Source organism: Emydura macquarii, unplaced genomic scaffold (assembly GCF_026122565.2).
Source record: "Emydura macquarii macquarii isolate MOO-44397 ecotype Brisbane River unplaced genomic scaffold, CSIRO-AGI_Emac_v2 contig_431, whole genome shotgun sequence".
Taxonomy (NCBI): domain Eukaryota; kingdom Metazoa; phylum Chordata; order Testudines; family Chelidae; genus Emydura; species Emydura macquarii.
The window spans coordinates 8,811,692-9,388,407 of record NW_027130568.1 but is presented as its reverse complement, the minus strand read 5'-3'; the positions used below and the strand labels follow the sequence as shown (position 1 = coordinate 9,388,407).

Genomic DNA, 576,716 nt, shown 5'->3' with positions numbered 1-576,716 from the left:
CAATATCACACCTTCATCTTCCTCCAGAATACACAAGTTTAGTTTTGCAAATCTTAGTGAAAAAACCCCACAAAACTGTACCAGCAAAAATTCAAACGTAATCATTTTGCTCATTTGTTTGTATTGCTCTAACCAAAGGACAGGTCCAAATTATGCACTGGGGAATGGGTGCTCTTTTCTGAGTAAGAACATTTTGCACCAGCTCTTTCTTTTACAGACATGAATACATCCATAGTTCTCTGTTAAAAACTGGAGTTAAACTGAGGTTTTAAAAACAAAAAAAAAAATACACCACACAAACTTGTAGGAAAGCCAAGAATCCAGTCCTTCACTTTTCTAACTTAGTAATGGTGCCAGGGACAAGCTTTAATGCTAGTTTGATGTTTGTTCATCATGTTGCTGTGCCTGATAGTATGAACCAATACATACTCGACCTTAAGTGCTTTGTGGTAGTAATAATTTGATCACTCAACATCACAATATCTACTATTTACCACAGTCCTATCCAGGACACACTGCAAGAAACTTCCATCCATCACTACCCTGAGTTCTCAGATAAGCAATTTAGTCATTCACCTCACCCTGCTGTGGGACCGAACACTCCCTCTCATATGTGGCAGAAGGACCAGTAATGGGGCAAAGGTTCCACATTGACTTCTAGGCTTCAGATCAAAGGAAGGGGCTTAACTCAGTGGCTTTTGTGGGGTTTTCAGACTCTCTTGAATCACTCCTGTTTTATCACTTTCCAACACACTACATGTTGTGTCAACTAATCAAAAAAAACAAACTAGTTGAATAATTATTGTGTATCAATAAAAGGGGATAGAGCTGCCTTGAAGATATCCTTGTTATCATTTCATCTGAAGGAAATCCTTCAGGGTAGAAGATGCTTCCTTTGTAGCTACGTTATTATCCTGGGGCTCCAGTACCACAATTAGTTATACACACTCAGGCCCCCATTGAAAGCAATAGAACTCTACGTGTAGCACAGTGGTCTACCGGCACTAAGCCAATTATAGAACCAGGACCCCATTATTCTTTATTTTAGTATGATCCCCTAACAACCAGAATCATTTGCATGTCTGAATTTTGACCAGTGGCACCTGTGAACTCTGCATTGTTTAAATATGAAACATCAGTGAACAGAGAAGTGTGCTAAAGCAATTTACCTCCTTAGGACCAGAAACCGTATCTTATATATTCCTGTTTTATTGGATCTGTGTCTTGCAATATCTGAAGCTAACTTTTTCAATAAATATTTGTTAAAAGAAAAACAATATCAGAAACTGCTCTACTTCAATGAATCAGCAGCATATACCAATTAAGTTAATTTAGGAGGAATATTTTGTAAATATAACTTTTCCCTCTATTTGCCATACAAACACTCTGACAATTAACCTCCATCAATTTAAATCAGAGTTTTTCCTACTTGTACAGATTTCTTCTTTTTAGGATCAAGTCTACACTGATTCTTTGGCAGGAAACCATGTGGTCCAATGGATGAGACACTGGACTGGGAAGTAAGAGGTAGGGAATCTATTCCCAGCTCTCCCACTGATTTCTTCAGTGTAATGTAGAAAATTCACTTCACCTCTGTGCCTCAGTTTACCCACTATAACATGGAGATAAAGATACTGATATTCCTTTGTCAAGAACTTTGAGATGTATGAAAGAAAAGTGCTTTATGAAAGCGCAGTGTTATGTCTACATTTTGGGACATCGTCCATTCCCCGTCTCTCTTCTCAATACAAATTTTATATCTGAAGTTTGTGTCAGATAGTCCTATCTCAAATTGTTTGTTGGTGTAGTAAAAAGGCATGGTGATAAGCATTTTTCCTGAGGACTAGTGTGATGGTCCTTGCTAACAGGTTGGCTATTAACATAACCTTGCCTAATGGTAAGGACTTGCAGGGAGGTAGCTGATAGGGCAAACTGGGCCCTCCCACACCACCTGGCTCCAATCCAGGGCCCTTTAAAGGCCATCAGTGATCTGACAGCAAGGACTGCTTATGGCTGCTCTCCCTGGGCTACTTCCTGTCTCCTCCACACACAAACACACACACCCCGGCAAATGTCCCAAAGTCACCATCTGGGTTCAGGCAGCATGAAGCATGGTAGCTCACTTTCCTGGGCAATAACTGCCTCCTCCCACAGTATGTCCCACCCCCCTGAGCCAGCTCAGTCCTGAGGCTTTCCCCTGTTGGGGTATTCCAAACAAAATAAAGGGGTTTACCAAAGTCCAGAGTTCATATGAGGGGAATGCTTCCTTCTCAGGCTGGCTCTGCATCCGATCCTTTCTTCCCTCAGGGAGAAACCCTTGGGCAGGTGTCTTAGGGACAGATTCTGCCTTTCCCTCAACTTTTCTCTGCTGGAGCTGCAGGTTGCAGATCTGGTTGCTTTGTTAATCTGCCACCAAATGGGCTGCTCCCCTGCCTCCTCCAGTTGGAGCATTTCCTACAGGTGCGGCAGGACTAGCTGTCTTAACACCTTGTTGCCCTGTGTGGGATTTGTATACCCCCATCATAACCAGTACAGTCAAATATTTTCTGCCTCTTCTCTCAGTATGACATTTAAACTATGTAGATAAACAATTGCAATAAACTTGGAAGGAAACAAGGAAAAATATTTCTGTCACTATTGTGGTTGATTTGCTGTGAAGCAAATGTACTGCCATTGCTGGTAACTTGTTTGCTGATGCTATAAACCAGCGTAATGACATATTTATAATGATAGATACTGTGGAAGAGTAAATAAAGGGAACCAGAGCACAAAATATGTAGCCACCCACACAGACTAGGAGGGGATATTAGAGTAGGTGACAGTTACAACCACGATGAAATAAACAATTAAAATAGTGATTTTCTCCCTTTTTTGTCTCACTCATATTTCAGTGGATATGGTATGTTTGTATTATCCACTGACGTGTGTTTGTGTTATTTTACATATATACGCACATTCGTAATGTGGAAGTGATATTCATGTGAAAAAATAACCATTTTTCTGTGCTGTACTCACCTCTCACTATTACAAATGGATGAATAATGCCAAAATTCCTCTAATATGAATTAGGAATTTTTTAAAATAAACTCACATCAGCCAAGTTTGTACCACTTTCTTGGTCCCTTTTTATGAAAATTCAAGAGATTAAGTTCTTTTGGCTAAAATATCAACAAGAAAATTGTCAACAAGCAGAAAAAGGCTAAATTAAATGAATACATGAGTTGGTGCTAGTTACGTATATGGTCAATATGCACTGTGACAGTTCCTAAAGCTTTGTTTTTAAGATGTAGTCAAAACAGTTCTAGGCTGTATCTGAAGAGGTCTGATGTTGAAATGCTAGTGGTTGAATATGGAGTTGCAGTATGAAAGAATGAAAAATTCCTGCTTCAGCCCGAGACTACATAAAATTAGACTTTTCACAGGAGACCAGGAGAGGGCACTGTATTGTTGCACCCATTACAAGAACATAAATATAAGAATGGTCATATTGTGTCTGACTAATATCCTGTCTTCCAACAGTGACCAATTCTAGGTGCTTTAGAGTGAATGAACAGAACAGGCAATCATCAAGTGATCTTCCCCTGTAGTCCAGTCCCAGCTTCTAATCATCAGAGGCTAGGGACACTCAGAGAATGGGATTTCATCCCTGACCATCTTGGCTAATAGCCATTGCTGGACCTATTCTCCATGAACTCATCTAATTATCTTATTAACTCCATTATAGTTTTGGCCTTCACAATATCCCCTGGCAACAATTTCCACAAATTGAATGTGTGCTGTGTGAAGAAGTACTTCCATTTGTTTTGGGTTTTTTAAATTGATTGTTCAAGCCCAAATGGTTCATGTGAAGCCATTCTTCCTTCTACATAAGCAGAAGGCAGACAATGACCCAGAAGGCTTAAATATTACAACTGGATGGGAAGGTGTAATTTTACTATACATTTGATGTGGGGGTCATATTGGATCACAAGCTAAACTTGTCAACAGTGTAACACTTGCAAAAAACAAACCTCATTCTGGAATATATTAGCAGGAGTGTTGTAAGCAAGACATGAGAAATAATTATTCCACTTTACTCTATGCTGATTAGGCCTAAACTGGAGTATTGTGTACAGTTCTGGGTGCCATATTTTGAGAAAGATGTGGACAAATTGGAGAAAGTCCAGAGAAGAACAATAAAAATTATTAAAGGTCTAGAAAACATGACCTATGAGACAAGACTGAAAAAATTGTGTATGTTTAGTCTGGAAAAGAGAAGACTGAGAGAGGACATAACAGTTTAAGTAAATAAGAGGTTGTTACAAGGAGGAGAGAGAAAAATTGTTCTCATTAACCTCTGAGAATAGGACAAGAAGCAATGGGCTTAAATTGCAGTAAGGACAATTTAAGTTGCACATTGGGAAAAATGTCTTAATAGTCAGGGTCGTTAAGCACTGGAATAAATTGCTTAGGGAAGTTGTGGAATATCCATCATTTGGAGATTTTTAAGAGCAGGTTAGACAAACACCTGTCAGGGATGGTCTAGATAATGCTTTGTCCTGCCATAAGTGAAAGGGACTGGACTAGATGACTTTGCAAGGTCCCTTCCAATCCTACAATTCTATGATTAGCATACCTTTTATTTGCATTATATTTGTTTGTTCTTTTTTAAAAACTTCATTACCCAGCAACATATTCCTATGGCTGCAGTATTTGTAATCATTTGAACCATCATTAATACTAGGCTGAAAGTATGAACTAGGTGCGCAAGCTTACTTTCTGTGGTATTACTCATCAGAGTGTAATTTCACATTATAAGATCGCTCTGCCTTTAAAACATTCCTCTGTAATTTTAATTTAGTTTTTATTTTAATTACATTATACAAATTGGTTAAAAAAATTAAATGTATTACTATAGGAAATTTAGGTGTGAAACATAACATAGGCCAATTAAAATAACATTCCCTGGCTCCACAGCAGAAATGGTCCTCTTCAGCCATCACACAATACCTTGTCATTACCAGCATAGGCGGTTTTTACTTTGCCAGTGTCCCAGCATTTCATTCGTACTATGCAATTTGGGGACTGTTTCCCTTGAGTGAACCCACATGCTGGTGACTCGTAAGACACTACATATCTATATGTAAGCATCCCCCTTGTGCAAACAACAGTACAAGTCTGGGGCTTTCTAGACAATGCATTGTCTTGCAACAATATTTGAGGAGGAAAAACAAACTTCTTCCACGCTGTATGGGTTGCAGTGGTTTTACATTTAACTTCATGGTATTGGACCCTCGTTAATTTTCTTATCCTTGACCAACTGGTGTTACTTCTCTTGTACCCAAATTTTAAACTTTTTTGTGGTGATAAAGGGCAAATTTTCTTGTTTCGTATCACTTAAGGCTGCTTTTATTTTATATAGCCATGTATCCCTCAAATATTAAAAAAGCATAGTGATAGCAGTTGTCATCCTGACTTTCTCAATTTGTTTAATTACAAAGGATTTCACCAGATATGACTATACTAAGTTATGCTGTCATAACTGGTTTTCATTATTAAACCAAGCATTCATTTCTTATAAACACTTTAATGTCCTTTTTAACACTTACTTCCACTACCTTTGGTTATCTAGTTCCCGTCAAGCTCTGAAATATTAATTTGTGCAAAAGCTCCTTTTAACTGCACATACCTTTTTTAAAATCACTCGCTTCAGTTTTTCATTGTTTAAGACACTTCCCAGGACCTGAATAACTACTAAATTCTGGGATCATAACTGTATCATATCTACCAAAACACCTTTCTCAGTCAATTTTTCTTTGGGAGCACTAAGCTTATCTTTTATGTTTTTGCACTAATTTCTTAACTTAGTACGCTGCCTGCAAAGCTGTACTCACTAAATACTAATCATTGAAGGATGACTGCTTTTTACTTTGGAAACAGGTAACGGACATGTTCTCCCTGACCTTTCAAGAATCTTTTCCATTTAATTTGTTCCCTTCTCTACAACTTTAATTTGTTCTTTATACATTTAGCATTCCTCCCTCAAGGTAGCACATTTAGTTTGTAAGTTTTAGCCAACAGAAAGAATCCTTGTAAAACTGCTTCTTTGATCAGGGCTTTCTTTGCCTTCGGATAAAAACCACTAGATGCTATTTTTTCTATGTCAGCCAATGGGTCCTATTCCTGGAAACTTTAAGTGGCATTCAACAGACTTTTGCTATGTTCTGCTAACTTATTTATTGTATTTAATGGACCTTTTGCTGTGCTTTGCCAAGCATTCTTTTTCTTTCTTTAATCTATTACCACTCTCTGAAGTTCCTTTTTCATACGGTCCCAGGCTCCCCCCTAACACGTGAGGTGTCTAAGGAGTACATAGATTAGATGTAATTTAGATTTAACGTACTTCTCCAACATGGTACTAACCACCTGACATTTAAACTGTTAGACCCTTCCAATGCCACTTGCTTAATGCTACGTTGCAACCCTCACACTAAAGAGTCTATACATTACCTGCTCCAGATAAATGGATCCGAGTCACAGCACCACAATGTTGGGGTTTTCCTGAGACCTATTCCGCTTGGTTCCTCAAGAACTCAGTTCAACTCTAGATTCCTTTATTTGGCATACAGCAAAGCTCCTCTGAATTTATCAGGCACAAGCATAGGGGAGAGTTTAGGGCACACCACACATCCAAAGTTACCCAGAAGACCTCCTCCTTTATATATATTTACACATTGTTTCATTTACTATACATTGCATCACACATTTTGGGATTGGCCTGATTGCTACACAGGCATTGGTTCCTACAAAGTAATCTCTGTCCCCGCACTGTCCACAGAGGATTTACTCTTTACTTCATCTTTATGTTCCTGACTTATCTTATCCCTTCATTATAGTTCCATTGTAAATGGTTCCCTGGGTGTCTACCCTTACCTTAGCTGGTACAGACTTTCTGTTTCTAAACTGCTGATCAATTTACCTCCCTAATCCGGCGTCCCAAGAAATAAGAGCTCACCCATAACCAATTACTCATGTCAAGTCAGGCCTACACTAAAAGCCATCACAAGATGCTATCAGAGAATTTTAGAGCTTTTAATTCAAAGGCATATTAGGACCCTCATAATAACGCTGGGCTCAACAAAAGCAGTACATGAATTATGGACACGTTTCAGCCTAATTAGATTTCCTTAATTATAGTTGGAAATCTCTAAAAGGTATTATGATAAATAGAAAGGAAACTTGGCAGCATAAAACAGATTTGAGGACAAATTAAGGTACATCAACATGTAACCTTGGGCTGCTTCTCATCAGAACTCAGAAGCTAAGTGAGGTAGTACAAGATAAAACACATTCTGTAAGAAGTGCTGTCAGTGGGTTATGAGGATGAGCTTTCCCTTTTTATCAGTACTAAATTCTGAATCAAAGTCTTGGTTCAGCCTTTTCTAGAGGGGTGAATTCCATCTGTGTTTTTTTTCTTATAATGTAAAGCTTATGATGATCTTGTTTTTAAGTTCTTGGATTTGGTAAATTATGTGATAAGTGTATTGTTGTTAGTTAGCCACCTTAGTTGGCTTTTTAAATGATTTTTGTTTGTTTGGGAATGTCATATATAGCATGGATAATGAGCACATATGATAACAAAGGAGATGTCCATGATGCAGAAAGTCCCATATTTTACCAGAATGATTTTTGAAACTCTGAGGAAATATTTCACCTATATATTCTTTGATTTTATAGTATTAAAGCTAGTGTGAAGAAAATAATCTCCCATATATTTTCAACTGATTATTTTATGTTTTTTGATAAAAATGACAAATACATAGAATCCCAAAACACAAATGAAAAATAAATATACCCACTTATGCACATACATACATAGGTATGTTTACATATTAGGGGCCTGATTGTTAATACCTTGGTCTCATTGATCACACTGGTGAACAGTGACTCTCTTTAGGCACTTATGTTGACTGCAGTGGATTGTAACTGCCAACCAATGTGAGTAAGGTGTCTCACAAATTTGCCCTATATACATATTTTTAGAAAATGCTGAGTACTAGCTCTCTGGACATTAGGTCTTTAAGGTTTCTCCTCCACTTGGGCACCCCAAATCACTAGTTACTAACACAGTGCAGACACAAATGTACCAACAGAATCCTTACTTAGATTTTACCCAGTTTCTACTCTTGCAAAACATCCATATTTTAAAATGAGATCCAACTTCATTCTGTGGTCAAACAAAACTCCCATTGATGTTAATCAATTAAAGATTTTTCCCTGGTCTTTAGGATTTTGCTCACATTTTATTCGGTGGACAAGTGTGATACAGCTGGAAAGAACGGATATATAATAAAGTAATTTTTTAAAACCCAACAGTCACATAAAATCTGAGACTGAGTTCTATGCATCTTTTCATGGAATAATAAAATGAGATAGACAAGAGTGACTATCAACAACACATTATAATCCAAATGGTTATATGTGGGTTAGATCAATATGTGAATCACTTTTCATATGAGTCAAGAATTTTTCCCAAGCTACACATTTGTATTTTTATATTTCATTTTGTATTTTAAAAAAAAAATTGTCAAAACAAGTGAACTTCAGCAAAATCAGTATACCAATCGTCCACATTTAAATATAAATTGTTAAATCATATAAACATAAGAAAGCAAATGAAATATATATATTTCATTATTTATATTCTAACATTTATTTGTAATTGGACAAATTTATTAAAAATGTGTATTAAAAATTGATATTTTGTTTGTGAAATTTCAGCACTGACAGCCCAAACATACAAGTCTTAGATGCATGAAATTCTCATTGAATTCAGGGGCAGTTTGGCATACAGCCAGACTGCAGGGTTACACAGCATCAAGGAAAACAAAGAAGCGAGAATGTTTTGGAAATACTGATCATGACATTTAGAAAAGCTGCTATATTAAAAGTAAAAAGTACTGCTATGTTAGTGTGATCAATAGGATTGTTATTCTTAAGCAAACTGAAGGATTTTGGTTAGTGTTTTTTTTAAAATAACTGTTTTCCTGCCTACAGTGTGTGCGTATATATATACACGCACACACTTAGGAATCAGTAATATTAGGTATAGCAAAAATTGGATTGCTTCAATAATGGACAACCCAAAACAAATCCTAGAACATAAATTCATATTCTGCTTAGTGAACCTTGAATATTTTGTATCATAACAATGCCTCTTCTTCACAACTCATTTGCCCAGAAACTAAAAGGCATGTAATTCATCATGCTGCTTTATCCTTTCAGTAGAATGAAAAAGAAGCAATCTTCCCTCCTCAATCTAAACATTTATTAATTGTTTCCATACATTCTAATCACACAGGTATTTACATTTTGCCACATTTCAGGATTCTCAAATTTTATTTCTTTTTGCTGTCAAAAGATGAAAAAATCATACATGATGTCTGTGATTTTTAGAGGACCAAAGTGAGTTAGATACCCAAATTCCATTGCTTTTCAATGGGATTTGGGCACCCAACTTCATTAGGCTAATTTGAAATTCCTAGCCCATTTTCTTTCCTGGAGGAGCTTTGGATGCACAGATCAAACATTTTCAAATGAACTACACAATATGTATAGTAGTATGTGTATTAGTTAGTGCTATCACAGAAAGATCCAATACTGTAACGGTAGCAAGCCCCTTTTCTTAAGAAAATTCAGTGAATTATTTTAGTATTCTGTGTAATTTATTATGCTGCTTTTCTCTCCAAAATATAAATATCAACCAGAGATGGAGATGATGGAAGTTGTACCCCTTTTTTTCTAACAGAGAAAAACTATATTGATGTCTCCACCAGACAAAAAAATATTCTCTTTCAGGATATTGTTGTCAGGCATCATGTACTAATTTCACAGAGCAAGTTCTATATCTTTTGGACACTGTCACAGATAACTTTGGGGTTCTTAAAAGTGCTTGATGAAACTGACCAAGATTAATGAATGTAGCAGTAGCGCAGATCCAGTTCTGCTTAAAGAAAAGCCTTCATTAGGAAAGACAATAAAATTAACTGAACAAAAGGGTATATTAACCCCAATGCTTCTGTTTGTATTAAATCGATATTTGCTTTGCTCAACAGGGATGGATTTAAGCATGTACTTAAAATTAAGCATATACTTTGCACAATTGGTGTGAACAGACCTAAATTAAAATAAATGAACCATAGTTAGAAGCAGCTCCAAGCAGTTGTGTGATTGTGTTGTTTGTCAGGTCCAAAGTACTTCGGATTCTCTTTGCTACACCTAATATTATCATTCTGAAAAATCACTTCTGAAAAATTATCTTCCCAAAACTAAATCACTTTAGAAATATTTACAAATGTATTTAACAGTGACCAAACCTTTAAAACATTTCAGTTCTTTGAGGATAAAGAGAACAGAGACTCAAGATTAGATTTTTCCTGGCTTTAAACCATTTTATTTAAATCAGATTAGGGTTTCACATGAGGGATGAGGCTTTCAAATTTTTATGTCAGTGATAAAATATTCTAGCTCAAGAACCTTCCAGAAATATCACTCAGGGTTTAATGAAAAAGAGGTAAAGACTGGCTTCAATTTTGGCCATCCAGCTTTGTTTGTTGTTTTTAAAGTGAATAGCGCGGCTCAGAAAATCAGTCACAGGATACATAGGGTTTCACTTCTCTGTCATCACTGGTTTGAAACCCATCCAAATTGGTAGTTGTTGAAAAGTTCAAACATCTGAAAGTTGTGTGGTGCCCCACATGAAATTTGTGGGTGGTTTTATCCCAACTTCTAGTGGACAGGAGCCCTGTTCATGGAAAAACACCATGAGCTCTAACGGGCCACGTCATTAGAGATGTCAAAGACTTGCGTAAAAGCTTGGTCCCACTGAAGTCAATGGCAAAACTCCCATTGAATTCAGTCCTGCTAGAACGACACCCTTGACTGTGCCTGCAGACAGTGGCAGGTGCAAGCTTCCTATTCACTGTGCCAATGGTATATGTCCTGTGAATAATGAGAGGACTTCAGTTGAGAAGGTTTTTAGTCTGACCCCGCCAACCTACATTGATAGAAAATTGGAAATAAAAGCATCAGGCCCATGGGAACTGCCTACTTAAAATTTCTCATCAGGCAGTTATGTGCCCAGGATTAGATTTATGCTCCTCAATACCATACTACAATTCACAGAAGATGGATATATTTGTCCTCAAGGTCCAGAAGGTTTAAAAATAAAGTTTGTTTAATCGTTTTTTCTCCCATCAGATTTTATCATCATAGTTTAACCTAGATCTGTTTGTATAGTGCTTTAGTTAGCATTCCAGCAAAGATCTTGCAACACAAGACATATTTCTAGCTATGCTAAGACCCATTCAGTTAGAAACAGAGTTCCATTACACCAAGAAACACATACTGTCTACATCATATTTTTAATATTCTTTATAATGTAATTGATGATCTCTTCACTGACTTTGGATCAAGGTTCTGACAGAGTCTCTTGATGAATCTCTGCAGCAGACCTGAGATTTTTTTTAGCCTTTTTTCCCCTTTTCTATATAAAGAACAAAATCAAATAAACTGTTGAGGGGAGGAGACCTTTGTTGTGGGGCCAGATTCTGCTCTCAGTAACTTTGGATTTACATTGGTTACTCTGGATTTACATTGGTGTAACTGGGAGCAGAATCTAACCCATGAATTGTAGTTTCCTGTTTAACTTTTAATGCACAGTTTTGGTGTTTGGTGATAAGTAGGAGAAGAGAATGGAATGCTAATTATTTTTATTTTTTAATGTAAAGGGCACTTTCATCTAAAATTTGAAAGTATTTTATACAGAGAAGAATGAGCAGTGGTAGGAGGTCAGGTAGTGAAGTAGGTTTAAAAAAAGTGATATTTAACTTAAATTTAACAAAAGCTGAAAAATGATTAGTGCAGAAGACAATAGAATAAAACAAATAGAGAAAGGATAGGATAATTAGATAATTTTCATATTGAAAAGGTTCCATTCAAATTACTCTGTTGCTTTATCTGCATGGCAGAAGCTAACAACCACTTCTGAGTGTCAGACTGCTAAACAGTTGCTGTAGTGCTGGAAAAATATAGCACTCCTAACTGATACTCCGAGAGAGAAAGCAGGAAGGATATACTGTGTATAATTAATGTCCACTGTGGAAAAAAGAATGAGATGACCCTAACCTGAAAAGTTTGGCTGTAGATCCCAAACTTACTCAAAACATCTCAAGGATGTTGGGATCTGAGCCTTGACTAGACCCATCTCCAATAAGGACCAGGGACCAATAGTAATACCTAGCTCTTATATAGTGCTTTTCATCAATAGGTCACAAGGCACTTTAGAAAGGAGGTTAAGAATCATTATCTTCATTTTACAGCTGGGGAACTGATGAGCTGATGAATAACAGAATAAAGACCCATTTTTAGCCACCTTTTTCTTTTATCTTGCTATTATACTCCAGGAGTGGAGCTAAATCCCACTCATTTTGTTCATGCTATTAGTTCCATTAAAGTCAGTAAGAATGAAGAAAGGTAAACAGGATTTTGTCCCTATTCATTTACAGTATAACTGCAAAGCAATAATGTCAGCAGTATATGGTATAACTTGGTGAATGAAGTTAGAGATGAGGTGTTGGGATAAAATGATGCATTAATTGATATTTAGTTCATGTAAAATATGTATTTAGATTTACTGAATAAATTAACACCAGGGCCATGGGTGCCTTCATTATATATTAAAATGACTAATGCTAGTACAAATAAAAATTAACCCAGCTCTCACCACACGCAGCCTGTGAAAGAGATGAGCTTTGCAACATATCCCAAAGATCCAGCAATCTAAGCTATTTTGCACAGGGAAGACAGTGAACTAAGTATAAGGTCTGCTGAAGAGAATGCCCTGCCTTTCTTTGTAACCAAGGAGTTTCCAGTTCCAGTGGCTCTGCTGATCATAATTGCAGTAGTATCACAGAGAACGGATGGGGGGATGGGTGTGGGCATGGAATGTAGTTTCAAACAGGCAGTTCCCAAACCATTTAGGGTTCACTGATCAAAGCTGAGAAAAAAAAAGTGAGTGTTTTCCCCCACCAAATTGATATTGTTCATAGAAAAAGTGGAAAAAGTTACTGAATTTTGAACAAATCAATATTCATGTTTTTAAAATGTTTTCTTTACATATACTTTTTTTTTTACCTGCCCTGTATATAACTTGTTTGTTTTCTTTTTCCATCTCCTGGGAGAAGGTAATATTTGCCCTCTATATCAGGACTAATATGTGGGAAAATACTTTTTCAGTCTTGGATTGGTTTTGTTGTTTAAGTGAAAAACTACTTTGTTTTAGAATGAAAACGTACTGGTCTTCACTACATAAGGATTACGATGCCCACTAGATCTATTCATAATAAAAAAGAACTACTAGTATAAGAAGCTGAGTACAGTATGTGTATGCATAGTACATTTAATTATAATTGTCAATAATTACACTTTTTAACAATGTAAAAGCCCCCCCAATAGAGGGTGACTCCATTCAGAGTCAAATTGTAGATCCATTTAACATTTCCATACTGCAGATTACTAAATGTGTCTTTAAAAAGAGAACTAATCATAGACTATAACTCATGTAATTTTGAACATGTTTTAATAATTTTATGTAGTAGTTATATGAGCTAAAACTAATATCGCAACAAAAGCTGGCAAGAGCAAATGTCTGTGAACTGATATTTTTTTACACCATACAATAGATTGTGTCAGTAGAGTCTTTAAATAGCTAAAATCTCCACTCTGTCTTTCCTGAGCATGCCTCTTACAGTTCTTAGTGCTGACCAGACTGCACAGGCAACCTTAATTGTGGCATTTTCTACCTTTGAAAAGCTTGATTTTAATGTAGGTTTTTGTGTATAATTTTCTAGCTTTTTCAAAAAACCAAACAGAAAAAACAAATTCCATTATGTGGTATCATACTGACATCCACATGGGGCATCAGCAGGATTGGAAACTTTAGATTCACCTTACCGTCTTCTGCAACTTGAGCCATCTGACTAACTGATAGCAGTAGAAAGTTGTCATCCTATGTGGCTGTATCTACACGAGGAGCAAGAGGTGTTATTCTCCAATTTGTATATACATACTCGAGGCAGCTTGATGACAGCTAGTGCAAGTATAATCTCATAGACTTTAAGGCCAGAAGGGACCATCATGGTCATCTAGTCTGACCTCCTGCACATCTCAGGCCACAGAACCTCTCCTACCCACTCCTGTAATAGACCCATAACCTCTGGCTGAGTTACTTAAGTCCTCAAATCATGATTAAAGACTTCAATAAACAGAAAATCCACCATTTACTCTAGTTTAAATGCAAATGAACCATGCCCCATGCTGCGGAAGAAGGCAAAAATAAGCCAGGGTCTCTGACAATCTGACCTGAGGGAAAATTCCTTCCTGACCCTAAATATGATGGTTAGTTGGACCCTGTGCATGTTGGCAAGATCACCAGCCAGACACCTGGGAAAGAATTCTCTGCGCCCTCTCCATCTAGTGTCCCCAACCTTTGAGTGTATTTGCTAGTATCAATCACAGATTGGCCACATGCCATTGTAGGCAATCTCACCATACCGTCCCCTCCATAAATGTACCAAGCTCAGTCTTGAAGCTAGTTATGTGTTTTGCCTCCACTGCTGCCCTTGGAAGGCTGTTCCAGAACTTCATTCCTCTCAGGGTTAGAAACCATCTAATTTCAAGCCTAAACTTGTTGATGACTAGTTGATATCCATTTGTTGTTGTCAGCATTGGTGCTTAACTTAAATAACTCCTCTCCCTCCTTGATATTTATCCCTCTGATGAATGGAGAATAATCATATCTCTGCTTAGCCTTTGTTTGGTTACTATAAACAAGCCAAGCTCCTTGAATCTCCTCTCATAAAGGTAGGTTATCCATTCCTCTGATCATCCTAATAGCACTCCTCTGCACCTGTTCCAGTTTTAATTTATCTCTTTTAATCATAGAGACCAGAACTGTACACAGTATTCCAGATGAAGTCTCACAAGTGCCTTGTATAATGGTAATAACATTCCCCTGTCTATACTGGAAATACCTTACCTAGGGTTGCATTAACCTTTTTCATGACTGCATCATATTGGCAGCTCATAGTCATCCTGTGATCAGCCAGTACACCCAGGTCTTTCTCTTCCTCTCAGCTTCCAACTGACATGTCTCCAGTTTACTGCAAAAGTTCTTGTTGTTAGTCCCTAAGTGCACTTTGAACTATTACATTTCATCCCATTTCTGTTGTTCCGGTTTTCAAGGTCCTCTAGATCTTCCTGTATGATATTCCAGTCCTCCTTTGTATTGGCAATACCTCTCAATTTTGTGTCCTCCACAAATTTTATTAGCACATTCCCACTTTTTGTGCCAAGGTCATTAATGAAGATGTTAAATAAGACATCCTAAAACCAATCCCTGAGGAACTCCACTAGTAACCTCCCTCCAGCGTGACAGTTCACCTTCAGTATGACCCATTGTAGGCTCTCCTTTAACCAATTCCTTATCCATCTTTCAATCCTCATATTAATCCCCATTTTCTCCATTTTTAACTAAAAATTTCCCATGTGGAACTGAATCAAATGCCTTACTGAAATCCAGGTAGATTAGATCTACTGCATTTCCTTTGTCTAAAAATTCAGTTATCTTCTCAAAGAAAGAGATCAGTTTGGTCTGGCATGGTCTACCTTTTGTAAAACCATGTTGTACTTTATCTCAATTACTGTTTACCTCTATGCCTTAATTACTTTCTCTTTCAAAATGTGTTCAAAGACCTTGTATACTACTGAGTTCAAACTAATAGGCTTGTAGTTGCCTGGATCACATTTTTCCCCTTTCTTAAAAATAGGTACTGTATTAGAAATTCTCCAGTCATCAATTCTGACCCCCAACTTTACAGATTTATTAAAAATCCTTGCTATTTCATATGCCAGTTCCTTAAATATTCTTGTATGGAGATTATCCAGGCCCTCTAATCTGGTCCATTAAGCTAATGGAGTTCGACTTCCACCTCAGATGTGGTAATTGCTACTTCCATATCCTCATTTCCATTAGCCACCCTGCCACTACCCCTAAGCTCCTTACTACCCTTATTAAAAACCTGAGGTAAAGCATTCGTTTAGTGTTGGGCCATGCCTAGATTATCTTTAAACTCCACCCCATTCTCAGTGTTTAGCGGTCCCACTTCTTTCCTTTTTTTCTTTTTATGTATATGGCTATAAAACTTTTTACTATTGGTTTTAATTTCCTTTGCAAGTCCAGCTCTGCTTGGCTTTTGGCACTTCCCACTTTTTTCCCTGCACTTTCTGACCTCCAAGAAGTTGCTTTCCTTGCTAATCCATCCCATCTTTCATTCCTTGTAGGCCTTCTGACTTCGCTTAATAACCTGTCTGAGATGGTTGCTCATCCAGTTTGGTCTGCAGCCCTTTCCTACAAATGTTTTCCCTTGCTTGGGATGCAAGCTTCAGATAGCTTCTACTTTTGACTTAAAGTAACTCCAAGCCTCCTCCACAGAATTAGTGCAGCTGCAATAGCATGGGCAGTGATGGCATGGCTAAGGCTACGTACCCACTATTTTCAGGAGCGTTTGTACTTGGCATAGCTAAGCTGTGCTGCTGCGACCCATGCTACCACAGCTATACTACTACTTTTACTCATGCTAGTTCTCTTTGAGCTACCTCAAATATGTGTTTGTGAGCTGGTGAATCACACCACTAGCTTTTACTGTAGATGTAGTCTATGTGGACCTGCACTAAGGGGATAAGAGACACACTTTGCCATTGGGTTTCACAGAGATTTGCTGACAGCAGAGGAATGGTGAGACTCAGGAATCTTGGGTTCCATTCCAGTGTGTGTAGGGGAATGTGCTTTAGTGAGCACAGCCTCCTCTGCTCATTTCTCCCAAGTCTGATGACTCCTGCCCTGTCCTGCCTCTTCCCCGCCCCTCACTCCCTTAGCTCCTTTTCTCACTCCCATTCTCCTTGTCCCAGTCTCCACTCCTTAGGTTTCTCATCACAACCCCTATCTCCTTGCCCCACCAGTTCTCCTCTCCTGGCTTAGTGTCAAATCTGTCTTTTCCCCTCTTCCCCCGGACATTGACTCCCAGTCCTAGTCTCCTTCCCTGGGCTTCTCTTTCAATCTCTGTCTCCCCGACCTCACTCCTTGTCCCAGCCTCTCTGCCCCCTCACACCCTGCATGCCAGATGTCTCCACTCCCCCATCCTATCCTTTCACTGATTTCTAGTCCCAGTCACCTTGTCCATCTAGTCCCAGTCCCTGAGCAGCTCATTTTATCTCAGTGTTTCCTACAGCCAACTGACTCACTCTCTTTTTCTCTCTGGTGCATACACACATTTCCCTCTCTGACTCTCATTCCTAGCCTTCTTCCTCCTCGCCTCCAGGTCTTAATTACGGTCTCCTTGCCCAGCCAGTCTTTCCCAGTTTCTCCCCCAACCCTTCCTCCACTCTCTCACCAGATACCTTGTCCCAGTATACTTCTTACTTTCCCACCAAAATTGGATTATGTCCCTTCTGTTTTTGAACCAAATTATTTTCTCCTCCACTCTGCCTGGATGCCAGCAGTGGACTCATTAACACAGGAGAGACAGGCTTCCCGCTATCACTTCTGGTGCTCAACCCCACACAGACCTGGAGCAGCCATTACATTCCAGCATTGCCCCTGTAGCCCTGGGTTCAAACACGGTCACTCTGTGGGAATGGAGCCTGCATGCTTTGGTCAGCAGTAGGAGCTGTGAAGTGACGAAGCATGCTCTGTGGGGATACTGCATGTGCAGTCATCACACCAAGGCAATATGAGGGGTTAGAGCATGTACATTTGTTTGGGGGGGGGGCAAGCTGATAGCGTGTGCACAGTCTGGTCAGCACCGGGGGATATGAGATTCTTGAGCATTCTCAGTGAGGAAGGAATTTTCATCTATTAACGGCTAACGTCAAAAAATCTATACTGAGCATGTGCAAAATGAGATTTTTCAATGGCTTGTTGGCTATATCTGGGCAGATTTTCACTGGGATAGCAAAATGGATGCTCCTGACACAAACACCACTTCTTCCCAAATTTCAAGTCCCTGCTCCAACACATGGAAGCGCTAAAGCCATTCAAAGAATAGGTTGTCGTGATTTTTTAACATAGTCTATACAATACATTTTTTCTTAGCCTCATTCTCTGGGCTGGATGAACCATTTAAGCTGAAATCTTCCAGAAAAAATTAATCTAGAGGCAGAACTCAGCATGTACAATTCCAGTCTGAACAGTTAATATTTGGCCAAACTATAAGCAACTGAAAACATGGTCTTATAATGCAATGTGTCAGGAACATTAACAATAAGTGGCACTACCAGTCCATCCTACAATAGGACTAATACAAATCACTGTTTTTAAACATGCTTGAGAGGATGATGGAAATAGGGAAAGGATCCAATTTTCAAAACAACCAATTTTCTCATCCCAAGTTCAAAGCAAAATTATTCTCAGCAGAGGAAAGGAATGTTTGCCAATGGCACAAAGACACTTTTTACAACCTCGCTAATGCATGAATTTGAATAACAACTTGGGATCTTAATGTACAGTTTAATCTTCAAGTACCTACTTAGAAACTTGTGATGCCAAAGAGGATAATGATGACAGCTCTTTGATCCATATCACAGTATGAATGAATGTTTTTTTTTCCCTTGTCAAAGAGATGCCCATTTGTCTTCAGTAGTAAGAAAACATTCATATCATGTAGGTTTAATTTAATTCCCATTAGCAATTTGCTGATTCATCCACTCAAGGTTTCTTTTCTTATTCTTTGACATATATTTGATCTACCAGCCTTGTTTATGGAACCAGAACACTAATACATCTTGACTATGCCAAAGATCCTATTTGGTATACTAGAGCACAAATGGAACATGATCCTCAATTTTTCAAATTTTTGAAACATATATTATACAGGGTAAATCAAATTTAAGGGGGAACATTTCTGACAAGTCACCCATATTAGAACATTTTGAATCAAATCATTCTAAGCCAGTATATAGTCCAATGTACAGACTCCAAAAGTAGCCAATTCCTCATACTTCTTAACCGTGGTACCACATATATAGTTATGTAACTTATTTTTTTCTGTATCATAATTTTAAACTTCTAAATTTGTGGCCTACACTGGTAATGGACACTAGTGAAGCTAAGTGATGCAATATGTTACAGCGCAGACATTTTTCATGACTAATGATTTTTTTTTCCCCAGATCTTTTTGGAAATTCACATTATTTCTTTTAGAAACACGGACTGGATGATTCCTTTACTTAGGTTAGTTTTTCTTGTGTTTGAAATATAACCACCCATGGTGTGCTATTAACAATTTATTAAAAGTTTGACCTTCCTTTATTTAGCCCCTCAGTTTTGCCATTTAAGTAGGCCCATCTCATTTGATTTCTTTTTAATTATCACCAGTGGTAACTGTAAATATTGCAATAGTACCGAGTCCCAATTATTAGCTTTTTCTCCTCTCTGAGGAACAGAGGTTTTCTTATAACTTTGTTGCATATTTCTTAGCATGTTTTTAATCCATGGCAGTACTTTGTGCCTTAGACTGTGGTTATTTATTTTCCTTAATAGTCTTTTGTGAGGGACGTTATCTAAGGTTGTGTTTTTTTTTTTTTAAATTAAAGTAAACTTGTCACCTTTACCTAGTAAAGTATTAACTTTTTCAAAAGACTGACTTATTAGAAGAACAAATTTTCTTTATAGAAAGAAACCCTATTGATTTGACCTTATCAGGTTTTACTTAATCAACTGTTACTGTAGACAATTAAGGCTCTAATTAGTTTCTTAGTATTCAAATGAGGATGCTCGGGCTGTAATTCTCTCATTCTGTCTGGGTTCATCAACACTCACTGTGTTCCTTATCACAATGTAGCTCAGGAAAGACATCAATGCAAGAAATGGTGACTGAAGCTGTAGTCATTAGCAAGTAAGTAGCCTGCATATGCAAATTGGTCAGTTTAATAACAGCAGCTCTTCCTCATTAAACTGATAAACATCCTATGCACATTTTATAGCAAACTTGTTTAATGTTTCAAAGCTATTTATCATCAGGATAGATTGATTTAAATCACTGATTTTAATCATGATTTAACTCAGCAAGCAGGAAAACTTGATTTAAGTCATCAATTTTTATCAGGTTTTGCTTTTGTACTTTAATTAGTTTCCTAAAGAAAGGTTGATTCTCATTGGTTGATAACCATTAAAACATGTGGATTTACAACTAAATATGGCTTTCATGCCATATATGGTGCTTTTTTCTAACCAGAAGGATACACTATATCTATACACAATTATTTAAGCAGTTATATAGTCAACTTACATTTATTCAAATTCTTAATTTTTACATTTTTATGATGTTATAAATTGGTGAAAAATACATTTGTTACTAGGTTAATGTTTTACTTATGATTTGTGTCAAGCTCTACTTGGATGGGAATACAAATGCAATTAAATACAAAAAACTAGCATTTAAAAGTTATTTGTTAGTTTGAAGAGGAACCCAAGTTTGTTTTTTAACTAATCATTGAACTGAACTAGTTCCATAAACTGAAATGAAGAAAATATTCTCTTTGGACCTGCAGAAGAGGCTACTGTTGTCAAATGCTTGGTTAGCAGTTCAACAAATTCTGGTTCTTAGCTAGTGGCTAATGACTTCCACCAGTCAGACTTTCTTTAAAACTTTGGCAGCAAACATATGCTGCTTAATTTTTTATTTAAATGATTTTAATAGATTTAAGTAAATTTAGGTCTTAACATAGATTGTCATCTTTTCAAATTTAATTTTAAATAGGTTTATTTAAAATATAAACCTGTAATTTAAATTAAAAAAATCCTACTTAAATAAAAAATCTGATTTTTTTTAATTTCTGATTTTTAGCCACCCTGTTAATCATCTAAACTAAGTGTTGTAAAGTGACCATTAATGTATTCAATAGTCACTGCACTGTTCTCCCTCATGCCCTTATAATACATGGGCTGGATCCCTAAAACCAACTGTTTGCTTCCCCTTTCAGCTTGCAGAGAGGAAAGAGGTGGCTGTCAGCCATTAAACTGGTCTGAAGGAGCAAATCAGAATTGCTCTAAATCCTAATCCACACACACAGTTGTACTGGGTTAATGAAAGGTGTGATTTTTTTTCAGTGATTTGGTTACTTAATATGTGGAAATAACCACTTGGATACCCAGCACAAGGATAACAATAGTGTCACACAATACTCAATGAGCCATGTATACACCGTGATGAAATTATTAATAGCATGGGTCTATGTGGTTGGACACTATTGCACAGATTCCCTTGGAAATTTATGGGACTGTGTGTGAGGGTAAGGTTCTGCTCTAATGAATCTCTTTGCAGGATCAGGCCCTCAGGCCTCTTTTTTTGGTTTGGTTTTGTTTTGTTTTGTTTTCATTTCATTTGCTTCTCAGGAGATCGAGGAAGTGAGGATTTTTAGAGTGATTTTAAAGATTCCTAAACTTGGCTGTAGACAAAATGTATTACCAACACATTTGTGCTTGCAGCCACTGTGGATAGGGCAATAGCATGTCAGGAGAGCCAGGTTATGGCCTAACCGACAGGCCAAATCATGTTAGAAACTCTATTTGGCCACAACTAGCACCCAACCATTTTAAAACACGTCTGTAAGGTTAAATAAATAGGATTGGCTAGGCTTAGAAGTTAATACTTCGTTGAGGAGAACAGGGAGTAGCAAAATCAGTTCAGACCTTTGCCTCTCTTACTATATAGCTGGAGGCAATAATCTAATTTAAAATTTGATTAGGACATATCATTGTAAAAAATACATTTCACAATTCACCCAGTTCTTATGTGAATGTGTTTATGCCACTATTTGAAAGTGTAAGGACTGAAGATCAGAGCCAGGTGAAAATGTAAATAATCATTGAAAGGAAAGATATTTTAATAAAAAGTAGAACTGAAATGTAGTAATATCAAATCCTAGATAAATAATCCATCCTAGCTAAAGTCAAAATCTCCAAATGTAAATGTCACATTCACAGTGAGATTCTTCTGCCCTTGACATTAAAATAGTGTTGCAAAGGTCACTTTATTGAAATTTTATGTCTGAAAAATCTATACACACTTACTCATGCCAGGTCTAAGAAATGGCAAGACTGAGGATATTACTTTCCAGACACCAACATTTAATTATCCAGACACTATGCTATCCAAGTGGTATTGATAAATATCAGTTTACAAATCCAAGTAACTGGAAAATATATTTTGTATTTAATATATTTTTACATGTATAAGATAGACCCGATGCAATGTGCCATAATAAAATGCTATTTAGTGACATAAGAAATTGACCGATATCAAATAAATAAACTATCCCTCAGAACAGAAATCAACCAGCCATTCCACCCAAGGAAAATACCTGTGTAAAACCATAAGATGAACCTTGCAAGATCAACAGATTTGCTAGACAGGAAGGAAAGTAAGAGTGTAGATGACTTTACATCACCTCCAACTTGACTGGCCTGAGGTTCAGCAAGCCTACTTTCACCTGTGCCCACTTTCGCTCAGGCAGTAGGAAAGAATAGACTGCTTCATTCAGCTATGGTGGAAGAAAGCCACAGAGCTCAGAGTCATTAATTTAATGAAAAGCAGCTGAGACCACCTCACTATCTTTCCTTGTGATCCAGCATGCATTCTGAACAGCAGGGCTAATAGAAGGACTACTTAGGGCTGGTGAGCAATTGCCCAAGGTCATCCTCTCAGACTTCTTTCAGAGGAAAAAAAGTGAAGTTACTGATGCATGATGCTCTACCCAGCCAAAATCTGCAAACATGTAAAAAAAAAAAAAAACCCAAGATATTTTTCTTTGAGGGCCTCTGTGCATGCCCTCTTGTGGAATATGGTGCCCAGAATAGAGTTGCAGAACTGGCTGTTGGAGGGTACACAATGGACTTTTCCGAAGATTTCTAGGCCGGATGGCCTCATTGGTACATCTCATGCTTTTGACTTGTCCAAACGCAAGGCTCCAGAACTGGATGGTAGGCCACTACAAACATTGAATGTGCATAGCCTTTACAGGAGATTGACTATCCCTCCTTGAGTGCAACTTCATGTGGTGGAAGAATAGGGAAAAAATCCTCAGCGGTATAGGGGAGGCTTTTGTTCCCCTCTCCTCTACCATCACAACTGCCATCAATGCCTCCACTCTAGGCTGGGGTCCACATTACCAAGACATCCCACTACATGGCCTGAAGAACACCTAGGAGTCCAGATTCAATATCAATGTACTGGAACTCAGTGAGGTGTGACCTCAAGCCCTTTGCCCATCACTGCAGCATCATGTAATACAGGTACTTGCAGACAACTTATGGCCATGTACTACATTAACAGGCAGGGAAGAGTACGTTCCTAATTCTTATTTGTGAAAGTAAGAAAACTACGGATGTGGTGCATCCAGAACCACAGTAGCTTTTCATTTGGCTAAGGAGAAAAACATAAAGGCAGACTTGCTCAATCGGAGGCCTCAGGATCACAGTGAGTGGTTCTTTAAACTTGCGGTGGCCAGTGCACTGCTTCACAGATGGGGCCACCTGGGATAGACCTCTGCATCTAAACAAAACACCACATGCCGAAAGTATTGCACAAGAACACAGAGACAAAAGCTTTCTATTGGATTTGTCTCTGTTGTACTGAAGCCAACATTTTCTTTACCTCTTCCTTCCCATTCCCCTCAGGCCCAGGATCATAAGGAAGATCAGACTGGCCACAGCAAAACTCACACTAACAGCCCCAACGTAGCCTCATCAGCACTAGTATCCATATCTCATGCAGCTGTCCACAGAACCACTATATCCACTGCCTCTTGTCCACACCAGACCTCTTGTCTTGACAACAAAGGGAGGATTCTGCATCCCAACACAAGCATTCCACTTTTCAGCATAGAAGATAACCTGTTTCAAAGCCATCTTCTCACGGTCCAAGAAGGGCTCCATCTCAAGCTGGGGTCCCTGCAGTTCCAGAGTACATTCTATATCTTAAGTCTAAGAGCTTAATGTTAGCGTCCCTAACAGCACATAGCAATTATGTAATTTTCTCACCCTGCGATCTGCAGGTTCCTTAAAAGCATGGTAAATTAATTTCCCCCAGCAGGAAGCCCTACCTTCAGGGGATGAGATCTAAATATTGTCCTAACAAAGCTGATGGATAAGCCTCTGGTGCAAGCATCTGTCAGACATTAGAAATCAAAACAGTCTTCCTCGCAGCAACTAGATCTGCTAGGTGGGTGACTTTAATGCTTTGATGGCCCTTTTACCTTTATAATATGGCCCACAAGGACAAAATCGCCATGAGGCCCCATCCCAACTTTGTGTTGAGTGGACTCAGATTTCCACCTGTCTCGTATTTCCCTTCCTGCAGAAATACACCTTCATACCCTAGTGTGAAGGGACACATCCTCACTATAGTGAGGAGGAGACTAATGAACTGCCTGGAGTAGCTGCAAAGTAATCTGCCCCAAGAAGAATGGCTGGAGGTAGACCCCACTCAGGGGCAACAGACCCTGATAATCCAAGCTTATAGAGCTGAATTCAGAAAAACTACCTGGGAGATAGGCCACCTTTTCATTTCTTTGTTTTCATTCCAATTTCCCCACTCTGAGGGAAAGAGATCAGAGAGGACATTTTTTTTGTCTGTTCATTTGACTCACAGAATCCCTCATGTGCTATGAACTGGAGGAAAGGTCAGTATAAATGACTGGCTGAGGAAGCTTGGGGGAGTTCCTTCCTCCCCCCACTAGATACAAGATACTAGATAGTTACCTCTGCCATTATTCACAGTGTTGCAGAGGAAATACAACCCTCTACTGACTGCTTGGTACCAAAATCCCAAACCACTTTCTGGATACTTCTGAGGTTACAAATGCTCCATTTGTCCTGAACTTTAGTATAAACGTCCAGCTTCCCTCATGTCTATTTCTACAACATATTGTAAGTACAAAAGGTTTGCAATACATTAAAAAGCAAAACTTTTAGAGCCAGCATAAAACAAATTGCATTTCAAATTAGTGTAAATAACATGAGATACTGTCCTAATTGCATTTATCATTTTTCATATTTAATTCAATTGTTAAAAATTTATCTGAAGCTACCATAGAATTTCCAGTTTGCCATAGAAACTATTGGGCCTCGTCATAAAATTTAGGCCCAGCATGTCACAGTGTACTCAAGACGTATCGACTAACTTCTTGTATAGCCTATCCAGAATTTCTCCCAAAACATTTTGGTTCAGTTCCCAGATCACTAGGAGAAGGAGCTCTCCCTTCAGAAATAGACCTATGTCACAGTCCTTGGAAGAAAAGAGCAAAGTGAATGTCAATAACAGCGTGCATCTCAGACTTATAGTATAAAATTATGCTTGCGTTGATGTTACAGATGGAGCAAGAGGGGCTTCCCTTAAGTTGGATGTTGAACTATATCCTACTGCAGAAAGAGATAGTTATTCCAGAGAAATAATGTGGAGCTCCAGCATTCTGTGTTTCAGCTGTTCTCAGCTCAGCTAGATCCTTCTAGATGCTGCTGTACAGTCACCTGTTTGTGCCAAATATTGATATGTCAATACAGACTGTTGTGTAGACAATTCTTTGGAGTGGAGGAAAAGAAAATAGGTGTACAGAAAGAAGAAAAAACAGATTTTTAAAATGGGAGGGTGTCAACACTTAACTAATTTATAAGCATGAAAGCAATATACTGGATGTATAAATAAACCTAAGTTTTTCAAGATGTAGTGCAGCTGGACAAAAAGTGACAAGTGGATATAGTTAGACACAAGGTGCATTGTTATTACTGCTCTGTGAGATTATCTAGTAGTAAGGTTTCCAGAGATGACTGATTATTGTTGGTTTTTCTTTGTTGGGTGACAGGAAGTCAAGCTTAGTTTTATCCGGCAGTAAAAAGCTATTTGATATGTACAGCAGTTTTCTGACTGAAATTGATGGACAAGTTCAACAGTGAGAAAACTCTAACAAATTATGCCTCTTGAAACTAATCTTTCTAAGCAACATATTTACCCCCATACATTTTCAGATCATCTCTGTAAGAAATGTCAAAAATAATCCAGCATTAGATTGTTAAGGAGAAATTGTATGACTGTGCAGAAAATGGGATTCTGTGTAAAGATGTAATAATCAAGAGCTTGATTGTGACAGTCAGCAGCAATGCAGGGGTTTTCCTGATGTAGAGGCATGTTGTCCCAGAGATAGCACCAGGAGGCATTCTGCCTCAGGCAGCCAGAATGTCTTTTTGTGTGCAGGAGGAGAACCACATTCTGCAATGCTTCTTTATGGAGTTAAGCTTATGATGCTGCCCCTGCATGTCTGGCAAACTCTGTGACAGTTCAGAGGCTGGATAGAACCATGCCACCTCCCAGCATTGCCACATTCTCTCTGGAGCAATATAAATGCCTGAGAAGTGGAGCAGAGAGGGAGCAGTCTTTGTATGGCCCCAAGTGCAGTGTTTGAATTTCTGCCTGGCCGTTATGCAAGTGGGACAGTGTGTTTGCAAACCTACATTTTAGGAACATTACCCATAATATATAAAATGGAAAAGAAGGTCGGAACAAAAATTCTCTGTACTTTAGAAGCCATGATTACATTCTCTTTTAGGCTGGGTCTTATCCAGCTCCCATTAAAGTCAATGGCAAAACTCATATTGACTTGAATGATAAAAGATAACAATCAACTATGTTTCTAAACATTTGGAAAATGTGTTTAAACTCGATATTTCTCCATTTGCTCACAGCATTAACATTGATCTTGCAGGCAGCAAAATCTTCCTCTTGCTTTGATGAGTTTTATAAATGAGTGCTTTATGTACAGTTGGGTTTACTCTACAAAAAATGTTCCATGAATATTCAGTCAATTTTAAATAAAGTTTGCTTGCACGTTTTATATATTTGCTTTCCAGGAAAAACTGAAGGTACACACTTTATTGACATGATTCTTTGTGAAAAGTGAATTTCAGTCCCATATACAAATGTTTGCAACAACTAAATTTCAAATTCATATATATATAAAGTATTTGCACTGAGAATGCTTGTGTTCATCCAGCCAGAGATTTGAAAAAAATTGCATGTATCCTAGGTGACCATTCACAACTAACTAACCAACCAGAGCAGGAGTAACATAAACATACATAAAGTATCAAATACCCTAAACGATTTTTATAGACTTCTGTCATATACCCCTCTTAGTTGTTTCATTTTCAAGCTGAAAAGTCCCAGTCTTATTAATCTCTCCTCATATGGAATTTGTTCCATGCCCCTAATCATTTTTGTTGCACTTTTCTGTACCTTTTCCAATTCCAATAGATCTTTTTTGAGATGGGGCAACCAGATCTGCATGCTGTATTCAAGATGTGGGCATATAATGGATTTATATAGAGGCAATATGATTCTTTCCAGGCTGCAATATTTATTGGCTGAGCTTGAAATGACAGGGAATAACTGTGGTTCTTAATATTATATCTTTTTTTCTGGACTGTTCCTCTCTACAACTATCTTGCACAGTACTATTGCTGCTTTTACTAATAGATGTATTATAAAGTGATAGTGTTCAACTCTCAGTACTCTTATTAAGATTGTGTTAGTGCTTTCAGTATAAAGCCCTAATTTTACAGGGTTTTGTATAGTTCAGTGGTGAAAATGTCCTCTATGCTACGCTTGTCATTTAAAAAAACACACTTAACCACAGAGCAATCCTTTTGTCTTGTTTAGACACTTAAGATAAAGAGAAATTAAAAGTTTACCAAGCGATTAGATTATTTTTAGACACTGATGTATCTCAACAAATATATAAATACTTAGTGCCAAATCTACCACTCAGTATTGAGCCAGGTTCTTGGGAGATGGGTGGGAATCAAAGAGGGAGGAATTTTCCCCAGGAGGTTGAGGAACCACTCACAGAAACTGCCAAGCTGTCCTGTATTGACTCAAGAGCATGAGTACCATCATGAGGACAGACTATTAAGAACCAGGGCACAAACCCCAAATTGGCTATGAGTTCTATAATTAGATTTCACCAAACAATTATCAAGTGTAAACTCCTCATACACTATAACTGCCTAAACATGGAGTCACAGACAGTCCCCTTGGGTCCACTAGTCTATCTTGTCACCTAGGCAAGCCTACATTTGCAGTAGATGGTCCATTGCATCATGAATCACACCAACATTCAGTTTACTTCCAGCCCCAAAGGTTGAGTCACTTACCCAGGTCAATTGCACCTTAGATCTCACACTAAAGATAATGCTTGTAGATAATCCTATAATAAACTATGTACCGATTTATTAATGGCCAAATAAAATAAGAGTTATTTACAAGGCTAAAGCGGATAAACATACACACACAAGTTACAATCTTAAATTTCAAAAGATAATAGAAACTTCAACAATCAGCAAGCTCTATATGTGCTTTAGGACTAACCCAGGCTAGGCACCTGGAGATCCCTTGCTTATGCCTAGAAACCTTGCCCCAGAGTCCAAGCAGCAATGAGAGGTTCCTCCTTGTTAGCGGTTTTTATTCCCTTCACCCACACCCACTGCTTAGAGCTGCAAACTCAGCTGATGGGATGAATTCACTTGCAAGACTCATCTTCACGGGGTTGAGGGAAAATAAACAACAAAGCCTTTTTGTCCTTTTCAGTGTTTCAGCCTAGTCCATCTGATGTCAATGGGCTTTCCTTGACAACCAGTTTGTAACACCTCTGCTGGAGATCAGTACTTTGTTAGTTAATGTCTCTCTCCTATCTTGTGATTTACACAGTTGCAGAGGCTCACAATGCAAACATTCAAATATTACCTTATAATTAAAGTCCTACTTCAGTCACAATATTGCAGAAATTGTGTATTCCATAATATTAGGTTTCCACCACAGTTTTGTTTTAAATTAGCTTACTTTCCACAGTTCAGAATTTTACATACATTTTGAGATTTGCAACACATACTTTTTTTCCACATTAGCACATTAAATGATCTTGGAGAGAGTTAGGATTCACTGCAGTTCTACAGCATTTTCCAGAGTTAGCAGAGACAGCAAAGTGATCGCTATTGATCTTGCCTAATACTGCACGCTCGGCATCCACAGAATCTTGGTACAGACAAATCTTCACAAAGCGAAGACCGGACATGAAGATGGCCACTATAGCAGGGCATGCTGCACTAACATTCATGCCTGTAAAATGTAAATGACTAAAGAGATTGGACTTGATTTCTACAGCAGTTGAGTTAAGACTTTTAGTCTTCTGAACTTTACAGTGTGCCAGTCATGTTTTTTTTTTAATGAATGTAAAATAGTTGGAACATATTGTCTGATTATCAAAAAATTCACAGGCATAACATAATAGATGAGTGTTTATATCATTCCACCAATTTTTCTTAAACAAATAGGTCTATTATGGCTTTTCCAAATTACCACTATAAATAAAAGTCCATTATTTTTCTGAAATATTTTCCATGTCTTGTCCGCAACTCAGCTGTAATTATTTGAAGAACATATCATGAATCAGATTGGGCCTTACTCATAATATGGGATACAGATGTTATAAGTGAGATGAATGCAAGGAGCAATTTACAAGCATTCCATAAAGTCTAGACACATTCTTATAATCTAATACCTATTTTAACGATACGAACATACAGGTAAGCAACACTGATTTCAGCTATGTATCTGTCACTTCTCAACTGAGGCATGGGGACCTTGGCCTGAGATGCCACCTGGTCTGTCAGCATCACAGAAACTACTCCAGCATAATGACGTAGTAGCTCCATGTACCTTAGATCCTTATGGGGAAAACACGGTGGAGAAGTGCAAAATATTGAGGTTTTTTAATATATATATATAAAATATGTAGCATCCCTGTCCACCCAGATACCTCCTTTAATGCAAGTTTCCTTACAGTTTTTAATGGGAAGGCTGGGATCCCATCTCCAGCTCAGCAGGGTGGAATTTCCTTATTTTCTGCTGAGATAAATTTACTTATTGGTGCCTCCACTAGGGTGACCAGATAGCAAGTGTAAAAAAATCAGGATGGGGTTGGGGGGCAATAAGTGCCTATATAAAAAAAAAGCCCTGAATATTGGGACTGTCCCTATAAAATCGGGACATCTGGTCACCATAACCTCCACCCACCTCGCTCCCTCCTGACAGGATCAGCTCAGGACAACCTCAAGTTACTTGCCAGATAATTGGAGACTCCCAAGGAATAACACAAACACACACAATATATTCAGCAGAGTAACTGTATTAAACAGGAAGCAAATATGACACAACAAGGTAAACCAATACTCTTGGATCACCCATGCCCTCCCCACGCTGATAATACCCATGTATTATCCCATGTGTAGTGTTCGGTATTTTTATTTCTGTGGCGGAATGGAGCACACTGTCAAAAGGATGTCAAAAATGCTTATTTATTACCTGAGATAGCATAAGAAAGACAGACAGGAGCGGGAGTCCTGTACCATACAGGAACTGCAGCTCTGGCACAAGCCTTAAGATGAAAAGTACAATGAAAGTACAATTAACCACAAGGATATAAAGTAGCAACTTATAGGCACAGGACTTATTATTATCATAAGCTGAGCAACTGCAGCAGCAGCTGCAGTTAGTGAACAGAGAAGTGAACCTTAAGCAAGGAAGAGACCTGCCAAGAGGATACCTACAGCAATATACTCCTGGGGGCCCATCGATGTAAGAAAGCTAGCCTTATTTAAGCGTGTGCAGGGACGCTTATCACCAAGAACGAGGGAGACCCATACTTCGTTCTGATAAGCGGGTGATATACGGGAACCGTCCTGGCCGAGGCATCCGCTGTGGCTTCCACGGAGTCTCGGGGAGTCTCAGCTTGGGAAGGCTCTCAGGGGATTGATATACCCTTCCCCCCCCCCCCCTCACCTTGCAGCAAGCTTTACCCAGTAATACATGACGTATATCTCAATCCCAGTAGGGATTGGGCCTTAACACTTAGTTGCTATTAGTTTATTGGTAGTTAGCTAGGGACCTTTTGGAATAAGGTGACGTTAGTTGTTTACTTCAAAGAGAACTCATCCATAGTCTTACTTCTCCTTTATTATTACTAAAATAGGGACCTTTTAGCTTATGAAGCATTAGCAAATGTCTGTGGTCGTCTCAGGATGCTCCAGACCCCAAGGCACTTCCTCCTTTGGCCTAAGGTCGGGCAGAGGGCAGCGTTTGGGTTCTGGTCCTAAGAGGTCTTAACTCTTGCTTTTCTGGCTTAGCATTGCTTTTAGGGCCTTGCTCTTGTCAAACTATACTGATTTCGCGTTACAAAGTCTTGCGCGCCCTAACACCATGAATTTTTCCAAAAGTACCAATCACATGACCTGACAGAGCAGGAATAAAATTTAGTGTCCTGTTGATACAAATACTTCATGAGGGACCTTACTGACCAGTGAAACAAAATACCTTCTGTAATAGCAATAAGCAATTTGGCTGACTTTGTGTCGTACAGCCCAAAAGACTCTCACTTAGAATAAAACGGTAAGTCCTTCCACAGGTTTAATAGACACGAGGTAATAAAATCCCCAATCCTTACCCTACGGTTTGAAGACACAGTTTGGGGAATATGAGGTTTTCCAAGCAATGTCCCTGACTGTTTAACTAAAAGATGGTGCACTCACAAGTCCACAGATGATCCTCAGGTTTAGAGCTGAATTGGACACCTCAGCAACTGCCAAGTGGCTGGTAATCACAGTTGGCAGCATCTTCTACATACAGGGATTAGGCTGCTTCTGTTCCCAAGACTATCCCTCACCACAAAGGGATGCAGGGTTCAGATGCATATTTTAATAACTATCCTAAAAATCCTGGCTCTTAGTTTCCCAATCTCCTGCCCGAGTTTTACCAACAAAATTCCAACAAAATTCTAGAAACCAGGTGTCTCCTTGAACTGGAAAAGGAACAAGTTTAGGGATTTTGCTACCAGGATCCAAAGGCCAGTTCTCAGGGGGACCCTGCATGTGGACTTGGACTCTCAAGCTCACCAACAGCAAACCCTGCCCTTTTAGTGACAGGCTCCAGACTCTCCCATGTGGTTTCTCTCCTCTCACAGTGATCCTGCGGGCAGGCATCTCATTCAGGACCTTCTATATTATGAGCTCCACTTTTTCAGGCTTTTTCAAGTCAGTCATTTGAACTCTAACCTCCCACCACCAGACACACTCATTCTCTCAGACACAGCTGCTCCTCTCAGAGCTGTGCACTTGTGGCCATGCAGGTGCACCTGAAATAACTCCCCAGAGTCAAGTGGAGCCCCATCATTCAAAATGATGTCTCTCCTCACTCCCTCTCAGTTGCCAAGCAACAGGGACTTTGAGTTTGCTTTAGGACTCTCTGCCTCCCTGGAACAGCATGTCTCTCCCTGAGGTGCTAGCACAGACACACCCAGGAATCAAGGTAAACTCCAATCTCTACCGATCAGGGGAAATCCTGTAAATAGAAGAAAGGAAGGAAATAACTGACTAAAGCAAGCAAAAAGTCCATAAAGGCAAATAAAAAATTGATTATTATTGATATTTGATCAAAGTGAGACAATGGTACTTCTGTATTTTTCACAGCTACATGTGGGAACTTAATTATAGGTGTCACACTGTACATCTGTCAACATCTCAAAATAATCCGTGTAGATCTGGGCTTGCTTCACATGTGGGGTTTTTTTCCCATTTGTCCCCCTCTTCCCCCCAGATTCTTCCCTCAAGAAATATTTAAAGGAGTTTTCTTTTCTAAAATCTGTGCTTGAAAAGTATTGATTGGTCTTACATCTGTGGATGCCTTCTCTTCCAAGAGTCAGACTCATGCTTTTTTGCAATGGCTGGTAATTTTGAAAGTACTATGATTTACAATTGCTTTGACATTTATTCTGGAGGATTTGTGCTCTTGAATGAAATTTTGTAATTTATTTACCCCTAGTTATTTTTGAAGCTCAGGGAAAGTCAAAGAGTGATCATTATGAGGGATTGGCCTTGAGTGTTCAGTAACAACATTAAGAATCCCTGTGTTTCTTTTACTGCTTCCATTACTGCTTCTGCACTTCAGCTATCCTGGCATTTTCAAGTTAAAATGACCTTTAAATTTTAAAAAGGCCTACTGATTTAATTATCTTTATTTAGTACATGTTTAATGAGCTTATATCTATTTATTCAATACTTTTATAATGTATCTATATTCCTTTATTTAATATATGTATGATGTGCCTGAATTGTTAGTTATCATCTGGAAACTATACAATATAATCAAGGCAAATACTAAAATAAAAAATAATCATCTAACCAGCCCAAATGGAATATCACTTAGAAATGAAGGGAGGACCTTGAGAGAAAAACACCCCAGAAAATGGAAAAGAAACCATTCCCAGATGTCACATAAAATAACAAAGCAGCTAGCCTGGGAAAATGAGAACAAAAAAAGAAGGGACTCAAAACAGGGATCAAAATGTATGTGCCTGGCATTTTTTCTAAGAGCCTGATCCAGCAAAGCACTTAAGCATGCGTTTAACTTTAAAATTATAGTAAGACATGGTTAAAGTCCAGCATGTGCCAAAGTGATTTACTTGACAGGGACATAAGAACAGTCAAGGTAGACCACTGTGAACCTCTTCTGGGCTAGACTTCCACAACCAAACAATCTTAAGAAAGTTCTGACTCCAGTCTGGACTAGGCTGACCCTAGACAATCAGAGCTCTATGCTTTTACAGTTCTGTGGTGGCAACATTTGGTGTATAATCGTGGTTTGGGTAGCTCTCCGCTCACTTCATTCATTTTAGAAAAAGGCAAAGTAAATAAAGATTCAAAGTTACTATTTCACAACTTTGCTCTTTTCTTAACCCTTGTTCTTAATTCCCAGATACTTGAAAGATTGTTTTCTGTGTCTTTTGGCTAATGAGTATAAAATATATTGAGTGAGGAAGGAGAAGCCTTTTTGTTAAGAGATCTCTTGTTTTGAGATCTTCATGGAACTGTAACTATTTCATCTTCTTTGAGCAGTTATCCCCAGGTGTAGTGCATTTCAAGATGTGCATGCACCTAGAACTGAAGATTTATCCCTAACAGTGTCCATATGGTCCACAAATGTGCTCCCGCTCTCCTCGTGCACTGCACCAAGCACATAAAGGGGGCTGCTGGACTGCTGCCATCTTGGGTGCTTTTCTATCACCTGTTCCCAATTAAGAGGAAACCAGGCAGTAAGGAAGGAGTGCACTACATATAGGGACAACATATCTCTAAGAACTTATGTTACTACAAGGTGAGTAAGCCTTCTTTTTTGCTCTTCTGATTATATTTAGTACTTCTTTCTACACATCTTGGTTACCTCCCAATCTTCTATTTCCATTTCTTGGGGTTTTTTTAAGTTAAAATTGTAAACATTAACATGCTTATTTGTCATGCTAGTCTTTGTTTCTCAAGTTGTTAATCACTAATTTCTGTTACTCGTGTATTAATTTTAGCATCATAAAACAACAAATGAAATATCCCTTTGTACTTCAGGTATAGTCTATAGCTATTTGTCACACTTGATTAAAGCCTTACAATCTTGCCAGTACTGTGGGAACACAACCAAAATTATCCACTATAATCCAAAGATCTAGAGACACAATTAAACTGTAGAGTGTAACTTGTTCAGAAGATAGTAGGGTTGCTCTTGAGATATTTCATGGGTGCACAGGTGCTTTGAAATTTACGAAGAGAATACTCTTGGTCCAGTACTACTTCACTCTAGGCTCCTTTCTGACAAAGGACAGTGACCCTGATTGGGAGGAAGTGGTCTCATAGAAGTGTTCTACACAGGGTGTATAGAGAAGGTCCTGCTGCTGACTCTGGCTTCAGGGTTGGAGCCTCAAGTTCCATAAGCAGGTAAGCTGGAACTACCCTTTCTTCTCAAGATGTGATGGTTGCAGTTATTTTCTTTGTAACGACCAGGAAAGCATGCAGTCTGGGAAATGTCCACCCATAACAACCATATTAATAGTTTTAGTTTCTGGCAAGGCATGATGACAAACAATGGGAGTTATATAAACAGTACCCTTTCCTCAAGACAGAGAGAAGACCCAGAGCAAGCCAGATTATTGTGATGGTCTTTCCTTAGAGATGTGGACAAGTAAAAAAACATTTATTTATTTTATTTATTGTATTGTAATGAACTATGTGATTGATGTTTCTGAAGAGCATCTGAAATAATCTCTGAGACTGTGGGTAAATTTTTCTGCACTGTTATAATTTTGGCCTGTGAAAAGATCCAAGTGAAATGTGGAGTTGTAAGTGAAAGAAAAAGACTAAAGTGGTCTTTGTATGGTGTGACAAAAATGTTGAACAATCCTGTTGCATTCTACTAAAAAACATTGTGAAAAGCTAGTTAAACTCTTTCTTGGAGAAGCGGCTATGCAGAGCAAACATCTTCAAGATGACTGTATCAACAGCACACATTGAATGTAATATAATTAACTTATCTTTCTAAAGATAACAAAAAAACCAACAAAGCTGTTAAAGCTAAACTTTCTCTTAGGCGGGCAGTTCAGTCCAGAAGTAACTCAGCAGCTAGGTCACTTTGTTATGCAAAGCACAATTGTATACCAAGCAACAAGGAGGGAAGATTAGAGAGCAAAATGCAACATCTCAGCTATTAGAAAACAAAGCACCCACTCAGAGGGAGCATCTGGCATCAACTGTGACTTATCTGGAAAATCAACTTGAAAGAAAAGTATATTATTGTGTTCTTATATTTCTGAAAATTAGGAACCTAAAGTTTATTGCCAGATTTTTTTGCTCCTGATCTACTACTGAATACTAAGGGCACTTGTATTTCTGGAGTGGAATCAGGTTGGATGGGCTACTTTCTTTAAGAAGATTTAAGGACTCCAGAGTAGAAGAAAAACAGTCCACTGGTAGGACTGAGAGGAAGAATTTGAAGAAGAAAAGCAGGGAGAAAGAGTCTATTTGTGAAGTTCTGGAATTTTGATGGATCTGGGCCATTATTTTAGCTTTTGATACACCCCCACCTTTCATCAAATTTTAAGGATATTCTAGAAGACAAATCTAACAAATCTTTAAAGTCAATGGGAGTTTTGCATGAGTAAGGATAGAAGAATTTGGTTGTAGTTATCTAAAAGGGAAGGGAGGTCCATAAGGAGACAGTTAATGTAGAAATAAAGACCTAAATTAGTTGAAGAAATTAATATCGTAACATTTCTTAAATGTACACACAAAGTTGTTTGTTTTTAAAAAATAAGAATTGGGGGTGTGACTTTTTTTACTTGCTTTCCTGTTTTTGTTTTTAAAGTTTAGAAATATCAGGAGTACCATGTATGTTCTTTTCTGATGTTGCTGAAGGATTCTTTGGAGGTCTCAGAAGTGTAGTGTGACTCTTATAATTTAATTGAAGGAATCAAGTGGTTAGCAAGCTTTTCCCCAAGTGTTCACTGGCAATTAAGTTAAAAAGTTGTAAACATTCAAACAACAAACCCAGAAGGCTTGATTCTCCATTGTCCTGCCTTTGGTGTAGTCATTTACAAAGTGTGAGCAGTATCACCTACTCCACAGTTCAAAAGTCATGTGTCAGGACCCAAAACATCATGAGCTGGGCCCAGAAATCACTATTTAAATAAATAAATATTGTATTTTGTCTGTCTTCTGATTTTTGAACTCTCTCTGTCCACCCCAAATGTGTGACAGTTAATCTTGCAAATTCTCCCACATTTATAGTGGATATGGTATTGTCAACCTCAAGTGTTCTGAAATCACAAGCCATACACTTCCCCTCCCCGCCCCCCCGCCCCCAAACCCTCAAAAAATCAGGACATTTGGCTTACAAATCAGAAGATTTTATATATATATATATATATATATATATATATATATATATATATATATATATATAAATTGATTTCTTTTATTTACCTTGTGTTTTTTTAACCTTTATGGTACACTCAAATGGCATTTTGAAGTTCTCCCCCACAATCATGACAGTTAGAAATGTTAATTATTTTAAAAGAATGAGCGTTAAGATTTTCACATTACTCCATGAGCTGGGGCTTTAAGAAAAACATGAAATATCATGAGTGTCATGATGAAATCATGAGAGTTGGAATCTGTGGATATAAAATACTATCATTCTGAACTGGTAGTGTTTTACACCTACTTTTGAACTGCTGTCAATGAATACACAAGGTGCAAGGCAATGTAGAATCAGATCCAGAGTTTTAAGTGGCCTGACTAAATAGATGTTTCTTTCTCAATTGCTTACCTTTCAGTGTCTTGTGCAGTCATAATTTCTACACATTTCCACATCAGGTGGCCTTGATTCTTTTGTATGCTTTCTTTTTAGTATATTATTTTTTATATGCTTACAATAGCATACAGTACCCTAAGTATATCATTCCAGATGCAGTGGAGATACATGAGATAATATATATATATATGTGCAAAGGGACAGAAATCTGGAACAGTGACATGAAAAAAGGCTTTTTCTATAGTAGTTGAAAGTACACCATTAAATTAGCCTCATAGATAAATATTATAGACATTGGCAACCCAAAACTGACTATCCCTCATGCAGCAAAAATGAAACCATAAGCATAGCAACACAGTTGCTTAACAGACCTCTAGCCTGCTAATATTCTGGTTTATTTGTCACCCAAACTGATACAAATTGGATCATCTCTATCCCTTGCACATTAGTCTTAATTAACATTTATTACTTCCCATGCTCCTGTTAGAAACAGAAAAAAAGCATTTTCAGGGCGATTAGGCAAATGCTTTCCTTAGTAACATGCCCTCAGGCTGATCTAATGGATATCTGTTATCTAGTCTGTTATATTTCACAAAAACAGAGTTCTTTTTACAGAGCCCTTGGCATTTGTAGAGGATGCAAGAAACATTTACTGTCTTGTACCATATACCACGGTCTTTTACTGTGTCTGTATAAATTACTAATATGAAAGATCCTTCCTGCCATCATGCATGCATTTTTATAAAAATTGTTCCTTCGAAGCCTCTATAATAGCAAATATTTAGAAATTTCATATGGAAAAATATAAAGTGCCTAACTCTATTTAAAACAGCGAAGCAATTCATAGCAGTTATTTCCTCTGCCACTACAATGCAGCACAACATATGTGATGATGAGAGAGCCTCAGCTTGATGTCAACGTACGAGGATTCAGCAAATGCTATTAAGGGTTGAATTTCTGAATCACCTGCATAGTGCTTGGATTATAGTGGGACAGGTGGGTGCAGTTCCAGTCCCACTCTCTCATAGATTCAAGCCATATGCCATGCTGGTACAGAAATTGCAACAAGTAACTTCATTCAATGTACAGCTCCTTTAAATTAAATGCTATCAGTTCAATTTTCTAAGAGCTCATCTACATGATAATTTAGTTGGCAGCAAGCTGTGGTGTGAATCTACTCCATCCCAGCCTGCCAAACACTAATTGTCTGTGTGGACCCTGCTCATGTGCACTATCAATTCGTTAGGGTGTTTTTATCTACGTCTGTTTCAAGGCAAGGTATTAGGCTATTTCATCTGCATGAACTATTTATAGGAGCCATGCTATGCGTTTGGACAGATATAACTGTTTAGCATGTTTTTGAGCTATGGTTACAATGAGTTTTCAAATAACAATCCAGGCTTATACAACAGTGGATGCATGCTGCAATGTCTTTTTGCATACAATTAAGATGTATCCAGGCCTAGGGCGATATAACAGCATTACTTCAGAATTAGAGCTAGCGGATGATGACAATTCTATTTTGCTACAACTTTCAAAGTTTCAAAATTTCTATTTTTTCCACATTGAAACAAAACCAAAACCTTTCAAACTTTTTCATGAAGCAAATTTGTATCAAAATGTCCATTTTTAAATCATAAGGGTCAGGCTTTCGATTTAGATCTCTCTGTTTCTGACTAGAGAATGTACCCTATAGACCTCAGAAAATTTCTGTCAAAAGCTTTGCCAAAAGCGATACTTCTCCATGAAACGTTGGCTTTGACAATACAGCACATTCCCACAAAAATAGACCATCAAAAATATTCTAACCAGCTCTAATCAATAGTTCCTTTCTTGGCTCATTTTTAGTATCCCAGCCTTAAAAGTAATGTTATACCTTTTTGTGGATTTCAATAGTTTAGTCAGCTGTCATAGCTACAACCACAGAAAAAAACAAAGACAAAGAAAACACCCAGAGACCTTTAACAAAGGAAGGGAGAGGATCAGAAGATTCCACCGAGTCCATTAAGGATTTGGCTTTGTCATTTTAATTAAAATGAGAGGTTCTCAGCTGCTACAGTGATGAGTGTTTGTATATCAATTTAATCATCACCTCAGTGCTCTCTTTTCTGTGTGATAATGCTTTAAGATTCTCTCTGAGGAAAATTTTATTTGAATATTAGCCTTTATTTTCAGATGACAAACTGACAAAAAATCAAAGTATTAAGATTTTCCTGATCAGAACATTTCAAGATTTCATCTTTAAAACTTTTCCATTACAACCTAATACTGTTTGTCAGGGGAAAGCAGTGATAGAAATGCCAAATCTTGGTGAATAAAATAAAATTCTGAAATATATCAGACCTCAAGATTGCTTGTTTCTGATTTCATAACAAGAAAATTAAATATTTATTTTCAAGCTGGCATCTCTTATTTTAAAGTATATGTAATTAGGTGTATATGAGCATTTGAATGACTGCATTTTTTTTAAAGGGGAAGATTAAAAGTATTCTGAGTAAACAGCGATACATCATGCTTTCGATTTGAAAGGGAAGAGAGCTGGTTAACACTTTATATAACAGTTTGCAAATTTCACATGAACACACCAACCCAACAGGAAATAGCCTCAATCTTTTGAGACCTAGAATGCCAGGAAGACCATGGATATTGTCTCCACACCAAGATGACCTTTTCAGGAGAAAAACTATCCTACCATGCAGGACACAAAACCCCCTCAGTCAGGGCTAATGGGAAGATGAGGTGCTCCACACACACTCTGCTTTGAAAGTCCTTATCCCTCTTCTGCCTCATGAAGCTGCACAACCCACAGCCCTGGGTATGCACATTAGTTTGGAGAATTTTAAAGATTACCTTTCGACCACCTATAAAACAGAGGTTGGGGGGACACAATTTTCCTATATATCAGTCACTGAGGAGGTGAGAGGTAGCACAGTTGTAAAAGCTGTCTCCTTGATCACTGAAGAATATCACTGCTTGATTAGTATTTAATTTGTGTGGAATCCTGAAATAGAAAAGGAAAATCTTCAGTTTTGAGCTAAATGGACCTCTTTTTCTCCCTTTCTGACAAATGCGTGTGCCAAGGAGTAATTTTCAGACTATTTAAAATTCTTATCTGGCTAACTGAATGTCAACTAGGAAAGTATCAAAGCTCCAGGTGAGGACATTCTGGAACTCACTAAGCATGCTCAGGGCATTCCTTAATGCCAATCCCTTAAATCCAATTTCCATATATGGCAATTGGGCCAGCCTTCGAAAAGGGCAACCTTGAGCCGTCACATAAAAGGTTAATGGTGACCAGATATGCAACACAAGTAATATTAACAACAAGGAGGAAGGAATGCAAACCAAAATAGGGAAAGATCAGATTAAACAATATTTAGATGTATTCTTGATTAAATTCACCCTAGAACACTTAAGGCTATAGCTGAAGCATTCTCTCAACCATTAGCAATGAGTAAGGCCCCATCCCAGAAGACAGGAGAAGGGCAAACATAATATGTATCGTTAAAAAGAGGAACAAAGAGGACCCGAGAAACTATAGACCAGCCAGCCTAACTTAGATGCTTGGAAAGGTACTGGAACAAATTATTCAACAATCAGTTTGTAAGCAACTGGTTATAAGGATTAGCCAGCATGGATTTTTAAAGAACACATTTTTCTTCTTTGACATGATTACTGATCTAAAAGATAGGGGGAAAGCAGTAGATGTGATATATATTGCTTTTAATAAGGTCTTTAACACAATCTCAGGTGTCATTCCCATAAGCAAACTAGAGAAATGTGGCCTCGATGGAATTACTATAAGGTAGTGCACAACTGATTGAAAGACTGTACTAAAAGGGTTGTTATCACTAGTTCACTGTCAAACTGGGAGGATGTATTTAGTGGAGCACTTCAAACACTTCAGTCCTGGGTCTGGTAGTATTCAATATTTTCATTAATGACTTGGATAATTGAGTGGAGACTATGCTTATAAAATTTGTAGATGACACCGTGCTGGGAGGGGTTACAAGAACTTTGGAGGACAGCATTGGAATTCAAAAATGATCTTGACAAATTGAAGAATATCTGAATTCAAGAAGATGAAATTCAATAAAGGCAAGTGCAAAGTATTTCAATTAGGAAAGAAAAATCAAATAAAAACTACAAAATAGGGGGAAACTGGCCAGGTGATAGTACTTCTGAAAAGGATGTAGGGTTTATTGTGGATCACAAATTGAATATGAGTCACCAATATGATGCAGTTGTGAAAAGCTAATATCATTCTGGGATATATTAATAGGAGTGTCCTATATAAGATACAGGAAATAATTTTCCTGCTGTACTCAGCACTGATGAGACCTCAGCTGGTGAACTGTGTCCAGTGCTGGGCACCACACTTTAGGAGAAAGATGTGGACAAATTGGAAAGAGTTCAGAAGAGAGCAAGAAAAATGATAAAAGGTTTAGAAAACCTGACTGATGAGGAAAGATTAAAAAACTGGGCATGTTTAGTCTTGAGAAAAAAAGACTGAGGAGGGACATCTGATATGTCCTCAAATATGTTAAGGGTTATTGTAAAAAGAATGGTGATCAATTGGTCTCCATATTCACTGAAATTAGGACAAGAAGTAACAGCCTTAATTTTGCAGCAAGGGGATTTAAGTTAGATATTCGAAAAATGTTTCTAACTATAAGGGGTTTGAGCTCTGAAGTAGGGTTTCAAGGAACATTTTGGAATCCCCATCATTAGAGGTTTTTAAAAACAGGGTGGACAAATACCTGTACGGGATGGTCCAGGTTTACTTGGTCCAGCCACAGTGCAGGCGGCTGGATTTGATGACTTCTTGAGGTCCCTTCCAGCTCTACATTTCAATGATTCTATGATATTGCCAAAATTGGCAATATATAGCAGCTAATGAGAGAGAGAGAGAGAGAGAGACTCTCAAAATAGATAGCTATCTAACAGGAAGATGTCTTTGGCCTTATGACTGAATAGCCAAAAGAGATGACAGTTTCTGTGGGCTAGCTGCCACAGAGGCTTATTTCTGCTGGATAGGATTTGACAGTATCTTGTAACTGTGGAGCATTTCATTACAGAGGTAGAAAGTGGAATAGGTAGATAACAAGATACTACAAATAATGGGACCAAAAGTGGGTTAAAGAATAAGTTGCTACCAGCTTTCATACCAAGATACAGATTAATTGATTACTATTTAAATGAGCCATTTTTTTAAGGAAAACTTTCAGTAATTCAGTGACAGCAAAGAAACCATTAATGCTAGCACGAATCATAGATTTGTTTATTGATTCAAAAACATGCCAGTGTTGTCAAGACACATGTTATTTGCCTCTTGGAAATATACAACAATTTAAAATTTTATTCCAAAATAGGCTGGGTACAATGTATTATTTTCATAAGAACTAGGTAATGTTATGTCTCCAACTGACGCTGTCCTTTTTTAGATTTTTATTGTGCTGAGTGATGGATAAAGTGCAAACAAGTTACATTTACAGTACTTGGGACTAGTGTCAAAAATGCACCCTACTTTTCCAGTATAAACACAAGAGTTATATGGAAAAAGACCAAAGAAAACTCTTGACGTATAACACTTACAAAGGAATGAGTGTCAAAACAACATACCATTGCTCCATTTATGGTAGGAACCAAAATGTAATTCATAAGGTGAAAGCAAAGGACCAGATTCTGAGTTAGGGTAAACCAGAGTAGCTCCATTCACTTCAGTGGAGTAACACCATTTTACACTACCTGAGGCTCTGGCCCAATAAGTTGAAAAACTAAAGGATCAAGGTTTTCTAAAAGATAATTAAAGCTTATTTCATGATATATTTTTTAAATTATGTTTCTGTTTTGAGGGTTGGACTAGATGAGATCCTGAGGTTCCTTCCTACCCTAATCTTCTATGATTCTATGAAAATTTTCCTTTGTTATCTAACTCTTGGAGGTCCCACTTCCTAGTCACAGGTCCATAATGGAGTAGTCTATTTGACCAGAAATGAGGACTGGCTGCTAAGAAAAGTGTTTAGCAGCAGCTGCATACTCCAGGATATCTAGGCCCCATAGAGACAGGAAAGGCTCTTGCAGCAGCAACTGTTTCTTTCTATGGGGTAAACAAAAGGAGCCAGCTCCGGAGTGTGGAAAAGAGCTGTAAACCAGAATAGATAGGTAGCTGGACAGTGAAAAGGAGTTAAGCAGGGTTAAGCACCCCGGGATCAGTCACAGAGGAGGGTAAGGAACCAGACCAGGAGACAGGTAAGACCTGGAGAGCAGGGCTGAGAGAAGGAGCAGAGAAGGACTGAGAAGAAAAAGAAGGAGGTAGGCCCAGGAAGAGAGGAGGAAGCCAAGCCAGGAGAAGGAATGGAACTGGGGATCAAGGCATGGGGGTTAGCATGTAGAATCACACCTCAGCAGCTCAACTCAACTACCTCTGAAGTTCACAGAAGATGGATTAGGCCTGAGTCAACTAAGCAATATTATATGTGATGGAAAAACTCATTCCTGCTTTTCAGTGGTGATTGCGTAATGTCCTGAAATGTGACAGTTGATTACTCCCATAACTGTCTAAGATTACAAAACTGTTATCTTTCATCCTTTTAGAACTGGTTCTCATATGTGGTCATTAAGCATTTCCTCTGCATCTGAAAGCCGACAGCCATTACAGCAATGCACTTTATAGGAGAGAACCCCTCATCTATGCCCTCTTGTCCAAAAATTTGAAGCAGGGCTAGGTTCCAGAAACACTTCCTCAACTTTTCATCCTGCATGAAATTCCCAAGCACTCTGGTATATACCAGAAATACCAGATTTATTAAGAATAGAGAAAAAAATCACATTAATACCAAAGAAATGGTTTGCATAACATATGGTGTCTAAAATTCCTCAAAAAAACAATCCACGTAGGTATTATCCATGTTGTTACAGTGAATAAGCTATATTGTACATTTCCTGAGCATATCCATCCTAGGTGGTCAGGTGAGGGAGCCACTTAAGATAGATCATCTCCTCAGCTTCCCTGTTCTTTCCTTTTTCCTCTGACCTTTTGGTAGTTGGCCAGAGAGACAGCCTCTAGTTTCACAGCAGATACCATCTCCATTCTTCCCTGATACCCAATTCCTCTATAATCTTTTATGAACATGTTATAGTGTTCATTATCACATCAGTATTTTGCATCTATGGTGATGTAAAATAGCCCTTGTCCTTGTACAATAGCTATTTTCCTCTTTCCCTCTGCCTGCCAGATCACCCTAATCTAGCTATGGATTTATTTCCAGTTTCTTCTCTCAAAGGCAAGCCCCCTTTGATCTTGCCTACAATTTAGTCCACCTAAGTACCCAGGTGATTAGATTCTGGTTTGCATGTCAGTTATCCCTGACTGTCATCACTGCCAGCCTTTGAAAAAAATAGGGTTCAGATTTTCTTATAAATCTCTTACCTTTGAAATATTGATAGATTCATACTGATTTGCCATAACTAAAATGTTGTTATAATTCATAACATTAACCATTTCTCTTTAAAAATTGAGACATGATGAATGCCTTGAAGACTTCCTGCAGCAGTGAATTGTGTAAAAAGACCACAGTTCATAGCAGATGACGATGGCACCACACAGAGTGATTTAAATAACTCACTCTTCTAATTTATTATATTAAAAATAGAAGACATTGGTTTTGGGGGATTTTACTTTTTCTTATTGTGCAGAATTTTTATTGGTTTTGGTTATTTGCACTGTTAGATAGTCAAACTGATGTAACACCGACCCACACAAGCAGGAGGGATCAGACCTTAGACCTCAATGCATGAGCCTCTACTGTCTGAGCTGAAAGACCCATATCTTTGCCAAGGCTGTAGCAGGCCCATCAATCGCTAACCAGCCTAGCCACCACTAGAGGTCAACAGAGAATCACTCCAAACAGGCAGGGGTTATCTCCTCCCCCTGGACAGGGAAGTGTGTCCCTGAGCTTCATAGACTTCCCAGTTGAATTGCCTGAATTCCCTATATGGGCCACCAACTTATAATGGTGACCCACACAGGAGCATCAGCAGCAGGGATCAATGCTGGGACCTCTGGAGCTTAATGCATGAGCTACTACTTCCTGAGCTAAAAGACATGTCTCTTAGATAAAGCTGTAGCAGGCTCATCAATCTCTAGTTGACCTAGCCACCACTGGAGCGGGACAGAGCGCCACTCCGAGGCAGCAGGGGTTACATTGAGATAAGTACCAAAAACATATAAAGCGTTTATAGGCTTGTCCACGCACAGGCTGAACTTGGAAGGAGACTTTCTGAGTCTTTTCAAATCAGGAACATCTGTGGATTCCAAAATACAGAGCTGAATTGCCCTCTCAGGACTTATCTGCACTGGGATCCCTTTTTACACATGTCTACAGCAGAAGTTTGCATCTGTGTAGCTACAGTTCCGCAAATACCTCTAGTAGAATAGTAATAATACCTAGCACTTATATAGTGCTTTTCGTCTGTAGATCTCACAGAGTAGGTCAGTATAGAAATCCCCATTTTACAGAAATGAAACTGAGGTACAGGGAGGAGAAATGACTTGTTAAGGTCACCTACCAGGCCAGCAGGAGAGACAGGAATTGAAAGACAAGCTCTCAGTTACAAAGGTGCAGCTCCCCTTGACTTTCAGCACTTCTCTTTAAAATTATAAAAAGCTGAAAAATAAATTATATGTACTTGTTAGAAAGGCTGTTAGTATATCTGTAAGTGTTTTGCTCTAATCATGCAGCGAGATTTCAATCACTTGGCCAGATTCAGCCCAATGTCACAAGCAGGTGCAAAGAACAGTTACATGAGCCAGCCTGACCCCCTGTGTCCTTAGAGGTGATTAAAATGTACCCGCAGGCTACCACCAAGGGGAAGGGTAAGAATAGATATTAAGCTTTTGAAAGGGAGCAGGTGAAGGAAATAGTGCAGTACTAACTGACTGTACTAATTGCTGTGTTACGCCTCTGAACATGACTCAAGTGAACTAGGGGTGAAAACCTGGCCCCATTGAAATAAATGGCAAAATTCCCATTGACCTCAATGTGGCAGGATTTTGCTTTATGTTTCCAGGAGCCAGAGTCAGGTTGAACCATTATTGCCATTCCCAAGGGTCCAAAAATCATGAGATTGGCTTTAAAATCATGAGATTTAAAAACACATTGAGGTTCTTTTTTTATTTGCCTTTCTGTTTTGAGCCTTTAAGGTACACTTGGATCATGTTTGCAAGCTTTCCTCTGCAACTATATGAACATAGAATTATTTAGTTTTTAAATGAAAGCTAAGGTTCTCACATACCCCCATGGCTCCCACATCTGAGGCTTTAAGAAAAGCACCAAATATCATGAAACTCAAAATAAAAATAGAGTTGCCATCAATATGAGTTGAATGCTCTTACAATTTATAAAAGTACCATGCCATCTCTCCTATCACCCCCCAATATTTTATTCATCATTACAGAGGACAGGTGATATTTCTTCATATTCATGTATTCATGGCAGGATGGATTAATTTAAATAATTGATTTTAATCATTATTTAAATCAGCAAGCAGGAAACTGATTTAAAACAACAACTTTTTTTGCATTTGTACTTTTTAGTTACTTTCCTAAAGAAAGGTGGATTTTCATGTAATAGTCATGCAAATCAGCATGTTTGGTTGGCAACTATTATGGAAGAACATAAAAATAGCCATACTGGTCAGAGCAATGGTCCATCTAAGCCAGTATCCTTTCTTTCAACAATGGCCATTGCCAAATGCTTCAGAGGGAATGAAAGAACAGGGCAATTATTGAGTGATCCATCCCCTGTCATCCAGTCCCAGCTTCTGGCAATCAGGGGCATAGGGACACCCAGAGCATGAGGTTGCATCTCTGATCATCTTGGCTAATAGCCATTGATGGTCCTATCCTCCATGAACTTATCTAATTCTTTTTTGAACCCAGTTATACTTTCACAACAATTTCCACAGGTTGACTGTGCATCGTGTGACAAAGTATTTTTCGTTATGTTTGTTTTAATTCCGCTGCCCATTAGTTCTGTTGAGTGAACCCACTTCTAGTGTTATGTGAAGGGGTAAATAACACTTCCCTATTTACTTTCCCCACACCATTCATGATTTTATAGACCTCTATCACATCCCTCCTTAGTCTTTTCTGACCTAACAGTTCCAATCTGTTTAATCTCTCCTCATATAGAAGTTACTCCATACCCTTAATCATTTTTGTTGCCCTTTTCTGTACCTTTTCCAATTCTGATATATCTTTTTAGAGATGGAGCAATCAGTACTGCATGCAGAATTCAAGATGTGGTTTTACCATGGATTTACATTGTGGCACTATGATATTTTCTCTTATTTTCTATCCCTTTCCTAATGTTTCCAAATATTCTGTTAGCTTTTTTGACTGCCACTGCACATTAAGCAGATGTTTTCAGAGAACTATCCTAGATGATTCCAAATATTTTAGTGGTAACAGCTAATTTAGACTCACCATTTTGTATGTGTAGTTGGGATTATTTTTTCCAGTGTGCGTTACTTTGCATTTATAACATTGAATTTCATCTGTCATTTTTTTGCCCAATCACCCAATTTAGCAAGATCCCTTTGTAAATCGTCAGTCAGCTTTGAATTTAACTGTCTTGAGTAGTTTTGTATCACCTACAAATTTTGCCACCTCACTGTTTGCCCCCATTTCCAGATCATTTATGAATATGGTTAGCAGCACATGTCCCAGTACAGATCCTTGGGGGAACCCACTATTTACATCTTTCCATTGTGAAAACTAAACTTTATTCCTACCCTTTGCTTCCTATTTTTTAAACATTTACTGATCCATGAAAAGACCTTTCCTTGTATCCCATGACTGCTTACTTTGCTTAAGAGCCTTTGGCGTGGGACCTTCTCAAAGGGTTTCTGAAAGTCTGAGTACACTATATCTACTGGATTGCCCTTCTCCACATGCTTGTTGACACCCTCAAAGAATTCTAATAGATTGGTGAGGCGTGATTTCCCTTTACAAAAGTCATGTTGACTCTTCTCCCACATATTGTGTTTATCTATCTATCTATCTACCTATCTATCTGATAATTCTGTTTTTTACTATAGCTTCAACCAATTTGTTTTACCAGCCTGAAATTGCCAGGTTCACTTTTTAAAAAATGGAGACTTTTTAAAAAATCAGCGTTACATGAACTATCCTCCAGACATCTGGTACAGAGGCCAATTTAAGCGATAGGTTACATACCACAGTTTGTAGTTCTTCAATTTCATATTTGAGTGCCATCAGAACCCCTACGTGAAACTATCTGGTCCTGGTGACTTAGTACTGTTTAATTTATCATTTGTTCCATAACCTCATCTATTAACACCTCAATCTGGGACAGTTCCTCGGATCTGTCATCTAAAAAGAATGGCTTCGGTGTAGAAATTTCCCTCACATCATCTGCAGTGAAGGCCAATCTAAAGAATTCATTTAGCTTCTCTGCAATAGCTTTGTATTCCTTGGTGCTCCTTTAGCCTCTCAGTCCTCCAGTGGTCCCATTGATTGTCTGGCAGGCTTCCTGCTTCTGATGTACTTTAAAAAATTATTCCTGTTAGTTTTTGTGTCTTTTGCTATTTGCTCTTCAAATCCTTTTTTGGCCTGCCTAATTATACTTTTACACTTAACTTGCCAGAGTTTATGCTCCTTGCTATTTTCCTCTCTAAGATTTGACTTCCAGTATTTAAAGGATGGCTTTTCTGCTTCTAACTGCCTCTTTTACTCTGCTGTGTAGCCATTGTGATGCTGGCTGGATGGGGGAAGGGAGGGAATTTATTATATTTGTTAACATCAATACATCAGAATCATAATAATTCATGTGAGATATGCCATGTCAGGTACCGTTAGAAAGGCTATAATGTGCTAAATAAGATGATAATGTTTATGTTCATGTGTTATGTGTGTAATGGAAGTTATGGATATGTTTGTATCTGTATTTCATATTGTACAGTGTTTCTGGGCGACACCCCAGACAGGATGGCTGCCGCACAAGCCTGCTTAATGGCCCATTAAAGAAATTCACAGGTACAATGGGCCCAGGGGGACAAACCAGGGATACACCTGATGAGTCACAAGGACTTACTCATGTGACCCTGGAGTCCATCTTATTCCTGTAAATTTCCACAGGCAGCATGGCAAAGGCCAAAGGACATAAAAGGCAACTGCCCCACATCCATCTTGTCTTCAGTCACCAGTGACCAGTCTTCAGTCGTCTTCAGCCACCTACCTACCTCTGGATCAACTAATCTACAACTGAACTTAAGCTGTGAAACAAAGGACTGAGACCCATCCAGGTACTGGATATACACCAGGGGGACTATACAAGCCTGCAAACTCCAAAATTCTACTAGAAACCTGATATATATGGACTTTTGAATAAATTTCAAGTCTGATTGCTTTAATCATTTAACATTTCTCTTCTAGTTTGTTTCTTTCTTTTTATAATAAACCTTTAATTTAGTTACTAAAGGATTGGCTGGCAGTGTGGTGTTTTGGGTAAGATCCAAACTTATATTGATCTGGTACTGTGGCTGACCCTTTGGGGTCAGGAGAAACCTTTTTGGTAAAGAGCATAGAGTTTTAAATAACTGGTTTCTTTACTGGACCTGGTAGCTGATTGGGAGCCAGAGATTGAAATGCAGTAAAGGGGGCTGTGTATATTTTTATTTTGGCTTCTTGATAACCAGTGTGGGGAATCAGAAGCACTGTTTGTGGCTGGTTGGGAAGTCTGACTTCAGTGTCACTCACCAGTGCTGGGAGAATCTGCTCTTCTTTTACAGCCTACCCTGACCTTGGCATTTTCAGATGGCTACCCTAGGCATGGACGGGTCACAGCCATGTTGTCCTTTTTTTTTTTTTTGGCTCCTCTTATTGTTTTTTGTTTTTTATGTGGGACATACATTTAGTTTGAGCCTCTGTTATTGTAGTTTTAAATAGTTTCTATGCATCTTGCAGGCTTTTCACCCTTGCGACTGTTCCTTTTAATTTCTGTTTAATTAGCTTCCTCATTTTTGTTTATTTCCTCTATTTTAAGTTAAATGTTACTGTGGTGGTTTTCTTTGGTATTTTTCCTCTACAAAGATGTTTAATGTTATTACATTACAGTCTGAGTTATTACATTATTACTGAGTGGTTCAGCTATCTTAACCTTTTGAATCAGATCCTGTGCTCCATTCAGGATTAAATCAAGAATTGTCCTTTCCTTGTGATTTGCTGTTCCAAAAAGCAGTAATTAATGGTGTCTAGAAATTTTATCTCTGCATCGTGTCCTGAGATGACATATACCCAGTCAATATGGGGATAGTTGAAATCCCCCCTTATTATTGGGTTTTCAGTTTTTGTAGCCTCTCTAATCTCCCAGGAGCATTTCACAGTTACTATCACCATCCTGGTCAGGTGGTTGGTAGTATATTCCTACTGCTACAGTCCTATTAATCAAGCACAAAATTTCTATCTATACAGATTGTATGGTACAATTTGATTCATTTAAGATTTTTACTATCTTTGACTTTATGCTTTCTATCAGATATAAAACCACTCCCCCACCAACATGATCTACTCTGTCATTCCTATATATTTTGTATCGTGGTATTACCATGTCCCATTCCATTGATTAACATCATTCCAATACGTTTCTGTCATGCCTATTTTATCAATATCATTATTTAATACCAGGCACGCAAGTTCACCCATCTTACCATTTAGATTTCTAGCATTTGTAAACAAGCATTTATAAAATTTGTCAATATATAGTTGTCTGCCTTCATGTACTGTAATTGAATAAAACTCTTTTTCATTTGACTGTTGCTCTTCAGTTCCTACAGTTCAACTTCTATCCTATCCTCTTTACTAGAATATAGAGAATGCCCTTTAATAAATCCTCCCCAAAGGATGTCTCTGTCTGAAATGTGTACTACTCCACACCTCTCTGCTTTCCCCAGCCCTTAATTTAAAAACTCCTCTAAAATTTCTCTTTTAAATTTTTTTTATTTTTTATCTTTTTTTTTTTTTTTTTTTTTTTTTTTTTTGATAACCAGGAGGATACACTCTGTCTAAACACATTTATTTTAACAATTATATAGTTTAACATACATTTATTAAAATTCCTAATGTTCACCTTTTTTAATGTTAGAAAATGAAAAATGATGCATTTATTTACTTGATGAAGACTAATCTTTTTACTTATGATTTGTGTCATTTTAAATTTGTTTCTTATTAGTTAAATAAAACTACCTTAAATATACCGATACATAAGAAAAAATAAGTTTATCAAAAAATCTCATTGTTTCACACCTAGTTTCTATTCATCGGTTGGAAGAGGAAAACAAGCTTTCCTGTATTTTCAACTCCCAGTCGGTTTCTCAGCTTTGATTAACTAGTCATTGAACTGAACTAGTTGAATAAACAGAAATTAAGATATTACCTCTGCACCTTTTAAAGAGGCTACTGTTAACAAAAGTTGGTTTTATCACTCGACAAACTTTTCTTCCAGGTGCTTAGTAAATCATTTCCACTATTTCAGTGATTTGACTTTCTTTAAAACTTCAGCAACAAATATATTCTTTAATTTAATTTAAATAATTTTAATATAGTACGTTTAGTCCTTAATATATGTTGTCATAATTTCAAATTTAATTTTAAATAGGTTTCTTTTAAAAACATAAAATGTATTTAATTTAAATTTTAAAAATCTGATTTAATTAAAAAAAATTGTTTTAGTTTTAGTTTTTAAAAACATAATTGCTTTTTATTCACCTTGATTCACAGAGGGAGAGCTTCTTAATTTCTTCTGCAATCTGCTGGAGTTTCACTGGCACAAGATGTTGAGAGAATGTGCTCCATGAATTTTCAGCATCTGTTGCTTAGGAAAGGCCCAGTATTGAATGGGAGGTGGTGGGTCCCTTGTACCGCCTTCCTGTCTCCTGCCACAAATATGACGATGGATTATGCACATAAAAATTTTAGCTTGCATAGTTAGAAATTACTTTCTGCTGCCAGGAACCTTTTGTGAACATGTGTATTGGTAGAATCAGTCCTTTTCGTCTGTCTTTTCCCACACTGATGGAGAAGTTTTATAATATTGATGGGGACTACAGAGCTCTGAATCCAGCAGATTCCAGTGGAATTCATGGCATACATTTGTAGATTCCAGAGATATAGGAATCAGTCCATTATTGACCTTCTCTTCTTGGATCTACTAGCACTAGAAAGAGACGGGGGCTTCCGTCCAGTACGTACCCTTTCAGAGATACTCCTAGCAAATGAGGGGTGAGAGAGCAGGCTGACATTATTTGCCTGCTTTTAATTCCATGTCAACTACTACCGAATGCTTCTGCAGCCAACACCAATTTTGGACCCAATTTTATAGCAGTTCTGCATCTGTAGACTTTGACTATGCTGCAGATGCATTTTGATATGTTTTCAAGTTTGTGGAAAATATGTAGTCAATAAATCCTTACAAATTGGCAGAGTGTGTTCCAGAGTAGATCATTTATGTTGGCTTTAACTCTTTAACTTGTTTTAGTTAGTCAAATAACAGTGATGTACAGCTGTACATTTCTGGTTTTTATTCATTCAGTCACTTTAAATGAAATGAAGATGCCCTGGATCTGCAAAGTTGCCACTAACTTGGAGATGAAGTTTTGTTGAAAAGTTCAATGATGAAACCATCAGAAGTATCTGTCCCATTATCTTGATTAAAATTGCCTTATTCAAATGAAAAAAATATGTTAGCACAGTATAGAAATTGACCTGGTCTTTCTCAAGGTAACACTTGTTAGTATGATGTGTCTTTGTCCCCCTCTACTGGTAGAAATGCATAGAAGTTTGTCTGCTACTGCCTCTGAGCTAGCAGGCATATTTCCTATTGATTCCAGTGCACCTCCATGTATTTGAGTAAGATGTGCTGTACTGAGCCCTCTGAAAACAGCTTTACTATCTACTTATTCATTGAGACTATGTAAAGACTTTAACTCAGAAGACTCCAGTCAATCACGATTTGCTGATGCAATAGAATTTTATGTTGAAGTAGCCTGAATTGATAGTAAAAGGTCACAGTATAACTGAAGTGAAAAGTAGAGCAGGCTATTATTGAAATAAACTGAAATCAGAAAGTATGTTTATTTAAATGTCAGTAACCTGATATCTTTTCTCATTCATTTCTCATTTTGAGTTTTCTCTTCGGAATATTTCAAAGCATTTGCCATCCAAAACATGTCTTTTATCACATCTTTCTGACACTACCACTAAGCCCTTAACATAATTATTGCAAAGTGTTCATCTAGTAAACTCATAAATAACTTTGATTGTGTTCACTGAAGAACATAAAATGAGCTACTGGTGTATGAAATGATGCTTATGCTGCCACATCATTCCAATCTGCCTTTCCTGCTGCATTCTCACCTATGCTAGCACCACCATAGAAATAGGAAGGAGACAAAGCTCTTTGAGGTAGCGCCCATGTTTTTGTTCTGTTTGTGCAGCATCTAGCACAATGGAGTCCTGGTCCATGACTGAGGTTCTTAGCCATGACTACAGTATAAATAATAAAAATAAAAGAAAGTGAGTCACATTGTTTAGACTGTGCCTAGAATTAACTTTTATGCCAAAATTGTCTAATTTTAAAGTTCTAGCCTCTTTTAAAAATATAACACGAAACAACCCCTTAGTCTTTGAATTTTTTATGCTTAGTCTTACTTGCTGAAATGGAGTGTGTGAGCACTGTACCAAAGAATATAAATTTAACAAGTAATCCAGGCACAGGTTCTTTCCTTTGTTCTCTCCAGCACAGATGAAGGGGTTTTGTTTGTTTGTATGTTTGCTTGCTTATTTGTTTTGATTATTTGTGTGTATGAGTGTGTTTTTACAAACCCTAGGAACATTGATCCCTGAGGAGCTGCACATAGCTGGTCATGTTCCCTGGTAGATATTCCTCAGTCTGCGTGAAAAGGGAGCAAGTCATTTCCATTTCACCATCCCTTTTATCCCTAAGTGTACAGAGAACCCAAATGGGTCAGGGATTCATGTCTGGGGGAGAGAAAGGTGGGGCAATGCTTCACTCACAATACCCACGACAAATAGCAGAAAATCCACAAAAAAAGTAACGCAGCCTAGGCTGGAGAGTCCTTGGCAAAATGGCTGCAATGGAGCCATGCTGCAATGGAGCCAGAGAGCTGAAAGTGGGGAAAGGGCTTTTTCACAGGTGACTCTGTGTCTCTGGGAAAGCCGGGAACTTAGAGGGCAATTGCAGCTTCTGTACATCTACGACTACACCTTGAGAGGGAACTAGCAGAGGGTAATAATACAACTTTAAAGTCACAAATGCATCAGTCAGTTTGGCAAAGTCCCCATTTGTCAGGACATGACATAGGAGTCTGACCAACTACAGGTGGAAGAAAGCTTTTTTTGTTTGTGTTTTTCAGCTGGGTATCTAGTATCTTTGACAAATCCAGAAGGACACATTTCCATTGCACTCAGCTTGCAATGAAAAGTTGATATAACATAGCTTCATGTGAAGTGTCAACTACTCTGATGTATCTCTGGCAGACAACAGTTTGCTCTTTGCGCTTACAGTGGCTATCCACAAATCCAAGCTCTGGGCCTATCGGTAGCTCTAATGGATGTACTTGTGCAAGTGAATCTTTAAGGAGATAATGTGTTATGTAGCCCTATCACATATTTACCCTTTGTTTCAACCATATATTTTAGATGCAGATCAGTAAGACAATATATAAAGTAAAATATAAAATATATATAATATATATAAATATATATAAAGTAAGACAATATAAAATATGGTTGGGATTTTCAAAACCACTTGGTAGTGGCATAACTATACTTTCACTGAAGTCAATGGGATTTTTACCATTGACTTAACTAGGAGCACTTCTAAAAATATTATTCTGTACAAAAAGAAAAAAGACAAATTTCCACATGAAAACCTTTCAGAACATAAGGCCAAGAAAGGATGAACTTTCAGATAGCAGCAGTGTGCCATCTGCTTTTAACAATTTAACAAAATTTAACTGCCATGTTAATCCAATCACAGAGCTCTTAGAGACCAAATCTGGTACTATAATTACCTATTTACTAAAAACCTTGTTAGATGCAGTAAAGGCTAAGCATAATCAAGTACAGTACACAGATGCACACCAGCTACATAATGTTTTAGACACCTACTTTGATCAGCTTGTTCCCAGTTTAATGGAACAGAATGTATCAAAGCTCTTCAAGAAAATCATGAAAATCACATAATTTGACCAACTGTCCAGAGACACAGTCCAGGGCCAAAGTGATCCTTCATAGGGCCAAAGTGATCCTCACAAATGGGTGAAATTCCAATTTCTCTTTTTCTGGAAGTTTGATGTCTGCAATTTTACTGGTATCTTTTAGATCAGCTTGGGATTGTTCTACTTCCGTTACCTCAGTAACGGAATCTATTAATGAATGTTCATTTTGCTTTTATTCAGGTTAGTGTTCAGATTAACAGATATGGCAAGAAAAACAGCATCCTTATCACTTATTTCATTGCCAAGAATATTGTAATTGAAAAAGAAGGCTTTATTTAGGCAAATTAAATAGCTTACCCTAAAAGATAAACTATTATATCTGGTCATTAAAGTCAATGGTCAAGGACAAATGAAAACAAATGCAGAGATTTGTTAGTGTTAGGAAACAAAAGACAAACTGATTAATAGGGAGCATTATATTACGAAAAAATAGCAATGTCCTCAACTATGACAAAAATGTGTCAATTTTCAGACAAATCTATAAAAACAGACATTTAATCTCCATTGCAATAAAGTTAGCAGAACACATAATACAGTGTAAAACTATTTGAGGGCTTTTCTTCATCATGGAGAAAGACATGCTTACATTATAGCCCCTGCTTTTGCATGTCTGAAAGGAAATTGCCTGCATATTTATAAATGGGGGGGAAATATGGTGGCAGTGACAGAGAGCTCATGTCAATGTTGTATGCAGGTCAATCAGAAAAGACTCAGCTGTTGTATTAGAATACAATCAGACTTCCCAGTGGAAGCTCCTCAAACTATTGAGCCAGATTCTCAGTTGGTATAATTCATCATAGCTCCAGTAAAGCAATTGGAACTATACCAGTTTACATCAGCTGAAAATCTAGTCTACTGTAGATCAGGCAGTCACATTTTCTCCAGGAAAAAAGGTGAAGTGCTTTGGCAGCTCTACCCAATGCTCTGTGTGCACTACATGTATTCACTGCAATGAGACAACCCACATGAGTAAATTTACAGATGTGCTTAAGTGTTTGTAGGGTTGGGAACTTATGCAGGTTAGTGTGGCATTGGGAAGATTGTCAGAAACTCCAAAAGGTACCTGACCACACTAGACAATTTAACAATGCTGTGGCAGAAAAAGTTCATTATGAACTACTGCAAGTTAATGCACATTAGAGGAATAAATATGAACTGCATTGGTTAACTGCATTAACTAAAAGCACTCAAGAAAGAGACATAGGCAGATTTTGAAAAACTCTGCTCATAGCAAGGGAGTGATCAAAAATGTTGTATTAAGAAAAGAATTGCGAATAATACTGAAAATTATATTGCCATTATACAAATCAGTGATAAATCCTCATTTGAATACTGTGTTCAGTTTTGCTAATCCCATTTTAGCAAAGTTATAGCAAAAATGGACATTTCAGTGAAAACCAACAAAAATGACTAAAGGCATGGAAAGATTAAAAATATTAAGGTAGAGAAGAGATAAATAAGAGAAATCACGAGTGAAGTAAATAGCAAAGATAGTTCTTTGCATACTGTAAAAACAAGGAGGCACACAATTAAAAAGTAATAAATTTACAATTGATGAAGGGAAATACTACTTTACATTATTCTTTATTAACCTATGAAACTCATTGCCACAAGTTATTTTGGTAAGGACCTTAATAAGATTCAAAAAAAGAATTACCCATTTATATGAAATCAGAACATCCATCACAGTTACATTATCCACCGTAGAAATATATTAGGGACTAGGGCTAGTTGATTTCCATCAAAACTGTTTTTCAGTGGAAAAATGGGTATACAATTTTTCACAAGGAGTTTCCGCTTTCCACTGAAAATGTTGATATTTTTGTCAAATTTTGAAGAAAAATTCAAATTTGAAATATTATGGCACCTCCAGGAAGGTTAGATCAGGTGCCTCATAGAAACTGTTGTTTGACGAGGATGTCCCATGATGCACCACAGCGGCTCAGCAAGAGATGAGACTATGTGGTTCATGGGAGATGTAGGTAGCTAGGCAGCCCAACCCATGGAGGAGAAATGCAGTATGAGGTACCTGAATTACAGTCCCCAGGAGGCCCTATGGCAGCAGGTCCAAATCAAAATGTTTTAGGCTGAAGATGTTTAGGTTTTGATTTTTTTTTTTTTTTAAACCAGAAAGTTGAAATTTTCTGCAGAAAAGAAAAAGAACTATTTTCTGACCATAAGAGGCATCAATAACTATTCTTCAGAACATAAATCAGTTACCAACTGCCTCAAGTTACAAAGAATTTACACATAAGCATAATATTGCATTGATCAGTATGAGGGTGTTACACTACATATGGCCACTGTCATATGTGAAACACCAGAACAGAAGGACCATTGGCTTGATCTGGCACAGTAATGTATGTTTTTTATTCATTTTTAGGGGCCACTGGGACCCTTAAAACTCCCACTCAGCTACCACCTAACCCTGTACATGCTTACACTCACTTGGCACCTAAGTTTTTGCAGTAAAATTTCTATAAAAGTCACCTATATAATCAGAGGGATTTATTGAAACATTGCAAGTACCAAATTCAGCACGCACAGGCAGAACTCAATTTCCTGCTAGCCCCCTAGATCAGATTCAACAACATAACAACATACATGATATAGAGTTGAAAGAGATCATTTTAAATTGTTGGATACCAAGTAATTTTATTTTTAAAATTACTAAATATATTTAGTTCAAAGAAACAAGAAATGATAAGCCAGCTCTACTAATTGTTTCTCTTACTGTCAAATCAGGGGTGTGACACCCACTATTTAGTTTAAGGTGTTCTTTTACATACCTTAGGGACTTCATGATCAAGACCAAACAAAATAATCACAATTATTAACCATGGTTTTTGTATTACTAAAGAAAGGAAAAGAAAACATTAAACTAAACAACATAAATGCCCAAACACAAATGATAAACTGGTTACTTCCATTACAATCTCTTTTGTATGTCTCTCTGTGTAGAGTTTTTAAGAAAGATTACACCCTTGTGAATGGGCGACCACTCAGGAGTGCTTTTCTCTTGGTAAATTAAGACCAATCTACATTAGTTCCCAAAATTATTGTAAATTTAATTTTAGTATCTTATTAGAAACTTTATAACTGTTTATGTATGGGCAAAATAATTTAAGAGTACATGAAGATTGTGATGAGGGTCCACCCCACACAAATCCTGAAGAAGTTAGGGTGGCCAGGTGGGCCAATTAACCACCTAAGCTGCATCTGGAGGAGAAGCTGGGAGAAATGCCTAATTAGAGATGAGGCTCAGCTGGCAGGAACAGGAGGGCCCTGTATAAAGCCCAGTATATGAGCGCAGAAGAGGGGTTGCACTCACTGTTAGGGTGAGAGAAGACAAGACAGGAAGTATCTCAGGGATACAGCCGTAAGGGATAGGACAGTGTAGACCTTGACTGTTATTGTAGTGTCCCTGGGTTGGAACTCAGTGGAGAGGGTGGACCTGGATTCCCAGCCACCAGGGAAGCAGCACTGCTAAAGGAGCAGTGAAAGAGAAGACTGCTGGGGACAGTGGGTCCTGAGAGACTTTGATACCTCAGAAGGGGAGGGCTACAGTGACTCAGCTGGAGGGTCAAGCCATGAAGCGGGAGCAGCTGTGTCTGAGAGAGTGACAGTGCAACTGCAGGAAGGGTTGTCAGCCTGTCAGAGTTAATCCCCAGACATGGCCTGAGAGGGGCACTCCAGTGGTGAGTAGCACACCTTGTGACACTGTCAAATTCTTAATAATATCCTAAAGAGTTTATAGCTGGGCAAAGTAAGCAATCTTAATTAAACCCTATAAAATCAAAGCAAATATTTAAGTTAGTTACTTAGAGGAAGCCATTTATGGAGTGGTTTTAAGACAGTCCGGTTATAAATATTAAGAATTTTAAAGGCAATTAAATCCCACTGTTTCTCTGTTTAGCCTGACTCCTTTCTGGTATTAGATAGTCTAACCACCTGGTGGTTAACAGGAGAACTGTCAGTAAGCTAAGTTACAAGCATTTTCATACACAATAAAATCTTTGAGAGTTTAAATCTACTCCCTTGGCAGTGTCTTAGTTAACTTTCTCTCACTAATTTGTGTGGAAGTGGTTGGTGGTTTTTTTTGGTTTTTTTTTTTTTTTGTTTGTTTGGTTTTTTTTTTTTTTGGGGGGGGGGGGGGGGGGGAAGGTTCCTTGCAAAGATTTTTGAGTCTCTGTTTTTTGTCTGTCTGTGGCAGCTTGCTTGTGGAGCTGGATAAGATGAGTCATGAAGTGCTTGCTGTCTACGTGGAGTAGTGGGGGAGAGGGGGCTACTCACTTGAGTCTTTAATACCCGTGTCCTACCTATTTCCATGAAATTATAGGAAATACAACCTCTTTCAGGCTTGTTTAGATTCAAACTGGTTGTTTCATTCTTTCATTGCCTTCATGAGTAGTACTTAGGATCCTGTTCATCTTATGAATATGTAGTTTATTAATGAATATGCAACGTCTTTAATTGTCTTTGTTCCTCTTTTGGCCAGATAGTAGCAGACAACTTTCAAAGCTAGTTTAACTCCTTTTTATTCAGTCCATTTTTGAGACATTTTTTCAATTTTTAGTTTGGCAGGAAATGAAATTTTGTCTTCAAAATGTCCAAACACTCCCTTATATAAAGGTTTAGTTCTCAAAGCAGTCTTTTTAATATTAAATAACTTGTAGAAAGTCTTTAGCTTAATGTGTTGATGCCACATGACAATTTTTGGAACAATTTTTGTCTTGCTTTCCTGAATTGGATGAGGATTTGTTTGTGCACTGCCAATAATTTAATTTGCCATTAATATAAATATTCTATACTTAAATGGCTTTGTACATTGCTAATTAGTTTAGCAAGGTCACTAGATTCCATGTTGGTACATAAAGCACCTGTGAGCCTCAGGCAGGTGCAGAATTTCCCCCCACACATGGCCCCATTGGCCTGGCTGGAGCTGTCTCCCCAGATATAGAAATCAAACTACACCTATGGTTTTTGATCACTCTGACACACATAACAAAAAAAGGGAGAATCAGATGTAATGGTTCTTTCCCTGATGTCCCTTTGAACATAAAACACATTGTCAGATGGGCTACCTTAATTCTATTATTTATTATGCTATTATAATTTATTATTCTATTTTTCGCTCTGTTTTTCTAAAACCTTCAGTCTCTGCCACACGCACACCATTGCCAGAGAGGCATGGAGCCCGCTCAGCTCTGCACTATCATTGTGAGCATCACAAAAACCTCACGACTTATCCTGAAGTACTTTCAAGGCTGAGACAGGAGCCGCAGCGTGGAAAATTGATGTTACTGAGGCTGCCCTGCAACAAGCCATAGAGCGAAACAATTCCCATTTGCTGCATGCTGTCACGCACCATCTTCAGTCAGTGGAGCACTGGTTCTGGTCCTGGGAAACAAGTAATGACTGGTGGCACTGCATCATTATGAAGGTGTGGGATGATGATCAGTGGCCGCAGAACTTTCGTATGCGAAAGGTTGCTTTCCTTGAACTTTGCGCAGAGCTGTCCCCAGCCTTGAAGTGCATGAATACTCACTTGAGACCTGCTCTGACAGCGGAGAAGCAAGTGGCCATCGGTCTGTGGAAACTAGCAATCCCAGACTGCTAACAGTCAGTTGGGAATCAATTCAGAGTCGGTAAATCTATCATGGGAGCTGCTGTAATACAAGTGTGCCGGGCCATTAATAGACTTCTGCTAAAAAGGGTAGTGACTTTGGGAAAGGTGGAGGATGTAGTGGAAGTCTTTTCCGCAATAGGGTTCCCAAACTGGGGGGGTGGGCGATAGGGATATGCATGCCATCTATCTTAGCACCAGACCACCTTGCCACAGAGTACATAAACCGAAAGGGATACTTCTCAGTGGTGTTGCATCAATGCAGGGTGGCCTGGACATGTGCATGACGCGTGCTGTGATGCTGGCTGGATTGTGTTATTATATTTAACATCAATATGTCAAATCATAATAATTCATATGAGATGCCGTGTCAGGTACTGTTAGAAAGTCTATAATGTGCTAAGTAAGATGATGATGATTATGCTCATGTGTTGTATGTGTTATGGATATGGTTGATATCTGTATTTCAACTTGTGCTGTGTCTGGGCAACACCCCAGACAGGATGGCTGCAGCACAAGTGCCTGTTTAATGGCCCATTAAGGAAACTCGCAAGTAGTCCAGGGGGAGAAGCCAGGGATATACCTGAGTTGCAAGGACTTACTCATGTGACCCTGGACTCCATCTTATTCCTGTAAATTTCCACAAGCAGCATGGCAAAGGCCATAAAAGGCAGCTGCACCACATCCATTTTGTCTTCAGTCTTCACTTACCTCTGGATCAACTCATCTACAACTGATCTGAACTGAAGCTGTGAAACAAAGGACTGAGACCCATCCAGGTACTGGATGTACACCAGAGGGACTATACAAGCCTGCAAACTCCACAATTCTATTAGAAAACTTTTATATATGGACTTTCAAATCAATTGTATGTGTCTGATTGCTTTAATTCTTTAACATTTCTCTTCTAGTTTGTTTCTTTCTTTTTATAATAAACCTTTAATTTTCGTTACTAACGATTGGCTGGCAGCGTAGTGTTTTGGGTAAGATCCAAACTTATATTGATCTGGTACTGTGGCTGACCCTTTGGGGTCAGGAGAAACCTTTTTGGTAAAGAGCATAGAGTTCTAAATAACGTCTCTTTGCTGGACCTAGTGGCTGATTGGGAGCCAGAGACTGCAATGCACTAAAGGGGGGGTGTATATATTTTTATTTTAGTTTCTTGATAACCGGTGTGGGGAATAAGAAGTATTGTTTGTGGCTGGTTGGGAAATCTGACTTTAGTGTCACCCATCAGTGTTGGGAGAATCTGCTCTCTTTTTACAGCCTGCCCAGACTGTGGTGTTTTCAGATAGCTACCCTAGGCACGGAAGGGTCACACGTGCATCTTTAGGAACTCAGGTCTGTTCACAAAGATGCAGGTGGGCACTTTCTTCCCTGACCAAAAAATAATTATTGGCAATGTTGAAATGTCAATAGTGATCCTGGGGGATCCTGCCTATCCCTTGCTCCCTTGGCTAATGAAGTCATTCACCAGGCACCTGGACAGCAAGAAGGAGCGTTTCGATAATAGGCTCAGTAATTGCAGAATGGTGGTGGAATGTGCATTTGGCCACTTAAAGGCAAGATGGTGCAGCTTGCTCACTAGGTTAGACCTCAGTGAATGCAACATCCCAACTGTTATCTCCGCCTGCTGTTGCTCCATAATGTTTGTGAAACAAAGGGGAAAGGTTCCTCCAGAGCTGGGTCATGAAGGCTGCTAATTTTGAGCAGCCAGATTCCAGTGCTACACTAAGAGCCAACTGTCATGCGGGCTGGCTTGAGTGGGGAGGCATTTAGTATATTGGGTGACATCAGTATGGCAGAATCATAATAATCCATGTGGGATATGCCATGTTAGGAAGGTTATAATGTGCTAAGTAAGATAATACTTATGTTCATGTGTAATATTTGAAATGGAAGTTATAGATGTATTTGAGAGATCTGTATTTCAAATTGTTCTGCCTGGGCAACACCCCAGATAGGAAGGCTGCAGAACAATGGCCTGCTTAATGGCCCATTAAGGCACTCCCAGGTGCAAGGGGCCCTGAGGGAGAGGCCAGCATCACCACTGAGTCACCAGAACCTGCTTACGTGACTCTGGACTCCATTGCAGGCAGCCTACCTGATGAAGCATCAGGACTGTCCCATGTGACTATGGACCCCAGGCACACCGGAGGAGTCACCAGGATTGGCCCATGTGACTATGGACTCCATTTTGAGTCTGGTGACTGCCCACAGGCCGCATGACCGGAGGAGGGGGTTTATAAGTTCAAGCCAGAGAAACCATTTTGTCTTTGTTCCTGTCCAGTCTGCAGACATACACATATCTCTGGACCAATTCATCTTGCAACTGAACCGAAGGACTCAGACCCATCCAGGTACTGGATGTGAACCAGAGAAAACTATACAAGCCTGCAACTCCACATTTCTTCCAGAAACCTGATGTAAATGGACTTTTAATCATTTGTATATCTATGATTCACTTTAACCCTTTAACATTTCTCTCATGGTTTATTTCTTTTTTACAATAAACCTCTAGTTTAGATACTAAAGGATTGGCTGCCAGCGTGGTATTTTAGGTAAGATCCAAACTTATATTGCTGTGGCTGACCCCTTGGGGTCAGAGGGAACCTTTTTGGCAAAGAGCAGAGAGTTTAAGTAACTGGTCTCTTTGCTGGACCTAGTGCTGATTTGGGAGCCTGGAGCTGAAATGCAATAAAGGGGGCTGTGGGCATTTGTGGACTGGCTTCTTGATCTCCAGTGTGGGGTAATCAGAAGCAGTTCGTGGCTGGTTGGGAAGCCGTACTTCAGTGTCACCCACCAGTGTGGGGAGAATCTGCTCTCCTTTTGCAGCCTGCCCTGACCTTGGCATTATCAGTTGGCAACCCTGGGCACTGGTCATATCACACCAACCGCAGAGTGCTGCGCCTCAGGGAAGCATTGAAAACCCATTTTTTGAATGAACCACAGTAATGTACATCTCTATCCGTGCTGTGCCTTCTGTTCCCTTCCCCCATTCTCACACCATCAGCCTCTCCCCTTTGTTCCCTGCCAGCAATCCCCAAACTCTTCATGAATAAAGATAAATGTTTTTAAAGCCGTAAAGTTTTATTGGTGTTCAGATACGGCGGGGGGGAGAGAGAAGATAATTTAACATTCTCATAAGGCTGCTTGGGCAGCCACTGCAACGTGTGACTGTGAAAGCAGCAAATCACACATTTCTAATTCTTAAAGAGGCCATCATATCTTTCTGCTCACTTGGAGTGCAGCATGTACTGCACCCTGCTCAACCTCCTCCTAGAGCCCTTGGGGGTGGGGGCTGGGAACCAGCTTGTCAGCTGAGCATTTTGCAGGTGCTTCAGAGGGAGTCTGTCCTGCTGCTGCTCTTCCTGAAGCTCTACCAGGTGCCTCAGCATGTCAGACTGATCCCTCATATACACAAAATCTCCTGTTCCATTGCACGCTCCTGCTCCTGTGCTGATTTTCTGTGTTCCATGTCTGTTTAGTTTTTCTGACAAGGACACCTTCCAGGCTCTGAGCTCTGGTTCAGCAGCCATGAAGACATTCATTAATTCAATGAACATGTTTTCCTGAACAATTTTTTTTTCTGCTTTCTAATCTGGGAAAGGTGCTCTGCGGGAATGGAAGATGGGGTGAAGGCCGAGGTGGTCACTGTAAGGCAAGCAAAGCACAAAGTTGCCATTGTTAGCTGACTCCATGGAGTAAAAGAAATGTTACAATGTAAAAAGAACTCCCTTTCATATTCATAAGGCAAAACCAGACCCCCCCATACCAATCTGTACCTATCACACGGGTCGGAGTGCAATACCAGACTTGTAAGTAAGGGGCCCTTGTATCAATTACAGGGAAGTCTGTATAGCACAAATTTCCCCAATCTGCACACAACCACGGAGAAGAATCATAGGGCTCCCTTTTACCATCCCAAAGATCAGTTTGGGAGGAGTTGATCAAAAGGGATTGGAGAAGGGTTTGGGTGAAGTGTACCTGGAGGGGGGGAGAAAAAAAAGGGACACCATTTCCCACACCCATAATGCCCATGCCAGCAATATCATGACTAGAAATTGACTGTGTAGGGCACAGGGACACCATCCATGGCAGGGGATTAACACACAGTGACTATATTGTAAACTATAGTGTAAACTTGCGCCATCTTCCTTTGGTGACTACATGTGATATCAGTCTTCTGAGGGTAACGCAGGCAGAAAGGGAAGATTTCCTGCAAGCATCGGGGTACAGGCCTGGCCCTTATGCTGCTGTGCTGTGTTCTGCAGTGATGTCTGCTCATTTAATAGCAGAGTGGTGGGGGAAGGTGTCCTACCATGGCAGAAAAAATAAGGCTGTCCTAGCCAGAAACCTTCTGCAAAGGATTGCAGAGTACCTACATGAAAGTTTCCTAGAGATGTCCACGGAGGATTCTCAGAGCATCCGTGTGCACATAAATAGTCTGTTCAGGGAATAACCCTCTGCTGAAGTTTACCAACCCCCAGGAAACCCATCCCCACAAAAGCACAAACTCCTTTTTCCCCCAAAATAAGAAGCTGGACTGGGGACATAACCACAGAAATGCGATTTGCTATACACAATCACCAGATGTGCCTTGCCCGGCATCTCGGTCTGTAAAGCTGTCCTGTTCCCATCTGTGCTGATCTGGGTTAACAAACAGGTCCTGGCTCTCTGGGGGAATGGATACCACGCACTCCTTCTCCCTGTTCTCTTCATCCTCCTCGTCCACAGAGTCGTCCTCATTCATCGTGGACTGGGATTCTTTGGAGGTATCAATGCTGCACAGTGGCACAGTGGTGGGGTCACCACCAAAAATCGCATGCAGCTCCTCATAAAAGTGGCATGTCTTTGGTGATGAGCCAGAATGATTGTCCACTTCCCTAGTTTTCTGATATGCCTGCCTCAGCTCTTTGATCGTAACGTGGCACTGTTGCGTATCCCTGTTGTGACCCTACTCCAACATACCACATGATATCTTCTCGTAGATATCTAAATTTCTTTTGCTGACTTGGAGCTGAGCCAGAACATACTCTTTGCCCCACAGGCTGATGAGATCCAAGACCTCAGGTCGACTCCAGGCTGGAGCACGTTTGGGGTGTGCAGTCCCCATGAACAGTTCATCTACAAAGCTCTCTCCACGCAGACCAAACAGAAAATGGGAATTCAAAATTTCCCAGGGATGGGGGGGAGGAGCTATTTCCTGTTTATGTGGCCACGTCACAGCAGAGTGCAAACATCCAGAGTGGTCACAACAGAGTGTTATGGGATATTTCCTGAGGCCAATGACATCGATTTACGTTGCGCTCTGCCTACACTGATGCTTGTTCAATGCATAAAATTAAAATTTAGCACCATGCCACTTGCGGAGGTGGTTTTATTAAGTCAAATTTTACCACAATTTAGGTCGGCGGAACTGACATGCCAGTGGAGACGCATACTTTAGGTGGTCGATGTAAGCCACGTTATGTCGACCACCATTGGCAGTGTAGACCAGGCCTAAGACAAAGCAGCCTGGATGCATTCTACCTCATTGTGCTCCCAGATACCTCCTTTACTGGAGTGAAGTTTGCTGTGCTCCATGTGGCTAATTATCACTGGATATATGATGCAAGGCAGGGAAGCCATTGTCCTATCTACCTCTCAACTTGTTGAGTGACAGTGGTGGTTTTCCCTGTCATTTACATGAACTGCAAAGCAAGGGAGGTGTCTAGCTCACACCCCCGCCCCCCCCCCCCCACACACACACACACAGCGCTGTGTCCCTACATAAAAGTCTGGCAGCATCTGGCCAATAAACCAGGTAAGATAACCTGGCTTTTAATAGGTAGCTCAAGGAAAATCCTTGCTTGGATGTTATCTAAAGGCTATTCAGCTGAGTCATACATAATTAATACTGCATTACTTCTCTCTATCATCTTTAACACAGGCTTCACCTTTAGAAACATGTCCTTAAAAACATTCTCCCTCTGTCTTCCCCTCCTTCCCACGCTGTCTCATACATTTATTATGGCTAGGATAAATGTAATTTCAATCAAATGTACTTGTCACTGACAGTGTCCAGATTACAGAGGCAGTGGCATAAATAATTGCACTTGAGGCTGTGGACTCTAATTTCATTAACACACGCTTATTTAGAACTTTGAGTCAGTATGCCAGTCTAATCAGTGCCTGCATTTTCAGTCATATATGAGAAGAAAAGACTACAGTAACATTAAGGACTTAGCTACTTTAAAAAAAGGTGAGATTTGCAGAACACCAAGTAATCTATACAGCATATCTCCTGAAATCATTTCTCTGACATCGAAAGTATGCCACATAACATCCATTACATTGAAATACTCTTTTACATTGATGATAGTAGCTTCCCTTTAAAATGCCATAAAAATAAAAGTAATGTAGTAAGGTCCTGCTAATAACAGCTGTTTCAATGAAAGTTCTTTCAGGAGATATCTATAAATGAGCAGGGGGAGAGGAGAGCATGAACAGTTTGTTTTAAAGGACATCTCCACTGGTTTCAGTTAGTCCACACTCTTTAATCACCTTATAGCCTTTGGCTTTAAAATAAATATTTTATAACCTTTGAATATATATGAATATATTGTTAGCATTTCCAGGTTGAGTCCTTATTACAGTGGATTTATATGGTGACAAACAAGAATAATATTTGCCATGTCAGGACAATTTATTTCCTAGGGGCAAAAATCTCATCATGATAAATTCTGCCTTTAGATTCTATTGCCGAGGAAGACTTAATTCATTACACTTCAGGCCCCACTGGCTATTAAAACTTAATATATAGTAAAGGGTGATATGCACCAGTGAAGCAGTCCAACACAAAGCCCATCACCATTTAACACCTACATAGATACTTCATAGGCGTCCTCCTGCACTGGGTGAATTTTACCCAAAAAAAGCCTTATATGTAAGGTGGGTACATATTAGAGCTAGTCTAAGAATACTAGCTAGATACAACATTTGACATAACCAAGTTTTGTTTTTTTTCAAAGGCCATTATAAATGAGTCACAAATCAGTCCCACTGTTTACATATATAGTCAGGATTAAAAAATACTGCTGAATTATATGCAAGCAATTGTCAAACTAATCTATGGGTTGTTCGGGAAAATATCAAGTGTTGATATTCTATATTATGTCATTGAAGTCATATAGCTTTGTTTCTGCTCCCTGACTGGATCAACTAAACTCTAGCAAAATAACAGCAAATAACAATTAGTGAATAATCATGAATAAATTTCAGTGCAAACGAATGAGATTTTCATTATTTGGAAACCTTTTATGATTATTTGATGGTCAATAATATATTTCAATAACAAATTATATGGCCCCTTGAAATAGGTGAACCAAATGTGGGTCTTTATTCATGAACATCTTTGAGAATGTTTTTTGTTTTCTCATTGTTTAACCATCTCTTGTTAACATATATAACTTTTCATCCTATGGCAGAAACACAGATCTGCTCATTCCTGGCTTTCAAAGATGACTGCAAGAATCACGTATTGGTAAGTACAATATATACAGCTTTATTTTGTATAGCATCTTTCACGCAAACTCAAGTCACTAAAATAATTATACTTGTGCTGAGGCCTTACAAGGGTATACTTTTATTAAAGGTCTTATATATAATCAATTCCCCTGTCTGTAGAGGAAGCAGTGTGGCGAAATTAATAACATACTGGACTGGGATTACGGAGACCTGGGCTCTCTTCACTGCTCTGCCATTGCCCTCCTGGGTAACATCTTTGTGCCTTAGTTTCCCCCTCTTTAAAATGGGGATGCTTACCTCCTTTGAAATCTACTCATGAAAAGTGTGATCTCAGAGCTAAGTGTTTATTATTACCTTGACTCTCACTAAATTTCACATTCAAAGAAGTAGTGAGTCTGTTTAGAATGTGGGAGGGAATCTGCCATAGAAAATGCAGGGTGATCCACGAAGTGGTGCAGGTGAGTCATAATAATAATTTCACTTGTTCATTTCTGAAGTTTTTCTATTAAGTTTTTTAAATCTGGGAAAGTTTTGGTGAGCCGCTTACTGCTGGAAATACCACCGTTTTGGATTATATCACCATGGTCCTTAAGATTTTGAGGCATTGCAGTTCTCATAGTGTGTAGGCGAGAGTAGTAGGGATGTTAAGCCATATGTCCTGGCCAAATTCTGATTTGTACTTGGTTCTACATTCTGCTTGATTTCAATGGGAGTTAGGAGCCTAAATACTTTTTGAGGAACTGAGTCTTTTTCTTTCTGACCTCCTGTTCCAGGCTGTCATATGTTTCTGCAGTGTGCTGTGTTAAACAGCTGTCATGTTCCATTCCAGAGTGTAGGAGAGTGAAGAGTTGAAAGTTGGACAAGTGGCCAGGCCTAAATTACAGGGAATGGGGTCATGGCAAGAGCATATCTTGTTTCTGTGAATTTCAGTTAGAGTCTGTTATCTCTCTTCTTCTCTGCCATCTGGGCAGGGGATACGTTTATCAGCATTCCTGTACAAGGCCTTGATGAGAGGGAAAAGCATTGTCTTCTTCCTCCCCCCGGCATGTCTTTACTTTAAAGAATGTTAGTGTAAAATGTATAGGTTTTAAGGTGATGTGCCTGACCTCTGTATGGTAATCCTGTAAACAACAAACAGGGGCAGGTATAATTATATTCATTATGTAGTTGTTAATATTCATTTTATAGGAGTCAATGTAACCAAATAAGGGTCTATGGGGAGTTGCTGGAAATGTATACATTTACATACTGTTATGGATAAAAGAATTGTAAAGTAACCCCCTCATTGCTCACTCCCGGCGTGGAGGTGTAACGAGCAGGCAATAAAGAGTTCCGTCTCCCCAATCCACCCCCGGGACAATCTGTTTGATTATTTCTAACATAGAGGTGGTTGTGATTCCTATATATGTTGTTAATCACTCAGTATTCTTTGGGATGCCAGGCATTATATATAACTGTAGGACAGCATTGTTATGTAGTATATGTGAATATCAGCAATATGATATATTTAATGGAAAAATACATGATGGATTAATTTTCAGAAAATAAAGGTTGTTTAAACTGACAGTTTCACCATTTATGAGAACTCTTGCTGACTTGCCAGTTATTACAAATACTTATCATTACTGTTTTTTCTCCAATGAACATAATGCAATGCATCTGTCTTATTCAAAAGAAAAAAATTAGCTTGCTCCTTCACGGATACTTCACACACTAATGGAAGCTATAGTATAAATTATCTGAAGAAGGATCACCTTTTGAACAGCATAGAGGGAGAGAGATAAACCTCTTAGAGGTGGTGAGACCTGTGAAATATCAAAATGGGAGGTTTCTGACATTCATAGGTAGATGAATTTCTAACTGTGGGTTAATGCTAATACTCAATTTCAAACTGTGCTGGAGGTGTGGCAGGACTCAGATGTCTCTGGATGAGCTTCATGAGAAATTCCTTTTTTTAGGCATCCCAGGTATATACATTGCACCATCCTTTGAGGGAAAATTGAGACTGATTCACTATGGTCCTCTCTCAGCGCTCAGCCATCTCTAATGGTTGGAATAGAGATGGTGAGATCATGGCCCTGATTCATGCCATCATTGTTGAGGTGGTTTACTAGGAAGGAGTGGTCTCTATGCTCTCCTGAATATAGAGATTGCAGTTGGGTCTATCCTTGGAAAGTGCAAGGGTGATAAGTCAGAATGTTTGTTACACACATACACCATATCCTGAGCATCAGCATGTGAGACAGGTACAATCTAGCCCTACATTTGTTGCTCATTTTGAAACTGGTTTGTTAGAGTTGGTACAATGGCTGAGGAATTTGAAGTGTTTACAGGAGACCTGGAAAGCCTTGTCTAGAAGCCCTAAATAACAGTAGTATTGTGAATGAATAGGAAAATAATAGGGGACAGAAAAATAAAAACCTTGGCAATTTTGGTCCTTATCCAGGTTAAAACTCCTGAGATTACAGTGAATGTTACCAGCCTGAGCAAAGAAAGAGCTGCATGATAGGGACTATATAGTCTTTGCAAATGATTGCAACCTGGAAAAAAAGGCTAATGTTATTTTAATACCGGTGTCCAAATCGGATTTCAAAAGCTGGCAGAAGCTAACTGACATCTCAGCGAAGGCAGAACACTCATTCTCAGGCAGAGTTAGGAAGACCTCACGTCACCCAGAAGTAAGGCCCCCAGCTGGCTAACGAGTGGCTTTGCAAAGGGATTGTTATTCAGGTCCCAGCCAGAAATGTGGTTGCTATGACTCAGAACCTCTGTGATGTAAGGCATAGGATAAATATTAAATAGAAAAATTTTCAGTGCTTCACCTGAAGGACCCGCAGGAAGGAGGGAAAAAGAAAGACACGGATTCAGCTCTGAAGTCAGTGAGACCCAGATCGTCAGTACCTAAATAGTGCCTAAATGCCTTTGAGGATCTGGACCTGACTCTTTAATTTAAAAACAGAGTGGGGATTCTGTAAGATAATTTCCTTTTATTTTACCATTGTTTGATTTTTAGTATTGAAAAGAGAGTGCTTGTCTCCATCAGTGGTAACACATTTAAATGACCTCATAATTTGATATATGGTTTTTTTCAGAAAGTTGCTGCAGGAAGAGGGGAGGGAAGGGAGATGAAAGAGGGTGAAAAGGAGAACAAGATTTCATGTACAACAAATGACCACACCACAGCTTGCTTTTATTTCTATCATGGGAGGCCCATTCTCGTTCATTGAATTTATGTCAAGGCCAAAACCTCAAAAATCATATTAGTTATGTCTGAAACTCTATTATCATATTTCAGACAATGTTCTCCAGTCTGATTATAGGGGATTATATGCTGCATTATCTTAGTGTTAGAATGTTCCACAGCCAGATCACAGCATAGCCATTCATTTTAAACAAATGTGACATGAATATCAGCAGCAACATTACGTTCAGAATTCTAGATCTGCACACACATTTACATTTTTTTCCCCCTTCCTGGTGAATGATGCTGCCAACCTTCCCATGATTTTGGGGCATAGTTTTAGCAATAGCTGGTTAATTATTCCACTGATGGTTTAATGTTAATTTAAGTATAGATTATGCCTTTTCCCTAAGGTGGTGCAGAAGTGGGAGAAGGACAAGAAACCTTCCCACCTAGAGCTCAAAGGGGCCAAACATCATTACGGTCTTTGCTCTACAGAGCTAGTGCCACTCCTCAAGTGTTTGGAGAGGAGGCAGCATGCAGAAACATAATTCTGTTGAGTATGATACAGGCAGACACAAAGAGATAAATTCATGAAAATTTAATGGATCAGGTCCTGAAATCCCACCTTGGTCATCATCCAGGCAAATTCCCTAGTCACTCCCCAATGGGAATGTTGCCTGAATAAGGACAGCAGATTTGAGTCATATTGCATAAAGTTGGATAAGTTGTTTTTCAGCCATCACCCTTTTTTTCCCCTCTTTGTTTCCTTTGGAACCAGTGATTATAAAATTATTTTCATCTACCGCATCAGTCCAAATTATTGGAACATCAGTCAAACTACTGCAGTGTAGTTTGGTTTGTACAGTCTTCTTTTTTACTCTTTTGTTTAATTCTGTTGGAAACAAAAGACCACTGGAGCCAGAAAATTAAGAGATTGATTGTTTCACTACTGTGTTTAACTGAAAAGTCAGAACAAAATGGAATATCAGCTGGGGAGATATTCCATGCATTTTTCCTATTGTGTGTGTATGTCAAAGAACGAAAATTTTCAAGGTCTGAGGTATGAAAACTGGTACTCATGATCCTGATACCACTTATTTATCATGGTCCAGAGACAAAGGAAACAAAGCCCCTAGATTGCCCCAGCTGGAGATGCTGCTGAGGTGAAGGAGTTCCCAGCAAGCATAGAGCTGGCATAGCCAGTTCCTACACCTGCCTTCCCACCCTACAGACCCCATGGATTGTATTGGAACAGGGAGGCAGGCACATAGGAGCATTCTGTGGTGGGAGTGAAGCATGGCCGGAGTGTGCCATGCTCTAGCAACCCCCAACTAGCAGTCAGTTCTGGGGAGGGGAGGCATTGTCAGGTGGTACAACTTAAGGCCAATTTTCCCTTGAGACTCAGGAAACCATAACCAGCTCCCTAACAGTACACACACACACCTGCACTGAACAAATATCAAAGCAGGAGAAAATCTGGACCTATATGTTTAAAATGGAACTACAAGACACCAGGGAATGAGAAATTCTGCACTGACTCACACACCATGTATGGATGTAAGTTCACGCAAAATTTCATCCACCATATTTATATGTAATGCTAGATTGTTTGATTTATGCCTAAACAAAATTAACACAACTCATTTTGCAATTATTTCAGTGTTGTAATAATAGTGCTCAAACAGCATGCACAATCCTATTAGAGTAATTTCAGTGTTGTAATAATAGTGCTCAAACAGCATGCACAATCCTATTAGAGTTTCTGCATAATTTTACAACAGCTTTAAAAACCATTGGATTTTCCTTATTGTGTAAAATGTTATTACCTCAAGGTTTTTCATATATACATGATGATTATCAGAGCTTATAAAATCCTCATGAAACCTGTGAAATACCTAATGCAGAGTGATCAAGCCAAGGGTAATAGTAATAAAAAAATAATGAAGTGAAACAGGGAAAAGGGGATAACACCCTTTATTTCTGTCATTAACAAGAATAATTTGTATACCAGGATTTTTAAGTCTTTCTTCATTGTGCTTTTTGGGATGTACTCCACTTGTGTACATAGCTGAAACTAGGGGATACATGTATAAGGAGATAATTTTTAAACTAAACAAAATTTTAGGGATCTATTTTTTCTTTTAATATCTGTACAGTCTCTATAACATTAAATCCATTAATAGATTTTCAGGCTAGAAGGGACCATTATGATCATCAAATCTGGCATGCAGCATACCACGGGCCACAGAATTTCACTCAGTTATTACCTCTATCTAACCCAATAACTTGTGGTTGAACTAGACTAGAGCATATATTTTGGAAAGCTATCCAAACTAAATTAAAAGATTCCAAGTGATGGAGAATCTAACACATTAGTTGGTAAACAGTTCTAAAGGTTAATTGCCCTCACTGTTTAAAAAAAATACCTGTAATTTATTTCCAAATTGAATTTTTGTAGTGTTGTTTCCAGATATTGGATCTTGTTATGTCGGTCTGCTAAATTAAGAGCCTGCAGCATCAGACATCTTCTCCCCTAATGAGTATTAGACTATGATCAAGTCACCTCTTAAGATGCTCTCCTATAAATTAAAGAGATTGAGCTCCTTAAATCTTATATTGTAAGGTGTGTTTTCTAGATCTTGAATCATTCTTGTAGTCCTTTTATGAACACTCCCTATATGAATATCATTTTTAAAGTGTGAACATCAAACCTGTTTACAACATTTCTGCAATGGTCCCACTAATACCACGTACAGAGTAATGTCACCTATCTACTTTCTTCTATTCAGTATCCCAAGGATTGCCTTAAGCTTTTTAGTCACACCATTACACTGAGTTTACTGAGAAATCCAGTATAAAGTACCTGTCCTTATCGTTATTTACCAACTCAACAATCATTGGTGAGATACATCCGTTTGCCATTTTTAAATCTATTTAAATGCTGATCAAGAGGCAAAGAGCTAACTTAAAGCCAGACTCCACTCTCAGATGCACATGGATCCCAATGGCTTACGGCCAAACACATCCACATCCAAAGGTACAGGAAAGATCAGATGCCTGGGTACATGTACATCCAAGAGCAGAATGTGACCATTAATGAAACATTATCAAAAAATAGAAACCAAAGTCTATGTCCAAAAAATGTGCATGGCAATGTGCTCCCATAATTGTACCTATGCCAAATAAATTCACATGCAAATGAGTACCTAAGCACTTATGTTGCTTGTTCATGCAAATTTGCCCAGTTTAAATGCACAATCACAATAACTATCTGTGCTGTCACTTGTGCACATGCATTTTTTTTAAATTTTTTTTTGCTGCAGACCTTGGGCTTTCATTTTGGAGATTCAGAGCTTGATTCTGATCTTTCTGGTTTTACACTGGTGTAACACCTTTGATTGTAACAAAGTTACCCTTGATTTATGCTAATAGCTAGTCTACACACAAACCTGTACCAATTACATTAAATTAAATTTACTACTTTAATGAGGCATACTCTGCCTCATAACACTCTGTTACCAACTTTAGCTGAATCAATCTTAGTCATTTTTATTCCAAAATAAGAGGAGCCACACACAGACTTGCACTGAAATAACTAAATAATCTATGATTCACACATTTGGTTATTATGGTGCAAATGTGTACGTAGACTAGTGTTAATGTAAGTGACATCAGAATCTGGCCCTCTGTGTGTAATTCATGAGTGATGCACACACTTGTAGGGCTTGGTTCTAATATCACACCAGTTTTCTATTGGCATAGCTCCCTTGACTTCAGTATTTACTCTTTATTTACATCAGTCTAAGGGAAAGGAAACTCAGATCCCACTGCATTTAAAATATTTGAATTTTTAAAAGCCTTTAAAATTTAGTAAAAACATACAACAAAGTTTCAATAGAGGCATGTTAGGTCTGATGTGATGGCATTTAGCCATCAGACTCCATCTGATAGTTGGTACAGCAATGAAAGTTGATCCCCCATAACTCCCTGAAAGATTACATTCCGTTGTTATATTGTTATATAAACACACTAAAACTGTTTTAATATTTCAGTACACATTACAATTATTTGCAGAAACATAGATGGTACATAGATGTATTTAAAATTAAGGCAGAATACAGATATAATTTAGAACAGCTGCATGGTACTATAAATCAATAATGCACTGACACAAACAGATTAAATTTTCTTCTCATACATTTTGTGTATGTAATGAATACACAATACTGGTACAAATACTCTAAACTAGATGTTCTTTGCTCTTATCATTACTGAAAACATATAATTATTGTTAGGCACAATAAAGAGATCAAAGTGTGCAGCAACCATGAATATAATGCAGTCTAAAATAACAACCTTCATAGCGTTATCATTGTACATAGATTTTCTCCGCTGCCAACACAATTTATGCCTTTAAAATAAAATTATTGTAACATTTTAAAATACAATGCACCCAGAGCTTATCTCTTGGAGATAGTAATGCTCTTTTACAAAAATGAGTATGCCATAGGTCAGCGGTTCCCAACCTTTTCGAGTGTGTGGACCCCTTTTCAACCTCCAAACATTTCACGGACCACCACATGCTACTAGTTTTATTTGAAATTGCACATTTCCTTGGGGAAGATGTTGTTATTTTTCTTTTCCATGGACCCCCTGTAATAGGCTCGTGCACTACCAGGGGTCCGCTGACCACAGGTTGGGAACCGCTGCATAGGTTATAAGACTGATAAGCTTCAAAAGTTAGAAAAAACATGCACAAGTTGAAAATTACTATCAAAATTTGAAGGACCATGAATTTTAACACTTCATTAAAATATTTTATGTTGCCAAAAAAGTAAAAGAGAAACTCAGAACAAGCTGTTTTATTAAGCTAGTTTATAGCTGGAAAACCACTTTTAGTGTGTTGAAAATAACTCCTCTACCAAAGCTACAATATATTCTATAATAAAAAAACCCTATATTAAGAGAGTGTTAAGATTGTACAGCTATGCACTGAAAAGTCAGAAAATAATAATGTTAAGAGTGACTCCCACATCAGCTTGACTCTGCCCTCTTTTGCATATGCATTCCAATGCAGTTGCTGCTTACATTTATCACATTATTTCTCAAATAATCCATTATAATTTTCCATTTTTTCTTCTTTTTGAGATAAACAGATACAACATTTTCTCATATTTCTTTCTCAAATATTTATGCTATTTTCACTGTCAATGGTTCAGTATGTTTGTATTGATTTAAACTTTTAATATATAAGTATGTATTTTAATTTATCAGCAGTCATATATTAACCACTCTTTTTCCTAACCAAAAGGACTGCATTCCTCAAGTGCAATTCTGGAGATGAGGCGATTGCCTATAAAGTTAATATAGCTGAAGATACAGGTAGAATTGATATGCCAGCAAGATTATATTATAATTTGGCACAGTTGCACTTATTGTGTAGTATGATCATGTAAGAATAGTTTAATTTCTGCTTTTCAGATAAATTACATGGATTGTCTGGCATACACATAATACTGCACAGTTTTATAAGATGCTACAGATGTGTAAATAACATGTAGAAAAATATATGATGCATTATATTACTTTAGAGAGCATTTGATCGTGTAAATAACGCTTGGCTTCATAATGCATACACACAAATTGGCGGAGCTAAGGATGCATGAGGAACCTTAAAAAAAAAAAATCAGAAATTATAAAATTGAGTGCTTGTCTGTGCAACTTTACCGTTCTCTTAGTGCGGTGTTTTCTAATGAAATGTCAAGGTTTTTTTAAAGATAAAAACAGAAAAATGAAATTCCGTAATATGAAAATATTTGGCTAGAAACCATCAGTAATACCCCCTTCCACGTGAGATCTACAAGAGCAAGCCCCTTTCTGAAGCACTTTAGGAACTCTGCAGAAGGGAGCCACTCTCACATGAGCATGAGGAGCTGCACAGCTTTTACCTTACCATACATCACGTTGCCTCAACCTCTTTCTCACTGACAATATATAGCCCCATGAAGGTGCCTCTCCTTTCATCCACTCTGTAGAAACAAATATGGAAAGCATGATCTTGTCTTTAGTTTCTCTATTGAGATTTAACATTTATTCAGTTTTAAAGGGGACTTTGATAGCTCCAAGTATCTAAATAATGTACTACATTAAAATTATGTTTTGAATATTTTAAATGTGCACTTTATTCCAAACTTTTTGAGCGATATTCAGTGTGAAATAGCCTAAACAGGAACCATTTGTTGACAATATACACAGGAGTCACGTGAGTAGGTACTACTCATCTAAAGTAAGACTGGCAGAATCCAGCCCAATTTAAGGCCTACTGAAGTCAATGAGCGTCCTTCCTTTGACTTCAGTGGACATTTAAATTCAGGTCTCTGCTTGTGCATGTGCAGCTCCCCAAGACCTTCAGCCAAACAAGATCAGTGGGGTGCAACCTCTGTTCTTTCCCCAGAGTCTGCAGTGCTCACATTCAACAGGCTTACCACAAATAGAACCTTAAAGGGTCTAGGTGCATGAGTTCATTCATTTTAACACTGACTCCTGATTTTTGTGCCCTTCCCCAGTGACTTATTCTTGCTTCTGGCACAGATAATTTCCATTGACAACTGTGTGTGGAGGTTGCTTGCCCACTCCAGGACTGTCCATAATACAAGCACACATTGATACTGCTTTTATTGCATTAATGTCTAGCTACATCCCAATTGAAAGCACTTAGGGCCTGAATTTAGCCTAATTAGAAAGTCAAACAGAAATACTCCCCAGCATGGGGTTCAGCCATCCCTGTGACTCTGGATGTGGAGTTTCGCCTTCCCAAAGGCACTCTTCCTCCTCTCCCCTCCATGTTTCTGAAAGCAGCTATTCTTCTAAGGTCTTATCTTGACTTCAATGGGCTTGGGATTAGACCCATAGCCCTTAAGCGTTTTTGCAAGGTGAGGGGGAAGATGCAGTGAAGTTCACCAGCTGCTGTACCATGCCACTGAGACTACTTCACATTTTATTTGTTATTGGGTGCAGGGTGGAAGGGTTTCCTCCATAAAATGCCCAAACACACTAATCCACTATGGACCAATAATCAACAACATTTTAAATGATATTACAAGGAAGCCATTTCCAGATAAAATAGCAAATTAGGTATCTTAACTGAGTACATTTATTTATTTATTTACTTTACTGTTAAACTCCTAAGTTAAAAATGCCAGAAGCAGTGCTTTTAAAAATTGAAAGGAGGTATTTCCAAGCAGAGGCATTGCATGTTACAAATGTTGGAAGTGTGCTATAATTATGGTAGTTCATATGACAAAGCCACAATACAGTACAAGGTTCTTTATCTTGATGTAGATGTTTAACAAATGTTGCTGTAGTTCTGTCTAAAAACTCATTTTATTTTTTCAGTAGGAAAAATGTACAAATAAAATTATGCAAAAATATAAATTAAGAGTGCTGGTAGCATGAATTTATATTCCCTTCTTTTGCCAGATTTTGTATTTTTTAATCACAGTGCGGTCAGGTGAAAATGTGCCAATCATAGAATTTGCAATACAGGTTCTGAGAAACACGGCTCAAAATAACTTTAACATATATTCCTTCTGTAAAAATGCTGCAAGATCTCTCCATTCTGTTCTATATGAGTTCTTATACCATCCTCTTCACGGTAGTATGCAAGCCCCTTCCAGTAGTATGTTAAATGATGTGACTAATACCTGTCACATATTGTTTGTTCCCTCACTCATCCTCTCCCCAGGAGGAGATTTTTATGTGCAGTGGAGTCTTTTGGTGGGTTTTTAAAACATATATATTTCATTTATATATAGATATTTGTTAGAGAAGGTAGGTCAAAGAAGTGTGCCATGCAGAAGGTGGTGAGGTCTGCGGTTGCCCCTAGTTCCTGAGGAAATTCAATCCATAGTCTCAGACTAGCCCCTGAAAGAGCTGTCTCCTGCACAGACTAGCTTTATCTCCCAAACTACATTCAGCGTTTTCTATCTGACTCCATTGTTAATGTATTTTGCATGTGGAACAATAACTCTATGCCATTTCATGCATACTCACTCATGGATATGTAACAAAGAGGAAGCCATTCACATACAGGAAAAAATGAATAAATAAACAAAAGTACTACATATGCAGTACTATTTTCTAGGAAGATGTTTTCTCTACTATGTCTATGTCTGTACTAAGTGCATGAAAGTGGTGTGTAAATTTTGTGTGAATTAAGCCATAGAAATTTCCCTCTAGCTTGGGGTTTCACCAACTTTGTCACAGCCATCTTCCATTAAGCACAAAAAAATACTTAGATCGGCCCTAGTATAAACATTAAGTTTCAGGAGGAAGAGGCATGTGACAGAATTTATCAGATAATTTTTTTTTTAAATCATGCACTTATTATGGATCCAACCCATCTCCTACAGTCAATGGAAATACACTCATTGACTTCAGTGAGAGCTGGATCAAATTTAAATTTGGAAGGTCAGATTGTCAGCTGGTGTATATTAATGTCACTGTATTAATGACAACTGAGATACACCACTTTACATTAGCTGAGGATCTGGTACAAATTAGTGGAACTACTCATGTTAGTTAAGTATATACAGGATTGAACCATTTAATTTATTTTAATAATATTAATTGTATTTTTTCCAATTTACAACTATTACGCTGTCTGATATTAAGACTCTAATAGATCTTTGTTGGAATGCTAATGTCAACGATTTCAAACCCCATTTAAAGCTTCCTTCAAAGGATAGCTGTGTGTATGTGTACATATACATACACATATCATATTGTTTAAGCTAATATATTTTTATTTAGATACATATCTATAATTAGAAATGGCATATATATGTATGTGTATATATATATATATATGCACAGAGACCTGAAACAAACCCTTCCCACTTTGCCTACATCAACATCAACCTATGTTGTGCCACAATTATGTGAGTGCTGTAAGCAAAATTTTATAAAGGTGTAATCCATTGTTTTGTATTTGCAGCCAGGCTGGGCACACAAAGTACAACCTTAGTGCCTCGTTAACCTGGTGCAAATTCTACAGTTACATGGTTAGTTAGTTTCTTCTCTAAATAATTACCTCAGCATGTGAAAATTATTTCTGTTCAACATCACAGTCCACATTTGCTTAAAAACAAAAACAAAAAAAGCATTGTCAGAACCAATCTTGAAGAGATGACGGAAGTTTTAGATTTTGAAATCTAACCACTTTTCTTGAATTCAAAGTACTGCACCATTAATTACCTTTCTTTGAGGCGAGAGCTCATTTCCCTCCACCCCTAACTTACAATAAAGTATGAAGTTATAGAACTGGATTAGGAATTAAACAACTGCATTCTGTATTCACATATTTGTGGTATAGGTGCAGCTGGAATATGCTGTACTTGAATATTTATAAATAGCAAGTTATTAGCTTTCCTACTTAGTGAATAAGAGGGCTAGTACTGACATACCATTACCCACTTTTTCTGGAATATCTTTCAAAGGACAGAGCTTCATTTGAACTTTGCTAGACAAAGATGTCTAATATTAAGAATGGCCCCAGTTATTCTGTAAATGTAAGGACACTGAATTCTTTAATTCTAGCAATTATCAAGATAAAGCTGAAGATGCAACTCTTTTTAGAAGCTCATTGTGCTTTTTCTAGAAATCTAGTCCACACATATGAAAACCCAGTGTGACAGGATTTTTTTTAATTGTTGCTCACACATGAGTACAATTGGTAGATGGTGGTGTATCTATCCGACTTTTACTTTCTTTTACATCATTCAGAGGTGATTCATTACCTATGTGGCATTTGAACACTTGTTTGTAGGCCTTCCTAAAATTTTCAGAGAGGAATGCGTATATAATAGGATTCACTGAAGAATTGCTGTAAGCCAGGCAGTGTGCTGTTATTCTGAAGAGAAATGAGGCTTGAGTCAGTGGGAAAACTCCAAATTCAGCCCAGAGGTGGATCACATGATGTGGCAGCCAAGATATTCCAAAAACCACCACCACCACCAGCACAGTCTGGGCTGTCTGAGTCAGGAAAAGAAGAACATAGATGATTTGTTAACACTTGAACAAACAGTCTCAACAACATGCTTCAAAACCATTATTTACAGATACAAAAATATTAGGAAAAAACACATTTCTAAATATTTGCAAACTATTTTAGTTTATCAGCCATATGCATTTTATTTCACATAATGGGATTAGTTCAAGAAGAACATAAGCCCTCAAACTTCACTTGATAAACATGAGGTTCCCATTGTACTGTGATTCAAATGGTAGGGAGGCACTAGGTAAAGATGAAGGCCCTGATTCACTACTCTTAGTCCAACTTTATGTTAGTGGAACACCAATGAGTTGCAGTGGAGTTCCACTGACATAAAACTGGTGTAATGCAATGGTGATGTATGCCCTTTGGAAATGCTATAACTTTAAATCTAATGGGTTATTGTTGTGAGAGACCTGGACTTGACATGACGCACAGCCATTTTGTATATGGACTTAGTATAACTTGCAGCTGTCTGTATGTTCAGCCACCACAAACTGGAAACAAAAGTTATAGAGTCAGGAATATAGAAAAATACCAGCTGCAGCTACAGCATTACTTACAGGGATAGACACAGTAAAATCACAGATTCATGGGAAAGGAAGGGAGTATGGACAAGCTAAGCTTGATTTTCTACAAGTTTCTTACTGGATGTGTGTGTGAGTTTCTTGAAAAAAGTTGCTTTTGCTGATACATAGAAACTGAGGTTTTGCTGTTGCTAGGAAAATTGTTTTTGCCCATTAGGGGTTATGATTGTTTAGATTTATTGCATAGTCATGTTTTAAGTAAAATGATTGGTTAAAGTATGGATAAGAAGGACTCTCATTTTAACAATATAATCAGAGTCAGAAGAGAAGCTTGTTGGAACCTAACTCCAGGACACAGCTCAAGATCAAAGTTGTCAGAACTCTTTTATACTCTGCATGACCATAACGTGAAGAAGCCAGAGCACCAAACGAATCTGATCCTGACTGGCCATTGGAGAAATCCGTCTGCTTTATTTGCAATAGTGAGCATCGAATGCTTGGCATGTGTATTCTGTTGATTAATTGCTAATAAATACACATTAAGGGTTTTACTGTGTGAAGGCTCTTTCACTGGGAAAAGGGTCCCGCTAACCCGTAGAGGCCCACTGCACCCAGAGCGGGAAGAGAAGATTCTAAACTGTTCGGACAACACTATGGTTTTTGTGTATTGCATAAAGATTTAGGGCAAGATTTTCAAAAGACCTCTGCTCTCCATTTAGACACCTAAATTAAGTTGCCACATTTTCAAACGGGCTCAGCATCCAGCTGGCCACTTAATTTAGTTGCCTAAATGGGGAGCAGAGGTCTTTTGCAAATCTGCCCATTAGCCATACAAATGCCATTCATCTCCAATGATAGACTCTGTCATTTGGGAATACTAGGATATAAAATAGATAAATGTTAGGTTTTTAGGATAATAGAATGCAAATGTGACTTTGAAAAATCTTTTTCAGTGCTTCCTTTAGCTTTCAGTTACTTCTTCAGGAAAATACTTATTGTTTTGGAATTGTTTGACAAATTAACATCTATTGAGCAACCATCTCTTTCAATTAGTTCATTGCTGAGAGACTTAAGCCCCATCTTCACTATGAAATGTATTGTCATTCTCTTTTATTACATAAATAGGGTCTTGCCACTTTTACAACACGGTTTGGCCTTGCCTATGTAAATGGAATCAAACCATGTTACACAGCTGTCTTATATCACAGGGCACAGAGTTTAGTCCCATCTACTCAGGAAATATTAAACTATGCTATAACACAGAGCCATGAAATTACTCACATCAGTGTACATGAGGCTGAGATATTTTGCTAGGTTATTGAACTTGGGTTCTATTTACCTGTAATGACTGGTGCTAATTAGCTCTCACTCAACAGGAATCTTAGCACTAGATTTAATGTCCTTTAGCTGCAAACAGAATTTGTCTAGTATAAGAAATGTATTCAACTCCGCCTATGAGTAACTTCCCTGAGTAGCTGTAGAACTTTAGGCTCATTCAGCCTCTTTCACTCTTAACTTCACTAACACAATCATCCACACCTAGATTTCTATTTCAGTGGGCCGAATCCATCAAATAACATCCAGTGCCTTTGGAGACACAAAAGCTCCAGGAAGCCATTCAGTAGATTCCACAGTAGACTCTAATACATTAGAATCAAGAGAAAGATCAAGGACATGGTAGGCCCATTACTCAATGATGGAGGAAAGACAATAACAGAAAATGTGGAAATGGCAGATATACTAAATGTCTTTTTTGTTTTAGTTTTCACCAAAAAGGTTAGTAGCGATCGGACCTCTGACATAGTGAATGCCAGTGAAAATGAGGTAGAAGCTGAGGCTAAAATAGGGAAAGAGCTAATTAAAAATTACTTAGACAAGTTAGATGTCTTCAAGTTGGCAGGACCTGATGAAATACATCATTGAATACCCCAGAAGCTGACTGAGGAGATATCTGAGCCATTAGCGATTATCTTCTAAAAGTCATGGAAGACAGGAGAGATTCCAGAGGACTGGAAGAGGGCAAATATACTGCCAATCTATAAAAATGGGGAATAAGGATAACCTGGGGAATTACAAACCAGTCATCTTAACTTCAGTACCTGGAAAGATAATGGAGCAAATAATTAAGCAATCAATTTGCAAACACCTAGCAGATAATAAGGTGATAAGTAAAAGTCAGTATGGATTTGTCAAGAATAAATCATGTCAAACCAACCTAATAGCTTTCTTTGACAGGGTAACAAACCTTGTGGATGGGGAGAAAGCAGTAGATGTGGTATATCTTGACATTAGTAAGGCTTTTGATGCTGCTTTGCATGACCTTCTCATAAACAAACTAGGGAAATATAGCCTAGATGGAGCTACTATAAGGTGGGTGCACAACTGTTTGGAAAAACTACTCCCAGAGAGTAATTATAAGTGAGGCACAGTCAAGCTTGAAGGGCATATCAAGTGGGGTCCCACAGGGATTGGTCCTGGCTCCGATTCTGTTCAATATCTTCTTAAATGATTTAGATAATGGCATAGAGAGTACACTTATAAAGTTTTCAGATAATACCAACCTGGGAGGGGTTGCAAGTACTTTGGAGGATAGGATTAAAATTCACAGCGATCAGGACAAACTGGAAAAATGGTCTCAAGTAAACAGAATGAAATTCAATAAGAACAGATGCAAAGTGCTCTATTTAGGAAGGAACAATCAATTGTGCACATATAAAATGAGAAATGACTGCCTAGGAAGAAATACTGTGGAAATGGTTTATAGTGAATCACAAGCTAAATATGAGGTGACAGTGTTGCAAAAAAAGAAAACATTGTTCTGGAATGTAATTAGCAGGAGTGTTGTAAGCAAGACATGAGAAGTAATTCTTCCATTCTACTCCACACAGATAAGGCCTCAACTGGAGTAGTGTGTCTAGTTCTGGGTGCCACATTTCAGGAAAGAGAAAGTCCAAAGAAGAGCAACAAGAATGACTAAAGGTCTAGAAAACATGACCTACAAGGAATGATGGGTTTGTTAGTCTAGAGAAGAGAAGACTGACAGGGAACATAATACTTTTTCAAGTATATAAAAGGTCATTACAAGGACCAGGGTGAAAAATTATTCTCTTTAACCTCTGAGTATAGGACAAGAAGCAATGGTCTAATTGCAGCAAGGGAGGTTTAGGATGGACATTTGGAAAAACTTTCTGTCAGGGTAGTTAAGCACTGGAACTGGAATGATCTAGTTACTAGTTACTACTGAGTCTGCCTTGAATGCAGGGAACTGGATGAGATGACCTATTGAGGTCCATTCCAGTGCCACATTCTGTAATTCTATGTAGTGATCTCCTCACAAGTCATACTCCACAGCACTCTATTGTAGACCTGTCTTGCCCCTGCACACACTCTCCCATTGTGCTCTAAATGTGTTCCTTCAATCCTAAAACCAGACGCATCCCTGGTGTAACTTTAGTGACTACAGTGGGATTATGTTATGGATGAATTTGGCAACTAGCCTGAAATAACCCATGTGTTTGACCCAAGAGTAGGAAGTGACCAGGATTCAGGCAACCCCTGGTCTCTCAGATAGATCCTTAGCTGGTATAAATTGTTATAGCATATGTCACAGTGTCTGACAATTTTCACAGCTGAGGATTTACCCCTCTGTTTAAAAATAAAATATGTTTGTGAAGGGCAGTGGATACCAAGGAGACACCTCTCTGAAGTCTGTTTCTAGGGGCAGTAGTAGGGGATAGGAGGAGGAGCTGTGCCTTTGAACCATGCTTGTCATGGTCAGTTGCTCAAGAGACACAATCTGACCAAATGTTTTGAAAATAGCAAGAAATGCTCCTGAATAATCATATTTACAAATAATGAGCCTGGTCCTCAGCCTATGCAAATCAACAAAACTCTACTGATATCAATAAAAGTGTGCTAATTTACACCAGCCCAGAATCTGCCCAATAAAAGATCTGTCTTAATAAAAGATTACAAATAAGACCCTTTGAGTTAGGAAAAATTCCCACTAGGAACTGAAGTATTGTGTTTATCATGCATAAATTTTCAGGAGAAAACAAAAAAGGAAAATAAACCTACAGATTATTTTTGTTTGCAGAAATCTGTTTTCTGCAGATATGACAAAAAGAAAGTACAGTGCCCTACCTCTTTCACTATGTTAACATTTTGATCCAAAGCAGAATAATATGGATAATTGTATATATGCTTAATTCACAAAGAGATATTTGTCTCTCTCCTTACTTACATCAAGGCAATCCCTCTAACTTTGGTGCAGAATTTGACTCTGTATCTCTTAAATCTATCATATTTAAGATAGGTGGTACCTGCAGGATGCATAATTGTGCATTATGGTTTGACAATCCTTGCAACATCTGTTTTATTCTATTATCCCTCTCAAAACTAATTCCAAAGCTTACCTTTACAACCTTATCAGTATAATCTGCAACCAAGGAAACGCTGCAGAGCTGCTCTTGTTTATTTAATGGGATCACTCTTAACATTCCACATAAGTAAATAAAGCTACCTGAAATATAATTTCAGTAACTATGCTAAAGCTAATATGGTAATGCTAATGTTTCTTATGTGATCAGTAAATATACAGAAATAGTATTCTGGCAAATACTTATTTTGCATTTAACGTTTTTCTTAAATATGAGAGTCTAATTTAAAAATCCACTTCTGAAGTCCTTATTCAGGCAAAACTCCCATTGGTTTGAATAAGACAAGAAACATAGATTTAGGCCCTAAATGCAGCATGAAAATGAGCAAGTGTTCCTATTATTTAAAAGAAATAATAATTTAAAGTAGCCAATCTGAAAAAATATATACTTCGGGTATTGCCAATCCCAAGATATTAAACTATCATTAGTTGGGCCTCAAAAACTCATGAGATTGATTTAAAACAATTTTTTAAATAATGATATTTTTGGTTCTTTTTATTTGCCTTCTGGTTTTTGAGCCCTTAAGAGACATTCGGGTACACTTTTTATTTTTAAATTAAAGCTCAGATTCTCATATAACCACATGACTCGAAGAGCTGAATCTTTAAGAACATCAAAAGTCACAAGATGTGCGTTAAAATCACGAAAGTTGGCAACCTTGAGAACCTTTATGAAAATATATCTAGTAGTTATATTGTAGACCCCAGTTCCGTACATTACTTAAGTGCCTTACTGAATCGGAGATTTAATACCTAATCCTCTTAATTCTGTACCTCTAAAAAAAATCTTGACAGATATTTCTATCAGAAATTTGAGGTTGTATAAATACTGACTGAATTAGGGCCTGATTCAGCAATCCAGTCTGCAAAGGCAGTGCCCTGCGTATATATTACTTCCATGAGACTCTGCATGGGCATAGAATCATATCCATCAGCTCAGATTGCACAACTGTGCCCGAAGGGTTTATCTGACTCCATTGTTCATAAATGTAGAAATCATGCAAGAAACTCCTGGTTTCAAGTCTACTCAAAATTAAAATTCTATCTGCTGTATTACCAAACAAATTCACTATAATACAGACCCTTTGATCCAGTTTTATAGAACAATAATTTGTGATTTGTGATTTAAAGATATTTTCAAAATCCTATTTGCAGTATTAGAAATAGGTGTTTAATTTAAGCCCAGAACAGTAGAGAATAAGAACAGTTTTCATGTATGGCAAAGTTTTGAAAGAGGATCAGGAAGTACAATAAACCTTATTTGGAAGGTTCCTCTTAAAAGCCAGAAATTCTTCATATTACATCAAAAACTACATCAGCAAAAAAATTTGCAAGATAGGGAAAAAATACAGGAGAATTGAAAAGTACATTTTTACTAGAAATAGGACTGAGTCACAGGGATTGGCTCTGGATCTGGTTTCCACATACTCCAAAGTTCAAAGTATAAAGATCTAAGCTACTGGCTTAATCCTTTGTAGAGCTAGAGACCAAATGCAAAATTCAAATCTGGTTAAAGGTTTGGATTCCAAACCCTCTACATTCAGATATATTCAGATTCAAATCCATCTCTACTTTATACTTTTGGTAACAAGCAAGAGAAGTTAGCATGTTTGTAAAACTGACACAGCAAATGATACTTGGTAAGGAAAACAATCTACCTTTTTCTTGGATGCTTCTGACTTCTTCGACATGTTTCTCAACTTTTTATGCAGATGATTAAGGACCTGAAAAAAATTAATTTGCACTTTGCATTTAACTGTTTTTAAAATTAAAAGACACACTTTTCAAAATTATGCTGTCCAATATTGGATGAATTGCTTGCAAACATTAATGCATCCAGTCTACACATTTCAAAAGTGTATGCTGTAATAGCTAATCTGTATCTGTGAGAATCAACAAACATGGAGCACATAAGTTATCTAATTCTAATATAAAATACAGATGCATCACATAACAAAATATGCGTTGCAGTGAACACAGTCTGCCAATAAACATAAATCTGTTCTACATTAATTTGCAATTGACAATAATTCTTCTTTCAGAAGAATGTCTATGTTTGTGAATTTAGGATGACTTTCTCTGCACATAAAATAAAATCTGTATATTCTGAACCATAGCTTTCCTTAGTCTCCTGCATAATTTGCATTCATCAGCTGGATATTTGGTTAATATAATCACCCTTGGAGCTGTCTGATTTTGAATAAAGAACCTAAAAATGTTTTTTTTAATTATAAAAAAATGTGTCACCAGTGAAATATGACCTTTATGCAAGACTTGACATGACTTGTCATGTACCTTTAGTAGGTCGGGTTTTTTTCTCTGACAACAAAAATTGGTTTGTCATTGAAAAGCAGCTTTCAAATTGTAACAGAACCTTGATACTCTGCACATAAGATTTTTGGACAGTGTAGCAGGAACACACTTTGGCTGCAACCATCATTCAGAATATTTAAATTAAGAGTATTTGTAGGGAAGGATCTGAAGAAAAAAAATTGTGCCCTGAAAATGTTTATGAGAAGTAGACTGTATAATACAAAAAAGGAGACGTTCAATAAAATGGAAAGGTGGTAAATTCAAAATGCATAATTAGACTATGTCACAAGATGTCATGAGGCCAATAATTTAGCAAGATTAAAGGAAGTACTGGGCATTTATACGAATTACAAGAATATCCAGAGTTATAACAGTAAATACTTTTACAGAGTTTTGGAAGGGATAGAAAACCACATGCTTCAGAGTTTATAAACCAATCTCAACCTGAGGATTATAAAGTGAATTCTCTGAGGGGAGGCCGATTATCTCATATCTGCCTATTGTGTTATCTTTTGCCCCATTACTCTGTAACATTTGGTGGCCACTATCAGAGATAGTTCCAGAGGGGTAGCCGTTTTAGTCTGTATACAGCAAAAACAATGAGAGTCCTGTAGCACTTTAAAGACTAACAAATGTAATTTCTGCAGGCATAAGCTTTCGTGGGCTGTAACCCAGTTCGTCAGATGTAAGGAATAGAAATCAAATAGCAGGTATATATATACATATCCAAGACTAGGGAACAACAATGGGGAAGTAGTTGTGGCCTATTCATAACCATTGATTAGGAGGTGAGAATGTGTGAGCAGTGACAATTACTTCTTGTAATGAGATAACCATTCCAAGACCCAGTATTTAGACCCAGTTTGATTGTGTCAAGTTTGCAGATCAGTTCAAGCTCAGCAGTTTCTCTTTGAAGTCTGTTTTTGAAGTTTTCTTATAGAAGTATGGCAACTTTCAAGTCAGCTACAGAGTGTCCTGGGAGATTGAAGTGCTCTCCTACTGGTCTATGGATGTTACCATTTTTTATGGCTGATTTGTATCCATTTATTCTTTTGCATAGTGACAGTCCGGTTTGGCCAATGTACATGGCAGAGGGGCATTGCTGGAACACGATGGCATATATAACATTAGTAGATGTGCTGGTGAATGACCTCCTTATGCTGTGATTGATGTGGTTAGGACCAGTGATGGTGTCACTAGAGTCGATGTGTGGGCAGAGCTGGCAACGGGGTTTGTTGCAGGGGTATGTTCCTGGGTTAGTGTTCTTCTTGTATGGTGTACTGTTGCTGGTGAGTATTTGCTTCAGGCTGGGGGGCTGTCTGTAAGCAAGGATAGGTCTGCCTCCCACAGATTTTTTTTTTATTTTATCAGAGATAGGATTTTGGATAAGATGTATCACAGGTCTGATCCAGTATTAATTGTATGTTCTAAAAAATGTATCCATGGCCATTTGTGAGGGAAGAGGAAAGATGTGCTACTTTTAACAGACTGCCTTACCTTACAAAGACCTGAAAACAGCAATTAAAGACAAGCTGTATGTAATTCCAAGACAAAAAGTATTATAACTGCTAAATACATTAGAAGTGATTAGTTCATCAGTATATACATACCAACAGCTCAACCCTGCATTTTTTTGTACATTTCAAACTCCATTCCTGTACATCATCCTGTCATGACTTAAACTGTCAGTGGACGAGCTTGGATTTAGGAAGAACATGAAAGAGACATGGATTGGCCTTCACCGAGTGTGGCTTTGGCCTGAACCTCCAGGCCTCTCCATCTTAGTGGTAAGGAGGCCAGAGGGTAAGAGCAACCCTTTTTCCAGACTTCCATGAGAAGAACTCCTGGGTTCTTGTAAAGAACCTGGGGAGATGATCCTGCTGCTCCTGTCTCCTGCTTCCCTCCTCTCGCCTGGGCAAAGGGAGGGAAGAGAAAATCCTGACTGTTTCTGGAAGCGTTGCTAGAGAATAAGCAGGTTCTTTCTAGCAAGATATGAGTAGGAGCTGGATGAGGGGGTAAGAGCGAGTTGTGTATGTATGCCTGACTTTGGAAGAAAGTAAGAGTAAGTGAAAGAGAAGTGAAAACCATTTCTTCTGATTGTTGCTTTAGACTAAGTTCTGTTGTAGTGGCCAGCTCCATGCTAGTTGAATAGGCTATTTCCTCCAGATAGTTAACTCCCTGAACATTCTCCATTTCGGATCAGCTACTGATTTCAGATACCCACCACCTGCAGCCATCTGAGTAGTCAAATTCTAGCTTTATATGAGGGGTACACCTGATAATCTGCAGACCACAGACAGAAATTATTCCATCTAAAACAAAGCAGACAATCCATACATGACAGGAGCCATGGAGGAATAATGTGTTTATGCATGTCCAAGATCAACCAGTGACCTCTAGATACACTATTCTTACCTTGGGCCAAAATGTTCCCAATGAATGGTCTTATGCTCCTCTATTAGTCAATTCATTTCAATCAGATTATTTTAAAAATATGATACTGGTCACTGTGAGCAAGAGTGGCAAGTGCCTGGTACTTTGTTAGGAACAGATTGTGCAAAGTGGTGGTTTGTGGGCTATTGTCAACCACAACCCTCGAACACATGAATGCTCTTTTTACACCATATACTGAATGTGGGCTTGGTAGGATCTATTAGCTGTTTTCCAGATGCCAGGCAGGATTTTACCCCAAGTAGTTTTTAAGACATCCACTTCTACGTTTGTAGATGCTGTACCACTATAGGAGTTTTAAGGGAAAAAAATCTGTAACATGCAGAATGCATCCAAGTGAGCCTAGTACCAAGATTTAATACTCCAACTGTGTTCAGAAAGCTAGCCAAAGTGAAGGGTCACTTTTTATTTTTTTAAGCCGCATGGAGGAGATAGCTGACTCACAAAATTAAATCCCCACCCACCTAGCTGAAAATGTACTCCATACTCTTTTCTAACAATAATTTCTATTTCAAAAGACTTCATATCTGGAAAAACAATTCCTTACATAAAACTTGTCAAGCTCCCAGCTTTCATGTACCAGTTGTCTACAGATCATATTTTGTTCTCAGGAAAGGATAAAAGGGAATAAAAACTCTTGATTAGCCTTAGGTTTTGCAGGGTCTTTTATGACCATGGAGGAGAAGAGTGTTAAGGCCTTCACTGACTGTATTACCAAATAAACTGCATAATATAAATTGCTAGAATGTAACCCATGTGTTACATGGTAACTCTTTCATATTATTTAATACTGGAACAGGCTCCTCCCTAGTAGCCAAAATCATACTGGAGGGGGGGAGGGAGGGAAGGAGGAAGGGAGGGAAGGAGGGAGAGAGAGAGAGAGGTGTAGGTGACCCTGCTGCTGTTGGCATATATAGTTCCACCAAATAACATATAATCATAAACACTGTATAGTTTTAGAGCATATTTGATTTCTTGCTCCTTATTGTCCTTTCATTGGTTACACTTTCATTATTAGTAGCCCTTGGAAAGAGCTATTTAAAATATTGCCCCTGAGTAGATTACACAATGTAATTATATGTAAACATTGTATTCTGAACCACAATTTGTCATATAAATCTAATTTATATTCAAGTGTCATTGCCAGGATGCCATAGTTATGGTAATGGCATCAATTCCAATTACTACAACAGAGCCCTTCATTCCACTTTACTTAGTATTGTGTCACTACTACTATTAGAGATTTTATTTATTTTTATTTTTATTGGGGGGTAGGTTATAACTCTTCCATTAACATCGTCCCCCTACTGAAACTTAGGATACAAGATCTCAGTCCAGGGACATTTTTAAACTCCTTCTTTTATGTTAGGACTTCTACTCTGTGTGATTTATATTTTTACCTGAGTCTACAAATCAAAAATGACTTTCTGCAGTTCAGAATGTTCAGGATATTAGTACATAATGGAGATGGGTTTCTCTTAGTATTTCTAAAGTCAAAATTTAAAAATAGGGTAGTTAGTAGTATTTGAAATGAATAAATGGACAGTAATCATTTAGGGCCACATCCTGCCAAATTAATAGTCCCATCAAAGCCAATGACCAAGATTTTCAAAAGTGAATAACAATTTTAGTTACCTGAGTTTTTGGGTGCCTAACATGAAAGAGGCCTGATTTTCAGAGGATAGCTTTCAGTTTTCTCAAGTTGGGCATCCAAAAACTGAGTCACCCAAATCACGAGTCATTTTTTACTTCCTTGGTAAATGGGAATTGAGGATGCTCAGGACCTCCCAAAATGAGCTTTGTCACTTCGCAGGCTTGAGCCATTGAGCCTTAAGTGGCACTTTTTAATGTGCAGATCCTATACAAAACTGATAATAGTACATACACTAAGTGGATATGTAAATAATAAAAGAAATATGTAATCACATGTAAATCACATTAGCCCAAAAGCCATTTCAAGCTATCCATCAAATAAAATGCACTTAACTTACTACTCACTACTGAACTATTAAATAGTTAATCAATATTTATACACCTTATCCCATAAGAATCCCAGCGCTGGTTTTCTTTGGGTTTGCAGGAGGATGGATTTTAGAAATACCCATCACTATTTCAGTATCTCTGTAATTTGTATTGGTGTTGTTGTCTCTCTGCAAGAGCTGTCCTTTTGCTTGTACTTCCCAGTAGGATGTGAATTCTCTGATAATGTAATTTAGGACAGAGGGAATGAAGCTAGCTTGCCATTTAAATGCATAAAAAATGAAGGAAATTACAATTTACATTAAAACAACAAGAACTTGCCTCACAATAATCCTGGAAATGCCATAGATTCAAATAGAGAACTACATTCCCTTTATCTTAAACTACATTATGAAAAGACTGAAGCTTCTTTATTATTATTATTTGACAGATCCTCAGCTGGTGTAATTCAGTGTAGTTCCATAGAAATCAATGAAGCTACATCAATTTATACCAATTGGGGATCCGATCCTCTATTTTATAACTAAATGTTTCCACTGACGTACCTGTTTATATTACACTGCAGCTTTCCTTTAACACTTTGTATATTGGAAAGCCAAGATGTCATAGCTGTGTCTATGTCGATAGAATTCTATGATAATTTACTCTTGATGGCTTCTTTGCTGGACATACTATCACAGCTATGACCTTGAAACTCTGTTGTTGACTTATTGCCGCTCCAATCTTAACCTACCTCTCCCCACAACCACCATCCGCTGCTTACCCTGATGTACCAAAATATTTCAGTTGGAACTTTATCAATTACTTTAGTGATAGTAGGAGTGAGCCCTTACATTGCAGAACTCCGCTGCCAAGTACCTCCTGCAAAGAACTCAGTGTTCTCAGTTCTCACTGCCATGAAGCAGTGTTGAGGGTGGTGAGCATCTCACAGAACTGGTCCTTCAGGCCTGAATCCTGACTTCAGAGGGAGCAGGATTAGGCCTGTCATCTCAGATCCCTTCAATTCCTAGCCAAAACAAGGGTGAAGTTAAGGACGGCCTGACAGTGAGTTAAGAATGAGGTTTCAGCTGTAACTTTGAATTGCCTTGATTTGCTGGCTGTGAGAATATTTTAATGTTAATTAAACATACATTTAGTTAGTGTAGTTAACTTGACCATAAAACATTTGCTCTGGGCATAAATTTGGCATTCAGGGACTCAGATTTGGAGAATTTTGTTAAATACAAATTATTTATATTAATATTTTAGTAGATAGCTATTTTTGTAATAAAAATGATGTGTTTATACTAACTGTAACATTTCAATAAAGTGTGTTAACAAAACAGTCCATTTTATTTTTGTTTTTAAATTATACAAGTAAAAGTGTATAGTTTTAAAAAAAACATTCACATTTGTTTAACTTACAACACTTCTTTCATGTAAAAAAATGAAGTGTTAGAGGCTGTTAGTCAGTGTTGTGAATGAGACTCTTTTGGCTTCAAAAATTATTAATTATATTTGTTAATGTTTAAAAAAGGCATCTTCTGAGCATGTGCAATAACTCTTTCCCCATATCTGTTACTATCTTTATCTAAATATGGTGATGGTCTAATCTACAGTATTGGTTTCTTCACCTTCAGTGCACACAGTAACTCCCATTACCGATAATGAGAAATCCACCCACACAGGGAAAAGAGAACTAAACCTTTAAGGACTAATAGTATTTTTTCCCCCTTTTTGTCAGTTGGACACTTCTGTCATTTTAAATGTTGTTTTTGCCCTGATTCCTTTAGAAACTGTAATTTAGAAATGTTGTCCTTTGAATACAAGCATATTTCAAAGTGCAAATTTTTACTCTATCAACCCTTTTTTCCACATCACAATTAACGAAGTTACAGACAAACTATATAAATTATACATTCCGACCCCCTCAAGAAAATGGTTTGCTTTGTTAACTAAGGAACCGATTCCTGTGCAGGCAAACAGACTTTACTCACATGAGCAGAACTATTGACTTCAATGCAATTTACCGTGGTAAGAACTAATGGAACGAGTAAAGGTTTGCAAGATCTCAGTAAAAGAACTGTCCAGTGGGACAGTATTCAACATGAGTGCTAACAAAATGTGTTCTTGATTCTGGAGAACAGCAGTCCGAATTGGTGCTTTCTTCAAGGCTGCAGAAAACACCAGTATAGAAAATGGATCATTGCGGAGAAGCAGAGAGAGAGAGTGCGTGTGTGTGTCACAGTTGAGTCCCTTTCATCAGAAACTTGCTCATCCTCAGTGTTTGCTTTCTGGCAGCAAAGGGCGTGATCCTGCGCTCCCTGAAGTCAGTGGAAAAGCTCCCATTCACTTCAGCTGATGCAGGATGAGGCTCCTAACCAACAGGCGATGTGCCTGTTGTCTAGAGCCTTTTAATTGGATGTTAAGAAGTCCAATGGTAGAACGGGCATTGTACAGCTCAGGACCCCAGTAACATTGTGGCTGGGTTTTGTTTTAAATAATTGCAGTTTGATTTTTTTGTATGTTAACAACTTTACACACTGTTGCACTTTGCCCAGTTCAGAGCTCATCATACAGCACTACATGAAAAACAGAAAGCGTTCATCGCAGCTGAAAAGATTTTTTAAAAGGGTTTCTTTTAAAAAAAAGAAAGAAAGAAAGAAAGAAGCCCGCCAGAGAATGCTCCCACAACCGCCTATCCTATAGCGCCTCTTCCTTCCCTCTCACCCCCATTTACTGCACCCTCGGACACACACAGATATGCCGTTCCCCGAATCGCCGCACAACTGGACAGTCCCAGCCTATAAATCAACACGTATAACTCCATCCACGCATCCGTATCTTAACTCGCTGGGATTCTACCCCCACTCCCTTGCACACAACGAAACTTCAGCCCTTCCCACATTCTTACTCCTTGTAAGTCTACCTTCTTCCCACGCACGCACCCCAAAACTAACTCACATACCCTAGTCCCCTACTTCTGCACTCACACACAAATGATGTAACCCACCCATACACCCACACTCTTGCAGTTGTTAACACCCTATAGCTATACCCCTACCGCTATACACGCCCACCACTGTACCTTTACTTCTCTACACACAAACCCTATCCCTACACCCCACCTCTGTAACTATACCCCATATATATATATATACATCCTATACCAGTTCTATAACTACCCCATACACACACACGCTATGGCCACACCCCACCCCTGTAATTGTACCCCATATACACACACTCACTATAGATACACCCCACCGCTGTGGTTGTACCCCATACACCCGCCCTATGGCTACACCCCACCTCTGTAACTGTACCCCCTACACACACACCCGCTACGGCTACACCCCACCCCTGTAACTGTACCCCATGCACACACACACCCCGTATGGCTACACCTCACTCTGTAACTACCCCATACACACCCCCTACAGCTGTATCCCCAACACACCCCCTGCCCTCTCTACATCCTCACCCTCGCCCCCACCTTGGCGTAGCAGAAGGAGATGAGCAGCAGCGGCAGCAGGTAGCCGAAGACGAAGGTGCAGACCACGTAGACCTTCTTGTGCCGGGGGTTGTGCCACTGCTCCCAGCAGAAGGTCTGGTTGCTGGCGTCCCGGTGGAAGAGGCGCTGGTGGTGAGCCACGGGCGAGGCCATGGCGATGGAGAGCGCCCAGATGAGCCCCACGCCCAGCAGCGCGTTGCGGGAGACCCGCAGGGCGGAGGAGCGGCGGGAGTGCACGATGGCCACGTAGCGGTCCACGGACATGGCGGAGAGGGTGAAGATGCTGACCAGCATGGAGACGGTGAAGAAGTAGTGGATGAACTTGCAGATGAAGGCGCCCAGCACCCAGGTGGGCAGCGCGTAGACCGTGGCCTGGAAGGGGATGCAGAAGAGCAGGTAGGCCAGGTCGGCGATGCTCAGGTTGAGGATGAAGATGTTGGTGGTGCTGCGGGGCTTGCCCGGCTTGCTGCGGGCCAGCACCGTGATCACCAGCGAGTTGCCCAGCACCCCCAAGGCGAAGATGACGCCGAAGACGAGCAGGGTGATGAAGTTCTCCACGCCGATGCCGAAGAGGGGCTTGGGGTCCTCCTCGGAGAGGCCGGAGAGGTTGAATTCCCCCCGGGGGGGCCCGTGGCTCTGGTTGAGGGACAGGAGGGCGGCTGCCTCGGGCTCCATGGCGGCCGCGCCTTCACCCGGCAGAAGTTTGGGGGGAAAGCCGGCGGCTGGGCTGGGAGGAGACAAATCCCGCCCTCGGCCAGCAGACACCTCCCGCGGCCCCGCGGCCCCTGCCCACCTGCTCACGGGGCTGCCAAACTTTCCGGCGGCTGGAGGCTGGCGGGCATCTCGCCGGGCTCCGCGGCTCCCAGCCGGGTCAGGCGCCTAGACGTGGGGGGCTCCCGGCCGGGCTGCAGCCGGCTGAAGGGTCTGACCCAGAGCCACTGAGCCGGGGTGGCGGTGGGTGGGTGGGTGGGTGGATGGGGGGCAGAGCAGCTCTGGGGATCCTCGTGGTCAGACGCGCCCGCAGCTGCGCTCCGACTGCTTCGCCCGCGGTGTCACCAAAGGGCAGAGCCGGCGAGCGGCCGGGGAGCCGGCTTCTCCCAGAGCGCAGCAGCCTCCCGCGGCAGTCCCCTCCCCGGCCGCCTCGCCCCTCTGCCTCCAGCCCAGCCAGCTCCTCCCCGGCTGGCCCCGCGCGCGCTCCCTCCAGCCCCCCTGGCTCCGGCCGGGCGCTGCGAAAGGAACTGGCCCTTGCAGCCGCCCCGGGCTGCACCTGTGCCCAGCCCTCGCAGAAGCCCTGGCTCCTCGCGCCGCTAGCCGGCAGGGATAAACTAGCAAGCGGCACCCACCCAGCCTCCCCTCCGCGCAGCTCTGCCTATCGCTCGCAGCCCCCGTGCCAATCCAGACCCAGGATTACGCACCCTCTTCCCTCCTCCACCCTCACACCTCCCCTCCTCCCTCCCACGCCTCCTGTTCCAGCCCGCGCACTGCTGAGCCCCAGCCCCAAGGGCTCATCTTTTCCCATCAAAGCTCGGTTCATTCGGCTGCATCACACGCAGCGCGCATCCTTTCCCCTCTCTGGAGGGGGTGTGTGTGTGTGTGGCACAACCAACTTCTCCAAACAGAGAGCCTGCTCCTGCTCCTGCTCCCATACAAGTCAATGAGCATAACGCATGCACACGGGGCGTCGTTGTCAATAAATATGTACACAGCACTGTACATCTAGGCAGTGGTTCACAAAGCAAGCCATGATCCCGGTTCTGGTTTATGTTTTGCCCTTGTCAGCCAACACACAATTTCAAAAGTTAAACAGGTGTATGAAGATGTGTGACCAATGCTGCCCGAGGGCCCCCATCCTCTGAGATGCCTCCGCATCCTTCTTTCTTAGGGAGCTAATGGGAGTGGAGAGTGCTCAGCCCCTCAGAAAGACTGGGTTCAAAAAGCCCAAATTTGTAATCCTTATTATAGACCCTCTTCAAGAAAGCACTTAAGTAAAGCAGCACATGCTCAAGTCCTACCTGGAATATGGATACCTTCTGGAATAGGGGCTTGTGTGAATAGTCACACTGAAGTCAAACTTTTGTTCTCATCCTGAAAACACGCATGCAAGTAAATAACTATGCAGATAAGATGACTCACTGACTTCAAAGGTACTACTAATTTGTACCACAAATCTGTAGGTGTCTGCAGGATTGCAGCCTTGGACCTTAGTTCTGGACAACATCTTTCTTCAGGAAGGGTACATAAGCATACCCATACATTCCAGTGAAATCATGTGTTAGTTAAAGTTAAGTGCTTTCTTGAACAGGGATGAATTTAAGCCCATGACAACTGCTTTCCTGAACTGGGGCCTTAGTCTGCTGCAAGCATAAGAACCAGTCTGGACTCAATATATTTTAAATGGCATTAATTTTATTTTTATGTTCACAATTTTATTAGGAGTGTTGTAATACAGATAAGTTCACAAAAATAAAACAGGTACAGGTTGTAGCAATGTACAATGTAGCAATGTACAATGTAGCACTTTTAATCACGTAATTTTACAAACTTCACACCCTTTCTGGCATCGTTTTATAGATGAGAAAGTGAGACTCAGAGAGTTGAAGTGAACTTTTCAGAGAAGGGATCATCAAAACCAGACATTACATAAATATATTTTCTAAAGAAATGGATGGAATTGAAAACTTCCTGTAAGAAGCTCATATAAATTGCTATATGAGCTCATATAAACACAAACACACCATTCTTCAAATGTGAGTTTTAACAGGATTTCTTGATAATTCTTAAACATCTCTTGTTTTCAGATTATGAATTTAGGTATCATGCCTGACAGTATTGTTATTTTATCTCCCCTTTCTCCTTTTAAAACATGTTTGGTTTAGAATAGAGAATGAATGCTGAAGAAATTGGTTGAGATAAAGATTGGAAAAAATAGGATTAAAAGGAAAAGTGGACATTCTAGAAGAAAGAATAAGATCTGTATCCTTGAATGTTCATTCTTAATTTTTTTTAAATATATGGTTGACATTTTTTCTTAGCCTCATTTACATATTATTATTGCCCAAAAGTTCAAAGCTACTTCACAGCACTTTTAGTGCCTGAGGTGCAGGGATAAACTGAACTATTCTGATGTGATTTTTGAATGCAGTGAGTTCTTGCTTGCTTTGCTAATCCAGAATCTGAAGGGTTTTTTTCTATCTTTTCCTTCTCTGCTTATATTGAGACAAATTCTCAGCTAGTGAAGATCAGCCTACCTTCATTGATTTCAGTGAAATTAGACTGACTTAAATATGCTGAATATCTGGTCTGTTATATACAAAGCAAAATAAACACTGAAAGAGCAAGATCTAGCTGGCAGAAATTTAAGACACTGTTTTAATTATATAAAACTGTTTGCTTTTCTGTAGCTATTTGAGTTAAAATGACAAAAGCAGATTAAGTTAAAAAAATTTCTAACAAACAAATAAAACTTCCTGAAAAGCTTATTTGGTTCTTCTATGTAGTTTATCATCAAATTGACATATTTTTAAATGACCATAAAAACACAGTAGCATACATTTCTGCTTCTGAAACAGACTTGAAAGCAGACATTTCTAAAAGTGTCCATTATGTATCAATTACTTTGAAAATATTAGAAACTGTGGGATCCAAAATTAATTTGTATAGGTCCCAGTACAGATTTCCTTAACATTGTTGATGCATACATTCATCAGTTTGAATCCCTTCATATGCAGGGATGCAAGAAATATTTTTGATTAGCACTGATGTTTTGCATTTAAATCATATCCTGCAGCTAGTTACCATTTTCTAAAATATTATGAATTAAATGCTGGCTCCATATTCCTATTGACTACAACAGGGCCAAAATTTCACCCTATATATCTGAAATGCCTTTTTATTCTTCTTAGCGTCTTCTTTTTGGCTTGTTATTCTTAATATGTGATATCTTTTGAGTAATATAGCCTGGATTATAGATACAGACCAAATAATACATTGTTTAACAGACAAAAATAACCAGGAAGAATAGATTCAGGAACAAAAATGAGAAAACAACCTGGACATTTTATTCGTGGTGTTGGATAGAAGTGTTGACATTAACACAGTTTCCTAGGTGATGTATTGCCAGATTTGCAGTTCTGACACTGCTTTTCATGTGCACATGCATAGTATTTGTCAGGCTGCAAAACAGTACCAGAAAAAAAATGTCTACCCAATAATATAATTATGTTGTAATTTTGCTATCTTGATCAGTAAACTAAATAGAAGTGCACACTCTTTCCATTTAAAGAGCCAATGCTGGAAAACACTCATCACTTACAGGATCAGGGTCTTAAATCAGTGAGGAAAAGTAGATATAACCAACCTGTAATTTTCAAATTAGATTAGAACCATTTTGTTCCCCCCCAAGCTTGACAAAGCTCATGTTCCTTGTGAAGGATTGTGTACATACCAAGCTGGACATTTTAGTCCACATTTTTTATTATAGTTGCCCAAGTGAAATAAATAACAATTTCATACAACGCAAAAAAAAAAATTTAAAAAAATTCACATGCACAAGAAGCTGTTTTGTTTACTTTCTTCAAAGGCTTCAGAAAGATTAATCTTTGTGCATAGAAAAAGCATGCAAAATTTTAGCCGAAAAAGAAAGTTTCCAAGAATTCCATACTAAGAATTATGTTATTTGATATATTTTATTAATGATCTGGAAAATCAGGGGAACAATGAGGTAGCAAAATTCAGGCTCTGGTTTAGGAAAATACTTAAAGCACACACTGAAGTTCAGCCCTATTGAGGACATCTCTCAAGCACATTCCTAGGAACTTTCTTGAATAGGGATGCTTTTCTGAATCAGGATTTTAGAGAAGACACCAAATGTTTCAGCTGAACAAAGACTGGAGCTGTCTGTGAAGAAATTCAGAGAGAACAAAGCTAAATGAATGGACAAGATGATGACAGTGAAATTCAATCTGCAGTTTGTGGCCAGGCTCTACAGCCTATTCTGTGAGAGGAAATAAATGTGCACCTTTCAACAGAATGATCAGGAAGAAATCTGAAGTGAAAACTTCAAAGAGATTTCCTCCTGTTTAATACACTCACACAGGTTTTCTGGTAAGAGGCTCTGATGGGTGCACCATTACTTTTTTATACAAGGCCTGTAATAAAATACCTCAGATACTTCAGTTAAATTCTAGTTTATGAAAGAGGCTGAATTCAGTTATGTAATTACCCAACAAATTAATTTTTAAATATGCATGTATTACATTTTAGATGTGATTTAATACTAAGTATAATATTGTATAATCAAAATACTTTTTCTGTTGCAATACATTTATGCTTAGCAGTAAGACTTCTATTTAGAACAAGGCAACCATAAACATATTTATGTGTGTTTATATATATCTCACATACTTTTTTCCTTATATAGTATTTTTATCCAAGGTTCTTAGATTTCTTTTACAAAGATAAATTGATTAAACATGCAACAAACATGAGGTAATTAAGTATTGTTTTTACCATTATACTGAATGAGGAATAAAATGTGCAAATGGTGGATGGAAGAGTCTCTTAAAGATAGAATTGTAACAAAACCCGCCTCCTCATGTGTAACTTCATTACCCTAGCAAGGATGAAACCAGATTTAGGACTCAGTCCTATAAAGTGCACTCTTGTTCCAGTCCAGCAACAATTTAAGAACATGATTAACTGTTAGCATGTGAGTAATCCAGTTGATTTTGGTAACCTAGAAATGTGGCCTCCTTCCGAGACAGACACTGAGGGAGGGCCATTCAACCCCCTGGTTGGTGGAACCTGGAAGTCCACGGCCTCCAGACTGGAAACAGAGAGACAGGACAGGAACTGGAAGTATAAGAGTTGGGCCCGGTACCTCAGGTGAGCAGCAGATGCTGAGGGAGACAAACACCTACTGCCAGCCCTTGAGCCCGCCAGAGATGCCTGCCATTCCAGTGATGACCCTGAACTACCAGAGTTGCTGGAGACACCTGACATCGAAGAACTGCTGGGGTTACTGCTGGCTGTGTACCCTGAGCAGATGGAGGACAACCCTGGGACTCAGGTACACCTCAGGATGGGGTACAAAGAAGCCCAGGGATAGCTGACAACGATCTAGCTGTGCTTGCCCTGGAGCACCAGTCAGTGCGTTTTGGCCAGAGCCCCACCAACTCAGCGGTGGAGCTCTCCACCACTGTTAGGATCTTGGGCTGGGACACAGTGGAGTTGGGTGGGCCTGTGTCCCCCTACCTTCCCTGCCATGCCTCCCCTAGTGCAGCAAACACCCCCACTGGGCCAGGAGGCCTGTATCCATGCTAATCCCCTTTGCCAGGGGCTTTAGACTGCTTACTTGCCCCACCCTGCCTGAGGGCCAAGGGCTATAGTCTACCTGTTTGCCTCGCCCTGCTTGAGGGCTGAGGCCCGTGACTTTGGGACTGCCAAGAACTGCTAATCTCCCCTCTGATAGAAGTTGTTCCCACAGGACATAGCAACCGGAAGGTGTGGCCTGCCTCTGAGATTAACACTGAGAAAGGGCTGCCATCCCCCGCCCACACCTAAGCTCCTGTACAATTTCCCTTTACACTGAGGGATAAACCCTGTGTTCATTTATACCCATCGTAAATTACAATTTTTAGCATTCCCTCGATTGTTGATCTTTTGTGTATGGAGGTTGAAAATAGGTTGAATTTCTTTTTATTTTGTGATACAAGATAGTACATAACAATTAAATCATCTATGATTAATTGTTTTTACTTAACTTCATGATGTAGAAACCTCTATTTCAATGGTAGATGTGGATTTTAAATATCATTCAGAAGCTAGATCAAAAATTCATAATCCACTTTTAACTCACATGCTGGAAAATTATTAGCATAGACAAATTCTGATATTTGAAGATGTTAACTAGTGTAGTACTGGTATTCTTAAAAAGAATATAAGACTGTGATCATAGACGTCAGTGCAATAAAGTTTCCTTTTAACTTCATGACTGAGTGATATTGCTAATAAACTGTCTGAGTTTATTGCTAGTTTTACTGACATTTAGAAAAGAAATAAACATCCATCCATATTCCCTTGAGAGACACTGCCATTCTGCAACAGACGAAATATCTAATTCTCTAATCTGATTCCTAAATACCAACTCTGGAATAAAAGCCAAATTAGCTTAAATGCAGAGGACTGACTTTATTGTTAATCATATTCATTATGGGAGTGCATAAGGGCCTGGCAAGAATGGGGTCTTGTGTTAGGTACTGTACAGACAAGGTTGTAGATAATCCCTGCCCCAAGAAGCTTTCAGTCTAAATAGACAAGAGAGACACAGGATGGGGCAAGAGCTGCGCAGTGAACAATGGGATGGCAGCAAATGGCATGATAGTGCCACAATGTGGAGGAAAGAGGAGGAGTAACTTAGGAGGGAATAAGTTAAATACAAAGAAAAGGGAAGGGAAGGTGGTGAGAGGGACAGGGCAGGGGAGAAGAGGGTAAGAATGGTAGAGGGAAGAGACTGGGGGGGAGGGAAGGGAGGAAAAGGACGGTTGGAGCAAGCAGCCAATCAGCACAGGGATGAGAAAGTCCAGTCAAAACTGTAGAAAGTTCTCTGAATGTCCAGAGGTCCCTGCTTTGGCTGCTTCTGCCCCTATCATCTGGAGTCTCTGGTCCTCCTCTCTGCATTTTATCCCTAAAGGCATATGTGACATAGCAGGAGAGAGGGGAGGCACCACCTGGGTTTCCATGTTCCCACAGCATGTGTGGGGTCTCTCCTGCACAAGTGTGGGTGCTGGGTGGAAGTGTTCCTGGCTGAGCCTCATTTTGACCTCTTGAATGCCAGTGCAGCAGTCCCTGTTTTCTCTGCTTCTGCTTGTACCAGCTGTAGTCACTGGCTTGCTCTGCTCAGCAGGTTTGTTTTTTTTAAGTTATGGTTTACAGTGCTGTAGTTTCTCTTGTTCCAGGCACTCTTGGCTAAGTACTTCCCAATGTGTTGTATGAAAATAACTTGTGTTTTTTTTAAAAGAATATTTTAATATGCAAAATTCAATAGGCGTTATCTAGCACACAACATTTATTCATTATAAAAATGATGTGAATAAATCACCTTTTCTAGTAATATATTCTATTGTTTAGTCTATCAAATGTTTGGCCTATCAAATTAAACTAGAGTATGCTTTTTAGAATTGCACCCAAGAGACTTTTTCCTGGGTGAAAAAACCTAACTGTGTTTCATTACCCCTCCCAACCTCACCCCCCAAAAAGAGAAAGAGAGAGAAAAAGAGAGCAAAGTTCGTTAAATTGGCAAAATCAAGAGGGTTTTTTTTAAGGAAGTTAGCAATACATCAAGGACACTATACACCACACTCTACAGAAACCCGGACAGTGCAACCTCAACCCTCTGAGGTGTGCAAGCCTCAGAAGGCCATGGACACAGAAAGATCTAGTTATCGAGCCAGAAGATCGGTACATATCCTAGAATGTCATAAGTGCAGGGGACTGGACTAGATGCCCTCTCAAGGTCTCTTCCAGTCCTATGAGTCTATGAATATTTAGATTGTGTTGCCCCTTTACACCAGCACAAGAGAAGCTGTGTCTGCTTTGTGTCACCACAACCTTCTGTGGCAGATACTTTACCCTAGGGCAGCCCATTACCAATGGAAACCTGTGTGGACTTCAAACAGAATCTAGCTCACCATCAAATGATCTACTTTAAAAAATGATTACACAAGAGCAAAGACTATTTCTGATGTTGCAATCAGTTACACATTTGAAAAGAAAACTGATTCTTACTTTATTAATATAAAAACTGAACAGTTATTAAATAAAGCTAATACTGTTTCTGGTATTATGCAAGGATTGTGGAACATTCTTGAAAGCTCCACAGTTTGACAGGAATCTTGGCAATGGTGTATTTCATTTAAAAAATGAAGATATTTCAAAAAACAAAACATAACCCCTCAAAAAACCTAAGCTGCTTCCAAATATTTCACAAAAAAGCAAACATTTTGGTTTGCCATAAAATAATTACCGTTGCAAGAACATATAAGCAACGTGGGACTGGGCTTAACTTGTTTTGCAAGAAAGAAGTGCTGGTATTTAGAGGGAAACCAAAGAATCCACTTCTGGACATTAGTCTTCTAACATTTCCTTGAAGAAAGTTTCTGTCTAATAGCTGACAGTTTAGAATTGAGAACATTTTTTTCCTGTTTTGTTTCTGGAAAGAAGAAAAATTTATATTTCAGAAATGTGACGATGCTCAGCACTTTATTTTATCCCATATTCAAACAGCAGTGAAGCCCTATGATGGTGGTAGAGGTTCTCCCGTGAGAACATTAACATTCAGGGGAAAATGAATTTTTAATACAGATGTAATTTATTCCAGTGTGTTGAGGAATAGCTTATCTCAATGGTTATGATTGCTCTCGTATTCAGACATTTAGCTACTACAATGATGAGTTCTGTAAGTATCTCAATAGATAGATGCTTATTGTATTTTCTTCAGTGTTGCTAAGCTATTGAATTTTCTCTTTGGTTGCTATTTTGTTCTTTATTGTGAGACAAAAATGTTGTTGACTTTCTTGTTGGTTTCTTTTCTCTTCTCTTTCTGTAAGAGTTGTGAAGAAACTCAAATATCAAACTGCAGAGCTAGTAACTGTGGTATGTAACCTATTGCTTAAATCAACCACTGTACAAAATGACTGGAGGATAGCTAATATAACTGATTTTTTTAAAGGCTTCAGAGGCTATCCTGGCAATTACAGACTAGTAAGCCTAAATTTAGTATCAGGCAGATTGGTTGAAACTATGATAAAAAGCAGAATTATTAGATATATAGATGAACACGATATGTTGGGAAAGTATCAACAGGATTTTTATAAAGGGAAATAATGCTTTACCAATCTATTAGAATTATTTGAGGGTATCAACAAGCATTTGGAGAAGGTGAGCCAGTTGATATAGTGTACTTGGACTTTCAGAAAGCCTTTGACAAAGTCTCAGACCAAAGGCTCTTATGCAAAGTAAGCAGCCATGGGATAAGAGGGAAGATCCTCTCGTGGATCAGAAACCAGTTAAAAGATAGGAAACAAAAGGTACAAATAAATGGTCAGTGAGGTAAATAGTGTGGTCTTCTAAGGATCTCTACTTTGCTGGGACTATACTATTCAACATATTCATAAATGATCTGGAAAAGGGGTGAACAGTGAGGTGGCAAAATTTGCAGATGATATAAATTATTCAAGATACGTAAGTCCCAAACTGACTGAGAAGAGTTACAAAAGGATCTCACTAAACTGGGTGTGTGCATGACAAAATGGCAGATGAAATTCAGTGTTGATAAGTGCAAAGTAATGCATATTGGAAAATATGATCCCAGCTCTACATACATCCCCCATCTCAAAAAATATATATTAGAACTGGAAAAGGTGCAGAGAAGGGCAACAAAGTTGATTAGGGTATGAAATAGCTTTCATATGAGAGAGAAAAAAGACTGGAACTGTTCATTTTAGAAAAGAATAAGGGGGTATGACAGAGGTCTTTAAAATCATGAATGGTGAGGAGAAAGTGAATAAGGAAGTATTATTTTACCCCTTCGCATAACACAAGAACCAGGGCTCACCCAATGAAAATAATGGGCAAAGGTTTAAAACTAAAATAAGGAAGTACCTTTCACACAACGCACAGTCAACCTGTGGAAATCATTGCCAGAGGATGTTGTGAAGGCCAAAAGCATAACTGGGTTCAAAAAAGAATTAGATAAGTTCATGGGGGATAAGTTCATCAATGGCTATTAGCCAAGATGGCCTGGGACATAATCCCATGCTTTGGGTGTCCCTAAAACTTTGATTTCCAGAAGATGGGACTGGATGACAAGGGATGGATCACTCAATAATTGCCCTGTTCTTTCCCTTTGAAGCACCCGGCACTGGTCACTGTCTGAAGATAGGATATTGGGCTAGATGGACCATTGGTCTGACCCACTATGGCCGTTCCTATGTTCTTTCCCCCTCTTTTATGAATATTTTTGGAGCAAGTCTTTTAAATTTGTAAGACTTTACGGATCAGTCTGCAAGGTGCTGAGCATTGCTGGGAGGTGCTAAGCACCCTCAATTTTCATTGATTTCAATGGAAGATAGGGTGTTCAGCATCTCTCAGGATTCCTCATTACATCAGAGGATCAGGCCTTTATGAAACAGAGGATGTATAACTTAGGTGATGTGTTTCTATTTGTCTAATAAGATTTGATTCTTTGGGACTTATAGGGGCAGAACTTGTAAACTGATGGTCTATATTTCAGTGTTTTTACAGCATAATTAAAATAATGAAAAGAACAGGAAAAAATAAGAGACTAAGGAAATCTAGTAGTAAAATAACTCCCACTGTCCTAATTTTATTTATGAGAATATGCTCTTTGTATATTTGTTTCCAGTTAAATATTTTCTTGCTGAGAAAAAACATGTGAATAAGTACATGAAGGAATAATCTCTCCTTTTTTTCTTTATGAAAATCATTTTAATGCACTGTAAACCAATTAATTAATGGATGGATAATTCCTCTTGTAAAATATGCATCATTGATATCTTTACCACAATCATAAAGTATTAAGCATTAGTTAAGAACATAGATGCAACAGTTTTAACATTTCTAATGCAGATGTTAATAGATAGTATTAACTGTGTACAATTTGTTGTTTTCATATTGTTCAATGTTCTTCAGCTGCAAAATGACAAAGGACAAAATTCTTATCTCATTTACTGTATCTGGAGTAGCTCCATTGAAATCGTCACACCTCTGTAAATCCCAAATAGTTCCATTAAAATCTTCAGTGAAATTTATCCATGTTTATGCTGATGTAACTAAGACCAGAATTTGGACCAAGAGTTTCAATACCACAGGATTACACTACTACATTTCTCTTATTATTTTATAATATTATCTTATCTTACAATAAGACTTCCCTGAGAGGTTCTTTTCAATACGATAGGAATAGCGTATCAGATCCAAAGGGGCATGATATTAAATAGTATTGATGAATAGTCTGAATGGTCTTATTACCAACTTTGTCTTGAGGATAAATCTACCCTGAGCTATTATGGCATTTTCTTTCCTGGCAAAAACTTCAGGAAGAACTTTAATGCTTGATATATTTTTTCAGCTTATCATACTAATTATGATACTGAATACAATTGGTTTAACTTGATGTTTGCAAGAACGGACACAGTTTTGCCCTCAGACATATAATATGCACTAATCCAGTGTAAAAGACCAAGGACCTAGATTCTCAGCTGGTGTAATTTAGCTTGGTTCTGTTGACATTGAGGTAGCTAATGCTAAATTACACTGCCTTGGCCCTAAAAACAACAGGTTATTCTTATGTCATTTTTCATTCATTGTCGTAGGTGAAGGCTTTCATGTAGAATCTTTCTGTATACAAACAGTGTATTACACTGTTATTTTCTTAAATGGGAAAGTAAAAATTAGAGCTGGTTGGAATGTTTTTGATTAAATGAAATTTTACTGAAATATGCTGTTTCGTCAAAGCCAAAACATTTCATGGAGATGCATTGGTTTCAACTAAAATTTCATCAGGAAGGTGTGTGAGTGAGTGAGTGAGTGTGTGAGTGTGAGAGAGAGACTTTCGATTTGGTAAGTGCTGGGGAGGCTGTTGGTTAGGGCACTGGCCTAGGATATGGGAGATCCAGAGGACCTGAATCTGAGTCTTCCACACCTGAAGTGAGTGCCCCAACTACCACTGTCTCCTTCCCCCAGGCACAACACCTCCCCCAACTGTAAAACTCAGGTTTTGATCTGAAAACAGACATTCTGACACGATTCTGTTTTTGTGAAAATGCTGGAAAAGGTTTTGTTTTCATTACAATGCGCAACGAAATCTAATTTCAAAACTTCAAAAGTTGCCGCAAAACAGAAATGTCATCCTCCGCTCAGCTCCAGTACAAATGAGAATGGATGTTTAGAAAGTATGTAACACAGAATAATGTAACAGACAAAAATTACAATGAGCTGAGCAGGGGCCTCACTTCAGAAAATTTTGGGAAGGGAGGCATATTGTGTCAGCACACCTGCTGAAGCCACGGCTGCTTGTGGCAGGTTTACCAACCAGCCCCATCCCTGAGGGGGTCAGGGAAGTGGCAGGCCAGTCACATGCATGGGGTAGGTTGGGGATGGAAGGCATCAGGACCTAGCTTAGTCCACGTTCCGCTCTAGCCTAGGCTGCCACTGTTGCTTCCTGTCTGGCTGGTGGAGAGAGGGGGTGAGTGCTGATAATGTGGCAATTAGGAGCTCCAGCCTGGCCCATCCCACAGCAGCCCCCACAGATCTGGAGCAGAGACTATTTTGGCTGGCACGGAGTTATGAAAGATCCCCTGGAGCTCAGGAAGTCTGTAAGCCTGCTCTGCTTAATGATCAGCTCAGAGAAATCACAAATCTGAGTTTTTTACACTTGAAATATAATTTTGTACTTTATTCTCAAAGCCCACTTTTGACCACATTTGAGCATCTGCAAAATTTATACTTTGACCTTATTTTTCCAAATGATTACATATTGTGGTACTTGGCATTTGCCTGCAAGGGCTGCTGTATATAGATATTCCATTGGTCCATTATAACTTTGTGGTCAGGGATTCATAATTTGCCAATGAGAATTTTCTCTCTTAATACTTGAGAAAGCATATGGTTCTTAAATCTAGAAAGGTTATCACTTTTTATTAATAATACAAGTATTTTGAGGATACAAACAAATTGTGTGCTATAGACCAATCTGTGGTACGTGTACCCCTGAGGGTACACGAGACATCTCTGTAGGGGTATGCGGGAGAAACTGTGTAATGTTGGATCTTATTTATTATTTTATTTTTTGCATTTTCATAATAGGCTATGCCAACAAAACTTTAAAACTCTGTGGGAATGTGTTATATAAAATATGGTAGTTAATTTACTTCAAGATGTACCAGTGAGAACACAGATACACAGAGAAACTGATGTACAGAGCCCCCACCTCAAATCACCATACAGCACAGGTTCAGTTGCCCAGCAACTGTCCAGTCTAACTGAGCTCAGAATTCAGTCAGGAGTTTTTTTCAGTTGTATATTTCGCACTATAACTGTATTTATACGTAACAGTGAAATATGAACAGAAGACAAGTAGTGTTCAGAAGAACACACAAAATATCAGTGATGAGAAGCAAAAAGTGATGAAATTTGTCTTGCCATTACCAGTGCACTTGCTGAAATTGCTGGTGAAACAACTACTGACTCAACATGTGGATCTCAGCCTGTGAAGCAAAACATTTACACCAGAAACAAAACAGGATCTATATCAAAGAGATGTAAATATGATGAAAAGAACATTGAAATGGGATTTACTTGGACTGGAGACCATGAATACCCTCAGCTGCAGTGTGTATTATGTGGCGAAATCCTGTCAAATAACAGCCTAAAACCATCTCTTCTACGCAGACACTTGGAAACAAAACATGAACAATACAAGGACAAACCACCATAATTTTTCAAGCAGATGCAGGCACAGCTAATGGTGAGGAAGAAAGTTTTGCACTCTGCTGCTGGTGATGACATTATTAAGGACCGTAAAGCATCATATTTAGTGAGTTACAGAGTTGCAAAGTCAGGAAAACCTCACACCATACCAGAAAAACTAATACCACCTGTGGTTGCAGACATGGTAAGCACTATGCTTGGAGAGAAGGCCCAAAAATTAATTCAGTTAGTGCCATTATGAAACAACACAGTGTCACATCAAATTGATAACATGGGCAATGATGTCCTAACCAATTAGTGAACCGTGTCACTGACAGCCAGTACTTTGCTCTGCAGCTGGATGAATCCACAGACATGGCAAGCTTAGCTCACCTTCTGGTGTACAAGCAGTACATTTACGAAGGTGCAACACAGGAAGACACGGATAGAGCAAAGCCAATGACCAGTGGGCATAGTGGAGTAGTGACATGTATCAGAGCAGTTGCTTCCAGTACAATGTGGGTGCATTGCAGTATACATAGGGAAGCACTTGCTGCCAAAAGCATGCCTGTCAACTTGAAAGAGGTGCTGGGCAGTGCTGTGAAGATGGTAACATTATAAAAGCTTGATTCTTCAATTCCAGAATCTCTGCATCTCTATGTAATAAGATGGGAAGCGAGAACATCAATCTGTTGCTCCACACGGAGGTTCAACAGCTGTCATGGGCAAGATCTTGGCATGTTTCTTTGAACTTCACACTGAGGTTAAGGTATTCTTTACAGACCACTCGTTTCTACTCTGTCACTGTCTGCTTGACACGGCCTAGCTCTTACAGCTGGTCTACATGTCAGATATATCCTCTCACCCAAATGAGCTAAACCTAGGACTTCAAGGGCTAAATGCAGCCAACTGCAAAGTCCAGAACAAAATTGAGTAAATGATTTTTAAAAAGGTGGAATTCTGGGCTCACTGTGTGGAGGAAAACAACACTGAAATTTTCCCAAACATTCATGAATTCCTGACAACAAATGAACTACAGTTGCAGGACAGTGTTAAAGGGGACATCAAGCAACATCTGACTGAACTGGCGAGGCAATTATATGAGTACGTTCCTTCAATGGGAAACGCATACAGATAGGTCTGCTACTCTTTCACAAATTTTTCTGCAGTACCCATGCTGCAAGACTTGTCAATAAAAAAAATAACAATGAACTTCCTGGACATTTCAGCTGATGGCAGACTCAAGACTGAGTTCCAACCAAATCAGTTCACTGAGTTTTGGATCCAAATGTGAGCAGAGTTCTCCAAATTATCAGACAGGGCTGTCAAGATTTTGATGCCGTTTGCTACAGTTTACCTGTGTGAAAATGGATTTTCATTACTCACTGGAATGAAATTGAAGTATCAACAGGGCCTTTGTGTAGAAAGCAACTTATGATTCAAACTAGCACTTGTCACTCCAAACATTATGCACCTATGCTCAGACAAGCAACCTCATCCCTCACATCAATGGTGAATAGTGCCATTGTTTAAGCTGGTCAGAACTAAGTGCACATTAAAACTAAAACTGTAAATGGTATGTAGTATTATTGTTATAGTCCTATATATTATGTGTGTTTATGTTTATTATAATTTAAACATTTTGTACAATGCTTGGGCATTATAAGGGTTAAAATATAAAACCTGCGTTCTGGTAGGGGTACGCAGGTCACTGGTAGATCCTGGAAGAGGGTACACAGTAAGAAAAGTTTGGGAACCTCTGCTATAGAGTACTTTGATCATTTAAATAATACCCTCTTAACCATTCTCTTGAACAAATCCCATACTTCAAGACCAGTTAGGTCCTCAAGAGTGCTTTCCTTAAAAACCTGTGTATGTGTATGAATCTGGAGGTCAGGATTTCAGCAATGTATGATCAGTACAGTTGAAACAATGAGATTTTTCCAAAAATGACGTGGTGATTATTTGAGTGCTGAAGAAATAAAGAAAGCTGTGCAGCCTTCTTCTCAGGCTCTGGCATGCCGTCTGTGCATGGAGTTTTTTCATGAGTACAATCAGCTGTGTGCATAAGCTTGAGTAGCTGCAGTTGTGCTTTGTGCTCCTGCATTAACGGGCTGAGAAAAGAACTTCAGAGGGATCTTCATTTATAAACCTTCAAGGCTAAATAAATCATTTTGGAGGCCACAACGAAACTAATAGTCCCCTCACAAATTGAAGGACAGCAAGAACAAAACAGCTATTTAATAGCTTGCTGTGCCCAAATTGCACTCCTACAGCAAAAAAGTAGCTTTGTTCTTTTCTCATTAAAATTTTGCAGGTTATTTGTTTATCATGAGAAATAGGTCCTTCATACGGTGTTTCCAATATGAAAAATGTTAAAGTGGCAAATTATGTAGTGTGAAAAGTTTCTGCTATTCTGCACAATGTATGTATGTACAGTTTAACTACTTTTGTTAAGAGCCTTCTTATTATACTTTCAGTATTACCATGCAGAAATGTGAATAGGAATCGGAACCTGTGTTTTCAGTTAGAGCTAAACTAACTGTCTCCTGAAAGCTAACTCAAGGAAGTTCAGATTTTGCCATGCAAGTCTCTGAAGAGTGACAACTGTAGGCATAGGATAGAGTTAGAATTTAAGGTGTCACATCAAAGAGAGCATCCAACATAAACTTGACCTCAATGGCATCTGACTACTTATCTGTCTAGATCAGTGTTTCTCAAATAGTGTTCCACGGAACCCGGCTGAGTTGAAGGGTTCCACGAAAAAGCGGAACCGCGTGCCGAAATCAACACAAATTGCGCGCCGCCGAACAGCTGATGGCGCCACCGAAAAGCCGTGAGAAACAGCTGATCGCACCGCAGAAAACTGCTTACAGAGCACGCCGCAAGGGTGCTGCGGCCAAATATAATTGAGAAACACTGGTCTAGATATATATACTTAGTTTGCAGGGTTGTTGTAGCCATTTATACAGCATTTATCTGGTCATCTTAGAGAGCAGGAGTGTCAAGCATATGGCCTGTGGGCTGGATATAGTTTGCATTATGTATTTATGTGGCCTGCATGATATCTCAGATCATGTAGAATTTCTATTTAATAAAAAGTCAGTTTCTAGCTATTATTGTTGCAGCATAGCATGAACGAAGAGTAAACTAATGTCATGAAATCTGTCTCATTCTGCAGACAGCCTGAAACAACGACTTAGGCGTGAACTCCCCAGTTCCCTATTAATCTCATTAGAGTGTCAGTTCAAAAGCCCACTGTTGACACTGAAGTGTCAACATTAACTTCCATTGCCAATTATTTATCCAGTGGAAGAGGAAAGGGAGTGGGAATTAGGATCACAGCAGGGAAGGAAATGCAGAGAGAAGAACAGTGAAGATACAGAGATAAAGAGGAAACGCAACAGACACATGAAGGAAGAGAAACAAAGGGTAGAATTAATGGTGGCCTAAATGGGGATAGATATGCACTGAGTGATATTGATCTAACAAAAAGTTACTGAATAAATGTTTAATTACAGAAAGGCCACAATCACCCCTCAACCTCTCTGCACTGACATCAATGGAAGATCCACTGTGGATTGAGGGGACTATGAAGTCCTGAATTTAGATCCCAGCCAATGGACCATTATATACTATAGAATTCAGGCCTGTATTCGTAATGAGTTTGACACCTTTATTACAAACACTGCATAAAAGTTCCAGAGGGCTAGCCGTGTTAGTCTGTATACAGCAAAGACGACGAGAGTCCTGTAGCACTTCAAAGACTAACAAATTTCTGCAGGCATAAGCTTTCGTGGGCTGCAACCCACTTCGTCAGATGCATGAAATAAAAATCAGATATGAGGTATATATATACACATCCAAGGGTAAGAAACAACAATGGGGAGGGTAAGTGTAAACAAAGTTTATTCAGTTAGAGTAGATGAGGCCTATTCACAACCATTGATTAGAAGGTGAGAATGTGTGAACAGTGACAATTACTTCTTGTAATGAGAGAACCATTCCAAGTCCCTATTCAGACCCAGTTTGATTGTGTCAAGTTTGCATATGAGTTCCAGCTCTGCAGTTTCTCGCTAAAGTCTGTTTTAGAAGTTTTTTGGTAGAAGTATGGCAACTTTCAAGTCAGCTACAGAGTGTCCTTGGAGACTGAAGCGCTCTCCTACTGGTTTATGGATGTTACCACTTTTTATGTCTGATTTGTGTCCATTTATTCTTTTGCATAGTGACAGTCCGGTTTGGCCAATGTACATGGCAGAGGGGCATAGCTGGCACATGATGGTATATATTACATTAGTAGATGTGCAGGTAAATGAGTTCCTTATAGTGTTGCTGATGTGGTTAGGACCTGTGATGGTGTCACTAGAGTCAATGTGTGGACAGAGTTGGCAATGGGGTTTGTTGCAGGGATAGGTTCCTGGGTTAGTGTTCTTGTTGTATGGTGTATGGTTGCTGAGTATTTGCTTCAGATAGGGGCCGTCTGTAAGCAAGGATAGGTCTGCCTCCCAAGGCTTGAGCGAGTGAGGGATCATCTGCTAGGATAGATTGTAGATCCTTAATGCTGTGTTGAAGAGATTTTAGCTGGGGGCTGTAGGTGATGGTCAGTGGTGTTCTGTTGTTTTCTTTGTTGGGTCTGTCTTGTAGTAGGTGACTTCTGGGTACCCGTCTGGCTCTGTCAATTTGTTTCTTCACCTCTCCAGGTGGGTATTGTAGTTTTAAGAATGTTTTATGGAGATCCTGTAGGTGTTTGTCTCTGTCTGAGGGATCGGAGCAAATCCGGTTGTATCTTAGGGCTTAGCTGTAGACCATGGATCGTGTAATGTGTCCAGGATGGAAGCCGGAGGCATGAAGATATGTTTTGCGGTCAGTTAGTTTTTGGTATAGGGTGGTATTAATGTGACCATCCTTTATTTGTATTGTAGTGTCCAGGAAGTGGATTTCTTGTGTGGACTGGTCCAGGCTGAGATTGATGGTGGGGTGGAAATTATTGAAATCCTGGTGGAATTCTTCGAGGGACTCTTTCTCGTGGGTCCAGATGATGAAAATGTCATCAATGTAGCGTAGGTAAAGGAGAGGTGCTTGGGGATGAGTTTTGAGGAAGCGGTGTTCTAGGTCAGCCATAAAAATGTTGGCATACTGTAGGGTCATGCGGGTGCCCATGGTTGTGCCACTGACTTGAAGGTATAGATTGCCTTCAAATCTGAAGTAGTTGTGAGTCAGGACAAAGTCACAAAGTTCAGCTACCAGGTGTGAGATATCATCATCAGGGAAAATGTTTCTGATGGCTTGTAGTCCATCTTTGTGTGGAATGTTGGTGTAGAGAACTTCTACATCCATAGTGGCTAGGATGGTGTTTTCTGGGAGATCACCGATGGATTGTAGTTTTCTCAGGAAGTCAGTGGTATCATGAAGATAGCTAGGAGTGCTGGTGGCATAGGGCCTAAGGAGAGAGTCCACATAGCCTGACAGTCCTGCTGTGAGAGTGCCAATGCCTGAGATGATGGGGTGTCCAGGATTCCCAGGTTTGTGGATCTTGGGTAGCAGATAGAATAACCCTGGTCGGGGCTCAGGGGGTGTGTCTGTGTAAATTTGTTCCTGTGTTTCTTTAGGGAGTTTCTTAAGTAGATGTTGTATTTTCTTTTGGTAATCTTCAGTGGGATTGGACAGTAGTGGCTTGTAGAATGTGGTGTTGGAGAGTTGTCTGGCAGCCTCCTGTTCATAATCCAACCTATTCGTGATGACTACCGCACCTCCTTTGTCTGCCTCTTTGATTATAATATCAGAGTTGTTATTGAGGCTGTGGATGGCGTTGCGTTCTGCACAGCTGAGATTATGGGGCAAGTGATGTTGCTTGTCTACAATCTCAGCTTGTGCACGTCGACAGAAACACTCTATGTAAAAGTCTAGTCTGTTGTTTCGACCGTCAGGAGGACTCCATGAAGAATTCTTCTTGTAGTGTTGGTAGGAATGTATCTGTGGGTTAGTGTGTTGTTCAGTGGTGGAAATATTCCTTGAGTTGGAGATGGCGAATATTCCTTGAGTTGGAGATGGCGAAAGTAGGATTCCAGGTCACTGCAGAACTGTATCATGTGTGGGGAGGAGGGGGGGCAGAAAGAGAGTCCCTGAGATAAGACAGAGTCTTCTGCTGGGTTAAGTGTATAGCTGGATAGATTTACAATATTGTTGGATGAGTCAAGGGTATCACAGTTGTGGTCCCTTGTGGCATGTAGGAGCTTAGATAGTTTAGAATCCTTTTTCCTCTGTAAAGAAGTAAAGTGAGTATTGTAAATGGCCCGTTGTGTTTTTGTAGAGATCAACCATGTGGAAGGTTCTGTGGAAGTTTGGTTTTTCATGAGATTATCCAGCATTGAGAGTTCTTTCTTGATCTTCTCCTGTTTGCTGTACAGAATGCTGATCAGGTGGTTCAGTAGTTTTTTTGAAAGTGTATGACACAATCTCTCACCATAGTCTGTATAATATGTCTATCGTAAGGGATTTTTTAAACTTTAAGTCCATTTGGTATGATGTCCATATCCATTTATCCTTGCAGCAGTCTGTGTCAAAAGCTTGCAAAACAGAACCTACCAAGAGTAGTCATTTTTCTTGTCAATGAAGCTCTCAATACAGACAGATATTTCTATCAGGCTTAGCTTCCTTAAATAAATAGTAACACTGGTAAAGCCTGTTCCAAGTAATAGATCCACATTGAGCCATCAGCTTCAAATAATTTTTAGGACTCCATAATGAAACACCCTAATGCTAGCTTCAACCTTCACTGGTACCAGGAAAAGATCCACACCCACCTTATAGATTGGGGCTGCCAGCCAGCAATGAAGGAGAATAACACTCCATTCATACCCTACCCAAATTAATCCCTGTTATCATATACAAAATTACAGAGGAAAAACAACAGTCCCTATGGTAACATGATTTCCCAAATGAACTCACTCTCTGATGTGATCTTAACTCTCGCTCTGTGGCAAAGAAGTGAAGAAAAGGTAATACTGCAGAGCTTCATGATCCCTCTGTTCCCTCCTGTGTATTTTTCTCTAGGAGGTTATTATTCAGACCAGTAGAAATTAGGAAAAGTGGGATTAGGGAGAAACACACACACACACACACACCCCAGTCTTCATGTGATAAAATGATGAATAATTTTTTTAGGGTGAACATATTTCCTTATTTATTCCACGCTATCTCACTATGGGATGAATGCACTGCAGTCTTAGAACAGTACCTTGCCTTGTATTTTGAGTCACTGTTTATTTTTTCTCCTGAATGTGGAAAATTACAAGATTTACAAGTCAGAGAGAAGGAATAAAACAGTAAGCTGTAGCTTTATACACCAAGACTCTTAATTAAATCAGCAACATATTTAAACCTTGTGTTCCTTGTTTTAAATTGTATGAAGTACATATGCAGAAAGAGAGAATTTAACAATGACTAAGGGAGAAATACACTCCTTGCAGAGCACCACCACAAAGCCTATGCATGACTTAAGTTGCTCAGCTCATGCTCAGCTCAAAATACTTTTCACTAAACTGCACAACTAATTTAGCCATGCACATATATTCATTTTATAAGTTTAGCAAAAAACCCATGCAAAATATATTGCGTATGTACAACATATGATTTTCAGATCTTCATAACTTAATCAAATAAAAGCCAGATTGCTCCAAAATACTTGAAGGTGCCTCTTGTCAATGAGAGACAAGGTGAGTAAGGTAATATCTTTTAGTGGATCAACTTCTGTTGGTGAAAGAGAAAAGCTTTTGAGCTACACAGAGCTCTTCTTCAGGTCTAGAGAAGATCTATTTTTATGTCAAATATCATTGGTCTACCTCCAACCATTGTGACTATAAAATTGTTAGAATAAGGATTGTACATTTGCGTTACAGTGAGAAAATTATGTTTTCCTCATTGTCCACATACTCAAAAATAACCACATTTTTTTCATAGATCCATAGAGTTTAAGGCCAGAAGGGACCATTAAGTCATCTAGTCTGACCTGTACCACAAACCATTACATTTCACTCAGTTAATGCTGTACTGAGCTCAGTAACTTAACTTAACTTTGACTGAAACCTAAATATCTTTAGCTTATATATCTTTCTCAAACCTTCCCCAAAATTTACCAATAATGACAAATGTTAACACATAAAAGTTTCAGAAAATAATGAGCAATGGAAAACAGGGATTATATTGGAAACCATTATGCAGCCTTAACTACTGTAGTCTCTGACATAGTATATGTAAATCTCACCATTTCTATCCTCTTAGTGGGAGTTTTGCCTGGGTAGCGATTGACATTCTGGCCCTTAAATATTTCTTCATTGGAACTATTGATCTAGATGACCTTCATAAAGCATTAGCACGCATTATAGAACCTTGACATGCTGTTTCATCTTGCTTTCACTCTCCATCTCATTTTTCAGTTTTAGATTAGGAAACATATTTTGATCAAAGTAAAATAAAGAAAACCAAACTGCACTAGGCTGAGGTATTCATTTCCCCCTTTATTTTCACCTGATGCATCATTTCATAATTATTTTAACAGTAACATAACCTCAGCAAAATTTCAACCCCTAGAACTCAATACCTTGTGCATGCAATGACCATTCGTCAGCAAAAAGGAAAGTTTTTGTTCAGTTACCCACCAGAGGGAGCCCCAATAATCATGTGAACAAAAAAATGTTGAAGTACAAAGAAAAAAACATCAAAAAAATTTGGTCCTTAGCCTGCCAACTCTTTCTTACCTGAATAGTCTTTACTCACATAGATATTCCCACTGATTTCAGTAGTGAGATTTATATACCTGAAGACTATTCACACAAGTAAGCGTTTCCCTGGTTGGAGCCTAAAGTAGGGCTACTGAGCTTAAATAATTTCTTTTCATTACTTCAAAGAAATGGCCTGATTTTTATATATACATAAATAGAAGTTTGGAATTAATTATGATCATTATTAACTTCTTATAACTTTGATATAGAAAATAAGTGGTTTTGATAATTTTTATATGTAACCAATGTACTGAAAATAAGCATCAGTAAAATCTTTATTACTTATTTAAATTCCTCTCCCAACCTGCACCCTCCACCAACTTTAAAACAGTGAATGAGGTAGTAAATCAGGCCCTTGGTTTTTCTCTAGGAAGGGCATGCAGGTATAGTCCATAACTTTCATAGCACCTCCAGAAACTCAATGAGCTGATAAAACCTAAGTAGAGAAGAGTTAGCATCTGCCTCCTCAAAACACCTTTTTGTCATTATGGAGGCATGCAGCTGAGGCCAAAACTGAGTGGTTTGATCCACAACATGACATAAAAATTCCCCACAGTAATGAAAACTCAACATTGTAACCAAGCAGTGTCAACACATATTAACCAAGGGATCAGCCACTCAGAACAATCCTATTGATAGGACTCTATGAATGATATGAGGAAGGTATATCATTGCTTCCTGCACTGCGTGACACAGGAAACCAAGCATTCGGAGGTGAGGAATACAGCATACACCTCTTGTCTTACCTTCAGTACACACAGAGAACAATTGATAATTGTCCTCTTTATAGCAGCCCTTAACATAACTGAAGACTATTATCAGGTTCCCGGTCAGCCTTCTTTTCTCAAGACAAACAGGCCTATTTTTTTAACCTTTTCTCAGAGACCACCTTTTTTCAACTGTTTTATCATTTGTGTTGTTCTCCTCTGACCTCTAATTTGTCCACATCTTTTCTAAATTGTGGTACCTGGAATTGGACACAGTAGTCCATCTCAGGCCTCAGCAGTGCTGATCAGAGCAGGACAATTGCCTCCTGCGTCATACATATGACATTTCTGTTAATACACCCCAAAATTATTAGCCTTTTTTTTGCAACTGCATCACATTGTTGCCTCATATTCAATTTGTGATCCATTATACCCCCCAGAAGTACTACTGTCTAGCCTATCATTTCCTATTTTGCATTTGTGCATTTGATTTTTCATTCTTAAGTACAGTATTATGACTTGTCTTTATTTAATTTCATCTTATTAATTTCAGAACAATTTTCTAATTTGTCACTGTCATTTTGAATTCTAACGCTGTCCTCCAAAGTCCTTGCAACCCTCCCAACTTGGTGTCATCTGCAAATTTTATAAGCATACTCTCCACTCCATTATCCAAGTCATTAATGAAAATGTTGAACAGTACCAGACCCAGGACTGCCCTCCAGTATGAGAGCAAACCATTGCTGACTACTCTTTGAGTATGGTTTTCCAACCAGTTGTGCACCCACCCTATACTAATTTCATCTGGACAACATTTCTCTAGTTTGCTTAGGAGAATCTCATGTGGGACTGTGTCAAAAGCCTAACTAAAATCCTGATAAAACATGCATATCTACTGCTTCCCTCCTACCCACTAGGCCAGTAACCCTGTCAAAGAAGGGAACTAGGCTGGTTTGGCATGGTTTTTTCTTTATAGATTCATACTGTCTATTCCTTATAACATTGTTATCCTCTAGGTACTTACAAATTGATTATTTCATTTTATCTTTCTGGATATCAAAGTTAAGCTGATTGGTCTATAATTTCTCAGGTCCTCTTTGTTCCCTTTTAAAGATAGGCACTATGTTTGCCCTTCTCCAGTCACCTGAGACCTCAGCCATCCTCCATGAGTTCAAAGATAATTGATATTGGTTGTGAGATTACTTCAGCTAGTTCCATAAGTTCCTTACGATGAATTTCATCAGAATCTGCCAACTTGAATACACCTAACTTATCTTAATATTCTTTAACCTGTTCTTTCCCTATTTTAGCTTGGGTCCCTTCCTCCTTGTTGTTATTATTAATTGTCTTGAGTATCTGGTCACAATTAACCTTTTTTAGTGAAGACTGAAGCAAAGTGGGCATTAACATCTCAGCCTTCTTGATGTCATCAGTTATTAGCTTCCCCCCCTTTAAGTAGAGGACCTACACTTTCCTTTGTCTTTCTCTTGCAACACAGAAGCATATTGCATCATGGAAAAGGCCACCTATATACCCCAGGAGAACCTGCTGCAATACAGACAAACAAAAAAGATCATGGATAGCACACACCTAGCTGTCACTTACCACCCCACACTGGAATCCATACAGGGTAACATCAAACAGTTACACCCATATTAGATGGGGATCACATCCTAAAAGAAATCTTACCTGAACCCCATCTTCTGGCCTTCCAACAAGCCCCAACCTCACCAAGCGCATCATCAGATGCAAGCTCCCCACAGACCAGGACACACCAACTGGAAGTGGCACCAGACCCTGCCAGAACAAAAGATGCAAAACCTGCAGACATATTTCCACTGCTATGATGATCAATAGCCCCCACAACACACCTTTCAAGATTTATGGGTCTTACACATGGCTATCACAACATGTGGTGCACTTTATCTAGCGCATAGTTTCTCAACCTGTAGGTACGTGTACCCCTGAGGATACGTGAGACACAGGCAGGGGATACCCGGGGAAAAACAGAGTGAAGGAGAGGTGGGCGGCAGCTTCCGACTTCTGGGGGAGGCAGCCAGTAGTCCCCACTTCCCGCCAGGTCCCAGCTGGGAAGCGAGCAGCAGCCGCCGACTCTTGGGGGAGGCGGGCAGCAGCTGCCCGCTTCCTGCCAGGTCCAAGCTGGTAGGCAGATGGCAGCCCCTAGCTTCTGGGGAAGGCAGGCGGCAGCCCCCTGCTTCCCACCAGGTCCCAACTCCCTGGCTTGAAGACGGGCAGCAGCCTTCTGCCCACATCCCTGGGCCCCAACTGGCGCGGAAGCCTCCTCTGCCCCAGCTTGGATTGGGTGGCTCAAGGCCCAGTGCCCAGAAAAGGCCCAGTGCCCAGAAAACTTGTCAATTTCACTGCTCTAGCTGAGCAGTTAAATTAACAACTATGACAGCCCCAGATTTTACCAGTTACCCTTTCCCCCCCCCCCCTCTCTCTCTCTCTCTCACCCTCCATCCCTGTCTCTCTCTCACCCTTTCCTCCTTTCAAATCTATGGCAAAAAATTTGGTGCGGGGCTTTACATTCCCCAGCATTGGCATGCTGCTCAAAGTCTCCTAGCTTTGGCCAACATCACCTCTAGCCCAGGTACATACTTGAGTTGTGCACCCCTGGTGTAACAGTGGTAACCCTACCCATACGATCTGACAGTCATATCACAGCCTTATATACTCAGCCCTTCTTCCAACATATGACTCACATTAGTCTGTAAATATAAAATCCTGTGGAAAATTGAGTGTTGGGATACTTATTAAAATTTTCAGAAGTTAGGTGTTACTTGCTATTTAAAAGGTTGAGAAACACTGATCTAATGCATCAACTGCCCCAACAATAACTACGTGGGTGAAACAAGACAATCACTTCATTCCTGAATGACCTCACAGAGAAAAATGTTAAAAGATAAAAACACCATATCACCTGTGGGAGAATACTTTTCACAAAGTGATCACTCCATATCTGATCTCTCAGTCCCCATCCTCAAAGCAAAACTACACAACACCCACAAAATGTGAGGCTGGGAACTTAAATTCAGTACTCTGCTAGACATTGAAAAACATGGACTCAATGGAGACACTGGCTGTATGGCACATTACAACAATGTGTAACACATCCCATTGCCTGCTAACACTTAATTGCCTGCTTAATTTTAAATGGCCTACAGCATGTGTGAACCCCTAATGATTAACAATCTGTGACAACTTGTATTTAACTTAGACACTCTGGTTACCTTCCACAGACCTGAAGAAGAGATATGTGAAGCTCAAAAGCCTGTACCTTCCAACGATAGAAGTTGGTCCAATAAGAGATACTACCTCATTTACCTGGTCTTGCTTCTAATGTATTTAATGAACCTTTTCTTATTCCCTTTTATGTCCCTTGGTAAGTGTAACTCATTTTTTGCCATAGCTTTTCTGATTTTGTTCCTATATTCTTGTACTGTTCTTTTGTACTCCTCCTTAGCAATTCGTCCATGTTTCCAATTTTTATAGGATTTCTTTTTGATTTTCAGATCATTAAATAGCTCCTGAGGAACCACTTTGGCCTCTCACTGTTCTTCCTATATTTCCTTTGCATTGAGATATTTTGCAATTTGTCCCTTTAATATTGTCTCCTTGCAACATTGCCAGCTCTTCTGAACTCCTTTATCCCTTAGATTTTGATTGATGTATTGCAACATCCAGGGTATCCAAAGGAATGAGGCAAAACCACAATGCCTAAAAACCCAATAGACTTTTAATGCAGTTGGAGTCCTAACACACAGATAGGGGTAAGAACAAGCATTGTCAACTGAATATCAGCTGGAGACTCCTCTATGCCAGGACTTATGAGTGATTTGTGCTCCACTTTGCACAATTCAAATGGCACAATGGAGTAGGGCAGGTCAAAGAATATGCCCAATACTTTAATACTGCCCTCTTGTGTGGTGTTATAGCTCTTACGTATGTGATTGCATAGACTTTTTCAAAACAGACATGATGTTGTAATACAGTTTTTCACTAATGTGTTTGGTGTACATGCATAGCTAAGATAATAGGTAATTGTGTAATTAAAACTGTCTCATAATGCTTATGTGCAAAAGTTGTGCATGTAATCTTTATGTTTGCATTTCTTGAGTTTTTAGTCTACTTATATTTTTAACCTTAATGTAATACTAGTATAACCGTTTTATTGATTATAACTATCTCAGAAAGAAGAATATCTGAGACAAATTGCTTTTAAAGGGAGGCTCTAAGAATTTTATTATGATCCTTCTACTTAGAAGGTTAAACCAATACTAATAATGTTATAATTGTAATTTTAGATAAGCAGCAGCAAATCTATCACAAGAGTGTTTAAGATTTATGAGTTGATATTTTGTCATGTTGATAGCAATTCAACAGATGAACACTGAACAACCTTTAATGATTGCATAATATGAGGAACATGATTGTAATTTATCAGAGAGGATTGAACTTGATCCTTCTTATGGATATGAATTTATTTTTATGCAATTCCTTTCTTCTCAATTACTACAGTTTGAATGAATGTTTACATCTAACCCCCTAGAAACCCACTGCAAATCTTCTATATCAACATTATTTGATTTAGTATCTACTTTGTTGTCTTTGGCAATTACTCTTTGAATGATATTGAAAGCAAGGAAAGTATAAATAAAATGCAGGAAATTCCTAGGAAGCAACAGAGCATTTGTTTGCCAAAACCCTAATTTTTTGCATTATGTTGCAATCTCTCTGCTTCTGCAATTGTTTTATAATATAAGAAGATCCATTTCTAAATAACTAAAAATGTAGGGGCAAAAAGAGAGAAACTAACTTTCTTTGAAGAAATTTCCTGCCACAACCTGCCACTTCCTATAAGAATGTGGTAAAAAAAATAGGACACTGTGTTTGTTTGTGCTATTGATGACTAGAAACTATGGTAATGAGTGATAGAAAGACACACTTATTCACATCCTAGCCCTATCCTATATTACACAAGCATATATTGGGTGTCACTTGTAAAGGGAAGGGTATGATGGATTCCTGAGTTTAGACTAAATGTATTGGCAGGTAAGAAAAAGGGCAAACCTGGAGAGAATCTGCATCAAAGGTGGAGAAAAGCATGTTTGGGTTTTTTTATTTAATGATATCCCCTGTTTTTTGATCCCAGAATTGAGTCCCATGGCCCACACAGTGGATTGGTCTGCTAATCTTTTAATCTCTGCAGACTTGTTTTAAACCCATTCTAGACTTTGTTACAAATATACATTATTTTGATGGTGTGACCCTCGTGTTAGTACTTGATATCAGTCCACATCTTAAATGGGTGTGTTGTAAATTGGTTCTCTGTCCACATTTATGCACTCGAATTTCACACCAAAAAGAGAAAAATCTGTTTACCTTGTCCATATTTACAAAGTGGAAGTAAATAATACAAAGATGCCTAGACACCATATTTCAGCTGTAGAGAATCCTGTGCAAGCTTGGAGGCTCATCTCTCTCACCAACACATGTGGTCCAATACAAGAATTTCCTCACCCAGCTCATTCAGTATTTTGACCTTCTCAAACAATTTTCTCTTTGATTGTGGCTTTGTAGTGCCACTTGAGTACCTTTCAGCAAAAAGAAAATTCAAGGGTTGACTTAGGAATCCAATCTGGTGAACCCTTCTGCCCATGCATGTCTCTCTGTGGGATCAGTTGTTCAGTAAAATCCTGAAATGTCAACATGAGCTAGCAATGGAACAAACTTCACCACATTCAGACTAAACTCAAGGACCATAAGTAATGCATAACACTGGGTCAAATTCACTGCCAATGAAAGTGGGCAAAACCTCACACAAGTTAGTGGATTGATACCCATTTACATCAGCAGTGAAGTTGGCCCTTTATCTTAGAGTGTCATGAAAGGTTTTGCATGTAAAAGAAACATGTTCAGTTGGACTTTTTGCCCATGTTGCAAAAAGGCAACAGGTTCAATTTTGCACCATTGTCAAAGGCTGTTTTTCCATCAATTTGAATGGGAACAGAATCAACCCCCAAAATCATTACCTTTAGACGTGAATGCTTATGATTTTCACACCAACTGAAAATTAAACTTGAGTCCAAGTAAAAAAATTCTGATTGCCCTGACATTTTTGCTGGCTGATTTTGTACCCAGGGGATTTGCAATCTTCATACTCAAACTGAGGGCAGGTTGGTAGAGGGAAAGATGATGTCTTGGAAAACAGTATCTTGGGAAAAACATCTATGAAATGTTTTAGATCAGTTTTCCTGTTAAGTGATAAAGATCTGCACTTGTTTATATGTTTAGTTTTTGGACATGGAAATTAAAAAAAAAAAAAAAGTGTCTTTGGGATTTTGTTGTTCTAATTGCTAAATTAATCAGAGGAAAGCAAATCCATTTGCCTTCTGAACAAAATACTTCTTATTCCAGCAACTCAGTTACTCACACCCTCAGGTGATGTGTCACTTATTTCTCCTGCTAGTCTAAGGCTTAAAGTGGCTGAGCTGTAAGAAGAACACAAGTCACCCATTAAGGTCAATGGTTCTGAACAGTGCTAATTTTAGGGACTTGGTCAACAATTAGCTTCAGGGAGTCAGAGCGAGCCCTGTTCCACATGCTAGTTCATTAACGACCCACTCCTGCAAGACACTCAGCACCTTCTGTGAGGTATGGCACATCCTCATTTCCCATTAAGACAATGTACCTTATTAGAGCCATAGACAGAGACTGTACTTTGAAAGACAAGGAGTAATGTGCATAATTAGAATTAGAAGAATATGCCACAGTAAGCAGAAGGAATTTTAAGTATCAAGTGACATAAATGATAAGGCAACAATGACTTGATTATGATTACGGTCATCAGGCCTTTTTTTATTTTTTTAGAGCAGTGTGAGGCCTATATTGGGTAGCACCCTGTTGTGGTTAATGAAAAATTTAAGCTAGTTGTTTCAAATATCTTCAGATAATGGGCCAAATTCTGCTCTCAGTTAGATGAGCATTATTTTACTGACTTCAGTGCCAAACCAGGCTCTAAAACTTGTGTTTGTAACATTTGTTGTCATAAACTCTAATAAACACTACAGTGAAATTAAGGGGAAACTACAACAACTGCAGCCACCAAATCTGTTTTAGATGCTTCATTTACAAGACCAGCTAAAATTACTGTTAACAGGCTGACAAATACCCAACTGATTAATGAACATCAAAGCTCAGACATCTACTTATTTTATACGTATTTATCTCAGCGAGTCCTTCAATTATTGGATAATGCAAAACTAAATGACACTGAACTGTCAGGTCAGGTCAGAGTATATAAATATACAGGGAATACAATGACATTGGCTAATTTATTACTTTTATTCAATATCTTCTCCTTCATAGTAGTTTCAAAGGCTTCCTCTGCATCTAAATGTATTCCTGATGCTTTACTCATTATCTTCCTTCTACAAATGTCATCGTAGTGTGCCAAATTCAGCTCTGATGAAATTGCACTCAAATCCATTGAATCCAATGGGATTTACACCGCTAACACCAGGACTCAATTTTGTCCTATAACTTTAGGTTAAATGTTATATCCAAAAGTCCGTGCACATACTTACTTGGGCAAAATTATCAGTGTCAAAAATATGGAGCTGTTCCAACCGTTCCACAGTAAATTGGCTGCTAGTAACCGCATTGTTTATTTAAAAGGTTACTATTTCATTGAGTGGTATATGAAAGATAATCTATTAGGTGGGCAAATAGTGGGATGAGCACAAAAAAGAAACCGGATGAAGACTGCAGTGTAAGGGATAAAACTTCCTTTAACAGAAGCATATAATGGATATTAAACACCTTGGAACAAGGCAATGGACTCGAAAGGCACGGGGTCAAATTCAGCCCTTGCTTTGAGCCCACTTGACTTGGGGTCAGGCCCCAATTCTGCTAAACTCTTAAGCATCTGCTTAATTCCATCCCTGTTAAGCACAGCACCTAAGCACATGCTTAATTTTAATGGGTCTCAAGCACGTGCTTAAGTATTTTGCTGAATTACAGTCTAAATGTGGTTCCTTAGGATGACATTGACACATTTTACCTTAGCTGTCAAGTAGAATTTAATTATAACAGCTCCTGGTTCTATGTCTGTACATGAATGGTACAATTTTGGACAAATCCTGTACAAAATAAATGACAATCAGGAAAAGTTTAAAATTGAGCATAATATTTATTACTCTGAGTAGCCCCATTGAAGCCAAAGGTGCTACTTCGGGTAATAAGCACTATGCTCAGTGGTGGATTTGCACTTAAATTTCTTCCACTTAAAAGGACCAGAAATATCCCAGAAATCTGAAGGTAAAGGAGCACTTTCACAAGTGCTCTGTAACTTGCATCACATCCCAGCTGAAGACCCTATTATCTGATGGCTATAGAAAATTCAGGCAATTGTTATGGTCCATTGTATCATTGTTACAGCAAAGACAGATTCACAAGAGTAATCTTGAAAGATTTAAAATGTCAGTTTAGAAAAGGATTCATGAGAAAAACAGATCTGAGCAATGCTTTTCTTGAGTGCTCCTATTAATCATCACTGCCGAAATTCACGTAAGCTCCGGGACTAAAGAAATTTATTTCAGTGGGAAATGATGTTTAGTTTTCCTCTATTGCTGAGAACATTTACTACATTATTAAAAGTCAGTAGTCTTTTATATTATATTTAATTATGTAAAAAAATAAAAAGATATAAAAATGAATCCAGTCACTATGTATTACAAACCCATAATGGTTAACAATAAAATCAATTTATGTCTGAAATTAATAATAGGGTGTGAATTGAGGAAAGCGGGATCAGTGAAAAAAGAATCCAAGAAGTTATATATTCTTCCCTCATCCCTTTGCCCCCAAATCATGTTTACAGATAAACTGAAAGTGAATTAAATTAAATTTAGCTGTATTTGTATTGCCAGATATACACTCCAGAGAGCCATAATCCATCTGTTTTAGGTATTATGGAGGTTTTTTAGGTATTCAACCTTGCATTATGATATTTAGGTATTACGTATTTAGGTATTATGGAGGTATTTTAGGTATTCAACCTTGAATCTTCTGGTTTTGTAATTTTCATTATTGAGATAGAAAGGTTTTTGGGGGGTTGTGTCAGGAAATTGAAGTGTCTGGATAGTAATTGTTTAGAATACATTAGGTACAATGACAGAAAAATGACCTCTTTGAAATGATAGTAAGTATTGTAGCCAGTAGAGAACACAAATTAATATTAACGCAATCCTTTTTTTTTTTTAAATCAAAGGAATCAGCAGCAAAAGAGCTGTACACTGTATAACAACATGGCTGAACAATCAAAACCAGAAAGCATTCACTGAGTGAGAACTTCAACTGATTCCTTGTTTTATACTGCAAGTACTTTTGAGCCTCTAAATAACAATGTCATAAAAGCCTGGATAGAATGGTCTGAAACAGACTCTAAATAGCAATACCACTCATTCAGTACTCTAGTTGCCATAAGAGTAGCAAAAGGCTACCAACTAAATCTGATCATTGGTGTCTCCTTGAATTGACTGGTTACAAAATGGTTATAAGTGATGGCTATCATTTGTGTAAGGGTTCCTTGTTTAAAAACAAAGCAAATTGCATCTTTTTGGCTTTAGTTTAAAAATCTGGGACTATTTTGAGCAACAATTTGACCAAAACACAGAGATCCATTTTGGTGATTTCCAGAATTTATTTATGTCACTCTGTCTTCTGCAATTCTTTCACACTCTTCATACAACTCTAAAGTTACTCAAACATTCTTCATTGTTGTTCAGTTCTGTTATCCAAAAGAATGACATAATCACTAACAAGAGATTCCATTCTTCAATTCTTATTTTTATATGTAGTTACAACTCACATCAGTAGTTCCACTGATGCTAATGGATAGAGCTTGTTAGAAAACAAAATGTTTTTTGCAAACATTTCAAACAAAATTTCCATTTTTCAAAAATTTCCATTGTTATATTAATAGGAATAAGATTTATTCACATGAATCAGGGTTGCAGGATCTGTTCCTCTGTTTCATTTCCTTCATGTAAATCAGCCATTCAGAACATGGTGGCAGGATAAAGCTTCCAAGTATTTCTCATTATTTGGTTTTCATCGTATAAACCAAGTGAAATAATCTCTGAAAGACAGAGGGGAAGAAACTTCTGTGAAGTCATATGGCCAATTCTGCCCTGACTTATATACCTCACATAACACTGTTGACATTTTAATGAGGTTGTAAGTTACTGAAGAATATGACCCATCATGTCAGCAAGGGAGAATAAATCAAAGTGACTATGATTTAGGACCTGTCTACATGGTGAGGTAATGCACTCTTCACAGGGATGTGATATCTAAAGTGCACTAACATGTTGCCATTAATTGGTCTATGCAGCCCTGCTGGCGTACGTTAATGTGCTTTTTTTTGAAACAATACTACCTTAAAGCATACTAGGGAAACTTTAGTGTGCACCAGTAGGACCTACACAGACCATTTAATGTGTAAGATGTTAGTGCGCTTTAGAAATTGCAACACCTTCATTCCTGCACTATGTAGACAAGCCCTTAATGAAGTCACAATGCCATTTAAGAGATATTATATAACTCCGTCATAGCAGTAAAAATAGATTTTCTGCACTGAGGAAATCAATTCACCTGACCATGAAAAATTGGACAGTTGCAGAATCCCAGAAACCCCTAATAGCATGTTTCAGTAGTGTCCACAGTATTGAAAATAACACACTTCAATGAAAAAGATAAGCAGAAAAGGAGCTACAACGCTGAGACTAAAAAAATGTGCTCATCCTATGTTGAAAAGAGATTTTAAACAATATCTTTTGTTTAGGAGCTATATGGTGTCAATTTTATTATAAGTCTATATTGGAAATCCTGATTATAAACATCATGACATGTGTGTGAGGTGTAACTTTTACAAAAGGAATAAACAAAAATTAAAACATTTTTCTTTACGTTTCATAGTGTCAGGAGCACAAATGGCTCCCAGCCTGGTCGCTAGGCAACACAGCAAGCTCAGCTGGGCCCTATAAGCATTCTCCAAATGGTCATGCCTCCTGACTGGGAAAAAAGCCTGCAGCCTGTTCCTTGAGCCTTGCAGCCTCTGCACAGCAGTTGCTCAACAGTACCACGTCCACACCTACAGCTGCATTTGCCCTGCTCCTGAATCCAGTCCCTGCTCTGGATCCTGACTGAGGCTCCAATCTTTGACTTGACTCCTCAATTCGGACTTCAGCTTACCCTTCGGCTTGGGGTCCCAGTCTCGATCCCTATTCTGACCTGTCGCTTGCTCCTTGACAACCACTCCAGCTTCACCATCTTGGTCAAGCTTGGTACTTGACTCCTGGATCTGTGCTCATCACTATTCCAAACTTCCACCAGACACCGTCCTACACCACCCACTAGGTAGGATACCCAACCTCCAGCAGGTTATTATAGATTCATACATTCCAAGGCCAGGAGAGACCCTTGTGATCATCTAATCTCACCTCCTGTATAGCACAGGCCATAGAACTTCCCCCAAATAATTTCTTTGGAAATAAAGCATATCTTTTAAAGTTACAGCAGTACTGTGGAATGGAGGCAGAACTAGAAGAAAAATGTTCATAATATTCAAGATGGAAAAGTAGTCTTGAGTGCAGTCGTTCTTTAAGCACAAGACTGAGCCAAAATTGAGAGGCTAGTTTAATTAACTTATCAGTCACCATTCAGAGCTTAGGAAGATGCTGAGAAAAGGATGAGAATATTGTTTTCCTTGTCCATGTACTTTACAGCTGAAAATAGCAAGATGAAAATCAATCAAAAAGGAAATTGATGCATGCCATATTTTGTTCAAGCAGAAATTTTTTAAACATCCACATATTACCACAGATATCTACTTGTATATTTATACATTGCTGTATTTACTCCTAAATAGCTTTGCAAACACATGAGGCTTCAGAACTGATTTTTGCTCAGAGCTCAACACTTATAATAATAAATTGCAGAAACCACATCCCCCCCCCCCACACACACACACACACACACCCTTTTTGCAATTGTGCCATTTGCTGAAAATAAAATTCTGCTTTCAGTTATATTGGTACAACATCTATTAAAGTCAATTGGGGCTGCACCTATATCACTGGGAGCACAATTTGAACAAAGACATTATTTAAATGATTTTTTTCTTCCCTGCTGTGACAGGGCCAGACCTGATGGCTATAAGGGAGTATTTTATTTTATTTTTTTTTTACAAAAAACAGTTTGTTTATTCAGACTAATCTTTGTAATCCGTTTCTTCTTCAAAAGAAATCACCAAATAAACTCTTTCATGAAATATACACTACACTAGAAGGCTGTGGGGGGAGGGAGCAAAATCTTTCCATCAAGAAAAATTAAAGTAAAACTGTTTACATCCTTCTGTTTTGGTTTCTTGCTATAGGGGAGTATTTGAGGGGATATATATTAGCCCCAGGATCAACAAATCCTTTTTCCCTGGGTGATTCAGCTAGGGTTATTCCAAGTCAATTAGGCCAATTAGGCCAGCTGAGGCCATTTAAGGAGCTTGCCACAGCAGTTAAAAGCCTCCCTGTCAGGCAGATAGGGGTAGCTGGAAGTGCTCGACTGGACTGGACTGTTGTCACCACAACATCAAAGGTACTGGAGTTAAGGAGAAGCCCAACTGGGCAGGGTCAAGGGTCATAGGCACAGAGGCCTAAAGGAGGACCTGGTTGCTCAGACAACTGAGCAAAGAAGTAGAGGTGGGGTGACCTCACCCAAACAGGGGGAGGATCACAGGGACAGAGAGACCCATGGCCTGGAAGGAGGAAAACCCTCATCCTGGTTCCAGGGAGCAGCCTGTGAGCAGTGGGGCCAAGGACAGGTGACCCAGGGAAGGTAGTAACCACCCCTCCGCCCCCGCTCCCACCCAGCCATACCACTAGCATAGCGGAAAAGAGCACCGGACCTGCAGAGGGGCAGAACAGGCCTCCCTTGCCACACTGCATGATTTTCTTTGCTTGGGAAGGATCTTTGATTTGGGCTCATTGTCTTTGGTTTTTGGCCTGAAGCATTTTAATGAAGGTACAGTAGGTCCTCCATGGTTGTAAAGGTGAAATATAATTATTTTGTCCATTCTAGCTTGTGTAGAATAATTACAGCATTAACATGCTTATCTTGATCTCTTCTATTGCTTACTGCACAGGTTCTCAACCAGGGTGTGTGTATCCCTGGGGTTATGCAACAGTCTTCCTGGGGATACATCAACTCATCTAGATATTTGCCTAAGTTTTACAACAGGCTACATAAAAGCATGAGTGGAGTCAGCATGAACTAAATTTCATACAGACAATGACTTGTTTATACTTCTCTATATACTATACACTGAAATGTAAGTACAATATTTATATTCCAACCAATTTATTTTGTAATTATATGGTAAAAATGAGAAAATAAGCAATTTTAAGTGATTGTGTGCTGCAACACTTTTGTATGTTTATATCTGATTTTTGTAGGCAAATAGTTTTAAGTGAGGTGAAATTTGGGATACGCAAGACAAATCAGATTCCTGAAAGGAATACAGTAGTCTGGAGAGGTTGAGAGTCACTGGTTTACTGGTCCTTTTTCTCTCTCCTCTCCTCAGGTAGTTGATATCTTAAAGTTAATATTAAGTTTGACTGTTCAAAGAATTTCTTATTTAATTCAAATCAGTTGCAGACTCTTCACCTAATGCACCAAGTCTCCTAATTTAACTTTAAAAGCTGTAGTTATACACTGCTATTTTTATCTGGATGGCTATATAAGCAGGTACTATTTTCACCCTACTTCTCACATAGTTGTAAAAATGGAACTGGCCCAAGCTTCGCCTTCTTAATGTTTGCCTTTATTTTTAATGTAAATAACAACAAAACAAACGTAACCCTCAACCTAAGCTTGGTTGCTGTAAGGGTTTTCCCTGCAGTACCCGTCTGTCTCTGCCCCTTCCTGCCATGTCAGAGCTAATAGGTCCTGGCTGCACAGGTGATTCGGCAAAATAACTGAATCTCTTTGCAGAGTTTAGAACTACATCTTAGAAGTCTATCAACACTAAAGAATCAGAAGGCAATGGAAAAACAAGCTGATCTGTGCTGCCTTAAGGTTAGACCATCATATGTTTAAATTTAGGGCCCAGTCCTACAAACACATACTGTCTGCCCATTGTGAATAGAACTGACTCTCTCCATAATCCATACTATTCATAGTTGGCAAAAAACACAGTGCCTAGTACTGAATGAATGCAGGATCAGGTATTAAAATGGAAACTTCTTGGATTAGGCATCATGTTGTCCTCTATAATTTACAACTCCATGTTCATTGTTGACATTTAACAAGTTTTTACTAATAATAATGTACAAAAATGTTAAATGTAGATAGTTGATTGGCTCAGGTCCTAGGTTCTCAGCCATTTAGGGATGCATAGTAAAACCAAAGTCCACTGAAATCAATGGAAGTTCATCCAATTACTACATTGGGCTTTGGATCATAGTTACCTGAGAAACAGTCTCTCTCCCTGTACAATATTGCTACAGCTGAGGTCATCAGAGGGGCTCAAGCCAGATCCCCTCATTTTTAAAATGAAGAGAGCTACTGGCAGTTTGCTCTCCAGGAAGAGTTCTCAACTTTGGAGTTCTTTGCCCTATCCTTTACCCGCTGGATTTGATAACCTCCGTAGCCCATTGTTAGTTGGTTTTTTCTCGCCCCTCCCCCCCTTGGAATTTGGGACTGGGGGGCGCTGTAGTAGGAGTCATTTTACTGTGCTTGCTATAGAACGTTTTTATTACTATGTCTACTGGTGGGTATTGATTTCTTAAAGTGAGATGAGCAGATGATATTTTGAACAATCATCTCTGTTCCTTTGTTTATCATTGCCTGGACTGAAATGTGTTGGCCATATCCTCTCCTCTTTTAAGTTCCTCCTGAAAACCATGCTGTCTCACTTCTGCCATGCTGCCAAAAGTGAATTGTGTTGATTAGTATTGAGAATTTCTCTTGTTCCCCTTCCCTAACTGCTGTCTACTTGTGTTTGTCCTTCCTTAACTGTGAGTTCCTATGGGTGGGAACCATCTCTTCTGGAATGATGGAAAAGATCTTGACATGTGGATGCTACTACAAATAAATAATGCTGTAAACATTAAACTATGTAATATAGGTTAGGCATTTATTGATTTATATATTGAAATTATTAATTAATACATTGGATTCTTTGTAATCTCAGTTTAGGCATGTGATTGAGTTATGAAATACTCCATTCTAAGTCAGAGCAAAAAGGGGCTTAATGGTCTGCTCAAGGAACAATTCTGCAACCTCTTGTCTAAATTTATGTAGTTATTTTGTGGAAAGTCCCATTTAGTTCAATGGATGCTACTTTGTTAGTAAGGGTTGCACGCCTGTGGATTATGGTAATTAGTACTGGGGTTCAGTTTATTATTTTTGTGTATTTAAGTAGAAAAAGGATTTCAGCAGAGGGGTTTTGTCCACAACACAGGGGAAAGTGATGGTTTGACAACAAAAAAAGACCCAAATCAGAAATAACCTATATGTTTAAACTTTGGTCCAAAGATAATAGCAATGGAGAATAAATTACAACTTTAAAAGAATGTGACTGTTTCCTTTGAGACCAAAAACTTTCAATAAACCTCTAAATATGCACATGTAATATCTATAGGTGCCACATTATTCTCTACACACATACTAGGCAACATGCAATCTACTGGCCATTTTCTGCATTCCTCACACTGCCAGTACAAAACACAACTTGTGCATGTGCCACAAGCATTACAGGTACATTTTTGGGGGGAAGGGAGACAAATTGTGAAATTCTAAGGGCCAAATGATCAAACTAAACTTCATGTCTCTTGGTTTATATGAAACAACAAAACAATCAAATATGAGGGGCCTCTTATCCTTAGAGCTTTCTCTCTACCCCTAACTTGTTACCTATGGCATTTCTAGATGTGTCAAGAAGTCCCACAGCGTGACCAACATCCTGACTTTACAATATTTCTCCATGCAAATAGCCCCATCGATGTAAAATTTGCCACGGTCAGTGACTGGACTTGTATGTGGAATTTCAATGTTTTAGTTTCTTTGGCAGCTTTGTTAGTGACCTATCTATATTTCTCTGGTATTATTGTAGATGCATGGAGGATACATTGCAGGGTGTGCTACTCTGCCCCCACTGGTGTGACCTTAGTGCTCTGCAATATGGTGTCCTCAGTGCAATGTGACCTGGCGTGCACAATGCGTGTGAGGTCACACCACTGTGGAAGGTGTTACACAAGTGAGGGCAGACACACATAGCTCTGGAAGTCCAGTATTTTGGGGATGCATCAGTGGCCTACCTCCCTAAAGTAAGAAAATGACAACCACTGTAAGAAATGTAATATTCTTTATGCCAACAAGTTATCTTGACTGAGTATCCTTGTATACATTCAAACACATAGTCATTTTTCAGGGAGTTTTGCAATTATAACTCAGCTGAGAAGATACCACATGTTTAAACAACCTGAGGCAGTGGCATAGCTACTGAATTTCTTTTCTTAGTGCCACTGAGATTAAAATGAATCAAAGAATGGAAAGCTTCTTTGACATGAAACTAAAATCTGTGTGGAAGCTGAAGTTAGTGTGACTGTACTTATAGTCATTCTGGAAAAACCTCTAATCCACTCTGAATCAAACTGGAATGGTGCAGCTGTACCAATGCAGCTGCACCACTGTAAAATCTCTAGTGGGTCCACTCTCTGCTGATGGGAGAAAGCTCTCCCACAGACCTAATTAATCCACCCCCAACAAGTGGCGGCAGCTATGTTGGCAGGAGAAGCTCTCCCACTGACATAGCGCTGTCCACACACGCACTTCTCAGTGTAACTTGTATCACTCGGGGGTGAGGGGAGGGCGTAATTTATTCACGCCCCTGAGCAACAAATTATACCAACATACATAGCCTAAAATAAAGCCCTAGCCTTTCCCTCCAATGTGTCTTTCGCTCCAACATGCACTAGTTTCAATAGTGTTTTGATACTCCCCACATAGAGAGTGCAAGTACCCTTCTAAACCATTTATAGGTGCCCAGCCAGATAATTCAGGTTTGGATTTTCAAAAGCATTCAACTTTGGCTTAACTACTCCCATTGAAGCCAATATTAAAACTCTCATTGACTTCAATGAGAGCCTGAGTGTGGGGTTTTCAAAATCCACACAGAATTGTCCTAACTCTGCTATGTCTAACTACCACTTATGTTGTATACTTAGGTCGCCGAGGACTGTGAATCAGTAACAACCCCCCTGAGCAACTTAAGTTACACTGACCTAAGCGCTGATGTGGACAACGCTATTGTTGGAGGGATAAGCTCTCTTGCCAACATAGCTACCACCACTCATTGGGGATGGATTAATTAGGTCAATGGGAGAGCTCTCTCCCATCAGCTTAGAGCCGCTACACTAGAACTGCACCGCTGTAAACTCTCTAGTGTCGCCATAGCCTTAGTCTCTCTGGATCTTAATTTCCTTATCTGTAAAATTGGGCTACTTACTTATTTACATAGCTAAATATCATGAGGCTTAATTTATTGATATTTGTAAATACTTTCTATCCAAGCATACCAAAGCATGTCTACACGGTAAAGAAAAACCATGGCTGGCAGTTGCTGTATAGATATCTGGGCTCAGGCTGGAGCCTGGATTTGAGGATCCTGTGAGGTGGGAGCGTCCCAGAGCTCAGGCTCCAGTCCAAGCTCAGAAATCTACACAGCAATGGAATAGCCCCACAGCCCTGCCTCACAAGTTGGAATCAGCTAGCATAGACCAGCCACAGATTTTTCTTTGCTATGTAGACATACCCATAGAAGAGGGAAATAGGCATATGGGGAGAGGGGGCAGGGATTTCAAAAGCACAAGGGATGTTAAGTGCCCACCTCCCCTTTGTGCCTTTGAAAACCTCCCCTTGCCCTCCAGGAAATACACTTATTTCAACACAGATGTCAAAATGTAAAATATTTCCTGTTTATAGGATAGTCCTGATGCTAGATGCATGGTGAAGATTCACAAGAATAAGGGTGCACTCAAATATTCCTTAGTGATTATGAAGAAAATAGTGCATAGGATCACAAACAAGCATGTTCTGCTCATCTTACCACAACCACAGAGCTATGCATTAGAACATTACAATTAGAGCTGGATGAATTTTTTTTAATTAAAATTTCAAATCCTCTTTCATCCCACTTGTTTTTTAAACAGACCATGCAAAAAGGTATGCTGGTCCTTTAAGGACAGGTGTAGGCTCATCGCTTCTTTTACTGTCTTATCCTGCTAAGGACAAGCATTCTGAGGGTTCTAGTTCCCAGAGGGATGGTAGGAACTGTAGGATGGAAACAGTGCAGGATGGGAAAGGGAGCAGGAATATAAAGATTTCTTCTCCATAGTGCAGAGACCGACTTGGGGATAAGAGGAGGAGGAGCTGCTGGTGCTGCAGCTGCTGCTTTCTTGTGACACTTCCTAGTGATCAGGCCAGGCCAGGATTAGCAAAGGGGTTCCTAGTACAGACAGAACAATCCTAGCAGGTGATGTGGTGAAGTAGCCAGGGAGATGGCCTGAGAGGTAGGCAGGTAAACATAGGAAGTGGCACTGGGGGGAGAAAGGGAAGCAGGAACATTTGAGTTTGGAGTGATCAGCTGATTCACTGTTCAGGAAGACAACTAGAGTATTCACCAGAGGTACTGCAGGATTAATAAAAGATGTTACTGCAAAAACAACGAGAGTTCTGTGGCACTTTAAAGACTAACAAATTTAATATTTGTAGACATAAGCTTTCGAGAGATTTCAGCTCTCTTCTTCAGATACAGTAATACAGAAAATAGGAAACACAGAGGCATCTTATAGATATCCAGGTGCATTGAGAACAATGGGGGAGGTGGAGTCCAGTACTTAAGACCTAAGGATGACCACTGAGTAGGAGGTGAGAATGGGTGAGCAAAGTAATTTACCTTCTGTAGTGAGATAGCCACTCCAAGTCTCTGTTTAAACCCAATTTGAATGTGTCAAGTTTGCAGATCATTTCTAACTCAGCAGTTTCTCTTTGAAGTCTGTTTTTGGAGGGTTTTTTTGGAGAAGTACAGCAACTCTCAGGTCAGAGACAGAATGCCCTGGGGAATTAAAGTGTTCTCCCACTGGTTTATGGATGTTGTTTTTTGTCTGATTTGTGTCCATTTATCCTTCTGCGTAGTGATAGTCCAGTTTGGCCAATGTACATGGCAGAAGGGCATTGCTGGCACATGATGGCAAATATAACATTAGTGGATATGCAGGTGAATGAGCCCCTCATGGTGTGATTGATGTGGTTAGGACCAGTGATGATGTCATTAGAGACGATGTGTGGGCAGAGCTGACAACAGGGTTTGTTGCAGGGATAGGTTCCTGGGTAGGATTTTTTTTAGGGTGTATGGTTGCTGGTGAGCATTTGCTTCAGGTTCGGGGGCTGTCTGTAAGCCAGGATGGGTCTGCCGCCCACTGCCTGAGCGAGAGATGGATCATTTGCTAGGATAGGTTGTAGATCTTTAATGGATGTGCTGGAGAGATGTTCCTGTCAAAGTAAATATCAAACTAGTTTCCTTGCCTGCCACACATGGATATTAGCTGCTTTCTCACCTACTCAAAGAAATTCTATGAAAGTCATCTGAACAAAAATAGTAGTCTCTTTGGCAGGAGAGCAATATGCTATGCATGTTTTCTTAAACACTATTGGAAAGAGAAATATACCCCTAGACATTTTAGAAAATGTTAAATAAAACTTTGATAACATTTAGCATACCAGAAAGGGTCTCAAAAACAATTTTACTTCAGTGTATTTCTCAGCCATTTGTTTTATATGCATTTGGTGTTTATGTGCACTGAAGGAGGACTGTCAGATTTGGATTTTCTGTGGTTTACTTTCTGGTGCATTCCATTTTTCACTGTGATGTTCCTGGAGCCAGTTGTCCACTTTATAATTTTGAAATTACAACTGAGCTAGATGGCCAAGTAGAGGCCACAACGCCAGATGACCAATAGCACGCCTCCAGCTTAGATGACTTGCGATTCTAAAGAAGATACTGTCTGAAGCAGTCTGTGGCATTAAAGAGAGAATAATGGAGATGTCAGACTGTATCTCCTGCAGGTGCATTTTCTTCGTCACTTTGAAATCTGACTATCTAATTTTATGTGTGTGGGATTCTTACCTCATTCTGCAGTTACATGTCTTGGCTCATCTGAAACATTCACCTAAAGCTGTCATTCATCTGAATACTGAACAGTATTCCACTTATTGGGAAAATGTTCCTGCTGTATTTTAGTTCTGAATCTTTACTGTGCAATCTGAGCTTCAAATGATGAAAGAGTGATTGGAGCAGGGAGACTGGACGTTGGGTCTCCCACCAGGCAGCAGAGTCATTCTCTCTTGCTCTTTCTGGCCCAACGATATGGGAGAACTATATCCAATCTTCCCACACCAATCACTCTTTCATTATTTATCCACTGTGGAACAGCTTCATCAGAGACTGAGAGATCCCTGTCACGCTGGCTGGATTGGGAGGAGAGGGGGGACATTTATTATGTTTAACACCAATATGTCAAAATCATAGTACATCCATGTGAGATGCCATGCCAGGTACTGTTAGGCTATAATGTGCTAAGTAAGGCTATGTCTACACTGCAGCACTAATTCAAATTAGCTTAATTCGACTTTCAGAAACCGATTTATAGAAAGCACTGCAGACTTTCCACATTATGGAGTTTTTGCTGGTTTTTTGCATCCACACTGGCCAGACTTAATTCGAATTAGAAAGCAGGGCAATGTGGGAAGCTATCCCACAGTGCAACTAACCACGGAGGCTGTTGTGAGGAGTTTCATCATCCCAGGATGCAGCGCTGCTCCCCCAACAAACAGGAACAGGATTTTTGTGCTGGTTTTTTACTCCCCCGATCATCATTGCTGCAGAAACATGGAGCCAGCTGAACTGTGCTCTCATTTTGACTGTGACAAATACATCATGGCTTATCCTGGATTACTTTAGAACTCAAGCAAGAATGCGAAGAGTGATCTATGCCTCCGTGGATGCCATGCTACAAGAGATCCAGCAGAATAATGACCCTGTATATTGCTTGCCTTTGATTTTTCCCTCCACCAACCCACGCACTGTATGTTTTTTCTTTAATAATCATCCCACCACTCAAGAGCATTCGATATCTGTGCCTGAGAATTCCCTCCTGACCTACTTATGATTTAATAAAGAAACATTGTGGAATGATGCAAACCTTTATTTCTTTACATTCAAGTAATGAGGGAAGGGGTTCTTTCACTGTCTCCAGGGGTAGGGTGGTAGCTTGCTGGCCAGCACTCAGCATGGCCGCCGCAGCTTTCTGTTTTCAAACCCTTAAAGGGAAAAATTGCAAAGGGCTTGCTGGGCATTTAAAACCCATTCACCAGGCAGGGAGAGTGGGTGGTGAAAGCTTTCAAACCCTTAAAGAGACTAACTGCTAAGGGCTTGTTGTGGGGGGTGATCGCAGCTTGGATTGTAAACCCATTCAGCTTGTGGTGAGTGGGGGAGGATGCTGGCTGCCTTGCTTGCAGAGAAGAATCCTACAAGGCAGCCCTTCTCTGAACACTTTTTTCAAGTGAGGGAGGGATAACAGATTACATACATTAAATTGTCAATGTGATAACAGATGGGAAACGTAATTTTTTTTAACACACAGAAAACAAACATTGAGCCCTGGATAAGCACCCATGGCAGTCAACAAAACACATGAGCTCCCCCTCACCCTCCCCAACAACATGCAAGGACAGAAATATTAATAAGAAAGAAAACTCACCGGATGTGCCTTCCATAGGATCGTTCGTGCTGTCCTGTGTGCTGGTGAACTGTTCGGGGGTCAGGAATAACTCCTAAGACTTCAGCCCGACTCCATGCTGGAGCACATTTGGGCTTTTCAGTAGCCATGATGAGAACAGTGGGAAAGCTCTCCCCATGCTGGCAGCAAACACAGGAAATGAAGATTCAAATTTTCCTGGGTCTGCTTGAGAGGAGGGAACTTTGAAATGGGGCATTATGGGATAGCTTCCGGAGGCCAATTAATTCAAATTAAGACCAATTGCGTCTACACTGACACTAAATTGAATTCTTAAATTCGGATTAGGTGCTACACCACTTGCAGAGGTGGTTTTATTAACTCAATTTTAAAGGCTCCTTAATTTGAATGAACAGTGCGCAAGTGTAGGGACTTTAATTCAAATTAAGCCACCAGTGTAGACCAGGCCTAAGATGTTTATAGTCATGTGTTATATGTGTAATGGAAGCTATGGATATGGTTGATATATCTGTATTTCAAATTGTGCTGTGTCTGGGTCACACCCCAGACAGGATAGCTGCAGAACAATAGCCTGCTAAATGGCTCATTAAGAGATTCCCAGGTGCAAGGGGCCCAAGGGGAGAAGCCAGGGATATACTTGAGTCACCAAGACTTACTCATGTGACTCTGGACTCCATTTTGGTTTCTGTAAAATTCCACAAGCAGCATGGGGAAAAAAGCCAGAGGACATAAAAGGGGGAAGGTCTGGGATCCATTTTGTTTTCCGTCATCACCTACCTCTGGATCAACTCATCTACTGAAGCTGTGAAACCAAGGACTGAGACCCCTCCGGGTACTGGATGTATACCAGAGGGACTATACGAGCCTGCAAACTCCACAATTCTTCTAGAAACCTGATATATATGGATTGTCAAATCATTTTATGTATCTGATTGCTTTAATCCTGTAACACTTCTCTTATAGTTTCTTTTTATAATAAACCTTTAGTTTTAGTTGCTACAGGATTGGCTGGCAGTGTGGTGTTTTGGGTAAAATCCAAACTTATATTGATCTGGTATTGTGGCTGACCCTTTGGGGTCAGGAGAAATCTTTTGGGTAAAGAGCATAGAGTTTTAAATAACTTGTCTCTTTATTGGACCTAGTGGCTGATTGGGAGCCAGAGACTGAAATGCAGTAAAGGGGACTGTGTGTATTTGTATATTGGCTTCTTGATAACTGGTGTGGGGAATCAGAAGCAGTTTGTGGCCGGTTGGGAAGTCTGATTTCAGTGTCACTCGCCAGTGCTGGAAGAATTTGCTCTCCTTTTACAGCCTGCCCTGACCTTGGCATTTTCAGGTGGCTACCCTAGGCACGGAAGGGTCACAATCCCCACATCAGAATATCCCATATCTCAGTAATTAGAGCATTTTCCTAAGTGGTGGGAGACCCCTCCCTGTTCAACCCCTAACTCCTTTCAGACATCCAGGTCTCAAGACCTGCTCTGATACCAAGCAACAAGTCCCACAGAAAACCAATATGATGCAATTTAACCAAGCACACAGAAGCTCTTGTTTCTGATACAGCAGTGGGTTGTTTTGTCTTAGCTGTTTTCCTTGGTGTCTTAAATTTTCATACAAAATAGGATTTAAGAAACCTTTATAATCTCCAAGTAAGCATTCTTGGTGAGCTGCAGCACTACATTGAGTTGAGAAATATCAAGTACATAAGGTATGCAGAGGCAAAAGCAGTGACATTATCTTCTATAAATATTCAAGAAAGGAAATTGCTATTGTAAATGAGTTGGCTTTGTGGATAACAGCACAGGCCAAGCAGTGACAAGTGCAAAGAATTTATGAAGCTCCACAGATTACAAATTTTCTGTTCATGATTGTAGTAATCTGTTCTTGCTCACTGTCCTTTATTCAATCTCAGTTGTATCTTTGTAGACCTTTAGCATTTTCATTTCTCGTTACAAAATTTTCAATCTCTGAGATGTTAATAGAAAAATGACATCCTCATTCTAGACACAGTAGTAGATGGAACAATGGGAGTTAATTGAAATTTTCTAATACATTTAGAATATTAATACTTTAACATCAGCAGGAACAAAGAAATTCCTATCAGAATTTGAAATGAAATTACAATAAGGAACATTGGTCCTTTGCATCTGCAGTTTTCAGAGTTGTTATAAGGAAAGTAGTGGTTTTTTAACACCACTTAAGAGAGTCCTTTAAATGAAATACTGTCGTGACTTGTTGTGTACTCAGATGGAAGCAATTCTGCAAAGGACAAGAATAATTTAAAAAAAAAAAAAATCTCTCTCCTCCTGATAATGAAAAAAATTAGCACCCTTTTGGTGTTGGTCTTGTGATCATATGTAATGTGTGAATGTTAATTCTCTCCTTTTTCTTAAGAAAAAAATTAATCTGAAAGTCCCGACTTTAAAAGCGTTCTATACCTGCCTTATTAGGAAGGAAGCATGGTCTACTGAACTGAGCACAGAACTGTGAGCCTGTAACTCCTCTTTTTGTTTTGTGGGCTACTATGGCACATCACTTGAACTCTCTGTGCTAAATCCTGTTTTTCCTTACTTCTGCAAGTAGATGCAGTGAAATCATGGGTATTGTTTACATGAGTAAGGAAAATAAGATTTGATCTCTGTCATTTTCCCCCACTGTTAAATGAGGATACTAATTTTTAACAGAGGTGGTATAGGCTTAATTAGTTAATACCATGCTATGAATGCTAAATATTGCCGCCATTTGTTCTGTGAACATTCTGCTTTTACAGCATTAGTATGCTTCAACCTGAGGGCTCCACATCAGGAAGAGCATGGTTGAAATCTGAGGGAAGTTACAGGCACTGCAGATATGGAGCTGTGGCTAGGCTACACAGGTGAGGATTAGGCCCACAGTAATTACCTCTGCTTATCTTTTTTTGAGCATGTGGTAAGTGCTATCATTGAGACTGCACTGCTTGCTTGACTTGCCCCTCCCAGCCATCCTGCCCTATGTAGTATTTCTGTTTGTCTATTCCCTTGGCAGTACAGCACAAAGCCATTCAAAGGTTTGCCTTTCCAATTTAACTTGTTTCCAAGCAAACACCAAGCTTTTCCAGAGCATTTCACAAAGCATTGTATAAAATAAGTCAGGTGAATTCAAATGTTCTGAAAGCACAAAGGCTACACTATATTTCCAGAGTATGTTATCACACAGAAGAATGAAATGTTCTCTCATTAATGTAACCATATCTCTTATCACTAAGAATACAACACCAACCACTTCCTTCAGGAAAATATTCTGTAGAATTTAACATGAATGAAACCAACAGGGGTCAATAGAAATTACTCCAAAGCATAAAACTTAACAAAAAAATTACATATCCTTTGAATCTCTTAAATCACCCTACCGCATTCAAGAGCAGGGTTATTAGGATCTGACCTAGCTCCACTAAAGTCAAAGGGGGTTGGAGCAAGCCATAAGTTTCTCTTAAATTACACAGGATGGTTTAAACCATTGGTTCTCAAAGTAGGGGTGATGTGGTTATTTGGAGGTCATGAACTGTGAACCCCAACCCTGGTCCGGTGTGGGGCTGTGAGCCCCCCTGCTTCCTCCCAGCAGAGGAACATGGGGGGAGGGGAGCAAGTGGTGACAGACAGATACCGCTCACTCCCTGCTCCAACATTGCGCTCCTCCACCCCTAGGGGCTGATGGCAGGGGCGGGGGGAAGGAGAAGCAATGCCAGGGCTCCCTGCATCCAGGTCACTTTCCCCACCTGGACTGTGCTGTGAGGCAAACATGGGGACCTGCTGCTCTCTGCCCTCCTCTGAGGCAGGTGGGACATAGGGCCAGTGTGCTGACTTTAGCCATTGGGCTGTGCTACCCTGGCTAGAGGGCTGCTGTGCTGACTCTGACTGTTGGGCTGCACTGCCCTGGGGGGGAAACAAAAGGGCAGCCCCAGTGACTTAGACAACCTGGCCCTGGAGAGGAGCCTTGCAGGGTGGACTTGACCCATCAACTTTTTTACCCCCTTCCCAGCTTAAGTGACCTGATGCCCGTGCTGGGGCGCACCTACCCTGTGACAGGTGGTTTAAAAAGACCTTATTTTCATAGTGGAAAGCCTAAAAGTCCTAGACTGAGCTGTATGTAGGAATTAGCAGCTCTGTGATCGGAGCACCTTCAATCATGAGGGCCATGTCTGTGGACCACAGCTTGAAAACAATGGGGCAAAGTTATTCTTGTGCCAATGTGTGGGCTGGTGCAAAGATTGCAGCGAGGCAGCTTTATGCTTCCTGAATTTTGTGGCTGAGGGAGCTAGTTTATACCCCTGCTTCTTGTGTTCCTTGCTGCTTTAGCCCATGCCATAGCCTTGCTGCAACAAGGGTCTTGGGGCCATGGGGAATTGCAAGAGTGAAGGACTCCCCCAGTCTCTCAGAATGCCACCTTCACTGTGAGTTGCTGTGGAGGCAGTGTACAGAGCTCCTCTGCTGGTGATATTCCTCTAGAAAGCCTTAAACTCCCTATAGCATAGCCTGTGCAAAGAGGCTGTAATGCCACTATGTATCTAACCTCATTACGCTAAATCATATTGGCCTATAATCTCCACTTTATGCTACTAATGACCAAAAGTCATTTCCATCTGATGCCCGCTTGGTGTCCTGTGCGAAAGTGATTGCTGGTCACAGCTAAGCTCCTCATTGTTAAGTGTCCCAAACCCCACCAAGGATTTAATAGGAATGGGAGACCAGTGGGCTGTCTCCCCTTCAGCTGTGGGTTGAGTCAAATTGACAAAGCTTACCCTGTCGTCATCCCTGTAGTACCTGTTCTTTGAACAGAGCGGGGACTCCAAATTCCAGTGCAGTCAGCCCTAAATCTTTAGTCAGCACTGAATTTACTTTCCATTTTTTAAAAGAGGCTACAACTAATATGAATATTTTCAAGGTTTGGATTTTCTCCACAGCACAAAGCTGAATATATGAATAGTAAATTGTTTTTGTTCTCAGGGCTCAAAATGAGTCATTATAGCACTTATACCATTCTAGCATTTCATAGTTCGTTTTTTGTTTTTTGTTTTTTAAAGGCCAAAAGGAACCATTATAATAACTTAACTTGCCCTCTTGTGTAACAGACCATAAACTTCACTCAGTAATTTCTGCATTGAGGCCAGTATCTTGTGGTTGAACGAGAGTGCATCTTTTAGAAAAACAAGTCTTGATTTAATGAGTCTGTGATGGAGACTTTATCACATGCCTAGGTGAATTGTTCCCACTACCTCATTGTTAAAAACATGCACCTCATTTCCAGTTTGAATTTTTCTAGCTTCAGCTTCCCAATGTTGGATCTTATGTCTTTGTCTGCTAAATTGAAGAGTCCTCTAGAATTTAATTTGTGCAGACAAAAGATAACAGCTGCAGTTACATCAACTTTGAGGGACTCTCTAAAGCTAAAATCTTCTGCTCAGCATTTGGTCCAGGGAGCCAGATTAGAGCTGTCTGGAAAATGGATTTTCTTTCCAAGAAAAATTTCAAGTTATTGGGGGGGGGGATCCCAATTGGGACACAGCTGACATTTTTCATAGGAAAGAATATCTAGAAATCACTCATCCTGGGAGAACTGAAATGGAAAATGTTTGGGTTGACTGCTGCCTTTCTGGCTAGTGGGCTTCCTGGGCTCCCTGTCAGCCTGCCAGGTGGACAGTCTGGGGAATCAGGGAGCTGGACAGCCTGGGAGCTGGCTGGTCAGGGAGTCCAAGGAGCCTGGGAACTTGGGGAGATGCACAGCTGGGGAACTTGGGGAGAGGCACAGCTAGGGAGCCAGCTGTTCGGCTGCCTGGGAGCTGGTCAGCATGAGGAACCTGGGAAACCACGAGGCAAGGAGCTGGGGAGCCCAGGCAGGCAACTTAGGGATCCCTAGTTCTCCTTCAGCCTATTGTGAGGGAAGCCCAGGGGCCCAACAGATGGCTGGCTGGTGGGTGCCCTGGCAGGAAACCAGACAGAAGCAGGCAGCTGAAAGTTTTGATGGAATTGACACATTCCTACTGGAAATTTTTTGTCCAGTCCTAACATGTATAGGAGGAGGAATCTTTCCCTGAAGCCAGATCTGTGGCATGTACTCTAGCTAAATGGCTGAAGTAGTCTCTGTGGTCCCTACCATCGCTCCCTTAAAGCAGGACAAACAAGGGTCACTGCAATGGTAGAGTCCCTGCCCCTGCTCCTATCTTTTCACCATTCCTTTCTGCCCCATGTGACGTCCTTACGTTCAGCATGTTCCTTGTGCAATGGAACTACATTGTTTCTGTTGCCTGAGAAGCCTGTGTCAATAGAGATGGGGGCTGTATTTTAGTCTAGAAGATAGACTAAGAAAGACATAGAAGATGTCCTTATCTCACACTGTGTTCCAGCAACACAAGATCTAGGGGTGCCCTTAGGACTTAGAAGGGAGTAGGTATGTTGGAAGTTCATAAAAAAAAAAAACTGCAGTGTATGGTCCATTTCCCACAGGGGCCAGCAGGAGTACATGGCCGTGAAGAATCCAGCTGGAGAGAATGGATATCTAGAGAGAGAAGTCAAAGGAGGGAGAGAAATGTTGGTTGCAAGGGGGTCGTACTGGAACTTTTTAGCCAACTGAAACACTGAATATTCTCATTCTTAAAATTAAATTATCTCACTAAATGCCTTTGACTAATGTACTGTGTATGGTTTGAAAGAAGTGTAAACACAGCTTGGAGTATGCTGATTGAAAATGTAAATGTTATAAAATATAACCTTCCACTGTGCAGAATATCACCAGGAACATCTATAAACCTTCAGTTCCCTCTAATCTGATTATACTTATTACAGCTCTAAATGGTCTGCCCTAAAATTCAGTGCTTTAGGTTTCTTTCTCCCCAAATACAATTCCTGAACAAGGAAGGATTTTGTTTCATGTTTGATCATGTCTCTGCTGGAGACATACTCCAGAATGACAGTCGTAACTTTGTCATCACAGCATTGTTCTGTGGAGCAGCATGGTAAGAGCCAGTTTAAGAACAAATAAAAACAATTCAATATTGTTTAAAAGAAGGGTTAGGGAGGCTCCCCGCTCTTCCAATTTTACCTGACTCTTGGGATACTAGATGGTTTTCTTAAAACCCAGCTCCTGGAGTCATGTGATTATGCGAGACTCTGCTTCTTTTTTAGTAAATTCCTAGCTTTTTTGTCTTCAGAGAAGTTGGAAAACAAAACCTAAAGGCTCAAAATCCAGAAGGCAAATAATAAACCCCCATATTTTACTTGTAAAAAATCTCATGTTTTATAATAGGGTAGCCTCTCTCCTTTGAAGCGTAATGAGGACTAAGTTAAGCCAATAAGTCAGGTCATAATTCTTTAATGTCCCAGGAGTTCTGGAGCAGATGAGAGCCTAGGGAATGGCAGATGTAGATTCTGGGGGGAGAGGAAGTGGTCTCAGCATAATAGTTACTTTTTAGGGAAAACCTGGGTTATTGTTTCTTTAACGTGCTGGGACCAGGAGTCTTGTAGTGTAGGGTGGGGCAAGGTTTTCCTTTCTTAGCCAGTCAAGACAAGGTATGGGAAATAAAGCTGCCTCTTCCCTCTTCTCAAAGGGAGAAATATAGGTGGGGGACCTGTTGACCTCTTCCAGCCCAAAGGAGAAAGGACAGAGGTGGTGAGACCTGGCCTCCAGTTTGTAGCAGGCAACTGGAAGACTGTCAGCAGTGGTGCCTGGTAGGAAAGGACTTTTATGACGTTTTGTTTTGCATTTTGTTTGTGAAAGACTGTGCTGTCAGTCTAGGTGGAAGTGGATGAGGGTAATTTGAAGAGGCCTGCTAGAAGAAGTTAGCCTGAAGCAGGGCACAGCCCTGCAAAGGAGGGCTGTAGGATCCCTTGACCAGGAAGAAGAGCTTTTGGGTTTGGAAGGCCAACAGAAACAGTTTATAAACCCTCAATAAATGAGGACACCTCCCCACTGCCCCCCAGCACCTCAAAGGTAATGTTTAAGTACTCTGCACTGTGGGAAGTTAGTGGGAGACCCTAGAAAGAACTGAGGGTGGGGCACCTGCAGGACCACCCGAAGGCCAGTGAGAGGACAAGATCCGGAGCTTATCTTAAATTGTTACAGTCATCTCACAGTTTTGGAGCGGGGGGATGGGGCTGACTCCTGGTTTTTTTAACACTTGGGGTTGCTGGTACTGTAATAACAATAAAAATAGTAATAAAGAAGCTACTGATGCATTGGGGTAGCATATAAGCCTCTTACTTCAGGAAGCCTAGCTTCAAAATCTGACATGGTACAAGTGATAGTGAGTTTGATGTCCTGTAAGTCCACCACCCCCCCCAGCCCCACAATTTGACATGCCCATCACTCTCTTTACCAAGTCCTGGAACTGTAATGATATTACACAGGGGTCAGATGGTAGACTACCAAAAGTGGAGATATTCACCATATTCTGAGTCCTGGTGAAATATAGATTGTCCAGCTCTTCATGGTAAAGTAGGTTTTTATTAGGGATGTAACAGGACAAACATTTAAAAGGTGAGCAGCAGTCTCATTGTTTAGCGAATTAATCAAACGTTTAAATGGGGGGGGAGGTTGGTCCACAGCAGCTCAGAAATTGTGTGCTGGGGGGAGGAGCGGCTGGGCTCAGTCATTAACTGAGCAACTCAGTTCTCAACTCTTTAACTACCCCTAGTTATCAAGTCATTAGCACATCAGCTCAGACTTTTTATGCATTAACCATTCCTAAACATTTTATTAACTTTTAAACAACTGTTTATAAAGCAGGAATGCAATGTGTCACTATTTAAGCTTACAAAGGTAACAGGTCATTGCAGTAAATCAGCAAACACTTAACAGGCTGACCTACACACTTTTGGTCTCCCCTCCACGAGCCAAACCCACATGATTCTGCTCAGCTTCCCTTCCCCATCACAGTGGAAGGAGCTCACAGCATTTAACCGTTTAAACGGTCTATATTTAGAATGTTTAAATGAATTCCTCACTAACCAAATTCTTACATCCCAGTTTTTATACCATGCCAATCATGGTGGTATCTGATTGTCCCTCTTTCTTTCATGCTTTAACCAAACTGATATGTAATCATTATACTTAAGTCTTAATATCATGAGATGAACACGGGTAATGCATATCTCTCAAAGCTATTGTTTCAGGCTGAACATAGAATGACACAGAGGTCACTGCATTGGTTTCCATATTTGCATTTTCCTTCCAATCACAAGAACTAGTAACTTTATTTAACTGAGAGCTTAGATTCCAGGGCACAAGATGCAGTCATCAGGGACAATTTATAGCTTACCACCCTGCTTCAACCCAGCCCATTTCAACCACTGGTGTTGCAATGCATATCTGATTTGTGGTACATTGACAAAAACGAATAGTGGTTTGTACAGTACCTAGTTCAAGCTAATGATATTAATCCACTACTTTCATGTCTGAATTAATTCACCATTTAAAATAAAGGATTTAAAATTTAGAAAATTAATTTTTCTTCTGTAGCAGACATCTCCAATTACTGCTTCAGTCTTGTAATATTATTTTAGGGCCCAATCTTTCTCATATTAGAATAAACTGCAACATTGTTGTTGAATTCAATGGAAGCAGATGGGGCCCTCTGGATCAGATTCTCAGATGGGCCCAAGAAGTGCTGAACATAGTGGCAGGGAGGGGGCAAGGAGTCATGAGCATCTCATCCTGGCCTCCCAATGCTGGTGCCAGTTCTGTGCTGGCTGGGCCCTGACATAGACGCTTTCCTACCAACATAGCTACTGCTGCTTGCTTAAGTGGTTTTATTATGTCATGGGGAGCCCTCTCCTCCACTGACATAATGTGGCTACACAAGCTCTCTTATAACTGATACAGCTGTGCCACTATAAATTTTAAGTGTAGACTAGCCCTCAGAATGTCACAGCTAAATAAAAGATCAAACAGAATGTGTGCTAATTACTTATACTAAACTAAGGGACCATTCAAGGTGAAGTGGCTGTTAAGACTTCTGCAGTCATAGGACAAAAGGGGGAGAGGGGGTAGTGGGTTACAGGTTGTTGTAATAAAGCATAAAGCCAGTCTCTGTTCAGTCCATGATTTTTAGTATCTAGCTGAGTACTGAATTCAAGTTCCCAGGCTCATCTTTTGAAAGTGTTTTGCAGGTTTCCTTTGGGGATGAGGACTGAGAGGTCAAATATAGAATGATCGCTTTGTGAAAAGTGTTCTCCTGCTGCTGTGTGAGTTTATTCAAAAGCATAGTGATTGTCTGATTTTACCCACACAGTTGTGGTTGGGGCATTTAGTGCACTGGATGAGGTACACCATATGTTGTGATAGGCATGTGTAGGATCCATGGACTTTGAAGAGTGTGGTTGTGGGGGATGTTGATCATTGTAGCAGTAAAGATATGTCTGGAGGTTTTGCATCTGTTCTGGAAGGTTTTGGTGCCTCTTTCAGCTGGTGTCCTGGTCTGTGGGGAGCTTGCTTCTGATAAGCTTGGAAAGGGTGGGGGTTGTTGGAAGGCCAGAAGTGGAGATTCAGGAAAGACTTCTTTCAGGGTGGGATCCCCATTGAGTATGGCTTGTAGTTGTTTGATACCCTTTATGGGCTCAACTGTGGAGTGGTAGATGACAACTAAGGGTGTGTGGTCAGAGGGAGGTTTATTTCTGTATTGACGCAGGTTCTCTTTGGGCATTTGGGTAGCCAGTTACATGATGTACTGAGTTGTATGTGGTGGTCAGAGGGTTATAGATGGTGAGACCACTGGGGATGTTTTGTTTCTTGCATTTGCTCAGGAAGTAATGTCACTGTTAAGTTTTGCTTATGTTGTAGAGTTTCCATTTCAGATTTAAAAAGTTGATCATCTTGCTTTGTTGTATGTATACCCTGTATATACTAAGACAGAGACATGTAGAAAGTGCAGTGTGTGTGTGGAAATAACAGATAATTTTATTAACTGGGGAAGAAAAAGAAAAGTTCCCTATGGGTTTGACAATGCTGAGAACAGGAAAAACAAAGTAAAGTAACTGTGCCAGCACTTACACTGAACAGCACTAAAATAGCCCTTTCTCAGCCCCAACCCCCAATACCCATGACCATTTTGAACCATGCAGCTACTCACAGTTAACATCTGGAAAGTGCCCTTATCCCCGCACACAATCAGTGGCCAGAAACTAGTTGTTAAAGCCCCTCCCAACTCCTCCATCACCTGTTCTCAATGTCTTTCAAACAGGGAATAATCACTTTCAAAGTCTTGTTAACAGTTATGAACTTTAACACAAAACAAAAGAACAATAAGTCCATTTAATTGGGCAGACACACCCTCCACAGAACAATCACAAACCAGAATGTGTTATACTTGCGGAGATGTCCTGTCCCAATTACCCCTAATGAATCATTACCTAAACAACCATCTAAAGACCATTGGCAGGAGGGGAACTAAACTGTGTGTTGAAACACAAATGAGTGGGAGTGTTCCCTATTGTATTTTACAGCAACTTTATGGGGTGTGACGCTTTGTGTGACTAAGCCAAAGTCACCTTCTACCTGCCTGCTGTTCCAAGATGTAAGCACAAGTTGCATCCTGGATTTCCCAGGCCTGCTATGATTCACCAATATGAACGTTCACTGTAAAGTCTTTGTATGCCAGTCCTATCTTGTGCCCACTTTTTCCTGAAGTACTTGCTTTTAGACTCTCAACTGTTATAAAAGGCACAGCATGCCACAATAATGCAGATGGTGCTGGCCACATTAGCATCCAACCAGGTGCATGGGTGTTGCCAGCGAGCTTTCAGCTGTCCAAAGGCATACCCCTTAGTTTGAAAATGAATGCCTGTTTTGCCAGGGCTGTGGATGTCAGGGTAAGGTTTCATTAGCCAGTCTAGGAATGGGTATTTGGGGGTTCCCCAGAATAATGTTGGGCATGGAGACACTATATAAAAACATGTCATTTCTGTGGAATAAAGTCCATTCCTCCCCCCTCAATTGCAGTCCTGATCTCTTCTGCACCCTGACATTGTGAACCTTTCCTGTGTCTGATGTTGGTGTTCATGAACCTTCCTTTGTGATCCACTAAGCCTAGACAAATGAGTGAGTGGTAACCTTTTCAGTTGACATACCCACTCCTTTTGATGGGCAAAGTATGGGGATGTGGGTGCCGTCAATGGTCCCCGTACATTTCAGAAACCCCATTCTCTGAAACTGACATATAATGTTGGGGGTTAGGCAGTGGCAACCACCCATGAGTAAATGAGTGTTGATAGCTTTGCAAACCTGCACCACCATGAGTCTGACAGTGGATTTCCTCACCCAAAGTGGCTTGCAACTGACCAATAGTCTGGCTTTGCCAGCTTTCCGAGGGAAGTAGCCACCCACATCTGCACTAGTATTGGTCTACAGAACCAAGTGTTTTGCCATTGTAGTTCTCCAGCCACTGGTCATAATCCCAAGCTTCCAGAACAATGTGATTCCACCACACTGTGCTGGTTGTCCTGGTACAGAAGTGGCAGTTCACCTATGTACATACAGTCACAAAATTGGCAAATCTCCTGCATCTGAGTCATAGGGTGACAGTGGATTTTCCCCTGTCACGTACTCCATGGTGTACACATTTGTCCTGCTAGCAGAGCAGAAATGCATCCTCAGTCACTTGCTTCATGTCTTCCACCAAGTTGGACAGCAGAGAAGGGTGAGTGGGAACTGCCATTGGCAAATATGTAGAGGCAGCATACAGTACCAACACCACACTGCAAGGCCGTTCCTAGAGTGTCTGTGGTGATGCACAGAAACCTTAACTTCTAATGCCAAATGTGTGTACCAAAAAGTGGCAGTGTGGATGTGGGTATATGCATATATGCAGCTTGTTCCCATGTCCAGCACAGCATATATCCAGGACATCAGCGCTGGTATGGGGTACATGTATGAGTACGTAGATTGGTAAATACCCAAGTATGCATGCCCATGTAAACATAGCCAGTTGAGTTCTGCTACTAAATTAAATGTGCTGAGAAGTGCTGGCCCTTCAGATTCCAAAGAGGATCCTTCTGGTCAGGAAATTCTCTGTCCCAGTTGCATTACATGTGGAAGTGACATTGAACAAGGCAGCAACATAGAAAGGCTCTAGGGAAACCTTAGACCCAGGGAAATTCTTCCCTTTGGTAAAAAGAGGCTGAAAGGGCACAGCAGGTTCCTATGTAAGTCTGAGTCACTGTTTGTATTCTGGCAGCATGGAACATTGCTCCCATATTTATTGGGGAGTTAATGGGATATGATCATGAGAAAAGCATCTAGGAAGTCAAGCCTCTACAAACTGTATGCTATGTTTCTTTATCTGATTAACCAACCCATTAGCTATGGGTAGCCTCTGCTGTCTGGTCTAAAAACAAATGGAGCTAGTGACTTTTTTTTATTGTAATCTAAACAGTAAGTGTGAGAGCCTCTTTAGCAAGGAGAGTTTACTTTTCTCTGAGGAAAAGACTCCCGTGTAACATGATGTGACTAGAAGCAGGGTCTGTCCACAGATGACAGATACTGCATGGATTATTCTTTACAATAGGCGTTCTAATGTGATATGAACGACTATACTACCATGTTCAGAAATATCATTGAATTGACCTGAATGTGTCTTGTATGGCTGCTCTTTGGATTCTGAAACAATTAAAATTCAGTCTCTAAATTAAAAGGCCCTCGGCAGTTGCCTCCTTTGTAATTAGAGAAACTGATCAAAGTCTGGATATGCTGTCCATGGAGGCAGAGTGCCACAGTGCAGTCAGACCAGGATGACCTTTCTATCTAAAACCTCTCACAGGTTTGCTGTAGCAAACATAATAGATATTCCAGTTTCTGTCTTAATCATGTTTACAGATGAGTTAGACTCATTGTGTACAGTGAATTTGATCAATTTTTAGTTGAATTTTCTGCTATTTATAATATCTGAAATATTATATGCATCTTTTCTGGAAAGCTGATTCTCAGGTTAATCACACGCAAATCTCAAAAGTAATCTATATCCATCAACACAGGGTATGATTTATTTGTTTAAAGCTAAGCATGTGCTTGGGTCTCACTTATGTCAGGGGCACCTATGCTCATACTTAATGTTACAATTATTTCTCTACCAAGCAGCATGAGCAGATCTGTGGAGTAAGAAGATGCCATTTTTACATTGTCCTTCTCAGAAGTAGAACTGCACTTCAGACTTAAAGAGCCTAGGAATGTGTCTAGACTAAAATAGATGCTTGGCACCAGTGCAAAATGGACTTTGCACAGACGTGGTTTATCCAGTAACACAGTTTACATTGGTGTAACTGAGATTAGTATCTGGCTCTGTTTGCAGAAAGAGCCAGCAGCAGGTAACCAAGTTAAGTAACCATGCTCAGAACTGTGGAAACCCAGACCACTGATGATGATATGATCTTTATTATTAATGCAAAATCAAAAAAGGTTTAAAAAGTTACCTTACGTTGTCACAACCTGTGCCACCAGAGACTTCTCAGATGTAACACTGCACACCATGGCTACTCAGAATTTCATGGCTGCAGCAACAGGCATTAAAGCCACATGCTCCTGCTCCAAAAGCACAAGCAACTGCCCTTTTAAACCAAAAGAGAATTTTCTTTAACGATTAGCAATATGGAGTCTATGCCACACAGAGAAGCAGTTCTAATTACATGCAGTATAGGGCAGTGCACGCCCGTACGCCCACCCACCAATTTAATTGCAATATCATAGTGCGTTGGGAAGCCTTGCAATGTTTGCCACATTTAAAAGGATAAAATTGGCAATAATTATAGATTCAGTTAGTGCCACCTATAGTTAAGGTGTTAATACCGAACACTTTCCATTACAAGACCTTGTTTTCAGTTGCTTATAACTTTGCTAAATATGTAAACTAGTCAGACTGAAATTTTCCATGCTTTAGTCTGCCTCAGGCTAAATTATTTCAGAAAGGTAAGGGTAAAATGGTTGAGCTTTTTCTGAGAACAGGATTAGGGAAAATATTTTTGCCCATGTTTTTAAAAAAAAAAAAAAAAAAAAAAAAATTTTTTTTTTTTTTTTAAGAAGCTTTAAGGCCTCTGTGCTTTTGAGCAATGAGTTGAAATTTGCAGGGCCATCGTGGTGTCAGAAATGTGCCTTCTACTGTTCCCATGAAAAACTGCTCAGATTTGTTTGTTATAAGCAACTGAAAAATCTCAGTTCACACATGCTCCACACAGGTTTGTTAGAGTTTGGCAGCTAAATTATCTGAACATTCTGTCTATAGGGAGCATGCTTCATCCTAAAAGCTAAGCAGGATTTCCCTGCACCTGGGACTACTGTGGGGCCAGGCACAGGAAATGAGAGCAGGGAGACTGGCTCTCCAGTGCTCAGTGCCCTCCTCCCTCTTCCCTTTTTTCCCTCCACTCCTTCTCCTCCTCCCCCCCCACCTACACCCCCCACTAATGCCCACCAGGTACCAAGCAAAAGAAGGAGACAACAACCTGATTTGAATGTAGAGAGGTGAGAAATGACACATAGGACAGATATGCAAGGCAGGAAAAAGGGGGGAACAGGAAATAGGCGTCTGGAGGTGAGGGGGAGCAGAGAGGGGAAGAGGATATGGGTAGAGGAACAGGAAGAAGGAGGAAGACGAATGGCAAGAGCTGGGATTGAGGAAGCAAAGGAGCAGTGGAGAGGGGAAAGCAGGAGCTGTGTATGTGGCAGGGGGACAGAAGCAGGAGCTGGAAAGAGCGGGGTCAGAAGGTGAGGGGCCAGTAGCAGGAGTCAGGTGCGAGGCGGGAGATGCTCAGAAGCTAGAGAGTGAGGGATAGACAGGTGCTGGGGGGATAGCAACAGGGGTGGGAGCTGGGGAGGACAGGAATAGGAGCATAACATATTTGGGACAGGCTAGAGGGGATGGGCAGAACAAGCTGTAATCACTGAAGTACACTCCCCGGAGAATTGGAATTGAACCTAGCATTCCTAAATCTCAACATTTCTTTGCTGTCGGCAAATGGCTATAAAACCCACTGGCAAGGTATTTGTCTCCATCTCCCTCAGCAGTGAGCAATACATAATCATTGTTATAAACAAAAACTCTGAATATTCTAAATACAGTATTTTTTGACACGGCTGATTGTTTTCTCCTACAAAAGGTACTCTGTGCTACTCAGATTATCCCACACATAGATGAGGATTCTGAGTGATTTGCCATCAGTTCTACTTTAAATACAATAGTCTTTCAAAGACTGTTCTTTATTTCAGACTGGTTTTTTTTGTGTGTGTGTTTGTTATTAGGTAGTTTTTGAACCAGTTTAACCTTGAGATTTGTACTGCTGCATGCAACAAGGTCAACAGAGTACTCCAATGGATTATAAAACTTCATGTCTGCTTTTTTGATGCAGGATAAACAAGGTTTCAGTGTAAAAATTATTACAATATGTATAATACAGGTCAACCATAGACAGGCTCATGGTATGAGATTGAAATCTACATCTGAACTCTCCAAATATGTTCAGATCTAAGGTTCTGGTTCCATTCATCTGATTGTGCATTACTGGGTGGCTGGTGCTTGCCTTGGGTGTATAGTGAGGAATGAGACTGGAAGCTAAGTTCCTTTGGCCACCCAAGAATTGCAGAATTGTACCAGCCCGCCCATGGCTTATTGCTCTTACTCATCACCAATTTTATATTTTGTATTGAAGAGGTTGGTGGGAAGAGGTAGAGAAAGATTAATGCAACATAACTGCTCTCTAATTATTTTCCTTTTCTCCTTTTACCATCGAGTATTTTTCATAGTGGTAAGATAAACACTTTTTCCATATTTACTTGGAATATATTTCTTCTAATATACTTTCTCCTTTCCTCCTCTCTTTCACTCTTTTGGACTACCTTCTTCTGACTACCCCAGAAGCTCGCCTACCCTTTCAGCAACAGCTTACGGTTCAAATACTTCTAACTCACTTTTTATTATAAAATATAAATTTGGAAGCATGAATTTGTGGAGAGTCATTTGCAAGATAGTGATTTTAGTGTTTGTAACAGAATAAGCTAAAAATGGTCAAATATCCACAAATAAGCTCAAAGAAAACAAAACAAAAATGTTTAAAAAACCTCCCCAAAATAGCAAACAGAATTTGTCTATTAGCAGTTAAAAGAATACTTTTGATTCATAAATCATCTACCCTTCCATTATTTTTCCATGGTAAAAATCAGCACTAAAATATCACATTAATCTCTGATCAGTTCACTAAATATCATCAAACCTAAAAGGAACCCTTAGCCAAATGTAATATGATTGCCCATGAATAAATATAATAGTAGGCAAACAATAGCCTAGATTCCGTGCTGTTTCTTTCATGTTCAGAGACATCTGCCAGCATCATTCCTAACATTGCCCAGTTAGTTGAACCTGGAACTCAGCCTATGTGAAATGTGAATTTAATTTTCATTGACTGAATTTCTTTGAGTTTTTGTGACATAAGCAGGGTGTGTTCTTTATTCATTCTTATGTTCCCAGCCCATTTTAAGCAATGGAATTTAATACTGTAATTCAGATTTCTTTGCCACTAAAATGTGACAGCAATAGCTACAGTAGGTTTCACATGAATCAAAATTTAAAACTTTGGAAGCAACAACATGTCATGAAAGGCATCACTTTACTATTAAATTGAAGAGAAGCGCCTTCTTTTTTCCATGTTGTCATGGTTGCTAACAAATTGAACAGAAACAGCATACGCTATTTGATAGCCTGCTGGGCAAAGAGAAAGAAATAAATCCATCTCCATGCTCAGTTACTTGACAGTGATTAAAACTGATGTATGTTTATCAAGCTTTGGACAGATTCGTGCCACTGAACCACATCAGCTGAGTAGTGTAAAGTCTTCTCCCATGAGTCTGATACACCTGCCATAGGCAAAAGGTGTGCCTTTATTACCCTGGGCTAGATTTTTATTTTCAAACAAGCCATCTTCTAACAGCTGCATCAGGTTTTTTCGTCATGCAGGTTTGGTCATGCTTACTCAGCACACCCAGCAGTCAGCTACCAAGAGTTCAGTATTAACAAAACTAAAGGAATAAAGCTTAATAGGGAGATTATTAGTATTCTATACATTACTTAAGGTGTAACCCTGCCACAAAGCAAATGCTATGGATTATTATGACAAAATGAAATTCACTTTTAGGGCATGAACTGTGATATGTTCAATCTCCATAGCCTTCACAAATCAAGCCTCTAATCAGCTGTTTGGGGAAAAGATTGTCATGACTTCTGATCCTTCTGTGCCAGAGGGTCCTCCTTTTTTTTCTAAAATTGTTCTGATTTCCTGCACTAGGGGAACAGCTCATAATGACAGGTAAGCCATATTAAACATTATCTCTTTGTGTGAATTGAAAGAACCTGAGGCCTCATTAGGTGCTGAAAATGAAAATTCAAGTTTTTAATTATATCTCAGAATAAGGCAACCAAGGTTTCTAGGATCTGGTTTCAGGCAGTTTTCTATTTGCAGTATGTTACACACAAGTTCTTCTTTGTTTATTCAGAACTTGTGCAACCTAGAAGACTGTTCATAATTAGGAAATTGAATGTAATTCTACATTGTTAAATAATCATGTTAATAGTTCATGTTCTTCAGAGAAATACCAGGAGCCTGTTCACCATTGTGTTTGATGCTGGTATAGCTCCAGTTACATCAGTACAAAACTGAAGTAACCATGAATCAGTCCAAATAAAACCTGATCTGTTCCAAACATTCCTTTTAGTGTGACAGCAGGGACACTGAGGTGCTTTGTGGGTTTTTTTTGTTTGTGTTTTTTTTAAAAATCTTTGATAACCACTTAATTTCTGTTTAGACACAGATCATTCTCATTCTTTTGTCTCCATGTGTAAACCTTAAGGTCTATAAAGCAGAATTGGGAGTTTTTCTCTATTTTTTTCTCTCCTTTGTAGGTTAGCCATTGAATTTGATTTTACTAATAATAACCTTCAAAATCACAAACATGTACCCAGCAGTATAACAGATAAATACTACACAAATTAATTTGTGACTAAAATCCAAGCTCTGAACTGTAGACATTAAAACACAGTATGTCAGATGCTTCTTTCCTTAGTTGGGATAAACAGAAGGAGATATATTACACCCTCCTTGTATAATTAATGTAGATCCAGATATGTATCTAATTAAAAAGAGGTGATAGAATGTGATAAACAAATGCCTTTGAAAACAGTTCAAACTACAAGTATGTCTAATGTGCAGTTCTAGGTTGGATATTAGAAAACATTTTCACTAGGAGGGTGGTGAAGCACTGGAAGGGGTTACCTAGGGAGGTGGCGGAATCTCCATCCTTAAAGGTTTTTAAGGCCTGGCTTGACAAAGCCCTGGCTGGGATGATTTAGTTGGGCTTGGTCCTGCTTTGAGCAGAGGGTTGAACTAGATGATCTCCTGAGGTCCCTTCCAACACTAATCTTCTATGATAAATTCAGGATATTTGAATCCTTTACAAAGCAAAGTCTAACCCTCAGCCTGTCCTCTTGAGCATTCTCTGAACCAACTGGGTGAGGATTGCAAGGCATCCCCCAGGGGGAAATCACAAAGATGACCACAGTATATATGGCACTTGGTTTTCAAAATAAGTGTGAGGAGCATGCAGGTCACACCACAGCAGGCAGTCAATTCCAACTCCCCAGGGATTTAAAATATTACTAATCTGAGCAGTGAATCCTTCTCTCTTTAGGCCTGACAGATCTTCAATGGACTAGAACAGTTGATCAGATTTAAAAAGCGGATTGTGTGTGTATATAAATAGACAACAAAAATATTGAGAGTAATGATATGGCTGACAATGTTTGGAAAAAGTCATGCTGTCACATTACCCAGGGTACAATCTGGATAGCTGTGTCCCCTCATTTTCTCCAATCTGAGGTACATTTTACACTGCTTTGCTGAGAGAGCAACCACTCCTAGTCTGCTCTCACACAGCCTCCAGCATGTAAATTACTCTCAGCTATACTGTAGGAGTGCTTTGGCCAGCCATTTTTGAATTACGCTGCAGAGCAACACCAGCAATTCCCAGTCCCAGACTTTTCTCCCAGAAATGTGCATCTTGTACTGCCCAGCCCTCTCCTGGCCAACACAAGCTCATATAAAGTCTGCCAATTTATTAATAGAAAATCATATGCACAAATCCTGTTACCTCAACTGGAGTTTCCCAAACACTTCAATCCAAGCACACTGGTTTAGCTAAAATAATAAAACAAGTTTATAAACTACACAGATTTTTAAGTGATTACTAGTAATGAGGCATAAGTCAGTATTGGTTACAAAGAAATAAAAGGTAAAATACAACTAACACCCAGCTTAACAAGCTAAGTGAATTCAAAGCAAAAGTCTCTCTCCCCATATGCTTCAGCAGTCTTACTGGTTGGATTCCTTTCAGACAGGATCTCTTCCTCAGTCCAAAGCTATTTCTTTGTTTCTCAGGTGTTGTGGCTGCCATGGGTAGAGAGAAAGGAAGGAATGACCTGGGGTGTCTGTTCCCTATTTTTATACTTTTTCCTCCTCTTTTAGAATCATCTCCAGCTGGGGCTCAGAACATAAAGTCCATGAGGACAGGAATCTTCAGCTGTTTCTTTGGCAAGATGTAAATTTCTCACTTACACCCTTTTTCCTGCCAAAGAATGGACCATCATCTGATTAAGTGGCCATTTGATTTTGTTGATACTAGACTGAGGCGTCAGTTTGCCTTTTGTCTCTGGGGAACTGGTTTGTGACTGCTTTCCCAGATTTGGAGTGTCTTATGTCATGTCTACACTTACAGCTGTGCTGCTGTAAAAGCACTAATGTAGCGGCATTATCCTGATGGGGGAGATGATGATGATATAACATAATAAAACCAGCTCAACGAGTGGCGGTATGTTGGCAGGAGAGCATGTTGTGCCGACCTAGCGCTGTGCACACAAGCGCTTATGCCGGCAAAATGTATGTTGCTCAGGGAGCTATTTTTTTTTCACACCCCTGAGTGACAAAAGTTTTGCTGACATAAGTGCTAATGTAGACATGGCCTTAGTAACATCATACAGAAAATCTCAATTAACAGATTACTAACACCTCTTCCCCCTTCCCCCAACATATAATGCTTTCTGGTATTTAGAAAATAATTGCTGTTAAAATATAATAAATTAATCTGGCTGAATAAACCACCAGCATAACCTCCCACCAGTTGGGCTGGGTGTCTTGTCTTTCAGATGGTGCTAAAATTCAGTCTCGTCTTTAATGATTATGATTAGAAATGAAATCATTTTTTCATGCATGGATTTTGGCAAGCCATTTCACCTCTCTGTGCCTGGTTTCCCTTCCCACTCCTTGCCTGTCTTGTCTACTCTTTGGGGCAGGGTTGTCTATTACTAGTTTGTACAGTGCACAAGGAAGGGACTGATCTTGGCTCTGGCCTGCAAGCATTACTGTAATATAATAAATTTAGGCTTCAGATACTAATTTTACAATGATTATTTTGTCTTCCAGACTATTTGCAGGTCTATGAGGTGCCAGGAAAAAAAGGCTTATGTTTTTGTCTCTGAACAGCAAGCATAACTATACTATACCAACACTTTAAAAAATCAAAGTGGATGAGAAGAGAGCTGGGAGGATAAAAGTTCAGTTTCAGGCTGTGAGCTTATGTGATGCAGAAAAATACTGTAGGGTTGATGTTATCCACATATAGAGATTTCCTCATGTCAGTTTTGATTTAAATTATAAATTAAATTATAAGTATTTATAATTATTCCTCTTTAAAAAAAAATCTCAAACTGCACGGAAGATTTTTGTTGTCATGCTTCCCAGGAAGCAAAAATCCCATGGGGGGAAAAATATGCCAAGAGCAACACAATTGGATGTCTTAGGCTTAGACCTGACGCATTGTGGAAAGATGTTCCATGGATCAGCATGCCTGCAGCAAGCATTCACTCCCTTCCGGCCCTTTACCATAGCCAGCATTTCAAAGTTGCTAGCTCTTGCTGAGATTCTTGAAAAGATTTTTTTAAAACTATTCTTTCAGCTGTTAATGCAATGGAAGCCAATAATGATGCTAATGGTGTCTGGATCATGAAGCTGTGCATAGCATTTGAAAATTCTCCCAGAGAATGTGAACATTTCCCAGGAGTGAGATGAAACTGAAATTGGCTTTGGTAAAGGTAGTTACAGCCATTTGAGTAATAATAATAAAAAAAACCCTTTCTATAAAGTTAAATAGAAATGCTGAATACTAAAGCTCAATGTAAAAAAGTCTGGTTTCTTGGTATTTGAGAGAGTAGAAGGAGCAAAGACAATTGAAGGAACTTTTGGGATAACTCTGCAGCTACTGGAAACTGACCTTGACTTTTCTTTATTAAGTATGTAGATACCAGGTTCTCTCTCAAGTGATAGCAAAATGGTTGAAACAGCACCTGAAATCAATGCTTGAGGTAGGAAAATGGTGTATGCTGAAGTAGAGCTGAATGAATAATTGAAAGCAAATAACTTACATGATGAGTTTAACCTCATTTTGTGTTCAAGTACTGCCCATGCACAGATCATTACTTCCTCAAATGTTGGTTTAAATTTACTAAACAATTTTAACAGAGTTCATTGTAAACAGTTTGCTCTCTCTGAGCAATACAATTCAAAATTCAGGCTGTTGATTGTGATTTGGTCAGATAAGTCAGTCATATTGTTTCTGTTCCCTGAGTGGCTGAGCATAAAACGTACTGGGTCTGAATCGGCAAAGCATATAAGTGCATGTGACACTGGTAGACTAGATGCCAGCTCATGCCAAAGCCCAACGTCAATTCACTTGCTTAATAGTGTAGATCAAAATGACTATTAAATGTATGAGTGTATCTGGTGTTTAAACTTCATGAAAACTAATGGGATTTTACATGCATTGTTTTTACTTACCTGTATCCTGTTATTATGGAGTAGCAAACATTTATATTGTGTATACCTCTGTAATTAAATAACCCATCAAATGAGGAAGAAGCCTTGTAGAGTGCAAATGAAGAACTTTAACAGAAAAGTGCTAATTTCAAAGCAAATGGTCATTGTATGAGATGATCGGAGGTAAGACTCGAAATTCATTCCTCATTCTCTGTGGCACACGTGGGTAGTGACCATAGCAGCTTGTTTTCTGTGAGAAGAAGCCATAAATATGCATTCAGGGAAAGATCCTTCATCTCTGGACTGTTTGGATTCTAAAAGGCCAGAATAACTGAATGATAACATGGAGATTCCCAGAGTTATTCTGGGTAGCCCTGAGAGACTTTTGGGAAACTGGCAGATTACTACATCTCTGCTACCATTTGGAATTAGACTTACCTGTACATATATTTCACCTGCTTTAATTTCTCAATAACACTCACTTCCTTTTTCTTAGATAATAAACCTTTAGTTAGTTTACTATAGAATTGGCAATCAGTGTTTTCTTTGATGTAAGATCTAGAGTACCAATTAACCTGGGGTAAGTCTTTTGGGACTGGAAGCAACCTAAATGTGATGCGACTTTTGGTATAAGTAGCCATTTTATCACAAAGTCCAATTTTTCTGGATGGTAAGAAGACTGGAGCGTCCAAGCGGACTGTCTGTGACTCCATGGTAAGACTGATATAGTGGTCCAGGAGTTCACATTTCTTATTGGCTTGGTGAAATCTAATTATAGAACAAACCATCACTTTGGGGTGACTGCCCTGTTTTCTGACAGGTTGCCTTGAGGCGAGCACTCACAGTTGTGAGCCACTTCAGACAGCGTGACACGATGTTCAACATTAAGCATGTTGTGAAGTCACCAGCGTTAAGCACATGTTTAAGTGCTTGACTGAATAAAAATAGGCTTAAGAACATGCTGAAGCGTTTTTGTGGATTGAGGCCATAAGTGGAAGAAACCCATAACTCTTCTCTATCTAAACCAGCTCTAACAAAAACTATATCACAACAATTGGCAATGTCTGTGGCAGTCTCAGAAGCCAAGAACTGCATGAAGTCATAGGGACTGATCTACTTTTCTTAGAGGTAATCCTGTGGTAAAACTTCTGAATGAAATAAACAGCAGGATCTTATTCAGGGAGACAAGGCAATATGCCGTGTTTATTGTGAATACAGAAGTTTCAAAAAGCAATTGTCTACACACACACACACACACACACACACACACAGATTTGCAGGTGGAATATAATTACCAGCCTATCAGTTGCTCGAGCCAGCCCACTGGCCAGGTGTGTTGAACACAAAGATGGAGCCAGGCTCTGTTGGTCGCATATCCGATGCTCCCAGATGTTTGCAGAATGAACTCAAAGTCTCCATGTCTTCATCCCATTTTTATAGAGATCCATCCCCATTCAGGTCTATGGATCTTGCTGTGTCATGTTGCTTTCTCATATCAATCACTCATAATGTTGCAAACAGGACTGCTTCCTGTTATTTCCTGATTCCTGTTTCACACTGTCTTGTTCCTGTCCTTGGAGGTCGACTCCTTTGTACTTTGGAGTCATTTTGGTATGCGTCCTCTTCGGACATCTGGATCATAAAAGTTGTAAAAACCAAGTGTCTGTCTCTACGTCTCCTCACTCCTTCTTGTTGTCATGGAGATTTAGGGTTGCCGCCTTTTCTTTCTTATCACACACACATACCCCTCATTCATACATCTAACTTTTACTTCAAAAACAAAATACAGCTTCACATCAAAGGGGAAATTACAACTCTAATAAGGGGCTAATAAAGAAAAGAATATTGAGGTGGGAATGACCATAGATATGGATTCCACCAACATCAAATAGTAACATGTTTACAGCAAATGTCCTTTGCTAGAAACTAGTTACTTACCTAAACAACAAACTGCCAATTGAGTTCTAAGATCTCCGGATGGGGTATATTACAATCAAAGTATTCCCAGTGTTCCCAAACACATGTAAATGTAATTATAGCAATAGAGTACCAGGATATGAAGTACTTTGGCTTCTTGGAGGCTGGCAACAAGGCAAAATAGTGGCTCCGAGCCTACAATCCTTCCACTTAAAATTGAGGCATTCTTTCCACCAGGGCAAAGTGAGGAAGGTGGTACTGTTGCGCCTAAGGTGTTTGTTCGTTAGTCAAGCAGAAGACTTCACTTTCTAGATCTGTCCATTCAGTACCTTCCCCATGCACTAAATTTGTATGTCTGCATACATACAATGGTTTGATTTAGTAAGAGCCAAATTCAGTCACCCTCATTCATGTCATCTAGTACCTAACTTAGCCTATTGATATGTAATGAGTCTATATGCAGTATTACTTGCTCCTCAGATTGCTTATGAGGACAGGTGGTAGAATCTGGTCCTACAGTAAACCCCAAGTAAAGCTTTAAAAGCAGGGCATTATCCTAAGTCTTGGTACTGCTCAACAGAGTGGAACTATTTAGTAATAGACTTTGAAATTTAGATACTACAGTGATGGTTGCTATGGAAACCCCTGAAGAGTATCTTTAGAAAACAGACAATGCAAAAATATTTTTCAGTTTAAAATTTATCACTCTACAGGAGAAAAGACAGATATGAATAATACATTTTAACTTGATAGGAATTTTTATTTTATTGGAGAACCAAGAAATTCCTTAAGAGGGAGAAGTATTTTATTCTCTATATGTGACCATTTTGTGAGAGAGAGGCATAATATCCTTGAATACTAATTGACTTTTTATACCTTTTTTTTATTATGTGATCAGCAACCTTATGAAAATAAGTTATTGTTTTTTAAAGCTATTACAGGAGTTACTATTAAAAAGAGTCCCACACTTTCCCTCTGTTTAATGAAGTTATTTCCTAGTCTATTTCATATACCACTGTTGTAACTATTGGTATTATCCTTCATAATTTAAGTGCTAGCAGTATGCTAAGCACTGTAGATCAAGGAAGACACAGTTTCCATCTCCAACAACCTTACAAACCAAAGGTCTTATTCAGCTCCTGTTAAAGTCTATGGAGAGCCATCCATGAATTGGAGTGGGCTCATAAGGGCTGTCCTGAAAAGGGATGAATCAGGCATCCAAAGTCACATTCCTGCAAACTGAACTACACAGGTGGAACTTCTTTGATTTCATTGAGTCCCTACACAGGCAGACTTTTATACTTATGCCCAGGAGACCCACTGAAATCAGAGGCTCTGCCTGTGCTGATCAACTTGAAGAATCTAAAGGGACTAAAGGCTTGACCTTGGAAGGTAAAGAGTGCCTTCACCTCCCCTTGTATAACTTAAACAGGAAGCGCTTTTCCAGAAACATTTTTCTTCACCCGGTATTGACAGTTTGCAGTGACATGCACAAGACCTTCAAAGAATGATTTAAGCTGTTTTATTTCAAATGATGGAAAAACAAATGACTATAGTTGTGAAAACAAAACTCTTGAGTTTTGTCAAAACAGAACAGTTGCTCCAGCATCCTTGTAAATTATATTGTATTGGAGACACCAATTTGTGCTAGAATAACAATAGGTAGTCATTGTTTGTTTAAAAATGTAGATCGTGCATAATTTTTAAGTAAGATTTGCATGAACTAGGATAGTCCCACAGCATGAAAAACTGATGTATACAAAAATAAATATCTACTCTGATATTAAAATATAATAAAGGCATGACATGATTTAGTATTACCACAGCACCTAAGAGCTCCAGTCTTGGTCCAGGTCCCCCTTGTGCTAGGCGCTGTACAAACAGAACAAAAAGACAGTTCCTGCTCCCAAAGAGCTTACAATCCAAGTATAAAACAAGAAACAACAGATAGATGTGAAAGTACAAGAAAACAATGACCGTATTGGTCTAGATGAAAGGCATTAGTATCAATGGCCTAACTAGTGTCAAGTTGTTTGTAAACATCATAGCCTAGAAGAACAAAAGTCCTGTGGCACCTTAAAGACTAACAAATTTATTTGGGCATAAGCTTTCATCAGAGGCCAGAAGTGGGTTTCTGCCCACGAAAACTTACGCCCAAATAAATTTGTTAGTCTTTAAGGTGCCACAGGACTCCCGGTATTTTGCTAAAACCAGACTAACACAGCTACTCCTCTGGAACTCCTCAACAGCCTAGAAGGATTTTGAAGAGGATAAGGGAGTTTTGCGGTTGTTTATGGGGAGAGTTGAAGGTGCACATCCTCCCAGAGGGTCAAGGCCATATGTTAATATTTGTGAGCATCATAAGTGTCTGCTTTTTAATGATCAACACTATTTTGTTTTCAAATTGAGCATATCATATAAGCAGTTTGGAAATATTTGATTTAAAACCTTCCCTTCACTTCCTCTTGCCCATCTTGACTTTTGTGTTTCAACCCTTTTATGCAATTGTGTTAACACAGGAAACACTCGTACATACAATCAACATTTCTTGTATATAATATAAGGAGTACTACATATGTTACTTAAAACAAAAAGAAAGTTAAAATAGGGGAGGGATGTCAGTTGCTAGTCTATAGTTACTGTGGTATAAAACGTTAACTGTTTTGAGTTGGGTTAGGGAAGCGGGTTATTGCTGTCAGAAAAATCATTATTGTTCCCGAATAGGTCTTTCTAAAACAAATTCTAATATTCTGCATTTACAATTGGTCCTCTTCTTTGATTTACAGCATTGTCTCATGCTGTGTGATCATGACAATTCATGCAAAAATTATGCACCAACTACTTTATTAATAAAGAACATGACAACCTCCTGCTATTTTGGCACAGGCTTGTCGCTCCAGTGCAATCTAATTTACAGTAGGATAGGAACAAAAATGCTCTCTGAACAAAGTTCACATTGATTGTTTTACACCTGTTTGGTTCTTCCCCCACCCCCCATGTGGAATAAAATATCTTTCTTTGCTCATCCTTTAAAAAAATATTCCTTATGCATTTCATTGCAAACTACCAATAGTGCATGAAGAAAAAATCTCCAGTATGTTTCTTCTTTTTTATTATTTATAGACCCCATAGACTTTAAGGTCAGAAGGGACCATCATGATCATTTAGTCTGACCTCTTCCACATTGCAGGCCACGGAACCTCACCCACCCATTCCTATAATAGACCCTAACCTCTGGCTGAGTTACTGAAATACTCAATTCATGATTTAAAGGCTTCAAGTTGTAGAGAATCCGCCATTTACACTAGTTTAAACCTGCAAGTAACCCATGCTGCAGAGGTATGTAAAAAACCCCAAAGTCTCTGCCAGTCTGACTCAGGGGAAAATTCCTTCCTGACCCGAAATATAGTGATCAGCAAGACCCACCAGCCAGACACCTGGGAAAGAATTCTCCGCAGTAACTCAGAGCCCTCCCCATCTTTTGTCCCATCACCAGCCACTGGAGATATTTGCTGCTAGCAGTTGCAAATTGGCTACATGCCACTATAGGCAGTCCCATCATACCATCCCCTCCATAAACTTATCAAGCTCAGGCCTGACGCCGGTTAGGTTTTTGCCCCCCACTGCTTCTCTTGGCTGTTCCAGAACTTCACTCCTCTGATGGGTAAAAACCTTCATCTCATTTCAAGCCTAAACTTGTTATGGCCAGTTTATATGCATTTGTTCTGGTGTCCACATTGACGTTTAGCTTAAATAACTCCTCTCCCTCCATGGTGTTTTATCCTTCTGATGTATTTATAGAGAGCAATCATATCTCCCCTCAGCCTTCTTTTGGTTAGGTTAAAAAAAGTTTTAAAAGCTTTTTGAACATTAAAATGTTTTATTGAGATACATGGAAAATATTTAATGAGAAAAATAACCATAGCCCAAAACCACATCTAGGTAGATAAAACTATAGTTTTTCAAAGGCAGGAGGTAAAATAGCAGATGAATAATGGATTATTATAAATGAATGCAAACATTTAAAAAAATGAAATTTAAAGATCTGTTTTGATGAAAACTCAATAAAGAGTTTTTAAAGACAGAAGAAAAATTTGTCAGTGTGTTGTCTTCAGACAGGATGAAGACAGAGCCCAAATCAAATACGGATGGTCTCAGTAAAAGACCAACTTTGACAAAGGATAAACTGTTATCATTCCAATCTACAAAGCATTTCTCACAAGTAGTTTTCCAGCGCTAGATTTAGTCATTGGTGACTGTTCGGTTTGGAATTGTTTTTCTAATAATTTTCTTCTATTACTATAAAAATTGTCATCTGTTACTTTATAACATTGTCCCCCTTAATAGGTTTTAAATAACTTGTTCATTTATACTGCTTAGGTTTTTATTTTGTATTTGTTTGTTTTGGTTTTGTCAAATTTAATTCAGGCTGTCTTCAAGCTCACTCATTCTCGTCCCAAACTCAAACCTTAGAATTTGTTTGTCTCCAAAAAGACCTTGTGTTTGTATACTGTTTGTTTGTTGTATTATTAATACAAGAACAATCTCTTTTTGAGGAATGTCTCCATACTGAAAATCCTGCGCTAGTTCCATGGGTTCTGTATTTTTATTTATATTATCATAACATATAGGAGCCTTATTCATGGACCAGGATCCCTCTATGCTAAGTGCTATACAAACACAGAACAAAACAATGGTTCCTGTATTAATTTTTGTTGATGAAGTATAGATCTTTCCTTCTAAGAAGATTGTTTCTTTCATTAGTGAAGATGACAAAAAAAATACAGAAAGGTCAAGTGCTGGCATTTTCTTTTTTGGAAATGGAGGGTTTTTTTATCTTTCGGTATTAGTCTCTACGGCCCTGTTCCTAAAAACACTTATGCAGGTGCTCAACTTTAAGCACGAGAGTAGGCTCATTGATATCAGTTTGTAGGATCAGGTCCTTAGTCAAGCTTGTATTAGACATTCTTAAGAAACCTTTTCACTTATGTCAGCTGACACACATAAAATGACAGCCAATTAAAAGACAAAGGCAACAGTGGAGAATTGAGGCCTGTCTACATAGCTTAAATGCCACATGGTATCCTGCAATATTTAGAATTTTTTCTGCAGCTTTCATATGTTTGCTTAAATTCAAGTGGAAATTCTGACAGAAGCACAGTTAGCAATTTTAAATTTGTGTGCATTAATACCACATGGGGGAAATTAATGATTTGATTAAGTCAAAAAATTAGACTATTTTGATATAATTACTAAAATACTGCCAAGCATTAAAATTCTTCAAAAACTTGTATAAATACGTTAAACTGACAAACGCCTACAATCCCACTGACTTCCATTGAGAGTTCAGCTCCTAAAAGTATGTCTACATTGCAATTAAATACCCATGGCTGACTCAGCTGAGTCATATCAGCTGACTCAGGTTTCCGGTTCTCAGTCTTAAGGTTCTGTTTAATTGAAGTGTAGACGTTCAGGCTCAAGCTGGCGCCTAAGAACCCAGAGCCCAGGCTCCAGACCAAGCCCAAATGTCTACCCCACAATTAAACAGCCCCTTAGTCTGAGCCCGGGGAGCCCAAATCAGCTGACACGGGCCAGCCACAAGTGTTTAGTTGCAGTATAGTCAAACACAGAGTGACTAAAACATTTTACTAGGGTAGCATTTTGCTAGATTGTTTATTTGTAGAACACTTAGAGCTAATTAAGAACTGTGAACATGCATAACTTCAGTCTTTTTGGAGAAGTCATGATTTTGATAATAGAATACTTTTGTGGCACACTCTATTAGAAATATGGACAATTTGTAAAGCCTTAGCCACATCCAACAAAGAGGATCTACGATTTAAACTGTTTCTAGTAGAGTTAAAATAATTAAAACAATAGGAAAAATATAACAGAAAAGTCATTCCTGTTTCAAAATATTGAAACAGATGGCTTTCACTGAAGCTTCCATATTCCTATTTAAATTTCAGATCATTTAACATCTGTTTCAATCTCTCAAATTTTGTTAATGAAGGACTTTTATACTACAAATTTAAATGCAAAAAAGAATGAGCAGTATGTTTTTGCAAATGGCATTGAGAGGGGAGGTATTTTGGAATTTATACTATATATATTAAATTAATAAAATTAATAAAAATCTTTAATAAATTCACCACAGTTTAACTCAGAATTGTCTCCACTGGCTTCTTGAAATTAGTCCTTTTCATTTCAAGAGTCCAAAAGGGGGAAAAAATCATGTATCCCATAACAAAAATGGGAATATAACAGACTTTCCATTTCATTAAATCAATAAACCTATGAATCCTCTTAAGTGATGGATTGCATGTATTTGCATAAGACAGGGAAGAATAGTGGTTTCATAAATATAAATTTTTTTGGTAATGTCATCCATCTAGCTTAATCCATTTGCTTCTCACAAGTTTCCTATAATATCCCAAGGCAGATCTGTAAAGAGTGGTGTGTGAGTGAGGGAGTGAGGGAGGAAAATCTTCTAGGGTATTATTAAACAGCTTATTGAGCAGAACATATTCTTTACATGAGCCATATCCAGCTATCCTCATGGACTCTGATGCATTTCTTGAGTGTATACCCTTCTCTCACTTTTATAACAAATTGACTTTGATGCCAATGTCATAGTAGCAAATATCCACAGGGCCCTCTTATCCTTTGCCTGTGGTGCACAAAATCTTAACATTAGAAGTTTCCATACCCTTCCCAAAGATAGCACATTTTTATACTATATTTACATAGCTAGTGTTGCACCTTCTTTCAATGCCAGTGTTCTATTCTCACCCCGGTGTCTCGCCTCTGCCACGTGAGAGCAGATGTCTGAGGCATTGCAGGTCAGCTTCTCAGTGACGGAGAAATCAGTGACGTAGGGATGGTATATTCTAAGCATAACTTTTATTTGCATGTATGTAAGAAACACACTTGGTTTATTTACATGTGTATATACACAGAATAGGGATGGTCTAACATTATGCAGATAATCCATTCTTTCAGGAATCTTAGTCCAGTGCCCATTTCTTACAGAGCAAATCTGTCTGAAGAATTGATTCTAATCAGAGACCAAGGCAGAAAGCAAATGCTCCACCTGTTCAGACAGCTCTCTCTCCAGGGACCACTCCTCTCATCAGAACTTTGCATATAACAAAACTAACACAGTAGGTCTTCCCAAGACTGAACACATGCTCACATGCTAAAGAAAAGCACTTGGAAGATGATCTATGTGTAACTATATGCTACCTGGTGACACCTGCCATAAAGCTAGTATGACTGACTGTAGGGTGAGTTGTAGCCTGGTATCTTCAGTGTATTCATTTACCTATTAGGTCTAGAAGTCAACGTTTCCCAGATACTCTTGTAATGATCCTCATCTAGTCCTTTTTGTTACAGAAACCTAAAACATCATGCTATGTGGAACTCCGCAGGTTCAGTCACATAATTAGGATTTATATCTTGTATTACTTCAGCTCCAGTGATAACAGCTGGATTTGCTAAATAGGACAGTAAAATTTATTGTAATTCCTAAAGTAGATCATATTAATGGACAATACTGACATTTAACTTTCTAAAATGTTTCTTTCTGTATTTTATATATGACCATATTTTTCGAAGAAGGAGCCTACAGTTAAGCTTAAGTTAGGCACTTAAGTGGTCTGATTTTTCAAACGTAATGAACGTTCAGCAGCCTCTGTTGACACCAAGGGTGCGGTGCAGTTTTGAAAATTCAGGTCATTTTATTAATTGCTTAAACATGGAGTTAGGAGCTTAATTTAAGACCCTTCTTTTGAAAATATTAGCCATAAATAATGTACATAAACAGATAGATACCTTTTAGAAAGTTAAATCAGTATTGTAAACTAAAATGATCTACAGTAGAACCTCAGAGTTACGAACACCAGAGTTTTCAATTGACCAGTCAACCATACATCTCATGTGGAACCGGGAGTATGCAATCAGGCACCAACTTAAAAAAAGCAAACACACTACAGTACTGTGTTAATCAAACTACTAAAAGAAAATAAAGGGGAAGCAGTGTTTTTCTTCTGCATAGTAAAGTCTCAAAGCTGTATTTAGTCACTATGCCATTGTAAACTTTTGAAAGAACAATCATAACATTTTGTTCAGAATTATGAACATTTCAGAGTTGTGAACAACCTCCATTCCCGAGGTGTTTGTAACTCAGGTTCTACTTTACTTTAAGTGCCTAAATATGAAGTTAGAGCATAAAATTAAGCTCCTTTCTTCTGAAAATCTTAGCCCATATGTGTATATCAAAGACATATATAAATTAATGTAGGAGTTATTTATGTAAAGAGAGAAAACAGATCAAGGTTTCAAATTATGAAACAGAGATTAACAAACTCTTGCCTTCTCCCTGCCCCGTCATTTTGTAATAATACAATGTTTCTTTAACAGAAACCTTGCAATACCAAATAGAGACAGCAGAGGGCCTTAGTACCTTGTGCAGACAGCCAGGCTGAGTCCTAATGCTGTTATCAATATTGGTATATTAAAGAGGTCCATTTGCTGCGAATAAGGCCAAACTGCAATAAGTTTAAAAGCAATCCAAAGCTGGACCGAGAACTATAAAATTCCAACTTTCTTAGCAGTGGCTAAAAATCAGTTCAACTTTTGAACGGTAAATCTAACAAATCAATGACAACTATTTCTTCTACACCATCAGCAAAGTCTGGGCTAAAAGTTTATTTGACTGAATGCTTTGGCCAGACAGTTCTCATTACAGGCAAGGGGTGTCATCTCACCCATCTTGCATCATTCACTATGTTCAGAATCATCTGAATCAAATTCAAAATTTTTTGCATTGTATCTTTATTTCCTATTTATACCTGTTCTCCTGTCTGCACTCAGGCCTGTGTGTAGTTTGGTCTTTACTCAAATCCTCAACTCTCCCAAGGGAAGACAGGCCAAATAAAAGGGCTCATGTCATCTACCTGGAACTCCCACCTTCTGTCCAAACAGTTGAGTCATTCTCTTTCTTAAAATTTTGCTTTAACATTTTCCTGTTCACTTTAGCCTATGGTTCACATTAAATCCCACATTTTTCTCTGCACCTCTCATTACTGCCAGCTTCCATTCTGTTAGTATTAACAGTGTGCAAGGATATTTACTCATATCTTCTGTTCTTACATATCTGCTCTTTTTTCTTTTACTCATCTATGTCATAGAATCATAGAATATTAGAGTTGGAAGGGACCTCAGGAGGTCATCTAGTCCAACCCCCTGCTCAAAGCAGGACTAACCTCAGCTATATCATCCCATCAAAGTTCTCACTTCTATTTTTATCCTTTCCTTGCCTCTTCAACATCGTGGCTCAATTTCTTTGACTAGTTGACAGGTAGTACTTTTGTGAGTCTGCATTCCAATGATTTTCTTTCTACTTAATTGATGAATCTTCTAAGATATCCTAAAATTGTTTTTTTTTTTTCATTTATCTTCTCTTGGTGGGTATTTCTCTCAGCTCTGATTTGGGTCCCTTGCTCTTTTCTCTTTTACCTCACCTTTGGTAACATTATTTTTGCTAATGATTCACTATATCATTTGTATGCTGATAATACTCCGTTTTATTCTTCTCTGTTCTTTGTTTTCCCTGTACCTATCCTAACCATATCACCATGCTATTCAAGCACCTACACAACATGTGAGCAAGATAATCCATAATTCTGTTTCAATTAATACATTATTTGTATTGTAGTAATGCCTAGGAGCTCCTGTCATGGATTCCATTGTGCTAGGTGCTGTACAAAAATACAACACATGGTTTCATGCCCCAAAGAGCTTGTGTTTGGATGATAGCCAACTAACATAATTTCTTTGTCATTTTTAATTTCTCTCTTACCCACAATTATTCCTTTTCTTTTTCGATACTCAATTTCTAGCTATCAGAAACAACTGGAATAAAGGGAGTAACTACTGGAAATAGGCTGACTAATTTTGGTTACACTAGTTCTGCATTGGCACACCCCCATGAATTCATAGAATCATAGATATGTAGAACTGGAAAGGACATCAATAGGTCATCCAGTCCCGTTACCTGCACTGAGCCAAGACTACCTAAACCATCTCTGACGTGTTTTTCATTAACTTGTTCTTAAAAACATCCAGTGATGGAGATTCCACAACCTCCTTAGGTAGTTTGCTCCAGCTCTTAACTACCCTTACAGTTATGAAGTTTTTCCTAATGTCTAACCTAAATCACCCTTGCTGCAATTCTAGCTCATTACTTCTTGTCCTGTCCTCAGGTTAAGGAGAACAACTTATCACCCTCCTCTTTATAACAACCTTGCACTTACTTGAAAACTGTTATCATGTCCCACTTCAGTTTTCTCTTCTCCGGACTAAAAAAATAATTTTTTTTTCAATCCCTCATAGGTCATGTTTTCCAGACGTTTTATCTTTTTTGTTGGTCTCCTCTGGGCTTTCACCAGTCTATCTACATCTTTTCCAAAGTGTGGTGCCTAGAACTAGACACAATTAATCCAGTTTAAAGCCCTATTAGCGTGGAGTAGAGTGGAAGAATTACTTCTCAAGTCTTGCTTACAACACTCCTGCCAATGCATCCCAAAATGTTTGGGTTTTTTTGCAACAGTGTTACATTGTTGACTCATTTAGTTTGTGATCCACTATAACCTCTAAATCCTTTTCTGTAGCACTCCTTCCTAGGTAGTCATTTCCCATTTTATATTTGTGCAATTGGTTATTTCTTCCTGGAGTAGTACTTTGCATTTTTCTATATTGAATTTCATCCTACTTATTTCAGACCATTTCTCCAATTTGGCAGAATCACTTGGAATTCTAATCCTGTCCTCCAATGTGCTTGCAACCCTTCCAGCTTGGTATCATCCACACACTTTATAAGGCCATGTCTATACTGACGGCGGCAAATTCTCCGCCGCCAGATCGATGTTTCTGGATCAATTGAGCGGTCAGTGTAGACCCGCTCAATCGATCAGGAAGTTGACGTTGGTAAACCACCCCCTCAAGTAGCGTACTGCTGCATCGACGGGAATGCTGTTACCATCGGCACAGCGCAGTGTAGACAGCGTGCAGAAGGGAAGCAGAGCAGTCGTGAGTTATGCAAGCTACTCTGCGTAGTTTGCGTAACTCCCGTCGACTGCCGCCGAATTGCCAGGTAAGCGTAGACCAGAGCTCAGTATAGTCTGTGCCATTTTCCAAATCATTTATGAGGATATTGAATAGAACCAGATCCAGGACAGGTCTCTGTGGGTCCCCACTCAATATGCCATTCCAATTTAACTGTGAACCATTAATAGCTATTCTCTGAATATGGTTCTCCAACTAGTTGTGCACCCACCTTACAGTAGGTTTGTCTATGTTATATTTGTCTAGTATGTTTAGAGAAGATTATGGGAGATAGTATCAGAAGCCTTAGTGAAGTTGAGATACATCTACTGCTTGCCCCCTATCCACAAAGCTTGTTACTCTGTCAAAGAAGGATATTAGGTTGCTTTGACATGATTGTTCTTGATAAATCCATGCTTACTGTTACTTATCACCATATTTTCCCGGCAGGCGCCTCCCATGGAGCAGAAGCCCTGAGACCCCCCCGCCCCACCACAGGACAGAAGCCCCAAAACCTGGCAGGTGCCTCCCATGGGGTGAAGCCCCAAAACTCCCCTCCTCACCACAGGACAGAAGACTTATGACCAGGATGGAGACTCACAAGGCCTCTAGTTATAGCAGTAATTAGCTGTGATACAGTAAGTAGGATGTTAATATTTTTTAAAATGCACGTGTAAAGGTTGTGCATCTTGCAGTTCTTGAATGTCTCAGGATTATCGTATGTGGCTCTGAGGGTAAGTTTGACCACCCCTGGCATATGACAAGGCAACCTTAATTCTGGCATATTGTAACTTTTGAATGCTTGATTTGGCAACTTTATTAATATTCTTTTAATGCAAGTTATTTTCTGTGTGTAATATATATCTTAACATACTAGAGGGAAAACAATATTTCTCAAAAGAACAGTGCTTTCTTATCTTACAACATTAACAGGAGACAAACACACTTCCCCATTATCAAGAGCTACAATAAAGACCCACTACTCCTGCACTTTTCCTGTAATGTGTATATTTGTGTATGAGGCATAGTGGAGTATACAGGGGAATTTGGGGAGTGAGAGCAGAGGGGGAGGTGGAAGGAGATATATTTAGGTCCTTAGTCAATTTGCAGATATGCTGCCATCGGTAATTGCAAGAGGTTTCTTGTGTAAAACTCACAGCCAGCAAAATGCCACTATCCCTACTAGCTCCCATTAGGGGTATAAGAACCTAAATGCAAAGGTCGTTTTGAGTCTTTACAGTGTAGTGACCTCCTCTGTTGTGAATTGTATTTGCACCTTTACCTGGACATGGTGGCCATTGGGGCTGCCCTGAAGATTTTTGCCATGGACCCCTAAAATGAGTAGAGGGATGTGTAAGTTTTTCTGGGGGTTAAGGAAGATGAGCTGAATGGAGGTAAAATAAGCTGGGGAAGTGTTTGTATGTGTGCATGCAAGTGGGAGGGGACTTGAGATGGTGGAGGGAGGATTTTTGCATTAGCAACGAGGATGGTGATTTTGAGGGTGAGGGTATCTGGGTCCCAAAATTTGGGGGAGCGTTGTGGGAGACCTCAGAATTAGGTATTCTGTGTCCAGAAGGCAAAATTACTTCAGTCACACCTTTCTGATGTATGGAGGTTGAATAAAAGCTGTCATGTCCTATCTCATGAATACCTGAACTTTGAAATGGCAATTTTGGCTTATTCAACTCTATATTTGATCTAGAGTCAGATTTTCAATATCGGAATTAGGCGCCTAACTTTCATAGATTTTCAATGGGAGTGGAGCAACTAACTTGATTTGTGCATTTGAATATTGGGCTTACATATTTGACATATTACATATATTGTTGAATTAGGAATATCAAGATAGTCCATTGGACCTTATAGGGTCTGGCAGAACCCCTAAACCCTGGGAATATTTTAAAAGAAGCAAGGAAAGCAATTACTGTTAATATGGAGGGGATTATAATTGATTTCTAGTGAACTCTGTTATGTTTTTTTAATAAATTATTTTTACTTTCATTTTTACACTTAGTCTTTTATTTATGTTAAATTTCCCACAGTTAACTTCCCAGATACAAAACTTGAAGCACTTACCATATGGTAGTGCCACTCGCCTTCTTCCTCAGCCTCTCTGAAATTGGGATTGACACCAGCGTGAAGTGGGTGTTGCTGGTGCAGTGCCACACATGCACTAACTGCTGCCAAGTGACTGTCTCCATTTTCTTGGCTGCTCTACAGATCATAGCTAGTCTGAGTCAGTGCATTGCAGTTGATAAAAGGGTGGCCACCTGCATGGCTGGATTAACATGCAGACAAACAAAGCACATGCCTAGTGCCCAAATGCAAAGGGAAGACCACCAAAATCATAGGCCAGAATCCTTCTCCTCCTCTGCCATCACCCTACTGCGGGGGCACTGACCACACACAGGAGGACCCTCTGCCCCAACAACTCAATCCCAGCCTTGTGCAGAGGGGAGGCCTTGGTGGGAGTGTGGGGAGGGAAGGGGCTCAGGAGTGAGCCCACCCTGTAAAGCTGAGCCTGGCTTCCTGCTCCGGGTGTGGCAACTGGGCAACATAATGTAGGGTCACAACATCACTAAGGTTTGACAGAGGAGAGGCTAGGCCAAACCGGAGTGGTACTGTGACCTCACATGCCAGGTTGCGATGCCACTTGCTCAAATTTGGCCTGACCATTCTTCTGTCATGATGGAGGGGTGGCCGGGCCACATCTGAGTGGTACTATGACCTCACTTACTAGGTCACAATGCCTGAAGCCAGGCCCAGCCCTGTAGGACAGTAGCCGCTGCTGCAGGGTGAGTCTGAAATGTGTGAGAAGTTGGATGTTTGCCTAGGTCAAGAGAAGGGTTCATCCAGCCATGGTCACCTAGTGTGGGCATTCACAGGCACAATTTCTGATACTGCCATTTCCACTTATACTCTTTTAAAAAGGCAATGACAGGCACATTTTCAAGACTTATCTCTACCACATCCCTTATGGCAGGTGTAACTCACTTATACCCCAATTTCACTCTCCTGTTGAGAGGATCTAGCAGGCACAAATGCTTCTTGCTCCTGTTAACCCTCAATTGAGTGGTTTAAACCTTTGGAAATTTAGATTTTTGGGGACGGAAGTGCTGGGCAATCAAAATTCCAGTTGAAGGCAATGGGAGAACCAGGTACTCAGCCCTTCATTAATGTGCAATGTAGCAGTAGCTGGAACACATTCTTTCTTATTTACATTATGCTCACTATTTTATCTGATCCGTGACAGAAAGAAAAGTAGTGAGAATGGACAGAACACAGGCGTGATCTGCTGTGAGAAACAGCTTTCACAGTAGGGGGAAAATAGGAAGCAATGCAAATAAATACATGCCCTTTGATGTTGCCAGACTGCACTTATATATTCTGAAAGCTGTTTTTTTTTTCTTTTTTTAAAAATTCCTCCAGAACACAAAGCACCAGGGATAGAAAATGAAATGATTCCCTTACCTGCAAAGCTTGAGCCCAGCTGTAAAATGTGATTTTTATTGTTGTTGGGGGGGGGAATCTCACTTCGATCAGAAAAGCTAAAAACATTTCTAACAAATTGATACGGCAGCAGGTGTACTAAGACATCCTGGGGATATTTATTTTCGTAGTCTCTGTTTTTCCCTTAGCTTTGAGTAGTGATAAAGTAGGACCTTGTAGATTTTTGTCCACTCAATCACTGTAGTTTTTGTTCCCTTAGCAACTGGAGGAAATATAATATAATCATGCCTCAGGTAAAAAGAATATACTTCACTTAGTTTAAAACTGGAGTGAACACAGATGAAATTTTCCCATAAAAATAAAACACACAATATCTTTTGCTTTCTGTTTTCTAGCTACATTAGCTTCAAACAGTGCTTGCTTGAGATGCTATGTGACCTAGAATATTTGCGGGGAAAATTTGAGTCCCGGTAGCATTTCATTTTATTTACCTAGAATTGTGCTCTATCCAAGAAAATAAAAGTATTTTATAATGGCCCTAGTTGTAGTATCATAATTTAAGGATCTTTCAGACCTTTCATTGTAAGGCTCCATTTTCAGAAGTTTACATATGGTGGCCTTGATAAAGTTGCTCCAGCCAGAAATTTGACATGCAAGGTCTCGCTCTGAAGGTACACTTTTAAAAAGGGTTAACAAAAAAAATTGCTAGATATTTTGCTAAGTTGTAAGTGTGTAAAACTAATCCATTTTGTTGTAATCACCAGCTAATGACTGCTTTAGGTATGGTTGCTAAAAGAGTTTCTATTCTAATCCCAGTTTTTCAGTTGTTCATAATTTCTGAAATTTTATTGAATTTCAAGTTGAATTTTTTTTTTTTTTAAGTTTGGGCAAAACAGTTCTACTATTTTTGAGCATGAGGAAAGTGAAAAGCACACTTTTTCCATGATCAAATATTACCATAAGAAAGTCCACTGCTTTGCTCTTTCTTCAAAGACCTCTATCTCTTTCACATACATAGTCTTCTGCCACCCCTGGGAATCCTGGTCAGCCTCCAGAAAAAGATCCTGGAGTTTTTCTGGCTAGGACTGCACTGAGTCTCTGCAAGTGTCCTGAGCCTCCTCTTGGGGGTGGGTGGACAGAGCCTGGTTTGCATCTGCAGCCATGTCCCCACCTTCCATCTTCAGGTCCTGCAGAGACCCCATTACAGTGCACATAGTCTGGTATGGGGCAGCTGGCACATGCCTTCCTCTTCCACCTCCAAGGGCTCCAAAAGGAATGACAGCTTTTTTTTTTTTTTTTTATCTTCAGCCAAGAAGTCTTTCCTGAGACCTCTTTGAGTTGCTGGTCTTGCACCAGGACCTCCTCAGGAGCTGACAGCTAGTCCCAGCAACCAGGTCTGTAGCAGCTGCCGAAAGAGAGAACCTCCTTGTAGAACCCCTGCTACACAGCCCCCATTTCTGTGGGCAGGTGTTGGAGTCCTCCTAGGTGCACCAAAGGTTGGTCCTGACTGATACCACCAGACTCAGAGACCCCCTGGACTATGATCAGAGGGACTGGGTAGACCCTGCAGTATTTGGCCAGTGCATGAGACTATTGCAAGATCTGACAAGATTTTCTACAGACTTACAGGGCTAATTGCACACTGATGTCGTTCTGGTCTGAGTCTGGTCTCCCTCAAGTGTCAGGTTTTGTGCCTTTACCTCTTCTGGGGTAGAAGTCTGTCTGGGATTCTCCCATTCTTAGATTGGGGATTGGGTTACAGCACTGTTACCAAATGAAAGGGGGAAGAATGATAGCAGAAACCCAACACCCTCCCAGAGCCAATGGGCCTACGTTCCCTCCCACCTCAAATAGATAACATGCAAATTTATAATATGGACCTCTACAGGTTTGCCCTCACTGGCATCTTCTCATCCAGGGACTCACCGAAGGAATCAAAAGACAGAATAAGGATAAACAATAAATGATTTATTAATAAACTAGACAGAAGCAGAGACGCAAGGGCCTAAAACCTAGGAATCCAGGGTAAATAGCAGTAATGGGAAGAGGAATACATTAACAATAAAGCCTTTAACTCATGCCCTCCAGGAAATACCACAGGTGAGGCGGACACATGAAGGACGGTCAGGTGAACACAGAAGGACTCAGGAACAGTAATGGATTATCAGGAACAAGGCAGGAACCGATGACCCGGAGCAGACAATCAAGAACAGGAATGGACGCACGACAAGGACAGGAACAACAACCGGGAACTGGAATCAGGCACGATAGGATGACAGGAACAGATGCAGGGGACAGATATGTCTTTGATCTTGATCCAATTATACAGGGAAAATATGGGCTGCTACCTGGGAGGACAGTGCCTCTCATGAATCTTTACAAGCCTTAAACACTGAGTCTTGACCAATCAGATGGCCTCCTATTTCCACCCTTGCATTCTGCATGCTAATTTGCACACGGCACTTTTGACGTTATCCACATGGCACTATGGATTTCTGCACCCAGCACTGCAGTTGTGCACACGGCACTTAACTATTACGCACACAGCACCAAAGGGGTTCAAATGCCCTATGTCCTGGCCTGCCAATATATAGGCTTATGATAAGAAATGCCAATTGAAACTTCATGGTCAACCCAGGTTTATTGGAGGGGTGCCCAAAATTGCCAAAATCAGGTAACAGTACCCTGTGTATCCACTGTTCTTACCCTGCAGGTTCAATTGAGCTCAGGTCCCTGCAGTTCTTCCCTTAGAGAGTCTGCGTCTAATGGTATACAGTGATCTGACAGCCTTCTAAAAACCAAAGTATTATGTACAGCATAAACCAAAATGTTATACACAGTGTATATATATTAGCAGTAGAAACAAAACATTAGAGGGGGGGGAAAAGTAATTTTAAAACAACATGTCTAGTCATGGGTGCCTGGCCCCCTTAAAGGGAGTCTGGGCCCAATCTACCCCTGATGGGCTTCTGTAATGAGAAGTCCATCTCAGCCAGTGCCAGCCCAAAACCAAATGGTGCCCCAGGTGAGGAGTGTCTTCGGTGCCTCCTCCCTCCATTTTGTTAATGTCTTCTTTTTTATTGCATTTGTAACCCATTTCACGACTTTGATACACAGTTCCATGCATGATTTATCCCTGTCATATAACACGATAAATCTGCACAGTAGGATCTGTGAATCTGTATTTATTCATGCCATATATAAGCAAATTAAAAAAATTGTTTCCTCTAAGCTTATAGAAACTTTTTAATGTTAAAAATAACTGAAATGTACAAACATCAAGAAATTGAACCGTGCACCAGCACTGGGTGGACCAGTATTAAATAGTGTTACAGTAGGTGACAGCCTTAGAATGTTCAAAAGGTCACTTTTCTCACCTTTGCCCTCGCGAACTGAAGTACAGTGTCAGAGAGATCCAAAGACTGACCAATGGCATTTTCAAGCAAGCGATGTCAGTCTCCCCTTGGCCATCGTCAATCGAGGATATGTTTTAATGAGCCTGCGCTTTGAAAAGCTGCGCTCACCACTTGCAACTGTGACCGGCAGTGTGAATAGAATCATCAAAGCTATCCACACATTAGGAAAAGTAGCCTTCAGCTCTGCATCATGAATGAATTGGAGAAGTTGGAATGGACAGTGCTCCCCATATGGCAAAATGTGACAGATGTTGTCCAGCTCGACATAGAGGTCTTTATCCTAACATTCCCCATGTGTCAGGATCTGGTGAAGACCCGTACAATTGTTCAAGAGTGTTTTTCTGTCCACTAGCAGCTTAGTAAGGTCATATAAAACGCCTCAGGTCTTTTCATGGTGCCTCATTCATCCAAATTTTTCTTTGATGGACACTTGAGCAGTGTCAACGAGTGAGCAAAAAAAACCTCCCTTTTGAATTTTTCTTCTGAGCTTCCCATCATCTCATCTCTGCCCTCATAACCAAACTGTCTCTTCTTCCGATGAATATGAGTTTCCTTGAAGACAAGCTCAACTCCTAAGTTTTCTGCCATTTCTTTGGCAGCAGTGGTGGCATCTTCAAATCCATTGTCTCTGTAGGCCACAATGAAATGAAGGCAGCGTCTCATCACAGTAGTAGCGTTAACGGGCTACATTAATAATGTGCTGGTTTTCTATTCATTTGTTCAGCTTGAACCTGGACTCGACCTCCATCCATTTAGAGTAGGCCGTAAAAATGAGTGGATGACTTTTCATGTTTCACAGCATCATTTATGTCACTGTACCCAAAAAGCACAAGCAATGATTTGGCATTCTTGTCAAATATTTTGCAATTAAAACAGAACACTTTGTCAGTTGATTTTGAGTAAACTAGCCAACATCGATTCAGTTTCCCACAATTCTTGAGCACTCTTTTGCACTGTGACTTTGAGAAATGTGTCGCTTCTGCTCATTTACTGGAAACATTATATCCTCAAATTTGCCCAGCCTGTTCAAAATTGTACAATCAGTATTGGCAGAGTTTAGGATTGCCGGCCATAGAGCAGGATTTGATGCATCGATTTGTGGTGTGCAGTTTTTCTCACTGCTGTTTCGGTCATCATGCGAGGCTGATTCTTCTTTATCGTTTCTCTCCTTTTCATATAAACCAGATTTTTCTTTGTCATTATTCTCCTTTTCATGTGAGCCACATTCTTCTTCATCACTTTCCTTTATGTGCCAGGAAAACTGAATGATTCTCCATCACTTTCGTCACATTTCCATTCCTTATCTTCAGCTAGATCTGCTAATTCCTTAGTAATAGGACTTCCATCATTTACACTTCGCGTCTCAATTTCTTCTACACTAGGATGACTGCTACTGCCGAAAGCCCAGTCTATGTTGTTCTGTTTCAGATATTTTCCTTGCTGCAAACTAGACTGCAGATGAACTTTTTGCTTCCTATACTGGGCTCCTGAAAGCTTCTTCAGAGGCATATTTTATTTGTTATGGGGGGAAACACAGTATTAGGGAGAGCAAAACTCTATGTTCCGCTGTCTTAGAAAGTCATCAAACATTACATGTTAAGCATGGCAAAAGAAGTAACCGTATTTCTTTTATATTGTTGCATAGATAGAGGTTCAACAGATATCTCTGGCATCTCATTAAGTATATCCTTCATTAGTTGCTAATTACACTCTTTAAGTCTTAACATTTCTTTTTTTCCCCTTAAACTTTTACAATTACACAATAAAACAAGGTTCATGATATCACAGCTGGAGTCTCACTTCACTTCAGTTTGTTCTTATATCTCACTGACTGACTGTGATTCTCTGCCCCTTATACATCTACAAGGACATGGCTGACATTTTAGGAGGTTCAAGGAAAATGTAGTTTTCAGAAAGTCTGGAAAGTTCCACAAGATTCTACAAAGGTCCAGAATATTCTAGAAGGTTAGTGGAAAATGAATCCACATATGGAATACCTGGAACATTTTACTTCAAACATTCTATTTTTTCTTTTGTCGCTAACAACAAAAACAGAACCCTGAGCTTGATGCCCCCCCAGGCTCTGCACCCCGGGCAGTCACATGGCCCTGATCTCAGCCATCTGTAAATAACTAAATTTCTAGGGGGCTGTGTGGCAGCAAATTGACTAATGAGCACTTGGATCTGATGAAAGGCTACAAGAGTTCCACTGAAGAAGGGTACTCAGGAGAGGAGCTTGGAGTAGGAGGATGCCTCTTTGCAGATGTCTCCAACTCTAGGGGAGAAAGGGGGATAGTTAAGCAAAGTTGGCTGAGGTTCGTGGCTGACCTAAGTTACAGCCCAACTCAAAGAGGAAAGCTGAGGACTCCTGATCCAAAGAGTTACAACCCCACCCCAGGAGGAGGGCTATGGTACTCCTGAATACAAGGGGGATAAGCCTATCTGAACCTTTATATAGACCACAGAAGGGCTTGGACTTAATGAGCTAAAGAAGAGGCTTGTCGTATCCTGTAATAAGAGTTAATAACTCAGTCCCTTTTGTGAAGGTCTATCTGTTTGAAGTACTACGGTCAGGGAGGAGGATTGAAGAAGACAGTGCACCTGGAGGGCCACAAGGGGGTATGCTCAAGGGTGCTGGCTTACCTATCTTATCTATCTTACCTAAAGCCTTATCATCCTGTGATAGTGGCCTAGCTTCTTCTGATATTCTTAACAGGGTCCATGTCTCTGTCTGGTTCCCCTGAACAACTACCCTATCTTGATAGTTCTTTTCTAAACCCAGCAGAAGCTGACTGTTGTTTTTCTCTGCTCCTGAGCTTTGATTCTTTGTGTGAAAACCAATCCTGTAGACCCAGCAGGAGATTAAGCCAGTGATTCTGGTATTGTCCCTTAACAATTCTGAAGTGGTATTGTTCATTCTGTACTGTACATTGTTCATTCTGTACATTCACACAGTTCATTCTGAGGTATTGCTTATTCCGGTATTGTCCCTTAACAATTGTGAAGAGGTAGCTTATCTTAAGCTATTCTTTTCCTTCCTGCCTCTTTTCCCAGACAGACTCATGTTAAGTTAAACCAGTATAGTCAAATAGAAAATACTCTGTTAATCAGGTCAACATACGTATTCACAAAAATATTACAGAGCATCTCCAAATCCATCACAGACCTCTATATAATAAATCCTTGCAAGAGTTTTCTTAAATGTTTTTGGTCTCTGCCATCATTTTGTCGTTTCATCAGCTCTTTTGCTACATCAAAGTAAATGCCTGTTGGGTTCAACCTTCTTTCAAGATTAATTGCATCTACATCTCCCATTCTGTTCTTCAATGAAGACAGGAAACCTTGCCAGCTTTGTGAATTTTCTATTAAGGTATTCAAGAGATCAGTAAGTACCAGTTTTTAGGCTTTTATAATGTTATGTATGGCACCATTCTCTATTTAGTATGAATTTGAACAAAGGAAGCTGTCTGGTTTTCACTTCTCTCACAGCAATGGAAGCTGGTATCCTGCAGTCCTTGGGCAGAAAAACTTCCTACTGAAATCAGTAGTAATTTTGCCTGCCTGAGAATATCAGGATTGGGCCCAGGTGTGTCCCTATGATCACTTCAAAGTGACCCAGAACTCTCCTATCCAGTTTCCATCTGTCAAATGTCAAAGAGGTTAGCTTACAAGGTCAACAGTATTGTGTTACAGGGAAATGGATTTCTTCAGTCAGTGAATTCACCTAGCACAATTCCATAGCACAATTGCTAGCTATGTCTCTTACAAGTATATCCCAGACCAGAAATGACTAGGACCTTTCTAGTGATACTCCTGTGTGACCCAAACACTTCAGTAAAAGGCAACTTCGCTTTCAGAGAGGAGCCAAATCTAGAGAAAGGAGAATAATACCCGGTTATCAAGTTTCCAAACAAAGAAGGCATTTAAGGAAATAAATGCTAGGTACTAATCTTCAGTGATTTCTATTATAAGAAAATAAGTAACAAAAAACAAAGGCAAAATAAAAATGTTAAGGCTCAAAGTGTGGGCTGATACTCTACTCTTAAATCCCACCACTGAAAAAGAAAACACCAAAGTGTGTTAAATCTTTATTTAGGTATCTAAACAAGTGGCCTGCTTTGCAAGATGCTGAGTACCTGCAACTGTCAGGGAGCTGTGGCTGATCAGCAGCACTGAAAATTTACTGTATAAAAGCAAAATTTGAAATCAGGCAAAACACTCATTAAAATAATCCTCTTTCCACTGGGAGTTTTGCCTGAATAAGAATTTCAGGACTGGGCCCTTACTCTGTATATGATGTTGTTTTAATCTGTGTTAGGTAGCACCACAGTGATCCCAGAAACATGCATAATTTTTATGAAATACTACCACTATCTGTCAAACACTGAACAAAGTAGGCCTTTTACCAAACAGCTCACCACAGGTAGGGCCTGATGCTGATCTCTCACCTCAGTGTAAAACCACAATGTTACCATGGCAGCCCATGCAGTTGCATCAGTGCGAGATCACAATCAAGCCTGTACTGTTTTCTTGTTGTACAGCTTGATATCCTTGGTCTGGCATGGATAGTCATAATCAGAGTTGCTTACTGTGGAGCTACTCATCAAAATGTTTTTCAGTTCTTTAAACTGAAAAAGTATTCCTTGCTGGTGAGTTTTAATTAAACCAGGCTTTGAGTTTGTATGATATGTAATTGGTCATGATGAGGCTTTGATAGCTGAAATATTATTTCTCAAAACAAGCATCATCAACACTGTCCTACAGGAGGACTAGGTCAACAATGTCTGGCTATTAGTAGTTAATGATCCATTCTGGTACGTACATCTTTATATGCAAATTTTCCACTCTCCTCCATCCCCTTCTCCAGTTTCTCAGATTTGCACAAAGAAACACATCGTACTTAAGCTTCAGTAGTTTTTACTAAGCAGTTAATTAAGGATGCTAATTTTGATTTTTTTTTAAAGTCACGTTCTATTTAATATTTTCAACAATTCAGATACAGGCATTTACTACGGTCCATGAAGCTGAGAGTATAAATGGTATTTTATAGGGTATTAAAAATATGCAACAGGAAGGAAACAGAGGAGGAAATTACTCTTGCTATGTAGACCAGATAAACAGAACAGGGATGGTTGCTGAACATGCATGCTGCCTTTTCAGACAGTGACCTTGGAGGGACTGGCAGCATTAGCACGATTATAAGGGACACTATTACAATATATGGATTCAGTCCTGCAACCACTTACACAGGTAACTTTATGGGAGTAGTCATGGTGATGCCAACAGGATTACTTCCATGAGTAAAATTACCCACCTGCTTAAGTGATTTCAGGATTATAGAAATGTAGGCCTGGAAGGGACCTCAAGAAGTCTTCAAGTTCAGCCTCCTGCGTTGTGGCAGGACCAAGTAAACTTAGACCATCCATGACAGGTGTTTGTCCAACTTGTTCTTAAAAACTTCCAATGATGGGGATTCCACAACCTCCCTTGGAAACCTATTCTAGAGTTTAACTACCCTTATAGCTAGAAAGGTTTTCCTAATATCTAACCTAAATCTCCCTAGCTGCAGATTAAGCCCTTTACTTCTTGTTCTATCCTCAGGGGACACGGAGAGCAATTGATCACAGTCCTCTTGATAGTCATTTGAAGACTTATCAGATCCCCCGTCAGTCGTCTTTTCTCTAAATGTGCCCAGTTTTTTAAATCTCTCCTCATAGGTCAGGTTTTCTAAACCTTTTATCATTTTTGTTGCTGTCCTTTAGACACTCTCCAATTTATCCACATCTTTCCTAAAGTGTGGTATCCAGAATTGGACATAGTACTCCAGCTGAGGCCTCACCAGTGCCAAATAGAGTGGGTCAATTACTCCTGTGTTTTACATAGACACTCCTATTAATACATCCCAGAATATTAGGTTTTTTGGCAGGTGCATCATATTTTTCACTCATGTTCAATTTGTGATCCACAATAATCCCCATATCCTTTTTTTGAATAATACTATCTCCTGGCTAGTTATTCCCCCATTTTGTAGTTATGCATTTGATGTTTCCTTCCTAAGTGAAGGACTCTGAACTTTATTGAATTTCATCTTGTTTATTTGACCACTTCTCTAATTTGTCAAGGTTGTTTTCAGTTCTCCAAGATGCTTGCAACCCCTCCCAGCTTGATGTCATCTGCAAATTGTATAAGCATACTCTCTACTCCATTATCCAAGTCATTAATGAAAAATATTGAATAGTACCAGATCCAGGACTGACCCTTACAGGACCTCACAAAATACATCCTCCATTTGACAGTGAACCACTGATAACTACTCTTTGAGTATGATCTTTCAACCAGCCGTACACTTATGCACCCACCTACTAATTTAATCTAGATCTCATTTCCCTAATTTGCTTATGAAAACGTCATGTGGGACTGTATCAAAAGCCTGACTAAAATCAAAACATATCAAACTGACTGCTTCCCCCCTATTCACTAGGTCAATAACCCTGTCAAAGAAGGAAATTAGGTTGGTCTGGCATAATTTGTTCTTGACAAATCCATGCTGACTATTCCTTATAACCCTATTTTCCAAGTGCTTACAAATTGATTGTTTAATTTTTTTCCAAAATCTTTGCAGGTATAGAAATTAGGCTAACGGGTCTATAACTCTTTGGGTTCTCTTTGTTCCCCCTGTTAAATAAAAGTATTATGTTAGTCCATCTTCTGGACCTCCAAAGGTTTGCTAAGATAATCGCTAACAGTTCAGAGAATGCTTCATCATTAGTACCTTAAGTACCCTAGATAAATTTCATCAGAACCTGCTGACTTGAATACATCTAACTTATCTAAACATTATTTAACCTGTTCTTTTCCTATTTTGGCATGCATTCCTTGCTCCTTGTTGTTTGTTAATGGAATTGAGTATCTGGTGACCATTAACCTTTTCAGTAAAGACTGAGCAAAATAGGCATTAAACACCTCAACTTTCTTGACATCATCAGTTATTAGCTCTCCTTCCCTGCTAAACAGAGGACCTCCACTTTCTTTCATCTTTCTCTTGCTCCTAATGTATTTGAAGAATCTTTTCTTATTTCCTTTTATGTCCCTTGCTTGGTCTAACTCATTTTGTGCCTTTAGCTTTTCTGATTTTGCTCCTACAGGTTTGTTGCTCTTCTTTTGTTGTTCTCCTACAAATTTTCTCCTTTCCACTTTTTGTAGGATTCCTGTTTGATTTTCAGGTCATTAAATAGCTCCTGATGGAATCAGATTGGCTTTTTACTATTCCTATCTTTCCTTTGCAATAATATTGTCTTTAATATTGTCTCCATGAAAAACTGCCAGCTCTCCTGACATTCTTTTTGCCTTTGATTTTCTTCCTGTGGGACCTTACTTACCAGTTCTCTGAGTTTAAGGGCTGCTTTTTAAAACTCCATTGTCCTTGTTCTGCTGCTTTTTTTTTCATTGTCAGCATGAAATCATCATTTCATGATCACTTTCACCCAAATTGCCTTCCACCTTCAGATTCACTACCAATTCCTCCCTGTTGGTTAGAATCAAGTGTAAAATAACTATCCCCCTGGTAACTTCCCAGGCTTTCTGGAATAAAAAGTTTACTCCACAATATATTCCAAGAACTTATTGGAAATTTTGTATTTTTGCTGTATTACTTTTCCAATGGATGTCTGCATAGTTAAAGTCCCCACCCCCATTACTACTAGGTCGTATGTTTTGGCTATTTCTGTTCTAGAAATGTCTCATCCATCTCCTTTTCCTGATTTGGTGGTCCATAGTAGAACCCCCTACCATGATGTCACCCCTATTTTTACCCCTTTTATCTTTACCTAGAGACTCTGACCTGGTCTGCCTTACCTCCTTCTGAAATTCTGCACAAATGTATATATTTTTGATGTATAATGTAACACCTCATCCCTTTTTACGTGACCTGTCCTTCCTGAACAAGATCTAACCCTTTATACCAATATTCCAGTTATGAGACTTATCCCACAAATTCTTTGATGCCAGTTAAGTCATAATTTAGCTAAATACTAATACTTCCAGTTCTTCCTGTTTATTCCCATACTCCTGGCATTGCATCTAAGATGTTGAGCAGATTCCCCTACAGATCTCCCTCTTATTGCTCCTATGGCCCTGTAGTGATTTTTCCATGTCTCCTCCTCTTCTGCAATATCTAACCCCCTGTGAAGGTCCATTTTTTTTACACTTCCCTGTGGGCTTTTGTCCCTTGCCCCCTTTGAACCTAGTGTAAAGCCCTACTCACCAGGTTGGTGAGTCGGTACACAGAGATGTTCTTTCCCTTCTTGATCAGGTGGACCATATCTCTTCACAGCAGTTGTCCTTCCCATAACAGCATCCATTTGTCAAGGAAGCCGAAGTCCTCCTGTCGACATCATCTGTACTGCTATGCATTCATCTCCAGGATGTGTGTATCCCTGCCTGGGGCCTTTCCCTCAACTGGGAGGATGAATGAGAACACAATCCCCAACCCTGGCCTCTTCTCCCTCATTCCCAGAGCCCTGTAGTCACTGCTGATCTGTTCAGGGTCAGGCCTGGCAGTATCATTTGTGCCTGTGTAGATGAACGGCATCTACAATCAGAGGGACGGCTGTGTTTCAGACCTTTCTGTAATGTGGCGGATGCAGGCTCCAGGCAGGCACCACACCTCCCAGGATGTCATGTCAGGTAGGCAGATAGATGTCTCCATTCCCCTCCGAGGGAGTCCCTGTCCACCAGCACTCCTATTTCTCTTCCTTTCGAGTACGGTGGCTCGGAGCCTCTCAGCCTTGGGGTTGAATGGCTCCTCTCCCTCAGCCATTAGAGTCTGCTCCTCACCTCCTGTTACCAGTACAGCATACCGATGGATGGGGGATCTACTATGGGAGGGGGTGAAGCACTGTCTACTGCCTGAGGTGGCCAGCAGCCAGTCTCCTCCTTGCAGAGCGGACAGTTCTCCTTCCTCCTCTGGTGCTGCTGTAGTCCTCTGTCAGCTACCATCCTTCATCCCAGATGTCTCCATGTGCATCCTGTCAATGAAGTTGTTGTGCTCCTGGATGCTATGCATATGAGCCACCTCCTCCTGCAGCTCTCTTGCTTTCTAAGTGACTCCACCAAAAGACCTCTCACACCTAATAGTTCCCCTTGCCTGGCTTCTCTTGGTGGGGAAATGCAAGCCCTGTTTCCAACAGGACAAGACCAAAGCATAGCTGGAAGCCTCCAGGCTCAGGATGCCTGTCTGTCCAAAATACAGTAACCAACCCAGAGTCCTACCAAACTTGATGGCAAGTTCCTTGCACAACACAGCAAGTGCTCCTCTTTTGCCCACAAAGTTAATCAACAGCGCCACATGTCTTACCAGCTGCCAAAGAATCAGGACCTAAATTGTTTATTTTTGTATCATCATTCATATAAAAACTGCAAAATGCTGAAAGAAAAAGGGAAAAATGTCTAGGCCGCAAACTGTGAGGGAGAGGTTCAGCATGAGGAAAGCTGTTGGTATTGTTGCATATAAATAATGCAGTTTTAAAACTCAGAAAACCAGGATAATTATTTTCAACAAAATAAATATTTCTCCCCAAAAGGAGAAATTTATAGCACACTTTTGACTTTCCTCAACATCTGTAACTCACCTGACATGCTCTTCTTTGGATTCTGATACTGCAAATATGCATGTAGTTTTTCCCATGTGAATCATCCCACTGAGTTCACTGGGACTAATGCACAAAGCTATTCGCAAGCATTAATGCTTGCAGGATTGGGCCTTCAGTTTCTTTACTGTGGCTTGTTTATCAAAATTATTTTTGTTTCAGACAGGACGATGGTAGTGTTTTGCGTCTGGTTTTGTTCATGGACTTCTTTGCATAAGTGACCTATGCAATTTTTAAATTTTGTTAAACAGTTTAGGTAGCTCTGGGGATGAGCAGTCACAATTCTGTGGTTAACTACAGCTGTGCCTCTTTATGTCTCAGGCCTCCAGCTGTCATCTCTCTAGGGGTGTGGACCTGCGCCCCTCTCCTTTCAGACTGGGAATTAAGGCTTGCAGTCTCCCTGCAACTTTGTGTTTGTCCCAGCAGGTCTGACCTTAGTCCAACACCTGTGGCTCTCTCTGTCTCTCAACAGACGACAGCTTCTATCAGGAACCTGCCAGCATTCACAACGCACAGTATGCTTATTTTAGGACAAAAGCATTACAGTGGAAACATAACATAAGACAATCTATATACATACCAAGTTTACCAGGTGTCATCCTTTTTCCACATGGAGAGCATGGCAGGTTCCACTCTTTCAAACTCTTCCAGTTGGGTTTTACCCTCTTGGATAGAATCTCATGTTTTTTTTGTTTTGTTTTGTTTTGTTTTTTAATCAAAATGAGGGACCTGAGCTAGTTCAGGTTGACCCTTTATACCAAAAGCCCTTTCTTTGTCTAGCTGGACCTCTTAAACCTGATCTGAACCAGTATATACAGTTCCCTCAAGAGAGTTGTTTACCTGTCCTGGGTTTTGCAGAAAGTATTCCCTTCCCCTAATTTTAGTTCCTAGAGTAAGTTTGGTAATCCTCCCCCATCAAGCTGGAACACAGTACCTAGCTCACAAAGATACACAACATTTACAGGAACAGAAGTTTACAAATATCCCTTGGGCCTGCAGCATCTGGTAGATTTCAACGTAAGTATTTTGAAGTTCCTGGGCTTCCAAGGAATCTCATCTGTCACATGAGCATCTAAAAACAAATGATTTTTTAAAGTTGCTAAACCTTCATTGTAAAAAGGTGGGACTATTCACATACTCAAAGGTAAACACATGCATAAATCTTTGCAAGATTGGAGTCAAACTTTCCCTATGAATAGGTTCCTAATAATTACAAGATTAAATTGGGACAGCAATCATTTTCTGTGGATTTTATAAGGAGTTTTAAGTCAAAGTAGTATTCTGTGTTCCCTAAATATAAATTACCAGAACATTGCACTGCTAATGTTTGTGGCATTTCTACCTCCTCTTCTTCCTTCCCCAGTTCTGTGATCTGAGAGTCTTTATTTTGTCATTATTGTGTAGTAGTATTTTGTTTTCCTGACTTAATTTTTAGCATGCTATAGTATTGCAATTTTGATAATAGAGGGGTGAGTTGTGAACCCCTTCTTCCCAACAGAAAAATAAATTACCCAAAGAACTCATAACACTGGCTTCAATGGGACTAATTGTGCAAATAACTGCTCATCAATAAGAATAACGGCTTCACAAACAGATCCCAACCTTCAGAGTTTTCCTTACCCCCTACCTAAACTGCTTCTGCTTGTTTTTATTTATCATAGATGTTACCTAAATATTTGGGTTTCTCTTCTAAATAAAGCAGGTAATGATCAATGTCACTAAAAATTATGGAATTAGTAGGAAGGCTGAGTATCCTAACTCTCCACCTGTTAAGGCCTAAATATGGGACATAAGGTAAGAAGACTAAGATCCAAAAAGAGAGACAGCAGAAAAAATAATAGCTCAAAGGAGCTTAGGAATGAGAGGGATAGATGTTGATTTCCTGCTTCTGCAACTCTGAGTAAACAATTTGTAATAATAAAATTGCTTGACCACACATTGGTTTGTTATAAGATATACTCAAGAAATCAACTAACCAATGTTATTCATGTTTAGTAATATGGTACAGGAAAAAGGTTCTATTTGATACCAGTCTCCGAAGAGCAATCCTTCGCAGCAATGTTACATTCACCTTATGCAGAAGGTGTGCTCCCCAAGTTATGTATTTCAGCTGGTATTATTTATATGATTTGGAAAGTTACACATTTCTTTACATGTCACTAAAATCCAACCCCTCGGTTTGTTCCAGCTCTCTAACTTGTTCTGTTCCTTCCTTATCTTTGTTTCGGATACTAACATTCCAGGTACTGATCCGTGAAGGTACTTCCGTAGTTTATGCTCAGACTTGTACTAATGTATTCTATTTTCATTTTGACAAGTTTTCTATCTGCTTGTGCCAAAAGCTTACTTCAGCAAATGCAAGGTGTTGTGGGATACTTAGCATAAATAAATAGAATTATGGTATAGACCAGTTTAGGCTACAACACCCTTTATATATATATATCCATACACACAAACAGTATGCATTAAACACTAATACTATTAAGCACAAATATTGTGTATCTGTATATACAGGGTGCAGATAATGATATATGCTAGCTGGCATATAAATATATATTTGGCAACAGTCCTCCGCCTTCCCCAAACAGCACTGGCTTAAAATTTTTATTTAAAAAAAACAAACAAACAAACAAAAAAAACATTTTGGATTATTCAATTTGCTTTCTGCTGTTTTAGCCTTTAGGGTCAGTGTGTTCAAACTCTTCTCCACAAGTGCATGGGGTAGAAATTTGCTGAGACTCTCATAATAGCATGACCTTTAGTTCTGGGGCTTTAAGAAACACATCCATTATGGTGAGGCTTCCAATAAAATGACGACAGTTACCAACCCTGCATCCTGAAAACATTGGAGTGGTTCCATTACACTCAATGTGACTACACCTGTGTGCAGTTACTGGGCTACATGTCTGCTCACACTGGGCCCGGATTATAATCAGCGTAGTAAAATATATTCACTGTGCCCCTTCAAGATTTGCACTGAGTCCTATCCTGGGTGGGTGTGCGCGTGTGGGGGGTCTAGACAATCTTAGCCTTGTTGCAAAGGAACCTGTCTGTTAGTTTCCTTTACATGTAAAGTGTGTCATGTCACCCACCCCTTTACACACTGCACGACCTAGGCCAGGTAGCAGAGCTTTCTTCTGCCTCTGGTACCCTTTAGTCACCCTCGCTTTGCTTGTCCGACTCCAGCCCCAGAAGGGCTCGTGCGACTGAACTCTTGCCCTGGCCCCTGCTTCCATTTCCCACAATGCTCTCTGGTGCTCAGCTACTCTACCCTCGCACGGAGTCAGCAGCGCCGAGCCAGGAGCTTCCTCGTGCCTGTGCCTTTGCTAGCTCTTCTTCCTGCTTCGCAGCGGAGCAATAGCAGCAGCAGCAGCCCCGCCCGCCGCCTGTCTCGCGCGCCGCCCGCCCGCCCGAGCCCAGGTGCGGCCGGCGCCCCGGCTGCAAGGCAGCCTGCAGCGCAGCCAGTGATTTACCTTGCAGCCGGGGGTGGCGCCCGCGCTCGCTGTCGCTCCTGCCCCCTTCAGCAGCAGAACCTGGGCGGCGGCGGCGGCAACGCGGGCAAGTGTAGAACCCGCAAAGCCGCAGCTCCGGCTCGAGCAGCAGCGGCAGGAGCGCTCGGGTTTTGCCGGGGAGCGCTCCGCTTTTGGGGCGGAGGTTTCTCCCCTTCCCTCTGTGGCGGCTGCAGCCGGTAACCAGCCCCCCTGTGCGGGGAGGGGGGGGGGCGTCTCCCCCCCTCCGTGGCTGCTGTCTCCGCGCCGCTTCTCCGCTGGTGGATGTTGCAGACCCCGGAGGCCAGGAGGACGCCCTGCTGGGTGCGTTGTGTTAATTTTTTTTCCATGGGCTTTTGTCTTCTCCCTCCTTACTGAGCCCTCCCGGGGCTGGCGGGGCGGGGGGAGAGGTGTGTGTGTGGGTCTCCGGCAGCTGCTGCACATGTGTTGTTCACCGCAGTGGGACCTTCGCTCGTATGGTGCTTGGTTGGGCCGGGCCGGGTGGACTTGGTGTCTCTCCCCCAGCAGATGGAGGGGTGATGTTTGCCTTGCCCCCCCCGAGAGAGCCGCAGGCCGAGAGAGGCCGGCCCCTGCCCTGGGATTGCTGCGCGGCGGTGGGGGGGACCGTGGCAGGCGCGCACACACAGGTGGCCCCAGCACTGACGGGGCCGGGCGCAGGTGTAGGCGCCCGGCGGCCCCTGGAGGTGTTTCCAGGAGAGGCCCGCCCCGCTCCGCTCGCTGCCGGGGAGGGTGGCAGGCAGGGTGCGGGAGCCGAGCCGGCGTTCCGGCTGTCACACGGGGCGGGGGCCCGGGGCTGCTGGAGGAAGGATGCGCGCAGGGCAGGCTGAGCAGCTGCCGCTTTCCCTTGCGCGGCGCAGCCCCGACCTTACTGGGGGGCGGAGGGGATCGTGCCCGCCCCACAAGCGCCCGCCCCAGCATTTTGGCTTTTGCAGGTCAAACAAAACAGCAGGCAGCACCGCCGGGCGGGGGGCTCAGCTCCAGCCCGTGGGGCTTCCGGTTTCAACTTACGCTTGTGTCCGGACTGGCATGGAAAGCGAAACAAACAAACCAAACCCGCGCGTAGCAAAATCAGCCGCAGCAGCAGCCAGAGAGGGGGAGAAGCACGAGCTAATGAGGGGGGCGGAGTCGCCCCGCCTGCTGCGGCTGCTGCCGCCGCCCAGCTCACCTGGCAGCCCCCCGCCCACCTACACACTCGCCGCGCGCTTGAACTTTACTTGATACTTTCCCAGTCCTTTAAACAATGCTGCTGATCTTCGTAGCAGGAACGTGCTTGTCTTGCCTTCGCTGATCGCTGCTGAAGGGAGGTGTGTGTTGTCGCCGCAGCGTAAGTGCATTTGCGGCTCTTTCTGTCAGCAGGTTTACGACCACTCCCTCTTGGTGGTCTTTGAATGCTTAGATGGTGGCCTTTGCTCGCTCTCTTGCTGTCATCCGTGTTTTTTGTTTGTGTGTAGCACTGGGATCTCTGCTAGGGTCAGCCTCTGTAGTAATCCTATTGCTGTAAAACTTCTCACTGGAGAATGTGTGGTTTTTTTTTTAAACATTATCAGACTTCTGCATTTGTAGTTGTTGATCTGGCAACTTTAAAATATTTGCATATACGGGGGAGTCAAGGCAAGATTTTTATCCTTCAAGAGGAAATGATAAATGTTTTAAATGTGAGCATCCAATCCCATCTTTCAGCTGATCAAATATTACAGTTGGGGGGTTGATTTTTTTTTCATATATGGGAGAAATTACTAAAATAAAGGACATAATAAAATCAGAAATACCAAAGGTCCGATCCTATGTTGGTGGATGTTTCCCACTCACTTTAATGGGAGCAGGATTGAGCCTCAGATGATTAGAATATACTAAAATGTGTATATTTTACATGGATTTTTACAATATTAGTTTAACACTTCTACACTGCTGAGATTAATAAACACAATCTTGGATCCAAGATGCATGGAATGCTGCGAGGTCACTATGGTACATAGTGTAGCTGTGGACAGCCCAGCACAAGGACCATAGGTCCTGAAACCGGGGATGCCCCAGCTTGAAAATAGTAATAAGACAAATACAGGGTTTCCGCTTTCAGCACCCCCACAATAAAAATTGTTCTAGCATCACTGACAAGGACTTGAAATTCATGAGTTGGGAGGAAGAGGTTGAAGAGCTCAATCATACAAGATGTATAAGAATGGACCAGTAAAACACATCTGTCTTACTTAGTACAGTATTGATTGATATTGGCAGATGAGCTGAAAATAAAAACTCCAATGGAGATTTAAAAATATCTCCAAATTGGCAAGGAAGATGTTGGCCACAGTAGTTGGGGGTCATGGATTATATATTTTTCATATATATTTCAAGATGACTAATTTCTTTGTTTTGTAAATAATAATGAATATAGAGAAAGTAGATGGGTAATTGGGTGAATGGATGGATGGGTAGGTAGAGAGTTGTACAGATTTTACTTAGAGCTAAGAGAATATCCTATAATATTGCACATGTGACAATTACAGGATCACAAACTAATAAAGAACCACTTAAATTAGTGCCATAAGTGGGCTTATAGTCAAAGCTCAGAGTATTAGACCATGAGGTCAAGCAATTGAAGGAAACATATTTGTCACGAGAAAAAGACAAAGAATAGATCAGTCTTTTAATATATTGGTTTGTCATGATGAACAACTCTTCAGAGGTGGGAGAAACTTCATAAATAAATGTAGTATTATTTTATTAGCCTCACTTGGCCTATAACAAGTATAATTTAAGGGACAAAAGGGGAAATACTTAAGCTCCTAGTTTGCCCTGAAAAACAAAATAATAAAAATAAAAATTGAGGCATAGTTCTGCAAAAATAGTTAAATCACTGCAGACTATAACAGTAACTATTCATAATTTGACTTGGCATTGTTGCATAGGCTGTTTCCCAAAATTTACCATGTCATACCTTCAGCCTAAAGACTAGACATTCCAATATGCTCTTGTTTAAATCATTAATATGCAAATTGAGCTGTTTAGTTCTTGGTTGCCAATGAGAATTCGCAGAACTAACTTGTTTTGTCTTTGGAGTTTCATTCTTTAATGATGACTCCTAAACCCAGCTCTATGTGACTACTGAGTGAACTGCAATGCTTTGGTTCGCAGTCACCTAATCTATTATATCCTCTTCCAAAATACAGGTACTGCAAATACAAAAAGTACTTGTCACCACTTCCTCCATACAGAATTTATAGAATGCTTTTCATCCATAGATTTCGAAGTGCTTTACAAGTATGAGTTCTGTTTTCACAGATCAGGTAACAGATCTTAAATGACTTGCCCAAAGTACCACAATTACTCAGTGGCAGATTCAGGACTAAAACTCAGATCTCCTGGCTGTTAGCTCTACAATCAGTGCAGTAGGCCTCAACTATAGCTGTCGCCAAAATATCTATATGAAAAAAATACAAATACAGATGACAACGCTACATATATTAAAACCTTTGCCAAAAACCATGGTAGATTTGAAGCTTAGTAATACTGGTACTGATTAGTTAGCTTTTAAAAAAAAAAGTCATTCTAGGACTAGAGAAGTGAGATTTCCTTGAAAGATACTAATGTTGCAGATAACTGAAATCCAGAGAGCTTTGGAGAAGGTTGTCTGAGATAACAGCAGATTGTTTCTGCACTGTGACCTGGCTCACTTTTCAGTTACAGATCACTGATAGCATTAAGAAAAACAATCTTGTGTGTTGTCATTGGTGGAAAGGGTGACTGGCATTATAATTTTATTTCCTTTGCTAGTTATGGTATGTGAATAATTGAATAATTTAGCGAGTTTCATGTCTAGTTCAGTGTGTACATATAATGGCTTTTATTTAGAGATGGGATGGATATCCTGTTCTTATTCACTTGGCACACAAATTCCAAGTGAATCCTAGAACTAGTGAATAATGTTGGGCTAAATGATAACACTAGGATCTGCATGCAGTGTGGGCCCTTGGCATGCGGATCTCTCCTTCCCACATACAAGAAGGGTCAATGAAGCACCTCCTCTTCCCAGGGGCTAAAGGAGAGTGTGCATGCTAGGGAAGAACAGGCAAGCTGGGAATAGGGTCAAGTAAATGAGTCCCATCTATTCACCCACTGTCCCTGCAGAAATTTTCCCAGAAAGATGTTATAACTCAAAATTGAATTCCTTAGAGAAATTCCAAGTCTTCCCTTCCACTCCTGTGTCCTGTCTCCTCTTCTGTTAGGGAGGGAGAAGAGAAATTGGCACAACAAGTAAGCAGCCGGACCTAACAACTCCTTCCTTGTGCCCTGCCAAACTCCTCTCTGTTATTTCTCATGAGTATTGCATACTGAAGGACATTGATACTGCTGAGGACCTAGAATACACTAGCAGGAAAATGGAGCTACAGTAGTGGGATCAGGCAGGGGAGCGAACGGGTCTCACCAGGGAAACTCAAATTTCTTTTCTCTTCCTCCAGTCTCTGCGGAGAGACGTTGGAACTTGGAGTCAGGGCCTCAGGTCTCTGTGTCACAGAAGAGAGGATAACTCAGCAGATACTCATTATTGCCTTGTGCGGTAGTTATATTCAGTACTCAATTTAAAATATTCATTTGATTGCGTATCCACTTATTTGTTCCATTCCTTTTATTATTATTATAGTTTTGGTGCTAATTATACTGTTACATGATAGTTGTTCTAACTTGCATTAAAAGCTCTTATTTTCAGGTAATTTTAAATTTCTGGGGGGAAAATACAGATTGGACTGAAATATGTTTCTCATGGTTATTCTCAGAGTAAAGGTTACTTTAAAAAGCTTGCTAAAACTCCATTTGGCCAGCGTTGAACAGGTATTTCAAATAAAAAGTATTCTCCTTCCACCTCATTCTGTCCCTCACCAAGACCTTTTTGCCCTCAGTTCAAAAGAAGTTTGAAAAAGTTGAGAATTCACAGGGGTTTAGCCTGAAAGGGTTTGTCTGTCCAGTCCATGGAAGTGAGCCTCTTAGCTCGGGTCAACAGCTTTGGGTTGGAGGGGCTCATGCTAGGGCTCTAAAGATAGCTGTGTGCAGTGAAGTTACCGCTTGGGCTCTGCAGCCTGGGGGTGGGAGGATGAACCTTTTGTGCATGAAAAATGGCTTGAAAAAAGTTAAAGTTCTAAGCATTCAGAAAATCATATGCTACCCAATTTTCTGTTAATGGTTTACCTTTCAGACAAAGAGCTCCAGAAAAATATGTATGTTCATATGTAGGGTTCTACCAATTTCACAGCCTTGAAAAAGGCATCACAGACCATGAAATTGGCCCTTCCTTGTGAAATCTGATCTCCCCTGTGATGCTGGGAGAGCCCCAGCCGGGGGCCCCTACCTGCTAGTCCTAGGGGGGCTGGGGTGAACCCAGTAGCACAGGGGAGATCAGACCCACTTGCCTGGTGCCTTCAGAGTCCAGCTCTGAAATTGTGAAACTGACCAATTTTAAAATCCTATGGCTGTGAAATTGACTAGAATGGACTGTGAATTTGGTAGGGCCCTATGCTTTTATTAGGGGACATACATTTCATACCTCTAAACGGATACAGCTGCATTTGTTTCATTCAGATGAACGTACCTTAGTTTTTAGGAAAAATCATGCAAACATGCACAAGCAAAATCTAGCTGAAATTTATTATTGGTTGTTTGTCTTTCTGTAGCACCAGAAGTGTGAAGTATATATGGTGCTTAACAAACTTTTTTTTTTTTTTTTAAATCTTAAGACCCAGATCCTGCAAATGCACAGATTGAAAGGAACTACTTTCATGTGTAAGAGTTTGCAAGCTCAGTAGCTAAGGGCCTAATCCTGTTAGTTTTACTCATGTGAATAATTTGTTCTCATACATGTTGTTCTGTTGAAGTTAGTGGAGCTATTTGGGGGAGTAAGTTCTGGATGACCAGGTCCCTAAGTAAATAAAGGACATTAAGGGATGAAAAACAGTAGGTTAGGGAAAAGGTTGACATTAAAGATCATAAGATACAATTTTGTTATGTACACAGCTTGTTGATGTTGTCATATTTTTAAAATATTGGTTTGCCAGGTTTCTTAATGCAGTGGAATACTCTGTTTAGCGCTTGAAGGAGCCAAGTCAGGAATGAAAGCAGGAGTGGGGTCATCAGTGAAAGATTTTGTAGGATTAGAACTGGATTGCATTATGCACAGGATCTGAGAGGGCACTATTTATTACTGTTTTGCCCAAAACTGTGCTAGATGCTACAAAGTACAGATAAAACAACCAAGTCCCTGCCCTGAAGAGTGTACGATCTAACATTAGACTTTAAGTAACAGTATGAACAAGAAGGCAGAGAAGCAGAGAGGAAGTCACAGCATGTGCTTAAGTGCTCAGTTGGGGTAGACTTAAGCATGCGCTTAAATGTTTTGTTGATTTGGGTCCTCAGATACTGGAACGATGAGCTTGATAGAAAAGCCTAGGTACATAATACTAAACCTCAGTGATACATTTACAATAATATATCCGCATTGTATTAGTGCTCATCCTGTGGGGCACACTGGCTGCTGCAAACAGTTTGAAATGCAAGACAATGTAATAGTCAATATAAAAAGCCAAGCTGTGTTTTTGTTTTTGTTTTTAGACCCCGATCAAATTTCTACTAACATCAGGGGTATTCTTTCCATTGGGTTGTTTTTCATTGTTTGCATTACACCTAGGACCCCAGTCATAGAGCGGGGCACCATTGTGCTGAACACTGTACAAACATATAACAAAGACTGTCCCTGCCATGAGGAGTTTGCAGTCTAAGTGTAAGATGAGAGACAACAGGTTGATGCCACAAACAGATTGGGGAATCACAGGGAAACAGGGAGACAATACTGATCAGCATGATAAGCTCATCAGCTGCTAAACCATTGTCAAGTTGTTTTGTGGGCATCCCGGCAGATGGGAGTTCTTAAAGAAGGATTTGAACAAGGAAAATGAGGTGGCTTTGCAGATGATTACAGGGAGCAACTCCAGTGCATGAAGGGCAGTATGAGAGCAAGAGTGCTGTTTTGGAAATTAACAGATGGGTGATGAAGACCAGCATCATAGGCAAATCAGAGCTGTGAGTAGACATCGTGATCGTATATAAAAGATAATAGTTAAAGCAGGGATAGTTTGTAAAGAGCATTATAAATTAAGACAAATAGATTCTTATATAATAGAGAACAGTGAGTCAAAGAGAGGGGTGACGTGACTGAAGCAACAAATCTGAAAAATGACACTTGCAACAGTGTTTTGAATAGGCAGAAGTGCATCAAATATGATTTGTCAAGGCCAGAGAAGAGGAGATTGTCATAGTTGAGACACAAGATGATGATGAACCTGGATAACAGTTTTAGCTGTGTGGACAGAGAGGAAAGGCCATAATCTTAGAGGAGTTATGCAGGAAGAAGCAGAAAGATTAATACACAGCCTGACTGTGAGGATTGAGTTGAAAATGGCACCCAGATTATGGCCTGATTGACAGGGAGGATAGTGGGAGGATTGACAGGGAGGATAGTGGGAGGATTGACAGGGAGGATAGAGGATAGTGGGTTGTCCGCAGTGACCGAAACAGGTGGGAGAAAGATTAAGCAATCTGTTTTGATATGTTGCGCTTAAGACGATGACTGAACATTCACAAGCAGATATCAGAAAGAGGCCAAGATTTTATTTGGGACAGGAGACCAGTTCAATGTGGAGTGGTAGATCTGTGAATCATCAGCATAGAGATGCAAGTTGAACTTGTGTTCGCAAATAGGATGCACAGAGGTTGTGCCCTAAAAGCCAAGCTATCCTTAACAGACTTTGGTGTTAGGTTGTATGGGAGGAACAATAGATATGTTAGCAACTATTAGACATGCACCACAACAGATCATGATGGGTATGGAAGGGGAAGAAAATCAATTGGGAGGGAATAGTGCTCATGGGAGAATGCTGCTTCTTATAGAAAGCAGACCATATAAGTTTTGCTTCATTTATTATGTGTTTATTACTTTATTTTTTTAAAATCAGTTATTCCTGATTGTTGAATTCACTCCATTGGTAAGCACAGTATACCCACTGAACTGGTAGGCTCATGTTTTAATATCACTTCACCTGAATATCTTTGCACTATGCTGAACAGTCTTAGATTCAGAAACTAGATGTAAAAAGATGAGAATTAGTCATATTCCTAAAATTGTGGGAAAACTTAGTTATAGGACCTATATGGGAATTTGAAGGATAAAGTTGATTTGAAAAAAATAATATAGATGGAGACAGTTTGTAAAGCTTTAACCTCCTAGGGCCATTGAAAAAGTAGGTAGTCTTTAAAAAAATTCTTGTTAACATCTGTATATTGAACAAATTTCAGAAATGTATATACCTTTAGCCATTTATCAAAGTTTGCTGCTGATTTTTTTACATTTTCCTCACCTTAGAGAGCTGGAATTTTGTGTATAGGCTATTTCTAGTCAATGCTGCAATATTTTTCACAACATTGCATGGTAATTTTAATCATTTTAAACATCTGAAAGTTCCCATGGTATACAGATAAAGAAGCATTTTATGGATGTTGATACAGTGTAATTTAATATGATCATTCGACTAAGGTAAAAATGCTGTCAAAGAACAGTATCCGGTTGCACTTTTTCTGTTGGTTTTTCTTTTCCTAATTTAATGAAAACTTTATTAATTTATACAACATAATGTGATCATTTTTTAAAATCAAAACTGAAATCTTAGTTTGGGCCCAAGATGACTATTTTTTTTACTAATAGTCTGGATAACCTTATAGCTGAATGATATATCTTTGTCAGTGGAAAATTTATAATTACAAGCATGGTCCTTGCTTATACAAGTATCATTTAATGTTACAAGCCAGAACTGGGTGATTTAGTGTCTAATTTTTCAATCTCTGTGGACGTGGGTTATGAAAGTAGTTTAGGTCACAAATGAGTATTGTACAAATTAAAACTAGTTCCTCATGGATTTTTGTCCATATCACAAAAGCCACTTTAGAATTCAGCATGATGTGAATTTTCTGTTAAAAACAGTTTTTGAATTCAACAGGAACATTGTAGGTCAGGATTGGCGTGCATTAACAAAACCACGAAAAAACTTTTCAATAAGGTCCTTCACTGTTTCTAGTGCTGGGCAATGCTAATGTATGTCTTTCAGTTTTGTGAGCACTAAATTAAATATGTGGTAAATCCCACTTTTTGGCTTTGTTGAATGCAAAGTATCAGATGTTACAATCAGACATCACCCAAGAAATTGAAGATTTTCTTTGCCTCTGGAGAATCTTTTTTGCTATATTCATGTTGCATAGAGAAGTTCCTCTGATGCTACCTTCTGATGGTGATCGCTCTTCCTATCTCAAACAAAACCATAATGGAACTCCTTGTGTTGAACTACTGCCCAGTTAGTTGGTTTTGAATTAGTTGGATTGAGGCTAAATATATAGCATTATCAGGTTCTCTCCTGGCTTTCCCATGCCTGTTTTGTTTTTAAAAACATCTGAACAATTCCAAATAACTTTACTATTAGTGGATTTGTGTTCATAACACATACAAATTGGGGATTCATCCATAAGCTTTTAGAATAAGACTGTGAAAGGTAATTGGGTAGATGGATATGTGGCAGTTCGGTTACCTCTTCTGAACAAGGAATTACACTTTTGTCTTGAAAATAAATGTTTTCTTGCCTCTTCTAACCATGTTAAGAGCTGATCTTGTTAATAAATTGCTAAATGCACTTTGTCATCACACTCAACAGGTTCACTCAGCCTCATGTCTGTTTGCTATGCAGCATGCTTCTGGTTGTGAGATCCTCATTGACATGTAACAGGTAGATAGACAAGCTGTAATCTTCATCCCATAGACCAGAATGCAGTGTCTCACTCATTTTTATTAAAAGACTTGGGTACTGTACAGCTACAAAGGAAAGCATTGTTTGCCATTAAGAAATCACGAAACAGGGTTAATAAGCCAAATGTATCATTTTGCTTAGTTTTGGGATAAAGTGCTGAACACAAAAATGTTTTAATTTTTTTTTAAATGATTGGTTTCAAAATCCTGGGCTGGATCTTGAGTTGGTAAAAACTGGTGTAGCTCCATCTGTAGCCTCACGTTAGTGGCTGTAACTATGAAATCTCAGTTCTATGAAGTTATAGTTTTCCATATAACCTTCACTTCACCATTGATTTCTCTGTTTTCAGAACGTTAGGGCAGTAGAAAGGGAGAAAACAAGTGAGGTAATAAGTCTGAAAAGGTAAATCAAATCAGGGTTTCTCTCTCACACAAACACACACACGCTCCCCAAAGCTAAGGTACAATATAGAGCCATTTTTCTAATTTACTAACCCACGATACTCACAGTTCTATCTCTTTTATTGAGTACAATGTTCCATCTTTATTTTGCGCCTTTGAGAAAGTAGGATTTTCTTTAAAACCACTTGACTTGTATGTTGTTTTTCTCTTAATTTTTTTCAAAGTGTCAGTTTTGTCCCATCTTTGGTGTCCTAAATCAGTGTATTGGTATTCTGCCTTTACAGGTGGGTAGACTCAAGGATCTAAGAGGCAAAAACCCCCAAACTTCTAACTATTAGGATCAGAAAATGGGGGAGGGAGGACAAAATCAAAATAAAAGAAATGTAGTGAACGCTTTCAAGAATAATTAAATAAATGTTATACAAAGGGCTCAGCATATTATAATGTACTTGTTTAGTGCACTTGCTAAATTGAGTTCAAATTTTTAGGTCACAATGAAATGCATTTGTACACAGTCTAATCCCTATTTAAAGTATATCACAAAATTTGGCATAGCCATACAGTTTGGCATGGTTAGCAATATTTGATTGGGTTTTGGGGGGAGCAGGAGCAGGGCTGTTACAAGAGGGTGTATTATGGGTCAGCATTAAGATGCAATTGTGGCACTGTTTTGGAGAAAGCTTGTACGCATCACCTATAGCAGTGGTTCTCAATCAGGGGTAGTGTACCCCTGGGGGTGTGCAGAGGTCTTCCAACCGATACATCAACTCATCTAAATATTTGCCTAGTTTTACAACAGGTTACATAAAAAGCACTAGTGAAATCAGTATAAACTAAAATTTCATACAGACAATAGAAATATATAAACAAGTCATCCACTATACACTGAAGTGTAAGTACAGTATTTATATTCCAATTGATTTGTTTTATAATTATATGGTAAAAATGAAAAAGTAAGTAATTTTTCAGTAATTTCACAGAAAGTAATTTTTCAGTAATAATGTGCTTTTAAAAATATTTTTATGTCTGATTTTGGAAGCAAGTAGTTTTTAAGTGAGGTAAAACTTGGGAGTGCATAAGACAAATCAGACTCCTGAAAGGGGTACAGTAGTTTGGAAAGATTGAGAGCCACTGACCTGTAGAACTTCATCTGCTCTTAACCTGTGCTTTTGATCCTTTACCTTCCATGGAAAAGAGAGGCTGTTCAGTAGAAAAAAATAATACATTAATTAACCACAACAAAAGATTCTGACAAGTTCCCTATGATTGGTTACACATTTTCCCACTTGTTTCATCCTGATCATTCTTTGTGAGTAAATGCAGGAGCATGAAAAGTTAATAAACTAATTATTTTAGAATAATTTTGGTCTGACTTCAGATTTTTCCTTTTGATTAAGGATTTTTAAAGTGTGAACACAATCTATAATTGTTTCCAAGAAAATATATTTATTTCCTTGACATTTAGAAGAAATAAATCAAAGCTCATACACAGGCTCTGAGCATCCTGCTGCTTATTTAAAATTACAAAACCAAAATGCAACACAGTCAACTCACCTCTATCAAGAAGTAGCATATAAATGCTAACACACCGCTCTCCTTCCCCCCTTACCTCCCCAAATGCACCACTCTGAAGGTAGGGTTGCCAATTGTCCAGGCTTGTCCTGTAGTTTCCAAGAATTAAAGATTAATCTTTGTTTAAAGATTATGTCGTGATGAAACCTCCAGGAATATGTCCAACCAAAATTGGCAACCCTACCGGGCCTCAACCTCTTTTCAAAAGTCAAGTGAAACAAATGGGCCTTGTAGCATGTCCTGAAAGTCAGCAAATCAGGCTATTTCAGACCAGAGGTGAGAGGGCATTTGAGTCCTATAGTCCTTACAGAGAACAAACATCCTGCCAGCTGCTCCTTCCCTGTTATATTCAGGGGATTCTAACATGATTGCAACCACCTCTGCGGCAGTGTATCATGATGTGAGAGGCCATCTCTTAGGTAGGCTGGTCCAAGGCCGTTTAGTGCTTCATTGATCAAAACGAACACCATAAAATGTATCTGTAAGTTCAGAGTTAATCAGTGCAAAACACAGAGGACAGATGTCATGTGCTTTCTGTAGGACACCCTGCAAATCAAGTGGGCCTCTTGCATCACTTCTGTCTTCTTAGTTGATTTAAGATGTAGCCCCATATACAACACATTGCAATAATCTAATTTTGATGTGACAAAGGCACAGGTGTTGGTAGCAAGATCTGCATCCAAAACAACAGGCTATTTCCACCTGACCAATAAAATGCCTTTCTGACCATTTCTGGCATCTGACCTTCCAAATGCAGCTGTTAATCTACTCTAGACAGACAACCAAATTATAAACCCCAGTTAGCAATGCTGATTTGAATGCCCTCAATCTTAAGGCAGATGTTATTTTTGCCAGCTTTTCTGATTGTTTCTCCCAACCTACCAGCAACACCACCCTCTTGTCTGGATTGAGCTGCAGCCAGTTGGGTCTCATTCGTGCCTCAATCTCAGCCACATGCTGGGTTAGTCTCTTAACTGCACACGCTGGATCAGTTGAGATGGAGGTACAAATTATCTGGCCTGTGTTATGCAGGAGGTAAGAACAGATTAAATAATGGTCCCTTCTGATCTTAAAAGCTACATATCTGTGAATAAAACTGAATGTCATCAGCATTCTGGTAGCACTGCAGCCAAAGGTCTAGATTTTTAAAGAGACAAGGTGGGTGAGACAAGCTTTCAAGTTTACTCGCTTACTAACAGAAGTTGGTCCAATAAAAGATATTACCTCCTTGCTTCTTTAATATCCTGGAACCAACACCACATACGGATTTAAAAGATATTTTTATGTTTCAGTTACAACTGTGCAGGATGACTAGTGTGTATGTCTCCAACTGATTTTGGAGCTTGTCTCATTTTCAAAAGGAATTTAGGCTCATGGAAACCTAAGATTTAGGCTCCTAAGTACCGAAGTCCCTTTTTTAAAAACAAGACTTGGTCTTCTAAATCAGTTAGACTTTGATACTCTGACTGCAGCAATGGGCCAAAGTCATCTCACTAACCCCTCACTATGGCCCCATATACAGGAAAAGAGTTAGTGTAGGATTGAAACCTGGCAGCGTCTTACCTTTGAGTGCCCTTGGAGTCGATGAGCAATTACCCCATACAACTCAAGGCATGACCTATTAGGGAGTTGTGGTTTTGCCTAAAACTAAGTCATGTTCTTGATTCAGACAATATGATGATACAGCTATATAAATCTCTGATGAAAATATGGAGTTCCTTAATCTCTATGGCCCAGAACCTCAAAGGTATTTAGGTACCTAACTACCATTGACATCAATGGGAGTTAGACACCAAAAGACCCTTGAGGATTGGGGCCTACATGCTGGTTTTCTAGCACTGCCAGCTCCTGCCTTCCTGAAGAATTAATGAATAGGAGTGGGAATCAAATTTTGATCGACAGTGTAGAGCTCTACTATCAGGCCACTGAGCTGCCCTATTTTAATTTGAGAGACAAGGTAGGTAAGGCAATATCTTTTACTAGACCAACTTCTGTTGGTGAGAGACCAGCTATTTTAATTTGGTGTTTTAAGCAATTTGTCATTGAAAAATACTGTAATGAGAGATTTGATGGCTGCAACTGTGATGGACTAAATTACTTCAGGAGATGAACAGGAGAATCTGTACCTATGAGAATGCACATGAGGCAATATTAAGGAAAAGGCCTAGTTTTTGTTATACTTGCCTCGAGTGGTTCATTAGTCAGCAGCCCCAGTGCTGCCTTTCCCATGGTAGGCAGCCTCTATTGAATTTCTGAAACCAAAGTCTGTGCAATGAATAATGAATAGAAAAGCAGAAGAACAAAAATATTGATATTTTGTTCCTGGCTTTTTTTTTTTTTTTTTTTCTTTTTCCTGTTTTAGATGCGTGCTTAAGTAATCACACTGACATTTAAAGGAAAACAACTTTATTTACCAGATACTTGGGCTCTTGTTATGGAATTAGCATGTTACTCTTAAATCTGCTTCCTCTCCAAGGTTTTACCGAAATGATGATTGCTACCGTATCGTTTCCTGGGGGCTTCTTGTTAAATAAAATTTGAGGTTGCTACAAATAGAACCTTTCCTAACACTGACTTCTTGAAACTTTTTGTCTGCCACTATTGCTTTGCCCTGACTTGTTTGTGGAAAGTGGAGATTTGTACAAAAGTTTTTGCATAGCTGTCATCAGTACAATCTGATTCAGCATTATTCACCTGGAGGGTATGGAATAATTTGGCGTTGTTTTTGTTTTTTTTGAGAAGATACCTTGTCCAATGGAACAGGGCCTATAATAAAGAAAACAAAGCAAAACCTCTCCAAAAAAAACTATCTTTAAATTTAAAGAGTCAGTGTTTCACTAGTTGTTGAACTGTTGCCATTGAAAAGTTAATCTTAATTTTAGCTTGGAAAACAGTAATGCTGATTTGTGAACTGTGTGTTGCAGTCTTTCTTTTTCCCTCCTGGATGAGAATCAGATGATCCTAGATTAAAATAGCTTTACAGTTTGTGTGCTGTTTCTCTCGTTCCTGAATGATAGGTTCTCTTTAATAACCAAGTCACAATAAAAGGAATTTTAGTCCCCAGGGGAGACTTGAACTAGTACTCACAAAAGCAGAGTTGCAGTTGTATTGTGTGTGCTGGAGAAATGCGTACATTTTATGTGCGATGCAAGTCTCAAAGAAAGACTGAAATGCTATTCCTCACTGACTGTAATCACTTTTTTGGGGGGGGCTGGGGGGTGTTTTGTTTTTTGGCAAGGTCTTGTCTTTCGTCTCTTGTTCTGTATAATGTTTGATGCATTAGAAGGGGTTCAGTGAAAAGGGCAAGACATACTCAATTAAGATAACATAATAGCAACAGAGATATATGTCTGTTGACTGAACGTAGTAGTGTCTGGTACATTTGATGCAGACCCCAGTGCTCAGCATTCTTAATCGTATTCTTAAATCTTCCATAATAGGAGAGATGGTATTATCAACTGCAAAGAGTACCTACGATAATCTTCCTGATTTTCTGTTTGTATGATTGTTATGTCACAGAGATGACCTTTGAGTTCAGAAGCGTAGCCAACCCCAGGCATTAAAAATAATGAGTTAGTCCCCAGAAAATCATAAGGTTGGCTTACGTCATGAGATTTTTTAAAATATTTTTTTAAAAGATGTTTTGGGTTCTTTTTATTTGCCTTCTGGTTTTGAGCTTTTAGGGTTATGCTTTAAAACTTTTCTCTGCAACCATGAGAACTAGAAACTTACTTTTAAAAAAATGAAAGCTGAGATTCTCAAATAATTGCATCACTCAGCAGCTGGAGCTTTGAGATAAAACACCAAATATCATGAGACTCATAATAAAATTGAGTTGGCAAAGATGAACTCATTCTGTAGTCTGAAAGAGCAACCTCCTGCAAGGTGCTGAGTACAGTCAATTTACAGTGACTACACTGAGAGCTGAGCATGTTTAAAACCTCTCAAGAGGCACTCCTGCACCTTTCAGGGTTGTATCTTAGATGTCGGTCTCCTCTTGCTCCTTGATAAAGTTATCATTGTTCACTGGCTCAGTTTATGTATTTTGTGAAAGCAATTCCACCACATGATCATAGCTGAACTCCTGTCTATGTGTGATTATGAACTACATTATAGAAGTTCGTTTTGTGCCATGCATTATAATTTAGGATATGAAAACCCCAAATATTCATGGCATGGTGGATGGCATTTAATGAACATTGAAGTGCCACCTATAGAGCTAGACTATGAATATTTCATTATGTTTTTCTCATGGTAACCTCCCATGAGAAATGACAGGACTGTTACTAATGTGCACTATAGAAAGGGGTTCAGTTTGTATTTTAGAAATGTAATTGAGATGGAAAGATAACTGCCAGTAAACATCTGTTACACAATATGTTCAGAATTATATACCGAGACAGTGTACGAATTCAGCAGTAGACTCTTAACGTTATTTTTTCCCCCAAAGAATGTGTTTTTTGGCATTACCTTGTAGTATGTCCCAGATATTAGTGTATGTGTTTCTCTGATTGCATTATGTCCTGAAGTCTTCAAAACCAAAATGGATATAAAATAAAAATATTCAGAATAAGATTTGCACTTTCAATGGTCTAGAGAGGGGCAAGGCGGTAACATAAAAATTGAAATCTGAGACAGATTTTTAAAGGCATTTTATAAATGTTCATCTCCTATATTTTGCTGATTTGTTGCCACATAGATTACTTTTGAAGTATAAAATTGCATGCCAAGTCTAAATGAATTCTAGTAGAAATATTTTCTTTTTTCCAGTAAAGTAAATTCAACCCTCAGAATATAAGATTAGCATGCAGACATAACAACATTGCCAGAATATTAAATTGAAGATACCCAAGTAGTGAAGTACCCAAGAGTGAGTGTGTGTGTGTGTAATACAATTTATTTTTAATTCACAGTCAGCTGGTTTCTTACTTGCATTTGAAAAGAATTCCAGAGCTTTGGAAAGATAGCAATTATATAATCATGTGCATTCCAGTAATATTGGTGGCATGTGTGATGGGGAGGGGCTGACCCTGCAATGCCTTCTTCATGCAAAATAATCTCATTGACTTCAGTGTGACTATATGCATGAGTAAACACTGCTCACTTGAGTAAGATGAAGCACAGATCAGCCCATATACATAATATTGACATGAGACACATTCTCTGTGATGTAACTCCACGAGTTTTAATTGTGATTTGCGTGTGATTGCATGTGTGTGCATGTGTGTGTGCACAAGAAGGATTTCAAGTATCAATGTTTACAGTCAAATGACTTTTCTAAATTGATTAAAAAAAAATGAACAGCATCCTACTTGCTGGTGAAATGTCAAACTTATGATACTGAAGGTAATGATTTTATGATAGTTTTTTGCAGTTGCAGAGGTGTTAACCTCAGTGCTTTGGCTAAATTCCAACTAGATAATTACATTCCGCCTACTTAAAAAGTCCCCTGTGACATCAATTGAGTAAGATGGTAGTCACTTCCTGGTCCAAGTGTGCACTATTGCAATTTCTCTCCATCTCAAAGATGGCTGCATTCTGTCTGTAAGTACTGGGATCCTCTTGCTTGAAAGCAATTAAATAAATTTAAACCTTTATCATTACTGAAAGTGTCACAAATGACAAACAGCCCCTTACTGAAGTAGCAACCAGACAAGTACGACAGTAGTGGTCCAGAATGCTGTATCTGACATTAGTAATACCAGTGATTTGGGCCATTCCTGTAGAATAATGTAGTATCAAGGCTCATTAACACTCAAATTTCTGGAGAAGAAAGTCTAACAAACTGCCATCAGATAAAACCAAGAGATACATTTAAAACATAAAATTCTGCTGCATCCATATGTTTTCCTTCTGCTGCTTGTGTTGATGGAACCAAGGCCACCTGTAAGAATTAAATAAATATGGTTGTCACTGGCAAAATAATTCACAATAAAGAGCCCAAAATAGGCGAGTGACTAGCAAGACACAGAAATAGTACCAGTTCATATGAAGTACAGAAGATAAAAAATGATCAGCAGGAGAGACTGAGACAGGAAATTGCAGAGTCCAGATGGAGAATAATGCTGAGGAATGTTGCCAGCTGGCACATGCATCATGATCCGCAAGAGCTCTGGCTTAATGGCAGCTTTGACGTACTTTTTGCTTGAAAATCAACTAGAAGGATATTTAGATAGCTGTTTTAGTTACAACTGTGCAGGATCACTAGTGTGTATCTGCATGTATTTATATGTAGATACACATATCAGAATTCCATCACATGTTCTGTTTCACGATTTTTGAGGGCAGAGAGATGATAGTGAGGATTTGTATTTATAAGGTTCAGCAGTATGTTGGGACTCTCGCTTGTAGCCTAATTCTCTAAACACATGTTCGTCTGTCTTCTGGGTCATCATAATGAATCCTCTTCTTCAGCTTGATTCATGCTTTCCAAATGAATTTGTTTATCCGTGACATAGAGAAACTCTTTTCTGCTTAGAACAAAATATCATCTAAAGTTTAGAAACAATGAAAAAAGAACATCTGGCTGGAAAAAAAAAAACCCCATGTTTAGGGTTGGTTGGTTTTGGTTGCTATTAGGACAGCAATACACAAGGTACCTGAGGAAAAAGGATGATAAAATGAGTCATCTTGTCAGCATTGGTGAAAAATCTTCAGTGAAATCTGAAACTGCAAAACTCACATGATGGTTGCGTGACAACGGTAAAGAATTAGATAGAAGAAAGACTAACGCTGACCCAGAAATTTTATCAGAATAAAGAAAATAGAAAAACCTAGAGCAATTCTTTCTGTCTCTGCTTCACTTTCGATCTTTCTCTGAAGAGACCATACTCCCTGGCTTCCTGCTGTTGATTTTTTAAAAAAGTACACACATTCTCACACTTCTTTCTTGTTTAGTTACAAACTGAGGACAAGTTTGTCGAAAGATTTCTGAGCTAGAACTTTGAGGAACTCTGAACTGATAGTGGTTTAGCAGTTAAACTGTTAAAAAAAAAATCAGTGTTTCACATGATTTTGATGCAAAGAAAACAAGTGAAACTTAGCGGTTTTGTCTGAATTGCAAAATGGACTTAGGAGATATGAACTCATGTGAACCCAAACCAATCAAAATGATCATGTAGGAAACCTACAAAGAGAAATTGCTGTGGTTAGTTCTTAGTTTGCTTTAATGAAAAAGCAAAATGCTTTTAATTAATACTTTTCGACATCGTTATGTGACAAGCTGAGACCTATGAAATAATCTGTGCTGTAATGTAGTGTAATAATATTTGGGGAAAACTTTGGAAGATTTTTAGCCCAGCAACCCTAATTGTAACAGCTGTATGAATAACTACTTGGTAGAGTATTTACTGATAGATTTTTGAAGGGTGAATGGGAAGTGGTGGGTAGTTGGCATTAAATGTATTGGATAGTCTCCAAAAATTAAAAAAAAAAATGAAGATACTAACATTATTAAGCCCTCCCATCCAAAAATAATGTATGGTTTAAAAATATCAAATGGAAAAATTAAGGGCAAGATTGTGTGCAGCCAGGCAGTGCACAAGGGGAAGCAGAGGATGCAATGAGCCTTTGCCCACCACTGTATAGAGGGCCATCCACAGTGTGTCTGGGCAGCAAAGCCCTTGCTGCAACATGTTTTCCAAACTAATCAAAACCACTGAGAATTGTGACAACCACTCATATTTCTGAGAGTATAAAATATATTTTTAAACCATTTGAAAATATCTTGAAAATACCAGTACAACCTCATAACTTGCAAACTGATCCGCCTCATTATAGTTACAAACTGAGCTCTTTTATGGAAGGTTCTGCACACTGACTGACTTCCCTCTGCCCCTCATGGATGGTTGGAATAATAATGCATAGTTCATACAAGTGTTTATGCTAGTTATTAATTGTTTCTGACCAAAGTATCATGTGGTCAATACTTTAAAAAAAAAAAAAAAAAAAAAAAAAGAATGTGTTGGCCCAAGAATTAGTATTCACACACACTGCTGCTTGAAAAGTCCAGTGCTATCAGTTAAGAAGGTAATAGAAGTATACACATCTGCTGGAAATTTTGATCTGGCTGAATTCAGGACTTCCTCATCTTGAACAGAATCTCAGCAAAATTATTTGCTGGTGGTGAATTGTGGAGAAAGGAGTGGGATGAGAAGCACCTCTACAGACCAAACACCCATGTGACCCATAAGTGTATGAAATGTCTATGGTTTGGACAATCTGTGTTATTTCTATCGTTAATGTATTAATGCTAAAAACATTGTAGAATATGTACCTCTGAACAATCTGAGAGGAGAGCCAGGGGAAAAAAAACTATTTCCAAGTAAAATTTTTGGAACTGAAGAGACCACATAGTCGTTGAGACCAGTGAGAAGGAGAACAATCATTTTGTTAAGGACTGAGATTCAGGAAGTCTGGGTTCAGGTCCTAGCTCAAGCACAGACTACTTGCGAGAACTTAAGCAAGTCACATAGTCATTCTGTGCTTCAGTTCCTCATCTGTAAAATGAGGATAAGAATATTTTGTCTCCCACTCATTGTCTGTCTTGTATATTTAGCCTGTAAGATCTTCAGGGCTGGGGCTGTCTTTTGTTATGAGTTTGCATACTGTGTAGTGCAATGAGGCCCCGCTCTTTGGTTGAGGCCTCTAGCACTATCACAATTCAAATTATAATATTTCAAACACATTGTTTTAATGGCATTTAGTTGCTAATGAACTATAGGGAAAGAGTCTAAGGGCAAGTTATGCTTGTGAAGGGTGTATTGACTGATGCATTTTAAGATTTAATCTTTTACTTTGTATTGGGAAGCTAGAAAATGCTATTTGTGCTGTATTTTAAGTGTTCAGCCTGTGAAAGCAGATAGCTTGGAGCCAGTAAGTTACTGATCTATCCTTCAGTTCTCAGATTTTTTATATTCCCAATTTAATGGTGGTGCAGGATTTCATTTGTGGAATATAGTAAAATTTAGCACAGATGTTAAACTGCATTGAAACAATTCCTAAAGAAGCTAATGGTTGTTTTAACACATTGTTTCCTTGCTTTGCTTTGGCACTACAGCCCTTCAGAGTGAAATAAAGAACTTCTCTTTTCCTTTTGTGGTGAAAGAAGGAGAATGGTTGTGATTCAGGCACAGTTCATATAAATGCTTATGTTCTGGTTTCCAAAGGAAAATAATCTGCCAAATCATTCATGGTTGTTTACTTCAGTTGTGATAATCGAGTAACCATCTAACTTCCTTTTGTATAAAGGAGGTATAGAGGTTTAAAGTGCTGCCATGAAACATGAAATTAAGAGTCAGATAAAACCAAGCCATCTATAATGTATTAACTAATTGCTTAAAGCATGTTGAAAGTAGTATATGATTATTATAATTGTAGCAGAGTGATGTAAAAACCTATGAGGATTCACATACAGACTTCAGTGTCTAGGGACTGAGTGGGGAAAAGGTTATTGTTATTTCTCATTAATTATTTAAAAAAAAAAAAAAATCAAAGTACACCACTTCACTAAGGGTAGCCTAGTGTCTGTACCCTGCTGAGCCTCAGCCCTAAACTAATAAAATTAGGCCAAAGTAGCTTGCTTGACGTCCTCTTTGGGGAAAAGATATAATTTATGTTTATTTAACAGATATCTTCTTCACACTCCCATTTATGATTGTCTGTAGTAACTAATATTTTCCATTTATATATTCTAGAAAGGGAACAGAGCAGCCTACTATAAGGCAACTAAATTCCAGGACTGGTTAACCTGTTGCCACACAGTGATTCTTGAGCGCAGTGGAAAAGTTATTTCTTTACCGTGTTGAAGTTGCTGCTTTCTCAAGTTTATTTAGTGGTTTGGGAGTGGAGGCAGAAGGAAAATTTAGAAGTACTGACTTCATTCTCATGAGTTGCCCTCTGATGACTTGCATTGCAGTCATTTCTAGCTCTTCAGGACAAGGACTGGGTCTTTCCGTTTGTGTGTGGACAGTGTCTAAAACACTGAGTGGTAACTGAACTATTTATAATAAAAATAACAATAGTACAGTTAAATCATTAGATGGGGGGAAGAGACTCCCCCACCCCCAACTCCATTTTATGTGCTTTGCTTCCTCAAACCATGAAAATTTGAGGATCCAGGTTTTTGTGGAGAGGAGCTTCCAAAGTCTACTTCTGATGCAAAATTTCATGCCAGAGTGCTATGGCAATCAGTAATTTTGGCTAATAAATGAGAGCAAAGAGGGAGAAATATCACACCAAGGGACACAAGCGCAACTGCAAACAAGTCAGGAGGATGGGTATTGAGGAGGAGGAAGATGAGGTTCTGGGGGCTGCTCCTGCAGCTCATCCTGATACCACACATGGAAGAAAATATTCAGTCTGATTATCTTTTGTGCAACTACAGCAATGATTAGGGCCTGTATAGCTGGCAGATCCAGCCATCAGAGAATAAATCTGGCATCCCCACAGCTGGTATGTAGTGTCTTACATCAAACCCTTTTATGGCATCCACATTTATGCCTGATGCGCTACAGCAGTGATACTCAGGTCTCAGTGGTTCAGGAGCCAAATTAGCGATCAGCATTCCCCAAAAGAGACACAGTGGTGTGAATTCATTGTTTCATTTTTTGTCATATATATAAAATGTATTATTCTCACAGCAAAATAACTGACCAAGTATTCTACAATTAGTTAATAACATAATCCAAATGTGCCCTGTAAAGAGCTGCCGCCGAAATTGAAGGAGCTGAGAGATTTTTCGGCGGAAGGCAATACGCAATTGTTAAAGTTAAAAGTTCCGTGGGTGCACACCCTAATGAAAGTTCCCTGGGTGCACACTCGATGCAATTATAATGTCTGCCCGGGGCACAAGAATGGCTCGGGCCGGCCCTGGGTGGAGAACGCAGTGTGCTTAATCCTTTCAGTGAATAGTACATACTGCTGAAGTGTTCTGTCTGTGCAAAGTTAAGTTTCTGGGGTAGGTGAGTCATCATGCTCTCACGTCTGCCTCTGGAACACCTTTGCAGATAGCAAGGCAGGAACGAGCAAAAGATGCCTTTGAAGTACATTCGCCTACAACTCTGTGTAAACCTTGTGTTACCAGTTATTGCAAAAACAGGTTTCCTCTGTTTATATAATGAAATAGACAATGAAATGCTGCGTTCATTGGAAAGCCTGATGTCACCCTCCTGGCCTAAGAAAGGGGAAATCAGAATATGTTGTTGTTCATCTGGAGAGAATTCATAATTTTTCTCTGACAAGAAAGAGGAAATGGAAGGAACATTTGAATGTATTCGGATATCTTGGTTTTGGGGTTTTTTTGTTTCTCTTATCATGTAACAGGTGTTAGATCTCCTGTGAGCTCACAGCATGTTAATCTCAAACACTGTAAATCTCTGAGTAAGAAATAATGGACTAATGTGCGTGAAACATGTTAGTAAATATCTTGCTGCCATTTCTGTTTTTTCCATTTTCTCTGATGCTTTTCACGTGATTGTCTTTGAAAATTTACATTTCCCTAAAATGGAACTGCATGTGGCTAGAATAGCTATATTGGGTCCTTACAGAAGTATATGACTGTTGTAATTAGCCATCTTAACATTTGGATTTTGCTGTCATTTATTGATGTTTTAACATACGTACTAAGTGATCACATAGCTAGACCCTTATAGCACTGGAAAATATCAGCCCTTACATTTACAATCGTTTTTACAATGCATCAGGCTTTAATATTAAGAAAATGCACGTTTATTTTTGGACTCAGGTCTATCCCATTTCAAAAACAGTACATTAAATTAAAGGATACTAAAAGACTGAGGATCTGTGTGGGGTGTGAAAGGGTGGGAGTAAGGAGCATTTTTCCCAATCCCCTAGAAAGGGCCATGCATAAACCCAATTCTTCCCACCACGTCCTGTGCTCTTATGAATTTGGCATGCAGAAAAGCAGTAGGGTCCCTAAAGGACTGGAGGAGAACAGGGGCATATCGCTGCATTCTGCTTGCTTCAACGGGGCATAGCAGGGTCCTCTCACAGCTGCATTCTGTTAGTACAACTCTGAAGGTGGCATTCTCTCCTGCAGCAAATTCAGGCATGCAGCCCTGCTTCACTGCCCAATCCCAATACAGCCAGCAGTTTAAAGCCACAGTCTTGCCCTGACTGTTCAAATATTTTTAAAATCCAGGATAGTAACGCTACTATCTACAAAATAGTATTATTTAATGTAACATCTGTAATTAAAAAAAAAAAAAAAAAGAAGACTCATTAACACAATAAAACATACAAAGTAAATGAACATGTGAATATTAGCGAATGAGGGAACAACAGAGGGCTTGATCCAGCCTCCGTATTCAGGCAAAATTCCCATTTTTGTATCGGGCCCGGAGAATGCAGTGGTTAGACACTGTGTTCCCTGCAGAGGTGGGTGATGGGGGAGGAACAAAAGGACACACATCATGCCTGAAGACTCCATAATTCATGGCGGTAGCAAAAGCTGCATCTTCGTGGCATGCTCCCTAAGCTACCTGGGAGCTAGTGGAAAGCCCCTCTCTTCAGGTTCTGAGGTGGGGGTACTGTGGTGAGAAGGGAGCAAGTCATTCTACGTAGCATGATCCCATGAACTACTGGGGTCCCAGTGGAACTCCATGCATAGTTACTGTTGCTTGAACCTGCGCTATTACTTTTCTCTGCACCGTCCATCCACGCATTACAGTGAGTGCACACGTGGATGTTACTATGCAATTTGGATAATGATACCTGTTTTCTACAAAACCTAGGATGCTATGGACTTTCTTGGCCTATTTCCTTCCTTTGTGGGTCACTAAACCTCTCTTGTGTGAAATATACCACGGAAACTCTGAGAGTAACTACCTGGATTATCATGAATGTTTCTTCTGCTGGGAAGGAAGCATATGGTTCAATATGCTCCAGCAATGTTTGACTTTGAAGAAAAGAGCTTACAATATGGATAATATACCTTGACCTTTATTGAACAAACAATACACTTCAGCATAGAAAGATCTTTTGGCCTTAAAGATACCTTTTTCAAGTATTAGTGGTTTATAAGGGAAGCAACATTTACAGAAGATGGTCTGTGTTGCTTTTTTTTAATGTGATACCATAGATAGATTTATACTTATGGTTGAGTATAGTATGTTTATATCAATGGTTGCTGAGCAGTGTTGGGTGACCTTGTATTCTGTTCCATGGAGGGAATGAGAAAATGTCTCCTGAGGAATTTTTTTTTAAAAACATTGATAAATTCATAACAATACTATATGAAAAAAATATATAAACAATTATAACCTGGAAAAGAGGCATTTAAAGAAGAAACACCAAGTTTATTTTAATAATCCACAGTTTGTGGAAAAAGAATGGGGTGGGGTTGAAAGAAGAAGGGGGAAAAAACCAAACAAATAAGAGAGCATAAAATCCCTGCAAGTACTGTTGTCCAACAATTTCATTGTCATTTCACAGACTGCCATCTGTAATTATGAGGGAGACAAGGTAGGTGAGGTAATACCTTTTATTGGACCAACTTCTGTAATTATGTTTAGACTGTCCTTAGCTATACCTCAAGGGTATTGTCACTGAAAATGACATACTTACAAGTGAACAATTACATGATCCTCTCCTTTGAGGCACATGGGAAAAAAATTTCAAAAATCAGTTAACTGATGCCTTAAACACTGAGGTCCTGTGGTTACCCCAGTGTTCTTTGCCAAAATTTCCCCTTTCCCTCTATTGTGTAATATGGCTTCTTTTCTCCATCAGTGTTTGAATGGAATGATGTCATTAAATGGTTTTGGTATCTTTTTGAAGTGAGACATTACATACTTGTAAATTATTTATATATTTGTATCAAAACCTGAGTCTGAACTTCTTCATTTCTTTTCAGGTCAATTGTATTACATGCTTGGTCTAGCACTTGGGAGGAAAACATATTGGGTCCAGTCTTATCAGAGCTGAAGAACATATACATTATTTATTAATAAACATTTATATTACAGTCGTGTCTAGAGTGTAACCAAGTCTGGGGCTTGTTGTGCAAGGCACTGTACAAACACGGTGTGATACTTGAATCAGTTCTGAATTACCCTGAGCATTGCTGGTTTAAATATTATGACTGCCACCAAAATGGGAAAATCTTGGTGTTAATTATTCATACCTCTGGCATCTAGTGTGTTACATCTAGAATTACACATTTTTTTCCATTTTAACGAATCCTTCTTTTCTAAACTTTGTTTTTAGTCAAATATTACTTTAGTGAAATGATGGATAATGAGAATTTCCAGTTACATTAAAAAAGAAAAAAACTGTCCATGCTGCATCAAATAATCCACCAACTAAATCAGGAGGTTGGAGATGATAGGGAATAACTTGCCCTATAAGCAAATTATTCGATAATTGTCCATTTATGAGATTTCCTTGCACCTTCCTCTGAAGTGTCTGGCACATCTGCACAATTAATTTTACACAATTAATTGCTGAACTCAATGGACTACTGATCTGCTCCACTTTGACAATTTTTCTACGATCCTTGAGGTAATGATGGTGTGGCAATTCTGGGGAGACCATTTAGACTATTTCCTCCTTCACTTTAAAGAAGGGATAAATCGTGCAAAGCTATCTCTGCTTGGAAAGAGGGGTATCAAATTTAAATTCCAAAATCATCTCACGTATTCCCTACATGCTGCCAGTCCATGTATTAGCCATCTGAGCCCACCTGGTCTCCAAGAAGCCACATATGTTTGATTTGATATTTTTAAAATTCTCTTTTCAAATCAATGTGTGGGGTTTTTCTGGTTTATAAGAAACCCCCCAAAACCCCACACTGATAAATAAATAAAGTTACATCTGTAAAAGAGTATCACCAAAATTAGACACAGCTTGCACATTTTCTTGGCACAGGTTCATCATGTCTATTTTTATCTAATCAGAGCTGAATACAACAGCGTCAATATCCGTTTCAATTGCAATTCCATACTTTATCTTGGAAAAAAATATTTCTATTTAAATATACCCCTAAAATACCTTTATATTTCTGTGGTGACTGTTCACCAGAGTGGTGAAGAACAATAAAATGTGACCTGGCACCTCTCCACCCTGATTTATCCATATCAGACCATGATGAATTTGGATTCCTGTATAAAGTGATACTTAACGATGTGATTCTTAAAAACACCTATGTATTTACATAACTTTACTCTAGATGAGTAATCCCACTGAGTCACATACTCATGTAGGAACCTGCATATTTGAGCCTTTAGTGTACATATCTGACTAGACTACTATTTAGGGATAGTATTTAAAATACCAGTTAGATGCATCTGTGCCCTGAGAATTGCAGTTAATGTGTTTTAAAACTTAGATGGCCCTTAATGTGCAGTTAAGATGCAAAAAAAAATTGGCATGTTGCTTCTTTGACTTTTCAGTTGTTATGATTCATTAGTGGTCACTGCAAAATAGCTTCTGGAGCAGAGTTTACTTTTTATATTTAGAATATATACAAAACAAACTTTATTAGATTTAATATTATTTACAGAGCTATGAATCATAGTTCAGGCTTTAGGATTTCTTGCAGTGTTGACTGACTGGTCAGACTCCAAGGTGTATGAAAAAATTTCCTCACAATTTGTAGTTAAAATATCATGATCTTAAAAATGTGGCACTGTTGTATTTCATAAAGTATTCAAATTTTGATCAAAATCAGGGGAAATTTTTGTTTTCTAGAATGCCATCATCTGGCTGTCTTTCAATAGTGTTGTAGCTAAATCATTTTAAAGTGGCACTTTTTTTGGATGGGTGATGAAATGTGTTCTTTCCTACCATAAATACCCATTTAATTTCAGAAGGCTTAACATGGGCTCTTTAATGAAAGAGAACTTTCCAGTTATATGTTGGGTTTTTTTAAAAATCATCTTTAACCAAATGTTCCCTCTACAGAGGATAGTGAGATCTCTCCCTAACTCTGATTTTATTTTCATGTTTCTTTCGCTTCAGTGATGATATGATTAGCTGTGAAATGTGCTTCCCACCCATTGTTTGTTCTGATTTTTACCTTTGTTTGATTAGACGATAGAAAAGTGAGCATTGCCGTGGTTTATTTGTATTGTTTAGAATTTTATTGTTGGAATACGGTTTCATGTGGGGAGGCCATGGGTGTCATGTATGATTTCCTCTACAGTTAGGATGTTGGTCATCTCACTGTCAACTGTTATCAGCTGCTAGAAGAGGCTCCCCACTCCCTTGCTCCTTGTATACCAACATTATTTCTAAAGTTGGGCAGCCACTGTGGTGTAGGTTGGGTAATGTCGGGGAGTTGATCGTGCAGATGCAAACCTAGGAGAAAACTGTGGAGCGGCATTATCTTCTGCACAAAAATTGTATGTGGGTATACACAAGAACTATTTCTGAAGCCAAAATTCCTCCGCTAATATGCCAAATGGCCTAAATGGACTCTTTCAAGTATGATGCATTCTGACTGATGTAAACTACTTAATCGGATTAGAGGATCCTTTTATGAGTTTGCAGTGTTCTGTATGGGTAGGATGCACTTTTGTTTCAGGATGATCTCTCTGGGCTTTATGATTGCAAGAGCTGAAGGGTTCAAATGGATTGTTTTCTTCTGTTTAGGTTCACACTGATTCCGAATAGGGATTGGCGTGGCTTTGTTGGTTTCCTGATATTTACTACCTGCAATTCTAATCTTTGTGACTTAAGGCATTATGACTGTGGTGCCATTATTGGCAGGCATCAGCAGTGTTTTGCTTCAGAAGGGGAAGGTGCTGGATCTCACTCTTAAATAAGTAAGCAGAAATCTGCTGCCATTTCAGTATGCCATTCCTTGACATTGGAGGGATTGCTAATTATAGTGCACCTCAAAGAAAGTTTTATGTGATCCCCAGCCTACCCCATGAGTATCTCCACTGACTAATACAATTTGTGCCTTAAATTTGAAACTCCTTTGAGGGTAGAGTGGGGGTGGATAGCCTATGTCTTTTTCTATGTTCTGCACAGCACAAACCACGCTATGAGTGCCCAGTAAATAAGATTTCAGATGTTCCAATGTTTTATTTATTACTTGTGGTATTATTTTTCTAAGAAGTTGTCACATGAGTTTATCATAATTCATTATTTATTACTCAGTGGAAAACTAATGTACTCCAGATTCATGCACTATGCACCTGCAAGGACCTGTCATCTTTTGTTACATAGTTAAAAGCAGACCAATCAGAACAAAATGACAAAGTAACATAACCAGTAAGGGCAACATCACAGGTTTAAATTAACATTCTCTCTCTGTCATTTGAAAAAACAAAAAAATAATCTCTCATTCAGATTTTGAAATGGCTATTTAAAACCTCCATGCTATAAAGACTTTCTTACATGCTTAACTTTATCATTATCAGTAATCCTGTTAAAATCAGTAGTGCTATTTACGGTGTGTAAAGTTAAGGACATGCGTAAGTCTTCCCAGAATTGGAGTTTGATATGCTTATATTTCTACTAAATCTTTTTTAGAAGTAAGGATGACAATAAGGATAAGAAACAGTCTTATTTTATCAACATCTTTTATTTCTATAGCTACTGAAAACATGACCAAAATAAAAGGGTCTTCTGTCTGTCTGAATGAGGACTGAATGATCGAATCTTTATGTACCTTCTTATTCACTTTAATTTATTTTGGTGAACATTCATATGCTCATACAAATGCATGTAGACTAATACATATTATAGACATAACTGGAACTGTACATTTTCATTTGAATTGTCTTTCATGTTAGATTTTTGGGAATAATATTTTTAAGAAGACTTATTTTGCATTTTTTTGCATGTGGAGCAGTTTGGAGGAGTTCCATGATTGTAGCATATTTTTGTTAACCAGTTGTGTTGCTTTTGTTTCTTGGGCTGAAAAGTGAGTCTATCTTTAGAAATGTTCTCTTGAAAAATCATAGTCCCTTAACTTTGTGTAAAAAACATTATTGCAGATAGGTATATCTAGATATCTGATTTAGAATTTTATATTAAACATTTTGCATTAATTTATGTATGAATAAGATGAGGTGAAATCTAGTCTTCGTATAGTACTTCAGTTCCTAGGGTGGAGGAAATAAACATAAGACAAGATTGTGTGTTATTTTGGCCATATGCTTGTCTCCTTGAGATATTAAAAAGAAAATGAAAAACCTAAGTGCAGATTTATGGGTTTACTCAAAGATGACTAATTTCAACTTCAGTTATGTTCCTGCAGAACCCAAATATACAACCTTATTTAAATCCACTCTCAAACCACTCTCCTGAATTTTCTGTATAGAGCTCTGCTCTTCCACTATGCAAGCTTTTTCCTTTTTCTTTTCCATTTCCTATGTGTTTAATCAGTGTGCATTAAACAGCTAAAACAATTTGCTGAAAAAATGATTCACATTGGAATCATGAGCTCATTGCTTAGTAGACTATTTCAGTGAGTCATTCCATGTGCTTATCAAATTTTATCTTCTCTCTATTTGATTAGCTGCACAAGCTACCAGTCTATGGCTGTCTAGATCATTTCATCCTGCATGTGGTTTCTTTCATTGCCTGGCATTAGCCTGCTGGTCATGTTGAATATTTGGTTCAGTTAGCTCCTCACCATTCTGCTGTTCATACAATACACGGCTGTTCACTCTTGTTTTATTTTTTGAATTGCGGAGGAGTCTTTGGGTCCCACCTGAGATTGGGGCCACATTTGTGCTAGGTGCAGTACAAACAGATAATCCTACTCCAAGAGCTTGCTTTCCCTCACCTTTGTTTCCCTTACTTAGAGTATGGCTATGCTGATGGCGGCAAAGTCGCCACTGTCAGATTGACCTATCTGGACTGATTGAGCGGTCAGTGAAGACCCGCTCAATCAATCCAGAAGTTGACACTGGTAAACCACCCCCTCAAGTGGTGCAGTGCAATGAAGATGCCACGCAGAGGGAAGCACAGCAGTCAATGGGAGTTACGCAAGCTACTCTGTGTAGCTTGCATAACTCCCGTCGACTGCCACCGAATCGCCAGATAAGTGTAGACGAGGGCTTGCTTAGACTGTAAGGGAAGCAACATACAAGCAGAATGATCAGAGTGATAGTTGGCAAATGTCACATTAGCTCCACATTCATTCTTTATTTCCTTCTTCAGGTTCAATGGTAGTGTGTGTTTCTATCTATAACTGCTGAGATGAGGCTTATGATAGTTTTATTTAAATAATTGACCGATATTGAATTGTTCCCTCAAAAGGTTTTTACATACAGTACGGTAACAGAATGGCAGGAAATGAATATTACTTTCTTCTGAGTTATGTCTGGCTTACTGTTTTAACTGCGGTAATCACCACATACCCAAATTATTCCTTTCTTATTCCTCTTTTTTTTTTTCTCTCCAAAGAACTATATATTTAAGGTCTGATTTCTATGGTGTGTGATCTCTGCTCCCTCCAAATGTATTTAATGTATAATACATTAAATACAACTTTAGGTTTAGGTGTGGTTTTTTCCTTTCCTCTTTTTCTTCTATATTATATTTATCATCATAATATTTTCATTTTCTTTATTTCTTGTCTGTTCTTGTTTTTCTCTCTCCACATACTTCCTTCCTATGTCCTTGTTCCCATTTGACTCTGCTTCTGTTACCCTCCCCAGTCTATTTCCATTCTGGTGATTCTTCCTGTTTCTTTTTCTGGACCCTAATAATCTTCTCTCCCCCATGTCCCTATCTTGATATTTCTTCTTAACCTCCTGTTCCCATGTCTGCACTTCTCTTGCTCAGGTTCCAAAGGAGATCCTCAGAGCTTAGCACCAAACCATTAGGTGTAGAGCAAAGGCCTATGGGATGATCTCCTGCTCTAGGATTTTTTTTTTAATGGCATCAATAGCGTTTCCTTTAGGTACCCAACAGCAAGCAGATGTTGATCTCCTCCTTGTAGTGGAGAAGAGTTAGGCATTCTGATTCTTTAAGAACTGTTAGCAGCCTTTGCTATGCTGTTGCCCATCTGTGGACTCTAACTAGAATGGACATGATTGCTCTTGAAGGTTTGGGTTTTTTTCCTGTGTAAGAGATCCCAGAAGTGGTTATTAGTGGATAATAATTTAATCAGATACAATAACATGTAGTATGACTTTAGAATAAATGGAATTCAATTAACATAATATGTACTGTAAAACCTAACTAATTTGCACTTTGCTAATCTGCAAAAACAATAATTAAATAAATCTATTAGTCATGCCTAACATCTCAGCAAAGATGTAGGACCAAATTGTTCTTGACCTCTGTGTGAGTACATAGGGAAGGTAACACAACACTCCCACCATTTTACATGTGCTAAAAGGGCCAGCGACAGTCCTTGTAATCTCTGTGCTTGAGAGAGCACATGAACTGCTGTGCCTTCGGACAAAAATCAACCAAAGTACCTGTGACTAAAGCCTAATCTTTCCTTTGCATTGGCCGCAATGAGGAATAATCCACAGTCCCTCCTAAAGCTCTGAATAAATTGAAAGCTGTGGTGAGGTCTCACATTACTAAGACTTCAGAGTTTACTAGTAAATATACTGTAGTGTAATGAAGTGTTTGTCACAAACAATGAAAACTAAATTGTTGAGAAAGTGCCATTGATAATTCTGAGTGGAGAGTGCATATTCTTTGTAATTTATTAATCTTTCCTGTGTATGTTTTACTTCCAGTGCATCAGATGTTACCGTCAGTTACACTCATGCTCTACCAGTGAGTGACACCAGGTGTTTTAACTGTCATAAAAGCATACATTTCTAACAGAAAAACATGCAGCATAACCACATTAGCCAACCAAAAGCTATAGTTTAAGCATTGCGGCTTAGCTACATAAGCACTATTAAAGTTGAGACACAGCAAGAAGAGCCAGAAAGTAAGAAGTAAAGGTTGAGATTCCATTCTTCCATGGCTTGTCATTGAAGGAGCCATTGCATATAACATCGTGTCTTATCCCCAGACACATCCAGTAGCAAATTAAGAACACTGTCACTATTGAGCTCTAAAATGTTAATTGAGTGTTATAATGTGAAAAAGTCCAAGGAGTTCCTTTGATTAATATTAAATTTTTGCTGTTTTGTATTGTCTTTTTGGTGATTTTTGGTGATGTGCGTGTATGTACACAATAAACATTATATTGTTTAAAAAATTGTTAGCCAAAATCATGATTTTATATGCTATATAGTTCATGTCACAAATTTCGTGCTAAACGCACCTTTTTTAAAAAAAAAATGTGCATAAACAAAGAAAGGAAGAAAATCTTTCTGAAATTAATGAGATTTATTAAAAGAGGCCAAGAGAGCCTGGTCTTATATTATCGGCAGTAATATATAAAATATATATAAAAATATATAAAAATTCTTTGAGGATTACGAAATAGGTCAGCTGATTCTGGTTCAGTGACTGAAAAATTCAAGTCGGGTTTTCAGGATTTTACCTGTGTTTTAATTCTATGCTGAATGGCTTAACTTCAATACCTGGAAACCTACTAGAGCAATGTGTAAAACATTCAATTTGCAAATACCTGGAGGATGAAAGGGTGATCACTAGCAGCCAGCATGGATTTATTAAGAACAAATCATGCCAACCAGCTTAATTTCCTTCTTTGACATGGTAACTTGTTTGATGGATGGGGGGAATGCGGTGGACATAATACACCTGGATTTTAGCAAGGCTTTTGACATAGTCCCACATGACATTATAATAAGTAAGATGGAGAAATGTGGGCTCAGCAGAACAACCACGTAATTGGTTAAACTAGTGCAAACAAATAATAACTATTAATGAAATTATGTCAGATTGGAGGGAGGTCTCAAGTGGGGTTTCACAGGTATCTGTTCTGGGTTTGGTGTTTAACATCTTCATTAATGACCTGGATGTAGGTATAGAGAGCATACTGATCAAATTTACAGATGACACAAAACTGGAGGATTGTTAACACTTTGAAGGACAGAGCTAAAATTCAGAAGGATCTTGATAAGTTGGAGAACTGGGTGATAGACAACAAAATGAAATTTAACAAAGACAAATGTAAGGTGCTACACGTAGGGAAGGAAACCAAATGCAGAATGGGGAACAGCTGGCTTGGCAGCAGCACTGGTAAGAAGGATCTGGGAGTTGTGGTGGATCATAACCTCAAAATGAGTCAGCAATGCGATGCTGTTGCAAAAAAAGCAAATGCAATTTTAGGTTGCATTAACAACAGATGCATAGCATGCTAGTCACAGGAGGTGATAGTACCGCTCTACTCTGTGCTGGTTAGACCTCAGCTGTAGTACTGTGTCCAATTTTGGTCATCTATGTATATAAAGGATGTAGAGAAACTGGAAAGGATCCACAGGCAAGCAACTAAGATGATTAAAAGGATGGAATACAAGCCATATGAGAAAAGGCTGAATGAACCAGTTATAGTTTACTTTGGCTAAGAGATGATAGATGGGGGGGGACATGATAGTGGTCTTCAAATACTTGAAAGGCTTCCATAAAAAGATGGAGGAAAGTTGTTCTCTTTTGCCAAAGGGCAGGACAAGAGGCAATAGATTCAAACTACAGTATAATAGATTTTGATTAAATCTCAACAAAAATTTCCTAACTGTAAGAGCAGTAGGACAATGGAGAAAACTGATTAGGGAGGTTGTGGAAGCTCCTTCTCTGGAGGTTTTCAAAAGGAGGCTGGATAGCCATCTGTCTTGGATGGTTTAAACACAACAAATCCTCCATCTTGGTATAGGGTTAGACAAGATGACCCTTGTGGTCTCTTCCAACCCTATGAGTCGATTAATATTCTCTCTACTATAAGCAATCAGACTACAACTTTCTTTCTTTTCAGCTATGCTTGCATAGCTCACACTCTTACAAGTAGGAGGTACTTGTTAATGTGCAACTTCTAGCAAAATAATGCCTTGATTATATTCTCTATGAAATTTTAGAAACAAATTATGATTATTTTTGATTGGTAACAAATTATTATTGATTGGTAATTTGAAAATATTTGTTTTCTGTAGCTATGGGTTTTCAGTATAATTAAAAGCTTTGCACTTTTCAGCTATGACTGAGTTATTGAAGTCCTCAAATAATGGTTTAAAGACTTCAAGGTACAGAGAATCTACGAGCAAGTGACCCGTGCCCCATGCTGCAAAGGAAGGCGAAAACCCACCCCCAGGGCCTATGCCAATCTGCCCTGAGGGAAAATTCCTTCCTGACCCCAAATATAGTGATCAGCTAAACCCTGAGCATGTGGGCAAGACTCACCAGCCAGACATCTGGAAAGAATTTTCTGTAGCAACTGAGAACCCATCCCATTTGACATCCCATCACAGGCCATTGGGCATATTTACCACTAGTAGTCAAATATCAGCTTTCCAGGGGGAGCAGTCGGGGCAAAAAACCTAACTGGCTTCAAGACTGAGCTTGATAAGTTTCTGGAGGAGTTGGTACGATAAGACTTCCTACAATGGCGTGTAGCCGATCTGCAACTGGTGGCAGCAAATATCTCTAATGGCTGGTGATGGGACAAAAGATGGGGAGGGCTCTGAGTTACTATAGAGAATTCTTTCCAAGGTGTCTGCTGGTGTGTCATGCCCACATGCTCAGGATCTAATTGATTGCCATATTTGGTGTTGGGAAGGAATTTTCCCACAGGTCAGTTTGGGAGAGACCCTGGGTTTTTTTGCCTTCCTCTGCAGCATGGGGCCTGGGTCACTTTCAGGTTAAAACTAGTGTAAATGGTGGATTCTCTCTAACTTAAGTCTTTAAATCATGGTTTGATAGGTGGACCTTTGCTGGATGGAAATAAGGGAAAACCACATGAAAAATAGAGACAACACTTTATTTGAAGGAACATTTTAGGGAAACGCTATTTCCCTTAGCACATTATGTATATTTTTCTCTCAAGTATACAATGCAGTTATCATAAACTTAAATTTAATGTTTAAAGTAGTACTTATTACATGTTTTAATACATGTCAATACATAGTAAAAATAAGCGACAGGTGGTCACCCTAATGGACAAGTTGATGAAATAAGGGATGGTCCCTTGAAATGAGGGACAGGTGGTCACCCTATTCAGTAACTCAACCAGAGGTTAGGGGTCTATTATAGGAGTGGATGGATGAGCTTCTGTCACCTGCGTTGTGCAGGAGATCAGACTAGATCAGTGGATCTCAAACTTTTTTTTGCAGACCACTTGAAAATTGAGGGTCTCAGTGGACCACTTAATGATCTTTCCAAATGTTGTTTTTACCGTTTGCTAACTATTGTAAAGTGCTTTGGATAAAAGTGCTATATAAAAAAACCCTGTAATAATAATTAACGTGTTTTTTGTTCTACAAATAAAAGCACACAACTCCCACTTTAGTCATTTTAAACTGTTTTTTATTTTTAAGCAAAGTTTAAGGAAGTCGGGTGTAATGTTTGTCAGCTTTAGCCTTAGATCAGGTTCAGCATTCATCCTGCCTCTGTATTTGGACTTGAGGGCGGTAAGTGATGAAAATCCTGTCTTGCATAGGTTCGTAGTAGCAAATGGCATCAGAAAACGCACTACTTTGTCTGCAAGTTCTGGGTATTCTCCAGTTCTTTGAATCCAAAACTCAATTAGGGAATGTCTTAAATTCTGACTGTAATGTTTCACTGCAAGAAAGCTCTAACAAGCACTCTTGTGCCTTATTGGACAAACGAGAGGGCAGCTCTCTGATTTCAATTCTTAAAGGATTACGTATCCAGTTGTTTGGTTCAGCTTCTACTGGAAAGTAATCTTCAAACTGTTGCTTAAGAGCAACAAGATGTTCTTCGATGTCATTTTTAATTTTTTTGTCAAGAACCAGTTCATTTTCAGACAGAAAATGTTGGGAATGTGCTGAAATCATCCTTTTTACGTGACTAGCAAACAAGTCAAGTTTCTAGATCATTGCATTGATTTTGTCTTGCATATCTAATATAGTCACTGAAACTTACTGCACCCCAGCGTACAACTCATCTTGGTGTGTGAATATATTGGAGAGGTAAGCCAATCGCGAGAGCAGGATGAATCTTCAAATCCTCGCTGGGATTATTTAACTGAGGTTAGTCCTGCTTTGAGCAGGGGGTTGGACTAGATGACCTCCTGAGGTCCCTTCCAACTCTATGAATCTATGATTCTAAAACAACTTGTGAATTGGAATGGATGGTCTGTTAGAAATAGCTGTACTTCTGAACGTAGTTCAAACAAACGAGTAAGTACTTTGCCTCTTGACAACCACCGTACTTCTGAATGAAGAAGTTGTACATGAGCACTATCCATTTCATTGCACAGTACACTACCAATTCAAGATTTCATAGGTCTATTTTTTACTAAATTAACAGATTTCACAGCAGACTCCAAAACACACTTCACTTCCACTGGCATTTTATTGGCAGCTAGTGCCTCTTGATGTATGCCACAGTGCACCCATGTGGCATTAGATGCTACTTTGCGGATACGAGCCATTATCCCACTGTGTCTTCCTGTCATTGCTCGTGCACCGTCAGTACATGCTCCAACGCAACGTTGCCAATCAATACCGTGTTCCTTCACAAACTCATCTATTAACTGGAAAAGTTGTTCTTTTTGGCACTGACCGACAAAACAAAATATCTTCCAGTACTTTCCCTTCCTACTCATACCTGTGGTATGCAAGAAGATTGTCTCATCCAATTGCAGTCGTCTCATCCAATTGCAATGCAAAATACATACTGTTGTTCACATGTTTCACAAGAATGTCTTTTAACATTAGCTGCCATATTTTGAATTCTGTGTGATACAGCCTCGTTTGGAAGAGGCACACAATCTAACTGCTTTGCCGTCTTCTCTCCACACGTTTAAATGCAAGTTCTTTAGCTCCAGGCAGAATAAATTCTTCCCCAATAGTGTCAGGCTTCCCCGGTTTGGCGATTGGAAGGCTTGCACGATATGAAGCTTCCAGGGTCTTTGCATTTACTTTTGCATGAGCAAACATTGTTACTTTCCCATGTTTCAACTCATTCAGGTTTGTGCTGAAAAAATTCAGGAGGTTTATCTTTAAAAGCAGCATGATTCGTCTCCAAATGACGCCAGAGGTTTGCAGGCTTCAAGCTTTCATTAGCCAGCACTGCGTAGAACACCACACATTGCGGCCTTGGTTCTTCTTGTTCACCAGTCCATGTGAAGCCTAAATTAATATAGCTTGAGTCGTATTGTCTTACTGTTTTTTGGCATTTCAGTGTATTTTCATTACTGGTACTCATACTGGTTCCTGGTAAACATGGGTCTGCACTCAAAATTTCCTTTGCAGATGTATGTTCTCTTCCTGTAGTCTCATGTTCGATTTTGAACTTTTCACTGATCTTATCATCACTGGTTTGATTATTTGTTTTCTTTTTAAAATCTCCTGTTTTCAACCACAAATTCATTTCTGGGGATTGACTACTATCCTACTTGCTGGAATGACAACTGTTATATTTTTTGAAAAAGCACTGGATTCTGGTACAGTCAGTACTTTCCACATGACAATTATGACCAATAAATACAATACAGGCAGGTTAGCTAAATTGCATCTAATGAAAACCACACATACACAGCTGAAAAATGCAACCAATTAAAACAATGTATGTAGTGTAGGAAGGTACCAATTTAAAGAAACACGTTTTGCTTCTAGATTAAATGTGAATAAAAATAAAATAACACTTTTTTTTTCTTTTATCGCTGGCATTATTGTCAAAAAGGCCTTGAACGCCGTCGTCAGAAAAAATAAATCAAGTTCAGGGCCAAGTACAGATATTCTCCATTGTTCAGCATCCTTTCTGCGGACCACCTGAATGGAGCTTGGTCCGCGGACCACAGTTTGAGAACCTCTGGACTAGATGATCATGATGGTCCTTTCTGGCCTTAAAATCTATGAGTTTGAGTTACTGTTTTTCATTTAAAATTCCTTTAAATGGTTTTAGATAAAATATGCTTTGTGACTGGTTAACTGTGGCCTCTGAACATTTTGAAAACATAATATTCCTTGGCTCTGTGGGCATTGGCCTGTGGTCCACAAATATTGTAATGAGAAAAAGAAGCTTGCAAGTTCAAATGCACAAAATGAATAAGCAAAGCAAATAATGAGTTAGAAGCTAAAAGTTAAGTTAAAAATAGAAGATTTGAGTCCTCATCAAGTATACGGTATGCAACAGTTAGTATCTCCCATATTCACCAGTGCAACAGTGGGAGCTGCTGTGTGCTGACCACTTTTGAAAATCTGGCACTTCATTTAGGACTATAAATGAGAGCTGGAGCTTTCTTGGCAATCTGGTCCTTAAGCTGTGTTAGGATGTATTTACTGAGTGTTGACTTTGGGGACTGTATGAGCCATCTTCAGGATGTCCAATGGATTGGAATTACAATGGCTTCAACACAAAGGAGGGAGCTTGGGTTCTGTTGGTGGAAAGAATCAGGCTGATTGATGTTCAAAAGGACCTGAGAATTTTCAGATCTTTTTCAAAGGTTCAGATGCTTCCAGAAATGAAAGGCTTGAAAGCAGCCAACCTTTTTTTTTTTTTTTTTTTTTTTTTTTGGGGGGGGGGCATCTTTGTCCTCTCCCACCCATTCTTCTTTTCTACTAAAAATGAAAATCCTGAGCCAAAATCATTCCAAGCAGTAAGAGACTCAAGCCATTCAGAAAGTTTAACCCCATTCTGAATCACTCAGTAATCTCAGAGATAAGATCTCACTTAACTCAGATCTTGTCTTGTTAGCTAACCCATGGCAGTTAACAAGAGTTAAAATCCTACTGAAGAAAGGCAGTTATAGTTTTAACATGTTAGCAGGTCAAGGTAAACCTTAAAGAGCCGCTTTCCCATTTACTTCAGCCTGCTACCACATGTGAAAGCTACAACTATCTTATCTTGACTAGGATTTAACCATGTTAGTGACCCTGAGTTGTTAGCTAAGAAAAGACCTTTTTTCCTAGCGTGGCTGTGCTATGAAAGACCATGGGAGTTTGGTACCAAACTCATGTAGGCTGGTTTGAAAATCCCAACCTTGCACTGTAGAAATACTGTATCACTGATTACTGTAGCACAAGAAAGGCCTTTTGGTATGTGAGAGAAAATCAGTTTAAAAGTTCCAAAATTTCTTTTGAAATCCATGTTTTTTCCAAAAATATGTTTTTCTTCTGTTTTTGTTTTAGTTTCTGAAGAGCTGAGTGGCTTGCCATGGGGAACCATGTTGGAAAACGAGATCAGAGTGCTGAGAAGCCTGTTAAGGTAAGAGGGGGGAAAAAATACTGCAAGAGGCAAGACTATAATACCAAAAAAAGAGTATGTGATAAAATGCCAATACACTTGCGAAGTGTATTGTTACTATTATTTTATAAAAGTGAGGAAAAAGCCCCCATGCAATATAGTGAAAAATGGGGATATGCTTTGGTGAATTTCATGAGAGGTCGTATCTTAGCATTTTGCATGCTTGAAATGCATATTGGATCTGAAGCCAACTAGTCATGGTGGGAAATGGACATTGAGACCTGAAAAGATAGAAATGCAGCACGTATTTAAGTAGTAACATTCAAAGTAAAGTGGCTACCTGGCATGCCTTTTGGCAAAGTCACTAGATTTAGCTAATTTACCGTTAATACAGGATGTGATATAAAAGACTGACAGTAAATAAAAGTATATTAGGAATGAAACATTATAATGAAAGCTGAGGTTCTCAGCTAATCATGTCACCAGGAGGTAGGGCTTTTTAAAAAAAAAAATGCTTAATACTGTGACGCAATAAAATTGAGAGTGTTGGCCCCACAACAGTTAACAAGTACTGTTTGCTCTACAGAGTTCATTGATACTGGTTATTTTCCAGCGAGGATAGGCAAAAGCTTTTTGCTTTCTCCTGGTGCTTTTTTCCCAATGTTATACATTTTGATAGAAAAAAAGGGAACGCATAGAAGTGATTTAATCTAGGTGAAAAATTAGTGGTGTTTATTTCTTGTTAGTCGCTATTACTCATTTTGACACCAAAAAGGCTCCAATGTACAAACTTTCTCCAGAAAATGACCTTATCTATTTGATAGGTGAGCTGTACAGCTGCCTTTATGCTTCATCTGGAGGAATACTGGTATTTCACATTGTTATGGCACAGATAACCAATATGCCTCCAGAAAGAAGAATGGAAGTAGCATATGGGCGGTCAGATTTTCAGTGTGTCCTTTTAGAAGACAGGGCTAAGTGGTTAGAAAATAAGTAAACATGCTGGAAGGAAGAGGGAGAAAATAGCAGAAAGAGAGTACTGTATAAAGAGGAAGATTGGCTACATGTAAAAAAAACGGCATACATAGTTGATGTATTTATGCAGTGCCTAGCACAATGGGACTACAGTCCGTAGTGCAACTCTAAAACAAATAATAAGGTGTTTGACCCCATTGTGGTTGATGCATCAGATTAATACGAATTACAGCTTATTTCACCCTTTAAGAAATTATCTTGTTTTAATTTAGGTAGGAGAAGTCCACTCATGTAGGCACACGGCACATCAGGTTTTTTAAAAAGCAGATGTATGGAGACTGCTGATAAGGAAATGAGAGAGAAGGCGAATGAGCAAGTAGAATGTTCCATTTCTCTGAACGTGTTAGTTTATGGACTACCTTTCCTTGGCGATTATTTGTATTTAAAATCAGTGTGATGAAATTTACTTGGAAAAAAAAAAAAAAAAAAGGTTTTGTTAAAATGGAGTTAAAGTTGTTGCTGTTCAACAGTGACCTCTGCCTCCCCTGCTCTTTTGGAATGTGGGATTTCAAAACCCACACTCAAATATTAGAAAGCTAGAAATGTTCAGTTAAGATATATCTCCATGCATTTCTGAAATTCAAGTTAGCATTACATGAAAAGACAAGCATGACCAGAGACTTACAAAAAACAGGAAATGCATGGTTAAGTTACTGTTATGCACGCAGTGCAACCAGACTGTCGTCACTCTGCTTGGTAGCAATAGGAACTGAAAACATCATAGTACTATACCCCTCGTTAGCAACAAAAAAAAAACGTGTGTTCTTTTTGCACATCACAATTCTACATCCAGTCTCATCCTACAATCCCACAGCGTGAAGTGCAGAGCAATTGCTTTTGGTTAACAGAGGTTAACCGAGAGATACTGAGCTGTTTCTCCTGCCTTGCAGCTACCCAACCACAATTAAAAAGTCTAATGCATTAAGAGATTTCCAAAAATTAGTTTCTGTGGCTTTAGGCTAATTATTTCCCGTTCCCAAAAGAACGAGACAAGAAATTGTATCTCTATATCTGAACCCTGGAGCAAATGACCTCATATTTGCACCACAAACTCTGCTTTAGATTCTGAATGAACATATCCGTTTTTCAAGCTGATCTCAGTGTGATGTTGATTTTTTTTTTTTTTTAAGGAAGGGTTTATACAAAAAGCATGTTAAAACATTAACTCTGGGGTGGCTACTTGCAGCCTCATAATACATATATTGGGTGCACTCACTAAGATTTTGAGCAGATATCTAACTTTGTTTACTTTCAGTCAATCAGGGTATTTTCTAATCACAGAAACTAGGGAGATAGAGCCCTAAGATGATGATAACTGCATCAAACTACTATCATCAGACCAGAAAACTTTCAATTAAGCAGATTCCAAAGAGAGATGGTGATGATTTCCCATACTTTGACATTAACTTCAAAATGTTGCAGTTTATTTTGTTTTATAAGTGCCCCATGCTAAAATATGCAATTCATAAATAGTTAAGAGGAACTGTCTGATTAGGCTTGGCAGAATTCAATTTTTTTTAATTATTTCTACTGATAGCATCAATTTTTTTTAGATTTTTATCTTATCCTTAAGTTTCATACTTGCAGGGAAATTATGGGGTGAGCATCAGACAGTTACAGTAAACATTGAGATTTAAGAAATGGAAGCTTTATAAACTGTTAAAACACAAATTGTCAACATCACATGTCAAAACATACAAAGTAAATATTCTTAAATCAACAAATCATACCTGTTTTTACTATTCATTCACAAGTCCATTTTTAACAAGCCTAATTCAAAAATCTAAATCGTTGCATTTTCTCAAGCAGGGTTTTTCTTACTTTTCCTGTCTGTAAATTTTTATTATTATCAATGGAAATATTTTTCGTCAGTTCATGTGTACAGTGAAATCGACATTTACTGATAAAAATCTATTAATTCCAAGCCTATGTATGACTTATTAGCTGCATTTGAAAGCATCTGGTCTAAGTGGGATAAAACTTTATAATTAAACAGTATGTATATTTACTCTAATCAGTAACTGTCTCATCTCTCTCATTATTCTCTTATTTGACACCTGCACTTGTATAGTTTTCATAAGACGACAGTAAGTCATTCTATTTCTCGTAATTATTTTTACTTCAGTGGGAGCTGCTGAGTGCTTGCCACTTTTTAAAATCAGGTCATTTATTTATGCTACAAAGTAAGGATTTAGGCTTCCAGTTTTGAAAAACCTTTGCCTCTGTCTATGTAAATATATTCAGTATTGGGGAGTCTTTAAAGAATCAAAGAATGGGCTTTCTTTCACTGGCCTGAAGTTCACTTAAGACTCTGAAAAGTAACAAGGTGCTGTTGAAGTGGAGATTGCACTGGATTATTGAATTTTTACCAGTCTTTAATTCTGTCATTATTATAGTTCACCTTAAATTGACATCATCACTATGTCTGCAAACCACAACAAACTCCTTTACGATAATTACTAATAGCCACAGTTAATGCAACACTGGCTGAACTTCCCACTGATGACTCCTTTTGGCCTCCCCAGAGACTGAGCACGTCATCTCTTCAAAGCTCATGGCTTCTGTTAGCACATTAGGCAAAGTTCTCCCTTAACTTCAGTTTCCTCGTGATTGATTGCTGACCTATACCTAGAGGTATTGCATCACCTGGTGATATTTTTATATTGACAGACTGGCTGAATATGTTGTAGAGTTACGGCAGCCTTGAAACATTGACAAAATAAATCAAGTGCTGCTTCAAGCCTCTAGCTTTGCCTAAGAATTTGGAAATTTGTTTGTTCCCATAAATTTAAATTTCTGCCTTTGAAAAAATTAAACACATGTAACACTAAAAAAAAAAAAAAAAAAAAAAGTACTCCATCAACAATTAAACATTTTACTGTACCTCTAAGCTGTGTACAGTCATGATTTTAAAATGAAATTCTTAAAAAAGGTTCATTTATAACAGAGAGGAGGACATCATCTTACGTTCTTTTGAAAACTGTTTGCAGTGATTTATGAAATACTGCACCTTATAGGAAAAATCATTTATGGCTAAATTATACTTAAGTATTTTTATCCTGTGCTAAGAGTAGTGCAAAATAGCAGTACTGCCTAGGAGCACCGCAGGGAAAGTGGTCCCTTAGAGAGCTCCCGAGGGTAGTAATTTGCTATAGTCCCATATCCATAGCAGATTTCTTCCTCTGTCCCATGGTTCAACCGTGTTGGCTGGTGCATGTGAAGGGTGGGAGAGAGAGGAGGGGTAAAATCAAGATTCCCTCTTTTCCTTTCTACTGACTTTTCACCAATCAAGAGAAATATTTAGGGACAGCCCCTGTTTATCAACCCTGCCGTTGCTTGCAGTGGCGACGTGGAGAGGCTGTGCAGAGAGGTGATAAAGGGATTTACTTCCTGTGTAGGTTGGGCCAGGATGTGTTCTTTGTAACTTCTAAAATTGCATCTTAACTGTTTAAGTGTACAGTGAAATTAGAAACAAAATATGACTATCTTATTTGTGTATCTCTATTCAAAGGTGGTGTTACACACCAGCAGCTCACAAATTAGATGGTAAAATTGCTTGATTTGATGGTAAATATTTCCATGAAATGCTAAGAATTGATCAATTTTCACTGTGTAAAGAGAAATAAACTCAGATTTAAACTTCATTTATTTAGTTGTGTGGATCTTCCAACTATCAAAGTGCTACCCATTTCCTACTATATTCTTTTCTTCTCCCCTGTTTATCTTACCAGTTTTTAGGAGCTTTATGTCCTGTATTTTCTTTGAGCCCAATCCTGTTTCCATTGAAGTCAATGGAGAGCTCTGCAGTTGTGGGTGAGAGATGAAACCTTTGGAAATTACTGGATCAATATTATAGCTGTAATAGCCATTTCATGGGTATTGCAGATATTCAAATGAAAAAAGTAACACATTATCATTTGTTACTTCATTTCTTGCTCTTCTGAGTTGCCTAAGACCCCGACCAGCTGTGTGGTTTTACCAGGTGTTTCCGCCTGGGGTGCAATGTGTGCAGTGTGACAACCAGCAAAAACACAGATGCAGCATTTTGAGCCGAGTTCTATTTCTTAATGTTAAACAACATTTTCATGGAAGCTGTAACATCAATAAAAAGGATGCATTTAATTTCTTTTTGTTTAGTGCAAGAGGTGTTTGAAGAAGAGATTAAAACCTTTCTAAAATGTATTTAAATTTTTTTTTATGGTAAAGCAGTCCGTATAAAGCATGTATATGGCTCCTTGACTGGGTGCTTGTACAACGCAATGGTCCCACTCCCATGCATAAAACAAGCAGGGTGCAGATTTGACTCTTCAACTCAGAATACAAATAGAAAACTTGTGACAGAGAAAGTTTATAATAATAGTTGTTCCTTCCCCATTCTGCGCGACTGTGGTTTTTTCCTGTGGCTTTGCTGTCGTACTCTGTGCACCAATGAAATGCATGTAACAGTGTATTCCTTTTTGTAATTAGAGGTAGTGATTTAAAAAGGTCCCTCATTAAACCATTATTTTTCTTTGAAAGCATGAGATAACAGAAAAATAAGTCAAGAGGAGGAGAAAAGGGAATAAAAATGTAAAATAAGAGGGTAGAGGAAGTTGTCTGTTTTGAGATTTACTGGGCATGTTTCACCAATGTGTCTCACAGGATGCACAACTAAGGAGTTTTTCTGAAAAGAAGTCAGTTGTGCAGTGTGGGGAAGATGCTTTTTCTGGGGTGGAAGCAAAGTCCCAGGCTTATTTAGTGAGTGAGCTGGGAGTATGTCTACATTGCATCTGGGAACCAGCTTCCCAGCCCAGACTTTTGGGGGGAGGAAAGAGGGCTCATGCTAGCACACTAAAAATAATTGTAAACGATGGGGCCCGAGCAGCGGTGTCAAAGCACCGTTTCCATTGCTATTGTTAGCTCGTTAGTATGAGCCCCGTTACCACAAATCTTTGGCCCTGAGCTGTGAGGTTCGTTCTCAGACGCAGTGTAAACATACCCTAAAGTGCTACGAGCTCAAGTTTAATGTGGTTAGGGTAGTGAATTGAGACTCAGGAGACCTGAGGTTCTCTTCCGGTTCTGCAGTTGAGCAGGTATGTGACTTTGAGCAAATCCCTTCAGTTCTCTGTGCTTCTGTTTCCCTTCCCACTCTGTCTGTCTTGTCTAATTAGACTGTACATTCATCTGGGCAGGGGCTGTCCCATTATATATTCATGGTAGAGTGCCTAGAGCAGTCTTGAGTAGGGATTCTATAATATTAATAACAAGGTGATACCATATTAGTATGGAAGTGATTATACTAGTGTCAGCATGAAGCCTCTGGGAATGCCCATTGTGCAGTAGATGTTTCCAGAGCCTGAGCAGACTCAGGCTGAGTTGTGTTCCTGTGCAGTTAATTCAAAGTGATGTGCCCACTTTCTTGATAAATCTGACTCTGCGGCCCTGGTTCAACAAGGTACTTAAGTATATGCCCAACTTTAAGTGTGCAAGTAGCCCTTTTAAAGTTAATAGGACTATTGGTCCCTTGCTGAACTGAGGCCTGAGTGCTTATTAAACTTTACAACCTTCAGATTGGATAGGGATTATGAAAGATGGTGTGAAACAAAGATCTGTGGGTAAGAAGCAAGGATCTGTCTCCCTCTTCAGATTACTTCATTATGCCTTGAATATTGTAGTGGTTCTCAGATCAACATGCTATGTCATGTGTTGAAATGTGTCTCAATATCTTATGTGAAATAGAGTGAGCTAATTCAATGACAGGAATTTTCCCATACATAGTTGTTAATTTTAGAATGTAGTTTTTAAAACTAGTGCTTCATTACTCTCTACATAAATAATTAGGTACTAATTTAAGAAACAAATGGTACAAATTATCTCAGTGTGAAGCCCAAGTAAGCAGGCTTTGCACAAGATCTATTTGGGACTAGAGAGAGAATTTTCACCCCATCCCACAACATGGAGCGCAACTGATCTATGATCAGTGCCATCCTCCACCAGGTGGAAGGTTGACTTGTGTATCTATGTCCTCAGAACCCTTCTTTTTGTTACTGCAGATGAAGCCTATGCTGACCTGGGTGTAATCTGGGTGTAGATCCCCTCTATACAGGGGCTCTGCAGTTTTCCCTTACCCTCTTCCTCTACAGTGGCCCTTACTGTTTCTTCTGCCTTTCATGCACCCATGCTGGGATGGGAAGGAGAAGGATTTGGGCTGTATTATATCTGTCGCTTCTGCATTACACTTGCTTGCATTGCTGAGATATTATTGTCAGGAGAGCGGAGCCAACGTAGCTAGTGTTTAGTCAGATTCTACATTATGCACCAATGTAGAAATCACAACTTCTAACTTCTGGGCTCACAGTATGGCCACAGCTAGAAAAAACTTGTAAATTCAGCAAATGTGGCATGGAAGTCAGTGCAAGGGAATATAGAGATGTTTGCATGCACTGTCACTTTACCAGTAAAGTGGGTTTTTTGTGACCATAGTCACACTTTAAAGACTGCTATTTAATATTAGATAAAGAAGGGTTTATTTATGTAATTAGTGTTCTTTGTATACTCAGCAGATTGATCTTGTCTGCGATTGCAGAACTGAAAAGCATGTTTCTTTTTCAGTTCTAAAAAGCATGCTTCTATTTATGAGGGCATCTTTTCCACTTTGAATTGTTTTTAAAATATCACAAAATATTTTTCCTTGTTACTAAACAGCATGTCTGGGTTTTCCCTTCTTTCTACTGTAAGATGATGGAAACAAAGTTAGTCATTGAAAAAGCTTTTGCAGAAGGAGAGTGACAGTGTGTTTCTAGCATAGTGTTATAGGCCATCTTCAGTATATCTCAGGATGGGACAGTGGATGGGAGGGAGGACTGAGAGTGAGAAGTCTTGAGATCTACTCTCAGTTCTGCTGCTTTAGGCAAGTCATTTGGGTCAAAAAGTGGCCACTGCTTTTTTGAGTATCTCAGTTTTTGGGTGCGTATTTGAAATATATTGGACCATAATTTCAGAATTGATAAGCACCCACCCCTCACTGCAGTGGTAGCTCGTGGTTCTAAGAACTTCTGGAAAGCAAACTCAGGGTGTCTCAGGCTGGGCACCCAAAAACGGAGAGATCCAGAATCAGCAGCCACTCTGAAAAATTTGGGCTTTATCTTCTGTGTGCCTCCTTGTTCCCTATGTGTGTAAATAAGGTGAATATTTACCCACCTTTGTGATGTATGTTTCTAATCTATTTCTGTTGTGCCTATAAAGTAGGAGTCTAAGGCCAGAGGAACCACTGTGATAATTTAGTCTGACCTCCTCCATAACCCAGGCTAAAGAACTGCCCTAAAACAAAACGTAAGGGTATGTCTACACTGCAGCTAGGAGGTGTGATTCCCAGTGTGGGTAGACAGACTAATACTAGTTCTGTTCTAGCTAGTGCGCTAAATCTAGCAGTTTGGACATTGCAATGAGAGCAGTGGCTTGGGCTAGCTGCCTGAGTCCAAGCCTGTCCAAGCTCAGGCAGCTAGCTTGAGTTGCTGTCAGTGCCGCAACATCCACACGTTTATTTTTAGAGCGCTAGTTGGAGCAGAGCTAGCGCAAGACTGTCTAACTGTGCTGGGAATCATACCTCCCCGCTGCAGAGCAGACATACCTGTAGTGCTAGGGACCTCTGTGTTTGCCAGTTACCATGTTTCTTAAATTGTTTATAACAGTGAAGTAAATTTCTTGAATCAATAAGGCAACTCTTAAGATGCAAAACTCCTTGAATAATCACTTGTGAGGTAATTTGAGAATCAATATAGAGCCCCTTGCACATATTGTCACTTTAACAGTAACTTTTTCTGACCATAATTATGCTTCTCTATCTTGACTTCTTCTCTTCAGGGCTACTATAATGACTGTGTAAATATTTTCTACAGAAATAAAAACAGATGATTTAAATGACAAAATATACTCTGTTGGCCCGATTACTGAAGTTTATTAACTAACCAGTGAAAACTTAACTAACTTCCATGGAGTTATCCCTGATTTGCTCCACCAGGAGATCAGACTCAAGCTGTGTTCATGTGTGAACTAAAAGTCACTGAGAGCTAATAGGGATTTCACAAGAACTGCTGATACAAAACCGTTCTCGACATTAGAGAAGTGAAATGTAGATGACATTAATGGTTTAATAAAATTCAAAGGATACTTACTTTTAATACTGGAACTGACGTCTGGGGTTTGAGCCTCTTCCCATTTATGTCCCTGAGGCTTTTGCTATTTACTTCTGGGGAACAAGATGGGGCCTTTAGCACAGTTAATTAGGATTATTCATAATACTACTCAGTGGGAATGTGGTTTGCAAAATTGGATTCAGTGTCTGGCAGGTCCTCAGATTTACACATTACTCATGGTGGTTATCTTTTAGATAACCAAATATCCTGAATTACCAGAAATGTTGCAGTTTAAAGGGGCTGTCCCAGCTAGTTATAATGAAAGTTGTGATCTATTGCTTTTGTCATAATTGACCTACTAAATGTCTGTCACCCTCTCCCACTCTTCTTCCTTCCTTTTCCTTTACCTGCCTAATAGCTCTTCTCACGCTAACCCACTTCAGCTTTGTGTCTGTATACCTATTTCCTGCTAAAACCAGCTGCCTCTTGGCTGAGTCCAAATGCCTCACCTCCCTCTTCGCGTTCAGAATGCAACGTCACATTCTGGCTTATGGGGTATCTTGGATGGTGCCTCATAATCAAAAACATAGTTACATGCTCAGAGAACAATGTGGAGGAAACTCACCAACAGGGAGTTTGTATAGCTGAGCTTGTTGTCACGGTTAAGGGAGAGGGGGAGACTACTGCAGGGGAAACGAGAGGCAAAGTTGCATCTGTGAGGCAGGGTATTCCTCTTTGTGATGTATCCCCTCAGCCTATACCCACTTTAATGAGAATGTTCTACCCAAACCAACCTCCTCCCACCTTTCTCAGGGACATGAACCTTTAAGCAGTTGCCAAAACTTTCCATGTACCCTATCCTGCCATGATAGGTTGCTATCTAAAGCTGTCAAAATACTCCTGTTGGCAATAGTGTGATATATGAAGATATAGAGAATCTCGAGATCTCCCCAGTTAATCCACAAACATTTAGGTTTCATGTCATGCAACACTTTAATGTTTCTCTTGCCTCATATCTCACAAATACCTGTGTGATGCACCCTCTTGCACTGTAAGTTCTTATTTTTCCTGGGCCTTTCACATCCTTATCTGTAGTCTTCTTCAGCTTCTTTATTGAATTTATGGCGTGTTCAGGTTTAAGAACTTTCATTTACATATATCACAACCTTGGTGAGTTAACCCCAACCCAACCGGCCAAATTAGAGCCATGTGCTCTAAAACCGATTTGCACTATGTAGCTAACTGATCAAGAGATATAAAAAACATTGATCCATTATACAATCAATAGTAGCCATTAACTGACTGCATGAGAGTCATGGAAGTTGGCTTATATTTTGAAGGTGCCAGCTGCTACCATCTTACTCCCTTGGTTCCAGATTATTGACTTTGCTGTTTTCTGCTTAGCCAAACCAGCTGGCTCATCAAAAGTTCAGATGTGCCCCAGAATCCTCTTCATCAGGTGCTTCAAAGGAAGTTTCAAATAAAACAGTTGATAGCTACATGCTTTGCAAAATAGTCCTTAGATACCTCTGGAACACAGACTACCCGTGCATTACTAACTGATCTTCCTTGTTGAAATTCACAGCAGACGTGCAGCCAAGCCTTAGTACTGCAAAAGGGAAACACATGCATTATAAATACAGCTTCAGCTATCATTACAAATTAACTTTGTGAAATAAAACCATAGAAAGCTAAAATTTATAATAAATGGAAACTGTTCTGCTTTAAAAAAAAAAAAGGAAGTTACACGTCTGGTTTACATGGTGGATATTAACCAGCTTTTGATGATAAACACTTGTAAGATCTGAATTTTGCGTGAAACTCGCCCCTTTGTGATGGACCAGCACAATGCCTATCTTCTAGGTAAGCTGAATTTTGAAAGTTTAAGTGTTACAAAGGCCTTTATGCTGGCCCTCTGCATAGTAGTGAGTTTCACCGTTTAAGAGCAAGGTTGTTGTGCTGTCACTGAGAAGGCTAAAACTTTTATATTTGTGTGTGTTTTTTCACCACTGATTTGAGGACCAATAGCCTTTGGGAGCTTTTTGTTTTGTGTTTTCCCCTATAATAGACCTAGGAATTATTGTGATTCACAACTCTACAGGGTTTTTTTCAAGACAGAGACAAGCACTGCTTAAGGCCTGGTCTACATTAGAGAGTTTTGTCGACCAAAGTCAGCTTTGGTTGACAAAGCAGAGGAGGGGTGCACACACTGAAATCAACCCCGTCAACAGAACTGCCCTGTTTCTTCAACAAAATAAAACCATCTCAACGAGAGGTGTAGGGCTTTTGTTGGCATAATTAGGGTGACACAGTGTCATTGGATGTGAGGCTGTCATTCTTGTCATGTAGCAGAACAGTGAAATTGACAAGAAAGCCCAATCCCTGACTGCTGCAAGTGGGGGCGACTGGTTCCCCCAGCCTGGGCCAAGGCAGCCTTGTTAATTAGGTGGGTGCAATTGACATGGCTGCCCAGTCTGGAAGAGAGCAGGGAACAGAGAAGCCCTGAGCCCCTTTCCCTGGCTGTTGGCAGGGAAAGGGGAGGGGAGAAGTCCCTGGAGGCTTCCCCAGGCTGCTGGCTGGGACCAGGCGATAGGGGAGGGGCAGCTCACACGGAGCCCAGGAGGCTGTGGGCTCCCAGCAGGGAGCTGAGAGACGAGGTTCTCAGATCCCCACACTGCCCCTTGGGTCAGTGGAAGTGCTCCTGGTGAGGACGCACTCCACCAACCCAAGGAGGGTAGTGTGAACATCAGCCACCGCTAATAATTACCATATATTATTATTACCATGTATTAGGTTGACTTATTTTTAAGTGTAGACAAGGCCTTAGGTACTTAAAGTAGGAACTACTGCAAGACTATCTTTTAATCCATTAAGGTCTTCAGGTGATCATCTCTGCAGCTATACACCTTAGTAGGTGTACAAAAGGGAAACTTGATTCCTGTAGACGCCAAGGAAAATCACAAGTTCCAATAGGTGTCTACCCTGCAGAGTACATAAGCTCTAGAGGGGCAGGAAACTGGTTTTGGGGAACTTGGAGCTCTGCTGGGAAGATGTCCTTGAACTGCCCTCCCCAATTCCCGCCCCCCAGCTGCCCCTTTGTTTCTCTTTTGGTCCCCTCCACAGTTACCCTGAGATATGTGCCTGCAATTTCAGGCTACATTTACATTTTTACAGAGCACCACTGTGCTGAAAGCTCCCCTAAAAGGGGAATCCCAGGGAATTGCTGGCTGGGGGATGCCCTGGCCAGTCTATTGTAGCCATGCATCCTGGGAGCCTGATGGGGGATGGAAGGTATGTGGTCTAGTATATCATACAGCGGGAATTCATAACGTCACATATAATGTTAACGCATGCACTTTACAATGACTAATGTGGTGTTAATTTTCAAGTGATACCTCACAAGGCATGTTTTGTACCAGTGTCATTGCAGTAGTGTATAGCGTCTGAATACAGAGATACCTAGGGTCACATTCTCTCAATGCTCTTTTCTAGAAATTTGCTAGTTGGTGTTGGGATTGAGTCCACTTTAATAGATAAAATATCCAAAGCAAACACTGTTATAGAATCCCTTCTGGTTTCTCTATAATACAGGAGCACGATAGTCCCAAGATCAACATGTGAACTTGAGCTGTGAAATCAACAAAGTTAGCCTGTTTCGTATGAATACTGATTGAACGCTATTACAACAGTGATTGTATACCTTAGTGGTTGCAACTCTGTTCACAGCATCAGTTGCTAAAACAGAGGTCCCCAAACAGAGGTCTCTGTTAGGGGGCAAAGAGGAATGTCAGGGGGGCACTGTGGGGCCTGGCGAGCACCAGTGGGAGAGAAGGGAGGGAGCGCCACCCATCCCCGCTCTGCCTCCATTTCTGCTCTGGCTCCCGGCCATGGCTCTGCTTCCGGCCCCACTCCCGGGTGAGGTGCTGGCTTCAGCCTCTGGCACCTAGCCCAACCGCAGCTCCACTCCCAGCCGTGGACTCACTGCAGCTGAGCTGCAGCTTTGCTCCTGATCCTGCTTCTGGCCACGGACTCATCCCCAGCGGCGGCCTGGGCTCCTGGCCCGGCCTAGAATCCAGCCCCAACCACAGCCCCACTCCCAGCCCAAACTCCCAACTGCAGCCATGGGGGGAAGAGGATGTGGACAGAGGTAAGGTGGGGTGTGAGGTAAAAAGTTTGGAGAACACTATTCTAAAAGAAGCTGCTGCCTTAAGACCCCAGTAGCCTCGCTCCCTGGCAAATCTTGCAATCTGTTCTGGTGTTTGGTCACTGATGCCGAATGCTTCCTTACAGTTACTCTGTCTGTTTACAACAGGGATGAATTTGGCCTCATGGTCTTCTGTCAGAAAACCCTACCTCTTAATTAAATACATAACTAATTAGCCCTGTGTCTTCAATGTCATTTATTTATTTTTACAAGAGCTGGCAGTTGAGAGGGAAGCAACAGTGGGATTCTCAGCTGGCATCTGAGTCTGCAGAGGAAGCATATTTACATCTAATTAAATAGATTTACTGTAACAGGGAAGGGCATGGCGCTCCATGGTAGATGAGATGCAGAGTATAAAAATGTTCTCTGAAACCATTCTATTTTAACTGTGCACTATAACACAGCAATCTAATGTGCTTAGGCGGGTTGATGTTATTTGAGGAGCTGTACATCATATACAGAGAGATTCTAGGTCAAAAGCCTTAGATAATAAAGCAGAACATGACTGATACTTCCACTGAAATAGAAAAAATAACTGGTTAGGACATGGCAAACTGTAATCTAAAAGTACTCTCGTGTGAACTTGTGCTAATTTTCACTCTTTCAGGAATCAAGTCAGCATACAGATAAAAGATATTGAGATTTTACTCTCTGTGGGCTGGACCTTCAGCAGGTATAAACCAGCATAGTCAACCGGCACCAGAGTCAATCAGATTTACCCCTGCTGAAGATCTGTGCCTGTGACTTTTAACATGGATTTCTGTCAATCACAGTACATTTCTGTAGACTCACTTGCCTTGGCAAAGCTTGCTTTTTATCCAGGCTTTTCATTTCATTTTTGTCTTTGAAGGGCTTCTTCCTCTCACATCCTTCCAAAAGAGGGATGGTTCTAATGTTGAAGAGGAGGCTACATATCAGGTTCTTTCAGATACCTGTCTACCTAATAGTGATAATTAAACAGAGGGAAAATTTCTGCTCTCAAATTAAGTAATTCACATTTTTCTCCTTTTTGGCTCCATCCTCTGTACCCATCTTACAATATTTTTAGGGGATAGATGCCTAACCTATAGTGGAATTTTTTTTGCATCCCTTCTGATTACGTTCTCTCCCCCCCAGTTTTCTATCCTGCTGCACTGTATTTCTTGCTGCTCTCTTTCTGTTGTTTGCTTTTCCCCTTTTTTCTCTCTTCTCTTTCCACATGGTTTCTCCTTTTCTTTAGCCCTCACAACATGTGCTGTATACTGTCTCCTAATGTTTGGTTGCTTCTGTAGCATCCTGGGAGGTTTTCCTTCACATCTCATCGGAAGAGCTGTCTTGTAGCTCATTTCGTTTGCTGCTGCATGTGAAGGAAAAGAGCTGAACGTGAGTTGCGGGCTCAGCTCCACTCTGGTTAGCCACTGTACTTTGGGGCAGGTGGCCTGAGTTCATTGCCCACCTTCCAATACTAGCTTAAGCAGCATGGAGAATGTTGTCTAATTCTATCCCTGCATAGCTCTTTTAACCGGCTAGGCTAGTAACTGTGGTCTGGGGGTGGTGAGTGGGAGCAGAGCTGGTTTCTTCCCCCCAAAAGCTCCATCTGGCTAGCTAATTGGCCCAATCATTGAGTCAAGCCTAAACCAAGCCTCTTGCTCAGTTCTCAGTTTTGCTGCTCTAGATATCGGGTAGGATCCTGATGCTTGGGGAAAGACAAAATTGATGAAGCAACTTAAGATTTTGCAGTTCTTTTGATCAGGGGCTAATGCAGCTAATTTAAAGCCTTGAAATGGCTTCCAATTGATTTTTCACTTGAAAGGATGAATCAGGTGCTGCCTAGGAACAATGAGAGTAGGCTTATTGACCTGACCTAGGTAATTTTGAATTATTACAGGATTACTAGCAGGATAGTACAATTGAGACTACATGTTTTTGGCAAATTAAATATTACGGCTTCCACAACAATTGTAACTCAACCCTATGCACATAGCACCAGTACCACAACTGCCATGTTTTGTGCACTTGTTATTAAAATTTTGACCACAAATCTGCAACATGTTTTGTGCACTTGTTATTAAAATTTTGGCACACTGCTGGATTCTTTCTGCCAGGCTCTGCCCAGCTCGTCGGTCCCACTAGCGGGAACTGTTCATAGCAGTGTTCATCAACCCGCGTGTGCATTGTCAGCCACGTGATGCGTCCGAGGTCTTATGAGGCTGCGTGGGTTGACACAGCTCCGGTTCCCTCTTACCGCCGCATAGCCAGAGTCAGAACACCTCTGGGAGTATGCAGAGGTCTTCCGGGGGGGGGAGGGGGCAGTACATCAACTCATCTAGATATTTGCCTAGTTTTACAACAGGCTACATAAAAATCATTAGTGAAGTCAGTAAAACCTAAAATTTCATACCGACAATGACTTGTTAATACTGCTCTGTATGCTCTCTACACTGAAATGTAAGTACAATATTCCAATTGATTTATTTTATAATTATATGGTAAAAATGAGAAAGTCAGCAATTTTTCAAGAATCCTGTGCTGTGACACTTCTGTATTTTTATGTCTGATTTTGTAAGCAAGTAGGTTAAGTGAAATGAAATTTAGGGGTACACAAGACAAATCAGACTCCAGAAAAGGTAGAGTAGTCTGGAAAGGTTGAGAGCCACTAGCCCTAGAGTGTATGGGTAGAAGCTCTTAAGTGTGTGTACATAAATCTAAACAAATAACAATACATAGCTGCTGTTGTAATACTGTAAATAATTACATATACATATAAAAAGTGTTTCTTATGGTAGATTGAGTTGCTTGGTGGGTGCCTTTTTAAATCTTGTGGAATTAAGCAACTTTCTTTAACAACTGAGAAAAGTAAGATAGCTGTGACTTGATAATTAATTTTATTTACTTGGACTTAAAGTGGCCAGTATTTTTCCTTGTCATATCCATCAATCTCATTTGTCATATCAGCGTGTAAATGTTATCTGGCAACTCTGATTTTTTTCACCCACAACAATTGACATTTCCCCCTCCCACTAGTCATTTCACTGACAGCCATCATAAAGGCTGATATGTTGATTTTTATGCCTGGGATGGTAAATGTACCTGACACTTTTGCCTGACCATTGTTCTAAGACATGGTCCAGTTATTTCTCTTGCCTGGATGTGAGATGGTGTTGTCATGGTTCAGGGCTAACTGTACCTCTGTCCCTTTCTGTGGTGTCTCTTTCTAAGAGCATCCCTTCCAGGTTTGAGGCATTGAGCCTTTACCTGGTTCCTGGAGTGGAATCCTGTGATTCTTCCACTCTTAGACTGAGTGATGGGCCACAGTATCCTGTGTACCAACTGTGATTTGCTCAGCAGTTCTTTTCTTTGGAGCTGTGACCAGTGGTGAATGCAGTGACCCAAAACAGCTTTTTCTAAACGAAGTGCTGTTTAACCTCAATGGTAGGAACAAAGCATAAGGAGAGAAAAGGCTCTTAGCACAACAGAGTCTGTATGCATATCTTTCTTACCAAGAATCTTTCCGTTCTCCCCAAACCGATGAGCCTACCTAGGTATATCTCTCCAGACACCCCTACTTCGGGGGACGGAGGTTCATTCTCCTTTTTATCAGTTTCTGTCTCTCTCCCCCCCTTGTGTTTCAGGGTTGTCCACTTATCAGTCCCAAAGTTCTTTCTTCCAGTTTCCCGCATGGAGGCCCCCTGAGGATACCAGCTGGGGACCCACCTCCCAGAGTTATCAGCCAGACAGGTGACCTCAGCATGTTCTGAAGTAAGCTTCGGAGGAAATGATGCCTGCGTTGTCCCTTTAAATATGGGTAAATGAGGCTATCTGAAACTGTTGTCTCCTTTCCTGCGGAAACTCCTGCTGGAATTAACCCCTAGTAGTCAGATAGTAAACAGCCCAATAACAAACAGATGAACATGTAATCATGAAATATGATGGGCAGCTCCCATGTCTTTCCTAGATATCATAAATTCCGTTAGACTGGCAGAAGCACCTTGCAGTTGTCTGTCCAGTTAGAGGAAGATCATGTCCAGTTATCAAGTAACATTGTGATTAGTGTAACCTGTTGAAAGGATGCAGTGGCTATTATAGAAGTTGGATTCTATTTACATAATTTTTGTCTCTTTGCAGAATGCACTACATTCCAGCTAACACTTTATTCAACAGCTGTAGGCTGCCTGTACGTTTATGCCTGTTTGTTCCAGACTGTCTTGCATGCTTGAGTTTTTGCAGCTGTGGCTGGTCTGTTATTTAGCTGTCAAAGGGCATTAGTTTAATGATTTCCTTCTCCTTCAGCAACTAAAAGGGGCACAGTTCTGTTGTTGGACAGCTTCTCAGGTGCTCAAACTAGCCAGTGTATAACGAACCCGTTACTATTTATTAGTGCTCGAGAGAAGATGCAGAAATTTCATCACATCTTGCCAGTAAGCCAAAGTAATACGAGATGCTGCTGTGCTCACTTAAGGACCAGATCCTCCCTGTTATTCTACAAGTGGTGCTTGAGGGGTTGGGAGCGGGGAATTTGTCCCAGGCTCTGGAGCCTCTCTGTGGCCATTACTGGCCTCAAGTTGCAGAATGCCCTTCTGCTCCCTGTCTCTTAATCTGTGGGCGTGGAGCAGGAGAAGAGGCCAGTGGTCCCTCCAGCCCCACTCCAGCTATCCTGCCACCCTGATGACCCTTGTGCTATCCCTCAAAAGCCTCATTACGTGTATATGTTTGGGAAGCCTCTAAGGTAAGGGTATGTCTACATAGCAAAAGCAGTGAATGAGCTAGCCTACCTGAGCTTATGTGAATCCACCTTGCATGGGTAACAATACCAGTGAAGACAGCGAACGTGGGCTTCAGCCTGGGTAGTACAAACCCAACACAGACCCTGAATATGTCATTGGTTTGCTAGCCCACCCTGAAGCCTGCATTGTGTTGGCTTCATTGCTATTGTTACCCAGATTAGGTAGGTTTAAGATAGCTTGGGTAGACCTAGCCCATGCACAGTCTTTGCCGTGTAGACATATTTTATGACTCCACAGTAACCCCCCTCTTCAGCTTCACACATCCTGTCCAGCTCCAGCATGAAGAACTTTATTGGCCTCTCTCTGTATTTGTGGTGACTGGGGAAGGATGTGTGCCCGACACATTTATTATGCTTTATTTGCCAACCAAGTGACGGTACAAAAGCCTTTTGTTAATATTTAAAGATTAATATTTTTCATAGCTAGAGATGACAATTTCTGAACTGGTTCCTCTTCAGAAATACAGCTTCACACTGGGATCACAAATGTTACTTTAAACCGCTCCACTGGGCCTAAAATAGGTCACTAATACATACCTGTGAAGCAAATCAGCCTGGAATATATGTGTGAATAAAGTTACAGAAGTGTTTGAGAGTGGGCTTGCAATCTTGGAATTAGTCTGAATATCTGAAATGTCAGGTCATCTGCCCTAAATGAATCAGAGCCACCAGTTTACATGCTGTGGCTTCTTTGTTTTAGATCACAGGGTCTCAGCTGATGACTAGCAGATGAGTAATACTAAAAATTACCTTTGGTCAGCTACTTAAAGAGTAATGGCAAGAAACTAGTATAAATCCTGTCAGCTTTGTCTCAGCCATATCGTGTTTGTCAGTCTGAGGTATAATAAGTGTCAGTATTGTATATGACATTTTCTTAAGAAAAGAGGTAGACATTAGGATTTTCATGTTCTAGAAAATATACTGCAGCATATGCCATCTCTCTCTCACACACACCCACTCACACCCATCCACCCACACACAGAGTAAGGCACAATCCTACATAAGGGATGGACTAGATAACTTCATGGGTCTTTTTCCATCTCTAATTTTTATGATTCTGTGATCACCTCCACTGAGGCAGGACCAAATGCACCTACACTGTCCCTGGCAGGTGTTTGTCTAACTTGTTCTTAAAAATCTCCAGTGACAGGGATTCCACAACCTCCCTTGGTAACCTATTCCAGTACTTAATTTACTTAATTGTACGGGTAGTTTTCTTCATATCTAATTTAAATCTCCCTTGCTTCAGATTAAGCCAATTACTACTTGTCCTGCCTTCAGTGGACATGGAGAACAATTGATCGTTGTCCTCTTTATAACAGAACTTAAAGTATTTGAAGACTGCTATCAGATATACCTCCTCAATCTTCTTTTCTTAAGATGATCTTCAAAACCTCTGATCATCTTTGCTGGTGTCCTCTGGACTCTTTCCAATTTGTCCACACCTTTCTTAAAGTATGGTGCCCAAAACTGGCCACAGTACTCCAACTGAGGCCTCACCAGTGCAGAGTAGAGTGGAACAATTACCTGCCATATCTGACATATTGCACTCCTGTTAATACATTCCAGAATTATATTAGTCTTTTTTGCAACTCAATCACATTATTGGCCCATGTTGTGATCCACTATGATCCCCAGATCTTTTTCTGAAGTGTTGCTGCCTCGTCAGTTATTCCTATTTGATTTTTCCTTCCTAAGTGTAGCACTTGGCACTTCTTCATTTTCAGACCACTTCTCCAGTTTGTCAAGGTCATCTTGAATTCTAATCCTGTCCTCCAGAGTGTTTACAACCCCTCATCCACACGTTTTATAAGCATACTTTCCACTCCATCATCCTAGTCATTAATGAAAATATTGAATAGTACCAGACTAGGGACAGAACCCTGTGGGACCCCACTAGATATGCCCTCCCAGTTTGACAGCAAACCTTTGATAACAACTCCTTTGCATGTGATTTTTCAACCAGTTGTGCATGAACTTTACATTAATTTTAATCTAAACCACATTTCCCTGATTTGCTTAAGAAAATGTTGTGTGGGATTTGGTTAAAAGCTTTACTCAAATCAAGATACATCATGTCTACTACTTCCCTCCCATCCATTAGGCGAGTAACTCTGTCAAAAAAAAAGAAATTAGGTTGATTTGGCATGACTTGTTCTTGACAAATTCATGCTAGCTGTTATTCATTAGCTTATCCTGTTTGAGTTGATTATTTAATTTATTCTAGTATCTTTCCAGGTATTGAAGTTAGGCTAACTGGTCTATAGCTCTGCTCCCCTTTTAAAAGATTAGTCGTGGGAGAATTCTACGCCACTGCATGAGGGCAGAATTCACGTCCCCTGCAGATTTCTTTGCTTCCCTGCAGAAAAATGACTTTCTGATGGGGAAGCAAAAGGAAGCCGCAAGAGTGATCATGCACTCCGTCTGCAGAAGTGCAGGCGCATCATTTTGAGTGCGTGGAGCAGCTGGAGGAGAGGTAAATAAATCATTGCGGGGGCAGGGTTGGGGACCATTCAGCTGGTGGCTCCTACCGTGCTCCGGGCTCAGTTGCTAGTCTTGGCTGGGCTGGTGGTGGGGGAGGAGGGGACTTTCTCTTCCCTTCACAGAGTGGCTGGGGCCAGGTCAGACCCACCTCCAGAAACCTTCCCTGGCTGCAGGAAACTGTGCACCACTTCCTGCCTCCATTGCTCCTTAGCTGCGGGGGAGGGGCTACTGTACGAGGAGCTGCCCAACCCCCATGCACCCAGATCCCACCTACTGAGCCTCACCCCCCTCGCCTGTGGCCTCTCCCCCCACCTTTGCCAAGCCCTACGCCTGCATCTGGACCCCTGCCGAGCCCCACCCCCTGCATCCAGACCCCTCACCCCTGCACTTAGACAACCCCTCACTAAATCCTCCTCACTCAAACCCCCACCCCGCCAAGCTCCCCCCACTCTAACCTCCTTAGTGAGCACTTTTCCTCCGCATCTGGATTGCCCCAAGGAGCCTTCCGCACCTGGACCTCCACCCCACTGAGCCCCAACCAGCTGCACCTGGACACCCGCCTCCCCACTTAACCCCACTCTCCCAGCACCCTTATCCCATGCTGAGTCCCCCACACCTAGACTTCCCTGCTGAGTCCCAACCACTTTCACCCTCTACAGAATCCCGTTGCCCCTGCACCTGGAACCCCCCAGTAAGCCCCTGTGCATCCAGATCCCTCCTGCACCTGAACTCCTCCCACTGAGCTGCAAGCACCCAGATTTCCCCACCTAGAACCTCTCAACCCACACCTGGATCTCCCCACATGAAGCCCCTCCACACTTGGGCTGAGCTTACCTGCTCACATCTGGTGCGCCAGCAGGGCTCCGGGGTGTTTCGGGGCAGGCCAGACCTTTGTGCTGTGCCAGGGTCGGGTGCAGCCTCACTGCTGAGTCTGTGTCCCGGGGTTGGGGCTGCAGGATGATCTCCCACTTCCATCCAGCCATGGCCACTGCCATGCTGGAACCTCCACATTTATTGATTGACAAATAAAATTCACAGAATTATAAAATATTGTGTGCAGATCTTGGTTTGGTTTTTTTTTGGCACAGAATTCCCTCAGAAGTAAAAGATAGGTCCTATGTTTGCCCTTCTCCAGTCATCTGGGACCTCACCCCTATTCGTGAATTCCCAAAGATAATGGCTAGTCATTCAGAGATAGCTTCAGCTAGCTCCTTAACTACCCTAGGATGAATTTCATCAGGCTCCCTTGGCTTGGTTACATCTAACTTCTCTAAATATGCTTTAACCTGTTCTTTCTCTATTTTGCCTTGTGTTCCTCTCTCCTTCTTAGTAATATTAATTATATTAAGCATCTGGTCACAATTAACATTTTTAGTGAAGACTGAAGTGAAATAGGCATTTAACAGCTCAGCCTTCATGGTGTCATCCATTATCAGCTCTCCTTCCCTGCGAAGTAGTAAATGCCTGTTTCTGTTCACTTCTGGTATTACTGGTTCTCCTACCTGTAGTGTGCCTGGATCTTCCATTGCCATCAGTTCTGTGAATTCCATATACTACTAAAATAGAGGCCGAATACTGTACATTTTTTCAAGTAAATCAACATTTCTGTATTTTCCACGTCTTTTGACTAATTATCTGGCAGTATTTTACATGCTCCTGGACCACAGCATGTTATGAGGGTGCTCCTTTCTGCTCCAAAAATGTGTCCTTGAGGCATTTAGAAGGGGTGCAAGTAAGATTTGTGTTATGGAGCATATATGTCTTGTTGTTTGGAAGATATGAAAGAAAAATGATTTCTTGCCATGGGCTTGTTTTGTAGTGTAGCTGAAATCTATTGACTTGGTAGAAAAATCTTCTCTATTTCCGGATAAATGATAGTATCTACTTACAGATGAATCAGCTGTCACCTGGGAGTGGGAGGCACTCCCAGGTATGATATTTGAGTGAATCATTTCCTGGACACTCAATTCATGCCTTAACTCAGGTTCATAGTAATATACAAAAGAGAGAATGAATTGTTTTGCTTTATACTTTACAGATATAAGAACTTGTTCATTGTTGCTAATGAAGTATTAAATTTGATGTTGTATGTTGCTAGTCTTAAACACAATTCCACGATTTCTCCTTTTCCTGAAGTATAGTTAAATATTAACATGTTTTCATTTGTAAACTGTCATTCATATATTATCATCTGTACTAGTGGTTCTCAAAGGCATGCCCCCCTAGGGAGGGCACAGAGGAACGTTCAAGGGGGCACGCAGAAGGGCCGGGGCCAGCCCCCATGGGAGGCGGGGAGGAAGCCCCATGCTTCTAGCCCCTGCTCTGCACTCAGCCCAGTTCCATCCCCTGCCCCGTTCAGCCCCCAGGCTTGCTCCACCTCCAGGCCCAGCTCTGCTCTCATTCCTTCTCTGCCTCCAGCTGCAGCTTCACTCTGCCCCCAGACCAGCTCCTGTTTCAGCCGCAGTTCCACTCCACCACCTTTCCCCCCCCAGACCAGCTCCACTCCGCCCACTGCCCAAGCCCAGCTCTGCCACTATTCCCTCTCTACCCCCAGACCAGTCCTCCCACAACCACAGCTCCTCCCCCATCCCCAGTTCACCCCAAGCTCTGCTGCTGAGGAAGCTTTGGCTGCGCAGTAATGGAGGGGAGGCGTGGAGAGATTCCTGTGCTCTGGTAAGGGGCGGCCGTGATTGCAAAAGATTGACCACCACTCCTCTATGCTGCATTACTTAATGTACAAGTACATGTATATACCAGAAGAGGGCAGCCTTCTCCACAGCAGGCCTGCTCCAAGGATTTAACATTACAAACCAAGCAATGGCTTGGAGACAGAAACTTTAGAATTCAAATCCCAGCTCTGACACTGATGAACTTCGTGGCCTTGAGCAAATCTCTTTGTCTGTGTCTCTTTCTCCACCTATGAGCTATGAAGAGTATTATTTTCTTATCCATATAAAAAGGGTAATCAGAGGATTAACTGATGTTTGCATAGTGCTTTGAACATGCACTATATAAGTGGTAATAATTATGTGCAGCTTTTATAAGTAAGGTGCGCATATCCTCACTGAGATTGCAATTATTTCTTTTTAAAGTAAATACAACTGTGCAGAAAAAAAGAAAAAGGTGCAGATGAAATAACTAACACTAGAATTGTTTGAAATGGGAAATTTCATCATTTCAAAATTAGTTTCCATTCTGAATAGGGCTGAAAAGAAAAAAGATCAAAAAATTTTGGAGAATGAAAAATTCCAAAAAATTTTGAGTTGGAAACATCAAAAAGAATGATTAAATAAACCAATCTGACATATCTAAAAATGCTTTGTTTTTGATATAGCATTTTCACTTGAAACAATTTTTTTTGTTCTGGTCAAACTGGAAAATAAACAAATTTAGTCAAAATTGACATTTTCCCACAGAACAGTTTTTTGATTTTTGATGAAACTGTAGTGGGAAATTCGAGACACTTTTTCTTCATTGCTTTATATAATATACAGTAGAAAAGAACGTAATTCATTCCTCTCTAAGCTATGTTGCCAAATTAATGTGAATGGAACTTCTAATGATGAATACTGATGATGAACTCCGTTGAGCCAATGTCCTGTTTTCCCGTTCTCAGGCTTTAACACCTACTGTACTATATGTAAAACTAAAAAGTATTTGGCATGCCATCTTCATAATTTTAATAATAATTTTAAAGTTTTCTTATTCTGATATTATATATCATAAATTGGCCCTTGTACCATCAGATATACATACCATTTACAATTACAGTCTGAGCCACCAGTATGCAGTATAAATAAATGCTGAAATCCTAAATAGAAATTTCTTGTTGTTTATTATTTTTGTTTGTTTGCACTGCAGTAGTGTCTAGATGCCTCAGCTGAGATTGGTCCACTACTGTGCTAGGCCCTGTACAAATGTAGAGATTTATTAATAATTTGTATTTTGATAATATAGTTTTCACACAATTTCAGAGACGCATAAACAACCTGGCATCATTACTGATGAATAAAACCTTGCACCTCTGCATGTTCAAGCCCTGGTTGGTTTGCTCCCTGAATTTGTTTACTGTGTTCTTTGAAATCAGGAATTGTGGAGGCTTCTCCCTCAGCAAGTTTGCAGGTGACACTAAGCTGGGGAGATGGGTAGATACCCTGAAGGGTAGGGATAGGATACAGAGTGACCTAGACAAATTGGAAGATTGGGCAAAAAAATCTAATGAGGTTCAACAAGGACAAGTGCAGGGTCCTGAACTTAGGATGGAAGAATCCCATGCACTGCTACAGACTGGGGACCGACCGTTCTGCAGAAAACGACGTGGGGGTTACAGTGGACAAGAAGCTGGATGAGAGTCAGCAGTGTGCCGTGGTTGCCAAGAAGGCTAACGGCATATAAGGCTGCAATAGTAGGGGCATTGCCAGCAGATTGAGGGAAGTGATTATTCCCCTCTGTTCGGCATTAGTGAGGCCACATTTGGAGTGTTGCGTCCAGTTTTGGGGCCCCCACTACAGGAAAGATGTGGACAAATAGGAGAGAGTCCAGAGGAGGGCAACAAAAATTATTAGGGGACTGGAGCACATGACTTAGGAAGAGAGGCTGAGGGAACTAGGCTTGTTTAGTCTGCAAAAGAGAAGAATGAGGTGGGATTTGATAGCAACCTTTAACTACCTGAAAGGGGGTTCCAGGAAGGATGGAGCGAGGCTGTTCTCAGTGGTGGTAGATGACAGAACAAGTAGCAATGGTCTCAAGTTGCAGTGGGGGAGGTCTAGGTTGGCTATTAGGAAAATCTTTTTCACTAGGAGGGTGGTGAACCACTGGCATGGGTTACCTAGGAAGGTGGTGGAATCTCCATCCTTAGAGGTTTTTAAGGTGCAGTTTGACAAAGCCCTGACTGGGATGATTTAGTTGGGATTGGTCCTGCTTTGAGCAGGGGGTTGGACTAGATGACGTCCTGGGGTCCCTTCTAACCCTAATCCTCTATGATTCTTCTCCCGACTTTCATGGTATGCTGGTTGAGTAACACTTGGGCCTTGTCTGTACTAGCGGTGGCATGTAGAATATGTGTATCTACATGCTGCAGTGAAAAGCAGGCGGCATCCACACTGTTGTGTGTAGCTACACAAAGGCTCTGGCAGTGGGGAGCTGATGGAACCTTTCCCTGCTGCCTTCTGCCTGCCAGAGCCTTCCCCTGTGGTGGGGAAAGGCTCTGGAAGCAGCCAGGCTGTGGAACACTGCACAGCTAAAAATAGATGAGCAGTATAGATGGGAAAGCTCTGCTTGGATGTGTAGAGAGCCATGCAGGGCACGTAGCTTAGGGCTTCAGGTATGTCATTGCTCACCTGAGCAGTGCCTCATCATCTACACTGCTACTTATAACTGGGGTGGCAGGGCATGCATTGTACGGACTCTGCACACCATCGTAAGTGTGCACATAACCTTAATTAATTAAATTGGCCTGTGCCATTCACAAGCCTCTGTGTTCCTGTTTTCATTGCAATCAGTGTCATCCGAATGCCAAAAACCAAGCCCTTAAACAGTCTGTCAAAGGGTTAACTAAACATTTATGGTGCAGTTGGCTGAAAACAAATCACTAAAAAAATCCATCTTTCTCTGGGGAGTTGTCCAGAGTGAGCGTTTATACAGCACTTGTAATTTCATCCTTGGTAATTTTTACCTCTGAGACTTCTCTATTCCCTTCTGAGAGATGTGGGAGTTTCACTGTCTGTGCAAAAATACTAACTAACCCTTTCCATTTAATATTGCTGCTTTTTGTTAGCCTTTCTGTCAAGCATTGCAATGATTATCTGGAGATGTAGACTAACCTGTTTACATTCCTACAGTCTATAATCCCTTGCACTGTTGCATTTGGTGAATACACTGGTAGTTGATAGCGCTACACCATGCTCTGACAGCCACATTATCATTCTATCAGTCTTGTTTCTCCACTGATTTAAAAAAATAACCAACCTCCTCCTCCAGAAAAATACAACAATCTTTGCTTTGGCATGAGTCACAGATGTAATGGCCTTTACACAGAGGTCTCTGACAGTTTTGTTCCATAGGCATTAACCAGGTTGCCCAAGCTAAAGCCAGTTATTCGGTGGAGGTAGTAAGGTTATTTATTGTGAAAATCTGCTTCCATCATTTGGAGTCGAGAGTTCTGGTTTTTACTTCTAGGAGCACTGCAAAACATTCCTGTCTAAGCAGAAGCATAGGAGACAAGACCTGATCCTGCCATAAAACCATACATGCAGTCCTACTTTACTGTGAGAAGCCCCAATGAAACCAGTGGTGCATTGCAGATGCAGGCATCTGTCTGGGTATATTCAATTACAGGACCGGATTGGACTGAGTACCTGATACAAACTTTTAGAGCAGCCCATATGGCATCTGGAGGAGAATTGGATACCTAACATCTCCATAAATACTATAAAACTATACTTCTCAGTGAAGCACTGCAGTCTTGCTAACGCTAGTTACCTCTTCACCTGACACTGGCTTCTGAAGCCATCTGCATAAAAGAACCTTATGAAACCAAAATGGGAAGGAAAGGTTGGCCCTCTTTGTCCATCTTGCTTGTTTGTTTGCTTTTGATTGGCTCATTTCTTATAGTAAAGTGTTGTGGGGAGAGGATTCTTTTTTGCATTGTTTTGTTTTTGTATTAGGAGGAGAGGGACATCTTATATTATTGTTCCCCAAGCGTCATAGCTAATCCAGACAGTTCCCAGAATAATGCATGACAGCTGGAAAAGTTCAGTAACACATCTGCTATTTAAATTTGCATTTTTAATATATTTTATGGCCTACTCAGGTTTTTTTGTTTGTAAGGTGGGTTTGTTGATTGGGATTTTTATTTTTGTGCCATTTAATCTTGTAGACCTAAATTGATTATTTCAGTTCACAATGTCCATGATAATCTCTTCACTCAGCATTCAACTAACCTGCTGTATGTTTAGTGGTGTGTATATGTTTCAGTGTGAGTGCTCCTAGGCTCTACAGTACTTTTCCTGATACACTGTTTGTGTATAGGGTAAGGAGAGCAGGAATTGACTAGGTCATGTAAGGGCCTGACCAAAATCCAGGCCTTGTGCTTGTACATATTGCATTCTGTTATAGCATTCTTGGATCCTTAGACTTCTAATGAATTCACTGGATTAAGTCCAAAGACTGTATGCTCTTTGAGTCATGGACTCAATTTATGCTGCAAAGTAAATAGGTAGGTTTTACAAACAAAGAATAGTTACACTGAAGAACCCCTACGTTAAAAGAATATTAATGATGCAAAGTCAAGCACTCAAAAGTTAGGAAATGCTAGAAATATGGTTGTCTGTGCAACAGCAGTTCAACCCTCGTGTGTATGCTCTACAAGAATTTTTAATTACATGATCCAGTACTATTTTTTCCACATATCCTGTGCTTCATTCAGTGTATAGGTAGTCAATTCAATATTTCTTCCACGTTCAGTGTGCGGCCCCCGACACATTTAATACACACTATCCAAATTCTGCCCTGTATGCATAATTATTGATTTCTTCATGGGTGTTTGGCCATATTCTGTGACTGCTTCATAAACACTAATGAAGTTATCTTCACAACATCCCTGTGAGAAACAAGAGTAATAATATCCGTATTTTACACCTGGAGAACTGAGGAACAGACATTAGGGCAAAAATTGTCAAACGTTTATGCTGATTTTGGGTACCCAATTTGAGACATCTAGATTCTGATTTTTTTCAGAGTACTTTTGGCGTTTTATATGTATGACCTATTGCTCCAATTGATTTCAGTTGCCATTGTGAGTGCTCAGCACTTCTGCAAATCTAGCCCCAGGTATCTCATATTGGGCATCCAGAAAATGAGGAACTCAGCAGAAAAATGTAAAAAGTTTGGTTTAAATTCCTTGCCCAGCATCACAGAATCAGTAGTAGGTTGTTACCCTGTATGTGAATGAGGCTGGAGAAGGGGATGGGACATTTTGTCAGTGTGTTGCAGAGAGATTTTGCTGACAGCAGAGGCATGGTGAGACTGAGGAGTCCTGGGTTCACTTCTAGATTATGTCAGGGGGTGTGCTGTAGTGCTTACAGACTGATTTGCCTGTCTCTGTATCATTCTGCTCATAACCATTCCACCTTGGCTCCTGTTGCTGTGACTGTTCCCTTCTTCTCTTATCCAGCCCTGCAGCTCCTCCCTCGCTCTGTTTTTACCCAACCACCCTCTTTTCCTGCCCCTCTTCCCCATCAGTCCGTATCCAACTCCATATTCTGGCTCCTGCCTCCCTTCCTTTCTGCTCCTATTCCAACTCCCTTGCCTTTCCTCCCATGAAAACATATACTTTCCTCCCCTTCCCCATTCCTCACCCCTCTGCATTCCAGTATAACTGTTTCCTCCTCGCTGCTGCCTCTTCCAGCAGTGGGGCTATTGACAGCAAAGGAGAGACATTTTCCCTGCTCTCAGTTCCTGTGGTAGGTACCACAGTGGCCCATGGCAGCTGGAAGCAGAAATTTGCCAGGGAAGTCCTGCTTAGTCCCTGCATCCCTAGGCTGGAGCATGCTGGGCCCTGATTGAATCTTCAGAGAATGTAGCTGCCAAACTCTAAAAAGTCCCTACTGAGTATGTGCAAGCTGCTATTTTTCATAGGGTTAAAACTTGCCCAAATTATCGTGATTATCCTGGGCATGGCAAAAGACACATCCCTTACACAAGGGTGGAGACTGCCAAATTTCAAGTCACTGCCTCAAAGTGTGGAGGCACTAGAGATTCTCAGTGAAATCGTAAATATTGTTGAACGTGGGCAAAACAAAGTATTTTTCCTTAATTTTGTTCTCGGAAACAACTGAACTGCTCTGGTTGAAGCTTTCAACAACAACAAAAAATCACCTGGCATGGAAAACTTCAGCCCAAATGGCTACTGCTTGGCAAAGTTCTAACCAGCTAAGAACAGGGTCTTTATAAAGGGAAGTGTCAAGCAATCTTAACTATAGGTGCAGCAACTCCTTGCTCCCTTGTGCCAGTTACTTCTGCCACAGAGCTGCTATTTTATCCCTCACTTTTACCATGAAAGTGGCCAATAATGTGCAGAACCCTGGCTTTGCCCAAACCAAATGCACCAGCTAGTGCAGCTCGTTGGGTGTGCTGGAACAGAATGCTGCATGAGGGTAGGCCTGCCTCTGTAGCGGTAGCAGTATGCAGAACAGTTCACTGCCCCTTTCTCAGGGCTCATGGCAAAACCACGACGATGCCCATAGAGTGCAAGCTTTACAGCCCCTGTCTATACTTGGCATTTACATAAACGGTAAATAATAATTTTCCAAGGCTCTGTGAAGCCAGGGCTTCTACTTAACAGCTCAAGTTTTAAACCTTGAGAATATATATTTTTTCCTTTCCAAAGGTCTGATCAGAAGCTTGTTGTTGTTAATAAAAAGACTCCCACTTATCTGTGGAGTCTTGGTTGAAGTCCTAAAACTTTTTGTACCAAACTGCAGTTAAAATATATTCTAACTATTTTCTCCATATTCTAATAACTTATTTTATTTAAGCACTAGTGATGACTAACTATGTTACTAATATGTTTTGGTTCCAACTTCTGTTACTTGCCTTAAAAATGTTGCTATGTACTGCTCCTGCTGTAGGGGAAAGTCCGAGAGACCTGGCACCTTTGCTGATCACATGAATGTTGTTGAGCATCATGGACTGTTACCTAAGGATTGCGCTGCTGCAACTGTGTGGGAGACAGCCTCTATGTAGTTTAAGCCTCTCTTTGCTCAGTTTTCCTGCCTATTGCCATACAATATCAACTGGAGTTGTTTCAGAATACGATGTTGAGAATTTGCCAAACAAAATATCTTGTTTTAAAATTGCTCTTTGTATTATCTCCAGTTGAATGTGTTGTTAGGATTTAAAATGTGAAAGGTGGAGAGGTCTCTTAGAAACCGATAAGATACTGCTGTTAGAGTAAAAGATGCATTGACAGCATTTTGCATTAAATTATTACATGTAGCTGTTGCTGCTACCTAATCTTATGATTAAAGCTTTTGGAATCAGGATTACTATCACACTTTGAATACTTTTTTGTGTGTATAGATATGAATGCCAGAGGAATGTGGCTGAATTTTTTACTGACAGTGTGGAGTCCTGTTGAAACAGAGAGAGATGCTACAAAAGAATCAAAAATATGTTTTCCAAAACCAGTTGTTTGCAGTCCTCTTTTCTTCACATTGTACCCCTTTGAATTACAGAACAAAAAAGCATCCCACATTATTCCCTTGCAATATACTCAGAACTACATTGGAGTATCTTAAGGTTCGAATTATCTGATGTAACTCCATTGACTTGGGGATAGAAAAGAAAGAGAAGCAGCGATACTGGCCTTCAATTTTTTTTTTAAATTTCCATTGTATGTATGTTTGTTTGTTTTGGGCCAGTCTGACTGCATGTCTCTCCTTTAGAAAAAATTGAGCACGATGATGTTAAAAAATCACTTTTTGACCAACCCTACTTCGTTCATATGAAAAGCAGGAAAGTCAATAGCTGGTCATTATCTAGCCTGCTGAATTTATGTATAATGGCAAGATTTTCAAAAGTGACTTGTGATGATGAGCGCCTCTTTTTTGGGGTGCCCAAGTTGAGACATTAGAAAATGCTGCACCCCCATTGTCTGAAAATCAGACCCTTCCTTAAGGCGTCTTAAGTTGAGTGCCTAAACTTTCTTACCTTACATTAATCTTTTCGGGATCCCTGAAATAATTTTCAGGGTGTTTTATTCCATGACTGTGAAAATTGATTGAACCAGTAAAAGCAAAGAAGTGATGACCCATGGCATCATGTTAGCTCACCTATTTATGCTTCAGTGTCACAGCACATGATTTTAATCTACAATGCCCTCATATTTGTTTACTGCAGTTCTTAGACACAACAGAGAAATGGGAGCAGAAATAAGTAGTAATTTCCTTGCTATTAATGGTTTGTCTTAACCTTATTATAATTTTGCTCTTGGGATTTTATATTTCAATTTCCTATATCTTTTTACAAAACCAGATCCCATTGAAGTGTATGGTGGTTCTTTCAGATTTATTTAAATAGGATTTTGCTAGTAATCTACTGTCATTTGTTAGAATTATAATATATTTGACATCTTTGCCAATTTTCTACAGCTATAAAAATTGAGTGCTATGCACGTCCAGCCTATTTTCAAATTTTAATATTTGCCATCTCACAAAACTTTATTATTCACATTCTAAAAAAAATGGTAAGGTCCACTACTCACTTATTTTGAAAATCTAGTTTTAAATAAACACTTTATATCTTAAAAATGAAGAAATGTGTTTTGAAAGTGGTATGTGTTTGTGCATTTATTTGCATGACTCATGGTAACTTCAGTGAGAGTAAACAAGTTAAATTCCTACATGCACACCACTTGGGAAAGTTACTAGAAGTGTCTGCAGATATCCCATAATCATGTTCTATGAAGCCGAGAATTTTGTCATTGACTTCAGTGCAGCCAGGATTTCACCCTGACCTGAAAATGGCTAAATAGATTAATTTAGTTTTCAAATTTTTTAAAATGTTCATTTTGCGATTGAAAATGGAATCAGTCTGAAGTCCAGAACTTCTATACTTTTGGACTAGTACCTGAAAAGCACAGCTAGATGGAGGGATGAGTACATGTCTTATAAATGGCTGAGGCTAGAAACAAATGCTGCATATTAATGGAGAGCTGATATTTTAATTTTTCAAAGTTATAATATTTACTATATAGAAAAATCAAACATAGCTCCAAGAACCATAATGCGTTATTTGAAAAAAATGGACAACTCTCTGTTATTTCTTTGAGTTCTTGCTCATGTCCATTCCATGCTAGATGCACGTGAGTTGTGTTAACACAGTTGTCAGAGATTTTTTCGCTCAGTGGTATCTCTTGGGCTGGCTCTAGCACCCTCTGGAGTCATGCACATATGCACTGGTATAAGGAGTGCCGCTGGCCCCATGCCCTCTCAGTTCCTCCTTACTGCTCATGACAATTGCTGATATGACCCTTCTTCCTGCGGCAAGGCTTCTTTCCTAGTCTTTTGGACTCGTCTCTAGTCATATTTGTGTAGATTTTGTTGTTAGTGTATATAGTTCTTAGTGTTAGTGTATATAGTAGTGTTAATAGTTGTTCTCGCTGTTGAGGGCCTGTTTGCCTAGCTGCTCCAAACTGGCACCAAGCACCTTGGCGTCTGACAGAGCGCTCCTCTGGCATCGGCCTCTTTCTGGCAGCGCTCATCATCTCTGGTGCCGAGGAAGAAGCACCAAAAAAGCAGCTCACTGAGAGAGGGCACTCGCTGGTGTAGAAGAGGAACAAGCAGGGAGAGGCCCATACAGTGAGAACTGTGTCGTGCTGCTGTTCTTCCCCTGAGCCAGCAATGGCACCGTCGACTCTGCCTAGGGTGTTGAGTCTGGTGCAGGACCCTTGGCCAACTCCCAGAAGTGGCCACAGTACCAGCGGTCTAACAGTCCGCTCGATCCTGGAGGCCTTCCAAGCAGAAAAGGACCTCTTCTCCCTTCTGGTCCCACTGACGCTGAGAGGGCAGCCAGCCCAGACAACGGGAGCCAGAAGGGAACAGGGAGGCGTTGGGCCCCTTCCCGGCACCCACGGCTCCCTCTATCAGGCAAACCAGCCATGGTTACTGCCTCAGCACCAGCCCCTTGAACTCCGGCACCTCGTGGAGGTTGGGACAGCTCCACATGCTCCCTGAGGGATGACTTCCCTTTGGAATCCGAGGGAGAATTTGATAGTGTGCCCTGGGTGGAGCTAAGCTACCCAGCCTACGTACCATCGGACTTCAGCAACGGGCCCCCGGCCGGCACGTGGCCAGCAGGACACTGGCCAATGCAGTGGCCACCCTTGGGGATTTCCCCCCGGTACCACGCCCCTCCTCCCACCACTACTTCTCAGTGGCATCAGGGAGGCGGACTACTGCCCCATCTTACTTGGCACCAGATCCAGACTCCGGTACCAATCCGGATACCAACACCCAGAAGATGGCTCCAGTGGAGGTGGTGGAAGCCAAGGAAGAAGACGGAGCCCCTTCTCTGGTGCAAGCTGCTTCTTCCTCATCCCCAGATGAGGTTGTTGCTGGACCTAGTAAATTGCTTCTGCAGGGCCACTGCAGGGCCCACCAGCACCTTCTTGAAGTGGGTTGCAGCAGACCTGGGTCTGGAAGTTGAGGAGTTCAAGGAATCAGCACCCAGCCTGATTGATATCCTAGCTGCAACAGTGCCTTCCAAAGCGGCCTTGCACATCAATGAGGCAGCGATCGGACCTGTCAAAGACCTATGGTAAACGCCTTCTTCTTTGGACCCCACTTCCAAAAGGGCAGAGAAAAAGTCCTGTGTACCAGCGAGTACAGGTTTGAATGAGAGAAACCGGGCCAGTCGAGCGTTACCCTGAAGAATAAGGACGCAAAGAGACTAGATCTTTTCGGGAGGAAAGTTTTTTTGACGGGTAGCCCCTTCAGCTACGTATCTCCAACCAGCAAGCATTGCTCAGGAGATATGATTTTAATCTTTGAGACTTCTTATCTAAATTTAAAGACTCTCTGCCACAAGAGGCGAGACAGGAGTTCACAGCCCTTTTAGATGAGGGTAAGAATGTGGCCAGGACCTCTCTCCAGACAGCTCTGGATGCCGCCAACTCAGCAGCCAGAACAATGGCTTTGGCAGTCACTATGAGGCATTGTTCTTGGCTCCAGTCATTGGAGGCTTTAATGACTTGCAGGAAATATCCAAATACTGAACTAAACCTGAAAGCATTAGAAATACCTTAAAAAAACAAAGCAGTGGAAAGAATCTAGACTAGACTGCAAAATAGGACAAATTTTATATTTGGCAAAATGGCTCAAGATATCATTGAAAGAGAAATAATGTACTCATGAGGAGTCATTAAACATCACCATTTGTGTGGGGGAAAAACTGTGGATAAAATTGTGTGGGTAAAATCTGTAAAAGTCTATATTCAAAGAAATGGGATATTTTTTGAGTTAGATGGAAATGACAGAATTTGAAAATAACATCTGAATGAGTTCATTGGATAAAGAGCCACAGGAGAGCCGACCTCTATTTCCGGAAGGCCATCTAGGAGAAAATGATTCTTCTTGTTGCAAGTAAGGCCACAATAACAATTGTGACCAAGTTTGAAACTGTTCTGTTGTCCTGGGCTGCACACCTAACAATCATCACAATGAACAGATGTGGCCATCTTGAGGTTCATGGCCACCTCTTTGACGGTGAAGCATCAGGGAACATTTTCTGGGATTCTGTGAGCAGCTCAAGTATTAACAGAGAGATTTCTTCAGAAGGGACGTAATTTGAGTGTTTATGGACTAGTGAGGAAAAAGATGACAGTGATAATACTGGTAAAGAAATAAAAGTAGCAAATACAGTCTCATAACAATGCCAAATCCTAGAGCTGTTTATGTCCCATGTAATTCCTATAAAATGAACTGTTTGTCACTGATGGAGGCTGTTCCTCAGAAAGCTTCTGAGAATTGCCTGAATGATTTCTAACATATGCCTCTTCACCCACATTGCTATTTAATGTAGAAATAGTACATGGCCATGACTTTCTAAAGATGCTTTTTGGAACTTCTTAGTGATACATGATTAAATCTATGAAGGCAGCTGATAATCAGCTGAAAACTGTTCAGGCTGCACTGCGAAAGATGTGGAAAATGTTGAAACCAACATAGTCCAAACTTCATACAGGCATTATCACAATGCTAAATGATGTGCAGCCCCATGTTTTGATTTTGAGCTTGTGAATTTGCTATAGGTACTTGTTGAAGTGAACTGTGTCAGGAAGATCTTGCCAGAATGCTTCAACTACCATGTCTGGTTGAGTGAGAATTCTTGATGCAAGACACTGATTTGGGCATATTCTTGTTGATGCTATTGGGATGGCATAAGATTTAAATGTATTATTTTAATTCCTTGAGATAAGAAAGTAAAGAGGCTGATTGATTATGAAAGGTAGGGTAAAATACAAATTCAAAATGGATTTCTTCAGTACACTGATGGATATAACACTAATCTTCTGAATAGTCTCATCTAGTATCTGAATTGCAGAATTCATATGTTTTTTATTTTCTTTGCAAAAACAAATCCTGCAGTACTCTTTCTGTGGATGAAGTGAGAGAAAAGCGTGGAGCTCGCAAAAAAAAAAAAAATGGACCAAATTAATTTAGATGTAGATACAGAATTAGCAACATAGCTACAAAATCTTGCTAAAATGAGACAGACTGCAACTTCAGCAGTACTAGAAATCCTTACATTTCCACAGGAAATAGATTGCAGCAGATGTAACTGTGTTGTACTGCATGTTTTCTGTCTGTCCTTTACTGTAGTCTCGGCAGAATAGCTTACACTGATCAAAAGATACTCCTCATTGAGTCAAGAAAGGGTCTCAGGATTTGCACTGATAGAAGCAGAACATTAATTCTCAAATAAATGTATGTCCAATATAAGCACGCACGTTCCATATCACTGTTGGGGTTGCTTGTTTGCATATTTCATTATCATCATTCTGGCACATCCCATAGGAGTGTGGCTTCCTTGCAGATCAAGCATCATCAAGATCAGTCTCTAGCTAGGTCCTTAAGATTGTCTGGCTGGATATTCAGTTTATATCTATCACTGGTTATATAATTACGCCTCTGAACCTTTGTTGACCATGTAGCAGCATTCCTTCGTAAGCATACTTTTTGGAATATGTTGGAATTCATTGCAAATATTTAATAGTTCAGTAATTTAATGATTTATGACAATAGCTATTTTCAAAATTTAAAATTTGTTTATAAACATAGAGAATGTAGTGTTCATTTAGGTTAATGTATTATAGGTGTGAACATGGTGGAAGGCAAGGATTTTTGTTGTTGCCTGAGGAACAAGGAGTTAGTTTAAAAAACCCAAAAAATTGCTGGTATGTAAAACTACGAAACTATTTAACGAAAATTAAGTCTGGCTCTGCTGTAGCATGTACTTTGTATAAATGTTCATTGAAGCTAGTTCTGTTAGAATGTAGACTTCTCTTTTTACACCTGTTTCATAATAGGAGGAGATAATCAGAATATTTGCTTAATTTTAAGCACATACTTAATTTCCATGAATTAAATCTGAGATGTGCTTAAAGTTAAGCATGTGCTTAAGTGCTTTCCTGAACAGAGATGGACTCAAGCACATGCTTAGGGTTCCTGAATCAGGGTCTTAATCTTCACTTATGCCCAATCACACAAAGTCTTGGGACCCATGCTCCATTCCACTGTGATGAAGAGAGCAAAACCACATCTTTTGAAGGTTACCCCTCAAAGTAAAGTTTATTCAAGCTGTGAGGAAGGCTATGTGGAGTCTGGTGGTGAAGGAGGCTTCATGTCATCGTTACTTCATTACTGCTGACCTTTGCCGAAACTGGTATCCTCAAAGTGAAATATCCTGTAGCTAATTACCAGTTCTGTGAATCATCCAGTTCTTCATATTGAATAGCATTCTCAGTGATCAGCTACTTGAGTAGTTTAATACGGTCTGCTCTTGAAAATTAGGGTAAAAGCCTTTGATGTTTCTTTCTTTTTCTCTCCTCTCTTTAGCTCTTAATAAACCCTTTCCAGAAATATTTAATACTACAATAGTCATTTTGACCATGCGTGCCAGGCTTTTTATCTACATGTATGTAAAATAAGCATGTGCATCTGTTTTGAGTGCCTGACTGATATGTACAATGCCAGTACACAATGATATAAGCTGGATTTTCAGATGATCATAATTATTACTTAGCAGTCGTGAGGCAAATAGCCGTGAGGTTGGCATGGAAACTGACTGCGCAGCATGCTCCCCTTACAGCATTTTCAGTTGTTAAAAGCTGTTAAACTAATCTTAGGGTGAAAACTTTATGAAGGTCACTTATAAAACGTGTACTAACGAACAAGTTTTATTAAATGTCCTAAATGCATCTAGAATGTCTTCTTGCTGTTTTGAGATCAAGGTTAAAGCAGAAATCAATAAAAAATGAGCTGTGTTTGGCCAGCCTCGCTCCTTATAAACTGTGTGTATTTCAGTAGCATCCAAAGGCTCCAATCTTGATGGGGGCCTCATTGTACTAGGAGCTGTAGAAACACAGAAGAAGACATAGGGATAAATCCTGGTCTTATTCTAGTTAATGTGAGTTTTGCTATTGATTTGAAGTCTGTGGGGTCAGGATTTCGCCGATGGTCTGTGCCCTAAAGAGCTTGCAATCTTAATAGACAAGAAAAATGTATAGGGTATGTCTACACTGTATACCAAGCTCAAGCTCTCCTTCCTTCCATACACAAATCAGGCAGACTCAGGGTCCGGATCACAAGACTGCTAATGGGGTGGGTCTGAGCCTGGCTCGGGTCCAAGCCCTGTCATTTTGTGCTGTGCATGCAGCTCAAGCTGCAGACGCATGTCCGAAGGTCTGTGTGGTGCAGTATGGATGCCTTAGCATGCCAGTGAGACCCGGGCCCTGCATTTGTAAGCCCAGTTTACAATGCAGTATGGACACTCAAACATTGGCGTGGAAATGCTGAAGGTATGGCTTACACGCAGTTAAGACACCGGCGGCTGGCCTGTGCCAGGTGAGTTGGGCTAAGGGACTGTTTAATTGCGGTGTAGACATTCAGGCTCAGGGTCCAGCACAAGCTCTGGGATGCTCCCACCTCACAGGTCCTAGAGCTCAGGCCCCAGCCTGAACCTGAATGTCTACACTACAGTTAAATAGCCTCTTAGGTCAAGCCCTGTGAGCCCGGGTCAGCTGGCATGGAGTAGACGCAGGCTTTTAACTGCAGTGTAGACATGCCCTTCATCCACAAGCCCGGGCCCCGCAGACCTTGCTTGACAATGCTGTGTAGACGTACTCATAGCGATGGACAGAATCTGTGCAGAATGTCAGTGGTACCTATCTTCCTAGCTCCTGTGTGCCTGTGTGTGGTGGTTCCTCCCAAAACCAACCCTTTATCCCTCATGTTACCCCTCTGTCCAAGTGTCTCAGTGCCTGGCTCTACAGCTCTTTTCCATTCAGATCAGACCACAGAAATGGCCTCAGGCTTTGTGTGTGTGAAGGAGGGCATGGTGGGGGAAGAAGCCCCCAATAAGTTGGTACCTATTGAGTGACTGCAAGGGTCTGATAGTGTTACTACAAGCCTCCTTGTGTGCTGGCAAGCATGGGCCTCTGCAGAGCACAGGGTGTGTGCACTTCCCTCAAACCCAGTCTCCTTGTGTGGTGCAGAACTGTACTAGTTCTGTCATTGGAGATGCCCTGTTATAGGGGGGTGGGATTTGTCCACTGGTCTGACAATGAAAGGCATGTGATGTCACATATTACAATCGTATAAATACTATTATCAATTTTGCTGTTTATTTGTATTCTCTATTATACTGTGTTATCTAGAAGCTCTAAACAGACTGAAGTCCTGAAGTCCTGCCCAGACCTAAAGGAAGAGATAGTATCTGCCTCAAAGAGCATATAATTTTGGTTTATGACAGATAGAACAGTGAATTGCAGAAATAGGGACGAAGGAGTGAAGATAAGTAATACAAGCATGTTGCCAACAGTAACTGTAAGTGTGAGGAAAATCAGATGGCTTCCAATGAAGGGAGTAGGGGAAAATAAGTTCTTTATAAAATAATCCCAAGTAAAAACGCAGAGCAGATGTACATGAATTTGGGGTTTACCACTACATAATTAGAAAGTGACAGAAAGAAGGGGAGCCTGCAGTGAGCTGATAGATTGCCTGAAACTCATGAAAATAATAAAATTCTATTTTTTTCTGTGGTTTATTTTCTATATATTGTGTATACATAATACACGTGTGGATTAAATTTTAAAAGCACTGCTGAATGTTTCATCATTTACATAATGTATCTATTTAATAAAATAACATATTTAAGAGAAATATTTGTTTCAGAGGGGTTTGGGGTTTTTGTTTTGTTTTGGCTTTTTTGCTGATGAATAATGTCAGTAATATTCCTTGTAGCTGCTACTTGAAATGTAGGTACAGTGTGTCTAAAAAAGTATTTGTGTTGCAGGAGACAGAAGTGGAGGAAGCTGAAAATAAAGCAAGCCCCAAACCATCCAGACTAGCCCAACAATCCTCAGAAGATAATGAAGTGTTTGGTATGTATTCTAAGAACTGGAAAATAAAGCTTGCACTGTAGTATGGTTTACATAGTAATAGTACATTACAGCTGGTTTAAAGAATTCACTCATATTCTGCTGAGATAAAGTGCTAGATCTGCAAGCATGCTCTTTCTTACAATAAACATCTTCTCCTGCATTAAGACTGTGATTTGGAAAAGAAACACACAGCCATAAAACCATTAAGTCCATTAAAGCCAGTGATAGCAGTGTTGAGAATGATGTTCAAGGTTTCAGCCAATGGATCTGTGGATCTTGCTTTTTAGAGCAGGAACTTTAGGAATCGGTGGAAATTGAGGCAGCCTTACATGTAACACTTCAAAAGCTGTTCCAGTTTTGAGAGTTTTGGCCAGTTCTAACTGTGAAGTGCAGCATGAAACTCATTATTCCAAGGGTGCAAAAGGAGTACAAACAGAGTAATTAACTGTTTGTTTTATTAAATGTGGAAGCAGTGCATACAATAATTTAAACCTGCCATGAAGACAATTAATTTTCAAGGTCAATCCTTCAGTCCACTGTAAAATCCTCTGATTGGCACATCAGCTTTCAGGGTGTATTACTGCTATGAATGCTCCCAGCTCTCCTAATCTATGCTATTTATGGTTTCTGAGCTTCCCTAAAGAGTTTCATCTAGAAAAAAAACATGCAAGGAGGGGTTAATGTATGAAAATGAATTCTCTCTCCATGTATGCTTGGTTCTCTCTATACTTGTTTATTGACAGAACAGCTGCAAAATTAATGTTGTGTTCCTATCATCTTAGTTGAAGAATCCCCTGTAGCCCTTGCAATCTTGCGCAGTCCTAGGGTGTGCATGTCTGTCTTATGTTTAAGTTAATTTTGTCACACACTTTCAAGCCATTCTTATTGGGGCTGCGACTTAGTATTAATGAATCCATCTTTGCTGGCTTAGTAGGTATACCTGAGCAGTGCTGAGTGTGTTCTAGTTCTAGTAGATCCAAGTGCTCTTGGGGAGAACTCCTTGGAATAGGTCAGCATGTGGGATGCCTGTAAAATGTAGCTAATGAAAGTAGCTACACCTATAGCTGCGGGAAAAGATTTCTGAGCAAAGCCTGTAGTGTATTCTACATAAATCAGTGAGCTAAGAAGAACTGGCTACTCCCTTTAGTTTCAAGAAATTTTTGTATTTTTTCAGGTGTCAGCTGTTTGTTTTTATTCCCCCCTTTTCCCCACCCCAAAAATAAGGTGTGTTTGCTATTCTATGTTTCTAAATATATAGATTAAAAACCCTTAGCGTTGTTTTTTTTTACTACAACCACTTTAAAGCTAACCTTCATAATCACAGACTCATAGAAATGTAGGACTGCAAGGGACCTACAGAGGTCATCTATTTTATCCCCATGCCCGGAGACAGGATCAAGTATACCTAGACCATCCTTGACAGGTTTTTGTCTAATCTGTTCTTTAAAACCTCCAACTATGGGGATCCTATTTTGGAAGCCTATTCCATAATTTAACTACCTTTATAGTTAGAAAGCTTTTCTTAATATCTAAACTAAATCTCCTTTGCTTGAGATTAAGCTGATTTTGTCTTGTCCTATCTTCAGTGGACTTGGAGAACAGTTGATCTTAGTCCTCTCTGTAACAGCCCTTATCATATTTGAAGACTGTTGGGTCTTCTATCAGGTCTTTCGCTCAGTCTTTTTTTCTTAAGATTAAACATGACTAGTTTTTTTTAACCTTTCCTCCTGAGTCAGGTTTTCTAAACCTTTTATTATTTTTGTTGTGTACGGATGGTGCACTCTGAACAAAGGGCTGCATTTTAGTTTTAATACACATCCTTGCATTTGAATGTTTGCTTGGAGGAACCACATGGTAGCAGGAGACCCATAGCAGCTTTGACAGAATTCTTCCTCTGAGGGAGTTTGAACTCCTTTGCCACCTTTTTGAAAGGGTGCAGCATGCAATTCTCAGCTAGCTTTTTCTCCCCATGGCCTCATGTTCATCCCACCATTTCTATCACCTGTAGCTAGCACAACCACTAGGCCTAGCAAGAAACAGTAGAACTGATCCCTTGTGGTTGTCCCCTGCACAGGAATGAATGGGTGGGGGCCTCTCTCACCCCCTCCTCCCCACCACCACCGTTTGTACACAAATGCAGAGCCTGCCACGTTCTGACTTTAACCTTGACAGGTGGCTCAAAAATCATTGGCTGGTGTTCATAAACCAGCCACAAGGGGACAGTACCTGCCTTTCCCTGGAGAGTCCAAGTACACAATTTCCTAAACTGCTATCTGCATTTAAAAGCATTGGATTAGAGACTTGGAGTTTCTGTGCTCTAGATTCCCCTTCTCTAAAACAATACATATGTTTTGTTACACTGGACCAGACAGCAATATGTTTAACTTGGAATGTAGAGAATGTTCTATACCATTAATAGCATCTGACACACAGGATCATTAGTGTCAGAAATGCAGTACTTGAAGTGAAGAGTTAAGAGAAACCAGTGGTTGTGGCAGTTCAAGTACTACTTTTTTCCCCTGAAGCATTTGTTTCTCTAGAAGGTTCAGTTAGCTTGAATTTGGCTGGCCAAATTCAACATGCTCTGAATTCTTTCTATTTCATTGGTCCTTGTCACTTGGACTTCAGACATGGGCATGGAATAGGAAACTACACTGACCCCCGGGATTGGTAATCCACTGCTGGGAATGGTTTAGATGTTCATTCCAGTTCTGTTATATCCATTTTGATATGAATGTCTGTTAAGAGTTGCTGATTCGTTTGCAGAGTCCAGTGGAGATTTACATTCCTTCCAGCCAGAAATTACTCTGTGGGTGGTTATTATTTATTTACTTATCTTATGGTAGTGCTTAGGTGCCTCCATCAGCATTGGGCCCTGTCATGCTAAGCACTGCTGGACATAAATAGGGGTAGACATGGTCCGCGTAGCAGAGAGCTTGCTGTCCAGGTGGAGTGGCTACTTCAGTGCTCCAGATTCTATTCCAGATGTTGCAGATTTATATATGAGGCTCCAAAGCTGCAACAGGCTTTCACTGAACAGTGAGTCAACAACAATAGGGAAACTTCCAAAAATGCCCACCGTTGAATGAGCACATGTGGCTAAGGCAAGTTATGGTGTCTGAAATGTTGACTTTTATGCTCTTTTATGGTGATCTGCAGCATTTCATCTTCTCATGCAGACTACTTAGCATGTTGTATAAAGTCAGACTGAGAGCTATTTGGAGATGTACTACCCTGAGTCCACCAACTCTTTTGTGTGCTCTTTTTTTCTTTTTTTTTTATTCAGCCTAGACAATGTGGTCTCTTTGCTTTCCTATTGCCTGGCTGGAATACAATCTTGGAAGCTCAGTACAAATAAGAGGGGGGGTAATGGTAAACCTATGGAGAAACTGACCTGGAAGTGACTGCTCTCTCAAGTTCTAATGACTGAGTAGCCTTAGGGTCTTATTCAGTCCATACTGCTTTAGGATTCTCTGGTGAAACCAGTGTTGCAAAATGCCTTTTATCATTTGCTGGCCAGGTTGCTGTGGACTTTGCTCTCCAATACGATTCTGTCATCTCTAGGCTAGACAACTGAGATGTGCTGTACTGGTAGATTTTCCCTCGGCCTCTTCTCGCAAAGAATTAGAGTTGAGCGAAAACCAGAAGTTCCATCTTTGGGAAAATTCTGATACTTCGGCATTTTTTTTCATTCTGGGATGAAAAGTCAAAATACTGATATTTTCCATAGAACAAAACATTTAAAACATCTATTTGGAAATGTCAAAGCAAAACGTTTTGATGTTCCTGGATCAAAACATTTCATATGGGTTTGTTGAGCAAAATCAAAATGTTTCTTTCCTAGTCAGTTCAGAATTAAACTGTATCTGCCTAAGGAGCCATGGTGCTTCATGGGAGTTGTAGTTCAAGTGCCACATGCCCCCATTCTTTTCTAAGGGACAGGCTGTCTGGCTGAACTATATCCCAGGGACCACTGTGATTATGTGATTCCCCTGCTGTTATATGGCTCTGTCAGAAATATTTCAGAGTCAAGCCTACCTGCCACAAAATATTTCATTTTGATTTTCCTCATGGAAAATTGAAACATTATGGCAAAATTTGTATGGGACCTGCATTTTCCATTTAAAAAAAAATCATTTTGACAGGAAATTCCTAGTCAACTCTACAAAACATGGTTGCACGCCTATGAAGTGGGGCAGCTTGATAATGTAAGCATGTAACACCTGTCTCCCCTGTATGCACTACCTTCCAATTTACTTCTGGGTAAAATTTAAGGTTTTTGTTTTGTTTTGTTTTTTGTAAAATCTTAAATGTCTTGAGAACCTGCTCTCTACAATTCTTCTCCTTCTACCATGCCAAAATTACAGTTGGCTGGAATGTTCTTGTTGCTGCTCTTTCGGGGTTAAACTCCAGGCCAGATGGTAACACATTTTTGTGTGCCCATCTCTGATATGCAATCCTGCTTAAGCCTCACCAAATCACAAGTTGAGCAACTTTTTTGGATACAATACATAAGAATATAAGAGTGGCCATGCTGGGTCAGACCGATGGTCCATCTAGCCCAGTATCCTGTCTTCAGACAGTGGCCATTGCCAGATGCTTCAGAGGGAATGAACAGAACAGGGCAATTATTGAGTGATCCATCCCCTGTGGTTCAGTCCCAGCTTCTGGCAAACAGATTTAGGGACACCCAGAGCGTGGGGTTGCATCCCTGACCATCTTAGCTTATTGCCACTGATGGACCTATCTTCCATGAATTTATCGAATTCTTTTCTGAATCCAGTTATACTTTGGGTCTTTACAACATCCTCTGGCAATGTCACAGGTTGACTGTGCATCATTGTGTGAAGAAGTACTTCCTTATGTGTGTGTTTAAACCTACTGCCTATTAATTTCATCTTGGTTCTTGTGTTATGTGACAGGATAAATGATTCCCCATTCACTTTCTCCACACTATTCATGATGTTATAGACCTGTATCATATTTTCCCTTTGTCCCCTCTTTTCTCAGGTGAACAGTCCAAGTCTTTTAAATCTCTTCTCATATGGAAGCTATTCCATATCCCTAATCATTTTCGTTGCTATTCTCTGTACTTTTTCCAATTCTAATATATCTTTTTTGAGGTGGGGTGACCAGAACTGCACTCATTATTCAAAGCGTACCATGGATTTAGATAGTAACATTATGATATTTTCTGTTCCTTTCCTAATGGTTCCTAACATTATGGTACCTTTATTGACTGCTGCTCCATATTGACCAGAAGTTTTCAGAGAACTATCCAGGATGATTCCAAGATCTTTTTAAAATGGTAACAGCTAATTTAGACCTCATCATTTTGTATGTATAATTGGGATTATGTTTTCCAGTGTGCATTTCTTTGCATTTATCAACATTGAATTTCATCTGCCATTTTGTTGCCCCAGTACATCCAATATCTGTTTAATCAGGTCTTTTAGTTCTGCAGGAGTTTAATAGTTGGGTATGCATTACACTTTGCCCACAGCAGTAGATCATAAATATCTCTTACACATTAGCAAACTGGTTGACATTGTACACCCATTTGGAAATACAATGAATGCATAAAATATGTGTACACAAGAGTCTCATGTTCACACTTTAGCTCTTACAAGAAAACCCAAAGAAGAGAAAAAGATGAGACCCAGGGAATCTACCAGTATACAGTAATCTACCTGGGCAAGCCTTTTATCTGTGGACTGTGTTATTATCATGTACTGGACAAAAGCGGTGAGGTTATTTCAGTTCACATTGCCCTTTCTCGGAAGCTTGTCTTATCTATTGTAAATATAATTAGCGCTGGAAAACAAGCTGTGACTCTAATGCCAAGTAATGGCAAGCTAGCACAAAAATCTTTTGGTGAGACATGTAGTTCTAAGCTAGATGTTATCATCATGGCACAGTTCTTCTCTCTATTTTTCTTCATTATAATTTGTGTGTGAGAGAGAATGCTCATATTCAAGTTGCCCATACATTTCCACTCTAAAGAATGTGGGGGTTTTTTGTTTGCCTTTCACAAAGTTTTACCTTTCTGACTGAAATTTGGCATACTTGCTGCCTCTCAGAGAACAGTTTTTTTCTGGCAATTTCACTGAAAACAGTGGAGTCACTGTCAATCATAGAAAGAGTGGGCTGATAGGGATAGGGGTGGGGAAACCTGCAGCCTTTCTGCCAGGAAAAAAAATGCTTTGACTTTTTTTCACAGGTCTTGCATTTCAAAGCTGGAAGAGATGGAAAATTGAAATTTGGCACAGAAAGATTCTCCACACCATGGCTGTATCTGTCAATGCTTTAGTGAAAGTGAGGTTATTAGAGTTTAAAAGATAATTCATGCATGGGCATTAGCTTTAATTTGCAATAAAACTAACATCCGCCAGCATTCCATAGGCACTGCACATGTCTGTCTGGGTAAACTGAGTGGAAATTTTCATTGAATAGACTTTCTCCCGAACTCCATTTAGATTTGTGCATGCACACATAAGGAAATCAAGCAGAACTAGCTAGTCTCTAACTCTGCATACCCAGAAAATGCATTCGTGCATGCAAAAAACATTTACATTTGAGTTGCCAACTCCATGTAGACATTCTGGTTTTGGTGAGTGCAAATGGTTTTTCATCAATACCACAGATGCATACATAGTCTGTTTTGGAAAATCTGGTCTTTACCCTCTTTATCTGATTCAGCCTACATAGTGTTTGAGTAACTGGTCTATTTCTGAGGCAATTTCTACTTTTTTTTTTTAATACCTATTTCAGCCTTAAAATAAAATAGGAAAGACATAATTTCGCTCAATGGAAACCTGCATACAAGGGGACACTGACATCAAAAGGATTAAGGTTTTGGTTACCTGTTGTAAAGGAGACCTGCATAGGATATGATTGAATCGCAGCTTTGTCTTGCATGAATTCAGATCAAACTCCAAGAACATAGCCAAATTCACATCTGGCGTTCCTGGGAAGTGCTTGCTGGAATGGTAGCTCCACCCACCTTTTGGAATAGAGCACCTTGCAGCACACTCCATTGCTGTATTTTTGCTGCTCTTGGAATCGGTGCATAGTACATGGCACTTCTATGATCCTCTTGCTGTTCACCAGAGTTTTTAGGGGGAAATGTGAGGAGGCGCTGAAAACTGCTCAGTTCTCCTCTTTCTCCAAGAGTTTTTTGTGTTTGGCATAAAAGATTTTGTGCCAACAGTATATAAACAGCTTTACCCTATATACTGATAGACAAGAAGGTCTAGAGAACAGTAGCTGAAGAGAGACATCCAGCGGTTAGGAAAGACACATGAACAGTTGAGAGGGAATCACCTGAGTATCTCTTATTATTTTAACACCTGCTACACAATGTCCCCACTATTTTTTCTTCAAGCTTATTAAAGGTGTGTCTGTATTTGTGTAAGAGAAAGAGAGCACCTTAGGCATTTTAAATCCTGTTTTATTGGGACGGAAAAGAGTGGTGCAGGCTGCAGTTATGAGATCTGTGCTGAAGTTGCAAAGCAGGATGGTTAAGGTTGGATCATTGCAACATGCCTTTGGGTGCTGCATGCAACTACTCTGAGAATCAGGGCAGTGCAGACCCAGGAGACGTGGTGCTGATCATGGTATATTAAGTAGAAAGTTCAAAAAGACACTCCATAACTAGCACTCTGTGTCCCCTTGAGGATGAAGTTTGTTCTAGCAGGGCAAACCTCCTTGTGTTTTCTTGAGTGCCAGGAAGATGTTCTGTTCTGTTTGCACAAGGGGAACAGGCTTCTTACATTCCCTTCCCTCGCTCTTCATGCACCAGTGCAGGATAGGGCATAATTTTGCATGTATGTGAATTGAAAGCGCTGCCGGAAAGAGAACCGTACACAGGAATTAAAATTAGAAGGAACTTAAACACTGTCTCTCATCTAGTTATCCTGTGACTTTGAGTCACTAGTCATTTAGATAAGTCGAGAGTGAAATAAATAGAATAGTCCAATGTATGCCAAGCTCATCTCTAATTTGTGAACTGAAGCAACTTTTGTCATTGAACTTCACTTAAATTATGTTGTGGACCCACTTTCTAATATCAAGTCTAGAAGAAAACAGGAATGAGTTATAATATGGGTTATTAGTGGTATTTATTATTTAGTTGTATGACAGTAGCACCTAGACACCCCAATTGTGACTAATAGATTTTAAAGCCAGAAAGGTCTATTAAGATCCTCTAGTTTGATCTCCTGCATAACACAGGCCAGAAAATGTCACCAGCAATTCCTTCATCTAACCCATAACTTCTGATAGAGGTAGATCACATCTTTCAGAAAGAGATCTAGTCTCGATTTAAAGAATGCAAGACTAAACCATCCGTATGTAAGTTTTCCAATGGTCAATATCCCCGACTAAAATATTTGTGCCTTATTTCCAGTTTGAATTTGTCAGCTTGGATCATGTTATGCCTTTGTCTATTGCATTATAGAACCTTAACGTCTCTAATCTCCCCATATAAGTGCTTGCACTCACTTCTTAACTTTCCCTCTGAGGACTTAGACTGAGCTTCTTAAGACTCTCATGGTAAGGCAAGTCCCCATCATGGCCCCCTTTTATGGCCACTGTATACATACACCAATAGAATACCTGCCCCAGAGAGTTTGTAATCTAAATAGTCAAGGAAAACAGTTGGAATAAGGGGAAACAGAGGCACAATAAGATGAAATGCCTTGCACTAGGTGACAGATCACTGACAGAGCCAGAACTAGAAACCACAGTCCTCTTCACATATAGTCCCATGCATTGTCCACAGGAACAAACCGCTTCTCTTGAATTTATGTTCAGGCTCACATATTGTTAATGGTACAGGATGTACATGTTTATATTTCTTTGATTTGCAATTTTTGTTATGCATATTTTTGATCATTAAGCAACATACACACTTTTTCTATATTTAATTCTAGTTACTTCACCAAAAAGATACACAGGGTAGGATAATTTCTAAAAACAAAATCAAGTTGGCAGGGTCCTTTAAGGAAGGGTGCACGGTGTGAAAAAGTTTGAGGCCCACTGGTTGAAAGCAAACACACAAAGCTAGCAGAGCCAGGGAATGGCAATCCATGGGGTACTGGGGTAGGTCAGACTGGGGTAGGACTGTGAAGGTAGAGACGGGGAGATCAGTGGCAGCATGGAAGGAGAAGTCTAGAAGCAGCTTTGAGCGTCCACCATGCTGAGTGGATGCACCAAAACTTGCAGGTTGGGAGAGAAGTTGTTTTGCGCGCATACACTTCAAGCTGTGTGTAACTGCAAGACTCCAAACCCTGCCTCTTAAGCAGTGCATCTAAGCCCTGGCCCAAGGGGATAATGTATTTGGGTTCTCACATTTCACACTTGGAAATTTTGTAGTATTTTAAAGTGGTTTGATCTATGGAACAGGATGAGTTGGCCTCTGTGCTTTGATTCCTTAAGGTGAGACGGATAGCCTGGAACAATTTGTACTGTAGCTCACTTTTACGGGCATGACAATACCCCTTTAAGTACAACAAGGAGGTATACAGTAGAAATCCATGTCTGAGGGTTTTATTTTTAACAAGAAAATAAAATTGAAAAGAACTAGTATTTTCTGCTGCACACACTGGTACTTGTGTAGAAACATCCTGGTAGTGACAAGACTGCAGTCCCTTACAAGCCTTGCAAGTGTCACAGCAGAGCCTGATAATGCCCTCCTTTATTTCAGTGTTCAGAGCAGGCTCACACTCTAGTGCCTTCCCTCTGCTTTCCTTTTCCATCTCCAATGAAATGCCTGGATTTCTCAACGTCTTTTAATACCCCTACTTAATATGGGGCTATTCTTTCTTTCTGATATAAAGCCCCTTCATCATAACAGAATTTGTAAATTAGTCCCCAGCTGGTTCAGTCTCTGTGTTGCTAGCATACTGTACAGTTCCTTCTTGCTTTTGCAGCATCTTACAATAATAATTATTAATAACCTGCACATACATAACAGAGAATTGCAGAGTAGAACTGTAGACAATTGAAATGGACCTTCCTTAGTTCCACTCTGTTTGGTTAAGACAGAATAAAAGTTTTTATCCTAACACACACACACCATGTATATGGCAGCCATTGCAAAAAAAAAAAAAAAAGGTATCTTTGCTTCAACTGTATTTTAATGGAAATTGGCAAAAGTTAAAAAGGTTCCATGATAATTGCAGTCTCCTTAGTTTCTGTTTAGAAGGTTTTACCATTGAATTTCCTTGTTGATTTTTTTTTTAACGCTTATTCTTTGTTGAAGGAATAGTTTAATATGGCTAAGGAAAGCAACAGGTTTGTGTTACATATACTGGACCAGATTCTCAGGTGGCATAAATCAGCATAGCTTCATAAGTCAGTGACTTCAGTGGGCACAAAATAAGACCTTTCATAGTTTTGCTGGTCAAATAATATTTGACCCCTAAAAATTTTCCCTTACTTTATTTTTCCACTTGATGGGATTTCATGGATGTAAATCAGAGTAGAGGTAGACTCACCTGGCCTGGTTCACCACTGCATTGTTCCCATTTTACACCAGCGTATCTCTGCTGATTTCAGTGGAGTAATGCATTGATTCATTAGCCTCTCTTAGATCCACTCTTCGATCTATTAAATATAATATCTGGCTCTCAGTTCTTCTGCAGCTTCACGGATAAAGTCCTTCATTTCTAGTGTCCCATGAGTTACAAGACAGTTCCAAGGAGAGAAGGGATAACTGTTAATTCCCTAATCCAAATACGCCCATCATCTGTTTTGCAGAGCAGAGTTTTGTTCTTGAACTCTTAAGAATCTAAAGGCCAAATGCAGTCCTGGTGTGAATGGGTGGACTTTATTGAAATCAACTGCAAAAAAAAGGGCAAACATACCAGGGTTGAATTTGGTCGAGATGAGGTGTTTTTGCCTTTTCTTTTGGAGTTCATCCATTTGAGAGGACAAAACTTTTATAAGGTTCAGGGTAGAAGTTAACAAGATGACATCAAAACCACCACAGGAGTTTTCAGTATTAGAAACACATTGATCTATCACTTACTTTTCTTTCAGACTGTGTTCTGATCTCTTATCTCACCTTCAAAATGTCTTGCATATAATCCTGTCATTTATGAAGTTACTGCATGCTCTGTGCCGTCACTGCCTTGTTCAACCCTCCAGGTTTTGCAGCTAAACTCTGAGCACAAAGACATAATCTTCTCTCAAAAGAATTCCATGCTGCTTAAAGAAAGCTGCTTCTAGGGCAGGAATTTTGAATGTAGGCATTTTTCAGGCATACCATATACAGATTCAACAAATTATCCAAAAACACAGTGGGTTCTCAGTGAAAGCTGAAAGGAGACCTTTGGTGTGTGTGTGTGCAGTCATCCTTCTTGAGGAATTATTATTATAGGAAATCAGAACAAAAATGGGGATGTGATGGTACCAAGCTGATCTGTACTAATTAAATGTTTACTAATTTAAATTTTAGTTTAATGTGTTCTATTAAATCTGGTATTTTAAAAAATGTGTTAATGTTCCTAGTGTGCAAGATAAGTGCAATAAGTCTTAATTAATGTAAGCCCTTATTAGCCCTCCCATACACATTTTTATGATTCTGCTAGAAACAGAGGGAAAAATACATTAGGACAAGATGTAATGTAAAATGCAAGTTTTCAACCATAAATTTGGAGATTGTTAATGTTTAAATTACACTGTATTTTTGTCACCCGAAGTAATTCATGTATGCTACTCACTACTAGAGCACTCTAGTAGAGGCATGAGAGCAGCACAATCCGTTAAGGGGGATCTGTTAAGGGGTGTGATCCGGCAACTGCAGGCTCTCCTCTGGTGCTTCCTCTTGGGTTATAAGCATTCCACCCCTGCTCAGGAGGTTGTCCGGCAGCACTGTGGTTCCTAGCACCCGGTTGAATTCCTCATGATAGGGGTAGGGAGCCCTGACACATGATTCCCATCCTTCCATTTTTGCAATAGGTGGTATGGAGGCACTTGACTCACTCCCAGCATTGACTGCTGGTCTGATGGATCCCTAACGCCACCAGTCTCTTTGATATGCTTTTATAAATGTGCTTGTTTCTTGTATTGCCAAAATCATGACTCTGTTCACACTGTATTGACCAAAATTTTGGTATGTTCTTCTGACCAGCTAGCAGCACGCTCGGTAGGGGACATCTTCTCAGTTTTTGAACAAGCTAGGCTTAACTGTGCTTACAATCACACAGTCTGTGTGGAAAAGAAGGGTTAAACACTGAGCATCTGTATTTGAACTAGGTTCAGGGGAGTTGAGTGGGAATTTTGGGGAGAGAAGGGCTGGGAAACACAGGCCCAGGGGATTGTGGGGATAGCATTGACAGACTCTTCTAGCAAGAGCTGGGCAACATAGGCTTCTGTTACATCTTAAGTGAGTGAGCTTGGACACACGCTACAGGTGGACACAGGCTTAGACACCTGTGTCTGAAAACAACACCCCAAACCCCATATTCACCAATGTCCTGTAATTAAGGTGTGTTCTGTGCAAGGTATGCCTTGCGTGGTATTATTTTAAAAGTCACGATCTTCTTAACAATATCCTGTTGGATTGTACGCGCTCCCATAGTATGTGAAGTTCCAAAATATTATTTTAAGTGCTACTAGAACATGTTGCAAGGTGGAAAACTGCCACAAACAGCCTTTCAGGCACAACAATGGCCAGACAATGTTAATGGCCATCTCTCACGCTTTCAAGAATAGATTCCACTAACAGGAATTGTTTACAGTGAAAGCTTTGCTGTAGGAAGCACGTTTGCAATGGGGCTGGACTGACCAATGAGGACGACCCCACAGATCACAAGCCCAATTGTTCTAGCAAGCTGAAACAGACTATAAAAGGAGGTGCGTGACATCATCACTTGGCTTCTCCCTCTTCCTAACTCAACATCTGAAGGCTCATCTGGAAGACAAAAGACTTTGAAAGTGGGGAGGGGAGTCCCAGGCAGGGAAGGTTGCCCAGCCTGCGTTTAAGAAACTGATTGTACCCACTAACAAGGGTGAGACATTGCTAATGCAAATATTGGTAGTGTATAGAACTTAGTCTGCGATCTGATGTTTATTTCATTAGGTAACTACTTTTAATCTCTTTACACTTGCCACTTATAATCACTTAATCTATTTTCCTGTAGTTAAGAAACTCTTTTAATGTTTTATCTCAACCAGTTTGTTTTTGAGTGAAGGGTTTAGACAAACTGCTCAGGAACAAAAGCTGGTGCACAATTCTTCCACTTTGAGGGAAGGACGGACTGGATAATAATCTCCACTGGTCAGGCTTTTTGACCAGGGTAGACGGTATTTGACTAGGGTAGCGTAGACCAGACCTGTGGTCCTGGGCAAAGAAGCCAGCTGGAGTTTCTCTATTGCTGGTTCATGAGTGGCTGGAAAGTGTTCACTGAACTGAACTGGGTGTGGTCCCTGCCTGTGGAGGTCCTGTGTAAGTGCAATACCTGCCAGAGGTTTGTGGCTTGTCACAGCATCACAGTGTGAGAGGGAGCCCAGGCTTGTCAGACAGACGGTTCAGTGGTATTCCAGCTCCCAGGGGATATTCCAGGGGTTCTGCATTCCATCACAAACCCATACCACTTGATGAATCAGCAGGCCCGTGCTTTGGAACGTGTCAGAGGGCTTTGTGTGTGGATGGTAGGAGGGGTTGAATTTAGACATGAGCCCATATTTACTATGCAGCGTAGACATACTCTACATCTTTTATAAATCTTGCAGTGGTGTCCCATAGCTACAGATTCCCTTACTTCCTGAGCTTATATGTTTTCTTTGTTAGCCAGTTTTAGATCTTCCTATCTCAAGCCAACTCCTCTTTCAAACAGCGGTTGCACAGATGGGATGATCATTAAGTAGTTGGTTGGTTTGATTGCAGGGCCAGAGGTACCTCAAAGTTTTTACAAAAAAAATCATTAATTTCTTGGGAACACAGTTTTTGTAAATGTTCAGAGTGATTGTACAAAAAGTATGATCCATACAGAGAGAGAAAATAAAAATAGGTCTTCTTGCAAGATCCCCAAACACGTCACTTTATCTCTGTAATAAATGCCATTACATGATTTGAAGTGACTGTATTTCTAGTATATTTAAACCTTTCTGATATACATTATATGCATTTTCTCTTTATTATCATTTAGGATGGTTGTTTAAGTCCAGTAGCTATGATTTATTAACCGGGGATTGGAGAACTTCTGTAGGTATGTCTTCACTGCACAAAAGGTATGTTTTTACTGAGCGATAACTAATATGCATTAGCCATCTCACTGTAAAATTCTAGTGGAGACCAGGCGTTGTAATTTTTACCACAAGGCAATTAGCCAAGGCCAATGCTATACCCCACCTGGGGTTAACCTCGCTTATTTAACGTCATGATAAAAACTCCAGTGCCTTGTCTCCACTAGTATTTTATAGCAGGATCGTTAACATGTGGTCATTATTCTGGAGTAAAAACACTTCTTTTTGGCAGTGAAGACAAATGTGCTTAGCTCTGGGGCAGAAGAAATGGAAGTGTCTTACATATTTCATAAGCTTCTCCTGCACTTGATTTACAAGTGTTGCTCAGAGGCTCCAAAGTAAGCCCTACCAGTTCTTTGCTGGAAAGACAGCAGCAATAACATAGGGCTTATCTTCACTGCAGAACCTGTTTGATCTGTCGGGGTTTATAGGCCGCAGTTTGTTACCACAATTTGTCAGCTGCCGCCTGTCTGTGCTGTTAATACAGTTGCTCTGTGCAGTTTGAGTGTTTATTTTGCAGTTTGTAGGCCCCCTCTCACCCAAGTTAGGCTGACTCAAGAGGAGATAACTAGAGCCCTGCAAACCCGCGGATATCCCCTTTATATCTGTGGAACGCTTTTTGCGGATTGTGGATCGGATGTGAATGGCCATGGAGGTCACGGATTCCGTGACTTTCTGGGGCAGGGTTGCAGCAGCTGTCCACCTCAGGCTGCTGCCACCACCAAACAGCTGATCAGTCGGCCAGCCCCGGGTTGCCGCCAATCAGCTGCTCTGCACCCAGGGCTGGTTGGCCATCAGCTGTTGGGGCAGTGGCCCTGGGGGCTGGCTGGCCGAACAGCTGTTCAGCCGGGAGACTGAAGAGCTGATTGGCGGCCCAGGGGCTGCTGCTGCATGAAAGAGGGAGTGTGGATTGCAGGTTGGATGAAAGTTTATTCTGGAGGATACGGATCCACATTTTTGTATCTGCGCAGTGCTCTAGAGAGAACTTTCTGTAGTGAAGAAGCCAGACGTACATGATCAAGGGCTTGGAGGATTTGAGGTGTGGAGCTGGAAGGAGTGACAATGTAAAAATCAGACTCACTTTATATCGTGTCAGTGCCAGCCTCTCACAGAAGTTATGCATGATATCATGCTTTGCCAGGATCAGAGTCAAACTAAGGAGTTTTACAGAACAAGGCTAGAATCTATGACCTCTGAGTGATTGGTATACCTGAAAACAAATAGACTGGGGAATAAGAATACTACATGGTTTTTTTTGGAAAATGGATCTTGTAGTTAAATTTCACACAGCTAAACAACTTCTGAACACCATCTTCCTGCAAGCGCATCTGAATTACCTCTTACGCTTCCCAAAGTGATTTTATATGTTGGACTTGATCTTTAATCCATTGTAGATATAAAAAATAAATTCTTCATAATTGGGTTTCTGTAACTGTCTAGATTGCATCTTAAGGACTCGATGTTACTAGCTTTATTCAGGCAAAATTCAGCTAGAAGGATCTGCCCCAAGCTCTCGAGGAAATGCTTTAATATTCTAAATCCCTAGAGGAAGCTACAGTATCTTTAGAAAGCATGATTAAAGGCTCAGAAAACCTGAGAATGACTGTCTCCTGTAAAATCTGATGAGGAGTGGAAATGTTTTATTGCAGATGGGCTGAAATGGAACAGAACTAATCTCTTGGAAAGCGTTTTAAAAAATTGGACACTATTTTTTCTGAGTCCACAGCTGGTCATTTTTTTTTTAAAGTGAGCTGAACTGGGCAGAAAGAGGCCCTGGTTAGTGAGGCTGAGGAGAGATGCCCACTGACATCAGCGGGCTTTGGATAACATCTTGGTATTTACGGGTATTTAAGCACATGGCTAATGTTAATTGAAGTATCTTAATCAGAGCTTAACGTGGAAACCTTGGATAAATGTCAGTTCCACCCCCTTCCTTCCCTGTGATCAGTTCCTTTCTTGGGCATGCTGAACAAGCCTAGAGGAGGAAGGTAGAGTCTGCTCTTCCTTACATCAACAACAGTAAACCTGAACTTGTATTTTAAATCAAGACTTCATAAACTTGAAATAGTTTGTATTTAAAGGCCCACTTAACCTGACAGATGGGAATCATTGCATCCCCATGCTTTTTACCCAGATAGTGAGCAGCCCAGTTTTGATGTTATCTCACGATGTTATGAGTTAGGCCTGGTCTCCCCACAGCTTTTATACCAGTTTAACTCTTTCAGTTAGGAGTGTAATTTAAATCGGTATAATTCCTAATGTGGATGATGTTATATTGATATTATTATATGTATTCCTCTAGTGCCTAGAAGTCCCAAGCTTATCTACACTTAAAATTTATACCCACATAGCTATGTCAGTCAGGAGTGTGAAAAAAACACCCTTGAACCTTCTTGCCCCCCAAGCGATGTAGCTATGCTGACAAAACCCCCAGTATAGATGCAGCTAACGTCATGCAAGGAAGTGGTGTCCCCACACTGGCAGAAAAACTGCTTCTATCGATGCAGCTGCCACATACAGTAGCGGGTATATGATGGCATAGGCTTTGCAGTGTAGACATGGCCCTCATAGGCTCTGTACAAACAGAACAAAAAGAACGTCCCTGTCCTAAATACTTTACAAAGGTGCCTTATACCAGATACAGCTTATTCCCTTTCTCTGCAGGAATAGCCTTTATACCAGGGTAGATTGATTTAAATTATGGTGATTTCAATAATCAAGTGGAAAGCCTGAATTTAAATAATTGATTTTAATCAACTTTTATTTAAACACACAAGCATATAAAATTTATTTTTATTAAAACAACCTTCAGTGTTTTGGATACATAAACATCTCTTATCAAAATATGTTTCACATTTACAACTAAATTGATTTATTAAACAGAGGAATTAACTGCAGCCAGTTAATTAAGCTGATTATTTCAGGTCAGCCTGGGAAAATTTTCAAATATGTCTAAGTAAAAGTGACTGGAGCTTTAAATTCCTAGTCTCACCTAAGTCTCACAAATTACTGAGGCTGGCCTATGGTGCCATATTTATAAAGCTGGACCTCAAAAATGAGATATTTTCCCCCCGATTCCTTCTATATATTAAAAAGCAGCCTTTAATTTAAAGTACTTGATAGAAGCTCATGGATTCAGCATGTTTATTTCTTCATTTAAATGTTTTAAGAGATTATAATAAGTTTAGGCCTTTTTGTATCAGATTCCATTTTAAAGAGTTTTATTTTTTTAAAGAAAAACTTATTATAATTTAAATAACAAATGTCCTTGAAAAAATAAATAAAAATGAAGACCCAAACTAAAACACAACAATGCTGTGGGCCACATCCTGCAAAGCTTATACTCATAAGTAGGCCTCATTTATGGGAATAGCTACATTGACATCAGTGAGATTACTGTGCAAATTGGAGTTGCAGAGTCAGGCCCCAAATCTGTGAAACCAAATTAATAGAAACAAATTATCTCTCTAAAATAGAGAAGTAAATGATAACTACAACTGGACATAATTTCCATTCCAAGTTTGTCTTATTTCCTAGAACTCACAATGTTGCAATCTCTGCATGAACCTGAATCACTCTGCAACCCGAGGGACTTTTCAGCTGGAATTAGAATGTGACTTCTTGTCTTTGGATCTGCTTAGTGGAATGTAATTTAGTGATTGGATAGCTGAGTTGTCAGAAGTAATTAGACAAAAGGATATCAATGATTACTGGGGGAAAAAAAACACTTCTACTGAAGAACTGTCACAGAAATAGTTTCATCCTGAAATTTATTGCAAAGTACATGTGATTTTGATCTCTAAAGTGTATGGAGCTAGTCTTTGTAACTGACTAGATAGTAATTTACTCTATGTGACTTGGATTAAGCTACAGCAAAAATCACTAATAATAATGCAAATAAGGCACTTTGAAATGATTTTAAAGGTCATCATTAGGACCCTTATGATGATCATATAGCGATACATAATGATTTCCCTCAAAAAAGTTTCAAGAAATTGGTATTGATTTGCCATCTACTTTCTCAGCATGTAACAGAACTCTTGGCTAATTTGTCATGGCTGAATGTGTAGCTTCAAAGGAAGAGAAGAATGAACTAACTGGAGAACATTTAGTAAAATTTTAAAGCTGTTTATTCATGAGTAAACAAATTGGCTAAATTGTGGAAATTCCTCTCTTTTTTTGAATCTCCACATTCCGTAATACTTAGCTTTTAATATAGTATAGGGTACACTTACAATCACCTCTCCATGTGTGATATATATCAATATTGGATAGTATTCATCTTCTCTTTTGTGGTAACATTCTCTCTCTCTATCTGGGTGATATAACCATTTACACAGAATCTAATCTGTCCACATCACATGAAGCTGAAGGGGAAACGAATTCAGTGAAGCCTCTTTTACTGTCTGGAAAACCTTCTTGGTATTTATGCAGGATAATTATGCTCTTTTGAGGGACCAAGTGAAAAGCATGTAAGAGAACAAGGAACTAAAGTAATGTCAGTAGTGGGATATAGTGTATTTATTATAACTGGTCATTGAAACTAGCCCTGGTGGGTCCCAATAACCCCACAAGCACTAGGTTAAAGCGAAGGTATTTTACTAGGGCTGGCAGAAAAAGGAAAAGTTGCATGTACCCTGGTTGCGGTTCCAAGTGAGCAATAGCGGTTCTTGGTTGAACCTCTGGGAGCAGTCCAGTTGAGTTTAGGACTCCTTAGGCCTAATGGTTGGAGTGCCCTCTCCACTCCAGTCTCTATTTAAAGTAATCAGGAGCTTGCAAGTCTCCAGACCGGGACAAGGTAGTGGTGTGTCTCTCATTGGGGCCACTCTGCATTGGCTCCCTGCCCAGTTGCTGCTGCTGTCCCTTAAGTCCCATTCAGACTTGTGCCCAGCTGAAATGTCTGACGTCATACCCTGTTCCACATGGATCTGTATACAGCTCCTGGGGATTTCTCCCTGCCTCCAGTTTCTCTGCAGCTCCTGGCTAGTTATGCTGCTGCTGCTTTCCAAAAGAGTCTGGTTACTTCCTGGTTCAGGATCTTTCCATGGAGTTTCTGCCCCCTCCTCTTACTTGGCCAGGAAGAGGGGATGTGTAGATGGAGTGGGTTGATGAGATTCAGTCTCCTGCTTAGGAGATGCATCTTGCTGACTTCACATATGTCCCAATCAGTTTGGTTCTCTGAAATTCTTGAAAAGCTCTCCACAAAACTCAGGAGAATATTTGCAGAGCTTTGAGGATGTGTTACGTATGCAATAATAACATGCATAAAGAAGAATAAGGTAATCCTTGCTCAGAGTCAGGGCTGGATTAACTCTCCTGTGGGCCTGGGGCTATTAGATTTTGTGGAGCCCCTGTACACAAGTCGTTTTCCTAATTTAAACAAAATGATCACAATTATGGCATTGAGGCTATTAACGCTATCCTAAGCTTGCCTTTTAATGAACATGCAGCTGTTCTGTGGTTATGTTTCAGTCTTAAAACATGTAGAACAGGGGGGGCCAACAACCTGCGGCACGCAAGATGATTTTGAGCAGCTCACACACTCAGGTTGGGCTCACATCACATGGCAGAGGGGTGGGACTGGAAGGAGGGGGGAGCAGCCATCGCGTGGCGCTGCTTGGGGCTGGGAGCGGCTCCTGGCCAGGGTGCTGGGCCAATGTCATTTGGGAGAGGGGCAGGGGAAGGGGCGGGGATTTATTTTTGCAGGGCTCCCCTTAGACCGAGAACCTAGGCTGTAGCCCCTAAAGCCCCTGCATTAATCCGGTCCTGCTCAGAGTCATACCTGTTACATTACTTAATGCTTTGCTTGCTGTAGCAAGCGGTTCTGAAGACAAGATCATCAAAAGCAGGAAAAGGGATGCCCCTGGCACACTTCAGTGCAGAAACAATTCTCAGGATTAAAATAATTAATACCATATAGGGGATAGTAATGAAAATAATAGCATTGCCTAGTCAGTTTGGAGAGTTTACTTTATGGTACAAGTTTGCAGAAGTGTAAAAGGCATCTTAGTCAGGTAGGTAGGTGTGGTAAGTGGGACCTGAGTGGTGTAAATGGGTGAAGCTGAGGTGCACAGGTATCCTGACATGGTATAAAAAAAGACTAAATAAACTTCCTTAGGGGGAGGTGTGGGGAGGAGGAAATGAGAACGATAAAACAGACAACTGTTACGTCTTCGAAATATAGTGGTGTGTTGAGGCCAAGAGGAAGATGAAACTCATGCTGTGATTATCTGAGTAGAGAAAGAGCATCTAAGTCAGTTGCATAAAACTAGGGATAACTCTTACCCCCTAAAATAAACACTCACCATAAGAAATCCCATCACACAACCAGCCTCCAGTGCTGGGAAAAAACAAGAGAAACAGCAAGAACTGATGGGGGCAACACCCCACCCAGTTACTGCATTCCTGCCTCATCTGAAGGAACATTTCAGCAAACTCTGCTTCCAAGTATTTGGCCACTGACTTCCACCACTTCAGTGGTTTGAGTTTCTTTAAAATTTGGCAGCAAATGTGCTGCTTGAATCTTGTGTTTTGTATTTAATGTGAATGATTTTAAGAGATGATAATATTTTGGGCCTCAATATAGGTTGTCAATTTCAAATTTAATTTTAGGTATTTTTTTAAAAAAAATAAACCTAGTAATTTAATTTAAGTTTTAAAAAATAGATTTATTTGATTGATTAATTTATTTATTTTTAATCATGGTTTTTATCCACTTTGCTGTATGTTCATAGTGGTCATTTCTGGCCTTAAAATTTATCAGATTTATGGAAGTCCTGCCCCAAACCTTTTTTTAAAGGTAGAGCTTTGATGACCTTCTCTGCTGATACTAGAAGTAGAGCACCCATTTGTCTTAATCCCCTTCTTGAAATAGACAAACACTGGTTTTCTTTTGTTCAAACGAAGAGAAAATTGGCCTGAAAATGAGAATTTCATCTTTCTTGTGACACTATAATTGTTTAATGGATACAGTTAAGAAATGTGACAGTCTCTATAGAATTATGAAAATAAATCTGCTAGTAAGTCAGATTCAAGCTTCCCGCTTCCCAGTTCTTCTAAGCTGCACCTTAAAATTTTTTCTTATGTCGTGCATGAGAAAGCCTGTCTCTTATATAGGGAAAAAACAAATGTTATAATCTTATGTCAAGATGGTTGTAATAAAGTGTGTAATTTTATAAGCGGTTGCATTCTGGATACTGTAGCAATTGTGCAAGTACCAAAGACCCCGAGAACCTGATATAACCATGCAAACTGAACTAGAATGATGGAAGATTGTTTGAGAGTGTTCTGAATTGTGCACGTTTTTTCTATCATGTGGATTGAAAATTGGTTAAAATGTCCTCGGGCAAAAAAGGAGAGTGAAGGAATAATAAGATAACGAGTTAAAGTTAAGCACAGGTGTTGAAATGCTTTGCTGGATTGAGGCCAAAGTGCCCGCCACCATGCAGGATTGACCCTTCAGTTAACTTCATTAAGAATCTGGAAGAGGGAGTAAACCTTGCACTAAACTGATTTATCTGAAATTGGAGGAAAGCTGCAAATATCAGTGAAGAGAGAGAAACAATACAAAGGAACCTAGAGATATTAGAAACATGGGCAGAAAGTAGCAAAAGAGAGTTTGCCTTGGAAAATGCAAGCTAGTACATCTGGGAAAGAATAATCCAAAATATATATACTCGACTAGAGGTAACCTGGGAAGCTCTAATTGTGTAAGAGATCTGCAGGTCATAGTGAACAGTCAATTAGAGAGGAGTTTGCAATGCTGTGTGGCTGAAAAAAAGTGTGTGCATTTTTGAAGATTATACAGAAAGGCATCATGCACAGGCAGGGAAGTTGTTCTCTATACAGGTTTGGTGTGACAAAAACATTATTTAATATAGTTGATTTGATTAGTGGTGTTTTGCTATATACTGTTACTGCACTGTTTCATGCTGTGTTAGGCAGAAGAAAAGTAAAAACTCTGAGCCTAATACCGTTCAAGGCAGCAGAGGCCTATTAAAAGAGCATTGTTCGTCTGAAAATGTGCTGAAACACAGTGCAGCTGAAGGAAGGGATTGTCATCTCTAGTGCGTGTTTCAGGGCCTGTGTGGCTGTGTGCTGCTGGGAGTTTAGGAGTAGATTCAACAGGTGAACTATTTCTCTCCTACGCTGGTTTTGAGCCATTGGATCCACACTGACAGCATCCACTTTGCCTCACTATAATGCCTCTTAGTTGATAGGGTTGCTCTCAGATGCACCCATCCTCCCTGGCTGGAAAGACTCTTTAGCAGATCAGAAACAGAGAATCATAGAAATGTAGAACCGGAAGGGATCTCAAGAGGTCATCCAGTCTATCCTCCCAGGCTGAGGCAGAGTACACTACTGAGTGTGTTCTATCAGAAACTTAAAATGTTTTGAAATAATTTATGTAAAATAAACTTTTAAGTGGCTCTAGGACTTGTCCTGATGACAAAATTACTCAGAGTTCTCCAGTGAGGTCTGTATCCTGCAATAAGGCTTGCTTAGGCCTTGGCACGCATAAAAGCCTCAGTGATTTCAGTAGGGTTCTATGTGGGTGCATGGGGTCTGCCTATGTGGTTTCTACTGCAGGAGAAGAATGCCTGATTGTGGGTCAGTCACAGTCTCACTAGGCAGATATCCAGGCAGGTTTAATATGCAGAGCTGACAACCATTAATAAAGTGCAGTGGCAACCCTGTACTCTCACTGACTTGCCAGCATCATGGATATAATTTCACAAGCATGATGTGCATTTAAAAATGTAATCAATGTATGAGACAAATGAGTTTTTCTCTGTGAGCAGGTATGAGTGTCTTTGTTTTCCACCAATTAAAAATATATATATATATATTTCTGTTAAAACTTTCTATTTTGTCTTCAGATAAGACAAGCAAAATAGATGATAGTGGGGAAAAATACATATGAGTAAAATATACAATTCTAGTAAATGGAATATTTAATTGGAATTACATTTGTAAACCAGCCTTAACATGTTGACATCAGATATTTTTTTTAATTGAACAAACTAAGTATTTAGTGTAGCTAGTGTACATGCAAATACCAATTTCTATTTCTGGTTGTTTAATCTAGAGCTTTCCTGTCAAGAGAATCTACCCAATATTTCTGATATGTTGATATTCTTTTTAATGAATATGTTAGACCGGAACCTCAAACAGGAACCAAGCCTAAGCCTAATATTTAAACAGAAGGCAGATCCTCCCTTACCTCAGTGGTAGGGGGCCTTTCGGCCTTGGAAAATAACAAAATGATCCGGGGTCGATATACTTCGAAAACAAAGGGGGTTTATTGGACAAGGGGAACGGGGTCACAATACAAGTCAGGGTTTCAATGTGAATGATGGTATTATTGATTAAGTGTCTCTGGTGTTGGTTCACTATGCTCACGATATTTCTTCTCCAATGGTGGTGTTGTCCTCTATTCGTCTGTTCCTTTCCCGATGGTTCCTCGTCTGCTTCTATTCCTAGTCCGATGTTAACACGTCTGCTTCTCTTCCTCGCGTACTCACACAAAGTCTCTATTATACGCAGTAGCAAGACCAACAGCAACACAGACGAACGAACCCGAACAGCCGTTGGTTCATTCCTTAAATAGGATCACAGGAGCTTCTGTGAGCCAATCCGCTCGATTGGATTTTCCTGCTTCTAGGGGCCTTTGCACACGACCCTAAGAGTTCTGCGCACGGCCCTTAGCTTTGTGCACACGGCCCTTAGCCTTTTGCACCCGGCTCGCTATGGTCTATGGCCACTCCTATTGGACCCTTCCTTATGAATATTCAAATATAACTGTTAACTGAACTGAACTGTTGACCCCGCGTATGTGGGTTCTCTAGTGGCTACTATTTACAAGATCAGTAACCTATTTACAAAGGGGAGGGGCAGTATAGGGTCTAAGACCCACAGGTCACAAATAGTGCACAGAGAATGTACCATATGAACAGACATATTGCCAGAAATTAAGATATACATGAAAGTCACAGACTATTGAATGAGGCTTCTCTTTTGTAATCTAACTAGTATTACTCATGTTCTGTAGTTTCATCTGCTCTTCTCTTTCCGATTAATTAAACTAAAGCAGATAGCTTGGCTTCTCCACTCCAGTAATTCTCTCTTTGTGTATTGGTTAAAAAGTTGATATTTTTTAAAACTGTTCTTCACTGTTTGACAGGTCCTCTTGGGTAAGGGGTGTGTTTTTTTTTTTTGTTTTGTTTTGTTTTTTAAGTTTTGCTGTTTTCAAGTCCTGTGCATTCAATCTAATATCAACTTTTCATTATACGTATTATGCAGTATGTCCTGCTTTGCTTCAAAATTATTTGCTACTGCTAAATCTAGCCAAATTAGACCAGCTAAGAGATTTGGTTTTATCTCTCTGTCCAAAGTGGTCTGTGTGTGAGGTTGCTGTGCGCTCACTCATTCTTCACACACATGAGTCAGTCAGTCAGTTTAATTAAAAACCTAATTCCATCACAGTAAAGAAATTGCTAAGGTTCTTCTGTTTGTTTATTCTAGCTGTAATAAAAATCAAGTATTGTTAGTAACATCCTGATCCTTGCAGTGGAAACTCAATAGGAGTTTTGTCTGAAACCAGAAGCCTCTGGAAAGTGTAAGTGTGTGTGTGTGTGTGTGTGTGTGTGTGTGTGTGTGTGTGTGTGTGTGTGTGTGTGTGTGTGTGTGTGTGTGTGTGTGTGTGTGTGTGTAAAAGTGTTTAAAACAATATTTTAACTTGTTTAAATTTTTTTTGTTCTTTTGTGTCCCTTTTAAATTTGATTTAACATTATGGGGCTGAATTCTCAGTGAGGCCAGTGCTAGGTGCAGTGTGGCTAAGGGGAGAACAGCCCCATGTTACATATATTACAGCCCCATGTTCCCTGCCTACATTGTGAATCCTCCCCGCAAGTCAGGCTGGCTCAGCAGGCCTGCCACCTGCTCTCTTTCTGGTTACTTTAACAGCCGATTGTGCTCGGCATGACTAAGTATTAATTTGCTCTGTTGCATAACTTTTTATTTTTTGAAGCCCCCTGTAATCCTTTTGATTTGATTGGTTAATTTAACCAGCATTATTCCAAGGGCAGGCTTCTGCTCTGCTGCCAGCTCATCCATTCAGATGAGTGTCAGACAGAGTTTATTTTCGTGGGGGTGTGAGGTGGGGAAGGTTATTTTATTTTTCTTAAGTTCTGTCTGGCTTTATTGCCGAAAGCCCTTTGAGTTGGCGACATCAGGGTTGAAAGAAAAACTCTGCTCAACGACAGTTAAAGATGCTTAGCTTAAAAAGAAAACTTCTGCCTGGCTGTTCTGAGTTCTTAATCTCTAGAGAGTTGGGAGTTTTGAGGCGGGAACAGCTGCTGTTAAATCCCCACTGGAGTTTATTTGATTTTTGCAGACTATTAGTTATGTGATGTTTCTTTCTTCAGGGCTCTAGCTGTTTCAGTCCGTAATCTATTACAGATACTTAGCATAAGCATATTTTTCTCTCATTCTGCAAGCAAGCACATTACACAATTTACAACTAGAGAAGTGGGGATTTTTAATATGATTACAGGATTAAAAAAGGATTGTACAGTTATGTGGTATGAATTTGTTAGTGGATAAATAATGGGCCTGATTCTTCTCCGATTTACTCCTGGTTTGAGATTATGTGTGGTTTGAATACTGAATGTGGACATGGGTAGACAGATTCCGCTGTCTGGCTAATTCCATTCAGACTATTTGTCTACCAATTGGCAGACACAATACCAATGAGTATGCATATCCTAAATGGGGAAGGGGAAAGTCAGATGATTAAGGACAGTTTTTATTTTAGAGTCCACAGTGGCTAAGGTTGATTGCTCCAAGTTTGATTTTTTTTTTTTTAATTACTTTATTTTATACAGGCCAACTTTTAATTTTTAAATGGGAACATATTCAGCACCCCTTATTCTAGGGTGTAGAGGTGGTCAATCTCTTTAAATCACAAAATAAGTTTTTGATTTTGTTGCAGAATTTTGTTGTTGATGTTCCAGATCTTATTTTGTTAAAAATGTTCAATGAATTTTCTAAACAAAATGTTGACAAACATTTTTTAAATGTATTCATTTCAAAGTTATGGACAAATTTCATTCTCTGTCATTTTATTTACTTAATGCACACATTCTTCCAGAGGAAATAATCATTTTTTTTTAAATTATTCACAAAATATACCTTTTTTTGACCAGCTTTGGTTGGGTCTTATTCTAGGACTTTAGGCCAACATTTTTTAAAAGCAACCTCAATTTTTGGATGCTTCATTGGAGACACCTTAAAGGACCTGATTTTCATAAAATGATGCTCCGAAAATTGAGCCTTTAAAGTTTCTTAATGGAGCTCCCCCAAAACGAGGTACCCAAACTATTCAGTTTTGAAAATCTTGGCTGTAATTTTCTTTATTTGCTTGTTTTTGACACTACTTATAGTTCTTGACCCTTTTAAGATAAGATCCTGTTAATAAATTATCATACAACAGAATAAATTTTCGTATCCTATTGGATTAAGCACTGTGAATTAAACCCTGACATTCATAATAAGACTGAACGGCTTGAGTATCCAGAGCTTGACATTGAGTAGTAAGTATCCTTATGCTACAGCGTTTAAACATGCCCAGGGGATGAGAGCTTGCTTTTCCAGTGTCACTTCTTTGGCAGTACGGATGGTGCCACCTGCTGCTTATTCTTTAATTCTTGTTGCGTGAACACCAGCTTTTGGTCTTGGTCTTTTTACAGTTCATGTAGTAGTGAAAGAGGAGCATTAATGCTGGTGTACTCAGAGCAGATGTGCCAGCATGGTTTTGAAGTACACCACTGTGTGAAACTCCTTTGCCAAAGACCAGATTAAAAATAAAATCTTAATTTTTTTTTCCAGATACACACTTTAAGGCTTTTTACAAACCATATGGTTTTTCGGTGGAGGAGAAAAGGACATTGAGCTATTTTTGCTGTAGTAGTTTCATTGGTGTCAGTGCTTCCCTCAGGTTACCATTTATCATTGACTATGTTCTTCAGGCATTGATTTGCAGCAGCAGAGATTACAGCATGGTGCATTTCACTCTGTTTTGGCTAATATTACAGAATCTGAAAAGCCAATGTTTTTGGCTAACTTTTTCTTTTATTAGTTTATAATTTTACAGTCAATGAACTTTGAACTGTGGATTTTATTTTGAATCCTCTTCGGTCTGCCACTCAGATCTAAATGTTTTGCATTTGCTATTGTGAGATGTACAGATCTGAACACTGCCTGCATGTGGTTCAATCAACTGCTGGTTAAGATTTGTGCTTGAAAGTGCCTCGGAAACCTTAGCTGGACTTCCTTTTTATCCTCCCCTGAATAATCACAATATTTCATAATTGGGAATAATGCTATCTGAAACAGTTCATGTTTGAATTGGAAAACCAGTTATAATAGTTAAGAGGAAAGTTTGTTCATGAAGAACTGCCTTGTGAGCCAAACAACTGGATAAAAGATGATGCAATTTTTCCGCTGGATAATGATAATGGTAATGGTATTTAGCACCTACTTAGCACATTACAATTTCAAAGCACTGTACACTCAATCATTAATGTAGGATTCTCTCTCAAGTCATTTTTACTATAACCAGGAAGTTGAAAGCAATCTGAGGCATGTGTTATGCATGACAGTGAAGTGTGGGGGGGAAGTAACCCATGTAGCTTGTATTTGTAATATTCTAGTCAACCTGTACCAAACCGTAAGCGAACTGTGGCATAAGAAAAGTAAATGCCAAATTACATGGAATAGCCACAAATCAGACTGCCCTATTCCTTTCACTTCATTGAGGGAAAAGCCACATTTCCTATAAAGAAAACACATATTTGTCAATGGACTTTGGAATCATCAGATAATTTGACAATTTTTTAACTCGATGGAATGGTGCCAGTTTGTACCAGTAGAGAATTTGGTTGATATTTTTATTCCTATTTCAGGTACACCAAAATATTTTCACTGTTTTACACTTTATCCATTAGATCAGAGTAATAGAATATCTCTTTATTTTGAAATTAGGTCATTTTCTTCTTTTCCAAATATAAAAAGTCTCTCCTAGCTTCTCATCTCTGCCTGATGTGCTTCTGTTGCATAATGTCATGAAACCATTCAGAAAAGCAAATATTGAAAAAAGGTTTTGGGACTTGCCTCCCATTTTTGGTTCTTTGTGATCCATCTGAAAAGCAAGTATCCAGATAAGCATCCGTTTATCCACACTCTGAACTGCTTACATGTTTTTAAACAAAGAAATGTTCTGTTTCTGTGTTCAGTCTGTGCTCACACTTTCCATACACATCACGAGATTGACACGATAATAAGTGATCACTTTCTGAATTAGATTCCTTACCTTACTAGCTCCTCTGGCTTCTGCATTGGTTGATATTTCTGTTGTAGCTCAATGGTCACTCTTCGTCATGGGCCTGATCCAGAGTTCATTGAAGTAAATGGAAGGACTCCCATTTACTGCAGTAGGCTTTGTCTCAGGCTTTGTGTACATAATAGGTGTTTTCTTATTTGCCCACACCAGAAAGGTAGTGTGCTTTTTGCCAGCTTCTTCACCAGTGTTCCCCAAAGGGGGTAGAACTCTTCTTTGAGTGCTTGCTCATGTCCATTCCATGCTACGGGTGTGTGTGTTGCGTGCACAGTTGCTGGAGATTTTTCCCTTAGTGGTATCTAGAGCCCTCTGGAGCCGTGCGCATATGTGCCGGCATTTGGGGTATGGGGCCGGCTCCATGCGCTCTCAGTTCCTTCTTACAGCCATATTAGAAAACATAGTACAGTAGAACCTCAGAGTTACGAGCACCTTGGGAATGGAGGTTATTCGTAACTCTGAAATGTTCATAACTCTGAACAAAACTTATGCTTGCTCTTTCAAAAGTTTACATTGACTTAATACAGCTTTGAAACATTACTATGCAGAAGAGAAATGCTGCTTTCCCTTTATTTTTTAGTAGTTTACATTTAACACAGTACTGTGCTGTATTGGCTTTTTTTATTTTTTTTTGTCTGCTGCTGCCTGGTTGCGTACTTCCGGTTCCCAATGAGGCGTGTGGTTAACGGGTCAGTTTGTAACTCTGGTGTTCATAACTGTGAGGTTCTACTGTAAGTATTAGGCTTAATTGGATCAAGCATTACTGTGCATATGATTTAATTTAAGGAAGGAAGCTAGTAACTATTTAGGATTAAAATTCATGGTCCCTAGCTCCAGGGTAGTCCACCAGGCTGAGTGCCCTGGGGCTCCATCCTTTTCTGCAGAGAACTTAAAAAATGTTGATTTTCATTCTGAATCAGATGTCAAAATATTGAAACCATCCACAAAATGTAATACTTTTCTCTACCTACCTCTAATTAGTATATAAAAGTTCTAGTAAATTATAGCTGTTGATATATTGTAAATCATTATGGATTTAAACGAAAACAGAGTTACATTTCTGTATTTGCCCAGGGAGTGGTGTTTATATATTTGGCAGTTTTTCTTTGAAGGGTGCTGTTTGTGAAATAAACTAGTACATAATACCTATTTAAAAAACACTTCAATCATCTTTAAGGTTAAAACAACTCAGAAAGTGTAGGAAAGCTTTTAAGATAATTGTGCTTAATAGATTTGGAATAACAATTAGGTCATTATTTATTTATTTATAAACAGGCTGTTAAATTAAATGGAAGTTATTTTTCTTTCCCCATGTTTGTTTCATAACTGAGATGCGACTGACCCAAAATGTGAACCACCTCGTTAGACCTCGTTAGACAAATCTCTTTATCTGCCATCCTATATTGAAATGTAATTTTCATTTCAAGAAAAGCATGTCCCAAGTTCTGAAAACCCTAACAGTTTTAAAAAACATAATGAATGCAGCAAAAAAACCCAAATTCATGTGGGTACTCCAACCACATAGCAATGAAGGACATCTAAAAAGGCCAATTGGTGAGAAAATATTTCATTCTTTTCCTGAAATTTCCACCCCAAATTTCTCAACCCAGACATCCTCAGCCCCTTCCTAAAACTGTAACAATAGATGAGCTTTGTAGTGTGCCATGAAAGGCAAAAAAAATGGAGCCATTTGAGATTGAGGTGAGGAGACAGTTCCAAAGTTAATAGGTCCTCAGGGAGAATGCCCTGCCAGCACCTCCCCCTATTAAAATTGAGGGAATTTCAGATCAAGCACCTCTATGATTGCTGCTAAGGTTGTATGGCATTGGGGGAGAGACACTGTCTCAAGTAGGCCGTTCCTGAGCCATTTATGGCTTTAAAGATAACACAACAGCTTCTTCCATCTCTTTGTGTTGTCTGTGCAATGGATGGATAGATGAAGGTGTTGAGTTTGACCTATAAATCCCTAAATGGCTTAGGAATGGCCTATGTAAGACCATCTGTATTCTCAGTTCATTTTCTTTATATACATAAGGCAGATTTAGACATCTTTTGGCTGGGGCCACCTTGCACAGGTCTTGTTTAAACAGAGTTAAGGAATTAGGTCACAAGCTAAAAGAGGCTTTTTAAACTGTGTGTTTTAAATATATGCTTTAGCCTTGTCCAAACTGGCCTACCCAGCCTCACTTAAATGCTAAGTAGCCTGAACTGGGTTCAGCTAATACTGTTTTAGCCCCAGCTACTGCATCTACATCAGAAAACAGTTGTCCCTTTTTTTTTTTTTTTTTTTGCAATAGTTCAGCTGCAGTGGTATTAGCAGTGGTGTAAGCACTAGCAAAGACAGGATTCGAACATACTCAGCAGTGTCTAATGGCTGTGTTTTCATGATGCTGTGCTGAAAAACCTGAGTCCTTTTTTCATTCTTGCATACATCGTTAGTGGTACTGGTATGGCTGGAGATGGGTATTGCATTTTTTAGTGTAAACAAATATGGATGGATGATATGGATTTTACAGTGATCAAGACAAATGTGGCTGTAACTTAACAACATTTCTACCATGAGAAAATATACAAATCTGATTTGGTCAATAATAAAGGACAATGCTTGAAGTCTTTTAAAGGCTAACGTGCTGCCTTTGGATTGGTTTGTATCTTACGATTGCTCTTAAATGGTGATATACTGTAGCATTAGCTCAGAAGTTGTATGAAATTCAATAAAAACTGAATAAAATTTGTAAATGCTTACATTTATATATAGCACCTTCCATTTAAAAATTTCCCAAGAACTTTACAGATGTCAGTTGGGTTGCATGGATATAGCACAACATGGCGCTGTGTGTATAGGAATGACTTTGCGTATCACTAAAAAGGCAGCCACCATTTGTTAATGAAAACATACACAATAATATTTTTAAAGGGAAAAGTCAATATTAACTCTGGAAGTAAATAAACTCTCCTATAGGCAGCCACCATTTGTTAATGAAAACATACACAATAATATTTTTAAAGGGAAAAGTCAATATTATTACATATACTGCAAAGCACTTTACACACCTTTACTAATTAATCTTCACAACTTCCCTGTGAGGTTGGAAAGTATGAGTTTTATCATTCCTGTTTTGCTGATGGCAAAAAAGAGAGATGAAGGGTTTGTCTCTTAGGTTTTGAGAAAGGCATGTTTGCAATTCCTTGGACAAAAATGCATTTGCATCTTTGTGCCTAACTTGTATGTTCATTTACTGCAGCACGCATACAAATGAAGCTATCCATCTAAGTAGTCATTAGTTATCAAGCTTTGAAAGCTTGTCCTTTCCACCAACAGAAGTTGGTCTACTAAAAAGATATTACCTCCCGGGCCTTGTCTCTCTCATACCCTGGGACCAACACTGCTACAGCAACACTGCAAACACATGATTGGTTGTCCAGTCATAGTAACTGGGCATGTAAATCAGGCACTTGTTTTGCTTGCATGCACAGTAGCTCTCTTAAGTTCTGAAAATCTGTTCTTGTGCAACTTGACCAAGAGCAGAATCCATGTCAGAGGCTCCATAAATTATTTCAGATATTCTAGTTCCCATCCTGTGCAGTGAGCACTAGACTATGAGTGGCTAGGTGGAACTTACTTGACTAAGAATTGGAAAATATCTTGAAAATGTTAAGTTTTTGTGATTAAAACCTTTCATTGTACTCTCAGCAGTTAATTCTTCAAACCCACATTAGTTTTCTTGCTGTGTATGTGTGGTTGGGTTTTTTTTTGTTTTGTTTTTTTGTTACACTGAAGATGACTTTATATATATATATGAAAAGCAAGATAAATTATAAAGGTTTTTTTTAAATAGCAGTAACTCCCACTAACTGGTACAAGGCTTGGTACTGTGCAAGCAGTTTCTCACTCTTAGAATGCTGTTACTGAAAAGCAGATATTGTGTAAAGTACCATCGATCACTGCCTCTGTTTTATACAGTTTGTCACCATTGTTCTTCGTATAGCATTGAGTCACATTTAGAACTATAGTACAGATTGCAAGTGGGGGGGGGGAAAGGAAAGTTAAAAATAACCTCCTTGTTTTTTAAATAATTGAATATATCTGTTTTTATACAGAAAATATGACTGACTGAAATAGACCCCTTGAATACAGTAGGCTCAAGCAGGCTTATTAATAAATATATATAAATAGGCACAATGCTTTTTGCAGTGATAGAGAGTGGCACTGAATTTCAAAATGTTCGCAATATCTGAAGTTAGATCTGAAAGCTTTTAGACAGAAGTCTGAAGGCTATGCTTGCCCATTCTTTAGCTAATAAAGAGAATGTGAATCTAGGCTGTGCACATAGTTTTGCTTTTTAACAGTTTTTGGATCCCAGATTTATGCCCTAGTTCATTCTTAGTGAATAACAGATGAAAAGTAAATAATTTCTAGTGTGCAGAGTTAAAAACCTGTCATGTTGCATTTAATTACATAAATTCTGTTAAACAAAGGTCCAAGAAGATACACTCGGGTCCCAATTTTTGACATGTTTCTGTCGTTTTTTAGTTACTTTAATTATTTCTGTTGGCTTCTAAGTCAGGCTGATAGTCTTGCAATACTATTGACCACTTGAGGCTAATTGTATTTGTCATCTGGAGCCTTTTTGCTTTGTTGTTCCCTATTAATTTATTTCACCTTTGTGATATGTTCTGGATTCAGATTTCTCCATTTATGTTAGATTCAAATTATTAGTCATTATTGTACATTGATTTAATCAAATTATTTTCCTAAAGATTTGCTTTAGAGATTCCTCACCCCCCACCATGAGCTTTTTCCTTCCATTTGACAGATTTTCTGCCTACTTTGACTGTTTAATTTACCAACACTGCCTTCCGGTATAAATGTACTTTCTCTTGTAAGAAGTCCATCAGGTTTAAAAATGTATACTGTGTATACATGCTGCATCTGGGCTCTAATCATTACTTAAAATGATGTTGTACATTTGGATGTAGGAAGGGAAGAATCATACCTAGGTTGAGAGCCTGAGAAAAATCTGTTTCTTTTAAAGATGAAGTAATCTTAACCTTGACAATATAGAGCATCTAAAATGTCTTTGTGATGTTGGTGAATAAGTTTAATTTTGGGAACGGGTAGTTCTCCATTCATATAAATTAATAAAGTGATGTTTCCCTCCCTGCCACGCATGCCCTTTAGCCCCCCAACTAAAGTTGCATACAGATAAACACAAACTGTCATCTTGCATTGAGGACCCAATCTTGTTCCCACTAAGTGATAGAAATAAATTCAGTTGACCTCAGTGAAGTAGGATTTGTCCCTAAACATTTAAAACTGCATGTTAAATCTCTAACCAAATAAATCATGTTCAGCAAATGCAACCTTGGAGACTCGTAAAATAATGTTTTTGCATAAAACTTGTAAAATAAAATGATCACACAGTAAAAGAAGAAATATTAAAAGTAATAAATGAAAAGCTAAGGCAATAGTACAAGATCCCTGAGTAATTACTAGAGCAAGACCAGGCCCATGACAGTTTGTAGCTTCTATAGTCAGCCAAGTGGGACTGAACATATTGACCGCAAGTGAAAGAAGCTTGGACATAATCCATCAGAAAAAAATTAAATCAGAATGCATTCAGAAGAAAGTAAAGGGAAAAAGTCAAAAGAATTAGCAGTAGAATAAAGCAGTATGGCCAAGTGAAGACTTAACGTGGACACTTTTTAAACAAGCAGAGATGACATAGTTAAAAAAATATTCTTTGAAAAGCACGCCAGCGTTAATTCATAGATTCAAAGGTTCTAAGACCAGGGAGGATCATTATTATCATCATCTCGTCTGACCTTCCTGTAACACGGGCTACAGAATTTTCCCGTACTAGTTAATGACACCCAGATGTTACAATGAGCAAAAATTGCAAGGGAGTGGGGGGATTAGGGGCAGAAGATTGTGCTCAAGTAAAATAAATGCACTGAGACCAGAGAGTGATTTCTTCTAACTTCCAGTGTATTGTTGTTGTTTATCTTGTGTCCTTGCCCTGAAGAACTTACAGTCTAAAAATTAGCTCTCCAATGGCTGTCACAGATGCTTCAGTTACTTCTGCAATTATTGTAATGTGGCCACTGCACATCAGAGTGTGCCCCCAGGATCAGAAGTAAGGAAACCTAATCACCTCTACATCCACTCGCCTCCCAGGCCACCCCCATTTTCAAGTGTAAATGGTTGGTTATGCATGGTGGGTGAAATCTACCCCTGTGCGGAGGATCTGCACAAGGCATGTGCACCCCTTTCATTTCACTAAAGCCCTCAAAATAGGGCTCCAGTGGGATTGAAGTAGCACATGGGCTTGTGTAGGCCCAGGTCACTGGGAGGAATTTCACCTTGTGCAAACAGTGGCAGTATGTGGCAGGACCCCCTTAAAAATATGCACTTTGGTTTTGCCACTGAGACTGGCACAGAAGGGTTCTGTCTAGCTCTTTGTGTACCTTGTGAGTTGAAGAAGGGTCGTCCTAAGTGATTGAGATGGCAGGGAGCCCTATTTTCAATTGTGGAGGGAGGAGGGGAAGAAGCAATTAAATCACGTATAGCGTTAGTAAAGCTTTTGTAGGCTCCTCAGAGAAGGACAAGAAATATAAGGTATTCTCAGTAGGGGAAAAACAAAGAGCTCTTTAAAAAAAGATCAAATTGAACAGGAATGTATTACCTCTGTGACTTCAGCTGCCAGGGAGATTTTTAGAGCTGATAATGGGAATGTAATTAGAAGGCGGACTGGTAATATTGTGGCTATTTATGTTACGGACTGATACGACAGAATTAGAAGGCATTGTGTGAAATGTCATGTAATGTCTCTAATGGAGGCCAGTATCATGGGAATAGATCAGAAATCCAGCTTTTTAACATTGCCTAAATGTAGACTTACACAATAGCCTAATGGCACTTCTAAAGAGTGCACAATTTAAACGAAGAATATGTTCAGAAAGTACACTGTTTGTCTAGTAAGAAGTGGGTATGACTGGACAAACAATACACAGTTTGTATCCACATTTACATTTAAACAAGGGAACATATAAAGTTTCCATGACAGTTTAATTTAGAATGTTACTGAGGCTAATTTCCGGGTGGCTAATGCTTGAAAACTAGTTATGTACAGGGTAGAAGGAGAGGATTGGAATTTTCTCAGGGGAAATAGGGATGAACATACAGGTTTTACCGTCAAGAGGGATTTCAGGCTGGGGCTGTTGTGATCATAAGGATAATCTGGAATGTTGTCTGGAATGTGGTACATTGGAGCCAGGATTTTAACTGGGAAGAGGTTGCAGGAAGGATTGGCAGCTGGTGGGGGAGTCAGAACAGGGACTGGCTGCTTATCATGGGAGAGCAGCAGAAGGTTTTGAGAAACTGGAAGATCGCATACTGTGCTTGTCTTCAGGGTGGGAAGACTTAAATCCAAACATTTATGTGCATACAGAATTTTGTGGTTAAGTCATAGAAATATTTTTAGAATCTACTGTACCCTATATAAGTGCTTTGATTCCCTATTCTATGGGAAGAAATTAATTACAGGAATACGAGCAAGTTTATTAGTATTCAATTTTGAATATCTGAATTCATGTTTCTCTCTAATCTTTTAGTCATCAAAACAAATACACCTCTCTCTCTCTGGTATTGCTCTTTTTAAAACGTTTTATTCCCAGTTCTCCTCTATTATTTAGATTCTTTCTGTAGAACTGTCTATTTGTCCTAGGACACTGTGCCAATTTGATCTGAGCTGTCTTAGCCCTTTTGTATTCATTGTTCCATTTGTTGTAACTTCCTGTTTGTTTTCAGGTATTGTCCCTTACGGTTTTAAGACTGCATTGCGGCCACTGAAGAGATTGCCTCATGTGCACCCTAAGATAAATTATGGAGATAGGCTTTACATCTAGAATATTTTTTTCTTAGGCAACTAGGTATTTTAAATTAAATTTAGTATCGGTTGTTGAGACATTTGGTCAAGAGCTTCCTTTTGAAAAATGTTGCCTCAAATATAAAATCTTGCCATAGAGGAAATCTTAGGGGTTTTTCCTACTGAATTCAATATTTTCAATATTTAAATAAATATTATTACAGGGAAGGGAGAAGAGAAAAGAAAGGGGGTAGATCTAAAAGTTTACATTTACTACCTTCAAAATAGTTATGTTATAAAGAGTTTCCTAGATTTTAAAAATCTGGGGAATTTTTAAATCACCGGTGTTGAGAAATGTACACTTTAACAAAATACCCAGCCTTTGTTGTAGAGCTTGCAACATTTTTGTTCCCTCTGCTCATTTTGCAACAGCAATTAACAAACTCTATTCCCAAAGCTGTGCTGATATACTTAATTATGTAGCTACCAGACAAAGGCATCTTGACAAGCCAGGTACGGCACTATGGCAAAAAACACGTCCCCTCCCTCTACGCAATGGTCCATAGGATGCAAAATGTGCCCCAGGCTGTGGTGCTTTGCTCTTTGTGGTTCTGTGTAGAAGAATATTTAAAAACATGCTGGAATGGATAATAGCAAGCACTCAGTGGCCTGATGGGGAGGAATCGACGCCCCTTCCCCCAAACTCATTTCTTTAGGTTGATCACATGGGGCAGCATTTGCCCCAGTATATATAGAATTTAGCTGTTAGACACAACAGCCAGGTAACTTCAATTCAATTCAAAATACAGAACAAACCCCCTCTTAAAAAAAAAGGGGGGGGGGGAAGGGAGAAGGATAAAATCTATAAGGAATAAGTATTTTAAAACTTCCAAGAGCAAAAACTAAAAATATAAATACTATTAAGTGTTTCTTGACAGTCCTTCAGAATACTCTTTGCCTGTTTACTTTGTAGTTTACAACAGCCTTAGCAATGGTTTGTGCTCCTTCAGCAGAGAGAGGCATCTCACTAGTGAATGCAATATATATTTCTTGCATATATCAGGCCCTTAATTTTTAAGAAGGTGATGTAGAATAACAGTAGAACATTTACATTTTTGGCCTAAGATGACACTTTGACTTACTTTACTGCCGTTGGTAATTGATAACTAAATGTCCTGAAATACATATCTAATAAAGGTGAAAACAGGCTACAGAATCATTTTAATGCGTTTTTAAACATCTCATTTGTATTTCTCCAGAATTGATGCCTTAGAGATGGTATTATACTGAATATTTGACATTTTTTGTCATTGTTGACCTTGATTCAATTTTAAAGACTACAGATAGCACATAATCTTGCTTACTGAAAAACTCCATTTTTGTCTCCGAGGGATTTTTAAGGTGTCTACCATATCGGTATCTAATTATTGACTGTTTTAGACCACCCTCAAATCTGAACTCCTTAAAAAAGGGGTGAGTTTGGTTTAGTGCAGTTTGCTGTTTTTTCTTAGACGGTCTTCATATCAAATTAATTAGATACCTGAATGCAGCAGCCTAGTATAACTATTGATGTGGATCTCAGTAACTAGGATGTGAAGCAGAACTGGTACTTGAGACTTTTGTGGCTGGTCCTTTAGAAAGCTACTTCCTATGTCTTTGTGCTGGGCCATAGGGCTGCCATGTTTCAGAAAATGTAAGTATTCACTTTCTGTGCTGGGATTTAGAACATCGTGTTGCCATTACCTTGTCCCTAGAGAGGCACACAATTTCCATTTCCTTCAGTGGGAGTTTTGTCTTATCAAAGACAGCAGGGTGTGGCCCTACATCTGCTTGGTATTTTTCACTAACTGGCATGAAAAACAGTGTCACATTAGGATGTGTCCAATAGGTGCATTACGCCATGCACATACCCGGACTGTTCAGCAGCAGACATGGAATTAAACACCCAAATACATTCCAAAACTCTGCAGAGCAAAACTAATTGTGGCTCGGCATTCAAATATTAAAGGCTAAATGATGGCTTCAGACTACTGCGGCCTTTGTGTGTTGGGGGGAGGTGGCAAAGGGATCAGGAGGATCTGTGCACCAGCAGCAGGTCTCAGAGGTGTGTTGTGCTTGAGACAGGCACAATGCCACTGGGACAAATGTACATATTGATAGCGTATTCTGTAGCTTCGACACAGGCTGTATCACGTTTCCCACTACATAAACCAGCTGATTAGCCACCATCATTAGCTGATGTGGCTGAGAGGTGGAGATATTGCCTTGTTTGGGATTTCTAGCGCTACTGTTGTCTCTAGAATACCCAGGTTATTTAGTTCTGGGAGTGCAAGGACTACACCTGTGTCTGGCCCCTGTGCATCCAGGCAGGGCTAGCCACAGTCTCGCCCTAAGCAAAGCAAGTTAATTTGTATCCAGAAACAAAAAGTCCCATAATAAAAAGACAGCTGCTTTGGCTCTTGGGAGTTCAACTGGGGGAAAAGGGGAAGAAGCGGGGGAATAGACCGTAGCTCTATGGGAAGCAAGGCTGCAGGCTGTAAACTCCAGTCACCTCAGTGAAGAAGAACTCTGTACTGGCAGGATGCTAAGGACTCAAACTCTGCTCCTAGTTGCTCATAAGCTCAGCATGAGCAGAGCTCCTCTGTTGGCTGGAAGACGAATGGAGGCTGTCAATTATCTGGGGAGCTGGCCAGCAGGCTTTGAAGTGTGATCAGGAGAGGGGGTCCTGAGGCAGATTTCAAGGCATGCTGACTATCTGTTCAGTTTGCTGAGCTCCCAGTTAGTTATCCAAAGGTGTTCAGCATCTTTGAGACCTCTGGATAATCCAGATCATATTATATGAAATTTGTATATTATATTAAATTTGTAGGGCAGTCATTGGATTCCACGGCCACAAAATGTCATTCAGTAAAATATCATGGCTGACTCTAAAGAGAGTGGCCATGAAGTGAGCCAGCCAACAATCAATGGGGTCCTGGTCCATGACTAAGGCTGCTAGGTACCATGGTAATACCGATAATATATCATAATATTTGTAGCTATGAAAGCTAAGGAATGACCGATAGTATTTGATACAGCAGTGGGTAAAGGGATCAGGAAGAATAATTTGGCTTATCCCTCACCCTTCATCAGGTGTTGATCACTGCCACATTAAAAGAACTAATGAGCTGGGCCAGCATGGCAGATCTTAGACTCCTACATATACAGAAAACTGATTCCATTGAGAGTTTCTGGTGACATCAGAACTCACAATGGTCATCTTATTTATTTTATATACTGCATGGTTCAGTCTCAGATTCATGCTCTGCACAAGTTGTGCCTCCATCCCCGTTGCTGCTCTCCCCTCCCCCAGCCCTCCAATGCTCCAATCTTTTCTCTTCTGCTACTGTCCCCCAACCATTCCTGTTAATTCCATGAGAATTGCTCTCATATCCCATACCAGTGACCTTCTTTCTCTCATCCCTACAATAGCTTTCCTTTAATGATCCAGGTAGGGTTGCCAACCCTCCAGGATTACCCTGGAGTCTCCAGAAATTAAAGATTAATCTTGAATTAAAGATTATGTCATGTGATGAAACTTCCAGGAATACCTCCAGCCAAATTGGCAACCCCAAATCCAGAGGTTCTGTGTTCAACAACAGCTCAGCACTTGAAGTTTGACTGCTTTCATTTTTAATGTGTTGTGGTTGCATCATATGCAGGAATGACAAGAGTTGTGAAATGGATTACAATAATATTTAATTTTGTAATCCATGTGATACAAAATAGTGTTTCACAATAGTGCATTTAAATAGCCATTATTAAAACAAGCCTGGTAAAGTAGCAGCTTGTAGTGGAAAAGTGTTCTTGTTAGAAATCAAAGGGGAACAGAAAAAAACAGTGATGGCAGAAGCTTTAATAGTAGCTTTGATCTTGGTGGTAGTGTTTCACAAAATGAAAGCAAAAGCAAATATACAAAAAGAGTCATAGCAACATAAATGTTTTATGAAGGAAGAACATTTCAGGATTTCAAGAGGAAATAGCCCATTTGCTGTAGGAATGCAATAACCAGTGAAGGGGACTTATCTTAGTTTTATGAAACCTGATGTTGTTATTCTCACAGTGTGTTTTATGGACTGAATGCAATTAGGGATTGAGAAATTCCCACTTTCAGTTCTGCTTCCTTATTTCCTTCTCCCATCTATCCATAATAAAAATGTAAATGCAAAGTGCAGTTAATGTAACAAACGTTGTTGATCTGTGATTAGATCAGGAAACTGTCTGATGTCTGGGGAATCAGCTAAATTACGCTCTTGAAAAAGTGTACAGTCTGTAGTTTTGTTGGTGTGCACAGTGGCAATTAACATGTCTGAGTATCTAAAAAAAAAAACAAAAAACGTTAAAGTTGTTTTTTATAGAACTACAGTATGTGCTGGACTTTTCTGGAATGAATAACTTTTAATCCATAATGATGAAGAATCTTTACAACAGAAAGGTCATAATACTTACTTTATATGAAAGTTTTTAAACACTGGAAATACCAACAAACCACCGACACACCAATGTATATCTGAAATGTGCATGGAAATTCAAGGCATGTCCATTTTCAGTTACCCTGAAAATAATATACAGCTATCTAGCATTGTATGCGTCTCTCTCCTGCACTTGGGCAGCGTACAAATTTACTTTATTCTGAACTAGTGTTTTTTTCCCCCTTAGGTCCACTTTTGTGCAGAAAACATCTTAGAGTTTGAACTTTAATGTGACATCACAAAAAATCTGAGATTCAGTCCTTTAAATGCAATTCATTTACGATCTTTGGAGTACAATAGCAATCTTTTAAATTTAATTTAAATTGCACATTCATGAATTAGGAGTAATTGGGTGCAAAAATGCTAAACTTTGCTCACCTGATTAAAGTAGACTTTAAATCTACTGTGCAAACTTTTAAAGAGAGTAGTTAAATGTAAATATTTACAACATAATGAGTAACTGCTAGTGGAGTAATACAAAACTCTTATGACTCCTTAGAAACATAAAATGCTGCCCATTTTCTGCTAGATGGAGAAAATATTGTATTTACTAGGAGTTAAAAGTATTGTATTCCAGGCTTCAAAACATGAAGGCCCCAATCTAGGAAAGTATATGAGCAAAATCTTCATGTTAAGCATGTGAGTAGTCCCACTGAAGTCAATGCATCTAAGTCAAAAGTAAGTGCTTTGTTGGATTAGGCACTATGCGAGCAATCCTGCAAACACTCCACAATCACAACTTTACTGTCATTGATGTTTATGGGACTAGTTAGATGAAAAAAAGCACTTAAGTGTTTACAAGGCCATGACCTAAGTAGGCATTGTATGCTAGCAATTGAAGTACCTGTTTCCTAAAAATAACACACTTTGATTAGCTTGTAATGGCTGTTAGATGATGAGGAAAGCATCATTTATGCAATAAAACTTTTCCGGAGTTGTAGACCTTAGTGAAGGAAAAAACCTAATAAATAGGTCATCCAGTCTTCCCTGGGGCTATAGCAAGAATGTTCCCTGAAGTACATGTTCTACCACTTTACTTCCATGTTGCCTATCACGCTTGGAATGACCTTCATGAACCAGTTACTGTAGGCATCGCTCTCATTGCATTCAAATTCCTGCTGAGAACTCTTATGCTATGAAGTCTGAGGTGTTTAAAAAAAAAAAAGAGGAAGCCTCATCTCCATTTTACTCAGAATACCTTCAGGTATTTTTCTTAACATTGTGCATTAACTTTACATAAGGATGGCTTATTTTGAGGAAAAAATGAATGATATGTGGGAAATACTTCCAGAAATAATACACACATTATTTTTAAACAATTTGATAGTTTCTTTCTTGTGCTTGTCCATCTTAAAAGCTACTGATTGACTATCCTGTAACTTGTTTTGGTGCTGGCAAGGTTTGCAATCTGGCTATTATAGTACAAGCTGAAAAATGCCATTGATACATAGAGAAAGCAAGTAAGCATTCATTTATTTAATACAAGTTAATCAAACTATTTCTGTAAGAAATTCTGTTTTTTCCAGTAGATGTCTCTATCTCGCAATTTAAAATAACAAGAGTATGAAAACAATGTAATTGATGCCTCTTGCTCACTCTACTGTGGGAGGGCTCTTATGTGAGAGATATTTAGGAAAAATAAAAAATATATGTTCTGTTAACACAAAGCAACAATTCTGTTGGAAGCTGGTGGGTGGAGAAAATTCACTTGTTTAAGTTTTTAAAAAAATCTCTGCGGGTTGTATGGAGAGCTGCCACATGCCTTTCATAGATTCCAAATGTATGCCATGGCAAATCCTACTAGCTTCAGCCACTGGCTTTTTTGTTTTCTTTGCTCTCCTTTGTAACCCTAAGCAAACTGTGTCAATGCCAGAAGTATTTAGAAAACAAGAAAGATATGCTGCAGAGCAGGCCTACACTTCAGAATTCCACTGCGATATCAGCCACCCCGTGGGCATCATTTTAGATCTTCATTGTAAATTGACAGCAGACATAGTGACTGACTATGTGAAACCATGCAAAATGCTTAAGGTTTCCTTTGAGCTAATTATTTGGAATTTAATCTAAGATGATGAACTGGTTTTAGTTACAGTACTAAAATAAAAAAAGCGTTCTTTCTCCAGGGAGCATGTTTTAACTTTTTGAATGCCTACTTTACTTAAAACCGTACGTGAAGGCTAGAATGTCCGTCCCTCCCCTCTCCCCCCAGTGCAGCCAAGAGGCAAATGGAAAGTTCTTAGACTCTTTGCTGGCTATTGTAGTCTGTGCCCGATTATTTATAATTGCATGTTTGTTTGCATATAGATGGTCAGTGAAGTTATTTTTCTTTGTACTTGAAGGAAAACTCTACTATTGGGCTCTAATTGTAATAGAGTTTGTTGTATCTAATGTGATGTACTACATTGGATCTGCAGAAGCATGCATAGCCTTTACTGTAGTGCATATTTAATTAATTGCTTTAGAAAACAATTCACAAGTAATCTCAGCACAGGAATGATGTACACTTTTTTTTTCTTCGTTATGCTGTTTCCTGCACTTCAACTGAGGGGTGGTGCAATGTGTGTATGGGCACACGCGTGTTCTATTTTTATAGTAATTGTATCTAATTTTTCACTAACCCTGCAGTAATTTTTCACTAACCCTGCAATCTTTATTCTCTGGAAGAGTGTCCTTATCAGCCATACTGGAGGTATATGTATATACTTCTAATATCCATATCATGATTATACAGATCTCTCTGCTTTGATTAGTAACTGCCCTCTGAAGTCCCGTTTGGAGTTTTGAGGGCAGCCCCCAAACAGAGTGTAGGGTGAGAGGATATTAACTACATTTCACAAACAGTAATTTTAGGGTGCTACCTGTAAATTGCTAGGTCTTTAGAGTTTATTTCAGGATATGGTAGTTATGACTGAGATTGAAAGGGCTCTTATGTTTTCATCTAATTAATCATTCTGAATGAAAACGAAAGGGATTGAGTGTCTGGTGAAATTTCTTATCTTTGATAGGATTTGTCAAATAAGAGTGGACATGGCTATTGGTTCTGACAAATCAAGAATGCTTATTGATTCATTTAAATCCCATCACTATCATTTAAACTGTGGTAGTTTCCAAAGGATTCAATCAGGATGTGAATGTGCACCACTATGCTAGGTTCTGTGTAGTGTGACATGGTCCCTGCTCAGGGAATGTACAATGTAACTGTATGCCAGTTTCACAGAAACTGACCTTCCCGTATAATCTGCTTAAGGTACAGCCCTCAAATATGACATCCTTGTCAGTGTGCATTGTCACATTATGGTCAGTTTGCTGATTACCAAGATCAGAAAGAGACAAGGAAAGAATAAAACTGTAGTATCTTTTCCTTTAAAAAATATCAATTTCCCAGTTCTTCCTGCTCAGCTACACATCTCCAAGAAGACTACGTTTTATTTTTAGTCAGTAACTTAATTTTTTATTTCATACGTTTTAGCTTGCTTTTACTATTTAAAATGGAAAAACAAATGAAGCCTTGCTAATTAATCTACTAAATGGTGTGTAGTAGCAATAATTCCCTTCAAGCTTCAGCATCACCCTGTATAGTTATCAACTTATTTTTATCAGGGTGCTAATGTTCTATGACAGATTAATCTAATCACTGCCATCCTCAGACCATTACCTGGAATGAGTTTACTGTGATGAAAGTACCTTATTGCACTTACATACAGTTATGTGCTGAAATATTTTGAATGGCACATTTTATTTGTAGCTGAGAAGCAGTCAGTTTAGCAAAAATGAATGATAATCTGCTACCCAGAGTTTTCTGAACCCAAAACTATGGTAATTTAATGGTTCCCTTCCTAAACGGTTTCAGGAAATAAATTGATGGGAACACAGTTCTTCTGTCTGATAAATGATTGGTACACAGGAGAATGCTTTCACTTAAAAATCCTTATTTATTATGTGTAAAGCACACATTCAAAAATAGCAATAGCCTAGAGAACCTATATATAATTACACAAAATCTGAGATGGTGTTGAGTGGTCAGTGGCAGATTTCTGGTGGCCAGCCTTCCTCCAAGCTGCTGGGAATTTTGATGTTAGCCTCCTATCTCACAGAAAACCTTTCCGAGATTCTCCAACTTAAACTCTGACTAATCTTTTCTATAGATTGCTCAAAACAAAACAAATATCTTATAGTAACCTCTTGCAAACTAACGTTTTCCTAACTTCAGCAAGCAGCTCCTAGTCATAATATCAACAAAAAAGGTTACAATCAGGAACACCCAGATCCAAGGTCAGCTGTTCACACTTCCGCCCATTCTTATGGTTTTTCCAATTTTACTTTACATCCTTATCAGCAAAACTGCAGCTATTTTGTATGCTATAAATAAAGCTTAAATTATTCCTAATTATGTGGTGTACTTCCTTCCAGTTAATGGTGGCTGAGTGCACAAAATGGCTGTGGTTATGCCAAGTCAATGTCTTTTGTAACAAATTCACATTTACAATGATATCACACGCTGACTGCTGACAACCTTTTTAGGTTTGAGCTAAATACTTTGTCACTTGACACATAATCCAGCATATCTTTTTTACATAAATGAACACAAGTTCGACTAGAGGTTGATATGTAGCCATTACACTAACTTGCTTGTAGCATGGGATTGTTGCAGAAGAAAGATGTGATCTAGAAGAGTAGATATCAAGTGGCATTAGTTTGTTGAAAACTCAAATGTGCTGCAGATGTGGAATATCATTTTAATTTTTCCTTTGTTGTGAGTATTTCAATGTCATCTTGAATTCAAAAGGAAACAATTTAAACTCTCAAAGTATCAAAAAAGAGAGAGAAGGGTGAGAGTTTATTACGCAAGAGATATACTAGTATGATAGCTTTTCAGCATATTGCTGGAGCAACATCTCCTGTGACCTCAGGAATGTTCCTACTGAACAGAATGCTCCAGGACACATGTATGTTGATGCTATTTGTACAAATAATCCATAATATTAAATAAATCAAATACTCTCAGATGGTTGGCCACTTTTAAATAATGAAAATCTTCTTTATTGCTCAAAAGTTTTTGATTATTGGGGTAAGCGAGGGAAAGAGAAGTAAAGGGCCAAAACTTTTCAAAGAAAAATCTTCCAGAGAATATAGCATTCTTTACACATCAAGCAAGGTAGATAGCAGACTTGCCGTATGTCATTGGTCAATCATTCTGACAAATTACTGTTTTATCATTCTATCTTTCAGACAGACAACACTTTTATTTCCAACAGTGATGCACCCTGGATTCTAGGGTAAAAGGGTCTACAAACACTCCCAGCATGCTCCCTTGGGGCCCCTTGGGGGGATACAGCGAGTTGGCTTTGCTCCTAGCAAAGTGCCTCCCCTGGTACCAGAGTTATTCTGAGTTGCCTTACATCTCAGTGGTCGTTTTGTACTGACAAATCTGTGGAATGCTGATGAATTGGCACCAAAGCCTGTGCCACGTAATTCATTTATGTTGAAAAGTAAATCATCCATCCAACATAAGTAAGATTTATTCAAATACAAAGGTCTTTACTGCCCCAAAGAAGTAAAAGTTGCAGGATTTGGAATTTTTAAATTAGGAGAATAGGGCAGCAGTCATTGATTGGCTATTTACATATAACTACTACTTCTCTACCTTTTTGCTTTTAATAGACTGTTTTTCCCCAGCCTATGTTACAAAACATTGAGGGTTTTTTCCCTTGGAGCTTTTTTACCTTATTTTTTAAACGAATCTAAGAACATCTGGGCTATTTGAAGTGTCTAAAAATCTATGTCCTTGTAACCAGTTTTCTCCTAATGATAGTACCGCTGAAGCTCCTTGTTGAATATGTACAGCAGGGAGTTACATCTTGGACGTTCCCTCATTAGTATGTACCAAACTTTCTTCTTGGCACCTTCCATATACACAGATTGAGGGGATTAACCTTTGGCATAGGACTAACTCCTAACACTCAGGAGGTGAGCGGTTCCACTGATCCCCCTTTCTGGGAGAGAGAAGATTCCTCCCTAATGATTTCTGCCTTAATCTTGGGGATGCAAGTGTTCATGCTCCAACAGTGGTGCACTTCATTTCATGCTGTTTTGTGACTTTCTGTATGAGGTTTCCATACTGATGGTCTGCATTACACTTAGGCAGCACTGCTGCCACTATGCTTTACTGGAGAGCTGGCTTTAATTCACTGAAAGTAGTAGGTGGGATTCACAGTGGGGACTTGTGACTAGGTGTTGCAGCTCTCAGCCTAATGTTTAGGAGCCATGTCGTCTTATGCAATTCACAGACCCAAGTCAGGTGCCCAGGCTCTCTGTACAATGCATGGGGAGAATTAGGCCCTTTAAAAAGGGATTTGTGGAAGCCAGCACACTGCCACCTCTGTAGGCTATGGCCAAGTGGGGTTTTTAAGGATCTAAATTTTGGACTTAGACACCTAAGTTCTCCATGTGAATCCCGCCTACTCAGTCACCACTATAGATTTATTGTACGGATATGAAAGCAGCTATCTCTCCACCATCCTAAAAGCAGATGTTCTGTAGGTGAGAATTTCAGGCTTTATTTTATGAAGCCCAGAAAAACGGTTAAAGGGAAACATTGTCACACTAATGATTCATGTGGCCAAGGAATGTTTTTCCACCGTAGGAAAGGTGCAATTGCAAAATTTTCTCCACGATTTTTTCTTCAATTTTGTGAATATCCTCCATTTTTTTCTCTTTTTCATGAGATTTAGCCAAGAAAGAGGGCTGGAATTGTCAGGTCATTTTAGAGGTACAATATGGTTTTTCATCTGTTAAAAAGAAGAAAGTTTCAAGTGCTGCAATCACCTCCTGAAATCAATGGGCTTTTCTCATTGATTGTCTCACAAGCAAGCAGATTGCTAATCATGTTAAGAGAAAACCTTTCACACCCCAGCATGATAGCTTTTATTGAAGTTCAACTATTGTTTATTTGCTCATACTCAAATTGGCAGAGTTACTGAAGAATATCTAATCACATCATTACAATAAAGCTATCATTAGTTTTTATGGAAGTGAAACTTTTAAATCTTCAGTCATTGTTTCATTTAAGGTTGGGGGTATGCTTTCTGCTTGTACATATCACACACATGGACATATGTTGGGAAGTACATTGCATCACCTACTCTGGTATGAAGACAAGATATATCCATGCACAAATGCTTGGAAATTGCTGTATGACTCAGTGTCTTTCCTGATCTTCTAAAGTTCATATTCTTTTTTTCACTAATGTCTTCTAAGTTAGAAAGGCCCCGAGTTGATTGCAATCTGTCATAGAGCTTTCAAATTCCATCATTATATTTCCCCAGAGCTACACATGGGCAAACCTAACAATTCAAAGCAAAGGTTCATCAAAAGCACCCGTGAGTAAAACAATTTTTTATGCCTAGACTCAGTGAGGGACAGGATGCCATCGTCTAAGGCAGTGTTTCTTAACGGTCGGTCCATGGACCAGCACTGGTCCTGAGATCTCCCTGACACAGTATAGGAAGCTGGTCCCTGCTATCAAAAAGGTTGAAAAACACTGGTCTAAGGGACCATTGAAAGAAAATTTGGGGTAGAGTTCTTGCTTTGAAAAACCCACCTTGTTTCTTATCTTTAGCGGGAAGATGGGATGCAGTTTAATGGCCTTTATCCCTCTTACTTATAACAACTTCAGAGTGTGGATAGTTCCTGCCTTTTCAATGTGGGGATGAACAGGGAAAACGGATTACTCCTCTGTAATCTCTTTTAGATGAGCAATGTTCTTACCACTTCAGCAGCAAAATCCAGAAGGTCCCACTGGACATTGCTGTCTCTGGGGTAAGCTATTAACTTGTTAGAGATCAAGATGCCACAGTGAGCATTTCTCTGTTCATTGGCAGTTTATATTACCACATTGTTTTCTTGGGACCTCTCAGAGTGAGATAATTACCCAATCCATAGGCAGCGTTCACACCTCATAAAGGCGGGTCTCAGCTGGCAGCCTGCTTGTCTATATGCTCTCTTCCCCAAAGCAGAGGTTTTGCTGAGGATCTGAAAGAAGCAGGCGTATGTGGTCTGTGCCCAAATACATCTTTGGAAGGGGAAAAAAGCAGTGCTTAATTTGTACCAGGGCTGAACCTTGCAGTTCATAGCCCTGGCACCTCTGGGCTTGCTGAATCAGTTATGAATGTAAAAAATTACAAATTAAGCACTGGAAAAAAGCCTCCTACTTTCCCCTCAAAAGCCCAGAAGGCCACGTGGCTTCCCCAACCAGCAGGCAGAGATAAATGGAGAGAGGCGTTTCTATAGGGGATCCTATATGGCCTGAAATTCAGCCCAACTTTGCCAAATGGTTGAAGCTTTTCAGCAGACCTGGGTTGACTTTTATGTTGGCGGCATAACCTAAAGCAAGATGAATTGCACCTGATTTTGGGTTTCACATAGCTGTAATCATAAGCTGCCGTTGACAGACATTAGATTCATTTAACTGCATGCTACTCTCAGCAGTTTGAGTTCCTCACTTTGAAAAATGCCCACGTCAAAGGTAAAATGGCACCTTTTAGTCTATGAGGTGGGGGTGTCTGTCAGGAGTGTCATCTGCTTGCTTTATGGACTTTTTTCCCTGCTTTTCACTTGTGTTAGCCCTGCAATGCCAACACAGCTAAGAGACTGTGAGCTAGATTTTTGGGGGGAAGAGGAGACGGGTTTGTATATCAAGTGATTTATTGCAGGACCAAACTATGTCCTCTGTTACAACTCTGCAGCCCTTCAGTGCTAGTGGGCAGAACTGCACCTGGAGAATCTTTACCTGTGCATGATGCATGAGTCAGAAAGCAACCAGCCTGACTTTTAAATCGAGAGAGTTTTCAGGGCTAGCAGTTAGAAAAACCTGTTTTTACTAGTCAATAGATCAAATTAGATCTACCATTATTTAGACACATAGAAAATCATGATGTCATTTTACAGTCGCTTATCAGAGAACTGCACTATAAAAATGCAGCTATAGTAATAAAAGTGAAAAACTAAAAATGGCACTGTCGGGCTCTCTACCATATGAAAGTCCAGGTGAAAGTTTGATTTGCTAGCCTTAGTGCTGCAAACTCAACATCAGCTCTAAAAATTAAGCTGTTTATCAACAGTAATAAAATCATTTCCAGCAGACCTTAGCCATTTTTTAATGTAGGAAGCAGAGCAGAATCAGCTCATTTTTCCACAGATATAGTCAGTACGTAGCGAACAGAAGTAAAAGTATCTCTGGGTAGATCAAAGCAGTTATGACCTTAAGACAATTATGCTGAATAAAAGGGTGCTATTTTTATATCACATACTACTCTTTAGTACCATAACTGCACTTTAAAGAGAAACATGCCAAATAAGTCACATTTATTTACATGTCTCAATAGTGCTAGATCTAATTTGATCTATTGATTAGTAAAAAGAGGTTTCTCTAACTGCTAGCCCTACCTGATTTATGTCGGAACAATTTCCACTAAAGTCAAGTGTGTGTCTGTGTCTCTATGACGGTGCTTAGATCCTGTGGGAGTTTGTTCTGGGACTGGCCCCTGAGAACTCTTGGTCCCCTGCCTAGACAACCTTTATTTTTATTGTTAGGCATGGCGGAATTCAGTTTTTATAATACTGATGTTCATTTTTAAGCATATTTCAATTTTTATTTATTTAAAATTTGGGGGAAAGAGAGAATAATTATTTAATGACAGACATTGATATTCAAAATGTTAAAACTTTATAAACTTTAAAATACAAATTGTCAACATCATATGTCAAAATATATAAAGTACATATTCTTAAATCAAACTCTGGGGTTCTCAAGTAGCATTTTTCTTACTTTAAATTTCAGTTATCAATGGAAGTATATTTACTTCTGTATGTGTGTATACAGTGAAATCAATGTTTACTGACATTTACTGATAAAAATCTAAATAATTCCAAGCCTACTTATTGCAGAAAGAGCAGAGCTGTCAACCAGTGTCTTTATCCCCAACTTTTAGGCAATCATTTAGATATTCTGAGTCCAGGGCATAGAGCAACTTGAAGCTAAGGACTGAAATCTTGAACTTGCTTTGTCATTCTACAGGAAGCCAGCATAGACAGTGGCTATATATGGCTGATTGAATTTTTCTTCATGTGTGCATTCTTGAAAAAATGATCGAGGAAATCACTCTAGAGCAAATTAAACTTTCAAGTAGCAATAATATTGTATTGGGGCTTGCAGAAATTGATTTTTGGGGATAAAAATAAACAAGCAGAGATATATAGATCTTACTTAGTACATTACTAAAAAAAGTAGTAGAGTATCATGTATGGTATAGGCAAAATTAACTAAACATTAGTTCTTCAAAGAACCAGTTAGTACACTGTGAGGACTGTGTCCACAGTGTGTTTAAAATTCTAGAAGAAAGCAGTTCTTGAATTATCCAAGCGTAAAACAAAAAGCACTTGAACAGTGTATTTTATATGCTTGGGTATTTCAAAATTGGATAATTGGAATTTTAATCCCAAAATTTCACCTTGAGGTAAGAATGTTTTTCCAGCAGTAGTAAGTGTCCATCAAAAAATGGGTTTATAATGAAAGTGGGCTCTTGACCAAGACTACAGCATTGGTATAATATAAATTCATATGGGTATTATAATGATTTGGCGACTGTGGAGAGACATTGGCATTGCCCAATAGCATCCATTTGGCCACCATATGGGGAAAAACAATGTTGATGTAATGGCTAAACACATTAACTGAGCATTATGTTTGGAGAACTTTGACCAGCTGTTCTCTTCATAATTATACTGCGTGCAATCCATTCCAAACAGGAGTGCTTTTAAAAATGATTTTCAACACGTGTCAGACAAAACCCGTAATTACGTCATGTAAATGCTTGTTGACAAATTCTCCTTAGCCTGTAACCGTGGAGTCAGGCTAGAGAGAGACATTTTTTTGCTTTGCAGTAGCTAGTCATGGTGAGGATGAATCAAGTTTTGCAGCTGGAATATAATGATGCAAATCTAATTCCAGCCCCCTCTGAAAAATCTTATTTATGATTGAGGCATTTAGACAAAACTGCTGTTTTGAAAATGGTACATTAATTCTTCTGTGATTTGTATTGCAACCGTAGTACTAGTAATGGCTGGACTGTGCATTAACTTTCACTGGTAGTCGGAAGTAGGCATAAGGGACCATACCCAATCACATTTTTTGATCACAGAGGCGTCTCCTGACTAGCACCTCCACCATCACATAAGCGCACAAAGGATGTGGGACTTTGACTGCTGTAAAGTACATTGTGGTGCATCCTTTCCAGGGTGTAGCAGTGGGAGTGCTCTGGCTAGGGTAGAGTTGTTCCATGCCATCTTCAAGTACAAGGCTCTAGTGAAAAGCCACAATAGATACATTGTTATGATGATGGATGATCTGTGGCTGTCCACAACTAAGGAAACATAATCCATAATTATCTTGCTGGGCACATCTGTGAAATTTGGTACCACTGATCACTCCTTTCCTATCTCAGAGAAGCTGCAATGCTAAACAGAAATGGCCTGGACAAGCTATGGTCCTTGCTTTCATACCAGTGTAGAGGGCTGTCATGTGCAATTGTTCTCCCACATCCAACCCACTTACCTACATAATAATCTCACAAGCCTGTCATCTACCCCTTATTATTTAGTACTTTTTGTATGAAGGGCTGATGAGCGAACAGGCTGGAGAGTCTAGCAGTGTGCAGTGAGCCCCAGCTCTGTGTTTTCTATGTCAAATATAATAAACACCACACAGTCTCAGTGCTTAGCTAAAGTCAACAACTGGAAGAACAGCAGACTAAGAGCTGTGCCCAAGCAAAATTGAGGTGATCCTGGCAGACACTGAAATGCTTTAAAGAACGTGCCTTATCATTAGCATTAGTGATAATAGTAGTAGCCATGCTTGGCCATACTGCTGGCTGAAAAATGCAGAACATGTTTCACATTGGCATTTTGAATTTTTCAAAGACTTTGACTATGCTGGTCAAAAAGGATTTTTGAGACGTGTGTAATTTTGAAAAGTAAGAGATGTTTGACGTGCTCCACTCACCAGTGTTTGCGAGATCAGGCCCTCTGATGCCACTGTAGTGCATAGAAGCAGGAGAAATTACAGTACTGCTTCCCTGTTTCTCAAGTCTTTTCAGAAATCAGCATGAAAGTGCAAGATACCAAGAGAACAATTGTGAAATTTATAATTACATATTTTGTATTACAGTTGCCACTAAAGGCTCCAATCTCCATCCACCTAAAGATCAGGGCCTTCCACAGTAACAGATCATACCTTGTTCTAAAGAGCTTAATAAGCTAAACAGCAAAAGACTGAAAAAGTGGGGAAAAATTAGTTTTAGTGGGAATAGAGGCAAAGAGAGATTAAATGACTTGCTCACACTCACACAGGAAAGCTGTGGCAGAACTGGGATTTGAACCCAGGTCTGAGCTGCAGTTCAGGGCCTTAAGCACAGGACTACCTCAGTGTGATGAGATCAGAAGAGCTTTAGATATTTTGTTCCCCTCTAGTGTGTTGGTTTGTTTGGAGGTTTTATTGTTACATTGTCTGATACACTTTCTAGAACATAGGAAGTTCCTTCAGCATCCTTAAAATAAAACACTAATACCCTGGCTTCTATAAATCAAACTAACATATTGCAAACTCTCAGCATTTCAAGATATTCCACAAGTGTTAACTGTTTTGTTTTTTTAATCCAAACCATTGATGAGAGAACTCTAGGTGGGAGCCAGGGAGGGCATGACTGACTAATTATAGACCAGGGTCAGCACAAACAATTTAGAGTTGATGCAATTTTAATGACTCATCAGCAACTAACAACAATGCATCAGAACTTTATTGAACCTAGGCAATCACTCAGCAGATCTAACACAATGGGGGTGGGAGTGATAAATGACCTACTCAATTTCATGGACTTGGGAATCATGCTTTATATATTTAAATTTAACAGAAATGCATGTTGGGTTTCTGGATGGAATTTTTTAAAAACTCAGTCTGAATTGGTGAGCAATACTGGATTTACTCTGATTAGATTTTATTCTTACCCTTTAAGCACACACCGTATAGAGGGGGAAAAAAGCAGAACAGATAGGCAGTAGTTGAGGATACTTCTACATTTTGGATTCAAAATCTTAAGGGCTAAGAATCAACCTCTGGTTTGGAAGGATTCTGGTGTTAGGAGCAACGTATGTTGTTTTTCATGTTCATACTCTCTGGAAGCAGCATGGTGCAAAGAAATTACTAATCAAATTCAGGAAAATTTGTAGCAATCTTGAATTAAATTTGTATAATTAACAAACCTAATATGAGAGCCAATATGTGCACCAATAAGAAGGAAATGAGGCCCACTAGTCAATTTTCAGCATCCCATGAAAAGATTTAGGCTGCCAACGTATAGACTTGCAATGTCATGTTACCGGACTATTTCACAAAGGGTGTAGAGAGGGCAGGGTTGACAAGCCAATCCAATGTGTAAAGAAAGGTTGTGTGCACAAGGACCATCTAGGCCAGTGTTTCTCAATTTCTTTCCCCCTCCCCCCAGAACCTTTGCGTGCCCATGCCATACCCCAGGAACCCTTGCGCCCTCATGCCATACCCTCCACCGAAAAGTCAAGAAAACCTTCCTCTTTTCGGCGGCGCGGTGTAGGCTCGATTCGGTGGCGCACAGCGTGAGCAGCTGTTCGGCGGCACCGATTTTTGTTAATTTCGGCAGCGCCGTTCCACTTCTTCGCGGAACCCTTCAACAAGGGTTCTGTGGAACACCATTTGAGAAACACTGATCTAGGCAGACAGCCTACAATGAATGAAGACGATGCCTAACTCATTCCTGGTGTTTAATTAGTTTCTCTTCATTCCAATTCTTATTAATTAATCCACACTAATCACTAAAATGCCTCCACAAGTTTAAATGAGCAGAAGGAGGAGTAGAGCACAATATTCCACAGGGACTAACTGCTTTAGGAATACATGAATTGCAATTGTCCATTTCAGACCTCAAATGTAGAGAATAACAAATAAAACAATTTTATTAGTAAAGAAGCCATGTTCGGTAAGTGCTAAAGCAATGAGCACATTCCTAACTTTGAGCTACAGGTTTAAAAAATGGAGCAGCAATTTATAAATAATATATTCCAAGGAAATATCTGTCATGTTATTGTTTGTTATGTAGCAGCCAAGAGCAAGTCCTCAAAGTATCTAATAAAATGTGATCGATCATACTCTGTAATTTCTAAGGTGAATTTCTTTAGGCCTGGTGTATACTAGAAAATCAAGCCTGCTTACTTATGTCACTCATGGGTGTGAAAAATCCACAGTCCTGAGCAGTATAGTGAAACTAATCCAACCCCCCACTATAGACAGCACTAGGCTGATGGAAGAATTCTCCCATCAGTGTAAATGTCTACACTGAAGCATTGCAGTGGTGCAGCTGTGCTGTTGTAGGATGTCAAGTGCAGACAAGCCCTTAGATTATTAGCTCAGCCACACAATGGGAAAATGTTTGGGTTCTGACAGTCTCTCTCTTCCTTCAAAATTAAATGAAGATGTCAGATCAAATGCCTGTTTTGAGACTGTAATCAATATTTCATGATCAGTTACATTGCGTGATTGGGGGGTAGAAGGCAGTTGAAGTTGTGCTGTTAGAATTTGGTTTTACTTTTTTTCCTTTAAAAGCTGTTGAAAGAAAGCTAGTTAGGTTCTAAAGTCAAACACTCAAAAGCTAGGAAATACCAGTATTAAGACTGCACAAGCAACCTTAATTCAGTGTGCTTGTGCATATGCTTTGACCCAGTACATACTATATTTTCCATAGGACCTTTCTCTCATCCATTCCACAGGATGGACTTGATCGTGTGAACATGTAATATTCTCAAGGACAGTGAATTAAGTTTCCCCATGCAAATTTAAGTGTTGACATTTCCTAACTTTGGAATGTTTGACTTTGCAACCTAATCAGCTTTACCATAGCTTCTGTAGGTATTTTATTCTTTACACTGTGCCATGCTTTTTAAAGCAGCAGATTATAGTGCAATATGGGCCTTTAGTATATGGTAGCAGAGTGCATATGGCCAGCGAGCGAGGAACAAGCCAGCAGGGCACTGTAGATTAACACCTCAGCTTGCCATGCACTAATTCTCTTTTTATAGTCGAGCCCTTAGCAGTAGCCTAACTCTGCTCCTGTAGAAATGAGTGGGAAGCAGCGATCAGCCAACAGTTTTCAAAAATCTCTCAGATTAAATTTGTTTGCCTATTCTAAATCCACTTTTTTTCTTACAATGTTGTTAAACAAAAAACTAAATTAAATGATCGAGTTTAGCTCTTTATGGTGATGTGCTCTCTTCGCCAGGAGCAGTCCTGCTTGTTTATAGAGGGTACCTGATAAATATGTTTGGAAGGTATAAAAATATAGCATTCTGCTAATTAATACAAATCAAGATTGCGCTATGAATTGCTGCCTCTTTAACAAACTGTTCAGATTTCTCCATTTCTGTATATGCTAGAATTCCTTGGGCGCTCTCTCTCTATTCTGGGAGTTGATACAACTGTTGCACAACCTTTCAGGAGTGGTCAGCATGCGTTTCCTGCCGTAGCTGGCCAGCTCCATTGGCCATTACTGAGAAGTGCAGGATCATCCTACTGCTTTTGGGGTGGTTGCCACCAATGCACTGCATTTGACATCCACTGTCAGGGGGGTGCTCCTTACACCCCTGTCCCTTGCACAAATAGGGGATTGTCACAGTCTGGACCTCAATTATTTTATTCTTTTTTTTTTTTTTTTTTTTTTAAGTAGGTATTGTAATATCCTTGATGTCTATGGAGTGCTCTGTGCCCTCCTTATAGCCAAAATTAACACATTTTGCAAAAGGATTATCTTTCTGCAAAAGTTCTAAGGCTCCTTTTTTCATCCACAATATATCTTCTAGCGTTAACTTACCACAGAAAGGAAAATCTTCTCTTTTACTACTTTAAGTGGTACATACCATTTCCCTCACCTGAAGGAAAAATAGGAAAACCAGTGTTTTAGTCAGCTGAATTCATGATGGAATATTTTTCTTTATAAGAAAGCTACAAGTTAACATTTTTAATGATCTAATAAACAAACCAAATATTGAAATGCAGATTGGCAGATATTTTATTAATATTAGATATGACCTATGAAATTAAGTAGTTCTATGTCATTCTTATATATAGTGACAATATATATTTTATATATTGTCAAGGAACACTTTGGAAAAGGTTGGAAATGGCAACTGTTGATAAATATGGCTCAAATATAGACATTATCTTTTCCGCTGTACATTAAATGTGGTTTTAAACAGTGTAAATCTAAAAGAAAAATTAAATGCATGCTTTCATTGCTAAACTAAAAGCATACAGACAAGATTTTACACTTTATATTTCACTGCTTATGTGTTGAGAAAAGCTACTTTTGCGGCACAAATGCCCTTCTTGTTTGTTACAAATAACTGTATTCAGTGACACAAAGCACAACTGTTGTAAAAATATTAGTATGCAGATGCTCTCGTGTTTTGTTAATGCATTTAATTAAATACAATATCACTATTGTTTTTTCTCCTTAACTGAATTTGTATGATGGTATAGAATCCAAACTGGTGTTAAATAATTAAAATTAGTTTTTGTTTCTGTTGCTCCCAAAACCACTGAATCTTGCTTCACTCCATCTAGAAAGAAGGCTATAGTGATAATCTAACAAAATTTGATAAAGTTTTGATCCTTGAAGGCATTAGTGTAAGTACCTTGGGAATATTCAGCCTAAAAAGAAATATATTCCTGAAAGTAAAAAAGAAAGCTGCAATGTTTTAATAAACAAGGGTTTTTTTTTGTTCCAGTTCACGAAGCCTTAATTGATGATTGCTGCTACTTAAATATAATTTTATCGCAGAAGACAATTCTTAACCTTTTTTAACTGGAGGGAAGAACTGAACTTCCCTTCTAGCTAGTTGATACATTTCCAACTCAGGTAATATCCAAAATTGCATGCCTTACACAAATGCACATTAGCCTTCTCCAGGAAGTTTAGCTGTTGTACTAATTTATACTTGTCAGGTTATAATTTGTTGTAGGTCTATGTTTCCTGATTAATTCTGTCAAACAGATAAAATGCATCTGCTTGTAGTAATTTTATTGTCGAATTTGTGCAATCTGATCAGTTGTGGCCTTGTTCTGAATTCATCCCCATTAAAACTTCTTTAATACAGATGATAAATTTAAAAAAAAAAAGAAATAACCCCAGAATGCTCTTCTTTTCACCAGTTCAGTGAAAACCTCAAACTGGCTATGTGAAAATTAAAGTGCTGGGTCGAATCAGCAAACATTGAGCATTTAGAAAAGCATACCTCATGGTATAGTCAGGTACAGATCCCTTCTCAGTGCAACAATTATCAAATCAAGTTGTAGAATTTCACCAGGTAATCAACAGACATAAAAAACCACTCTAAGCTCAGTTATTCTTGATCCTACTGAAGTCAGTGGGAGTTTTGCCATTGACTTCAACTTGGTTCTTTTCCTAATACTTATCCCATAGGAATAATCACTTCTTATTAGAAGTGATGGGTTTCTTTGCAATCAATCAAGAGACTTCTTTATTTTGTCCATTTTTTTTTCTTTAAAAGTCAATTGTGACTGACTGCTGAAGAAATCTCCAGAATTACTAATTTACTGCTCTTCCTCATTGGAAATCAACTTGATTTTGCAGCACATAGTCTACACAAGTCACATCATTTGTCAAGGGAAGTGGGAGCTACTCCTTGTAAGGGTTGCAGAATGGGGCTGAGAGTCCCAGCATGGGTAGACAGACTCAAGCTAGTGCCCTAAAAATAGTAGTGTGGACGCTGTGCCACTGATGGGGGTTGGGCAAGGTGGCTTGGCTCAGGTGGTTAGCTTGAGCCACCGTGAATCAACCCACACTGGAAACCTTAACTCCCAGCTGCAGTGTAGACGTTTTCTGACTTCCAAATAGCATCCACACATTAGAATGCAACCCAAGATGTTTCGTACAAGCAGATCTGTAAGTCTAACTAGCACAAGAGATAAGGCTATGTGGATGACAATATGGTGATCTGCAGTGAAAACCCATTTGAAGAGGGGATGAGGGAATGCAATTTGCAGTTTTTACATTTGGAAGAAACTGGGGAACAAATCAGGCAAAGAGACATTAAAAAATAATCGTAATGAACTGGGAAAAATGTTAGCCAATGTAGCTTAGATTACAATGGGGATTTGTACATTAAAGAATTCTAATGGACTCATACCAGTCTGAGTTCTAGCCTGTTCACCATAGAGCTCCGAGTTAGAAAAGTTGTATTGTCATGCAAAGAGGGACTGCAATTGAAGTGGAGATACATCCCAAACCTTTTGTCATGTCATTGGCTCTTTAGAAATAGTGAGAAGAGTGGTCGATGTAAGGAATTCTTTCCTCTTATAGCAGGTCCAGAGATGGCAATGGGAGACTTACTGCTAATAAAGCAGAGTTACAACCTACAACATAAACAGTGAGGTGATGGCATTGATAAACTATAATTGCAATAATTTTACAACAAACTTATGCCTATTTAACCAGCTATTTCCAAACACTTAATTATAAACATACTGACCACTACTCAGATTTTAAAACCTAAAAGAATTCACTCACTCCCAGTGCAAGTTAAATGTGAGAACAAGGTTCTGTTCCAAGATAGATTAATTCTCTGAAAGGCATTTGGAGAGAGAACATATTCTATGGATTTTGCATGAAACGACTAACTCAAGGCAAGTGGAAGAAAGCAGCATTGTTCCCATGCCCTGTTTTTCATAGGCTTGTATTCATATCTCATTCTTGTTGTTTGTAGGAGAGGCAGATGTGAACCAGAACAATGGGACCTCCACTAAGAGCACAGCGGTGACAGACTCCAAGGGCACAGCAGACTCAAAGAATGCCTGGAAAGAGGCCAATCCAGCTGACATGGTTGGTCGCCCCCACTTGATCCGCCTCTTCTCCCGAGATGCTCCAGGAAGGGAGGACAACACCTTCAAAGATCGGCCCTCAGAGTCAGACGAGCTACAGACCATTCAAGAGGACAGTGCAACAGCTTCAGAGAACTCGGATTTGATGGCTTCACAGAAACGCTCCTCTTTCCGGCACGGATCAAAAATGGCAACTGCAAGCACCATAGACCATGCTAGACATGGATCCCCAAGGCACAGAGACTCGGGTCTCCTTGACTCGCTGGGCAGATTCTTTGGAGGTGAAAAACAAGTTCCCAGGAGGGGCTCGGGCAAGGTGAGCTCTGAGGAATAGAGAACAGAACAGCTACAGCAAAATAAAATACAATTAAAAAGGAAAGGTGAAGTGGGTAACCACCCTACAGCAAGAGTTGATTTAGCTAGCAGGAAGGTATTGCAGGTGTCTGATATGATGTTTGGCTTCAATAAGAAATACAACAGCATAGTGCTAGAAAATGTTATGAGCTTGCAACAGAGCACATTTATCAGTTTCTAGGCAGAACCACTCTTCCACTGTCTGGAAATGAAGAGTATTTATAAGTCAGGGTGTAGCTCCGGAGACATTCCTGAGAGACTTGTGAACAATTTAGAAGTGGTGTTTATCTGTATATCGAACAACTTAGACAGAAGCTTCAGGATGCTTGTGTTTTTCTTTTGTGATCATTTTGTCTCAGATGTTTCTCACACCTAACAGGCACAAAAGCACGAGACAATCTATTGCAATCTTATGACAATTCTGCACTAGTACAGGGGATGCACTTGAAAATGGGTTTTTAATTTCTATGAGTGATATTTTTGTTGGAGTCTGCTTCACCAGCTTGCATTGTAAAATTAGCACAGCTTTGTAAGACGTGTGAAGGTGGTTGCTGTTGAGATAGCATGTAAGAAATTCTCCTGAAACCTGAATTTAGTATGGTCAAGCTCTTTGATCTTGATTGCAGAGGAGGGGGGAATAAATCACAATTGTACCTTCAAACATCTGTGGATTGAATAACAGAACTGCTGTGACCTGAGTGTTTAAAATGACTACATTTAGCATAAGAAAACATCTTCAATATGATCAAAATCACCCAACTCATGCAGGAAATAGAGGTGTAGAAAGAGGAAGGTGTGTATATTCCTGCCCATTCCAGGATTAGTAAACAGTATACATTTATAAGAGTGCTGATATTTCCTTAAAGCTTTGGTTCCTTGACCTGTTGTTTCTGAGTTTAGAACTTAAAGTTTGAATAGTCTGTTGCTGTATGAATGTAACAGAGCAGCATGTCTTCATTTGTGTTTGATCTGGTTTTTGCTACAGTAATCTTGAGTGGAAACTTTACTTTAACAGAATATCACACTGGTGGATAACCAAAGAAGAGAAGTTAACCCTTATCTGCCATCTAACATGTAGTACAAAATATTCATTTTGTGGGAAGTTTCTTATCACCTTCTTCCCCCAGTGAAACTTGTGATGCTTCCAGCAGCAGATTATTACTGCAGATATGTTAAATTAGCTAATAAACTAAACAGATGTAATTACATTTTGTTGTGCAGAACACTTTAGAAATTTAGATCATCATAAAACCATACTCAAACTTATTGTGATTTTATATAATCAAACATACTTGCAAGCTCTTACTGTACATGTGAAGTGTAGCTTGTATTAATTTTCATTAGCAATATAGCCTAGTGGATAGGACACTGGATTAGGTTGTCTTCCTGGATATGCCATCATCATTTAACATCTCTGTTCCTGCATCTGTAAATGGGGGATTATAAAGTTTGCCCAACTATGAAAAGCTCTATCTAACATTATAATGTTGTTTGTGCAGCAGCTAATGCCAGGCAGTGAGCAGTCATGGTCTTGATGAGGGGAAAACTTTTTTCTTTTGAATCCCTTGGCTTTTCTTGCAGTCATTGCAACAGGCATAAGCCACTCCTGATATTGATGGCAATTTGAAATGGATTCTTAAACATATAACACTGTAGTGGAATGTGGTTGGCTAGCGTCAACTCTTGCTATTATGTAATCACAGCATTGAGTGATCTAAAAACCAATATATAAATGTTCTTTATATATCAGGGGATCAATGCAAAATAATATTAGAATCTGCACACAGAAAAATAAAGAGTCTGGTATTATCTTTTGTATAGCAATAAAAAAAGAAATACACTTGCTGTGGTGGTGATGGTAGTAGTGATCTAAATTGGGTGCAAACTGTGGATTCCTGTATTTACCAATCATTGTGAATCTATTTACCTTGAGAGGTCTGTATATTGTCATGTACTAGAGGATTAAGTACCTTGTATCTTGGTTGATCATCAGCACTTGGTCAGATTAAGGGCAGGAATGAGTGGAGTGGAAAATCTCAACAGCAAACAGTGCCTGCAGAGCAAAATAAAGCTTTATGCATGAGTCCAAACAATTTTTAAGCCAGGAAAAAAAACCTGCTTTTTTAAACAACTGCTCTTAATGTTTTAAAGTGCTACCTTACAGATTTAAGCTGTAAGCACACAGAACTGGTATCTTGGGCAAAGTCAGTGACAATTTTTGAACTAGCAATACTGACTTCTAGTGCCAAAGCATCTCGTTGTTCCCAGAAACAATAATGCTGATGAATAAAAACATATCTTGAGAATCCACTCCAAGGGAGTTTCAATGCTGGTTCCCCCAGCCATTTCTTTCAATTAGTGTTTCATGAAGCTTAAAATCAGTGTCATTCAGTTATAGTTTGGGTGCCAGACAAGATTTAAGCTCCATATATTTATGTATAAATAGAGGAAATCTAAATGTCTGATATTCTCAATCATATTTAAAACCAAAATAAGTTAATTACTGAATTATATAGAATGGTAGAAAAAGAATATTAGTGCACCCTGAAATCATGACACAAAAAGCTGAAAAGGATTCAGGCAGTTTTCCAGATTTGGTGAACACTGAATTCAATGGATGGCTTTGGTGCATAAGATATTACAAAGGGAAATAATGTTTTTGGGGGCTGTGTTGTTTATGTTGCTTGAATTAGTTTTGTAACAAGTGTGCAGCTTTGTGAGTTTAAGAGCTAGTCTGCTGCTGCCTGCCTTGTGGCCTCTCCCCAACTACTCCATAAGGAGCATATATCTGAACTACCCACACCAGTAAATATTGGAATGTAGAGACAACACTTGTTCTTTGTACAGACTGAGGGTTGACATTCAGGCAAAACACATTATAAATTCTACATGGAGGCATATTCTTCTTACATCCATGGGTGAAAAGTACATTAATGAATAATGTTCTCTATTGTTTAAAGAAAGGTGGGGTGGAAACAAAAATGTATCTGTTTTGTGGCCTCCGGGTTCTCCCTTACCCTGGAATTTTGGAGCTGTGTTAAGGACGGTGGGAGTTCTGGGGGAGTAACATAAAAATAGACCCACTAGAATGTAAGGAGAGATTGTCTCCTTTCAATGGCAACGGCTGTGTTTGCCATTTTTTCTTCCCTCTACCAAGATTTTTGATAACTGAACCACATTAAATCACACACAGAACATGAGTTTTGTATTTTTACCAATTTAGTTTTTAATTAAAAATAATCCTAATGAAACCATTGTTATGTAATCATACAGGGCTTGATTCTGCCGTGCTTACGGTAGAATCATTATCATTACTAGTGGAGTGAGGCTAAGTAAGGGTAACAGAATCAGGCCCCTGCACAACTATAGTACAAACATCCCCAAGATTTTCCCCAATGCAGGACACAGTTTCTTTGTCAGTGGTAATCATTAGTAGTGTTTCCTTTTTCATCTCTATAGAATTTAACAGGGCAAATTTCAATTTTTAAAACTGATTAAAAATGCAACTGTGATGATCGGATTTGTCTAACCTCCATTTAAAACTTTGTGCTTAAGAATATTCTTTTTTCAAAAGACTACATTTGTAAGTTACATTACCAGAATTTTTATTTCCTGATTTAATTCTGAAATTACTTTTGTTTTCTACCAAATCTTGGATTGTGATACAGTAACTTTATACCCCAAATTTTAACACTATGCTAGCTTAATGAACTAGGTTTGTAAGGTATGATGGTACTTGTGAAAGACAGTAAATTATAACTCATGTGTCAGACTTGATTGATATGCCAAAGTCTGCAAAGCCATTTTTATCTCCTTTTTGCATTACTGCTCAATAAAGTAAACGTTTTTACTCTCCATTTATGTCCACACTTTAAGTTCTCGTGCTATCTGCATAGTGCCCCGCTCCTACATTTTTTTTCACAGCCAAAGGAAGTATGGGGATGTAAAGAATACAGCATCAAGACATTGGATTCCCTTTCCCATGTGTGAAGTAGTAATAGAGTATTGATTACATTGAGCTACTCAATAAGTTGAGCAAAATGGTGGTTTTAATATTGCAAACAGAATGTTTGTTCACCAAGGAAACCACAGCACAACCCTATAAATAATAAATGTATGTAGATTTGCTAGAATCACAACAATTTCATTAACCAAAAAATTCCTTTTATTTTAAAACTTTGTGTAAGCCCCACCCCATTGTCTCTTTTGTTCAAGATCCTAACATAATATACCCAGTGCACTGAACGTCTAGAAAAATATTAGTCAATGCTTGTTCTAATTTAAAGTTCTGTTATCCCAATGAGCAACTGACTTTCAAAGTATAGGAAATGCTCAGATTGTAATTATTTACTGTGACCTTTCTTTTTTTAATTCTCTTAGTTGTCTTGGGGGAAAACCTTCTTGTGTTATCCATTGTTTTTGTATACTCACCTAATGTATAAATGATGGGCTTGTACAGAAGTATTTGTCTTTAATGATACTAGCTTTATGGTGGCTGTAACATAACATGATTTTGTTTTCATCTTTTGCTTTATATGTGCTTCAACGTTTATATTCATTTATTAAAGTCAGAGAGACCTGGTGTACTAATTCCTTAGTTTATTTTTAACTATCTGATTGTATTAACAGAATGGAACTAGTCCCTCTTTTACCCATTATACACTATAATATATGTGAAGTGATGAGCAATATCAGGGGACAGAAAAAGATCCACCAACTTAAGCAGCTTAACAGTCAAAGCTCTCATTAACGAGAGGCTGAATGTTAGATTTTTCCCCCCCTAGAGCTCAGTTAAATCCGTGTGTTGGCAAGAATGAATCAGGAATGTGTACATTTTTAGTAAATGTGACTGACTTACAAGAATTCATATTCCCAGCTTACCTCAGTGAGAGCACGATTGGGTCCTTATTCAACAATGATTGTTATCTCAGCACACTGGAGTGGAGGGTGAGGGAGTTGGCTGTACTTTTGATGGAACATTCCATTATTATAGGGTTCTCTCTCCTTGGAAAAAATTAAGACAATATAGTGAATATTTACTCAGCAAAGGAACATATGGAATGATCTACAGTAAATAAATGCATGTTGTCTGGGCTGCCACTTCTGGTTAGTGTTTCATCTGATTGGTAATTTAGGTGCCAGATTTGCTCTGTAGTTGTCTAATTCATGGTATTCATACAAAGACATTTTTTATACTGTAAGATAGAGGCAATCGTCATTATCATGTATTAAAATAAATACATATTGATGGAAACTACTACAAACCAGCAGGCCAGGAAAAACATAATACATGGCATTGTACAAAAATGCATGAGGAGCCAAGAAGTAAGGAGAGCCGATGGGGGGCATTCCTGCCCTGACAACTGTATTTTGTTTGTGCATCTGAACCAATTGACTAGTATTTTCAGAAATTGCCAAGATCATTACTCAAAGAAAGTACTTTTAAAAAATATTAAGTGACAGACTGGAAGAATCTATTTGGCCGTACACATTTTTTACAATTGATCTGAACCTGTATTTCCAGCTCTGTCAATTTGTTTCCTCTATCTCTGAAGCTCAACAAAGTCTTCCATAAGCTATTCTTTGACTGACACCGTTCTGCCTGAACAGCCATTATAACCTTCAACAATTTTAAGATCTGGCTCCCTCTTTCTGGAGCCCTGTGCCAGTACAGGGATCTTTATCTTGTTCTTCTGGATCACATCCCTTCAGAAGATTTCATCCTCTCAGCCTTCTCATCTGTAAAACTGAGAAAATGTCATGCATACCCACCTAACTGGTGAGTTGCAAGGATTAATGAGTTAATTTTTGTAAAATACCTGGAAGATGAAATGGTTTAATAGCTTTTATTTTATGTCAGTTTCAGACCAGCAGGTGGAAAAAAGAACAGCATCCTGCTCACATACTGCAATACTTTGCTTTCAGTGTCTTCACTGGATTTTTGTCATAGGGCAAGCCCCAAACATTTGTGTAGGGTCTAGAATAGCATTTGCAAAGGTCTTAGCTAATGGCAAGCCACTCAAGTTAAAATTCAAGCAAAACCTCTTATGTGAATGGTACCTATGGTTTTGCAATGCTAGTATGTAAACAATAGTCATGACAGGCATTTGAAAAAAGGGGTTCAGCCTTATCTAAAATCAGTGCCATTCCACTTTGCTCTTAGGGGGAGCTAAAAGGCTCCTGAAACACACTACCAACTTTGTACTATTTGCAATTACCATGAATGCTGAGTCCATTGTCACCTGCGCTCAAGCTTTGTGATGGCAGCAAATTTTTGGTGTGGCTAAGGAAGACTGGGCCGTATTTTCCAAGAAGGAAATAGGTATTCTTATCAAAGTGTTCACATATACAAAGTGAGTATCTCTAGTCTGTATCTAAATGAGTTTGTCAAGGTAAGGATTAAGTGAAGGAGTGACTAAAGAGCTCAAGTTTTGGCCAAAGTACATGCTGTACTTTTCACCCTATATATACATATATATATATATTTTTTAAAGTACACACACACATGCACACACAATTCCTCTCTGTAAATCTCTATTCAGGAAGCAATTCAGACTTGTCATTATGTTTTCATAATGCACAAAGTTCAGATCTGAACTCTCAGGGGAGTTTGGATACAGGGTTTAATTCATTCTATTAGAGAGCTCAGGTTTAATACAAAGTTTGAGCCAAACTTCCCCAAAGTTCAGAAGCATTCAGAGCTAGGATTTCAGTTCAGACCTATCTCTAGCAATACTCTGTATTATAAATTAGTCTTACACGGTGAAATTGACTCCTGTGTAGAAGACCAGCATAAATCCTATCCACGACTTAAACCACATAGAGCTGATTTTACTCCATTAATCACTACTGATCTATAAAGTTCTTGTTAGGTTTAATTATTAGATACTGCACATTTTATAAGAGGGTTTGATACTAATGGTAGAGATCCAGGCAACTTATTTGTACCCTTTACTATGCTTTTGGAACATATTAGATACTTTTTGCCAAAAAGCAATTCCATTGTTTTCATTCTGAGCGAAGTCCATAACCTTCACACTTCCTGTCTGATGAACTTTAGATCAGCTGTTTTCATGTTTCTTGCACATACCATGATGGAAACAAGTCTGACATTTTTTAGCAGATTTCTGTCTTTCAATACAGCATCATATTCAACATGGAAAAAGGTCATAAACCAACAAAAGGAAGAGATTTAAATAGTACACATAGACAACTATATACAAGAAAGTAAAAACACAAATTCAACACAAGCTCAATCCCAATATATTATATATTTTCAACATATGATCTCAACAATATATATTCCCGTATGGTTCAGAAAGATCTGAGGGGTTTTTAATTTTCCCGAATTACACACAACACTCACCTCAAGCATCAGAAAGATAGTTTGGATTCATTGCACTGCTTGATGAAAACAGAAAAAGACCAACAACTTGCAGTCTGGAAGGACATTACCACTTCCAACATAGCTACTTCAAGTGCTCTTAATACTGGGTAAACCGTATGAGTGATTTTCATAATCATGACATTGCTGCAAATTTTTTTCCTAAACTTCCAAAGAAACATGCATGATCCAATAAAATAGACTAAGTTGACAGTAACTTTTGGGAAACCTTTTCAAGTAGTCATTAAGAATGTTCTAATATCAAAGATGGACATTTAATCATCATTTGATTATAACAGGCTTCTGCAGTGTTTCCTATCACACTAGCTGTGATAACCCCACTGGTACCTTTCATTACAGCAAATCTGTTTTGTTCAGCATACGAGAGGCAGCTTTCATTTGATTCACTTTATTAGATGTACATTTTCTTTAGATAAGATTCCTGAACTGTTTTCCCCTGGCTGATTCATTTGTGCAAGTCTCTCTGATTTGGATACCAGGAGGAAAGAAGGATACAGTGTAGCTCACCCTGACTTTTTTTTTTGCATTTTTTTCCCCTAAAATGAACCCATCAAATGCATACCCCCCAAAAAAAGCATTAAAACTGCACTCCAAACCACAAATAAAAATGGAGTTTAGCAGAGATCTCTGCAGCAAAGGGTCTCACTAGCCTGACTGAGTCCACTGACGATAGCCCAAGGGGCGTAATTCTGTAACTTCATGAATGCCATGGATTTCATCAAGTGTACTGAGACCTGTAGCAGTAGTAATATTAGATTTTGGAATGTTTTCGGCAATTCAGGAAGCACTCACTAAATTGCATAGAGGGGGAAATATTTTAATAGGTAAGTTTAAATTGAATACCACCCACAGTCTCATTAATGGGTACATGCCGCACAGAAATTTCTGTTTAACTCAGTATTTGCTTTTCAGTTCAACTGCTAATATTTTACGTCAATTAGCAAGACAAAGTGTTAGCCATCTGAAAACCAAGCCATTTATTTAAGTGCCCTACCTTGGATTTATGTACTCTGCTTTTACTCACAATCTCAAGTTAGCAGGTGTCCCTTGCCTTATTCTGCTATTGCCCCTTTATTGGCTTTTTGGCTATTCAGGAATTGTTTTACATTCTGTGTGTGTCCTTTGCATAGCACAATGGGATTCCAATCTCACTTGTGGCCTCTAGACACTAATATAAATAATAGTAATACTCAAATATCAGCTTCTTAAAGAATATACACAATGTTATTAAACAAACAGGCTTTAACTATGAGATTCTCTAGCCCCTCGCTCACGATCCATTTTCATTTATAAGATTAGCTGAAAATGAGTCTTGGGAAGTTGTAGCTGACAAGTTTCTAAATTACAATAAAATCTCGTTTAGTATTTAAGCCTATTTCAGGAAATTAACGGGATTCTTTATTTAAACTGGTGACAGCAGAGGTGTTAAGACAGCATCCTTAAATCTATTTGGCAAAACAAAACAAATGAGTTACTCCTTAAAATGCCAGTGGCAGAGGCAGTGGATTAGGGAGCTAGGTGGCTTATAGAGTTAATCACAGAGCATTTCACTTCTGAATTATTAGTTTATACCCATCCTAGGGACCTTATACTGCAAGGTTCTCAGGTCCTTCAACATCAGAGAGTGCACAGTCATTCATAAAAGAAGAAGACCTAGTTAAGTAACCACAGATAATTGTTGCTATCTGTGTGACAGCCCATATAAAATGAACTGGAGGTATTAATTCAGTCCCTTGTTGGCATGTATCTTCATCACAAATTGAATCCTTTTCAAGCATTCGTTTAAAAAATAATCTAACACCAATAAAATTATTTTAAAACTTTTTCCTCTGAAAAAGACCCTGTCAAGAAAATTTAGCCTGAAGTTTAGCATTTGTAAAAGAAAGTTATTTCAAAACTTACAGCAAATTAAAAGATTTCCAGGAGTGTTTTTGGTTTTTTTTTAATTCCAAAGTAACATTTTTCTTCAGTGTTCAAAGCTGAAACCCTGATACTGTGCTAATGCCAGGAAAGTGAAATTGCCAGGAAACAGACTATAATTGAGAGTTCACAGATTCCAAGGTGATGATTGTAATAATCTAGTCTGACCTCCTGTATTACACAGGCCATAAAATTTCCCCCAGATAATCCCTAAAGCATATATTTTAGAAAAACATCCAACCTTCATTTAAAAATTGTCAGTGATGGAGAATCCACCATGTTTCTTGGTAAATTGTTCCAGTGGGTAATTACCTGCATTGTTAAAATGTACATCTCATTTCCAGTCTGAATCCATCTAACTTCAATTTCCAGCCACTGGACTGTATTATAAACTTCTCTGCTAGTTCAAAGAGCCCATTATCAAATATGTATATTCCATGTAGGTACTTACAGACTGAAATCAAGTCAACACTTAACCTTCTCTTTGTTATGCTAAATAGATTGAGCTCGAGTCTATTACTAGAACGCATGTTTTCTAATCCTTTAATAATTCTCAGAGCTTTTCTCTGAACCCTTTCCAATTTATCAACATCCTTCTTGAATTGTGGACACTCCGTCAGCAGCAGTCACACCAATGCCAAATACAGAGGTAACATAACTCTCTACTTCTACTCGAGAATCCCGTTTATGCATCCAAAGACTGCACTAGCCCTTTTGGCCACATCATCACACTAGGAGCACACGTTCAGATGATTATCTACCATGACCCCCAATGTTTTTTTTTTCATTTTCACTGCTTCCCAGGATACAGTTCCCCCATCCTGTAAGTATGGCCGGCATTCTTTGTTCATAGATGTATACATTTATTAGTATTAAAACAGTGTGTTTGCACCCAGTTCAAAGAAAATAACTAGTGCATTTTCATCTTCCACTTGGAGAAATTAAAAAAGTGAACAGTGGCATAAATTGTAAAAAGTAAATTAGATTTAAAAAATGATTTCAGTTTTCCTCATCTAGATTCAAGATGTGTTGTTTATAACAATGGTTAAAAATAGTCTTAAAATTAATTTAAGCCTGATAGTGTCACCTTAATCTTCAGAATATTATTGCCGCCAATACATTGTTAATATTTACTGATCATTAGGGGTCTGATACTACATTTACTTGCCATTATTTATTTATTACTGTTTTATTAGGAGCAATTCTGTTACGGTAAGATTTTCAAATGGCACAAATGGCAGTTAACGCCCACTGAAAGTTTTCGTGCGTTTGAAAATATACGTTGTTGAATTGCATGAGTAGGCATTGCAAGATCTAGCATCATGTTTGTACCAAGCCAAGTCAGACAAGTATTTTGTGGGAGATGCTTAAGTACCACCACTTGTATGCCAGCTACTGATTATGATCAAACAACAACAAAAAGATGACATGAGCTAGTAAGCATAGTACTGGTTTCTTGGTGAAAGGTTGAATAAGACAGTGAAACTAATGTGATACGTACACTAACCAAATCAGCAGAAATGGAGAGCTGTTTTATACATATATTAAATTAAGCATAATTTTACCCTGAAAATCCTATCTGTCATGGCAGAGGTATAAATATTAAAATGGAAAATTCCTCACTTTGCCCAAACCCAATAGCATTAAATGAGGATGAAATCTTGATTCATAGTATTCTGTTGAAAAATGGGCTTTGCTGTTTCTCTTAGACAGTCCCTGGAGCTTGCTAATGTGGGCAGTGTCAATACATATATTAGAGAGGACAGAGGTAAATGTTTAGCACAGGGATTACACAAAATGGTAAAACTGCTGTTAATAATTAAAGTACTAGTCTGTAAATTTCCCTCTGCAACAAGCTCAAGGTTACTCTTTTATGTCTGTCTGACTTAGAGCCCAATTATACAAGGTTGTAAGGCCAATATTCATGAAATTTAAATTAAACAGTCTGACAAAAAAAGGACCTTTTATTGCTCAAATCTAAAAGTGTAATTTTACTCACGAGAGTAGTTCCATTCAAGCTGATGAATACAGTTAAGGCTATGGACCAACCATCATCATTGGTAACTGATGAGTTAAACTCATTGCTAATAAACCCAAAGGGGAGGGGAGGGAGGGAGACATTTTAACAAATCCTCCAAGCATGGGAGGCAAAGATTCAAAAACAAAACCCAAAACCAGGTACATATTTTGCACTGTTTCTTTCACCTGCAATGAGGAACATCAAAATCTGAACCATGGGGTAATAATAATGTAGTGGGTCAAAATAATGTGGCTTTGGCCCACCTTTACGAGTAAAATGAACTGTCTTGGAATTCCAAAAATCCACCAGCAACAAATTAACCAAGTAGTTCTCTCTCTCACTCTCTTTGAAATGATGGCACAGAGTAAACAACTACAGACAAAATTTCTGAATTTGGGTGCCAAAAGCATATTGAGGCACCAAAAGACAAGATTTGATTTCAGAAGCGCTCGGCACCCACAAATCCCATTAAAGTTGATCTGAGATGTAGGTATTCAGAACCTTTAAAAATCAGGCCACTTCTGGAAAAGGGATTTTGGAAAGTACCAGATTTGAAAATTTTGGCTTACATATTTATACAGTGTATCTGCAGTAAGTGAAACGAAAGTTTGTTCTTGGCTAATTAGCAAAGTTTTACCAAGAATTCTTAGAAGCTTCTTTTAAAATTAGTAATACTATATCTACCAATTTTAAAATGAATTCACAAATTGATATACCGAAATCTATGTCTAGGCAGTTCTCCCAAACTGTATTATATAAAAACAGGTGCAAACACATGCTATGGCATGAAACTCGTCAAATAGAGGGATCCTTCCTTTTTACCTCTCTCTGGAATACAGAGCTGGGCTCATTCACTAGGGTAAGTTGATTGAGTCCCAAACAAGTTTCCTGTGAATACTGGGGAACTGAGTGTCTGGATATGTCTACTCTACAAATGCTATAGTGGCGCTGCTGCAGTGTAAACACTTGCTACAGTGAGCGAAGTCGCTTTTCCGTCGCTGTAATAAATTCACCCCTCAAGAAGCAGCAGCAGTAGCTTTTTGACAGAAGAATTCTTCCATTGACCTCGCAGTGTTTACACCAAAGCTTAGGTCAGATTAACTACATCTCTCAGGGGTGTTAATTTTTCACACCATTGAGCAGCACAGCTCGGTCGGCCTACGATTTTAGATGTAAACCAGGTCTCTGTCTCAGTTTCTGTATGCACTGTTTGGACAGAAGACTGGCTCTTTGTTGTTGTAGAGTATTCAATAAGCATACACTTTTGTCAGCAAACAAATTTTAAATACAGCTGCAAACATGTGGCCAAATCCCTCTGGGTTCACAAACCAATTAATTCATTCAAAGGGTCTCAATTCAAGGCTAGACGCTGTGAAACATGTTCCTTGAATATAACATATGGAAACAAATCTTGCCATATTAGTGATTACCTGAGTTGCTCCAAGTGCAGCACAATATTAAAACTGATGTAAAACTTGAACATTTATAATAGGTGTGAGGCTTGGAAAACCCTGTGAAATTGTCTGATTACATGCTGCAAACTTTAACTGGCAATCTGTGTGTCACAGCTCCATCTGGTGATAAAGACTAATATCACACTGTACTGAGTGGAAACTTCCAGTAACACAAGAAAGCAGCAAAGGGTAAATATGGCTCTTTTTAAAATATAGTTGATGTGCAGTGTGCCCTTCATATCTATTAGGTTCTCATGTTGATGTCCATCATTTCACTCGGTGCCTAGCGCCTACTTCAAAAGTAAACCAGGGTTTATCTTAAGCATATATTGATACAAAACTCATTGACTGGATGAACTAATTTAAAGTGTTACTTAAACAAAAACGCATAAATAGCAAGAATTAAGTCAATAACTCAGCAGGGGCTATGATTTACTTTCTCTTTCATTGACATTTCATTTTCTCTTCTATGCACCCTGAGACACTGCACTAAATCGTTTCAATTAACTGATTTTGATAGGTTGGTTGCAGTTTTGGGTTGGGTTTTTTTTGGTGGTTCTAGGAAATGTTTTTCCAATTTTACTTTCTTTTTAATTGATTTTGAATCTTAGTGCCTGCAGAGTGATAGAAAGCACAAAGTGCAGCTGAAAAAGGGAGTAAATACAGTAGTTTATAAGTGCATCTAAATTAAGGGGAAATAGGTAAATTACCTGTTGCTACAAATTTAGAATAATATGTTTACAGAGGTTAATACATGCTGCAACCACTACACTTGGAGAGCTGAGACACACAAGTTGTGAAACTCTGTCACAGAATTGTCAGCAAGAACAACAGCCAACTTCCTGGTTTTAGGTCGCAAGACTCATCCCTCTTAAAAGGGACCATATCAAAAACCTAACTGTGGTAATGACATTTTTGACACTACAAACAGCAGAATCTATATCCATAATACTTAATTCATTGTATACTTTGCATGATATCCTTTTCAATAAACCAGATTACTGGCATACAGTACATACCAGTAACTGATTAGAGAGCTAGTTGATGATTTACACCTAATTTTTTAAGTTATTATTAACATACATAAAATGAAACAAGTATAATCATTCCAAATTCTAGATATTTATCCTTGTTAACATTAACTTAATAAATACACATTTCCAGACAAGTTTTATCTTATTCATGACAATTTCCACATCTCACATTCCACTTTATTTAATCTGCAAAGAACCAGGATCTCAGGCCTCTAACCAGTAACATCACATATACCACATGTCTCGTTAAGTGTAAGTAATGAAGGCTTAGTTGTTTTTTTTTAAAGTAGATAACTTCAGGATAAAATCATAGCAAAAATGGTTAAAATGTAATTTAGCACAAGATGGAGGAAGGGAGTGAGAAATGATTTAAAAGTGGCACAGCAGGATTCATTTTTGGGACATGAAACATGCTTGTGGACTCATTTTTATTCCCTTGGAATATGAATGAGTGAAGCTTTGCAATTTAAATTCCCACCTGCTGTCTCTTTTTTATAAGGACTGAATATGAAAAATAGAATGATTACTTACTGGTGTTAGCTGCTGTTCTTCGAGATGTCCGCACACATGGGTCCCAGTCATGGTGTGTGGTTGCCCCAAAGCAATAGCTTTGAACGTTTTCACTAGTAGTGTTCAGCAGAGATCATGCTTGTTCTCTACATGTCCTCATGATCACCCTCCCAAGGGCACACAGAGTGCAGTGACCCCAACTGCCACTCAGTTCCTTCACCACCCAGAATCCATCGTATAAGAAGAAAGGTGGATCATGGGAGCAACAAGTCTGGACTTCTCAAAGAATCACAGTTACTATAAGGTAAGTAACTACTTTCTCTTATTTGAGTACTCCATATGTGGATCCCAGTCATGGTGATTAGCCTGCATTCATCCTAAACTGAGGTGGGTGCAAGGAGTTATTTGAAAAGAGATTGCAAAACTGCCCTTCCAAAACGGGCAACCGATCAAGAAGCATTCATTAACCAATAATGCTTTGTATATGTATAAGCTCAAGTTCTGGTAGCTGCTCTGCAAATCTCCAGCATTGGCTCTCAACTTAGACATATGAATCAATTAGAATGTTTAAAGATGGACTTATTAATATCATATACAGTCCTAATAAAATCAGATACCCATTGTGAAAGCTTTTGCGATGAAACAGCCATCCCTTTAGATTTATTGCCATAAGCAATAAAATGTCAAAGTCTTACGAAAATATTTTGTTTTATCCAGATAGTATAACAATGATCTTTTAAATTGCACATGTAATTTAACTTTAGCTGAGATGAATGATGTCTTGGAAAGAAGACTGATCAATTAATAAACTGATTGGTATGAAAATCCAATAACAGTTTCAGAATGAAGGACAGATGATGTCTCAGTCACCTTGTCTATATGAAAAGCTGTATGTGTGCGGGGAAGGAGAATATAATTAATGCTTGTCAAAGTTCACTTATTCTACTTGCTGAGGCAATAGTCTTCAAAAATGTCACTTCCATTGCAAAAATTGCTGAATTGCGCAGCTTGCTAGAGATTCAAAAGGGGGTTCCCATTAGGAAAAAAAGTGCCAAATTTAAATCCCATGTTGGAGCAATCCTTCTTACAGGAGTGAAAACTTGAATCAGGCCCCTCAGAAATCTGCTCATTGATGACAGAAAACGAAACCCCCTTCTACAGGCGAATAAAATGCTGAAATCCTGCCAACTGTACTTAAACTGAAACAGATAGACACAAGTGCTTCAAATGTTATGAGTAATCAAGATTATTGGAATAGAATACACCAAGAAGGAATGTAATCCTTAGATATGGCCCATAATAAAAAAAAAAAACATTACAACTTGCAGAATATGTTATTTCCTGCTCTGAAGTTAGATATTCTGTACTTCTGAAGAACATTTTCTATCTAATGAGGACATGTAGAAACCATCCAAGCCATGAGATGTAGTGACATTGGATTTGGGTGTAGGAGTAAACTGTGATTCCATGTCATTCTGAATCAGAAGCATAGTAAAATGTTGATTGGACAATATTAAGAGATTGGAGAACCAGAACGGTTAAAGCCAAGCAGGACCTATCAGTATAACCCAAGCTTTCTCTTGCCTTATCTTTCTTAACATCTTTAGAATTAAAGGAGAAGTAGAAAAGGCATACATCAATGGTATGACCAGCAAATCATGAAAGCGTTCTGTTATGTATCCCAGACTCTTTCCTGTTCAAGAATAAAACAAACACTTGTTCTGATTCAAAGCAAACAGGACTATTTGGGAAAATCCTCACTTTTGGAAGATGTGGTCCTGTAATGAATCTTTTAATTTCCATTCATGGAAAAAGGTCACCTTTCTGTTTAATGAGTCTGCTAAAACCATTGTTCTCCCCTGGAAGATGAAGAGCTGTCAGACTGATATAATTTTGGATACACCATTCCCATAGAGGACATAGAAGGTCTGATCTTGCACCTTTCTGCCTGTTCATTCAGTATGGAGAGGCACTTAGTGAACATCCTCAAAGCCAAAGAAATTCCAAATAATATAACTTGGAATTGATAGTTATTTGCGAAAGCCACTAACTGAAGATGCTACTTATATGCAGAATGAATCGACACATGAAAATAAGCATCCTGCAAGTTGACAATCATGAACCAATCTATGGGATCTAGAATGGGAATAACTGAAGCAGGAGCTACCATACAAGACTTGGTGTGCCAGATGTATTTGTTTAGATTCCTGAGATCTAGAATCGGACGCCAACCTCCTTTATATTTTTCTATGAAAAAAATAGAAGCCCTTTCCCACAAATTCTTCAGGTACCAATTCTAATCAGTCTTATGTTGATTAGGTCATCTATTTCTTGATGTACTCTTGTGAAAATGGTCCCTGAAAAAGGACTGAGAAGGTGTATGGGTGGGAGGCAGAGACTGAAACTGAATGACATAACCATCTCTGATAAATTAAAGGACCCATTGATCTGTGATGATGCCCATCCAAGTCTCTTGATAAAAGAAAAAGTGGAATCAAAAAGGAGGAAAGAAGAGATATAGATCCTTGTAGATTAGTCCATGATCCTCGACTATCGCATCAAATCTAATGTCTCTGTGTCTGTCCTGATTGTGAGGTTACCAAAAAGGACGATGGAACTCATCTTCTCTTTTGATATCTTAATCTTCTCTTCGATTGGTCAGAAGGTCTCTGCTAATAAAAGTATGAGGAAGTTTAGTATTCCTATATCTCGGAGAAGAAGAATGTGGATAACATTGTTTCTTCCTAAATGCAGGGGGTATATAAACCTAGAGATCTAAGATTGGATTCTTAAGTCTTTTAACAAATGCAAAGGTCTCATCCGTTTTAATACTAAACAAGCTCAGTCCATCAAATGGAAAATCTTTGGTGGTTGTCTGTACCTCCATAGATAAATCTGAGGAAGACAACCATGATGCACATCTCATAACAAAAGCTGTAGCCACTGAACAGGCACCAGTATCAGCTGCATCCAGAGCTGCTTGAAGAGATATTTTAGCAATCAACTGATCTTCATAAATAGATCTGAACTCATCTTTAAATTCTGTAGATAACTTGCTTTAAAGTCAAATAGTCTGTCCGACTGTAGATCATCATATTTAGATACCATAGCATGATAATTAATTACCCTAACTTGTAGACAGACTGATGAATAAATTTCCCTCCCAAAACTGTCTAGTCTGTTTGGTTCTTTTTCTTTGGGCGTTGACTTTCCCAATTGTTTTGACTCTTCATTTGCAGCAGTAACAACCAGTGAAGATGGAACTGGAAGATATAAAAATACTCAAAACCTTTGGACAGTACATGATATCTACAATCAGCATGTTTTGAAGTATAGCTGAAATCAAGGAAGAAAATAACCAAAAGTTCTTTTTCTGGTTCTAAAATTCCATTTTGAGATGATGATTGTAAAATATCGAAAGTTGCATGCGCCTTTTCCTGTACCATTTCTTATAGGACTCCCAGTGATTCCCTCATGCACTTCAATAATTCCAGAAACATTTTAAAATTATCAATTGTCAGAGGCACACTGGATGATGAAGACGACAACTGTGGAGGCCCAGATTAATCTTCCTAGTGAACCAGTAACTCTTTATCATTAGAATGTGTCTGTTCCATCATTTCCTGTTCAGATTATGGAAACAGGGACACTTGAAAAAGTGAATTACATAATTTACGCGTATACTCCACAAAGTGTGGGGAGAACTTACCCTGAATGCTGCAGCTATTGCAGTCACAGAGGCCAACATAGCCAAAGTTGTGGACCATATGGTTAAGAGACATTCATCCAATTTGGGGGATACCAAGGAGAGTAATTTGAATTTAGCCCATTAAATTCATAAGGAGGTTCCTTTGTATTATCTTTTCTGCTTTTTTCTTTTTGCTGGCTTCTTAGGTGATGGCTCCCTTTGAAGTCAGAAGATGAGAATGCTTCTACCGATAGGACAACAGGAGATTTTAAAATTTGAGTAGGACTTCTATTTGCAACTCTACTGTTTTGCTGATGAAGAGAAATCTTCATCACAAGTATCCTTGATCCCTCATGGGAAGGAGATTTAGATGGTGCAGAACTAGAAGTTTTTAACTCTGAAGTTATTCTGATATCCAGGAGAGAAACAAATCTTTCAGTGCTGTGGAATCCCCTTCAAAAGACATCTGAGCTGAGGAAGCCTGTGTCTCATTTAGTTTCTTTGAAGGCTCCAAAATGCTGAAACTGCCAGTGCCAAGTGAGAGACACAATGTGGGTGAGTTATCTTTTATTGGAATAATTTCTGCTGGTGAGAGAGACGAGTTTTTGAACCACTCAGAGCTCTTCTTGTCTCTCTCACCAACAGAAGCTGGTCCAATAAAAGATATTACCTGGTCTCTCTAGTATCCTGGGACCAACACGGTTACAACTACACTACATCATGTAGAAGGAGATGCTCTCATCAAACAGTGCTGCTAAAGACAGTGCCAGGGCAGACTGTAATTGATTCACTGATTCACTGTAATTGATTCACTGAGAGTGATGGATCCAGTAAGTCCAAAGCCATGGGGGTCTTAAGACTTTCATCTCTATGTGCCCTCTTCTGCAAGTACCCAACATGACAGACAGTGAGGCTTGGGCACTCGTTTCCTCTATGCTGACTTTATCGATTCCTTTGAGGGAGACCTTCTCCTGCCAGGAACCAGATATGAAGAGGCACGAATAACAAATTTAGAGTCTCTCACTTGTCAGACAGCTGAGATCTCTGACTACTCCAAAAGCATTTGCAAAGCCTCTCTAGGTCTTTTCTGTTGCTTTTGAGCTCAGTATCATCTCTGGTGACATGGACTGATTGTGTTCGTAGAGAGGAACTTCCTCAGCATTGTCTTTGCTTGGGATCCGACAGTGTACTCATGGACTTTTCCATGAGAAAGCTTTTACTTGGACTCTCACTCTCTCTGTGAGCATCTTAGAAGATTTACAGATCAAACGCTGAGCAACAATATGCTCTTCTCCCAGGCAATAAAGTGTCCATTAGGGGAATGGCAGTCCCTTCACCCATGTAGACGGGCATAATTTAAAGCCTAGGCCTAGGGAATCTCAGTTCTGCCATATCTCAACTGAAATTCACTGCACTAACTAAAAATAGAAATAAAGTTACATTTTAATTCTTCCTTTTAAAAAAACATCAGAGAGAACATTAAGGCTAAATCTACATTATGAACTAGAGGTGTGATTTCTCCTGCTTGTGTACACACACGTGCTAGCTTGTTAATCTAGCACAAGTATAAATAGCAGTGTGGCTGCAGCAGCACAAGCATGGCTTAGCTGTTCTGAGTGTATACACACCCATTTCAGATGGGTTAGTACTTGGAATGCTAAGCCAAGCCTCTGCTACCATGTGCTATCATGCTTATACTGAATGCGTACGCAAGCAGGGGAATCACACACTTAGCTTGTAGTGTAGATGCAGCCTAACGCTACTGAACACTAAAGCTACAATAAATAAAAAGTAACTCTCTTAATTAACTAAATAAAATGGGGACATCATTGTTGTTCTGGCTGTTCTGCCTAAGCCCATCCAAAGGAACTGAGCAGTGGTCAGCGTCACTGCATCTTTTGTACTCTCGGGAGAAGGAACGCGAAGTTGTGAGGAGTGAGACCATTACTGACACTAATAGTGAAAACGTTCTGAGCTGCTGCGCTGGAGCATTCACACACCAAGAGTGGGATCCACATGTGCAGTTTGGAAAAGAATAATCACTGTTTGACTGTGATCCTCTCTGTTAGCTACATATTTTTAAATAAACAACTTCCTCCCCACCCTATAATCCCCAATGTCTTTCATATACTCTGTTTTCATACTTCCTCTGTTTGAGTATGTGGTGAGAGTCTAGAGACAGCATTTCAAACTGCTCTCAAACCCTTCTTTATCAGGCACAAAAAGTATACTTTAAAGTTCTCCACAGTATAAACTATGATAGGTTTGCATTAGAAGAGCAACCACTTCAGCTGCAGTAAAACAGTAGTAGAGGCAACTGCAATGTGACCTACAACACTAGCCGGGGGAAAATAAAAGAAAAAGGAGGCTCATGGAAGTTGTGTCCCAAAAACAAAGAAAAGTTTAATTTGGAACATGAACAAAAAAACCAATCAACCCAACATTTACCACCTACATTTGTATGCTGCCATCCTGTTTTTTTGTTTGTTCTTTTTAAAAAGTCATGTTAATTAAAAGTGGACATTCGAGCAACATCATCATAGCCTTCACTATGCCATTTTTCATTCTCTGGTAGTGTTTTATTTTCTGACCCAATGTAATATGAATCCATAGCTCTGGCTATCATCTAAAAAGTGGCAAAGTAGAGCTAATTGTGGGAGAAACTACAGGATGACTGCATACTCTTATAAAAGTCTCAAAATCCATTTAAGTCCTACTTTTAAGTGGTATAATCATATACACCATTGGCATGGGGAAAGCAAACCTAATAAATATCTAGCTGAACTTTCCTGCAGCAATGAATTTGAAACTCATTTCTCCTAAGGATTATATTACATACATACATTATTACAAGAACAATACTTTTGATTTTCATTCATTTAGGTTTTTTAAAAAATCTCCCAGCTCTGATAGGTTGGGTGATCTTTGGCAAATAGCTTAACAACTATGGGCCAGACTTTTAAAAATACTTTGGTAACTAAAGATGCAGATAGGTGCATAGCAGGATTTGCAAAAGTGTCCATTTGGCCCCATTAGGAGTTAGACACCTAGGTGTTTTTGAAAATCCCACTAGGTTTCTACCTACATCTTTAGATGCTGAAATATCTTTGAAAGACTGACTCAGAGTGGTTAAATTAGATTGATTTTAAGGTTAGAAGGGACCAATATGATCATCTAGTCTGACCTCCTGCACAACGCAGGTCACAGAACCTCACCCACCCACTCTTGTAATAGACCCCTAACCTCTGGCTGAGTTACTGAAGTCCTGAAATCATGGTTTAAAGACTTCAAGGTACAGAGAATCCACTAGCAAGTGACCCATTCCCCACACTACAGAGGAAGGTGAAAAACCCCTAGGGCTTCTGTCAATCTGCCCTGGGAGACAATTCCTTCCTGACCCCAAATATGGTGATCAGCTAAACCCTGAGCACGTGGGCAAAACTCATCAGCCAGACACCCAAGAAAGAATTCTCTGTAGTAACTCAGAACCCACTCCCGTTATTTGTCAGAGATCATACAATCAGACAGCAGTAGGGCTAGGAATAAAACTCAGGAGTCCTGGGTACATGTCCAGTGCTCTGACCAGTAGATTATATTGTCTTATGAGATAGGTTATATACAAAAGGTTGTGTGTTTTGCTGCTAGTGACAAATAAAATCAGAGTTAATTTGTTTGTTTATCTTTTCATATTATATTACAATCTTTACTTTTTTCACTGTCCAGATATGCTTGATCTTAAGCAAGTAGCATAAATTATACCATCCTTTATTAATTTGAATGTCTTAGTGCTACTAGATATTCAGGGAATTAATCATATTTGGTGGGACCTTTATGTTACATGAGTGGAAAAACACTGCTACCTTCTCTTCAGGGTTCTCTCTATTTCCTGGTGATTTAGTTTGGCTCTGTTGGAGTTTCCGGTGTAGCCTTTATGTTTATTGAGAAGGGAAGTTGTACCTTCTACTGTTCATGAATTTAATACACATATAACAATTCTTATTTCCATCTTTGTGATACTAACTCAAGATATAGCACCAACTGCACATAATAGAGCAGACACCATTTTCGCTGTGGCATAGAACATTTATCACAAGTAACTGTGCTGTGCTAGTTAGTCTCCATGAATTTAAATTTAATAGCCTGGCTCTTCTGCCTCTGCTTTTTGGATTTTTCTCCTCCTTACCACTTGAAGCACTGCTGAGGCAACATAGTGCCATCAGTCACACTTAATTCTCCTCAGCCTCAAGGAGAGCTGCTCTTTCATTTCACCAAATTGACAATGTTTGAAATTTGTGCTGCACATTAGAAATGAAAAGAGCTGCTACTCAGTTCATTACTGCTGTGCAGGGAGATTGACTCAACAACCTAGGACATCTTTTTCCATCTCAGTTTTCACCTCTAATTTTATGATTCCACTTACATGGAAAGCAAATATTTAACTTTCGTTACCCGAACACCTCAGCCTAACACAGGTGATATTGTACTGCAATAACGTTAAAGGGGTGTGTGTGTGTGTATACATTGCACGCACGCACGCACACACACAATTGTGCTGTTATATAAAGAGTGCCAGATCCTTTATAATGCTAAAGACATTGGAACATAAACTCTGTAGATTTCTTACATGTTTTATTTATCAGTTTCCTTACCCTTTTCTTTTAGTTTTATTCTGTAAACATGCCTCTTGCTGCATTTTCTCTTCAAATGGTCATCATTTATCTTGGTCTTCTCAGTGCACTTACTAATATATCCACCCTGCATTTCAGGACATATATGCAGCCAGAGCTAGCCATGTAGGTTCCATGCCCCAGAGGTCTCAGCATGGGCGGCCTGGTGATGACAACCCAGTAGTCCACTTCTTCAAGAACATCGTAAGTTTCCCCTTCCCTTCAAGCTGTTTTGGCAGAATTAAATGTCATTTGAGATTCACTGGCGGATGAACAGTACCTTAGGTTATCCATTTTGTTGCAACTGAGACTGTAGATCAAGTGTTCTGACTGTGATTTTGGGGGAATAATTATATTTTGATATCACAATTATTTTATTTTGATACAGAAAACCGTAAGTTGTAATAGCAAAAACTTCTGGTTGGAAGTGGATGAATCTTCCATTAATGTACTGAAATTCCAACATTAATCACTGACTATATTACAGTTTTACTGTTTGCAAGTTTATTATTTGACTTTATTGAAGTAAGCCACATTCACATTTGTTTTGTTTAAAAAAAAGTCAGTGGTGCTCAAGGCAAAATCCATTTAAAATAGCACTTACTGGATTTAATAAGTGAATTCTATTCCGAGAGAGAAGCTAGAATCAGGCATTTCTTTTGAAGCAATAAACAAAAAAAGCCCAGATTATTTCCCTACCTGAGTGTTGTTATTTGAGGAGGAGCAGGAGAAGGATTTTAGAATCATAGAAAATTAGGGTTGGAAGGGACCTCAGGATTTTCTTCAGCTTTGAACCTGGGTATCTTCATACTAATATGAAAAAACACACACAAAATCAGAGAAACAACTATAGTGATGCATCTCCCGCAAACATTCTATGAAATGGTATCTCCGAGTACTCTGCATAGATATCATCAAAAACTTTGTTGCCTGAGCCTAATAATCCTTGAAAGCACTTCAGAGTGCTTCCCCCTAGAGAGAGGTCTCCTCAAATGTATCACAGCTGTGAGATGATCACTGGCAGCACATATAATCCCTTTCCCCTTCTTCATCTGCTGAGGCCCAAATGTGGTACAAAGACTCAAAACACAAACATGAGAAAGATAATAGTGCAAGAAACCTTAAACAGCTATTGGATTTAGATTAATTAATACTATTTCTATTAATATCAGCTTCACAAATCAACATTCCTGATGTTAGTATTTTCAGTAAGGAAAGGAAGATAATACCAATGTATTGCAGGATGGAGACAAATTTGGACCTAAAGTGGGTGCACTTAAAAAGTTCATTCCATTCCTAGACATATTATCGGATCTAGCATATTTCTTATTTTTTATGATGGTGAGTACCCATAAAACTCAAATTAACTTTTAAAAGTATGTCCACTCTATTTTATTGAGAAAGGTGAACGGTATCCTAACAACAATGGAAAGGTAGATTAAATCAGACGTTATCTAAATATAGGATGAAGAGCAATCCTTTGATGGTGATACTGCTTCTGTTTTATAATTTTTTTCTGTTGCTCTGTAGGTGTCACCTAGGACACCACCCCCAGTGCAAGCAAAGGTAAGTGTCTTCCCCAAGATCCCTTCTAATTATTGGGGTTAAATATGTACCTGTTTCAGCCTTATCCTTTGTTTTTGGCCATTTTAGTTTACTGAGAAGGTATCATCACCTGTATTTAGAGCAGGGGAATAGGAGACCTGGGTCCTATTCCCAATTTTAACACTGATTTCCACCATGACCTCAGATTAGCCATCTGTAAAATGGCAATAATACTGCTTATCCACTGATCTAAAGCATGCTGAGATTCTTTCATAAAAGCTGATAATTAAATGTAAAATATTATTAGTAGTATTTTAAAACATACTGTTCAGCCAAACCTTGAGAATGTCCATAAGCAGTTGGTGATATTACAAGAAGTGGTCAGTTATAAGTAAAATGAGTCGTGAAACCAAAGCTGGTCAAATAATTTTTACATATAATGCTTATTATGAATTTTTTCCCCCAATCAAATAATTACAAACTTAATTACAAACTTTTTTGTATTATTATTCAATGTGTTTATAGATCAAATAATATAAATTGTGAATATTGAGATTTTTATTTCAGAGAATGATTGGTCACAAATTTAAGCTTCCATTATTTGACCAGCTCTGTTTATTGCTTCTCTTTTTTTATTCTCTCACGTATCTTGAGCACTCTTTGTTTCATGGTGATCATCATATCACTGTTTCTGTTTCTTACATATGCAGGGGAGAGGATTATCCCTCGCCAGATTTAGCTGGGTAGGTGATGAATGTGCTTTCATTCACAGCCATTTTGGTTTACCAAGGCCAAAGTGTATCTTTCACCATTGCCTTTCAAGCTGCTGTAGCAACTTGACATTCATGTTTCAGTCTTGATTTTGGTTTGTTTGTTTTGCTTAATTCCTTTTGATCCACTTTCCCCCCTCCTACACAGCAGTTTGTTTACGGTCGTAATTTTGTTGCTTGCTCTTATCCAGCAGCTTGTCAACCTTACAGTGATATAATTTCTTTTGCTTTAGCACAAATGGAGCACGTCTGCTGCATGGCAAAACTACCTCTTTCCTTTAAGGCTCCTGGAAGACTTAACTGCTTTGTCTTTTCTTTTTGCGGGGAAGGGACGAATTGGGGGTAGGGTTAAAAGAGCTGGGGAACTTTTTAACATAAGCTTAATTTTTCCTGTACACTGAATTCTGTACACTAATATTGTCTCTGGTGTGTACATTTTTGTCATATATTTTTGCAGTTCATTTTAAGAAGAAGAGATCAATACTACCACTTATTACATGGGTTCTTTCTACAGTTATATTTTAAAACAAGGACAGCGTGCAGTAGCAGAGAAGCAGTTATCTCACAGCTAACTAAATCCTATTTTCTCCTTCACTACAGGTTTAATTACACACATGAGCAGATTACCACAGTGTCTTAGATGGTATATTAAAGCTTCTAAAATTCTAAAGATTTCTATCACCATAGTTATTCCTAGAACAGAGAAGTTATTTTGTCAAAGTCAGAAGTTTTGTGTTCTTTAAATCTGCTCATGACATTAGCCATTAACTAAATAGGATGGCAGAAGGTTCCAACGTGTGTGAATTATTAAAATCACACTGTTAAGAATTTTCTCCAAGGTTTTTCTTATTTGTTTTTTAAATACTTCATTAGGCCTAAATTCTGGAGCTCATACTAAGATAACACTCTCCTGGAAGTCAGCAATCAATAGAAATTTTGTCTCAATAAGGACTAGGTTTTAGTTTCGGAAAGCCCAATCCTCAGCTCCCACTGACAATGTAAGAAGGTGAATGCAGGTTAAGGGCATTCAACAACCCCACAGCATCAGGCTCAATATTTGTAACAGCCTATTAAATATTTTTTTTAAAAAAACCCAAAAAACAGGGGTTTTTTGCTAATTACTTTGCTCTTCATTTGACAAACATTTTAGTTTTAACTGTTTCTGGTTTTGTAGTAGAAACAAAATCTTGAGAGAGACTGAGCATCAGGTGAAAGGGTGCTCAGTCTTTTTCCACAAGTAGGTCCTAGCTAACTTCAGTAAGTGTTGGTGAAGTCCTTCATCACACAGAACTGGGACTATTGTGATAGGCCAGTGGGATCAGCAGAAATAATAGCTTTGGCAACACAGACTTCCCAATGGTTGGATATGGCTTCTCTCTCTCTCTCTCATATAAATATTAAAGTTAGATTTGGCAGTGGCTCTGTTTGCATGATTCCCATTGAAGCCAATATGAGTTCTGAATGGCTGTGTAATCAAGTCCACACACTGAAGTAACTGGGAGCTGAGAACGTTAAATGACTGCAGAATTGAACCCAGAGCAGGCCCAGTCCTGCTCCTACTGAAATGGAGTGGCATTTTGCCACTAACTTCAATGCAAGCATGATCAGGCCCAGTGACTTCTGGAGAACTGCTGCTTCAAAGTATGGGATTTAGAAATGAAGGATATTCCGTCAGGCTTGAAACAATTTAAAACTAGGTCATCTTGGCAGTATCTCTTATACACAAATAAGTTCAGCTAGTCATTTTTATCATCTTTGTAAATATGCTTGCTAGCTGTAATATTGTATCTTAACAGCTCTCTGCGTTTATTCATTCTACTTGATTGTTTAACAACGAAAGGACATCTCAATGGATCAAATATAAATTTGGCTCTTACAATACAGAGAGGAAAACCAAAGAAGCACGATTCCACATAAACTTCACTTCTGTTTTGTGAATTAGGGATGCAAACTTGCAAACACACTCTCATTGTCCTTTCATTATCTGTCTCTTGCCTTTCAACTATCTTTTAGACAGAACTTGCTGCTTCCTTTGCACAGAAGTTTTTCTCAAACTATGAGGCTGGCCCCTTTGGGGAGGCTTCAACTTCATTCAGAAGATGCACACAGAAAATGAGGGAAGAGGGTATTCTTTTTCCATTTCTTACAGAGATTATTACTTAGTACTTAGAAAAAGTAGAACTGTTTGTCGAAGGGCAATGGGGTAGTTCAGGAAACCGAATAACAAATTAAGAAATATTTTTACTGCTGTGCTACTCGTTTGATTTGAGGTTGACTGTGAAAATCATTACCATCTGGCAGTTGTGTGATGGCTTTTGCGAACTGATTTGATGGTCTTAGTCCAGTTCTTCATGGATAGGTTTCTTCATCACATTTGGCAGCAGCACAGTCCTGGCAGTCTCCATAAACAGGCCAGAGAGTGAATAGGCATGGACATTGAATTACACTCTTGCTTGCACTTGAAGGGATCTAGAGCCTAAGACTTTCAATCCGGTACGTTTTAATAAGCATTGAATTCACTAAAAATAATAATGAAAAAACCCCCAAAGTTTACAGTTTTTGCTGAGCCCAAAGTGGAAATGATTCAGAAAGAAGAAAAAGAAGAGGGGAAAAAAGAAAAGAAAATTTAGCATGCTGATTGTCTGTGTTTGAAATAGACCACCAAAATCACAACTTTTAAATAACGTTTTCAACAAGAGGTTGGTGGGAGGTATCTTTTCCTAGTTGTGTAAGGGGACAATGTTTGAGAAACCCTCTTCTAGTACTACTTCCCTCCTCCTTGGGCAATTACTTTGTAATGAAACAAAATGCCTTTTTCACCAGCAACTTTTTTTCACCAGTGATTTTAAAAAAACATATAATATTAACATGTAAGTGTTTGAAAATCTCTTGAAAATGTAATGTATACTTTTAGGAGAAATACAGCTGTTGATCCAGAGATTTTTGGTTTTTCCACCCTTTTGTGCTAGTCAGTATAATTTTCTCAAGAGGATAAAATACTTTTAAGTTAATAAGGTTTCTTTTTCAAAACTTGCAGTTACCATTCTTCCCATTTCATTTTCCATTCACATTGATATAACAATGCTGTTCTGATTATTGATTTCTCTGTTACAGACCAGAGTTTGGGACTCAGATTTGCATATTGTTCACTATTTAGAGTTTTTTCCCTCCTACATTTTCAACTACTTGATTAATTTGAAAGCATTACATTCCCACAGTTGCAAATGAAGGTAACTGCTGTACTGTAAACAACACACCTGAGATATCTGTGATCTTTCTTTCTAGGGAGGTGAAGGACACAAGCCAGGGTATGGAGCAAGTGGCAAATTCTCCGAGCATAAATCTGCTTATAAGGGACATAAGGGATCATACCATGATGGCCAGGGCACTCTTTCCAAAATCTTTAAACTGGTAAAGTACAAGTAAATTTACAATAAGTAAAAAACTGAGCCCACAAAAAAGCATAAAAGCCTCTCTAGACCTATCTGTTTAATATCAATCACATATTCAAATATTCCATACAGTTATAGATGTAGTACAACTTGTCTTGAGTTACAAATTAAATTGAGCATATACTCTATGTATGAAATATATGTATGTGCTTGACATTGTTTTATATTCCATATTCACAACTGAAGTACAATAGAAATGTACTGATTTGTCATGCCAACCAAAAGTCAGGGGACCAAATCCTGTTCTTATTGGTGTATATGTGGAATACCATCTTAAATATTAATGAAGCTATTCTGGATTTACATCAGAATGTCGCAGAGTACAATTTGGCCCAAGATTTTCTCCTGTGCCCCAAGATTAATTGTCTCTAGGTCCCTAACAAACATTACAAATTAAAAAAAAAAAAAAAAAAAAAGGCAACATATGGCCAAATAGTTTCCAAAGAAGGGGCAGGAGGAAAAAAAAAAAGGCAAATGAAAACCTACACTGATTATTTCATCCATGTCCAAACAAACAATGTGAAATCATCATTTTTTTCCTCTAAGGCCAGATACAGTGATTTCCTACTAGTAGTGGTGTGTTCTCAGTAAATAATGCAATCAGCAGTGAGGCTACTTTAAAGATGGAAAGTAGAAGAATTAATCATTTCCATCTCTAACACATCCTCCAAGAACAGACACAAGAGCATCTTCACCAGCAGCCGCAATTGAAAGAAGCCTATCAAAACCATTTAATAGATAAAGATGTATGTCTGCTTTAGTGTAACATAGTACATTTTACTATACAGATGTGTGTGTGGCACTAAGAAGAGAGGTTTTAATCCCTCTGTGGTGGCATGACACATTTTGACTTGGAAGGAGCTGTAAGAAAAGGAGTGAGGTTCTATACATGTTCAGGGAAAGCCCAAAGAAGAATACACAGATGGAGTCTGATTTTCATGTTGGCTGCAATCTGTCCCCCCACTTCAGTCATCAGTTGCATAAGAATTGATAGATTCAGTTAAGATTTTGTTATTCCCTTTTCTGTTAATTTTGTTGTTGTTTTCTAATTATATGCAAAATGAACCAGATTTTCAGCCTTCAACCTCATTCTTCCACAAACTTGTACCTGTACTTATCACGTGATAACACTTGAACTTGTCCTTTTAAAAGACTCTCAGTTATGCAACTGATAGTGTTAATGTGGATTTTGCAGATGCAAATGCTCATACTCCGGCATGCTCAGCTATTAGGCTATTCACAGGGTGCATGCCCATGTTATAATATTTCCAAAGTGTATGTACCTGCAAAATGCAGGGATAACCCCAGGTCAGGTTTCTTTTTGTCACCATCTTTACCAGCAATCTCAATTTCTCTGGCATCTTCAGAAAAATGAATGAAGGCTTCATAATAATTTAATTAAGACTCCAGTCATTGGAAGCAAAATGTTATTACATGAGGTGGTAGCAATGGAGGTCCTTAATTGGAATAAACTCATCCTACTTGAAAATTCAATCATTAAAAGTGATTATTCCTTTGAAGCAAAACTGAAATTTTTCAAGCATTCAGTTAATTTAGTGATATAATTCACAGACTTATCAAAGTATGTAATAAGGCATAGTCACTAGAAACTATGGACACTGGATTGTACTACCAGTTTATAATACTGGAACCTGGCCTTTTGGAATTAGTACATATACACACAGAAGAGTGCCATACCTTTCTAATCAAATTGATTTTTATTCTTCTTTCCACAGGGAGGATCTGGTTCCCGACCTGGATCACGGTCTGGTTCTCCAGTTGCTAGACGCTGAAACTTTAAGATGCCATTCAATATTTATATACTCTGCTTCATAATATAACTGCCTAAAATTTTAATAATAATTGCAAGAATTACATAGATAGAAACAATCTATTACTTAATGTCATTTGAGTTGTGCATGCAGTGGGATTATGTACATTTCTATTGGCAATCTCCCTGACCAACAGTTGAATGAATGAAACACACAAAATAGCTTCATTTGCGATCTTCATTATTTTAAGTAAAATAACAAGATCCCTCATTTTATTCAGTCTTCTTCAGGATGCCCCAACTGCATGTCAGATTTTATTTATTTTTCCTCCAAGCCCCACAAGTCCTCTAATTTCTTTTTCACTGAACACCACAATTACAAATGCAGAGCAACTGTCTTGGTTTTTGAGCACTGCCACAAAAGGATTTCTTAAACACTGCTGGTAAAGAACATGTGCAGAAGTTGTAAGGACTGTTTATCCAAATGCTTTTTGTTTTTTGTTTGGGTTTATTTTTTGTTTTTTGTTTAACGTCACTTCTCTCAGAATATTTTACTTTTCATAACAGGATTAGGCAGTCATGGAAAGGTTTAATACACTTTGGGTGTTTAAGGTATGTGAAATGTGGGAGAGGGCAGCTGTTACAGTATTAAGGAGACACAGAGCAATAGTAATACAAATTGCTCATCACATCCAAGCCATTATAATTAAGAGTAGCCGAAAGAGAGAGAAAGAGGATTTCAAACTTGGGTTAGACTAATGTCTTACATCAAGAAACAAAGAATATTCCCAGAGAAGAAACATGTAAGATTGCATGTGACCACTGCATGTCATGGTTGCTCCACAAAGACACTGCTATAACAACATTTCTTTAGCAGGTAAAGAACAAAACAATAGTCTAATTTGTGAAAGAAATAAAGCCTTTCAGCATTGAGATTTCAGATAGTCCTGCACATCTCAAGTTAGAATTACTAGTAGTTTTCTTGTTACTGCAGCAGTGTTAAATTTGGTAAACTTGTCTTCTGACTAGTTAGATGCCTTTAATGGCAGTGCACCAAAGCAAACTAATAGTAAACTACTGTGAACATTTAACTGTTGTATTGTAGTTGCCTTATAGAAATAAATTCTAATAAATGAAATAGATTTAGATATTAATTGTTCACAAATCTACTAAAATGCATACATGTGGCAATGGTATTTCCAACCATATGTAAGAAAAAAGCTCTTCTGAATTGCACTGTTTTATAACAAACTTTACTATTTTGTCAGACTACCCTCCTTTACTGATTCAGTGTTTTTATTTTAGCATATATGCTGTAGACTCTATATATAATGCTTCCTAAGTTGGCACCTAGTTTCAACTACGCTAATGAATATCAGGAGTAGGCAATGTTAATGCCAACTGACATATACTGTATGTTGTTAATTCTATTTCGTCTTTAAATCTGCTGTAGGTTTAAAGCAACATTCATTCATATGCAGTGAAAGATGAGAGTAGGAAAATACAGAAGAACAGAAAAACTGTTAAACACACGCCTATTATATTTCTTTACGCTATATTGTTGTCCGGCTATACCGGAAGGAGGACAGGAGACACTGGATATGCTTTAATCAGGCTGCAACTTTATTATTAGATGTCCGGGACTACCCAGTAGATAAAAGTGTACTGTGCAGGTAACTCCATGATCATTTCAATTTCTACCTGGGGGCTTCCACCAGCCCCCCTTTTTCCATCCTGGTCCCCAACCAACCCATTGCTGGGACCTTACAAACCCCCCATCCTCGAATGAGGATTTAGGTGGGCTATAAAGATGGGATGGGAGTTGGCTCCCTGCCATGCCAATCATAGGCACCTTGAGACTCCCCGACTCTCCCCCCCCCGGTTGCACTCCTTAAACAAACACCACCTTTAAGTTGTTTACCAAGCCATTTATCTGATCACTGTACCCCTTTCCCTATGGAGTATCTGCACTGGACATCCGCTCCACACTTACATGAGTTGAACCATCATAGTCTAACTTCCTTCCCTACTCCCTGAAACAAAGCTCCCGTCCCCCCCAATACGCTGTGATGATGGAAAAATTCCTTCCCAGCTCCCCGAAAAAGGAGTGGCTAGCGCAATGCCTACATGGATCCCAACCAAACTGGATATGTTGCAACTTCCAGGCATGCAAGGGTTGGTGCTGCTCCACCTGGTCCGGGGAAAAGGGACTTCTCTGGCCAGGCTTGCCCTTTATCAACTCCCTAGCCCTTCATCAACTCCCTAGCCCTTTGGGTCCCCAGTCACAACAATGACTCACTCTGCTTTTGCAGCAATGCCTGTGCCTCTGCCCCCACTCACCCTTAAAGCGATATAACCTTCCCTCAGCAAGTTGGACAATGCCCTCCCCTTCTTCTGCTTAAGCTGCAGTGTGGTCATTGGCTATGTGTATTTTTCTATATGTAGCTTCACTCAGATGTATACTCCACAACATAATAGTGAATTTAATTTAAATGCGTACTGTTTGTAAAAGTGTAAGAATACAGCTTTTAAAAACATTCATTATTGAAATAAAATAATCAACTTGTAATAACATTTAGACCAGTTTGGTTTTTTTAAGTTTTATAAAATTCTGTATGTGTGTGTGAGTTTCTCTGTAAACCAACACTTGGTAATGCAGGTAAAAAAATAAAATAAAATAAAATAAATTTAACAATGTACCATCTCAATGAATTATGTGAAAACTATGTTGATTTTTAAAGACAGCCTTCAAATATATTTAATGAAAACGTATTTAAGGTGATTTTTTAAGGTAAAACTTTTTTCCAAAATGTTGCTTCATGCTGTTTAAGCAAGACTTTCCCCACAGACAGGTGTCTTTTTCAAAGGCTGGTTTACTTCTGGCTTTGCTTTCTCTGAAAATGGCACCATCAAGGTATTTTTCATGCATTTAAAAATGGTATTTTACCTCACCATTATATATAATGGTTCTTTGTAAGTTTAAGACTGAAGTCCACTTCCTCTACTCTACACACCAATACAGCTCTGTTAAGGAACTACACTACACTCCTTCCAAGCAAGGAGTTTTAGTGGGATGGGAGAGATCAGAGGTCTGAGAGCAGGCATGTACCCACCCATCATTCCTCACATAGAGGGAGAAGGTATAAGCCAAAAGAAATACTATAGCTCTGAGGCTACACTGATGGCTATTGAGCAGCTCTACTGCTGCATCATGATCTGGAAAAGGAAGGGGAGATTCCTACCCTTCTATTTTTTCAGGAAACCATCCCTGCAACTAAAATGCACAACCTGGCTCTTCAGACTATTGCTAGGAACAAGACTGCCCGCCCCTTCCTACTGAAAAACCTGCTCTCAAATTCCAGGAAAATGAAGACAAAAATATGAATTGTGAGACAGACATTACTCACAAGTGGACTGAACCTCCAGATCAAACACCCCTGGAAACATGGTGATCCGTCCATTCCCCAATCTTCCTTCCCAGCTGCTCCTGATCGTTGTGTTGGCCTCAATCTCCAGCTCTTCTTTTAAGTATATGCCACCTGCCTCCTCCTCTCATCTCATTTCCCCACTCATCCTCATCTAGTTCATTTTCCTTGTTAAATCCTCTGACTTCACTGCTTCACAGACTCTCTCAGGTCTGGATCAGTTCCATAAATCACTGCTGTGGTCAACCTCTTGACCTAGTCTTTACTTGCAACTGCTCTCTGAGTTATCCCTTTCTGTCAATGAATTATTAGAGAGGATATTACTTCATAATCTTTAACAATACAAACTTTCATGTATAATCCATCTAAAATTGCATTCTACTCTAGTGGCTTTTCTGGAGACGCCAAATCATTCTGTCATAGACCAAGGCCACTGTGTTTGAACTGGGATTAGAAAATGTGTTCTCAAATACAATGATGCATCTCATACTATACTATACCTTTTGTGGGGAGAGGTCACATAGGCTGCTCAGCTGAGGAATTACCTCAACTACATGGATCTGGCTGGAAGATCGTGCTGGCCTTGGGTGTTGGAAGTGCTGTCCATGAAGTGCTATCCATGAAGATACAAACTGATCTTGGGTCCTTCCTAAAAATCAAGGAAAACATGGTCATGATTCTCCCAGACTCCAAAAAATATCCACAGGGAGTTGTAGGTGGGGGCATATCATGAGTAATCAGATCATTGGCTTTAAACCCTCATGATCAGTTGACATTTCCCAGGCTCTTTTTATAAGGAATTGGGCTAGAAATTTACTTAAAAAAAAAAATGAAAGTGCTAAGATCATTCTCTAATTTTTTAGGTCCTGCAAATTAGGGGGGATAATAGGAGATGCTGCAGTCATGGGCTCTGCAGGGCTCACAGGCCAACTCTGCCATACTGACCCATAGCCATGTGCAATTTATATGGTCCTAAAGCTCACTATGAGCAACTGCTCTTTGATGACAGATGTATTCTGTATTTTAGCTGACTCACTAATTTTATGTAGTAGACAGGATGGTAGAAGCTGAGCTGTGAGTCAGAGAATATCATTACATATCATTGATGACCAATGTTGAGATTCAAAATAACAATAAATTAAACATTTCCTGATATAATAAATGTTATGGAAAAATTGTTACTTGATGATTTCCTCAAGTCTAACGCATTTAGGCTGTGCCTCCCTTCCTAAAAATATCAGAAGTAGTTCAGACTTGCCCACAAGGTGCTGGAGCATAGGCATGTTATTTTTTCTACCCTCATGCTAGTGTATTTCCAAAACTGGGTGAAAACACTGAATTCTTATTAGATTAAATATAAGCTTCTTAATTATAAAGTTTTTTATTATTATTATTAAAGTTCTGTTTATAAAGAGTTGATCATTAATAGATATTTTAATAAATATTTAATTTGTCATGGATTATTTTAGAATCCAAGAGGTTGTTTATAACTATCAAATATCTTCTACCAGTGTTCTTATAACATGAATAATGCATCTCATGTTAATAGCATGCTTATAACATGTATCAATCATTTACTAATCTTTATACACAATTTATTAAATTAAACCTTTAGTGCAACCGAATGCTATCTTAACTGTTAACTATACACACCGACTCTTAAAAGGCCATTATACCAATCATGAGAGAATACATCTTCAGTAGGGCAAACTAGGAAGAGGTCCCAGAAAGGAATTAACTAGGCAACAAATTTTCCCTTCTGCATCCTGACTTCTTCCTCAATCTGTGATAATTACAGTGAGCAATAAGGAAAAATTAATAGGAAAGGATGGATAAGTAGGATAAATGGTTCCTGCTTTCCCTAATATTAGTATCATAGGTGTACTTTGATATTACTGCTTGGGATCCCTTTCAGCCAAAGGAGCAAAGCAGCAGAGTGAAAGACAGGTTTGTAGTTCTTTACAAGATACTGATGGACAAAAATTTTATAAGATTTCTCTGTGGTGGCTAACACCTCTTCTGCCTAGAAGGTTGTGGTTCTAATTCCTATTGCAGTCTGTTTATTTGTATCTAACAGGCTTCAAGTAATCTGAGATTTAGTCCCTCAGCCAAGAGATGGACTAAATTACTTTCAATGCTATTTTCACTTTCCTTTGTATCTCCTGTTAAGGATAGTTCCAGGTCTATAAAAGGAATCCTTGAAGTACTCACACATACGGTTTAGACCATGGATTAATCCGTATGCCTGAGACAAGATTACCAAGAAGCAGCAGGTAGTGAGAGAGGGAGGACGCTGAGTTATATGACACTCCAAGAATCAGTATCTGGAAATTGCCAAACATTTATTGTGATGGAAATTCTCTTGCTCTCCTTGTTTCTATCTGAATAACTTTTAGATGGATGATGCTTTAGAGGGTATCAGCAACAATGACAGTCTGTCTAAAAATTCTCAGAGTCGGAACTAAATGGGAAACTAATGTAATGTTATAGAAGTTTTGTTCAACATCTTTATTAATGATCTGGAGGATGGGGTAGATTGCACCCTCAGCAAGTTTGCGGACGACACTAAGCTGGGGGGAGTGGTAGATACCCTGCAAGGTAGGGATAGGATACAGAGTGACCTAAACAAACTGGAGGATTGGGCCAAAAGAAATCTAATGAGGTTCAACAAAGATAAGTGCAGAGTCCTCCACTTAGGAAGGAAGAATCCCATGCACAGCTATAGACTGGGGACTGACGAGCTGGGCAGCAGTTCTGCAGAAAGGGACCTGGGGGTAACGGTAGATAAAAAGCTGGATATGAGTCAGCAGTGTGCCCTGGTTGGCAAGAAGGCCAATGGCATATTGGGCTGCATTAGGAGGGGCATTGCTAGCAGGTCACGGGAAGTGATTATTCCCCTCTATTCGGCATTGGTGAGGCCGCATTTAGAATATTGTGTCCAGTTTTGGGCCCCCCAATACAAAAAGGATGTGGACAAGTTGGAGAGAGTCCAGCGGAGGGCAACAAAAATGATTAGGGGGCTGGAGCACAGGACTTATGAGGAGAGGCTGAGGGAACTGGGCTTGTTTAGTCTGCAAAAGAGAAGAGTGAGGGGGGATTTGATAGCGGCCTTTAACTACCTGAAAGGGGGTTCTAGGGAGGATGGGGCTAGGCTGTTCTCGGTGGTGGCAGATGACAGAACAAGGAGCAACGGTCTCAAGTTGCAGGGAGGGAGGTCTAGGTTGGACATTAGGAAAAAGTTTTTTACTAGGAGGGTGGTGAAGCACTGGAATGGGTTACCTAGGGAGGTGGTGGAATCTCCATCCTTAGAGGTTTTTAAGCTGCGGCTTGACAAAGCCCTGGTTGGGATGATATAGCAGAGGTTAGTCCTGCTTTGAGCAGGGGGTTGGACTAGATGACCTCCTGAGGTCCCTTCCAACTCTAATATTCTATGATTCTATGATTCTAATCTGCTTGACTTAAAGAGCTCACGAAAGTTTTTTTTTTTAAATTAAAAAAAACCCCAACAGACTGCAGAACAGGGGTACATCAAGATCCTTAAACTGACTGTTCTGTCTTCCCTCTCAATTTATTTCATTTAATCTATTTCATTATTTCAGTTCTGGCATGCTCTCCTGCTTCTTCATGGCCTTATTTTCAGAAGCGCTGGGTGCCTGCAATTCCCACTAAAGTCAATTGGAGCTGCAGGTGTTCAGAGCTTTTGAAAATCTGGCCATTATATTTTGGCAATTTATATCTTTCCTTGCGTAGAAATATTATTTCCAAAATACAAATATTTTATAGGCAGCAGAGATCAACAAACATTCTCCCTTGTTGGTCTGTTCTGGGATAACATGTCTGACCATAACATGTTCACATCTAGTATTATTATCCCCAACTGATGCATTTAGATCTTCCATAAGAATAACAATGTTATATTTATTGATCTTGCCAAGGCCACTTTGCAATCTTTCACAGAAACAGTGTTTGACTTGTTCATCACTATAATTTGTTGCACATAACACTGAACTATGCAAAATAAATAGTCAATATGTCAGAGTTTACAGAGTTTACAGGTTCCCACTTCAGTGCTTTCATAGCTTCCTTACTCAATAATAAGCCTACATCTTCCTGGTGTTTGCCTCCTCTCTTCCATAATATAAAAACAATCACACCTTCAAATGATAGTTTACCTCGTCTAGTCCATCTCATCTCCTTCAGTCCAAGCAGACTTAAGCCAAAGAATTTCATTTCTCTGAAATATCAGTCTAATATGCTCCGAAGTGAGCTAACATACCAGCTCCCAATTCTTGTCTTAACTTTAGCTGTGAAGATTCCCCATTTCAGACAAAGAACTTCCTTGGGATTTTGATTCTCCATCAATTGACATGGAGATCAAATGATGGCTTCACCCAGAAATAACATGACCATGTTGCCATTAACAGGTGCTGGAGAAGATCGCTGTTGAACACCAAAGTGTATACAAGTGCCGATGTTGGTAGTAACAACCATCTTGTTACTGGGAGAATCAAAATAAAACTAAAGAAGGTAATACCACATATGGCAGACCGTATGTATGATACTCAAAAGTTAGTAGCTCTTCTTCAAGTGATGGCCCCTATTGTATTCCACTGAGCGTTATGCACATACGCCCAAAACCAGAGTTTTTAAAAGTAGTAGTTTCCATTGGTATGCACATGCGCCCTTGTTTCGCCTGCTGATATTGACCAAGGTGATTAAGGATGAGGCAGATCAACCGTGCCCTCAGTTCTTTCTCAACAGATGCTCCAAGTCAGAGCTTCGGATGTTCTCTCGTCTCTTGTGATGCACTTCCCAAACTTAGCAAGAAAACAAGGTTACTTACCAGTAACTGAAGTTCTTCGAGATGTGTTGCTCATGTCCATTCCAGTATAGGTGTGGGCACGCCTCCGTGCATGGTTACCCGGAACTTTTTTCCCCTTAGCAGATCCCGTAGGGCCAACTCCAGCGCGCCCTGGAGCCCTGCACACATGCTGCGGTATCTGAGGTGCTGCTGGCCCTACGCTCTCTCAGTCCCTTCTTTCTGCCAACTCTGGCAGCGGGGACGGGAGGTGGGTTGTGGAATGGACACGAGCAACATATCTCGAAGAACATCAGTTACTGGTAAGTAACCTTGTTCTCTTCTTCGAGTGCTTGCTCATGTCCATTCCACTACAGGTGACTAACAAGCAATACCTTTGGAGGTGGGTTGGAGTTACCGGTCAGCTGCCCTCAGCACCGCTCTGCTGAATCCCGCGTCCTCTCTCGCCTGCTGGACGATGGCGTAGTGGGATGTGAAGGTATGCACCGACGACCTGATGGCAGCTTTGCAGATGTCCTGCAGGGGCACTCTCTCCAGGAAGGCTGTAGATGAGGCTTGAGCTCTGGTTGAGCGTGCCGTGATGGTTCCCAGAAGCAGCACCTTCACCTGCTTGTAGCAGAACTTGATGCATGATGTAATCCATGAGGAGATGCGCTGGGTGGAGACAGGTGAGCCTTTCATCCGGTCGGTCACTGCGACGAAGAGCTGAGTTGATTTCTGGAACGGCTTTGTGCACTCAATGTAGAAGGCCAGGGCTCATCTCATGTCCAGCGAATGCCATCTCCTCTCCTCCTCCAAACCGTGAGGTTTGGGAAAAAACATGGGGAGAAAAATATCTTGATTACAATGAAATTGGGAAACCACCTTGGGTAGGAAGGCCGGATGTGGCCTCAGCTGAACCTTGTCCTTATAGAATACTGTATAAGGGGGCTCCAAGGTCAAGGCCCTAATCTCGGAGACCCTCCTGCCTGAGGTAATGGCCACCAGGAAGGCTACCTTCCATGAAAGGATGAGCAGAGGGCATGAAGCCATGAGTTCAAAGGGTGGCCCCGTGAATCTCGAGAGGACAGGTTGAAATCCCAGGGAGACACCGGTTCACGGACCTGCGGATAAAGCCTCTCCACTCCCTTGAGGAACCTGACCGAGATGGGATGGGAGAACAGCCATCTCCCCTCTAGCGGCTGATGGAAGGCCGAAACAGCCGCCAGGTGAACCTTCAACGAGGCCAGCGCCAGACCCTGGAGCTTTAGCTGGAGCAGGTATTCCAGGATGGCCTGTATAGGCGAGAGGCTGGGCAGAATACCCCGGGACTCTGCCAAACAGGTAAACCGCCTCCACTTAGCCTGATACAACCTGTATAGAAGGCTTCCTGCTGTCACGCAGGACTTGGTGGACCTGCACTGAGCAGGCTCTCTCTCCCTCCATCAGCCACAGAGGCTCCAGGCCATGAGGTGCAGGGATTCCAGGTCCGGGTGCAACAGGTGACCGTGGTCCTGGGATAGAAGGTTGTGTCGCCTCAGGAGCTCCAGAGGTGGGGCGATTGAAAGGTCCAGCAGCATACTGAACGAATGCTATCTCGGCTAGGCCAGAGCGATGAGTATAACGTTTGCCCTATCCCTCTTTATTTTCAGCAGGACTTTGGTAGGAGTGGAATGGGCGGAAACACATACATGAGGGTCCCCATCCAGTCCATGAGGAACGCGTTGGAAATCAACCCCGTCTCACAACCCCAGGACGAGCAGAACCTCGGACACTTTGTGTTGCAGGCCAACGCGAATAGGTCCAGTTGGGGGAAAGCCCCACTTCTGGAAGATCATAGCCACCACCTCTGGGTGCAATGACCAATCATGGCAGGGTAGAAACGACCTGCTGAGGCAATCCGCCTCATCGTTCCTCACTCCCAGGAGGCAGTCAAGTGGAAATCGTGCCTTACAGCAAAGTCCCACAGACGGATATCTTCCTCGCAGAGGGCCGAGGAGCACATTCCCCCCTGCCTGTTTATGTAAAACATGGCTGCGGTGTTGTCCGTCAGCACCTGCACCACTCTGCCTGTCAGGAATCGGAGGAATACCTTGCACGCTAGGCGAATGCCCCTCAGCTCCTTCACGCTGATGTGCAGGTGCCTCTCCTCCCCTGACCAGAGCCCCGAGTGCCTAGGTTGGCGCTGATGTGAGCTCCCCATCCTACATCCGACGCGTAAGAAATTAGGATGACCGACGGTACCAGTTCCCTGAACGGAACACCCTTCATCACTGCCCTGGGGGTCTGCCACCAGTTTAGGGAGGCTAAGATGGGTGGGGGAACTGTGACCACCCGGTCCAATGGGTGTCTGCTCGGCACATATACTGAGGCCAACCATGCCTGAAGTGGTCTGAACCTCAGGTGAGCTAGTCTCACTATGTATGTGCAGGCCGCCATGTGGTCTAACAGCTGTAGGCAGTGGGGTATCGGTGCAGCTGGGAGATGATAGAGACCATCACCTCGAAATGTGGCTGAGGCAGGAAGGTGCTGGCCTAGGAAGCGTTCAGGGTGGCCCCAATGAATTCTATGCATTGCACTGGGGTTAGTGGGGACTTCTGTTCGTTTATGAGTAGTCCCAGCCTGCTGCATGTGGAGCAAGTGAGAGTCACGCTTTCCTGCACTTGGGACATGGACCTGCCTCTGATCAGCCAATCATCCAGGTAAGGAAAAATTTGCACACCCTTTCGTCTCAGGTGGGCACCCACTACCGCCTTGGAGCCGAAGATAGGCCAAAGGGTGGGGCTGTAAACTGGTAGTGGGAGCCAGCCACTATGAAACTGAGAAAACACCTGTGGCTGGGGAGGATAGACACATGAAAGTATGCATCCTTGACATTGAGGGCGGCATACCAGTCTCCTGGATCCAGGGAAGGGATTATGGAGGCTAGGGAGACCATGAGAAACCTGTGTCATCTGACATATTTGTTTAGACAATGCAGGTCTAATATGGGTCTCAGACCCGCCTTGGGGATGAGGAAGTACCTCGAATAGAACCCCTTCCCTCTTCTGCCTTGATGGACCATTTCCCCCGCTCCTATGTTGAGGAGAGTGTCCACCTCCCGCAAGAGGAGTTGCTCATGAGAGGGGTCCCTGAAGTGGTATGGGGGGGGGAGGGTTAGATGTAAACTGTAGGACATAGACCCCTGAGAGTATCCCAAGGACCAACAGTTCAAAGTGATTATTGTCCATTCTGGATAGAAGGGCCTTAACCTGTTCAGGAAGGGGCGGGGCAGATCCAGGAGAGCAGTCGGGGCACCACCCTCAGGCGCACCATCAAAATTGCCTCCTCTGGTTGCCCGACCTCCTGGAGGGCCCCAGCTGGGGAGCTGAGGACGAGCTAGGGGGCTGATTTCTTCTTCCAAACCCCCTATTTCTATAGGGTTGAAAAGGTCTGGGCGGAGGCCTTGGCTGCTGCTGCACCTGGGGCCGTGACTGACGCCTGGAAAACTGGGGCATGTAAAGGCCCAGGGAACGAAGCATAGGCCTGGACTCCTTCAGAGGGTGTAACTTTGCATCGGTCTGGTCGGAGAATAGGACCGACCCATCAAAGGGGAGGTCCTAAATAGACTGCTGCACCTCCTGGGACAGGCCCGAGGACTGCAGCCACGAGCACCTTCTCATACAAATGGCAGAAGCTATTGCCCTGCCCGCTGAGTCAGCAGCGTCACAGGATGTCTGGAGTGCTGCCCTAGCTACCGTGGTTCCTTCCTCCACGATAGAGCTAAAGTCTGCAGCCTGGTCCTGGGGCAGGGCCTCAGCTAACCACCTGAGGGCCTGATGGTTGGCAATCCTGAACTGCAGGCTTGCCATGGAATAAATCTTTCTCCCAAACAAGTCCAGCTTCTTATTGTCCTTGTTCTTGAGAATGGACCCTGGCTGACCTTGTCTGTCTCGCTGGTTAGCCACGTCTACTACCAGGGTTCCCGGGCCAGGGTGAGTGAACAAATACTCAAACCCCTCGTCCGGGACATAATATTTTTTTCTCAGCCACCTTTGACGTAGGGACAACTGAAGAAGGGGTTTGCCATAGGGCCTTTACAATTTTAAGGATCCTTTTGTGGACTGAGAGGGCCACTCTCGCTGGGGCAGTCACCACCAGCACATTAAAGAGGCTATCTTCAGCCTCAACTCCTTCACCTCCAGCCCCAAGTTGGAGGCCACCCTCCTGAGCAGCTACTGGTGCACCTCGAAATCCTCCAGTGGCGCCGAGTGGTCTCGGGAGACTGCCTCATCAGGTGAGGAGGAAGAAGACTGCTGAGGTGCGTCCTGCGGGTGCGCCCCCTCCTGGTGAAGGGTTGCACCTGCTGAGGGTCCCTCCATGGGGTCTGACTCCTCGTCCAAGGAGTGGTGTCCATGGGCCTTCTCCTGTGCCAGAGGTACGGATTGCACCCTCAATGACGTAATGGATTGGGGCCCCGGCCCCACCTGGATACCCCATGGGGCCCAATAAGGTCATTGTTGTGGCTACTGTCTCTGGGGCCAACCCAGGGCTCACTGCACCACAGGCTCTGATGCTTTGTGGGGGCATTGGCTCCCCCAACGACTGTCCCCCCTGAGAGACCCCGAGTCATCCTCATAGTCAGAGGCCCTGGACCAGCTGTGCTGTGTACGTCCTTGGTTCTGGGCACCCTTCTGTGCCAGGGACCACCCTCTCGATGCCTCCAACCTGGAGGACAATGAGGACTGCCTCCGTCGCTGCGAGAGGTGCTGATGAACGGTAGTGCACTCCAAAGAGCTAGAGGTACCAGAGGCTCATCTCAGAACCGATGATTTCCACTGCTGCTTGCCCTGCGGCCCTGCAGACGCCTTCAGTGACCGAGGTCAGTGCTGCTCCAAACTCCTTGGTGCCGAGCCGGACTCTGGCGACCTGGTTCTGCATCACGGACTGCGTGGTGCCGGGTCTTCCTCCGGCAACCGGGTTCCGTGCCGTCTCAGTGCGGGCGAACTCATCGGTGCCAGGTCCTCCGACGGCGACCAGATTCTGTGCCATCTAGGTACAGGCTAACTCCTTGGTTCCAGGGATCTGGAACGGGAGCTGTCTGAGTGGCACCTGGCAGACCTCGACTGGTGCTGCCTCCTGGCATGTGCTGCCTCCGGTGCCAGGGATCGATGTCCGCACTGACAGGGAGACTCCACGTCCTGTGCCGAAGCAGGTCAGCTGGACGACGCCGACCTGGAGTGACTACTGGGGGAGCAGCTCTGCTCCATCCTTGGAGACCATCTGGCGGGAGATCTTTCTCCCGGTACCGGGGATCTCCACCGCCGTTCAGGGGGACCCAATGCAGATTTCCCCCATTACATCGGCCCCTTCTCACTCAGTGGAGGGGGGGGCGGAGGCGGCACAGGCAAGGCCAACAAGGCTCTTGCCGCCTGAAAAGCCTCCGACATCAACAGCGTCAGCAGGGCACTCTCCCACTCCCAGGAGTTGGGGGAGGCTCCCTGACCAGAGATGCAGGCACTGGAGAAATCTCGACGGGCCGGGTCGGGTGCATCTCCGTATTCGACCCTGCCCATACTGACAGTGCAGGGGAGTGTCCGCGCTCCGTACGCTGCTTTTTCCTCTTCGGTACCGGCGATGTTGCATGGTGCAGAGTCGAGGGCAGTGCCGATGGTGCGTTCTGTACTGAGGTCACGCTCGGTACCAAAGTGGAGTGGGTCGGCTTGGATGTCGGGCGGAGCGCTGCCTCCATCAACAGGACTTTCAACCAGATTTCTCGGTACTTTTAAGTCCTCAGTTTGAAAGCCCTACAGATCTTGCACTTCTCTTTTCTGTGGGCTTCCCCCAAGCACTTAAGGCAGCGGTCGTGGGGGCTGCTGCGCGGGAAGGCCTTCCCGCAGGAGGCACACGACTTTAATCCTAGCGACCGGGGTATGGCCTGGCTGCTCGAAGTCCCCACAGGGACTTGTCTTATCTCTAACTACTCTTAACAACACTTAACTACTTAATTAACTAAGGGCTTATCTTCACTTACCGTGGAGATTCGGCGGCAGTCGACCGGAGTTATGCAAGCTATGCAAAAAACTTGTGTAACTCCCGTCAACTTCTCTGCTTCTGTTCTGCGCGCCGTCTTCACTGCACTGCGCCACTTGAGAAGATGGTCTTAATATGTCGATTTCTGGATTGACTGAGTGGGTCTTCACTGACCCTCAGTCGATCCAGAGAAGTCCACTGATGGTGGCAAATTCGCCGCCATCAGTGAAGACATAGCCTAAAACTAACTTAGAATATCAAACAAGTCCAAGCAAGGGGAATAGTACTTGCTGAGAGCAAGGTTATTTCCAGCAACCGTCATGGGTGGAAAGAAGGAACTGAGGGGGAATAGGGCCAGCAGTGCCTCATATACCGCGGCATGTGCGCAGGGCTCCTGGGGGCAGCAGAGCCGGCCCTATGGGATCTGCTAAGGGGAAAAAAGTTCCAGGTAACCATGCACGGAGGCGTGCACACACCTATAGTGGAATGGACATGAGCAAGCATTCGAAGAAGAAAGACTATTTTATTCTTGTATATATTAGCGTTTTATTGTTTTTGTAGTAGTTTTTAGTGTTAAAAGTAGTTTTCTTAAGATTTAAGGACTTTGGGAATGCTGCTTTGGCAATTTCCAACCAGCCCTTCCCTCCTGCCCCCAGCACCCTGGGTACTGGATTATGCCAAAGATGCTGGGGTTCAAGATTCGTGCTTCCTGTCCTCGTTCGTTTTTTTATCAGTGATGAGCACCAACATTACCTATACTTCTTGGGGGAAGCTCATGTCATTTCCAGATGCAGTATCTGCCTCTTTTTCCCTGTCTCCACCTCAAGAAGAACTAACGGAGGTCGCCATGAGGCCACAGTTGGATCCATGCCAAGGAACCCCCCCTTCTCCACCCCATACATCAGACTGAGCAATCGAGGCGTTTACCTCCTACGGTGGAGCTCCAGTCCAGTTCCGTTGGTACCAGTGCTATGGGCCCCGTGACGGGGCCTAGTCATGAAGCAAGGAAGCATGCACAGAAACATGGCAGTAAGCCTAAGAAAGAGGCTGCGTTGTCCACAAGTTCCAGCCACAGAGAAGCGGAGAAGAACAATGAGTTTTTCAAAGAAGGACTACAGCGGGGTGAGAAGTTCTAAGAAAGAAGAATGGAAACACTGAAGAGAATTCAACAAGAATGAGACAAGTAAAAGAGCAATTCTTCAGCAAGAACATGGGGACAAGGAAGTCAGAAGATCAGTCAGAAGAGAGAAAAAACAGAAAACAAAGAAAGAGAAGCTGAGGAGGCATACTAAAGAGGGGTTTCCAAAACCCTTTTTCTAATATCCAAATAATTGACGTTACAATTCTTGAACCACTGTGGCATTGAGATGGTACAATTTAACCACAGAAGAAGGACAGAGAGCCCACTGGACAGAACATTTCTAGGCTGTGCTCAACTAACCAGAACCATTAATACACACATAATGTGAAGAAATAGTGGACTTACCATCATTACTAGGAGCAGTTGCCTTTGAGAAAGTAACTAAGGCCATAAAGCAACTAAGGAGTGGTAAAACACCAGGCTGTGGTGAGATATATGCTGAAATGTTAAAAGCTCAAAAAGAAATTATGTTGACACATATACAGGTTGTACAGAATGGTTTGGGAAAAGATGTTATCTGTAAAATCCCTAAAAAGGTTGATTAAGTTATTTGGATAACTGGAGCGAGGTGGCAATCCAGTCTGTACTTGGAAAAGTGTTTTGCATTATCATTTTGAACAGGATGAAAACTGCTACTGACAACAGATAAATAGCCTGGATTTTGAACCGATAGGTCATGTTCAGATCAGATTTTCGCCTTGAGAAGACTTATTGAGTTGGCAGAAGATGGTTTTTAACTTCACTGATTTTACAAAAATGTTTGATAATGTCCACAATGATAGTGTCTGGAACATCCTGAAATGCTATGGAATTCCAGCATAGATTGTTAATTTGATAAAAGCTTTATATAATGAGTCTGCATGAGGGGTCAGGACAGAAAATGGCTTAAGATTGTTGCTGGTGTAAAGCAAAGTTGAGCACTATCCCCCCCTCTCTTCTGATTTGCCATAAACTTTGAGATGAGCAAAGTAATGGCTGCTGTCATTATTGGACAAAAAAATGTTTCAGGACCTAGATTTTGAAGATGACAGTCATACTGAATACCAGCTTTGAAGAAATGAAAAACTCTTTACGAGCATAAAAGTAGAAACTGGCAAAGTGGGAGTTCTAGACCAAGATTACGGAGATAGGAGAGAATATATATGGTCAATACTGACAGAGATGAAAGTGATGGAGAAGAGGATAAAAGAGATGACCTTTTATTTATGTATTTATTTTTTAAATCTTGGAAGTAAAGTATTTCTGCTAATGGCCAGCTTATTAAAGAAGTGCAGGCAAGAATAGGCAAAGCCAGTAGACCATTTCCTTGGTTGCCAAACATCTGGAAGAATAGAAGGATACAACTACACCCTGACGTGAGATTGTACAATGCTATTGTCCTTCCAACATTACTGTATGCCTTGGAAATGTTGCAGGTGGAGGAAGTATACAACAAGAAGCTGAATGCATTGCACCAGGATATTGGGAATTCATTGGAGCAATTGTGTAACCAAGGTGGCAGCATTGCACTGCATAGTTCAGCACACTGTGGGTTTAATAATCAGGCAGAGAAAACTCTGATGGTTTTGCCATGTCATCAGACTACCCCATGGGAGAATCAAACTACATCTTAGCTTGCATTCCAATTGGAGGGAAAAGAAGGCACAGAGAACAAAGAATGACCCATCACAGGACAATTGAAAAGGATGTTGCCATCATGGAGACAAACTTATGATGAACAGCAGTGGGAAAAATGGGTTGCCTCATGTGCCACTAGGCACAGAAGATTCTAAATATGTTTTGTTGGTTACTGCAGAAAAGCAGGAGCTTAGATCCTCCTAGGAAAACAGTGCTGTTTCTGTGGACTCCCAATTACTCTGAGCACAGTCATGTGTTAGCGCCTAAAACCACTTTGTCATTTTGGATTGATGCTTGGCATTTAAAGATTGTTTTCTGCAGAAATTAAAAACAGAAACCCAAAGTAGCACATCAATACAGCCTATTAGTAAACACCCGAGGGGGCCAAAAAGGTTTCCTCAAGGAAAAATAAAATGTTGTTGTACATAAAAAAAATCAAAGAAACAACAAATGTCTGAAAGGAGCAAACAGAATTGGACCTAACAAAAGTACGTTCATCCTGTAAACTAATTTCTTTCATAATCCGTTGGGATTGGCAGTACACGGATACCTCGTAATATGGCAATTCAACAGTTAAGTGTTGTAGCAATCCTGACACCAAAATATGAGGATCTATCCCAAACATTTACTGTTAAAGACTTATACCCTTTGAAAACTAAATTTTAGTAGACCATATTATTATATGGAATCAGACCAGGTAGAATCACAAACTATGGATGGAAGAGACTTGAATCATCTATTTATGCTAGAGAGGGACTACTCCTTACAAGTTTTCTAGTGCTTCTCAGTTTATTTTTCAGCATCTCCCTCATGAGAGTTTAACATAGTCCTTTCATTGTTACTATCCTGACATCTTCAACTTTTCTTTTCCCTTACACAAGAGCTTTATGAGGATTAAAGGTTTACATCTGTAAACAACATGAAGATGTCAAGTGCTATTTACAACCTCTTCCTTCTTATAGTTTATGCCCTTCTGTGTTTATAGATTCAAACACCCGGGGTCTGCTTCCTTAGTGATCTTTCAGCCAAGCTATACACATTTAGGAAAGCTGGAGCCACTGTCCCTTATATCCTTTGTGTCCTTATGCTATTGTCCAAGATGGGGGATTCAGTCAAAAGCTGCGACTATCAGGGCCACATGTAATGCAAAGTGAGCAACTTAAGAATGGGGATCTATGCTGACAATACATGAGGACATTTGTATTTTACAAGGCACTTGGAGTACTATGAACATGTAGAAAATACATAATAAATAGTTTATGTATCAGATTCCCCCATCATTTTTGTACACCGAATTTGTGAATAAATTCGAATTTTGAAGTATTCTCCTGAATCTCAAACACAAACAGATGCAATCTTTTACAGATCCACAGAACACCCCTATAGTGATCATCACTTAAACATCAGTTACTATCTTACTTATATGCTCCCGCCCCAATTTTTGTATTATCTGAGCACTTCTCAAACATTAATAAATGTATCTCCTCAATCCTCAGGAGGGTTTTTCTTCCTATTTTGCAGAGAGGGAAACGGAAGCACATAAGTTACATGAGTGGTCTAAGATCACAAAACCTATGGAAGAACAAGGGTTTGAATCCAGATTTCTTGATTCAGCTTCAGTACCTCAACTACAAGGAACTTCCTTCCTCTTGCAATATAAAACAATATTTTCTTATCCTTGGAAATTCACTGGTTTCTATTAAAATCTTAACAATTGCAATTTGTACGTAATTAATATTCATATAAAGTGTCTTACACCTGTGAAATCATCATGGAGATCTCCCCATATTGTCCTGGGGACAAGGAGAGTAAGGATTTGACAACCCCCACAGAAAAAATAGAGGGACTCTTCCACTCCTCACACTTGGCTGCTCTGGCATCTACTATCACAAAACTCTTCCCTGCCACCATAGTCAGAAAGCTCTATCGGAAATATATCCTTGGGCTATGCTACATTTTCTGTGAAATTTCACAACCATGGCCTGCCCACTCAGTCCTACAGCCAGTAGAGTCTCCAAACCCCTCCCCATTATAAACCTCAGATGAAATGAAGAACCACTGTGGTATTCTGGGGAGGAAGCTGAGTCCCTTCTGTTCTGCGGAAGTGGAAAGAGCCACAGGCAGCCCTCCATGCACAAATCTAGGTATGATTTGGGTTGAAGTCAGCATTTAAATCACAATTAGGACTTGAAGCTCACACCACATAGAATGATAAACTAGGGAAGGGATGAATTCTCTCCTTTGCTTGATATTTTTTGGCTGAAGACAGGTTTCTGCAAGAAGCCAACCTATTTACATTGTGATGGCTTAGATCTGCAATCTAAAAAGATAGAAACAATCAAAAATTGCAGGATTCGTTATATGTTTTTCCAAGTGATTTTCTCCAGTTTATGTTAAGACAGGTTTGAGAGTTTCTTCTTTGGAGGTTACCACTGTGTATTCCAACAGAAGAGTCACAATGTCTCTCATGCAAACTGTCCCAGCAGAAGTCCTTGTGTCCCTTCCTGTTTGGGCCCAGAAAATACAAAATATCATAAATGGGATGCAGTAGCCAGTTAAGGTGTGGCCCCAAAATGGTACTCCTAACAGTTTAAAAAAACAAAAACAAAAAACCAAAAAAACAAAAACAAAAATAACCCTTAAAATGCAAGAGAAACAAGAGTAAACCAAGGCAAAATCAAATTTATTTATTGCTAATAACTACACTTCAGCTATCAATGGCATATGATGCTCTTATTTCAGAAAGCAAATGATCAATTGTCACAGTAAGATGGACTAGGGCTTCTAGGCCATGTAGAATTTATTTTTGATGTTACCTTTCTCCAATGTGATGCTGATAGGGCCTGCTCCACATTCCTTTACTTTATTTTGGCAAGGAAGTTCCTAAACAACCTGATCTTGCCCTGGACACCAGTGTAGTAGTCACAACCTCTTTACTTCTACAGAGTATCAGCAGATACCATGCATTTGAAGGTTTCCAATTCAAACTTATTCAAGTAATCTGGAGCCGCTCCTATGCATAAAGGAAGGACATTAAACAAATTTGTGTCAAGCAGAAGACAGTTAAGGCATTGTTCTAAAATATATACTGTATCTTATTAAAATTTTCAAAAAGCATATTTACCATAATTGGCAGGACTGTCAAGCGCTGCTATTGTGGTGGATTGAGAATTCAGGAAAAAATGTTGTTTGGAGATAAACAACAAGTAAACAGGGAGGCTTGCCCTACTATACTTACAAATATTCACTCATTACCTGATTGGTATGTGATCAAGAGCTTTTAAAGCATTGCACTCTGAAAAGTGACTATGTATTTCAAATGGCACCTCCTTACTGAAAACATCTGCTTCCTGTGTACAATGGATTCATAGGTTCTTGGTTCCCAGCAAAAAGTTGCTATTATCTGGAAGTTACCAATAAGTGGAAGGCAGGTTTGCAGGGCTGAAGCCATGGAAGGAAGTGCTGGCACATGCCGAGCCCATGCCTTCAGTGTCAGGGCAGGATGCAGCCGGGAGAGAGATGCTGTGCAGCCCCGCAAACCTGCCTGTGTGTGGGGTCTTTCTTCCAAAAAAAAGTAGTTAGTAAGCAGCATGCCTGTTGCCAATATCCAAATTCCATTAACATTAAAGTCAATGGAAGAGGATTGGTTCCCAGCAAAATACTTTTATTAAATGAAAGTTAATATCGAGATTGCTATTAAGGAACATCCACTGTATATTCAAAGTCACATCTGCTCACTTGAGTGGCAAAAGTTACTTTTTACTTGTTAGCACTGCAGAGCAAACACAGCTAAGAGACATGAAACTGTCTCATACATTTTCCAGTAATGAACGACAATCCGTTACACATGGCAATGACCAGTTGTAGCCCAATTTGCAACCTAAAATTAGGCATAAATCTTTTTAAAACATCACCATCCTGTGCACGTGAAAAAACAGATGCCTACAAGCTTTGCTGCATGATTGTGTATTCTAATATATTCAAATTGAGATTATATGCCTTAAAATGCTATAGTATTATGGATACAAAAATAATAGCAACACCACAGTATTCAGTAGATTTTTTTGGCTGGTGCAAATAAAATGTTTTCTATGAAAGAATGCATAAAAATTAAATTTGATATTTGAACAAAGTTATAGATATCCAAACAGCTTGTCTGGAATGAGGTGCACTGCTGAAATAAAAAGAGAACTTCAGGCCCTTTATAATAAATAATGAGCTGAATAATTTTAGTCATGCACATTTTTTCCTTGAAATAACTAGGAATACCCATTTAAAATTGTCTTTTAAAAATAATATAAAATACACAAAGCGAAGTTTGGAAAAAAATTAATATTATTAACATTTCTGACTTAAATATTTCCACATAACAAAAGTGTTATTTTTATATGACCAGCTATATTACTTATACACATATGCCAAGAGTTAACAAAAGAATTAAGAAATTCCCTATCAAAAACAACAGTGATTTCTTTCTTTAAGAATCTGAAATGACTAGGTCTTATAGCAGACAAAATATAGATAATATTTACCAAAAGAAAAAAAAAAGGGAGGGGAGAGGGTGGATCTGAGAGCAAAGAAAAGGCAATTCTTTTTCATAAAGTAAAATAAAACCCAATTCTATTTTACATTAAAATGAATCCAATAGTGATCTAGAAGTACACATATGAAGTTGAAAACTTGATGAAATCTTCCTGCAATTGGGAGTACTATTTACAAAATATACTGATCAGCCACATAGAGGCCCATATATTTTTATATACATATATATATATATATATATAAAACATATAAATAAATTCAAAGGAACAAAGTAAAAGTAAGCAAAGAGCTTTGTCTTTGGAATGTCTAAAAGATGACTTAAGTTTTACTCCAGTGTTTCTTTGTTATGAATACACTTAACAAGTGGCACCTTTCAGAGCAATACTAAGGCTATGTCTACATTTACAGCAGCAAGTAGAGTAAAGGCACTACACATGTAGCTACACACCAGGGTGAAAGGCAGGTGGCATCCACACTTGCCACTACGGTTAGTAGCTACACACTGCTGTGTGCAGACAGCAAGGAAAAGGCTCTGGTAGAGGAGAGGCAGTGGGTCTCTACATTGCTGAAATTAGCAGCATAGACAATGGAGGCCTGCTTGGGTGTGCACAGAGCTGTTTGGATATATAACCTGGGGGCTGAGATGTGCAGGGCACTCTACACTACCCACCTAAGCCATACCTCACCATCTACACTGCAATTTATACCCATGCTAGCTGGGGATGCAGTGTCTGTACTCTACACACTGATGTAACTGTAGATGTACCTTAAGTTAACTAGGTAGTTTTAATGAAACAATTAAAAAATAAACCAGTAAAATGCTTTCAGAATCGATGCAAGAGAAAATAATGACGCTTTTATAGATTTGGAACTATAAATGTCTACAGTAAAGATGACTTTTGTATTAACTGAGGTGACCTGTGCTGCAGCTTACTTCCTGTCTGCTATTAAAATGTACAATTTTAGGTTACCTCTCAGATTTTATATATGGCTTGTGCTTTCCACAAATACTCAAGTATCTGCCTGCTTATCCTTAAAGCAAACCTAAAAATGGGGTGTTCAATCAGTTTCACCTCTTTTAGTTTGAATTTTCTTTGAATATTTATTGCTGAGTTTGAAACCTCAGACATTTTGATGGAAAAAACTAAAGACTGACTATCTCTACAACTGGAATGGAAACAGCCCAGTCACCTCTCAAGAGATTAGCTACATAAATGCCATTTAATGCAATGGGAATTCACTCTCCAACATTCCTCAAATGCACCAAAAGAAACTAAGAACAGACATTTGCATTTTACTGTGCATTGTATAAATCAATTCTGTACTGCATGCATCTCTTTTGTAACACTTTTCTTTCTAACCTCAAACATTTTCTCTATACACTAAAAAAATAAAATAAAAAAAAGTAAATGACAATTTTCATGGTTTTCCCATGAAGTCACTTTTCATCTAGTTTACTAATATAAGGGGATCACTCTTTCCTGATATGAAGTTCCAGTTAATTGTTCAACTAGATATACTGGCTGTGGATTAGAAGATGAAACCGCATGTAGTATTACCTGAGTTCACTGATTGGTAGACAATTTAACACAGATTAATTGATGTTTTTTCAATATTTTCCTACAAGCTTACAAAAGACAATGATTCTTTTTTAGATACTTTTTGTAAATAATTAAAAAAAACCTATAATATATTATTCTATTGTTAATATTTTCAATGCTTGAAGCGTCAACTGTAAAATCCATATGCTTTACTTTTTTCAAAACATATGTTGGGAAATTCAAGTCCTGAAAGCAAAGCTTTCAACTAAGGTGTCATCGAAAAACATTGCTTATACTCTGCCATTCGTTTGAAGATTCTTGAACAACCTCTTCTAAATTCAAAGCACGATTAATATCTTCCCCTTCTTGTTCTTGATGACTGGCAGATTCTTGTACAGTACCTGTTGTAGTGTAAGAGAGAAAGAAAGGAATGAATGATACAGATAACATAAGACTATTGCAAATACAACAAAAACAAGGAATGGGTAAGAGAGACACATTATTTTGTTTCATAAATCAGATCACGTGCTTAAAAAGAAAAAAAATTCAGTCAAAGGGAATGGAGCATTTCACTAGAACTGGCTAATACTAGTTGTGCAAAATTATCTATCATCTGCATGCCATGTTTTAGATTCTCCCCATCTACACTACAGAACCATGGGTATACTGAAGCCACACATTGACCTCTGTTGCAAGAAATGTGGTTCAGTGCATTATGCATTCAGCTCTTTATTTATTGCTTCATTTATATACACCAGTTATTTCCACATATTTACTATAGCCCAAATTCTGTGAGTGGATATTAACACCCAACTCCCATGTAATTCAGTTTTCTTTCTTTTCTGGGGCAGAATTCAACTTTCTGTGCTTAACACTACATATCAAGTTACCTACCTGCATAGCCATGAGCTCGTTTCATATGGAGTTTCATATTGCTTTTCTGTGTAAAGCCCATTGCACAGTAATCACATTTGTAAGGCCTCTCTCCTGTGTGCTTTTTCATATGCACTTGAAGGGCACTCTTCTGGTTAAAAGCTTTATCACACAGCGTACACTGAAATGGACGTTCTCCTGCACAACAGAAAAATGTACATGTTAACTTCTCAGGTAACCAAACTACATGGTACAAAATATGCTTGTAATCCTTGAAGAAAGCATTAACATTTCTACTTTATGTTCATGATTTTGTTAAATTTGACAAATCTGTATTTTTATAACTTAAAAAAAAAAGATAGTTTAAGTTTTAGAATACCAAGTGATAAAAAAAGCTTACCAGTTTGATACTTTTTCCACTACGTCAGAAAGGCCTTTTTTTAATCACTATTTTTCACAGTGGTGATCGATATTATAGATTAGGCCATCTTATTAATTTCTACATAACTGAACTACTCTCAGACTTCTCAGAGTTGAAAGCTGTGCCATTCAAAACTCATTTCTGCTAGATTTGCAATAAAATACTGAATGTGACCCTGGGTATCTGTGCCAAGAGGTATGAATAACCCCTATATAAGTAATATATAAAAAGGTAAATTTTTCCCTAATTGGCTAGTCTTTTTTTTAATTTAAAAGGATTAAGTTCTGATTAAAATTGAATTTCTCATTTCTAAACAAAACTTATTTACCCAAAACAGATCATTATTTAGACAGTTGCTCAACACCCATTTTATTTTTGTTATTATATATGGATTATAGCAGAGTGCTAGCTCTGCTATAGTTAGGGTTAAGTGTGTGTATATCGAATAGTTGGTTTCCATTAACGGTTTATGAAGCCCTTAAAATATACAAATGTAAAGTATTTTTCTTATTGAAGAGTGCAATAAAAAAAAAAATCAAATTTCTTATCTAGTAATTTTCTGTTAGCAGCTTCTGACCTCATTAATCACTAATGAGTTTATGCTGCCCCAAGCCATGTGGATAAAGTTAATGATTTAAGTTAAATTGGATTTTCTATATTTAAATTAAATCCATTTTTAAAAAAAAAAATAAACCTATATCAAATTATAACCTATATTAAAGCCTGAATTTAATATAATCTAGTAAAACCATTTAAATTGAATTTTAAAAAAATATTTAAGCAGTACATATTTGCTGCTGAAATTTTAAAGAAAATCAATCAAGTCTAAGGCACTGGAACTAGAGTTTGTTGAAGTGCTAAACCCGCTTTTGACACCAGCAGCCTCTTTTACAGGTGCAGAGAGTATTTTCTTTTTTTTCCATTGATTCAACAAGTTCATTTCAATGACTAGTTCATTCCAAATTGAGAAACTGATTGGGAATTGAAAAGCAGCAAAACTTGTTTTCCTCTTCCAATCTATGAATAAAAACTAGGTGTGAGAGGATGAGATCTATTATTTCTAAAACCTTGAAGGAAACAATAAGTTCAATTCACTAACTATAGATTATACTTCCTTTGTTTAATAGATCAATTATCTTAAATTTGAGAATATGTTTTGATAAACTTTGTTTTCTTACATATTCTTTATCTAATTAATAAAAATACCATTTAAAATGTTGGTTTTGTTCATTTTCAATTGATTTTTAATTTCCATCCAAACTGAGGTTGACACAAATACAAATGAATTATGTAGTAAAATAGGAAATGTATTATCTGCTATTTTCTAATGTAACACAAAGCAAAAAAAAATCTGAATAAATGTATTAAGTTACATAGCTGCTTAAACAAATGTGTTTAGATAAAGTGTATCCTCCTGGTTACCAAAAAGAAATACCTAATTTAATGAAAAGACTATATTTAATTGAAAATCAACATATTTTAATGCTTATTAATCAATGGGAATGAACCTTTCTTTAGGAGAGTAACTAAAAATACAAATGCAAACCAAAAATCAATTATTTAAATCAATATTTCCTGCTTGCTGACTTAAGTCATGGTTTAAATCAATCCACCTTGACCCCCCACTATAGAATTTAGAGGCCATCCAATGCTTTTGCTGGAGGCTCCAACACTACGCCCTGTCCTTCATCTCAGGTCACCAGAAGAATTCTTCCAAAACTGAAGAAACCAGAAACTCCAGATTATTAACACCAAGACAACTTGATATAATGTATTAATGATGTATTAATGTATAATAATAATGTATTATTAAATTAATTAATGTTTAATTAATTAATTAATTAATGTATAATAATAATAATAATGTATTAACTAACCTACATAGTCTACATTTTCCTTTAGAGAAAGATTTCCATTTGTAGTTGGTCATTTACTAGACTATACATGTAGACTGAATGAGGAGAGAAGCTGCGCAATAGAAAGACAGTCATCAGGTAAATTACATATTCTGTTGCGCAATTTCTCTCCTCATTCATTACTAACAGAAATAGGGGGTAGTGAATTACAGAAGTGTGGGGCGGAATAAGCAGAATGTTAATTATTATAGAAGAACAACAGGCAGAAATGGAAGTTCCCACCATATAAAGCAAGGCATTATGTGGGAACCAACTGAGTAGTACCTTCCTATCAAAGGACACAGAGGAATGGAAATTTACTTTTAAAATCGTCCTCAGATTAAGCTCATGGCCTGTGAATAAGTTATGTTAGTTGAGTAGCATACCAGCTGGTGCAAGATTTTAACATCTTGCCTGAAGCAATTCTGAGGCCCTAAAGCTTTAACATTTTGGACTGAATAAGATGAAAAGAGTGCACGTGGCACGTGAACTCCATATGTTTAAAATATATCTTTTAAGTTCCAAGAAAGCCCATTTATGTCATACTCTTCAAAGGAGTACTAAGCGTTGGAACAAAATGATGGAAGAACTATTTTCCAGGAATAGTGGAAAGAGGAACTTCCTTGAATAGTTAAGTTTCTGAAGCTACAAGAGTAATTTTTTATTCATGACAACAGCAGTGTGGTCTTGTAGAGACAGGGGAACCAATTTCAAAAACCACCTATTAGAAGTAATGGGAGGGGAGCCAGAGGGTTGGTTAATCTGTCATTGTGATTAATCTTGGCTTCTGATACTCAAATGGAGAATTCCATGTGCTACTTGCAGAATGCTACTAGGGCTGGTACCCACATTTCTACGGTGCTTGGTTGTAGGGCTCCTATCGATCATTCTGGAGAAACAATAGCTTAGATCACTAGAACTTTGTGATGATTATTATTATAATTCCCTGCTATGTAGTTTCTTTCACATACTTCTGGAGCAGTTGGTACTGGCCAATGTTATAGACAGGACACTAGACTCAAGGCACCCCTGGTCTGATCCCATATGGTCATGTTTGTGAGAGTAAGGTTTGGGTTTTTTTGTTCAGACACACCACTGAAATAGCTGCTGAAGTGAACTAAAAGGTCATGTACTCAGAGTTTGGACATTTGTCTTCTAAGTATGTTCCCCACCCTACAAAGCTTGCTTTCACAGTGAATATGCAATGGTCTGGAGTGAAAATTAGATTGGCTTTCTGCATGTTATTTGTAGTTATCTGCCTGTTGGGATTCCTATCAAGACCTTTTTCCATTCAACATCCCAAGAACTCAGCTCAACTCCAGATTTTGTCACTCAGGTATTTTTATTTGGCATACAGCAAAGCTATGATGAATTAATCAGACTCAAGCATAGGGAGTGGGTATGGGAAATACCATACATCCAAAGTTACACCGCAAACTTTTCCTTTATATGTATATATTTACATATTACACTGCATTTACTATTCACTACATCACATGGATTTGTGATTGGCTTGGTCACTTTGTAGGAACTAATCCCTGTACATCATGCTCTGTCCGTAGGCTATTTGGATATGATGTGAGAATGAAACCTAATTATGCATTGTATAAGGTGTGTGGTTGCACGTTCTCAGAAAGCATTTCTGCACTGCATTTTGAGAAACCCACTTTGGGGAAAAAGCCAATGTACGACACTGGCAATCCTAGCTATTGGAGATAAATGGTTATGGATGACTACTGCCAGGAAATGACTGATGCAAAAAATATTTGCATTTTTGGAAATCTTTTCCATGATAGTAAAAGTATGGCCAAAGACATGTCTTTGATGCCTGGATGAGCAATTCTTTACATTTGGTTCAAAAGTTTTTCTTGACTTCGAAAAATTGGTAGGCATGAATCCTCTCCAGTTATGAACTAGTAGCTGACTGGCATGTTTTGTAACTGTGTAACTTGAGACCTGTGTCTGTGTTGTGACTGTCGCCAGCTGTTTCTTAAGACTGGAAGCAGCGGGTGGATCAAAAGGAAGAGTCTTGTGCAGCAATCCCGAGCTCTCATACACAAATGTTCTTTTTATCTTTGTCATGCTGACAATTTTGTCAGCTTGAAGGAAAATGCATCTAGGTTTCCTTAGAAGTTTCTGCTCCAGATTTTCCTTTCTGTTAAGGCAACAATCCCTTTGACACCTCTGGTCAGTGGACTGCTATACTGGTTTGACAGTGAGGACGGAGGCCACCATGCTATTTCAGCTACTAATTTCTCTAATTTTCCCCAAGAAACTACTCACCTCTAAATTTGGATTCACTAGGTATTTGTGTAGGATGAGTGATGGCTATTCATGGGTATAATATTGCATCCTTGTAGCTGCCAAGTCAGAAGCCATTGCTCATCACAGATCACATCGAAAGTTTGACCAGGACAGAACAGGAGATGTCCAACTCCAGGCAAGGATTATACTCATAGATGATGAGCCACCTGCTTGCCATCAACTAGGTTTTCCTTATATGAAAACCTTTGGTCTGAATGGTTATAGCTGAGACTTTGAAATTGCTGGATGGTATGTCCTCTCTCTTATGGAAGGAAGCTCTGTTCTGAAGGTGTAAATGTCTTTCACTGGAAGAGCCATTGCTGAACCAGCTTTAGGTTTCCAAAACTTATGAAATGTCTTTGTTATATAACATTTTAGTTTAAAATTTAATTTTGGTCAGAAGTCCTCATTTGGATCTTAAGATGTTCTCAAAGGAGGTGGTTAGAGCAAATTATGTATGTAATAAAGTTTGAAAGGGAAGATATTTTGTTGATATTAATAAGTTTGTTGCAATCCACTGTCCTCCTGTCCTGTCTTGCAGGTAGTGGGAGGGGTTTCCCCCCCCCCTTTTTTTTTTTTTTTTGTGGTGCATGTGGTACCTTCCCCAGGCTGTTTACATGGGGGAGGTAGCTTGCTATTCATCCTGGCCTGGAGGACTGCTCAGCTGCAGAGGAATACTGGTACAATACTCAACTCAATTGTAAAAGTCGTTTGCTAGATGTCCCCAGGAACATGAAAGGCTGCCTGCCTGCTCCCCCAGAAAAATAGCACCCAAGCACTGTAGGAACAACCTAGTTTCATTCAGGGCTTTACTTAGTAAATCACGATAATTTTGAACATAGGGATTTTTTACTTAACGTCTGTAATCCCATGATGGTTAGGCTTTGTGGGGAGTTGAATCCTCACATGCCTCTAATCTGCTCAAAGACTGCCTCAAGTGCTCCTGAAAACCAGACAGACAATTTTCATTACCCAACCTGAGGCAGGGCTTCACAGGAGTAATAGGCTTTTCTACATGTCTGGACATGTTGTGCAGGGGTGGGGATGGTAAGCTTGATATAGAGCCCTGAGAGATTCTCTATATAGAAGAAAAGCTGCAGCAAACACTCCCTCAGGGGGAGAAGGGATTTAATCCCTGAGTTGCACTCCACTTGTTCATTAACAATATTAATTACTGCTTTGCAAAAGTGATGCTTGCTTTTGCCTTTTTGGGACCTCTGTCTGCGGAATTTGCAAAACTTACCTGAGTAACATGACAATCCCCTGAGTCATAATGAAAGGAAAAGGAGTTGTGTAGGAGTCCTGCTTCTTTCCCTAGGGAGCTGAGGACCTACTTCAGTATCTTGGGGATGGGAGGAAGAGGAGAGGACTTTGGCTCCTCCTCATGGGTTTTCCCCTGCAGCCCACATCTGTTGTAGTATCATACCCCCCTGAGCTGGCTGGATACTGTTCTCTTCATCCTTAAAGCGTTTCTCTCTCTGAAGTGCTCAGACTCGTGCCTGCTTTTCTGCATTTGAGTCATGGTTCCTGGAGGCAAAGGAGGACTCGACTTGCTGGTCCAAATCTGAGGCATGTACCCTGGCAGTGAGAGGGTCAGCTTACTGTGAACAGACAGGCTAAGATTTGCCTTTTGCAGAACTTGTAAATGCTGCCACAGAGACCACTGCTTACATAGCCTGGTATTTGAAGACAGCAGAGTCCTGGAGACAAGATGCTGCAGCAGACTGAAACCTCCATGCTGACAAACACCTTACCAGAAGGAGGTGGGATAAATCACGACTGAATGAAAATGAATAAAAATTAAAGTCATAAAACAAAATTGTCAGAAGAAACTGAACTGCCAGAGGCAGAAAATCTGGTGGCCTAAGCTGAAGGGCAGGGCTTAATCTTAGAGCCTCCAGCAACACACTGCACTGCCTCTGAATTGTACTAGTGAGGGGCATTAACCCATTAGTGATGAATGATAAGAAATTATGTACATCAGAAATATAAAATACATCTTATAATTAAATTCTTTTACAGCACTTATCACCATAACACTTCAGACCATTTTTCTATTTAAATATAGAAATTAAAGCCCAGAGAGCTATTCTCATGCAAATTCCACATATTAAAATGTCATCTGAATGACACCTGATATGCACAAAGACTCTCAGCACTTAATCAAGAAGACTGTTCCTATAAACGCATACATTGTATTAATTTTTTTTTGTGACATTGCAGAACACACCTAATTAGAAGAAAGCAATATTCTCAATTATATTGCCTAATACAGCTATAAACATCTTTAGAATTCTTGGATCATATTTCAGATTGCTTTTTATTTCTGCATAACTACAAGTGAAATTGCAGACAGCAGTTAGAAACCATTCAGAAATCTAGCTACTGAGACTAGAGGAAAGGCCAACAAGCTAAAATGGAATGAAAAAAGGCCCAAACTTCCCTTTTAGTTTTGGATATTAAGATATATCAGAAGTAAAAACTGTTTGCCCGATATCACCAAAGGACTTTTCTATTGTTCCCAATTGAAGCATGACTAGACATTGTCTCCTAGTACTCTCTCATAAGAGAGATCCATTGAAAAGGATGGTGGAAAAGAAGATGGTGTAGCATGGAGTGAAACTGAATAGAATAACTTCACTAATTTCCAAATCCACTTGTCTGAGACAATTCCATTCCATGTCACTCAAAAGAAGGATGAATCGTCCTCAAAAGGGACTGAAGGAGGGAGTAAGTCTACAAGGCATGATCCAAGATTCTTATTAATTGTTTTTCGTGTAAAAAGCTCTAATTTATTTGTTGTAGCTAAAACTGCAACTTGAAAATCAGTTAATAAGAGTATAGCAGTAGGAATATACTACCCACCACTTGACCAGGATTGTGGCAGTGACTTGTGAAATGCCCAAGGAGATTAGAGAGGCTACAAAAACAGAAAACATCATAATAATGGGGGATATTCCAACTATCCCCATACTGACTGGGTATATTGTCACCACAGGACAGGATACAAATATAAAATTTCTAGACACCCTTAACGACTGCTTCTTGGTGCAGCTAGTCCTGGAACCCACAAGAGGGAAACAATTTTTGATTTAGTCCTAAACGGAGAACAGGATCTGTGCTCTGGTCCAAAAGGTGAATATAGCTGAATCACTTGGTGATAACAACCATCATGTAATTAAATTTAACAATTGGTGGGGGTGGTGGGTGGGAAGAATAGCAAAGAAACCCATCATAGAAGAATTTAACTTCAAAAAGGGTAACTATATAAAAAATGAGGGAGCTAGTTAAACGGAAATGAAAAAAGAGTCAGAAGAGTGAAAAATGCCTGCAAGCTGCATGGAAAAAAAGACCATAAAAATAGAGGGTAAGCTAAATGCATACCCCAAATAAAAAACAAACGGTAAGAGGACCAAAATAATGCCAACATAGCTAAACAGCAGAGTAAAAGAAGTAGTTAGAGGCAAAAAGGCATCCTTTAAAAATTGGAAGTCAAATCCTACAGAGGAAAATAGAAAGGAGCATGAAGTCCAGGTCTGGGTCAAGTGTAGAAGTGTATTTAGGCAGGTCAAAAAATAATATAAAGGGCAAATAGCAAAACACACAAAAACTAATAGCAATTTTTTTTTAAAGTACATCAGATGCAGGAAGTCTGCCAAACAATCAGTGGGGGCACTGGACATTCCAGGTGCTAAAGGAGCACTCAAGAAAGACAAGGCCATTGTGGAGAACCTAAATGAATTCTTTCCTTCAGTCTTCATTGCAGAGGATGTTGAGGGAGATTCCCACACTTGAGCCATTCTTTTTAGATGCCAAATCTGAGGACCTGTCCCAGACTGAGGTGTCAGTAGAGTAGGTTTTGTAACAAATTGATAAATTAAACAGTAATAAGTCAACAGGACTCAAGAGTATTCACTGAAGAGTTCCGAAGGAACTCAGATATGATATGGAAGACTCCTAACTGTGGAACATAACCTATTGTTTAAATCAGTCTCTGTACCAGATTATTGGAGGATTGCTCATGTAATGCCAAATATTAAAAAAGACTCCAAAGGAGATCCTGGCAATTATAGGCCGGTAAACCTACCTTCAATACCTGGCAAACTAGTTGAAACTATAGTAAAGAACAGAATCATCAGATACACAGATGAACACAATATATTGGGGCGAGTCAACATGGCTTTTGTAAAGGGAAATCATGTCTCACCTATCAGAATTCTTTGAGGGTGTCAACAAATATTGACAAGGGTGATCCAGCTGGCATAGTGCATTTGAAAAGCCTTTAGCAAGGTCCCTCACCAAAGGCTCTTAAGCAAAGTAGGCAGTCATGGGATAAGAGGGAAGGTCCATTCAAGGAACAGTAACTGGTTAAAGGACAGAAAGCAAAGAATAGGAATAAAGGGTCAGTTGAAAGTAGTAAATAGTGGGGTCCCCCCAACGATCTGTATTGGGACTTGTGCTGTTCAATGTATTTATAAATGATCTGCAAAGGAGGTAAACTGTGAGGTAGCTACGTTTGCTGATGATACAAAATTACTCAAGACAGTTAAGTCCAAAGCTGAGTGTGAAGAGTTACAAGGAGATCTCACTGAACTGAATGACTGGGCAACAAAATGTCAGATGAAATTCAGTTTTGACAAATGCAAAGTAATGCACATTGGAAAAATAATCCCAACTATATATACAAAATGATGGGATCTAAATTAAGTGTTACCACTCAAAATAGACACCTCTGAGTCATTGTTGCGAGTTCTCTGAGAATATCTGCTGAATGTGCAGTGGCAGTCAAAAAGTGCTAAAAAATATTAAGAACCATTAGAGAAAGGGATAGATAATGTAATAGAAAATATCATAATGCTGCTATATAAATCCATGGTATATCCACATCTTGAATACTACATGCAGTTCTGGTTGCCTCATCTCAAAACCAATATATTAGAATAGGAAAAGTTATACAGAAAGGCAACAAAAAAATTTAGTGATCTGGAACAGCTTCCATATGAGGAGAGATTAAAAAGACTAGGACTGTTCAGTTTAGGATAGAGACGACTCGGGGGGGGGATATGGATATGATAGAGATCTTTAAATCATGAATAGTACGGAGAAAGTGAATAGTGAAATGCTATTTACCCCTTGACATAACACAAGAACCAATGGAGATCACCCAATGAAATTAACAGGCAACAGGCTTAAAACAAACATAAGTAAGTACTTCTTCACATAATGCATAGTCAGCCTGTGGAACTCAATGCCAGGGGATTTTGTGAAGCCAAAAGCATAACTGGGTTCAAAAAGGAATTAGATAAATTCATAGAGGATAGACTCTCCAATAGCGATTAGCCAAAATGGTCAGGGACATAACCCCATGCTCTAGCTGACCCTAAATCTCTAACTGCCAGAAGCCTGCAATAGACAACAGGAGATGGATCACTCTATAATTACCTTGTCCTGTTCATTCTCTCTGAGGCATATGGCACTGGCCACTATCGGAAGACAGGATACTGTTCTAGATGGACCACTGGTCTGACCCTAGATGGCCATTATATTCATGAATATACCCACTTAACCTCAAAAACATGGTTTTGCTGAAGACTGAAAGCCTGATGTCACAGAAGCATATATTTGTTTCCAGAGCTTTGAACTATAATCCAATCATTTGAATTGGTAAAGAAAATTTAAGAGAATATTTATACAAAATAAATGTAGCTGGTCATTTATTCTCTGCCCCTCTGTTTATACTTGCTAGTTCTGTGTTAGGAGCACACTACTCTGCCTGGGTACATCCTTTGAGTCAGACCTTTTTCCCTGTCTTCCTATACAGATCTTAGCAGCTGCTCAAGACAAGCTTCCATACAAGCAATTTCAGGATCATACTTTCAAGTTGCAGTTTTAGCTGTAACACCTACGTTAATAAATTGTGTAAAATGGTCTAAAGACAACAATGCTCAACCTCTTCAGCTTATGGGTCAAATATTATTTTAAAAGGTCGAGAGAAACAAACTACTCAGGGGCACAGAATTGTTCTGGTCTCTTTACAATACTCAGGCACCACAAAGAGGGCAAAAACAATTAAAAAGTTCTAAGCTAGGGTCCTTCCACTGTGAAGTAGTCCCTAGAAAGCACAGAGCCAGCTCCTACACTTCCCTCCCTGCAGTGCAGAGGAACCTGCTGAGGGCAAGGAGAGGGTGCCTGAAGCCAGCACTCTGATTATGCCTCAGGTGGTGCATTCATCTCTCAGAAACTGCGGCCACCTGATCACTGAATGCAAATTAGAGACAGATAATCAGGGAGCTATCACTAGATGTTGGTTCTCACCTTCCCCTCTTTTTTCTCCTCTCCTCTGCAGCCCTGGGTAGCTGTGTGGAGGAAGGGAGCCATCCTTTATCAGGAGCTCCCCTCTGCTTGGACACAGCCAGTCAAGATCCTACCCTGCCATCCTTGGGCCTCCTACAGTCCAGCAGGGACGCAGGAAACCAAGCAGCCAGTTAGTAACTACTCCCCTGTTTTTGCAATCCAGCAGCCAACTGGGCTGCTGCTGAGCAACTACAGTGGAGAAAAGACAGCAGCTGCTAAGAGCTCACACTAGAGCTGATTCTAAGACGTAGCAGAGGAAAGCAGTGTGAGGCAGTTGTAAGTGTGGTTCCCTCAACCCACCTCCGTCTAGCAGGAACCTAGTCACAGGTTGCACACCACAAAATTAAAATAATTAGTGTAAGTATTTTATTGGAAAAGATAGTATAGATTATATTATAGAAATCATGTAGTTACTGCCACTACAGTCTTGGAAAACAATCCATAAGACAGAGTCAGAGCACTGGTTTTAAGTAATCAAACAAGAGAAAACAAGTAATCTTTGAATGACAATGGAGTATGATTCACAGAACTGAATTTCTGTAGGCAGACAGTCATACTTTGTGTGTATACCACCACTGTCAGGCTTGCAAAGACAACAGACAACCGGCATGTATGTAAATGCTTACCTAACATGCCTGAGGAGAACCAGGTCCAATATTTTTTTAAACCCCTATATGTAAGTAACGCTTTACTGATATGCCTCTATTAACATGTACCAGTAACGGACAAAATACCATTTACATAAAAGGGCAAACTATAGCCTTCATATCATAGTTGCATTATTACCATCCCCAAGCATTCAAAAATTGAATCAGGTCCCGTAAAAAGTAGATTAGCTTAAAACTCACGAGATTTTTAAAGTAAGTATTGGGTTCTTTTTCTTTGCCTTCTGCTGTTTTGAGATTTTAGGGCTCCAGCTTTTTTCATCATTATTTATGTAAGATGATATTCTTATATATCCACATGAATCCAGAAGAAGAGACTAAGTAAAATATCAAATATCACAAGATTCACAATAAAATCACAAGAGCAGAACAACGTAGATATTACCTGTGTGGATGCGGCTATGCCTCTCTAGCTGACTTGGCTTAGCAAAGGCCTTTTCACAAGTATCACATTTAAACACTCTTGGCTTCTGGGAACTTAGTGAAGGTCCAGCCTGATGGGTTTGCATGTGCTCCTAATGAAAATATGGAAGAGGAAATGGCTTTATAGATTCAGTTTTTAACAAATAAATTTATTTATATTTTTGGGCCACTAACAGAACGCCTTCATCATCAATAGAAATAACAGAGTGAGGAAGATGGAAGCTGATATTCTGTTCTTTAAAAATGTCTGACATTTTCTAAATGAAATCTGAGTAATGGCTGAATGAAGTAAAAAGGTTTTCTTTGTCATTTCATATAGTCTATATAATTTTGTTACTACAGTTAACAGGCTAAGTATTTATCCGGCATTTAAGAAGTCGTGTCTTGCAGCTAGAAGGCCTAATTTTTGAGCAAATGAGATTTTAGCCTTCAACATTTGGCTCACTGTAGTTATTAATTGTGTCTATAACAATAGGTGCTTCTGAAATACACTGCAAATGGCTGAATTTTTCATTGCTTTGTACGTTAACTGAACATATGGGGTAATCTCATACATATTAGACTGCTGAGGCAAAATAAAATCATCCATTCCTGGGATACTGTTCATTGAAATTGTATCTGTTTTCTTTATCCAAATTCCTTCCTTCCTCACTTTTTACATCTAGAGCCCACAGAAAGGATTTCTAACAGAATGAGGTTCTGGGATTCTTGTAGTGTTCAATATAATGTCAGATTCTGCCCTCAGAAACAAGCAAGCAAAACTTTGTAGGCAAAATAGTTTTAAAGGATTCCTTTTTTACATAGTGCTATTTGACCCCATATGACTCATTCTTTTATTTCTTCACTGATGCTGTAGTCATGAAGGCACTTTAAATAACTTCAGGGATGATTAAGAATGTTCACATCAAAATCATTTTGCATACCTGGAAGCTCTGTCTCTACAAATTGCATAATCCACTAAATATGATGACAACTAACTCTGGCCATGCAATATTCAAGCTCCTGCTATAAAGAACAGAAAGTTTCTCATTTGATCATTTTCTCTCTGTGAAATAGCGTCTTCTGGATTTCTGCACAATCTGAACAACAGTCAGGACTTCTACAGAATCTGGAAACAGCTGAAACTTGTTGCTTAAAAACTATATGCATTTTGCCATGCCCATTCCATTCAGCCACCAGATTAATGCTTCCAAAACAATAAATGTAATTAATAACTTGCTAAAATGGAAAGGAGTCAAAAAATTGGAGAGGTTCAGAGAAGAGCCACAAGAATGAGTAAAGGTTTAGAAAACATGCCTTACAGTGATAGAATCAAAAAAGTTTAATGAGCGACTTGTTTAGAGTCCACACACACACACACACACACACACACACACACACACACACACGGAGAACAAATATTTAATAATGGGATCTTCACAGTCTAGCAGACAAACGTATGGAAGTTGAAGCTAGACAAATTCAGACTGGAAATAAAGCATACATTTTTAACAGTGAGCATAATTAACCATTGCAGCAATTCACCAAGTGTCATGATGGATTCTCCATCACTAACATGTTTAAAATCAAAATGGGATGTTTTTCTAAAATATATGCTCTAGAAATTATGTTGGGGAAGTTCTATGACCTATGTTATAGATGATCACAGTGGCCCTTTCTGGCCTCGGAATCTACAAATTATGAAATTTTCTTCCATTGATAAACACTATATAAAACATTTAAACAGCTATATACTTGGACTAACCCGTAGCCAGCTGGGCAGGATGGACTAGTGAAGATGCTCTTAAGCGGAAAAAAATCATTACACCAAGTATTTTAATTTCCAGCTCATAGCATCTTACTTATAGTCCCAACTCTATGACTTCTGAATAGTGATCAGTAAGAATAAGGATGACTATTATAAAGATACAATCAGAAAAATATTTGTCATAAAAACAAACAATTCCAAGTAGTTTATCGTAATGGGCTAACCTCCCTGCCAAAAATAGGCACTTAAGAGGCTGTGTGCCATCTTTATATCTATAGTTCTACCTCTCTTCTTCTATAGCAGGGGCTTCCTTCAATCAAGATGCTAATATTTACCTATCTGAATTGAATGTGATCTCTTAAAAGAACTAGTTGTTTAGAGGTGGCCACCTTGTAAGCCTTTGTACCTAGAGGATATAGGCCATCTTTAGACCTAGGCATCTGTCCTCATACTTCTGAGATCTCTCTTGGAAAAAAAGTACTGTATGAGTTGGCTATACTTCCATTGGTGAATAAAGCCACTTGAGGTATTCCCAAACATTTTTTGGTTTTTATTTGGAATACTATTTTGTTCAGGGCCCGCTATGAGGGGTGTCTCCTCCAGCAGCAAAAGAGTTTGCTTTTTGACATGCAGGACTCTTATGAAAAATTAATTTTATTGTATCTACTGGACTGCTCTTAGTTATTCATTTTCAGAGGCTAACTCCTTGCTTTTTCCTGCCTATGTAGATATGCTATTGCTGTAGTAGTGTCCGATTGATTAGATGTTCCTCCTTTGTTACGGTTGTTGTTTGTTGTTCAAATGTTAGCAGTTTTTCTGTTTTTAGTTCCAAGAAGGTCACGCTTAGTTTTTTTCCTGTTCTGGCCTATATCCTTGGGTTGTAAATTGTTGGACATGGGCTCCATAAACTTATAGGCTCACATAGACTTTGATCACTTTGCAACGGCTTTGCAAGAGGAGATCTTTGCAATTCTTCATTTCTTCCATCAATGGAGGGAATTCAGGATTAGTTTGGTGACTGCTGTTCCTCATTGTTCTACATGGAGGATGAATGTTTGGAGCCATCCCATACGTAGCCTTGCCCAGGCAGGATCTCAATACTTGACACCACTGGTACTAGACACTGTAGCCATAGCTGAATTGCTGGGATTTGATCTCTTTGAATCTACAAGATTTGATCCTGGAATTCAATTTCTGGGCTAGAACACTTATGTCCCAGACATATAGTGGGTGTTTCTTTCCTAGGTGGTATATTCTCTGTATTCAATTCAATATACTTCAGCTTCATGATGTAACAATAAGAGAACTAGCTGGGCTCTCTTTGTTGCTATCATGGAGATCTGACTCTTATCAGTTGTCCAGAAATATCTAAACAATGGGAACCTGATGACCACCTCACTACTAGTTTTGCGTAAATCCTTGGAGTTCACAGGCAAAATGGAAGTGTTCTGAACTGGAAGTGGTGTCTCATCCATACGTAAATGGAGAAACTTGCAGTGGCACCAAAAAATCTGAACTTGCAGAAACTACCAGCTCTAACATGGGCAAATAATCTCCTGAAGAAAATGCAGCTGTCAACATTTCCATTCTGAATTTGGATTCCTTCATATTTGTTGTGATGTTTGAGGGATCTCTGTTTTACCATGAAGTCACTGCATAATTTTTCTGATATCAGAAGTTTCTTTGGCCCCAAGTCAGAGAAAATACTGCTTTTTTTGGGATAGTTTGATGTTTACCAGGATTGAGAGCAGGAAATGATTATGAAAAATAGAGAGTGAAGGTTTTAATGAATGGATGAGTGAACCCTCACTGCAGTACAAGATTTATCTTGTTTCTTGAGGCTCCCAAACTGGATTAGAAGCAAGAGAGCACTGCTTCCCAGGACTTTTGCTGACATTTAGTTTTTGTTTTATTTTGCCAGTCATCAGATGAGGAGGACCTCTGTCCCTGATAGCATCTACCTATTCCAGGACTATCTTCTATTGGTTTCCATACCTCTTTTGGAGAATTCTTACTGAGAATAGGGCTAAAGAACTACTTCCTGTAGCTGGGATTGAACTCTTTTCCCTGTGGTTCTTACAAGAATTTGGCAAGGGATGTTTACATTTTCCTATATGCTCTGCTATTTTCATCCACTGGTTTCAAGTATCCTTTCACTAGAAAACACAGGACCTGCTTTAAGCAGTTATTTGCAGTCCAGTGTCTGAGTCGTATTTGCTTCCTACACAGTGAGGGAGTTAGAGGCCACAGCCCTCACAGGAAAATGCATTCAGGTACGTTCTATGAAACATATAGTTACTGTAATCTCTCATGAAGAGATTTCACTTGGTTAAGGGATCTGTATAGGGTTACTCTAGCAGAGCAACTGTGTGCCACTACTGCTTGCATAGAGATGGTGGCAGATTGAAAAGTCTGCTGCAAATTTGTACTTTCAAAGAAGCCATCTCTGCAACCATCTTTTAGATTGGGATCAGATTCCCCTTCAGACCAATGGGATTTTATAAAAAGCTCATTAGATGTTATAAATCCCCTGGGTTTTAAGGGAGACAGAACCACTCACCTAATTATATTCTCAAGAGAATTTTGACTTGGCAGATTTGCTTCCCTTTATCTGGCTGAATACCTTGCATTTCTGCATAGGGTAACAAAATAGGCAGGGGTAAAGAGTCTTTTCCACATGTCCTGTTCCTTCCTTTCAAGTTTTGATGCAAAAAAAGATGGTTATTTCCCTTGTAACTGTTGTTCTTCGAGATGCGCTGCTCATGTCCATTCCAATGTAGGTTTGTGCGCGCTTCTGTGCATGGTTACCAGAACTTTTTTCTCTTTAGCAGTACCCGTAGGGCCGGCTCCGGCACCCCCTGGAGCCATGCGCACATGCTGTGGTATATAAGGCGCTGCCAGCCCTATGCCTCCTCAGTTCCTTCTTGCCGCCAACTCTGGAGGTGTGGGGGGAGGGGTGTCGTGTCATGGAATGGACATGAGCAACACATCTCGAAGAACAACAGTTACAAGGTAAGTAACTGTCTTTTCTTCTTTGAGTGCTTGCTCATGTCCATTCCATTGTAGGTGACTCACAAGCAATACCTTGGAGGTGGGCCGGAGTTACGGATGAGCTGCCTGCAGCACCGCTCTGCCGAAGCCCACATCGTCCCATGCCTGCTGGACGATGGCATAGTGGGATGTGAAGGTGTGTACAGACAACCAGGTGGCAGCCCTGCAGATGTCTTGCACAGGCACTCTCGCTAGGAAGGCTGTGGATGAATCTTGAGCTCTAGTTGAGTGTGCTGTAATTATCCCCGGAAGTGGCACCTTCTCCAGCTCATAATAGAACTTGATGCAGGAAGTCATCCACGATGAGATGTGCTGGGCGGAAACAGGTAAGCTTTTCATCCGATCAGCCACGATGAAGAGTTGTGTAGAGCTCCAGAACGGACTCATATGCTCTATGTAGAATGCCAACGCCTGTCTAACGTCTAGCATGTGACACCTCCTCTCCTCCTCCAAAGCATGAAGTTTGGGAAAAAAAACACAGGGAGAAAAACACCTTGGTTATAATTAAATTGTGAAACCACCTTAGGCAGGAAGGCTGGGTGTGGCTGCAACTGAACTTTGTCTTTATAGAACATAGTATAAGGAGGCTAGAAGGTCAGAGCTCCAATCTCAGAGACCCTTCTTCCAGAGGTAATGGCCACCAGAATACTATTATTTACATGCCAAAGTATCATCTTTTAATTATTTCAATAGAGATCTGCATTAGAAAAAGATATGTCTATTGTGAGCGAGAGAGAGAGAGAGGTGAGAATGCACATTTTTGCATAGAAATGCTCCTTTATATGATGCATGCCTTACACCCTAATAACAAAAAGGAAAGATTAAGGAGATGACAAGTATCTTTAATTCATTTACATGATTAAAAATCCAGAGCAAATGAATGAGTGAACATATTAACTGGGAATTAAGTTATTACCAAGTACCTTGAGATGCGTTGCCCGTTTGAAGGCTTTATTGCAAACATGGCAAACATGAATTCTCTCCTTGCCATGAACCTCTTTACTGTGGTGCATTAACATCGTAGCTGAAGAAAAGGTTTGACTACATTCGAAACACTGGTGTACACGGCCCTCTTTTTCTACTTGACTACCCTTCGTCAGGTTAGAAGAAACCTCAGCAACCTGTAACAATTTATAAAACACGATTATACATTCAAAATTGGAGGACACTCAAAACCAACGAAGGTTTATTTTTCTTGTTATGTACTCTAGTCTGATTAATGAATTTTCAAATGAGTCACATAAGCTGGACACCAAACATCAATAAAAAGAACAGAAAGAGATTAGGGGGAAATATGAATTTGTGTTTGATTATTTCTCCTATTCTTCTGGCAACTTTTTTAAATTGAAGATTCACTAGATACATTGCAATCTCTGAAAATAAACAAGCAATACATTGTGGTATTAAGGGTACATGATGTGCATACAGTCAAGTCTATGGAGAACTAATCAATAACATTCTTTATGCAGAAGAGATTGTAAAACCACATATGTCAGTACTGGAAAGAAAAAGGGCAAATTAATTAATGGCTGCTTCTCAAGTATCACTAAAACCTTCCAAAATGCAAAAGTTATCTTACCTGATCATTTCTTTTGATTTATGTCTCCATCAATTTATCACTGAGGACTCCCCTCTGTGAGCAAGGACCAGAGACAGTTCAAGCACTGTGGCTGAAAGCTCCAGGCTTATACCCTAACTACTTGACTTCCTACTGGAGAGTACTTTCAAAGCCATAAACAATAACTCAGATTGAATATTTAATTGTGAATTCTCTTTTTTGTGAACTATTGTATGTATACTAACTATTCTTGAAAGAGTGTAGGAAAAAAACCCAAGATGTACTCAACTGCTAGACTTGGGAAAGTCCATATTGAAAGAGACATTAATCAGAAATATCAGGTAAGAGTTTTTCCCATTCTTCAAACTGTCCTATTCCCCTCACCTCCCCCAATCTATTTATCACAAGGGAAAGTCAGGGAGAAGTAAAACTTCACAAAGGTGCAGGGGTGGTAATTTGGAGAAAGTGTAAGAAATAAAGTAGCTTTTGGTGAAAGCAAGTCAAGTGAGTGGCCATTTTTGCAAGTGAGAGAGTTGATCCATAGTTCAAGATCACAGGTGAAAGTAAGGGCAAAGAGGTGGTCAGGTAATGGATCAAATGGGATATCAATATGGAAACTAAAGCCATCGAAGAGGACTGGTAACCAAGATGAGAGGGAAAGGCAGGCATCAAAATCAGAGAATATGTCATTTAAGGAAGACTCAGAACAGCAGATGAGAGGTATAAGTAGCTGAATAAAGTCTGCTTGAAAGAGGAGTGGGAGAGAATGGCATGACAGTCTGCTGGAAGAGGAAGAATCTGACACCCTCGCTATTGTTCTTTGGGTAGGATATGCAGTGTGGTGTGAGAAAATTAACACCCCCATGTGAGAACACAGCTGCAAAAGTCAGGGATGTGGGGAGTAGGAAGTGGAAGGGTCAAAGACACTGGTATCCTTTTGTAGGGGAGTGAGAAAGGGAAGAGAAAAAGGATTGTCATCGTAATGAATCTGAGAATGTATTGGACATTAAGAAACAGGAAGGCTGACAGAGAAAAGTGTGGTTAGTGAGGAAGAAGGGGCGATGTAGGCAGGGACAAGTTGGGGGAGATAACACTTGATGTGAAGAGTTATGGGAAGATGGCAGCAGCAAGATGTAGAATGGCATGGGGTTGCAAGGAGGCTGGGAGGAGAACCTGGCAATGAGTGAAGGGAGAGAAGAATGAAAAGAGAAATTGTGATGTAGGGTGCTGGGAAGGAAAAATAGGGTCAGAACAACTATGATGAGCATGAAGTCAAAATCAAATGAGTAGTGAAGCAATTAAAAATGTATGTTTGTGGGGGCGGTGGGGAAATCACATGAACAGGGAAAATGCAGAAAAGTTAGAGCAATAAATTTCACTGTATACTTAGAAAATCAATCGGGTAATGAATTCATGCAAAAATTATTAAGTGACCATTTATTATGAAGAAAATTGAGAACAATGGAAGAGTTAAATACATGGAAAATCAAGTGATCAACTGATGAATTAATATGCAGAGAATGAAACGATCAAAGGGATAATGAAGAGCTCAGCAGCTCAAAGAGCAGCCCAGTAAATGATGAATTCACCAAGACACAGCTGAGAGGGCATCCCCAGAGACTGTTACTAACTAAATTTTCACCACTGAAAGATGGCATGACACCATTGAGGAGGATAAGGAAGCTGCAGAGATATGCTCCTCAAGTCCTTCAAGCCTGCGTTCTGAACTCTGCATGGTGAGGAAATATGACAGCAGTAGTCAATTAACTCTAAATGAGTGGAATGTCCCAGTGGTGGGGACAGGAGAAGTGAGCTGTGAGCAAGAGATGAGATTTTTCCACACACACCCTTTCCCAACCCCAGACAAATCTATTGTTCCTGATGAAACAGATTTTAATGGAAGATCTTGGGCAGAGAGAGAGAAAAGCAGATACCAGCTATACCGGGTTATCTACTTTTCTAGCTGCTGATGGAGGCAGAACTGGCAGAAAGCAGAGTACTGGGGCTTAAGCCTGGAATTTACTGCCAAAGTATTCAAGTTTCCTACAATCTTTGCACACAAGGGGAAGCGCAACAATAACTGATTGACAGAAGTGTTATACAAAATTAACTTTTCTGCACAGATACTTGAAAAAATGTGGGTAAGTGACACCATGTGCTACAAGAGGACCAACGGCAAATCTAGTCAGAGTGGAAGGGAGAAAGGCCAGATTGTATGAGACGTAACAGAGTATAAATACTCTACCATAGCTCTAGACAATACAAAAGCAGAATTGGGTAGGTGGTTTTGAACAACTCTTCCTGATCTTTCCTCTATGTTGTCTGGGATACTACAGCCTAGATCATCCTTATTAATGATCTGCTATTCTAAAGCAATTAGTAATTGAAGTGGAGACTGTTGCATGTAATCCTTCCTTTGCATAAACTCAAAGCATTGTGAGTCAGACAGCATTTTGACTGTAATCATACAGTAATTGTGAGAAATTCAGTACCCAATAATTTCCTTATAATTTAAAATGTTCTTTTATTACTAACTAGTACATGAGTGACATATCTATCCATCTATAAATTGTGCAAGCAACAGGAACTTTTCCATTTTTTTTTTATTTCTTCAGCACAGGTAAAATTTTCAAAAGTTTTAATGACTAAGAAGACGAAACCTCATTTTCAAAAAGGTATTTAGACACTTAGGAGCCTACAAGTGAAATGGTTAAAAGTGCCTAAATCCAATTAAAATTCAATTGGATTTGGTTGCTGAAGTCACTTAGGCACTTTTAAAAATTTCATCCAACATCTTTTTTTAAGAAAATAACTTGAAGCTGCTTGAGAGCTTATTTAAATTCAGTAACTTGTAGAATGAGATAACTGAATCAAACATGACACAGCATACATTAATGTGTATGAAATTATTTAGGACAGTCATGACTAGAGAAGATTTATAGAATTTCAATAATAACTAAATTAAACTAGAAAATTGAAATGGTAGGTTAAGTTTTACTAAAGTCAAATGCAATGTAAAGCACATTGAAAAGAAGTTTGAACTGCATATATACACTGATGGGTCATAAATTAGCTGTAACCCCTCAGAAAAATACTGATGTGTGGGCAGTAATACACCAAGATGTCAGCAATGATTAAATAAAAGCAAATATGATGTCACTGTAAATTGTATCAAAAGGGAAACAGAAAAATATTATACCCAATAGGTAAATTGCTGTTACATTGTGACCTTTATTATTGTATTCATATTTGGTCAATTCATCTCAGAAGAGATATAACAAGAGAAAAGTTATTTGACACACAGTGATGGTGGGAGTCATGCATAGATTGAACAGGCTAGGATTAGTTTGAAAGGGAGAAGAATAAGAGAAGATATGTATTTGTATTTCTTTCTTAAAAGCATCCATCGTATAACAGCATTTTGGACACTATACAAATATTCAAAATCAAATTTAGACCATAACTTATGCACATTATAGCAGTGTTTTGCACAGAACTGCAGAAACTGCATGCATAAATTTTGTACTGTCACCTGCAATACTAAAAATCTAAGTCTATACGAATTCCAAGAGAAAAGGAATGGAAACATGGAGTTATGAATGAGAATACATAATAGTTATTTATAGTCACTACATTACAGGGATGTTATAATTCCACCCAAACCAACCCCTGTAAAGCCAGAAAATTAAGAGTTAAGGTTAAACTTAATGTTATGAAATGGCAATGCACAGATAAGGATACTAAACCTTAATTTGCCCTGTATTGATGCCATAAAATTATCACACTATTATGAATAAGGTATTTTCATGTTTGCGGTCCCATATAACATGCAACTCATTTTCAAAGGCATCATGTTTTTTCTTTTTTCCCCCCTCCTTATGGTAATTTGATACAGAGTTGATAGAAAACTTGCTATTAAACTTTTAAAAATTCTTCAAATGTAACCCATGCACAAGATTCAAACAAGTTTTAACTATATGCAAAGTCCAGAGAGTCTGCATTATTCTGTTATTAAAAACACTGACGTTAGAGGGTGGAAGATCTTACAATGAGTGCCATTTTTTCTTAATGGACCCATTTTAAAGCCTAAACTAATGAATGGATTTACTTGGAAATTCTCATAAAATTAATTCTATACTCAAAAAGTGCTGTAATTATCAGGATGATATGCTGTATTTTAGACATAGTTAAAGAGACTGAATCCCTGTTTAAGTTCAAAATTCAACAACCTTAACTATGAAGCCACAGCCTCCATAATAAGCAACTTTAGGATAAAGTTAAAAATGATATCAAACTCTACTTCAGGACAAACAGATCATTTTTATATCTGATTAAAATAAAGTTTTATACATAAAAGTACACAAATAAACTACATCTACCTGATACGTTATTTCATCAGAGTTTGCAGATGCTGAATGTGGTGTATGGCTCACCAGTATGACTTGCTGTGAGCCTGAACCGCTTTGGCTGGAGAGACTAGAATCTGTGAGTAAAGCAGGGAACTGCTGACCCTATCAAAATAAAATTATTCAAGTGATTGTATTTACAAGCACAGTCAATTGTTATAATTAACCAGTAATCCTAAAAGAATTACAAAATGTGGTTAAATAGAAACTCTTTTTAGCACTCAAGACTATTCTTTAAAAAGATTACTCCAAACATCAGTCTAAACAATTTTTTTTTTTTTTAAACAAACTAGCACTTTAGGTCAATGGGGGTTAAATATTTCAGGATACGCATATCAATTCTGCTAAATCTACGTATTTTAAAGTATCACATCATCTGAAATTAAACCACATACCATATTACTACTTTTACTCATTGACAGTCATGCCAAATGTATCTTGTATGAACTGTTTGGGAGGCCCACCATTTTTATTTTTCCAAGGCAAGATAAATATTTTGCATGGAAATACAAAGGGATTAGATGATAACTGGTGATGTAGTAACCCTCACAGACTTTGTTTCACTATGTTTAATCATATCATATATGTATACACACACTCTTGAACCATGGGAAATAAATAACTAAATAAATAAAGTTAGTCCTAGTTCAGCAAAAAAGCAGTGAAATAGCAGTGGTTTTCACATATTAAGATTGAAGGGAAATGTTAATCACAGGGAAGCTGGCTGCATATTTGGCCTAAACAACACCTAAATATAGTCAGTGATATTAACATCTAACTTTCAAGGACAAAAATATAATTCAGCTAACAGTTACATGAAGAGGTAAATTATTGCTGATTGTGCAAATGGTTTTGCTTTGTTACCAACCAAAGAAGCCCTTTTTAATGTGAAGCAATAAGGATTTTTTCTTCAAACTACTTGCCAATGCACCTTTAGCTCTACTGACATGCAGGAAAGGTTCCTGACATGCCGATGGTGTTGGACAGCCAGGTGGTCACATGGTGCTGACTTACATTACTTTTTCCAGCTGTTACCTTTTTTAAAAAGGCAGTTAACAACTGTAATAACTCCTATTATTTTCCATGAAAAAAGCTACTGTAGTTGCCACAGAAATTACGTGGTCACAGATGGATGGACAGCGGGTTCACAAGACAACCTACTGAGGTCTGCTCCATACTACAAAATATTTTGGAGGACTGGACCTAAAGTCACTGATTACTAGCTGGTACATGGCTTATCGCATTTTCAGGATGAAAATAATTATCTTATATAAGTCTCTAGATGTTAAATCACATTCACAAATACTTGCTCCTAGAGGAAGTTCCACTGTCAACCTTTTCAGAATGTGTCTACCATCACTATCTCAGATTAGTTAACATCAGTAATTTTTTTTATCTTGTCCTATAAAGACTGTGTAATCAAAATCTGTTTGTGGAAGAAACAGTTGCCATCAGTACTTTGCCCAATTGGAACATATGTTAATTCAGATACTGGTTACATTTTTAAATCACCTATAATAACAATTGACAAACCTGCTTACAGCTAGGCATCTCAATCTATAATTGTATTTGATCAGACCATTTTTGTTCTTTTAACTACTTTGGAGTTGCCAAATCAAGTATTTCTACAATGCATAAAGAAAAGAAAAGAAAAAAGTCCAATCAATAATGCAACTAGCAGCGAAGTATGTAACATTTAAAGTTCACATGTTAACCGCAAGAGTATGAGTGGCAACAATTCACTCTTTTCACATTGGTTTTTCTCCTGTTAATTTTCCCAACTGGACATGAAATGGAAGAAGTCACTGGGATTTACTGTTGAAATTTCTAAAATGTGTTTTTTATTGTGACTAATTTCTCTAATACTGTTGAAATTTCTAAAATGTGTTTTTTATTGTGACTAATTTCTCTAATTTTGATTAAGCAGAAAGCACTATTACAAACCCAGTGAACTTTCTCTTGTACTTTGTACTGTGGTGTTACAGAGTAGACAGGAGCAAGGAGCAGAGTTATATATCCTATAACACATGGAAAGAACAGTTTCTTACCTTACAGCAAGTGTCAATCTCACTGTAGGTGTGCACACACCTGATGCACACAAAACCAGATTATATTCTATATCAGGGGTATATATGCATCCATGTGCTCCCATCCGAGGGCATAAATGATGGAGGGTTCATCATGACCCTTTCTCAGTTCCTTTGCAATTTGAAGCCCACATTGCAGAGGACTCAGAAAAATGGGAATGGAGGGTTGATCATGGGACCACACTGACTACAGCATCTCAGAGCCAGAGTTACTGTAGGGTAGGTAATCATTCTTTTCCCCCCAATACAAAAGGATGTGGACAAGTTGGAGAGAGTCAACACTGACTACAGCATCTCAGAGCCAGAGTCTTTAATACAGCATGTGTCAGTGTGGATCCCACTGTAAGTGATTAGCAGGCAGCCTCCTCCTCGGATGGTGGGAGTAAGAAGCCACAGCTGTGCCAATCGAAAGGTATGTCAACACTAACAGCAGCTTGTAAAGAACACATTTTACACTCCCAGCTAGCATACGTATAAGTATTAGCATAGATGGTGAGGCATGGCTTAGGTGAGCAGAGGGCCCTATGTGCCTGTACCACCAGGGTATATACCCTACACAACTCTCTGTGCACAAGCAGTGCTTCCCATGTCCATACTGCTTTTAGCAGTGTCGTGTCCCACCACCTCAGACTTTTCCCACCACAGTGAAAGGTTCTGGCAGTGGGGAGGTACCAGGGAACGGCTTAGGTAGCTCTCTGCTGCTGGAGTCTTTCACTGCCATGTGTAGCTATACCTTACAGTGGCAGGTGTGACCACAGCCTGCCTTTCACTGCAGCATGTAGCTACACCTGTAGTGCCTGTACTCTACAAGCTGCCCTAAGTGTAGCTGTAAGCCTAAGACTGCAGTACCGCTCTTGGTGTCTGCCTGGCTTTCATGACAAGTGCATAATTTTAACAAAGATCAGAGTTATTCAATGTACTGCTTTGAAAATCTCTGAGACCAGCACATCTCTGAAGCAGGCCAATGATGTCACCTGTGCTCTTTTTGGCAGTGCTACTTGTTGTCTGGAAAGAGAGAAGCTTGCTGACTAGCTAGTAATAGCTCTTAAAGTGGATCACAGAGTGCATTTCCAGTCTCTGGGAAAAGATTTCATGGCCTTTACATACACCTGTTAAGGCCACAAAGAGACAGAGCAAACCTGAAAGGCTTAGTCCAGTATAGATAGTAAAGTAGGGCTCTGGAGACATCCAGAGTGTGAAGTTTCTTTCTCCAGGAGAAAAGGAGTATTATTCTGGGATGAAGACTGCCAAGGTGAGTGACTGATGCCGATGGAATTCTGAGATTGCCTGGGAGATGAACCTCGGGAATGGACTTATCAACACCTTGTTCCTGTTCAAATGATATGTATGGCAGTCCAGCAATAAGAGTTTGGCTCTTGCTGACTTTTCGTGCCAACCTGACAGAAACTAAGAAGACTGTCTTGATGATAATGTGGTATAACGAACATTTTGATAAAGGGTCGAAGACTGGCTTCATGAGCTATAGGAGAACAAGAAGAGTCGGACCTCTAATTGGATGTCAGGCATGAAGGAAGCCCTTAATAAATCTTACCACTATAAGGAATGAAAAACTGGAGCAGCATATAGCCCATAATCTGTGGAATCAGGGCTGCAACCAGATTCACATTGTTTTGGGTTGCCTATATGGAAATACTTCGCCATTTGGAAAAATACATCCTGCTAGGAGCTTTTCTGTTCTGCATAAGAATCTCTTGCACCTGCCACAAACGACCTGTGTAATGGATGCTCATCCATCCAGTATCCAGGCAGCTCTGTGCAGCAACTGCAGGTTCAGATGCAGTATCTGTCCCAGGTTCGGAGACACTATGTCTGGGCAAAGAAGGGAGGCATATCAGCGGTTGGCTGGAAATCTGTAATAGATCTAATAGCCAAAATTGTCTCTGCCAATAGGCGGCATCATGATAATGGCAGTCTTGTCCCCTCTGATCTTGGTATTATCCCGGGGATTGGTTGGAAGACACAGAGCAGACCACAAAACCACCAAAGAAGAAAAGCATCCAGCAGACACCCTAGGCCTATGCCTCTCCTGCAGTAGAAAGCCTTACATTTGGCATTCTCTGCTGTGACAAATAAGTCTATGGCTGGGGTCCCCCGGTCATCAGAATATCAGGCCTAAGATGGATTCCACAGCAGTCATTCCTGGTGAGTTACCACATTTCTACTCAAGAAGTCTGTAAGGTCATGGCTGACTTCTGGAAGATGAAGATCTAGGCAGAATCATCCTGTGTTGGTGACACTAGTCACAAAATGTGATGGATTCCAGACAAAGCGAGGACCATCTACTGCCCCACTTGTTGATACAGTGTATCATCAACATTTGCACTAGACAGCTCCACACAACAGACATGAATGATCTGCAGGCCAAGATGGTGGCCCTCACCTTGAGGATATATCATTTTAGATTGTCAGGTGACCACACTCCTTGCCTTTGGAATTGATCAGGTGGACACCCCAACTTGTCTCTGCTTCACCTGTAATACGCTTCATTGTTGGGGAAGGAGTTAAGGAGACCCACCTTTCCTCATCTCAAGAGGTCTAGTCACTAGGTAAGTTCTCACAGGACTTGGGGCAGGACAGTGACCAATCAGTTCATATGGTGTTGGGATGGGGAGTACACAGTCCTTAGCTAGTGCTGTAATGGCAACAGGTGAAGTCTGGCAAACAATGCCTCATAAGTACATGCAGATGTGTGTTCTAGTAATCCCAGGCACATGCAAAACCTCATGGATAGTCTTGCCCTCATGTCACATACGAGCAATTGAAAGGATCTCAATTTGTCTTTTGGCATGTATACTTGTACTGGCTGTGAGTTGAGCAGAGTTCCTATTAATTTTATCTTCTGAGATGGCACGAAAGATGATTTTTTCATAGTTCACTAGGAGCCCTAACTGAAAGAACAGGAAGAGGACTTGATCTAGGACTCTTGGTCTCATCCTGGGACTTTCCCCTGAACAGCCAGTCATCTAGGTATAGGCAGACCTGACATCACTGTTTCCTTTCAAGTGCCACTACCACAGCCAGGCATTAGGTGAATATTTTTGGTGCTGTGGAGAATTCCAAAGTGTAGAAACTTGGTATTGATAATGGTTGGGCCCCACTCTGAATTTGAGGTTCTTCCTGTGGGCCAGATGGAGAGCTATTTGGAAGTAGGCATCCTGAAAGTCATGAGCTGTGAACCAGTTTTCATCTCAGAGCAATGGAATGATGTGTTACTATCCTAAATCTGAGATGGCATATGTATTTGCTTAGTTTCCTCCTATCTAGGACAGGACAAAGACAGGGAGCAAGACTTTTCCCCTGTAGTTCCGAGGCACCTCATATATGGCTCAGAGACAGTGCAAGAAGGCCAATTCTGTTTGTAAAGGGCTCTTGTGAGAAAGGTCCCTGAAAAGGGACAGGAAAGGAGGAACAGGGTAGGGAAACAAAATGAGTAGTACAGCCTTGAGTTATGACATCTAGCACCCAATTGGTCAGTGGTAATATCCAACCAATGCCCATGAGGTTAGGCAGCTCCCAAAAGAAGTGCTCCACGGACGAGTCCTGATGCAACTCTCAATTGAGCTGTGAACATTTGCTGCTGTTGTGTGTGGACAGAGTTGAAAAAGAATGGCATCCCTTCTTCCATAGATGGCACTGATGGGTAGGGAGCCATGAGTGCTGGGACCTTGTGGTCCTGTCAGATAGCTCACCATTGATGAATGTCCTGGTGTGGTCCACGTGCCACGGTTGATGTTGGCAGAGGTGCTTTTGGACCAATGTAGCCTGCTGCCCTGCAGTCTACTTTTCATTCATCTTTGGGGATGAAGAAGGTTTATCCCTTGATGCTTTCCGGTTTCTCTCTGCATGAGAGGACACTGAGCTTTTACTTGAACTCCTGCCCCAGTGTTCTGGGCGGCCAGTTTTGGTGTCCTGTTTCAATGTCTGTGGTGTTGACTAATTTATGATGGCTATCATGCATCTATATTAAACATCAAATACACACATTAAGTATTAATATAGCAAATTAGCCTATACCTTTGAAATAATCCTGCTCACTTATGTTAAGTATCCCATACCACCTAGCATTAGCTGAAGTAAGCTTTGACTTAAGCAGATAGGAACATTGTCAGTATCAGGACATATAATTGTTTTCTGATAGCAACAGAAAAGCAGTTACCCCTCACAAACCTATTTATCCTAGAAAAGGCTTAGGAGATGTCTTCATATCCCTTAGTACCTGGAATGCATGTATCCATAACAAAGATAAGGGTGCATCATGATCTAGAATGCAAAGTGTGTTCAGAACAAAGATAAGGGGCACACCATGGTACCAGAAAAACAAGATAAACTAATTGGTTGAATCTAGTTTCAAATGATGAATATGGTGCCTATTACTGGTAATCAAGTAGGTTATAAAAAGATTACTTTAGAGGTGTAACTTTGGGGAGCACTCCTTCTGTGTAACATGAAAGTAACATTGCTGCACAGGACTTCTCTTTTGGACTCGGCTATCATATAGAACCTTTTTCCTGTACCATATTAATAAACAGGATTGACATTGGTTATTTGGTCTCCTGACCAACTGACCATACGATTTATGAACAATGGCATCATCTTCAATGTCAAAAGTGTTGATAGGTCGAATGGTGTAGTTGGTGCCAGTGTAGATGCTAATGTCAGTGCCAGTTGTTTGCTAGGTGCAGTCTTTTCTGTGGAGATAGAGCTTCAGTCTTGCATCTCTTGATCTTTAAGATGAATAGAGAACGAAAGGCAAACCGAGCACCTGATGCTAGGATGAATTCCAATCCCCAAAACAGGCACCTCCTGTGTCTGTTTTTAAGAAAAATTAGTCCATCAAATGATGGACAAGGCTTGAAAAGCCTACAGGTTTTGACTCCACCATCTTGAGGTCTTTGTATAGAGGGTTCTGTGCTGGAGAGGGAAGAAGGGGGGAATTGAGAGAGAGAGTGTTGTAAAAGGGGATCAAGTCAGAAATTCATTCTGGACAGGGATTATTTAGTTTAAAATGAAAGGACTGAAATGTGTCCTGAAGATTTTCAGGATAGCTCATGCTACAGTATCAGCAAGTAAGGACACAGCTAGGTTCTGTATTTCTGCCACAGGCAGTAAGAGGAAACTGGAGGAGGGTCATGGTCTTGCCAACCTTCATGCCTTTCCTTGGGAGCATGAGGCAGCACAGGACACACACACATGCACGGTCACTGCTAGCCAAAAAATATGGTCTCACACACAAGGCGCATGCACACCTATCGTAAGTACCATGCTAACAAATACTCAAAGAAGTGTTTTTTATTAGGCTAATCTTTCATCTAAACAAGTTAAACAAGAAAGGACACACGAAAAGGAGATTAGTTTCATGAAAACTACAGTGGGAAAATTTATGTTTCTAATGTTTTGAAAGAGTTTCGGGGTGGTTTGGCTTTTCGTTTTCTTTAATCAGTTCCAGCAGTACTTACCATTATATGTATAGGGAATTTATCTCCAATAATTAGATTTTTTTCAAAATGGTAGGAGCTAAGTGTGCCCACTGCAAAAATCCTAATCACAAACAGCTATGATATTAAGCTGCAGCTCCATGTAAGAAACTTTGTAATAGTTCTAGGCAGCAATGTGCACACAGTTAGCAGCAAAAAGGGCAATGTCTATTGCATCTTCATCTACTTTGTGTAAATGGCAAAAATTACTTTCTGAAAAAACATTGACATTCCAGTCCTTTGAGGTTGTACTATTAATCTACCAGAACAGCACAGCGGTAAATTGCACTAACCTGTGAAGTGATATTAAGTGTAACTGCATCAAGACCACTAGATAACATGCCCTGAGTATCAGCCAATGTCAAGGTGACACTACCATCTCCTCCAACTCCTGATGAAGACATTACTAAGTTCTGAGCAGAAACTGTGGACTGAGACATTGGTGGTGTTGAAGGAAGGTTTCCACTTGATGTATTAAGTTCTGCAAAAAGTAAAGTATGCACAACATTAGAAAAGGAAAACATAAGATCAATCCTAACTACAGAGCTACCTTATTTTAGATTAATAATATCTATGAGAATTTCTTGCTTGCTAAATCTTTACTGTGACTTGGTGGCACTACTGCAGTTCTTTTTCCTCTTCTAGTCAGATAGGTGACAAACAATAAGAAAAATAATTTACTTTCTTGTAACTGGGAGCTTCCCAGATATGTAGCATCACAAAGGCGTACGTGTGAGAATCTTGCATTGTGCTGTATGGACATGGGTCCATTACAAGCAGTATAACTGAAGACAAGTTTTCAATGACAGGTAACACACCAAGGAACACCCTACCTGAGGAGATCAGAATGTGTCCTCATCTGACCACCTTCAGAACTCAGAGAAAAACTCACTTTTTTCAAGTTTACCTACACCAGAAGCCAAGATGACAACAAAACAAAATTTAAAGAAACCCAAAGTAAGAAAACTCCACCACAAAACAAAAAACAAGTTAAAGTGACTAAACATTAGGATAGCAAGAACAGAGCCATATCTTATTTTGCTGTATAAAAGGTTGATATTATGGTGAGTTGTGTCCTCTCTAACATAAAAATAATAAAATAATAATGTAAGACCCAAATTCTATAAACTGATTAGTTAATGCATTTATTTGCAGGACAGGGCCCAAAAACAAACATACATTAGAACACATCACAGTACAGTAGAACCTCAGAGTTACGAACACCTGCGTTACAAACTGACCATTCAAACACACACCTCATTTGGAACCAGAAGTACACAATCAGGCAGCCACAGAGGAGAGGGGAGGGAGGGGAAGCAAATACAGTACAGTACTGTATTAAATGTAAACTACTAAAAAAAAATGGGAAAGCAGCATTTTTCTTCTGCATAGTAGCATTTCAAAGCTATATTAAGTTAATGTTCAGTTGTAAACTTTTGAAAGAACAATCATAACGTTTTGTTCAGAGTTACGAACATTTCAGAGTTACAAACAACCTCTATTCCCGAGAGGTTCATAACTCTGAGGTTCTACTGTATAAGAAACTAACAGAAATTTAGTGGCTTGAAACAGCCACCAGGAAATTCCAACAGCATCTACACATACAAGCTGCCTAGTCATTAACCAATTTATTCTGAGTCAGGAAAAACTAGGGACATGAGAAAGCCATCTGCAAGTTGGAAAACATTCACTTCTTATTGGCTGCCACCTGCCTGAACAGTGAGAAGCAGAGGCACAACCTATTAGTCTGCACTGCACAGAATTATGTTTTAATACCTACTAATGTTAAGAGAAACGATTACCTTGTTCATGAAGTTTTACACCATACACCTATTGAAAAAGCTCAGACTTTTATGGGACAAACCTTTATCCTGACATCAGCCCAATGGATGCTCCATGACATAGTGTACAGAAAACATAAGAATAATCTAAAAGCTGCATTGCCACCATAGAAATCTAATGAATTCATTTACAACTATTCAGAGCCAGTTCAGACAGTAAGTGCTTGTTCAGTCCATGCATGCACCTTAGCCATCTTCATGCCCCAGAGGATACTTAGGGCTGCGATCAATGATCTATCCTTAAATCCTTCTCTACCCCAGAAGTCCCATGAGAGGAGACTCTGCAGCTGAGGAGAAAGGATGGCAAATAGTGGAGCGCCCATAGGGAGATATCTTGATGAACTCCAGCTACTGGACAAGGTAAGCAACTTCTCCTTTTTATTCTAGAAGTATCCCTATTCATGCTGTACCTGAGATGATTCTCAAGCAATATCGTCTAAAGGAGGTGGGTGCTTCAGAACCCAATCTAAAACTGTTTGCAGAACTGCAGAACCAAATGTAGCATCTGTTCTAGAGGCATGTACCAAAGCATAATATCTTGAAAAGGTATGAACTGATGCTTATGTAGCAGTTTTGTAGATTTCTACAATATGAACATCTTTCAGTAGGTCAATGGACATAGATTGAAATCTAGTAGAGTGGGCTATTACCCAGGTGGGCACAGCCCATTAGCAGCTGCGTAACAGGAGAGGATGAAGAGGGAAACCCATTTAGAAAGTCCCTGGGTGGACACTAGTGTTCATTTAGGCTCTATCTGTAACAGATTGAATAGTCTCAAAGAAGCTCTAAAGGGCTTAGTCCTGTCCAAATAATAAGCTAGAGCTCTCCTAATGACCAAGATGTGAAGGGCAGCATCCTCTCTAGTCTGATAGGGTTTAGGGTGGAAAATCAGCTGATGAATAATCTAGTTGATATGGAAGTTGGAGACAACTCTGGATAGGAACCACAGCTGTGGTACGAGGGACACACTGTATTCTTCAAAGCTAAAGTAAGGAGGGTCAGCCATAAAAGACCCTAATTCACCAACTCATAGTGTGGAGATAATTGCCACTAGAAAAACCATTTTCATGGAAAGGTTTAGAAGTGTACAAGAAGCTAATCGCTTTACAGGAGGTTTCATTAGAGAATTGAGAATTAAGAGCTAAATTCAAACCCCAAGCTGACACTTAGGAAGAGGCTTGATAACCCTTTCACAAATCTAGAAGCTGAAGGTCAAGCAAATACTGAAATACCTTCCACAGGAGAATTAAATGCTGTGATGGCTGCTAGGTAAACTTGAATGGAGCTTAACAAGAGACCTCCTTTATTCTGAATGAATAGGTATTCCAAAATCTCCAAGATGGAGAATCAATAGGAGATAGGTGGTGATAAGTGCACCAGTGGTAAAATCTCTTCCATTTCTGAAGGTAATTCCTGGTAGATTACTTTCTGCTGTTCAAAAAGACTTCTTGATCCTCTCTGGAACAGGAGAGTTCTAATCCTGAAAGCCATCTTGGTACCAAGCCTTGAGCCAGAGACCATCAAGGCTGGGGTGACAAATATTCCCCAAATCCTACGTGAGAAGGCAGGGCATCAGTGGGAGATCAGTGGCTGGGAGGAGAGAGTAGGAAGGTAAGAAACCATACCCAGGTTGGTGCAATCAAAATTACCATGGCTTTGTCCTATTTTGTTTAGAACCATAAGGATTAGCAGCATTGGAGGGGAAGGCATATATGAGTCTCTTTGACTAAGAGAAGAAAAGGGTGTCTCCCAGGGAATGGTGACAGACATCTCCACAAACAGAATTTTGCACATTTGTGATTGGCACTGGTGGCAAAAAGGTCTATGTTTAGAAGATGCCAGGTAAGGAAAATCTGATTGAGTATGGATCTTTCAACTTTCCATTTGTGACCTGGGGTGAACTGTTAGCTAAGGTCATCGGCAATATTTTTTTGGCAGCTGTGAAAATAACCTGCTGAGATAAGGATACAGTGGATTACACACCAGTTTCATTACCTGAGTGCCTCTGAGCACAGAGAAGGGGATCTTAACTCTTTTGTTCATTTATGTAGTACATGCTGGCTCTGTTGTCTGTCGTTATACAAACAGATTGACCTTCTATCATGCTGGTAAGAATATTGTACTGCCCTGAGCTCCAGAAAATTGATATGTAGGGTAAACACCTGGACAGACCATCTGCACTAGATAACGTGGTCTCATAGATGAGTTTCCCATTCTCAGGGGAGTGCATCCAAAACTATTGCGACAGCAGGAGGAAGATGACTGAAGGGAATCCCTGAGCATACCTAGCTTGGATTCTTCCACCATTCAAGAGATACTAGCACAATGGCTGGAAATAAAGAGCAAGTTATTCAGACTGTCTCTTTTGCGGGTATAAACGGTCATGAGCCAGGCTTAGAAGTTGGGTATATATAAGCAGGCATGTAATGTGACAAAAGGTACATTCTGCTATGTGCCTGACAAGCTGCAGGCACAATCTGGCAATGATGTGTGTGCTCATCTGGACTCATGCTATTAAGTATGTCAGACTGAATAATCTGTCCTCTGATAGGTTGGCTCTGGATGTCATGGCATCAAAAGTGGCCCCTATGAACTCCATCCCCCATAGAAGTAAGAGAGATGTTTGGCAGTGTTGAGTTGAAGGTGAAGCAAGTGGAAGAGAGACAACTTTCTTTACAGAAGTTTGAACTTCAATAAAGGAACGCCCCTTGAGAAGTCAACTATTGAAATAGGGGAAACAATTACTCCCCAACTGGCAAAGATGTGAGGCTGCTACCACCATAACTTCTGTAAACATTCAGGGTGCAGAACAGACAGCTCGCAAAGGAGCTGTCGACACTGACAATGGTCCTGACCTATGATGAAGCATAGGGATCTCTTGTGAGAGGGCTGTATTGTGACATGAAAGTATGTGTCCTGAAAGTTCAGGGTCACAAAACAGTTCCCTGAATCTAGGGATAGAATGATATCAGCTAGTGTTAACATCTTAAATATCTATACCTTGATGAAGATATTCAAGCATGCTGAGATCTAGAATTGTCTTTCACCTACCCTTCTTTTTGGAAATCAGAAAGTACTTAGAATAGATCTCTTCTTCTGTACTGAGTAGGAACTTGTTCAATGGCCCCTGTGTGCTGAAGGGCCAGAACCCTTGGTCTCAGAAGAAATTCATGAAACAGGTCCCTGAAAAGGGACAGAGAAGGGAAATGGGATATAAAGTGCAAGAGAATGATGTTATAACCTCCAAGACCTATCTGTCAGAAGAAATCTGCTCCCATGAGGCTCAGAAATGGGAGAGATAATCCCTAGAAGGATAGGACAGGATAGCACAGCAGTAAATCCAGATCACAGAGGTGTTTGTGACCCTTGATCAAGGCGTCAAAACTAAAACTTTGTAGATGGTGGCTGTTGCGTCGATCCAAGTGCAGCAGTTGAGATATTCCCCCTCTGCATTCAGGGTTTCTTTTTAGGTATCTCTGAGGCACTGTGTTAGGTGGAAAAGAAAAGGTTACTCATCCTGTGCAGTAATTGAGGTTCTTTGAGATGGGTGTTGCTGTGGGTGCTCCACATCAGGTGAATATGTATTCCTGTGCCTTTGATCGGAGAATTTCAACTGCAGTGCTTGTCTGAGTTGTGCATGTGCTGTCCTATCTCATGCCGTTGTTGACGCCTACCTAGCGTGCATGACTAGGCCCCCTCTCAGTTCCTTCTCTACCATAGAATCTGGAAATTGAACTCCGAAGCAGAAGGGAGGAGGATGGGTAGTGGAGCATCCACCTCAAAAAACTTCAGTTACTGCACAGGGAGAGTAACTTTCTCTTCTTCTCTGAGGAGTGTCTTCAGTGTATGGAGTGCTTCATCCATCCATCTTTGAGGCAAAAGATTTTTGGCCATCAAAGAGAGAACCCAGACAGGTAGAACCATGATGCCTGGCAAATAACAACAGTGGTGGCTGTAGAGTGTGCTGCCGTGTCTGCCGCATTTAGGGACACCTGCAGGGCAGTTCTAGCTAGAAGATGTCCCTCAGTTATGATGGCTTTGAATTGATCCCTTTTGTCTTCTGGGATGTAATTAATAAAATCTATGAGTTTGGAATAGTTCATGTGGTCATATTTGACTATCAATGCGGCATACTTGGCAATCCAAAATTGCAGTGTGGCCAATGCGTAGGCCTTGTGGCCAAAAAGTTCTAGTTGTTTCCACTCCTTGTTACATTGGGTGGATCTAAATTGACGTTGTCTACCATGCTGGTTGACTGTCAACAACTAAAGAGTACGATGTGGGGTGAGAAAATAAAAAGTCCATCCCTTTCGAGGGTCTAAAATGCTGTTTATCTGTTCTCTTGCAAGTGGGTGCTACTGTTGCCGAGGTCTGCCATGTTTCTGGACAGCTCTATAAGTGCTTCACTCATTGGAAGAGCTATTCTTTATTCCAGTGAGGTTTGCAGAATGTGTATTAACTTATGTTGGGACTCTGAGACCTTCTCTAGAGGGGTCTTTAAGGAGTCTGCAACTCTTTTGAAGAGCTCCTGGAAATGTTTGAAGTCATCAGCAATTGGGAGATACAGGCATTATAGCCTCATCTGGGGAAGAGGAGGAAATGTTGGCTGGTCCTGTTCCAGGACTGCCTCCTCTTCCTCAAAGCTTTCCTCATGGGGCTCTGATGGTGCAGTCACTGAGGATGGACGGGGGGATCTAATCCTTTCCCTATAGGAGCTCAGGGGTCTGGGGTATTGTCTTCTTTATGCTGCCCAGTCCCCATAAGGCCACTGTGTAGGCATAGGTGGTGGATTGTGGCTATACCAGGTCTGGGTGTCAATCCTGTGATGAGGTTTAGGTTGTACGGTGGTCCTAAGGTTGTAGTAGTTTGGATTGGCGAGGAGAAGTGTGATGAAAAAACACCTTCCTTCTCGTTAGAAAACAGAGGGGACAGTGGTGAAGCAGGCTGACATGGTACCATGCACGCCAGAGATACACCGGTACTAAATAGTGGATATTTCTGAGTCGATGAGACATTTAAGTCCTTACACGACAGAAAATGGTGAGGTGCCGATGACTTCTATGCCCAAATGATCGGTGCCAACATCTGAGTGTTCTATGCTATCGGAACACGTGACGGAGCCATAGCCTGTGGGAAGCATCTTGCTTTCGCATCTTTGAGTGGTTCCATTGGAGCCGTAGCAGAGGAGTATGGGCTTTTATTTTCCTCTCAGCTCCAAGCCTGCCTGCTTGGGGTCACTGGCTGTCCCGGTAACTGAGGATTCCGTATGTACTCAGCGCGGCATAGTTGGTACCAAGGATACAGAATGAGCCAGAGGACATTTCTTTTTCGGTGGTTCTCTCAAGGAAGAAGTTGATGCTCTTTTTCTTGCTATCTTTTTAGAAGAATGAGTCTTCCTCTGTGAAGAGGGTGAAGTCTCAGGAAATTGTTATCCAGAGAGGTCTGCTGGCCAGGATCAGATGCCGGGCACAGAGACTTCTCCATAAGTATAAGTTTGAGATGCAGATTTCTGTCCTTCCTGGCACGAGCCTTTTAGTTGCTGCAATGACATCACTTTTGTGGAATGTGTCTCACCTAAACATCAGAGAGTGACCATCTGTTAGTGGGATCGCCATCCGACAGGAAAGAGAGCACTTGAAGCCTGGTGAATCAGGCATGGCTGGATCTATGGCTCAAACTACAGTCCTGCGGGTGAACACTAACTATTCTAAAGGGTAAGAAAAAATATGATTTTTTTTTTTAATAAAAATAAATGGGAAAGAAAAACGTAAGTAAATCTAACTAGTATACTAAAACTACTCTATAAAAAAATATCCTAAACACTAAATAAAGCAATCCATTTTCACATTGCTGGGAGCTCTGTCTCAGGCAGAGGACGGATGAGAAGGAATTGGGGGGTCAGACAAAGTCTGATCACGCATGTTAGATAGGCACCAACAATGGTGCTATACAGAGACACAGCGCTTGCGTGACCCAGATGGCACTGCTGTTGAAATTCTCCGATCAAAGGCACAGGGACGCTCATTCACCTGAAGTGGAGCACTCACAGGGACACTCCTTGAAGAACTGAGCTGATCAGGATCTCCACACTGTCTGAAGCCAACTAAATCTCCTCGTTTGCAAGTGTATATATGCCCAGCGAATGAAAAGGTGTCCTGAAGTCCTTCAGAGAATGCAATAGACTCACCTGTGAACTTGTTAAATAATTTAAGACCACTGAAGGAGATCCCACAGCTCCGAGCCGCCGCCACAGGTGGCGGGGGGCTCCCAGAGCTCTGAGTCCCTGCAGGTGGCCACTTGCAGCTTCCAGTCACTGTGGGCATCGGTGGAGACTCAGAGTTCTGAGCTGCCAGTTGGCCCTTGCAGCTCCCAGCCACTAGTGGTGGTGAGGACCAGGAGCTCCGAACCACCACAGGTGGGAGGGGACCCACAGACCCAGAGCTCCCAGCCCTGGCCCCACAGCATTGAGCCACTGGGGGGAGCCATCCTTGTCCCAATGCTGTTATCCTCCCACCCCCGTCATCCCCATTTTGTCAAAGGGACAGGTCACTGGCTTCCATGAGTTTTTTATTGCCCATGACCGGTCCCTGACTTTTACTAAAAATAACCATTACAAAATCCTAATCTTAATCATTAATGTGATTTTATTTTGCTAAGATCGCCAGAAAATCAGTGATTCAGAACTGCAAGATGGCAACTGAATAGCTCTTATGATCAAAACATCTACTGTGCTCATTGGACATGAGCCTTATCATGAGACACAGACTTCAAAGAGTGCTGCCTGCATCGTTCCTTCACTGCGTACATAACCAAGGAGTTAGGGGATGGGTGGGAAATTTAAAGTTCTGAACCGCTTGCCGGAATTTTAAATACTTTTTGTCTGCCCTCTTCGCTATTGGGGGGTGGGGAGAAGGAAGGAATGGGATGGCAGTAACAGGGGTCTGCCAAATTGCCGTGGCAGGGTCTAACAATGTCTCATTTATGGGGAGGGCCACCCGTGATGAAGATGATGAAGCAAGAATGTCCAACAATTTAGGTTGAGCCTACTGGACTTCTTCCAGCAGTATTTAAAGAGTGGCTGCCATTCTTTTCATCAAGTCTTGAAACAAATTGTCCACAGCAGATACAGGGGCATAACAGCTTCGTCCAGGGAGGATAAGGAAATATTTGTCAAAGTAGCCTCATCATCAGTTCTCCTATTTTTCAAATGTCACCTCCTGAGGTGGGGACTGCTGTCCCTGGCATTCCCTGTGAGTACTGAGTGGCTTGGGGAATTGCTAGCAGTATGCAGCCCAAGGATTCCAATGTGGGCATTGGAGATGAAGGGACATAAGGGAATGAGGGAGGCCTCCAGGACTGGTCTTACCAAGGAGGGGGGCTGAGGAAGTCAAGGCTGCACAAACCTGGAAGTATCCCTCGATGGAGCACGTTCCAGAGAGCACGGTCTAGGTAGATAATCAGAAGAACCCTGAACAGAAATCTGAGCATCTGAAGAGCTCTCATTTGCAAAGTTTAATGGAGAACCAAATGAAGGAGGAGTGATCATCTGTATACATGGACACAGGCGAATCATGAAGTACAGGTGATAGGTGAGGTACTAGAAATAATAGAGGACGCAGTAACAGGAGTTTAACTGAACTTAATAAATGCGAAATAGCTTCTTTGGAGACAAAAAAAGATACTTGGAACATCTGAACTCCTGCAGTGCCAGGTGAGATTGCACAGAAATCTGGTGAGCTGTGGACACAGAGGTCTGAGGCACTAAGGTGGTGCCAGCAGTGTTGATATTTGCTGGGCACCAAAGACTCAGCAGATGCAGCAGGCAGTACCAACTTCTTTAGTGTGAAGTCCCTACAGTCTCTAGTACTTCAGTCATGCTTCAATGGTACTGGAGGCTTCAGTACCAAATTGGTGAGTACCGTGGGATTTAGAGTAGCTCAAGGACTGCAATTTAGAACCCTTGGTACCAAGATCACTTGAAGCCTCCACGGAAGTCTTTAAGAGACGTGGGGTCCCTAGTACTGCAGATCTCTTAGAACTATGCTCTTTCTGAGGAGCTTCACTATTCCTCTTAGTAGAAATCTTTCCCATCTCACTTGCACGTCTACTAGAGGCTGACAGGGCACAACGGTTGCTCGGAGTCCACTGTATGGGTTTGAGGAGTCTCCAAGCCTGGACCGTAAGCTGGATGAAGGGAACACTCCTTCATGAAGAGGTGAAGTTTAATCTCCCTAAAGCGGATCTTAAAACTAGTGCAGATTTTGCATTTAGAGGGCACATGTGTATCCTCAAGGTAGCGGATACAGTGGGAGTGACTGTCATTATCTGCGAAGGACCCCAGGCAAGTGAAGTAATGTTTAAAGCCTGGGGATGTAAAGCATGCCCCAAAACAAAAAAGGCTTCTTGAAAATGGACAAGAGGAGATGGAGGAAGCAGGAGGCCAAAGCCTCAAATAGTGGTAAAGATCCCAAAATAAACAATATACTAAGCTAAGTAAAAGATTAAAACTATTAACTATAAAAATAAAACCGTAAAAGCAACTAAGAGGCAAGCACCTGCACAAGCGAGTACTACTGAATGCTCCATCTCTGGCCAGGTCAGCTCAGAAGGAACTGAGAGCAATTCATTCGTCACAACCCTATACCCAGAGTACGGACACAAGGACGGGTAGGGCTCATGCCCAGGCCAAAAAGCAGTATTGCCAAAAATCTCCAATCAAAGGTGCATGCATATTTCAAGTGGAGCACCCACAGGGATACTCTCAAAGAAGAATTGCCTGCTTATAGTTACAAAGATTCCACAGCCACTAAGTGAGAAAGAAAAGGAAAGCAATAGGGATCTACCACATGAGAAACAGAATGGAATGCTAATGTGTATTTCAGAAATACCAGTTGAATGAGAATGAAGTATGAACTGTTTCATATTTACAGAACTCTGTGATAACTTAAATTTGAATCATGACCCCTTTATCACTGTTCTGCCTTGGCCACATGACAGATTCCCCAACGTCTCCAACTTAACAAGAAACCTCTATGCATTATTCGTTTAACTACCTCAGCACACCAGTTTTAGATGCCCTCCCTTGTTCCCTTTCTCCCTTTCCTATGTGGATGAACACTTCAACTTATACAAAAAGTCAGTGAGTCAGGTGAGAGAACAGGCATAATCTTGGTCTTTTTAATTTGGGAACTAAATGTATTTAACATTCCAGGTTTACTGAACTGGCTCTGCAACTATTTTTCACACAAAGTTATTACTTCTCTTATGAAATCAATGAGTGCATACCTGAAGTGTTTAGTGATGTACCCTGAGAGAGAAGTTGATCATTGCTTATAGTTAATGTTGCACCTGTTGATTGATTGCTGATTGTTGGTGTTGTCAGTCGTAAGCTCCCATTCAGTTCATTACTTCCAGAAGAATTATGCTGAATAAGATCTTGACCTAAAGAGAAATTACTTCTATGACATCTGGAAACTCACAAAGAGTAATTTTTCTGCTAATGTACTTAGTACAAATAAGTTCTCATTAAATAGTACAAGAACAAATAGTACATCCAATCAAAAGGATTAATTTTGAGGTGCTTGGGGCAATATTAACAAGGAAGACTATGAAATCATACAATTTTTTGAAAGTATACTCTACTATTGTAAGAATATTTTTTAAAAGTATCAAGTGTATTCTTACAAATCAAAAAACACAAGACAATTCCAGAAAAATGTGCAAGTTTCCCCAATTTATTAAAATGTATATGAAAGAAATCTATTATGAAACTGATTTACAGAAATCAGAAATGTTATCAGAAAATGAAGAGAGAGTTCATTAGTGCCTGTGAACATACAGAATTGGTTCACACACATGCAGACTTTCAGATACAATGTAGACAAATTTTTGTATACTTGACTACTGAGCTCACTAATATTTAGATATTCATGGGCAAACAAGAAGACTGGAGAAAACTGAGTGACGAGCAATTGGAAGGTGGAAAGCAGAGACAGCTAGCTGTCAGGTGTACCGTGGCAGAACTAATGAAAAGAACTTGCAGTTTCAGGTGAAATAAAGTAGCCCAAAAGAAGCTATATAGAAGCCCAGTCTGGTGAGCCACCGTTTTCTTGTGACTACAAGGAAAACTGTATGGAGAACTTAAATAGGTAATTGTACCTAGTACAATCATACCTAGTAAAAAGCTTTCTGCTACTCAGGAGGATGACTTGTACTTCCCTTGAACAAACTTCCTCCTGAGATGTTAATCATGGAGCATCCAGGCTACAAAATGAGCATCTGGGTTGGGATGAAACGAGTGACCAAAGTCCTGAGAAATCTGGTCTGGCTCTGGAGAAAGTCTAAAAGGAGCCCTGGTTGAGAGCTCAACCAACTGGAGAACCAATGTGGGACTAACAAGAACTTTTGCTATAAGCTGGGAACGCATCAGTTGGACATGAAAGAGGAAAAGAAGACCTGGGCATATTGGTTGATCACAGGATGACTATGAGCCGCCAATGTGACGTGGCCATGAAAAAAGCTAATGCGGTCCTAGGATGCACCAAGAAAGGTATTATACAAGGTGCTGGTGAGACCTCATCTGGAATACTGTGTGCAGTTCTGGTCTCCCCTGTTTAAGAAAGATGAATTCAAACTGGAACAGGTGCAGAGAACGGCTGATATGAAGAATAGAAAAACTGCCTTATGAGAGGATACTCAAAGAGGTTAGCTTGTTTAGCCTAACCAAAAGAAGGCTGAGGGGAGATATGATTGCTCTCTATAAATACATGAAAGGGCTAAACACCAGGGAAGGAGAGGAGTTACTTTAGTTCAGCACCAAAGTGGACACAAAAACAAATGGATATAAACTCGCCATCAGGAAGTTTAGACTTGAAATTAGACGAAGGTTTCTAAACATCAGGGGAGTGAAGTTCTGAAACAGCCTTCCAAGGGGAGCTGTGGGGGCAAGAAACCTAGCTGGCTTCAAGACTGAGCTTGATAAATTTATGGAAGGGATGGTTTGATAGGACAGCCTAATTTGGCAATTGACTGATCTTAGATTACTAGTGGTAAATATGTCCAATGGCCTGTGAAGGGATGTTAGATGGGGTGGGTTCTGAGTTACTACAGAGAATTCTTTCTGGGCGCCTGGCTGATGAGTCTTGCCCACATGCTCAGGGTTTAACTGATACCATATCTGGGGTTGGGAAGGAATTTCCCCCCAGGGCAGATTTGCATAGGCCATGGGGTTTTTTTGCTTTCCTCTGTAGCATGGGGCACGGGTCACTTGTCGGTGGATTCTCTGTACCTTGAACTCTTTAAATTATTATTTGAGGACTTCAGTAAGGTTAGGGGTCTATTACAGGAGTTTGTGGGTGAAGTTCTGTGGCCTGCATTGTGCAGGAGTTCAGACTAGATGATCATAATTGTCCCTTCTGACCTTATAGTCTATGAGTCTATGAGAAGCAAGCTAACATGCGCCATCTACCGATCATGGGAGGCAAGAAGGATGAAGGGATGCCAGGGGCAGCTCTGCACTTTATATCATCACCCAGAGCATGAAGTAGCAGAGGTTACACATACTGCCCCGATGGGTACTGCTAAGGGAAAAATCTCCAAGTCTGGTGCACTGAGTGCGCACATACATGAAGTGGAATGGACATGTGCAATCACTCAAGAAGAAATCTGTGATATCTATGACTGATCATGCTCTATTTTTCTTCTGGTGGAAATCATTCTCACATGGTGTTGATTTTGTGGTGAGGGCTGTCAGAAGATAACTCTGTTTTATGTTTATGATTAAGCTATGCGCAAACTGTCCAAAGTTGTCTGGATCACAATCATCTCACTGGGGCAGGGACCTTCTTTTTGCTTTTTGTTTATACAGAGCCTAGCACAATGGGGTCCTGGGTCCACAACTAGGGTCCTTAGTACTAAAATAATAAAAATAGTAACTTAACGTTTTTTACTGGGACAATAGGCACATCATCATCAAGCTTTCCAGGAACATATATATAGACAGATGTGTGTGCCTTGATCTCTTAGACTGGCCATTATCATCATGAGGACATTTGAGAATACTAAAGAGACCAAAGGAAAGTTTCAGTATTGAAAATAAAGATCCACACATAGTGAAAAACAGAAAACAACATTCCCATACAGGGATATGAAGTTAGAACTTGGCCATAACTAATGAGATTAAGAAATCACCAAAGAATGTTGAAACAAAGATTAAGGAATGTATTTGAATTACTTTGTTCTTAGTGCAGGTGTCTAGTTGTTTAATATTTATTAACTCTTGGACTTCTACTGTTGATTTGTGGACAACAAATATGGAGAGCCGGATATTTTTTCTAGTATTGATAATAGTTCTATGGTCCCTAAAGTGAGAAGGCAAGAGATTTCTAGCACAACAGAATATTGTATGTTTTTCTGGGTTTCTGAATTTTGGAGAAGCAACTGGGTCTAGGTGTAATCTCCAAGAAGTATCTATGTGCCATTACTTCCAGAACTCATTTATCTATTTATCTATTTTCTGCATCCTGCAGAAAGAAACTGGACAGGCAGAGATCCAGACAGAAATCATTCCTTTGATCATCTACTGAGGCTTTGGATCAGATGCTGCACAGGAACTAGATGATTCTATCCTTACTGCCTTTGTTTCAGTATCTTTGAAAGCTATAATGTTTGAATTCTTTTTTGTTGGGCTTGCAAAGACCAGGTACAGAACACTTTGTTTTGCTGGCATTGCAACCATGACTTCTTCCAAAGTTTCTCCAAATAACAGTCTGGTAAATTGTGAAGAACACAGCGTTTACTTCTTATAATTATCAGAACTCTTCCAACCCAAACATGACTTCTAGCAACAGAGTTGAAAGCCATAACTCTGGCTGAGACACAATTGCTTAATCATCTAGCATAGGTAAGTCTCTCTCAAGTTCTTCACAGTCTTCTATGGATTTAAACTAATTTGAATAATTTGTCATCTGCAAATGTTGCTACCAGATCATTGTTCTTTTGTTATCAGTCAGGGGAACAGAAGTTCTAAATTTGTGTTCTCCACACAATTCATTATAACTAATATTTCTATGGGGGAAACATAATAAAAGTAAATAAGGTAAAGATGAAAGCTAAAGAAAGCATTTTCACCAGAGAAGCAGTCATCACATTTAGTGGTATTTCTGGATTAAATCATCACACCACACCATGAAAGCTTTAGCAAAATATGTAGTGGACAAAGCCACATGCAGAGCAGTTACTGCGGACACAAATTCTCCTTTTTAAAAGGAGCCCTCCTCCCCAAACCTACACAATTTCTGCAATATTGTTTGAGAGATGGGGTGACCAGTACTGTATACATCATTCCAGATGAGGGCATTCTATGAGTTATACAACAGCATTATAGTTTTTTTTCCATATTATTCTTCAACCCATTCCTCATCCATTCTGACAGTTTGTTTTTTGACAAGAGCTGCAAGTTGAATGAGGTCTACATTGAACTATCCACAATGATGACCAGTTCATTTTCCTGTGTGGGTACATTTAATTTAGGACCCTAAATGAATATTTTATTTTTTTCCCTTTAATGTGCATTATTTTGCAAATCAATACTGAACTTCATTTGCTATTGCACTGCATTCATCTAGCATGGTTAAGTCCCTTTTAGTCTTCTCTGGATTTGACTCATCTAAATAACTATGTAATCTGCAGATTTTGCTACTTCACTGTTCTCACATCTTTCCAGATCATTAAAACATTAACCACCACAGGAGCTATTAGGGAACTTTGCAGCAATCTATCAACCTTCTGTTGTGATGAAAACAGACTCATTTCGTATTTCCTAGTTTGTTTTGATCCATGATAACACTTTGCCTCTCATTCCATAACTGTCTAGTTTCTTTAGCAGTCTTTTCTGAGAGATCTTGACAAAAGTCTTTTGAAAGTATTTGAAGCTGAATGGGTTAACATTATGGAATACTGACTGGTTGTATCTTGTTACTAAGGAAGCAGATTCTGAAGTCACTCTTGGAGAAAATGGAAAGACGGTTAGATTGAATATGGCCCCAACCTTTGACAGAAACAGAAAAAAATGAAGTCTTAAGGTTTCTCTGGTTAGTGTATTGAAGTGCTATAACTACCTCTCGAAGTCTAAATAGTCCTTCTCAGAGGTTAGGCCTCTGATAAAGCCAATATTCTAATAACTGAGTGTAGCAGCTGCAACATGAGTTGCTAGCCGCTCCAACAGGTACACACTGAGGGCAGCTAGCTCTTCCCATCACCTGCACTGCCATGGCTACACTATTTCTAGCACACTAGCTCAATCACAGCTTGTGTGGATACATCTCCTCGAGCTAGAATCTAGCTTGAAATGCAGACATACCCAGAGACTGAAAAAGCAAAATATCAATTCTATAGTAATATAACGAAGGAGGGGACGGAGTCAAATATGACTATCTTTCAAAGCAATGCTATTCAACCTTTAAAAAAAAATTGGGGAAGCTACATTTAGCTCTGAAAAATCTAAAATACGTCAAACTAAGGCCATTTCTGCATAGGAGTGCTTTGTCAGTAAAGAAGTACAATATACTTTCCCAGCAAATCACTTCTAGTGTACACAGACACAGTTATATCAGCAAAGCTACACAGGGTATAAGTATAGTAAAACCAGCCTACACAAACAAAACAAGATTTATCAGTGAAGGCACAGCTTTGGCCAGGATAACTGCATCTATGCTAGGGACTTCTACTTCACATCCCTGACCAACACAGCTATGCAGACAGAAGTCTATACTGTAGACATAGCCTTAAGCGAAAGCTGCAGGCAGTGGAAACAAAGTATTTCACCCTTTAATAAAATTATCCAGCAAATGTTATTGTATAGCTAGCATTTTGGATGGGAACTAGGAATGGACACTTAGTGTCAAAAAAATACTAACCAGATATGGTGAGGGTAATTTCTTGTGGGCTTCCTGATGAGTTTGTGGTAGTAGAACCAGCAGCATGAGCTAGAACTTGACTCAAACTCGAGTTATTTATAGTCAAAGTTATCTCGTGCTGACCATTTGAAGTAGACACCATACCCTGTGAGGTCATGACTTGAGAGAGATCCTGTGCACCTAAAATGTAAGTTGGGAGAAAAAAAAATACATGACAATACTTTTTTTGTAAAATTAATACAGATATTCAAAAATAGCATTTTACTTTTTAAACAACTAATGAAATGTTGGGCTTTATAACAAAACTAAGCTGTTTAAAGTTGTGTTTTGAATAAAACATTGTTGCTAACCAATCTTTGCTTTTCTAAATTTTTAGATTTTTTGAATAACCAATCTTTAGTGCTGCAAGTTTTAGTATGCATCTATAATTAAATAAAAATATAACTCTGCAAGATACAGTACTAAGCACATTTTATTATCGCTGGACAGCTAATGACAGTTATAGTTTTAGTACTTCTAAACCCCATTTTCAATTTTTCCAATTTCAAAAACTCTCACCAATGTTTTCTAAGATGTTCTTTGCTAAGAGATTTCTTGACTTTTCAAAAATAAAATAAAAAACACATCTGAATTGTTTTTGAGAATGAGAAGAGTGAAAACCCACCCACACTAGCCTCGACAGCTGTATCAAAGCAACTTAAGGTACAAAATTGTAGTTTGATATGGAAACAACGCTAACTAAGACATTACTTTGAATAAGCTGGTGAAAATCAGTTTTATTTTTCTAATATTTGTCATGAACCTTCAAGAAAAAACACACTTTGCACATAAACCGTATTTAACAGTCACTAACCAACATTCCAAATAAAATTAGATTACATTGCACATAGTTACAAGGCTACTTCGGCTGCACCATAAAACATCTAGAAATTAGTAAGGTTTCTACACTTTTCATTCTGTGTTTTTAGTTCACACAGGATAATACACAGTTTAGTAGAGGCTAAAATGCAGTTGTAGTTTCTGTAGAAAAATGTGTATTATATGAGAAAAAGTATGCCGTTACGTAGACTATAAAAATACATAAGCACACAGACGATCAGTTAAGGTTGTCACTAAAGTTGGTTGAAAATTTTCCAATGGAAAAGTTTTGTATTAGAAAATAAAATTTAAAAGTTTTGTAGGAACATATTGATTTTGTCAAAATTTTTATGAGATAAAGTACAAATGGTTAGTTTTGATCTGGTCCAAACATTTTTTTTTTTTTAACTTTTATATTGTTATACATTGTAATACAACAAATTAAAACAAAGTCAAAACTTTTTGACTTTATTGAAACTAAATGTTTTGATAACATCAAAATGAAATATTTTAGCGTATTTTATTTCATGAAAAATTCTTAGATTTTGACTTTTCATCCCAATTTAGAATGGAAACAAATTTTGAAATCTCAGAATTTCCTATTGGACAGAAATTCCATTTTTCAGCCAGGTCTAATTGTAACCCTAACTCTGGAATTTCCTCAGTTGTGTGCTTAGCTATGCAGTCTCTATGTTTTCTCAAACTAGCATTGTTGATTAAACTATTGTTTTGTTAAGTGCAAGCTACATTTTTAGCACACTTCAGCACACAGAGGACGGCAAAGTCCTTGGGCCTGATAGGCTTCCAATCTAAATGAGTCACACCTGTAACAAAGAAATAGCTTGCATTTCATGGACCAAGTTTATAAAAGAGCCTAGCATCTACCCTTACTTGTAGGCACAAATGTTATCATTTAGGTAAGTAATGTACAAGTACAATCACAAAATTAGAGGTCAAAGTGTGACTGGAAAATATAAGTAAATTTTTAAAATCAGGCCTCAGATATTTATGTTGTACAAATAGAACTCTCTTTATGGAGTTGTGTAATTTATTACCAAACTTAAAGCAATAATTTATTTAATATCAATACCACTTTATTTATTTACTGAAGTCCAGAGAGCTAAAAACAAGTTAACCAATACCAAGATTTCCACCTGTAAATGATTTAGGAACTATGGCCTAAAAAACATAAAAGGCAAGAGAAAAGGGGTTATTAATTCTTCTTACCACTACTGTTAGTTGTCAACACAGAGTCTTGCTCAGACAGTGGTCCTATCGTCATACTAGCTGAAGAATTAACTGTGGGCTGTAAAGACAAGCCTGATATGGGTTGGATAACCACATTAGCTGGTACTGTGCTGTCTGTTGTCTGAAGGGAGTTGTTCTGCGGAGCCATACTGGGATCACCAGTTAGCTGCTGGGCAAGTAAGTTACTCTGCTGTAATGTCTGCTGTAAAATACTGGGATCAATCTGAAAAGCAAGAAGGTCAGATATGGATAAGTGAAAGTTAATATAAACCGAGAAGTCCAGGTGACAACACCTTGGAACACCTTTAATTCCCTCTGCCTTGTTACACGTGGATCTTTCCTTTTGAATCTGGACCTTGCCAAATTTACAGGTCGCTTATGAAAGCTGGTGTAGAATGCAGCTGGCGACTTGTTAAGCAATGGTATATGATGAAAAATTTAACATTAGTTCCTCGGCAATTACCTTGGCTTCCTCTTTGCTTTTTAATGCAATTCAAAGAGTTGCCTTTGAACTACTGAAGTCCTAAATGGTTTGGACCCTTGCTAAGAGAGTGCCTCTTTCTCCAACTCTGCCAGAGCAATTGAGATCAGCAAGTTTGAGCAACTGTTTACATCTAATGATCATTACATGAGGGGAGTAAATGCAGGATTTTCTTCATCAGGCTGGGTTCCTTCATGTTGGAACTAGGTATTTCCTTTGTATCGCCTTCATATCACTTTCCTCAGGCCTTTGACAATTAAGATGAAAGGGAGTGGAGGAAAAGGGTGGACTGATAGTAGGAATGACTTATTTTTCCACCCCTGCTGAAGTTATATACTTACTTTTGTGTTTTATTAAATTATGTGCAACCACCCTAAAGCTTTATAAATTGGCATCTTAGATAACTTTCAAAATTTACATTCATATTATCTATATTTCTTTATATACATGCTGTATTTCAGTTTATGTAATTCAGATTTACAAATTAGGTTTCTTGTTTTAGGTTTAAAATCAATAAAAGTACACCAAGTTCTTTTTTTCCCCACACTGTGTTAAGAGTAAGCATTGAAAATTGGTTGAAGCCAAAAATTTTCTCTTGTTCTTTTTTTTAAAAACAAACATTTCTGCTGGATTATGTTCACAAATTTGTTGTAAAAAAATTAAATGACACATCTAGAGATGAAGGGTGCTGAATAATACAGGTCTCCTGCATTAAGGGAGAGAGCATTCCTTGAAATAAAAACTATAAATAGCAGGAAAATTTGAATTAAAATGCTTTAGAAAAACAATGTTATTAATAGATAAAAAGCAAGTATAATTTGCATAAACTTTTCAGATAAAAGCTCCTGAAAATTAGAAACCCTAAAGTTTTATTTTCCACACACACTCATATACACACACAAAATATTTTTTATTACTGTACAACATGGAAACATTGCAACATGGCAAGGGACCCTGTACGATTGTGCAGGTGCCCCAGGTGAAGTCAACAGAGCTCTGTTGTTAAGGGTAACCTACCTGTAATGTGATGTTGTTAATACTGGCAGCATCTATTCCAGAAATTTGAACATTCTGTCCAACCAGATTAGCAGCAAGCTGTAACTGTATGCCTTCAAGGGTGGCCAAGCTACCATCTGTCAAGGACACAGTTAAGTCACCTCCAGCTACCAAAGAAAATAGTCATATTATAATTTTTTCTTTGTCATTCTTGGTCTCCTTTTTATCCAGTTTTTTAAAATGAAATCATTCTGAAATATTTAAGTATACACAATTCTGTGTACCAAGAAAAATAAATTAGATTCAAGTAGTCAGTGCTCCATTTTTTAAGTTTATAACAAATCTGCATAATGCATTTAGGAGGTGGAAAAAAAGAAGTATTTAAGTAGTGACCAGTTTCTTTTATAAAGTAGAATACTTTCAGAGTGACTTTGGAATTCTAGACACATAGGCCCAAATATTTCCTCTTTTTGAATATGCACCCACCTGGAATGTAAAAAGCAAATTTGCAAGTGGCTGCACCAAAATGTCTGAATATGCATGAACATATGAAGACTCTTTGAAAGTTTACCCATAGTACAGCAACACTGTAGTTCAACACAAAGTTCTACCTATGTCCCAGTAAGTGCTTGTGTGGGTGGAATTTAAAAATACGTAAAGACTTCAAATCTGATCTGCATTAAACTGTTATGATTTAGTGGTATATTACATTCAACACCAGATGTCTCTTTTAAAAACTATAAAATAAACAAATGTCCTTTCATGAGTTGCATAAAAACAATCTTAACAGCCAGGTGGTGTGGACTGCCGTCTGTCCTGATTTCCCTATTTTCAATCTTTGTGCTGCCAGAAAGATAAATTTGGTCCCCACTACAGCTACAGGAAATATCTGCGGAGTATTGGGTAACCTGCAGTACCAGGAATGCTTTTTGTATACTACTGAAAAGGTTCTTTACCCCATTCTGGGGCATAAGAACACACTGAGGACTCCTCATTCTGCTCAAGCAAAACTCAAAGAATGTAAAACTTCCAAGAATTGAACCTGCCAATTAATTTCTACCAATATCATAGGGACTCAAACCAGTTACTTTCACACAGTTCTACAATAACAGACTAAGAGTCAACCAGACAGGCTAGAATGGCTGTGGTTACAACTTGATGGATATGTTAGCACTTAAAAGTAAATTTGTGGGAAACACTTGCCTATAAAGGAGGCTCAATGGGCAAAATTTTCAAAAGTGTCTTAGTGACTTAGATGCCCAAGTCTTATTTTCAAAAATGACTTAGGACACTAAGCGCCACAGATTTTTCAATAAGACATAGGCTCCTAACTGTCTAAATCACTTCTGAAAATATTATTCTATACCTATGTTAATTTCTTCTGTACTGCTCATTTTAATATTTTTGTTATTTTTTGCTTTGACAATTAACTGCAGGGAGGGATCTGTGCAACTGTAAGAGTTCTGTATTTTGAATGCTTTCTCCATATCCACAATTAATGTAAACTAAATGTCCTTTCTTTATAACCTAATGTAAAAATATATTTATTAAATGGACTGTGTACATAAGCCACTAATTTTCTCTTCTTTTACAGGAAAGAGCAACAATTTAATTAAAATAAATCAGAATGTGGAATCTCAAATTTAGGCTTCTATTTCATCTATACTGTCCTCATCTTTGCGTACAGCACTATTGCAACATCACAAGACGAAGAGTTTTTTTTTAAAAAATAGCAATTTGTACCTATTTCTCTACTCCTCTGAAAATAATTATAGAATCACAGGACTGGAAGGAACGTTGACAGGTCATCTAGTTCAGTACCCTGCACTTATGGCAGGACTAAGTATTAACTAGACAATCCCTGACAGATGTTTGTCTAACCTGCTCTTAAAAATCTCCAATGATGGATGAATAGTGGATGACTGAATGGATTCCACTGAATCCTTAAGAGACTGTACATGATATCGTCACCGCTGAAAGCACCACTTTCACCAATGAAAGCATCACTTTATCAAGAAGAATCAAATCATGGATTCAGTGGAAATCTTACCTTACTAAGAACTACAGTTTGGCATATATCTGTAAACTTTCTCTAACAGAAATCAGAGTTCAGTATTTTGGCTAACTAAACCCAAATAAAAGTATTCATGATTACCTGACATAGAAGCAGGAAGGATAGCCTGGCTCACAAGTCCTTGCTGAAGCAAATTTTGATCAAATTGACCTGTCAGGACAGAGTTATTCATGATAAAAACATTGGGGTCTGTAGAGGAAGAATTAAGAAGATTCACTGGTTGTAGTCCCTCAGTTGATGTACGGGTCACAGGCTTCCTAGCCCTCTTGGTTTCTGGTTTATAGTGACATTGTATGTGGGTTTTTCTGCGCCCTGAAGTACGAAACCGTAAGTCACAGTGTGGACACTTAAATGGCTTTGCTCCTGTATGCAGGCGCATATGTACTTTTAGACTCCCTTTGGTAGAAAAAGAATTACTGCATACATGACAACTGAAGAGCTTCTGACCTGGAAAACAATAGAGATAGCAACAGAAGAACCAATCAATAACTACCAGTACTGTATAACAATGTGAACAGTCAGAGTAATAAACAAATTTGAACAGGAAGTTCAACTAGCAGTATTGTTAAACAAAATATTGGACACTTCAAAAAATAGTTAAGAACCTAAACTAAAGATGCAGAACTGTGAACTCTATTTCCTCATCACCGTTAATGTCATTAATCTTCCTGTAACTCAGGGCCGTAACTTAGGAATCATCTAGATCAGTACACAGAGGCTGTGTCCAAAACTTGCCATTTCTTCTAACGTTTAAGATTTGGTGTTTTTTCTGTCTATACCCCACTGTTAAAACTCCCAGACAAGCCCTAATTTTTTCAGGTGGATGACTGTAACCCCCTCTTCTCTCACCTTCCTGACAACCAACCTTGCTTCCCTCAAATCCATTCAATATACTACTGCTCATCCTCTTGGCCCATCATTCTGATGAAGTAACTTCCTTTAGCGGACTCCTTCCACCAGCTGGACCTTGTTTGCCACATCAAAGTTTCTAAGTTCACCTTCTGCCACCAGTGATACTAGCCTCCATCATCAATTTGTCCATTTCTCTTACAAGTATCTTTGCACTTTCTTCCATGCCATCCCTTATTCATGCAGTAGCCTCCACAAACTAGTCTGGGAAGCCTAGTCCTCCTTAGGACCTAAACCTATCAGGATGCCTATGGGAAACTGCCAAATGATAAAGGCTAGATGGACTACAAGAAGGGATTTCTGATATTTACTTCATGTTCCTTTATAATATATAAAAGATCAGCTGACTGAAAACCATCTAGCAGTGCACAAATCTTGCCCATATATACATAACACCAGTTCCCTCATCCTACTTTCCTTGTTAACTTTAGATTGTTGCTAGCAGCCTTCTCTTAATTAGGGCTTGTCTACACAGGAACTTTAATCCACTTTAAAGTGGGCTAAGATAACCTGCACAAAGGCCCTTTTAATGTAGAATAAGAGTGTTCACACAGGGAGTTAGCACAAAATTGCTACTGTACTCTAAACTCACATCTGGAATAAACTAGGGTGTAAATGTAAAGTGCAACAGCCATTCCACACTAACTCCCAATGTGGACAATCTTATTCTGCATTAAAAGGGCCTTTGTGAATTTTAGTTTAAACCACTTTAAAGTGGATTAATCTAAACTGCAAAAAGGCGCTCTTAGCGAAAAATATGAGTGCCCACATGGGAAGTTAGTGGGGAATAACTGCTGCATTTTAAATTCACACTCTATTTTATTCTGCCACTAACTTCTCTGTGAAGACCGGCCATTAGATTGTAATCTCTCTGTAGCAGGGATGGTCTTTACTCTGTGCTTGTACAATACTTAACACAATGCTGCCTGGGACCTGTAGGCACAAACAACTGTTGTACAGACCATAATAATAAGCTTCCATGATTATGTATGTAATTGCAGTAAATGTGCATGTAACAGTGGAACTGGGTGCACAGAATTCTGAAAATGTGGGCCTAAAAATAAAAATGATTAAGTGGAAGAAAGAAACTGTTGCCTACCTTTCCATAACTGTTGTTCTTCCAGATGTGTTGCACATGTCCATTTCACTGTACGTGAGTGCACATCTGACACACATTTGTCAGAGATATTTTTCCCTCAGAGGTACCTGTTGGGCTGGCTCAAGCACTCTTGGCTGCTGCATGCCACTGTGTGCTGGTATGAAGGCTGGAGCCGCCCTCGATCTTCCTCAGATCCTTTTTACGATATAGAGTCTTAGACTGTGATAGAAAGGGGAAGGAGGGCAGGTAGCGGAATGGACATGTGCAACACATCTTGAAGAAGAATAGTTACGGAAAGGTAGGTAACTGTTTCTTCTTCAGATCCAATGGGGGAATAGGTTCTTGTACCTCTAGATATATTCTGTCCAGTCGCTTCAAAAACCTGATAGCAACAGGAATGGAAAAAATGGATTTGTTATTTGCTAATGGATAGTAAGCCGAGAGAGCTGCCAGATGAACCTTGATAGAGCTAACCACTAGTCCTTGACATTACAGATACAGGAGATAGTCCAATACATGATGGATGGGGGCTTGCTCCACAGGGACACCCTTCATGTGGGGACAGAAAAATGCTTCTATTTAGCCAGGTAAGTGCTCCTCGTTGAAGGCTTTCTACTATTTAGAAGTACTTTTTGCACACCCTTTGATCAAGCCTGTTCCAACAGCGTTAGCTATGAAGCATCCATGCTGTTAAGTGAAGGGCTTGCAGGCTGCGGTGGAGGCAGCCACCATGATCCTAGGAAAATACATTTGGACTAGTGGGGGAGAGAGTGGTGGTCTGACTCATAAGGCTAGTGGGGGTGAAAACTAGTGTTGGTGCTGTAAGTATGAGGTGAGCATGGTCTTCCTGGATCTTGGACAAGACTCTGAGCAGCAACGGGATCGGTGTAAAGGCATAAAGTAGAGTGTTCTTCCAGGGCAGGAGAAATACAGCCTGCAACAAAAATGGGCTGTGACACGCACCACACTCCCAGACACAGAACTGATGGCACTTTCTGTTGGTCATGTCTAACTTTATTTTATATAATCTCCAAACCCTGCCCTTTCTGCCTAAGAGCATCACTAAGTGCTGGACTGTTCCAGCAAGTATACAAGTAATCCACATGTGCAAAACATGAATATATTTCCCTGACGTTGCTTATCATAAACTTTTTGATAAATATAGTGTTAAAACAATAGGTTTTATCAACAACCACTATGGAAGATATTGTAGACTCAAAGTGTTATATAATGTTGACATTGAGCTTTTAATAGTGAAATATATCATATCCTCCAATACCTACAGATAAAATAACCCATTAAGAAGATAGCTAATGGGGCTGCAAGTATGCAAGTTTAAAATCCTACTGACCTGTGTGCGTTTTTACATGACAATCTAAAGTAGACTTCACAGTAAAACTCTTTCCACATTCATCACATTTATACGGCTTCTCCCCAGTGTGAATACGAACATGCCTAGACAAAAACATGTTTTCTTTAATTACTATATTGGTTAGCATTTTAAATGAACATGTCAATTTCCATGCCAACCAGTCACTTTATATCTTAATAGATCTTTAAAACGTTCTGAAGTACTTAAACTTAAATTTATGTTACACTACATATTCAGAGATCTTGGAAAGAGGGTGTTCTAATGAGGGGGTTTGTTGTTGTTTTTTAAAAGATATTTGCAATTCTTTCTCATTCTCCAAATATATTTTTCATATTATATATTGAAATTTTACTGCAATAAAAACCCACAATGTTACCAAATATCTGCATACAAGTATTCATTGTAAGACTTTAAAATAACTATCTTAATTCAGGGAAATGGAAATATGAGGAGAGACCAATTGTAGTCAATTCTAGAGTATGAAATAGCAAGGAAACATTAGAGACCAATACTATTTAGTGTCTGTAAATCACTTTGGAAATGAGAAATTGCTATATAACTGCTAGTTAATCCTCATAATGCATAGTTAGATAGATAGAAGTGAACTTAGTTATAAAAAGTTAGATGAAAAGCTAATACTGTTAAGTGTCCAGTAAAGAACTTAGCTCACCCAAAAGCATGAAATTCTGCTACTCCTTACCTGACTAAGTCGCTGGGTTTTTTAAAGCTTTTGGGACAATAAGTACAACAATTGGCATATTTGGGCTCCGCTTCCAGTTCTGCATGCTTATCTTTGATCTCACTAATTCTATCCTTTTCCGCAGCAGACTGGACAAGAACTTTTTCTGAGACTGTGGCACTTTCTTGAGGTCTAATTTTTGCCAATTCTGCTGTTTCTTCCTCTGTGAAAGTGATGACGCCAGGCCGAGGCTTTCTGGAAGCAGTTCTTTCAGAATTTTCATCATCTTCTTCCACGCAGACAACTATTTAAAAACCACACAGAAAATCAGTTTAATCTAACCTACAATTACAACACACACTAACATGCCTTAATCAAAATCATATAGCTATTGTATGTGTGTCCACATGCCAGAGTTAAGGCTCTTCTGTGTCTCAACTGTGCAAGTTTAGATTTTCTTTAAGTTTAACCTTAACGCTGAATTTTCTGGTTTTCAATGCTTGTTTTTAATGATAATTACAACATCCCAGTCGTGTATTTTACCCCAAATTACTGATAGGTTCTCTCAACCTTAACTTCACTATAAGACAGCTTCTCTGGGGATCATAGCTATGGGAGAGAGTACATTGGGTTCTTTTCTAACTCTACCCACATAAAAAAATTGTTAATTAAGTTTCAAATACAGAATCTTTGTAGTTAGTGAATTAGGACCTGGAAAGAACCCTACTTGACTTTCAGACTTCAAGCTGAGTTTGCAGGCCAGGTGTTCTGCAGAAAATTATTTCTTATTTAAAAAAGGAATTCAATTTAGACAGCATTTGGAATGCTCAATGCCATTTTTACAAGTCACTTTTTTTAGAGTACAACTGTAGAAAATACTGAAAGTATCAAAAAAAATCCACTATTGTGGGATCTTGAATTCATGGTACATTTCCAATAAAATCAAGCTTTTTGTCTGCTTCCTTATGATATGAACAAAGATGACTTTTTTTTAGCTAGAGATTGCAGCCAGAAAAAGAGCAGGTTGACAGAATGTGAAAGGAAGACCTGAGTCAATGAAGAAATATGAAAAATAGTCTGACAAGTCACTCAATATCTGCCGCATGAAAGAATTTTTAATAAATTACTGTATGATGCAAAGAATATGAAATACTTTGGAATGGAATACCAGGTATAGATATATTGTCAATCACTGTTGTGTTCAATATGTCAAACTGGTTCATAAGTGTGTTCTGTTTCTATACTACATCAGGTAAAAGAGCAGTTTTACTGGCTTATTGGGCATAGTTTTATGTCTTGCAACAAGAAGACATAAATTATAGCACTAATATGACACGAATGCAATTTGTTGATAAACATTTTTGCCTGTTTTGCAGACAAGGTCTGTTACAGTACAAGAATAAAGTTGTTCACCTCCTCCTCCTGCCTCTCCAGCTGCTGCTACTGTAGAGGAGACCGTCTGGTGTTTTTTCATGTGCTTTTTGCAGTGAACAGTTGTTCGGAAGCTTTCATCACAGAACGGACACTTGTAAGGCTTCATGCTCATGTGAGTTGCCATGTGCCTGGTAAGGCTGCCATTGGTAGTGAATGCTGTATTGCAAATGCTACAGCTGAATGCTTTAACTCCTTAAAGTAAAAGAAAAAAACGGTATTTTACTTGTCTGATTCACGTATATACAGGGAACATTAAGAGACAACAGTAACTTCCAAAACTGAAGTAATTTAAACAAATATGTATTTTGATCAGTGAGGAGTTTGTGTTCACCATGAATAAACACAATATTAAAAAGGTATTATGTTACCTGTGTGAGTCTTCTCATGTGATTTAAGGACTCCTGAGGAAACAAATCCACGGCCACACAGCTGGCATTTATAAGGCTTCTCACCAGTGTGTGATCGCACATGCTGCTTCAAATGGCTGGATTTCTTAAATCCCTTGTTGCAATATTCACATCTATTTAAACAAAGACATGGTAGTTTTCAGATTGCGCTATATGGATAGTTTGTTATTGCTTTTTATTAAAACTCCACTGATGCATGTCATTTTTATATAAGCAAAGGAAAAATGGCAGTGTAAGCATACTCCTGTTCTTGAATGTATGTATTTTAAATTACATGTCCTCAAAGTTTTCCAGATTTTGTGAAATTATATAGGGAGTAATCCAACTTCAGTTTAATACAAGCAGCATTCACAGCTTTCCTATACAATCACTAGTATTTTTTGTTTTGCGATGGACTACTAAGATTATGCCAGCAAAGCAGCTAGAACAATTTTGTAGGTAAAACAACATACAATGGAGATATTTCTCAAATATACTGTTTTTAAAACTATGAATTCCTCAGGTATAGACATTCCTATCAAAACTATCTCATTCCATTAGAAGTTCCTTCATGCTGCAATGTATTTGTTACATTCTTTGTGCCAGACTGATTCCTCTGGGTCTTAATTGAAGGAGCTGATTGCCCTTAACTACACCCTTTGGATGGGTTCAATCTATGGTTTAATAAAAATATCCTTGGTCTTCTGGTTTTCCCAAATCCCACCACATGTGATACAAATCCTTGTCTATCTTAGTTACATAAAGAAGTGCAACAGCAACTTGAAGTGGTGCAACAATAGTGGCACTGTTGACCAGAATCATCAGGAAATAATGAGAACTGAATTCTATTAATAGCTCTAGCACAAGCACTCTGTGAAAGCTTGGACAAGTTACTTAATTTTGGTGCTCCTCAGTTTCCCCAATTGGGAAATAGAGAGAGCCTTCTGAGGAAAAGTAAGTTATTTGTGAGCATTAATTCAATGTCTGTTGAGAGTGGAAACAGATCTGCTTAAAATTTTTCATATAAAAAGCTTCTGATAAAAATGGTCTTTTTTGGCAATGAAACTTTTCACCAAAAAAAAAAAAAAATCATACAATACACTGGAAATTTGTTTTATGAAATTTGCCACAATATACATCAATTTTGAATAAAATTTTGATAAAAAATCCCATTCCATTGCTAACATTTTTGTATGCTGAAAACATTTTTAGTCAGCAAAAACACTTGATATTGATTTCACACATTTTAATAAATGTTCCAATTATTTTTAAAAAATCACTGAAAGCTTCATGAAAAACATAAAATGGGTTTATTTCTAACCCTGTGACTAAATAGTTAAACTTCCCCCAAAACTGGGAAAAGGGGATTATGAAATTATATTTAATTTGCATTTCTAATTAGAGATAGTTAAAAAACCAGCATTCTTTAATATACAAAAGTTTGCAACCTCTTCAAAAACAAACGAACAAAAAACCACTCCCTTGACACTGAAAATTTTTGCCAGTCACCACTTAGTTTCAAACATCCCATGTCCATACTAAAGTGACTGAGAAGCAACCACCTATTCAACATAACGTATGCTTGTACACCAAGGGTGTCCTGAGCAAATATCAGTCTTGGTTTCAGACCCTTTTTGGTGTTCCTATCAAAGTGGTCAGGGCTACGATCTTATCATCTGCTCTATGTAGGGGACAACTTGCCATTTTTGCATACTGATTTGTCAGCATCTTCTGTATGGCTATTGTGAGTGCCATCCAATGGTACCACAGGTTATGTATTATGCATAGGTTGCACCCATATTCATCCTGTAATACCCTTGCAAGAACAAAGGAAAGTTACTTACCTGTTCAGTAACTGGAGTTCTTTGAGATGTGTTGTCCATATATATATATTTATTTTACTCTTGTGTGAATGCACCCCATGTATTCATGATCAGAGTCTTTTGGCCAGCAGCATCTGCTGGGACCACACATGCTCCCTGAGTGTCCTCATGGTCCGTAACGAAGGCATAAAGAGCAGTATGGCTCAACCGGCTCTCAGTTCCTTCTCATCACCCATGGCTGTGAGAAAGAGTGCTTAGTGTCTACATCTTGACACACTTACCTTAAGTGCTTTTACTATACTTCTTGTAACTAGCATTAGATTAGAATAAGTTAGTTTATTGACCTGTTGACATATTCTTTTGATAGGTTTCGTATACACTCTGAGTATCATCATGCTCCATACCAAGGGTACAAAGGGCAGAGCAGCCCAACCATCACTCAGTTCCTTCTCCTTCTCTACAGAAGCCAAGTGACAAAGGACTTCAAAGTAAAGGGGCAAAGGGTGGATCATGGAATATATATATGGACAACATATCGAAGAACTCCAATTTCTCTACAGGTAAGTAACTTGCCTTTCTTTCATATTTTATAGTATATTATATATATTCATTCCATCCTCAGTGACTCACCAGCAGTGACCTGACCTAAGAAGGTGACTGCTCAGAATCCAGTTAGGGAGTGTAGTACAGCTCTGCCAAAAGAATCATCTGACCTTGATGCTTCCACAATGGAATATTGCTTTGTAAAAGTATGGATTGACTCTCACCACAAGTGGCTGCCTTACAGATATCTATGATAGGAATGCTGCACAAAGAAGCTGCAGATGCTGCCTGAGCTCTATTAGAATAAACCTTAACCTGAGCTGCAAATTCTAAAATAGACATATCATAAGAGGCCCTAATACAACCTGAAGCCCATTCAGGCAGCCTTTGGGCTGAAATGAGATGACATTCATTTGCTCAACAATTGCTAAAATCTATCGCGAGGAACAGTGAACAGATTTGTTCTTTATAAATAAAAGGCAATGCTCCCCCACCAACGTATGCAATCCAGCTTTTTCTTTATTTGATTGACATTTAGGAAAAAATATATGTAGGTGGATCATCTGATTCAAATGAAAGTCCATAACCATCTTTGGTAGGAATTACCAAAGAGATAATTTCAGGATGAAATTTTGTATAGAGTGGGTCTGTCATTAGAGCTTGTATTTCTCCAAAAAGGAGGTCCTCAAAAACAGTTATAGCAAGGTGGGGGTGAGGCTAACATACTAGGGTGCTTCTGAAGCCAGTCTTATGGAGATGTCAAATAAAAACACCTGTAAATGTGCCTCCTTGGCTTCTGAAGTCCTTTTCAAGAATTCACAAATGATATATTTGCTGGGGATATCAGATATGTTAAGGAGACTGCAAAAGAATCAAGTCACTGTTGGGTGTCTGAAGATAAAGAATATCTCCATAGGTGGGAGGAATGCATTGATAGCAGCCAGGTGGACTCGAATGAAGGAGTGGGTAAGGTCTGAATGTCAAAGGTTAAGGAGATAGTCGAGGATAACTGGTATGAACACTGAGTTTGGAGAGTGATGGTTTCGTGATGCCCACTCCGTAAATTGTCACCACTTGGCTTGGTAGCATGCCTGATAGTGGTGTGACGACAATAGGCAAGTACATCCCGTACCAGCATGGAGCATGCATTATCTATTCACAAGCCTCATCCAAATACCAGGCCGTGAGGTGAAGGATGTCTGAGTTGGGGTGGTGGAGTCGACCTGCTATGTGAAGAGGTTCGGGAAGAGTGGCAGGCAGATTGGTGAGCAGACGGACAGATGAAGGAGATCTGTGAACCAGTACTGGCAGGGCCAGAATGGGGCTATGAGAGTTGCTCGGTCCCACCTCACTTTGTGGAGTACTTGTGGGAGAAGAGGAATTGGACAGAAGGCGTAACATAGGCCCAGTGTCCAGGGAGGAGGAGAGCATCCTCTTGGCGAGCCCTGCCCGAGGGCGCTCCTGGAGCAGAGGAAGGGAAGTTTGTGATCGGAGGCCATTGCGAAGCGATCCCATCTTAGCATGCCCCACTGATAAAAGATGGATTAGAGACTGAAACAATGTGGCTCCCACTTGTGGTTGTGATGGAAGGAATGGCTGAGGGTATCCGCTAGATTGTTGTCCATCCCTGGCAAGTGGGTCGAATGTAGTATGATGCGGTGTTGCAGGCACCAGTTCCACAGTTATACTGCCTCCTGACTCAGGGTTGGTAATCTGGGACCACCCTATTTGTTGATATAAACTACTGCGGTCACATTGTCTGAGAGAAGCTGGACGTGTTTGGACAGAGCAAGATATTTATGTGGATCTGTGCTTCTTTGGGAGACCAGAGGCCTTGAGCTGTATGGCCCTGTATATGGGTGTCCCAGCCTACGAGGGACACATCCTTGGTGAGCGTGACATGGGGAGTAGGAGGGTTGAGGGGGATACCTGCCATGACTTTGGATGAGTTGCACCACCAGGATAGGGAAAGTGAGTACTGTAGGAGAAAGGAGGACCCACTTGTTGAGGTGGTCCTTCTGCGGATTGTATACTGAGCGAAACTGCAAGTGAAGGCATCTCATATGAAGGTGTGCATATGGTGTAACGGATGTAAATGCCACCATATGTCCTAGGAGTGACAGGCAGTGGCAAAGGCGCATGCGTGGGCAGTGTCACAGTTGTACAACTAAGGATGTGAGTGTAGCAAAGCTGTTTTTTGGAAGGAGCACACAACTCCACAGGGGAGTCCAAGTATGCTCCTACAAAACTGAGTTTTCTGATGGGTATGCAGGTGGACTTCACTTCATTGATACACACTCCTAGGCTGGTTAGGAGTTCTCGCAATGTGTGGCTAATGCCGAGAAGGTGGTTTCAGGATGACGCTACAAAGAGCCAATCATCTAGGTAAAGAAAAAGGGAATGGACCAGGCATCTCATATGCACTGCCATCAGAGCAAAGACCTTTATGAACACTCTGGGCATAGTAGCAATCCCAAAAGGTAATATGCAAAATAGGTAATGATGGTTTCCCACTGTAAAGCGGACAAATTTGCAGTGGGCAGGGTGATGATTTGGGATAGGGTAATCATTCAAAAATGGAATTTGTGGATGAATTGGTTTAGTTTCTGCAGATCCAAGAGGGGGCAGAGATCTCTTCCTTTCTTCGGTAGGCGAAAGTAAGGGGAGTAGAAGCCATAGCCCTGATAACGGTGTGGGACCGGTTCTATAACTATTTTTTCAAATAGGGTACGTGCTTCCCTCTGCAAGGGGTCCAGTTGTGGCAGGTGTGCCCTGTCAGCCTGGGACAGGTGGCGAGGGGGAAAGGAGTGGAATTATATCAGGTATGATATCTAGTATCCATCAATTAGTGGTAATCTTGCTCCAATTGTGGGCAAAGAGAGCAAGACAGCCCCTGAAAATGATTGGGGAAGCTGGCAGAGTAAGACAAGGTTCACGGTTCTCTATGTACTAGTCAAAAGTGTCTTGAGGATCACTGTTGTGAGGTGGATGCCATAGAGGTGGAGGCGGCAAAGAACTTTAGTCGTTGCACCTGCTGACACCCGTGCAGTTGGTCTTGTTAACATGGCAGGGTGGGTTGCGTGGGGTATCGTGCGAAAGGAAGAACTGTTCTGGCAGTTGGTAGGGCCCAGGGTGTTTGGGCCCAATTACCTCAGTGTGGCTTGGGAATCCTTGAGCAAGTGCAGTCTCTCAACAGTCTTCTTGTTAAACAATTTCAGAAGGTCGAAGGGGAGGGTCCTCTAGGGTAGTTTGGACCTCTTTGGAGAATCCCAAAGTCTGCAGCCAGGAGTCCCTATGTAACACTATTTCAGAGGCCAGGTAACGCGCCATCGTATGTGCAGCATCAACCGCTGCCTGGAGTGCAACTTTGGCCACTCATTTTCCCTCATTAATGAGGGATTTGAAGTCATCCTGTTTGTCCTCCGGCAGGGAGGCCTAGAACTCTGCCAGCTTTGCGTACTACCTAAAGTCATACTTCCCCAGTATGGCCTGGTAACTGGTGATTCTGAATTGTAAGCCTGCGGAAGAGTAGACCTTCCTCCCCATCAGGTCAAATTTCTTGGCAATCCAGTCTAGTGGGGTCGTTCTGAAGTGCTGCTGTCTAGTGCACTGCAGGGCTGCTTGCACTACAAGGTAGTTAGGTAGTGGATGTGTTGATACTGGACACTTAGTGATCAATGTGAATACCAGTGAGACACGGTATGCCCGATTTGCAGATCAATAAGGTTTAATGTGCAAGATTTTCTATGGATATACTAGTTGAATACAAAACCTAAAATTAACTAAAATATATCATACTCACTAAACCTGGAGAGCTAAGCAGTTACTCAGAAGGCTGTATTCAGGAACGGCTTTCTTCAGGGGCCCTGCAAGGGAGTCAGTGGCCTCTGGTCCGACCGGCAGCACCTCCCGTGGAGTCAGGTGTTAATGGAGCACACCCCTTTGTATAAATAATGATTTCTTATACCCTTCCATAAACAACTTTCACCTAATTATCTCTCTACTCATTATCATATATGCTAATTACCAACATTGGGTTTTCACCCTTAACTACATTCCATTTTCACCATGATAATTGGGGTCGTCAAAATAACGTCTGATGATAGGAGGGGCAGTGTAAAAATATGCCCCTTGGCAATGAAAAAGTGTACCCCCAAACGTTCAAGGATAATGGTGATGTGAACAACAGGTTATCTATGTGAAGCTGCAAGCATACATATTGTGTATTTTGTCTTGTTATATGCCATGGTATGCAGAAACTGACATCTGCAAGGTTACTCAGTAGTCCTATTCATCTCTGCCAACTGGAAGATGTCATGCTACAGAGGTCATGCTACAAACAACTGAAGCTATGCTAGGGCTGTAGGGCAGTTGTCAAGCAACTCAAATTGTACTGGGCCTCCAACAGATGGACGAAAAGGAAATAGATGTCCTTGGCTGGGATGAAATAGCATCTCTCAGCACGTTTAGGTGTAGGACTGCAAGATTCTGGGGCATGCCAGATCATTTGGGCTGGCTGAAGGATTGCCTTATGGACTGGAAGTGTGATCCATGAAGGCCCTGTAGGTTGTAAGATGTCCAAGAACTTGTCTTGGGGTCTTTTACATCTCCTGCTGCGAGATTCAGGGCCGTTCGCCATTGGGTGGAGGAGGTCCTGATATTGCCTGTGATCGTAAGGGGGGAAGTGTGGGAGGGATGAGTGCTGGAGATGAAGATGCTTCCATAGGTATCAGCGGTTCTGACGGCATCATCATGCCCTGTGGCTCCTGACAGAGGAGGGAATGTACTCCAATGTATGCCTGTAGTGTGGTGGTGCTCCGTGAGCTTGGTAAGGGTCCCAGTATTGCCAATAAGGCCAGGCATGTTGTTCCCTTTGCGTATCAGAACCAGTGCTCTGCCAGTGGTGCGTATAATGGTAAATATGCATGGTGCTGATACCGTGGACTCTGGGTCGGAGAAAATGATGGTCCCGGCACTGAGGACCGCTCCGAATCTGAGTGCTGCTCAGAAAATGGTGGAGCTGTCGGAACCAGCAGTGCTGTTGTCTGAGCTAACCGTATGAGTGGTCGAGCTGGTAGTTCCTAGAGAAGCAGCAGTTCATCTGGCAGAGAAGGCAGTTGCATGGTCTCCCACGGTCCCTGTAGAGGCAGGGAGCTGTCCAAAAGCATAAACAACTCAGCCGTAGGAGTCAGGAACAACAGTTTGCCTGACGTGCGCGGTAGCAGGGAAGCACTCTATCCTGAGCGGAAGAAATTTGATGGGCCTAGTGTAGTTGGCGGTGTCTAGGGAGCCGGCGGTACGCCAGTCATCATGGTGGTTGCAGGCTCCAGTCCTATCAGGTGTTCCGTTTTCTGTTCCATCTTGGACTTCTTCAGAGTGGGTGCCTCTGTATCGGCACGCAACTTCTCACCCAGCTTGTCTCTGCTCAGGGAGATAACTCTGCATTTGGGATCGGATCTTATCAGGGATCCACCCTTCTGCCCAAGGCTACGCTTCTTATGAAGCGTATGGGTTTTACTTGGTGCCACCAGCGCCAGACCTGTGGGGGACATACGCACAACCGGTGTGACCGGGCGTTCCAGCGGGTCAGTCAGTGCCACTTCTGTGTGCACATGCAGAGGCATTGCTTCCTCCATGAGGTGCTTCCAGAGTTTAAGTTTGCTAGCTTGTCGGGTTCATGACAGAAAAGAGTGACAGATGATGGACCGTGCGATAAAGTGAACCTCATCCAGGAAATAAAGGCAGCATTTGTGCTTGTCACTGATGGAGGACGACTGCGGATAAGAAGCACAGTTCTTAAACCCAACCTGCCCGGGCACAGTCCCCCACAATGGGTGGGATGCCTCAGATGTCTTCCAGTGGTGGTTGTTGGTTGTCTTAACTAACTCTAACCTTTCTTTAAAAAAAAAAAAAGACTACAAAACTATGTTCTAACTATGACAATGAAGAATAAAACTCTTTTTTCTTAGCTATGCAGATCAAATTCAAAGAGGAGAGGTGTTCCGACTCTGGCCATACAGTGGTAAGGGGGAACTGAAGGGGCATCAACCCGCGCAGTCACTCAAGACACGGACACACCACATTGGACACATGGCACGCGTGGGTCGACAAGAGACTATTTCAAACAGTTCCAGCTCTGGCATATGGCATGCATGCGCACCCATTTATGGAATCCACATAAGGACCAGCACTCGAAGAAGATGACTCAGATCTCAAGCGCAGATGGCAGGTGCACACCAGGAGTGGAATATATTTATTTACACAAACATATATGTCAAATTAGCATGGATAAACTGGAGATGGCTATCAAGAGCACACGGGGTGGTAAGGCACCGGAACAAGAGGGGATTTCTTCCAATGTGCACAGACATGGAGGACAAGAACTGAAGTCCCAACTACTCATTCCATAAACATTGGTTGGGAGAAAGAAGAACTTCCCCAGGACTTCAAAGACACACAAATTGTCACTATATACAAGCGCAAAGGTGACAAATCAGATTGTGGAAACCATTGTGGTATCGCTCTTCTATCAGTAGCAGGAAAAATCTTTGCCAAGATATTACTAAATAGACTCAAGATAGTATCAGCACAAGTGCAACTTGAGAGTCAGTGCGGAAAATCGACAAACGACATGATATTCTCTTAGACAACTACAAGATAAATGTGTAGAGCAGCACAAAGACCTCTACATGGTTTTTGTCAATTTCTCAAAAGCTTTCGATGGTTGATAGGAACACTCTCTGGAAAGTTCTAATAGCCTATGGATGTCCTGAGCACTTTGTTAATATCATCAGGCAGTTTCATGACAACATGACCGGCAGAGTATCAGTAGCAAGAACTGTGACCGAAGCCTTCCCCATATGCCACTGGGTGAAGCTGGGGTGTGTGCCTGCTCTAACCATCTTCACTTTATTCCTTGCAGCAGTGTTCTCAAGCATGAATTCAAATCTCAGCACTGGCGTCTATGTATGTACATATGAGAAGTGATAGCAAGCTATTCAATCTGGACAGGTTATGTGCTATGGTGAAACTCTAGAGAGTGTTAACTCCTTCACTTACCTGGGTAACACAGTGGAACTTGCTACTAAGGTCAACGTCTACAGAGCAATGTTGATACCTTCTATGCTCTACTCTGTGGAGACACTGACACTGTATAGAAGACATCTGAAAAAGCTGATGAGCTTCCAGCTGAGACACTTGCAGCAGATTATGAACACCAAGTGGCAAGACCGAATTCCTAACACTGAAGTATTAGCAAGAGCTGAAGTGCCCCGTGTAGAAGCAATAGTTATTCCTGACAGCTGAGGTGGTCAGGACATGTCACCCGTATGCCAGAACGCTGGCTTCTGAAAATCCTCTTCAAAGATGTCCTTAAGAGACATCTCAAGACAGCGGACATCCATGGGAGACATTGGCAGAAAACTGTGTACAAGTGGATAAATGCTGTATCTGAGGCCATTGAAAAGGTGGAAGAAAAACAATTAGCAACTTATCAATCAACACCAGCTAAGACACAATATGGCTCGAAACCAAAAGAGAGATATCTCCTGCTCTCAAGGTGGCCGTTATTTCCGTTCAAGAGCTGGACTTGCATCTCATCAACGTGCAGGAAAGTACTAGTTGCTCTCTACAGTCATCATCATTTGCAATGGACAGTTGAAGATATGAACAAACACTCAAAAGAATGTATGCTCCCACAACCATGATGCTAGCTTATTGCAATCTATTTGGAACAGCGTTCAGTGGGGATTCTCCATCACTTGAAGTTTTGTTCAGAATGTTGTAGTACCTTTGTTCTCTAGGATGAATCACATGATAATCAAAACACCATCGCAAAGTATTTTTTACATTCACTTTCTACAAAGTGATAGATTGGATTTTTAGATTGCACTGCAAGTTTCCAAAGCACTTAATGGTATTGATCTTGATTACATTTAAATGGTAGCAATATAAGAAAATAAGAAAGTGACAAAGGCTAAAATGAAATATAACAGACCTGTATGAACGTCTGCTTTGATCTTCACTGTCCTCAAGAAACTGGGGGCGTTGGGCTTGCAGTTCAAGTTCTTCTTGTGACTGATCTTGTATGAGGCGAGTAGTCTAGAAATGCAACATAAATCTTAAATCCAGCAATACTAAAGTTAAGGCACAAAAGTCTGTATGACAAACCGGGGGCATGTGTATATCTCAAGTATTCAACAGAAATGGTAGGGAGTATGAGAGAATATGTGTATTTATAAATTTATGCTAAGAAAATAAGATAGTGGATCTAAACATTAACAATGGGACCAACATTCTCTATTGCAAAGTGAGGAGGGTAGCAAAAGTGCAGAGATAGAAAGGCTACTGGAGCTTACAAAACAGGATAAACAGAGCCATTACAGTACAGCTCTCCCCTCTCACTGGGAGTCCCTGGGGTGTCAAGTCTGCAGTCAGGTCTTATTATTTATGTAAGAGGCAGACTCAAAGAGCAGTCACTTTACATAGCATACTTCCCATCACTCAACTGACAGCCAGATGAAAATTAGTGCTCCAGTCTTCTACTGCCTTTCCATGAATGTACCCCTTTCACAAGACCAATGACAGCGCACCCTCAGTGAGGCTGGTACATCATGAAGTTTGAAGGGAAAGAAAGCTCCAATGCCAATATACAGAAAATACTTTCCTATCTCCTTCGGAGACACCAAAACTCACCCTTTAAGGTGAAGTGAGGTGTTTTCACCTTTCTCCAGAGCATGAGGCATGGGTCACTTGCAGGTTTAAATATTGTAAATGGCGGATTCTCGGTATCTTGAAGTCTTTAAACCATGATTTGAGGACTTCAGTAACTCAGCCAGAGGATAGGGTGAGTGAAATTCTGTGGCTTGCAATATGCAGAAGACTCATAGACTTTAAGGTCAGAAGGGACCATTATGATCATCTAGTCTGACCCCCTGCACAACGCAGGCCACAGAGCCTCACCCACCTACTCCTGTAACAGACTCCTAACCTATGACTGAGTTACTGAAGTCCTCAAATCATGGTTTAAAGACTTCAAGGTACAGAGAATCTACCAGCAAGTGACCCATGCCCCATGCTGCAGAGGAAGGCGAAAAGCCCCCAGGGCTTATGACAATCTACCCTGGGGGAAAATTCTTCCCAACCCCAAATATGGCCATTAGCTAAACCCTGAGCATGTGGGCAAGACTCACCAGTCAGACACCCAGAAAGAATTCTCTGTAGTACCTCAGAACCCACCCCCTCTAACATCCCATCACAGACCATTGGGCATATTAACCGCTAGTAGTCAAAGATCAGTTAACTGCCAAATTAGGCTGTCCCATCAGATCATCCCCTCCATAAACTTATCAAGCTCAGTCTTTAAGTGAGCTAGGTTTTTTTGCCCCCTCTGCTCCTCTTGGAAGGCTGTTCCAGAACTTCACTCCTCTGATGGTTAGAAACCTTCATTTAATTTGAAGTCTAAACTTCCTGATGGCCAGTTTATATCCATATGTTCTTGTGTCCACTAACCTTAAATAATTCCTTTTCCTCCCTGATATTTATCCCTCTGATGTATTTATAGAGAGCAATCATATCTCCCCTCAGCCTTCTTTCGGTTAGGCTAAACAAGCCAAGCTCTTTGAGTCTCCTCTCCTCTAGGAGGTCAGACTAGATGATCATGATGGTCCCTTCTGACTTTAAAATCCATGAGTCTAACTTTGCAAAAGTTTCTGAGTCTGATCCCCACCCACCATTCATCATAGGAAGGTATGATAAGGTTGTTTATTATGCAGTTTTATAGCATAGCTATCAGGAACCCAGTCTCACAGCAGTTACAGCATGTGTTCAAGTTAGATACGGTTAGGTTATGCTAAGATTATATAATGGAAAAGCATGCCATTGGCAACCAAAAAAAAAGCCTGAGAAACATTTAGAAGTCTATCATAAGGGTTGTTCCATAAATTAGCATCATGCATTTCAAATCTGCCTATGTAAGGTTCTTTGAATGACTGACATTAAGTGTATCCATAGTATGCATATATCTAGATTTTTAGATTTAAAAAAGGAAACTTCCAGAAAATGTAAAATAAAGTGATGCCTTTTTATATTCTTAAACATATGAATAGGGAAACCTATTATTTGGTCTATTTAGCCTTTTTCCAGTTCATTTTGCTGTTATTGGATCTTAAAGAAAAATGACTAAGCAAGAAAAGTCTTCCTGAACCTTCCCTCATTTTCTTAGTGCTTACTTGAACATCCCTTGGAAGAGGCTAATGTCTCCACAAGGTCAGCATCATAGAACAAACAACAACGTATTCTACCTTTCATAAATACTCACTACATTAATAGTCTCTGTATTAGGAACCTGAAGCAGATTTGGTTGGTGGTAACTTGTTGAAAGAGCCTGAGACTCAAGCGTGCTTGAATCCTGTAGCTGCTGTACAGCTGAAAATTGATTCTGTTGATTGTAGCTATCATTCACTGTAAAACCTGCCATAAATTTAAGAAAGTCAAAAGCCCACAATAATGGAAAATGAACAAAATGTAAACCAAACAAATAAATGGTGCACTATTTTTTTAAAAAATTTTCAAAAAAGATTAAATAGTAGTTTACAGCAGAAAATTATAACATTACACTCTTTGCTGGTAAGCATATGGCAAAATCCACAAGCATTCTGGGCATCTACTAAACATTCACAATAATAGGGTTACTTACCATTAGCTGGAGTTCTATTAGACAATCTCCTCCACAGAACAACAGTTTGAAGTTTCTTCAAGATGCCTCAATTACCTCAGAGCCATTGAAATTTTGAATTTCTTGTACATAAGCATGCATGTGTCAAACAGGTTGACCCAGCTCCCTTTATCCATGTTGGTACCATGCTCCCTTACTGACATTGGAAGCCAATCACAAGGAAGCAAAGCTCAGAGGGGAGTATGGCGGGTAAGTGGAGGAGATGACCCAATAGGAGAACTCCAGTTTCTGATAAAGTAACCCCATTTTCTCCTACTTTGGATCTCCTCCACATATTCCCACTTTATATATTATAGTAAAGTAAATTGCAAATTTGCAATTGCAAAGTAAAAATAAAATTGCTCCTTATTTACATTACTTGTATATAAAGATGGCCTCAAATATGGTTTTTCTTTGTTTTTTCTTTGGAAATATCAGATAGTAACCTTCTTCTTTGCTGAAGGAACAAATGGGACAGTGTCATCAGAAAAGGCCGACCGAGAGCCAGAAAAATATAGCTCAGATTTTAGCCTCTTCTGTCATCAACATGAAACATATCCCTTAAAGAAAAGGAAAGGAAAGGAAAGAAAAGGAAAGAAACAAAGAAAGAAAAATAAACAAAGACGACAGGATCTGATATTTCTAATGTAAAAAACAAAGTAGAAAGTTTGGTGGAAAAGAATCAGGCCATAATAATGCATCATTAAGGAACAGCAAAGGATACTAAATTTAATTTTTGCTGTGCCATTTACTTTTAATGGACAACAGATGAAGATTATGAAAATAATGTAGAACTGTACAAGCACATCAAATGACTACAACAGCATTAGGGTCCAAACAGAAATGCTTACAAAATGTTTGCAGATTACTAAGTATCATTCATTGAGATGTGTCAGGTGAAAGCAGAAGTTTCCTTCCAGTCCCTCCAACAGCAGTTCTCACAACAGAGAAATACAGTTATCAGTATTGTAAAGTCACAAATAATTGTAGGTAAAACCTGAAAGTGGCTCTAATTTAGTTATAACTAAGTACTTAGTCTATCAGTGCAGCTCATATAACTATTTCTTTCCTGAATCTATCGAGACTGAAGAAAATAAGATTTAATGAAGTGAAATTCAGATGAATCCCCAAGAAGACAAGGAAAACAAAAAACAAGGATTCAACATCAGAATCACCACTCCTCCTTTTTCTGATGGTCAGCTTAATAGAGGCTGTGGTTCATTTATTCTCCTGGTTGAGGTAACTGACAGACTAAAGAGGTACCCTGAAGAACAGTCCCATGAGGGTTTAAAGTAATAATCAAGAAGATCATTTGGGACCAAATTTATTTCTGATAGCAAAGCAAATGTTTCAGCAAGAACATATTCAGGCCACCTTTGGGGGAAAAAAAATTCAAAACCAAAAATTATGACCTTTTGGAGGACTTGCACAATGCCTCCTCCACTCCCCAAAAATCAGTTAAGTATACCAGAAGAGACCACTACAAATTCAATCAAGCCAAGATGAGATAATGCATATCTTTTTCCCTACACAAGCGAGATAAAATGTCACTATGACAGAACATTATCCATTTCATTTCATTGTTTTGCAGTAAAGGGATTATTGGACATCCTGAAAATTTTCCAAGGAATCCAGAAACAAAATCTCAAACTTTCAAACAAAGTGCTCAGAAGGAAGACCTGTACAATCAGAGTTGTTGTTTGATCACACTGAAGAATTAAGGCACTGCTTGTGAAAGAAGTTCTGGACTAAGTATAAACTAAAGATATAATAAGAAGTATGAGAGACACATAATATAATCTGCTTAATTAATTGTATTAGATTTTAAATGAACCTGGGAATTCAATACTGCAACTTCACTGTTCTGAGGAGGCTGAAGGTATCTACTACTACTGTACTTCCACAGTGCATCTATTTTATAGATCGGACTCTAAGGTACAAAGCAATTACATGTCTTACTAACCAAGGCTACACATGAAATCTATGGCAGAGCCAGAAAAAGAACACTGGACTTTCAGTACTGTGTTTTAATCTGAAGACCCTACTTATCTTCCTTCACCAGACATGGAATAGGGGATATTTGGAATTGGGTGGAGTGGCAGGAACCTATTATTGGAGATTCCCTGTTTGCAGCGTGTTGCTCCCAAGATATCAGAGAGACAAGGTCTGTGAGGTAAATTCTGTTACTGGACCAACTTCTGTTGATGAAAGTGAAAAGCTTTTGAGCTTACACAGAGCTCTTCAATCCTTCTCAGTCCTGGATGAGATGCTATATTTCTTACAGCATAAGGATCAATTTGTGAAGCTTGCCTTTTCTTGGCTTGAGATCAACATCCAAGAATTTTTCTTTCACTTCCACATGAAATTACTAAAAACACACCCTGGAGATCAGCTCATTATCAGAAAAAAATGTCTTGCACTTGAATTTTCAGTCATGATCTGGAGTCTTTATTTCCAAAACTGAATGGTAATAGTTCCAAGGAATGTACATGCACATTTGGATTTTTGTGGAAAGAAGACACTGCCAACTAAATATTTTGTATGTCTGCTTCCTACATAAATCTATTGGAACCAGCTCAGCTAAGTGCTCAGACAAACAGTGTCAGCAGAATCAGAACCTTCAGGTCCTGAACCATCACTGAAAGAACCACAACTGCAAGAACTGAGATCACAAACAATGATCTCAACATGTTAATCAGCAGAATGACTGCAAAGACAAGATGGAGAAGCCTGGTGTCAAGGACATGTGCATATCAGTTACAGAAACATGGTAATTAGGGTCACGATAGCCTCTGAAAGCCAGTCCATCACATTACTGACACTATCTATATCCATTGCATCCAACTGCACTTAGAGGAAGATGTCAAAGGAGAAAGTGGTGAAATGATCCATTAGTTAGAATGCTTTATGCCAGTTGATGTTCAACAACTGGAGAGTCACAACCCTTAAAACAATTTCTGGCAAAGGATTGCCTCTGACCCTCTAAAGATGTCTACAAATGAAGAGGCCTGGAGCATCCACATGTAGAAGTTATCAAGAAAACCTCAGTGCTTCATCATTCTTGATCTCATCAAAACCAGCTCAAGTGAATAAGAGATTATGGTGCCCACCAATAATGCCCTCCGGAAAGCAGATCAAAACTCTTTAAAAGTCTGAATGGTAAAAGGAAGGAAGTCTCTCTGAACAAAATAGGCACCCTGTAAAAGGCTATGATCCCTACAAGAAAAATGTTATATATGATCCTGATAGGTCTATAGGCACCGGTGTAGGACTATGTCTGTTCTGTGACAAACACAGAGGTTGTTTGTTTATTTATTTGAAGTAGTAATTATGAACGTTTTAGAACACTGCAACAATGTTTTATTAAGAAATTAAACATTTAACTAATATATTTAACGAGAATTACAGCCTATAAATGCCAAAGGAAAAAAAGACAATGCCTGGGACTCAGATGTCCTACCTAACTGGCAGAAAAAAGGAACTGAGGAGCATGAAGCACTGATGCAGACATAGGGAGAGGGTCGACCAATTTAACGCATGCATCCACGCATATGCTTACCTACCTGAAATTCAAAAAATCTGAAGGGCTCCAGGATCTTCAAGGAAACTCCAAAGAGTTGGAAATCTGTGGACAAGATTCCAAGTAGAATAGAAAAAGTCTTATACAAATGAGATTTTTATCATGTTTTGTAAAACATGATGAGCAGCATAAATTTCTGTGGTAAAAATTAATATTACTATGACTCCAAAAAGAGTTTTTCTAGAAAAAGCATTTACCTACCTATATTTACTAAATGACAAGGAATGCAAAAAATGAAGGATAAACTAGATAATATTTTGAGATGAAAACGGTATAATTTCTCAATTTGAAATGAACGACCAAATTGGAAAATTAACAATGGGAGAAAATTCAGTTTTTCTGTAATTTTTTTTTACTCATTTGGAAAGATCTAATAGGGTGACCAATCACAAAATTCCAATGGACTTTAATGGATCTGGATCAGGCCTGTTTAATACATCTAGAGATATTAATGCCTTCTCTCAAATCTTATATAAAACGCATTATAACAAAGTATCAAAATCAGCAACACAAAATAACATATCCTAAATTGTGAAACACACTGAAGAAAAAGAGGCAGTTATATCTTTATAAAGGGAGCTATTTAACTAGACAATGAACCAAATAGTAATTCAAACCATTTACTTATAATTACTTACATAATTACTTTTAATTATGGAGCATCAATAGGCATTATGTAGTTAAGGTTGAAACTAAATGCCTATAAATCCAAATTTTAAAGCACTCCCCAGTCACAATAAGAAACAGATCATCTTCACGTTTTGCATACCACATTCTACATTCCACAGGTATTTTACTGGTAAGTTTGGTAAACATCAAAAAAAGAGTTTTCAAATGACCCAATAATGACTACAGGTCTTACTGTTGCGGACTTCCATGACTGAGTTAGAAATAGGGGGTAAGAAGCCAGGTGGAAGTGTGTCAGGGCAGAAGTCTGGGATGAGATATAGTAGGGGGGGCACTGGAAGACTGGGAGGTACATGGAGCAATGAATGGCATGAGGTAGTGCTCCCCAGTCTCTGAATGAAAGCCACTGGAGAATATGGGATGAGGACAAGGGAGATGGGCAGGACAGGCAGCGTATCCATCCATGAGAAGTTGAAAGGAACCTAGGAGCACAGAAGAGATAAGGCATGAAATGGTTGCAGGGCAGAGAGGACAAAATAAGACATAGGTGTATATAAGGGACTAAAGTGAGGTGTTGAAAAAGTGTGGCATGTTTCAGAAGCAGGAAGAGAGATGCGTGCAAGGAGACAGGGAGTGTAGGGGCCTGGGTGTGGCATTAAAACTATTGGAGGGGCCCTCTGGAGATATATCTGAGTTGAGAGGGGCAAAGAGAGAGTATAAAGAACCAAAGTGGGGGAGGGGAGGGAGAAGAGAAAGTTTATCAAGATCAGAAACTTTAAAAACATTTGAACACTAAAACATTTGATCTCTAGTAAACAGTTTTTGAAGTTTTCTATGTGGATAACACCCTTCCTGTAATCAACTCCATCATCCACGACCCACCCCTTATCCCATACAGGTATATATTTCTTTATCACACATCTCTATCCCCTGGATTTGCTGAAATTTGCAAGAGATGAGTCCCACTTTGGTGGGCCTCATAAAAGAACAGGACTGCCCTTACACAGACTTTATAAAGACATCCATATTTAAACTTTTGGTGCTCATTCAAAGATATGATCATTCCTGAACAAAAACTTCTTTAAAAAGAATTGAAGTTGAAAGTATGCTTCAGTGGAATCTAGATAACATCAAAAATAAATATGACTCCTTTAAAATTTCTTTTTATAGATTCAAAAAGCTCCAGTGGGTAAGCATCTAAAAATGAACAGTTCAGAGATCCAACCAGTTCTCAATGTTATTATCATTCACTCTAATACCACCAGATTTACACCAAATGCCCAACCTTGACATCAACCCCCAAAATTCTCAAAAACATATGTAAACATCAAAACAATAAATTAATAGGAGATTTTTGTATTTTGCATATAGTTTTGCCTATTTTAAAGGGCTCTGCAACGCCAGTAGTGTAAATTAGATAAACTGTAATGCTGTGCATTTATAGTACCTGGTGCTTTTTCATCAATAATCTCAAAGGGTTTTTTTTGTTTTTTGTTTTTTAACAGACATTAATTAAGCTCAACACTTTTGTCAGGTATGCAAGCATTACTGTCTTCCATTAATATATTGTTTAGTTGAGACAGAAAATGTTAGGTAGAATGCTCATGGTCACATATAAACTGGGAACAGACTCCAAAATGCCTGACTACAAATCTCACGCTATAGCCACTAGATAGAAGTCATTTAAAAAGACAATCTAGATAAAGTTTAAATAAGCAAAAACTTAATTTTTTTCAGATTACAAAGTCTATTTTCAAAATAGTTAAGATCAGGTTTTCAGTAGTCTCCTTTTTGTGCATGCACAAATTGGACAACTAAACACATGATTACCCAAATTCTGTGTGCACAGAATTGGGGCTCTTAAATAATTCTAATACTTTAGGGCCAAATTTACTAAGACCTGTGACTTTAAAAATTTGTATCTATAACTAACCTTGTGATAATGCCTGTTGATCAAATGACTGCTGTGTCAGAGTTTGCTGTTCAAATTGATGGATGTTTTCCTGTAAAGCATGCTGGGATGTCACAAACCTATCTGAAATCAGGAACATAAATTCAAGAAAAGAAACCATAATTAATCAGGTATACACACAAATAAATCTATTTAATGGGTCATTATTCAGGCTTTTAAAAAAAATTTTTTTTTTTTTCATTTTAAAATTATCATCTGTCAGGGGAAGTCCTGCAGATTTAAATCTTGAGGTGGTTTTTTTTTTTTGGTTTGTTTGTTTTAATTGATCAGCTCTACAGGTCAACTGCAAACAAAAAAATCTCATTTAACCAAATTTACCTAACTTTTTGATTCTGGTAGTGGCAGCTAACAACATTTTTTGTATTCTTTCCACCAACTGTACACAAGTGCTTTGATAACAAATTGAAAAATTGTGCTAGAAGGTGGTGATATAGAAAGAAATTGTTTGTACAAAATATTATATTGCATATTTTTGTGATACATTGTTTACATTTCTTTGCCAAATAGAAGTGGGCAAGGGTTGATATAAAATATTTTATATTTCCCAGTATATCTTACACAATTATGAAAGGTAAGAAAAATTAAGTAATTTACATAAATTTTATGTTTACAGAAAATACTTTTTAATCATTATTTTAGATATCTTAAAACCAAATTCATGAAAGTTTTCAACATAAAATAATTTAAGAACTTCTCCTAAAACTGATTTTTTCTTTAGTGTAGTTTTTGACATTCTGAATATTTACCTTCATCTTGCTCTAAAGGTTGGTCAGTCAATTGTTGTCCCAGTCCTGTTTCTTCTGTGGCTACCACCTGCTGCTGGTCTAGCTCTAAAATAGCTTCCTGATCTGTTGTGACAGCTTCTGGCTGCGGCAGCTCATCACTTTCAATCTCTACTTGCATCTGAGTAGAAACATGAATGCTCTGCTGATCTACTGTTGAATCATCTATTGAAGCAGCATGCTGGTGCTGCTGAAGCTGCTGTGCAAGCTCATACCTGAGAATGAAAGAAGAGATCTCTTTTACTAGCAAATGAGGCACACACCTAGACACTATTTTAGCTCTTTATAGGACAGTTTTATTATTTTATTATCATTTATTTGTACTAAAGTAGTGTCTACGAGATCCAGTTATAGACCAAGACCCTATTATGCTAGATGCTAACGAGGACTTTTTCGTCCTTAATTTTGCCGGTCAAATTGGACTGTAGCTTCAAAGTACTCTTAACTCCTTGAGAACTCAGATAGTAAAACATAGTTCCTAAATCAAAGCAAGGTTTCAAGGCTTTAATGATGAACTACTGAAAAGTAATGAGAGTACAAAAATAAAATAAAATAAAATAAAATAATTATACCTACCTATGGGTTTTCATGTGCTTTTTGCAGTTTAATGAAGTTTTGAATGTTTTTTGACAATATGGACACATATACGGTCGAAGATCATTATGGATCCCCATGTGTCGCCTGAGGCTCCCACCAGTAGTGAAGGCCCCATTACAGATAAGACACTTAAAAGCTTTCAATCCAGTATGAGTTCTAATATGCGCTTTCAGCACTCCCGCTGAGACAAAACCTCTTCCGCATTGAGAACACTTAAATGGCTTTTCACCAGTGTGTGATCTTTTAAAAAAGATAAAAAAAGTGAAAACATAAATTGGGATTAATTTCTCAATCTCATTAATAAAAAAGTAAAAAAAAAATTATAACCAATGAGTATCTAAGACTTTATTCAACAAAACCCGAAAATATAAGTTAATAAATTGTCACATAATTATACTTAAGCACATAATTATAGGCAGGGCTAGTAGACACACCTGTTTTCAGTTGCTTAGAACTTCGCCAAACTTAAAATATTTGAGCTGAAATTCTGCATGCCAACCATCTGCCTCAGGCTGATTATTATTATTATTGGAAAATTTCAGCTAAAACAATTCAGCCATTTCCAAGAATAAGGTCAGCAAAAAATGCTGGTAACCCTTTTTTTGACGTCTAGTGCCACCATGCTTTGAAGCCTGGACTTGAAATTTGGCAGGGGATACTTTGTATCCGGAATATGCCTTTTGCTATTCCCATGAAAATATACCCAAATTTAGAAATGTCTTAGAAAAAAATCTGTTTGCAAATGCTCAGTAGAGACTTGCAGCTAAATTCCCTGAAGATTTTGTCCATGCTGAGTGTGCTCCAACTCAGGACTGAGCAGGACTTTCCCTGCAATTGCAGCTCTGGGCTGTTTCTTCTTTCAACCTGTGAAACTGTCTTTTCTGTGTACCCCCCCACACACACACCCAGTTGGATTCAACAGCTGCCTGATTAGAATGCAGAGCCAGAAAGGGATGGAGTGGGAGAGTAGATTGGGAGAAGGAACTAGGGAAGGGAGTGTTGAGACTGGGAGCCAGTGGGTGAAGGTAAAGACTGAGATCAGATGAGGAGTCAGTGGGGAGGGAAAATGAGACCAGATGGGCAAGGAGACTGGAACTTGTATGAGAAGCCTAACAGCTTGTCTATACCTGAAAAAAAAGATGATCTAACATAAGTCAACTTACAGCCACCACAGTAATTAATGCAGTGGCTGACATCCACACTACCCTCCTGGGGTCAGTGGATTGCATCCTCACCAGGACCACTTCCACCAACCTAAGGAGTAGCGTGGGGAGCTGAAACCAGGCTCTCAGCTCCCTGCCGGGAGCCCCACAGGCTTCTGGCAGGCTGCCCCCTCAATTCTCAGTTCGCTGCCGGGAACCAGCCCCATGCTTTTCTCCTCCCTGTTCCCTGCCGGGGGAAGCCGTCAGGGGCTTCCATCCTCCCCATTCCCAGGGGGAAGCAGCCCGGGGCTTCTCATCTCTGAACAGTGGGGTCCAGTTGCCCCGGCTTTTCTCCCCCCATCCCACCTGCTCCCTATGGGGAGCAGGCAGAGAAGCCACCTGTGGCTTCCCCCATCCCAGATTACGGCGGAGAAGCCACCCATGCCTTCCCTGGTCCCAGCTCACAGCCAGAAGCTGGGGTCCAGCCACCCAGGGCTTTTCACCCTTCTCCCAGCTGGTTTTCTTGTCAATTTCAGGGCTCTGCTGGAGCCCTAAAATTAATAAGAATGGCAGGTAACTACCGATGCAAGGGAACGCAAGGTCTACATTGACAATGCGTTGCCCTATCTATGCCAGCATAAGCCCTACACCTCTCATTGAAGTAATTTTATTATGTCAGCATAGCAAGAGTTACGTCGGTGGAAGGAGCATTTGAATGTGTTCACCTCCACTGTTTTGTTGACAAAAGCTGACCAGCACTAAATAGTAGAGAATGGAACTGGAATTAAGGAGACATGAATGAGGCAGAGACAAGTTGGAACGGATGGGGCAGAAAGGATCAATCTTGCAGGAGAGGGGAGGCAGAATGACCAGAAGAGAGTGATGACTAGAGCACACTCCCCTACAGAGCCTGGAATGGAATCAAATACTCCTGAATCTCACCAGTCCTATATCAGCAAATACATGTGCACCTACTGGCAAAACATATGCCTCATCCCCAACTAGAGCTGATCCACTGACAGGATGACAACCTCCCTGAATGACAACCACTGCTATCAGTTACTAAGTTAGCTCAAAAGGCAGAGGTTTGTGTGATGGATCTAACAGTTCCAACTCCATAGATGAACCATGTGGGTGCACACACACAGCCCATCTTCAAAGAACAATACGGTTGTAAAGTCAAGCATTCAAAAGTTTGGAAATGACAGAATTAAGGTCACCTGTTTAACCTTATGGCCTTTAATTACATTATCATAATTTTTCTACAGGAATCATCTGTGTGCATAATGCTTACCAGAAATTATTTCTTGAACTGAACTTCAATCAAATGACCAATAAGAAAGTGATAACCGCTTAGCGCCTAGCTGTGAATTGTGTGCACAGAAAATATGCCTGCAATTACAAGCCTAGTTACCTTCTCTAGTTACAACAGTTAAACACATAACTGGCCCCTTTAACAAACTCATATAATTTAACTGCTTGCACATTTTTTGTACATAGTTTATAGAAAAATCAGATGCTTAAGAGTCACAGGATCAATTCTGCACTAATACCCCATGCAACCACACTGACATTGATGGCAGTGCACAGGGTACAAATTAGCTGAAAATCTGGACTGACTGCTTAAAATTAATTCTGTAGTTTCACTAGCTAAGGACAGCAAAATAGTAAAACTGAAGTCTTAGCAATGAGTCCCACAAATTATTCTTCCATTTTAACTGTCCTCATATTAAATTACTTTTGTTAAATACATTTCCTTTCTTTTTTGTGTTTATTTTACCTGATATGTTGTTTAAGATGGCAAGACTTTTTATATGCTCGATGGCAGTAAAAACACTTGTATGGCCTGTCTGCTTCATTTCCAAAACTATTATTAAAATAATTTTGGAAAAACTGGCTATTCCTTGGGATTGGCTGGATAAGACCTGCATGTATAAAACAAAAAACAAAATGGGATCATTTGGTAAAGCTGCAATGACTTAAAGAGATTAACCATTTTTAAAAGCAATACAAATTACTAAATATAGTAAATTGCAGTAGCAGAAAAAAAACCTAGACATCTTTATAGTATCTTTTTAAAATTATGTGTGGTACATTAGCTGCACAGTTCATCCTAGCACTAATGGCTCTAGCCCCTCACATTAAGCTGCAAATATAATCCTATGAGTCCATATTAGACATTTATTTACAACAAAATCCAAAATAAAGTTAAATAAAACCCAATCTATTTACTAATTTACTACTGACTGACTGAAGTCCTACAGAGGGATCTTATTTCAATATCACCTTAGCTAGATTTCATTTTATTCCACTGTTGTGTAATTTTGTTACATGAGATTTAATTGGAAGAGTTTATACAAGCGATACCCCATCACCATAGCATTTGTCTTTTTCACTTTACACAAAACCTATTTTTGAAAGAGAGTGGAAATTGCCAATGCTTGTTTGCCCAATATCTACCTTCACTGATTGTAGTTATCTTTTCAGTGCCATCAGAAATTTATTGGGGGGAAAAAAAAACTTTACTTAAACAAAAGCTGTTTATATGCTGTACCTTGAAGGCAGCCAACTTCAGCTCTGGAAAATAAGGAGAGTTCCTGCTATTAAATGTCCAAGTGTTAATCTGACAGAATTAACAAAAGCACCTCTTCTCAAATGATGTGACAGAATGAGATTTCTCAAGTAAAAAGGTCCAAAACCATTCACACATCTTTGAACCCAAAACAGGGGCCTGTGCATAGCAGTAGTGTGCAATCTTATAAATAGATACTTTTTTACTAAGAGGTTACATAAATCTGTTTGTGCTGTTTAAATTCACAGAAATAGCCAGTTTTTGCCATTTTCTAGCTCTTCAGCCCAACTACCTACCACTCTGCCTTTCTTCCTGACAGCTGTTGGGTTTTATTTCCCCCCACAAAGGAAAATTCAGGGGGTTTCTTCTCTTTGGCTCCATATTGCTAAAATTAAAGGTGAGAGCATGAGGGGAGAAGAACATCCTTTCGGATTAAAAGTGGCAGCTAAAAAGAGACTGACAAATGAATTTCTCTTAGCACTGTTTTGTGACGAGAACAATGAGAGGCCTACAGGAGAGGATACGGGTCTTCTAAATCAACCAGGAACAGATCTTCTTTTAGCAAGTGCCTTTTCTGCTGTGCAGCTCCTAAATCGTCTACAAGTGGAGCTCCTCTCAGTAGAGATTTGGCATCTATAGATGGCAGTCTCCTCCTCCTGAAAAAAGACAGTTACCTACCTTGTAACTGTTGTTCTTCGAGATGTGTTGCTCATTTCCATTCCATTGTAGGTGTGTGCGTGCCTTCGTGCACCGTTACCTGAACTTTCTTCCCTTTAGCAATAGGGCTGGCTTCGGGGACTCCCAGAGCCCTGTGCACATGCTGCGGTATATGAGGCACTGCTGGTCATATGCCCCCTCAATTCCTTCTTGCTGCCAACTCCAGCAGTGGGGACGGGGAGGTGGGTTGTGGAATGGACATGAGCAAGACATCTTGAAGAACAACAGTTAACAAGGTAAGTAACCATCTTTTTTTCTTCAAGTGCTTGCTCTTGTCCATTCCACTGTAGGTGACTGAACCAGTGCTGGCGCAGCCAGGCTGGTGAAATTAAGATAATGTTCGCCTTGTCCCTCTTGATTTTCAGCAGGACTTTGTGAAGGAGAGGAATGACCAGAAACACGTACATGAAGCTTCCCGACCACTGCAGAAGGAAGGCGTCAAACAGCAACCCAGCCTCCAGACTGCGGAGGGAGCAGAACTGCGGACACTTCTTGTTCCATGCTGATGTGAACTGGTCCACCTGGGGAGAGCCCCAACACTGGAAAATCAGAGAGATCACATCTGGGTGAAGCGACCAGTTGTGGCGGGGTAAGAACGACCTGCTGAGGCAGTCCGCCTCATCATTCCTCTGTCCAGGGATGTGAGAGGCTATTATGTGAAAATTGTGCCTAAGCGCCAGGTCCCACAGACAATTGCTTCCTTGCAGAAGGCTGAGGAATGGCCTCCCCCCCGTCTGTTTATGTAATACATGGCCGCTGTATTGTCTGTCAGTACCTGCACCACCTTACCCTCAAGAAAGCAGAGGAATACTCCACAGGCTAGGCGAATAGCCCATGACTCTCTCATGTTGATGTGCACGCATCTCTCCTTCCTCGACCAGACCCCTTGTATGCCAAGGTTGGTGCTGATATGGGCCTCCCCCACCCTAAGTCTGAGGCGTCCGACACCAGGGTGACCGAGGAGACTAGTGTTTCAAATGGCACACCCCTCAACACTGCCTGGGGCCTCCGCCATCAGTTTAGTGTGGCCAGGATCTGGGGGGGAACCGTGACAAGCCGATCCAGGCAATGTCTGCTCAAGGCATAAACCAAGATGAGCCACGACTGAAGTGGTCTGAGCCTTAGGCAAGCCAGCCTCACCACATAAATGCAGGCTGCCATGTGTCCTAACAACCGCAGACAGTGCCTGACTGTTGCCATTGGGCAGAGGGGCAGGTAAGCAATGACAGCAGACATCACCTCAAAGAGTGGCTGGGGTAGAAAAGCTCTGGCTTGGGATGTGTCCAGGACTGCCCCGATGAACTCTGGCCGCGGCACTGGGGTTAATGTGGACTTCTGCTCGTTTATTAGCAGGCCCAGCCGGCAGCAGGTGGTGCATGTCAGATTTACACTGCTCTGGACCTGGGCCCTGGACCTGCCCCTGATCAGTCATTCATCAAGGTAGGGGAAAATTTGGACCCCTTTGCGCCTCAGGTGTGCCACCACCACCACCATACATTTTGTAAACACCCTTGGTGCCGAGGAAAGGCCAAAGGGCAGCACTGCAAACTGGTATTGGAAGCCAGCTACCATGAAACAGAGGAACCGCCTGTGGCTGGGGAAGATAGAAATGTGGAAGTATGTGTCCTTTAGGTCAAAGGCAGCATACCAGTCTCCTGGATCCAGGGAGGAGATGATGGAGGCAAGGGAGACCATGTGAAATTTCAGCCTCTTGAGATATTTGTTGAGACAATGCAGGTCTAGTATAGGCCTTTTGCTTTGGAAATGAAGAAGTACCTCGAGTAAACCCTTCCATTCGTATCCGGTGGAACCCCTTCTACAGCCCCCAGACTGAGAAGGGCAAGAGGAGTTGCTCGTGAGAGGGGTTCTGAAAGAGGGACAGGGAGCGGGGGGTTGTTGGGAGGGGTAGAAGCAAATTGGAGGACATAGCCTGATGAAACAATGCCAAGGACCCAGCAATCCAAAGTGACCTTGGCCCATTCAGACAGGAAGGGAGCTAGGCGGTTCAAGAAGAGCAGGGAGGGATCCAGGGAACAGGCTGGAATGCCACCCTCGGGTGCATCTTCAAAATGACCTCCTTTGATTACCGGATCACCTAGACACCCCTTGCTGGGGGGCTGAGGACGAACCTGGCATTGGCTGACAACTCCTAAACCCCCTATTTCTGTTCCTTTGTCTGTAGGGCGTGAACCACTGTGGCTGGCACCTCTGCTGTTGCTGGCTCTGAGGACGGAACTGGCGTCTAGAGATCTGGGGCGTATAAGGACCCAAGGAGTGGAGCACGGCCTTTGAGTCTTTCAGACCATACAACTTCACATCCGTCTGGTCTGAAAACAGGGCCGACCCATCACACGGGGGTCCTGGATAGACTGTTGGACCTCCTGGGATAGACCCGAGGATTGCAGTCACAAGCACCTGCACATGCAGATGGCAGAGGCCATGGCTCTGCCCGTCGAGTCTGCTGCATCCGAAAACGCCTGAAGCGCTGCTCTGGCCACCGTGATATCCTCCTCCAGGATAGTACTAAAGTCTGGATCCTGGGGCAAAGCATCCACGAAGCACTTTAGCAAGTCCCAGAGATTCAAGATGAACCTGCCCAGGAGAGCCTGCTGAGTGGGAATTTGAAACTGCAGGCTTGCTGTCGAATAAACCTTTCTCCAGAACAGGTCCAATTTCTTGGTTTTTTTTGTTTTTTGGCTTGGAACTGGGCTGTCCCTACCTATCCCACAGGTAGGCCTCATCTACCACCAGAGTACCGAGAGAGGGATAGGTGAAAAGGTACTCAAAACATTTGGCCAGGACATATTTCTTCTCAAGCATTTTAGAGGTTGGGGCCACTGATGAAGGGGTCTGCCATAGGGCCCTCATTATCTTCAATACCCCTTCATGCACGGGGAAGACAACCCAGGCTCGGGCGGCAGCTGCCAGGACATTATAGAGACTGTCTGATGCCTGCTTCAACTCCTCCACCTCCAACCCCAAGTTGGAAGCCATACTCTTGACAAGCTCTTGTTGTGCCCTGAAATCATCCAGAGGCACCGAGTGTCCCTGGGTGACCGCCTCATCTGGGGAAGAGGAGGAGGACTGGAGGGGTGCGGTGGGTGGTGGCATCCCTTCCTGCTGACAAGGGTCCCCAACTGAGATCCCTTCCTGGGGGGTCCAAATCGTCGTAGGAGGCTGAATAATGCCCTTCTCCGGCACCCGTGATGCGGACTGCACTCCAGGTGACCCAAATGACTGTGGACCTGGCCTGACCAGAAACCCTTAGGGTCCCCAATACAGCCATTGGAGTGGCCACTCACTACCCTTGAGGCCATCCCAGAGCTGCCTGAGCTGAAGGGTGCTCTGGCATCTTTTGCTGGTGGCAACAACTCGCCTGGTAGCCACACTCTCGAGAGGACACCAACTCACTGTTTGATGACTATGGTGGGGCTGCCTCGGAGGCTCCCGCTATACAGTGCTGAGTGGCAGGGGAATGATGACTCGATCTCTGGGTGCTCCAGCACGCTGGAGAACAGCCTCTCAGCATTGTCTATCGTGAGGACGACGACACCAAATGCCAGTGCCGCAACCAGTGCCGACGTGGGGAACCATGCTCCAACTGCGAACTGGAGCACCCGGAGTGGCGCCTGGGCATTGCTTACTTACGGCGCTGCTTCCCTCTCAGTGCCAAGTCAGCCTCCGACGACTGGGCTCTGCACCGCACCGATGCAGACAAACTCCTCAGTGCCAGCGAGCAATGCCGGCTTCCCTCTGGGGAGCGACCTCCTGCAGGCAATCCAGACAGGCACCACCTCCTGGAATGAACTTTACTTGGTGCCGGGGTCATATCCGGTGCCAGGAGCGCGACCTCGCTCCGTGCCCCGCCAATTCGGGGGCTCCAGCGACTGTGACCTGGAGCAACTTCTGGGGGAGCGGTGCCATGTCGACTCCTCCACCTGGGGCAACCGGGTTGTTGGAGATCTTCCTCCCTGCTCCGGAGATTCCCTGAGCCAACCAGGGGATCCCAACGCAGGCTTCCCCTGTGACACTGCCACTTTTTCTCTGGGTGGAGGCTGAGGTGGCAGGGGCAAGGCCAACAAGGTCCATGCCACCTGAAATGCCTCCAGTGTCAACAGCGCCAGCAGGTACAGAGACACTCTCCCACTCCCAGGAGTCAGGGGTGGCTCTCTGGTTGGAGACATAGGCTCCAGCGGTGGCGAGCGAGTCTCCACTGTCTGGCTTCAGTGCGGCCCCGTGCTCAACCCCACTTTCTTGGCCAATGTTGGGGAGCATCCCTGCTCTGTGCACTGCTTTCGCTGCTTCATCCTCAACAGAGAGGAAGAAGTCTGGTGCCGAGGTGGAGCTGGTGCTGACGGTGCACTCTGCACCCATGCCACGCTCGGTACCGAAGCAGAACGGGTTGGTTCGGAAGCCGGTGTGAGTACTGTCTCCACTAGTAAAGCTTTCAAGTGGATCTCTCTGTCTTTTTTGGGTCCGAGATCTGAAAGCCTTACAAATTTTGCCCTTGTCCTTATGATGAGCTTCCCCCAAGCACTTCAGGCAACTATTATGGGGGTCGCTCAGGGGAAAGGCCTTCCCACAGGAGGCACAAAGTTTCAAACCCAGTGACCAGGGCATGCCCTGGTCCCAGCAAAGTCCCAGCCGGGACTATATTAAGTGACTAACTATCACTATTAACAAAACTTAAGATCTAATCTACCTAACTAAAACAAACAAATCATTAAGGAAAAACAAAAGGGATTGAGCACTTGTGATGCAAGCCAAAGCAGTTCCAGCAACAGTCACAGGCGGAAAGAAGGAACTGAGGGGCGTAGGGCCGGCAGCACCTCATACAGCGGCATGGGCACAGGACTCCAGGTAGCGCCAAAGCCGGCCCTACGGGTACTGCTAAAGGGAAAAATGTTCTGGTAACTGTGCACAAAGGCGCGTGCACACCTCCAATGGAATGGACATGAGCAAGCACTCAAAGAAGAACCTATCCTTGCTCCTCTCCAAAATAGTGCTTCTATCTCCCATTCTTGAAGCTTAGGATGTATAACACAATGGTATAGAGCTACCATATAAAATTCTAAACTGTACAGGTGCTCCACACAAAAGTTAGTGAGTATTTGGAGATCTCACACTCTCTCACACACACACACACACACACACACACACACACACACACACACACACACACACACACACACACACACACACACACACACACACACACACACACACACACACACACACACACAAAACAAAACCTACTAACACACTACAGGCAGGTATACAATGGTGGAAAAGCATGCGCCCAGTCCACAGTAGAACTGTCACCATGCTACCACTGGCACTGAACAAATATTTGGAAAAGTAATGAAAATTCCTACTGTGAACACACCCCAAATATTCTCTGACTATTTACCGTATCATTTATTTATTATACCATGGTCAGGTAAATTAGAAAACTTTTGAGATAGCCAGGATACAAGAGACAGTTTACCCAGGATGCAGCAACTTATATTTTTGAGAACAACTTATTCTTTAAAATCACATTTCTTCCCAACCAAAAACAGGAATCAATAATATTGGACATCAAATTATCAAATTCAAAAAAATGATTGAAGTCATTATGGCACTTTTTGGTCAATACTTTAATAAAAAATACCATCGGGAACATATAAAAAAAACCTACCTTAAATATATATGGACCCAAGAGTAAATAAAAAGTAATCTAATCAATCAATCAAATAAAAACTGAATACATTTTTTTCAACCAAAAATAAAACCTACATCTTGTTTATTTTCTGTCAAGAACCAGTTCAACCATAGCACCAATACAGAGCAAAGACATTTGCAGCTTGGAGTTTCTTGTCACCATTCACAGAAAAGAAAATGATAGTTCTCAGAACACTTATATGTCACCAGAGGGAAAGTGCATGTGCCACCTGTTGGAGGAGTAGCAGAAGTTCAGATTTCTACACTGCACATTTCAAAGCCAGTAACGTGCAGGTATGACAAAGTATCTCTAAAAAACTACTTTTCCATATATTTCACAATTCTTAACATTTAAAAACATGCAATTTAATCAAATCAGTCTAATCACTGAAGAAATTTTAATTCCACCACAGAACAAAATACGCTTCTATTTCTTTTTTGCTCTAAAACATAAAGTTACATAGTTTTACTTGAAATTTACTCAAAGCAAAATTCCTGACTGATCTGAACATTGCACCCTCTGACTAAGTTTTTTGATCTATTCTAACACGATTAGTGGCAAGAGATTCTTAAAACAAAAACATACAGGAGGGTATGAAACCAAAATGTGTACACTCCTTTGACAAAGGGAAAAAAGATTTTACAAATTTAATAGGCAAATAGTCCACTCTATAAGATTAGCAACTTGTAAGAATTCTTAAAGCCAAAAGAAGCACAATGACCGTTCAAGATAAGCAAAGGTTATATAGTAAGGATACTATCAAAATACAAAATAGCAAATGCATTACTGTGTACAGAGTGGCTATGGACAGCACAAGTGACAAGGCAGCAGAGAAAGTGACAGATCATTAGTGAAGTTAGCAAGACTGGGAAGATGCATTTTGCTACATCACATTTCAAAACATGACCATCTAAATTTCATAACAGTTTCAGTGATGCATTGTTCAGTCACTGATTTGCAGTGGCAGTAATGAATTCTATAATTTTCTCAATGGGAAGAACTGACCTAAAAAGAAAAAACTGTTACTAACCTGTTCTGTAACTGTTGTTCTTCAAGATGTTGCATGTGTCCGATCCATTTCAGGTGTGCACACCCAGTGAACCACAGCTGAAGACTTTTCCTTTTGGGATACCCCTCGAAGCAGTGCAGGCGCCCTCTGCTGCTCCATGTTGCTGCACAATGGTATAAAGGGTGGACCACCCTCATCCTCCTCAGTTCCTTCTTACCAGACAGACTTCAATATGTATGGGAAGAAGGAGGGTGGTTTGTGGAGTGGACATGTGCAACACATCTTGAAGAACAACAGCTACAGTGCAGGTTGTGACGCTATGCCTGAAAAAGCCAAGCAACTGCCCAACTCTGACCTTTAAAGATAGGAAAATACAATGGTAGTGAGGGTCATTCCTTATAAGTAGACTAGAGCTTTGATATGCAAGTGTATTGTTGGTAGTTGTTTGATGTTGTTTATGTATCTCTTGTTAGAGGTTAGCAATCTAGATAAACTGCTTTCCTGTCTATCATTGTTCTAGTGATTAAGAATTCAAAAGGAGCATATGAACATTTAGATGGAACTTTGAATGTAACAATACTATTGTTTGTATTTCTCTTTGAAGTTTAAGTAGTAAATACCTGTAAATGGCCAATTACCTTATGCTAATGTAACTAGTTACCAGTGTGCTCAGGACATAGGAGATGGTACTTCAGAGTCCCAAGTAATCATCTATTAATTGTTCAAGGAGATACCTGCTGTCAAGAAAATATCGGTCAGCCTGCATGGAGCTATAAAAGACTCTAGTGGACTGATCTTTTTTATCTCAAATCTGTCCAAGCTTGTCAGGGAAAGTTTGGATCTCAAACAGCACCAGCCTGGGATCACCCTGCTAATTCTTCTGGGAGAATTTGAACAAACTCTGCACATGAACTATTTAGTCTTCATTTCTCTGGACTGGATTTCTAACAAAGAAGCTCTAAACAAGGACTGAGGACCTCCAAGCTGTTTGGGTAATTTCAGAGACTGCAATTTAAGATCTTTGCAATTCAGTTATCTCTACTTTGAAACTAACCTAAGAGCTTTATTTTCATCTGTATATGTATACTGACCTTTTAACCATTACTCTCTTTCCTTTTTTTAAATAAATGTTAGGTTAGTTAATAAACATTGGCTTTAAGTGTGTATTTGGGTAAAATCTGAACTATTCATTGACCTGTTTGGTAATGTGTCCGATCCTTTGGGACTCGCAGAACTTCTTTACACATGATGGATAAAGATTTTCAGTAATCCCCATCATATCTGACTTGTCTGTCTGGATGCAAGCCAAAGGGCTGGATAGTTCTAAGGGAACTGTATTTTGTCTACTGAATGACCAGTAAGGTCATCAGAACTTGCTTGTTGCTGGCTTGGTATATCTTATGAATGAAAAACCACCAGTATTTAGGGCTTTGCCTGCCCCATTTCTTTGCAGTTTGCCCTTTTTAAGTCATCTCAGCATGGCTCCCCTGGAGGCCAATGTCACACAGGTTAGTAACTGTTTTTAATTCCTTGAGTGATTGCACATATCCACTCCATTTCAGATGACTCCCAAGCCATTCAAACTCCAGATGACATCTGGAATCTACCTGAAAAAGGACTAAAGAACTACTTGTCTAAATTTAGCATCATTTATTTCTGGAAAGCTGAGCTACAGCATTATACTCCAATGACCAAGCTGCAGCTCTATAAATTTCTGCTACAGGTACTTGAGCCAAAAAAGCTGTATAACCTGTATGAGATCCTGTAGCGTGTGCTATCACACTGGCTAGAAGCGGGACATTGGCAATATCATAATAGTACAGGCATAAGCAGGACAAAATCTTCTGCACTTGAGAATGAAAGGCCTTTCATCCTGTCCACAACTGAGATGAACATGAACAAAAAGACCTAGTTCTAGCCAAGACAAAAGCCAACACCCTTCTGACATAGAAGATATGGAGCCTTTCCTCACCTTTATGAGAACGAGGATTAGCAAAGAATGTCAGTAAGTATATGGCTTGATTGAGGTGGAATTCTGATACCACTTTAGTCAAGAATTTCAGATGTGGACATAACTATACCTTGTCCTTACAAAACAGTGTAAGGAGTGTCAGCTAAAAATGGTCCTAACTCTGCCATCCTTCTTGCAGAGGTAATAACTATCAAATTCTATTTTCATAGAGTTGCTGCAAAGAATAGGTAGTCATCAGTTCAAAGGGCAGACTCATCAACATTGTCAGAAGCAGATTTAAATCCCAGGGAAGAATGGGGTCCATGACATGAGGATATAACCTGTCCAGACCCTTTAAGAACTGACATCGGATTCGAAAATATTGAGCAGCCTGCAATTGGTGGGTGGAAAATGGAAGCAGCTGCTATTTTGGGGTGTGGTGAAGAGATTTATGTTCAGGAACCCCCAGGAGAGAAATATGTGCTTTAGGGCTGTTGTGTCTAACTCCCAGTGATGGTCTTGTGAGAATCTCCTGCTCAATGAATCTGCCATAGTGTTCTGGTGTTCAGATGGGTATGTGGCAGAGATGTTGATGTTGTGTTGGATACACCAATTCCACAATGTTAGTGTTTCCGAGCACAGGGATTGTGACCTTGCTCCTCCACATCTGTTGATATGAAACATGTAGGCAATGTTGTCCATCACTACTCTTAGGATCCTTTGTCTGATCGGTGATAGAAAGCATCAGTACACACTGTGGACTGCATGTAATTCTAGGAAATTGATGTGCAACGTGGATTCTGACAGGGACCACCTACCCTGTACAACGTGGGTCTGTAGATGTGCTACAAGCAATTAGGTAGGCATTGATTGTTAGTATCAAGGATGGTGTTGGTTGGAGAAAAGGGACCCCCCATGCAACCATTTTGGGGTTGTGTCCACTAGTCTAATGAGTCCTTGATCTTGATTGGAATCAATATAAGTTTGTTTAGGTTGTGTCTCTGGGGTAAATACACTGTTCACAGCCATCCCTGGAGACATTGCATGTGTAACCTGGCATGTTTTACCATGAATGTGGCTGCTGCCATATGGACAAGCAGATGTAGATGTGCCCTGGCAGAGATCTGTGGGCTGGTTCTCACAGTAGAAACAAGACTGACAATTGCTGAAAATCTGTGAGCTTGGAGGAAGGCTCTGGCTTTTATATCATCCAGCTAGGTTCCAATAAATTCCAGATGCTGTACTGGCATCAGTACCAATTTTTATACAGCATGTTTATCTGGAGGCCAAGGTTCGAGAAAAGAGCCATTGTTTTTCTTACGGTCTCGAGAGTGAGGAGGGAGCAGTCCAGGTATGGGAATATTACAATCCTTTGTTTGCATAGGTGCACCACCACCACTGTGAAGACTTTGGAAAGTACCCTGGGTGCTGTAGAAAAGCCAAAGACCAAGTTACATTGTATTGGTAATAGTCAGACCCCAGCATGATTTTGAGGACTCGCCTGTGGGATGGATGTATGATGATATGGAAGTACGCATCTTGGAGGTCTAGGACTGAAAACCAGTGTCCCTGTTTCAGTGCTGGAATAATTGTTGATAGTCTGATCATCTTCAAGCGTTATAGTCTGACAAACTTGTTCAGGTTTCTCAAGTGTAAGATAGGTCTCCACCCACTGGATTTCTTTTGGATCAAAAAAGAGTGGGAATAAAAAATCTTTTCCTCTGTGCTGGAATGGGACCAGTTCTACGGCTCCCAGTCACAGAATGTGTTTTATTTCTTCTTATAGAAGGTGTTCATGAGAAGGTTCCCTGAAGAAGTATGGGGAGGTTGGGTGGCTGGGTGAGTGGTGAGAGAGAGAAGAAGGGGATGGATTACCCTTTGTTTATGATTTCCAAGACCCACTTGTCCAAGGTAATTTGTCGTCATGATGAGTAGAAGCAGTCGCCAAACTGATGGGCTATTGAAGACGGTTGCAGCAACTGAACTAGAGGGAGGCATCTCGGGGCCTCAACCAATGCTTCAAAATTGTTGTTTGGAGATGGATATGTGAAGCGTAGCTCCTTGTGCTGGTGTCTGCCTGCGCTCAGGAGGAGGCCTTTGTCACCCACATTGTGCGTCACACTGCCACTGACTGGTGAAATATGATGGTTGAGACGTTGGGGTAGGCTGGTACCTACCCTGTCTTGTCTTTGGCGCTGGTGTATATATGCCGAGTGAACAGAATGTCACGCTAGAAAATGTCACACCTTTGAAAAATACAGGAACTCATCTGTGTGCTCAGCAAAGAGTTGATGTCCTTTGAAAGAAGATCCTCAACAGTGGTCTGCACCTCCCTGGGGAACCCAGAGAGGTGTGAAGCCATGACACTAATCTCATCACCACCAATGCTGCAATGGAGCAGACAGCCATGTCTACAGAGCCCAGAGAGGCTTGCAGTGCCATACGGACCAGAAGTTGTCCTTCCATCAGCAGTGTCTGGAATTGCTCCTTTTTGTCATCTGGGAGGTTGTCATGGACGTGCAGCTTGAATCTAGGGTAAACTGAGACTCCTTACCCTTGTAGCTTGGGCTGACCTCCAATCATGCTTCTGATAAGGATACACAGTCAACCCCTTCAGATTCTGTTATCACCCAACATGACAGTAGGTGGAGCCACACACCTAACTGAGTCACATGTATACCCTGACTGAGCCACTCATGCACTCACCACAGAGCAAGGTATCAGCCAGTAACCCTCACCACTCACAAGCTCTTCACTATAGGAGTGCATCCCGAGATTATACGGTTTTGCACTGAACAAAGATTTGTTCAGTGCAAGCTCATTAATAAGTCCACCTGCCCCTTTCAATGTGGGGAAAATATGCACCCACCCCTGTTAACTTGAGCAGAGAGTGCCTAAACACTTCACTCAAAAACACACTAGTTAAGATAAAACATTAAACAAGTTTATTAACTACAGAAAAATAGATTTTAAGTGAACGTAAGTGGTAAACATAAAGAAACTAGAAGTAGTTACCAAAAAAATAAAAAGAAGATAGTCTAAATTTCATACACTAACAGGATTTGAATCTAGAGATGTCTCACCCTGAGAGATGGTACAAGCAAGATACAGATCTTCAGAACACAGGCAAAGACTGCTTTCCCTACCCAGGACTACCTCTCCCCCGTCCAAAGTTTTTGTCTCCCCAACATTTTTTCAGGTGTTGAGCTGGGGAGAGAGAAAAGCCAAGTGATGATGTCACTCCCCTTCTTTTATAGTTGTTTCCAGCTTGCTGGAACAATTGATGCATGCGACCTGGGGAGTTGTCTTCATTGGTCAGTCAGGGTCTATTGCCTATGTGCTTCCTCAATGAAGACTCCATTGTAAACTACTCCCATCAGTGAATTCCATCCTTGAATGATGGCTCTCTCTTGTTCAATGCTGTCTGGTGATTTGTGGGTGTTTCCCCACCTTACAACATGTTCTAATAGCTCTTTCAGCAATATTTTATAACTTCATATACAGTGATAACACATATAATCCACCAGGATATTAATGTTTAGTAGATCAAGACTTAAAATAATACCACACAAGGCACACTTTGCACAGATTGTATTATAATTATAAGACATTGGTGAATATAGGGTTTGTGGGGTGTTGCTTTTAGAAACAGAGTGTCATAGAGGTGTTGACAGAATTATTGGAATTTGGAATAGTTTGTGAGATAATATTTGGCTAGGAGTGCCTCATAGTTAGTGATAGAGAACTGGAGGGTAGCTAAAGAGTATGCTTTATGACCAAAGAAGTCTAGCCTCTTCCAGTCCGTCGTACGGGGTTGTCCTAGAGTGATGTTGTCGCCCCTTTTCTTGTACCACATTGACAACAAGGGAGTTTGGAGTAGGGTAGGGAAAAAGAAATTCCATGTCTTTATTGGGGACATAGTATTTCTTGTCTGCTGACTTGCCGGTGGATGGTACTGATGCCGGGGTGTGCCAGATCACCTTGGCAGGGTCTAACAAGGCTTAACTGATCGGGTGCACCATCTTTGCTGATGCAGGGGCTTGCAAGATATCAAGCAACTTGTACTGTTGTTGAGGGATCTGGAGAGAATCCACAACCCAGTGTAACAGTTCTTGAAACTGTTTAAAATCGTCTACCAATGTTGGAGATGATGGCATGATTGGAGGAAGATGAGGAGAAGTGGGTTGAAGGTGTCATCTCTTCCTCCACTTCTTCCTCCTCCTCTTCTAGCTTTCTTGTTCAGCGTCAGCCAGTCTAGAGACTGATGAAGACAGAGATCATATTTGTGTCCGTCTGTCTTCTCTAAAAGTGGTTTGGAAAAATGCACCCTATGCACAGCCTATGGGTCCCAATAAAGCCAATGTGGGGGAACTGGCATATAGGGTTATATCCATGAGGTTCTATACCAAGGACCTGGTTCAGTTCTTGTCCCCGAGAAGATGATTGTCTGTGTGGCTGCCCTTGATATGATGGAGTGTGCAGCACAGTGGAGAACTCCTCCTCCCCTTCCTCGCTAGTGAAGAATAGTGGTATTTGTGTCTGCAGGGAAGAAGCATGAGGTGCAGGGAGCTCATTACAAAGAATCAGTGACTCTGAGGAGTCAGAGATAATCAGGTCTCTTGGGTATCTCAACTTCTGTGGTACCGGCAGGAGCATCATCAACACCGGTGGTTGTGTAGAGATTGGGGGCATTGCTGGTGCTGAGGGTGGACTGCATTCTCTCAAGCAGCCAGTTGATGGGCTTGCTCGGTGCCAGAGTACTCAGAGCTGTTTTGGTTGAGCCGGTTGATACCAATTACGAAATTCTTGCACTGTCCTTCTTGATCCCAAGTAACAGTGTTTCTGTCTGTGGTCCTGCCCGTTTAGGGTCCTTGGACCTCTCCTTCGTGCCAGTACAGAAGTGCCCAATGGTCGCAGGAACTAAATCTTACCCTTGAATGCCTTCCTCTGAGACAGGTCCTTAGATGGTGAGCTAGTGGCCCATTTGTTTTTGTCTCGGCGGGAGAGAATAGATTTTTTTCTTGGAGATATGCTGCAAATGAGGGTCAGCTGATGACCATACTGATGGCGATCACTGCTCAGGAGAGGTATCGGGGCCAGGTATCTGAGGCTGGTTGTAGAGAGTTCTCCATTAATAAAAATTTTAGCCTCAGTTCACAGTCCTTTCTGGACTGGGCCCTCAATTTGAGACGTGTTTACACTTTTAAGAGACATGCCCCTCACCAAAACAGCATATGTACTGTGAGTGACCGTCGCTCATGGGGATGGCCTCATGGCAAGAAAGGCATCTCTTGAACCCAAGGGATCCAGGCATAACCCTGAAAAGGGAGAGCTTCCTAATCGGGAAGGGTGTAGAAAAGGAAATCTATGCTAAGCTGAAGAATAACAGTGAAAGAAGAGTAACAGATTCCCCCCCCTCAGGGAAGAAATATAAAGGAAACGGCTATAATCGACAAAGTAATAACAGAAAAACTAATATTACTAAAGGCTATGGATATCTGAAGGGCTTTGCTCAGGATTCCGTCCCAGACCAAAGGTGGCGGACAAGGAACTGAGGGCAGTTGGACCGCACAGCAGTATATTGACGCCGCTAACGCAGCGAGAAGGGGAGGAATGCATGTGCGGCCCAATGGGCAGTGCTACCAAAGATCTCCAATCCCAGGCACAAGGGCACTACCAAACATACAGTGGAGCGCCTATAGGATCTTTCACCAGCAAAGATTTGTTACAGCTGGCACGAAACTTAAACCTCAAAGACTGATGCATATCCCTGTACCGAATGTCAGCACCCAGAGTATAAGAGAGAACCGATGCTCCAAGAAAACGAAGACAAAAAAAGCTAGCAACAAAAACCTATACTAATCTAAGTAATGTATACCACTAATAATGTACAGTAAGGAAGATAATTTATATGTAAAGACAGATAACTTACAGTACCAAGTTGATGTCCTTTAACAACCAGACATGGGCAGTAAGAAGGAACTGAGGAGAATCTAGGGTGGCTCCATCCTTTATCCCATCGTGAATCAGCATGAGGCAGCAGAGGGCACCTGTGCTGCTCCGACAGGTACTGCTAAGGGAAAAATCTCCAACTCTGGTGCACTGGGTGTGCACACCTGAACTGGAAAGGACATGTGCAATCACTCGAACAAGAACTATTAATGTTTCCACAACTCTGAACAAATAGAACTTAATTTTTCTCTGAGGCATGATAACGCTAAGAAATGTAACCATTTGAATATTATTTTTGAGTAGGATGGAAGTCTAAATACAAGTTTGAAAAAGAACAGATTGCTGGTTTTACTTTGTCTGATCTAGGAAACAGCCAAACAAATCTTATATATTCTATTTGTGTAGCAAGAAAAAATCTGAAGTTCAACATGGGAGAGAAAACGAGAAAGTAAACAAATACCAAATTATCATAAATATTTTATATTTACTTGTAATCTAAACTCACTATAAATAAAGCTGTTAAATTTAAAACAGAAAACCAGTTTTGTGAAACCATAGTAAGAGACATCAACATATGTACATTAAGTTTTTCAGAGGCCCTTTTTAAAGAATACTAAAGCTTTTAATTCTTTTTTGGTTTTTTTGTGGTATGATAAACTCAAAAAAGGGTTATTTCACTGTTGCTAGAATTAAAATGAACTGATCAGGCCATGTTCAAGGAAAATGAAAATGTCAAAAGGAACAATTTTCTGATCAGCTCAGCCCATGTATCACTACAGCAAAGTAACTGGAGGCTGCCAGATCTCCCTAAGTGGACTGCCCCAGAATGGGGTGTCCCCAGCTGAAGCAGAACTAGCATAAACAGTTCCTATATTGCCCGCACCACAATCAATCAAAGCTTGAGAGCGGGCATGGCTGGAGCACACTATGTTCCAACAAACCCCAGCTAGCTGAGAGCCCCCTGGGACAGGTTACTAACAAGTATTTTAGAGCCCAGCATTGCTATTTTAAGGCATTGTCTTGACTAAGATTTAAAAGGTGTATTGTTAGAACATGTTTGTCACTGTGGCTCACTGATTCTCAGCAAACTATGCTGGTCCTGACATAGTTTAAGCTTGGCCTTGACTAAGATTTAAAGATGTTATTAAAATGCACTTGCTAACATACTCTACAATTCTATCCAATGCCAAGTCCACAGTAGTTTTTTAGAATATGTGAGCAAACAAATAATGCATCTTTAAATCCTAATCAATACAAGACTTAAACTATGCCAGGACCAGCACAGAGTTTGTCTGAGAATTAAGGAGCCACAAATGGTAAATCTCTTGCAGTATCATCCCTACTCCACCCAATGGAGATTGGACATGGAAAAGAATTTGGACCCAAGTCTCAAAAAGCTCTTAAATATTACATTTAAAGTGCACATGACAAAAGATGGATTTATTAAGGCTACCTTTAATATATAAGCAACTAACGTGGGACTGTACAATTATGATTTTATTGGCAGTTTATGATTTAAAAAAAATAAAGTAATTTGGGGTAATTTTCCTTAATAAAATAATGGGGCCCATCTGATTGTTATGCCTATTCAATTTAAGAATATTCTAGGTCTCTAGTTTGATCTTTTTAATTCAAAATTTTTATGGTTATTGTACCCTGGTCGGAGCTTTGAAAATAATACCATGTTTAGTATATCTTCAGTTTATGGTGGTCAACGCAGAAAACTGCCCATCTCTAATGGAGTCTCACGCAACTATTTTTAGGCGAAAATGTAAATACATGCATATAACAATACCTTGTCCACGATCACCATCTCTCATTTACAATACAATTCTTCATATAAAGCTCAATGACAACTAATCTTTTCTAACAAAATGGTTTTAAAAAGTGATAATATAACATCCTACGCTAGGATAGAATTACAAAGACTCCCTATAACATATTCCATCATTATGCTGTCCTATGTTAAAATGTTATCACCAATAGAACACTTTTTTCAGTTGAGTTTCCAATTACACTGAATCCACTAAAGCCATATAAAATTATAACTGTATCTAGAATAAATGTGATTAGAATAGAGAGATTTTATAATATATTCTCTATAAGGGTTAGCTCAAAAAACTAAAGGAAATAAATTAATACTTTCACCTTTTCTACACTGCACATTTTACAATTTTTTTCTGATAAGCTTTGTAGGATTCTATCATTATAAAAAAGCCTCCTTTATTAATTCATAAAGCATACTTTCAATTCAAACAACTGACACAGTACAGCTTTCTCTGCAACTGCTAAACAGTTTATAGACTGTGTTTTCCTGAGTAAGTTTATAGACTGCCTTTATCAAATTGTGTATTCTACTTCATTCATATTTTAAACCCAAATTTCAGGATAAGAATGAGCAAATTACAGCATATACTAACTCAGTCTTCACCTAAATCAGTGATGAGTATTGGTTCTTGCAAAGGAATATCTGGTACTGGAACGCTGGTCTTTCCTATTCGAACTTTTGCAGGTTTACGCTGATGTCGCATCTTTCGTAGTTCGGTGTGTTTAAAATGTGAAGCAATGTGAGTCTTCCTGTGGCCTGAAGTTCTAAACTTTTTATCACAGTGAGGACAAGCAAAAGGTCTAACACCTGCAAGAGATTAAAATATATTACTTCATGGTTTACTTCCATGCCCCCAGGAACAAAAGCTGTAAAATCTGAACAGTAAAATCATAACCATGTGTTTACAGAGACTATTGTCACTAAATGTGTGTGTGCTTTGTTATTTTTCCAGGGGGATGGGGAGCAGAGGGGAGAGAGAAATAGTGGGGGACTGTGTGTGTGCTATTTAAGTACATAGTTAACTTAAAAGTAAAGGATAGATAGTTCCATCTGTGCTCCGTAAATGAGAGGGAAATTTAGCACAAAAAATCCCAAAATGATGGAAAGAGGAAGTAATGACTATGTGGCATGCACTGCAGTATCAACTACATCCAGTAGGAATGTCTGAAGGGTGAACCCCATGCTGGAACTCCACAGAAATTGGAACCTCAGAACTATTGCACTCAACAGCTTTCAACTCAGGTGTACAAGCTTCTACCACCTTCAAAGAGTCAGTAGCTTCATAAATAACTCAAATAAGGATTGTTGTCTGGAGACCTGGAATAGCTAAAGGACTGGCCCTCCAGGTAGATGTTCCAGGAGAAAATGAAAAACAAGAGTGAAGGAAGAAAACAACACAAGAGGAAAGTTTGGTTTAATAGACAAAGGGGAGTGAAAAAAGTCAGACGCCTATGAGAATTGAGGTATGGACAAGTTAAAATATTTGATGAGCAAATATTTACAATTCAAGAATTCAACAGGGCTACCATTTCAAATCTTATGAAGTTATTTGTCATAAGAGACAAAACACTTCATTCTATATATGATATTTATAAAGGTGCCTGATCATCTTCATATCTATGCACCAAACTCTGTCCTCTATTCCTGGAGGACTTCCCAACATCATATAAAACAATAAGGATAACTCAGAGGCCTTACCTGTATGCAGACGAATGTGAACTTTTAAGCTTCCTGAGGTGGAAAAACATTTCATACAATACTGGCACTTAAAAGCTTTAATGCCAGTGTGTGTTTTAATGTGTGCTGTGAGAGTGCTCTTTACAGCAAAGGCGCGGAAACATTGGGGACACTTGAATGGCTTCTCGTGGGTGTGAATTCGAATGTGGCGTACTAGATCACTGGGTTTTTTAAATTCTTTAGAGCAGTATGGGCAAACATGCCATCTTATTCCATTCTCTTCACGTACAGAACCTGAAATAAATAACACTAACATTAGATGTGTGCCTGTATATATCTGTAAGTTAAAAAACAATCTGGCACACTGGACACTGTCACACAAAAAATGAGAATTAAAAATAAGCACTGAAGATTCTTGCCAAGTCTTAATAAACAAAGGGTAATGTACTTCTCAGATATCTTCCTCTTAGAGTAAACACTGCTTACACAAATATGATTAAAATAAAACCAAGAGAATCCTATTTAATCTTAGTTACCAACATGCCTGAAGTGAAGGAGTACAAAAAGCAATAAAATATGTCTATAGTAGCATTTTTTTCTGCACTATGGCGAGCGTTTATGGGAATAGCATACTATGTATTAACCCAAATACACAGCTCAAAAATGGCTGACAGGATTTAAGTATAGCATGTTCAATTACTGAATTGTTACACTCCTCCTAGGATCTCTATAAAAATATATATATAATTATTATAGCTCTACAGTTGGGTACATATGGGATTTTTGGTTCGTTTGTCTGTGTTTTACATGGAGTATTAAAAATCGTCTCCATAATGCCAAGGTGGGGAAAATTTACTATAACTGAAAAGAGCATTTCAAAATACCACTGGAAGCTATATTTGTAACTGATTTAGGCCTTGTCTACACTAGCACTTATGCTAGCAAATCTTTTGTCGTTTAGGGGTGTGAAAAACACACACACCCCTGAATGACACAAGCACTTGTGTGGACAGCATTAGGTCAGCAAGAGATACTCTGCCACTGACATAGCTACCACTGCCCATTTAGGTGGTTTTATTATATCAACGAGAGAGCTCTCTTCTGTCGACATAACGCAGCTACACAAGCGCTCTCACAGCAGTACAGCTGTACCAATACAACTGCGCTACTGTAAGTTTTAAGTGTACATTACAAAACAGAATTCAAACCAGTAGCACACGGACAATGGAGCAGGAATGAGGGCTCTTCAAAGCACTCTAACCTGACTTCCAAGAAGAAAATGAGAGTTTTGGGTGCACAATGAATGCAGTATCAAGCGATAAGTGGCTTTTAAGTGATGCTATTCTAACAGTAGTAAATCCTGTTGGAGTGCACATACACCCCTGCCCCTCCCTGCAGCATTCATGAACATTCTGAGAGTGAGGCCATATAAGGGAGTGCTATGCCCTCTACTGCTTAAGTTCCTTCCACTGATTCAGAGAAAAGGAGGACTCTGGGCAAGAAGGGAAGGTGGATGACTATACCGAGTAATCTTGAAGAATTCTGGTTACATGTGTGTAACCTTCATTTCTTCTCTGAGAAGCTCTGCATATTCCCATTTATGAGTAGTTTGGCAAGCAGTGTTGAAAACTCAGGATGTGGGTACAGAGTCCTAATTAAATAATGATTGAAGCACAGCTCTGCCAGACCTTGTTTCTGCTCTGGAAGTCAAATCCAAAGTACAATGTTTAATAACTGTATCAACTGACTTCCAAGAGGCAGACTTACAGATTTCACGAACAGCAACTTGTTTAAGGCAAGCAAAACATGCTACCACTGCCCTAGTGGAACGAAATTTACTCCAACAGGCAGAAGAACTAACTGCTAACTTGTAACATTCAAAGATTCATTATTGTACCCATCTGGAAAGAGTTTAAAATATATGATAAACCCAACTGATTCTCAGCATAAAAACAAATAACCTAAAAGGCTTCCAAAAATCTTTTGTTTTATTTAATTAATATGCTAAAACACTTCTAGAATCTAAAATACATAAAGCAAATTCCCCTTTATTAGCATGTGGCTTTAGAAAAAACACTGAAATTTATTGTCTGATTGATGTGAAACTCAGATACTACTTTTTGATAAAAACTTGGAAATAGATCTTATAACCACCTTATATTTATGAAAAAAATAGTAAATGGACGGTCTCATCAATGCATGCAATTTGCTCACCCTTCTGGCTGATGTTACAGCTATAAACAAACACAATTTTAATAGATCAATAAAATAAAGAACACTTTGCCAAGCGTTCAGTAGACAACTGCATAAGCAAAGATAAAACCAAAGTAAGATCCAGTGGTGGAACCAGGTCTCTGCAGGGTGGGGATATATGTTAGATAACCCTTTAAGAAACCTTTTAGCTGTACCATGCATGAATAAAAAAATCTATCATCAATCACAACATGACAAACTGAGAAAACCGCCAAATGAACTCAGAGGAGAATGAGGTAACCCCACAGACTTTAGATACATCAAATATTCCAAATCACAGGAAATAAAAGCTGTAACTCATGACTCAAAATTTCCCTCCATCCAAGAGACAAATCTAGTCTCTCTCAAGCAATAACACTTCTTCACAGACTGTTTTCTAGAGTCATGCAATACATTCTGAATCAACAAAAAACAAGGTTATTCAACATCAGCTAAAGTCTGAAAGTACAGGCCATCAGATGGAGAGACTGGTGATCAGGATGAAGAATTCTGCCATACTACTGTGACAACAGTTCCAAAGACAAAGGGAACAGTTTGTAGACTCCAGACAGCTGAAGCACTGAACCACTGCTGTCTCGGCCAGGCTGGTGCAACTATGATTAACCTTGTTTTGTCCTGCTATGTTCTTCATCATCTTCTGAATTGATGGAAAGGGGGAACAGTATACATAAGAGACTCTACCCCTTTACATTAGGAAAGCATGTGGGGATGGACTAACTGTCTTTTCCCGCTCTTGAGCAAAAATGATGACATTTTATGTTGATCCACGTTGTCAACTGGAGAAGATCTCTTGTATCACACCTGGTCCTTCAAAGACCATCTGTGCATCTAAGAAACGTCTCTGTTGAGCACATCTGCCAACACACTGCTCTCTCTTAATGAATGCAGGGCTACTGGATAGAGGTTGGATAGTACACATGAACCCTATAAACTGATTGCCTCAGCACACAACGCTGAATGAGCATCTCCTCATTTGGGACATAATATGTAGCCATTATATTGTCCACTGCTAGCTGCGCATCTCTCTCCCATCTGTGAGGAAGAAAAGATCTGATAGCCAGGTGAATCATCCTCAATTTTAAAACATTTATGTGCAGATTCTTTTCCTGTCAGAGAGCCCAAACAAGCTATCAATCTATTGCTCAATGCATTGCAGGTTTATCATTATGAACAACCTTTAATAAAACCCTTGAACCCACAGATCTTACCCAGGAAATACCCAATCATAAGCAACTGCTAAACTTTTGACAAAATAACTTCATGAGATGATTCCCTGAAATGGAAAGGTTAGGGGGAACTGAGCAGAGGAATATTTCAAACTGTATTGCATTATCCTTTTCTCTTCTCTCTTGGATTCATCTGTCCAATGTAATAAGCCTCCAACTACAGATAAAATGGGCTAGCCTTCCAAACAAAAGGTAGGAAGGAATTTCACCAGTTGGTCCACAAATCTCAAGCCTTGTGTCAAATCTGTGGCTGGGTATTCAATGAAGAGGAGGAATAAAGCAGATTGCTTCAACTTTAGTCTGGACCTGAATTACTCCTTTTTTTTTGTTGAGACTGAGAGGAAGAAGTTTTTTGCTACTGGTGGTGATGTCACTTCTGAGTTAAAGAATTCAAAGAAGATTACAGATAAAATTGTCTCTGGTAGCATAGAGTAGGAAGTCTTCTCCTAAAAGTCAAATACCAACCAAGAAAATGAGCAGTAGACCTAATCTCTTCATTTTTTCAAAAAGTTAATCTGTCTTGTTATTGAAGAGACTATCACCCTCATAGGGGAATTTCTCAACTTTAAGTCCATGGCCAATGAAGAGTTCTCAAAGCAACAGCAAATGCTAAGGCTCTGGCCTGTTAGCCAATATATACAATATATGTACCGCTTACCATATTAATATATATACACAGTATTATATATAAATGTTAGCCCAAAGCTTTATACTGAAATGGTATTATGTTTATTCTTGTTCCCCCATGCTAAGTATCCCATAACACTTTGCAAAGCTGAAGTCATCTTTGGCATTAGGAAATCTAAAATCTATCAAAATCATTCTATTCATTCTATTTCATAGTGCGGGTACATTCACAGACAACTGGTTTGGAATATAGATCCAAAACGCAGAAAAGTACAGAACAAAACAAGTTAAGGAACTGTTATGAACTGGTGGGCTGGATTTTAGTGATGTGTAAAGAGTTTGTAACTTGTAAAATCATACTACAAATACTACCAGCTGAAATGTGTATCTTTGAAGCGCATCTTCTGTGTAAGGAGAACATGCTGCAAGATACAAATTACTTCCAAGAAGAAGGGTATGATGTCTGTCTGTCTTCTTTTCGTATTGTACTGTTTTGTCTTTAGACAATAAATTTGGCTAAGTTTGGTTATCTGGTCTTAAACACTGTTTGTAGTCAAACAACTGGCTACACTTTTAGCAAACAGAACTATCAAAAGAAGCCCTGAGAAAATGTTTTGCCACATTTTGTCCCTCTATCAAGACAGCACCAGCTAAGACCCTCTGATCATCCAGTAAGTCTTGTAGGAACATAGCTGTTTTTTCCCCCACAGATGAAACTGGTAGCAGGATGTTACTGCCTGGTAATTAGCAACTAATGCTCAGCTAGTATTCCCTTCTTTCTCTGCGGGGTTAGAATGGGCTTGACCAGACCTATATCTATTACTCACTGCTGTAACCGACAAAGAATATAGCATTGTATGAAAATATGAAAAACCCTCCTATGGAATTTGATACAGATGAACTGTTTCTAAAACTGCCTTATTAGAAATGGGTTGGCAGGAAGCAGGCATAACCCAAACTGTCTTAGCAGGTAGCAAGAGGCCATCTAAAATAGGTAAATGCATCCAATTCCTCCAAGGAGCCCAAAGATCATCAAATACTGGATGGGATGCCACTTGAACACTGTATCCAGCTGGAGATGGTCCAGGAAACTAATCAATTCCTCCACTTCTTCAGATGTGTCAGGTACAATTGTCTGGTTTGCAGACAGTTCCAGGGAATTGAATCTGCATCCCATTGCAAACAGATCCTTATCCAGTGGAGTCTCACTACTCCATCCATATTGTGAACGATCCAAGAACTCAAGAAGTAGAGTCCGAGATGACCATGGAGCCTAAGACTCCGTTTCTCCAAAAATTAGGGACCCACAGGATGTGGAGGTCCCAACTGTCCAAAAGGCTTTAGAAACCCAGAATTTGGTGGCATAAGCCTGGAGTGCCCAGGTTCTTTTTTAATTGTTCTTGATCATCAGATAACTGTGGATCCGACCTCAAATCCACAATGGATCTCACTGGAGATGACAATAGCACCAGAAGATGGAAAGACATGAAAGGTGAGAAAGATCTACCTGGTGAGCCTGTAGGGAATCTCAGCAGGAGGAATCAAAGGTGGTTCTACAGAAAGACTCACAGTGTCTTCCTTGCTACCTTTCTTTTCAGGAATAGGGGATTTAGACCTTGGAACCACGCAGTGTCTCCTTATCTCCAAACGATCTCTCTCTCATCAAAGAACAATCAGATGCTGCATGGTAAACTTCTGCTACTATTAGTCTTTGGATTCAACACCAGTAAAGACAACAGTGTTGATCTCACAGACTTAGGCATCACTGGATCTAGAGAGAATCTTAAATCAATAATTCAAGATCCTAAAGTAGAATGCAGAACCAATTTAGATCTCAGAATTAGAACTGCAGTAGTCAGATCCAATTTGGAAGCATATGATAAATCTGACAAAGGGATCTGGCTCTGCTAACTGTGGCCGTCTTCTCCTTCACATTCTTCAGAACTATCAGAACTGACTGTCTTGGCATAGGGTCCTTAGTCATGGTCCAAAGAGATGGTGGATGGATCCAATGAACCAGAACCTCAATGTTGAACGTCAACCAAACCAGTAACACAGATCTCAGACTTCTTAGGCACCTTAGCCTAACTCAAGGATTCAGTTGGAGCTGATACAGGCCTCTCAGCCTTCGTATCTGATGATCTCCCAGAACCAGATCTAGCAGTGAGAGCTTCCTTAAGCAGGAGCACCTGGAACCTATTTTTGCCTTATGTGCTCTGGATGCAAAGGTCTGACAAGATGGAACAACCAAAAGGAAAGCGACCTTCTCCAATGCTCCAAAGACATCTCACATGGTCATATAATGCCAGAATGACTGCTGAGCAGAAACCATATATCTTGAACCACACTTTCTTCTTCAGATCCATTATCCCACTGAACCGAACCTAAAGTCTAATATAACTAACTATAAACTACTAAGCACACTAAATATACTAACACTAAAACTAACAACAACAGACAATCAAAGGCACTGAGGTAGGAGAAAACCCTGGATCAGATGGACCGGAGTGGTTCACTTCTGGCTGACGCTTGCAGTTGGAAGGAACTGAGGCTGTAGAGGGCACAGTGTCCCTTTATGGAGCCTCACCCTTTGTAAACACTGAGGAAAGCGGCTGGGGTGGGAGGTCAGCACTCGAACAGGCACTGCTTGTGAAGGTTCCACCATTAGACTTCACCAGGGAGGGAACATGCAGAGTCACTCTTAAAGAAAAATTTACTCTTACATTAAGAACTTTCGGCCTAAAAACATTCTACTTAGTCCACACCCTGAAAGAACTTAAGTCAAAATACTACACTTATACCACTGGATTTAAAAGAATTTAGGCTACAAAATAGAATTTTGTTCTTATTTCATTTATAAAAGGAAAACAGAACAGAAAGATAAAATCTAAGCAACGTATTTTCTCCATGGTAACAGGATTCTTTGAAGTTTAATTTTGTTTAAGAATTTTATTACTAATACTTTTCATATTTTACCCCCTACATATTTATAAAATAGTCAATGTTTAGAATTCTGTTTGTAGATTATGTTTAATTTCCAATGACTCACTGGTAGAACTCTTTGTATTAGCTTCAAATATCAGAGCATCAGGTCTTCACAAACTTGCCCAATGTCCATTCAAACGTGGTACAATTCACTGCTTTTTAAAAGTTCCTATGAATGACACTTCACATTTTCAAAGTTTTTTTCTTTGTTCTAGCTAGCTTAAAAAACTCAAAATTAAAATAATAAGTTACTTTTGATGTTAATGTTACATTTGAAGTAACCTAGTGCGTATTAAATGGGCTCTACACACCCAAAAGTCTTTTAACTCCCTATAAAACTGAGGAAAAGTGTCAGACAACACTGGGTTTTCTCTGCATAAGCAATGTATTTTTCAGTCAAGTTAACTCACTGGAGGTAGCTAAACTCAACTCAAACTCCACCTCAATGTCCATGTAGACACAGATTAAAATCATGTAAGATGGTGATATTGTAGGCTTGAGTAAGCAGTTCAGACATAACACTGAGTTGGCTCACATCCCATTCTTTCCCAAAGCAACAGAGTGTGATGTCACAAACCCAGAATTATTATTTCACTTCAATAAGAAAAACTGGAAGCTAGACTAGGAGAAAATAAACTTAACAGAAATTGTTATTAATACAGTTTACACTTACAAAATTATAATTTCCCACAGCAACCTTAATTCAGTGCTCTTACAACACGTAGTATTTTCTATATATTATATATAGTGTTAATTTTTATGCCTAATAGCTTTACTGTAATGTAATTACCACGTAAGTGATGAAAATCACACATCTCAACATGAGTAGTTGATAAATGGAAGTAAACTCCTCAACCATAAGTACGCCACCAAAACATTATAAAAGAAGGTGACTCACCTGGTGCAGTAATTGAGGTTTTTCGAGATGTCTGTCCCTGGAGGTAATCCACTTTAGGTGTCGGTGCGTCCTTGTGTTCCCGATTGGAGATTTCTACAGCAGTACTTGTCGGAGTCGCGCACGAGCAGCTCCACCCAAAGTTTCAGAATGTTGATGTGCATCCGGGATTCCCGAGCGGTCCAAATCCCGTATCAATGCGCTCACCAATGTAGGCGCCCCAGCCAACAAGCAACACATCCATGATGATCATTGTGCTTGGGCAGGACGGGAGGAAGGGTATCCCGGCGGTGACCTGACCTGGGTCCGTCCACCATTGGAAAGAAGAGAGAACCTCGTGGGGGAACTGTTAGTAGGAAGTTCAAGGTATGGTGCATGAGAGAATAGGCCTCCTGGAGCACTTAGTTCCTGACAGCGAAAGCGAAAACAAGCGAAGATGGTAATACAGCAAGAGTTCTGTGGCACCTTAAAAACTAAAAAATTTATTTGGGCATAAGCTTTCGTGGGCAGAAACCCACTTTGTCGGATGCATGAAGATGGTAATGTACATGCAGGCCAGCATGTGGCCAAGAATGGAAAGGCAAGTCCTTGGCGGAACAGAAGGACCGGAGACCACTTTGGAATCAACTCTTGTAGGGTCTGGAAACTGTCCTCAGGCAGGTAGATGCATGCCGAGATCACAACAACGTGGGCCCCAATGTATTCTAGGGACTGTGGGGGATCTGAAGTCAATTTTTCGACGTTTACATTCACCCTGAGGGAGAAGAAGACTGTGAGCAGCATGGAGGTCAAGGCTCAAGCCTTCCCTTTGGATCACACCGCTATCAGTCAGTCATCAAGATAAGGGAATATAAAGACCCCCTTGACACCGAAGGTGGGTCATCACTACAGAGAAAACTTTGGCAAAGACCCGTGGAGCAGTAGAGAGGCCAAATGGTAGAACTCTGTATTGGATGTATTTGTGGGCCTGCCATGAATCTCAAGAAACATCTGTGGGTAGAATGGATATCTATGTGAAAGTAAGCGTCCTGCATATTGAGAGCCATAAACTACATGCCTTTTTCTAGCATATGATGGTTACTAGGGTGATCATATGAAATTTTGGCTTGCATATGAAGTGGTTGAGACAACAAAGGTCTAAGATTGGTCTCCATGCGCCCTTCTTCTTGGGAACTAAGAAATAGGTGGAATAGAACCCTGTGCCCTGGTAGGTCATAGGAACGGGTTCCATTGCTTCCCTTTGCAGTAGGAAGTCCACTCCTAGGGCAAGGACACTGTCATGAGAGTGGTCCCTAAAGTGGGACTGGGAAGGGGAATGTGGGTGAGGTAGTGTCGTCAACTTGATCGTATAGCCATGTCGAATGACATCCAGGAACCACTTGTCCATTGTTATCACATGCTAAACTTGTAAGAAGAGTGCTAGATGACCTCCGAAGGGGGTGGATCGGGTATGCAGCATGAGGCAAGGTAGTTGGCAGCTCTCTAGATGCACTCAGAAATATTGTTTCTGAGAAGACTGAGTACAAGATACTGAAAGCTGTGACAATGAACCTGGAGGATGGGACCGTTGGGTCTTCTGTCATTTGCAAGGAAGCTCATAGGGCCACTGATGGAAGAATTGAAGAGCTCTGAATCGTTGTATCAGTGGCAGGTGGTAGAACTTGTGCTTGGATACTAGTGTGCAGATACCCAGTGATCGCAGAGTGGCTCTGGAGTTCTTGAGGGAGTGGAGAGAATTTTAGGTCTTCTGACTGAAGAGATGAGACTCATTGAAAGGGTAGTTCTCTATGGTGTTCTAGACTTCTCTTGGGAAACCTGATGAATGTGGCCATGACTCCCACCTCACGACGATCTCTGAAGCCATCGTGTGTGAAGAAGTGTCTGCTGCATCCACTGCAACCTGAAGTGTTGGCATTGCGATCAGTTTCCCTTCCTCTAAGAGAGCCTGGAAGCAGGCACTATTTTGCTGGGGAAGCTTGTCTGCAAAGTGTGCCAACTTGTAGGCGGTAAGAAAGTTGTATGTAGTGAACAGAGTCAAGTAATTTGAGATTAGAAATTGAAGGCTGGCAAAGACGATCTTGCGACCCAGAAGGTCCAGTCGCTTGCCCTCTTTCTTTGTCCACTGGACTGCAGCATGGGAGTTATTGCCTGCCTTGCTCCGTTGCCACCTGTATAACGAGGAAATTGGGTGGGAGGGGGGTTAGAACAGAAATTCAGATCCTTTGCAGATACATAGTACCTTTTTCTCCACCCCCTTGGGGTGGGTGCGCAAGTGCTCAAAGTATGCTGGACAGTTCAAGCCAGTTGAAGAATGGCATTGTTGATCAGCAGAGCCACTCTGGTTGGTACTGAGGTGTGCAAGATGTCAAGCAGCTGGTGCTCTTTGTCCTGTACCTCCTCCAGTGGGATATGGATATGCTCAGCCACCCTGCATAATAGGCTCTGGAACTGGTGGTAATCATCCAGGGGTGAGGAGGGAGCCGAAGACACTGCAGCATCTGGGGACGAGGAAGGGAACTGCTCTGTTTTGGCGGTACCAACAGAGTTGGCTAAGTGGTTCTTCCTCCAATACTGATTCCGAATGCCTACTCATTAATGGTCGAAGAAGCGTGATAGGGGACTCTTCCCAAACTGAGCAGAAAGTTTCCAAAGGCAGATACTGGGACCAGGACCCCCAGTATGAGCAAGAAGGTAGATCAGATGATTGCTGTGGAGGGCCCCTAGGGGTGGGGTACCAAGGACTCCTTTGCTGGGAAAAGGGAGGGTACCTATCACTGAGTTGGCAGAACCTTCGGATGGTCATATCAACAGTACGGAGAGATTAGATCTTGCATTCTGTCCGAGTCCTCCGATGCTGAGAAGTTAGAGCCTGGTTTGAACAGTAGTAGTCCTGTCAGAACTGTAAGAGCCATAGGGGAGCAAGCAATAACATGACTGGAAGGAGGTAAGTCCAATGTAGAAGAGCATGCCCCCATAGGTGGTGACTGCACCTGAAGACATGGAGACCTCATGTCCTCCAAGGCAAAGAGTTCATGAGGCTCGGAGGCTGACTCAAGCCTTTCCGGTGTATCTGGCATGCTCCCTGCAGCCGTAACTAGAGTTAGAATGGAGGACTGCCTCGGAACCAAGTGTTCCATGGACTTTGGCAGTGCTCATCCGGAAGGGGTATGTGGCTCAGTAGATGGAACCAGCGGGGTCCAGCATTCTGTGCAAATTCTTGTCATGCTTGTGAGCCTTGAAACACACCGCTTCTCCACAGCTGGAACTTGTGGACAGTGCAGTGTCCTTCTTGGGTCTGGAGGAAGACTTACTGCCATGCTTTTGCACATGCTTTCTTGCCTCATGACTAGAGTCCATTGCACTAGTACCAGCAGAACTGGACTGGGTCTCCAAGATAGGAGGCACACTCCTAGATTGTTCAGGCCAACATACTGGGGGCATTCCCCTGCCTGGATCCAACTGCGGCCTCATGGTGACCTCCATTAGGTGCTTCTTGAGGCAAAGAGCCCATCCTTTCAGGGTACGACTTGGGAAGGAGAGGCAGACACTGCACCTGGATTCAAAGTGGGCTTCTCCCAAGCAGTAAAAGCAGCATTGGTACTCATTGCAGACTGAGAACAAACAAGGGTAGGAGACACTGATCTTGAACCCCGGCATCTTTGGCATAATCCAGTACCCATGTGTGGGTGCTGGAGGGGAGTGGGAGACCGGTAAAACAGCATCCCAAAATCCTTAAAAATCCTAAAAGCTACACAAAATTACTTTAAAAACAACAAAAATATTAACTATATACAAGTATAAAATAGTCTTTTTTTCTGTGTTTTAGGAAGTGCATTACAAAAGACGAGAGAACAACAGAGGCTCTGACTCGGACCATGCAGCAGCTAGACGGAACTGAGGATGTGGTCGGTCTGGCCTCACCTTTTATCACCTCGGACAAAACCATGAAGTGGAGCAAGAGTGCACGCATGGACCAACAGACACTACTACTTTCAATATCTCCAGCTCCGGATGCTTGGTGTACAACCCTCAGTGAAATATAATAGGGACCATCACTTGAAGAAGAACACAAGTAATTTACAAATTAATCCAGAATTTCACTTAACTGTAGTTCAGAAAAAAAAGAATAACATCCCCACCAAACGAAAGCTCTATTGGAAACCTTTATGTACTACTTACCATTGAGGTTATTTTCAAATATAGGGTAGTTTTAAGGCCCATGAACCTCAGCAATGTCCCAAATAGCATATTTTTGCACAATAAAAATGAAAAATAAGGATATCCTTAAGTTGGAAAATACATAAATCAGATACTTATTTGATGTTGCTCTGTAATCACCTTTTACATAATTAAGTTAAGGTTAGGTCATGTAATGGATCTTTGCAACAGACCCTATCCATACACTAGCAGAGAATTAGTTTACAATCCAGAAGAGAGGCTTTTAATTTTAAAGTGCACAGCAATGTCATTTTAATAGCTGATAATCTTACATTTTATGTTCAATAAGAGCTAGCACGTACTCAAAATGTAAACTATGTTTAAACCAAAACCACTATTTTACCATTACCATAGGAAAAAAATAATTTTGGTAACTTTCTGGCAGTTTTGTAGTGTCGGGCAGGAGAAGCCTGTTTTAGGATTAACTTTAAGTCTCTCCTTCCCACACAAAGAACAAGCAACATAAGGAGACTATTAAACTCTAAGCAATGGGAGTTAAAGTATTGCTTGTTACAGAGCCTGAACTAACTGGCACTGAAGCCGTACTGGCATTGCCTGTACTGACCTTCAGTCTGAACTAAAGATGAACAGAAAAAATCCAAACTTGGATGCACAGAATGGCGTACAGAAAATGGAAACCAAAACACACATACACAAGTTCTGTTAAAAATAAGTAAATAAAGTGTTAAAGAAATTCCATAAGCATTTTATTAATATATCAGCAGCATGTGTTTTAGGAAGTTCCTATACACTACAGAAAACTGTAAGATACTGTAGCTATTACTGCACAGAAGTTGTATGTAGTGAACATTACCAGGTAAAAATGGTGACTTTTTCTTTATAACCTTTTTCTCTTTTTTATCCATTTTATCTGGGTTTTCTTGCTCTTTATCTTGTTCTGCATTATTAGAGTCAGCTTGATGATTAGAGAGATTCTGAACATCTGGATTTTGATCCTGGGTTGTAGGAATCTTAGCCTGGCTGCAGTCAGTAGGATGTGCTGAGACTGGAATTGAAGACAGCCCACTGTTTTCCAAGGCTTGCTAAGGTAAAACAAAACTAGAAAGTTAGGAAAAAAATTCCACAAATTCTAAATTTGCTCGGCTCAAAAAACTATATATAGGAGATGTAATACAGTTATGATTAAAGGCATTTAATCAAGTTTCTTACAACTACAAAATTTTAGCTGAATTTCAAAATTTCAAATACTTAGAGCTATCTTTCCTGCATGCACAAAGGTGGTAAGCAGTAATATTTTAGCTAATTACATTATTCAACTGGAACTGGATTTTTCCAGTAATACATGTACTAGCTATCACTCCCCAGAAAACTAATTGAATCTACAAAGCCCAAATAAAAAGATATCCATCTTAAATGTCCATTCAAATTCTTATATTTTTAATCAGTTACTTCTAGTTTAAAAACCAATACCTTAATGGAATACAGTTTTGTTTTTTAAATCTAGTTATGAGAGATTATATGTTAAACTGTACTGAAGAAAATACAGACATATACATCCAATAACTGGAAAAACTAATTTCAAAGCTGAACAGTTTTTTTTGGGTGGCAGAGTTAAGTAGTTAAGATTAATAGAATAAGGGTATGTCTACAATACAAATGCTATTCTGTTGACGTAGTGGTGTCTACACTACAAAGTTAGATCATCTTAATTATATCACTCAGGGCTGTGAAATTTTCTTCTTATAGTTTTTGATCCTATAATTCACTGCACTCACAGAGAACTCCACTGACCTGACAGTATTCTGCACAGGGATAAGAGAACCTTGCAGAACTGAGGCCTGAATATGTTTAAAAAAAAAGGGTTCAGATGAATAGAGTACGTGGGTGGTGCTCAAGAGAAGAGACACACACTTAAATAGCGTGCAACCTTTTCATCTTGAGGACTGAACATATTTTAGAAAGATCAAGGGGCAACGACCAATATTTAAGATGAAGGATTTTTGCCCTGTTCCGTTCCCTTTCTGCCATCTGAGCCCAGGGAACTACAAAGGAAGCATTAAGAGGCAGTTGGAAGAGGTGGGAGCAATGGGATTGAGAGGGAGTTGGAGCAACAGGGTTGATTCAAACACTCCATCTTAAACATCACAGGGTGCAACTCAAGGAACATATTCTCAATTCATAATCAAAGAGAAAATTTCTTAACATGCCAACCCTGAAGGGCCACAATTTAGATCCTTGAGCGTCACAGGTGGTCCCAGGACCACAGAAAAACAAAACAAAAGAAAAAAGGACAATCTCAATTTAAAAAAAATATTTTTTGTCAGTCACTTCTAAGTAGTATTTATTGTATTTCTATCTGATCACATAATAGGGCCAAAGAAATATCTTGCTGCACTCTGCACACTGTATTTCCATTATCCCAATTTTTTCCATTGGACTAAGAAGTCAATTCAAGCATACAACACCTTATTGTTGTAATCATCAAATGTTGATTTCACTGGAAGGATAAGATAATTACAAAGACACTGTTGCATGTAAAGGTGCTTATTATGTAAATATACCCTACCTGCAAAATGTCTCGATTGAGTCCAACTGCAATATTCAGTTGCTGGCCAGGTTGCTGGGGCTGGTTATTTTCCACTGGACCTGGCTCTGACAGCTCAAGGAGCTGCTGGATGACATCTGTTACAGCTTGTTGCCCTTGATGACCTGCAGCTGAAGTTACCTGGTTTTCTGTCTGTTGAAGAAGTGGAGACTGAAAATGTGTGGCCTGAAATATACAGTAGTATATTTGTAAAGGAAAATGAAATAGATACATGTAAAGAAAATTTGACTTACCAGTCTATTTTCTTTATCTGAAATATGTCTGCTAATTGTCCACTGTGGGGATGTCCATTCATGTAAGACTGGGAGTTTACAGAGCTGTCATTCAAGGACTGCTGATTCCACTAAAGGACTGCTCCTCTATTCCCATTCCAGAAGGAGTTCTTCCCAAGCTCTACAGCTGTAAGCTTACAGCTTGAATTAAATTTATGATAAAATATTGGACCTTCGCCAATTCACACAAGTTGGGGACATATTTGGAATTACTGAATTTTGCAAGGGAAATGTAATCACAAAAAGTACTCTGAAAAGCTTTTATTTAAAAAATCAAAAATACTTAAGTATATTAGTAAACGGACTAACATATGTCATATAAATAATGAAGCCTCAGTAATAGAGTTTCACAATTAAACTCCACTGTTAAACCTTTGTGAAATAGAGACTACTGTATATATGTGTGAATTAATAATATAGTCCACAAATTATATAAAATAAACTCTTTATGAAAAAGTGTATCATCAGATTAGTAGACATATTGCTGAGAAAGAAAGTCAACAGTTAAGACAAATTTCCCTTTTCCCCTTGAAACCATGTAACAGAGCTGAAAGGAGGACAGCCAACCCTGATTACTAAAGAAGCCACATTTGGGGAGATCAGGTGATTTCCCTATAAAGATCAGCAGAAAGCTGTAAGGAGGGGGGAATGCTCAGGGATCAGAGTCTACTGGGCATGAGCAGGCTCCAGTAGAAAGTCCTGGAAGTTAGGACTGAGTGTCCAGCTGCATAGGGCCTAGGAATGGTCTGTCAAAGTAGGGGAGGCCTGGGAAGAGGAAGTGAAACCTTCATTTTGTATGGACTTTGTTTTGGGATCTTGAGTTTTCTTTCAAGTTTATTTTAGCTTAATATATCCAGTCCCCAAGGAGGGGTATTTTTGACCAAGAAAAAACCTGGTGATGTTTTATTTCAACAGTTCAAGAGGGAAGACTGAGGCAGGCTGCCCTGTATTACAAACCGCCTTCACCCATCCTCCATTGTAGAAAAATGGCCAACAAAGGTCTCTGGTCTCTTCTCTGCCACTTTTGTCAACAACTTTTATTGTATTGTATTTATTGCCTAGAATAAGTTACCACTTCTAATATAATTACTTCATACTTAAAGTGCTTTATAGATTTCCAGTTTCCCAGTCATCTACTTTAACCATCTACTTTTATCTCCTCCTGTTGACAGATGGTGCTCTTCCAATTATCTGGCACTTTGGTATTCAGCAGAACCTAACAGTTACTTTACTTAGCTCTCGGTTTTACAATGTCTCAGTCGCTATAGTTAAGCCATTATATTTACTGTCAGCAAGCTATCTGCAGTTTTTTTGTTTGTTTGTTTTTAAGAGAGTACCTCGGGATACCTTCCACAAAGAAAAATAATATAGATATGATCTGAAAGATAATTTTATAAACTTAGCATTACTGGAGATCAATTCTTTAGCTCTTTCCCGAGATATTTTGGTCTAAGTGAACAACATGCCCAGGGTACTGATTGCTTTCTTCTTAAAAGCCTCGCTCACTTTATATGCCATGTCCCTTGGAAAATCTCCTTCAATAAGGATTACAAGGTTGTTGATTTTTTTTTAAACTAGTGATATAACGGCAGCATTCTTCAGAATAGCAGAATTTATCTTTTTGATTTTGTTTTAATCATCTTCAATCTTCTGTCTTTATATAAGAAAGTTCATTCACCTTGTAAATCCTGTTGCAGCCCAGAAAGCAATGAGGAATAAAACTCTCTCTCTGAACTATATAGGTAATGCCTCCTTCAGTCTCTTCACTTCTTTGATTCAATCTTTTACTCCTAAAATTTAAATAACTCTCAAACAGAATGACAAAGTACAATACTAGAAATAATTTTTGTTCTCGTCTAAAAATAAAATTTCCACACCCATCTTGGCTATCTCCCTCTTTCTTTTATTCTTCATCCTTAGATAAAAGGATGAAGAAGAAACACAAGGACTCATTCTTCAACTATATTTTATTTTATTTTTCCTTTTTGGAACCTGAAATAAAACAATCAGGGTGGTTAGCCTTATTCTTTCCTCTTAAACCCCAACAGATTGTCAAGGCCTCAACTCTTTTTCCCTCACAGCAGATTCAGTCCTGTGAATATACCAGTGGTTTTCATTTGCAGACCCCTAAATATTTTCAAATGGAGGTGCGGACCCCTCTGGAAATCTTAAGACAGTCTGCGGAACCCCTGGAGTTCATGGACCACAGGCTGAAAGTCACTGCAATATACTCTTATTCAGAGAACTCTTCCTCTGTTATTCCCTTAACTGTAAAAGTGATACCACAACATATATTTGCTGGCCATGCAATTCTGTTCCTGGGCATAATAGGACTAATATTCACTTCTCCTCATGAAACAAAAAGCCACCTTATCGCTTCAGGGTGCACTATGCACGTAGCATCCTGTCTGCATACTATCAGAGTGGTTTTAGGATGAATTTCACTTAGTCTTTCATTGTAATTTTGTTTTCCATTTTGAAAAGTGTTTCCTCCTTGGCTCTTTCCATAGCTGAAACACTCTCTTGCAGACCTGATGGGATAAAGCTCTTGCCTTCACATTTTATCATGATTCCAACTGAACGGGGAAAAAAAATCGTTTCACCCTGCAGTTCACCCTCCTTGGATAGGATAAATAGACCCGAATCAACATTAAAAAAGTGAGCTGACATTCACAAGAACAGATACTTGTCGCACTGTACATATATAAGAAAATAACATTTGGGGCATTTTGTTATTTTCCACCAGTGTTTATCTTTGTTCATCATGTTGAGGACCAAGATGGCAAGATCTCTGCTCAGACCTCCATTTGCCAAAAACTCTGTCTAAACAGATTATTAACAATACATAGGCTCTTAATTTTTTACTTACTGCTGTCTAACAGCAGAAAACAATTTTATAATATATAGAGAACTGGTGCAACAACTCTTTGCAGAAATAGTACTTTCCGGGAGTAGAATTCAGCAGAGGTCCTTAGAGGAGCAAGTAGTCCTAGACTGACAGCTCTATAAGCTGCCCCATTCTCCAGCAAGAGGAGGACAACCCTTCATTGAATGGCTGGCTGAACATAATATTGAAGGGGAGAAAACACAATTCGAGAACACTGCCATACATATTTAGCCAGCATGTGTATACGTGTACCTACACATCAGACTAGATATTACGTATATTTGTATATGTTCACACATCATAGTGTTTCAGTTAAACTACAGAAAAGTTTCAGTTACCATTTCCGTAATGTTCTCCCATTATATTTATAAAAGTGCCAAAGATTTCCTTCCAGAATGAAACTTGAAATGCTTATGAAATATTCAACTTAAAATACAGCACCAAGAACAAAATATTTTATTACGGTTTCATAATAAAAATGTCAGCAGACCATTCCTTTTGAGAATAAGAAAGCATGTTATCATTTAGGTGGGGGTTTTTTTTGTTTTGTTTTTGCTTTTATTCTTTCCTAGCATAAAAAGAGGAAAGAAAAACTATATTTGTCAACAAGGGCTTTAAAAAAAGGTACATTTTAGTAAAAGTAAAATATTTACAAAAGTTTTCATAAGTGCCTATGTGACTTAAGAACCTAAGAGACTTAAGGCCCGATTTTGAGAGCTGCAGCCCACTGACTTCAATTTGAGTTGTAGGCAATTATAACATATAAAAATCACCAATCAGGCACTTTTGAAAATATTACCAAGAACAAATGTATATAGCAGAGGCAATGCTAATTAGGTGACTATCTGGCTGAAACACCTGCCCTCATCAACCGTGGAGGATGAAGTCCTGAGAAAAAAAGTACAGTAGATTAAAGTTTCCCCCTCAATCTCTACCACTCTGTCTTTGCTAGCCACCTGCTTACTGCTGATTCTGCTCTGGTTGCAGAGTTACTAAATGGCTGATTCTTCTCCCTGTACACCTGCTTCTTTCTGGAGCCCGTACTCAACACCTCTGTCATAATGAGGAAGCAGCAAAGGCTAGAAGCAGTGTAAATTCAGACTGCCAGGGTGCTTAATGACTGCCTATCACCAGCTGCATAAGAAATGGATTTTCCTATCTTAATGATCTGAGGTGAAAATGGGTGACCAGTTTTGCCCTGAGTGTTGTTTGAAAGCTTTTCAATACAGTCTGGCACATACATACATGACAACTGCGTCTTACTCATACCAAGCCCTTCTCTTTCCTAAGCACCGAACTGGCATGCAAAATATATAAGGAAAGACACCTGCAAACCTACCAAACTAAGTATACTATATTCCAAGGAGTCTAGGTAAAGTAACCTTCATAAGGAAGTATTTAAGTCCTAATTTTATTTCTTCTCTGAAACAATACTCTTCTCCTCTCAAATAATCTACTTATTCTTTATTATTTATAACTTCCCCCACTTTGCAGGAAACAAAACTAGCTGAGCTCGTAGAGAATGATGCACAAAATAAGGTAAAATCTGACAAAGAAAGTAATATATTTTAAAAAGACAACTGCCTTTAATGAAAGTCTGGGTTTTTCTTAATTATGATTAAATATACATATTTTAAAAAGCATTTAAAAAAACACTTCCATTTTGATATGACAAACATTAGTAAATTTTTCAGATTAGTTCACACCATTTTGGCTCAAGATTAAACTATTAGGTCCTGGGGTGAGTCTGTGCTGCACCTTAGAATTTACAGCCCAAGAGGAAGGTAGGCAGACTATTAGTAGAGTTAGGCCACCTTCACATCTTTCCCAAACCTGTGCTACTTTTGTGGCCCATGGCATAATGAAGACAGCCCTGGAGGCCTATCTAAATTTCAGCAGCCTGTCCGCAACTGCCTATGGGCCGCAGCACAGCCCGGAATCTTTGCTGCACTGCATGTTATGGCTCTACCCATGACACTTGCCTTCTGCCATCAGCCCTTATGTTGCAGTTTGCTAGAGAGTCCTGGGAAGGCAGCCTTGCAGTTGCCTTCCACAGTTCCTGCATTGCACAAGTCTTCCCTAGTGCATACAGTGTTTTTAAAGCCCTTTTAATGTGCTAGTCTTCTTACCTGCCATACAGGGGCTGGAATGGCATGTTTTCTGAGAGATTTTGCATGGAGTTGTGTATACAGTTATCAGGAAATGCATATGAATCAGGTCTTGGTACATGCAAACAACCCGTTATACTCCTAATTAACCATTTGCATGCACTAACTGATTTGCATTCACAAATTGGGCACAGCATTATAAAGAGCTCTTTAATCAAAAATCAACCCGTCTTCCAGAAAACAACTGTGGTGTTTGTTAATAAATAATATTAATAAATGCTTGCAAAGCTCTGAAAGCTGCAGTTTCCTTTTAAGTTGCCTGCCATCTCAGTATTGATACAAATAAATTAAGAAAAACTTTATACTTACATTCTTCCATTTATTATCAACAGGTTGCAACAGGTTAGACGGAGATGTTAGAGGCTGGGACACAGAATCCTATGAACAAAAGAATGGCAAAGACCGTAAGCTACTGTACTAAATGGGAAAAAGACATAACTTAAGTGTAAAACTGTTACAGATTGGCTTTCGGTAACATCAAGACCAGAGATAGAGTAAAGGAGACACTTTAAAGGTTGGATATAGTTTTAAAAGAGATTTCCAGGGTTCTCTTCATAATGCATCTACATTTAATGCAACTTACAGTAACCAGTAACTAGGCTATAAGCACTGAAGCAGCACAAGATATCAAACAGATAACAGTAAATTTAAACCTTAAATAGTCTAGATAACAAAATGCTATAATTGCATTAGCCAAGAAGACAGTCTCATGGTGGTGCAACATTCCAGAAGAGCTCTGCTTGATTCTTGGAACAAGTACATTAAGGAGGATATTATTAGCATTCTTCACTGTGTTCAGTTGTAGAGGTTAAACACAAACTTCACTATTGATAAAATGTTATATTTGAGACCAGTCTCCTAAGTAGCTCTACAAATTGCTTCCAGAAGGGACTTCGATTAGAGAAGGGAATACTGATTTCCATAGCAGACAAAGCTTTCCTCTGAATGAGCAAAGCAAGCATCTACAGTTTTCTGAGACTGTGGCAGTTCACAAAACCATGTAAGATTTAATCTGGATGCAACTACCCCCATCCAGCAAAAATAATCACTCTAAAAGCTTTAGGGACAGCCTCTGATTTTACATTATCTTTTATTTGCTGATCCTCATCTATTTCTGACATTTAAACATATTTGAGAGTTAAAATTCACAATTCTAATATTCTCCTATCTTATGAAATGGGTAGGCAGTCCATCTTAAATTTTCATTGTTATATTAAGTTTCTAGGCAACTATTACTTTTTTCCTACTGTACCTAGAAAAAAATTCTACTTGTATGTCCAGTACGTCTCCTAAATGCAAGCCGAGTAATAAGGGCGAGGCAATCTCAGAAGTTTATGGAAACAATTCTGGGCTGCCAAGTGGTAGAGAGGTCACTTACTATAATACAAGTTGTCTGAAAAACCCATGGTAGCAAGTCTTCAGTTTTCACAGCTACTGCTAAGGTTACACTTGAGAATACTTTTCTAGCAATACAAGATTTAGAAGCCAAATGTATTTCCTCTGTTTATGGGTGAGCTTGGAGGGAATTGCATAATTCCAGGATCATTTGGAACCTGGCCTGAGGAAAGTATGCTATTGTTGAAGCTGAATCTAGCAATGCTTCGATAAACTCGATTCTCTACATCAGAAAAGGAACTGTATAATTCGGTCCCAGCTGGTCAAATAGAATCTGAATTGCTCTGATGCCTTCCTTCTTCCTGTTGTCTGGAATGACACCAAGCCAGTCATCCAGGTAGGGGAATACCTGAATAGCAATTCTGAGGAGAAGGACAGCTACTCCAGCCATGCATTTGATAAACATTCTGGGAGCTGATGACAGACCAAAGTGGAGGAGGGTAAATCTGAGAAACCTCCTCTGGTTGTGATGAATGGCAGCATAGAATTAGGCATCTGGAGGATCAAGAGCAGCATACTGGGCGATGGGATGGAGGAAGACAAGGATATCATAAAACAAATAAGAAAGATAGTTTTGTAAGTTTTGTAGGTCTAAGATGAGCCTGAGCCAGCCTCTCCCCCACCACACACACACTGATTTCTGTGTGAGGAAATGCCTCAAAAATCTCTTCCCCAATACAGTAGGGTCAGTTCCACTACAGAACTTCTTGAAGGACCACTAACATGAGAATGACCCTGGTGAGGGACAGTGAAAAAGAAAGGTAGGAGGTACAGCAAAGAACTAGAACATGTAGCCCAATTCCATGGTGCTTAGAACCCCTTTATTGGTAGTGATGGCTTTCCAGGCACACAGGAAATGAGACAGTGTTTCCAAATGGAGGTGAAGAAAAAAAGAAGATCCTTGATAATTATTATGTTGCTGTCGACTGAGAATTGCTTTGACATAGCAGGGTGCTGCTCCAAGGTAGTGGTAGCTGATGCAGAGAGAGATCTGTACATTTGAGACTCGTGCTTCCTTCTAGGCAAGTCCAGCTGTCTTTGAGGGTTAACAGGGTTTCCTCTGCAGCTGCTATTGATGGAACTGATTCCTGGGTGCTGGAGAGGGGTGCAGGGAGTCACTCTAGAACTTGTGAAGGTCTGTAACACCTCCTCCCCCCCTTCCCCAGAAAACACTGAGAAACCCTTGAAGGGTAAATCCTCAATAATTTGTTGTATCTCCACAGATATGCCCAAATGTTACATCCACAAGAAACAGCGCATGGTAACTGACATCACCACCACCCTCACTACCAAACTCCCTGCATCTAGAGCAGCCTGGAGTGATGTTCAAGCTACTAGACAACCCTCAGTCAGCATAGCCTGGAGTTCTTCTCTGGCATCATCAGGAACCTTATCTACAAACTTGGACAAGGCATATACGTTTCAATAATCATACCTTGCCAGCCAAGACTGATTGGCTATGTGGACAGGAGATCCTTCTTGAGAGGAAGATGGGGAGGTGTTGCCACAGAGAAGTGAAGGAGGATTCAGTAACACACCCATCTCAGCCATGACACTGCTGTGAGAATAACCTCCGCCCTTTTCTGTTTCAGTTTGAGCAAGGTCTTGAGAATTAGAGGTAGGAGCAGATAAGCATACAGCAGGACACGAGGCCATGGCGTTATCAAAGCATCTCCCAACAAACTGTGACCACGTTCTCCCTGGAAGCAGAAAAGATGACATTTCATATTGGCTGGGGTAGCAAAAATGTCTGCTGCTGAGACCCCAGGTTTGGCAGATGCTGTGGAAGACAGAATCGTTGAGCTCCCATTCATAGTCCTGATGGGAGATCCTGCTCAGGGAGACTCCAGTCATGTTCTGGATGTCTGGTAGATAAATCGCTGAAATTTATATCTCATGGAAAATGAACCAGTTCCACAGTATTAGCAATTCTATGCATAACAACTGGGATCTTGATCCACCTTGTCAGTTTATAGAATACATTGCCGCTGTGTTGTCTGGCATTAATCTGAGAGGGGCCCTGAATGTCATGAAGAAAGCATTGACAAGCATATCAGACTTGACCTCATTTCTAAGATAGTGATATGAAACATGATCTTTTTGTGGAGCACCTGCCCTGAGCTGCAGCCCCTTGGAGGTGGGCCCCCACCCAAAAGAGGCATCCGTCATGAGGATTTTTAAGAGTGGAGAGTGAGAGGAAGGGTGTGAAAAAGGGGTTCCCTTGCAGAACTTTCAGTGCATCCTTCACCACCTGAGAGAGAGAGAGAGTCCAGAATTTTTGAAGGTACTGTTATGTGTTTGGAGAGACTGTGCCTGTCTGGGATACATGCTGTCCCTCAGCCACATCTGGAACCACCTTAGATGCACTCTCCCGTGCAGTGTGACAAATGTGGAGGCAGACATGTAACTTAGGAGTTGTAGGCACATCCATGCAGTTGTTTGCAGGCTGTGCTGTAGTGTAGAGATTAAGCTGGTCATAGTGGAGAATCTCTCCTTGGACAGGTAGGCTCTAGCACTTAGAGAATCTAAATAACTCCAATGAAGTCTATCTTCTGTACTTCTTACAAAAGAAACTCTAATTCTTGGATTCAGACTCCTTCCCTGCATCTAATCATAGAAGACAGGCTGGTTATTAAAACATTAGAACATTTATTGAGGGGAAACTAACAGTAAGGAAAAGAGTTGCTCAGGGTTAACAACAGTGGTAAGATTAAACCCAGATCCCATACCAAAACATAAACCAGGGATTAGGGACAAGAGCTGTGCATCACCATTGGGCCTTCTCCCCTGCATGGGGTTGCTGGCTACAACCAGTCCAGCAAGGATGGATCAGGATCAGGTAAGGACCTCGGAACACGGAGGACAACAGCGATGGAAGGTAAGTGGATCAGTCAGGACCGGTGAACGATGGAAGGCAGGTGGCAACTAACAGCAGTACACTTTGGGCGGGCGAGTCTTCTTCAAGTGACCGGAGGAGGCACAGCCCTGAACAGAGGATTGTCCAAGTGATTTATCAGCTCAAAAGTGATTTCAGCAAGTGATTTCAGCTTAGCTTGAGTGCTCCTCCGCTTTCTCTCTCTCTCTCTCCTCTTCTTCAGCTCCGCTCCTTTCATCGATCCATGAAGACTGCGCTGATTGCTGGCTTTCTTCTGCCTTATATACAGTTCTGTCTTTAGGCAGATTCTCATGTATCAATTTAGCTTTCCTGCTCCCAGCCCAAAAAGGCAGGAAAAACGCCCAAGCGGAAGGGGCACCAAGATGGAGCTGTTGGCATTCTGCCAAACAAAATGGCATTTGCTCCCTCAAAAACCTTTTTAAAACTTTACAATTCAACATACTGGTGTCAATGAAGACTTCTTCAGATTGATACAAAGATCCAGGGACTGAAGTAAGGCTAATATCTTGGAGGTTCCAGAATGAACTTCTAGACCTGGCCAACCCTTCAGGAGCCAGCAGTTCAAATATGGGAAGACTGCGATGCCCCACTGACATAGGTGAGCAGCTACCACTTTGAGGGCCTTTGTAAAGACCCTTGCAGTCATGAAGAGCCCGAAGGAGAGGACTCAGTGCTAATGATTTGGGTCTTTTACAAAAGATACCAAATGCTTGTGGGAGAGATAGATAGCTACGTGGAAATAGGCATCCTGAAGGTCACAGGCAACAAACCAGTCTTCCACATCCAGCGATAGAATTATGGTGACTAGCATCACCATCCTGAAGTGACTTAAAAGGACCACACAAGGAGAGAAGACAGGAGTCAACAAAATGTTTCTTTTCACATTAATTATCGCTAGCTAATGGGGATAGCTAGCCAGCTGTTTTCACTTAAATGCACAATCCAGAGTCCAATAATTCTGCTGTGGAGGTTTCAGTTTCAAGTTGTAAAATGTTAGCCATCCTCCCAAAAAAATATTGCAAGAAGTTGACATTGCAACCAAACCAATATTCTTTTCCAGGGAAGCAGCATTCATTGTGCGCCCAACTGGATAGTCCTCTGTGTCTTGGGGACCTCAGCATCCCTTATATCAATATACTGGATACTGAGTGTAGGTGGTGTTGGGTCTTGGTGCGGAGAGACAAAGGTTTAGGCTGGTGCAAGCTAAGATGGAAGCTGATGGTGGAACTCCTAAAGTCTGAGGATCTGTTGTAATACAATTGGACTTCACTACTTTGGTTGGAACCTGAACAGACTCTCAGATATAAGGTCACATTTGTAACCACACAGAAACCTGCATCAAGTCCTTCGAGGAGTCCAATATCTGAGAAGGCCTACAGAAGAGATTGAAAGGTCCCATGTCTTGGTGCAGAGAATGGTTCAGGGAATCTCAAAGCCCACTCCTGCAAAGGGGAGAACCTCCTTGGTGGGCTAGGACGAGGATCAGAGCTGGACAACAAGGCATGTAGCGGCCAGAATCAGCATTGCAGCCTGATGCTTATGCACAATGACAGGATGGGGCCCAAAGGATTCCCAGAAGGCTAAGTATGCTGATCTAGGGCCAATAACAGAAGGAAATGAACTGGAGAGACCAGCGCACAGTGCTCCTGAATCAGACCAGGTGAGGAAGTGTGGTGGTACTCCTTTTTCTTCTTCAAGGCTCCTCAGAGTCAAAGTACTTGCAGTTTTTCTTCCATTTGGAAGGAGGTCCTTCAGCAATCTCAGCCACAGTTGAGGAGACTATACCAAAACCCAAAAAGAGACTTTGGTCCAGAATAGCCAGGGAAGTCCCCTTGGCAGTAACTCCAGGGTCTGGGACAGGACTAGGTCCCATATATTAATCACTGGAGTAAAGGCAATCACAGGCATTGGGGTTGGCTTAGACACAGGGACCTTGTCAGATGCCAGTCATGTTGAGTAGCAGAGGTCTTGCTCTTGGGTCAAAAAGACCCAGTGTTTGAGCCCTAGATAAGTAGCTGGCACCAATAAACTGCCTCTTAGACACAGAAGTGGGCCATTCGAGACATTACGGAGAATTCAGACCCAAGGGCAGTTTTCCCACCTTCAGCTCTTTGAAGGCCAAGTGGCCTGAAACCTTAATTGCTGTTTCTGGTGACTATTGGGCAGAAAAACCCTACCCACTGTACATGGGAGCACATGCTGCCCAGGCATACCAGGCACCAGATGCGTACATCCAACTCTAGAGTAGATGCTGAGCATGACATGCCCTTAAAAAAACAAACAAAAACAAAACAAAACAAAAAAAACCTATTTCGGGTCCCAATGCCAGAAGATTCCCAAGTGCTGTGAGGGAATAAGGAGATTTACTCCTTTCTTCCTTCTAATTAACTCATACTAAACTATTCTACACTAACTGCATACACTAAAAACTGAGAAAAATATATACATGGAATTGGTCCTAAAAATTAGGAGTAGCTCCTAGACATGAATGAGATCACTTCTGCTATCTGTGATGGCACAGAAGGAACTGGGACAATTGGGAAGGGTTTGCATTTCTATACACAGACTAGGACATTTGATGCAAGACACCTCATGAGGGCACTCATGCACTACTCAATGAAAACAGTTTTCAAAAAGCTGCATATGCTCACTTTCAGGAGGTTCAATTCTACAAGTGGGAATGCATTTGAAGAAGAGATGTTATCTGCTGATGCAGCAGCAAATGTCAGCAATAACAATCATAGGGAGAGGCTCTCAGAAAATGCAGTTAAGCAGAACGTATCAAATATGAAAAATGATATTTGAAAGAAAGTCTTATTCAGTTGTTTTCAGTGTTTGTCATAATCACAGAAACGTAGGATTGGAAGAGACAGTAAAAGGTCATGTTGTCCATTCCCCATGTTCAGATAGGACAAAATATACCTAGACCATCTTTGGCAAGTGTTTGTATAAGCTGTTCCTAAAACCATCCAATGATGAGGATTCCATAACCGCCCTTGATAACCTATTCCAGTATTTAACTACCCTTCTAGTTAGAAAATTTTTCTTAATATCTAACCTTTAAATCTTCCTTGCTACAGACTAAGCTGATTACATCTTGTTCTCTCTTCAGTAGACATGGAGACCAACTGACCATCAGCCCTTTTGTTAATGCCTTTAACATATTTGAAGCCTGTTATGAGGTTCCCCCCTTACTCTTCTTTTCTCAAGACTAAAACATATCTGGGGTTTTTTTTTAAAGCTTTTCCTCCTTTCATCATTTTTGTTGCTCTCCTCTGGATTCTCTCCATAAGTCCACATTTGTGCTGAAGTGTGGTGCCCAAAATTGGACACAATATTCCAGCTGCAGCTTCAATAGTATCAAGTAGAGTGAGACAACTACCTTCCCATGTCTTGTAGTTATGAAAAAGGCCAATATTCTATGAGTTAATACATCCTAGAATATAAGCTGTTATCATAACTACATCACATTGTTGGCTCTTATTCAGTTTGTGTTCCACTATAACCCCATGATCTTTTTCAGCAGTATTACTGCCTAGCTAGTTATTTCCCATTTTTTATTTGTTCATTTTATTTCTCCTTCTGAAGTGTAATACTTTGCACTCTTCTTTATTGCTTTTCATCTTACTGATTTCAGACCAAATGCTCTAATTGTCAAGATTCTTCAGAATTGTAATCCTGTCCTCCAAAATGCTTGCAACCCTCTCTCAGGTTGGTGTAATCCACAAATTTTATAAGCATACTCTCCACTTCCTCATCCAAGTCATTAATGAAACTCTTAAATACTACCAGACCAGGACAGATCGCTGCAGACCCCACTAGACGCACCCTCCCCATTTGAAAGCAAACCATTGATAACTACTTTTTGAGCCATAACTGATATCGGTCATAAGAGGAGAACATGAAGGGCTTGATTTGCAAAAGTGCTGCCCAACCAGAACTCCAACCGAAGTTAATGAAACTCAGCAAACTTGGAAAACAGGCCTGGAAGTTATTAGACCAGGGGAGCAAAAGAGGGGATGCAAAAAAGTAGAGCTGTTTTCCCCTATGAAATAAAAGGGAGTTTATTTAGTAAGGCATCTTCAGTACTTGTATAAAACTATGCTCCACCATTCATTTTTAATAGCACATTTTCCTATTGCATGCACCAACTCTTCATAAACCTGAATTTTCTCATATTATTCTGTACAAACATAGCCAGTTCTTTTAAGACCTCCAAAAGAATTACATAAGAAATATGTTAATAAGAGTTAACACACCATTGAAGGAGAATCATATCTATTAAAAAATTTAATAAAATTGGATATTTTCAAGTCACCAGCTTGGCATAGGAAGTAAGTTAGGTTTACCGTTGTAACATGAGATGCTTCTGTAGTAGAGCTTGCTGAGTTCTGTGGACCACCCATATGCATCTTGCTGATGTGAGTATTTAAGCTGCCTAAGCTTTTGAAAACACAGCTACATTCTGTACAGTTATAGGTAGGGCCATTCTTCACCTTAAGGAATAAAGAAAATAGTATGTTTTTTTCTCCATATTTCCCAGTTGTAATCTCTTTTCTTATGAATAATTACAATAAACATATTACAGACTTAGATCTTTTAAAAGAAAGTTGTTTATATCTTCATGGCTATTTACCTCCAGCTAACAGAGCAATTCAGTATCACTCTCTGGCCAAAAGCCATCATCATTCACTGACATGACCATCATCTGTTACCATCACCTGCCCTTTTTGGGACCTTCAGGGGTGTGTCTTCACAGCAAAGAAAAACCCATGGCTGGCACATACCAAGTGACCTGGGCTCACGGGTTGAGGCTGCAGGGCTGTTTTATTTCTGTGTAGGCCTTGGGTTTGGGCTGGAGCCCGAGCTCTGGGACCCTCCCACCCCACAGGGTTCTAGAGCTTGGGCTCCAGCTGGAGCCTGGAAGTCTAAAAGTAACAAAACAGCCTCACAGCCCAAGCCCTTCAAGCCCCAGTCAGTTCGCATGGCCAGGTGTGAGTTTTTCTTTGCTGTGTAGACATACCCTCAGAATAAATGAATATGGAAAAGAAAAATCCCTGTGGGCAGTGGTTTCTCAGCGTTTTCCATCCCCATCTCATCCTTGCATTAAAGCATTATTTTATAGAAACAAAAATCTAATAGGCAGTTTACAAATAAGGACAAATTCCTAACTGAAGAAGATAATCCAAATAATGTATAGATGAAAGATTGGAAACAGAAAGCAAAAGAAAGTAAGTGAATTAGTGGTGATGCTTAGAGAAAGCATCTTGTTCATTCACTTTTTTGTATTAGGTTTTGTTCTGGTATTTTTCTATTAGGTTTTTTTTTTTTATTAGATTTACACATTGGGGCAAGTTTCTCTGTAGATCTTTTGCAAACAGTGTGTTTCTGAAGAAATGGAAGATGAAGGCATTGTGCACTTGGTTAGAGACAGATAGGGCTGCAGGGAAGAAAGCACAGAGACTAAAATGTAACACATGAAGATGTCGGCAAGAAAATTTAATCGCGTGGCTTGAACAGAGGAAGAACACACAAGATCAGAAAGATAGGCAACAGTTTGCAAAGGATTTTGAAGGCAAGGACAAGAAACTTGAATTTGATAATTAAGGTGAGACAAAGCCTCTAAAGGGATTTGTAAAGAAGTTAATCATGGATGGAGTGATGGACACAGTAGATGTTCTGGTGGCAAGATTTGTACAAACTGAAGGCAACGGTCTCAAGTTGCAGGGTGGGAGGTCTAGGTTGGACATTAGGAAAAAGTTTTTCACTAGGAGGGTGGTGAAGCACTGGAATGGGCTACCTAGAGAGGTGGTGGAATCTCCATCTTTAGAGGTTTTTAAGCTGAGGCTTGACAAAGCCCTGGCTGGGATGATATAGCTGAAGTTAGTCCTGCTTTGAGCAGGGGGTTGGACTAGATGACCTCCTGAGGTCCCTTCCAACTCTAATATTCTATGATTCTATGATTCTATAAAATAAGGAGACCAAAAGAGCAGGAAGTTGCATTAGTTGAAGCAAAAGACCAAAAAATAAGGACTTCAACAAGTTTTAGCATGGCAAAGATGGATTTTTGAAGAGGATGTAAAGAAAAATGCTGATGGGATACAGCAACAGCAGTAGTGATATGCTGAGAGGAGAGGAAAGAATGAGATAACCAAATTATTCCAATGTTGCAAGCCTGTAAAAGAATATGGCTTGCATGGCTGCCAACACAGAAAGACAGAGGGATAAAAGTTCTGTTTTTCCCATCTTGAGCCAGAGATCATAGGAAGACATTCAGGAAGAAGCATCAGAGAGAATAAGAAACACAAGACTAAATGGAGAAAGACAAACTCGTAAACTATCACAGTAGAGGTGGTAGCTGAAGCAATGTGATCATCTGAGACTGGTAAAAAAAAGTGTGGAAGAAAAATAGGAGGGGCAAGAATACATTCTTAAGGAAATACCAGGGAGCATGAGAAAGAGAAAGCGAAGAATCCACAAAAGAAGACACTAGAGGCAGGATCAGAACAAGGACTGCATAGCATGACAAGGCCTTTGGAAGAAAAGGTTTCTAGGAGAGTATGATCAAGTGATGATCTTAGGCTATCTTTCATGATCGATTAAGCGGTCAGTGAGACCTACTCAATTGATGAGGTAGTCAACTGAACAAGTCCACCCCCTCAACTAGCGTAGCGCTGAGCCGACGGGATCGCTGTTCCCATCGGCTCAGTGCAATGTGACCAGCGCACAGACGCAGTCGACGGGAGTTACACAAACTACTCTGCGTGGTTTGCGTAACTCCCGTCGACTGCCGCCAAATTTCTGGGTAAGTGTGAACAAGCCCTTAGAATTGGGAATGGGGAACCCAATAAATGGGGATGCTTTTAGGAGGATCCCACAACAGCATGATGCTACTCAATAATTTTATCAATTATCCAGAAAAAAATCATTGGTGATAAAGTTTTTACAGATGAAGTGGTAAATAATGAGGACACAGAGAAAGATTTGAATAACTTTGCAAGTGGGGCACAAACAAACATGCAAGTTCATACCGCTAAATACAAGGTCATATATCAAGTAATGAAGACTGGTATGCCATATCTACTTGATGGGGAACTGTATCCCAGAAAGCAGTGACTTTAAAAAAGAACTTAGGGGGCCGGGTAGGTAACCAAATAAATATGAGCTCCCAGTGTAATACTATAGATAAAAGGGTCATTGCAATTCTTAGATGTACAAATAGGAGAATACAGAGTAGAAGCCGAGAGGCGACATTATCTTTGCATGTGGCATTAGTGAGAGAACTACTGGAGTACCACATCAAGTTTTTGTGGTCCACACTAATGCTCTCCGGTTTTTTGGGGGGATGGGGTTGTTTTGGGGTTTTTTTAAGAAAAAGGCAAATTTGAGGTCTGGAAAACACAACTTAATGAGAGAACTAAAAGGCTTAATCTATTCAGTTTATTTAAGCAAAGGTGACCAATGACTTCTCTAACAATTTAACTACATCAGTCTTGAAACAGATACAGTTTCATTCATGCAACCTCCCAGTGTGGATGCAGTTATCCTGGTATAAAGGGGCTTCTTTTGTTACAGCTTTCCTCCCTGAGTTTATCAAAATAAGCTATAGTGATATAGCCACCTTTATACCAGTACAGATAACTAAGTCCACACCAGAGAGTTGGACAGATTTAATTATATCAGTTTCTAAAATCTAAATTTTATATCAGTTGTTAAATTGGTAGTTAAATTGGTACAAAACCTGTGTGTAGGCAAACCCTAAATCAAGCTCTACAAGTAGCTAAACACACAAAAGATATCTGATATTTCTGGGCTCTAGTCTAGCATATAAAGAGAAAACAAGATCCATTGATTAGAAGTTGAAGCTAGAAAAATTCAAACTGGCACAATTTTTTAAACTGCGAGGTTAATATACTATTGGAATAGTTTACCAAAGACGTGGCAGCTTCTCCATCACTTCAAGCCTTTAAACCAAGATTAAGTTTCTTTCTAATAGCATTTGTTCAACCACAAGTTGTTGAGCTCAGTGAAAAAGTCTCTGGGTGAAGTTGTATAGACAGTGCTATGCAGAAGGTCAGACTATACGATCTTAACAGTCCCTTTTGAACTTAAAATCCATGAATCTATGTGTCAAGAGACCATAAAGAAAAAAGTCAGAATGAAGAGTTTTGCGATACCACTGTTTGTATCTTCTATGGTAGTTTCTTTTGCTCCAGCTGTAACCCTGAAAGCCTCTTCTAGAGGCTATCATTTATTTCCTGGTATTTATGAGTGGAAAGGTATTTGTCTGGGTTTGAAATCTCTGTCTTATCTTCTAGTTTTGGAGAAGCTGCTGGTTTTATCTTTACCCAACTGTATTTTCAATTATATCAAAGGCAGCTAGGATAGTTGTTTTTTTTAACATTACAAATTGTAATAAACTAACTTCTCTGAAATTACTCAGCTGATACCTTTCAAGTACATTGGTTAATCATGTCAGAGAAAATGAATGCTTTGCGACTAATTAAAAAATGTTAATTCAGATTAATGATTTTAGGAAAACTAAATTACTACATCAAATTGAACAAAACTGATCAGTAATCTCTGGTGTAGCACATAATCCATGTTGGGTGCAGGCAACAATGTACAACATAGGAATATGATGTAATATAAACAGGGTAGGTTAAATATGGAGAGGAAAAGTTTAAAAACCAATAAGCAGTATATTAACAACAATCATATTATTAACAAAATTGCATTTACCTCTGAATGAACTCTCTGTATGTGTGACTGAAGATTGCCTTTCTGAGAAAAGGCTGCTGGACAAAAGGCACAAGCATGGGGTTTTTCACCAGTATGCTTAATCATGTGCGTCTGTAATGCCCCCTTCTGGTTAAAGGCTTTTCCACATTCACTACATTTAAATGGTCTTTCACCTAAAAAAAAAAAAATACATAAATTCATTACCAATAATCACATTATGTATTAGAGAAAAAAATAATGCCATCACAAGAAAAGCGTATTACATGTACAGTAATTGTCTACCATTGTCATTGCATCAAACTTAAATCACTAAACAGACCATTTGTTCTTATCTGGATGTAGCATACTGGCATAGATTATTTGGTTTTCAAAAATATTACGTTATATCTTTAATGCTTATGGTATCCACATTTTTTTTCTTTTTTTAAAGATTAGAATTTAGATGTTGCTTTCTAGTATATGAGGCCTTGTTTAGAGTGATTAGATGGCCTAACTAGCAATTCAGATTAGAGAGAATATTGAAATTGCTTCCATAACCCATTTTTTTTCCAATTGCTTGAAGATAGTGGCTAATAATGAAAGAAGCATTGTAACTATGGCTCGGCTCTCCCTAGAGATACTGTGCAATTATATATAGAACACATTTCATAAAAAGACTACAAAACTGTAGTGTTTTAATACATTTGTACAGCACCTCCTAACACAAAGGGTACCTCAAACACTATTATCTATTGATTTATCTACTGATCTATTAATATAAATAATAATGTGGATTGAGTAAAGATAAATTAACCTTTCATAGTCAGATATTCTATAACTGATTAGAACTTGGTGACCAACCTGTTTCATGTGCCGTTATTTCACTGAAATCATGTCTTCTCTCCCCCACTCCTTCGACCAACCAGCCAACCTACCCACCCACCAACTTTTTATTCTTCCTAAAAGTTCTTCTTCTAAAATTCAAAGGATTTACAGACTACTCTTCTCTCCCTGAAGTATAACCTTGTTTCTTAAATTAGAAATACATAAATATCTAGAACAATAAAATTCAAGACAGAATGAACTCAACAGGAAAATAACTTTTTAATTAACATATGGAAGTACACTAATGAATTGAGAAACTACTTTTAAAATCAATTGCAAGGGTGACCTCTTGTATTTCTTTTCTGTATCTTCAATATATAAAACCTAAAACAGATATTAAAAGTGGACTGGGGTACCTAGTTCTTACTCTAGGAGTAAGTTTGATGGATAATTTACATATTACCCTTTTCAGTAAACTAAGCTGTCCACATGTACTATGGCTGTGACATTGCCCTTTAAGGAGACTGGTAAAGAGGGAACTGGTTGTGAATCATCAATCTGATTCACCTCCGTTATACTAAAAATTAGAAAAGAGGTAATTTATTCCTGCTATGTATTCTCATATATATGCTACATGAGTATGAAGAGTTAATCCCTGCAGTTTTTGTTAATTAATGCAATTAGAGACCAATACATTGCAGAACTATGTTTAAATATATACATTTCTAGCTCTTTTTTTTTTTTTGCTATAAAATCCTTGAAAACATCCAAGGTGGTATAGCATGCAGTCAGCCTGGAAGGATAACTAAAATGCTTAACCTGTTCCATTTATCTCAATGTGTTAAGTCTGAAACCTATATATCAGAAAATAAATGCAAACATTTACTTATTTCAGTGCTGATAATTTTAGCAGAAACATTGAACTAATGTGCATATCCTGCAATGCTAAAATTGCCTCCCACTCCCCTTAAGATATCAAAACCTCACCCCAACTGCCTTCCCTCCATCAACACCTCCAGGTTCACCACTGACAACTTCAAGAATGGAGTTATACATGAAGCAATCAAAAGAAAAAACTGAAAATGTGGAGATGGCTTTAAAAAGACTTCACATAAAAATAAAAAGAAGACTACTGTACTGACTATTATTCATTTGTTCCACTCTTTATAAAAAATGACAATGCAGCTGTTGTAGTATTTCCAGTCTGCTACACCATACATCAAGAGAATTCAAGAATCCTGACTCAGAATTTAGATCCTGCTTTCTGTAGAGTACATGGGGCCTTGATTTGAGTGTTTAGATGACTCACAAGCAATTCAGATTTTAGAGAATATTGAAATTGCTTCCACAAATATAGAAACTGCCATTCCCTGAAAATGAATTTTGTAAAGCGCTTTGAAGAGCAGAATCCACATTTGTACCACCACAAATATAAAAACCCCCCAAAGATTTCCTTGGCCTAATACAAAGGAAATTATGCACAACATGTGCTAACTACATTACATAAGTCTCTAGTACATGGATAAGACTAGTATATAACTAACCAAATAGACTGATGCTACTGTCAGAACCAGCTAAGAGAAAACACTGCTTCTTACCCATCTCACAAATGATCTGGTCTTTCTATAAAAACGTAACCCCAAAAAATGTTTCCCTTCCCCTTACCTGTATGTATTCTAACATGTCGGGTTAACTGACTTGGTTTTTGGAATGTCTTTCCACAGTGCGGACACGAATATGTAAACCCACTTCTGTCAATGTTTCGGTTGTAAGATCTAGTATTCGATACCCTGGAAACATACATGAAGTAGTTACAAATAAAGACATTTTTATCCGCAGATTAAATACCATTTGAAAGAATGTTTTTTTCCCCATCAGTCTAATGTTTTTTGGATCTGTTATAAATTTAGGTCAGAAATGCAGTTTCGTTGACACTGTACAGCACAGAACAAAACAACAGCTGCAACACCAGTACTTTTTAATTTTTAACCCTTCTGCCTCCAACAGTCACTGATAATTTTTAAGTTATTTCTCCAATGATTGTGATAGACACTTTATGAACTATCTTGGATTTTATTAGTGTAATTGGTAGGTATGATGGAGGAGGCTACCGCAATTTTACAAAGCTATTTGTTGAGTAATTCTGTAAATAGAGCAAAAGCCTCTATCATTGGATAAATACACACTAATTAAGGGTTTAGCATGACCTTCAGACTGGCAAAGCAAAACTGAAGAATCCAGGAAAAGGAGAGGGACTTAGATATTCACATTAATTAATTAATCAATCAATTAAATAGATACATAAATGTTATCAGCAGTTTTACTTGTACCTCTGGTGTTCACTTAGTCATATTACAAACTTGAAAAATCTGAAAAAGGACAACCTTTCAAGGCTTTATTTCCAGAAAAGATGACAAATCCTAATACGTAGAAAGAAAACGCTGTCTTTCATTGCAGGAACCACATATTAGGATCCCTATCCATCTGCGATAAGTAACTGTTCAATAAAATCACAGTTACATATTCAAGTCATTGTTTGTTTCTATTAGTCATTAAAAAAATGTTCACACTGTACGAGAAGTAGGGGTTACTTTCCCTGTACAGTAACTGGAGTTATTCAAGATATGTAACCCCCGATGGGTGCGCCACTGGGGGATGCACATACACCTTTGACCAGAGATTTTCAGCAGTAGTGTCCCTTTAGTGTCTGCATGCACCCTAGCTATCCCTGTGCCTTATACCAAGGGTACAGAGGGCTGAGGCAGACAAGCAGCCCTCAGTTCCTTCTCTACCACAAAGTCCCACAGAGATAAGACTCTGGAGAAGAGGGAAAAGAGCACTCATAGGCATGGGTGTATTCTGAGGGGGTGGGGGGGGCCTCCAGCAAGCATGGAATTTGCCCCCTCCCCATGCATAGGCCCCATTGGCCTGACTGGAGCTGCCCTCCCAAATATAGAAGTCAAACCACACCTATGCCCATAGGGGGACACATCTCAAAGAACTCTAGTAACTGTACAGGCTAAGTAACCTCTCTTTCTTCTTCAAGTAGTGACCCTCTGGGTGCTCTGCTTGAGGTGACTCCTGAGCAGTACCCACTGAAAGAGGTGGGAGCTTCAGAACCTGATTTAGATCCATTTGAAGAACTGCAGAACCAAAGGCAGAATCTGCCTGAGAAACATTCACTAGGGCATCGTGTCTGGAGAAATTATAGACCAAAATCCACATATAATTCCTATATAAGGACATCTTTTAGCAAGACAACAGATGTGGAGTCACATCTGGTGGCGATCTGGTAGAAATGGCTATGACCCTATGTCAACATGGTATATAAGCGGTTTCATAGCAGAAGAGGTACAGGTGGAAACCCATTTAGGAAGTCTCTAGGTAGACACAGGAGTTCCTTTTAGCTCTGTCCACAAGAGATACAAATAAACTTGGAGAGGCTCGGAATGGTTTAATCCTGTCCAAATGTATGTCAGAGCTCTCTTTATATCCAATGTATGGAAGGTAGCATTTTCCCTACTCTGATGTGGTTTAGGATGAAATATAGGGAGATGAAATGTCTGATTTATATGAAAGACAACTAACTTTAGGTAAAAACTGTGAATGTGGTCAGAAGGAGATCTTATCTTTGAAGAATGCAGTGTAAGAAGGGTCAGCCATCAAAGCAGACCAACTCTTCAAGCAGAAGTAACGACCACTAAAAAAGCGGTTTTCATTGAAAGGTGTAAAAGCATACAGATAGCCACTGGTTCAAAAGGAAGTTTGTGAAATGCTGTGATGGCTACCAGAAAGACTTTAATGGAGCTCATATCTTTTCTTCAGGATAAGAAATTATTCTAGAACTTCCGAAATGGGAGAATCAGTAAGAAACAGATGTCAGTGCGTACAACATTGGTAAAATCTTTTGCATTGCTGAAGGTAAGCTTTTCTACTGTTAAGCAGGACCTTCTGTATCTGCTTGGAACAGGAAAGCTCTATCTCCAAATACCAGGCAAACTTAGAGGTTGGGGTGAAGTCCTCCCTCAGTTCTGCAAGAGAAGTCTGGACATCAGTGGCAAGTTGACAGCCAGTGAAGAAAAGAACAGATGGTGAAGGAACCATACCTCCTGTGAAATCAGAAAAATTACTGACAGAATGCCTCAGTCTGAAACTGTGATAGAAATGTTAAATTAAATTACAGACAGGATGCCTCAGACCGAAACTGTGATAGATATGCTAATTCGAGCGGAATGTCTTAGCCCTACCATCCACATGCAAATTCGTTAGTCTATGCTGTAGAACTTAGCCACCTTTGAAGTCCGAACACGGACATCTCCTGTCAGATAAGTTAGCAAGTGTCTGTACATGATCCAAAACTTCCTGGCACCAGAAGACCCACCCAGACAGGCTAGCACCGGGAGCACCCCATTGTGTTTGTAATCACCTTACTTGTGGGTAATAACCTGTTAAGCAAACTCCACTATACGATCTATATGAAAATGAATCTAAAACAAACCCATATAAGTCCTTTGTATCTGGTAGCAAGGGGAAGTTCCAGTGATCAGCACAGGGACGTGCTGCCTGGGCTTCCCTGTAGCTATAGCTATTTGTGTGTTTCACTAATAAAGCTCTACTCGATCTAACTCTAAGAGAGAAGCTGTGTGATTCTTTCCACGACACTGCCTTCTCCAGATTGATGCAATCAAGATGAGTGTGGCTGTGTCTTGTCTGACTTTGTTCAGGAGCCTGAGGATTAATAGCATTGCAGGAAAGGCACATAGAAAGTTCTTAGACCCTGAGAGGAGAAAGGCATCGTCCAGAAAATAATGGTTCAGACTCCACCTCAAGCACAAGTTTGTGCATCTCCACTTGATGGTGACAGCAAAGAGATCTCATCAGAAAACTCCAGGTGAGAAATATCTGTCTAAGTATGGACTTGTCAAGTTCCCAGTAATGATCCTGTGCAAAGTGTCTTCTGAAGTCATCAGATATGGTGTTCATGGGAAGGAAGTGTTGGCAGGCATACCTTATAGCTCTAAGTTCCAGGATGTTAATATGGAGGATGGACTCAAGTGGTCCACCTGCTCTGTACAGCATGATGGTGTAGGTGAGGTCCACATCCAAGAAGAGATGCGTCAGCAACTATTTTAATAGTGGGATGGGGACAGCTGAAAGGAACCCCTGAACACACCTTGTTCAGATTCTTCCACCAATCGAAGAAGACTAACACACAACAAAGGACAAAAAAGCAACTTATTCAGACTGTCCCTGTTGGGGGTATAGACTGATCAGAGCCAGGTTTTGAAGCAGTGCAGGTGTAAGTGGGCATATATGATGAAGGTGTACATTGCCATGCGCCCGAGGACCTGGAGTCAGGATCTGGCCAAGACCTCAGGACTTAATTGAACTTGTGCAACTCATGTCAGAGTGAGAAACCTGTCCCACGGTAAATAGGCCCTGGATGTTACAGTATCGAGAGTGATGCCTATGAACTCTTATCTGTTGCATAAGTATAAGGGAGGACTTTGTGATGTTGAGTTGAAGACCAAGCCTTGTGAGTAGAGAGGTGGCCTTGTTTATTGCAGTGTGAACTTCCATATAATAAGGCCCCTTTGGGAGCCAATTGTCAGGATAGCAAAAAATGATTGAAACTATTGAAGAAGCCATGCAGCAACTACCATTGTAACTTTCACGAACATCCTCAGGACAATAGATAGCCGTAAGGGAAGGACACTACAGGGCTGTAGTGCTGAAAGGTTTCCCTTTGTGTAGTCTAGGTTCCTTCTCAGATGGCTCAGGCCCTCTGTAGAAAGTGGACAACTAGGATGGACAGGACCTCTGAGCAATTTGAGATCCAGACCTACGGAACCTCTTTTTGTTTGCAGATGTATACATACCCAGTGAGCGAAGGGTCACCCTACAGTCCTTCAAGGAATGTAGGGATTCATCTACAGACTCGCTGAATAATTTCAGGCCACAGAAAAGGAAGTCCTCTATAGTGTTTTGGACTTCTTGAGGGAAGACCAAAGACTGCATCGTGAATGACATGGACATGGATTGAGCTGCTATGTTAGCCATGTTGAGGTAAGCCAATGAAGTCATCCCCACCAGGAGCTATCCCTCCACAATGATGGCCTGAAATTGCTCCCTGAGTTCTTGTGGGAGGTGCTCAATTATTGGCATAGTTCATGTGATTTATATTTATATTTCACAAATGTCACCTAGTAATTCACGATTCTAAACTGCAGGATGCAGATGAGTTCCTCTTGCGACCAAATAAATCTGAATGCTTTTGGTCCTTGTCACGAGGGTTAGTTCTTGAATGGTGCTGCCTATTCCATTTGTTGACTGCAGCCATGATCAGGGAGTTGGTGGTAGGATGAGAAAATAAGAACTCAGCCTGTGGTTGGGAGTAGGATTTTTTTTTATCCGGCTTCTTATTTTTGGGGATAGAAGGAATGGCAGAGGTTTACCAAACCATTTTGACAAGTACCAACAGGAGCTCATTCACAGATGATGGAGTGTAAAATTTCCAACAATTTATGCTGGATCTCTGGGACTTTTTTAAATACAATTTGGAGAGAGTCCATCACTTTCTTCATCAAGTCCTGGAACTGTTTGAAGTCATCCTCAGTAGACGGAGGGAGCATAACTGCTTTATCCAGAGATGATGATGATATATTTCTCTGAAGAGCAGCCTCCTCATCACCCCTTCTTTCTTGCTCCTGAAACATTTCGTCCTGCAGTGCAGACTGCTGAGGGGGCATGAATGGAAGCAGGGAATGCTGGCTCTGGTGTTCCACGCATGTGAGTAGACCAAACAGACACAGCTGCCGAAAATTTCAAATCGAAGGCTCATGGAGCGCATGCGCACATCAAGTGAAGCACCCATAGGAACACTACTCAAAGAAGCAACACTCTGTATCAGGAACTCTGAACACATCCCTTACAGATGTCCCTTACATTTTAACTGGAACTACACTTCATATTAATAAATCCATAAATATTGAAGAAAAACAAAGGGCTTGTCTACACTTGCTTCCGAGATTTGGCAGCAGTTGACCAGAGTTATGCAAGCTATGCAAAAATGTGCGTAACTCCCATTGACTTCTCTGCTTCTCTTCTGCGTGCCATCTTCACTGCACTGCACCCCCATCGATCCAGCGCTACACCACTTGAGAAGGTGGTCTTAATATGTCGATTTCTGGACTGACTGAGCTGGTCTTTACTGACCACTCAGTCAATCCAGAGAAATTAATCTGACGGCGGCGACTTTGCCACCATCAATGTAGCCATAGCCAAAGAATCGCAACACACTCCAATGAGGAATTAAAAACCAAAACAAATGCCACTTTAGCTTCTTTTACATTTCTAAACTTAAGTCAGTAAATTATCTCATTGAACTTGAAGTTAATTATGTCATATTCATTATAATGCTCTTCCTTTTGGCTTAAGGTCAATATTTATGTTAGGTTGGTGAGCTCTCTCAAAAACACAATAGAAGTTTCCTTTACACACTTAAAAAGAGCTGACTATCTATGAGGCTGTAGTTTGGCAATATCATAGAAAATATAAATGCAAATGAGGGACTAACTTGTTAAATCCACATTCAAGCAAAACTTCAAGCTAAATCAACGTAAGTTTTGCTTGAGCACAGTCAGCAGCATAATGTCCTACAGCACAACCACTATCTCAGTAAGACACATTGGCCCTTAGAGCTGGTGTGCATGCATTTAAAGTGCTAGGTCTTGGAGGGAGACAGGGGACACTTACAAGGGTGCCCCTTCTGGACAATTCTTGCTGTAACATGACCAGGGACTGGCGGTCAATGACAATACAGAGCTGTGCCAGACAGAAGTAAATCCTTTTCAAGCTTCCCCATACACTGCTGCTGCAAAGGAGCATTCCTTATTACATGAATCTGCATAACTTATCCAATGATTCACACCTTATTTTGTAGTGAGTTTTCATGTGCTCCTTAAGCTGTGAGGAAGTCTCAAATTCCTTCTTACAGGATTTGCAGCTATGGGTCCTGCTTCCAGCCAATTCCTGACGATGTTCTTCCATATGTATGGACAGCTGACTCTGCAAAGTAAACTCATCTCCACACTCTGAACAGATAAGATTCTGAAAAAGATAAGAGAGAACTTGATTCTCTATATCATGAAACACTAAAAATATCACCATAAACATGCAGTAATTTATTTAAACCTTTTCAGAAGCTGCACCAGGTCTAACTTTTGCTTAGCTATGAAAAAGTGAGTAGAACTATAAACACCAGTGACTGGCCTGGGTCAGCTAACTTGGGCTCACAGGTCTCAGATGACAGGGCTGTAAAACCGTGGAGGAGACATTTAGGCTTGAGGTGGAGCCCAAGCTCTAGGATCCTTCCACCTTGTGGGGATCCAGATCTCGGGTTCCAGGCCAAGTCCAAATGTCTACATCACAATTTTTCAGCCTTGCAGCCCAAGTCAGCTGACCCTGGCCAGTCACAGGTGTTTAACTGCTGCTGAGAGAGAGAGGATTGCTCAGACCCTGAAATGCAAAGGCTTTAAAACTTTCCAAAACATGGGGAATTTTAAAAAAAAAGCTTTAGTAATATAACTCTGGATATTCTCATTATCTACATAAGTGCCCAATTCTTTTGGATGCTCTTGGCCTCCATCATGTCTTGTATCAATGAATTCCACAGATTAATTGTGCATTCTGTAAAAAGAGTTGAAGTTGGTGCCTTTCAATTTCACTGGAAACCTTCTTGTTCTGGAGTTATGAGAAAGGGCAGATAGAAGTCCCTGTTCTACCATCGCTATACCATTCACTATTTTGAATAACTATCACTGTACCTCATTATCTTCTCTAAACTAAAAGAGTTTCAATCTCTTTAGTCACTCTTTAATTAGAGGTTTTGAAAAACTTTCATATAGGTTTGTCACCCATCACTGAACAGAAGTTTATGACACTGGAAGAGGGAGAGGGCTGTTTGATGTTCTAATAGTAGAAAGTGCCAATTTTTAGCCCTGCTGAGCCATGAGATATTAGACATTAAATCTGTTCCTGATCTGAATATTCCCCGTCCTGCACCTCAGACTAATGTAATTTGAAGAATATGAGGGAAGAAACAGGAATTTATGTGGCTGGGGGATCTTAAACAAGTAGTGCCATGTTTACACTACTTAAAGAAAATGTTAGAAGTAACAGCAATAGAACTATATTATTTGACACAGAACAAGTGAAGTGTTCAAAATGCATATGCTTAAATTGCATTTTTTTCAGCAACATAACTTATCATAATTAGGGCCCTACCAAATTCACAAGCATGAAAAATGTATTACAGACTGCGAAATCTGGTCTTTTGTATACTTTTACCCTATACTACAGCATACAAAAGTACACAGTGTTTCTCAAACTGGGAGTCTCAACCCAAAAGGGGGTCACAAAGTTATTGTGGGAGGGGCAGGGGTGTCACATTGCCACCCTTACTTCTGCACTGCCTTCAGAGGTTGGCAGCTGGAGACTGGCAGCTGCTAGCTGGGTGCCCAGCTCTGAAGGCAGTGCGGCCATCAGCAGCAGCACAGAAGTAGGGTGGCATGTTATGAACACTTGTGCAAAATTTGCTATTTATGCCGTGACCAGTCTACGAAAAATGTGTGATTTTTCTGTGATTTAAGTAGACCCTAATCATAAGGTTAAAATCAAGAGCATATGTGTAGGGGGCAAGAGTCTGCCATATAATCTAGGTTCAGTATACAATATTCCTTATAGAACACATTGAGCAGCAACCATCAAAACATGAATCACACTAACTTTTTGGGCCAATACTCTAATCACCAAGGATGCAATCTTCAGAGACTACTAAAGGTTTAAACAGCGATTCCATAATCTTGATAAGTACTAGATCAAAGTGCCAGGAAGGTGGTTCTACATACGTGAGGGAGATATGTACCACTGACTGAAAGATATTTTTAACAAATGACTGTGCACAGAGATTCCAGCACAATGAAGAATGGTATTGTGATTAAGACACTGCACCGATAGAAGCTCTGGGTTCAATTCCAAGCTCTGCCAGACTTCCTGGATAAATATTGGGCAAATCACCCGTTATACCTATGCATTAGTTCCCATTATATAAAAGACATCATAATACACAGGACAAATTCATTCGTGACCGGGGGCTCACAATACCCTCCTACACTGGCTGATAGGCATCTAGTAAATGTTTAAAAGCCCTACCTGCATGATGAGTTTTAATTAACTCTAGGGATAATCTAGATCTAGGAGAACCTAGAGGCATGAAAGATGATGGAGCTTTGCTCTACTGAAAATATGTCCTCCTTATAAGTTGCAAGACATGAATCAACACTACAGATTCCACACAGAAAACCAGCACTGGAGCAGACCCTGCTGGAAATAACTCTGGAAGAACAGAAGTAAATTATGTGAGGTATCACCTATAATACTTCCCTTGGCTTCAAAGCCTCACTGGTTTCATACAATTTATGCTTGTTAGGCTCATAGCAGGTTCAAGAGAAATACTTGAATCTGTAACGCAGCTCCTTCTTCCATTTCCTTCACCTGTGCCTCAAACCTCTTCATCCAACCAACCAATTCCCTGGGATTTTAAAATAGGCTTCTGAACAGATGCCTTTCTTTGACACCACAAGAGCTTCTGCATCTAGCCCTTTCACTTAGCCAATATCTTAAGGCAGAAGAGAACTCCACTAGGTGAACACAGAAAATTTCTCCAGCATTCTTAGGCTACTTGGCCAATTCCTCCCCGTCCCCAAGTTAACAGGGTGAAATCACACACATACAGTGCCCCCCTGGTGAGTCCTGGCCACGCCCTGTGAGATAATTAAAATGTTGATTTATTACTGATATTTTAGTATCACAGATTATATCACTTAAATCCTGACATTTCAGAAAGTCCACAACTAGCTTAATTGATGCCAAGACTACAAATGGAGATTGGAGTAGACTAGAACCAAAGAAGCAAAGCAGAACTAAACAAAACTGTACAGAGCTGATCTTACATTATTTGTGGATAGCACATCTTTTTCTAATTCCTAGATTTTAGTTCAAGTACATAAGTGATAGGACCCATCTACCTCTGGAAGATTTTATGCAATGAGCCTCAGCACTCTACAATGCTCTCTCTAGGGAAAAAGGTGTCCACTAGAGGAGATGCATGCAGATCCAATGGGCACTGCTATTCTAGAAGGTTCCAAATTCTGCACTGCCAAGGGACTGAGTTCCACAGGTGAGATAAGGTATTTTTGACATTTTAAAAAAAAAAAAAAATTCGATTTCTTCAATGTCAGTTTTTGAAACTAGATGATAAAAATAGTATAGAAGATTAAATAGATATGTCTTGAAATGTTATGACAGTCTCTTCAAAAACACTGAAGTAAAAATGTTTGAAAAGCATCAAATAAGAATTATGAGTTTGATCCTACTTTCAGATAAATATTTACCTTTGTACAGTCACATTATTTATTTGTTACTGCCCTTGACTCTTAGTAACCTATTTTCCAAATATGCAGGGACTCACTTGTGTCAGGAATGGGTCAATTGGCTTAAAACGGACAAACTTAATATACACTAATTATTAAACTATTTATGTTCTGCATTATGAACTTTATAGCTCTGCCTAATTTACTCACCCTTCCCTGCAGAAGGGCATGCTTAATTCCTTGAGTGTAACATTCCTACCACATTCTCTCTTTCAAAAATTAAAAATGAGATTAACTATTACCTCTTCTTTCTCATGTAGCATAATATGAGCTTTGAGACTAGCCACTCTGGAGAATTTCTTGTTGCACACAGGACATGTAGGATCTTCCCCATTGTGAGTACATTTATGGAGTGTCAGGTTGAACTCAACATTAAATGACATTGGACACTGGTCGCACCGGTGAGGCTATTTGTGGAAACAAGATAAATATATTAGGTCTAATCTTCTCACAGGTATGGACTATAATATACACTAAAAATATCTACATAATAATACAAAAACAGACAATTCAAGAACCTATCTACAAAAATGACAAGAGAATCCTCCCAATTATTTTATCTCCCCATGGTCTCATGACCTAAAATCCTCAAAAGAAATTCTGATCCTCATTTTTCATATTAATTCAGTTTGATTTGAGGGGTGATTTGCAAGACAGAAGAGTAAGAAGAAAAATTAAATCTCTTTCTAAAATGTACATAATCCTGGACTCCTCCTCTGAGCTCAACCAACAATCCAACCAGAAAACCAGAGAGCCTTTCAAAGAATTACCATTTTGCTTATTCCAAAATTAACTGTGCTAATCTACAATTCTGCACTCAATCATTTTCATTCTTAAAATTTATTTTCCTTGCATTTTGTCAAAAACATCGTTCCCTGTTGTTCCTCATTCAAATTAACAATAGATAATTTTCAAATAAACCAGATTATTTTAAGTGTATAATTTGAAGTTAAGACACTATCAACTTTTTTTTATGATACAAATGCTCTCTCAGCTATTTACTCTCAAAAGTGGGTTGATTTCCTGAGAATTGAAAAACCTTGTCTAATTCATATCTCAAAAAAGAAAAACCAAAACAGTTAATCTATATTATCTTCCTCACCACTTCACAAATATTAACAAGTCTATCCTCCCAACACATGAGATAGGAAAGAATTATCCCAGTTTTAAAATTTTTTTTTGAAAAGTTACTAACTTCTGTTACTGTTGTCTTTCAAGACGTGTTGCTCATGTCTATTCCATAGTAGAGGGTGCTTGCCCCAAGCACTGCTGCCAGAAAGTTTTTCCCTAAATGGTATCTGTTGGGCCGGCTCTGGTGCCCCCAGGAGTCACACCCTCATAGTGACAGTATATAGGGCCCCACCAACTCACTCCTCAGTTCCTTCTTGATGACTAACTCCAACAGAAGGGCGGGTGGATGATTTTGGAATGGACATGAGGACATGAGCAACACATCTCAAAGAACAGTTACAGAAGGTTAGTAACCATTTTTTCATCTTTGAGTGCTTGCTCATGTTCATTCCAATTTAAGTGACTCCCAAGCAGATACAGGAGGAGATTTCGGAGTTAATTGACAAGCAGATTGTAGCACCACTCCTAGCCTGCTGAGTGATGGCATCATGAGCTGAAAAGATGGGGAACAAAGACTACGTTGCCGCTGTGCAGATGTCCTGGATGGGAACCTTGGCCACAAATGCAGCTGAAGATGCGTGTGCCCTTTTAGAGTGTGCCATCATGGCCGGAACAGGGACCTTTGTGAGGTCATAGCATGCAGATACAAGAAGTGATTCACAACAAAATTCTGTGGGCTGAGACTGGAAGACCTTTCATCCTATCTGCCGCTGTCATGAAGAGTTGAGTAGTTTTTCTAAACAATTTAGTCCTTTCTATGTAGAAGGCAAGCGCCCATCTGACATCTAGTGAATGAAGTCTCTGTTTCTATTTATTGGCGTTCCGCTTCAGATAGAAGACCCGAAGAAATAGGTCCTGGTTATTATGGAATTGTGACAGAAATTTGGGAGGAAAAGCTGGGTGAGGGCACAGCTGGACCTTTGTCCTTGAAGAAGGCCATGTATGGAGATTCTGAAGTAAGGTCCTAATCTCCGAGACCCTTCTGGCCGAGGTGATGGCCACAAGGAAGGCCACCTTCCAGGACAAACAAACAGAGTAAAGAACTCATTGCCAAGTGCTCGAATAGAGGACCCGTGACAACACCAGGCTGAGGTCCCAGAACAGGATAGGTTGTCTCACCTGTGGGTACAGTCGGTCCAGTTCCTTGAGAAAGCAACTACAGATTGAGTTTGCAAAGATGGACCAGCTACTAACCCAGCGATGAAAAGCCAAAATCGTGGCCAAGTGGCCTCTAATCGATGACACCAATAACCCTTGCTGCTTCAGGTCTAGCAAGTAATCCAGAATACATGCTATTGATGATTGTGTGGGCGAGATACCTCTCTGCACTGAGCAGACTGAGAACCTTTTCCCCTTTTGCCAGGAACATAGCTCTAATGGATGGCTTTCTGCTCCCTGAAAACTTCCTGACCCAAACCGGGGCATGCTAGCTCCAAGGGATTCAGTCACGGAGCTTCCAGGCTATGAGATGAAGGGACTCGAGGTCTGGGTGATGTAGGTCCTGGGAGATGAGATCTGGAAAAAGAGGCAGGCTGATGGATATTTCCACCAAGAGACCCAGAAGGGTGGTGAACCAATGCGGATGAGGCCAGGCTGGGGCTATTCACTCCATCCTCTCTAACCTTCAGCAGGACCTTGTATACAAAAGGAATGGGGGGGAATGCACAGAAGAGATGGTCTTTCCAAGGGAGGAGAAACGCATCTGTGAGTGAGCCCAGGCTATGATTCAGGAAGGAACAGAACTGTAGACGCTTTTTGTTGTGTCTCATCGTAAACAGATCTATTATAAGAACATAAGAATGGCCATACTGGGTCAGACCAATGGTCCACCTATTCTGTCTTCCAACAGTGGCCAATGCCAGATGATTCAAAGGGAATGAACAGAACAGGTAATCATCAAGTGATCCAGCCCTCTGTTGCCCATTCCCAGCTTCTGGCAAATAGAGGTTAGGGACACTTCAGAGCAAGGTTTTGCATCCTTATCTGGGGAAGTCCCCACTTCCAGAAATGTCCATCACGAGATCTGGGCAGATAGATCATTCGTGATTGGAGAAAGATCTGCTGAGGTGATCCACTAGCTCATTCTGTGCCCCTGGGTGATAGGAGGCTTTGATGTGGATTGAGTGGGATATGCAGAATTCACTCAGGAAGAGAGCTTCCTGGCAAAGGGGACAGGAGCATGCTCCAACCTGTTTGTTTATATAGAACATTGCTGCTGTGTTGTCTATGAGCACTGATATGCATTTGCCTTCCAGATGAGACTGGAACGTTTGGCAGGCAAGATGTGCCACTCAGTTCCCTCACATTAATGTGTAGTGGGAATTCCACCTGAGAACAGAGGCCCTGGGTTCTGAGGACCCCCAAACAAACCTCCTCCCAACCCAGCACAGAAGCGTCGGTGACTAGAAACATCGATGGCTGCCGTTTCAAGAATGGGACACTTGCCCATACTGTCTCTGAATCCAACCACAAAACAAGAGTGGTGATCACCAAAGGAGGAAGTGTGACAACCACCTCCAAGCAATCCCAGCCTGCTGGGTACACTGACACTAGCCAGGCTTGAAGATGTCTGAGTTGCAATCTCACATGTTTCACCACGTAAGTGCATGAGGGGCAGTATGTCCCTGAAGTTTCAGGCAGTTTCTTATTATGATAACGGATTGGTTTCTGAGGCTTTCTATGATCGAGCCAGGACCCAGAACCAGGCTTCCAGAAAGAAGGCTCTTGCCTGGACTGAGTCGAGGACTGCCCCCTATGAATTCTAGCCTTTGAATATGGGAGAGTTTCGATTTCTGTATGTTTATCAAGAGACCTAACTTCTGGAAAGTTGACAGTATTAACCTTACGTTTGCCTCCACCTGGGCCCTGGTCCGACCTCTGGTCAACCAGTCATCGAGGTAGGGGTAGACCTGAACCCTTTGCTTCCTTAGGAAAGCCACAACAACTGCCATGAACTTCGTGAATACCCAAGGTGCTGCTGACAGGCTGAATGAGAGTACCATGAACTGATAGTGTACCTAATTCACAATGAATTGGAGGAATCTTCTGTGGCCCTGGAACATGGAGATATGAAAATAATCGACCTTTAAGTAGAGGGCAGCAACCCAGTCCCTTGGATCCAGAGAAGGGATAATGGAGGCCAAGAAGACCATGCAGAATGTCAGCTTTAGCTTCTTCATGAATCTGTTGAGGTGAGGAAGGTCCAGGATGAGTCTCAGACCACCCATGGCCCTCAGGATTAGGAAATAACAGGAGCAGAACCCCTACCCCTTAGCTCCTCTACTGTTCCCACTTCCAGGAGTTTTCGCACCTCCTGTCTTAGAAGTTGCTCATGAGAAGGACCCCTGAAGAGGGACGGGGAAAAGAAGTAGGAAGGAGGGGAAGAATTGCAGTGTATCCCAGTCCTATCGGGCATAGCACCCAGCGTTCTGAGGTGATGTGGGCTCATAACCGATAGAAGTGAGATAACCGGTCCACAAAAATTAGGGAAGGTGGATCCAAACAATTTCCTGGTATGCCATCCTCGAGCACATCCTCAAAAGGCTTGCTTAGACCCCGACAACTGTCTGGCAGGCCAAGTCCATGGGCTGACAAGGACTAGGGAGGAGGACTCTTCTCAAGCTCCTACCCTGCCTTCTACTGTACTCCTGCCTTGACTGAGGCAGGCAGAAACGGGGCACTGGCTGGGGCTTAAAATGCTTCCTCACCAGAGCATACGATCCTAGAGATTTTAAGGTGGCCCTAGAGGATTAGAAACTGTGCAGTTTCAAGTCCATCTGCTCCAAAAAGCAGATGGACTCGAAGCTGAAGCGTCTGCTGCACCTGGTAGGGAAGAGGTAAGGGCTGAAGCCATGAGCTTCTTCTCATGATTGCAGCCAATGCCATGGTTCTTGCAGAGGAGTCCACTACATCCAACACTGCTTGTAGGGACATTTTTGCCACCACTCTCCCTTCCTCGACTAGAATTCTGCCCTGGACTCCTGTGGCAACAACTCTCTGAATTTCGTCACTGTGCCCCATAGCATTAAATCACAGTGGCTCAGGAGTACCTGTTGGTTGGTGATCTGGAGTTAGAGCCCCTCTCCCCCCCATAGAGCAGACCTTCCAGCCAAAAAGATGCAAGTTTTGGTGACTTTGGCCTTGGGGGTAGGTCTTTCCTGTCCTTGTCTCTCCCACTCATTCACCACTGACACCACCAGCAACCCCAGAGGAGGATGGGTGTATAAAAACTCAAATCCCTTTCATGGGACTAAGTACTTTTTCTTCACCCTCTTTGCTGTCGGTTGCAGCAAGGCTGGAGTCTGCCACAGGACCTTGATGGAGTCTACAATAGTGCCGTTCGGGGCAAAGCTACTCACAACGGACCCAATGAGGTCAAGATGTCCACTAGGGCATGGGAGGATTCAGAAATTTCCTCTGCCTGGATCCTCGGGTTTTGAACTACTCTTCTGAGAAGCTCCTGTGTGCCCTGTAAACATCCTGAGAGGGTGCAATAGTTGTTCCCACTACTGCCTCATCGGGGGAGGAAGATATCTGAACAGGTATCTCCTGTTCTCCTTCAACACCGGAAGGACCCCACAGATACTGGAGTTCGGTGCCAAGCTCGGTACTGGCTTGTGGTTCTTGTACCGAGGGTGTGGAAGGGAGTTCTACACTCCAAAACAATAGAGTATGATCTCCTAGACTGTGACCCCTGGACTGGTTGGAATGCCCAGGGATTTTAGATGGGCCACTGCACAAGCATTTGCCACTGTGTTGGTTAGGCAGTTGGCTGGCACCCTTGGCTCATGTCAGCCATCGGGTAATGGCAGCCAAATCAATGGCGGCTCCTGCAGGAGGTGTAAGACTCTACCTTTGAGTCCAACTGAGAGAAGTCGCTTCTCGACAACCACGATGGAGCAGTACCAACTGATGCCTGAGAGCAGTGGCAGGAGGGAGGCAACCGGTGTTGAGACATCATAGCCGGTTTTCCTTTTGACAGCACCTAGGGCCTCAGTGCCATGAAAGCTCTTGCCTCCACTGCCAGTTCACACTTGGTGGGGGATGGCAGTACCGGGAGTGATAGTAGCTCCCTTGCTGCCTCAAATGCCTCTGGTGAAGATGGTAGTGTCAGGGCAGTACTCCGATGATGCTCCGTCGGTGAAGAGTCCAACAGCGCCAGACTCAACAGACCTCTTCCCGGGGCTGGAGTCAAAGGACCATGCTGGCAGCTGTTGAATCTGAGTGGCCCACAAAGGTCACACTTGCACTCTGCCAGCTTCCCTGTGACCGGTGATCCTTGGGGTTGGGGAACTCCACCAAGCCGTTGTCTTCTGCTTTTTCCTCGGTACCAATGATTGGAAGCAGTGCCGAGAGTCCCATTGAGGCATAGACCGGAGACACCTAATGATGCCGAGAGTCCTGGGATGCAGCAAAGGAGTCTTTCCTCGGTGCCAGAGAGACCGAGCTGCGCTGCATGTCTTTCAGAGAAGAAAGAGCATTTCTCACCCAGGTTGAAGTGCTCATTGCTGGGTCAGCATGGTTAGGCTCTAAATGGGGAACAGATTGCTGCTTCCATAAGAAGGAATTTGATCCTTTGATCCCTGTCCTTCTTGGTACGGGGCTTGAACCCCTTATAGATCCTGCAGCGCTCCCACAAGTGGGACTCCCCCAAACACTTAAAGTAGCTAGAATGGGGTCATGAATACGCATGGGCTTATGGCACGCGCATACAGGTTAAACCCCAGGACCAAGGAATGCCCCGGTGTCAGGGAAGGGGTAACCCCGGTAAGTGGAGTTCTCTAACTACTAAATTAAACTCTAAATTCTAGACACTATAATTAACTATATACAGGTAGAGAAGAATCAAAGTCTACTTGAGAGGAGTGAACGCAAAGATGAGCAGAAGTTCCAATGGCCCTCAAAGGCAGTAAGACGGAACTGAGAGGATGACAGGTCGGTGGGGCCCTATGTACTGGCAATATGAGGGCATGAGTCTTGGGGGCACCAGAGCCAGCCCAGTGGATACCAGGGAAAAACTTTCCACCGGTGGTGCTCAGGGCGAACACACACCTACGTTAGAATGAACATGAGCAAGCACTCGAAGAATAACCCAGGAAAGGCGATTAAATAAAACTGCCTAAAGTTGCACAGGAAATTTGTGTTAGAGCCTAGATTTCCTAAATTTTAATAAAATGTCTTAACCACAAGGGTATCTTTCCTCTTCTCCTCCACCTGGTTTAGAAGCAGTTGAAGTGATAACTTTATTGTGCTATCATTTCATGCAGGATTCTGCTGTTTCCGTTAATAAAATAGATTATGAAAAGGAAAAGGAAAAGGAGATTTATTAGAATTATTTTAAACAAGGGAAATCAATCAGTTGGGTACAAGATTTGCCAATTAAATAAGAAACAGATTTCCTTATTGTTGGCAAGGTATATTCAATTTGCTATCTAAAATCTTGAATAAAAAGATCTCTTTCTACCAGTTTCCTTAGCCCACCTAAATATTTTGCAGAGACAGTGGATTATCTCTAGAGGGGTAGCCGTGTTAGTCTATATACAGCAAAAACAACGAAAGTTCTGTGACACTTTAAAGACTAAACAAATTTAATTTTAGCTATCTTATGTCTGCTAAAATTAAATTTGTTAATCTTTAAAGTGCCACAGAACTTTTGTTGTTTTTGGATTATCTCTGGATACCTAAGCAAAAATTGCTTAAATTGGGGATAAGATCATAGCTGAAATGCTATCCAATGCAAGGTTTATTTCATATCTTACAGACTGCACACAAACTACAAAGTTTGGCTATCAGCGTCATTACTGAATACTGTTAAATGTGTCTTCAACCTCACCTATTAAAAGGCTGGATTTAATTTTTGATATATTAATATTTTTTAGATTTAGATCTAGATTTATTGAAATACATACCTTGTCATTTCGCTCATGATCCCTCATGTGACGCTGGAACTGTGTCACTTTTGGAAAAGACAGCAAACAGATCTCACACTTATGGAAGTTTGGAACTTGGTAGGAACAATTACTTTTCTCTGTATTCAGTGTCAGAATACCATCTGCAAAATAAGCATTAAACATTTTTGTACAAAGTTATATTTTCAATTTTTAAATTAGATTTGTTTTGAAAAAACAGGTGTGCTCTGAAGTGGCAGAGACTGTGGGAACTTTCAGAAGATTCTGACTGAACTAGATTTGCAAAATCTCAGGAACAGGAAGAAATATGTCCCTGCTTCAGATGATCCAGAAATTAATCACCATTCCAAACTTTCTATCTTCCTACCAATTTGTAGCTTTATGGCCATACTTTTCCCTTTATTTTTAAAATTGCTTCTCTTCCCCTTCTTGCTGCTGTATAAAAGACCTTCAGAAATAGGTGAAAGAGCAAAAGAGTTGCAAAAAGCTGTCAAATGTACAAAGTACAGTAAGTAAAGATGATCTGATCCTTTGGTGGGAAGGAGGATTTGATTGACATTGAGAAAGCAACCAATCAACAAAGATCTCTAAAGGTCAGAAAAACTGTATACAAGGCAGAGAGCTGACAGACTTCGCGTGTGGGTGACCACGACTGCTGAAGAACACCTGGGCAATAGCAGAACAGCAAGAGACCTGAACAGCTGCAGCCACAGCAGCTTCTGGCAATAAACTAGACACAACAGAAGGATCACAGAGGAAGCAGAGGGAAAGATATAGGAGTAAGTAGGACCTTTCCTTAACAGTAAGGAATGTATGGGAATGATTGTAAATAAAGCTGGATGCCTGCAGCTTGAGTGATTGCCTCAGCACTCTATGACTGCCTGATCGACACTCATAGAATGTTAGATAGTTTAAAGTAGTAGTAGTATTGTTAAGAATATTATTGTAAAGTTACCGTATGCATATGTATTACACCTGCCACATTGTAATAAGCTCTGAATATTGCAGTGTGCTATGTATGCAGGATTTCCTTATGTTATATGCTGTTACTTTGCACGTATGTTATACTGTGCTTCAATTAAGTATTTATGACATTGTAGCTTATGCTAAAGGAATACCATATTGTATGATGAAAGCTGTATTGCAATTTTGGAATTCTTATACCGTATAGTTTATAGTGTTCTGTACCATACTAAGCACTTATTTCTATATGTTTTACTGTATTGACTTTCAATTTAAAACCTAATTGTATTATAATTAATAGTTAATAAAGAGACATTTGTTTTCAAAGAATTTTGCTGTTTGAGTGTCAATCCTTTCAGCGGAAGGCTGTGTCTTCTCAAGGGTAAACCAAGGCAGGCAGGCAGCCTAAGGGGCTTCTCAGTGATTGTAAACAAGAACCCCTGGTAAATCTTTGTAAATTCTCTAGGGCAGACCACAGTAATTACTGGCTTATAGAAATAAGGTGTTAATATAGCGTTCCCCAAGCCAGTGTAAGGCCTTTTGGGTCTTGGAGTTTTTAGCGTAACAAAATATGGCATCACAGCACAGGCCTGGTGTTGAAAGAATTGTGCAGTATAAAGTAACATCAGGCATGGAAATTCTCCGGTAACATAGAAGGGAATCCTTACCAATAAATCTAAATAAAAAGATATATTGTGCAAGACATTCACAATGCTTAAAAACAAAAAAACAAAGTCAAGGTGTATCAAACAAAATTAAATACTGTGTCACTTTTCTGGCAAGATGTTGTAAAAATAAACAAGATTTTCACATTAACTGGGGAATAAAAATGAAAATGTCTAATTTGCATTCTTTAAGTAGTTCATTATAACTGAATAAGGCAATACAATCCAGTCAGCAAGGTTCCTATGAATGTCTAAGAATATATTCAAATTTTAAAAAATCCAAAATTAATCTATAGGAATATATATTAGATTTAAAGAAATTACAGCTACTATGAACACTTCAGTTTTCATCTAGGGAAAAATTATGCAATCCCATTTGGGACTAATTCTGCCCAAAGACAATTGTTAAGTGTAAATGGTCTGTATTTACTGCTGCTAAATTGGCATGAATATTTTACTTGTTTAGAGAAGACCCATTTCTGTGGTATCTGAACACACTACTTGTTTTGAATTAGGATCTATTAACACTTTGTAATTTTTCTTTTTAAAGCAGACACATCATACACCTGCAGCCTAGGTCACTTGGTAAATCAGTGCAAGACTTGAAGACAGATACGCCTTGCAGCGCCTTCTAAAATAGGACCAGGGCCAAGCTTAGACACATTTTGTCAAGAACAAATTTCAAAAGTGAAGTCCTGCTCCCATGAGCTTCACACTTGTAACAGTTAGCTTAATAACCCTTCTGGATGAATATAGCTGGTGTGGTAAGCAAGAAAAGGAAAGGCAGTCCCAAATAAGACATGTCTAAGCAGTTTACGGCTTTGCAGATAGTAACCAACACTAAAAATTTCACTCAGAAGAGGACTGGCAGATAGTGAAGATTACAAGTGTAATATTCTCTTGCTAGTCCATCTCCACTAAGAAACAGTTTGGACGAGGTAGAGGTTCCAAGTGACTACAAGGACATAAATGCATACTAGTGAGTTTATTCTTCCTTTACATTTTGACAAAGCTGTAGTTATTTAATAGAATCATAGAAATTTAGGCCTGGAAAGGAGTTTGAGACATCATCTAGTCCAGCCTTCTGCACTGAGACAGAACCAATAAACCTAGATCTTCCTTGACAAGTGTTTGTCTAACCTGTTTTTAAAAACCTCCAAAGACCAGGATTACATAACATCCCATGGAAACCTATTTCAGTGCTCAGCCATCCTTATAGTTAGAAAGATTTTTCTCAATACTGTCCTCTTTACAACAGCTTTCAATGTATTTGAAAGCTGTTATCAGGTCTTCTCTCTCAATCTTTTCCCAAGGCTAAACATGCCCAGGTTTTTTTTTTAAACCTCTCCTCATAGACCAAGTTTTTGAAACTTTTATCATTTTTGTAGCTTTCCTCTGGATTCTCTCCAATTTGTCTATGTCTTCCCTAAAGTGTGGCACCCAGAACTGGACACAGTACTCTAGCTGAGGTTTCAATAGTACCGAATAAAGTGCAACAATTAAATCCCATGTCTTACATACAACACATGTTAATATACCCCAGAATATTAGTCTTTCACAATTGCATTATTGTTGATTCATTCAATTTGTGATCCATTATAACACTCAAGCCAGGTTCATTTTTTAAAAATTGATTCTCAAACCTACAGATGAAAACAACAGAATTACCTTCTTTGCTACTATTGTCATCCATTCCTTATGGTTTTATCATACAAGCCAACCATCCAGAAAAGGGTAAAAGTGTAATCAGTATTCGCATAGAAAGCATTAAAACTGCTGGTGCCGGGGCAGAGTGAAATTGACCAGTTGGTGCCTGGACAGAGAAATTGAGGAGCTGCCAATTTAGAATCCCCTTCTCTCTGAGCCCTCTGTTCTGAGCACCTTTTACCTGTATACCGCTCTGAGGGTTCTAGCACTGACTTGAGTGAATCCTTTGAGGACCAGCAATAGAGAGCAATGTTGAGTAACAGATTCAAAATTTCTCATTTTGGGTGGAGGCATGGATCTCTGACTGCTCTGAAAGCGGGGAGCCTCCCGAGATCATCTTGTTCTTCTTAAACTTGGAGTGATGTCCCTGATGACCAGAGCAGTGAAGGATTGTGCTGGTACCGAGTAATTTCCTGAGCTCTGTTTCTGTTCAGGATCCTAAAGTGCCCTGATGGACTCTTCCATAAAGAAAAGCTTTAACTTGGCCTGTCTCTTTCTGTACACGTGCTTCTTAAAAGATTTTCAGATCACACACTTAGCAACAACATGCTCTTCTCCCAGACAATAAAAACAATTGTTATGAGTATCTTTTAAGGGAACAGCGCCCCCATCCCCAAGAGGGGCATAATTTAAAGCCTGGCTATCTCAGTTCTGTCACATCGAAATTAAAATTCTACTAAATGACAGAACAAACTTCATTTTTCCTCTAAATGAGAGATAACGGTAACACTATTAAATGCAAAAGCTACAATAATTAAAAAGTAACAACTATGCTAATTAAGTAACAAGTAAATATAAAAGGAACACAAATGTTGTCCCAACTGCTCTGACTAAGGAAGGAAGTGAGTGGCAATTAGGGTTACCCCACTGTTATCCTCGGGAGGGGGAGCATTGGAAGCTACTAGAGCAAACATTTCTGCTACTGAGCTGGGGTACCCCATACTAACCTCTGTAGTAATTATAAGACCTAAGTAATGTAGTCATAAGGCCTGTAAAACAGGCTAAGGTCTAAGTGGAAAAAAGTGGGCCCAATTGGTACAAAAGGAATTGGTTAATGAAGTACTGCAAATACATGATATGGTATGTGCTTTGGGGTATTCCAATTTCACTATACATGGGCACTCGTAACTTGGAAAGGAGACAGGATTCTGTGTGCCAATAACCAGCACTATCCAAATTGGAACTCATGCTTTTTGGTCCACCAGCAGTGTGAACACACTTACTGAAATTGTTCCTCCTCCTGGACATATCCAAAGCTTGTTAATTGAAATGTTCCCTCCAATAGAACATTTGAAATTAGATATACATGATTTGGTGGCAAGAAGTAAGGAGTGTCTAATACCAATAGCCAATCTCATTCAACAACAGATGGATGAGATAGTGTACAGAGCACATTACAGACACCTTAGTGGGCAATCCCAGAAGACATTACCCTACACCCAAGAGTCAGAACACTCAGTGTATTATTGATGGTAATACAGGTATTAACAGTGATTGTTTTGATGGGCATATGTTGCTACATGCGACGCCAAACAAGAAGAGCCATCCTCCAAAATCATGTGGAAAGAAGTATGGAACTCGCTATCAACACTGGCATAGCAACCCTACCATATCAAATGCAATAAGGTTCATAATCATATATTATCACCTATATCATATATTTTATATTTAAACTATATATTTACTAGAAGTATATTTTATAATACAAAGTATCAGTGCTATAACAACAGCGTGAACTACTGAACTCCACTAAATAAAAATGGTCTCGGACCTAACATTCCCAGGCCCACCATAAGGAACCAAAAACAATTGGGAATAAAATCTGTCCATCAGTCGTATGAAGGAATGTGCAGACTAAGGGACAGATGGGGCATGAGTGTATGGATAGCAGCAAAAGAGGTGACCACATAACAGTGTTTAGCCCACTGGGTTACCTTTAAGTCCATGCATTATGCTTTTCCAGGATGATGGGTAAACATCCTCCCCATAAAAAGATAAAAAGCGGGGGAATGTAGTAAGTATAAGACCTAAGTAATGTAGTCATAAGGCCTGTAAAACAGGCTAAGGCCTAAGTAGAAAAAACCGAGTGAACAGGAGTATTAATGGAAAAAACCAAGTTAACTGAAATTGGGCACAGTAAAGTGCTGATACTGCAAAGCATATATATTGCCAAAATATTACTAAAATGCAAATTATGCAGCAGGTGCAGAAGGCACCAAGATATCAAAGAGCACTAACTCCCTAAAATGACACTTTGATGAACAGAAATGAATAAAAGGTGATAAATGGAGTTGTTTTGCCCAAATCAGCCAATTAACAGAAAAAGGTGGTATTAGACTACGTCAAGAGGGTGGCAACTACCTACGTCAAAGGGGGCAGAATGAAATTGTATGAAACAACATATAAAAGAGGGTGTCAGAGGGAACAACGTAGTCCGGTCTAGGGGATAACGGAAAGTCCCGCCGTTGGGCCGTGGCCATTGTAACACCACCTATACGAAACTGACCCAGAGATACTCTGTAGGTCACTTCTCATTGTGCCGCACGCAATAAACCTGGCCTGGGTGCCGTCGTTGCTCAGCTAATCCGTGGTCGTGTCGATTAATTCGATCGTGAGAACCATCTTGGTTTCCTAATCAAAGCTGGGACAGCATCTGCACAGGGACACACGCATGCAGCCTACACCGATAAACACCAGTGGCCAACACACCGTACCATAACCTCCTTCTGTTGGTGGAGCACATCTTCACCAGGAGCACTTGCACCAACTTAAGAAGGGTGTTGGGGGCAGTCTCCACATCGGGACCCAGGCTCCAAGCGCATGTGGCAGCCAGGCTCAGAGCCAGGAGCCCAGGCAGCAGCAGGTTTCTAGCTGGATCCTCCCCACCCCGCTGGAGTGGCAGCTCAAGCTGTGGGCCCAGCACAGGGTTCACAGAAGACAGCCTATCAGCCTTTCTTGTCAATTTCACAGCTCCAGCAAGGAGCTGTGAAATTGACAAGGACAACCAACAGCTGATGTAAGTAACAGTGTCTACATGGACACTGCATCATCCTAACTACATCAACATAAACCCTATGTCTTTCATGGAAGTGGAGTTATTATTTCGGTATAATAGGGCACTTACATTGGCAGGAACAAGGCTACAGTGCAGAAACTGACATAATTAGGTCAAGGTAAGCTGCCTTACATCTACCTAACTCTGTAGTGTAGACCAGGCCACAGGAAACAGAAAATAGTAGTCTAACTCATTTTATTACCTTCTGAACTATTCCAATAGCTGTTGTCTTAACTAGTACATTATTCAAAATTTTGCATTTGCTCACTGAACTCTGTGAGAAAGGTATACCCAGAATTATCATCAATTTGATAGCTCTCCATCAACAATGATTTAGTGGACTCATTAAGCAGAAAAGTGATTATCTCATGAATGGGAGTTAAAAGATTAAATACTGGACTGAATCTTCTAATGGTAGAGGGATCCCCAAATAGACTTGTTCACTTCGAATCAGAAGAAGAGTCCAATGTTTTGTTGTTGAGCAGGAAGGCATCCAGGATCTATAACGGATTCTTTAATGATTGCTGGTCAGACCATTTGATGTATGCTTTCCCTCCTTTTCCTTTAATTCCTAAAGTGTTAAGGAATATAAGGCAAGAAAAAGCTCTGTGTGACAGGACCTGGCTGTTGGAGACCCTGCTGCTCTGCTACATCATACCCCAGGAAACTAGCCTCACAGGAAAATAGAAGCAAGTATTAGACCTCCAGTGTTATCTAGAGAGCCATCCCGGGAACAGTCATTTTGGGAACCAGTGAGATCTAGTCCTCCAACAGTTAGAAGGGCTGGGGACCAGCAATAGCCAATCAAGGCTCAACAGGCTAAAATAAAAGAAGTTACCTGCTGTTAGTAAGTCAGTTCCTGGCAGGAGCCAGTGGAGTGAGAAGAGACACTCCCTAGGCTACAGCAAAAGGAACCAGGCCAGGCCAGGGCCCATTGCTGTCCACAAGTAGTGGCAGGAGTTCAGAAGGAACCCTGCTGATTCAATTCTAGAGAGAGAATTTAGACCAGAAGAGTAAGGAACTATTTTGTTTATAATTGGCCCTAAGGGTCAAGGCATTGTTTCTATTTTGAGTTTGTTATATCCTGAAAGGGGTTTGGACTGTGTGACCAGGACAGAGGGCTGAGCCACAGAAGACCTGTAGAGGCCAGCTGACAGCGGCTGCTGGGAGCCAAGCAGAACAGCAACGCCACACCAGGACATCAAGGGGGCACTCAAGAAATGAGTGCAACCTTCTATGCTCAGGTTACACTGGTATCTCCCCACTTGGTCTTGACAGTATTGGTTTTGGAACTCTTGATATTGTCTGATCACCAATTTAGCATGCTCCCAAATCAAAACAACATGATATTGCAGAACCACAGCTTAGTTCTTCATGCCAAATGTAGCATCATTACATCACACGGCTTGGATGGCTTCCAGATGTCTTCATTAGATAAAGAATGTTCTTCAGAAGTACAGAATATTTTACTTCAGAATAAGAAATTGCCTATAACAATTATATATTCTGCAAAATGGAAGCACTTCTTATTATGGGCAGTACTGAAGAGTCACATGCCCTCTCAGTGGTATAATCCAATAATCTTGGATTATTTATTATAATTAATAATAATTAGGTCTAGCTATTGTTTCAATTAAGATACATTTGGCAGACAATATCAGTAGTCCATTCACCTATAAAAAAGTACAGTATCTCTCATTAATTGATGAGCAGACTCCTGAGGAACCTGGTTTGAGGTTTTCCTCCAGTAAGAAATTATTTCATACCTAGTGTTAGGAATCAGGGCCTGCAGTAAAGCCAAGCTCTAGGTAGCCTAATGCTAGCAGCTGGCATATAATAGGCTGCCTGATTGGTTGGATGAGTCAGCAGACGGACTCTCAAAACCAGCAGCAGCTGCTCAAAGCATTTGCCCATGTCTGCTATAGTTTCTGTGTGTGTTTCTTCCCAGCCTTGCCCTGATCCAAGAGATTTTTAAAGCTGCTCTAGTCCACATAAGGAAACCAGCACCCGAGACAGCATGTAGCCACACAGCTGAAAAGCAAGCAGACAGGGGGAGAAAAACAGCAAAGATTGTATCTGCTTTGATCAGAAAAACAAAAGTGGTGATAGTATCATGATGTTTAGGCTTGAATAGTAATATGGTTAGTTTTAAGTTTACGTCTTCTGATAAGTAATAATTAATAATAGTTTAGAGTAATTTTCAGTTAGAAATCCAAAATGGTGGCCAATGTGGTCATCGGTCAGAGATGGAAAAGAAACAAAATGAAGGTGTTAAGAAACTGACCAATAGCAGAAAGATAGGATAGGATGAAATAAAGGTCACTCCTAATACCTGTATGGAGGGGTCAGTACGTGAGGAGGACCACATAAGGAAGATCCAAGTTTGAAGTAAACAAGGAAAACTAATTAGTATATCAGATAGCTGATTGGTTGAAAATGATATCATCTTGGAGGAGGATTAGGAGGAGGTCCGAGTTTCAGGTAAACAAGGTGAAACTGATTAGCTAGTGGGCAGTTGATCGGTCAAAAATGATGCCACCCCTGGGTGGCAAAAAGCTGTTGATTGACATTAAGAAAGCAAACAATAAGAAAGGGTCAGAAAAGGTCAGAAAAATCATTTATAAAGCAGAGAGCTGAAAGGCTTGGGTGTGGGTGATCGTGACCAGAGCAGGAGAATGCAGGATCAGAAGAACAGCAGCAGCTGTAGCAGGAACAGAACTTCACAGATCAGAAGGACCTTGAAATGATACAGAGGGATTAAATCCAGAGAAGAAATTAAGTATGATTTTTCCTTAAAAATAAGGAACGTATGCATATGACTGTAAATAAAGCTGGATGTCTGTGCTTGAATGATCTCTAACCCCACCCATTCTATGATTGCCTGATCACTCATAAAATGTTAGTTTATACTTGTATTAAGTATGTTATGAGAATGTCTTTGTATGTATAAGGGAATTGTAATATATTGTAATAAGCTTGGTATTGTATTCAGAATTTATACATATGTATGTAGGATTTCTTTGTTTTATGTTGCAACATTGTATGTTTATCGTGCCATGCCATAATTAAATATTCATAACATTGTAATATGTGCTAAGGAAATATCGTATTGTGTTCTGAACACTGTATTACAATTTTAGAATTTTATATTGTATGTATCAGCAAGTTAAAGAAGTATGGGTTGGATGAACGGACTATAAAATGGATAGAGAACTGGCTAGAGCATAGGGCTCAACGAGTAGTGATCAATGGCTCCACGTCTAGCTGGCAGCAGGTCACAAGTGGAGTGCCCCAGGGGTCAGTCCTGGGACCGGTTTTGTTCAACACCTTCATTAATGATCTAGAGGATGGGGCAGATTGCACCCTCAGCAAGTTTGCAGATGACACTAAGCTAGGGGGAGTGGTAGATATCCTGGAAGGTAGGGATAGGATACAGAAGGACCTAAACAAACTGGAGGATTGGGCCAAAAGAAATCTGATGAGGTTGAACAAGGACAAGTGCAGAGTCCTGCACTTAGGAAGGAAGAATCCCATACACAGCTACAGACTGGGGACCGAAGAGCTAGGCAGCAGTTCTGCAGAACAGGACCTGGGGGTAACAGTGGATAAGAAGCTGGATATGAGTCAACAGTGTGCCCTGGTTGCCAAGAAGACTAATAGCATATTGCATTAATAGGAGCATTGCCAGCAGATCACGGGAAGTGATTATTCCCCTCTATTCGGCATTGGTGAGGCCGCATTTGGAGGAGTGTGTCCAGTTTTGGGCCCCCCACTACAAAAAGGATGTGGACAAGTTGGAGAAAGTCCAGCGGAGGGCAACAAAAATGATTAGGGGGCTGGAGCACAAGACTTATGAGGAGAGGCTGAGGGAACTAGGCTTGTTTAGTCTGCAGAAGAGAAGAGTGAGGGGGGATTTGATAGCAGCCTTTAACTACCTGAAAGGGGGTTCCAGGGAGGATGGAGCGAGGCTGTTCTCAGTGGTGGCAGATGACAGAACAAGGAGCAACGGTCTCAAGTTGCAGTGGGGGAGTTCTAGGTTGGACATTAAGAAAAAAATTTTCACTAGGAGAGTGGTGAAGCACTGGAATGAGTTACCTAGGGAGGTGGTGGAATCTCCATCTTTGGAGGTTTTTAAGCTGCGGCTTGACAAAGCCCTGGCTGGGATTATTTAGCTGAGGTTAGTCCTGCTTTGAGCAGGGGGTTGGACTAGATGACCTCCTGAGGTCCCTTCCAACTCTATGATTCTATGTAACGGTATGTCGTATATGTTTATAGTGCTTTGCATTGTCTCAAGCATCTTATTTCATATGTTTCATTGTATTGATTTTTTATTTTAAAATCCAATTGTATTAGAATTAGCATTTAATAAAGAAAAATTGTTTTCAAAGAACTTACTGTCTGTGTGTCAATCCTTTGAGCAGAGGGCTGTATTCATGTCCTCTCAATGGTAAACTGAGGCAGGTAGGTCTAGTGAATTTTTCAATGATTTAAATGAAAACCCCTGGTAAACCTTTGTAAATCCCCTACAGCAGACCACTTTAATTACCCGCTTAAAGAAGTAAGGCCGCAAAGCGGTATTGTTAGCCAAGCCAGCATAGGGCCTTGTGGGTGCCTTTAGGGTAACAGCTTGTCTTGCACCCCACCTTGCCTCACTGCAGGTAACACAATTCAGATCCTCAGCTCTTATTCCTGATTCTGGCTCTGATTGTTGGCTCTGGCACCTGGCCTCTGACACCAGCTCTGACTCCACGCCCTGATTTCCAGCTACCAACTTGTCCCAATCACTAGGCATGACCCTGCTCCAACCACTAGACTCAACTGCCAACATCCCAGTCCCTGACAGTTTGAGCAGCCCCAACACAAATAAGAGAATTATAGGTGATATGGCAAGCACAGATTCTACAAAGGCCAATATCTCTGTCAGATTGCAGGCCCCCTACAGATCTTGTAGGCCCAGGTTACTGCCCTCAAGGCCCACTCCCTGTGAGACCAAGCTCCTCTAGCCTGACACATTTCATGGTGATCACAACAAAATTTGTGGGTTCCTATATCAGCATCAGCTCCTATTCCCGCTATGCCCCACTAACCAAGCCTGAGTGGAATTGTCAGCCTGCTTAATGGGGAGGTCCTGGCTTGGGAGTCTCTGCTCCTGGAAAAATCAAGCCTGCTTCTGGGACAATTTGAAGTCTTCATTCCAGTTATGATCTTTGACGATTTAGGCTGAGAGACCTCAGCCAAAGTCGCATTCAGATGCTGCCACAGGGACACCAGCCAGTTGCTAAATATGCAGTGGAGTTCTAACACTTGATAACAGACACCCAGAACCATCATTTCCGGTTCAACTTAAACAGCAATATTAAAGGTGAACTGGCACAGATGGAATCCGTGTCCAGCCTGGATGTCTGAGTCAACTTATGCATCAAGACTGACAACTGCCTGATCAAACATTACCAAGAAAAAAAGGTGGTCCTTCCAGTTCCAGCCAGGCCTGCCAGCTTCAGCACCCCCATTATCAGTTCCTTCTCCATTGTACAAGCCCATGAAAGTTGTTCATGTCTGGCCCACCTCTCAGATGTGGAGAAGAACGAATGCTGGGCATCATGCCTATGCCTGCTCTGTAGGGAACCAGGACTCTGCACTGAACTGCCCCTGCCAATGCTCATTCTATGCCCAAGTTGGGAAACGCCAAGCTCCAGCCCTAACAGGGGTATGGGGCTGGGTTGACACGCTTCCCTTCTCCCACTGGCACACGCCAAAACTTGCCCATCAGCACCCTGGTGATGCCCAATCAGCACCCAACACATCTCCAACTCCCTCCCTGGCTCTAGCACCCTGTGATGTCTAGCATCAATCTGGAGGCTCTAGGGGACTTGGGTGCCTCAGCCAGCTTATTGGATCTAGAGTTCGCACTAGCACACAATTAGGTATGTAAAATACTAAACGGTTAACCGATAAGTTTTAGTCTTACCATTAAGACTAATATTTATCAGTTAACTGGTGGTGCAGACTCTCGGTCTCCATAGGGATGGCATCGGAACGTGGCGGAGGTGGCCATGCTGCTGCTGCCCAGGGAGGCCAAGGCCCTGGTGCAGGCACTGCAGAGTGCCCTGCTGCAGAATATCATGAACCATGGGTCTGAGATAGGGGTCCCGCGCAGAGCTGGGCTGGGGAGGCTACTCAGGAGCTATGGGGAGGGGATAGGGTATGGGGGGAACAACAAAATTGTATTGGTTCAACGGTTAACTGATATAATTTTAATAGTTTAAACGGTTACCTTTTCTAACTGATATTTACAGCCCAACACATAACCCAGCACAAAAACTCCCCCAAGTTAGTGGATTCCATTGACAGGTCATTCCTTTCATCAGGACTGGTCACCCGCCACATGGCGCCCTTAAAAGTCACAGAGAAGTTCTCCAGTCTGGGTTGATGAATACGGTGCACAAATTAGTTGTCCTTGGCATCCCCTGGCTTGCTGCCCAAGAGTTGTGTAATCGCTGGCAGTCAGACACGGTACACTTTGACTCCCCGTCTTGCCAACAATCCTGTTTTTCCGACAGCCAGCCCAGGATCAGCAACCCTTTTCAGACTACTCGGTCCTCGAAATAATTCAGAGGCATGAAGACAGTATCCATGAAGACAGTATCCAAAGGTGACCCCGGAAACCTCCACGACCTCCCAAATGGTACCAGGGATTTCTGTTAAATATCCACACTATGCTGACATTTCAACAAAAAGCCAACATTTTACCGCCTTATTGCAACTATGACTGACTTACTGACCTCCAGCAGGGAGCAAAGGCTCCCTTCAGGTGCATTTACTGTCTCTCCAAACCCGAACAACAGGCACTCTAGAACTATCTGGAGAAAGGATTAATTTGCCCCTCCAAGGAGCCTGCTGATCTTCATGGCAAAGATGGTTCCCTCTGGCCTTGTGTGGACTATCAAGCTACAATCCAAAATCAGTACCAGTACTCTTATTACTGAGCTGTTTGAAAAACTCTGCTCTGCCAAGGTTTTCACAAAGTTGGACCTTCCAACCTGGTAAGGATCCAAGGAGGAGACAAATGGAAGACCACCTTCCATACTCTTCCACCTTCCATACCAGGTATGGCCACTTCGGATTATGTAATGCCCCAGCCACTTTCCAGCATCTCACAAATGACATCTTTAGGAATATGCAAGAGCAGTTTGTCGTCATTTAACTGGACATCCTCATTTTTTCCAAAAGTCAGGATCTCCACAATCATTACGCGTGCACTGTCTTGGAGAGACTCTGCCAAAACTAACTCTACATGAAGTTCGAGAAATGGAAGTTCAGTAAGGATGCAATGAAATTCTTGGGATATATTGACTTGCCCAAGTGATTCACCATGGACCCATGTAAAGTAGTAGCAATATCTAACTGGGCCATGCCCATGGTTGTATGCGGGGTACAGCGAGTCCTAAGATTTACCAATTTCTACAGGCAACTTAGTAGAGGATTCTCTGGCCTGCTTGCAATCATAACAGTGCTCCCTGTAAAAGGAAGTCCAGTTTGCCTGGTCCACAGAGGCTCAATCAGCCTTTGGTCCACTACCTCAGCACCCATCTTGATTCACCCAGATCCCACTAAACCATTTACAAACAAAGTCGATGGTTCGAATTTTACCACAGATGCAGTATTATTTCAACATCTGACCAACTCCACTCATTCTTTTTATTCTCGAAAGCTGACCCCAGCAGAAAAAAATACGATATCTGGAATAACGAGCAACCGGCTATGAAGGCAGTTTTTAAGGAGTGGTGCTACCTCCTATAAGCAATCCGATTCCTGATCCAAATCCTGAGGAACCACAACTACCTGGAATACCTAATGGATTGCTATATACCTTAATCAATGCCAGTCCACTGGTCCCTCTTCTTCGCTCAGTTGAACTTTCTTGAAATCTATTGCCTAGGGACAAGATACGGGAAACAGATGAATATCTTAAACCTGCAAAGAGCCCTCTGCCACCATGCTCAAAATGTTCAATGTTGTCAACAGGACTATCGACAAGTCTTATGCCCTCCATTTGCTCCCTGCTCCCCAACAACCCATTTACAACCTAGATCCACCAGATCCTAAACAATATATCAGAACCAACTCCAGGTTCCAATGCCAGAATGACCTCCTATCACAAGGTTTGTATTTATGTTCCAGAGGGACAGCCTAGGCTTTAGGTATTGAAACTATGCAACACTTTGCTGCTTGAGGGCCATTTTGGTCAATTCAAGACTTGGAAACTGGTCTCCAAGAGCTTCTGGTGGCCAGGTCTATGAGTTTACATAAAAAAATTATATAAAGGTCCTATGATCTCTGCACCCATACCAATATCACACAATCAAAACCCGTAAGTCTCCTCCAGCCTCTGCCCAGGCCTCCTTAGCCTTGGTCTACTATATCAATGGGCCTCACTGTAGAGCTACCACATTCTCATGGACACTCAGTAATCCTGGTTATCAACCTCTTAAAAAAGATGGCACACTTCTCCACATACTGTACTGTTTCTACTGCATGGGAGACAACTTAGCTCTTCCAGGAAAACCTCTTCTGCTTCCATGCATTACGACAGGCATTGTACTGGACTGAGGTCCCCAGCTCATCTCTCAATACTGGTAGGAATTTCTCAGCTTCCTTGGCATCAAATCCCTCACTTATTCCACCTATCACCCATACACTAATGAGCAAACAGAAAGGGTCAATCAAATCCTGGAGCAGTATCTTCGCTGCTTTTAGAGTTACCACCAGGATCACTGGCTTCCTCTGCTGTGCTATGCGAAATTTGCATATAATAATGCAATCCACACCTTGACCCAACATAGCCCATTCTTTGCAAGCTCTTCACTTCCACCCAGATTTGCCTGTGAGTTTGCCATTACCAGCTACCACAGGTTTAGCCTCCTGCCTACACCAGGTGCATGAGGAACTCAAGGAACACTCGCACTCTGACAAAGAAGCTATAAACACCATGCAGACCACGATCGTCAGGCTGCCCCCAATCTGGCCATAAGGGACAAGGTGTGGCTTTCTCCCTAGTACCTTAAATAGAGCCACCAAACTGCCAAACTAGAGCATCAATTCCCTGGGTACATTCAAGGTTTTAACAGGAGAACCACTCTTACTCAAATCCTTGAGGATCCATTCAGTCTTTCACATCCCACTTTTAAAGCTTGCACTGAGAACCCATATCCAAACAACTCCAACCTGTCACCCATAACTGTCCGCCGACGGAAGGAGTAGTTGGGTCCATGGAATCCTTGACACGTGACAAGTTAGGGGAAGGCTCCAATACTTGGTAGACTAGGAAGGCTACAGACCGAACAAGCGGTCTTGGGAACTGGTAGAGAACAGCCATGCCCCAGACCTATTGTAAGAGTTCCATCAGACATACCCTGGTAAACTAGGCCCCAAGAAGGTGCCCTTGACGGGGGATACCATCAGGACGCGCAGCAGAGCCAGGCTTGGGACAACCTAACAAGTGCAGCTGGCCTATATAGTAGGCTGCCTGATGAATGAGTCAAGTCAGGAAACAAGCTCTTAAGCTCAACAGCAGCAGTACTCTGGCAGCTGCTAAACGCATTCATCCATGGCTGCAATACCTCCCTGTACCTGCTTGTTCCCAGCCTTTTTTCACTCCAGGTAACCTGGTTCTGACCCTCAGCTCCAATTCCTGACTTCTGGCTCTGGCTCTGACCCTTGGTTCTGATTTCCAGCTACTGGCTCCTGCTACAACCAGCAGGCCCAACTACCCACATCTCGGTCACTCGCACTTTGTATAGTAAAAGATTGTTACTATCTGAATAAAACTAAATCTTTCCAAAAGCCTTCAAGACTTTTTTTTGTATTTATTGCTTATGGTAATAAATGCTAGGAAATGGCTATTTCATCTCAAAGATTTTCAAAATGGATATCTGATTGCATTAAGACTGCATATAGCATTAATAAAATAAATTCCACTTCGAACACCCAGTCTTATTCTACCAGAGCACAAGTGACATCACTGGCATATCTAAGCCAAGTGCCAAAACTTTTGCAGGGCAGTTCCTGAGACTTCAGCTCATATGTTTACAAAACAATACTAATTAGTGAATGCTTCTAAATCAAATGTTCATTTTGGAATAACTCCTGGCTCCCAACTCTATTTAAAGTAATTACCAACATTGGATCCGTATGCGCAGTACTCAGAAGAAGAAAGTGTGATTACTTACTTTATAGTAACTACCGTTCTTTAAGGCACCTGAACATGTGGATCCTATGACCCTCCCTCCTTCCTACATCTTGGTGTCTCATGAACTTTGAATTCTGGATGGTGAAGGAACTGAGTGGCGATTAAGGTCGCTCTGCTCTCGAAGCCCTCGGGAGAGGGAGTGCAAGGGGGTGAGGAGTACGGGCCTGACCCCTAGAGGACACTACTAGCGAAAACATGGCAGCGGGGTAGCTTGGAACATCAGTGGGATCTACATCTCAAAGAACCATATATACTATAAGGGAAAGTAATTTCTCTTTTCAATAACTACTGTATAATTCAGGTGCAATCCTGTGAGTTGAGGGCCTTCAACATTTCACAGGATCAGAATCAGATCTTCAATTTCTTTTGAAACACTAAGAAATTGCTGCCTGAACTAGAAAAAAATATCACCAGTTTTCTCTGGTTTGTACTGGGATGACCCCCAACCATCAACTTTAGAATTTAGAACTGTAGAATTTAAGCTTTTATTTTTAAAAAGAAAAAAGTCTCTAGTCTAAGATAACCTTTCAAAAGTAAATTCAATGTAAACTGATTTCAAAAAGTCCTTTCCCAGTCTGCCAACAGTTTCAATAGCTCTTCTGCTGATAATAGCATTTACTTAGCAACAAAGTAAAACAGGACTCTGGTCAGTTTCTCATCTGTTATCCACAGATCTGTAGGCAGCAATGAATCATGCCCCTGCTGTTTAGGGAAAGCGATGAATAGCAGAAGTTGGGGAGAGAAGGGGCCTATTTATAGAGGAGGAAGACTCAGAAAAAGAAAAAAAAAGGCTGGAGGTAGAGTAAAGCAGTAGATATGGCATCTTATCCCCCCTACATGTGTACCAAGCAGGAGCCTCAAGGACTTGATAACGTATGAACATGCACTCCCCACTCCATATGAACAGGGTTGGCAGAATTCATTTTTTAGAATGTTGACAGATATGTTTATCTTTTTTTTTTGATATTTTTGCAATTTCAATTTTCAGTTTCCAGCAAGGCTGCAGGGGACTGCTTGTATGGCAGCAGGGCTAGTGATAGTGGAGTGCACGGAGCTCAGAGTGGGGCCTGGGATACGTAATCACTGAAAGCACTATGTGGGGGGAAGACTGTGCTTGCTGGGCAGAACAGAGACCCTGGATAGGGAGACTACCCTGCTGCTGAATAGTGATGAGGACGGCCCCTCCACTCCCAGCCACTAAATGTGTCAGGAGGGCTGCAATAGCTGGACTGCAGAGAGCTCCCTGCGCAGCCAGAAGGTCGATGATAATGGTGTTGCAGGGAGTTCCCTGTCTGGCCAAGGGCCCAGGATAGCAGATCTCTGTAGGTGCAGAGGAAGATGCGCTCACTGACTGCTATTGATGGATTTTTCTTTTGATTCTGTGTCAGGTGAAATTAACGTTTACCGACAACTAGTGATTTAAATCAAATCCCACCAAGCCTATACACGAGTAATCTCCAAGTTACAGGAAATGATGTAAACAGTCTCCCATTCCAGCAAAATGAACAGGGGATGAAGCTTCAAATTTACCCCATAACCAGCCAGGAGGTTTATGGAAGCCCCATACAAGGTCCAGGGACAGCAAACCGGCATAACTCCCAACAGCCTCCCAAGATTTTGTCCAGGACATCATAGCTGAGACCTCTTTCCTTCTATTTTGTATGTAACAGTGACTTGTAAATGTGATACTTACTCATTTTCAATTTAAACAGGCACAGAATTTACTCCTGAACAAAGTTGTTTCTTTTAAATAAAAGCTCTATAAAGTGACAGAAGCCTTAATTTAAGGAATTATTTAATTCAAAATGCCTGTAATTCAATATCAGTGAAAGTTATTACACTTTCTTCTAATTTCCATCTCCTCCAACCCAAGATCCCTGTAAAACTGAGATTTTACTACTGTTAACATCCTTAAATGCATAATGGTACGCTCTGTTCATGGTTAGTTAAAACAAAACTTAGTCAAAGAGTACATCAGGAGCAAACAAAATATGCTGCACTCTGCCATATGAACTAAGACAAAGAGTCAAGGGTATGTAACTCATTGTTAGTCCTCAGCTTCTCCTTCTTTACTCTCTCCTAGGTGGCAGAGTGGAAGAAAGCAGGTAGAGCCCTGCGCGGGACAATTTTTTTAATCCTGCTCCCATCCCACAATACCCACTCCCACATTGTTTCTTGCATTTTTATTCCACTCCCACATGCAAAAACCTTAGATCCTGCAAGAAACGGATTCTTCCATGCTACTAAAAAAAAAAAGTCAGTCAAAATAAATATATAACGGAATTCAGCCACAATTTTTACCACTAAAAGAATTAAATCTTGCTTAAACCATGTAAAAACATCCTTTAACTCTTATTATAATAGACATCAAATCTCATTTTATCCCACATTTAAATTTAAGTATTAAAACCTTTATTTAAAAAAAAAAAAAAAAAAAAAAATTGCCTTACATTGCTGAAATTCTATTTAAGATGAACTGACAAGAAATTGTGTTTTTGCAAATTACTGCAGTCTGGTTTTCTTTGCCCACCCAATCCCACCTGCAACAAAGTAAATTTTACCTGCTTCTGCTGTTATGGCAGCAGGTCCTGTGAGACACATGGGATCCCTGTCCCGCTGCAGCACTCCATCCTTTCCCAGGTGCTTCTTTTGGCTTAGAGCCAGTCAATCTCCTATCCTGCTCTTCCTGGAGATGCCAGAGCCTAGCAGGGAAGCAGGTCAGGGAATGCCCCAACTTATACGTAGCACTGATGAGAACTAACACGAGAATGTGTACCCAAGGGAAATTGTATCCCAAGCCTGTAGAATACACACAGTTCCAATTTTAGGAAAACTAAGGCTATCTGCTGTTCATGACGTTTGTTGATTACAAATCAATGAAGGCTGCACTGCAAAAGCATAGTTGTGCTGTGTTAATAATACACGTTGTTTAGTTTCTTCTGTACAAATCAGCCTCAACATCAACATATGGATTAGTTACTTGTAGAACTGGGACAAGAATGGCAATTCTGTTCTGCTGAGCGTTTTCAGATTTAAAAAAATATTCCAGTTTGGAAATAAAACAAAGAATTTCAAAAATCTCTATGAAACAAATAAAAAAGCCCTTTGTTTTGAAAAATCAGATTGCATTTTGATATTTTCTAAACAAAATTCTACCTGGTGGCCTGAAGGAGACATTGGATGCCTAGGCTAAGCTAGGAGCCTCAAAAGCTTGGAAACTGGCACCCCCATGTGCCCCTTCAGCCTCAGGCTGACAACAATCCGGGAGGCTGTTAAGCCCGAAGTGCCAGCTCCAACCAGGCTTCCAGGCTCTTGGTTCTGACCACCTGGTAGGCCACTAAGGAACCAAAGAGCTGGGACTCCCATAGCTGCCTGATTCCCTGGAACCACGGATTCTAGGGGTATGCCTACACTGCAATTAAAAACTCACAGCTGGCCCAGGCCAGCTGACTCAAGCTAAGGATCTATTTAATTACCATGGATGTTTGGGCTCAGGCTGGAGCCCGGGTTCTAGGACACCGCAAGATGGGAGGTCCCAAAAGTCCCAAATGTCTACACCACAATTAAACAGCCCCATAGCCCGTGCCCTACAAGCCCAAGTCAGCTGGCCTGAGCCAGCCGCAGGTGTCAGTGTAAACATACTCTAGAAGCCCCGAAGGTCCCTGGGATATCTGCACAGTAGGTTGCCCTAGAGCTGAAGACTCTGGAATCCCAGGCTTCTTAGGAGCCATGCAGGTGAGCTGGCTGCAAACCTGCTTGAGTTCTCTCAGAGCTTCACTGAAATCAAACCTGGTTTCAACTAATCAACAAATTCCAGTGAAATAATATCATAATTTTTCTAACAAGCTCTAGTTAATTGCCTTTTATGCCAAATATCCCATACTCCATTCACAGTTGTACAGTGGATGCCACTTATTAGCAGCCTCTTGGTTCCAAGCAAAAAAGTTGCTATTACTCTAAAGTTGCCAACAAACAAAAGGTCCATGCCTGAAACAGCCAAGGGGGGCAGCTCCACATCAAGGGACCTGCCAACCACACCGAAAGTAACTGGAAAATCCTCCGTAGTCCTGGTGCTGAAGTCTGGGGAGGCTGTGGGCCAGGCAGCAGCAGAAAAGGTAATGCTGAGGGTCTGTGCTGCTGCACAGTGCCTCTCCCTGCACTGTCCAAGCTGCACCTTACTCTGGCACCACGGGTTGGGGGGCTTGGTGCAGCCCCGTGCTTCCCATAAACCTGCCTGCAGCCAGGGCTTTCCACAGGAAGCAGGGCTGGGTTGTCAAAAAGCTGCCAAGCAGCATGACAGTTGCTAATATCAGAATTCAATTAACATTCAAATCAATGAGATGGGATTGGTTCTTGATAAAATGTTGCTAATAACCGAAAATTGGCTTTGTCAGCATGGCTACCACCACCATCCATTGTATATGGCTTAATTTATACTTTAAAAATGCTACACTTCAGTTACAACTTTTTCTTGAGAAATATATATGTATATACTTGTATTTTTTAAAAATCATACATTAGCCTATAGTTAACTGTTCTCAGCACATCCCATTATACCAAAGTAATAGATGGGTCTGAGATCAAAATATGAATTAAATATTATTGGATATACTTCGATCATCTCAAAGCTAAAAGGTCAGAATCTTCATATAGTTTGAACATCTTTGTTTTGGTCAGCTTTAATCACAAGCTTGATATTATGATGTTTTTATCCATTTATGTCATTGTTATTCAAAAACCCTGTCCCTTGGTGTATGTGCCTTGTCGTGGTGGGACAACTTGCATGCATTAACAATTTCCAAAATCTGTGTCGGCAGGGACGTCTTTGCTCCTGGTAGTCAGCCATGCCGACTGGTCTGTGGGGGAGGGGCCAGACAAAAACAGACACCATGATCCTCCACATTGGTTGTTAGGCACAGGGCTAACAACCCTGTCCTGTAAAAAACAAAATAAGTTACAGAAACAGAGGCAAAGAAATCAACCAGTACTGTGTATGATGGCCTTCAAGAGTCAATGAGCTACGACTGCCAGTGCTGAAAGCTGAAAAGCCGCCACTGGCATGAAGACTGAAGTGCTCAACACCAAGACAAAAACCAAACTTGGTTTTCAGAATGTACAGACAACGTACAAAACACGGAAGCTATCTCAGGTCACAGCAGAGATGAGATGCTACAGATTACACATTCCAGGAGTCAGTGAGAAAATGAAGCTGCCCAAAAGCAACATGGCAAAGAATTATGGAAGCTGAGCTGAAAAACCTGGGGCACAGCTGGGAAACCATTGAAAGACTTGCCAGAAACAGACAGGAATGACAGAGCCAGAGGCGTAATGGGGAACTAACTAACTAATTATTCAAAAAAATGTGAGTATACATTTTAAGTGTATACAGTACAGTACATGCAAAGAAGCTCATATCAGTCCCTATAAAAGCTATTACTGAACATCCACAATAAGCACTGAGATAATTGCTACGTTTTGAAAAACCCCAAAAGCGATTGTTACAAAACTGACAGCTGATCTGTATTAAATTAAAGTTGTTTGGGTATCATTTTTATTCTTACATTACTTAGTTTAAAAATAGCAGAATTTATTTTAAAAAGGTCTTAAAAATGTTTTCAGGCTAAGACGTGTGGCCACTTGCATGGTTTGATTTTCATACACTGAGCAAAACATCCTTCTTCCAGTATATATCTCCTGTTTCACAGCACGAAATCACTGTTTTACCCTGGAAGCATAAGTCCCAATCCTGCAAGAGGTACCTGCATAGATCTCCTTGCAGAATCAGAATCTGGAACCCAAATCAACAAACATGCATTTAATTTATCCATGTAAGTAGTTTCATTTAGCTCAACGTGGCTACTCACGCAAAGTTACATGTGCAAGCATTTGCAGGACCAGACCTTTAGTTCTGATAAATTATCCCAAGTACTCTAGTGCAAACATAAAGGGCCTGCTAGGTGTATGACATTTCTTATAGCATTTCCTTGCCACAAAAAACCTAAACCACCACCAGTTCTCATAACATTAGTTAAGTAATCAGTCATCTACTATAAAAGAAATTTTATACTAAACATTAAATGTCATAACATGCATCTATGAACTCTGTGAAAAGAACACGACACGCTCACCCTCTATTACCAAATATTGTAATTTATTTTACTTTGTTTAAATCTGCATAATGAACTATACAAAAATGTAATCTTTCAACTAAGATAAAAGTTTAATTTAGGAAGGAGGAAATAGATTCAAGTATTGTAGAAGGCCCTGATCTAGGATAGTCCTTACACATGCGGTTTAAGTATTTGCAGGATCAAGGCCTAAGATACCACTGCAGAATTTTCTCATTTTCCCTTTATTTTAAATCAATATTAAATAATATTTTTAAAAATTGAGTCAGATTTTTAATAGGGCTGTCAATCAATTAAAAAATTAATTGCAACTAATCACACTTCGAAACAATAATAGTATATCATCTATTTAAATATTTTGGATGTTTTCTACATTTTCAGAAATATTGATTTCAATTACAACACTACACAAAATGTACAGTATTCACTATTTTTTATTACAAATATTTTCACTGTTAAAAAGAAACAAAAGTAGTAGTATTTCAATTCACCTCATACAATCTCTTTATCATGAATGTTGAACTTACAAATGTAGAATTATGTAAAAAAAATAACTGCAGTCAAAAATAACACAATGTTAAACTTTAGAGCCTACATATCCACAAGAAGTAGGACTGAGTGGACTTGTAGGCTTTAAAGTTTTACAGTTTAAAGTTTACTTGTATGAGGTGAATTGAAAATACTCTTTTTGTTTCTTTTTTACAGTGCAAATATTTGTAATAAAAAATAATGTAAAGTGAGCACTGTATACTTTGTACTATGTTGTAATTGAAATCAATATATTTGAAAACATGGAAAAACATCCAAAAATATTTATAATAAATTTAAATTGGTATTCTATTATTGTTTAACAATGTGATTAAAACTGCAATTAATCACAATTAATTTTTTAATCTTAACGCAAAACAAATTAACCATTTGACTTAACTGCAATTGACAATCCTAATTTTCAAATATCTAACAAAAAAACCCTTCATTGTAGGCTTAAGAACTTTTAATGCAGTTTTTAAAACTAATTCAGAATTAGGGACTAACAGTTAAACCCATGTTCCGAGAGAAGAAAAAAAAATTCAGTTTCCGAAGGATGGGGACAAAAGTGTTGTTGAATGTCTGTACATCGAAGGATGGATCTCCTATTCAATGGGAGGGACTCCTCTATGCTGTGAGTTACAGGTGCTTGAAATTTAATCAATCACTGCAAGTGAGTTGAAAGTAACTACAGGCAGACTTTAAAAAACACACCTGAGCCCCTCTGCTAGTTTCCGGTGTTATGCTCATGCTTTCCTAATGTCTCTCTCTCGCCTCTGTGAGAAAGACCCATATTAAAAAAGAAAAATTGAGCACACGAGAAAACAGGCCAATTGACCATACAAAGCGCTCTCAAATGCACAAAACCTCGAAAAAAGGACTGGGCTAGTTTTTCACGGATTACTAATCGCAAAGGGCTAGAAGTGTAACAACGGCACGTAACGCGCTTTCAGGCACAAGCGGGTGGTGGGTGTCCTTCTGCGCGCACCCTGGGGGATTCCTCTTTCAAAACTCTCCCAGAAGTTCTTCCCTGGCGAGCGGAGCCGGCGATTCCAAGCCCGGCGGCGGCGGCGGCGGCAGACAGGCGTCTTTCAAGCCTGTGTTTGTTTCGTTTGCTGGGGGCGGGGGCGCAGCGAAGAAGAGGCGGCCCCACATCTCCAAACTGCCCCCGCTCCGGCTCCTGCTCCGGTGCGCTCGCCACCCCGCCGGGTGCTACAAGGCCCGGGCACCGTCGAACCACGCACCCGCCGGGGGGGGGCGCGTCTCTCTCGTTTATTCGAGCAGGCAGAGGCCCCCTCCCCCCGGGACAAGCCGTTCGGAAGCTGCCCCCCCGTTGGACAAATAAGATCGGGCCCCTAGGAACAAACGACGACAACGACGCCGCCGCCCCCTTCCCAGCCCGCGCGCTCCCAGCTGGATCCGGCCGCGCCTCCGCTGCTAGGCGAGAAGGCAGCAGGAGCCGCAGCGCTGCCGCCGCCGGCCCCCGGGACTGGAAGAACGGCCGCCGCTCAGTATCATTCCGCAGGGCCGGGCCTGGCTCCCTCCCCCCACTAGACCCGGCCTCCCTCCCCCCATATCCGGGGACTATATGCAGGGCCCGGCGGAGGCTTTTCGCCAGTCCCCGGTGCCCGGACTCGACACCCAAGGAGCGTACGGAGCCTGCCCGGCCGCGCTAGTTACCTGACTCGGCGTCGGCCTTGTTGTCCTCCCTGCTGGGCTTGGAAGGCCGCCCCCTCGGCATGGCTGCCCCCTCCCCCCCGCGCGCGCGTGCGCGCGCGTACACACCCCCTCCTTCCTCCCTCCCCCCACCGCACTGCAACGGCGCTGGCGGAGGAAGAGGCGGTTGGAAGGCTGGGGCGGGAGAGGAAAGAATGTACCGGCCCTATACACAGAAATTGAGGAACTGCAGGAAGATGCGCGAGACAAGAAAACGCGCACGCGCGTGAACGGAGTGGGATGGGGGGGGGGAAGAGAGGGAAATGCGCGAGGCAAAGGCGCTGGCGCTTTACCCTAGCGAACGCAAAAGGAAAAACGCGAGGGGGAAAAAATGAGTCTCGTGAAAGGCGACGGCGCATGCGCCCTACCCAGGGGTTTTGGGGGGGGGGGTCAATTCATGCGCTTGCACTGCACTGCGCTCGCTAGCGGCGGGAGAGGGGGGCGGTGACGGACTGTCTTGCCTCTGTGACATCCGGGGACTGGAATTCCGAGAGCGGAGCGGAGTTCTAATCGCAAAGCAGCAGCTGCTGCTGCTTCTGGGGTGGAGCGGGGGAGAGAAGGGAAGGAGAACGTGCGCCTAATGAGCGATAACACCCAGCAGCTACCCTTACAGCTGGAGCCAGGGGCCGGGATGCCCACGTTACCCTTCCTTCACTCCTCTCTGCGGCAAGCTCTGGAACTCATGGGGTTTTGCCACTTTTGGTTAAACTGTCCCTGGAGGTTTCATTACATGATAATCTTTAATTAAAGGTTAATCTTTAATTCCTGGAGATCCCAGGACAATCCTGGAGGCTTTGTAACCCTACCTACTGTGCTGAAGGTAGGGAGGTACTGGGGAGACTAACTCACAGTGTTGCCTGGTTCTTGGTCCTTACACCTCTGCCCACCTATGAAATCCAGCAAGCATAGGGAGCTTTCATAGATCTTGAGAGTGGACAAGACCATTGGATTATGCGTCTGATTTTCTGTCTAAGCCAAGCCATAGTATTTCACCCAGTTATCCCAGCACTCAGCATATCTTCCAGAAAGGTCTTGCTGAAGACACCGCCCACACACGCGCACCCGCACACACCTTCATAGTGTGTTTCAATACCTAATCACCCTCTGTTAAAAATGTGTGCCTTATTTCTAATTTGAATAGCTGCAGTTTCTAACCATTGGTTCTTGTTATGCCTTTCTCCATTAGATTAAAGAGCCCTTTAGTACCCAAATTAAGGGGTACACTGTAATCAAGTCACCCCTCAGTCTTCTTTTTGATAAATAGGCTACAGCTTAACCTTAAATCTCAGTGTGGCATTTTCTTTAGCCTTCAAATAATCTCAGGCTCTTTTCTGCATCCTCTCCAATTTTTAACATCCTTTTTAAAATGTGAACACCAGAAATTTATGCAGTATTCAGTATCAATCTCACTAATTCCATATACAGTGGTAAAATCACCTCCTTACTAATCACTATTGTTCATACATCCAAGGATTGCATTAGCCCTTTTTGCCACTCCATCGCAAGAGGCGCTCATGTTGAGTTGCTTGTCTACTGCATGTCCTAAATCTTTTCAGAGTCACTGCTTTTCAGGCTAGTCACCTATTCTGTAGGTGTGGCTGTATTAGTCCTTGTTCCTAGCTGAATAGCTTTGCATTTGGGTGTATTAAAACACATTTTATCTGAATGGATGCAGTTTATTGAGCAACCCAGATTGGTCTGTATGATTGCCCTGTCCTCACGATTATTTATTGTTCCACCAATCTTTGTGTGTCTGATGCCAGTTTTAACACCAGTGATTTTATATTTACTTCCATATCATTGATTAAATGTTGAATAGTGTCAGGCCAACTACCAATCCCTGCAGATCCCCATTCAGTGATAATTAACCATTGACAATGACTTTTTGAGATCTGTCCATTAGCCAGTTTTTAAAAGATTTAAAATAGGCTTCATTGTTATTGTATAGAGCTATTTTTTAATCAGAATGTCATGTAGTACTAAGTCAAGCAATTTACAGAACTCTAATTATATTACACCTAGACTGTTGCCATTATCAGCAAAATTTATAATCTCAGAGAATGAAATCAGATGTGTGTCTGTAATTGGGGCTTCCTGCCAGCAGGCTGAGTTTAGAATAAGCACATCTTAGTTCCTTCTCTTCCCCCACTCTGCCAATAGATCACATATGGTGTTTAGCCCACTTCAACTTGGTGGAATAAGGGAGAAGAGTTGGAGTTGGTGCTCCCTTGCATTGAATGCCTCTAGGTTGGCTCCTTGTCACGGCCCACTCTACACCAGTGGTTCTCAAAGTGGGGAGCGGGACCCCCTGACGGGGCATGAGATGGATCATGGGGAGGCATGGAGCAGGGGACAGCCAATCTAGCTCCACTCCCCCCAGATATGGAAGCAGCCATCGCCACCCACCTCCTGCAGTAGCCGGGCATGCTCCCTGTGCTGCTGCTGCTCTGGTGCTGCTGCCTCCGCTGCTGCCTGCGCTTCCTGCACTGCTGCCGGTGCTCATTGCTCCCTGCTGCTCCACACTTCCCATGCTGTAGGCCCTGTTTTTCTTCTGAAGAGAAGGTTCGGGGCAAAGGGGGCACGATTGTTAGGGCCTACAGTGTGGGAAGCATGCCCCTAACAATCGCACCCCGCCTTCCCCCCAACCCTGCCCTTCAGGAAAAAAACAGGGCCTACAGCACAGGAAACACCCCTGATTTTTTTGAAAGGGCCCCTCTTTTAGAAGGGACAAAGGGGGGTGTGATTCAGGGGAATGGGGTACACAATTGTTAGACAAAAGTTCACAGGGGGGCTCCATTTAAAGAGTTTGAGAACCACTGCTCTACACCACAGTTTCTCAACCTGTGGTACGCGTACCCCTGGGGGTACGCAAGACACAGGCAGGGGGTACAGGGTGAAAAAGCCAGTGAAGGTGGGCAGCAGCCGCTGACTTCTGGGGAAGCCAGCAGCAGCCACCTGCTTCCCGCTCGGCCCCAGCTCCCAGCTGGGAGGCAGGTGGCAGCCGCAGGCTTCTGGGAGAGGCAGG

The 576,716-nt window shown here is 40.0% G+C and overlaps 3 protein-coding genes and 3 long non-coding RNA genes across 14 annotated transcripts; 1 reads left to right on the top strand and 5 right to left on the bottom strand.

Annotated features, from left to right (window-relative positions):
• Nucleotides 1-81,685: 81,685 nt before the first annotated feature.
• On the bottom strand, nucleotides 81,686-97,899 carry GALR1 (galanin receptor 1). Its single transcript, XM_067537440.1, has 3 exons — nucleotides 97,207-97,899; nucleotides 88,646-88,711; nucleotides 81,686-82,003 (listed from the first exon to the last, which is right to left on the bottom strand). The coding sequence occupies exons 1-3, from the start codon at nucleotides 97,897-97,899 to the stop codon at nucleotides 81,686-81,688; spliced, it is 1,077 nt and encodes a 358-aa protein (XP_067393541.1).
• A 4,015-nt stretch (nucleotides 97,900-101,914) lies between these two features.
• LOC137146258 (uncharacterized) lies at nucleotides 101,915-143,241 on the bottom strand. The gene is made up of 3 exons (XR_010917879.1): nucleotides 143,098-143,241; nucleotides 122,888-122,995; nucleotides 101,915-102,120 (listed from the first exon to the last, which is right to left on the bottom strand). It is a non-coding gene; the product is annotated as an uncharacterized lncRNA (long non-coding RNA).
• Nucleotides 143,242-207,417: 64,176 nt separating this feature from the next.
• Nucleotides 207,418-210,901, bottom strand: LOC137146257 (uncharacterized). 2 transcript variants are annotated; one of them, XR_010917877.1, is made up of 4 exons: nucleotides 210,789-210,901; nucleotides 210,371-210,434; nucleotides 209,341-209,565; nucleotides 207,418-209,172 (listed from the first exon to the last, which is right to left on the bottom strand). It is a non-coding gene; the product is annotated as an uncharacterized lncRNA (long non-coding RNA). The 2 variants fall into 2 exon arrangements; XR_010917878.1 differs by having other exon boundaries at nucleotides 207,418-208,898.
• A 28,078-nt stretch (nucleotides 210,902-238,979) lies between these two features.
• On the top strand, nucleotides 238,980-369,505 carry MBP (myelin basic protein). 2 transcript variants are annotated; one of them, XM_067537523.1, is made up of 8 exons: nucleotides 238,980-239,045; nucleotides 278,698-278,785; nucleotides 338,674-339,104; nucleotides 361,940-362,044; nucleotides 363,371-363,406; nucleotides 364,096-364,128; nucleotides 367,441-367,566; nucleotides 369,344-369,505. In XM_067537523.1, exons 1-8 carry the CDS (start codon nucleotides 238,995-238,997, stop codon nucleotides 369,398-369,400), a joined length of 927 nt encoding a protein of 308 aa, XP_067393624.1. In that variant the 5' UTR covers nucleotides 238,980-238,994; the 3' UTR covers nucleotides 369,401-369,505. The 2 variants fall into 2 exon arrangements, with proteins under 2 accessions (XP_067393624.1, XP_067393625.1); XM_067537524.1 differs by lacking the exon at nucleotides 364,096-364,128.
• LOC137146313 (uncharacterized) lies at nucleotides 329,485-369,424 on the bottom strand. 3 transcript variants are annotated; one of them, XR_010917908.1, is made up of 8 exons: nucleotides 369,306-369,424; nucleotides 362,540-362,650; nucleotides 361,823-362,067; nucleotides 344,024-344,146; nucleotides 341,113-341,195; nucleotides 338,098-338,323; nucleotides 331,871-335,817; nucleotides 329,485-331,171 (listed from the first exon to the last, which is right to left on the bottom strand). It is a non-coding gene; the product is annotated as an uncharacterized lncRNA (long non-coding RNA). The 3 variants fall into 3 exon arrangements; XR_010917906.1 differs by having other exon boundaries at nucleotides 329,485-335,817; XR_010917907.1 differs by having other exon boundaries at nucleotides 329,485-335,817; nucleotides 338,198-338,323.
• A 3,804-nt stretch (nucleotides 369,506-373,309) lies between the features above and the next one.
• Nucleotides 373,310-573,956, bottom strand: ZNF236 (zinc finger protein 236). Of its 5 annotated transcripts, XR_010917905.1 has the most exons (34): nucleotides 573,656-573,956; nucleotides 548,681-548,823; nucleotides 540,884-541,048; nucleotides 537,080-537,258; nucleotides 530,815-530,939; nucleotides 528,346-528,518; nucleotides 523,953-524,099; nucleotides 515,622-515,690; nucleotides 509,947-510,150; nucleotides 508,234-508,462; nucleotides 495,237-495,509; nucleotides 494,142-494,345; nucleotides 475,586-475,730; nucleotides 472,643-472,903; nucleotides 472,031-472,281; nucleotides 471,246-471,347; nucleotides 464,710-464,861; nucleotides 462,388-462,491; nucleotides 452,008-452,159; nucleotides 451,619-451,831; nucleotides 450,227-450,509; nucleotides 449,506-449,609; nucleotides 446,228-446,593; nucleotides 444,094-444,239; nucleotides 442,575-442,818; nucleotides 440,490-440,669; nucleotides 434,860-435,015; nucleotides 424,027-424,214; nucleotides 416,125-416,256; nucleotides 411,111-411,308; nucleotides 405,352-405,481; nucleotides 393,349-393,525; nucleotides 389,188-392,855; nucleotides 373,310-373,452 (listed from the first exon to the last, which is right to left on the bottom strand). XR_010917905.1 is itself a non-coding variant. In XM_067537519.1 (33 exons), exons 1-33 carry the CDS (start codon nucleotides 573,714-573,716, stop codon nucleotides 392,728-392,730), a joined length of 5,784 nt encoding a protein of 1,927 aa, XP_067393620.1. In that variant the 5' UTR covers nucleotides 573,717-573,956; the 3' UTR covers nucleotides 388,992-392,727. The 5 variants fall into 5 exon arrangements, 4 of the variants coding, with proteins under 4 accessions (XP_067393620.1, XP_067393621.1, XP_067393622.1 ...); XM_067537519.1 differs by lacking the exon at nucleotides 373,310-373,452 and having other exon boundaries at nucleotides 388,992-392,855; XM_067537520.1 differs by lacking the exon at nucleotides 373,310-373,452 and having other exon boundaries at nucleotides 388,992-392,855; nucleotides 444,094-444,209.
• Between the last annotated feature and the right edge of the window lie 2,760 nt (nucleotides 573,957-576,716).

Bases quoted from the DNA above. Each gene is read 5' to 3' on its own strand.
- GALR1 (XM_067537440.1), bottom strand. From the start codon at position 97,899: ATGGAGCCCGAGGCAGCCGCCCTCCTGTCCCTCAACCAGAGCCACGGG. The intron at 88,712-97,206 runs GTGGGGGCGAGG...AATTTTTTTCAG, and splicing joins TCTCCTTCTGCTACGCCAAG to GTCCTTAATCATCTGCATAA. The intron at 82,004-88,645 runs GTAGATTGTTTT...TTCCTGACTCAG, and splicing joins CAGAAGCATCCAAGAAAAAG to ACAGCCCAGACTGTGCTGGT.
- MBP (XM_067537523.1), top strand. From the start codon at position 238,995: ATGGGGAACCATGTTGGAAAACGAGATCAGAGTGCTGAGAAGCCTGTT. The intron at 239,046-278,697 runs GTAAGAGGGGGG...TTTGTGTTGCAG, and splicing joins GTGCTGAGAAGCCTGTTAAG to GAGACAGAAGTGGAGGAAGC. The intron at 339,105-361,939 runs GTGAGCTCTGAG...CCTGCATTTCAG, and splicing joins CCAGGAGGGGCTCGGGCAAG to GACATATATGCAGCCAGAGC.
- ZNF236 (XM_067537519.1), bottom strand. From the start codon at position 573,716: ATGCCGAGGGGGCGGCCTTCCAAGCCCAGCAGGGAGGACAACAAGGCC. The intron at 548,824-573,655 runs GTAACTAGCGCG...CTTATTTTGCAG, and splicing joins CAAGGCCGACGCCGAGTCAG to ATGGTATTCTGACACTGAAT. The intron at 515,691-523,952 runs GTAAACCTAACT...TTTTGTTCATAG, and splicing joins AAGCATCTCATGTTACAACG to GATTCTGTGTCCCAGCCTCT.